This window comes from Arctopsyche grandis, chromosome 4 (assembly GCF_051622035.1).
Source record: "Arctopsyche grandis isolate Sample6627 chromosome 4, ASM5162203v2, whole genome shotgun sequence".
NCBI classification, from domain to species: Eukaryota; Metazoa; Arthropoda; class Insecta; order Trichoptera; family Hydropsychidae; genus Arctopsyche; species Arctopsyche grandis.
In genome coordinates this window covers 3,248,419-3,792,500 of record NC_135358.1, presented here as the reverse complement: position 1 = coordinate 3,792,500, position 544,082 = coordinate 3,248,419, and the positions used below count along the sequence as shown (strand labels likewise).

Genomic DNA, 544,082 nt, shown 5'->3' with positions numbered 1-544,082 from the left:
TTTAAAATGCATTATTACTATCACAAAAATCTTGCATTCAAAGAACACGCCGATGATAACACGATTATACCGTTCGCTTCGAATACGCGTGTTCTCATACTAATTTTCCACTCGATTTATAAAGGTGAATTTCCCCAGCAACCTTAGACCTAAAAACCTTCATTCCGTCGTTAATTTCAAATTTTCTTTTAATTTATAGTCTCCCAAGTCTACCAAGTAAACCTTCGAAAAGTCTCACAGAGGTCAAACAATCATTTCTACAACAGTAAATCACATTTAAACAGCAACCGGGTTCATCCACAACACGTTCTAGCGCATTTTCGATATAAATCCATACATCACGAATGCAACTGATTAAAAATACCTGTCGATTTTCGCATTTGAACTTCAGCGCGTGACTGATGCATAACATTAATTTAGGAAGTCATTGGCGATTTTTTTACCTCTAATTAACCGACGCTTTTCGATCATCAATCACACAATAGAGTGATTCGCGAAATACCGTTAAACTGAACGTCCGTGAACTATGGTCAGATCTGACGTGGACGCGCAAACAAAGTGTCAAATTTGGCACAATATGTTGTTCTCTATGATGTTTGCAATAACTGTTATCATCTACTTACATACGTGTCCATACTGGTGTGCTGTTGAAGAAGACGATCGACCTTTTGCTCGGCTCCGTTATAAAATCGATTCATATTTATGTGTGTGTGACGTACAGAGTATTTATCGCAAAATGGATTGTGCAAATATTAAATAAGTGTGTCCAAACGGTTATTAATTCAATATGACACAGATTGTTCGATATTGTGGTTTAATTCGAAATCTGGTAAATATTTTGTAGATATGTACATATGTACCTACTCTGTTAATCAAATATAATACTTATGTGACAGTTGATATGATGAATTTTGACTTTGATCATTCCTTGTCGATGTTTACTGCGAGTGTTCCAAATTATTAAATTCCACGGCATTTTTAACCTTTTAAGAATACCGCTCGGTAAATTCTAATATTACATATATTTGAATTCATGCTGCTTAAATTACACTTAACCCAAATTATATCTAGTTAATTTATATTGATTTAAAGCAATTTAGAGAAGATTAAGTCGGGTTACTTTCACAATATTGATGAGCTGGTTTAATTCGATTAATTAATACAAGAATTATAAATAAACCATTTTCAATTACAAGGTTTCACTTCGTCAGTCTGACAAATTTTCTACACTCTTCCGATCGCTTTGAAACTTTGGCATTTTGTACACAGATCAAACAGTGATAGTTTTATATTTAGTTATCAGCAGATTTTTTTACACTATATCTTATAAAATTTGCATTATAGGCTCTCATTATCTCTCATATATATTTATACTTCACCAATTTATTATATAATGAATGAAAAAATGTTTATATTATAATGATAATGCGAGCACGTTAGATTTTGACAGACAATATAGGCTCTCATTATATATATATATATATATATATATATATATATATATATATATATATATATATATATATATATATATATATATATATATATATATATATATATATTTACTTCGCTAATAGATTTGTTTAATAAACAGACATCTTCGTATAAAAGGTCAACATTTCAAAAAGTATTAAATAATTTTATAAATTCTTCAATTGAAGAAAATTCAATTTTCATGTTTGGTTTATGGACAAGACTTGAATGAATTGAAATTTGTTCCTTTTGAAGTTAAACCATTTCTATTTACGAACATTTTTGTACATACATATATATGTACAAATTTTGTGAAGTCAGGATTTTTAGAGACAATGTGGGACTTGGGATTTGTTTGTTGAACTCGGGACAGTCTAACTCAAATAGGGACGTCTGGCAACCCTGTCTGTGAAAGACAGTGCATATAAGTTTAGTATATATGTCCATATATTTTATTTTAGAGTTGAGTAATTAAGTATATATTTGATTAAAAATAGAAGTTGTATTAAATTTTCATCCCACATTCGAAGGTCATTGATAATATTTATAATTCCTTTCAATATTTTTTATGCAAGTGAACTTTTAATGTACATTTATTTCCCATTCATGCATTTTATTTGATTTTTAAATGCTTTTTATTATTACGAAATTATGTTCACAATACATCTTATATCTATTTTAATAGCTTCTGATCTACTGATCATTTTCTATTTTACAATTTAATTTAATTTGGTTAGTAATCATAGTATTATATTATTCTAATGTTAATCTACAGCATAATAGGAAAAAGAGCTCAAAAACCTATTTACAACCCTTATAAATGTTCATAATACATCTAATACATAATATTAATTAAAGACTCTCTAAAGTCGATGACTTAAAGCAGATTGTGTTTAGGTAATCTGTGTTTATACCTGAAGGGTATAGACATTTAGTTGTAATCACCGAGACTCTTCACAAGTGTGTTAGTATGGTTATTAGTGATTCTGTCATAGAATCTACTGGTTAGTTTGTTAGTAATCTCTGTAACAAACGGAATATTATATATGGCATGCAGTTTTTTCAAGTTAGTATATATGGGTGTATTTTATGCATTTTATGAAATTTAAGTATAGCTCGTTAAGTATAGACTTTCTTTCTGATATTTGTATACGTAATACATATGCTAATTCTTTGAGTGCTTTTAAATAATTATTTTTATTTTAGTTTACACATGCGAAGAAAACAATAAGATCAATAAAAATTTCAATTGAATTCAGACTGATATAAATATTTCATCTCTATGCAAGTTCGTCTATATAAGCGTTATGTTTTGGTTTGATAGTTTCATTTAGTAACTAAATAATTTTAAATTACATCGTGAAAAATGCTTTTAAGTGTATGTATTAAAGAAAATAAAATTGCATATTATCCCAAATCGTTTTGATTTGTTATTAAACGCAAATTCAAAGTTTTCATTGTTTCGTGTTTATGTTCAACCATCTTATCGCTTTTGTGTGCATTTGTTACGGAACATGTTATTTAACTTCTTTAATTATTATAGATTTTTACTATACATTTTATACAAAATATTAAAAAAATAACCATCGAAGCTACTTTTGTTTCTTGTCGGAGAAAGACACACTCAAATCGATCACTAAGGAATTACGATTCGAAATAAAGCCATAAATTTCCACCGTAAACCCCCACAGTCTACGATTTAAAATGCATCGAATGTTAGGTCACTGCTTCGCATTGTCAGATAAAAGCTCGCATTTCTAATTCGACACATTTTCAATATTTTCCTTTGATCGTGGACCCATTTGACGCGCACACCAATCGAATCGGATATTATATTCGCGACTTACGACCGGTGAAAATCGCCAATGCGGTAAAACTTGTCATCAATTATTATAATATAACATCATAATACATATTATTATAAAAGTTTACTTCCTAATAAAGAACTGCATCTATTCGTGTTGACACATAATAATGGTTAAAGCGCGAGCGTCACAGGTATCCCCCTTTAAAGTTGCTTGACAGTTCTGAGATTATCTCTTATATAACAATAATATTTTTATCATTTTATTATGCAGGATTTATTCATAAGGTCTATAGTGGCCAAATTACTTACACTTGTTCCACAGTGTTTTAAAGTTGTGTGGAAAATGTTCCGAAAATTAACGTCACAAGCAGATGTCCATACAAAACAATGTTAGAATTAATGAATCTGTATGTATGTAGATCTTAAAATGTTTAGTTCAACGTTCAGTCTTTGTGATATTTATTTATTTTATCGTAAATTGATGGGGCAATAACTGCATTTATTATTTCATACACAACAATACATGTATAATAATAAAATTTGACCCCAACACATTTCGTATGGATTGAATCAGTCAGGCTAAGAGTGTGTGTATGTAAGTCTTATAGAATTCCAATCGTAATGATAAAGACATTCAGGTGCTTTTCATTGCCTAATGCAGGTAACTAAGTCATTTTAATCTTAATGGATAAGTACCCATTATAATAAAAGTGTACTCATGGCAATCATAAAGATTTCATACATACCTACATATATTTAAATAAAGAGTCAACATTTGACATTTACATTTCAATACAGGTTACTTCTTATATTTATCAAAGGCATAGACAAAATCGAGGGTTAGTAACATCCGAATTTTTTACTTTTGTTCATTTTTAAATATATTTATAAACAATTATATAAATAATAGATATTATCATCACGGAAAAAACCTCAAAAAAATTCATTTATGTTTACTACAGTAAATAAAAAAATTCGGGTGTGACCAACCCATGACTTTATCTATGTATTTGATGAATATAAGAAGGTTACAAAACAAAATTCGATATTGAACTAATGACTATGATAGCGATACAAATTGAGCGCAAATGTATGGAAACTTGCACAAAACAAAAGATCTACTTCCGGTTATCAGATTTTGTTCAAATTTTTTTTATTACTAAAAATCACTATCAATATTATACTCATTAAATATCAAGAAAATAAAAATAATTTTAAAGGTCAAAATAAAATAATGAAATATTGTTTTAAAAAAAAATACTACTTCCGGCTTACGAATTCTGACCAAAACCCTACCAGCTCTAAGTTAGTACACAAAGGATAGAAATATAAATTTTCAGCTTAATACGTTCAGGGGTGCGGACAGAGTAGTGGGCACAACATTTTTGACTTTTCTACGAGGAAAAAAATCCCACTTCCGGTTCATTAAATTAAGTAATTTTTTTTTTATTTTTACTTAAAATCACTATTTTTATTATACACATTAAATATCAAGAAGCTTAAAACAATTTAAAAGGTCAAAATAAAATAATGAAAAAATAATGAAATATTGTTTTTAAAAAAAATACTACTTCCGGTTTACGAATTCTGACCAAAACCCTACCAGCTTTAAGTTAGTACACAAAGAATAGAAATATAAATTTTCAGCTTAATATGTTCAGGGGTGCGGACAGAGTAGTGGGCACAACATTTTTGACCTTTCCACGAGGAAAAAAATCCCACTTCCGGTTCATTAAATTAAGTAATTTTTTTTTTTATTTTTACTTAAAATCACTATTTTTATTATACACATTAAATATCAAGAAGCTTAAAACAATTTAAAAGGTCAAAATAAAATAATGAAAAAATAATGAAATATTGTTTTTTAAAAAAAATACTACTTCCGGTTTACGAATTCTGACCAAAACCCTACCAGATCTAAGTCATAAAGGATAGAAATATAAATTTTCAGCTTAATACGTTCAGGGGTGTGGACAGAGTAGTGGGCACAACATTTCCAACCTTTCTAAGTGAAAAAAATCCCACTTCCGGTTTATAAAATTTAATAATTTTTTTTCAGTTTCATCAAATTGCAACAAAAATTATACTTGAATTTTTTTGTGACGAACACACATGTTTAAGGGGTCGAAAAAAATAGTGGAAGAAAAATCGAACAAGAGTAAACTGCTACTTCCGGTTGACGGATGCTAACTAAATTTTATAATTAACTTGGTATTAAACTTAAACTTCTAGATATGAAATTTCAGTTCAATAAACCAAAAGGTTTCTGAAAAAAACATAAAAAACTTCGATTCTTTAGAGTAAAAGTACTGCTTCCGGTTCAGATAGAAATATTTAAAAAATATGAGGTTATAAAAATTATTATTTGTATTATATTTAAAAAAAATTCAGTCCGATTCAATTAGTGGTTTGGGAGATAATTGAATTCAAAAACTTAAAAAAAGAGGACACCTATAAGGCGAGGTACCATTTCCGGTCAACTTAAAAATTTGAAAAAAATTTACGTCGTGTCGATAAGAATTTCAGTTACCGATACTAAGTTTCAGTTCGATAGGACTAACGGTGTTAAAAATATCCCCAAAATACACACCCACACAGACACACACACAGACACACACACACACACACATTTTTTCTAGATCATGAAAACGTGATCAGTGATCGATTCTGAGTTCGAATCATTCAAAATCTCGAGTTCGAATTTTTGCATGATCACAAAACTTCATCTATTGTTACTACGTACATAGATAAAGTAATAAACAAATAGAAGATTCACTTTGATGATTTCAACTTTAAGATTTAAACTACGAGGAGGAATCATATCCGACCTTGGCGGTACAGAAACCTTCACCTGGAATTATTTGCGGCCGCTCCTGATGGAAAGGCCGACTTCTAAACGCACGTAGCGGGTTCTTGGTTCCAGCAGGTAGGTATAGGTATTCTCCAGTGGGTTCTGGGTAGTACATATAGTAGTTGTGCAGTGCCGCCCCTTGTAAACATGTCTGTGGTAGCTGTCGCGTGGGCGGCGTGGCCACTCGCCACTTGTTTATTGCTGACGGTAGCTGACAACCGGCGATTGTGTGCTTATTGGTTGCCACAGCTGCCCTATTGATTATACGCCTCATTCGAGACCGATATGAGGAGCTCCTAGCATTCTTCTCTGGGAGGATGAAAATCCTCCGAGCACCCTTGAAAGCTCGCTCTCGACGGCCGGATGTGTACATCATACTCGAGTCCTTGGAATATGGTTACCGTAGATCAAGAAGGTTGCTATTAGCATCTGAATTTCAAATTAGAACGCCAAGGATGCAGGACAATGATGAGCCTTTGCGACAGCTGTTTCAGTTGACCCATATCATATAAGGGTTGTCAGGCGTCCCGATTAATCGGGATTGTCACCAGTTTTAAGCCTCGTGTCTCGGTGTCCCGAACGAACCTCTCGGGACGCTCAAATGTCTCGGTTTACTACGGAAGTTTTTAACTCAGAATTTAAAAAAATATGTAACAAAAAGTCGATGTCAGGACCAGACAGTCTGGTACACACTGCAGCAATATTCAACAATGAACTATTTGTCTCCGTCTTATACTTTCTGGAGAACTATGTGTAGAAGGGAGACAAAAACTGTGTATCAGACATCAATCAATTTATCTTGAATCGATAATTTTCACACTATCAGAATGATTCATCAGTGATGAATCATTTATGTTTATGTGTATATTATTTGTATTTTTTTTAATTTATACGTTTATGGTTGCTTTTGTTCCTATTCATTGGTTTATATTATATTGTCAGTTGTTTTTAAATTAAAATTTTTATGACTGTATTTGTTCATATTAATAAAATAGCTGAATATAGATTTTATTCCTATTAATGTTTTTATGACTGATTTTGTTATTATTTAAGTAATTAATATAATTTAATTGTTTAATATAAATTTAAAATGATTTGATCCGATTTTTGGGAAGGGGGTGTCCCGGTTTGACTTGCATGAAATCTGACAACCCTACCCATATCCAATATGCTTAAATGTGATTTTGAGGCATTTGTACCATCGTTTCGTATGATAAGAAGAATATTTCAATACTTTTCCCAATTTTTGATTTTTAAATTCTTTTAATTATTCATTTATAGTTTTGGAACATTGTGGCATTACAGGAAGAACCTAATTAATGCGCCATAATGGCCTACATTTGAAAAAGAGAAGAACACAAAAATAAAATACAATAACATGCATAAAATAAAAAGAAAAAAGCAAAAGCAGAAAAACATGATAAAAAAATAGAAAATAATTCATAAAAATGAAGATAAGGAAAAATCAAATAAAAGAATAAATAAAATCTTTAGATCCTATTAATTCTAAGTTTAATATTGAATATAAAGTGAGTATAATATTTATTTAAACATTAGTTTGGACCATTGTGGCATTTCAGGAAGAACCAAATGCGCCACAATGGCCTCCATAAGAAAATAAAAGAGAAAAATAAAAATCATATTAATAATAGTGATAATTCATAGATTAAAAGGAAATAAAAGGTAAAAGCAGAAAAATACTATAAAACAAAAGAAAAATAGTACATAAAAATGTACATAAGGAAAAAAATCACAGCGAGGCCCAAATGGAAGAGAATAGATTAAGATTCCACTCATACATCACATTCATTATTACTAAATTACGATAAAAATACATCATATATCTACTTATTTAAACAAAATATTTTCGTATATGTGTTTTACATATGTGTACATACATACAGGGATACATACGTGAGACCATTTAATTAGCCTTGGGGAGTCGATCTTAAGTTTTTAAAGCTTTATTTACATCGGAAAACTGGTATATTTCACAATTTTTGTTAAGTAAATTATCAATTAGATGGATGATAAATAGGAATAATTTAATTACAGGTAGAGTTAAGAAGGCAAAAACTGCAGGAGGTGTTTTCCACAGAGGTGTTCAAATTTATAATGCCTTCCTGAGGGTTAATAACATCAGCAATTTGCTACTAAATAAATAACTAAATAAATCAATTAAGAAATTAATATATTTCACGCAAAACAATAACAGCTTACGTTATCATCTTATTCTATATACATATTTGTAGATACATGTTGCTAATTAGTCGGCAGGAATTTATCAATGTCATTCGAAAATTTATTATTATTATGTAAATAGAAAAGTTTTAGTCTAACGCCTTTCTAAATAGGATCCAATGGTTTTTAATTAAGTCGTTTAAACTTTTTCCGGAATATACATAAACATATAATACCTCCCTATAATCAATATAATGAGTCGTTAGCCAATCTGCATAAACTTAAATTTTATTTCGTTTTTACTTTTAATGACCGTTCATAAAATGCTTTTATTGTGAAAAATTTAAATGAAAATCCGAAGCTCGCTTGTTAACCTCAAGCAGAAAAAATATTTTGCATTACCATCGTAACTTAAGGACGCATAATTGAAAATCCAATATTCATTATAAGCCTCTTAATCTTACAAGCATCTTACGCGTCGTCGAATAACTCTTCGTACCTTTAATACACGAGAAGAGTTCAATGCACGTTTTCCCACTTTACTAAAATTATAGAAGACGTCGTCAGTTTAACCCTTTGTCCCCCCAGCTAATAGCACCTGATTTATTCGATAATTTATAATCAATAAGGCTATGCAGTGTCTCGCCAGTGTGGTTTTTAATCGATAATAGACTTGACAATATACATATATAAATACAAAACATCTAATTAAAATTTAAATCGACTTCTGCGGTTTTATTCGAAACCGTGGAATACCCTCATTACTTAACTCGTTAAATAATACGCAAAGCATCGTAATCATCATTATTATTTACCATCAACCATCAATCGTTGGATAATAAATCCTTGCTTCCTACGCACCAGCCTTTCCCGGGGAGTTGATCTATTATCTGGTGTGTATTTATATGCATTTACCGTCGCAAAAAATGTTAAAATGTTAAATATATGATACATGTACACATATATCTATAAAATATCGCAAATTCTATCTATTGGGGGAATTGACCGTTATTTGCACTGTGTGCCATTGGTCACGCCAAACCGAACCAGTGTTCGTGTTCGAGTTTGAGCTTTCATCAGTTCAAATCACCTTCTTGAATAATGTATTGGAAATTTTATAGTTAAATTCTATTGAAGGTTCGGTGCCTTTATTTTGCGTGTCATTTTATAATATTAGCAAATTCGAGATGCTCGATCTCGAATTTGAATTTGAAACTCGAATCCGTTAGAGATAAATACGTCACATCTACATATATACATATTTAGAATACTGGCAGGAATAGATCGGAAGATATTTTTCCCAAGACACTTCACAATCCCATGTTAAAGCAACGAGCACATATTTAAATATGTAAGTGCCTACGTGGACATATTTTTCTACATGTCTGTTGTTTTTTTAATTTCAATTTCATCAGGAAAAATAACAAAACGATAGAATCGAAGGTTGATGGTAGATCAAAAGTGCTTGATCATAAAATTAGAAAATTATAATGAATGTACATTAGCTCTAGTATTTAAATCAGAAGAGTTTTATTGCGTACTGGCTGTAATAGGTTTTGCAATGAAAGATTAAAAGGAAATGTGAACTGGTAGAAAAATAGCTTGAAGAGCTATAATTATTTTGAATAAAAATACCAATAATTTTATTTTACTACCGCCATCTATGTTTTTTTACTACCGCCATCTATGTATAAAACTAAAGGCTACATAGACGTCACCCAGATTTCAAATTTGCAAACTTCAAACACGTCTTAAACTATATTCTAATGGCGTAATGGCAGAGGATCCATTTTGCTGTTGACACACATACACGGGCTTGCAAAATGAAAGATGTTGAAGGGGATGCACTATGGAAGTTCTTATCTATATATATTTTATTTTATTTATTTATATACATATTTTCACATACATATGTATATACAAATATACCAAGAAGGCTTAACAGGTAAACCCCAATTGCGCCTTCCCGGTCCACATTATTATTACATAGATACATGTAAATCTAAATATCTGACATCTTTGGTCAGTATACATATATTACAAACATCGTATTAATACGATAAATAACGATGAATAACATTCATGTAACAATACGAATTTTATATTCGATAAACAACCACAGAGACATCTATGGTGAGCAATATGGCGAAACCTAAGATATAACAATAACTAAAGGTTCGCAACAGAAAATTGGGAAGGAAACGCCAATTTTACAGGAATCGTTTCAATGAAAATCAGAAAAATTGGCAAATTCTGATAAGAAACGATCGACCTAGACAAATCAAGGTCTGGCCAACAGCGAGACTTAGCGGTGATTCGAACTCGTAACATCAAGTACGAAATAATTCAACATTCACCACTAGACCACGCTGCTGGTTAATATACATAATAACAAAAAAAACGTATTTTAAAAACATACCTCTTCTATAATTTGTATATAAAATTATTATTTTGAATAAAAATACCAATAATTTTATTTTACTACCACCATCTATGTTTAAAACTAAAGACTGGATAAACGTCAGGCACTTTTCAGAAATTCAAATTTCAAACGCGTTTAAAACGATATTTTTTCTCCATCGTAATAGCGGAGGATACATTTACTTACATGTATTGATGACAAAAATGAGCAATATGGCAAAGTATGAAAACGATCGGATAAGAAGCAATTTTTTTCCTGAATTGTAATCGTAAGTGAAACGAAAAGGAGGTTTGTAATAAAAAGAAATTGATCAAGGATTTTCAAATAGTTATGTTGCAAATTTACATTAGAAGTAGTTTGATCATAGAAGCTTGTTGAAGAGAACAGTACTATTTCTACACATTTTGTATATATGTATGTGATCTAAGAGCTTTGCTGTATTGTTTAATAAATTGTTATAATTTCACTGCCAGGTATTTTATATTATATTGTCCATTAAACTTTGATAGACCGACGGGTGCGAGTTAAATTTTACACCAAGACATTTCATTCATCTGTTACAGTTAATAATTATTCGATTCAATACCGAACGCACATTTTAATAGTGGCAATTTAGCAGAACGGTACCGGCAATCTTGACGCACTTCCGTAAATATTTACGCGAGTTTTCATTCGCTCATTCAATCGGAAAAATTACGGTCAATGCGAAAGTGGTCGGGTGTGAAAATTAATGGATACCGATCCGCGCATAACTCACAACACTAACTGTACACGTTATGTTTGCATTCGATTCACGTCAATTTCCCCACTAAAAATAACCGCGGCAAAAAAACCACAATCATTACAAAAATTGACGAGTCAATTCGGAGAGGTGTAACGAATTTTTTTCCATACTAGAATTACACATACATACACTACCAGTCGCGTGTCCGTATCGTTCGTTAAAAAATCATCGGCCACATTTAATGTAAAACCGCGAATGCTCCTATGAGCGGACAACGGTAAGGAATTCCTCTGACCCTCTGCAGACCCTGGGGTCACAATCTGGTATATAATGAACGGAACTGTCGTTACTCATCTCGTGTATATGCAGGTACATATATACCAGGTACAAACAGACTCACACACCCACGTGTTGCTTGCGAACAACGCCTATAATTGGCCCCCTGGAATTTCCCTCTTAAATATATCAAAAAGGTTGCGTCCCACCCTGTAAAACACACCTCATAGATGCAAACTTTCAAATTTAGAATTTTTACATATGTACCTTCTTTTAGCTTCACTTACGATTACAATTCAGGAAAAAATTTGCCTCTTATCCGATAGTTTTCATACTTTGCCATATTGTTCATTTTGGTCATCAATATAAGTAAATGTATCCTCCGCCATTACGATGGAGAAAACATATCGTTTTAGACGCGTTTGAAATTTGAATTTCTGAAAAGTGCCTGACGTTTATCCAGTGTTTAGTTTTAAACATAGATGGTGGTAGTTAAATAAAATTATTGGTATTTTTATTCAAAATAATAATTTTATATACAAATTATAGAAGAGGTATGTTTTTAAAATACTTTTTTTTGTAATTATTTATATACATATATAGATAATAGCTTCCATAATGCATCCTCTTCAACATCTTTCATTTTGCAAACCCGTGTATGTGTGTCAACAGCAAAATTTGCTTTTAACAGTGTTAATATACCTATATGTCAAAAAACTATCAATTTTTAACATCTGAATTTAGAAATGACTATTTATTTTAGCTGAGTTCCCTTATTTTATGTATTCTCATGTGCAAAGAATGTTTTATTTCGAAATTTTGAGTGGATTTTGATAAAAAAAATGTCCATAAATTTCATCAAAACGTCTTTTAAGTTTTGAATATGCTCAGATTACTATTTGAAGAATCTGTTCACAAAATTTTCTATACAAAATTTTATTTGAAATTTTAGCAAAAATATTGTTACTTTATTTTACTTCGTTTTAGACGCGTTTGAAATTTGAATTTCTGAAAAGTGCCTGACATTTATCCAGTTTTTAGTTTTAAACATATATGGCGGTAGCATAATAAAATTATTGGTATTTTTATTCAAAATAATAATTTTATATACAAATTATAGAAGAGGTAAGTTTTTAAAAAACTTTTTTTTTATGTATGTATATATTTATTGCCTATATATACAATGCTGATAAAATCGAGATGATGAAATCACTTGCTCATTTTCATAGATATATTTTTTATTTTTAAATCTTAAAAATATATTCACAATATATATATGTACATCTAGAGTTGACAATCTAAAAGCAAATATTTTGATTTCCTAGTCAACATGTACAAGAGGAGGGGGAGGGGGAGTCGGGGTAAAGTTCCAGGGCCCGGACTACTCGAGGGGGGCCTGCTTAGGAAATCATACCTATTATGGAGGTTTTTCATTCCAAATTGCCCCTTTTTATTATTACTAACTTCTTCTTAGTTCAGAAGCGATTTTGTCGTCTGACGAAGTTTGTTTAAACAATGAAAATCTGACATAGCTCTAGTGGTGGTGAAAAAGGAAAAAAAACGATCAGAACAGTGTGGACACATGCACCAATGTAGACGTCACCGAGAAAGATGATGGAGTATTTTCAAACATGTCTATTACGATTATTTTTAACAATCGTCATGGCAGACTTCATTTCCACATATATTGATGACCAAGCCAAAGTTTGAAAACGATCGGAAAAGAACCCAAAATTTCGTCAGACGAAAAATCGAAAGTGAAGTAAGAAGAGGCTAGTAAAAAGGTCAATTTGAAATAAAAAAAGGGTCGATTTGGAATGAAAAACCTGTATCATACCTTCTTATTTAATTATTTAAAAAAATATTATAACAATATTTTTCTAATAGTTCTGATAGATTTTTAGAATATTAAAAAAAAAATATATATATATGTATATATATATATATATATATATATATATATATATATATATATATATATATATATATATATATATATATATATATATATATATATATATGTATATATATGTATAAGATATTTTTTAGTTTGTCATAGGGTCCCGCTCCCCCCGCCCCAGGGCCCGAGATTCCTTTTGGTAGCCCTGAGTCTACATACATATATATGTACATCTAAAAATAGCATTAAATTTTTGTACTACAAATCATTTTATATTTTATTACAATTTTTGATTTTATTTAACACGAATACAAAGCTTGTTTTTAAATGAATTTTTTTGCGATCATTATTTAATTTAATGCTTTTCACAGTTCCAGAATGTTGTGTATTGTCACTGAATTAGAGCAGTCTAATTCTTTAATGTGCATTACATTTAGTAATTTCATTCGGCTGTAACCGTTTGCCCGGCAGCAAAGAGTCTTGACCCTAAATATATTTTTGTCGATACTCTCATTCCTGAGGATCGTGATCTCCATTGGTCTTCCAATGAGGAGTGTGGACGTTCCAGAAAATCTCTCTCCTACACCTCTTCGCCAAGTGACAGCTACATACGTAGAGATTATGGCTTGGCCACTTACATTTCAATAGTTGGTCCACGAATTTCACCAATATATTACTTTATTTAATCTATTAGGGAAAGTTTATATGAAATGAGAGTAAATTAGAGTGAAGAAAATAGCTGTTTTAACTGTTAAACTCTTTAGCCTGTGAGTTGTGAGTGGGTGATAGAACGACGTATTTGGATAGCTAGCTGTCATCGCTTCAATCTGACATAAGATTCCAATGTAATTTTTAATGATTTCGTTGATGATTAAACTCCTCTAGCTTCGGGTCCAAGACATTAACTTACATATGTACTTGAATGTTAGCTAGCATCCGTATGTCTGTAAGATATCAAAGCGACTTGAAGAGTGTAAGTGGTTCAAAATCAGATCACAATTTTTGACGTATAGGAATATCATAGAACTATTGACTATACGCACTTGAGGATAGATAAAATGAGGGGACTCAGCTTAAATGAATAGTCATCTCTAAATTCACATGTTAAAATTTGATAGTTTTTTCACATACGTACATATGAATACAGTTTGGCTTAATGGTAGCGTATGTATTTAGCACCACTGAGGTCGAAGGTTCGAGTCCTCGTCAAACTGCTGGTTAGGTTTGGGGGTTTTGTGACTCCAAATCGATCGTTTCTCTATCAGAGTTTGCCAATTTTATCTGATCATTGTTGAAACGGTTCCTGAAAATTGGTATTAGTTCATTTCCTGTTGTCACAAAATCTGTGTGTATAATTTGTAAAAGTTATGCACAGTAATCTGAAATCTATAGACATCTCTATAATTTCGTGTTTATTATATGTATAAAAATTGTAATAAAAATTGTAGACAAAAATATAAAAATAAATAATCCATAGATGTATCTATGATTATTATTTCTGTACTGATTAATTGTTATATGCTATGTATTCTGATTGTAAATGTATTATTGTATTTCTGACCGTTATCGTACACTCGTCGCATTGGAGCGATCTGTAATGACGAGTGTATATTGATTGTAACAATAAAATAAAAATATGTAAATGGTTTCAATTGTTGCTGTTGACACACAAACACGGGTTTTGCAAAATCAAAGATGTTGAAGAGGATGCATTATGGAAGTTTTTATGAAATATAAAAAATAGATCATAATTTCAACAAGTAAGAATAGTTGTTAATTATTATTTGATTTTTTTTATAAATATTTGGACTACCAATATTAGGATACAACTTTTTTTTTAGTCAGGAAAAAAGAGGGGGGGGGGTCGTAAAAATGAAACACCAACCTGGTTCTTTTTTATTTAGCACTACACCACTGTAGTTCAAATGAGTTCACATGGATGTGAACTCATTTGAATAACTTCAAATAATGATCTTATACCAGCTCTATATTAGGTGTGTATTAAATCTTTTCAATTCCTAATACAGTACACTATCCAAATAATTCCAGTTATAGAACTGTAACTAATAAGAAATTAATCTGCAAGCTTGATTAATTATTTATTGATTATTGGAAACTGATGATTTTATTTCGTTTTGGTTAATTTTATTACAATCGATAGTTGTTATACCTATATATTGCAAAACATTTATGATAAGATTAATATAACTAGGATATTTTAATACAGATTAATTGCTATATTGTTTATTAGTTTCATTTATGTAATCCTTATCACGACTGGCTTGTACATTTGCTTTGTGGACGTCATTGAAATTAACAAGTTATATTTGGTAAGGACTTTTTTCTATAACTATTCATTATATAATATAGGCAGTATTATAGAATGACTCCAGAATCACTTATCATTATTGGTTAAAACTTAAATTAAGCTCAATAGAGTTGAATACAACGATATAAGTATTATTGCAATGCAAGAGATATTCTTGGATTTATAGTTATTTTCTAGGGGATTGTTATCTTAATATGTATTTCACGATAAAACATTGGCAATTTGATTTCTTATATTTGATTTCTTTTGTCAACGTTTAAATATAACATTTACTTAATACTACCTATCGATGTTTCAAATTCTCGTTTCTCTTAAGTGCTGTCACATTCCAAGGGTCGTTTATCTTTTTAAAAAGTTCATTTGAATGTTGTCATCATTCAATCATCATCCCAATCAATATTCTTCTATTTCATTTAATTTATAATTTTAAAGTTCTGTCTCAAGTTTTAATTAAAGTAATTATTTTAACACTGAAGGTACCATTTTTACTATATCTATTATATGTATTTGAACGGCACTTTTGAACTGATTTTGAAAGTTGAACCTAATATTGAAACGATGAACTCGAGATACGCGTAGAACCGTTTATTTAGAGCTATCGCCGTGTACTGACTATTAAGAGTTTATGCTTATACTGGTTGAATTGACTTGTTGAATTGGATTGTATGAGTGTTATGACCAGAGATCGGCGGAAAAGTTTATTTTGCCCACAACAAAATGGTTCACAATTATCAATTACTATTGTTAACCATTTTTTTGTTCTCTTGCTTTGTAGGACAATATTAATTAACAATACTGAAATTTTTTGTGAGTCTGGTGTTCTGACTTGACTAAATTCTTATAAAAAAATGACTCTCGTACTTCGAGTACGGTTTACATGTATTTCATGTATGTATTCAAATTAGATCAAGACGCGCTATAGCGGCACGGGGTATGCAACAGTGCACACGTGTGCATATATACATTTATTTTTTTTTATTTTTCAATTAATCATGCAAATTCGCCTAACAGATTGCTCCAAAGCGGCGAGTGTGCTAAACAGATTAAGACTCATATATTATATGTATATACATATATTTAAATACATAATAATTACATACATACACATGTAAATCGAAACAATACCTGACATGTATGGTCAGATATTACAAACATCGTATACAATACGATCAATAACACTATTCATGTAACAATACGAATTTTTACATTCAATAAACAACCACAATATTTGATTTTTATTTTGAAATGCTTTTTATTATTACTAAATTATGTTCACAATACATCTTATACATATCTATTTTAATAGCTTTTAAAGTTTTAATTTAATTTTGTTAGTAATCATAGTATTATATTATTCTAATGTTAATATACAGCATAATAGGAAAAATAGCTCAAAAACCTATTTACGATTCTTATAAATGCTCATAATACATCTAATACATAATATTAATTAAAGACTCTCTAAAGTCGATGACCTAAAGCAGATTGTGTTTAGATAATCTGTGTTTATACCTGAAGGGTATAGACATTTTGTTGTAATCACCCAGACTCTTCACAGGTGTATTAGTATGGTTATTAGTGATTCTGTCATAGAATCTACTGGTTAATTTGTTAGTAATGTATGTAACAAACAAAATATTATTTATGCCATGCGTTTTTTCAAGTTAGTATATATGGGTGTATTATAAATTATTTTTAGGGATTTATTTTGTATTATTTGGAGTTTGGAAAGTTTAGTATTCCAGGCGTTATTCCATACAGGTTAAGCATAGGTTAATAATGGTAATATGAGCACACGATATAACTTTATTTTATTTTGAGGATAAACCCCGCATCGCCTTGATACATCATATGCATGAATGTCATGTATGCACTGAAAATGATACAACATTATCCATTATACTTATACTTTGGTATGTATGTACATAGAGGTATGAATCAATCCACAATGTTAACATTACACGCCCGTCAAGTTATTATTCACGTGCGTGAAATTGTCCATTTAGTAAGACGTTTATTCGTGTTTGAAGCGATGACGGATTCGTTATTTAGCACTCGTACTTAAGTCTAGTCAGATTCATTGCGTATATCGAAATGAAATATGTTCTTATATGGAGGAATCTCCTTTCTTGTTTCTAATTTTCATGGCAAAGGACCGTTCATAATGGTCCATTATGAGCATATGAAGCAGGCATTAAGGTCAGTTGCACCATTAGCCCGGTGTGGCGAGGTACAGGGTGGTCCGCAGTTCAGGTCGTGGGTCAACCGACACCGTAACCACGTTCCTCGCCACAACTCGATTCATCCCAACTGCATTAAACATGCATAATGACCGCATTTATTGAATGCGAATTTTCCCAAAACTACGTACATATTATTACACACATTTTTCATATTTACACTACGTGATGGATCCCGTCTTGAATCACCCATGAGTGGCTGTCAATTTTATGGAGAATTTATTTGAATGTTTCAGTACTGATTTGCGGTATCCGGACATGTACTCCCTGGACGGTTCCCGGAAAGATGCACTAAATTGCACTGAATAGTAGCGCAGTTTCCAAAAGTCATCATTTTCAAAAATAACTTTAGAAAGAAGGTTTTTGATTTTGATTTTTAAATGCTTTTTATTATTACGAAATTATGTTCACAATACATCTTATATCTATTTTAATAGCTACTGATCTACTGATCATTTTCTATTATACAATTTTATTTTATTTGGTTAGTAATCATAGTATTATATTATTCTAATGTTAATGTACAGCATAATAGGAAAAAGAGCTCAAAAACCTATTTACAATTCTTATAAATGCTCATAATACATCGAATACATAATATTAATTAAAGACTCTCTAAATTCGATGACCTAAAGCAGATTGTATTTAGGTAATCTGTGTTTATACCTGAAGGGTATAGACATTTTGTTGTAATCACCGAGACTCTTCACAAGTGTGTTAGTATGGTTATTACTGATTCTGAATCTACTGGTTAGTTTGTTAGTAATGTCTGTAACAAACGGAATATTACATATGGCATGCAGTTTTTTCAAGTTAGTATATATGGGTGTATTATAAATTATTTTTAGGGATTTATTTTGTATTACTTGGAGCTTGGAAAGGTTAGTATTCGAGGCGTTATTCCATACAGGTGAAGCATAGGTTAATATTGGTAATATGAGCGCGCGATATTATTTTATTTTATTTAGCGTTGATAAAGAACTATGGCGATTAAATATTGGATATATTGAGGATATACCCCGCATCGCCTTGCATTTCGCTGCCTCAATGTGAGGTGCCCATCTCATTCTTTTATCAAACGTTACTCCTAAATATTTTATTACTGACCAGGTTAGCACCCTCGGATAACATACAAATACCCCTCGACGCTTTTTCGTAGAATTCTATTGCGTTAGTTCTCCTTGAGCATCTTGGAAAGATGCTATCCCGAGTGCAGTTTTCCGGTCACCCCCCTGGACATGTACCCCCCGGACACATACCCCCGGCCAAAAATCCCCTTGACTTTAACCTCCTGTGCAAAACCATGCCCCCACCATGTATATAAATTGTTTAAAAATAGTAATAAATATATAATAGTCTAATATATAATTTCGAAAGAGACTTTGTATGTAAGTTAATATTGTTGGTTGGAAAATGTTTGGGAACTTTGAAAACAAATCAAAATTTCCATGGGGATGCCGGGGGCGCCAGGGGAGCCACCGGATTCTGGTATAATATATAATACATCTAATATATAATTTCGAAAGAGACTTTGTAAGTTTGTAACTATAGTTGGTTGGAAGTCGAAAACAAGTCATTTTCTATGAAGATTCGATTCGATTCGTTTCTATGACACCCAATTGTATTCACAATATATCTTAAGCATATTCCGGTAAAGAATCTCAAATATAATCCATTAAAATATTAGCTGCATTACATTCCATAATACCAGATGTAAGCTAAAATGCGATTTATCCAAATATTTTTTTAACATGTTGTAGTTTCTTTTATTTTGTCTTTATTTATATTTTTCTAAATTTTTATCACTAACTTTACTTGTATTGTATTGTATTTTTTATTTTCTTTGTGTAAAATGGTCAATTATTTTTGACCATATATGTAAATACATAAATAAACTACAAAAATATATTTATAATTCTTAGCATCGAAGGCACACCTATTAGTTATTTAAAAAAAAGTCAAAATCTATGCACATATGAAGTATGTACATAGGTATTAGTCTGTGTCAACATGTGAATGTCCCTAAAGGGAATATATTTATCGTAAAAACATCGAAATAGAGAACGATTGGATCGTTTGCCGAGTTTACGATCGATCCTCCGGTTATTTATTTGTAGGTACCAAAACCTTTGCGCTTTCGAAAATTTACGATTTTCCATTCTATGTATGTATCTGTAAGCATTTTACCGTTCGTCTGTAATTAACCTGTTCGTTTCATTGATATTTCACCATTGAACTTTCTCAGAGAGTTATTCCGTTGTTGAGTTTTTAAAGACCCAATCGATTCCGTAAGCTGCACGTTTATTCGGAACTTTAATAGACTCTCTCCGGGTCACTGAGACGTCTCATTAAACATGATTAGATCTTCAAAGCCACGTATATTGTGCCTTTTATAAGTCAGTTATATGCTAGTACATATATCACTGTCAAGTTTATTGTGCCAATTTTTTACCGCATCCAATATTTTTGTGTTCATTTAAAATGCAATTATATTTAACGTTATGTGAGTGTTTACTTCGGAAACCACTTCATTTAATACTATTCACATCCTGCCATTTTAACGGTTACTCTCGCTCTCAATCGATCCAATCAACACATCGTATTTATCCACTTTTTGTATCTGGTTAGTAAATCGTTTTATAATTCCTTATGAATTATTTATACTGATGAACAATTGCATATATAAAAAAAACTCTTTGGTTTGGTTTTAATTTTTTTTAAACTTCCGAATTATAAAAATTGATTGTCTTTTTTTATATAAATGATTTAATTGCAACTTTTTCAGAATTTCAGTAATAAGAATCCGCTTTAAAGAAATAGTAATGAACGGTCAGTAGATTGCATTTTGTTCTGACAAATATTTAACCAATAAATCAAGCAGTTACTGGCCAGAGCAAGCTGTAACTGGCCAAATAAATACAGATAATATCTCATACGATGACAAAATTTCGTACTTGACCATTCAAATTTTAGAAAATTATACTTTTATTAATAGAAAGTAAATCAACTGTTGACATGTCTCAAAATTCAAATTTAATAGGATACATATTAATCCTCCCTCACCGAAGTGGGGTATGCAAGTGCCCCAATTTTTACGTTTTTCGTAATAACTAAAGCCCGGATCCAGAAGGTGCCGCGTATTGTTCAAATGTTGTAAATGCATTGTTAAAGGTTTGCCGAACCTTTTTTACAAAGGATTTACAACAATGGAACAATGAGCGGCACCTTGGCTATCCTACCTCTAGTAATAACTACATATGTATGTGGTTTTCAAAGCTATACACCTATGTATATTTCTTGTATTCCTAGAATGAACTACAAGAAATTTATTTTAATAGATTTTGTATGATTTAGAAAAGGGGTACATCGTAAAATAATAAATTTATACATTTCTACGTTCGAAAGTATGATTTAAAGGCGGTAGCGATGTCATGTTTTTGACTATTTGCTTGCATATTCTTGTTGATCGATGAATCAATGCGTGAGAAAGAGACAGCTATATTTTCGTAAGCTATTATTTTCTTCGCTTTTGGCGCGTGGCTATTGAGTCATGCAGTCGCCTGTTGGCCTGACCTATGTGCGTTTACATGTCGATGCTTGTCGTTATTTTTTAATACAAAAATAGTTAAAAACATGCTATAGGACTAAAACTTTTTTATGTTGATGTATAAAATGATTAATAAGATATATGTATATTGAACCCATTTGTATTGAGAAAAGCTGTATTTTGATTAGAAAATACTGGAGTTTTACTCGACCCCGGTTCGGGACACTCGTTCGATCTCGACGCTCCGTCCTTCAAAGGTTAAAAAATAAAAATAATAAGTATAAATTTTTAAACTTCAACAGGGATATATGTATGTATGTATAGTATTTTACTTGATGCTTTTTATATAAAAATGGAATTGTAATAAATTATCGTTGAATGGACTCTCAGACAAATATAATATGTTAAAGTGTTCAAATTTCGATTGTGTATCGTACGGGATGGATATTTTAAAGAATTTTGTAAATTTGGCGCTCTTTAAATACAATAGTCAACGGGAATGTTCATAATCATGACAGGTGTTTCCTCGTTGAAACGAACACACAAATGAAATTTTTCGTCTCATTAAATACCTCACCAAGTTGAGCACTGTTAAAAGAGCAGATCGTCAACCTTTATCCTGCATCATAATTCGGACGTTCACCTGCAATTTAAACCCGCAAGTGCGTCGACAAATTTCATCGCATCAATTTGGAAAGGGTCCACAGCAATGCTGACAGTTTTCTTACGCGGCAAAAATCATTATTGGGTTTTTATTATATAAAATGTTCAGCACCTGTCACATTACAGGTGAAACAAAGGGGTCATTTTCGCGTTTTGGCGTCGCGCACTCTTCCCACAGTCGCATTTCGGGGATCCCATGAATAATTAATTGCCGCGGAAACAATGGACGAGAAAAACAAGGAAAAAAGAGAGATACAGCATCAGACGATTACCGCTGCTTACCTACAAATCCGACTGCCCCTAGCCGGAGATCAGGCAGGGTCACGATAAAAACTGGAGCAGATCGCGAATCATGAATGCCTAATTTATGCGGTGCATACGAATTGTTTTGACGATTGCGCAACCAGACAATGGGGTAATAATGCGATACATACTCTCAAATAACGGCTATTCTATTTAAATTATCACTGATGTACAACAAGTGGTCCCTCCGTGCTAATGTGCTCACTTTCTGGTTGGTTTCGTTTCTTGGACTTGCTTGATACTACCATTCAATCTCAATAGCATATTCTATTTATAAAACACTAACTGAATTGCCTGAGCGTTTTCGTATGGGAGAACAAGCCCTTCGAAAACCCGTCTACAATATAATTCTGAATACCATAAGATTGTATTATAAAAACATACATACATATATGAAATGTCTCCCTAAAAATAATTTATAATACACCCATATATACTAACTTGAAAAAACTGCATGCCATATATAATATTCCGTTTGTTACAGACATTACTAACAAACTAACCAGTAGATTCTATGACAGAATCACTAATAACCATACTAACACACTTGTCAAGAGTCTCGGTGATTACAACAAAATGTCTATACCCTTCAGGTATAAACACAGATTACCTAAACACAATCTGCTTTAGGTCATCGACTTTAGACAGTCTATAATTAATATTATGTATTAGATGTATTATGAACATTTATAAGGATTGTAAATAGGTTTCTGAGCTCTTTTTCCTATTATGCTGTAGATCAACATTAGAATAATATAATACTATGATTACTGACCAAATTAAATTAAATTTTAAAATAGAAAATGATCAGTAGATCAGTAGCTATTAAAATAAATATAAGATGTATTGTGAACATAACTTCGTAATAATAAAAAGCATTTAAAAACCAAAAAAAAAATGAAATGTGGTGGTCCTAAGTTTAAATTTGTAGATTTGTACAAACATTCATTTTTATTTTATCTTTTTTTATTAAGATACATAAAATATTATACATATGAATATTCTTTTATAAAAAATATTGTTATACCTATATAGTTTAGGTAATCTGTGTTTATACCTTCAGGTATAAACACAGATTACCTAAACACAAGATTTAGAGAGTCTTTAGTTAATATTATGGATAAAATGTATTATGAGCATTCATAAGATTTGTATTATACATAGGTTTTTGAGCTATTTTTTGTTGTACATTAACATTAAATTAATATAATGTAATACTATAATTACTAACGAAAAAATTGGAAAAGAGAAAATAATCAGTAGATCTGGGCTATTAAAATACATATGTATAATATGTGATGTGAAAATAATTTACTAATAATAAAAAGCTTTTAAAAATCAAAAAATATTAATATCGGATAGTAATAAAATGAAACAATAAACGTATACTTAAAAATATTGGAACATGTATGTACATAACTAGACAAATAGTGCATACATAGAAAAATAAGTATTGAGAATGAACCGTCTTCCGATTAATCCAGACAAGAATACTTTGGTCCAATTAAATATATATCTATAAAATAAATCGCAATGGAAGAAGATCAATGAGGATTTGGTACAGTAGTTTTAGGTATAAATTGTTTATAATATTAATAATATAAGGGATTATTTTTGATTATAAAGAAATTATATAAATTAAAATGATGAATTTATGTAATTATTCATATTAAAAATTATCAGAAAGCGTTGATCATTTGGTTTCGGTCATTTTAGCAAAAGTATTTAGAACATTTCTTAAAGAAAAATTATAAATAACTAAAAAATAAGTTTTCATATTGGATCAAATATCCTGTTAAACAGAATTTTAATATTCAACAGTAAATTTAGAAACTTCTGGAAGCATTACATTAAATTGTTCGAAATTACTAAGCGAAAAGTAAAAATAAATTTGATATAATATTTATCTATATTTATCAGGGCTGTGGAGTCGGAGCATTTCAAGCGGAGTCGGAGTCGTAAAAAACAAACGACTCCGACTCCTTTTTATAATTTTTTTTTTATTCAAAGTATTACGTTATGTATCAACTGAAGTTTCCAATTTTATTGAAATAAATCCATTAATAAATTGAAATTGAATAATTTCTATATAAAAATCATGAATTTAAATAAATAAAATCGTTGAATTCCACGTATTTTGATGTGTTGTGGCCAAACCAATCGTTTCCTCCGTCTCAAACTTTTTTTTATTAAATTGATTTGTTTGTGTAAAAAATTCATACACATACATTGTGAATATATTTACTTTTTATTTATACCTATTTCATTACCAATAATTCAATAAATTGGGTCACATACCAATTTTTAGTGATTTTTTTCATTCTTTAATTTTTTTTTAATTCTTTCTACCAACAATTTTAAACTTTGACAAGAAAAGTATATCTTACAAATATTTCAAGTTGGAGTCAGTAAATTTTAAACCGACTCCACAGCCCTGTGAAGTTGGTTTATTATAAAATTGTAATTATTTATTAAAATAATTACTATTTTATATTTTATAGATACATATGCATCTTTACATTATAATTATGTTTGATTTTTTGTTTTGCTTCACATATACATATATATATAAAGCTCGTTACTATACACTTTCCACGAAAATAAATGTCATATTATTTTTAACGGTAGTTATGAACATACATATATACTTAGTTACGGCTATTTAATTCGATTATTTCTATGGCTTTGGGTTTTTTATTACTACTCAACAACAATTCCTCTTATAATTATATAAAAATACACGTTTTTTCGAATTCACTTCGCTTTTCAACTCAATCCAAACATCATCGGATCACACACGTCGCATAACTGTTTCCAAATACAAACACACACACACACACACACACACACACGTATTCAATACCTTCGATACTAGTTATTATTTTTTTACTCATTAGCAATTTATTACCATTACAATTAAGTAGAATAATAGACAGTCATTTACTCAATAACAGCAGCGCCAAATGATGTGTAAAGCATCACTACAATGTATCGTAAATTCAATCGATTTCGCACACTCTTATTTAGTTAATTTACCATATATTAATACATTCCAGCAAATACATGATACTTTCAAAATTAATTTCAGTGAAATTTTTCTTTGGAAAATATCACAATTCAACATACAATACCCACACGGTTTCGGGTACAATTTGAGCGATAACATCTCTCTGTGAAATGTGTCTCATGTAATGGGGGAGTTGATCCCGCTTTGCAGACACTTAACCGTTGTTTTACCAAATTGGCCATCGAGTAACCGCTTTTGTCTTCTTTTTGCTGTCTTGATAGTCGTCACAATCGCACCGAGATCGCCAATTCATTCCGTGTAGATTTCTTATCGACTTTGTTAATTTTGGACTCTGCATCATATCCAGTCTTACTTTGTGGGTCAGAAGAGCATCTGAACAGTTCACGTTGACCTATAGAGTTTCGCATATTTTCCAGAACAATCTATGAATAATATTACGATGTAAGTACCAAGAAACATTTCATTTGTTTATAACGAAGAACTGAATCACGTAGAAACATCAAAAAGTACTATGTAGGTCCAAACCATAGGATCAATGGAAGTGTTAAAAATTGGCATTGATATTTCAAGCCTACATATATATTTATAACATTCATATCATATTCTTCAAGTTAAGCAAACATAGGTACATATCAATGAACATTCTTTTTTAAATTTACTTCTTCAATACATCAACTGATTCATTAATATTTGAAATATAAAATACACAGACATACCTTTTTGAGATAAAATAATGCGTACGTAAATATTTATTTTTACTAAATATTGTAATAAAATTATAAAATATTTATATAAAAAAACAATTGAAATATTTAAATTAACAACATTTCTTTATAATATAATAATTAATCAATATCAAAAAGTCAGTGTGGTTTTAGTTCTATAATATTATATTTTTCATTATTATATTTATCCTAGGTATCAATGAATTCAAAATGACCAAGCGCATACATATGTACATACATGTGTACATATACATATGCTTCGAAAACATTCTGAAGTTAATTTATTTTATTTGTTTTGATTATTGCCATTACAGAAAAACCAGTTCCGCCTTAATACGTTGACGAGAACTAAATTAAAGTCGTGAGTTTTTTTAATCTAAATGTGTTTTTATTAATTATTCTGTCTTCATTTTACCAAAAATAAAATTTTTATCATTTCTTTTTATCCATTTATCCCAAATATTTCGTAAATGCCGTTATTAATCCTTTCAGACCAAATCATTTTTTTATTCTTAAAAGCAGTAATTTTATCATTCATTAAAAATACGTAACTTCGTAAACGCTGTAGAGAAAGATTGAGATGATTCAAAAAGGAATATACTTATACATATATCACCGAGATTTGCTAACCAATCAACATTCTCAAAAAGTTGATTTCTTGTCTCTTAAAAAAATCTTCTTTCATCTCTGTTTGTATATTTTAATTAGACGTGGCAACTCGCGGACCCCCAAGCCAAAACCTACGTACCCCAAGGTATCTACGAACCACCGATTGCGGAACACTGCTCTAACAGACCGTAGATTGCTTTTGGAAAACGGCTTGCGTTTCAGTGTTGTTCAAGGAAATGTAGAAAATTTTTTGAAAGCTCTATATTTTAGTATTTTACCGGCATTATAAACAGAAAAAGATATAATCAAACAAAATAACCTATTCTAAGGTTGTTCATTTTATTAATTTACTAAGAAACATTTCTTTGAAAATGCATTAATTATGTTTTTTCGACTTGAAATACAAATACATATGTACGCACATACATGCATATGTACATACATAAGCTTCCTATACTTCACCTGTATGAAATAACGCCTCGAATACTAACCTTTCCAAGCTCCAAATAATACAAAATAAATCTCTAAAAATAATTTATAATACACCCATATATAGTTACTTGAAAAAACTGCATGCCATAAATAATATTCCGTTTGTTACAGACATTACTAACAAACTAACCAGTAGATTCTATGACAAAATCACTAATAACCATACTAACACACTTGTGAAGATTCTCGGTGATTACAACAAAATGTCTATACCCTTCAGGTATAAACACAGATTACCTAAACACAATCTGCTTTAGATCGTCAACTTTAGAGAGTCTTTAATTAATATTATGTATTTGATGTATTATGAGCATTTAAAAGAATTGTAAATAGGTTTTTGAGCTCTTTTTCCTATTAAGTTGTACATTAACATTAGAAAAATATAATACTATGATAACTAACAAAATTAAAATAAAATTGTAAAATAGAAAATAATCAGTAGATCAGTAGCTATTAAAATAGATGTATTGTGAATTTAGTAATAACAAAAAGCATTTAAAAATCAAATCAAAAAACATAAGCTTCCTAACTAACTGCTTGGAAAATGTTGACACCGTATGTATGATGATAGATCTTAAATCAAGAATACATATAACATTAGATACATACTCTTATATGTATGTATGTACATATGTGCACAAATAAACATTTTACAGATATTATAATAAACAAAGTTATACCTCTATATATTTCAGATCATGGCTCTTCTAATCATCGTCGGGCCATTTATAAGGCTCGATGACGGAAGTGCTAGCTGCATTGTGTGCACTTTCGGTGGGAAAGCGAATATGCAAAACCCCGTAGGGTTTAGAGGGCAATACAGTATGGCACAGAGACAACGACACAGCACCTCTCTACCTCATAAGAGTCCAGTGACAACTCAATAACATCAACCATTTATCTACGCCCACGCATCGCCACTCTCTTGAATTCAATCCCTTTGAAACACGCGACTCTACAAGAATAAGCCGGCCCGAGAGCTCGCTGTCCGCCATTGGTGTCAATTGTTACCATTATTCATATTAATTATCCTTTGAACGATGATATCATTCTGTTTTAACATCAGATATCAAGGCAACACATCTGTCAGAATACTCGTTATTAATTTCAAAGACCAATAACTTAGATGCGAGTATCTTAAAGCGAAATTGTGTTGATTTCACAAGCGCAAATGAATCAATACAAACTTCCAAGACATAATTTTATTTTATTTTTACATACATATATACCTAGGAAGGCTTGACAGAAAGACCTCAATACGCCTTCCTGGACATTTCATTACAAACAATGCAGCATTTTATTATTGCATAAATCGCTGTATTTCCAGAAGCTGATGAACACGAAATAACAATTAATTAATGAAATAATTACAGAATTAATCCATAGAGACAAATGTGGATTTTAAATTTGTACGTAATTTTACCGATTTAAAATTCAGCACACTTCCAATTAACCCTTTTTAAACGAAAACAAAAAATAATGTAGCCAGAACAATATCTCAATAAACATGTTTCAATAGATAAAACTCAATATAAAATAGTATTAACAGTGGGAAAAAATCCCAAGTGAAAATACGTACTTTTGACTTTTGATTTGAACTGGACGATTACTTAAAGATAATTTAAAGCTAAAAAGTACTACAAATGAAAGATAAAATACCCGACTATAGATTTCAATATTCATTTTGAACAGGAAATTGATAGATTTTGAGACATCGGCCGAACAATACCAATATATATGTAGAAAAATCGTGCAATTTAAAAAACACATATATCTCCGAATCTCGAGCCAATCAACATCTTTTATTACCAGATTCGTGTTGACTGGGCATAGATCTATAAGAAACGTCATATCTCGTCTCTGAACCAAAAAAAAAGTCGTCATTTGTCGAACAGTGCAATTACTTGAGTACATGCTGCTTTGCCAGAATATTAAAATAGCAGCAAAAAAGCTTTTTGAAATCAATTTTGAGCAAATCTTGGACTTGACACAGGAAAGCGATAGATAGATGGAAGAAATGTGTTTATTTTGTGAATCAAGTTTCGATTAAAATCAATGTTTCGAAACCTGCTATGATCGGTTCCATATTCATATTGAAATTAAATGCTAATGAGCTTTCGGATTCCACCTAGTTTGCGTATACACCTGTACAAGCGCTATCGGACGTATCTGAGCAGATAAGAGCTCTAAAATTGCAAGAATGCAGAGTTTCCACGAGAAGTTGTCTGGCCGCAATGTCTATTTTCAGGGTTTTTCAAACTTGTTGCACAGTTACGAACATTCACAAACAATTCACAGATACGAGAACAGACCAGACCACCAGGAAGCTAGAAATGTTCTCGTGGGTCGTCAACAAAGTACATACATCACAATTCAAATCATCAAATTTCAATTTTCACTGCGTATTTTAAATCATTCCATTAAAAAAAATGCGAATTTTTACCAACCCACGACTTTATCTATGTATTTGAGGAATGTAAGTAGTATATAAAATAAAATTCGATAGTGAAACATATGTACATACCGGTGATAAGAGCATTTTCGATACAAATTGAATGATTTGCGTATCGAAACTAGGGAAACTTACACAAGACAAAAGTTCTACTTCCTGTTGTCAGATTTTGTTCAAAAATTTTAAACTATTTAAAATTACTATAAATATTATAAACATAAAATATCAAGAGAATAGAAATAATTTAAAAGGTCAGAATACAAATTGCCGTTACCGTTTCGTTTCCGTTCCCGTTCCCGTTCTCGTTCTCGTTCCCGTTCCCATTTGTTGGAAAAATGCAGGCAGCGAACACATTTGAAAATATTCAATTGTATTTATTTTACCCTAACAACGCAGGTCTCTAATTTGAAATTATTGCGTTGCAATTCCATTCATTTCCGTTTTTCCCGTTTCCGTTCCCATATTAGGGCGATATTTTTTACAGTAAGCTTCCCGGACATGCATACAACAAATCCTGAAAGTTTCATCGTAATCGGTTTAGTGGTTTAGGAGCCTATACGAGACAGACAGACAAACAGACATTCGTTTTTAAATATAGATTGCCTATTAGTCATCATTTCATTCAACTTGTAGACAAACGCCATTTCTCTATTAATTAATAGGAAACAACAAACCCATTTAAAGGAAACCGATTACTGACTAAGAAGCTAGGAATTTCCCGATGAATCAACATTTACATAATAAAATAAATTGCCTGTATATTTCTTCATATTTTCCTCTATAAAATATTCAATAAAAGTGAGTTGCCTTTTATGTAATATATGTATGCATATGTACAGACGATGTCAGAGAGTTTTACACTCTCAAATCCAATACACCTTTGATTTTTAGCAATAATTCCAATGTACATATTTCAGTGTTCCACTTGTACAATTTTTTTTTTGAATAGCTCACATGTTTTGAATCTTATTTACATTCACTCAACTATTGACGACGCATACTCAACAACTAACGGTCCACACTTTACACGGGCGAATCCTCGCACCTACGCTTGATTTTGAGCAGGATCATTTAAAAAAAACCGACCGTTACCCTGGCTCAGCAATAATAATAGCAATAGTAAATACTAGGATGTACATAGTGCGACCATATCGACCTCGCCGCTCTCCTCTGGAATATGCGAATATCGTGGCGGCAGCTTTGCCTATTGTGTGGCAAAGCGTTTGTTCCCTTATTTTTCTAGGTCTGAAACCGCATTGGCGCCCATACCCAACATCTTCGTAGCCAATAAATTTAACACCGGCTTTGTACTGTAACGGAAACGTCCGCACTTATGATTTCTTGCGCCTCGTTCCCATTCATACATCCAGAGAGACATCGGCCGACTTCGTGTCCACGTGTGTCGCATTATTCGACCGTAATTGTCCTCGGGACACTGTTAATTTCAAACCCATGCCTGTCTATAAACGGAGACAGGAAGAGGAAAGGTCAATGATATGAATCGCTTTGGGAAGTAGGCTTGGTTTTCAAATTCACACATACATACATACATATACCGCACGTTCGGCAAAGAAAACTTTTGATTTAAATACCTTATTAGGCGATGCGGGGTATATCCTCAATATATCCAATATCTAATCGCCATAGTTCTTTATCAACTTAAAATAAAATAAAATTACATCGCGCGCTCATATTACCATTACTAAGCCTATGCTTCACCTGTATGGAATAACGCCTCGAATACTAACCATTCCAAGCTCCAAGTAATACAAAATAAATCCCTAAAAATAATTTATAATACACCCATATATACTAACTTGAAAAAACTGCATGCCATATGTAATATTCCGTTTGTTACAGACATTACTAACAAACTAACCAGTAGATTCTATGACAGAATCACTAATAACCATACTAACACACTTGTGAAGAGTCTCGGTGATTACAACAAAATGTCTATACCCTTCAGGTATAAACACAGATTAACTAAACACAATCTGCTTTAGGTCATCGAATTTAGAGAGTCTTTAATTAATATTATGTATTAGATGTACTATGAGCATTTATAAGGATTGTAAATAGGTTTTTGCGCTCTTTTTCCTATTATGCTGTAGATTAACATTAGAATAATATAATACTATGATTACTAACCAAATTGAATTAAATTGTAAAATAGAAAATGATCAGTAGATCAGTAGCTATTAAAATATATATAATTTATGCCCACATGTGTACCATGAAATAAAACTAAACAATATTTACTGCTGGCTAAACGATGCTTCTGTTGGTATTCAATTTACACACATTTGTTTCCAATACGTATACAAGCTTTTAATTGATACGACTTCGTGAATTAAAAGATCTGTACTCGAGTAGATATGGAAGAATATAAAAATATTCACACATTTGGCAAACGAATCTAATGACGTGACTAATGAAATAAATTACACTTGTATATGTATGTATGTAGATGCACTAGCATAGATTGGCAGCTGTGGAACGCGATGAAATAAGCTTTTAGCTTAAAACTTGTGATGATAGTAGGCCTATGACGATGCTAACCTATTTACATATATATTATAAATTATGGACAGATTCATAAACGATCCAAAGTGTGTCGTCTGGTGCAAATCTGCAATGTATACATAGCAGTAAAATATGAAACTGGTCGGTCTAGTACATACAATAACGCATATTATAACACTTTCTCAGATCTCGGGTATGCTTTGTCTTATCGTTTGAACAAGATCTCCACTGTGTCAACTGCCGAATAATATTATGCATATTTATTCTCCACTGGATAACCGTTCGTTTCGCTCGATTCGTTTTCAGAATGCACGTTTCAAGTAACTGTAAATATCCCCAAAAGATCAATCGAGAAATTAACTTTTACATATTACATACACAAATACATTTGTGACACATGAACTACTTTTTTATTCCGCTTTATATAGCTGTCAATTTAAGTATCGTATCGATTGCATGTTAATGTGACACTTTTATTGGACGCTTTTGCATACGATTTTTATACGAAATTAATACGTAAACGTAAATTAATTAATGTTACAAACTGGAACAAAAGAAAACAGGAAATTCCTCCACATACATATTATTATCTCATTTTTTCTTTCATACGTTTCCAATTTGATTTTGTAATAAAATGATTTATTTAATGAAACTCGTACCTGCTTATTAACAAAACCATTACAATTGTCATATCAATGTTTAAATAATAGGTTAGTTTCGCCGGTGTTATTATATCTTGTGTTTGAATAGCCTAGAAGATTATTGTTTTATAATAATTGGTTTTCAGATGTTTTGGAATAGATGGAATGCCATAACGGCAATGGGTATTAATTGATCATTTCAAATCCAATATTCAGAATTTCATTAATATTTTATTGCCAATAAAATCTTAATGAAATTCTACCGGTATATAATAAGTTAAATAAATTTAATATAAATACATACAGTACATTTAGAACACACCCCGCACTTAAAGCTCAAAGATAAAATTTAAATACACATGCTCCACTAGATATGTAAGTTTTAAATTTAATTGACATATCAATTCCTTTCTAAAGATACCCATTGAAATGTCAACAGGCATAATGTTAATAGAAAATATAATAAAACGGAACTTACATATACATAATTGACATTTGTTGCAATTTTTAAACATTGTTCTGAACAATTAAGTTGTATACAGTTATTGCCAGAGATCGGCTGACAAGAGTTTCTTTTGCCCACAAAAATGGTTCACTTTTCACAATTACTTTTGTCATACAAAGCAAGAGAGCAAACAAAAAAGTTGACGATAGTGAACCATTTTTTGTGAGCAAAAACAACTTGTCTGACGATCTCTGGTTACCACCTTTGCTTTCTGAGGATTGTATACCGGTATACCGGTTTACCGGTAAATCGACAATTTCACCATCGGTAAATACCGGTAAATTAAAAAAATTACCAATGAGTACCAGAAATTGTTTTATCGCGAATAAACTGCATAAACAGGCAAAAAATTACATCATATTACATTAGAACCAGCAGAATAGACTAGGGTTAGCATATAATGCTTTGGTCACGGGTTCAAATCCCACTGGTTTCTGCTGGCCAGACCTTGGATTTGTGACTCCAGGTCGGTCGTTCCTAATTTGTTTGCCAATTTATCTGATTTTCATTGAAAATATTCAACACATTGACAAGTTTTCAGCAATCTCAAATTTCGCTGAATTGAATAAAATGCTGCAAAATTAAAAATTTGCCAATAAATGTCTCTGTGGATGTTAATTAATATGTATTTACTGAATTGTTTAAAATGCTGCAAATTTGACCATATATGTATGTCTCTGTGGATATTAATTGATTTGTATTTATGTACTTTGTATAATATTAATAATATTTGTATCAAATGTACAATGTTTCTGGCCAGGAAGGCGCATTGGGGTTACCTGTTAGGTTTTCTTAGTATAAATTTAAGATAAAAATAAAAATAAAAATCGATGCAAAGGGCATTGTCGGTTACGTTGCCTGGAATTTATTTATTTTCAGTATTAAATATGACAATTTCAAATTGATAAAGTCACTGGCAACATCGTCAACCAAATCGTAATAAATGTGTTGTTTCAATTATGATTGAAATTTCCAAATGGTCCGAGCTTTAAATGAATAAATTTGATTGTTTAAACATAAAATTTATTATCACGAATTTACTTTAATATGACATTATTCAATTTTTACAAGGCTCTTATTAGTTTCGCAAAAGATTGAACTAAAATTCCTAATCTTCAAATCGTTTTGAAACTTTGGCATTTTTAATTATTTACAATTCAATCTAGGCTAACGTTTTAAAGGGATAGTATCGACATATAGTTTTAGTCCACGAAAAATACTTTTTTATTTACCGGTAAACACCGGTATACCGGTAGCAGGAAAAGTCATTTACCATTTACCGGTTTATGCAATATTATAATTCAACTGTGAATCACTTTTTTATGTTTTATAACATAAAAGCTTTTCATTCTTTATGTCCGTTTATAAATAAAGATATTTTAATGTGGCAGTTATGTTTAAAATTACAATGAAAATTTAGCTGAGAATACGATTTAAAAAGACATTAAAAACGACACATTCTTTCGATGCATTCGTACGAATTTTCCACGTCGAATTGCAAGGAGTCTAAAAAAATATCTGACTTTTTTCCCTACGCGCGAAGATAGCAGACGACAAGAAAAAATAAATAAGCGAGTACCGTTAGCGCAGATTTATCTTTGGCTAATTACGAAAATTGCCCGAATGTTTAATTAAATAAGCGCACGGTCCAAATTGAATTTTTATTTCAGCACTTTGTGATTGTTCACAGTCGCGGTCATTACGAATTTGGCGGTCAACGAACATTTGTTACTCTTTTTTCAAATTAATCCTGTCGCATTGTTTGGTGCCGTTCTTCTTTATCAAGATTTTTCACAGCGCAATATTCGTAATGACTGCTCTCTCTCTCTCTCTCTTTCGAGCCATTTTAGATGGATTGATGAAAATGCATACAGTCGGTTTCACAGCACGCACTCACGGAACCCGGCAAACTCGAAAATCGCCACGAATCAAATTTAATCGTCTTATCGCATTCCTCTTTTGTAATATTACGTCGCTTCCGGTTGTTTCATCTCAATGTGTTACATAATGCAAGTGCTAACCTGTCGCCGAGTGGTTCGGAATCAAAGTCAGCCTCGTTTTGAAATTTTTTACGATTATTAATATTAATATCCAGCAGCATAGCTCGGTCGTTAAGAGGGCTGGACACCAGCGCCTTGTCCATACAAACGTATTAGACTTCTCCCTTCCAGAATTATGACACTAGAGAAATTATTTTTTAATATGCTATGGATACCCACTATTGGGATGCATGTATCGTTTTATTTTTTTGATTAGTTATTTTTTATAGGAGCTAGGAGCCGCCAAACATCTATAAAATCGCCTCTTTTTTACACCCACGAAAAGAGCCTAGCGTGCTTATTTAACGGTCGATTTAAAAAAAAATACGCCGATAGATGAATTTTTATACCGATGATGAATTTCTCATACCGATGATGAATTTTTTTTTAAAATTGGTCCAGTTTTGGAGGATAAAATGGTAGAATACGAAACCTCGATTTTGTCAATTTAAAACACGTTTTATCTGGTCGAAGTGCAACTGTCGCATTCACTCAATATATATATTGATATATATTGTCGCATTCACTCAATATATACATACACACAAAATTAAGGTTTCGGATGTACAGCCCTCTTAAAAGGGCTGTATACCCGAAACCTTAATTTTGTAGCCGTTCTTTTCTTCGATATATATATTGAGTGACTGTGACAATATATATCAATATATATATATATATATATATATATATATATATATATATATATATATATATAAATATATATATATATATATATATATATATATATATATATATATATATATATATATATATATATATATATATATATATATATATAAATCGACAAAATCGAGGTTTCGTATTCTCCAGTTTTCTCCTCTGAAACTGGACCAATTTAAAAAAAAGTTCATCCTCGGTATGAGAAAGATATTTTCTATGTTTGTGTGCTCGTGTTTTTTTAAAAATCAACCGTTAAATAAGCACACTGGACTCTTTTCGTGGGTGTAAAAAAGAGGCGATTTTATAGATGTTTGGCGGCTCCTAGCTCCTATAAAAAAATAACTAATCAAAGAAATAAAACCACAGAAACATGCCTATGGTGGATATCCATAGCATATTAAAAAATAATTTCTCCAGTGCCATAATTGAGGAAGGGAGAAGTGTAATACGTTTGTATGGACAAGGCGCTTAAGCTTCTGCTTAGCGTCTAGAGGCGCCGGGTTCGATCCCATCAGCTGACCTCGATTAAAAAGTATTTTTCTAAGTACATCTGTTTTGCTGCTGGTCAGACTTGGATATTTGTGACTCCAGGTCGATCGTTTCCTATCAGAGTTTGCCAATTTTCTCTGATTTCATTGTTGAAACGGTTCCCGTTTAAAAATTGGCTAAAAATCCTTCCTACCTACTATGTCACCACTACTTGAGTATGATTAATGTACAGTAAAATGTATGTACAATTCATATGTAGATGTCTCGTTAATTTGCGAGTTTTTCAGTGTCTCGTAATTCAACGACTTGTTATAAAAATACTGCATTGTAATTGTAATTTGAAATTGGCCAGGAAGGCGCATTGGGTTTTACCTCTAAGGCCTTCCTGGTATATATGTAAGAAATAAATAAATAAATAAAAATATGCATATCAGCATATGTATATATTTATTTTATTTATGATTGCGAATAAAGGGTCTCCTTTGGCGAGTGCCGCTTTGAAGCTTCGGTTAGATTAACATCCTCATTACTTTGATATTATAAGACGTATTGATGACCGGTTGAAGTGAACCGATCCGGACATTCGTATACTACATACATATATACATACATATCTACTTACGTACTGAACAGCACGCGTACGTGCATTTCATATTTATTCTTGATCATTTTATATAATTTGTTTCAATTTAAAGACGCTTATCATATATATTTTCAATAAAACAACATTTAACTGGCAAAAAAATTCTTTCAATGCAAATCAACCAATCAACTCAATTAAAAAAATTTCAACGATATATGTATAAGCCGTAATATTTTAAAGTGGCAGATGTCCAATCTTTAGTTCCAAAAACACTATTTCAGTTTGATTTAATTTACAAATTGTTATAACTTCATTGATTCGATATGTCCAGAATCTCGGAAAAGCTGAATAAACGTATTACAGGCCAACAGTATCTCACAATATTATTAAACGCAAAACATTATATTTAATGTTTTGTGAGATATTTCTTGAAATGTAGAAACGTGGACTTCTGCCATTTTCAATTATATGTATGTACCCACTTTTAATCCTAAAAAATATATATTCAGTAAATTCAAAAAAATATATTATGAGTTAATTAAAAGTTTACAGTCCTGTTATATTTTTTGTTTGAAGATACATATTTAAATATGTATATAATTTTTGAAATGATTATTACAATAAACTTTGTTATTAATGATGTATGTAAATGTCTTTTATAAAGTTTATTGTTCTTTTTTTTTCATTAAAAAGAAAAATAAAGTTTACTATACTCGGAACCGTGCGAAGACAATATTGCTTCCAGAGCAAAAGATTAAATTGCCCCCCCCCCCTCCCCCCATCAAAACATTTCGAAAGACGCATATATGCGTCCTCCGATTCCTACGCAAAATAAAAAAAACGCGCCCGCAACGTTCCCCGACTCGAACGTGTTAAATAAATTTTGACTAATTATATTATTAGCTTTTAAACTATTATACTTTGATCTAATGCGGCGGTTATTGGAATAATCGAGAACATTCTAGATCTTCATATTCTTTTAATAGTTTTCTATCCAAATTAAATCTTTCTTTTGAACAGTCCATTCTTTTTTACTCGAGTTATTTCACTAAAAAATTCTTGAACTTGTTGCATTCATTTAAAAATTTGTGCGCCGCGCCCACTATTTTTAGCACAGCCTCCCCCCGCCCCCTCCTGTAAATATTTATCTGGTCATATAATATTTTAATTTTAGTATTATTTATTTATTTCATATTATTTATTTATTTATTTATTTATTTATTTATTTATTTATTTATTTATTTATTTATTTATTTATTTATTTATTTATTTATTTATTTATTTATTTATTTATTTATTTATTTATTTATTTATTTATTTATTTATTTATTTATTTATTTATTTATTTATTTATTTATTTATTTATTTATTTATTTATTTATTTATTTATTTATTTATTTATAGTTTTGGACCATTGTGGCATTACAGAAAGAAACTAATGCACCACAATGGCCTACATTTAACAAAGATAATACATGTAAAAAAAAACAGAAAAATTAGAAAGCAGAATAAAAAAAATAATAAAAAGTAACAAAAGGAAAATAATAATACAAATAAAATAGTACATAAAATGTACAAAGGAGAAAGAAAAAGTAAAATAATCAACAAAATATGAATAAAAAATAAAATCACAGCGAGGCCCAAATGGAAGAGAGTAGATTAAGATTCCACTCATTCATCACATTCAAATTAAGAAAGTAATGATGAGCGCAGGTTACCAGATAAATATGTTAAAATAACATCCGATAATCTACGCTCCCCAAGGTGGAAAATATCACATTCAGGGACGGCAGCAACGATTAAACTATATTAAAACTATATTATATTAAACTGTATAATACCGGACTGTATACCGGTATTATACAGTCCGGATTCATTATGTATGTTTTAAAATTAAGCTTATACATTGCCATTGTTCATATTACATTTTCGTATAAGATCAATCATTTAATAAATAGCACTACGTACCTATGTAAATATATTATATCCTTTTCAGAGGCGAAAAGCATATCTTCCCCCATGCAATATACAAGTTTTTGCATTACGCATTGACTGAAAACAATTTCAGTTCATTTTATCACATCATTACGCGCGCAATATCGAACGAAAGTTTATAGACATACACTATTTATATGGATCATTATTATATGAAGTTGTTTTCAGGCTAGAATAAATATTATCGATATAGCCATTAAAGCCTGAGTATATTGTAATATAAGTTGTCTCCTGTGGTCGATCGTAAATTTTATATTTATGCATCGCATACAAGTCCCTCCGACTTGGAGGGTTTAATCCTTTGATTTTACCCGTGTTAATTATAATCCTACAATTCCAGAGAGTGTTACGTGACGGAGAGCTTTCAATCAACCGTATGCGGAGTGATCTACGATTATTTCTCAAGCTCACATAAAATACGATGATAGGCTGCTAGAATATATGTATGTATACTATACATGGGGATACTCTCATTCCTACCGGTATTCAAATTACTTTTGTATAATAAAAATATAATGAAACTCGAATTGTTTCCGAAGCCATTATTTAATACGTCGTTGTCAGCTTTTTCATTGTAAGTGGCCGACCACACATAAATCTCCGATCGCCAAACTAACTGGACTGCCAATCTTGATATATCTTCATCTCGAAAGAGGGCTTGACTTTTGACCCCGACTCTTGCGAAGTCCAAATAGCTTTTCCGTGATCCCCCCCTCCAACATTATTCACATCTAAGTGTAAATGAGCAATATGTTAGCGTCACATACATACATAGGCGTTCTCAAGTTCATTTTGGAAATGATTTCGTCGACAATAGATAGATAGATGCTTTCGAACGAAGAATGTGTCTTTATACGAGGAAGTGATCGCTGGATAAATTATGCAAGAAAACTTTATGTGCATGTCGAATCTTTGGCGTAATAAAATAGAGGGAATACAGCAATGAAGTTGTCAAGTGGCAGCTCTTCAAACGGATCTTCATAAATTCTTCAGGGTGTCTTGCAAATATATATTACATACATATATCGTAAGCTTCTCTTAAGCTTACATACATATGTATAATGAAAATATTGTATTCAATTACAGCAGATCGTATGTATACATAATACTGAATTATTGATTGAGAATTTCACTTGATTGCTTATTACAGATTATCAGGATTTTTCCATTTTGTATTACATTCTTAGGACACAAAAATTTCAAATCTCCAATTATTTATCCCTTGAAAAAAAACACTAGAGAGAAACCTTTCATTTTTACAAACCTCCTTTACGTTTCACTTACGATTACAATTCAGGAAAAAAGTTTGCCTCTTATCCGATCGTTTTCATACTTTGACATATTGCTCATTTTGGTCATCAATATAAGTAAATGGATCCTCCGCCATTACGATAGAGATAAGATATCGTTTAAGACGCGTTTTAATTACATATGTACATATGTATATGATCAAAATGATCGACACGAATAAAATATTTGAAGCAGCTAAATCTAAATCTAATTTAACCAACCATATGTCATTGAAATCTTTCCAACTTCTAATTTGAACTATTCCTATTCATTAAATATTAATTTTTCACAAGTTCTATTAAAAACAATCCCACTCAAGAACATATTATTCAAACATATTATTTTATAATACTAACATCCTATTTTTCTTCATTTAAATCAGATTTTTCTTTGATCTTCATCTAATACCAAATTGTGCACTCACATTGTTATTTTTAATGTAATCGTTTTATTAAATTTAAAATTTTCATTTTATTTGCATGTTTATGTATTTTTTAATTTACGTGTGAGTATTTCATTTAACTATGAAATTTTAAATGATAATATAAGTTCATGCCCGTTTTCCATTAAATACCGTGTGAAAATTGAGCACGAACTTATGCAATCCAAAATGAATAGATGAATCCATATACATATGTATGTATGTATCAAATATAATATTAATAGATTCAAATATAAATATTGTATATATATATCATCATCATCTGCATTTTTGATTTAAATACCGCATTCATTCGTCCAAATGCACTCCAACCTAATTTCATACGTCTCTTTATTTTTTTTTTCATTACTACCGGATATATGTATGTACATATGTACATCTAATATATAATTTGGAAAGAGACTTTGCATATATGTATGTATGTATATATGTATGTACATATGTATGTATGCATATATGTATGTATGTAACCCTCGTTCGTAGACGACAAAATTCTATTTTTTTTTTTATTCATAGGCGTCGATTTGACTTTTTTCGATTCAAAAGATTCGAAGCCCTAGGGGGCGAAGACTCTGGGGGCGAAGGCTCCGGGGGCGCAGGCGCCGGATTCTGGTATACATATAATTTCGAAAGAGACAGTATACATATATGTTTATTTGTTCACGACAGTCAATTTAATAAAAAAAAAAAAAAATGAGTATTCAAATCAATTTATATAAAATAAAACTATTCAAATAAATTTGATAAAATGTTTACTATTAGATTAGTCATTTTTAAGCGGTTTATATTACAAATACCGAGCGAAGCCAGGTAAAACCAATAGTATATATATATATACATGTACATATATATGCTTACAAACATACACACTTTACATCAATTTTCTACAATGTTACTAAATATATGTATATACACACATATTTAAATACGTATGTCATTTAATATTTTGATTTAAATACATTGGTATCTAAATCTCCAATAATGTACAACGACATACATACATATGTATTATAAATATGTATACTTATAAGCTCCGAATTTCAATTATTGAAACAATTCTACCCTAAATTCAACGTCTACTAATCCAAAGCAGCTCATCCTAATGTATCGAAAAAAAAAACATTACCTTCATAAAAACATACATAGTATGCCACTTAAGATTTTAGATCCTGATTCTGTCACACGTGAGCTGAAATCAAATCAAAGTAATGTTTTATTTTATTCTATACCTACATATACATTATGCTTGTAACAATTTCACAGAATCGACCGGAGGGGTCCGTCTTCTGGAAACGGTCGGAGCAACGAATCGGTAAGAAACGCTCAAAATAGAACAATGGAGACTGAATCTGTCATCGCTCTATTAGGAAATTGTCGGAAAACTTTTTGAGCTTTCCCGCATATTTTTAAATGGACACGCGCGGCATTGTTTCTTCCCTAAAGCGAATAAATTGCTCCGAGTCGATCGTAAGTACCACAGTCCGAGTTGCGTAATTTTATTGCGCAATCTTTCCGCTTCCTGCAAAGGACTACAATTCAACTCTGGTCCTTTTCGAGAGAGCGAGCACGCGCTCCAGTGTTCGCCCAGGGCGGCAAAAGCTTTCAGACCAGTTTCATATTAATAATTCTCATTGTGTCGAAGGCCCCCCTGATAAAACGATTTGAATAAAATACATAAGTTCCCTCCTGGGAGACGCTAAACATATCACATGGGCGGCCATCTAAGGCGGTCATCTAAGACAGTGCTCCTCAACCTGGAGCCTTATGGCCTCAACTTTGCATCCTTGTGAGACACGGCGAGTTGCTTAGAAGCCAAATGTAGAAAACTTGATTTAATAAATTTCCAATTCAAAGTTTACAGCCCTGTCAAAATAACACACGATGGAGTAGTTTTATTTAAAAAAAATATATATAAAAAAATACCATTTCTTATATCGTCACTTTTTTATACTAACATAAACCAAACAAGAGTTGCGAGTGCAAATAAAATAAAGTTTTTTAAAAACATACCTCTTCTATAATTTGTATATAAAATTATTATTTTGAATAAAACATACCAATAATTTTATTTTACTACCGCCATATATGTATGTTTAAAACTAAAAAACTGGATAAACGTCGGTCGCTTTTCATAAATTCAAATTTCAAACGCGTCTTACACGATATTTTTGCACCATCGTAATGGCGGAGGATCCATTTACTTGGCAAAGTGGCAAAGTTTGAAAACGATCGGATAAGAACCCAAACTTCGTCAGACGACAAAATTGATTCTGAACTAAGAAGAGGTTTGTAATAATAATAAAAAGGGGAAATTTGGAATGAAGAACCTCTACAATAGGTATGATTTTCTAAACAGGGTCCCCTCGAGTAGTCAGGGCCCTGCAACTTTACCCCGATTCCCCCCCATCTCGTATATGTAGACTAGGAATTCACAATACATGCAACTTATTGCATTTTTTGTGATAAAATCGATTTAATATCATATCCAAATCAAAAACATATGTATAAAAAAATTAAAAGCAAATTATTATATTGCATTGATTTTGATAGATTTTTTGATTACATTACAGCATCGTTCATTTTTTATATTTTCTTGAATTCAAGTTATGAACGATCAAGCGATTCATATTAGAAAAAAAAAATATATATATATATAATAATAAAAATATAAAATATATTATATTACATTACTGTTTTTTTGTTTGTTTTTTTTTGCTCTCTTATTTTTATTTTAATATTGTTTTTTTAATGTATTTTAATGTTTCTAATTTAAATTGCATATATGTATAATTTGTTTAAATATATTTGATCAAACCCTTTGGGTCTATCGGCTATGCCGCCTCCCCCAAGTATATTAAATAAATAAATGTTATTTTTTCAAGGTTTTTATTAATTTCACTCTATAAACTAATTGAAATTCCTGCCCTTAAAAAATTGTGATTTGAATGAACCACTTCCATTATTCATCTACATATGTATATCTATATACATATATATAAAATTGAATGTCTGTCTGTGTGTATCGTATTGGCTCTTAAACCATTGAACCGATTACGATGGAACTTTCAGGATTTGTTGTATGCATGTCCGGAAATATTACTATGAAAAAAAATCACCCAAAAACGGGAACGGAAATGGGAAAAACGGGAATGAGTGTCATTGCAACGCAATAATTTCAAATGTATTCGCTGCCTGCGTTTTTCCGACAAATGGGAACGAGAACGGGAATTGCATGCGTTATTGTGGCATTGAAACGTATGCTGGGTTAAGCTTGTATATTTATATTTTAAACCACTTCCATATATACATATATAAAGCACACAACACATAGCCGAAACTGAGAAACAGGAAAAACTGCGATACACAGATCGAAGACCCCCGTTCGGAGTTTGGGTGTGGAAGTTCGGAAGGAGGGAAAGGCCGCGGCATTTGCAGCAGCCACACTATACTACACAGGCATCTTCTGAAAAGTCGCCGACGTCATAAAAAGATAACAAATTCCATGTGCGGCCTCGTGTTCCTTGTTATTGTGCGGCCGCATAAGGACAATACCACTTTTATCGTCCGGTGCGGATCGTGTGCCCGAGAGACTCACAGCCTCTATCCTCACCAAACGAGTCCGCTGAAAAAAAGCTCGAAAGCTGGCTACTGCCGTGTGGTACGCCATCCGACCGTTTCCTGATGCTGAAGCCTTGTCACACGAATCTTGGGTGTGTCTTGTTATCGTCTTACAGGCTTCGTGACCATTGAACGATCCCCCATATCATATTCAATACATGACTGATTTCGGCGGCTCACGATATCGTTACGCGCCGGAGGTATTCAGCGCAAAGTACGACTTTAACTAGATGTATCTCTGACAGACGTGAAAGGTGGGCTGCTGAAACAGATGTATCTACATACATATATATATTATGGTTAACTGGAATGCTCGTTCTGTCTTTCTGCTTGCGGGTGGGTAGACTTGTGGAGCTGTCGATGTTCCTGGTTGGAGACTCGAGGAATTTTCAGAATTTCAGTCTATGTAGTTATAGTTTCATTTTGGCATGTTGTTATTTCTACAAACGTTCAACTTTTCCTCTTGTCGAACTTGCATGTATACAATTCATGAAATTATACCACAATGTTGTTGGATAATAGTACAATGATTTAGTATTACTAATTATATTGAAAGTAACCTGATTAGGATCTGTGAACACGCGCAGATATAAAATACTGATATAAACGTCATTCGACTTTTGGACCGAAACACCACGCTATTTAACATTAATTGTAACAATCATTATATAACTTACGAGTGAAGTAAAAATATACATAAGAGAGATAAAGAGAGCCTATAATGCAAGTTTTATAAAATATAAAGTGAAAAAAGAAAAAGTTATAGGCGTTTAATCAATTAAAATCTGACATAGCGTGAAAATGGATATAAAATAAGAAGAGGCTAAAACGAACAAACTATGAACGATCAATTCGGCCGATAGACGTCAGGAAGAAATACGAGGGAGTATTTTCAAACGTGGCGAATGATACTTACATTTATATTTATGACGAAACCGAACAAAATGGCAAAGTATGAAAACGCATCGCATAAAAGCCCAATTTTTTTTTTTTTGACTAGTGATTGTAAGTGAAATTAAGAAGAGGTTAGTAATAAAAACGATCGGAAAAGTGTGGATAAATATGGAAACTTACTAATAGACGTCACCGAGAACGATAATGGAGTATTTTCAAACGTGTCTATTACGATTATTTTTCACCATCGTAATGGCGGATTTCATTTCCACATATATTGGATGACCAAACCGAGCAAAATGGCAAAATTTGAAAACGATTGGAAGAGTGTGGATAAGAACGCAAATTTCGTCAGACGAAAAAATCTAAAGCGAGCTAAGAAGACGCTAGTAATAAAAATGTATCTGTTAAATAGAATTACGGTACCAAATACAAAAGCTTGGCGAATTGAAAACGTATATGAGAATATATAAAATCTTATAATATTAAGTTTATATGAGATGAGAGTAAATGAGAGTGAAAAAGTAACTGTTATTACTGTTTAGCCTGTGAATTGTGAAGGGGTGGTAGACAGTCGTGTTTGGATAGCTAACTGTCATCGCTGCGTATCTGAGAAATATTCCGATGTAATTTTTAATGAATTGGTTAACGACTTAACTCCTTGAGCTTCATGTCGGAGATATTAACTTACTTCAATGTTAGTTAACCCCCCCCCCCCCCCCGTAAGTTGTTAAAATATCAAAAATACAGATTACCTATGTAAATACAATTTATGTGGGTCTACGTGACGAGCCAGAATGTTAAATTACAGAAAACACAAATATCGGAAGGCAAAGATCGAAAATCGAAAGATCTTAAGTTGAAAGATCAAAAAAAAGGGTGCATGGTAAACGGTACATACTCACTTAATTTGCGCGAGCAGGGTACAACAGGAACAAGAGGAACAGGCTTTTCCTCCCGTATTCTGCGCGCGCACATTAATATCTTTCGATTTTCGATCTTTGCCTTCCGATATTTGCGTTTTCTGTAATTTAACATTCTGGCTCGTCACGGAGACCGCATTTATGTATACTAAACTATATTTTTTATTGACATCGCATTATTTAACTCTTCCTCTTCTAATAGCTTAATGCTACATACCACATTTGAATTTAAATCCGGTTGAAAAGGGTTAGAACTTGCCTATACGGGAAAAGTACCTGTTTCCACTTCTTATCTTCCGATGTCCAATTACGTATCTTTGATATTGGATTTATCACAATAAAAGCTGTCTCTTGTGACTACATTTCAAACAAAAATTATCTTTATACCTTGACGTAGTATTAACACATATTTGGATCAATCAAGATATGCCCATTCCACCACCATAAAATATAATATTTCATTTATATCGAGTCCAAACTGAACACGATACACTTAAACGCTTTTAAATATACACTTATTAAAACTCACTCGGCAACAAACTTGCTTTGTACAGCTGAAGCTTAAAAACCCGCACCCAGAAGTTACACTCCGATCAAATTATAATAGACGGTATAATAAGAAACTTAACTACCGGTTCCTGGGGTCCATACACGTACTATTTATCCGGAATGAGACTCGTGTGTGCAGTCATCAATCACTTGCCAGCCGGCATCGAGTGATTTATTCAGGCGGATACTTTGATCGATCATTGACGGAAATGGATCGAAAATACGAAACGGTCGCTTTAAAACAGTTTCGTATTTCCCTTTTTTAATATATAGCATCCTAAAAATAAATGTATATAAAAAACTAAACTCAAGTAAAATAAATGTATATAAACAAATAATGTACTAAAATATAATAAATATATAATAAATTAAATAAAATTAATTTATTAAAATAAAAAGACAATTTAAACAATATTTCAACAACAAATTAAAATTTCAATCAAAATGATTTCAATGATTGGGGTTTCAATCAAAAAGATTTAAATGATTGGGGATTCAATCAAAATTATGATACCGGCTTAAACTAAGGTAATTAAATATATTACTAAGAGGTATGGGCCGCCTTGGTATGTATATGATGATCTAAATTCTAGTCCTATGGTACCTAATTATGTATGTAAGACTTGAGACATGATTTGAAAAGGTTTGTACTCCGGGATTGAAGGGTTCCCATAAAAAAAATGTGTGCAGTCTTATAAAGCTGTCATGCATATGTTTAAATTCAATCGTTCATATCAAAAACACATTTCAAGTGGGGAATCTGCTATATAAGATCTTGCAAAGGGCTTTGCTGCATTTTTGCTTGTGGGAATTTTTCTCGATACGCATGCACAACTTTTCAATATGCCGAAAAACAATGAAGGTGTGAGCCATATCGAAACAGCTAATCGTCACGAAGGTACACTGTGGCCGGTAATTATGTACAGTTTTCTTAATCTGTCTTGTATGTAATAGCGTAAGTAGCGGCTCTACAATGCTACGTGTGAACGTCTTCCATCTTCGTCCATCGGTGACTTTTTAAAGTCGTCTTTGGAGACACACGCGATCACATACTTTACGAAAATGTTATTTCAACTAAATGAAATTTTCATTTTGATCGACTTAATTTGAGTTCCACGATTTGTCGCTGTTTCTTTCCCATGATTTGAATGTTCTGTTGCCGCATGGGAGGGAGGGGGTCTAGAGTTCATATCTCGACGGGAGTCCGAACTTCTTATCCACTTGAAAAATGTATAAAACTGTGTGAATTTCAATGGAAAATCAAATCAAAATTTAGATTAACTAAGAGAGCAATTGTATATGAGGTAATTGTATAGCGTTTTCACCTCATGGACATGTATGTATTTCAGAAACTAATACCTGCATTGGAATTGTAATTATGGCTAATATTTGTAAATACATATGTATCTTATATGGGTTCACTGTAAATAGGTTTTTGAGCTCTTTTTCCTATTATGCTTTAGATTAACATTAAAATAATATAATACTGTGATTACTAACCAAATTAAATTAAATTGTAAAATAGAAAATGATCAGTAGATCAGTAGATATTAAAATATATATAAGAACATAATTTCGTAATAATAAAAAGCATTTAAAAATCAAAAAATCAAAATATGGGTTCATTAATAAAATGTACATGTACAGGTACATATGTATGTATGTGCATTCATATTTGTATAATTGTTTTGTAATATTGCTTTATTTTTTTTATATATTATTGTATTATTTTTCTTGTTTGTATGATTTTATTCATTTATTACTAATTTTTTGATATTTTTAATGAATCTTGATTATTTGATGACTTTAATGGTTTTTATATGTTTTAATATTGTTTACTTTACATATTCCACCTGTCAAGTCACTATTGTCTAAATTTAATTTAAAATAAATAAATATTAATTTTAAAAGATAATATTTTTTTATTACACTTCAATGTTTGTATTGATTTATTATTATTTACATGAAGATTTCATAATATATTATTATTCTTAATTGTATTATTAAGTCTTTCTTTTGGTTGCTATTCTAAAATAAAACATTATTAAAAATGTTTTATATTAAGACGGCTGTACACCTGAAAACTTAATTTTGTTGCTGTTCCTTTCTTCGATATATGTATATATATTGAGTGAATGTATATGTGTATTGAGTGAATGCGACAATATATATCAATATATACATATATTGAGTGAATGCGACAGTATCGCTTCGACCAGATAATACGTATTTTAAATCGACAAAATCGAGGTTTCGTATTCTCCTATTTTCTCCTCCAAAACTAGACCAATTTAAAAAAAAAAATAATCATCGGTATGAGAAAGATATTTTCTATGTTTATGTGCTCGTATTTTTTAAAAAATCAACCGTTAAATAAGCACGCTGGACTCTTTTCGTGGGTGTAAAAAAGAGGCGATTTTATAGATGTTTGGCGGCTCCTAGCTCCTATAAAAAATAACTAATCAAAAAAATAAAACCACAGAAACATGCCTATGGTGGATATCCATAGCATATTAAAAAATAATTTCTCTAGTGCCATAATTGAGGAAGGGAGAAGTGTAATACGCTTGTATGGACAAGGCGCTGGTTTCCCGCCCTCTTAACAAAAAAAAAAAACAAAAAAAAGTTAATTTAATTAATTACTAATAACGGTGTTCTCTTGACCATTTCTAGATATATACATAATTAGTATTTATGTAGTAAATATATCAATCTATATATATATAAAATTGAATGTCTCACTGTGTGTCTCGTATAGGCGCCTAAACCACTGAACCAGTTACGATGGAAATTTCAGGATTTTTTGTATGCATGTCCGGGAAGATTACTGTGAAAAAAAAATCTCCCAAAATCGGGAACGGGAACGGAAACGGGAAAAACGGGAATGAGTGTAATTGCAACGCAATAATTTCAAATGTATTCGCCGCCTGTGTTTTTCCGACAAATGGGAACGGGAACGAGTGTCATTGCAACGCAATAATTTCAAATATATTCGCCGCCTGTGTTTTTTCGACAAATGGGAACGGGAACGGGAACGGGAACGAGAATGGGAACGAGAACGGGAACTTGAACGGGAACTTGAACGGGAACGAGAACGGGAACGGGAATTGCATGCGTTATTGTGGCATTGCAACGCATGCCGGGTTCAGCTAGTACTAATAAAATTTTCAATGCGATAAATATTACAATTATTCAGTTTTAAGTCTCAGATATCAAGTCTGAGACTTAAAACTGTGAAAATGAAAAGCACTTTCAAGCATACATATGTATGTATGTAGATAGTCGCCTTTAAAAATAGCCTACGCGTATTTATTAGATGATTATCGATATTTTTCCAATACTACAATAATAACCGATGTTATATTTCGTATATCCAACAGAAAAATTGAAATCGCTCCGTTTGAAATAATACTCTTTTGAGAGTTTTTCCCATTAGAACGCATTACGAGAACTGTTATGATAATACGGCGATGAACGATAAGTTTATTTAGACGTTGTACCCATATTAAAATCCACTTATACAACAATTTCATTGAAAATTAAACCTCAACAACGCACACATACTTCAACCGTATACTTAACCGTTGCATAATTTAAGGGAAATGACAATAAACCATTATAATATAAGGCATTCCCGGGGCGTGTACGTACAAACACACACAGTATGCGACCATTTAGAGAAAACTGGAATGGTAACTATTCAATATTATAAGGAGCTGGATTTTATTCAGCGGCGTATGTACACTTTTAAATATTTCCTCGGGCTTGATATATTTATTTCGACACATAATAGCTAAGCGAATTTATTGCATTGTTGACGATGCACTTAACCGTGGTAATGCTATCGTTGAACTACGCCATCAATTATCTTCGTCGCTTTTTTTTTTTTTGTTCAATCGGACATTTCGAGCGACACTATCTGTAACATAATTGCAGTTTGTGGGAAATCGTGTGCCTTCAGATAATCGAAGGTAACTAAGACCATTTAAGGACATGTTAAATAAATGCGGAATAAATAAACAAGGCTGTATTCGCCAGGTATAATGCGGCGACACCTTAGGCACGAACTAACATAAATACAAGCCAAGTATTACACAATCAGAACCCTTGTATATTTGCATCGTCTCGTGTATTCATCTGAGTTTATTATAATATACGGATATAATATATAATATACCTAGGGTTTCCAATTAGTCTGAAAATAACGTTCATTAGTTTATCTGTTAGTTTCTTATCAAGTATCTGGCTAACCGATTAACCGAAATTTGAGGACATAATAAATTTAAAAATAATAATAATATCAGAACCTCCGAATATATTTATGATATTTGATAATTGCTAGATAGTAATACAGGGCCGTCGTTTGGGGGTTGGTCTAGTATTTTAAATTAAAATACTAGACCAACAAATTAAAATATTGAAATTCTTAAGAACAGTGTCAGGTATAAAGACGTCGATTTTTCCCAGAAAAAACATTGTTAACTCCCAAATATATTTTATTTTGTTGTTTGTCTTGCTTTGAAAGATTTTCAGGAGATTATTTTCTACTGTATATATTTATACTCATTTTTTAATATTAAACCCCCCTAGAAAGTCATTGCTTACTGGTCAAAAATCTTGCCCTATCCCTCTGGGAAAAGTTGAATTGACACCCCTGGAGTAATAAGAAGGTTTTTAAATTGAATACAAATACACATACATATACATATTTTAAACTGCATTATCCTCTTATATCGATATTTGTATCTTGTATCATTTGTCACACTTTTTAGAACTTATTGTCTTTTCGATAATAATAGTCAAGTCGTTGAAAATGCACTTCCGAAATTCCATTTTTAGATATGTAAGGTATATCTAAATAAATAAACATGTACGTATTCGAATCCTATGAAAGGTCAGCTATAAATAAATCGGTATATACATACATACGTGTGTATGTTCTGAGTGGCAAAGCCAAATTTTACATTTTGTATATTATTTACAATTGATTTGGTATTAATTAGTTAGCGGAATCAATCTTTTTACGGCGACAAAATAAGTTTTAGATTTTTTCTGTGTTGGATACCCTATTAGTAACCGATCGATGTGTATTGAATGTTTATTTATTTATTTTAATATACTTGGGGGAGGCGGCAAAGCCGATAGGCCCAAAGATGGTATATAGAAAGTTTATCGCACCATTTTATAATGACATATGTATATATTTTCAATTTATCACCATCGTTAGCATTATCGTAATTTCATACTAATTCATAATAATTGTGCTACGAAATTCTCATTCCCACGTGCATAACAATAATCTCACTCGGCGTATTACCGTATCGAATCTATTCTATTTAGAAACAAAAACTTCACACGTTATAAACTATTACCGAAGCAAACAAAAAGCCTTTACACTTTATCATTATTACGTGCATAATTCTTAATTTTTGCATTCCGTTGAAAAATTTACGTGAACTGAGCTTTAGAGTATAATTCTTCCGCTGTCGAGTCATAAATTACAATCGGAACATTAGTGCCATTAAAGGTCCGAGTCCAATTATACTGTCTATCAAATTGACATTTTCCGTTACGTTTAGTTAAATTGTATCTAAATTTATATTCTCACCAATTTCTAGGCTTAAAACTGAACTAAATCCATAATTTTTCGATATATTATTAGAATGATCCAAAATTCTTGCACTCGTATGCATACTTATTTCCACATTTTTTTACAACCATTCAAAATAAAAAACCATATATTTTTTTCATTTCGAATTACAGATGATACATTTTTTTATCATAATAATATTTTGTTATTGCAAAAAAATGTACATTATAATAATTAATTCGAGAATGCTACTGCTTTTGCGCATTTCGCGCATTCTTGCCACCGAAGATTTTTATTTGCCGTTAATGTGTGACTTTTGTGCAAAAATTTCACAAGCAGTAAAGCTCAAACATACATAGTAAACTTGGAGAACCTTAAGCATAGCCAAGTAGCAGTTTGTATAAATCAAAAGCAAATACAAGTGCACCGGTGTGGCAAGTATGATCCCACGCGCTCTATTGAACATCGAGAGCAAGGCGTTTTAGCGACTCCTTTGCAAAAACCCACCCGAAAGAAAGGTGTTGGAATTTCTCAACTTCATAACGTAGTTTCCATGCAAAATTCAAAACAAACCCAATTATTATATAATTCCAATGCAAATTTCAACAATTTGTAACTACTTATAAAACCCATAGCTAGTATATTATATTAGACCAATCACCAGTCATCAACGTCTTTGACATTGAAAAATACGATTCGTTTTCACATAAAACATTTAAAACTCCCTTCATTTATGATTATTTGCTCCAGCTAAAATAATGCCTTCACCCCCCACCATTAAATTTGCACCACATTATTACCATCCGCCTTGGGATTAAATATTATTGAATGCGATAGTTTATTGATAGCACCATATATTTAATGGTTGAAAAAGTACATAGAAGTAAAATTCGTGTTTTGTAGGAATCAGACCCACCACAGGATTCAACTCTCAGACCGCAAGGATTACTCTTGATTACAACTTCCAATCCAATTTATGCGCATTGGAAATTTAATAAACAATTTTTGCGTGCCATCGCCGTGGAAATGTGTACGTATACATTATGTATGTGTAATATATACAGAGCAGTTGACCACAGCTTAACGAATACTCTAAGAACCACCATAAACCTTCGACAGTGCCTTAGAGACAATAATAATCGGGATGGACTCGATATACGAGTGGTGCAATTACCACGGGGTTGAAGACCGGTAGCCAATTGCTAGGGTAAAAATATGGTCTAGAATGGTCATAGGTTTTCAAGCCATGTGATTTTACTTATTTAAAATTTGTGAAAGCTTATATATAAAACCGAAACAGCCTGTAATTCGTTTCTGATTGGCTGGATTGGTCAAAGATGTTTGTGATTAGTCGGTCGTTAATTAATATTATTTTTTTTCGATTCAAATAAATTTATTTTAATGATTCAACGGTATTCTCGATACTAAACTGCATTTCCATTTATCGAGCGAAGCCGGGTTGCACCACTACATAATAGTATATCATCATCATCATCATCTACAACCACTCACTGTCCACTGCTGGATGAAGGCCTCTCTAACATGCTTCCACTCGTCTCTATTTTACGCAACTCTCGTCCTTTTTCCCTTTTACATTCTCTCGGTTACCATTCTAGCACTTATTTTTCCCACCTTTCATCTACATATTCTTCTAGCTATATGACCCACCCATTGCCATTTCAATTTCTTTACTCTATCCACTATGGTGCTTCCAATCCCGGAAGGTTACTTCAGCACCGGAATTGCGGTGCTGGAAATTTCTGATCTCAGGATCCCGGTATTAGCACCGGTAAATCAAATGTATAAGAAAAAAAAGTTCAATTGCACGTTTTCATGTTTCAAAAACGTTCAATTGCATTTTGCAAACTCTCCAGATGTTTCACGCAAAAAATACTCCCATATTGGCGTACTATGTAATTTTGAGAGTTTGACTACATTCTTTAAATTTTCGGTTCGCATCCTTAAATTTCTAAGATTAAATAAAACACATCCGAAAATGTAATTAAATAAAGTAAAAAGCATCGCTTTGATTCATTGATTCGTTTTTTACAAATAATTTGTACCGTCTAGTAATTATTCATCGAAACAATCCACCTAATATAAAAAAAAACTTCAATTACATTTACTTTATGTAAAAAATTCGGATGTGACCAACCTACGACTTTATCTATGTATTTGAGGAATATAAGAAGGTTAAAAAACAAAATTCGATAATCGAACATATGTATGTATGTACATACACGTTCATACATACCGGCTATGAGCATTTTCAATACAAATTGAACACAAATGTAGGAAAACTTACACAAGACAAAAGTTCTACTTCCGGCTTACGAATTCCGAACAAAACCTCATCAACTCTATGTTAATACAAAAAGAATGCAAATACAAATTTTCAGCTAAATATGTTCAGGGCGTGGAAAGAATCGTTGTCACAACATTTTTGACTTTTTTAAGAGGAAAAAATTCCGCTTCTGGTTTATTATATTTAGTGATTTTTGATTGATACAACAATTATACTTGAATTTTTATATGAAGAGCACACATGTTTAGTGGACGAAAAAATTGAACAAGAGTAAACTGCCACTTCCGGTTGACGGATGCTTACCAACTTTTATACATAACTTGGTATTAAACTTAAAACTCTAGTTATAAAATTTCAATAAATTTAAGGATTTCTTAGAAAAACATAAGAAAAACCTTGATTCTCTAAATTAAAAGTATGTACTACTTTCAGTTTAGGCAAAAATATTTGAAAATATTGGGGTATTATATTTATAATTTCTATTACAAGTCCGATTTGCTTAGTGGTTTGGAAAATAATTTAATTCAAAAACTTAAAAAGAAATAGGACACTTATAAACAGTGGTGTAGTGCTGAATAAAAAAGAAACCAGGTCGGTGTTAAATTTTTACGATCCCCCCCCCCCCCCCGCTTTATTCCTTATTAAAAAAAAAGTTGTATCCTAATATTGGTAGTTCAAAAACGTGTATTAATAAATTATTAAACGTATGTTTCAAATTAATTATTCAATTACACTGTTCGACAAATGACGACTTTTTTTTGGTTCAGAGACGAGATATGACTTTTCTTCTAGATCTATGCCCAGTGAACACGAATCTCGTAATAAAAAATGTTGATTGGCTCGAGATTCGGAGATATGTATATGTGTTTTTTAAATCGAAATCGAAAAAAGCGGGGTGAGGGGGGGGGGTCATAAAAATTAAACACCGACTTGGTTCTTTTTTATTTAGCACTACACCACTGGTTAGGACCACTATAGCGTGTGCTGTACCCCGCCACAACCGAGTTTTATTACTTTGCATGAAATTACAAGCAGCAGCCCCTCTATCATTGTTTATCTGAGTCGGTTGTTTAGTGTTATGAGGAGAGGAGACGCCGCTCGTTATTAGAGGGGATTCTCTGTTAACGAATGCCTTTTAGACCGAAAGTTATCGGCTCGAACGGTGCACCACAGTAACAAACGCACCGGTCGCATGCAATCAAATGCGCTCTTTTGTTGCCACGCTCCGCTCCTGTCCTACTCAATTTACACACCATTGTTTCTTATATCGGCAGACGATATCCATCTGACGAGTTCCCTCTGTGCTCTGTGCTCTGTGCGATATACTATACCTGTATAATATGTATGTACAAGTGCGTTTGTATGCGGAGCTTACCGGATTTTACGGGCGGATAAGCCCCTGGATAGAATAAGAATCGGTTAATTTATGTATTGTGAATATATCGTTGGGTTTAATGAGGTTTTATGTGTTTCTATTTGAAGAAGAGTCGTTTCCTTTAATTATATTTTAAATAATATCGTATTTTATGATTTAACGTATGTAATTTTGAACCTAATGCACCACAATGGCCCAGATAATAAAGAGAGGGAGAAAAACAAAAAATAAATAGATAGAACAAAAAGTAAAAGCAAAGGAATAGAGATTTGCATAATTATAAAACTAGAAATAGGAATAAATTAATTATAGGAAAATTTAAGAAAGCAAGAATTGCAGGAGGTGTTTTCCTCAGAGGTGTTCAAATATACAATGCACTTCCTGAGAGCATTAGGGGTGCTTGTAACATTGGTGCTTTCTTGAAGGGTGTTGTTCCGACTTTTGTAATGACGTGTGGCAAACAGTCTTATTAACTGATTGTCGATTGGCATTATTGACGAGTTGGCATTAGTGTCGGCCCAAGCGGAAATACGCGACGGTCGACAGAGTCAACGAGCAGACGGCGTACGGACAGCTTGTGTTCCGTACGCTCCGCTGGCCCACCACGTGCAAATTTTACATTTCAATAAACTACATCAAACCATTATCGAAGTCTTTTCCATGATGGTCACTTCGAACCGGACACCAGTAACCTAGGCCACAACACCAAACGGACAAACCAATAGGAAAAAACGTGGTCGAGAAAAAATGGATGTCAATTAAGAAATCGGTATCGTTCCTTTGTTACTATCCATACCTTTCCAATACTAATAACATGTTTGCTTCTATTTCAGCAATATATTGATTGATGTACAGAGGTACATGACCGCGTGATTGACGCAGAAAATATATAAATAAAAACATAACCTACAAAGACGCATGGGACACAGAGGTAATCCAAAATTATCGGAACGATCACATAAACATCGTAAAGGATATTCAAGTAAGTGAATGTATTCAATCTCAGGCAATCTGTTCAAAAGGCAATCATGTGGGTAGGTCAGTTTTTAAAATATGTTTTAAAGTATAACAATTAATTAACGCGATTGTATAAAATAATATCGCGCTACGAAGGAATGTTTCATCGGTCGCATCGAATTTCGTATTAAAAGTGTAAAATCAGATGTAGTGTAAAATTAGCAAAGCACGTGGGGAATTATACTTGTAGCCCCAAAGTGGCTTAAACCAAGTACATACCGGTATATTAATATACCGGCAGATCTCTTTGTTTCTTAATGTGTGTAGAAACTTTCTCCCCCCTCCCCCCTCCACAATAAATGTGGAATTTTACTTGTAGCCCCAAAGTGGCTTAAACCAAGTACATACCGGTATATTCATATCGGTAGATCTTTGTTTCTTAATGTGTGTAGAAACACCCTCCTCCCCCCCCCCCCCTTCCACGATAAATGTGGAATTATACTTGTAGCCCCAAAGTGGCTTAAACCAAGTACATACCGGTATATGCATATCGGTAGATCTTTGTTTCTTAATGTGTGTAGAAACACCCTCCCCCCCCCCCCCTTCCACGATAAATGTGGAATTACACTTGTAGCCCCAAAGTGGATTAAATCAAGTACATACCGGCATATACATACATCGGTAGATCTCTTTGTTTCATAATGTGTGATGAAACAGTGGTGATTTAAAATAAATCACAAGACTTGTAGCCCCAAAGTGGTTTAAATCAAGCACCCACCAATTTAGGGTTGTTATTTCTTCCAAAATATGTTGGATAGATTCTGGTGATAATAGTTAAAGTAGAATATTAAGATTCACGGTTAATCATTGAATATTATTACCTTATCTCTACGAATAGTTCAATTGACAGCTATAGTAGAGAATAACTGTATTTATGAGACGAAATAGTGCAACTTTCTGAAACAAATGTCAAGTGCTGAAAACGAGGAAATAGAAGCTTCGACTTCCCAGTCGCATAAAGGTCGAAATCCAACTAGGGACGTAGAACCTATTAGAGACAGGTCAAGCTCTAGAATACATCAGACTCGAAGTCAGACTCAATCGATAAAAACATTAGCGAAAGAAAATAAAGTAGAAGTTACAATGACGTCAATAGAATTAAGGTATTCGGGCGCGTTTAAAAGACTACAGGAGAAAATAGACAGAATCTCCGAAATAAATGAAGGACAGTATCAATTTATTGAAAAAGCATACGACTATCTCCAAAAACTCCATTATGAGTATTTAGACAACATCACAGATATAGAGCAGGCGGATCAAATAGACGAAGAGTTCTACATAATCACAATGACAATTCAAAATCTTAAAGCAGCATTAGAGAGACAATCCATTCAAGATTGTAAACTGAAGGTAGAGCAAGCAACAATTAAATTTGCTAGAGATAAGTTACCGACGTTAACCATTCCCACATTTCAGGGAGATCCATCTGAATGGCAATCGTTTCAACAAGCTTTTAAGAATATAATAGGAAACAAAACGGAATATTCGAATGTCACGAAATTGCAATATTTGCATCAATCCTTAATCGGTCCCGCTTTGGCAGCTGTATCAGGTTTAGATATTAGCTCAGACAATTACGAAATAGCTTGGAGTATTTTAGACAAGCAATATAATTTACCAAGACTTAATCTCAAAACTAGGATTAATTCACTTTGTGACTTAAAATTAATCACAAGAGAATCACATATCGAATTGAGAAATCTATTGAATCAGGTAACAGTGTGTATTAAAAACATTGAATCGTTGGGTTACGCGAGAGAAATTTTAGATCCATGGGTAACATGTTTAGTTATAAGGAAATTACCTTTTAATATAGTAAGAGACTGGGAAATATCGCTGGTTAGCAGAGAAATGCCACCATATGAAAGTTTAGAGACATTCTTGCAGAATAGATGTAATGTATTACAATCTACTGCATCTGTAACTACGGTGAAGGAATTCCCTCATAGTCGTCAAAGAATCATGAGAACTCATGTCGCGAACAAAAACCCATCAAGTAAGGTAAACGCATGCGCATTCTGTCGAAATAATCATTTCATAGGCAAATGTGATAAATTCAAAGCAAAATCCAGTATGGAAAGAAATGAATTCGTTAAATCTAATAACATGTGTTTTAAATGTTTAAATTCATCGCATAAGATAACAAATTGCAAGTCTAACTATAATTGCTTAAGGTGCAAACAAAACCATCATACTTTGTTGCATCAGGACGATACATTTAGTTCCAATAATACGGGAAGGAAGTCAATTAATGCTCATTCTACTCATTTCTCTCAAAGGGAGATAATTTTACCGACGGTACAAGTAGACATTATAACGTCCAATGGAACGGTCGTTAAGGGTCGCACATTATTAGATTCCGGCTCACAAGTCAACTATGTTACCACATCTTTCGCTAAGAAGAATAACTTCAAATTAGAGAAAATCTCTCAAAAAATTGTAGGTATCGCTAATCAAGAAAGTAGCATTCGTCACATCACCAAGGTGACCATAAGGTCTTCAACCACTAATTACTCAACCAAAGTGTTGTGTTTGGTATTACCAGAAATTACTGGCGAAATTCCAACTGTGAAACTGGATCAACAGTTAATTTCAATACCAGCGGGAATCAAGTTATCAGATCCCCTTTGGAATAAACCGACGCCAATCGATTTATTGCTCGGCGCCGAGATTTGCGTTCATGCTATGAAAGCAGGAACCATCCAGTTAGGAAAAGGTATGCCTATCTTAAAGGATACCGAATTCGGATGGACAATAGTTGGTCCATATCCCGAAGTAAATAATGCTCCAGGGAAGAGCCACATAGGCTTAAGTCAATTAGACAGTCACATTCAAAACTTTTGGATGATCGACCAGGTTCCTATGGTAAAACATCAATCTCTTGAGGAGAAAAGATGTGAGGAACATTTCCAAGCACACACATCACGAGATAAAAACGGTAGATTTTGTGTAGCTTTACCATATAAAAATTCCCCGGTAGTATTAGGAAGTTCATTACACATTGCGGAGAAAAGACACAAAACTTTGGAAAGACGTTTTTTAGCCAATAATAATTTAAAAATGGAATACAATAAAGTTTTAGAAGAGTACATAAATTTAGGACATATGTCAGAGTGTGAACCTCCGGAGGCACATGAGGTTCATTGTTATTTACCTCATCACGTCGTGGTTAAGGAGTCTAGCCTTACCACTAAATATCGTGTAGTTTTTGATGCGTCCGCAAAGACAACGTCTAATATCTCACTAAATAATATTTTGATGGTGGGACCTAGTGTCCAATCAGATTTGTTAAGTTTACTACTCAACTTTCGACTCCATAAATACGTGATTACTGCGGATATTAAGCAGATGTACCGACAGATTCAAATAGCAGAGAAAAATAAAAATGTACAACGAATCATTTGGCGAACAGATCCCCAGAGTAAATTCAAGCATTACAAGCTTAATACAGTAACATTCGGAACTGCTTCAGCCCCATTTTTAGCTACTAGATGTCTAAATCAGTTAGCAGAGGAGAATAGAAACAAATATCCCATCGCTAGTAAAGTGATCGAACGTGATTTTTATGTTGATGATTTGCTCACGGGAACTAATACTATTGAAGCTGGTAAATTATTAAAGGTTCAACTGGAAACCATATTATTATCAGCCGGTATGCCCTTAAGCAAATGGACATCGAACAACTCCGATATAATCACGGATGTTAAAGCTGACGATTGTTCAGATTTTAACTTCTCTAACGAATCACACAAAACTTTAGGTTTATTTTGGAAACCGCGGGAAGACGTTTTTGTATTTAAGGTTCAAACCGAAGTCGAGACTGAAAATATAACAAAAAGAAACTTTTTATCAGTAATTAGTCAGATCTTCGACCCATTAGGACTATTATCTCCATTGTTAATTAATTATAAGATATTAATGCAATCTGTCTGGCAACAAACCATTGGTTGGGATGAATTCATTCCTCAGACAATCTTCAAAAAATGGAAAGATTGTCAATTATCCAACACAGTCATGAAACTTTATAAAATTCCTAGATTGATAATACTAAATAATGTCATTAATATACAGGCACACGGATTTTGTGACGCATCCGAGAAAGCTTATGGTGCTTGTATTTATGTAAAATGTACTGATCAATTTGGAAATTCCAAATGTCATCTTGTGTGTTCTCGTTCGAGAGTCGCTCCGCTCAGTTTTGTAACTATTCCGCGTTTAGAGCTGTGCTCCGCTATGTTATTATCAAAGTTAATGAAGTCAACAATAGACCAATTAACAATTCATATTAATGAAAAATATTATTGGACGGATTCAACCGTCGCATTGCATTGGATTAGAGGAGAGTCATGTAAATGGACCACCTTCGTTGCCAATCGAGTGGCCGAAATCCAATCAATATCTCAACCCATTGAGTGGTACCATGTCTCCTCTACAGACAATCCAGCAGATTTAATTTCTCGAGGGACTCAACCATCAGAATTAAATCATAATTCGTTATGGTGGGACGGCCCTAGTTGGTTGAAATTAGACGAATCACGATGGCCTCGAAGACCTCCTGAGATCACAATAGATCTTCCAGAGAGAAGGGTAGTCACTAACGCTACCCTTGTGAGGGAAAATAATTGGGTAGATAAACATTCTCATCTTCCAAGACTCCTTCGAGTTTTATCATATGTTCGTCGGCCACTAAGGAATAAACAATTAAACGTTAAAGAAAATAACGAACCGTCCGCTTTAGAATTAAAAGATGCTTTAAATAATTTGATAAGGTTATCGCAAATGGAATCATTTCCATTGGAATATCGTTTGCTGAGCAAGGGACATCCAATTCCCAGTAGCAGTAAATTAGCTAAATTGTCCCCTCTATTCCATGAGAATTTAATTTGTGTTGGAAGTAGACTTCCTCTGGGAACAACTCTATCAACGTCACCCATTATCTTGTCAAATAAGCATAAACTTACACACATGATTGTCCGAGATGCGCACTTGAAATATATTCACTTGGGTACTCAAGCCTTACTGTCGTTATTGCGGCAGACCTATTGGCCATTGGCCGGACATAATACTGTCAAAGGAGTGGTGCGTTCATGTGTCATTTGTTTCAGAAATAAACCACTGTCACACAATAGATTAATGGGATTGCTCCCGCTTGAACGTACCACTGCGAATTTTCCTTTCAGTCATGTGGGGATAGATTTCGCAGGACCTTTTCCTGTGAAGAGTGGTTGCAATAAGAATTCTAAGATAATTAAGGGTTACGTTTGTGTCTTTGTGTGTTTTTCCAGTAAGGCAGTTCACTTGGAACTTGTCGGAGACTTAACGAGTTCAAATTTCTTAAATTGTTTAAGAAGATTCGTAGCCAGACGTGGCAGGCCCAATACGATATATTCCGACAATGCTACTAATTTTGTCGGTGCAAGTCGTGAACTCGTTAATTTAGTAAAATTAATTTACGAACGTCCTCATGAGGAGAAGCTACTACGGTATGTAGCCTCCGAAGGGATTCGTTGGAAGTTTAACCCGCCAAGGGCGCCTCACATGGGAGGGCTGTGGGAAGCAGCGGTTAAATCCATGAAGATTCATTTAAACAAGGTGTTAAAGGCCACCACCTTAAATTTCGAATCATTTTGTACGGTATTGACTCAAATAGAAGCTTGCATGAATTCCCGTCCTCTTAGTCCCTTGTCTTCGGATCCACTAGACCTTTTACCCCTCACACCTGGACATTTCTTAATTGGCAGATCCTTACTCGCTCTTCCAATGGAGGTTAAATATAACACTAATGTCCATGCCAATCTGCTTCAGATACAATTGACCACAGCAGCATTTTGGAAACGTTGGTCGGCGGAATATTTACATTCTTTGCAGTTACGACACAAATGGAAGAAGGACTCGAGCAACAATCTGAGTGTGGGTCAAATGGTCCTGTTAAAGGAGGAACACATGCTGCCAACCCGATGGGTCTTGGGTCGAGTCACTAAATTGTATCCCGGACCAGATGGCAGAGTTCGAGTCGTCGACGTCTTTACTGCCAGCGGAGAGTTTCGTCGGTCCAGTCATCTAGTGGCGCCATTGCCGATTCTACCACAAAGACCACTTGACAGGAAGGAAGATCAGCAAGAGGGAGGAGAAACAGCAGCTTCAATTCCGTCAACTTCGGTAGCTTAGTTTAACCCGAAGACACTACCCCCAACTCATATTACTTATTAGATGTAATCATGAGTTTAAATCATTCAATGTTAATAGTAGTACTCCGTAATTCACTTTAATTGTGTTGTGTGTATAATTTAAGCTATTTTCATTTTAACATTCGGCAGTATATATCTCCGAATTTAATCTAATCATTTTGTCTTTATAATATAAGACTTGTCTCATGTCATCACTCGGAAGGATTATATCCGAGTTTAAAATAAACTGTTCAAATTTGACAGTTAAAATTAGATTCATGATTTGTTAATGTTAGTCTCCAAGCCACACTTAATGGAGCATCTTAAATTATTTCATGTCTACTTAATTATAACCTGCCGGGAGTCATCCGCAGGTCTTATGTTTCTTGTTATGAAAACATAAGTTAACTCTTACTGTTTATAGTATTTATGTGAATCATAGAATAAGTAAATATTATAATACTGAACATTTCGATGTTTAACGTAGAGACATCTATAATCATAGTTCGCCTTCATTTCCTGCTTGTAGGAATGAATGAATGACTTTCCAATTTACTTTTAATTTAGCAATGTTTGTGCTACTTGTTGATGAAATCAAGTTAACTTAGGAGCATTACACTCACTAATCAAGTTTAGTTGATCGGTAATAGCTGATCTGTCTTGACAACTGTAACAGTGTCAACATTGTATTGTCTAAGTTAACATCAAGATGAGGAATGCTTAAGTTTTAAACCATATACAGTCCACTCTCTCTTCTTTAAAGTAAACTTATCTTGTAATGCTTATTCACAGCTTCAAAGGAGATTTCAAAAATTTTAATGTAAATAGAAACAACATTCACCAGAGGTATACCTATAAGTTGAAATATTACTGAACCAATAAATTGATTTTATCCTCACACTGGATGAGGCAAAGGTTTCATTATTCACCCTCTATTTAATTATTTTAAGAGCTATGATTTATTGTAAACGACTCGTCAGTAATGCTGTAACTCTGTAGAATAACTGTATTGTTCAACAGTTTTCCTATGTGGGACTATGTTCCGACTTTTGTAATGACGTGTGGCAAACAGTCTTATTAACTGATTGTCGATTGGCATTATTGACGAGTTGGCATTAGTGTCGGCCCAAGCGGAAATACGCGACGGTCGACAGAGTTCGAGCAGACGGCGTACGGACAACTTGTGTTCCGTACGCTCCGCTGATCCACCACGTGCAAATTTTACATTTCAATAAACTACATCAAACCATTATCGAAGTCTTTTCCAGGTGTTAATGCATACCTCTGTGGAAGATGACGTAATTATACATATGTAAGTTTGATAAAATGCTATGTTGAATTGTATTATATTATTGTTACGTACGCCGTGGATTGAGCGAATTGTACTTAGACCAACGGATATCTGTTATCGGTTAACTAAATGCATGCACTTACTTCCAAAGATTATATCTGGACTCTAAGTGCATTTAGGCTAAACAATGACCATTATTAGTTAGTTCTCAGAATCGGTACGGGAAGACCCAATGTCTTGGAAATACATATCCGAATACGTGACTATACAACAGGTAAACAGATTAGGCGTCCTGAGAGATCTACCCTTTATAAGGCGGTACGTAGGCGATATAATTCATTCTGGACTTAGCTGTGACACTGCGTGTATCTCCTTAATCATCAATAAATGCTGTGAAACGACTGTTGGCCTTTTACTTGGATCCTCCACCCACCCCTACGCAACATTATTTTAGATTTACTAATTATAGTTTTGTTAATTTTGTTAAGTATGTTAGAGTATAGTTGTTAGTTTAAGTTTGCAATTGTTAATTGTAAAATTGTGAAATAATTCATGAGCAATTTGCTATTTAATAATAAATAAATTAAAATAAGATAAAAAAAACAACATTTAAACACAATCATAAAAAAAACAGTAAAGTAATAAAATAGCGGATGAATGAAAATTGAATTGCCCTAGGGCTTCGCCCTCGGCGCCTACGCCCCCGGGAACTTCGAATCCTTTGAATCGGAAAAAACCGAATTATTTTTTTGATGACGTCAGAACAATAGACTGTTGACGAAAAATACGTAGTAAAAATACAAACTTTAGTGTTTTATATGTAAGATTGGCGTTTTTAATGGTTACCTGACAACTCGTTCACAGATTTTCCGTAAACCGAGGACACGCTCCAGGTATTACGTATACGGCCATCTCTTTCTCAGCCCGTCTGTTCACCAAGATCTCGTTTACTGACGCGACGCTCTAGCCATTACGTATGCAGAGATTACGTATGTTATCGGTGAACAGACGGTATGTGAAAGAGATGGCCGCATACGTAATGGCTAGAGCGTCGCGTCAGTAAACGAGATCTTGGTGAACAGACGGGCTGAAAAAGAGATAGCCGTATACGTAATGCCTGGAGTGTGTCCTCGGTTTACGGAAAATCTGTGAACGAGTTGTCGTGTCACCGTTTTCAATACGTTTGTTATTTAAGATGATACCGTCATATGGCCTGTTCAAATTAAAGTACTTTTTTTCGTATTGCATCTCTCTCATGACCCATGTATGTAAGTTACAATATTCATTGCGCGCTTTTGTCGCAATTCCTTTGCGCTGTTTTGACGCTGCTCTCTGTCTACGCAGTTTTGTACCGCGTGATTTTGATTTTGATTTACATATATATCCAAAAACATTATACAGTGTAGGTATACAGATTGGATCAATCTTGTTAGATATGTATATTATATTTTGAAATAAATTCCATCTAAAGTATCTTGATTGTTATGTAATAGATAGGCCACGTCAATTTAAAATTTATTATAATTGAAATTAAAAACGCAAAACCGCAGAAAAGTCGTAAAATTAAGTAGACTGACCGCACAGCATCTAATCTTCGACACGTTGAACCTCGAGCTCGAAATCGACAAAATCGTTTTATACACTGGCACCCGAAATTATCATCGAAAAGTATGGCGATTTCGAATGCACGTACGAACGCCATAAATCGTAAATTCGATTTCGTAACTTCGTTGCACAATGGCCGACGTTATTTATTGTTTTTGACGCGTATCTCAGAGCAATCTTCTCCTTTTTATAATACAACGTATCAATTTCCGCTACCCGGGCTTCAAACGGCCATCTCCGTTAATATGGCGCACGTCCACATTATCTCCGTTCTCGGTCGTAATCATGCATCATTTTCATTTTAGATTCGTAAACATTACAGGGGCGGTCGCCCTCAGATGTATACACTGTACCGGAAGTCGTAAATCTGTCGATGTTTTAAAAAAATTATAGCGATTCGTTTAATTCAATCCTTTCAAAGCCGTGTAAAAAATTTATCGATGTTCGGATTTTTTTCGTCGGTCCTTAAGTGGACTTAAGATGCGGATTAAAGCTCATTTGCTAACGTTATCATTACTACTAACCAATAATGTTTATTGGTTTTTTTTATTATTCTATTATTTTTTTATCAAATGTAGTAATATTATACAATGAGCTTTGATATATCATTTCCTAGTAAAAAATTGAATATTTTATTTCAATTGTCTTGTTAGTTGTTTTTTTCAAATTATAATTAAGTGTGTTAAAAAAATTAATGCAATTGTTTCTCATGTTCAAAATTAAGCAAAAAAAAATACTCAAAATCCAACTCGAATATATGAAATCGCTTTTCATGGTATATGAACGTAAGCTTTTCCAATATCAGTGGCGTCGCTAGGGGTGGTGTCACCTGGTGCGGTAAAACAATTGAGTCTCCCAAACTTTATAAAACACCCCCGAAAATCTTTAAGTATGTATGTATGTATGTTTAGGTAAAATATACTTTAAGTATGTTAGTATGTTTTATATGTAATTGGTAGAATAAAAATGACACGTTCTAATAAATAAACAGTTTAAATATCTACGATCTTTATATTAAATATATTTTTAATTCACTAGAGGTGACTTTCCAATTGTAAAAGCTCATTCTATGTATATATGTATAAGTTATTAAAACCTACTGAAACTGGGCGATTAAAAAGTCGAAATGACTTTTTTTGAGTGATATGTTATTATATCTAATATTTTATTTATTTATTTTATTCTAAACAGACCATTGTGGCATAACAGGAATTCCTAAAGCGCCACAATGGTCAAAAAATATTACACAAAAAAACAAAATAACAATTAACATAAATTAATACATAACGAAAATAATATACTCATCAATTATACATAGAAAAAATACATTTGAACATAAACATAAATACATCCATACATAAACATAAAAAATAGCATTTAATAATAACAGATAAAGTAAAAATATCAAATAAAAAATATAGCATAAGGAATGCCTTGCACCTACAGCCAGTTCCAATAAATATGTAAGAAACAACTACAAATACAAAACATCCCTGTAAGGCCCTATAAGGAAGAGAGTTAATCAAAATTTCACTCATAAATCACAATCAATCATGAAAACAATGATGGGCGCAGACTACCAGATAAATGGGTTAGAGTAATTTCCGACAATTTACGCTCACTAAGGTGGAAAATATCACATTCATTCAGATTTCATTAAGAAGTCGAATAGCTCTTGGAATAGGAGCCATTCGAAAAAGAACTGTGCGGGCAGGAGGTACAGCCAGCAAATGATGATGTCTACCACGCACATAGTGATTAGGGACATAAAGTCCCAACTGCTCCCGCAACAACGGGCATGACGTATTACCACGTAAGAGCAGGAGAACGAAACGAATTATAATTTCGAAAGAGACTTTGTAAGTATGTAAGTACGTAAGTACATACATAAGTATGTAATGTTGGTTGGCAACATCGAAAACAAATAAAAGTATCTATGACGACGATTCGATATTTTATTTTATTTTTTATTTTATTTTAAAAAATCAATACCACAGAGACTTGACAGGTTGCCCCAAAGCGTCAATGTGATTTTAATACAAATAATAAAAATCATAAAAATTACAAAAAAAACATCATAAAAAAAATAATAAAAATCATAAATAAAAAAAAACATAAGAAAATAATAAAAATCATAAATAAAAAAAAAAAACATCATAAAAAAATAATAAAAATCAAGTAAAAAATATGTACACAAAATAAAAACAAAGAAATAAGATTGAAAAATTTATATCGTGCTATTTAGGATGTGTTCCACCAACTCAACATAACTGGCATCGAATAGGTCCAAGTAATGTGCCAGTAAGTTAAGGAGTCGAACAGCTCTCGAGAGGGGGGAGTTCATGAGCACGTTTGATTTAGCCCTAATTGGTAAAAATATATCATGTTTTCTTAAAACTCTACGATTTTCCGGGGCCCAGAATTTTAGTTTCTCCAGGATAGTGGGATTGTGAATCTCTCCTCTAAGTAATTTTACGACATGTTTCCCAAGAAATAAATCTCTTCTCTTTGCCAGGGAGTTGAAACCCAAAGATCCCAAGACAAAGGCACTAGGGAACAGATATGGATAAAATCCAAATGTCTTCAGATATAAAAATCTAAGGAATTTCCTTTGGACTCGTTCCAACATTAGAGAGTAACGAAGTTGATAGGGAGACCATATAATGGAGCCAAACTCGAGCACACTGCGAACTAATGTACAATATAAGAGACGAATGGCAGTGAGCCCTAGTTCGGACGAATTATGGATTACGAATCCAAGGATTTTTGTTGCCCTATCACAGATATTCTCAATGTGAATGTTGAAACTCCAACTATTTTCGAAGACTATTCCCAGATCAGATATAAATAATTCTCTCTGAAGAAGAGAATCATGAAATTTATACGGATATTTAATAGGAGAACGAGAACGAGAGTAAGAAATGACCCGACACTTTAGGATATTGAAGGGAAGTTTATTAACATTAGCCCATTCATAAATAGAATTCAAATCCTCTTGCAAATAAAGAGCTTTAAAGCAAATAAAGATAAAGATATTTTTAATATAAAGCAAATAAAGATATTTTTTTCGATTCAAATAAATATAATAACAAAACAAATAAATATTTACTATTAGATTCGCCATGTTTACGCTTATTACATTACAAATACTGAGCAAAGCCGGGTAAAACAACTAGTATTATATAAATCGGAATGTGATGATCTTCGTCAGATAGTCACAAGTCGATAATCATGCGATAAAAAAGGATCTGTGAATTTTTCGCACGTTTGTATTTTATACTAGTGGTTTTACCCGGTTTCTCTCGGTATTTGTAATATAAACCGCTTATACATGACTAATCTTATATATGTAGTAAAAATTTATTTGAATATTCATTTGTTTATTTTATTAAATTGACTGTCACGAACAAACAAACATATATACTAAGTCTATTTCGAAATTGGATGCGGTGCTTCCGCTCTAAAATCGCCAGACAAATTGAACAAAAGATTAACGGACGGCTGCTTTAAATGCAATTCTCATCTTCTCGAATGATAGATTGCACATCAGATGACGGGTAACCTTTCGATGTGCACAGATGCAATTATTAAAATGATAATTATTAAAATTGAGTTGGATCTTTCAGGCAAGATTCGATAAGTTTCGAATCTTGCCTTATTAAACTCCCCAGAAAGATCCAACTCAATTTTAATAATTGCATCTGTGCACATCGAAAGGTTACTCGTCATCTGATGTGCAATCTATCATTCGAGAAAACGAGAATTACGTTTAAAGCTGCCGTTCTGTTAATCTGGCGATTTTAGAGCGGATGCACCAAACCCTTCGAAATTATATGTATACCAGAATCTGGCGCCTGCGCCCCCAGAGCCCCCCGGGGCCGGAGGTGAATTTATTTGTCGTCATTTAAATGTTGACTTGTTTTCGTTTCCCACCCAACTATAGTTACAAAATCGCTTTCGAAATTATATATTAGATTACAATGCGTACATTTAATAGGGGTGTATGACGTATTTGCTTTATTTTATTATACAAACCTCTTCTTACTTCAGAATCGATTTTTCATTAATATTTTTGCAAGTATTAGTATGTAAATAATGCAGAACACTTACATGTTTCTTAATAGAATTTTTTATATAGATACGTCTTCTCAAAGTGAAAATTTATTATACATCGTGCAACTTGCTACATCATGCACTTATAAGTGGCAAGTTTGAAGCGTGTCACATCCACGGCGTTAACCTGGTCATATAAAATTAGCAACATAAAGAGACCACCGAACACGGTCGACCGCGCAGCACGTCGGTTTACACGTCCAATTATTTTCATATAAATCTAATTGAACTTTCGGCAACGGAATCGCAGTATAAATAGACGCGTAATGACTTGTAATTTGGTTCTGCAGGCCCCCGAAGCCCCAACGCTGGCGCAACAGCACCCAACAACAACAACAACAACCGCACAATGTCCCATTGCGCAAGACATACCATGAAAAAGGGACCGACAGACAGACAGACGTTTTCTTGGACCCATTCTCCAAAGCCCAATCACCGCTACCAATAATGAGACGATGATTTGTTAGCCGTCACATCGGCTGATTGCATACTATATGCAAGCGCATTCGGTTCAATCATCTTCGGTCGAACGAGAAGAAAAAAATCGTAATAATAAAAACTCGAACACCTTCCTAGTGTTATATAATATACATAGGTTTGGATTGGTGTTATCCGTAACGGATACTTACGAGGCTGTATTATTTGGTAGTTTGGGTTTAACGCGTCCGATGTGCTATTACCTCACCTGTTTGGACGTGTAAATACGTGTGTTTAAGTCTCTTGAGAATGCTCGAAAGTCGTGTGTGTTTGTACAAATTCGAATCCCTTCGAGCATGTGATAATCACATGTGTGCTTTCTCGTATTCGGGCTGGATATTTTGATATGAAAATCGAGTGTGTTTAGTTGGAAATTAGTGGTGATTTTCCCACTGCATATGTAATTCTGTGTTGTGAAATTTCGTTTCGATCGAGCAAATATGCCTACACTTTTTAATTATAATTATTCGTGTGCGCTGAAATATTCATTGATTATTTCTTTATTTTGAAATCTGTTAATTATATATAATATATTGTGAAACAATCATTTCTCTGAAAAGCAATACTGAAACATCCAAAATTCTTACCGTTATCTAATATATTATTTCGAAATAGACTTTGTATATTGTATTAGAAATACATTACTAACAAGCATAGCTGGATCTCTCTACCTATGTATCTATACCAAAAAAGCTTAAAATCAGGGCCTCCAAGCAAGATCATTTTATATTAAGTAAATAAATACTCAAAGAAAAATAAATTTTGAACCCTGGATCTCCAGAAGTATAAATAAATCGCATATTCTTCAATTATCGTTAAATAATATTGAATATTTATAATTTTTTATCAACTTTTTAGAAACTTTAATTTAATATTCCTATACATATGTATGTATGTTCATTAAAAATAACAATTTGGGCAATCATTATTATAGTATTGGAACACTCCAAATTCAACATTTTACAAATCAAATTTAACACATGAAAGTTTTCGATGATTCAAAATATTATACATATGTCTATTTCTTAATATTTACTTATCACGAAAAAAAGTTTTATCATTATCAAAATAAAAAATGCAGCATTACTTATCCCTTTAAAAAAAAAGGAGATATGTGTGAACCAATTTTAATTTGGTTCTAAATGACATGTCTTGTTTTGAGTTTGGTACATGTAAAATAGGGCTTAGGGCCTCACTACATCTAAATCTGACCCTACTAAAAAGACAATATGTCAACCATCCAAAATATATGTAAAATGAGTAACTGTTCATATTTCAATTTCAGGTTGTGATTCTTCTGGAATATGATCGATATATTTCCATTGACATTGTAAATATTCTAAAATAAATCAATTTCGATTAAATTAAGATGTACATATATTGATTTTCCAATAAGTACAAACTTCTTGACGAAATTAAAGAATCTATTTTTCCTTTATGCGTTATATTAGGAATAAACGCTTTAAATTTATTTAAAATATTTCAACCTAAAATTAATGGTTATTTATTTTCTTCAAAAAATACAAAAAAAAATCAACAAAAAGTACAAACATTGTTGAGAAATGATATCCTTAAAATAAGACAATTTTTGTATAAGACCATGATTAAGATAATTGTTTAACCATCTTTTTAATAATAAAAACCTTATTGTCCATCAGTGATTGAAATACATTTTTGTAGTTATATATGTATGTATGTACGTCTTTAGTATTGATCCTCTCAATAGTTATACGTATGTAAAGCTTACTGATATTCTTCATCCAAACTTCCTCGAAGGGTTCAAGTTCAATATCCTTTATATACGAAATTTCAATCTGATGCACTCGTTTAAATGAGGGTTGCAATAACAGGAAAATCTGTTGAAAAAATTCCCAGAACGCATTCCCGAATAATGAGCGTATCTTACGCATGAAATCGAATGTGTGTGTGGCACCATATTACACAAAAATTCTCGTTATTTAAATCATCGCCCTGTAATATCGTAAACGAGACCATTGCACAATGTTTTCAAAGTGAAAAATTGCATATGATAATATCCTGACCAAATTGTCAATCCAAAAACATCATAACACAGTGTGAAATAGTCCAATTCTACATAGAGCTTCTCAACGTTTCGTGGTGTAGAAATTCATTTGTCGCAACAATTTTTTTGTTGCTCACCTTTTGTACAACTTATCTATTTGAGATGACAAACAGAATTTATGTCGATAAATCAATTACAGAGTCAATTGTAATGTCCGTAGCTTTCTAGGACAAATTTCGTAACAAGCAACTTATTGCTTCGTAAATGGCCAGCTTTAAAGATCTCGGGTGCGACTTCCGTGTACACGGCTAAAGATCGTAAACCCTTTCGACCTTTTCTGTTTATTATCTGAGAGAAAAACAATAAAAGTCACCTGTTTCGTGTTTCGCTATTTTATTGTTCAAGAGTCGGCTGTCGCAGTGCAAAAATTACTGCGCGACGTTAATGTGTTAACACTTCCACTGAACATTGTGTGTTCAGGCTTGCCTCTGTGAACTTTTCATTTGTGAATTATCTTACTTTTGTCATTTGTAAAGGTGTGCATTCACAGGAGAGCTTTGTCGGCAGATATGTACATACATAAGTCTTTGATTAATTATGAAATTTGTAGTAACTAGAGACGCTACGATAGACGTGTTTCTATTCTGAGAAACAAAATTGCCAGACATTTTTTTATACTTTGTCTTGTTCGTTGATTGTTTATTAAGATTTCACACTTTATACTCGAATTCCAAATTGTGGGTGAATATGTTAACACTTTGAGAGTCGCTGAATGAGTTCCACATGGATGGCAGTTAGTCTGCGAGATGAAATAATCGAAATTATGGCGATTGATTCTGTACAGGGGAACAAATGGCGTCAGCGAGAGATACAGAAAGGGAGACGCGGTCGAGTTGATGCGATCGCATTCTAATGCATAATCTTATGCAACTTTTAATGCCCTATTAAGTATTACAACAACGAAAAAACACTCATTTGAACCGCTGGACCGTGAGGTGAAGAGCGAACATGCTAATGGCAAACCGAATAACTCAACCAAAACAGAAATAATGAATTGCACTTATACAATAGTATTGTTTTAACCTCGCATAAGAAACGTAACCGTGGCTATCATCCGTACTATTATTGCAAGTTCGAATACTTCATTTATTGGAAATGCATTTGTAGATTTGTTCTTTTGTAAAGTTTTTTTGTATAATGGTGTATTTCAATTTTTAAAATATAATCTTATTATATTTGATATATCTTACATATATCAGTTCCAATTAAAGCCCCCTATCAACTTGGACCTTGCGCCTGTTGTATCTACATACTTGCCTAGTTACATATATGTATGTATATAGCAGTGATTCAATATATTCATATATCATACATGAAGTATGGAACGCTGAATGCTCAACATAACGAGGAAAGACAGGAATCAGAATATTTTATTTTATTTTATTTTATTTAAATTGGCACATATACAGAATAATATACAAACAAGAAAGCAGTATAATGAGACAAAAAATAATAATAAATACAAATAAAAATATAATATTCCATGTACAGTGAGCACCACATGGTAAATATGTGGGTAAGAAGTATGACAAGAGTAGTGGACATGGTGGATAGAGTAAAGAGATTGAAATGGCATTTGAAATGACGAAAGGTGGACAAAATCAGTGCTAGAATGGTACCCGATGGAATGCAAATGGTAAAAGGAAACCCGCAGGGAAGATAGGTAGCCGAAATTAGGAAAATGTGTGGAGTGAGATGAATGAGAGTTGCGCAAAACGTTGCGTTTCCAGAGACGAGTGGAAGTGTGCTGGAGAGGTCAGCAGTGGGTGTCGATTGGCTATAGATGATTTATTTATAGTTTTGGACCATTATGGCATTACGAGAAGAATCTAATTCGTAAAAATGGCCTACAAAAAAATACACAAGAATTAAAAATAAAAAAGCAAAAGCAGAAAAATATGACAAAAAACAAAAGAAAAAATATAAAATAAACAGAAAACGTAGTTAGGAATGTCTTGAATATATAACCAGCACAATATACAATATATCTACATATGTATAGGTATAGCCAGCAGCATAGCTCGGACGTTAAGCTTCTGCTTACCGTCAAGAAGGTGCCGGGTTCTATCCCTGAATGAAAATGAATTCTTCAGAGTATGCTGTTGGTCAGACCTGGATTTGTGACTCCAGGTTGATCGTTTCCTATCAGAGTTTGCCAATTTTCTCTGATTTCATTGTTGAAACGGTTCCCGGAAAAAAAAAATTGGCTAAAAATCCTTCCTACCTACTATGTCACCACTATTTGAAATTTGATGGATGTACAATAAGAATTTATTTACAATTCATAGATGTCTCGTTAATTTGCGAGTTTTTTCAGTGTCTCGCAATTCAACGAATTATAATAAAAAATGCTGCATTTGTATTTGTAATTGGCCAGGAAGGCGCATTGGGATTTTCCTGTAAGGCCTTCCTGGTATATATGTAAAATAAAAATAAATAAATATAAGAACTAGCCGTAAATACAAAACATCCCCTGAGGCCCGGATGGAAGACAGAATATCAAAATTTCACTCATTGTATGTCACATCCAATTATGAAAATAATAATGAGCGCAGACTACCATAAAAATAGGTTAAAATAATCTTTAGTAAACAACGCTTATTGAGGCGGAAAATATCACATTCACATATAATCAGTGGTGTCACCCTTATGGTTTTCATGGGTTTCCGGAAACCCGTTGTTAAAAATCAAAACTTTAAAGAAAACCGGTATTTAATCTAAAAATTCAAATAATTTTTGTCAAAATTTTTACAAATATTGAAAATTTAAAATTTATACTTTCATGTAATAACCTTGGACGAAAAAAAAAATATACACATATATATTTTCAAAATAATTTTGTTTAAAAAAAAATTGGAAACCGGTTGTTCCAAAATTGGGGTGACACCACTGCATATAATCATGAGGAGACAAAAGGGGGGTCAAAAGGAGGGGGAGCTACTCAAAAAAGGGCACGTGAAGAGTGGAAGTGAAATAATTCGAGTATGATAAATGTACGCGTTGAGAAACAAATATTTTTTTTATTTTACAACATACGAATAAAGTTTTACCATTAAATATATGTATTATAATAAATAAAAACGCAAAATTTGAATTACTTTCTGTCGTCTTAATTACCGACAGATTTACATTTTTTTTAAAAACAGTTAACTGGCTTTCATTTGGATATTTGAAGAGATTTAAATGGTCATAGTCAAGTCACATGGCTATAAGAATAGATTAAAGGTAGATAAGACAAGTGATGCAATGGTACCCAAGATAATGTAAGAGGGTAGATGACATTAGAAAAATGTATGCGGTGAGATATATATATATGAGAGTTGTGCAAAACAGAGACGAATGGAAACTGGAAAGACCTTCATCCCGCAGTGGATGGTGAATGGCTGAAAAATATGATAATAGTTATAATAGAAAATCTAATATTATTTTCAAATACGACACTTCTTCCATTTGGTCTTGCTCTGCATATGATCTAATTAGAATTCACCTTACATATGTTAACCTAAAAAAAAATAATAAATTTTCTTATGATCACAGAACATCTATTGATACTTCGTATTTATAACGTAAAAATCTTCAGAAAGTTCGTTTAATAGATGTACATACAATAAGCAATACTTTGTAAGCATGTTATATTTCATTCACCAATGTGTCACTTTATATTGTAACATTCATGTTATGTTTCCAATTAGTAACGGCCTCAGCTTACATTAATAAATTCAGAGACACAAAAGAACTTTGTATCGTTTCAAATTTAAACTTGCGGTCGGGGAATCTAGTTATTATAATCATGAATATAATCAATGGCATATCCAGGCAAGGTCATATTTACACCAGGGCAATAGCACAGCGCCCAAAATTGACTTTAATTGGAACTGACAAAAAATATTTTCACTTAAATATTTAATATAACACAATTAACAAAACTATAATTAATAGCCACAACATAATATTATATAATTCCAAATATTGCATTGATTAAAATTATACAATTACATCATCTTCCACAGAGGTATCCATTAACACCCTTCAAGAAAGCACCAATATTATTAGCACCTCTAATGCTCTCAGGAAGGGCATTATAAATTTAAACACCTCCTGGAGATTTTGCTTTCTTAATTCTACCTATAATTAAATTATTCCTATTTCAAGTTTTATGATTATGCATATCTCTATTCCTAATTATGTAATTATTAAAATATTTAGGTAATAGAACTTTATCTAACTTAAACAAAAATTTTAAATTTGATTATTCTCGCATAACCAATCACTTACATACTGTAATTCTTTCATTAAATATCATTCACGACTTGCACATCATCACCTACAAAATAAACTAACGTATCATCCGCAAACATATGAACTTTACATACATCAAGTACTGTCACTAAATCATTAATATATAAAATAAACAACAGAGGTCCTAATTTAGAACCCTGTGGTACTCCATATGGAATAATCAAACTTTTAGAAACTCTTTCATTGGTTTTTAAATTATGGCTTCTATTATCCAATTCAAACCAACTTAATACTTTCCCACCCAATCCTAACTTGCTTAATTTCTCTATCAATCTTCTCCTATCTATGGTTTCAAACGCTTTTTTGAAATCCAAGATTACAGTTGCAACCACCTTATTAGAATCATCTATCGCTCCGATCCAACTAGAAATGACCAATTGAATGGCCGCTTCAGTTGAATGTAGCTCCAGTGAATTTAAGAAATGGAGGCCTCGAGGAATGAGAGAACTAAAATATGTCATAGTTCCTTGCCAGAGAAATTAGTGAAGTAGTAAACTCTTATTAAATAAAAAACAAAATGGCCAACATTTTTCATTGACAACCAATAAATGAAGTGCTTCCTTGATAAAAATTTGAAAAAATCATCAGATACGGTAGCCCTAGACCTGGTGGATCTCTTGACCCGATTTGCAGTATGATGACATGACGAGAAAACAAGACGCCAGAGCCTACCTCTAGGTAGTCCTAGTGGTTATTCAGGTCGTGTCACTTTCATGACACATGAGGAGTGGTGAACCCCGGGTCGGATGTGAGGGTATTCAGCATAGCTCGGACGTGCCGAGCATGTCGAAGTCGAGGACGATGATGATGATGGCGTCGGCCTTGAGTGGCCTTGATCTTCCAGTTGTGGTAGCTGGTTGCGGCTGCTGTGTGTTGCACAACTCGCGTCAAATCCTCTCCAGCCCATCTCCCATATGTCGACACTGCGTCATGTCGGCCGGCCAACGAACTCCACCCCCTCCAAAAATGTTGCCATAATAATATTGTAATTGAACGCTCGTTTGTCCGTCTGCACGCTCGGACAAATGTCTCGATGTTGCCACATCTCGGACGAATTTTTCCGACGAAAATTGATTTGTGGCGTCCGATCGCATTGTTTCGAGCTTTCGAGGTCAGGGTGGTTGTGGTGTCGAAATGTTTCGATCGAAATTCTCGTGATTTTGAGTTATGGGAAAGTAAAAGTTACGTCTGGCGCTCGCTATGAGCTATCATTAGGGTTTCTAAGCGTGTACTTTAGTGTTTTCTCCTTTGGTGTAATTTGGTTTTGGCTCCTACTGTTCGAATGCTTGAAAGTTTTGATTGGAATCTGTTATATCATCAGCAAAATTGTCTTATATAAAAATTAATCTAAGCCCTATACCTTCGAGGCGTTAACTTTATTAAATACAAAACGATTTAAACTACCTGTATTTACAATTTTTACTTTATCTATGTAAGTAGTAACAATAGATGAAGTTTTGTGATCATGCGAAAATTCGAACTCGAGATTTTGACTGATTCGAACTCAGAATCGATTACTAATCACGTTTTCATGATCTAGAAAAAAATTGTGTGTATGTCTGTGTATTTTGGGAATTTTTTAAACACCTGTAGTCCTATCGAACTGAAATTTAGTATCGGTTACTCAAATTCTTATCGACACGACGTAAATTTTTTCCAAATTTTTAAGTTGACCGGAAATGGTACCTCCCCTTATAGGTGTTCTCTTTTTTAAGTTTTTGAATTCAATTATCTCCCAAGCCGCTAACTAAATCGGACAGAAATTTTTTTACATGTAATAAAAATCTTTATTTTATTTAAATTGGCACACATACAGAATATAATACAAAAGAAAGCAGTACAGTGAGACAAAAACGATACAAATATAAATGAAAATATTATATTCTAAGTACAGTGAGCACCACAAGGTGCTCAATGTACTTGGAAAAGAAAACAAAAAAGAAAAATATATTAAAAATAATAAATAATGAATGACAATGAAGGTGAAGAAGCAAATCAACCGAATTTATTTATTTAATTTTAAGTTTGGACCAATATAGCATTACAGGAGTCCCTATTGCGTCACAATGGCCGAAAAATACAGAGAGATGAGAAAAATAAAAATATATACATATATACACAGACAAAAAATACATTTATAAATAATCATAAAAAGCATTAACATTATAATAATAGCAGATAAAGTAAAAATATAAAATAATAAAATACAAAGTAGGGAATGGCATGCACCTATAGACAGCACCAAAATATAATATGTATAAGAACCAGCCGCAAATACAAAACATAAATATAATACTACTAAAAATAATAGCAGTTAAGTTCAAAAACGTCTAAACATACGGGCTAAAATAGTTAGAACTTTCATTTATAGTTAGAACCGATTTTATACTTCCAAACTTCAGATTGTAAAGAGAAGGTAGCTAAATTTCGTTGACTTCTTAGCACTATCAATCCGAACAAACTCAAAAGTATGCTTAAATGTATTCATTTTATATCAAATCTAGCCAAGTGAATGTAATAACTATTCTAATTTTAAAATATCCTTACTATATACATAGCCAGCAGTATGGCTTAACGGTAGTATATTGTATGTAGCATATATATAGCTTCAGAGTAATTTGAACTCTTTATGGAGCTGGGCGACTTATAATAATCATTTACCTTTTAGTGTTAGTAAATACCATATTATGTCTTTTTCTCGTTCTTCTAACCCCACCTTATATCAGTATGATCTTGGTGTAACTCCACTGTGTAGAACATTATCCAAAAGGACCTTGCATTACATTTTTGAGAGCAGATGGAAGTTTGGTATCCATATTTCCAATATGTGCAATAAAGCTTCAAAGATGCTGGGTTTCGTTTTGCGCAATGCTCACAATTTCAATAATTTAAGAGTTTTGCGTCTTCTTCGTAACACATTGGTCCGAAGCATCTTGGAATCTAGTGCCATTATATGGAGTCCCAGTGAATTAACTCACTCTCTAAAAATTGAAAGAGTTCAAAGGAAGTTCCTCCGCTCTCTATATACAGGGATCTGTTGGCTATTGTTCCCTATCTCATCGGAGGGATATGCTTCTTGTGTGTCATTTCTTCAAATTATTAGAAGAAATGAAATTTCGGGTTCCATCTTGCCTCATTGATTATCGATTGCGTCCATTGTTCCAAACAATTAAAGCAAGAACTAATGTTCTTGCTTTTTCACCAATTGCTCGAGTCTTGTGTTTATATCTTTTATGTATTGTCTGGCCACAATGTCATATTGGGGTGACCTGTAAATGACTGACACTGTGGTATACTTTAAAAATAAATAAATACTATTAAAAATAAATAAATGTTTAGAACCAAGTGATCAGTGGGTTCGATCCGCTATACTGCTGGCTAGATTTGGGGGTTTTTTGATTCCAAATCGATCGTTTTTTATCAGAGTTTGCCCATTTTATCTGATCGTTGTTGAAACGGTTCCTTAAAATTGACAAAAAATCATCTTTCCTGTTTTTACAAATCTTCTATATTAATTGTGTGTATAATTTGTAAAAATTATGTACAAAATCTAAATCCATAGATGTCTCAATGGATTAATTATGTTAATTAATTAGTTAATTAATTGTTATTTCGTGTTCTTCAGCTTCTGGAAATACAGTGATTTATATAATAATAAAATGCTGCATTATTTGTAATTAATTGTCCAGGAAGGCGCATTGGGGTCTTCCTGTCAAGCCTTCCTGGTATATATCTATGTAAAAATAAAATAAAAATACATACAAACTTAACTGAGAATCAGATTCATCATTTGATTTAATCGATCTTTTTCTTTTTCACCTCCAAAATTAATAGTAAATTTCAAAATGCTTTTTCTCACGGTTTGCTTGTTTGACAACACTTTTTTTACTGCACCTTTTTATTTACATATATCTAACAATATTTTCAATTTTTTCTGAGGATTTCACCGGAAAAGGATTAAATCCACTAACAAATTATATTCAGAACGTTGACGTCCATTTCGGACGACACAATAGATGTGACACATCTCCGACATTAATTTAATTTATTCATGAATCCCACTTGTATTGCGAACGAAATACTTTACACGTGAAACATTGTATGATGCAATTTATTTATAGTTTTAAATTACACCTACGATAATAATATTACCACCATGATGTGTATAATTTGGACTTTTAATCGAACACAACGCTGCTATTTCAAAAACCAGTATGATCATAACAATTACGTGAGTTCATACCTGCACGTGTGTATTATTACATTTAAATGATGGACTTTAATATTGATATGTTAATAAAAAAAATCATCGCAATGATTAAACAGCGCAATGAAGATTTTGACAGCGGCTAATTTTTATCAAAGTTTTTCGTCTTACTTTCGATTTTTTTTTGCTTTTTTTACCGACCAAATCGAAATTTGCTCCCTCAAAAACATCAAGATAAAGCTTGATTTATGAACGTAGAAATAACCCCTCGTGAAAAGTGAGTTTATAAATTTCACGGATTTATACCGGTTTTTATGCGCCTTTATCATGAGCGCGTGCGCGTACATGCAGTGCATGAAAAAAAATGATAAAAATTCAACCGATCATTATAATAGCATCGTGAACCAGTTCAGGCCTGGAAAAATAAAATCAAAATGTCCAAACACATTGTAATGACCCATATACAGTGCTTTAGGGCACGAATTTTGTTTTATTACAAAAGAAATGCTTTCAAAAATGAGGTAAATTCCGCTAATAAAAAATTTCAACTTGATTTAGTTATATTTAAATTCGGCCCGTTATAAGCCATATTTGTATGATGATTCAATAAAAAAGTGGCATAAATCATTTCATCCACGTAACGAAACTAATTTTAATCAAATTAAAACGTCTCAATCTATCAGCCACTTGAAAGAATGCGGTGTTGAGTGTTAGTTATCCTAAACTAGTTTATCGAGTTTAATTAATTTATAACTACAATAATATTTGTTTGTCAAACTATATGCTATTATATCTATAATAAGTTTTCAGCAATAATTTATTTATAGAATATTATTATTGGTGAAATTTAAATTGAAATACCGGTCGATCCGGTAGCACCTCTTTTCCTTTATATTTACATACACATATATTGGTGTAATATATCAGTGCATATTTCATTCTATTCGAAGATCAAATGAATATTGATGTCTATCATCTTCTTATTGAAAATTATAAATACATACAATGAACTTCAAAGGCACACCACCGAAACTTCTTATTTGCATTTAAATTCCGACATATGTTTGTTTTCATGAATTTCTACGTGATGATTTTAGTTTTTAATTGGATAAATACACAATTATGTGTATATCCATCATTATTTCTAATGTAATGTAAATTTATTCAGCTAAATTCATCCACTATTTGTTTAATCCTGATGTATTTGTAGTCTTGTAAAAAATATATTACATGTGCTTGCGTATGAAAAGCGCAAATGCGTTTCGATCAGCTTCCCGTTTTTTCGATGCGAAATCGAGACCATTTGTATTTATGGCGTTATAAAATGCTAATCATCGTCTTCCATCCATCAATTCGTCATGTCTGGTCTCAAGAATGAATTTCATAAACGTCGGGTGCGATGGCGCCCTGCGGCGCCAAACAGGGACATTTTCGCATTATCATAATTGCGAGAGGAAATTCCCGAGTGAGACGTGCTTTTTTCATTTATAATTAATCTCCTAAAATGCACAAATGCAACTAGCCATATACGGTGAACTAGAAATAAGTGCAAAACCTGAAAAATTATTATAAAAAACACATTACTGATACAATGTTGTACATAGAACCCGCTGGCAAGATTGATATGAAAGATGACTCGGTTAATTTTAATGATATGTATTTTCACAATAGTCTCATACAGTTTTAGCCTATGTATATTTCTGATAGTTTCTTGAGTTAGACTCTTTTTTTAAGAACGAATTTCATATGTAAATATCTATGTAATTAATTTTATAATATAGGTAACTTTATTGACAGTCTTGAGCCCAATAATGCAAGCAGGGCCGCGCCTACCATATGTACAAATGTGCGCAATGCACACAGGCCGAAAGAAATAAGAGTCGAAAAAATTATATTCCTTAAAAAATACAAAACAAGATATCGTACTTTTTAACATGCATTTTGGTTGTCTTGTTGTATACTTGCTTGTCTTTGGTTGTCTTGATGTATTGCTGTTGCAAGTTACAACTTGTAACAAACCCAAACTTGCGTAGGGGTGGATGGAGGATCCAAGTGAAAGGCCAAAGTCGTTTCACAGCATTTATTGGTAATTAAGGAGATACACGCACTGGCAGTGCTCCGTCCAGAATGTATTGATATGGTCTAAGTACCTCCATATAAAGGACATGTCGCTCAGGGCATCTTCGACGTCCGGTTACTTCCCTATTGTTTAGGTATGTACCCGGATATGTATTCCCACGACTCTCAGTCCCCCGCTATCGCTGTCACTTCTGAGAAGGGACCGGGTGCCGTTACTACGTCAATTCCGTGGCCATTGTTTAGCCTACTTGCACTTTGTCTGGAGATAATCCTTGAAATCAATTATAACGGTCACACAATCTCTGAGATGCTACTCGGCCTAATCCGATCGCACTTACTCGGCATGTACGTAACACTATTATAATTCTGGGAAATAACAGGATTGCAGGTATAGCTTCGGTCCGCATAGAGCTAGGTCTTTTATGTTCTATTATCTTTGCTACTGCCACATGTATTTCTTCAAGGATGTTGAGTATTGGTTGGTCATCGAAAGACCAATATCCTATATGTGGGATTTGGTAGTAAAAACACTATATTTTCATGAATGAACTTGAAAACGTTCAGTATCTCTTGTCATCTGCTTCTGTTCAGAGCTAAATGTTTTGGTTTTCTGTCTGTTTTTCTGGTTAATTTTTATTGTGATTAAGATTTTCAACACTATATTTATCACAAGGTAAGATTTTTGCACTACTAGCATGCACTTAATTTTTTATTAATGTGATTTATACAAATGCGGATAAAATTAAAGAGTTAAATAGATTTAGATTTAAATTTGCACAGAGGCGGCCGAACTCCTAGGCGCGGCCCTGAATGAAGGAATTACTACTCGCAACGTTTTGTATTAAATTGGCGTAAAATATATTACTCTAAATTTAAAATCGGTTATTTCAAAAATTCAATTTGATATATTTAAGCCTTTCTTTCAAACTTATCCAGTGTTGCATACAGTCTTCTCGCACCTTCTTTTTATGTTTAGATCTTGATCTAATACTCGTTTCGTCCAACTCTCAAATTTTCAATCTTATAATATAATATTTTGCCAGGACACTTATTTCAGTCTGTGAAGTAGAAACTAGTCTAGGGAAAACCACCGTGAGAAACAACTGGTGAAAACGACATCATGAGCTACGAGAGTCTTACATATATATGTACATATAGTTAGAATACATAATCTAACATAATACATATGGTATAATGTAAGATTATGTATGTCTCGAATTGTCGTTTTTTTTTAATATCAAGTGTCGTGTTTTTATTTAGTTAATTTTTTTACATTTCTCAAATTAATTGTAATAACGTTAATCTTTTAAAACCAATCTGTAATCAATAATATAAATAAATCAATTATTTTCCTTACTTTGATTTAGAGCGTAAAGATCGAATGATTCAATACATTAGATATCTTTATACTCAGATACAGGTCATAATTATAAGTGACATCTGTATGGTTAATATCAAACTAATATAATATTTATTTAAAAAAAAACTTTAATTATATAAATAATAAAAAAATATCCAAATTTAACGACAATACACGCAAACACAAAAAATGTTTCGAGCATAACAAAAGGATCGAAGGCTATCACGATCAAACGACATAAAAGAAAATGTGCAACACTATCGGTACATGATCTTTTTGCATGATTCGATCTGCGAATTTACTAAAACGACATTCAACACGTTGACCCGCCGAGATGACCCTTCGATTAAATTTAATACTCGACAATAATAATCGACCGCTAAACAAAGAGATCGACTTCGTGTGCGAACCAAAAATTCGCGAAGATCCAAAATCGCACCGATCTTCCGACCGGAGGGCATGCACGCAAAATGCAATTAAAAAATTCCCCAATCATCGACTTTTATTTACTTTTACGGGAAAAACGCTTCGGAAATTGCGCCATTTACTACACGCACACGCATGACACCGAATGATTTGGGACCACTCGTAATCATTTCCGAATTTCGTCGACCCATTGTAATTTTGGGTTGTAAAAATGCCCTAAAGATTTATTCACCGTTAGTTTGTCTTTTAATTCCTTCCTCTCGAAGGTTACGAAACGTCGATCATGCATTTCAATTTATCGTACGTTTCAAAGTAATACATGTATTTACATATGTACATGCATACTTTGAAAAACAATTCCTCTAATTAAAATGTGCTCTTAGCGCATTAGCGCATGCTGAATCACACTTATTGTCGACGAGCCGTGTGAATGGTTCAAAAAAAGATATTTTTCCATGTGAAAAAGGGCCGGTTTAGAATTATCGCTATTTAAAACTACAATCGAGCTAAAGAAGTGATGATTTAAAAGATTTATTTAACATATAAACGCTTAATGCTCGTAAACTATTACGTATGTACGTATGTATTTTGTACAGGAATTTCATTGTTCAACTTTCGTATATATTTATCTGAATTCCAGTATTCATTTGTGAAAATATGTGATATAAATAGTACGATTTTAATAGAGCGTGTCAGATAATATTTTTTATGGACTTATACCATATTTTAGTAGGTACAGTAAATACAAAATATTTACATACATATGTATGTTCAAAAAAAATCGCAGTTTAAATTTTCGTTTAAGAAACGAAAATAAACATCCAATAAATAAACCATAAGTATAAACTACATATGTATGTATATAATAAACTACACTTTAACCAAAATAGATAAAACTTTGTAAAGCAGTGTTAGGAAACGTAACTGTGGCTATCATCAGTACTATTATTGCGAGTTCGAATACTTCATTTATTGGAAATGCAATTGTTATTTTGCAAAGGTTTTCGCCTAGTTATATAAAATATATAGGCTATAAAATAGACAATATAGTTTATGACCTTCAACATATATCCACAAGGCTCATAATAGAAATTTTCACTAATTGGAGCGCTTGACAATTTTCAAAATAGTATGCTGTTGATTTTTTATTACATTATATACCAATCAATGCCGGGACTACACAGACATTCTGTGTGTGTTTTTTTTATTATTTCCAATATGCATTTTTAAGCAAAAATAAGCTATTACAAATATAATACTTAATTTACTTTAAAACAGTATATATAATATCATAAGTAAAATATTATTCGTATTCAATATGTCCACTTAAAAATAACCATTACATTAACAGTATTACTTTACTTGTAATTATGTTAACCCATTTGAACCCAGAGCTCGCGTGAAAACACATGTCCCATGTGCCCAGGACTATTTTTTCGTTTATTTTCCAAAATCTTTGAGTTATTTCATGGGAAATATTTTTTATAGGATAGGGATGGATAATTAATTGATTTTTCAACATTTTTAATTTTTTTCAAGGTGGTGTCGTGAACGACCTTTGAGGATAATGAAACATGTTTTTTTAAAATAATACAAAAATCACAATGGAGTCACATAATCAGTTATAATACTTTCTCACTGGTTATTTGTAATTTTATTGTTAAGAAATTTATAAAATTAATTTTAAAAATAACAAACACGCATCTCTTCGATAAAATGATATTTTCAAATCGCATAACATAACACACGTAGGTACATATGTTGTGACATATACACATCGTCAACAAAAAAAAGGGTGCACCCTTTTAAAAGAAGAAATGTCATAAACGAGATTTTGGGTTCAAAAGTCGTAAAAACAAAATACACGAAGACAAAATAATTAATTATTATGATACGGTACAAAACATTTGTCATGCAATGGAATTTCACAGTTACCACAAGCGGAAAACGTTTTATTTTTACAGTGTCCACAATTTCTCCTTTTCTGTTTGACCAATATCAAATGTCTTCCAACTTCCTTTTGATTTTGATTAACTTTGCCGGGTCTGAATGGGACCAATTGTTTTCGTTTTTGACCACAACACTTGCACAACGTCTCTGTTACCTGTCTGATAAATCCTAATTTATCAAATTTACAACCAAAACTTTTGCTTAGAATCCAAGCGTTATTCACAGCTACGTCGATGTTCCAAAACAGAATAGGCATGTACCATTTTTTCCCTCTAATACTTATATTATAGTTAGAAAATGGTTATCCATTTGATCAACCCCACCCATATATTTATTATACATATTTATACTAAATGGTTGATTGATTTCCACCCTACTTTTTTCTTTAACCGAATATCAGTTTCCAGGGGTGGTAATATGTATGTATGTGGAATCCGGAAGTTGAGACTCGTCCCAATTATCAATTTCTTCCCGTATCTCTGCAGTAGTAAAATTGCATTCTCTGGAAAAAAATATGTGTCATTATCCCAAGGAGTCATATACGACTCCGTCGACTTTTGATTTTTTTTTCAGGAATATGAGATATATAAACGCAATTTCTCTTATGCATATTATACAATAAGTCCTACTGTATTAGAAACATAAAGATAAATAAAAAATATGTAAAAATAAAAAACTTACGTATGTTTTCTCTTCGACATATCTGCAAGTCGAAAAGCGCTAGATGTTATTCCCTCAAAACTCCAAAAGGAACTGATTTAATTTCGTGTGACTTTCTTAAAATTCATCACCAACATCTAACCAAGCGTAACGAAAGGTTTTACGGCCGGCCTGAGTGATCCTTTTATTTTACGACGCAAAATTGTAAAATGCCGTGAATGACCGCGCTGGCATACATAGTGTAAGTTCATAATTGACCGCGTGGGTTCAAATGGGTTAAAGGTGAACATCATGTATTCAAAAACAAATAACACATTCTTTCAAAAATTTCAAATCGCAATTGGTAAATTTTTAAAATATAATGGAATAAAATTTACTTAAACCATATCAAATGTTATGTCTATCAAACAAGACTACATTGAAAAATACTGTTTGGACAGAATAAATGTGATTATTGATTAATAAAACAATTATTGAATTTAATTTTTTTTTAATATTCACGAAAGGGTACGGAAATTTCGGATTTTTCACGAGAAGGAGCGCTACGGTTTTGGATTTCACGAAACGGAGCGCCGCTCCGTACATTTCGAGCCCCGTAAATCCATTTTTTTACTTATTTATAATTTTGGACCATTGTGGAAGAGCGTCATCCGCCACATTTAAAAAGCAAAGGCAAAATAATATGATAATAAAACAAAATTAAAAAAATTAAATAAAATACACGATAAAAAAAACACTTACAATCAGCACCGATGTATAAAAAGCAGCCGTAAATGGAAAACATAAAACAAAAGACAAAATATAAAATAAACAGAAAACGTAGTAAGGAATGTCTTGCATACATAACCAGCATAATATACCTACACATGTATAAGAACTAGCCGTAAATAAAAAAAGGTCCCTGTGAGGCCCAAATGGAAGAGAGAAGATCAAAATTCCACTCATACATCGCATAAAATTTAAAAAAAAAAGGATGAGTGCAGGCTACCAGAGAGATAAAATAATCTCCGATAACCTACGCTCACTGAAATGGAAAATATAGCAGCAACGATTTCATTGAGAAGTCGATAGCTCTTGGAATAGGAGGCATTCGATAATGAACTGTTCGAGCAGGAGGTAGAGCCATCAAATGATGATGTCTACCACGCACATAATTACTAGGGACATAAAGGCCCAACTGTTCCAGCAACGACGGGCATAACATTACCACGTAGAAACTGGAGAACAAAACGAATTAATGAGAAGTTTCTCCGAAGTTCAAGGGAATTATACCCGAGCATGCCCAAAAGGAGAGGAGTAGGGTAAATATATGGGTAATACCCATACTATTTCCTATAAAGGAAACGAATAAATGTTTTTCGCACTTTTTCTATCATCAGAAAGTAATTTGCTTCATGCGGATTCCACACAATCGCATTATACTCTAGCTTACTTCCTACAAGCGAGTTGAAAAGCAAGCGAGACGAGAAAGGGTTGGAGATTAACCTAGCATATCTCAAGACAAATCCAAGTCGATGAGAGGAAACGTCAGCGACTGTCTTGATGTGGTCATGAAAGGTGATTTGAGGATCTAAAGTGATACCCAAATCGACCATAGATTACACACGCTCAACAAGACGGATCCAATGGAATATCCGTGACAATAGAGCAAATGCGCACATCCATAACTCATAATGGCACATTTATAGTAGTATAGGTGACATAGTAGGTAGGAAGGATTTTAACAAAGTTTAATCGGGAACCGTTTCACCAATGAAATCAGAAAAATTGGCAAAATCTGATAGGAAGTCACAAATATCCAAGACTAACCAGCAGCACTACAGATATACTCGGAAAATTTTTTTCAATGGAGGACAGCTCATGGGATCGAACCCGGTGCCTCTCGGTGCTAGGCAGAAGCTTAACGACCGAGCTATGCTGCTGGCTAAATATAAACGTACATACATCAATTCATGTACATACATCAATTCATATCGTATGTTTAACGGAGAGCTGAATGAGGTTGATCTATTTGGTATTTCCCTACATCAATTCAGGTCTAACATCAAGAGAATCTTGACCGATTGATTCATTTCTTCTCCTATTCTATTTTTCCAATATTTCCAATATTTTTATACTTTAGTTTAGTTATGTAATGTGCTATTTAATTCATATTATAGCATTCATTCTTTTCCTTGTCATTTGTTTATTTTGTATTTACCTTTTTCATTTGTTTTATATTTGTAAATTTCAATTTCTTCTTATATTCTATTTTATAACCTTTTCCAAATATTTTAATACTATAGTTTAATTATGCAATGTTCTACATATTTTGTCATGCCTTTATTCTTTACTTTTTAATTTGTTTTCCTTATATTTATCTTTTTCATTTTTGTAAAAATCTATTATTGGACTCGGATGTTACATATATTATTTATTTACTATTTGTTTTTTTATACATATCTATGTACATCCTGTCTGTTGATTTTTCAATTAATAAAATAAATACATATATGTACGTTTTTCCACTATGCTAATTTACAATTTTCAATTTAGGACCATCAAATTTGAATATATGTATGCACATACATATACGGTACCCTAATTTAGACCGTGGACGGGTTTCTGAATTGGTCGGATCCCTTTAAAGGTTTCATATTGAATGCTTACACAATTAACACAATGCACTTATCAAATTCAAATCTGTCTAAGAACTCGTCAGTGAATTTCCTTAAATATACATATCTAAGTAGATGGATAGTGGCTTTCGAAAATCTCGCAGACATAATATATTATGCGAGGATTTTGAAAAGGCAGGCGCTACTATGTAACACGACTATAATTCGTTTCATCACGATCGAACGAACCACCGGGAATCGAACCGTAAACCTCTCGACCGCCGCTCGACTGCTTCACATCTCGAGCTCACCTCCACGTGAGATAACATCGGCGTGTTTATTGCCGGTAGATTGGTGCGATAGCTCCGCCATTGAGACGTTAAAGTGCGTATTGTCACTAGTGGTTTCGTTATCTGTCATTTGTCACGAAACGGCCACGCTCATCCGACTGCTCGGGCCGTCCTTCAAAACGGATTATCTTCCGCTGCTATAATTGGTTTTATTGTGCCAATTAAAGTAAAAATATCGGATGTACATAAATAGTCCTCGGATTGAGGACCTCAGCCCCGGCCCGTTGGAGTTTAATCAGATCGCCGGTAGCCTCATTAAAGCCCTTAACTTTACCTGTGCCGACTTCACGACCAGATTGATCTGTGATAGCTCCTCGTATAATTGGAAATAATGGATCTTTGTATGGGTCGATTGTGAAGGATTGATTGGCGATTTTGCAAAGATTGCCGATCGGTTTTATTTTTGACAAAATTTTGAATTATCAAATCTATATGTTTTTTTTTTCCTCTATTCAGCATGATGCATAGAAAAGACATTCTGGACGATTTTAAAAATAAATAAGGAATGGAAAATATAAATGTATTATTGTTGTTGCCATTTTATATTTATTAAGCTTCTGCTTAGCGTCAAGAGGCGCCGGGTTCGATCCCATGAGCTGACCTCGATTGAAAAGTATTTTTTACAAACCTCCTATACGTTTGACTTACGATTACAATTCAGGAAAAGATTTGCCTCTTATCCGATCGTTTTCATACTTTGACATAATGCTCATTTTGGTCATCAATATAAGTAAATGGATTTTCCGCCATTACGATAGAGATAAAATATCGTTTAAGACGCGTTTGAAGTTTGCAAATTTTAAATATAGGTGACGTCTATTTTATTTTTATTTTATTTTATTTTATTTTATTAATTGAAAAATCAACAGACAGGATGTACATAGATATGTATAAAAAAACAAATAGTAAATAAATAATATATGTAACATCCGAGTCCAATAATAGATTTTTACAAAAATGAAAAAGATAAATATAAGGAAAACAAATTAAAAAGTAAATAATAAAGGCATGACAAAATATGTAGAACATTGCATAATTAAACTATAGTATTAAAATATTTGGAAAAGGTTATAAAATAGAATATAAGAAGAAATTGAAATTTACAAATATAAAACAAATGAAAAAGGTAAATACAAAATAAACAAATGGAAAGGAAAAGAATGAAAGCTATAATATGATATGTACATAGTTTCTATGTAGTTTGATACGGTTCCACGACATAAGGTCCAATGATATAAGATCCAACGATAAAGGCACCATGAAATAAGATATTTTATAGTTTTATACATAGATGGCGGTAGTAAAATAAAATTATTGGTATTTTTATTCAAAATAATAATTTATTCTGAGTACATTTGTAGTACTACTGGTCAGACTTGGATATTTGTGACTTCAGGTCGATCGTTTCCTATCAGAGTTTTCCAATTTTCTCTGATTTCATTGTTGAAACGGTTCCCGGTAAAATTGGCTAAATATCCTTCCTACCTACTGTGTCACCACTATTTGAGATTGATTAATGTACGATAAAAATTTATGTACAGTTCATAGATGTCTCGTTAATTTGCGAGTTTTTCAGTGTCTCGTAATTCAGCGACTTGTATAATAAAATAAAAAATGCTGCAATGTTTGTAATTGCCCAGGAAGGCGCATTGGGTTTACCTGGTATATATGTAAAAAATAAATAAATAAATAAATTTATTTATTTTCGATCTATATCTTACCGGCATAGATTCAATGTGTCTTCCTGGCCAACAACATTGTACATTTGATAGTATTATACAAAGTAAATACATATCAATTAACACCCACATAGACATCTATTTTTTAGATTTGTAAATTTGCAGCATTTCTAAACAATTCAGTAAATATGTACATATCAATTAACATTCACAGATACATTAATGGTCAGATTTGTAAATTTGCAGTATGTTTTATACAATTAAGCGAAATTCTAGATTGCTGGAAACCCTAGATTTTTGATAAAATGGGTAAGGTTGCCGATTTGTTGGAACCGTTTCAATGTAAATTAGATAAATTGGTAAACTCTGATAGGAAAAGATCGACCTGGAGTCACAAATCCAAGGTCTGGGCAGCAGAAACTAGTGGGATTTGAATCCGTGACTACTCTATTCAAAGCATTGTATACTAACCACTAGTCTACTCTGCTGGTATATTGCAAACTTCCTGCCTATCAACCGTCTAATAAAATCGATAAATCTGAATTTTATTGACATTACGTTCAACATCCTTCAACTTAATTGGAATTTCAATTACACCTCATATTTCCATGTCTGAAGCTCTATTTTGGATGTTGCTAATAAATCATTTAAATAATTTAGATCAATGCTATCTACAAATATCCTATATATAATTTAAATAGATTCATCTTAAAAAGATATCTTCATCCTAGAAACACTAATGGTAATGATAAATGATATTCTTCATGTTTTAAATATCGTTTAAAAATTACACAGTTAATATTTGTGCTATATTTTTACTATACAAATTTTCATCCTCCAAATAAGCACCACCAAATTTTAATTACTACATCATTATAATCTAACTTAGATGGGTTTTTGAAAGTAGTCGGAGCCCTGGATCGAAGGGCTCCCATACGTCAGTTCAGTGCCAAGCAAACATATTTGTACGCATTGAAATTCCATATTCCAGAGTTTTCAATAAAAATCGCCAAATTTGGTAGACTATGTCACGGTACCTTAAATTATATGGGTTATTGAAGACTTGGAGCGCTGAAAACGCCTGGGCAAAGCCGAGCAAGTATGTGTATCCGCTATGCAATTCCACATTCCACAATTTGGTATACTATTTCCCGATACTCAGATGGGCTTTGGAAGGCTTGGACACTTGAATCTCCCACACAAAAACGCCTAGGCAACGCCGAGCAATTATATTTGTCTGATTTGCACATTCACATTCCACAGTTTTCAATATGGAATCGTCAAATTTAGTATACTATCTCACGATACTTAAATGGGTTTTTGGAAAAACAACTTGGCAACGCCAGGCAAAAATGTTTCTCCCTTATACTTATTTATTTGTAAGCCCCAATGCACCCTCCTGCATTTTTTTTAATTAATCGTCAAATTTCAAAATGCTAAAGAAATCTAAATTCGCAAGATATTAATGTACAAATTTGCAGCATTTTATACGAATTAACGAAATTCGAGATGCTTAAAACTTGAAAATTGCAAGAAATGGGTAAAAGGCTGCAATTTTTTTAGAACCATTTCAATGAAAATCAGATAAATTGGCAGACTCTGATAGGAAAAGATTGACCTAACCAACGTCTGGCCAGCAGCAACAAGTGGGACTAGAACCCGTGACCACTATGTTCGAAAACATATATGCTTACCATTAGTCCACGCTACTGGATACAATTCTATTAGTCCACGCTGCTGGATACAATTCTACAATACCATTAGTATTACCATTGCTATTACATTACCATTACTATTACCATTAGTCCACGCTGCTGGATACAAGTCGACAATGCTAGATACAATTCCACATTTGACAGATTACATGGAACCACCAAATTTGCTGTATCCTAACTTATACCGTAGACGTATTTTGAACCATTTTCCTCCCAAATAATATCGGCTAGTTGATTCATTAAAATTGTTCTTTATTCAATTTGTTATTAAGAACATTTAATAGAAAAATAAAAGGTCGACAGCTCTGCTTTGAAAATATAAATGCATGATTAAAACACAACCGATTGAGAAGCATTAACTGAATTTTTGGACCATTGTCCATACACACGTACCCAATTATGATTTTCATATTTTTTTCCACTTCGATAATCATAATCAAAACCAGTTACATTGACAAAAACTTTATCATTAATCGCAGTTCCAATACACACCGATACATAGCTGTGCACATCACACATACTGATTGTTCGTCGTTGATTATAAATGTTAATTAATTCTATTCACACTTAACGTGTGCGTACACTAACAAGAAAGCTCGAGTTCAAATTCTTAACCCGAGCTTTCGTTGAACCACCACGGGTTAACGACCATTCGTGTACCTTCTCTTGCAAAAAAAAATATAACTCCAACCCTTTTTTCCCATACTCAAATACGGAAAGACCATTATATCGGTTCATCCTCATCTCAACCTCTGTGCATACATACACCTGTTGGACCACTCTCGACTGAACACATTTTTTCAACCTCAATTTTATTTCGCCATTATGGTAGGAAGACTGACGGGTGACCATTCGAAGCTTCGTACGTGACTCGACATTATATGTACGAAATATAATTTTGTACACATTTTGCATAATGAGCCGTGAATGATTAGGGAGGAAGACCATCATTTAATCGCTTCCAATTAGCCGAACCACCCAAAAAGCCATCAATTTAAGACCATCGTTCGAGGCGTCTCACATTACGTCTGAGAAAAATGTATATTTTCAATCAATTAAAATGACGATATTACATTCGGACAATGCAAATATTACTGAATTACATATTTATTCATAAATAATTAACCAATTTAAATTATAAACATTAAATAACGGTACCAGACTAAATTTACCATTTGATTTTGATTTTTAAATGCTTTTTATTATTACTAAATTATGTTCACAATACATCTTATATATATTTTAATAGCTACTGATCTACTGATAATTTTCTATTTTACAATTTTAATTTAATTTTGTTAGTAATCATAGTATTATATTATTCTAATGTTAATGTACAAGTAATAAGCAAAAGAGCTCAAAAACCTATTTACAATTCTGATAAATGCTCATAATACATCTAATCCATAATATTAATTAAATACTCTCTAAAGTCGATGATCTAAAGCAGATTATGTTTAGGTAATATGTGTTTATATCTCAAGGGTATAGACATTTTATTGTAATCACCAAGACTCTTCACAAGTGTGCTAGTATGGTTATTATTGATTCTATCATAGAATCTACTGGTTAGTTTGTTAGTAATGTCTGTAACTAACGGAATATTTTTATGGCATGCAGTTTTTTCAAGTTAGTATACGAGTATATGGGTGTATTATAAATTATTTTTAGGGATTAAATTTACCATAAATATGTATTTAGATACGTATAAAGGTGGTTTTCAATTGAGAAACACAAAACAAAAAATATACATACGTATACATATTATCTCAAGATAGTCAACTGAAAGCCTTCACCTGGGCAATTCATTTAGTATGTACTAAATATACAGTTTTCAATATAAAATAACCAGCAGTGTAGACTAGTGATTAACATATTATGCTTTCGAGCAGAGTGGTCACAGTTCGATTTCGGGCTTGGTGCAAACGATCGACAAGCGCCAGACAGACTGAACCACAGATTAACTGGATGGCTGCTTTAAACGCAATTTTCGACTTCACGAATGATAGAGTGCACATCAGATGACGAGTAACCTTTCGATGTGCACAGATTATTAAAATGGTAATTATTACAATTGAGTTGGATCTTTCTGGCGAGTTTAATAATGCAAAATTCGGAACTAAAGTATCAGAAGCACAGAACGTATACAGGGTAGGTATGTCGGGACTTCGGGTAGATATCACTTAGTGTAAGTGCGAGCAGTGCGCACGCATAAGGTACACGTGTCGTTAATCTGTGGTTCAGTCTGTCTTGCACTTGTCGATCGTTCGATTTCCACTAGTAGCTGCTGTCCAGACTTTGGTTTGTGACTCCGGGTCAATCGTTTCCTATCAAAGTTTGCCAATTTTTCTGGTTTTTATTGAAACAGTTCATGTAAATTGGCATCTCCTTTCCAATCTTGCATATCTCAAGTTATTCAGCGTCTTGAGGTTTGCCAATTTGTCACTGTGGATAATATTGTGGTGATGTTGTGGATGATGAATTCGCATTGTCTAAATGCTCGCATTGATTGTATTGGTCGCACTGTATCTGTATTAGGACACTTGTCGCTTTGTTATGGTAATTTGTAAAGGCGAGTGTACATTATCGATTGAAATAAAATAAAACCACCAAATAATTATTTATTTATTTATTAAATATGTTATACAGCATAGTACATTATGGGTCTCAAACAAAAAACGGACGATTTTTTTTTCAATATTCATCTGCCTGAGTGACGCCAGGCTATTAAATAATAAAACAAATATACTAAAATTACAATTATAAAAGTTTACGGATATTTCAATGTCGAGATGAAAATGTTGGTACTTGGGTAAATACATACAGGTACAATTGAGCGTATAGACTGTTTTTATTGCACGTCGATTTATTGCGAGAGCTATTCGCATTTATAGCACCTTTAGAATTTTAATTTTTGTAAATTTTCTCATGACGAAAGTCGTGAAGTTCATATCCGGTATGTTGTAACAATCCACCATATAATATATGACGCAAATAAAATTAACAACTTTGTATACATACCCACAGTATTTATGTCAATAAATGGAACCTACTAATTTTCATAGTAATTCAAATAAAATCGTGTGATATTTTATCGTTAAGTGTGAATTTCAATACAATTCAAACATAAAAAAACACCGTTTCATAATAAATATCAATCAACATTATATTTTGAAGCGTTTTCGTTATTGTTTTACGAGTAAACGTTTTCTTTATATTACTTACAAATCTCGCATTCCCATTAGCATGCAATAAAATTGAATAACAAAATATTTATAATTTTTTCTCACAATTGTAAATGTAAAATTAAATTTAAAACCGGCTCAACAAACAATCGCTATCATTATCGCTACTGTCGCGATAGTCTTGTTCGTTATATCGGCGATCGCTCACATTTATAACGAGCTCGAGTCACTGTCAAAACGGACAGTTTCCTCGCTACACAATATGCACAATGCGAGTAACAAGTCTATGGCGGTATATTCATTTTCTACACAATTAATTAATACGAGCTCTCCGTGTCTGGAAGCTGAAAAAGGAAATCAATACGGCAACCACTCTCCTTCGTGCATCTCATGATAATTACACATGTTCATGGCTTCGTTTAGTGTGCGAAAATTTCGCACGTGAGTGCGAGAAATAACTTAATTTCTGCAAAGGTCTCTTTTGCATGATGATTATGATTTGATGTCCTAGACATTAACGCTATCCTGTTCTTGCGAATTCTGTAATTATAAACGAATTAGAGGTGAGCTTGCAGGTAATCGCTAAATTACGCGGTGTGCTATAATTCATTGCAAAAATGAGCTCGCATTTGTAAAGGATGCTTCGGCTCATATGTGCAATTGTGAATATAATATCTTTATGCAGTTTTAAGTACATGTGTCTGTTGATAATTGTGAGGAATTAGTTTTATCTTCAGTAAGGAACATCATCATTAGATATTCACGTGTGTTTATTACGAAGTCATTGTATCTTATCGGTAACTTTCACATTTTCAACAATTTATAATTATATTTTACATAATATAACAGGATACATTGATTGCATTAAATAATGGGAACAATTTAAACGTCCATTTTATTAAATAAATGTGCTTTTAAAAAAGAAATTAAAAAAAATTCCATACGTTACAAAAATTTGTGTGTTTCTAAATGATACAGATTGCATTAGAAACTTTGCTATGATCATTAAAAAAAAATTTGCTACTTAAAAAGCGGATGAAATGTATATTAAATTGACAGATGAACTGTATCGGCAACGTCGCGAATAACAAAATACTAACCGACAACGACCAACGCTTCTCTCTACTGGATTCCTTTTTTTTACTCTTCGGCTTGCGACCTTCGACACCCATGACCTTGGCTTCGACTCTACAACCTGTCATCAGCATTCATATTCATACGCAATACGTCAACACAACTTTCACAAAAAAAAAGTCAACACTTTTGACAGTTGACAGTTATCAATAGCGGAAGACCGTGACGTTGCAACTTTTTGTATCTATTCTAATGCTAAAATATATTTTTTCGAATGATCGCTTCATATTTTTTAATGTTCACTTTATAATGCCAAAATATTTTATTCGATGCACAATTCGAGATTGTTTAATGCACCGAAAATAATGCAAATTTTTAATGCACAAACATTTTAAGATACAAAGTATTTCTCTCAATGTACAGTTAAATTTACGCACCCTTAAACCAGAGTACAATAGTTATAGATTTATATAAACTTGTAACGATTGATATTCTACATAGATTTTTGGAAATTATAAGCCATGCAAAATTGTTATGCTTGAGGCTAATTATATACGTATGTAGATTTTCAACAATGAAAATTGATGTAGTGATGTTATCCAAAGATAGACCAAATGAAGCAGTTACTAATTATGGTTTCCATTCTTGATTGATACTATTCCAATATTTACTACTCTGTTTATGATCCAATCGTGGATCCTAAAGTTGCAACAATCCTTCAAATGTATGCATATATACAAAGCATGCCTGAATGCCCTGAACTTTATTCCCAGTTCTACTATTACGACTGAGAAGAATATGTCGGTACTCACTTTTACAATCGGTTGCGAGTTACAACATTCTTGGAAGCGGTCACGGTACTTTTACAACAACTCTTCATCCTTTTTCTATTTATCCTGTGCAATATTTCCGCAACGTCACTCCGCTCGTATTGGTTCATAAACGCCTCTAGATTTCATCCCATCTAATTGGATGTATCCACGTACCCCCATTATGCAAAATGGCACAAAGGCTCCGGAGCACAAAACACCGTCTCGCAGGACTCGAGAAATCCCACACCGACAGGGGCTTAGCGGCTTTGCACAATACGCGTGGCGAGATAGACCGACACACAAAACGTCATATATTAATTATTTGCATACACTGCTCTCAACAACGTATTAATTTGACGCAGAAATGGTCCACGGCCACAAAAGCCTTCGCGCCGCAAGACGCCAGGACGTAATGAAGGTATCTCGCTGACAGCCTCCTGCGGCGGTCATGATTGATACATCCATCAATCGAGTCACTCGGACAATAAATAAATTTCGTACAAATACGACACTTGATGTTTCGACGTTTGCCGACCGATGGGAAAAGGGCGAGCTTATGCTATTTTTCCTCGAAGCCGTTAACCGTTAACCGGCCGGCAAACAAATGGCCGCGATGCTGCGATTATTAATCAGGGTGAATTGCCTCAGGAATGGGCAAGGACTGGATTTCATATCCTCAAACATCTGTCTTAATTCCTAGTAAATAATCAGACACTGCTTTTTATTAATTTATTAGTTTATTGCATACATTTCTATCATGGATGGTGCTATGAAAAAAATTACCCCAAATTGACAACTACAATCATATTATTTGTATATACATAAGTACTTAATTTCAAATATTACAGTACAATTTTATTTTATTTCATAGAACATTTATTTATTTTTATTTTATTTTACAAATATACCAGAAAGGCTTAACAGGTAAACCCCAAATGCGCCTTCCTGGTCCACATAATTATTACATAGATACATGTAAATCTAAACAATATCTGACATCTATCGTCAGATATTACAAATATCGTATTAATACGATAAATAACGATGAATAACTTTCATGTAACAATACGAATTTTATATTCGATAAACAACCACAGAGACATCTATGGTGAGCAATATGGCGAAACCTAAGATATAACAATAACTAAAGGTTCGCCACAGAAAATTGGGAAGGAAACGCCAATTTTACAGGAATCGTTTCAATGAAAATCAGAAAAATTGGCAAATTCTGATAAGAAACGATCGACCTAGACAAATCAAAGTCTGTCCAACAGCGAGACTTAGCGGGGAATCGAACTCGTAACATCAAGTACGAAATAATTCAACATTCACCACTAGACCACGCTGCTGGTTAACATAAACATAACATAAACACTCGCCTTTACAAATCGCTCCAAATCACATTTATTCCTTATATTGATTATGTCACTAAAAGTTCTTCAAAAATCCTAGGCTTTGTTATAAGAAATTCAATTCATTTTAACAATATTAACACAATTAAATTATTATTTTTCTCATTGGTAAAGGAACCGACTTGAATACAATTCGCCAATATGGTCCCTTAATTTACAGGTAAATAGTAACTCCATTGAGAGGATTCAGAATAGATTTATTAGATTCATTGATAATTTTTTTACAAAACTTGACCTGTCACCAACAAGTATATTAAATTGAATATGATCAAACGATGTGACAGGAGAATAATCAATGATTTATTATGTCTGTTTGGTGTACTCAGCGGAGTTATGGACTGTAGTGAATTAGTGGACCTCATAAATTTTCATACACCGGGGAGATTTATCAGATGCAACTATTTATTCCACATCAAAAATTATGCCTCTAGTTATAGCAAAAATTCAACGTTACCCCGACTTCATAAACTGGGAAACGAATTTAGCCAATTTGATTTTTTAATATTAGTAAACATAGTTTAAAAAAATTGTTGCATCATCATTTTTCTGATTTATACAAATGCATTCATTTATTTATTCAATTACTTTTAAAACTCATATTTTTTCTTTTCTTTTCTTATATTAATATTGTGTTTTTTGTTTGTTTTATTATTCTATTTATAATATTATTGTTCAATGGTCCTTGCGGCCGTATATGCAAAGTAAATAAATAAATGCGAATTCATACAAACATGCACAGTGACATCTAAGGAGAAATTTTTGTAGCATTTTATAATCAAATTGGCGAAACTCAAGACGTTGAATAATTTGAAATTACCAAGGGAGAAAGGAAAGGAGATTCCAAATTTACCAATTTAAAATTTGCCAATTGTGATAAGAAACTATCGACCTTGCCAAACCAAGGTCTGGCCAATAACTAGACTCTAGTGAAAATCGAGCCCGTCACACCTTGCACGAAAGAATACAACCACTCACCATTAGACCACGCTGCTGGTTAAATGTGATGTTAAATATGACGATGTAATAAAAATAAAATAATAGAGTAAAAGAAACATGTAAAGCTCTAATTTATCACAACCGCCCATAAAATGAACTGTTCCTAATAAATAATCACATGTCCATTCGTGTGCAGAATTTACATGAATGTGCGCTTACCATTGCCCTGTGCACGGAACTTCCTATGATTACTGTTAATGCACGCATAATTCACCGGTACACTCTCATTTATATCATCAGCCACATGTTGACCATTTAAACAGTTAACAATAGTCCGGCACATGGGGTCGAAATATTAACGGGACGGGCTCAACACCGCTCGCATTGTACAATCATCGATAAATCATCACGCCGTCGGTCGATTCGAAATCTAAGAACCGTGTTTATTGTCACCGATGCACCGCACATTACATATTATGTACATATGTATGTATGCACAATCTCTTAAAATGCAACTCGCATCGACCACACTCGTTGATTAATGAAAGCCGCCGGGTGTTGGCTTCTCTGCCGGGAATTTGCAGATAGATCATCCGAATGCAACCTCCCGGGGGCATCTCGAATGGCTGTCCTCCTCCTCCTCCTCTTGTTCGTCCTCCTCTTTCCTTCTTCCTCCTCCTTTGAAGTATGACACTCGACAATTGCATAATGCAGCGTGAAATTTGCACTTTTTCAATCGGCGTCAGAGTTAGTTACGGTTCCTGTAATCTGCGGATATTATAATCTTCTTGGGTAATATTTTCTGGAATTCGCAATTCAATGTGATTTTATCATTCTTAAGTATATTATAATTTTTATTTTAAATGGAAAATGGAACGGTCAGTAGATTGCATTTTGTTCTTAGTAAGTTCTGACAAATATGTAAGCAATAAATCAAGCAGTTACTGGCCAAAGCAAGCTGTAACTAACCAAATATGGAAATATAGGCAATATCTCATACGAAGACAAAATTTCGTACTTGACCATTCAAATTTTAGAAATTTATACTTTTATTAATAGAAAATAAATCAACTGTTGACATGTCTCAAAATTCAAATTTAATAGGATATTAAATTAAAACTCACCAAAGTGGGGTATGCAAGTGCCCCAATTTTTACGTTTTTCGTAATAACTATGTGATTTTCAAAGCTATACACCCTATATTTCTTGTATTCCTAGAATGAACTACAAGACATTTATTTTAATAGATTTTGTATGATTTAGAAAAGGGGTACATCGTAAAATAATACATTTATACATTTCTACGTTCCAAAGTATGATTTAAAGGCGGTAGCGATAAGTCATGTTTTTTACTGTTCGCTTGCATATTCTTGTTGATCGATGAATCAATGCGAGAGAAAGACTCAGCTATTTTTTCGTAAGCTTTTGTTTTCGTCGCTTTTGGCGCGTGGCTATTGAGTCATGCAGTCACCTGTTGGCCTTACCTGTGTGCGTTTGCATGTCGATGGTTGTCGTTATTTTTGTAATACAAAAATAGTCAAAAACATGCTATAGGACTAAAACTTTTTTTATGTTGATGTATAAAATGATTAATAAGATATATTATACTACATACATTGAACCAATTTGTATTGAGAAAATCTGTATTTTGATTAAAAAATACTGGGGTCTTACTCGACCGCGGTTCGGGACACTCGTTCGATCTCGACGCTCCGTCCTTTAAAGGTTAACCAATACATAATAAATGTGGTAAAAATTTAGTGTTAAAATCCCATTTCAGGTTTATTAAATTCAGTGATTTTTTTTTATTTTTATCACATTGATACAGGGACTAAACATGAATTTTATTTGAATTTTATCTGATACTTATGTATGTATACTTGAAGAGCACACATGTTTAAGGGTCGAAAAAAATAGTGGAAGAAAAATCAGAAAAGAATATATAAACATAATGAAAAATGAGAATAATAAATAAAATAGTCAATTAAATGAAAAAATAACAAAAATATATTAACATGTATGATTGTAGAATCATTATGAAGTCTTAATTAAAAATTATGAAGTAATTGAAAGACTTTACAATTATTATTTATATAGGCAATGAAATCTATGATTGATTTTTTTGTATCTTATAGATAATTAGTATAGTTTTAATTAAAAATTATTTTTTTTAAATATTCTACTCGCATTCAGACATAATGAATTTGGATGTATGAAATACTCAAAGCTTCAACCACACATACATATGTATGTATGTACATAGCATTGGATTTAAAAGCATCAGATTTGTTCGATAAAAAAGTATTGACTGATTTTCGAAGAGAACTCGTTCACGGCAGCTTTTCACTGATTCGAGATCGCTTTGCTCGAACAGAATTGTTGGTTCCATCGTTGTTTTTTTTTCCCTTCCTCTATCCATTTTTTTCTTTCATCGACACACACGTTTTCATCGCTAAATGACACCACTTACAACAATGTGTACCGTTACGAACCATTGGCAAAAACGATTGTCCACCGTTCGTGCGAATTGAATCATCGTGATAAAAGTTCTTTATACGAAACGGGATCGAAAACCTTTTCCGATTCGTGCACCGATCCCCATTCTCGGTTTTGAGAGACCTCGGTTTTTAATTCGACATCCAAAATCGGCACTGTAAAGCCTTTTTTTCGCCGCAGTCAATTATCGGGACCAAAGTGCCATCGCACGAATTATATATATATATATATAATTATTTCCAACACGCTGAAAAGTCGGCAAAAATTCAAAACCAACCTCGAATTCTACCATACACGCCACTTCTGTACAATATCGACTACCACACATAGAAAGTAAATCTGCCGAGACATAATTGGAAACGTTTAAAGTGGCTGCATATATACCAAAACGTATTGCAGAGCGAAAAGCGCTGGCCATAAAGTTCATTGATTGTTTTTCCCTCTAGTGTTGTGTAGGGCCGTTTAATGGTACTTTCGCTCGAATTCACTTTTGAACTGCACTATCTATATCTCACATGCGTTCATTAACGACTTCCATTTATTTTAAGTTAATTAGTAGACTTCTCAGTGTGCGCTTTACATTAACAAATCGCCTAATTGCCCTCTCGCGCGGTTTGAACTTGTGCGGCCAAACTAAATTAGTAATTAAAATTCTACAGTACACTTTTTTTCGATTACCTATTACACATTTTGAATTATTGACCGTCGTTCACACGGAACTAGTGTTGAACATGTGAAAATTGTTTTGCTAAATGAAAAATCAACTAAATTCTAGCGTTTTTTACGCACGAATAGTTGGTAGTTAAAGCACTTTTTGTGAGACACAAAATGGTGCAGCAAAAATTCGGGCAAAACTTTCCATAGCTCGTCATCGGTTACATTATCTAATTGAAAATCAAACTTTCGTAAGAAAATGTGTAAAACATTTAAAAACAAAGTGTATTTTAAAAATGACAAATTTAACAATATATAACAATTATCTTAATGAAATACCAAAATCAAATTTTTATAATTGAAGATTATAATCAACTAGTGAATAGCCCGATGAAACATCATCGCATGGGTATAAAATTATTATATACTCGTATAAACCTAAAAAAAAAATCCGGAACCGGAACCGTTATTTTCGTAGACTCTCATAGATAGTTTTCAATTCTTTATTTGTAATAATTTTCAATTCTTAAAGCTAACGTTAGCAAAATGTTAATTAAAGTTAACAAAATGTAAAATGTTCCGATTATACACAAACGGTCATTGACCTCGTAACGTTGAATATTATTATTACACATAATACACATGTGTATTTACAACACATTTCCTGGGCGTGGATATGGCGTGTGGCGCGGGCCCGTGAGCACATCGCGTTTGGAATCAGAACTTTAAATTGGACAAAATTGGAGAATTTCAAATTGGACCGTGGCGTAATTGTTTAGCTCACGACTTGAATACACCTATAAGAGGGTATCTGAGTTTGAAGGGTGATCGGTTCGAGTCGCGACAAAGTCGTCTCGTCGAAAAATGAATTTATCGATTTTTATCGATTCATTCATTATGTTCGGCGAGCGTTAAGACACACACACACATACACACACACACACACCCACACACACACAGATTACCGTCTTTATATATATGATTAGAATATATTATCATGATCATTTTCAATATTAAACTCAGTAAACTAATAATATATAATGCATGTACATATATTCATTAATAAACCTTAAAATTTCAAAGAGATCTTGGTTGTTTTTTAACGACACATCGACTGTCTCCTGCTTGAAATTTCCAATTTATTTACATAGCTTAATTGCAACTTTACGGATCCAATAAATCGGATCCAATTTCGGTATCCTAACCCCCCCCCCCCCTCCTCTTCCTCAGTTTCTCGTTAATTTCTTGATTCTTATAAATATGCTATCTACATGCATACCCTGTAAAAATGTATTTATCGCAAATTGTCTTTATATCAAAGCTTGTCCATAGATGTCTCTGGTTCCCGGAAAGATGCACCATATTGCTCAGAATAGTAACGCAGTTTTGAGAAGTCCTAATTTTCAAAGGCGCTCAAAAAGAACTTACGCAATAGAATTACTCGGATAACATATGTACATACAACTGCCCCTTGACGCTTTCTGTGGAATTCTACTGCGTTAGTTCTCCTTCAGCATATTTGAAAGTTTGGATGTCTCTAGACATCCAAGATAGTTGATAGTCTCTAGACATCTATAGAGTGCAACTATCTCGAGTGCATTATCCCGGTCACCGAAGTCTCTATTGTATTTTATATATAATTGTACTGTAATTTTTGAAATTGTTAGTACTTGTGTACAAAAAATAATCTAACTATATGTGTCTCCTTGGGGTTATTCTTGCCATGCCGTCTATGATAGAAATAACTATCCTGAGTGAAATTTGAGAGGCACTGATGCGGAAGATCAGCACATTAGAATGAAATACATAATTCACATACGTCAAAAGAACACCTATTCCAATATCCAAACTAGTTTCAATTACAGTACATACGAAGGGTATGTCGAAGGTTCCTTATCGTCACACGTACACACTTCAACGCAAACTAGAAGTTCATCGCAACAAGTGAAGCGTGCTGAAAGATCTACCATGCAAATGTGAGCCCTAATTAATCTACACAGGAACATAGGAACAGCAAGATAAGCAAACTCACCGACCATACCGATGCACAGTGGTTACATTTATAGAAACCGTCTCATAAAACTACCAATAATATACATACATATGTACCTACATATATCTGTCCAAATTTACCATACGTAGTAAGCATACCAGTCAGTATTATTCGCACTTGAATTAAAACCCATAATCAATTAAAAAAAAACGATATACAGCCATTTTTGCGAGAAAAACATACATTTTTAAAGAGTATGGAAGTGGGTAGCATATTTATAATAAACAACAAATTCGCGATGATAGAAACTCGAATTTGCGAAAAACGAGGATAGGCTGCCAATTTGGTGGAACCGTTTTAACAATGAAACTAAATAAATTGGCAAACTCTGATAAAAGTCACAAATATCCAAGGTCTAGCCAGCAGCACTGGACCAAGGATTGAACCCATGCCCCCTCAGTTGAAAGCAGTACACGTTAACTACTGATTTATCTTCTGGTTATTCATTAATTTATTCATTTATAGTTTTGGACCATTGTGGTATTACAGGAAGAACCTAATGCACCACAATCTACATTTGAAAAAGAAAAGAAAAACAAAAAATAAAATAAAGTAAAATACATGAAATAAAAAGCAAAAAAAAAAATAATACATAAAAAATTAACACAGGTGAAAAAATCAATTAAAAGAATAAATAAAATCGTTAAATCCCATTCATAGTTTCACATTGAACAAAAGAAAAATAGTATATAAAATGTACATACATAAGAAAAAAAAAGCAATAAAATTAGATAAAAAATAAATCACAGCGAGGCCCAAATGGAAGAGGGTAGATTAAGATTCCACTCATACATCACATTAAAATTAAGAAAATAGTGATGAGCGCAGCTTACCATATAAATATGTTAAAATAATATCCAATAATCTACGCTCACCAAGGTGGAAAATATCGCATTCAGGCACAGCAGCAACGATTTCATTGAGAAGTCGAATAGCTCTTGGAATAGGACCCATTTGAAAAAGAACTGTGCGAGCAGGAGGTACAGCCATCAAATGATGATGTCTATCACGCACATAGTTATGAGGGACATAAAGTCCTAACTGTTCCAGCAACAACGGGCATGACGTATTACCACGTAGTAGCTGGAGAACGAAACGAATTAATGAGAAGTTTCTCTAAAGTTCAAGGGAATTATACCCAAGCATGCGCAAAAGCCTTATAACTCCTTTCCTTTTGGCAAAAGGAAAGGAGTTATAAGAAGATATGTCAATTTTGGCAATAGATGTTGACCACAGTGCATTGCCAACACGCGGAAACGTTTCACACCAGCAAGGGGTCAGGTGTTGCCAAAGCGAGGCCCTAGAACCGATCTTTAAAGTCGAGAGCTCCCCTCTGGATTATCTCAGATAGCACGGTCGAGATTCCTTTTACGCGTTTCGGTCGGTCGCACGCGCCGCATATTAATTTGCGTGCAATGAGCAACCAGCACTAATGAATAGTAGTGCCCGGATAATCAGATGCCCAGCTCGACTTCCTGCATTCGGCTTCCTACGAGTACGTGCCTGGTCCAGGTATTGCCAACTTTGGCCAAAAGTGCATCGGGTCTCATGCACCTATATGGATGCATTGCCGCCCCCGCATTATGGGTTTCGCTCTCGTAAATTCACTACGCAAAGTCGCCACTTTGGCAAAAATAAACTCGCCTTTATGCATTGTGTCATGGTGTTTGTTTAATGTTATGGCTTGAGCGAGACGATTATGAAACTACTTACATGTATACGATATGCTTAAATTTCAATAAAGCCACCGAATAAGTATGAAAAATGCACTTTTGCTTTTTAATGATAATATTGAGATAAATATTTTTTTTATTTTTACATAGATATGTATATACCAGGAAGGGCTGACAGGTAGACACCAATGCACCTTCCTAGACAATTAATTACAAACATTGCAGCATTTCATCAATTGATCATTTTCATTAATTGACCATCCAGCATTTCATCAATACGACCTAGATATCCATCACCACTGGCGACCTAAAATGGTCCTCTCATATTAACCATATCGTGAACAAATTTAACACAATTTTGTATGTAATAAAACGTATATTCAATTTTCTGAACTTAACTATATTATCAAAAATATACAAAACTTTTATCAGACCTAAACTAGAATACGCTTTTAGCATATGGAATCCTCATTTTAAAAAATATATTACACGTATCGAAAGGGTTCAAAGGAGAATTACAAAGATTATTACCGAACTTGACTCACTTTCTTATAAAGAAAGATTGAAAAAAAATAATCTCACTACACTGGAGACGAGAAGGATAAGAGGCGACTTAATCGAAGTCTTTAAAATACTAAATAATCATTATAAATGTCAAATGTCCAATCTTATTACATTCAACGAAAACACTCACCTCAGAGGTCACTCGCTTAGACTCCAAAAAGAAAAATCTGATAAAATTATGAGATTCCTTCTTTTCTAACAGTGGTTTCAGCTTGGAATAGTCTTTCCAATAATATTGTAATTTCCGATAACCTTTAATATATTCAAGAATAAGCTTGATGTATTTCTTAAACTAAAAGGATTTCTGTAATTCTTCTTTCCCAATATCTTATTTCTGTTTCTTGTTGACTTTTTTTTTTATCTTAATCTTATTTTTCCAATTCATCTTAAATCAGATAAATTGGCAAACTCTGATAAGATACAATCGACTCGGAGTCACAAATATCCAAGTCTAACCAGCAGTATTAAAGATTAGCACGGGATCGAACCCAGTAATCTCTTGGTGATAAACATAGACGTAACCACCGAGCCAAACTGCTGGCTAGCACGTTTAATAGTACTCGCCCTTAGATTGATGAAAAAGTATCTGTTTTTAGGTTAGTCACCCCCTATTTCCATATTATATGTTATCACTGAAGTACCAATGAGTGATCAATTGCATAATGCAATATTTTGAATCAACCACTCACAGTTACAACAAGAGCATACACACAAAGTCCACCTCCTGCAGTGCTAGACCAGAAATGCACATTTGTAATATACATACATAATAATACACACTTTTGTTGAAAGTTTGACGCCTTTCATCAATTCCATTTCATGTGTTACAGAGCATCGTATCAAATTGATGCACTGTGAATTGTAATAACAAACACAAAAACTTTGGTCAGCGTCGATTTATGTCACAGAAATACATAGTCATCAATTGAACCCAACACGGAGATGACAAGAATTAGCGGAATTTCTTGTGTGGGCAACACGCCGTATGTTTCAAATATGACACTGGCACATTTTTGTATCGTAACATAATTTTGTACATCGTAAATACAACATTTGTGTTCATTTTTCACGACATCGTATCGCCCTCGCAAATACATACACACCGTTTTATCATCCTGAATAGCATTCCGTTAGTTGTAAATATGTCACTGACAAATTAACCAAGAGATTCTCTGACAGAATCACCAATAGCCATACTAACAAATTGGTGAAAGTTTTCAGTGATTCATATAAGATATCCCTTCTTTTCAGGTGTAAACACAGATTACCAAAGCACAATTTGATGTATGTAGATCACTAACTCTAGCGTTTAACACCGGTAATACCGGAAAATACTGGCAAACTATTTTATCGCGAAATAAGTACATATATACAGGCATATTATTGCATAATATTACATTAAAGATCGATGCAAATGCCGCATTGTGAATTAGGTTGTCTGGAATTTGATTATTTTCGGTATTAAATGTATAAATTTCAAATTCACAGGCAACACAGACCGACCATATTGTAGTAAATGCATTCAGACGGTTGTTTCAATTATGATCGAAACTTTCATATGGTACAAACTTTAAAGAAATAAACATGATTGGTTGAAATTTAAAAAATAAAATGCATTTATTATTACGAATTTACTTTAATGACATTATTCACCTGAGATTTATTTTTAATTATTTACGATTCCATCTAAGCTAACATTTTTAGGAAAAGTAATTACCTACAGTTACCTTAATCCACTATATTTTTCATTTACAATTTACAATAAACGGTAAATTGAAACTCCTTGATACAACTACATACATATGAGGCTCAGCCAGAAATACTAACGTGGAAACTATCCAGTCATTTTGGATGTGTGTGGTCCATCCTAATTCCCAAATCACTGGAACTCTGGGATACTGACGGTCATCGAGGAAGTGAGAGCATCTCTACATAAATATGGAAACAGAAAATAAGAAACAGATTGGAGAATCATCCCAAAAAGCCAATGAGTTGCTAACCAGTAAAGAAGCCAAAGAGAAGGAACCTCCTAGATTTGGACCTCTAATTACACTGAGCAACAAAAAAAAATACCAGAGCGGAGACTAACTAATCTTTACTAAACTTGACCCACTGAATTCGAATGTGATAATGATTTTTGTTGGTGTGTGATCGTTTACGAGATATGAGCGTTTAAAAAAATGCGCGATTTTTACAGTTTTTTGGCTTTTGCGGTCTTTAACTCAAAATCTAGCATTGCTGTGCTCAAAGTGAGTATTGGAATCAATAGTCAGATGTTTTTTCTATTGATTGTGATATTTCATTGATTTAAAATACTTATTATATTTTTTTATCTAAACGTACTAACTCAAGCGGTAATTGCGATAGAAATGCTTTCATTCTTTTGCGCGCATTACACACTCACAGATCCAACCCGTTCACCCGTTCGGGTAAACGGGTGAATGGATGGATGATGAATGGATGTGTGTGTGCCTTGGTGTGTTTATGTATGCATTCATTATGATCGTCGTCATAGAGACTTTGACTTCTTTTCGATTCCCAACCAAATATACGTATATACATACATACATATGTACATATATACAAAATCTCTTTCGAAATTGTATATCAGAAGATAAAAATAATTAATTTTATAGACTATAATAATAATTAATTTTATAGACAATAAGAATAATATTAATTTTAATTAATTAATTATTATTTTTATATATTTAATGAACAGCATAAACCTTTTAGAGATCAAATTTATTCCGTATCACCACCTCAGTTCCCGTTACAATCCTCGGATCGGATGGCGTCACCTTTTCGCCGATTTGTCTTCCCCGACTTCCAGCTTGTATGCAAATCTGCGAGTTCCCGTGTAAACGGTAAATCACGACTTTGTATTCGCGACATGTTATCTCGAAGAAGGGAGACGCTCCTCCTGACGAGATTAGAGGGCCCACTGCTGCTGCACCGAAACGACTCAGATCGATGATGATGACCGAGGCCGATGTTGTTGATGATGATGATGATGATGACGAGTGCAAAGGGCTCCTCTGACTCTCGTTACCGAAATCGCGGTTACCAAATCCTCGAAACGAGATGATGAGTTTTGGGAATTCGGCGATTTCACTTTCTCATCTCGCGCTTTGAAACTACGTGTTGCGACGATGATGAGGTGAATTCTTGAAAAATTTGCTTCCAACTCGAATTGGATACCGATCGAATGCAATCATTACACATAACTAGTGCAGTTGAAGTCGTATTCACGGATACCAGTTGTGTAATTTTTATTTAAAAATCTCAAGAATGAGATGTCAATATTTTATTTGTACAGGTAAAAACCCATTTAAGTAAATCACATAATTTATTTATTTATTTTATTCTAAATATAATATAAATCTTCTATATATGTATATATAAAAATGAATGTCTGTGTGTATGTGTGTGTGTGTGTGTCTCGAATAGGCTGCTAAACCACTAAACCGATTACGATGAAACTTTCAGAATTTGTTGTGTGCATATCCGGGAAGATTACTGTGAAAAAAAAAACGGGAAAAAACGGGAACGGAAACGGGAAAAACGGGAATGAGTGTCATTGCAACGCAATAATTTCAAATGTGTTCGCAACCTGCGTTTTTCCGACAAATGGGAACGGGAATGAGAACGGTAACGGGAACGGGAACGGGAATTGCATGCGTTATTATGGCATTGCAACGCATGCCGGGGTTCAGCTAGTCTTATAATAAATTAACATTAAAAGAAAACAATATCAATAGAAAAAGTAGTGAAAATCTACTTATATGACAAAAAAACCTAAAACATATACATGAAAAGTAAAGATAGTAAAATAATAATATTATGGAAAAACAATGTTTGAATGGATTTTATAAACCGACCAAAATTCATACTAAATATGGTCGATGGGTCTACGTGACTAGCCAGAATGTTAAATTACAGAAAACACAAATATCGGAAGGCAAAGATCGAAAATCGAAAGATCTTAAGTCAAAAGATCAAAAAAAAAATGGTGCATGGTAAGTCATCTTAATTGTAATAGTAAGTGAAACGTAAAGGAGGTTTGTAAAAAATGGTCAGTTTATTCGTTCTAGTACCAAATATGTCCTAGTGTTAAATTACGCATTTTTCACTATTATATATATGATTAAATAGCTTTACTAATTGATGTAATACAATTGTATATCTAGTGCGCTAAAAATGTTAATAGATATTGAGGAGCGATTATATTAACTGTCTATACAGTTAATATTTGATTTGATACTATTATCAAATTAACTTATCCACTACTGTATAGCTAAATTTAATGTTTTTGCAAATAGTAATGTCAAGATCGTAAACGACAAACAGACTTTGAAATATAGCCTTATTTTACTCAAACTACATACATGGAACTACAAAGGAACATGAACAAGTCACATCAAAAACACATAACTAAAACTGTACGGTGATAATTCGTAGTGTAAAATAGTTAACTGCAAATTACTTTAAAATCATTTCAACTTTTAAGTGTTGATTGGATTATATTTCAATCCATTGTATGTATATTAATTCAATTTCCTCTAAAACAATAAACATAAACTCTCCGTTTACTGCCACGTTATATCCACTGGTCGAGATTTACAAGCGTTGTGCGTTAACATGTGTATATATGTATGTATATATGTAGGTACATAGCTTAAATCGGAATTATTAGTAGTTTCAATCATCAATTATTGCCCTACATGGTTATCGCAATTACATTTCACATCTACAATTCTAAAATCATTAATTAAACCTTATTTTCCTCCTCCTCCTCCTCCAACTACACCATATTGGTCATATAACCCAGAAAAGTTCAACCATTTTTCAACACCCAATACTTCTTATCAATTCCAGAATTTTCAAGTACATTATAAACGCATTACATACGCTTATACTGACAGATGACTTTTATTTTCAAAGCGTAGTGTTGTGAAATGTGAAGTGTTATGAGTTTGTGACCTACGCTCGCAGATAATAGTGAACAAGTTTATTACAATCTTTGCTTCTGGAATTGTAAATTGTAAGTTGACTTTAGTCGTATCCAATGGGTATACTTGGCTATTAAAATCCAGCATAAATACAAGAACACGACGTACGTGTTCATTAATTTTCCACTTTGAAACAAAAGGTAAAGATCTCCAACTGAACTTGCTCTAAACGTTGTATTTTAAACTGTAGACGAACTTGAAGCTAATAGTTTTTTAAAATATATATTTTGTTGTTTATTGGTTCGTTATCTCTAGCAAGTCAAGTACTACGTATTGCGAACTGTGCGACCTACCGGTCGTAGTATGTAATTTTATGGTGTTCCGAGATGGTTGCTCGTGGCTAGACGTGTCATAGTAGCCCACACATGGTCATGGAACAACAATAATGTCGACTGCAGTCGATAATAAATGCAATTCAATATACTCGACTCTGTTGTAATGTTTGAATGTGCATTTCACGCCAAAGCTCGACTCCAAAATAGATCAAACCTAACGATTGGATAGATTTATCGAAACAAACTTCCAGAACTTCACTCACCTTAGACAATAGTGCGGTCTTTAACTAAAAGCCATAACATTCGAGTGCAATCAGTTTGAATGTGCACTTTGGATCAATCGGTTCAATCGGTTAAATCGATCAATCGGTTGATTCGCCATATTATTGATTCACATTCAAACTCATTTGATGTAAAATTTTAATACACATAATAAAATGAAACAATACAGCTATCAATGTCAAGATTTGCCCGTATACATTCATACCTGAGTAATAATCACTTTGCATATTTATACTCTTATAAATTTCAGAAAATAAGTGGAATTTTGTTGCATCAAGCATTGTTTAATGAGATCATGTGTTAGACAATCAGTTCAATACTTGAGTTATATTTTTCATAGATTCTATAAATAGGTTTTTGAGCTCTTTTTACTATATTATGCTGTACATTTAGATTAAAATTTAGAATAATATAATACATATACTATGATTACTAACAAAATTAAATTAAAATTTTATAATAGAAAATGATCAGTAGATCAGTAGCTATTAAAATGGATATAAGATATATTGTGAACATAATTTCGTATTAATAAAAAGCATTTAAAAAAATCAAAATCAAGCATGTCGGTATTCTGCAGAATCTCTTCTATTGCGTCTGCATTTATTAATACCCCTGCTTTTTTAACACATTTCGCACATAATATTTATTTTATTTGATCCAAATACATTTTTAATTCCATTGGAAGCATCAAAAATTAAATATTGTGGATTAATCTCTAAAATACTTACCAGTAAAATACAAGCTATAGTAAACGGTGCAACATTGCACATCAGTCAAATCTTGTTTGGCGCCCTAAACGAGGGTTAGTTCGTCAAAATGTCATTCGACGAGGAAAAGCTAATTTCAGTTATATATCAATATCTCGAGTTATATGATCTCCAAAATGCAATGTAATGTAAACAAATAAATAAAGATAAAGATATAATTATATATATAAATATGTACATAATAAAATATATTAATATATTTTGATTTTTAAATGCTTTTTATTATTACTAATTTATATTCACAATACATCTTATATCTATTTTAATAGCTACTGATCTAATGATCATTTTCTATTTTACAGTTTTAATTTAATTTTGTTGGTAATCATAGTATTATATTATTCTAATGTTAATGTATAGTATAATAGGATATAGTATAATAGGTTAATGTATAGTATAATAGCTCAAAAACCTATTTACAATTCTCATAACATATCTAAAACATAATATTAATTAAAGACTCTCTAAGGTCGACGACCTAAAGCAGAGTTTAATATACGTATGAGTTTTTCATTTACTATGCATTTTAATATTTATTAAAAATTCAGCATTTATCCATACATTGAAATGCGCTCCAATCAAAGCGTCAGTCTTCGATTAAAATATCTTGACAATTTAAATACAAAATAAAACATTTAATAAAAAATGGAAATAAATTGAAATACGAGGATATGAGCGATCAATTCATTTCATTGAATTTAGCTCGCTAATATATTTAATCGTCAAAAAAGAGCACAAATCGAACGTGTTACATTCATCGCGATTGGTCTCGCTGCATCCACCGCTAATTTCCTACCATTGAACAAGTGCGAAACGCGTTCCAGAAATAAAACCCCGAGACTCCGGATGACCAATTTATATTCGATCCATTGATGTAGTAATATGCCTGCAAAGCTAGACTATGCATCCGGCAATTCACAAACCCGCCGCTTTGATGGAAATCGTCGATGCACAAAAACAATTTCCTACCGAAACGAAGCGTCCGGTCGATCCATCCAATTGTCGAGTATTCGCCGCGAATCTGTTTACCTGTTATTTAATATATATACGTCGGATGTTGGATGGGTATTTTCCAATCTTGTTTGATAATTTAAATGCATTCTTCAAGAGGATTACCGAGACGGAGAGCGACAAATGCTCGTGTAAGCTCCCACAGTTGCACGAAGTGCATCCAACTCGATTAATTTTCCGCAGTGATTTTTCCACACAATGGCCAATGCATGGAGCATTCGCGGTAAAGGTGCATTTTCGCTGTTAAAATGATATACGAAGTAGATTATTGTTGGCGAGAAGTGTCGGGTACACGACGGGAGGCAAACTGCCCATTGTAGGCAAACGTGTGGGATTTTCTTGTACAAACCAATTGAGCTGTTCAGAAAATATATTAAATTTTCCATTTGCCATTTGGTTATTTATCGGAAGTTCTTGCTTAGTTTATTTGGTTTGAATTTAAAAAAAAGTACAACACATTGAATCCATAGAGCACAATGGCGAAAAGTTTTCAAAGGTCAAGGCAGCGTTTAAAAATTACTACATACAAACCAAAAGACTGGATATTAAAATGACAGTTTTCAAAATCGCTACTCCAACACAGGTTATATAACCTAATTGAAAAAAAGAAATCAAAGAACATTTCAATTGAAAACTTTGTATGAAGTATGAAATTATTACTATACAACCGGATACCAGCGTGAAAACATTCCAGTCATTTGTATTTGAATATAATACTTTAATTGGTGGTGTAAAAAGCATCTCAGGCATATTTTACATAATAACCTGCCCTATAAAACATGAATGTTGATACTAATTTGAATAAATTGAATTTCTTAACTTATCTCTAATTTTTCAGTAAGTGTATGTATGAATGTTCATTTAATTGAAGCAAGCAAAGTATAATTTGCATGCATTGAATTATTTCAATCATGTTTAATATTAGTATACTCACAACCTCTTCTTTCTTCTATTGAAATATTCGATTCAGAATTACAAGTTTTTTTTCCTTTTATGCTGTACATATGTATAACACTAACGATAAAATAAGATAAAGTATACATAAATATTAATAAGAAAAATAATATGTAAAATGGATAATGGTCACTGGATCAATTATATGTATTGTTAACACAGTTTATAAATAATAAAAAGGATTAAAAAAATTGCAAAGGAAACAATATAGGATCATCAAAATTTTCTCAACTTTAGAAAGTACTGCTATAATTACTTTTCAGGGGGTTGTTTGCACGGTGGGTTAATATCCCGGGGGTATTTAAATGTGTTTGTTATGTGTCCAGGGGTACGTGTCCTAGAACCTCGATTTCTATTGACCTGAATGAAGTTTTGATAAAAATTACTATCCACAATATTAACATTTTTATTTATTTATTTAAAGTTTGAACCATTATAGTATTACAGGAATTTCTATCGAAATCACAGTGGTCGAAAACATAACGAAGAAAATATGTTGATACAGAAAAAAATACATATTTATACATAATACATAAAAAAAAATATCAGAAAAAGTTCAAACAATAATAGAAATAGTCATAAAACATATAATAATCATTATAAGATAAGGAAAGAATCTCTCAACAGTCAGCACCAATATATGTACATATGTACATATTATATAAGAACCAGCTGTGAAGACAAAACATCCCTGCGAAGCTCAAATAGAAGAGAGAAGATCAAAATGCCCTCATTCATCACATTCAATTATGAAAATATTAATGAGCGCAGGCTACCAGACAAATAATTTAAAATAATATCCGATAACTTACGCTCACTGAGGTGAAAATATCCCATTCAGGCACAGCAGCAACGATTTCATTGAGAAGTCGCATAGCTCTTGGAATGAGATCCATCCGATAAAGAACTGTGCGGGCAGGAGGTACAACCATCAAATGATGATGTCTACCACGCACGTAATTATTAGGAACATAAAGTCCCAACTGCTCCAGCAACGACCGACATGACGTATTACCATGTAGAAGCTGAGGAACAAAACGAATTAATGAGAAGTTTCTCCGAAGTTCATGGTAATTATATCCAAGCATGGTCAAAAGGAAGGAAATAGAGTAGATATGTATATAGGAATGATTTTTAAACGAGCCGTATGTGTGGTTGGCCAAACTGCTAGGGATAAAGTGTGGGTGGTATGCATGGGAGAGACCGGATGCGTGTTGCTATGGTCACTTGTTGGAGAACAAGCCGGACGACATGGTTATAATAAATAGATCTGACTGAATCTGCGCTTTTCACTTGGAATCCTTCACATCCGGATCCTATATGTATATGGGTAATACCCAAACTTTTTCTATATAGGAAACGAAAAAATGCTATCTGGAATTACCAAAAGATATTGGAATTAAAATCGTATTTAATATTTAACCGCGGCAACATCGTGTGATAGTTAATTAATTATAATAGGAAAAAATCGTCACAGAACATTTCCTTCACTGTTTATCAATTTTGAAACTGTTCACATTTGAACTTGTGCGGCTATAAACGTTGATACTGTAACGTACGCCGCGGATTAAGCGAATAGAATCCCAGAGACTGTGACCGTTCAAAGATTATCTGTAACGGATATCTGTTAACGGATTAACTAAATGCATACCGTGCGACTGGTATAAGTGGGTTTTAAGGATTAGCGACAAGCTAAGTGCATGAAACAATGATTGCACTTCTCATACCGTGGGAATACATATCCGAATACGTGACTATACAGTAGGTAAACAGATTAGACGTCCTGAGAGACCGTGAGACCGGTGTAAGTGGTTTTAGGGATTAGCGACAAGCTAAGTGCATGAAAGCTAAACAATGATTGCACTTCTCATACCGTGGGAATACATATCCGAATACGTGACTATACAGTAGGTAAACAGATTAGACGTCCTGAGAGATCTACCCCTTATAAGGCGGTACGTAGGCGATATCATGTCATTCTGGACTTAGCAGTGACACTGCGTGTATCTCCTGAATCATCAATAAATGCTGTGAAACGACTGTTGGCCTTTTTACTTGGATCCTCCACCCACCCCTACGCAACAATACCTTTGATTAGCACATTCAACAAAATAATAATATACATAAAAACGGACGCGATGTATGTTTGTGGGTATGTATGTGGCGGATGCGTCAACTAGTATGGAGTTTTCAGAAAAACAAATTTTAAAACATTGTGTATAGGGATGTGGCGTGACTACCGATCGTGTCGAAGAGACGACAATGTCAGAATCTCATTTCAGTGGGGCTTCTGACATGTGCTTGAACGGCGCATTAATACGCGCGCGCGCCCATAAATCACCTTACACTATATTTTCAGCCTGATGAAACATCTCAACTTCGCTGTTTCACCAGCACGGACCCTAATTTCGTTCAATATTAATAAACAAGGCAAAACGATGAAATAACAAATAGGAAAAACGCCACTACCACTTTATTTACCCGGCGATATCGTATAATGAGACACTGTGCATGAAAGACCAGCCATTGTACATTTTGTTAATTCTTTATGAGCACTTTCGCAATTTTATGCAAATTTAATTAAACTACAGTATAAATCAACTATATAAAATCAATAAAATCAAAAGAAGATTTATTTTTATATAACAAAACATAAATTCTTAACGAGATACACATACATATGTACATGTGTATCTCGTTAAGAATGGTTAAGTTTACGGCTGCTTTGCTTTCAGACTAGCATGATTTCTACCTCTTCCTTTTTGCTTTAAAATTTTGCTTGATTTTATGTCTTTCTATACTTTTTTTATACATTCTATTTATATAAATATAGGGGATTTCCAGGCAACCCCCCCTCCCCCACATATCTTGAAACACTAAAGAAGAACTAGGAATTCACTAATAGTTTTTTCCAAAAAAGCACGACTGAAGTTTTTCAAATGCACTGTAATAAGAAGTGAAAGCTAGATATTATTATTTAAATCAATTTAGTTGAATATCTAAACATATTTTTTATGAGTTTAATTAATCAAACGAATATTGTATAAACTTACTCTGATTTGTATATAAAATTTTTCAGTAGTTCATTTATGACACGAAAATCAGCAAACAATATAATATATAAACGTACATATATATACACGTAAATATTAAGAAGAAGAATTTAAAATATAAAAATTATGTTTTTGACAGTTTTATGAAAATCCAGTTGTTTAAATATGTACTTACAAATACTATCGTTGTCTGATCAAAGTTTTAATTTTAAATTGGAACTCTAAGGAGTATTTAAAATTCCAATATTGTAAATAGGTTTTTGAGCTCTTTTTCCTATTATGCTGTATATTAACATTAGAATAATATAATACAATGATTACTAACCAAATTAAATTAAATTTTAAAATAGAAAATGATCAGTAGATCAGTAGCTATTAAAATAGATATAAGATGTATTGTGAACATAGTTTCGTAATAATAAAAATCATTTAAAAATCAAAAAATTACAATTAACATACTATAGTAGAGAACCATTCCAAAAATAATTTAAAAACTTCAGCTAACTAAATAACAATTAATATTTGAATTAATGATTTATGTTTAAAAATATCGTATTAACTTATGTACAATTTTTTTTCTTTAATTTTTAAAAACATAAAAACAACTTTTTGTAACTGGAATTAGTCCATAATGATCTTATAGCACTACAAATTGAAATAAAAACATTTTCTATATTGAAAAATAAATCAAATTTAATTTAGATTTAAAAACAAATTCTCTTCAAAAACTCATATGTACAATGATACTATTGCCATCTATGCATTTTCTTATAAACAATTTTCACACTATTATAATTATGTAATTAGCACAACAAATACATTTGTTCATATGTATGTATGTACATACATATATACAATTATTGTTTACAAACTGAAAAATAATTTTTAAATGTAAAAAAAACCAGTACATAATGATAAAATCAATGCATGATAAATACATACAAATATTTCACATAAAAATTAAATAAGAAACCACTTCATCATTCCAATCGAAACAAATACACAACATAACTTACAAATATTAGCAATCAGCTCTACAGATCCCGCTTTGCATAACCTCGAGCATAATAAAAAGAGAGCAAAAAACAAAATCCTTATCAACAAATTAAACCTGCAAGAAAAAGAAACCGCCGAGCAAATCATTAAATCATCACACTGCAATCATTTAATTCCACATTGAATTTGAACAGACATTTATTTATTTACTTAACATATACGGCCGCAAGAACCATTGAGCAATAATATTATAAATAGAACAATAAAACAAAAAACAAAAAACACAATATTAATATATGAAAATAATAGAAAAAATATGAGTTTTAAAACTAATTGAATAAATAAATGAATTAATTACAACAATAAAATAAAATGCATTTAGCATTTGTATAAATCAGAAAAATGATGATGTAACAATTTTTTTAAACTACATTTGTTTACTAAAATTAAAAAAATCAAATTGGCTAAATTTATGAAGTCGGGGTAAGGTTGTAACTAGTGGCATAATTTTTGATGTGGAATAAATAGTTGCATCTGGTAACTCTACCCGGTGTATGAAAATTTATGAGGTCCACTAATTCACTACAGTCCATAACTCCGCTGAGTACACCAAACAGACATAATAAATAATTGATTATTCTCCTGTCACAAAGTTTGATCATATTCAATTTAATATACTTGTTGGTGACAGGGTCAGATTTTGTAAAAAAAAATATAATTTATATTTGTACATCAACATACACAATTGCAAATAGACACACACGTTAATAGAGTGACAATTGTGTCCAACGATAATAAGGACACCCGGTCACAGTGAGCTTTCTTTATGTTACAATATCGCCCACGATCTTCTTACTTGTATTACACGACGAGGGGAGCTTTTATGCAAAAGCCCTCTAAAGCCGTCCTCAGTCGCAATATCGTAACTCTGCAACACCAAAGGAAGGTCTCTGGTTAAACGACAATGCGACAACACAACTCTTCTTAGCATTCAGAGTGAGATCTCAAAACGCACGCGAACGCATACTAACTGCATCTCGTGACCCCCCTGTCAAATAACCAGAAACGGCTGTCGAGATACGAGAAATGTATGCAACTGGGATCTAATCAGATGTTGTATTTATGGGAAAAGGCAGTTCGTGTGATCGGAAACGATGCTGAAAGTTCAAACGCGGCGTCGGGTATTTTTATTGCAGGTACAAGGTTTCCATATTATACGACAGTAGGTATGTATTTTAAAATTTAATTTCTTTGAAATGAAACTAGGTATACGTAATTTGTGATCATTTATGTTGGTCGTATACTTTATTTTAAATTACAGTCAATTTAAATAAATTGACTGTAATTTGCCACATTATTTCGAAAACTTTTTCACTTGATGTAACAAATAAGACTATGTTCGTTTGAAAATTAAAATATCTACATACATGTACATTAAGGCCGGAGCGTGAATTTTGAATTTTCATCGATGGAACTAGTAGAAAACTATCATCGTATCAAGGGAACTTTAAATAATAAAAAATCATCGATTTTAATCATCAATGTCCTGTGTCTCCTCCAACCAATCGATTTATCTCGATGAAAATTTTGAAAAAGTGTTTTTTCATATATGTATGTATGTATGTACTCTTTTTCTAGAATAGTCAAGTATTTAAAAAAGTAAACTGTCAACAGTCATCTTTTTCAGTTTAAATGATTTTTAGTTAATTAACGAGAATTTTAATCCCCATACAAAGGGCGCCCTTTGTATGGGAATTAAAATTCTCGCACTCGCAGTGATTTTTTTTCAGAAAATCGTCATTTTTTATGTTCCTGCGACTATTTTGAAAAAAGTCATTAAAAGATTCCTCGAGTATATGTCTTTAATTTGAACACAAAAAAATTGAAACAATTAAGAAATTTATGAAATGTAAGGCAGCTTAAATGAATTTGCGTCAAAATAAGTCATTTTAACCTCCTTATATTTTATAAGTTCGTAAACTTTTTGGATACTTTTGTGTTCAAATTAAAGGTTCAATGAAGCTCTCAGCGACTTTTATTTTCAAAATAATCATGAAAAAAGCACCCATTGCGAACCATTCTCGTCATCAGCGAAAACTAATCATAAATGATTCAACAACAAAAATAAACTATTCTAGAAAAACAGATGTATGAAAAAAAATACTTATTTCGATATTTTCGTTGAGATAAATCCCTTGGAGGCATAGAACAGTTTTTAAAATCGATGATTTTTTTTATTTAACCTTCCTTTGAAACCAACGAAGGGCACCACAGGCCAACTTTTTGAAACCAGTAGCGTACAAAAATCGAAATAAAAATTAAATTTAAATTAAATATGAAAATTAAAAATATTATTACTATATTAAAATTAAATTCAAATATCAAAATAAAATTATAATTATTATATTAAAATTCAAATTAAATATTGAAAGTTTAATTTACACAATTTAAATAAATTTTCGAGATTGAGCTAAAATTAGATCATCAACAATCATATACAGGTAGTCCTCGACTTTGACTTTGAAGATACGCACTGCGATCGAAAAAAAATCAAAGAATAATTTTTTTAACTGTTCGCATATGACAGTGTATCATGTAATAGTATGCGTATTCGTTCGTTCTTCATATAATCCGCCATCTCGTCGATATCAAAGGGTTTTTTTGTTCTTTACTTGTTTCTCTCGTCGAAATTACTATATTTTATCGGAATTATCGGAAGGATGGATAACAAAGGTCAAGATTAGTTTCGAGCGAGCGAGTGTTCAATTTAGACGTGGTCGCTATCTGTCGTATATACTTTACTGGGTAATTGGATTATTAGTCACATTGCGATCGCCCAAAAGACAATTTTGCCATGAAAATCGCGAATACGGAATATTTGGCACTCGAGTTCTCGTTAGTATGACAGTTCTCGTTAGTAGGATGGACTTTTCAGCTGCCAGATGTTCCTTTATAGAGATTTTAGTGACTTTTGGGCGAGCGATTTATGACTAGTCACCGGACCCAGAAGGTGCCACGTATTGTTCAAATGTTGTAAATGCATCGTTAAAGGTTTGCCGAACCTTTTTTACAAAGGATTTACAACAATGGAACAATGGATAGCACTGTATATCCATTGTTGATATAGTATTTATGACCAATAATCACCGAACCACTTTACTGTGGTGCGCAATAAATGAAGACTGGAGTTATGATATGGAGTTTCTTGCTTTCAATTTCAATTGAATTGCTTTCAATGCTTCTTGAGCCGGAACGGACTACTACAATAATAATGACGTGTATGTATACATTTACATATATACACAACTTTTTAAGAAAAAGCAAACTCTCAAAACGAATTTATGCGAACAGAGGAACTTTTGATTGCGATGAAAATGAACTTGTCAAATTGGGCACTTGGCACAGAGAAAATGAACGAGATCCTTGAGAACGACTTCTATACTTCCATTACCAAATATACCACGAAGAGCTGCTTGTAGCAATGAGCAAATACGCAATGAATTTGCGGAATATTTTTCTTGTTGATGAACTGAAAATTTGAAAAATGATTACCGATTTATTTATATTTTATTTTATTTAATTTATACCAGGAAGGCCTAACAGGTAAACCCAATGTGCCTTCCTGGCCAAAGACAATTACATAAACATATACACTATCCATATGTTCACAAATACTTACACGCATACACAAATACACATACATACATACGTATATACACACATACACATATACATATATGTGTATACACATATATATACATATACATATACATACATACATGTACATATACATATACATACATACATACACATACAAAATACATACATCCATATATGTACATACACACATTATAAATGCATATACACATGAACACATAAATAAAGACAAACTATCCATATATACATATATAAAAATAAAAAATATCATACATATATAAATAAAGATAAAACCAACATACATACATAGACATTATGCTAAATAATAATATTAAAAAATGAAAACAACATGTGTAAATATGTTACTAGAAGTCATTTAAAATATGCTGCTTGACAGAACTGTATGATGCAGTAAAAACATCAAGGCTCCCTGAAAGCTGGTTAAGTAATCGAATGGCTCTTGAAAGGGGTGAGTCATCAAGCACATTAGTTCTGGCCCGAATTGGCAGAAAAAGAGTTCTTGAGCGAGATTCTATCAGTTTCCCAAGTACCCAAAGGTTACACAGAACTTCAGGAAGATGACATTCACCCCTTAGAACTTTCAGAAAAAGCTTACCAAGTTGATTGTTTCTACATGAAGCTAAGGAGTCAAAGCCCAAGGAGCCCATGACAAACTTACTGGGAAATAAGTAGGGATAGCGCCCAAACTCTCTCATATAGAGATATGTAATTCACGACCAATCTTCTGAAGATCTTCAAGCCGTACACCAGAAATAAATAGACAGGTGACCCACTTACCACAACCCCCCTACCAATATCGTGATTAAAGTTCACTGAAGCTTTTTAACCGAACGTACGATGACGAGTATAAAAAACAGTCAGATAGTGATTGCAGCATAGTCGTGCACCATCTGACCGTTAACCCTGCGCCCCGTTTTACCCGTTGCCGCAACTCCACGGTTTCGGCGATGCACTTTCGCACAATGCACCGGCTATGTGCAAAGCCATACCTGTACACGTGTATATGTATGTGTGTATAAATAAATAATTACAGAGTTGTCCCCATGCACCGCAGGTCGGTCACGACAGCCACTATCCCATGGCGCGCGTCCGTTTTTTGCCCTGAATTTGTCCCACTTCCTCGCTGCTTATCTGCGATTCATCATAGGGAAGTTGGTCCTGACCGCAGGTGAGGTCAACCTGTCAAACCGCAAAGTCGAAAACCTCATCGCAATAATTAAATATTCAGACGGACACTATAAAATGCTAGATTCCCCGACCGCAAGTTTAAATTTGAAACGATACAAAGTTCTTTTGTGGCTCTGAATTTGTTGATGTAAGATGAGGCCGTTGCTGATTGGAAACATTGTACATAAAGTGACTGTTAAAAAACAAGCGTGAATGTTACAATGTAAAGTGACACTTTGGCGAATGAAATACAACATGCTTACAAAGTATTGCTGATTGTACCTCTATTCAATGAACTCTCTGAAGATTTTTACATATGTTTGTACATACATATATGCGAAGTATCAATAGATGTTTTGTGTTCATAAGACGAATTGTTTTCCTACAAAACATCAATTAGACCTATGTAGGTATCATCACCACTTGTGACCTAAAATGGTCCTCTCATATTAACCATAGTGTGAACAAATATTACTCATTATTTTTGTATGTAATAAAACGATTATTCAATTTTCTGAACTTAACTATATTATCAAAAATACATAAAGCTTTTATCAGACCTAAACTAGAATACGCTTTAAGCATATGGAATCCTCATTAAAAAAAATAGATTGCACGTATCGAAAGGGTTCAAAGGAGAATTACAAAGATTCTTTCCGAACTCAATTCACTTTCTTATAAAGTAAAAGAAAGATTTTGATTTTTTAAATGCTTTTTATTATTACGAAATTATGTTCACAATACATCTTATATCTATTTTAATAGCTACTGATCTACTGATCATTTTCTATTTTACAATTTAATTTAATTTGGTTATTAATCACAGTATTATATTATTCTAATGTTAATCTAAAGCATAATAGGAAAAAGAGCTCAAAAACCTATTTACAATCCTTATAAATGTTCATAATACATCTAATACATAATATTAATTAAAGACTCTCTATAGTCGATGACCTAAAGCAGATTGTGTTTAGGTAATCTGTGTTTATACCTGAAGGGTATAGATATTTTGTTGTAATCACCGAGACTCTTCACAAGTGTGTTAGTATGGTTATTAGTGATTCTGTCATAGAATCTACTGGTTAGTTTGTTAGTAATGTCTGTAACAAACGGAATATTATATATGGCATGCAGTTTTTTCAGGTTAGTATATATGAAAGAAAGATTGAAAAGAATGAATCTCACTAAACTGGAGATGAGAAGTGCAAAAGGCGACTTAATCGAAATCTTTAAAATACTAAATAGTCATTATAAATATCAAATGTCCAATCTTATCAAATTTAACGAAAACACTCACCTCAGAGGTCACTCGCTTAGATGGCAACCCTAGTCTAACGACACAATATCCACGACAAAATGATTACGCGACATAATGCTCACGGATAAAACGCTAAAGTAAGCATGTTGATCGTTATAATTATTTTTTACAGTGTCAATTGTAAATGATTTGTACTTTTGTAAATGAGTGCAATGTGGTATTGTTCGAAAAATAGTACATTGAAAAGTGTTGGATATCTTATTTGGATGTATGTATGTATGTGAACGTACATTAAACATTATGTAGTTTATTTATGTACAATTGACACTGTAAAAATAATTATAACGACCAACATTTTTAATTTAGTGTACCTTCTCAAAAGAAGAAAAAATCATTTTGTCCGTGGCCAGTTGTGCCGTTGAACGTTTCGTCGTGATACCCTTTAATATTCTCTCGAGTACCATTCAAGTGCCTCTTTCTTCCATTCATCGTCCATTCTTTTAGCTGCATGACCCACCCGTTGCTATTTCAATCTTTTCTCTCTTTCCACTATGTCATCTTTCCATGTCATTCTCACCTCCCCGTTATTCCGAGCATACAGCGTTTCATACCTCTTTGTACTGGGCATAGTTTGAATCACATAAAATATAATATAAAGTGATACAGTAGATGATTTACAAATATTTCATAGTAGAATTGATTACAATAGTAGAATTGATGATGTACATACGTTAAAATATATGCAAAAGATTAAGTTTCAGTTTGTCTAATTTCAAATTGCGATTTTATTCTAAATGTGATGTCATCAAATATTACTATCAAAACGTTAATTAATTTGCTACCAAAATGATAACAGTTAAAGCTTTGAAGCCTCTGAAGAAATACCCTTTGATATTTGCGCGAGGGAGAAGGTCAAGTTATTGGAACATCACCGATCACTATCTATGCGGATATCTTCGCAAAGGCATCGTACAATGTTAAAGATCGATATACATATAATAATGCTTATAATATGTACCATTGTGTACGCTGACAGTTTGAGAAACACCGCGGGATGTTGGCGAAATATGCGAGAACAACAACTAACAACAAACGCATAAAAAAACATCGATTGCAATCCAATGCGGTACTCGTTTCTGACACTGACAAAACAACACTATTGTTGCTCAGTAATTGTTCGAATGGAGCTGGCGGTCTCCGTTCAACTTTCACCGACTGCTATTAGATGAGTAATAAAGTACGTGAGCTTTTTCTAGAAACGTTCCTCTTCCTCGTCGATCAACGCAAATTTTAAACACATCAAAATGATAGAAAGTATGCCAGAGAGATACATACATGTGTACTCTACAAAGCCATTAAGAAGAAAATAATCTACTTGATACATATGTATATCCAATTGGATCGAACACATTCAATTTTAGAAGGATGTTTCTTGATTTTTTCATAATTAAATAATAGTTATACTGCAAAATATAATATGTAGTCTTAAATTTATATACCGAAAGAATTCAAACTTCTGAAACTGCTTTTAAGAAGTGTTCACTTTCTATTATACATATGTACCTATGCTACATAAATGGTAATAGATTTCACACTAAGCAACTTCATCGTGAGAAATTTGTATACTAGTGTGTGACCTCTTGGAAAGGGACTCGCTTACCTACTTTTCCAACAGATCCGTACAAAATTATTCTGTGAGTATGAAGTATTTTTTCACAATCAAAGTCAAACAAATTTTAATATAAAACAACTACCAGAATTTGAAATCTGACTATTTTTTTTATTTTGTTTTTAAACAGAGGCGTCATTTGATGGCTTAGGGGGAATGTTCCCATCCTAGATTGAACTGGGAACGCCTTTCCTTGGCTAAAACTCACGAGGACTAAAAAAAACACGTACCACGTGCCTCTCAGTGTGTTTTCGCCCTTAAAGTCGGCGATATTTGATTTTTTATTTCATAGAGCATGAACACTCGCCTTTAAAGATCGCTCCAAAGCGACAAGTGCACTTATACAGATACAATACAATCAATCAATATAAGGTACATAAGCATTTTATACAATGCGAATTCATACAAACATCCACAGTGACATTTATAGAGAATTTTTCGCAGCATTTTATAATCAAATTGGCGAACCTCAAGACCCTGAAAAACTTGAGATTAGCAAGAGAGGGAAGGAGACGCTAATTTTACAAGAACCTTTTCAATGGAAAACATAAAAATTGGAATATTCTAATAAGAAACGTCACAAACCAAGATCTAGCCAGTAGTGGGACTCTGGTGGGACTCGAACCTGTGACCACTCTGCTCGAAAGTATAATATGCTAACAACTAGTCCACTGGTTAAACAGAAGCAATACAAATAAGTCATAATAATGATAATCCCCATTTGTAACCGAGGGGAAGATACATTGTAACATTGTAGTTTAACGGTTGTAATCGCCAAGACAATTCATTGGTAATTCTGTCGAGACATCGGTCATTGTTGCTTCTGTCTATTTCATATTTATTTATTTGTTTATTATTTAACAGGCGGCAAACCCGATAGACCCAGGGGGTTTAATTTATACATTCATATATGTAAATTAAATGAGAAAAAAGTAAAATACATTCAAAATGACAATATTAAAATAAAAATAATAGAGAAAAAAGTAAACAAGAAACATAAATAAGATATTGGGAAAGAAGAAATACAGAAATCCTTTAAGTTTAAGATATACATCAAGCTAATTCTTAAACTATATTTATCGGAAATTACAATATTATTGGGAAGACTATACCAAACTGAAACCACTCTGTTAGAAGAGAAGGAATCTCTGATCAATTTATTAGATTTTTCTTTTTGGAGTCTAAGCGAATGACCTCTGAGGTGAGTGTTTTCGTTGAATGTAATAAGATTGGACATTTGACATTTATAATGATTATTTAGTATAATAAAGACTTCGATTAAGTCGCCTCTTATTCTTCTCGTCTCCAGTGTAGTGAGATTCATTCTTTTCAATCTTTCATTATAAGAAAGTGAATTATGTAGGTTCAGAAGGAATCTTTGTAATTCTCCTATGAACTCTTTCGATACATGTAACATATATTTTAAAATGAGGATTCCATATGCTAAAGAGTATACTAGTTTAGTTCTGATAAAAGTTTTGTATATTTTTGATAATATAGTTATGTAAGTTCAGAAAATTTAATACACGTTTTATTACCATTTTAGAGGACCATTTTAGGTTGCAAGTGGTGATGATATCTACATACATATGTAGGTCTAATTGATGTTGGACGCAATTGATGAAATGGTTGTTTATTTTGTAGGAAAACAATTTGTCTTGTGATCACAAAACATCTATTGATACTTCGCATATATGTACGTATGTACATATTTAATAAGATTGGACATATGACATTTATAATGATTATTTAGTATTTTAAAGACTTCGATTACTATTTTAATGTATACAATGTACATATAGCCAGCAGTTTGGCTTAGTGATAGCGTATATATTTAGCATCACTGAGGTCATAGGTTCGTGTCCTCGCCACTGCTGGTTAGATTTGGGGGTTTTGTGACTCCAAATCGATCGTTTCTCTATCAGAGTTTGCCAATTTTATCTGATCATTGCTGAAACGGTTCCTGAAAATTGGTATTAAAAAATCTAATCCTGTTGTCACAAAAGTAGTAATCTGAAATCCATAGATGTCACTATGATTATTATTTCTGATTAATTGTTATATTCTATATATTCTGATTGTATATGTATGTATTACTGTATTTCTGATTTCTGATTGTTTATGTATTTCATTAACGTACACCCGTCGCATTGGAGCAAATCTGTAATGGCGAGTGTGTATTGATTTGTGACAATAAAATAAAATAAAATATGTATATACCCAGTACATATGTACATTTTATAAAGATGCGTTGATAGAGGTTAAGGTCATCCCTTTTATGGAGTCGGCAGTCATCAACGGGCCGACAAAGACCATGTGTCTGATCTCACGTGTGACTCTTCCGTCATCATCAAATACGCCGGGAATCATCAGGGAGAGCTTTCGATGGACTGTGGCGATAAACCTCCAGGCTAATCTGCATGGAGCGAGAAGGAGCAAGGAGAACCATGAGCTCGTAAACTGCTCGCGAGTCCATATCTCCTTTTTGGTACGGCGAAATGGTACTTTCGTGTTACACAGCACCGCTATTCGTGCCGGCTTATCGGATAGTCTCATTTACAACAGAAGGCAAAACTTATCTCGTAACCGAAGAATGCAATTTCTAACGTTGCACGCTGTATGTATGCATCTAATGCGGCTCGGCTCATACGACCCCACCGTGGTGAATAACAATAAGACCGCGTATGAAGTTCGTTACGCGGCGGGACATTTCAATGAGAAATTATCTACCACGTGCTATACACATAGCTGATATTATACACATGGGGTATGCTCCCATGGTGGATTATTATCACTTATCGGCGAACGCTTGCCAAGAGTCGCGGATGCTGCGAAATCGTCTGAAAGAGCTCGCCTTTATTTTTTTATTTTATTTAATATACTTGGGGGAGGCGGCAAAGCCGATAGGCCCAAGGGGTTTGAATAAACATATTTTACAAATTATACATATATGCAATAAAAAAATGAGAAAAATTAAAATACATTAAAAAAAAACAATATTAAAATAAAATAAAATAAGAGAAGAAAAAAAATATAAAATATATAAACAAAAAAGATAAAAATACAGAAATATGATTAAGGGAAAGAAGAATCACAAAAATCCTTTGGTTTTAAAAAAAGTATCAAGTTTATTCTTAAAAATATTAATATTAATAGAGGTTACTAAATCGTTGGCAAGACTATTCCAAACTGAAACCACTCTGTTAGAAAAGAATGTATCTCTGATCAATTTATTAGATTTATCTTTTTGGAGTCTAAGCGAGTGACCTCTGAGGTGAGTGTTTATGTTGAATGAAATAACATTAGACATATGACAATTATAGTGATTATTAAGAATTTTATAGACTTCGATTAAGTCACCTCTAGTTCTTCTCGTCTCCAATGTAGTGAGATTCATTATTTTCAATCTTTCAATATAAGAAAGTGATTTGAGTTCAGAAGGAATCTTTGAAATTCTCCTTTGAACCCTTTCAATACATGTAATATCCTTTTTAAAATGAGGATTCCATATGCAAAAAGCGTATTCAAGTCTAGGTCTGATGAAAGTTTTATATATTTTTGTTAAAATGCCTTTGAATTTGATTCTTGGGTGCGTACTAGGGTTTCTGTATTCCCGGACTTTTTCAATTCCCGAGACACGGGCCGGAGCCCGATATCGTTTCCGGGATTCCCAGGATCCCGGGACACATGTCAAAAAACATATTTTTTTCAATTTAATATACTTTTTATATAGAATTCATCGTTAAACACAATTGTTTCCATTGTGGAATCGTCAATACAAGAAGGATATGTATATGTACTCGCTTCATAATAGTTTCACCGTATGTTGGGTATAAAATTAAAATTATTAAAAATGTGTGCTAAAAAATCAGTTTTAGGCTTCTTCTTTCTTCGATTTTAATTTTCAATTCTCAGAATATTCATCGGTAAGGTCAAGTCCTTCAGTATTGAGATTTTCCAAAAATATAATCACAAGAAACGATTTTGGCCAAACGCACAGAACCATTATGCTCATAAAATTTCCACTTCGAGGAATGTGCTATACTTACTATTTATTATTTCCCTTTGTGCAGTCGTGAAAATGTTGTATATTTTTTAATCCAATTCCCGGGATTCGAGATAAGAATTCCCGGGACACGGGACAACAAAATTTTCGTAAATTCCCGGGAATGTCTGTCCCGGGTTGAAACCCTAGTGCGTACAGTGGCGGATTAAACGTTTCGGAGGCTTTACAGCATCTTTTAGCCCTTTGAATGCTGACCAACGCCGATCACTGAATAACATGTCCCTGAAATACGCCGATACGACGATCCGGATAATCTAAAAATCACAATTGATAGGGAAAGACAGGTACATTCAGTATGAATAGTTTTTATTTGTCTACATTTACATATAAAATAAAATGAAGATCAATATTAAATTATTCTTTATTTACCCTTTGAATGCTAACCAACGCCGATCGGCGTTTTGCCAACAAGTCCATGGACCTGAATAACGCCGATAGGCGTTGTATTTTGAGCATGTACAAAATAAACAAGAATACTACCCGATCGGCGTTTTGCCAAGTGTATGAGCCTGAAAAACGCCGATAGGCAATTTATCTTATGATAGTTTTATATTAGCAGTCAAAGATTTGAGCTTCGCCTCTTGGTCGTCACACTCTGAAAATTGAGACATTGGGTGATTTTGTCCAATGATTGTTAACCTTTTGAATGTTAACCAACGCCAATCGGCGTTTTTCCAACAACTCCATGAGCCTGAAATATGCCGATAGGCGTTGTATTTTGAGCATGCACAAAATAAACAAGAACATTACACGCTAAGCCTTTCCAGGTAGCATTGAAAAAAATATGCATTGAGCATGGGTAGTGTAAACCGTTTCCATGTTTATAAACACTGGTTTACACCGGAATTTCTGAATTTATAACCATAGAAGAATTTCTCGATGGAAATCCCTAGCTGCTGAGTATTTTAGATTTTGGCTTGGCATTTAGATTGTAAGCATTACATTTTAACAACAATGAAGACGATTGAACTAGTTTTGGAAAAATATATACATTAATAGACTTCTTTTTGTTTATTTTATATTGTTGCAAGATATATTAGAGAGTCCAAACACACCTTTACAAAACTCGAAATCCTCGGCGGTAGTTATCTAGGGTTTGTTTGGATTAGCTGCAATTTTTATACCTGCTTTCTATTGGATTTCTAAATAATTCTAGCTGGAAATGTTGGCGAAATTTTCAGCGTGGTGGGCATTCAATAGAAAATACGTCAGCACTCAAAGGGTTAAGAGGAATGCATCGCTTCATTTGTAAAAAATAGCAACCGAAGGTCAATTGGAAAACAAGTCACTTAGCTGAAATACTGCTAATCCAACTGTTGCATAAACTGGATAGAGAAAGTGGGTTTGTAGGAATATGTTGAAAATTCAGAGCAGTGGACTGAATGAATGAATTTATACCAAAGTATGTAGTCAAGAACAGAGTAATGTTCCATCTCCTATACAATCGTTCGAATGTGAGATTTCTAACCAGAAAAAAGCATAGCATTCACCGGTGAAAAGGATTCCATCTGAGATGAAGACGTTATCAATAGTTGTAGGCCATTCAAAGGCATAAACTCATAAGGCACGAAATCAAAAGAAAAGATAAACCATAAAGTAGTAAACCATAAACCTATCCACGATACGATACCATCTATAAACCTGGAAAGAAATGCCACATTCTTGGTTTATGTACATATGTATGTAATAGACTACCCAAACGAAGGATATTTTGTATATGACTTAATCTGCTATTTTGTATTTTTGTATTTTTGTAAGGCTATTCTATGTTTCACTTAACTAATCGTTCAGGGCCTGAATGAAGGGCTATTCTATATATCACGCTCATCGTTCAGGGCCTGAACTTCAGGCAATATTCTAACATTATTCCAATCAGTTTGAAACTTTGCCATTTTGCGCGGTTTGGTCACCGGTAGAAATTTAAATCACTTCCGTTAATTCTATGGTGAAAAATAATCGTAATAAAAACGTTTAAGAATGCAAAATATTTGGAGACGTTGACATTTCGTAGCCAGTAGCCTTATTTGTTTGACTCTCCGCGCCCCATTCGTTTTGTGAGATTTTAATCGTTTAAACGCTTATAACTTTATCTTTTTCATACTATATCTTATAAAATTTACTTTATAAGCTCTCATTATCTCTAATATATTTTTATTTCACCAATAGGTTATATAATGAATGTTAAAATATGTTATGTTATTAAAATTATGAATAAATGTATTTTCGTCTGTTTAAATATGTATATATTTTTATTTCTCTCATTTATGTGTATTTTTTCGACCATTGCGGTGCAATAGAGACTCCTGTAATGCCACAGTGTTCCATAAAATTAATAAATTAATTAATTTAAATATCTGTTATGGTGCTCTTTATATTATACTGATTAATGACTAATCGTATAAGAGAACTGAATAGTGCCCTCATTAGATCGAAACTGCTCATTTTATCGTTCATATTATTAGGAATGTGTATATGAAAATACTTTTTTCTCTATAATGACGTGCAGCAACTTAAATTGTGTGTAATAACGAGAAGGATTCAAAAGAAGAATTAATCGAATGATACTCAAAAGAATGTTAAAAAAAGCTAGGAAGTCAAATATGAGAGTGTCTTTTGTATATTATGTTGGAGATACATATGTACATACATGAGATACTTCTGTACATGAGATACTACGTACATATGGATGTGGCTGATGAGGATAATAGGATTGTGTGTTGGCTTTTCGATTTCAGCAAATTATTCACCGGTCGTTGTTTGTTCAATGGATAAATTAGCACTAATGTGCGGTTCGTCGTGATTTCAGAGGTCAACGACAAACTGCATGTCCAATGTAAACAACAAAGTCGTGTGTAAGCGATTTGTAATGGCGCTTACTTTAATTGTAAATGTGTAGTAAATTCAGTTGTTTGTTTTGTCTAATCGACATCTCTCATTCCGAACTGAATCCCTTCAAAATACATATACAATAGGAGACGTACTCTTCCCTATATGTACGTATGTACTTAGGTAAGTGATGAAAAAAACAAAATGATTACCCTTTGTAGGTCAGCAGATGAACAATGGCTCAATATATTCATTCGGGAGAGCTTTCGTACGTATAGTATGAAATTTGTTTGTATTTTTTTTATATTGAATGAGCAATGTGGAAAACTTTTATTATAAGTGCATTTAAAACTTTAAATCAATTATAGCAATTGAAGTTATATTTACTTTTATTATAAAAATAAATAATATATTTCACTAGCCAATTGTTTACGGGCTTTATCCAACGTTTAAGATGCTTTTTTGGTTTTCTTTATTTTTTTATGTATATTGTTTTTATTTTATTGTTACAATCAATATACACTCGTACGAGTGTACGATAACGGTCAGAAATACATAGCATATAACAATTAATCAGTACAGAAATAATAATCATAGAGACATATATGGATTATTTTTAGATTTTTGTGTACAATTATTATTACAATTTTTATACAAATAATAAACATGAAATTATAGAGATATCTATAGATTTCAGATTATTGTGCATAATTTTTACAAATTATACACACAGATTTTGTGACGACAGGAAATGATCTAATACCAATTTTCAGGATCCATTTCAACAATGATCTGATAAAAATGGCAAACTCTGATAGAGAAACGATCGATTTGGAGTCACAAAACCCCCAAACATAACCAGCAGTTTGACGAGGACTCGAACCTTCGACCTCAGTGGTGCTAAATATATACGCTACCGTTAAGCCAAACTGCTGGCTATATTATATTGTGTACTTCATCATTGACACAGGTGACTAATAAATATACATATTTATTTATTTAATTTATTATTTTATAATTATAATAACAATAAAATGACCAGTGTGACCTGACAGATTGCCCCAAAGCATCACACCAGTCTTACAAAAAAAGAAAGAAAATAACAAAATAAAAACAAAAAAATTCCAATCTTTCATCTCATTCAAATAGCCTCGTGTTGAATCTCAAAAAATTACCTGCTCGTCAACATGACAATTGAACAGGTCAAAATGCTCATCAATCACATTAAGGAACCGGATAGCCTTTACAAGAGACGAGTTATTGAAAGCAGACGTTTTCGCAATAATAGGTTGGAAAAGTAAATGATGACGCAAAGTTCTACCACATTCAGGCGCCGAAAATTTAAATTCCAATAAAATCAAAGGGTTGTCAATTCTTCCGTTTAATACTTCAAAGAAATATTTGGAAATGGCAATAATTCTTCTCAAAGATAGTGAGTCAAAGCCTAGCATATGTACCTTGTAAAAAGGCAGTAGGAAATAAATAGGGGTAATATTTATATTTCTATTTTATACATATGTACATATGTTTGACCTATCTTAAGCCTAGTCGCTACAGGAAAATTTTAAATTAAAATAGTGATCAAAAAACTAAAATTTACATTGATTTTGATTTTTGAATTCTTTTTATTATTACTTAAGTATGTTCACAATACATCTTATATTTATTTTAATAGCCACTGATCTACTGACCATTTTCTATTTTACAATTTTAATTTAATTTCGTTAGTAATCATAGTGTTACGTACACGCGGATTAAGCGAATAGAATCCCAGAGACTGTGTGACCGTTCAAGGATTATCTGTTAACGGATTAACTAAGTGCATACCGTGCGACCGGTATACGTGGTTTCAAGGATTAGCGACAGGCTAAGTGCAAGTAAGCTAAACAATGATTGCACTTCTCAGAACGACTGACCCATACCGTAGGAATACATATCCGAATACGTGACTATACAGTAGGTAAACAGATTAGACGTCCTGAGAGATCTACCCCTTATAAGGCGGTACGTAGGCGATGTCATGTCATTCTGGACTGAGCACTGCCAGTGCGTGTATCTCCTTAATCATCAATAAATGCTGTGAAACGACTAAGGCCTTTTACTTGGATCCTCCACCCACCCCTACGCAACAATAGTATTATCATATATATAAAGACGGTAATATGTGTGTGTGTGGGTGTGTGTGTGTGTGTGTCCTAACTCTCGCCGAACATAATGAACGAATCGATAAAAATCGATTAATTAATTTTTCGACGAGACGACTTTGTCGCGACTCGAACCGATCACCCCAAATAGCCTGAATATGGGTCTAAATTGAGCTAATGGTCTCGGACATCACGCCAAATCCAATTTTTCATTTCGCCTTTTTTTTTTAAACATTAATTGAAATATACCTTCTCGCCATATAAAAATACGTAATAATACGTAATTTTAATCATTTCATTTAGCGAGGTTTTGAACCATTTTTTATGTATTTATTTTCAATTAAATTATAATTATAATTTAATTTAAATTATTTATATTTTGACGATATTCGAGAAAAAAATTGATTTCATTCACCGCGGGCGCCGGGAATCGAACCTCGGACCCTCCGATCCAAACGCAATGGCCCTCACGAGCTCGCGTTGCATGCCATATCCTCGCCCAGAATACGTGTTGTAAATACACATCATATGTATATGCACGTAATTTGTTATGTGTAGTAATAATATTCAACGTTACGAGGTCAATGACCGTTTGTGTATAATCGGAAAATATTACATTTTGTTAACGTTAACTTTAAGAATTGAAAATTATTACAAATAAAGAATTGAAAACTATCTATGAGAGTCTACGAAAATAACGGTTCCGGTTCCGGATTTTTTTTTTAGTTTTATACGGGTATATAATAATTTTATTCCCATGCGATGATATTTCATCGGGCTATTCACTAGTTTTATTATAACGGGCTGTTCACATTCACTAGTTTTATTATAATGTTAATATGTACAGCGTAATAGGAAAAAGAGCTCAAAAACCTATTTACAATTCTTATAAATGCTCATAATATTATGCATATAATACATAATATTAATTAAAGACTCTTTAAAGTTGATGACCTAAAGCAGATTGTGTTTAGGTAATCTGTGTAAGATCTACATAAGTACATGGTATATGTAATTGACTAAAATCATTCGCACTGGTTAGATTTAATATATTTATCTCACTTGATTGAAATCGTTACAAATTCAAAGACCATCTCCATGCATGCCATATTTATATTAATTTTAAACATTTTCTTAAAGATTTATGCGGCATCGGAGAGCCTTAGGCGACAGTCCACTTTTGCTAAAAAAAAACAGTCCCTAAAAACGGTCCAATCTTTTGCACTTTTTCTAACCGATAAATAACAATTCGGAGAACGGCGTTCATTAACGACCGAAATAATTTATGTCAGTCTGTGGAATTCGTAAGCTACGGTCTAAATATAGCAATCCTTTTTTCGGATACTTTCAAGCCCAAAACTGAAAAACTTTCGATCGGTTTTCACGGTGGAAAATTCGGTATGCGGAAACGTGTCCCGAAAGTCGACACACCCGAGCACGTTGACAAAGTGAGGAAGATGTTATCCCTTATATGTCCGATAGGGGTCATTTATTCGTCGTTTTCCTTTATTTCTCGACTTGGTATCGTCGATTTATAGGGAAATTCGTTTTAATGGCCGCATCACGAGTTTGGCGGATTCGACCGAGGCTTTGCTCGCGCATAACGGTACACATTATTCTGATTTCCAGCACTTTGGTAAAGGAATGAGTAGGTGATATTTTACGTGATCTATTCAAAGTGCTGTGAAAACGAAATTCTTCGGGAGAGCGAAAAATTCCGACGCATCCAGTTCTCGTTAATCGACACACTTCCAATTTAACCAAATGATAAATAGCCTACTTACTAATGCCGAAAACCCGTCCTTTTTCAGGTAGCTGCGATATTGCATCGCTTTAGTTTATTGCAAAAATTTAACACCAAACCCTTTAATTGTACGTGATAAATCTATGCCCGTCCTTATACTTGTTTACTCGCCTGTTTGTCGATGCATTTCTTATAAGTACTTTCCTGTAACCATGCTTTTAACTTTGAAGCTGCTTCACTATTATAACAAAATAAATTAAATCAGCTGATAACTAAAAATAATTGTATTGTAAAAAACTAAATGTACGTAAGCTTATTGTAAATCATATTAACAATTAGATACAACATAACTTCTTATTGAATACTTATCTCACAGATAAAACCGACTGAGGAGATATACAGTGAAATGTCAGATTTGACATATTTGGCCAAAAATCAATATATATCATGTATTACATTACATGAAGCTGGACGCCAAATTTGAATTTTATATATACATATGAGAGTTAAAACTATAAATATTTAAATATTAGAGATAACGAGAACCTATAGAGCAAATTTTATAAAATATAGAGTGAATTATAGGCGTTTAAACAATTAAAATCTGAAATAGCATATCAAGGCGAAAAGGTTGAAGATAGATTATGGTAGCCTTACGTACCGTCATAAACGTCACCGTATCCGAGATTCTGGATATTTGTTACGCATTGTATACGATATTTTATCTCCAACGTAATGGCAGACGATACATTTACGTATATTGATGACCAAAATGAGCAATATGGCAAAGTATGAAAACGATCGGATAAGAGATAAAAATGACCACTGACACGAAAGCCATGTGAAACGTAAAGGAGGTATGTAATAATAATAATAAAAATGCAATCTAGTAAACTAGAAGACTGTACTGTACATATTTAACAGTAATAACGCTGATTAACCCCTTGAATGCTGACGTCTTTTCTGTTGAAAGCCTGCCACGCTGAAAATGTATTGCAATTATTGCACATACATATGTAGTTTCCTTCGATTCGGTAGTCTATTACATTATCTATTACAAGAACGTAGCATTTTTTCCAGGTCGTGGATAGTTTAATGGTTGACGCCTTTATTTTCTTTTGATTTCGTCTTATATGAGTATATACCTTTTAATGGCCTACAACTATTGATAACGTCTTCATCTAAGATGGAATCCTTTTCACCGGTTAATGTCATGCTCTTTCTGGTTAGAAATCTCACATTTGAACGATTACATAAAAGATGGAACATTCCTTTAATGGGTTGATCTGAAAGCCTACCATTCTGTCTACTCTGTTCTTGACTACATACTTTAGTATAGATTCATTCATTCAGTCCACTGCTCTGAATTTTCAACGTATTCCTACAAACCCACTTTCTCTATCCAGTTTATGCAACAGTTGGATTAGCAGTATTTCAGCTAAGTGACGTGTTTTCCAATTGAGCTTCGGTTGCTATTTTTTACAAATGAAGCGATGCATTCCTCTTAACCCTTTGAGTGCTGACGTCTTTTCTGTTGAATGCCCGCCACGCTGAAAATTTCGCCAACATTTCCAGCTAGAATTATTTAGAAATCCAATAGAAAGCAGGTATAAAAATTGTAACTAATACAAACAAACCCTAGATCGCTACCAACGAGGATTTCGAGTTTTGTAAAGGTGTGTTTAGACTCTCTAATACATATATCTTGCAACAGTATAAAATAAACAAAACAAGTCTGTTAATTAATGTATTTATCCAAAACCAGTTCCATCGTCTTCATTGTTTTTAAAATGTAATGCTCACAATCTAAATGCCAAGCCACAATCTAAAATACCCAGCAGTTCGGGATTTCCATCAGGTAATTCTGCTGTAAACCAGTCTTTATAAACATAAACGGGGTTAACGAAATCTACTTAAAATGTGTCTAATTTATGTTTATTTTTTATTTATTTAATTTGATTTATTATTATTTAAATATATTTAACCCTCTTTGATTTTTTTAAATTCACATTTACAATTTAAACAAATAATAGTTTAGAAAAAAAAAAAAACTATAATTACGTGCTCACTGACGCGACGCGACACGAAAAAATAATTAAGTATATATTTATTTATTTTTACATAGATATATACCAGGAAGGCTTGACAGGAAGACCCCAATGCGCCTCCCTGGACAATTAATTACAAACAATGCAGAATTTTTCATTATTTCATAAATCACTGTATTTGTAGAAGTTGAAGAACACGAAATAACAATTAATCAATTAATTAATTACAGAATTAATCGATTGAGACTTCTATGGATTTAGATTTTGTTCATAATTTTTACAAATTATACCCACAATAAATACAGAAGATTTATGACAACAGGAAATATGACTTTTTTCCAATTTTGAGGAACCGTTTCAACAATGATCAGATAAAATAGGCAAACTCTGATAAGAAACGATCGATTTAGAGTCACAAATACCCCCAAATCTAACCAGCAGTATGGCGGATCGAACCCACTGATCACTTGGTGCTAAGCATACACGCTACCATTAAGACATACTGCTGGCTAAGTTATATAATATAAAAATATATACCTACATACATATATGTATATGTAAACATATGTATGTATATATTTTTATTTTTCTTATCTATCTGTAAATGTATTTTCGACCATTGTGGAGTATTAGGGACTCCTGTAATGCCACAATGATCCAAACTTAAACTTTTTAACGTGTTATATGAGTGTGTATCTATGTATGTACATATATAAACAGTGTTTATTATTTTATTATTTTACCGAGTATTATTGAATAATACTCGGTAAAAAATTGAATATTCTTTTAAGAGAATCCTCGCCAAGTTTAATAAAACGAATTCCTTAAAAAAGAAGTAGTGGTGAACGCCAATCTTATCGTCGAATGGAATCATCTAACGGGCAACATCCTTTACGACAGGGTTATTTTTAAAGCCTTCATAAATTGCCAAACTTAATAACTACTCGGAGCCCCTCGGATTTTGATCAATGTTTTCCAAAGCGCCAAACCCCACTGCCGGATAATCGAACGTTAATTAAAAAGTCGAAAGTGGCTAAGAAAATATGCTATTTTGCATTTTTATGTATTCGAAAGGGTTAAGTACAGCTTGGTTTGCATAATACGTGTAACGTGAAATTGTGTTAATTGTATATAAATACGTTTTCACACAAGCGCGTGATGAGTCAATGTCGAATATAAATAAAATCTACAAATGTTTTCGTTGTTGCGTAAATTTTCGCCACCGAAATAACTAAGTGTTCTGTCAACTGATGCCAAATTTTTAGCCGGCTGTCGAATCTTAAGGTCGAAAAAATCTTAACTTGAAATCGGTGTTTTATACCGAATCAAAATAAATCAATTCGGTTCTTTAGTTCAATTGTAAATTAACTTTAAATATACATACACAGTTATTTAAAATAATATGACAATTATTTTAAAAACAAGTATCAATAAAATATAGGTAACTAGTGGTTTTTACCCGGCTTCGCTCAGTGTTTGTAATATAATAAACCGCTTAAACAAATGGCTAATCTAATAGTAAAAATTCCTTTGGTTTTTCTATTTGAATCGAAAAAAAATAACATTCAACGATATCAATATCGTCGGCATAGAAACTTTGATTTGCTTGATGACGTCACGGATTCTACGACCCAAAAATTACGGTCTCTTTCGAAAATATGTATAGTTTATAATTAGTTTTGGAGCATTGTGGCATTACAGGAAGAACCTAATGCGCCACAATGGCCAACATTTGATAAAGAAAACAAAAAATAAAATACATAAAATAAAATGCAAAAATGCAAAGGCAGAAAAACATGATAAATGAAAAATAAAAATAAAAAAGATAGTACCTAAAATAGTAAATAGCACTATAGTTATTTCCGATTGCATTAAATTATTAAAGGATTTACATCGCCGCCCTGAACGTTGCCGTTTGATAATTTTTTTCATTGTACTTTGATTTTATTATATTTTGATCTATATAAGATAATGTTGCGTAGGGGTGGGTGGAGGATCCAAGTAAAAGGCCAACAGTCGTTTCACAGCATTTATTGATGATTAAAGAGATACACGCACTGTCAGTGCTCAGTCCAGAATGACATGATATCGCCTACGTACCGCCTTATAAAGGGTAGATCTCTCAGGACGCCTAATCTGTTTACCTATTGTATAGTCACGTATTCGGATATGTATTTCCACGACATTGGGTCTCCCCGTACCGATTCTGAGAAATAACTAATAACGGTCATTGTTAGAGTCCAGATATTTATTTATTTATTTATTTATTTTAAACAGACCATTGTGGCATAACAGGAATTCCTAAAGCGCCACAATGGTCAAAAAATATAACACAAAAAAGAAAAAAAACAAAATAACAATTAAACATAAACATAAACATAGATATAATCCAGTCACTTAGAGTCCAGATATAATCCTTGGAAGTAAGTGCATGCACTTAGTTAATCCGATAACAGATATCCGTTGGTCTAAGTGCAATTCGCTCAATCCGCGGCGTACGTAACAATAACATAAATAAAAATAACAAAAGACATTAAAGTAAGTAAAATAATTAAATTATTTATTATCACTCTGAGAGATATTAAAATACAAATCCGCAATAATCATTTAACTGAATTTGCCCTCACATTAAAATTTTTCCGAATTAATCATTTTTAAATTAGCCAGAAGATAAATATGTATGTGAAAAACTAGAATTTTTACAAGTAATCGGGGAAAGATTTCGTATACTTAAATTCTACTGTCAGTATTTTCAACCTTTAAAAAGTGATAAATAACTGATAAAATGACCTATCATGTGTTGCTTTAATAAGAACCCTTTTTATTATTATTTTTTAATAACTTACAGGGGGGCCTTGAAACTATTTTAATATTCTTCCCTTTTTGCTTCATGAACAGTTTTTATCCCTCCTAATAGTTTAATCGGAAAATAGCTGTGCATGATAAATAATAATTGAAATAATATCTTTTATTATTTTTCATATTTTTCAGTTTTTTCTTTTTCAGTTTTTTTCATATTTTTAATTTTTTAATTTTTTTTCATTTTCCGGGGCTGGGGGCGAAGGCCCCGAGGTATCGGAGGCGCTGGAGGCGCCAGAGGCGTCGGGAGTGCTGAGGGCGAAGGCCCCGGGGTGTCGGAGTTGTCGGGGGTGCCGGAGGCATCAGGGACGCTGGGGGCGCCGGTGGCAATGGCGGCGCTGAGGGCGAAGGCCCCGGGGCGTCGGAGGCGTCGGGGGCGAAGGCTCCGGGGTGCTGGAGGCATCAGGGGCGCTGGGGGCGCCGGAGACGTCGGCGGCGCAGGGGGCGAAGGTCCCGGAGCGTCGGATGCGCAGGGGGCGCCGGGGGCAAAGGCCCCGGGGCGTCGAAGGCGCCGGGGCTGAAGGCCCGGGGTGCCGGAGTCATCGGTGGCAAAGGCGTCGGCGCGTCGGCGATGCACAAACATGTACACGTGCACACATGAACACGTGCACACACGTACACGTGCACACGTGACGAGTAACCTTTGGATGTCCAAAGATTATTAAAATGGTAATTATTAAAATTGAGTTGGATCTTTCTGGCGAGTTTAATAAGACAAAATTTGGAACTAAAGTTTTAGAAGCACCGAACGTATACAGGGTAAGTATGTCGGGACTTCGGGTAGATTTCGCTTAGTGTAAGTGCGAGCAGTGCGCACGCATAAGGTACACGTGTCGTTAATCTGTGGTTCAGTCTGTCTGGCGCTTGTCGATCGTTTGCACCGCATCGACTGAAAGGAGCCGCCGTTTTAATTGGTGTTCGAGGATTATCTCCAGGCTTAAGTGGAGACCCCCGAATTGACTTAGTGGTCGGTAACGGCATTCGGTCACTTCCCACTAGTGTTCTCAGAACTGACAGCGTGAAAGTGTGGGACTGCATGCCTAGACCGTGGGACTGCGTATCTGGTACGTGAATATAACAATAGGTAAACAAACGCGTCGAGGAAAATGCAGTGAGCGACTTGCTATATTTATAAGCAAGTACTTATGAAAGCATTCTGCCAGCAGTATAGCTCGCTCGTTAAGCTTCTGCTTAGCGTCGTGAGGTGCCGGGTTCGATCCCACAGTCGGGCCTCGAGTGAAAATGAATTTTTCAGAGTATGCTGTTGGTCAGACCTGGATTTGTGACTCCAGGTTGATCGTTTCCTATCAGAGTTTGCCAATTTTCTCTGATTTCATTGTTGAAATTGGCTAAAATCCTTCCTATATACAATTTGTGATAATTTGTGATTGATTAATGTACAATAAATAAGTTTGTGTACTATTTGATAGATGTCTCATTGATTTGCTAGTTTTTCAGTGTCTCGTAATTCAGTGACTTATATAATGAATAATAAATGCTGCAATATTTGTAATTGGCCAGGAAGGCACATTGGCTACTTCCACAATACCGATATCTACACCCGATACACCCGATATTTAGGAATTTTTCCATATCCTGTTCCCATATTGCAACCTGTGGTTGCTATTTAGGAACTGGTTATGGAAAAATTCCTAAATATCGGGTGTATCGGGTGTAGATATCGATAGTGTGGACGTAGCCATTGGGGTTGCCTGTAATGCTTTCCTGGTATGTAATTAATAAAATAAATTCTGGACGGAGTACTGGCGGTGTGTGTATCTCCTTAATCACCCAATAAATGCTGTGAAGCGACTTTGGTTTTTTATTTGGATCCTCCACCCACCCCTACACAACAATACATTCAGTAATGCCCATAGATGTATAATACATAGATCCGCCCTCACGCCCTATACACTTTTTTGAAAAGAAAAAAACCTTTTTTTCCCAACTTCCCCGCTAGTAAAACCCCCCGCACCCCTCAGTTAGTGACGAAAATATCTCCGACCAAAATCACGCGTCAGGGCCATTGATGTATAATACACTAGATCCGCCCTCACGTCTTATACTGGTCTCCCTTTTGGCGCATGCAAAATACATGGCGCATGCACAGTTTCTCTTAGTAGGTAGGTAGGTACCGCTGCGTCGTAGGGGAAAAAAACATTTTTTCCCAACTTCCCCGCTAGTTAAACCCCCCGCACCCCTCAGTTAGTGAAGACAAGATTTCCGACTAAAATCACACGTCAGGGCCCATCTATGTATGTGTACTATACATCAATGGTCAGGGCCCATCTATGTATATTATATGGGTCTACGTGATGAGCCAGAATGTTAAATTACATAAAACACAAATATCGGAAGGCAAAGATCGAAAATCGAAAGATCAAAAAAAAAATGGTGCATGGTAAACGGTACATACTCACTTAATTTGCGCGAGCAGGATACAACAGGAACAAGAGGACAACAGGATTTTCCTCCCGTATTCTGCGCGCGCACATTAATACGGGAGGAAAAGCCTGTTCCTCTTGTTCCTGTTGTATCCTGCTCGCGCAAATTAAGTGAGTATGTACCGTTTACCATGCACCATTTTTTTTTTTGATCTTTCGATTTTCGATCTTTGCCTTCCGATATTTGCGTTTTCTGTAATTTAACATTCTGGCTCGTCACGGAGACCGGTATTATATATCTATGGTAATGCCACATTTATTAACGACCTTGTCGTTTTCCATAGCTGTAAACATAACTTGGGCGGCGAGACGATCACCAATATAAGATATGCTGATGACACGGCACTAGTCGTTGAAAATTTAGCAGACCTGCAAAGATCTCTAGACCGTGTACATCAAGAAAGCAATCGAAGAGGTCTGCGCATAAATCTAAAGAAGACAAAATTTATGATAGTAGATAGAATGCAAACAGACACCGGGAATCGAACCTTGGATGGAGAGGTGATAGAAAGAGTAAAAAGATTCAAATACCTGGGTACCTGGCTGAATGAAAAGATGATCTAAGAATCCGCATCGAGATGGCTAGAACAGCATTTATAAAAATGAAGGCGGCGCTTACAAGCAAGCATCTCAATCTTCATACGCGGTTGAGATTCGCGAAGAGCTACGTCTGGACAGTATTACTACACGGATGTGAGACGTGGACTCGTGGACCAAAAAGATATCAAACGAAGCTGTCCTCGGCATGATGGGGAGAGGCAGGGAACTTGTTTCTGTCATCAAGCGGAGAAAGATGGAGTACCTCGGACACATGCTACGGGGTCCAAAATACGAATTTCTCCGTTTGATAACCATGGGGAAAATAGAAGGAAAAAATGGATTGGTAGGAAAAAGTTATCTTGGTTTCGAAACATGCGCATGTGGACCGATATGAGCGCCGAAGAGCTGTTCCGAGCCGCTGAAGACCGATGCGGATATATTCAAATAATCGACGAGGTGGTCGCCAACGTCCGGATGCGGACAAGGCATTAACAAGAAGAAGAAGAAACATAACTTGATCAAGCGTCTGAAATTAGTGAGGCGTAGCATAAACGAGGCGGTTGATTATTTTCGACCTATCTCGATTTATCTCCATTTAAAGTGTGCGTGTGAGCGCGTTTCGTGTGGTCGGCGATGGACGTGCGCCGAGAGGTTACGACCATATTGCAGTGTCGAAGTGACGTGCGAGGCGATCGTGTGCAGGCTGCAGGCATCAGCTGGTCGCCCGGCCCTCCATCTGTCGGGCAATCGCGCGTCTTCCCGTCTGCCTGTCAGCCTGTCAGCCTGTCCACTTGTCGGCGGCTTCCGGCCCCCGAAGACATGGCGGAGCCCCTGCACGCCGTCAAACACTACCAGAGAGTGCTGGAGCGCAGTCAGCACGACCACAAGAGGGTATGCGACTGTCTTCCTCACTCCTCGCACTCCTCTCGCACCTCTCGCTCGCACCCCCACCCCCGCCTATCGCCGTCTCTTTCCCGCGCCGCATAACCTCAAACACCCGTTCCCATGTCCGTTTTCTCTTTTCAGCACTATGCGAGCCTCACCACGTCGACTATGCCTCGTTCATGTCCCACCTTTCGACACTGGTGTTATTATATATTCAGATCAAATTCACCAGTCTACTTTTGAAACATGCAAAAGTGACTAATTGATGAAAAAATTTTGTCCCAATCAGGAGGATTTACATATACATATGTTCAAGTTGAGTCAATACATGGCTAAATTGCTCAAATGGTAGTTTCCAAATCGTCAAGCTTGGTTTTAAATGTGCATCAATTCCTCACTCGAGCTTAAGAGAGTGTGTCAATTGGGTTTTAAATGCTTTTATTGCTTGTATATATACACAGTAGAACCTCGATTATCCAACCGAATTGGGGATGAAGGTAGTCCGGATAATTGATGAAAAAAATTTGTCCGAGGGGATTTACTTATTTGGTCAAGTTGGAAAGATGACAATACAAGGCTAAATTGCTCAAATGGTAGTTTCCAAATCGTCAAGCTTGGTTTTAAGTATGCATCAATTCCTCACTCGAACTAAAGAGAGTGTGCCATATAAATTTTCAATTATATTGTAGACCTGAAATTTGCATTGTCTTAATTAGAAGAAAGTTTTATATTTAAATGCTTTTATTGCTTGTATATATACACAGTAGAATCTCGATTATCCAGCCGAATAAAGGTAGTACGGATAATTGATAAAAATAATTTGTCCGATTAAGAGGATTTACAGATAAGATTACAAGCTTGGTTTTAAATGTGCATCAATTCCTCACTCGAGCTAAAGAGAGTGTGCCATATAAATTTTCAATTATATTGTAGACCTGAAACTTGCATTGTCTTAATTAGAAGAAAGTTTTATATTTAAATGCTTTTATTGCTCATATGTAAATACAGTAGAACCTCGATTATCCAGCCGAATTGGGGATGAAGGTAGTCGGAATAATTGATGAAAAAAATTTGTCCGATTAAGAGGATTTACATATAAGATTACAAGCTTGGTTTTAAATGTGCATCAATTCCTCACTCAAGCTTAATAAAATGTGTAAATCTAAATTTTCAATTATATTGTAGACCTGAAACTTTCATTTTCTTAATTAGAAGGCAATAATAGAGACGGCTTCCTTTTTATTCCTCGTATATACATACATATATACAGTAGAACCTCGATTATCCAGCCGAATTGGGGATGAAGGTAGTCGGAATAATTGATGAAAAAAATTTGTCCGATTAAGAGGATTTACATATAAGATTACAAGCTTATTTTTAAATGTGCATCAATTCCTCTCTCGAGCTAAAGAAAGTGTGCCATATAAATTTTCAATTATATTGTAGACCTGAAACTTGCATTGTCTTAATTAGAAGAAAGTTTTATATTTAAATGCTTTTATTGCTCGTATGTATATACAGTAGAACCTCGATTATCCAGCCTTATTGGGGATAAAGGTAATCCGAATAATTGATGAAAAAAATTGTCCAATCAAGAGGATTTACATATAAGATTCCAAGCCTGGTTTTAAATGTGCATCAATTCCTCACTCAAGCTTAATAAAACGTGTAAATCTAAATTTTCAATTATATTGTAGACCTGAAACTTTCATCTTCTTAATTAGAAGGAAATAATAGAGACAGCTTCCTTTTTATTGCTCGTATATACATATATACGGTAGAACCTCGATTATCCAGCCGAATTGGGGATAATTGATGAAAAAATTTTATCCGATCAAGAGGATTTACATATAAGATTACAAGCTTGGTTTTAAATGTGCATCAATTCCTCACTCGAGCTTAAGAGAGTGTGCAATCTAAATTTTCAATTATATTGTAGATCTGAAACTTGCATTGGTTTAATTAGAAGAAAATAATAGAGACGGCTTCCTTCTTTTTATTTTTAGATGCTTTTTATTGCTCGTATATATATACACAGTAGAACCTCAATTATCCGGACTAATTGAGGATGAAAGTAGTCCGGATGAAAAATCCCGATAATCTACAAAATCACAATTGACAGGGAAAGACAAGTACATTCAGTATGAATAATTTTTATTTTTCTACGTTTACATATAAAATAATATAAAGATCAACATTAAATTATTCTTTATAAACCCTTTGAATGCTGACCAACGCCGATCTGGCCTGAAAATCGCCGATAGGCAATTTATCTTTTGATAGTTTTATATTATCAGTCTTAAAGATTTGAGCTTCGCCTCTTGCTCGTCACAGCATCTCTGAAAATTGAGACATTTAGTGATTTTGCCCAATGATTGTTAACCTTTTGAATGTTAATCAACGCCAATCGACGTTTTTCCAACAAGTCCATGATTCTGAATTATGCTGATAGGAGTTGTATTCTGAGCATGTACAAAATAAACAAGAATACTACCCGCTAAGCCTTTCCAGGTAGCATTGAAAAAACATGCATTGAACATGGGTCGTGTAATCCATGTCAATGTTTATAAAGACTGATTTACACTGGAATTTCTGAATTTATAACCATAGCAGAATTACCTGATGGAAATCCCGAACTGCTGGGTATTTTAGATTGTGGCTTGGCATTTAGATTGTGAGCATTACATTTTAAAAACAATGAAGACGATGGAACTGGTTTTGGATAAATACATTAATTAACAGACTTGTTTTGTTTATTTTACACTGTTGCAAGATATATGTATTAGAGAGTCTAAACACACCTTTACAAAACTTGAAATCCTCGGCGGTAGTTATCTAGGGTTTGTTTGGATTAGCTACAATTTTTATACCTGCTTTCTATTGGAATTCTAAATAATTATAGTGAAATTTTCAGTGTGGCAGACTTTCAACAGAAAAGATGTCAGCACTCAAACGGTTAAGAGAGTGTGCAATCTAAATTTTCAATTATATTGTAGACCTGAAACTTGCTTAGATTTACCTTCATATTTTTATTGTTAAATGATTTTCCGTACATATACAGTAGAACCTCGATTATCCAGACTAATTGGAGATGAAGGTAGTCGAATACTTTCAAGACATATGTAAGTTGTCTCGAGTTATATTCTTCTTAGCTCTTAAACCACTTCATGGCAACATCTAAGCACTGCAAAGCTTCAAAATATGTAGGACCTATCTCCCTGGAAATTTTCCTCATTGTTTTTTAAATTTCTGCCATGTAACACCTTTTAGCACCTTCAACACCTTATACACCGTTAATCTTTCTACTGCCATGTAACAATCTTTTAAATTTATTTTCTCGTATTGTGTTTGTTTTTAACAATCCGGATAATTGTGGTTCTACTGTACTACATATGTATGTTCGCAATACATTTCAGATCTATTCGATCTAAAGCAAATTATGTTTTGTAATCAATGCTTCCTTTAGTTGTTGATACAAATTCATCATATTTGAAAGCATTCTTCAAAATGGTTTTAAATTTGTTTCAAATATATGCACAGTAATATTTAAATCTCTTCTTTAATCGTGTTCCAGTTTGCTACTTTTATACTAAAAAAACTTCATATTTTGAGGTCAACCCGCGTTAAATAAATATGCACTGTGATTTATATCGGTGTAATGTTTACACTGTTCAAAATTCATTCCGAGATAAGAAATCAAATTGTATTTATGTGTATTTTTCGTTTTGCAGATGCTTCGTTGCATTGAAAAGTTATACCATCTTCCCGTAACTGTGCAATTGCTCCAAGACACCGGCGTCGGTAGAACTGTGAATGCTCTCCGTAAAGGAGAAGGTGAAGTGGCTACGGCCGCTCGAACTGTGATCGCCAAATGGAAGCAGATGGTCGCAGACGAAGAAGAGGAAATAGAAAATCAACAAGCCGGTTATTATCAATTTTTATACTATCTATTATGTGTGTACTAGATTGTAATTTATACGTGTGATTATTTCAGAGTATAATGAGAATCATCAGAATTCACCACCGCCTTCCACCGACAATGATAGGGTGTCTGAAAAGTCATATAGGAGCTCTTCATCCAGACATGAGAGAGATGATGATTATAAAAAATCCACGTCGCATCGAGAAGAAGAAGAGAACGATCTCAGGCAAAGAGAAAAGAAACGGGAAAAACAAAGAATTGAGGATAAATCAGATAAAAAACCTAATTATAGTAGAGAGGTACTTGAATATGTATTTATATTTTAAGTGCTTATAATTTTTATATGATTTGAATTTAACTTAAATTGAAATAATTCTTGAAAAGTTGCATTTAGTTAGTCGTGTTCAATTAATTTTGTAAAATCAGTTGTAACTAAATTTATCTGCAAGGATTTTCTTCTCCTGTTACTTCAGGCTTGGGTGATGTTTTTCTTTTTAGAAAGAATATGAGCGTTCTCATTCTCCAAAAGTCGAATCACCCAATGCAAGCGACGATAACAACGATAGTGAGGAAGAAGAACATGAACTGAAAGCGAACGATAATGATCGTGTAGAAACCGCTTCGGGAAATGAAGATTATCACGATTACGGCAGTGACCGTGAGGAGCGCGGTAATCAAAAGAGTTTATCTGACGATGAATCGGAACCCGAATCACCTCCAGCGAAAAAGTCATCACACAAATCTTCGAAAGATTCTAACTCTCACAGTTCCTCTAGCAGTAAAAATAAGCACTCGCACCACAGAGAAAAATCTGAAAAGCACAAGTCCAAACATAAGTCAAGCAGTAATGATTCTAGCTCTAGTAAAAGTTCATCGAGAGACCGCAGTGAAAAAACAAAGTCCAACGACGATTCTAGAAAAGCTAGTGATTCTCACGATAAACACTCTCGAGGAAGTTCGTCCCAAATAGTCGATTTACATCGGAAGTATGAAAAGCTCGATGAAAAAGAAAGACTGTTGGAGAAAGAGAGAAAATCCGACAGTAAAGAGAAACGCTCGAAAGAATCGGACAAAGCTGACAAAGATCAAAGTGGATCCAGCAGCAGAAGCAAGCATTCTAGTAGCAAAGACGGTCATTCACATCACAGCGAAAGAAGCAAGCATCACAAAGACAAGCATTCAGACAAAGACAGGCACAGTTCTGATAAAAATAAAAAATCTTCCGATAAACACAAAAGTCACAATGAAAAAAGTACATCTTCAGACCATGATACGGTCGTTAAAAAGGATTCTAGGGACTCTTCTGAATCTAGGAAGAAAGAATCTAGAGATGAGACCAAACGCGAGAGATCTAAGCATAGCTTACCGAAAGACAACAACTCAAAGTCAGATTTGAAACAAAAGCATCGGGATTCACCTGAATGTGCACCCGAGAGCAAAAAAAGAAAAATGATCAATCAAACTGGCGACGGAATTGATGGAGGCTCAGGTAATTACTTTAATAATGAAACCTATTCTTTTATTCGCATTTAGAACGATTTGCATTGTTCAATTCTTTTTTTTAAGGAGCCAGCTTTGCCGAAGCACTCGGAATGATCTCACCATCTAAGTCGAGTATTTCGTCGAAAAAGAAATCTGCAAGTGGTTCTAAATTGATGTCAGAATCTTCAGAATCTCCCAACGATACGTCTTATAAGCAAAATTCTAAAGAAGATGTAACTAACAATCTTTACCGATAACTCAAACAGAACATTTGTAATGTTTAAAACTGATTTTTCAATTATTTTTATATCAGGCTACTCCTTCACTTCTTCAAACATCGTCAAAACTTGCACCTCTGGCTCCGTTGACAGTATCCATCTCGGCACTACCTGACATATCTCCGAATTATGTTCCACGACCTCCACCTAAGCTAATAGATAATCCTTTTCCGTCAATATCCGAAGAGGAAGCCCTCAACGTTGTCATGAATACAAAAAATCAACGGTAAATAGCATATTTTATTTATTAATACATCAAAATTTTGCTCTGGACTAAACAAAATCTTTCACTTTGACAGAACCAAAGTGTTTTCTGGAAACAAAACAGTACACGGATGCATGCCATCGCTGTACGAACTCTGTGTCACCGTCTTGCAAGAAAACATCAGCGGTAAGTTTTAACCCTTTGCCCGCGGCAATAAATATAGCGAACAAGCCCTATACGCGGCGGCACCTTTTTCGCGAATTTGGCAATCGAGTTTTCGCCCTTAAATACAGATTTTAATATTTACTCAAGTAACCAGATATGTTAATTAACACATTAAGTATTATTTTAAACAATAAAATACATAATATATCTCGTAGTTTTGGCTTAATTGTCAAATAATCATTCTTCATACAATTGAGACGTATCGTATAGCCATTGTTCAACAGACGTGACGTCACATAAACTAATTTTGACTGGTATATATTCATTTTAAGCAAATTGAATAGATGGCATTCAACTGTCAGTAATATATTCAACCAATTTTGAACCTTAAAACAGTTGAAATAGGCGCATATAAGGCTCAAAATCCCGTGCAAAGTTCAGAAATTCTATGGAAGACAGCCGCGCTACAGACTTGTCGCGCAAAGCTTCCATAGAAGACTAATACTATTTCAATATTGATAAATAATAACACAATATCGTATTTATTTACAGCTTTGGAATATACCGGGGGAGTTCCGTATGAAATAATAAAACCCGTCGTCGATAAAGCCACTCCTGATCAACTATTCACGTTGGAACACTTCAATCCGTATTTGATCGAAGACACGGATCCTCTATGGCAAAGCCATTGCAGCAAAAGATTCAGAAATAAGCAAAGGCAAGAAATGGAATCGTGGAGGGAAATGTATATGGTAATGATTGAACATTCACACGTATATTTGATTTAATAATCATTGGGTAAAATCACTCATTGTCTCAATTTTCAGAGATGCTGTGACGAGCAAGAGGCGAAGCTCAAATCTTTGACTGCTAATATAAAACTATCGCAAGATAAATCGCTACCGGTCCGACAAACCAAGATGGCTTACGTGGATAGCATAGTCAAACCTCCGAGGAATATAGCTCGGAAGCAGGTCGATACATTTCCATGTCTGATTTAAATATATGTATATAGTATTGTGAGTAATGATTGTGTGGTTTTCAGGCTATACACGGTACAGCTAGGAAGGCTGTGGCCAGTCCGGCAGCTCGAGTAGCGGCTCTAGCGAATAGTACTGTTTTCAATGCAGCATCAGCTGTCGGCGTCGGATCTTCGTCGTCCACCCAACCAGTCAGAACTAGCACTTTTATCAAACCAAAGAAAGCGCCGCTCATGCAAAAGGCATTACAACTTATCAAAGGACGATACAAAAGATAATTATCACTGTTTCCTCGGTGTCTTGTCAAATTTTTAGGTTTAATTAAAAAAAATCTTCACTATTGTTTCGAATCATCATGACAAATAAATATTGCATTTTAGAAGGATTGGATTACACAGGCTTTATACTTTAACTTACCGTTTATTTATTAAAAAGAATGAAAAATATTTTACCTATATACATATGTATGTATGTATATGCAATACGATATGCTTTGGAAGGGTTCATTATTTTAATTATTTTTATTGTGATTTTATCATCAGTCCCTTTCGATGAAGTTTTTTGTGGTTGTTTTAAGAAATATTGAATGGATAATTTTAAGGTTTCGAGTTATTTTATTCGCAAAACAATATATGAATAGAGTTTTTAGTCATTTTAAAGATGTACAAAAAGTTTGATTTTTGTACGCGCCGTTACTCTTGTGTTTCATCTATGTATATATGTATGTATTTGAATATATGTATATGTGTGTTGAAACATTATTGTAAATTGTATTTAAATATTGTTCAGACTATTTTTATATAAGAAATATATTTTAATATTGAAGCGTTCATCATATTCCTTTTTTTTCATTGTCATTTTTCCCTTCATTTATTATATTTAATTTAAATTTATTGTTTTCGTGCATCATTTTTGTTGAATTTTTATTTATGATTTTTCTTTTTGTTTTTGTCTTTCGATTTTAAATACAAAAAAAAAAATATTTATTTTTAATTCTGACTTTAGCCAAACAACATATTTGTGATTTGCATATTATAATCATACTTATTTAATAAACAAATATAGTTTTGTTGATGAAAATGTTGAATATAAAAGTTTTGTCCTTATTGTGTTAAAAAAAAAAATTGTTTGTTAATAAAATTATGTAACAATTTTCCAAATCTTTTAATTCGAAGCGGGTACAATTAAACTTGGAAGTAAAACACTCTTTTAACTTTCAATCAAATTTAATATGATACGATTCAATAATCTTAAATTAACATTGAATAAGTCTTCTAGACTATTTATTATATAAATATTATAAAAAATAAACTAAATTTCATCCACCTTCGTAAAATATCATCACTGATGGAAATAGCTCGTTCAAGTTCAACTCGTTCGTGGATAATTCCGGACATCTGTACAATCCGATGAACTGCAGTTTTGTGCACCGTACTGACAACAGCTTGAGCGTCTCTTTGGTTACATGACGTATCTTAGACAGGCTCAAATATTCCAAATCAGACCACTTTTCGTTTGAAAAAACACCGTACAAAGACTTGTCTGTGAAATTATTATTATTCCACAGCTCTAATTTGACCGGATTAATCTTATTCAAGTGCACGAGACTTTTATCTGTTAAATTATCACACCTCAATATCGATAAACTCTTCAATTTACTGCACTCGGATATATATTCCATTAACAGATCATTGTAAGACTCCCCTCCATACAAACCTAAGGCTTTCAATCTGGTCTTACTTTGAGCGAGTATTTTTCTTATATTGTCTTGAGATACATTCTTAATTTTTCTAATATCTAAGTATACTATTTTATCGCACAAAAGCAGACCGTCGAAATTACGGTCGCTCAGCCCAAAATCTGACAGCAACAAGTTTTTGAGATTGGTCAACGCGCTAAAGTCGATGTCCCAGTCTTGATTCCCTTCGAGTTTTTTTAGTACATAACAATTCTTAATCCACAAAACAGTGAGATTCTTCAAATTTCTTACATTATGTATAGTCGATTCATTGAATCTACACATAATCATGTGCATCTTATTCAATTCGGTACAATTTTGCATGAGTGAATTGATGCTGCCTTCCGATTTCATTCCTCGTATTGTTATATTCTTAATAAGATCGGCATAGTCGCAGATCTTCGTAATCAGATCTAAATAGTTTGCCTTGTCGGAATCACACGTGACATTAATATTGTGCCATATCGTCGAGTTCAAAAAAATATGATTCCAACGATGGGAAACATTTTGAGCAATGATGATGTCTTCGAAAGATAAATGGGAAAATATTTCCGACAGTATTTCTGGAGGTAAGTCATCAATGTTCATAATTCGACGGGCTCCTGAAAAACAATCGGGATTATATAAATGCATACTAATTAAAACATTACACAAGCGTTAAAATCCGCATACAATAGAATAATATTATTTATAATTGGGTTGTTGACAGTGCAATGCAACGGATTAATGTCACTATATTTGCATTGTAGGTACTCTCTCTAAATGCAAATCGAATGTATCAAAACAAATATTTGTGTATAGCAAACAAACAAGTGTATAGGGAAACGTCAGTTTGACAGTTATTAATAAATAATATTGCCAGCTGCAAAAAATATAACAATAATTATTATGTAACGTGTAATTGCTGAAAACAAAATTTATATAAAGACTAAATTCATATTATTCAACGACCGACCAATCACAATCGTCTTTGACCAATCCAGCCAATCAGAAACGAATTACAAACGCCGTTGTATAAGAAGAAGATTGGCTTTCATGTACATATGGTCGATCTTTCAGCTTCCGATTTGTTCTCGTGACGATATCTGAAAGAACAATTTAAAGAAAACATTTGTACAGAAATTGAAACGCTTGGGCAGTAAATATGATGTAACATTACAATAAAAGCTTTCAAAACTAATAAGATGGCTACAGTCTGTAAACGGTTAGGTGATTACTAGTCAAATGTGAAACGGTCACAGGACAACCGGTCGCTCTAGATCAGTCACACGCAGTGGCGGACTGGCCATACAAGCGAACATGCATGGGGGCCCCACTATCTTTTAGAAAATATGGGCCCTCAGTAAAATTAAATAACTTTTTAACTACTTCACGTGTGTAAAAATTTATAGGATATTGCACTTTGGGACCTAAAGTTTGGGTATTTCAACAAAACAAATTTCTTACGACATACACAAACAACTAATACCTGCTTTAACAGTGCAAGGATCGGTTAACTTTTTTTATTAGGCTCGAAATGTAAGTTTCAACATTTACGTGGGCCCTTTTGCCGGGCCCATTTCCAACCTCAAGATTATGTATATACCAATATCTATGTAACGACTACCTACTGAAATAAAAATGGGAATAAACGAATTTCTGTGAATAATATAAACTGAATTGCTTAAAACAATTTTGATAGGACAATTCATTATCAACCAGCGATTTAAATTTACTTCATACTTTCAAAATAACATTTGATTATACATACTTCGACGATATAGTAAGATTTAAATACACAATTTTAAATAGTGGAAGAAAAATCCGGTAAACTGCCAACAGGAGTAAACTGTCACTTTCGGTCAACGGGTGTTCACGAAATTTTATATATCAAGCATTAGGTTTATAATTATAGATATGAAATGTCAGTTCAATACGTCGAAAAGTTTCCGAGAAAAAAATAAAAATACCTCGATCTTATAGGGTAAAAGTACTACTTCCGGTTGAGATAAAAATAATTTTATACATACGAATACATATATAAAATAATAAAAAGACACAGAAACACACACTCAGACACACAGAGCCGCACACATTTTTCTATATTATGTAAACGTGATCAGTAGATGTAGGATAGTCACAGTGCTATCCATTGTTCCATTGTTATAAATCCTTTGTAAAAAAGGTTCGGCAAACCTTTAACAAAGCATTTACAACCTTTGAACAATACGCGGCACCTTCTGGGTCCGGTGACTAGTGATCAGTGATCGATTCTGAGTTCGAATTTTCGCTTGTTGTAATTACGTACATATGTACATAGATAAAGTGAAAAGACAATCAGTAGAAATTAAGTTAATTGATAGTTTTTTAGTGACTCAGTTTGATGGTCTCTTTATTTTGTTGACCATGTGAAGATTTTTGGAAAAAAAATTTTGCCTGCGGCGCTTTTAACGTAATATTATTTTATAATGATTTTTTCAAAAATGAGTTATAAAATATGAAAAAAATAAAGTTGTTTTAGAAAAAATATTATGTAAAAAGCTAAAATTTTCATATTTTATAACTCAATAAGGTGTATGCAAAGAATATTTTCCATTTTTATTCCGATATAAAAAAGATTTTTTAAAAAAATATTCAATTTTGCATTCTTACCTAGGACAAGGGTTAAAACTAAATATACAATGTAATTTATGGATCTATTTTGCTTTTGCCATTTTTCTTGTACCTAAATTTGTTTATTCCATTTTTTTAAATTCCATTTATTTTTTACCCTTGATTTTTAGCGTGATGGAAAGAAGAAAATTTTGTTACATGGGGGGGGGGGGGGACAAATTTTTGTAACCCCGGGGGCCCCCTTTGACTCCTGGCATGCACTGATTTCAGTCCCAGTCCGCCACTGGTCACACGTGATCACCCGTCACACTAAAACTGGTCACACCCTAAAACTGGTCACGAGAAAACTGATCACACCCGAAAATTAGTCACGAGAAAACTGGTCACACCCAAAAATTAAAAATTAGTCCATCATACTAACGATAACTATCATGGTAAACGGACTACTAGTCAAATGTGAACCTGTCACAGGACAACTGGTCGCTCTAGATCGGTCACTCGTGATAATCCGTCACGCTAAAACTGGTCACGAGAAAACTAGTCACACGCTAAAACTGGTCACGAGAAAATTGGTCACACGCTAAAACTGGTCACGAGAAAACTGGTCACACCCAAAAATTTTAAATTGGTCACACAAACAAAAATATTCTCAAATACTTCTTATTTACGAAATTTTTATTATTATCGACTAGACATATGTTCGAGCCAAAGACCCTCGTGGCCGTGGCCGTGGCCGTTGTTTGTGGTCTTCGCGAAGAGTTCGCGGGCATCTGTCAGCTCATCTGACGCTCTCTAGCCACGCCGAGAAGGTTGGCAATCACTTTTTTTGCGATCAGTTGTCCTGTGACAGGTTCACATTTGACTAGTAATCACCGAACCAACTACCATACTAACGAGAACTCGAGTTCTAAATATTCCGTATTCGCGATTTTCATGGCAAAAAATGTCTTTTGGGCGATTTCAATGTGCGTAACAATCCAATTACCATTGGAAACAACAACAATATTGGTCTCTGAAATAACGCCAACATCACTGTAGTGCGTACTGGTAATAGGGAGGAGATTGCTTATTATTTAAACCACGCCACGTTTAAAAATATTTCGGATATACGGCCGTATTATCATAGTATTGCGAAGGCTTACCGATAGTGGAGTTTAATGCGCATGAAACTGTTAGTAACATTGACTGTGTATCATGCCCTATTCAGGAGCATATGTTGCTGGTTAATTTAACTGGTTATGGGAGTTAAATTAAAATAAAATTTAAGAAAAATTAAGATTGATTTAAAAGTGGCAGGGTTGTAGCCCCGCAGCCATATTTTATTTTATTTTATTTTACATAGATATATACCAGGAAGGCCTAACAGGTAAACCCCAATGCGCCTTCCTATACAATTAATTACAAACATTGCAGCAGTTTTTATTACATAAATCGCTGTATTTCGAGAGGCTGAAGAACTCGAAACTAAATTAATTAATTAATCCATAGAGACATCTATATATTTAGACTTGTACATAATTTTTTACACATTGTACATAAATCGAATTCAGATGTTTGTGACATAGCGAGTAGGATGGTTTTTGCCAATTTGATGGAGGAACCGTTTCAACAATGAAATCAGATAAATTGGCCAACTCTGATAGAAAACGATCAACTTGGAGTCACAAATATCCATGTATGACCAGCAGCATTATAGTAACCTCTCGGTGCTAAACATTAACGCAACCACCGAGCCATACTGCTGGCTGCATATGGACTGTATGTACATATTATTTATTATTTTTATTTTTATATAGATATATACCAAGAAGGCTTGACAGGGAGACCCTACTGCGCCTTCCTGGACAATTAATTACAAACAATGCAGCATTTTATTATTACATAAATCACTGTATTTCCAGAAGCCGAAGAACACGAAATAACAATTAATTAATTAATTAATTACAGAATTAATCCATAGAGACATCTATGGATTTTAGATTTGTACGTAATTTCTACAAACTGTACATACAATAAATATAGAAGATTTGTGACAACAGGAAAGATGATTTTTTGCCAAGTTTTGAGGAACCGTTTCAACAATGATCAGATAAAATTGGCAAACTCTGATAAGAAACGATCGATTTAGAGTCACAAATACCCCCAAATCTAACCAGCAGTATAGGGGATCGATCCCACTGATCACTTGGTGCTAAACATACACGCTACCATTAAAGGTCTGTTCATACTAAACAGCACTGCACGGCTTCAGCACTGCACGACTCCATTTCAAATATGTCATTTTATTACATTTCTGTTCATATCTAGCTACACGTCGTGGTCACGTCAAGCTTACGGCACTTTGGCCGAGTGCAAGGCAAAATCGGCTTACTTATACATTGCAGGCCATGACGATACGGCGCAATATTGCTTACGTCGTATTGTCGAGTACTTACAATATGAATGCATACACGTGCATTCGTAGCTACGCGTCAGAATACAAGTCAGCAGAAATTTTTTGGCGTTTATCGATCGAAAAATAATGTATAATCGCGTTTTTGTTGGAAGAAGAAGCTCAAGAAGGCAATAAAAAAGCACAGAGGCGTTTTGATGTGCATCCCATGTTAAAAAATAGAAAAACCGAAGGAGAGTTTTGGACACTGTATAAGGAGCTTGTGGATGATGGACAAATTTTTTTTAAATATTTCCGTATGAACCGATACCAATTTGAAACAATACTGGATAAAATAAAAACAAAATCACAAAAAAATCTACAAAATTTAAAGAAGCATTGTCAAAAAGTCATTGTCAGCGCCAAAACCATGCCAAAAGATTGAACAGCTGTCAACTGTCACTATCGATAATTGGTCCAAAACAGCAAAGCGGCTTACTCATATCACGTAATTCGCGTATATATTTCCACGATGGCCAAAAAAACGGATACGATACGTTGACGGATGTTGCTGTAAGGTATGAACAGGAAATGTCGGGTACTGCTGTAAGCCTGCCGTGGCGTAAACGTGACGGTTGGTATGAATATACCCATACAAAATGTACCAAAGAATACTTTTCGTACGACCGGATACCTGCTGAAGTCGGTACGTGCTGACTAGGTATGAACAGACCTTAACCCATTTGAACCCAGAGCTCGCGTGAAAACACATGTCCCATGTGCCCAGGACTATTTTTTCGTTTATTTTTAGTGTCCACAATTTCTCCTTTTCTGTTTGACCAATATCAAATGTCTTCCAACTTCCTTTTGATTTTGATTAACTTTGCCGGATCTGAATGGGACCAATTGTTTTCGTTTTTGACCTTGCACAACGCACAAGACTTGCACAACGTCTCTGTTACCTGTCTGATAAATCCTAATTTATCAAGTTTACAACCAAAACTTTTGCTAAGAATCCAAGCGTTATTCACAGCTACATCGATGTTCCAAAACAGAATAGGCATGTACCATTTTTTCCCTCTAATACTTATGTTATAGTTAGAAATATGGTTATCCATTTGATCAACCCCACCCATATATTTATTATACATATTTATACTAAATGGTTGATTGATTTCCACCCTACTTTTTTCTTTAACCGAATATCAGTTTCCAGGGGTGGTAATATATATGTATATGGAATCCGGAAGTTGAGACTCGTCCCAATTATCAATTTCTTCCCGTATCTCTACAGTAGTAAAATTGCATTCTCTGGAAAAAAATATGTGTCACTATCCCAAGGAGTCATATACGACTCCGTCGACTTTGATTTTTTTTTTCAGGAATATGAGATATGTAAACGCAATTTCTCTTATGCATATTATACAATAAGTCCTACTGTATTAGAAATATAAAGATAAATAAAAAATATGTAAAAATAAAAAACTTCCGTATGTTTTATCTTCGACATATCTGCAAGTCAAAAAGCGCTCGATGTTATTCCCTCAAAACTACAAAAGGAACTGATTTAATTTCGTGTGACTTTCTTAAAATTCATCACCAACATCTAACCAAGCGTAACGAAAGGTTTTACGGCCGTCCTGAGTGATCCCTTTATTTTACGACGCAAAATTGTAAAATGCCGTGAACGACCGCGTTGGCATACATCGTGTAAGTTCATAACTGACCGTGTGGGTTCAAATGGGTTAAACCGCACTGCTGGCTATGTAATTAGATTTTTGGTTGGAGCAGAGGAGATGGCCGTATCGAGGCAGTGTTACGTCACAGAGGGGTGCAAAATGACGGGCGCGCATCAGTTAGCGCGCAGCGGCCGTTCCGATCGGTCGCGAGTTCAGCAGCTCACGGGTCGTCGCGTGCAAGATGTGGCTATCGGGAAGACTGACGAGAGCGGCGCTTCAGCCGTTGGCGAGGTCGCCTGAAACGGCTCTAGCGTCCGTTTCAGCTTCGGTTTCAGGCTCAGGCTCAGGCTCGAGCCAGCCCAGCCGCGGCTATGCCGACCACGTGATCCCCGACAGGCTGGCCGACGTGCCCACGAGCGCCAACCCCAAGTTCTTCGACATGGTGGAGTACTTCTTCCACAGGGCGTGCCAGGTGGTGGAGGAGCAGCTGGTGCAGGACATGAAGGGCCGCATGAGCGTCGAGGACAAGAAGAAGAAGGTGAAGGGCATCCTCATGCTGATGCAGCCGTGCGACCACATCATCGAGATCCAGTTCCCGCTGAGGCGCGACTCCGGAGACTACGAGATGATCCAGGGCTACCGCGCCCAGCACTCCAGCCATCGCACGCCCACCAAAGGAGGTTCAAATCACAATTCTCACTCTTCATCGATCTCTCTTCCCTTTCTCACTTATGTTCGATTCGATTCATACTTAGATTTCGTGCTCTTTTTGCCAAATTCGCCGACGCTTACGTCATCGCCCGCCAACTGTCAAATGGCGCTCTTTCCAAAAAAAGTCGAATTAAATACTCGTCAACTTATTTCGCGCTCATATTATCCTTTCCGGTGCTCATACAATTCGCGGCGTATCGTTTTGTTAAATTGCGCAAACTTTTTTTACAGCCGATGTTTGCATTTTTTACATTGCTCGTTTTATGAATAAAAAAATAAAAGTATTGAATAATCATATTTGCCATTGAAATGTCCGTATTCATAATGACTTTTAAAGATTTCCCGCCCACATTATAGTGTGATTCTCGTTTTGCTGAAACGAGTCGATTATTTTGATATTCCGGTATGTATGTACGTACATATGGACAAATTGCATACTATAATTTAAGCTACCTTTTAAATCAAAGATTGAGTATAATATAAGGATGCAATTCTATATGATACTAGTGGTGCTACCCGGCTTCGCTCGGTTCCACTTTTGACGATTTCTCCCGTTTTAGTACGGATAAAGTAACTCGAAATGGAAATGCAGTCTAGTAGTGAGAATATCATCGAATCATGAAAAAAAATCTTCATTTGTTTTTTTTTTTTTTTATTAAATTTATTTAAGTCGAAAAAAAATCATATTTTTTAAAGACCGACCAATCATAAACGTCTTAACTAATCCAGCCAATCAGAAACGGCTTTGACAACAGCCAATTAGAATCGAATTACAGTCGCCGTTTCGGCTTAAGACATGTTTTTTTTTATATTTATTTAAAAGAAAAAAAATCCAGATGTGACCAACACATGACTTTATCTATGTATTTGAAGAATATAAAAAGGATAAAAAATAAAATTCGAAATTTAAACATACATATGTTACATACACGTTCACACATGCCGGTTATGAGAGCATTTTCGATACAAATTGAAGGCAAATGTAAGGAATCTTACACAAGACAAAATTTCTACTTCCGGTTGTCGGATTTTTTATTGCTTAAAATCACTATAAGATGAAAATAATTTAGAATGTCAAAATAAAATAATGAAATATTGTTTTAAAAAAATTACTACTTCCGGTTTACGAATTCTGACCCAAACCTTATCAACTCTAATTTATTACATAAAGAATGCAAATATAATTTTTCACCTTGATACGTTCAGGGGTGTGGAAAAAATTTTGAAGTCACAATATTTTTGACTTCTCTAAGAAAAAATCCCACTTCCGGTTTATTATTATATTTAATGATTATTTTTATATTTTTATCACATTGATACAAAAATTATTCTTGAATTTTCTCGTGAAGTGCACACATGTTTAAGCGGTCGAAAGAAATAGTGGAATAAAAATCTAAAAATCTATTGCGACCTCAATATTTCTGAGAATACCGAATCGTACGGCACGCCACGCCTAGATAGACTATCCAGCTGTGATAGGCGTGTCCTCATATCGATTTTACTATATCTACAAGTTTCTCGTACATTTCTTCAAATATGGAAATCATACAAGCATAAAATATCACTGAAAACACTCCAGGGGGTGACTTTTGTCATGGTTGGCCATGTTTTTATTTAAAGGCTTTTTATGAATGAAACATAGATTTCTTTCACAGCAAAAAGATCTTAAAGTCAAATCTTAGATTAGATCTACTCTTGGTTAGTTCTATTCATTATATAACCACATACATACAATGCATTTTGCAATATGTTCAGTAATTTTTATTAAAATGTACCATCTCCAGTTTTACTACACAGTTTTGCCTAATCAACTCAACTTGATGATACTTTTTGAATTATATAATGCTCAAATTGTATAATTTTAACAAAAATGTTGTTCAACGCTTACATACATAGGCTACATGTAAGGTGACACTAATGTATAATAAAAAAGAAAACGCATTTCACTCTTGGTTTTCAACCTATTGCTATCTGGTGTTTGCGTTAATTTATGCGATAAGTTTTCTTATCAGCTTCTTATAAGAATTCTACTAGAAATTGTTTGCCGAAAATGCATAAAATCTAGCTCGATATAAAACATAATGACTTTTTTTGTATTAGATAAACGATTACATTCAAATCTGAACTGAAAATATACAGGACTTAATTAAATGTACATTCGTATATCAGAAACCAAATAAATCACTATCTTATCCTTAATTATTGCAAAAAAGAAAACACGTGTTGCAAAAACCTCAATATCTTGGATCAAAGTTCAACAAGACCAATTACTGAATTTTTATCATTTTATTAAGCCTTGTTAAAAAAAATTTGCATCGTTTTGTCAGACCATAATTACCGATTATATTTTATCAATTATTCCACGACATTTCCACGAAGCGTTGCTAACGTGTTAATAGTAAATGCAAATCTAAGTTTGTTTGAAATTTTATTATCATATTAGCTAAACTTATACCGTTTATTTATCCAGTGTTATGCTATTGGATTATGTGTTAGTATGTAGCTGCATGATAGTTGCACTTCTGCATTCCGAATGCATTGCCGTGATGCTGTTTGTTTATTAATAAACGTCTTGCGACGTGCAAGTGAATTGATACATCCTCCTATTTTCATTGTTGAGGCCTTGTTTTCTCGATTTTCCACAGCAACTAACTAGGAGTGTGAAAACTCGGCGAGCAAATATTAGATGTCTCGCTTAGTGCAAATTTCGAAGTCGCGTCTTGGGTAAACATTTCGATGTAAATTGATAAAAATCGACTTCAATTTGTTCAGTCAATAACACTGGCAATGTCAAGATGGCGTATGGATTCGTATCTTGTTCTTCATTTGGGGGCTTCGACTAAATTTATTTTAGTATCAAAGACTACTTATTTCTAATTCCTTGGAATAACCTTTATAATGCTGCGTAGGGAGGGGTTAAGGAACCAAATGAAAGGTCAGAGTCGCTTCACAGCATTATTCAACGATTCGAGACGACACGGAACCACCGCTCCCTTCAGAATAATCTGAGATACTGTGTGCATCTCCTTGTAAAGGACAAGTTGCACATCATAGCTTCCCCGATCCATCAATGCGTCTATTGTCTAGGCACTCAAACGTCTACCCTGGCAACTCTATTGTTTATGCACCCCCTCGCCCAGGCACATACTGAGTCCCGTTAGCCTAATCCGGGGTCCCTATTGTTCACCTACGAAGGCATTTAGACGGTGGATACTCGCTATCATGTCCCCACGTTACAATATAATCAATGGAGCCTTAGTACATATTTCAGGTTTCTTTGCGGGGAGCTGGGGAGAGCGATTTGATGAAATACACTATGAATCTTTATCAAAAGTTTAGACCAGCAGACAAGTTAAAACATTTCGATTAGAAGCTTCTTCAAAAAAAAAAGTTTTATATTAAAAAAAAACCCAGATTGGCCAAATTTTGCCCCTCCTGGAAAAAGCTGAAATGTCGTCCCCGTTTCTTAAAAGTTTCTTTTTTACATTATCTTGGGTAGCGTTTATATTTATTCGGTAGTAGAGGAAATCCTTTATGATCAAAACCTGATCCTATTCAATCCTATAAGGGAAAATTGAATACAATGGAGCAGATGCTTGTCGGTGAAGAAATTACATATTTTTTCAAGCTTTATGTCAGCTTCAGTCTGTTAGTTCCATACCCGTCAAAAATTTGTGATCTGATTTTGAATCACTTCCACTCTTTAGATCGTTTTGATATTTACCGACATATGTACTGGGGCTAGCTAACATGAAGTAGGCTAATTTTTCCGACATGAAGCTAGAGGAGTTTATCATTAACGAACACATTAAAAATTGAATCGGAATCTTGTGCCGGATCGAAGCGGTGACAGCTGGCTATCTAAACGCGGCTTTCTACCGCCCCTTTGGAACTTAAAGGTTAAAAACTTGATCATTTGTATAAGCTACTTTTTCATTAACATGTTTTTGTTCATAATGTATTAATATTTTTGAAAAAATTGCAAAAACTTCCAGAAAAACATACATTTGGATTAGTTTCAGCGTTTTTATGAAGTAAGACTTCTTAACGAACGGTATAGTGAATTGCTTTCATATTACATCACGCTTCATAAAAATTCGCAACTCTGAAACATTGCACAAAGCTAATATAGGAAGGCTCCCCCCCCCCTTTGAGAACTACCTCACAAACTTAACCTTTTTACAAGGTTTTTATTAGTTTCACCTCGCCAATTGGTCTGACAAACTTCCTACATTCTTCCTATCGCTTTGAAACTTTGCCATTTTGCGAGGTTTGGCCGCCGATAGCGATTTCAATCGAGTCGATGGTGAAATATAATTATTGCCTTGATTTATTTCCTTTTAGAAGTTTTATTTATGTAGCGCAAAACAATTTCACGGGTACACGTCCGAGCTACTCAGTCTAGGTTACTCGTATCGTGTCAACCCGGTACTAAGCACATAAAAGGTCTGACCGCGCTATGCGACAACCGAACGATCCGACACTTCAAAATAGTACGCGACCAAATATTGTTTGTATGAAATTGTATGAGACATAACGCACTGCACGACAGTCGCATGACGTAGAACGACACCGTGCGTCAAAGTTGACTATTCGACCAACTTTGACCCAAGGTGTCGTTGAGTGGGGGTTGCCTTGCGATAATTATTCTCCTTCTTCATATCGTGACTTTGAAATAGCATATAGCATAATCTTTTGGTTTTTCTCGACTGTTCTTCTTCCTCGCATATCAGAGATACTAAATACCGCCCGTTTCGTCCATCTTGCTCCGAGGTACCGAACGAATGATTGACATTATCTACTGTAGTGTCGCATCGCTCTCGTTCAAGTGCGGTTTACCTAATATTGTCGCACACTGTTGTGAAGTGTCGGGTCGTTCGTTCGACGCATAGTGCGGTCAGACCTTAAAGGACATCAAGCGTCGCCCAGGCAAAAATTATCAGTCGAAAAATGTTTTGGCCTTAGAAACGTGTTGAAAACACTCAGATTGAACGATTGCAATCGACGATTTGTATTTGTTTTTTTTTTATTACAGATAAAGTAAATCGAATCATTTTTTTTTTATTGAAAATCTTAACACTATCGCAAAATCCAATTGGCGGATTATCGTCGCCCGGAAACAAACATCGACTTAACGTTCAATCACAATCGATTATCATCTTCGACTGATATCATATCAATCAAGACAGTTCGATCGCCATCAAAAGCAAATTACACGAAGAGATAACGAAAAAACATGGCTCGATTGTGTGAGCAATGTCGAATTTGGTAGATTTTTCGTCAGATATTCTATTATATGTAGAGCGGCTCATAAGGTCACGGTGTCAAGGCTTTGTGACCTTTACTTTTATTTCGTAATGAAATATTCATCAATGATATAACAAAATGTACACATACGCACGCTCATTAGGCACGTTTCCGTAAACTGAACAATATGAAGAGCTCGAGTGAGAAGTTTATGCATTCAACGTCTGGGAATGACATTTACAACCAGTTGGAGATCCAATTATAATTAGTTTTCTATGAATATGACTACAGACTAGGAGTCTGGTCGTCCCGAGTATTTTTACCTCGCTTTAGAATAATGATTGTCATGTAAAATGTTCGTATAGAAGTACATATCTATAGCTTGGTGCACAGATATTGTATGTCCATTTTTTTTACTGAATTTTAAGTTTGTATAATAAATCAGAAATAAATCAGGTTTTTCCTCTCGTGGTAATTTGGCCAGCAGTATGGGTCGGTGGTTGCGTCTATGTTTGACACCGAGAGGTTACTGGTTTCGATCCCGTGCTAATATTTAATACTGCTGGTCAGACTTGGATATTTGTGACTCCAAGTCGATCGTTTCTTATCGGAGTTTGCCATTTCATCTGATTTAATTGTTGAAACGGTTCCTCCATCAAATTGGCAAATATCATCCTACCCGTTATGTCACAAATATCTAAATTTGATTTATGTACAATGTGTACGAGTCTAAATCCATAGATGTATCTATGGATTAATTAATTAATTGTTAATTTCGTGTTCGCCCGCCTCTCGAAATATATCGATTTATGTAATAAAAATGCTGCAATGTTTGTAATTAATTGTCTAGGATGACGCATTGGGGTTTACCTGTTAGGCCTTCCTGGTATATATCTATGTAAAATAAAAATAAAACGTATACCATAGTTTATCTTGAATGGAAAAACCTCAATTATTCCAGCATCTACTAACTAAAAATTCGATACAAATTGAAAAATGGACATACAATATCTGTACACCAAGCCATCGATATGTATAGTCAAATCCTACTCTTAGACTTTCACAATATTGCTTTAGAATGCGTTTCGCGACTATTTTTTCATTAGAGTTCGCCTTATATTTAGGGATTGCAATACCGGTTTACCGGTAAATCGCCGAAATGGCGCCATCGGTAAATTAAAAAATTACCGGTATTTACCGATATTCTATCGCGGATTAAGTACAAACGCAGGCATATTATTGCATAACATTACATTAAAAATCGATGCAAATGGCGTATTGTGGATTAGGTTGTCTGGAATTTGTTTATATTCAGTATTAAATGTCTAAATTGATAAATTCACCGGCAAAACAGACCAACCAAATCGTAATAAATGCGATCAGACGGTTGTTTCAATTATGATCGAAACTTTCATATGGTCCAAACTTTAAATAAATAAACATGATTGGTTAAAAATAAAATTTATTGATTATTACGAATTTACTTTAATGTATTTATATGACACTTTTCATCTGAGATTTATTTTTAATTATTTACGATTCAATCTAGGTTAATGTTTTTAGGAAAAGTTAACCATATAAAGTTATCCCGATTTTTTTTTTCGTTTACCGGTAAATACCGGTATACCGTTAGTAGGAAAAATAATTTACCGTTTACCGGAGTGTGAAATTCGGAGGATAAATTGCAGTCTCTATTTACAAACATATGTATATTCCATTTTTTTAGCATCACGCGCCATTGATAGTCAATAATAAGCCCATTCGAGTGTTTTGTTCGTCTAAAATAGTATTTATCGTATTTTATGACGCGTTTTACAGTGTTTTCGTAACATGTTTACCGAATTATATAGGCCCGTTAATTTCGGCGACCTTGGATGTGTGATAACTTGAGGCCATAACGAGGTGGATAAATTTTCTGGAACGTGTGTGAATTCGAAGCCTTTCATTTGCGGTTTTGTTAATTTGTTGTTTGGCTGGATGTGACATTCATTAAGTTTTACCCTGTCATTATGTAGTCGAATGTGTGTATCCATTTTTGTGCATTAAACTTTTTTTTAGTCGAGTTGCTTTTGGACAAGTTGTTTTTGCCCACAAAATATGGTTCAACTGATGAACCTTGTAGATACGCGATTCCTATTGGTATATAATCAGTGGCAGCTGGTGAACAATCACATTAGGAGTTCACTAGGTTCAAAAATTAAGACGAACAAAAAAAAACGATTATTAAAGGCAATAACTAACTATCCAAGGAACGAGGGATTGAGGGTTCGGTGACCTTCGGAACCGATCGTAAAAACTCGCGACTTTGTAGCACTGATTCATATCAGGGCGAAAACGCACCGAGTGGTATGGGACGTCATGTGTCCTTGGCTTCCCGCTGTGACCGTAGACAGTGGGTGTTCCCCAAACTGAATTGCACGTGCAGACTGCATATGTTTGGGAGATCGCACGTGTATGCATATCCATATGCAATCAAGCAAGGATGTATAAAATATCACCGAAAACACTCAGGGTGGTGATTTTTACGGGTGGTGGTATCATGTATATGGACCAGGGGTGCTGCGTTTTTTCTCATGTATCTAAAAAAACAAGGCAATAACTAACTATCTGAAGAACGAGGAATTGGGGGCTCGGAGCCGAACGTAAAAACTCGGGACTTAAGAGGGCTGGAACCCAGCGCCTTGTCCATACAAACGTATTAGACTTCTTCCTCAATTATGGCACTAGAGCAATTCTTTTTTAATATGCTATGGAAATCCACCATAGGCATGTTTATATTTTTTATATTTTTGATCAATCGATTTTTTGATTTATTTGATTTTTGTATGGACAAGGCGCTGGGGTCCAGTCCTCTTTTTTTGTATGAAAATACATGTTTCACGTGTCGAAAATACGTTCTCTTTCTCTTTCATTGGTTTTTATATGACATTTTGTATGGAGAACTTTTCAATAGGAGCGCCACTACATAGATGAAATCGTTGACGCACAAGGCTCGGCGCGTACAATTTTATGTCCACGTGTTTCATCGGTGTAGACCAGTGGTTCTTTACCTTGATGGAAGTACCCGAACCCTTCTTAGGGTGCGTACGCACCAAGCCAACGAACGGCCCACAGGCCAACTTTAAAAACCAGTAGCGTACAAAATATCGAAATAAAAACTAAATTTAAAAATTGAAATTAAATATCAAAATTAAAACTATTATTATTATATTAAAATTAAATTCAAGTATCAAAATAAAATTATAATCATTATATTAAAATTAAAATTAAATATTGAAAGTTAAAACAGAACATGCACAATTTAAATAAATTTTCGAGATTGACCTAAAATTAGATCATCAACAATCACATACAGGTAATCCTCGACTTTTGTTTGTCGAAGATGTTTTGACTTACGAAGATACGCACTAAGATCGAAAAAAAATCAAAGAATTATTATTTTTACTTCCCCGTAATGCGCAGTTACTGAGAATATGTCATGTGTTAGTATGGGTGATCCAACGATTTTTGCTAACCCGGGGTGTTGTCGGTCACATCAAACGGATTTTTTTATTCTTCAATTGTTTCTCTCGTCGAAATAAATCAAGTAATTAAATCATTTCAGAGGTAAAATTTATCGGATAATGTGTGATTATTAATTTTATTTCGACGAAAGAAAAAAAACCCTTTGACAAATCACCGACATCCGACACCGCGTTTTTTTATGAATTGTTTTTTTTTATCGATCATCCACGTGGAAATACAGTAACATCTCGTGACGATTTTAACAATTTTTTTTTCGCTCGTACGCAGAGAAGTTATAATATTTCTCTGGTTTTACATGCGGTATCGTCGTAATTCAAAACATCAACGATGATCTAATTTTAGCTCAATCTCGCTCTTTAGCTTGATTTTGATATTTAATTTAAATTTTAAAATTTAATTTTTATTTCGATATTTTGTACGCTACTGCTGGTTAAAAAGTTGGCCCAAAATCGTCGTTGGTTTAGTCCGTAAGCACCATTAATTGGCACCCGAATCATATGAGTCGGGTGTGTGTCTTGACTTCCGCCGAACTCCTGGGGTTCGATCGAATCCAGGTTAAGAACCACTGGTGTAGACTATAGAGTACGCACAATTTCTTGAAAATACCCACTATTTTCTTCGTGATTTTCGTTTATTGCTAGTATATTGATATTGATATAAATTTGTTAATTTCGACCAGTATCAGCGCTCTTTAGGACGAGTCACCCCCTGGTCATAATAACATCGTATGACCAATAAAAATCGCATTTCCTTGAAATGAAACATTAGTTATTGATACAGCCTTTATGATTATTACCACACTATTGGATATTTTGCACAATTCATTTGTGGGGGCGAAAAATATGATTTCATATAAGCAGCTCACATACTTGTGTTTATACGCGTACGCAGCCTACAATCGTTCAACACAAGTTTGTTCACCTGTAACATATATGAAGAGCAATTCGACACTACACAAAACACTCGACATTCATCAAGGCAGGTGTCACTTATAGGGTTAATCTTGCCAAATCAGCGTCACGTGGCTGCGGAGGTGTGGCTCCCACGTCACCTAGACCATTACGCAACATGTGACGATAGACAAAAATAAAATTAAAAAATAAGAAAAATTCAACAACTTGACCACTTGAAATTTCAACCGGTCTTATCACAGCCGCGTTGTTATCAGCGAATGTGTGATTTTTTTCGGCGAACAACTGTGCTTAGCAACTGGTCCCACATGCCTGTTTCGTAATGGTTCTATTTTCGCCTGCTGCCCGGACAGAGGTGAAGGGGCTCGTCTCGGTTTTCCGACTTTTCCTCCGCGTTTTGAATTATTCATGAAATTTTCCGGTCGGGAGAATTCACCGCCAGGGTTTTTACAGCCGATCTCAAATACGCACCTCAATCGCCGTGTTGATTTTCTACTTATTGTTTTTGCATCAATTTTTCAACGGGAATTTTTCTCGTCCGTCGTCTGTTTTGCCACTTTGGCTCAATTTGAGAATGTCGTCGACTAAAATACTCTCTCAGTTTTGTTCGTCTGAAACTCGTGTGTCTTCCGTGATATAACAAGCTTACGTCCTTGGCAGTGTCTACTTTTTCTCTAAAATGTTTTTTCTTCTGTTATGACACGATATTTGTTCGTTTGCGAGCTGTTGATGACTTTTTGCTGCACATTATGTGGCAGGAAGTAATTCAGACATTTGGTTTTAAATTGTTCTTTGTGTCTTGTATTGCGTGCTAATGCTATGATGATTGTATTTTTGTTTAATGTGTTTAGAAAGTTGTCGTAGATAGCTTTCTATTGTTAGCATTGGTGGCAGATCATATTCGAAAGAGTCGCAGAGATAGGAATGGGAGTTGGTTTATATTATAATTCCTAATTGGTTGTTCGAAATAAGACGAGCCCACTCTTAGGGCGAAAACACACTGAATCGAATCTCCTACACTTCTTCAAATATGGGAATCACCGTTATCGAACACTGCCAATACAAGGATTTAAGCCTGGGTGCCATAATAGAGATTATGCGTGCTAGCGTTTTTTTTTATTTTTCACACACGCATACATATACCATAAAGACCTGACAGGTAAATCCAATGCACCTTCTTGTCCAGAAACATTATACATTTGTTGTATTGTTGCGTAGGGGTGGGTGGAGGATCCAAATGAAAGGCCAAAGTCGCTTCACAGCATTTATTGAATTATTCAGGAGGTCCACGCGCAGTCAGCGCTCGTTCCAGAATAATCGCCCCCTTTTAAACGGCAAGTTGCCCACCACAGCTTCCCCGGTCCATTTATTTATCCAGTGCTTGGGCACGTACAGTTATACAGTCTCACGCTCTCGCCCGGTTTGAGACTGTATGTTCTGTTCTGAGAATTCTACCAGCCACTTATTGCGTCCCGTTAGGCCAATTCGGGGGGTCTCCATTGTAAACCCCCCGAATGCACTTAGACAGGGGATAATCCCCACAATGTTCCCACGTTACAGTATTATACAAAGTAATTACATATCAATTAACATCCACATAGACATTTACAATTCAGCGAAATTCAAAATCGCTGAAAACTTTGAAGCTTTGCGAGATAATGGGTAAAGTTGCCAATTTTTTGGAACCGTTCCAATGAAAATCAGATAAATTAGCAAACTCTGATAGGAAATGATCGACCTGGGAGTCACAAATCTAAGGTATGGCCAGCAGAAACCAGTGGGATTTGAACCCGTGACCACTTTGTTCAAAGCATTATATGTCTATTCTGCTAGTTTTACATGTGCAAAACTCTAAAAAATAAATCGATGTCCAGACTCTGTGTCTATGCCCTTAAGGTATGCAAACAAAGTGTGTACATGTAAAAACCCTAGCACGCCTAATCTGCACTGTAGCGATCCAGGTTAAAACTCACCCCTTGGAGTGTTTTCAGTGATATTTTACCCTTATGTATGTTTGACAGTGATCGATAACGGTGGTTCCCGTATTTGAAATAATAAGATCGTTAATCGGAAATAAGATTAACAATGACATGAAGATACGCCCATGACAGCCGTACAATTCTGTGTGTTCTTAGTTGCCAGTTTAGAAAATATGTGGAAGGTTGGACTTATGCCCACAGCTGGTTTATATGGAAAGTGATGTAAATTGGCTACAATGCCACTGCAGCTACATGATAAACCGGTCACCGAAAAAATTAAAATGTTTGTAATAAAAAAACAAGTATATGGAAGGGCACGCACGATAGAAGTGTCAATTTAGAAAAGCTTCCTTAATACATTTATCACTTTGGGCGAATACTGAATGCGCACCGAAACATCAGAGGCCGAGCGGAATTTGTCGAACTTTCCAAATCAACCGATAGGCGTCGCTTTTATGACTCAAGTAAGCTACGACGTTTCGTTTCACATCCGTTCTAGACTTACTCCCCTCGCTATAAAAGTTAAAACTTAAAGTCAATGACAGATTTTGGAACGTATCTGAACTAAATGGTCCTATGTTGAAACGTCATTTACATATTTTTTAATCATTTATCATTGTGAGCAATCTGCTATTTCATGATAACATTTTTTTTAGTCAGAAACTAAGGTATTTTCACTCGTAGATCAGCTGTAGATTTCAATCCGATTTATCGACTGTATTTAGGTCAAGATTACAACGATGGTTAAAAAGTTTTGTTTTTTTTACCCCTTTTTTGTATATAAGAATAGACACTTCGGTTCTTTCTTTCAGAACGCCTGTAAATTGTTTTTATTATATTATGCATATTGATCTGAATTTCACAATTTATTATTTTTTGTTACAGGTATTCGTTTCTCCTTGGACGTGTGTCGAGATGAAGTGAAAGCTCTGTCCGCTCTTATGACGTTCAAATGCGCCTGCGTTGATGTACCATTCGGCGGAGCCAAAGCTGGAATCAGAATCAACCCCAAAGTGTACTCCGAGCACGAATTGGAGAAAATCACACGTCGTTTCACACTCGAGCTGGCGAAGAAGGGTTTCATCGGTAACAAATCAATACAAACCACATAGAATATTTAGTATAATTGTATATTAATTTATCTGCATCCAAACGATTTCAGGACCCGGAATTGACGTACCAGCTCCCGATATGGGCACAGGCGAGAGGGAAATGTCCTGGATCGCTGACACATACGCCAAAACTGTCGGATACAACGATATCAACGCTCACGCTTGCGTCACCGGAAAGCCCATCAACCAGGTGCAATATTCGTCATATTTCATATCTTATTTCATTTCACAACTTCTCGAAAATTATTTTGAAAATCGGAGGCAATTTGTCTATTATCACCCCCCAATTCCTCAAGAGAATTAATTTCGCATTCTGGGGTACCTCAGGGGTCCAATCTGGGGACATTGTTCTTTTTAATTTAAAACAATGACATTTCCAAAGTAATAAAGTTTTCAGATTATCTTTTATTCGCTGATAAAGTTAAGTCTCATAGTGACGCAGCCCTTCTCCAGTTGGACTTACATATATGCGCTGTTAAGTTGGTCTGTCGAAAATAAATTAACTTTTAGCATTCAAAAATGCTGTGTACTCAATGTGACAAGATCTTCAAATCGCTTGATTAATTCCTATCGCTTCAAGTGGTGTTGAATTAAAGTTTGTGGATGAATTTTGCGATTTGGGGGTTATGTACTCAAATAAATTTTATTTTAAACGGGGCACATAGACAATATTTGTTTGCGGGCCACAAAAATGCTACTATACTACGAGTTAGTAAACCTTTCCAGAGTGCTTTGGTGCTTAAAATTCTTTATGAATCTCTAGTATGTAGCATTTATTTCTTCCATTATATGGAATCCCCTACCCATGTGACTCATTCATTGAAGATTGAGAGAATCCAAAAACGGTTTCTCAGATATCTTATATGAAATTGTATTGTTATTATCCTTGGCTATATTCTAGTGCATTCCTATTAGGGGTGTTAGGCTTCAACTCATTGGAGTCTCATTGTGTTATGCTTCTGGGAAAGCAATTTTTTAAACTATTAAATCGGATAGGACCTGAGGAATCGTGATTTGTTTTCTCCTCCTGTGGCTCGCACAAATATGTTGCCAACGTCTCCAATATCTAGAGCTACATATATCCCTTGATCTCTTCAATATAAACTGCCAAACTGGTTTGGTGGTTGATTTTATCAATTATAAATGTCAATAATTTCTCCATCAAGATATAACGGGTTGTTATTATTATGATTAAGGTTATTATTATTATGATGTTATGATTGTATGACTGGCCACAGTGACGCGTTAGACCTCTGTACATAATGTCACTGTGGCTAATATGTTAAAAAAATATCTATGTAAATATTTTTAACATATTTTTTGCACTTTGAATAGGGCGGTATTCACGGTCGTGTCTCGGCCACCGGACGTGGAGTATTCCACGGTCTCGAGAACTTCATCAACGAAGCCAATTACATGAGCATGATCGGTAACCCTTCTATATAACAACACAACGTACTTGTCATTGCATCGGTACTAATTCTTCAATCATCGTAGGAACTACTCCCGGATGGGGCGGCAAGACCTTCATCGTCCAAGGTTTCGGTAACGTCGGTCTTCACACCTGCCGCTACTTGCACAGGGCTGGAGCCACCTGCATTGGCATCATTGAACACGACGGGTCCATCATGAACCCCGACGGTATCGACCCTAAAGTAAGATACAGCATTTATATAATAATAAATAAATTATTATATTTAACAATTTGCATTATTATAGTCGTTGTTCTTTTAGGCTTTGGAAGATTACCGTAACGAGCACCAAACCATCGTCGGTTTCCCCGGAGCCAAACCGTACGAAGGTGAGAACCTCATGTATGAAAAGTGTGATATCTTCATTCCAGCCGCCATCGAACAAGTCATCCACAAGGAGAACGCCCATAAAATCCAAGCTAAAGTATATTGTATATATATTAGAAATTGTTATTATATAAATTTAAATGTGTTTATTTATATGAAATTATTTATCAGATCATCGCTGAAGCTGCCAATGGGCCGACCACACCCGCCGCAGACTCGATCCTCATCGAACGCAACATCCTCGTCATTCCCGATCTGTACATCAACGCCGGTGGTGTGACCGTGTCCTTCTTCGAGTGGCTCAAGAACTTGAACCACGTCTCGTACGGTCGTCTGACCTTCAAATATGAAAGAGAATCCAACTACCACTTGTTGGGTGAGCTCCTCGTCCAATTTGAACAGACGCAATGAAGCTGTGTGTGCTTATTAAAAAAATGTATTTAATTTTAGAATCGGTACAAGAGTCGTTGGAACGGCGCTTCGGACGCGTCGGTGGACGCATTCCCGTGACACCGTCTGAAAGTTTCCAGAAGAGGATATCTGGTGCTTCTGAAAAAGACATTGTACACTCTGGCCTCGACTACACAATGGAACGCTCAGCTAGAGTTAGTATTTATAATTGTTCGGTTTAAATGTACACGTTTGTGCGGTTGTAATATTCTTGAATCTTCTTTCAGGCTATCATGAAGACCGCCATCAAGTTCAATCTCGGTTTGGATTTGAGAACTGCCGCGTACGTCAATTCCATCGAGAAGATATTCACCACTTACTCGGAGGCCGGTCTCGCCTTCTAAGCATCGTACATTTTAAAATCATCACGCATTTTACCACAATAAGAAAAAAAAAGAATACCATGTGAATTTCGTCGTACGTACATCAACGACGATTCTCAAGTCGTGACGTTACTACGTTTTCCGTTTTTTTGTTGTTTATTAATTTTATTTACTTAACCGTGCGAATTTTGATGTGCGGCCGTAATATATTATGATACTTAGCGAAATACTCAATTGCTGTTTATATATTATATATAATATATATGTATGTTGACGCACCAAAATCGTTATATAATAAACGTATAAAAAATCTACACACACACCACTATTGCACCTAAGTAGCTTTACGAGTCTGTCGTCGGTAAAAAAAAATTGTATGCTGTCGTCATTACGAACGCGCTGAATTTTTTCTAGCTTATGTAGAAGTGATTTCTTGAAGATATTAAAAAGTGAAGAAAAAAAAATGGTGCATAAACCATCATTTATTACATATATACATATATATATATTGTTGATGTATACATTTTTGAGCAATTTTATTTCTTTTAACGTATACATATGTACATTGATTATATGTATTTTAAATATATATACATGCATATATAAGTCTGTTGATTTTATCTTTACATCTATATTAAAAAATGAGAAATATGATTTGCTCTATTTTATTGTTTAATTTCTTTCGAACTTCCACACATATATATATATATACTAGGATCCTTTTTTTCATTTTATTAACCCTTTGACTGCTGACGTCTTTTCTGTTGAAGGCCTGCCACGTTGAAAATTTCCATCTGGAATTATTTAGAAATCTAATAGAAAGCAGGTATAAAAATTGTAGCTAATCCAAACAAACCCTAGATAACTACCGCTGAGGATTTCGAGCGTTGTAAAGGTGTGTTTATACTCTCTAATATATCTTGCAACAATATAAAATAAACAAAAGAAGTCTATTAATGAATGTATTTTTCTAAAACTAGTTCCATCTTCTTCATATTTGTTAAAATATAATGATCACAATCTAAATTCTAAGCCACAATCTAAAATACTCAGCATTTCGGGATTTCTATTGGGAAATTCTGCTATGGTTATAAATTCAGAAATTCCGGTGTAAACGAGTCTTTATAAATGATTATAGACAAATGAAATGACACGGATTACACGAACCATGTTCAATGCATTTTTTTTTTCAATGTTACCTTTAAGGCTGGTAATATTCTCGTTTAATTTATATGCCCAATATGTGACGCCTATCGGCGTTTTGCAGGCATGGACTTGTTAAGAAACGCCGATGGGCGTTGGTCAGCATCAAAGGGTTAAATAGGATGGTAGTCTTTGTGTTAAAAGAAACATTCTATATTACGTAATTCGAAAAGATCAATAAATTAAATCATATATATAATTTCGAAAGACACTTTGAATGTAACTATTGTTGGTTCGTATAAAAACAAATAAATATTGAAATAAAATAAAACTATTCAAATAAATTTAATAAAATGTTTACTATTAAATTTATTATGTTTAAGCGGTTTATATTAAAAATACCGAGCGAAGCCGGGTAAAAACACTAGTAATAAATAAATTGTTATAGGATACTTGAAAACAATACACTTGTATGATTAAAGAATACATTTCAAATTTAGTATTGCCTGCCATCTATAGAAAATGTTAAAAATGTTTTACTATGAAAAAACAAAAGCAAATATTCTATTTTCGGAAAATTTTTAAAAAAAATTTAGAAAAATTTCCTTCGCACACAACATTGTTTATGCACGAAAATAATCCATACGTTATATAATAAACAAAAACGCAATATACGTCACGGCCAAATTTATAGGTTATGTTTAGAGTAGGATTATAAATAGGAAGCGGAATGTTATACGTATGAAAGAAAACAAAACGGATGAATTAAATAATCTATTTGCATCAAATATGAAGACCTGCTCTACAGAATGTGGAATAAAAATATACATGTGTATATATACATACATACGTATATAGCACACGTAAACGACTGTGTAGTATATAACTATATAAATAGCCGAACGCGAAGAGTACTTCAGATAAATACGATGCACATCTGCGGGAGCTCGGCGCACAGGTCTACAAATTGACATATACACATACATATTTGGCTAAGTAAACCGAACACGATATAAATATGCAATATTTACTCTGGACACGTGTTCACATATATCTTATTCTGATTAACAATTGAAAAATAAATATAATTAAAAATAACAAGTCGGTTATGGTAAATTCATATTCTTCACAATATATATATAATATGCGCAACACATCGAAAAGTTTTAGTTGGTTTTTTTTTTTAATTATTTATTATTCAATAAAATTTTACTAATATTCAATTTATTATTCATACAATTTAAGAGATCGAATCTTGACCACTGAAAATAATTTAGGTTTTTTTGATAATTTTATGCAATATATAAGTTTATGTACATCGATGGTTCAACAGCAATATGTACAAACACACACTCTCATCAAACATACTATCAAAAAATAGTAATGTTGAATATATATATCGACACTCGTAACTTAGCCTAAGTGGTGCAGTGAATACAAAAATATCGATGAAATCAATATATATATCCTTCAGAGTGAAGATTGAGAAGGACACAAAATGTGAAAAATATTCATTATGTATACTATATAGTTTATTTTTCTATCACCATTCTCAAGTCATCGTTAATTACAATCAAACGGACATACCTTCAACTTTGACAATGCTGCAAGCATGTTTTATTCATCTTAGAAATTGTATAAGCAAATTTAAGAAGGTAGTCTTGGCTGCATCTTTTCAAATAAGCAAAAAAAAAAAAATTGTATCAAGAAATAAAAATACATGTTTCAGTCAAAACAAATATATATATATATATATATATATATATATGTAATACATATGAAGATTACTTTGAGAATGACTAAATTACACACTGACGAAAAGCAGTCTCACAAAATGATAAGAAACATAGATGAAAAACCAAAAAAAAATCTATCAAATTTGAAATTGTATAGTATTTCATCACATTACAATGAAATTTGAGCTATTGTGGATTATTCATAATTTATTTATACTACATAGACCATTTTTGGAATGATATTTTTTTTGTTAATATGAGTGTATGAATTGCATTAAAATAAGCATATGAAACATCGTCAATTAGTTTTGCATGTGATTTCTAATTTGCATAATGATTTAATATTCAAAATACATATTCAGTTAAGCTAAAAAAAGTAAATAAAATCATACAAGCACAAAAATAAATGATTGATTAATTTTATTCATCAATGCAGAATTGATCACATTACAGTTTTGAAAATAAACGATGAGACAAAGTTTAGAAACCACAAATAAAATAAAGAAGAATTTGCTTGGTATTTTTTTTTTATACAACATTTCTGTCCAAAGTGAATTTTTGTTCATAGAATTATCTTTCCACAATTCCACACAAAATAAATACACGAATAAATTAAAAAATAAACCTTAAAAAGAAACACTAAATTTAATATCGTCCGATAACACAGGAAACAAGAAAAAAAAAAACACCTATCTCCTTTTACAGTTTCCAAAATATAATGACGAGAATTGAACTCCGCAAAAGAGCAAACGTCTCGCTATGAACGTGCGTGAGTAATATTTCAAAATTAGAACATAAGATGGGTCCTCTCAATAGAAATATAATGAAAAAAATGAAAACAACGTTGTTCAATGTACATATAAGAGAGAGAGAGAGAGAGAGAGTCAAGAATGGTAATAGAGAGGTGCATTGTACAAAGGTGGTGACGGTTGCAACGGAGGCGGCGGCGCATACGAAGCTGATGACGGTTGCGAATGAAACCACCGATGTCCCCTTCCATATCTTGCACCCCTTGAGTTACCTCATCTCGATAAACTGTGAGATCGTTCGTGACCTTTTTCACTCACGTCGCTACCTGGACAATAAAACAATTTTTAACTCTGGAAATGTAGGCGCGTCATTCGTCGAACACGTATTGAGTGAATATGTCAGCGCAATTACCCAGTCTCTGGTGTGGTGGAATGCGTTGAAAAAATGGATGGCGTAAAGCGTCGCGCAATGTGATCCTTTCCGACGGCCGATATTCTAACATTCGCCCTACTAATTCCAATAATTGCCTATGCTCCTCATCATCACTTTCTAAATATCTCTGCAACATTCACATTAACACATATTAAAATTCAATTCATTAAACACTTTTTCAATTACATGGCAATATAAAGCTTCACTTGTGATTCCTCTATTATCGGAAAAATACGACATTTTATAATACAACTGATCACTGAACAGAGTGGTATTTGAAGTTGAATCAAAAATTTAAACTTTAACATATTGAGTTTATGTTGGGGTTCCAAAGCAGGCAGATAAATATGACGTTACACTGTGGAGTTAACCCTTTGAATGCTGATCCACACCGATTGGCGTTTTGCCAACAAATGAGCCTGAAAAACGCCGATAGGCGTTGTATTTTGAGTATGTAAAAAATAAACAAGAATACTACCCGCTAAGCCTTCAACACAATGGTGGCCGCTGACTCATGTTTGTATCATGCTGGGTGCACAACGCTTAGTGTCCGCTGGTACATATATGATTTACGACTGCGCGAACTGTTTCAGTCCGCTGATATATATTTTGTATCACGTTTGCGTCAATCGTTTGTGGCCGATGATACAATTATGTATATATCAGCGGACTGAAAAATATATTCGCGCAGTCGTGAATCATATATGTATCAGCGGTCAGTAATCGTTGTGCAATCCAACATGATACAAATATGAGTCAGCGGCCGCCAGTGTAAAAGGTAGCATTGAACATGGGTCGTGTAATCCGTGTCAATGTTTATAAAGACTGGTTTTCACCGGAATTACTGAAAAAAAATTTGGCCAGGTTTTCAGACCAAATACCACTCTTGTGCATTGATTAATTGATTTGGTAACCAAATAAACATATACCATTTATCCAACATAAAGAAAAACACTCGCTGATGATTCAAAGACTTTCCTCGAGATCAATTCAAATTTTGATACAACATTATATCATCGAATGTGTACAAAACTTCAAAGAAATCAACTCAATGGAAGTGGATCTTTTTATCTTTCATACGAACGAAAATTTCAAGCTAAATAAAACCACGTAATACATATGTAAATGCATGACAAAGACTTACAAGTAAAGGTTTACAATTTTCTCGAACGTATCTACCAGCCGAACTCTTCTCCTCCCAATCTAATTTTCCGTGGTAAAAATACCTCGTCCTAGTTTTACGAGCCATTCTAAAATAAAAAAGCAAATAAAATTAAGACACAAGCAATGATGCACACACATTGAAATTGAATACGAAATGCATCAATTTTACCTATACGGTATAGCGCCTAATATTCTTTCCATCATAGCTAAATGTTCACGGTTATCGTGCGTTTGAAATAGTGTAGTGCCGTGGTACAATTCAAACATAATGCATCCAATAGACCAAACATCGCAAGGCTGTGCCCAACCTAATTCTGAACAAAGAAATAAATAAGAAATATTAGAATCACTTCAGATTGGTTGAAAATTGCATAAAAAAATTCAACTAAATTAATAAATACCGAGAATAACTTCAGGTGCTCGATAATGTCTGGTTGAAACAATTGTACTATGATGCTCCGTATCAAAGGTAGCACTACCGAAATCAATTAGTCTTACATCACTGCGTTTTGCCCTTTTGAAGTCTCTTTTCTATATAAAAAAAATGATTATTAAAACATAATACCACTATATATTATAAATAATAACGATAACGACAAATACCTTTTCAGGAAGGAATATCATATCATAATCAGAATCGACAAATAGGATATTTTCCGGTTTGAGGTCAGTGTGCGTTAATTGGTTTTCGTGGAGGAACAAAACTGCATAGATAAGTTGATAGGAAATGTGACGAACGTGCTCGATTGGATAACCTTGATAGTCATTATCTTTCTGCAAATATCAAATAAAATGGTATTATATAAATGGATAAAAGGTAAATAAATCGCAAGACACGGTGCACGAGCACGGATTGCATACCAAGAAATCGAAAACACTGCGTCCCAACATTTCAAATGCGATGCACATGTGACCGTGGTATTCAAACCAATCTAGCATCTTCACACAAAGGCTGCAAAAGACAAAAACATTATAAGACAACAAAAGTAACAGGTATATTTACATACATATATTGGATTACTGCCAGAAGTCAATAAGTAGGTCTACCATCTCAGATAAATTGTGACAGATTCGGAATCTTAGAATATTTGAGTATCATGCATATTTTATATATTTCATTGCGGCCATGTAAAGCAATTACTTTTATAAACGACTGAAATATTTGGCAGTAATTCTAATACGATACGTACTTTTTACAATCGGGATCCAAATCTGCTAGTTTTTCCAGTACTATGATTTCCAGTTTAGCTGCATCATAATATTTCTCCACATTCTTAATAATTTTCAGTGCCATATTATGATCCCTGAATAGAAAAATTAAATTAAATTAAAAAAAAATGCATTTCAAAAAATATAATAAATACATATATCGCAACATTTATAAATTTCATGTACATACATATATAAAATGGTTACCTTATCTAAATATTATTAATTAATGCTAAATTATTTTTTTTTAGAATAAGAAACAATAATTCCACACACTTACGTTTCTAAATCTTTTACTTCAACTACTTTCCCGAAAGTGCCTTCACCGAGCGTAGTCAAGATTTCATCTGAAAAAGAACAACCAAATAAATTATTAAACTGGTAAAAACAATGCATCACAATGACTCTAATTGAACTTGCTATTTCGATAAGAATAAAAAATGTAATTCAATATCAAACATCAAACTTATTTATATATATTATATATATATAATAAACAGAAAAATTATTTATAATAAACTATATTTAAATATTTTAAACATAACATAATCTGCAACTATAAATTCTAATGGAAAATTTTATATCACCAAAATTTGAATCAAAAAATAAATAAAAATACATAGAAAAGTCAAAATAATAGTATCATTTGAAAAAGATTTAGACTAAACAAATTTTAGTGTTCAATCCTGTAAAATAATTAACATTAAAACCAACAAAAAAAAAAGATAACTAGCCGCATAGTAGTATTTTAAACGAACACACACGCTTACGCCGCATATTTATAAAGTAACGTTTATCGATAGACTTTTAGAATAACAAAATATTATAACAATAAAAGAAAAATAGTAATATAGCAGGATTGTACACGGTCGGCGGATATCAACGAATCAATGAGAAAAAAAAAGATTTTTTGCTTAATATGAAGAGCGAAAACTGTTCACTTCGAATTAGTTAGTAATCAAATGAAATATATATATTTAAAAATCGGTCTAGGTGCAGAGTGAGAGCGAACAACATTTTGTTATGTTCTTATTTATTATTTGTATATAATATTTATCTCAATGTGTTGAAGTCACGAACATCTGTCTCCCATAACATATCCAGGCCAGTAGACTAGATGTCCGTCGGCATCATCCATGACCACACGCGCCCGTGAGCTCTGTTGCAGCACCACGCAGTCCACAGGCGCAGCAGGCGGGAGTCACACCGGGATCACCATCAGGACGCGGCCACGGACACGGGATGAACACCACGGTAGCAGCAGGTAGAGGTCGGGATCAGCGGGCAGGGCGCGTGCGAGTGGTCATCGAGTCACCATCACGTCACATAACGAGGTCGAGCGAGAGTACCCAACAATCAGACAAGGGAACATATGCCCGTCAGACATGGCTACACATATTTGTTTTGTAATCTTTTTGGTGAAGAGTGTGACATGGTGTGTGAGAGTCAATTATATATTCGGTACAAACAACAGTGACGGCGATGGACGAGCACATCTTTCAGTCCAGGTGTTATCGGAGCTATTTGCCCGTCTTTGCGTGCAATTTGTGCACGAAAGACGGGCAAATAAAGCAGTCAGTGCTAGTACCATCATTTGTTTTCACATAACTTGTGTATTGTATCTCCAATATTTGTACCGACAATTATACACTACGCATAATAAAAACAATAATTAAAATTTTCGTACGATTGAATCAAACGACTGTTGTTTGAAGCTCAAATATTAATCTTGTAACAAAGATATTCAAATGAGTGTAGTGAAAACTATTTTAAAAGTTTCACTTTTGTGCAATTGCTTTCATATTTAAATCAAAAATGAATAAATAAACTGAAATTGTACACCGTTGTTACAAAACTATAATAATGAAAAATATCATATGTAAATTTAGAAAAAATATGTACTTAATAAAATATAAAATAATATTCATAATTCAGAAACCAAACGAAAATAATATGAAACTTAAAACAGCTAAATTTTTATATCACATATATCAAAACAAAAAACGATTTGGACTAAATTTTGCAAAAAGGATAAAATCACATTAGACAAACATTGATTCAAATTATTGCTCATGTGAGTCGGTTCTTTTATGCAGAATAACATCCAGTTGTCGCTTTTTGTTTCGGTAAAGCATGCACAAGTGAACACAGTTAAATGGTTTTAAATTGATCTTAGCATTTGATTACCGGAAGATAACTACATAATTGATGACTCTTGAGCACATGATAGATAGCCGAAATCAATCATTTTAAATGTATGCAAAGCATGTGCAACTTTCCCCATTTACGGTAAAAACGTAATATAAATTCAATTATTCAAACAAAATACGTATCAGGCGAATTACTATATACAATTAATACTGACTGTTGCCGGAAATTAAATCGATTCTAAAAGCTCTCATCAAAGACGCATCTGTTCATAACATTTAATACAGAGATATATATATATATATATATATATATATATATATATATATATATATATATATATATATATATATATATATATATATATATATATATATATATATATATATATATATATATATATATATATATATATATATATATATATATATATATATATATATATGTAGTGTCAAGTACCATAAGAGACAAATCCACTTTGCATACTTGTTTGAAAAACAGCATTTTAGCTTAGATCATTCAGTATATGCTTATATAGATCCAAAGATAATATTGACAAATGTTAATTCAATTGTCGATAACTCTTATATATACCTGCCCACAGTATTCATCACCATATCATTTAACATTTTTTTCGGTCTCCTACGTAAAACCTTACAGGGTTGATTTAAAAATGTCGTGATAATACTGTACGATAAAAACTCATTCATAGCTACATTATTTTATACAGCATTGAAAAAAAAATTTTTTTTTCGAACAATTTGTATGCAATATAGACCCTTCGCATAACATCCCCACAAATCACATAAAAAACGGATATCCTCAAAATGTTACGAAATAATGCAAGTCTAATTACCTAAGAGGCATCCATCCATACGAGGAAAGCAGAAATGCGGAAAAGCTAACTTTCCACGTCAAGAACAATATGCTTTATCAGTTCGACGGTGTTATAATACATCCAAACAAACAATTAGTGGAAACTCTCAAACCTACAATTTTCATACGCATATTATTACATCTGCGGCCGATGTTATTCACAAATAAACACGCGCACACACACACACACACATTCAGTGTGCGAGTGAACTTGACGGGATGGGAAACTCGGTCACCATTCTTACAGTATCTCCGTCGGTCGTTAGTAGGTTTATTCCAAGAGCATTGGCGCTGACGCAAACAAACATTGGGTCTGAAAATACAGGCGGGAGTCGAGCGCGGGCGGGTGCGGTTAGCAAGCGGTGGCGACGGCGGGGGGCCCGGGGGCGGAGGCGCCTCGTGGGGGCCGCGGGCTCAAACCGCTCACTTACGGGCGGCGTCGCCGCGTTAACGTGCTTGGGGCGGATTCGCGGTCGCCCCCCCGAAGAGTTGTTCAGCTGTTGGTGCTTCGGAACGGGAGGGGCCATTGTAGGAGGGGCTGCAGTTTTAGCAGCGCTGCGAGCTCCAGAACCTGCGTCTCCTTTACCGTATATCTCGTCCAAAGCGGAGTACTTCATGATCAAGCTTTGAATCTCCTTGCGGCGCGTTTCGCGCTCCAGCACTGCTGGATCAGCAATTGGAGTGGTATCGTCGTCGTCTTCGTGATAGGCTCTCTGTTGTTGGAAGTTCAATCGCGATGATCCGACTAGGGCGCATGAGGAGCTCGTAGTCAAAGGTGGAGCTCGTCTACCGTTGTGATCGTCGTCTATATTGACAGGGCATAGTCTCATGTGAGCCAAGCGTTCGCTCGTTTCGCTCATTCCAGTTCTGGAAATTCTTCTGGAGTCCATGTTGGATTTTGCTTTCATTCTGTAAGCGCTATCTCTGTCCTTGCCGTGAGTTCGATCCCACAATATGCTGTTGTTTCTGACGTCTTCGGCGTAAGTTCGATGAATGGACGATTTCTTATCAGCATGATGCTTGAAAGGGGTTTTATCTCTGGTTTTTTCGCGCGGAGCTGCCGGACTGACGTACGGATGTTGCTTCTCGCCGAAAACTGCATTGGTGATGCTTTGTACGATGCTCTTGGAAATTGAAGGTTCGATAGTTCGATCGCGGTCCTCTCTAATTTTATCCAACTCTTTCTTCCTGTTGGCGACTTTATCCAAGACGGCGGAGTACTTGTCTTCCAGCCGACTTCTGGTCGTGCCTAGGATCGTAGAAGCGGCTGTATTTCGATTCAAATCAGCTTCACGGAGGGGTTGTCTGGGCGGGGAGGTTTCGTCGATAGCCTTTTGAGACCTGTGATTGGCGAAAGTGCTCAATAAAGGACGATGCTCTTCGGTTCTAGTTTTAGTGTTGGCAAAAGTCCTAATCGGGGTGATGTCCCGTCGACTTCTAGACCCACTTCCGTATGAAAGCACCGGGGTATTGTCATCGGTGCTACGATGTTTACTTCCGCCGTAGGAGAGAACGTCAGACTTCTGATCGTACTTCCTATTGTCCTCGTAGCGTCTGACACTACTGAGGACGGAATCCTTCTTGGTGTCGAACAGTTTGAAGTCGTCATAGCGAGGTTTGACAGAGTTGGATTGGAAGCTAGTTAGATTGGGCTTTTCGGAAGGGCCTCGTCTCGTCAGCCGGTTCAACAGGCTGGAACAGCTGTCGGACAACAGCTGTGTGACGCTGGTGGTGGAAGCTCGAGCGTAACGATGTCGACGGGGTGCAGCAGCATCGCCGACACTCCTGTTGGACGTGGACGTGCGAGACGTCATATCGTATCACAATCACAAATTCAGATCACAACAGCACTCTCGCATCGCAAGTCACTCTCCCTCTACCCGAACGACGGACGTCCACCGGCACGGCACGGTCGACGCATAAAAAACTGCTCCAAGAAGTGCGTGTGCGCGATACACTTCGCGAATGTGACGGCGCCGCGGAGACAGGGATGAAACTAAAGATACACCAGTTCCTCGGGTACACCTAGGTAAAAAGTTATCTCGCGGGAGAGAGTCGGTTGCTAGCAATGTCTGATGCTGGGCTCCGGTGCCAAATATTGCCGCACTAAAAATATCACCAAGCCAGGAGCGGGCTCACTCGCAGAATACTGATGATCGTATTGACCGCCTGCTGGCTCTGGCTGTCATCTTTCACATTACAACAACCACTTCGGAATTGAGTTTCTCGAATTTAAAACAACATCAACAACATTAACTACGCAATGATTTTAAACGTCCCCACTAATGAAGCGCCGTATATGGTAACTAACAAGTATTCCAATCGACGTCTAATATATAATATAATATAAGTATGCCGAAAGGATGAGAGCGATCAGGTAGATGAAATGTAACAAAAATATATGCTTTGATAAAAAATAAGCATATAAATAAAGTTTAAAAATTGGCGTAAAAAATAAGACACCTACGCAAATAGAGGATGACATTGGCTAAGAGGGGAAACAGAACGTACGAATTATGAGAACTGCTGTGTTTATTTCTAGAAAACACATCTCCCAGAACAGATTAGAGGTCTTTGACAACAAACTTTTGAAATTACGTACGTGCCAATTTCTCATTAAAAATAATAAAAAGAACATCAAAGTTCAAAATGGAAAACAAAAACAATTCTGTTTTGTATACAACATCGCATGTACCTGCCGCTTGTTTCTTTCCCTACTTTCATCGACGGGACAGAGAATTTCGGCGATCCTATTGAGCAGTTTCACAACGTCGCTCCATTGACACGCGTACAGCAGTTTCCACAGCTCGTGCAAGCGCGGCAAAGTGATCTTCAAATACACAGACCAACGAACGGAAGAATTCGTAAACACATCGTCCAGAAAGGGCAAAAGTTTTAACCACGCGTATATCACACTGAACATGATGGAAGAGTCCAAGAGCGAGCACTTGTCGAAACGCACACAACAGTACTAAAGGTTGACCACTGAGCGTGATAGCACATAATGAGATGAAAAAAACGACGGCGGCGGTGGTGGAAGTTGATCTCGCGTTATCTTCCGTTAAGGTTGTCGACAACGCATTCGAATATTTCGCCTGTTTATACGTCTGGTGTTGTTGATAACGAGGAAATGAAACGAGGAGTTTCCGAGGCCGTAGACGCACGCGCGTTCAGTGCAGCCGATGCACTTCGAGTCGCATTCGCATTTGCGCAAGTAAACCCAACGAATGCACCGAAATAAACACACAAAGGAGGGTATTATTAAAATTCAGGACGCATGTGGAAGACAAGCAGAAGAAATACTCAAGTTTTCCTGGGTCATCTGTAGTAATTTTGATGTCATCAATGCGGAGAGGTTATCTTTCGAGTGCTTCTCTAACGCGACATGCGATGACCTACGTTCAGCAGTTTAAAAATAATAAAGCACATCTCGGAACATGTCCGATTCAAATACTCCATTCAATGAAATGATCCAAATTTATTTAAAAAATGTCAATAATTTAATTTATACATCCGAATTCAATGCTTGAAAGTCCACTAACCAAAGAGTCATCGGTGATGACGTAGATAAGCAATTCGCGCAACGATTATTGATTCATTTCGTTTCATTTTGCCAAACGTTCCATGCGACGGTTCCCTATATACATATCTATTCGTTTATGTCCAATATAATATTAATTACAAAAAAAAAAGATTGGAAAAACATGAATTAAGTATCATATTATCTGAATAATTATTTAAAATGCAAATTAATATCATTTTTGGCAAACCATTGCCCGTATGAATATATGATATCTATATATAACGATTTTTTTTCTTTATTTGCGGTTTGGTGAATGTTACTAATTTACAAAAATTGGGAGCAGATTTGTGTATTAAATATAAACAGCAAAGATTTCAACTCGTATGATATTCATTCGAAAAGTTAGAGGGGGTGGCTATTAAATTACAAAAAAAAAAAAACTCTTATATGAATGGTACAATTTTTAAAAATGAGCGTACGCGAGTTAAAAAAGCTTGGGAGTCACTGACGTGGGTAATGATAATAAGTAAAGGGCATTGTTCATTTCCAAGATTAAAACTAACAATACATTTTGATTCAAAATATTTAATTCTGGTTTATATAAAATTCAATATATTTGCTAAATTATATGAATGAGCGATAACTGAAAGTTTTAAATATATATTTTATAAATTTAAAAAATAAATCGAAACTTATCAATTTGGCTCTGTTGAGTAGCTGAACTGTCATGCGTATAAACAGTGTTGAATAATAAAAAAAAGTATTATAAAAACGGTTGAAAGATTACATGGAAGTGGTTTATGTATCTAGATAGCGATTTCAAATTTCAAAGCGAATTTTTCGATCCGGTATGTTTGTAAATAGATATTATTAGAAATAAACAATACATATGAATAGAAAAAAAATATTTACACAAATCTCGGCGGCGAGAGGTGGCCGAGAATTAAATAATCAATGAAAGCAACGAACAATCCGTTGACTAATTCAGCGAGCGTTGTGCCAAATCATATACGATTCAATCCGCTAAAATTGGAATGACTAAAATACTTACTTTTACGAATGATTCAAAAAATTTAACAAAAAAAAAAAATGTACGTATCAGTACTATGAATAATCCAAAATTTTCCCCGCAAATCAAAACAACTCGCACGGTGATGCCCCGAGGAAAAATAAATTTGAAAATTATTTAATAAAAATTTGATCCAATTATACACGTGAAAAAATCGATCGGAAATTATTATAAACAAATTCGATAAATAATAATAATAGAAAAAACCGCAGCATCCGAGCCATCTGTTAGTGAAATTGCGCATTAAAACGCGGTTGTCAGCTGACCGACAAAGTAGAATGTAAAATTAGCGCCAGGAACGTAGTCAACACTTTCCATCAAAACGATAATCATTAATTAATTAATTAGAATTAAAATGAATGATAAATAATTAAACGCATACAAATATTTTTTTTAATAAATATGTATGTAGAAATTATTCAATGTTGCATACAATTATGGATTTGTATCGGAGCTTGCAAAGCGCGCGCACGTTGCGGAAATTCAATCGAAATGCTAATCATAATTAATTAAACGATTTAAAAAATTCCAATTAAAAATTTATCACGTTTGTGGAGATATATCGGAATTGAATGCCCACCGCGAGGACTGAAATAGCACAACCAAGTTATAAGGTCGCCAAGACCAAGTCTCGGAAAATTCACCACAGGAATTTAGCATTGAACCACATGCTTGCAAAACACATACAAAATTTCATACATTGACAGTTAGTAAAAGAATAATAATAATAAAAAAAAATGAATCAAACCAATGATACAAGAACAATAAAACTTTATAAGTTTGCTTTCATTTTGTACAACAAAAACAACTCGTATGAGTTATAATCTTTTTGCAAAACTGCATTCAAATAAGACTTAACCGTTCATTTTCAGCCCTGAATGTATACTAAAAAAACTTCACACAAAGATAGATCGTCATTGAAAATTGGACGTAAACTTATGAACGATTGATGACGTAGTATCACATCACACTTTTAGAACGTGTGCCAATGACTTTCAAAATATATCGTAAAAAACATCAGTTTACTCTCCAAGCTGCCAATAAAACATTTAAAGCGACAACACTCAAACGTAGCGTCGATTTGGTTTCTGAATCGAAATTTACTTCTCGACAATACAAAATTGCTATAAACCGATTCAAACCTCTTCTTGAGACGAAGTAGACGTTGAGCGAGTGGCCGATGACTCTGGCGCACACTCCTCGATCCCCACGGTGTTTCCCTCAGGATCTAAAACCCTGATCTGATGAGAATGTTCCGAGCCCTGACCGTTGTTACTACAAGGGAGCCATCCCCAAGTTTTATCGCCGATCGGCGCTGAATCTGCGTCCGAATCCAGCGTGATGATTTTGCTGGAGTCATCGTCGGTCTGCTCGGTGGAAAAGTTTTCCAAAGACTTGGTAGGATCGAACGAGTCGTAAGTAGAATCCTGATTAGTGCCGTGCGCAGTAATCGAACTTTGATCGCAATCGTTCGAAAAACTAGAAGGGACATCTACACTCAAAATGGGACGCAGTGGAGATGCTTCACAACTGCCTTCCCTGCTAGTGTTGTTCTTTGTAAAATCGATCAGATCTTCCAATTCTTTAGTCGGAGAAGCTGTGCTAGATACGTCGTAAGACTCTCTAGGAGTGTTGTAGCTGAGTTCCGGTAGAAATGGAGATGCTTGAGATTTATCTTCTAAATAAGGCGACAGACTTCCCGAATACGCATCACCGACAGCGTCATAAAAGTCTGCCATATAAGGCGAAGTGACAGGTGCATAAGGAGTGTCGTCAACATCGACGGGATAGTCAGTATACGAAGGCTCAATGTTTTTGAGAGGCACATAAGGAACACATTGAGAATTGTCTATGAACGCATTAGGATATTGTTCAGGACATGGAGCATTTTCTAGAGAGTTGACGTACGGCTGCATGGTAGCATTCCAAGTGTCAATTTCAGGAAAGGCAGTATTGCCGTAGAAGTAATCGAACGGCACACTATTTTCAGGCATGTTCATTTGCAAGTCGTACGGAGGAACACACGCATCCTCCACTGACAAGTAATTATCGGGGAAAACCACTTGAGACATCGGCTCTCCATTGCCGTTGTAAGCCAGGGAGTAGTCGTAGAAGGGATTGTTCAGAATCAAAGGAGGCGAAGGCCAAACTATAGACTTGTCATCACATTTCTGATCAAAATACACATCACTGACAGGAGCATTGTTATATTCGACACTTTGGAGCGGCTCAACGGGAGTTTGATAGTAGTGAGGCAGCGGATTGTTTATGAACTGCTCTGGACCGGAATCACAATAAGACACGTTTTCGGAATTGTAGTAATTCTGCTCGTTGGGATTTAGATCTGGCGAAATTGGATTGAAAGGATCCGCATCGTGCCGTAGCGAAGCACTATTTGCGCCGATGATGCTGCACTGAGTTGGATCGATCGGATCGCTTACTTCAGTCAAATTCTCACTGTTATTATTCGCATCGTGAGGTATCGTCTTGGAAGGAGATTGAGACGGTGTTGTGTTTAGAGACAGTGCCTGCAAGTGCGGTAAGAGCACGTGGTCGAATATCTGAGGTGGAGGTTGACATCTGAACAGGACATTGTTAGGAGGATCCCTTCTTGAGAAGATGCAATTCTCATCAGAATTTTCGGTCAATTGGATATTCTCGGCCGCCATGTCAATACACAAATTATATAATTTGGGAAGTCAAATGACAGCAAAACATAACCTCATTGAAGACTGTTGCCGAATAGAACGATGGACGGTTTTTTTATTAAACAGCACTTTGCCTGTTAATTAATTAATTAATGAACGGTGTAATTGAGATGAAATATCATTTTTAACAGGCACACTCGCGAAACTTTGCACAGTTTGAAGCTTCTGGGTTGACAAGTACGCGAATCATGGCGACACTCGCGCGTCAGACGGAGTACACGAGTGGTACTTTTTTAAGAAAATTTGAAAATTCCCGAGACAATTCCCTTCCTCGCAGCTGGTGAAGCTGGCACGGGCGAGGAGACGCTCGTGCCCGACGGTGGCGGTTGCGTACTGATCAAAATAGTTCACCGACCAAAATAGAAGCTGAACTCGATGCAAAAAGTTTCTTTTCACGTGTTTTCAGCACTCGCACACTCAAACTTTCGATACGGTTTAATTCAAAAAAGGACCTGACATTTCAACTAGCGCACCTCGCGCCAACTAACCACAAGACAATAGAGACCAAACTAGTTTTAACGTGATACACAACAAACTGCAGCATACAATATTGGAGACACAACTTCATACATGCTCTGGTTGTGTGGGTGTGTAGAATCGTATCATGTGGATGTGTGTGTACATGTGTTTGTGTGGTGTAAAAAAACGAAGGGCGGAAGGGTGAAATGTGATGGGTACTGACCGTGTTGGAGTTCTGCTGGTGGTCCTCCTGATGACGATGCTGCCTGGACGTAGATCGCTCATCCCGATGACGATGACGACGCCTCCTGTTCGACGTCGGCGACCTCCTGTGCGATCTCTTGGACCTCTCATGGCGCCTTCGCCACCCTTGGTCAGAGCTGTGCACAACACACACCATTCTATAATACCATCTTACCTACACGACACAACACCAGTGCGATAAACTGACCATTACAGAACTAATGACCTTTACCTCTATCATACAAATTTGGCTTCGAGCGCGTATACAAAACACATAGCGGTACAAAACGGCGACCTTGACTAAATTCGCTATCAAAACGTTGCAAGTACAAACAGAGACACGTGCTCGTAACGAGTATTCCCACCTACTCGCGCCAACCAAAATTGTCACACATTTGAATTACCAAAAAAAAAAAAAGAAATAAGACGGCGATCTTACCGCTGATGAGATGTTTGGTAATCTTCGTTGATTTCATTATCGAAGTGGCCTATTGCGGCGAGCACGCAAGCCTTTTCGCTGGGGTTGGGAAGGGCACCGCTATAGAACAGATCAAGCAGTCTTCTGAGAAAGCCCTTGGTGCGCTTCTGACCTTTGGGTTTATCTAGGTTGTGGCTGGTCTTGCTAGATAGGACGTTCCAAGGCGGTATGGACGTCAGCTGTTTGGTCAGAATGTGCATGTTCGGGAAGAGACAGACGAGGCCTAGGCAGAAGACGAACTTGGCGCAGCAGGAGTTTTGACGAATGTCAAACGGCACAATGAGACCGAAACGCAGCACAAAGAGTAGTATGACGTTTGCGAACGAGCACATAAGTGGTCTATATGATAATTTAATTTGCGAGCTTCAACTGACGAGGAACGCGAGCGGACGCCACTGGCGGCGTCGAGCCACTGCCGATGTTGACGTTGCCACCCTCGCCACTGGTCGCCAACTACACATTTAACACACCCAAAACAATCAATTCCACCAATTTGCTTCAAACCATTATGAAACCGAACAATGACCATTAGAAAAAAAATCACAACTTTAATATATGCACATATAAAAAAAATTCCAACTCGTTCGACGTGTGGAAAACTGTTCGTTTGATAATAGATAGAATTGCTCCCAACTGACCTCAATAAAGAATCTCGCTCGCAAAGTGTCCAAAGTTAAATATTTAAATAATAAAAACAGTTCGCCATGTATAATGTATGAACGATCGATACAAAGCTTTCAAATGACAATCACAACGTGTCTTTATTCCCACGACGCGATTTTAAAGCAAACGTTTTACAAAGGATGTCATGTGTATTTGATGACAGGGCCGTCTTAACTTTAGGTAAAAATGTCGCATGAGACAAAAATGTATCCGCAGACAGAATAGAGTACATATTGAATTACTGGAAAAGTTAATCTTTAGTTAAGTTTAGCAAGCACCTAAAAAAGTTATACGAATTTTAAGCGTTTTTATTCAAACAAAAGACAAGATATAATAATTATTCATTTCATCAAATTCTCATTCTGCGAGAGTTTGAATTTTTTATTAATCAATGAACATCCGCAATTTAAATTAATTTGAAATTGTGCTTTCGCACAAATACGCACTATCTAAAATTGAGTTCAATGTTCCTCAATTGGTAGTAATTTATAAAAACTATCATCCATTTTCAATTCCGTAAGCATAAAAAGGATATATAAAGCGCATGTACGTACTACAGCGGCAACACTAATAAAATACACCGAATAAAAAATTAAGATATCAATGATATGATGACAATATGTAATACGTATTCGATTTGAATAATTATTTTATTTTTTCGCGCGCGAAAATCACAACCCTTAAGTGGAAGATTTTAGAAAACCGGGTTGCGGCCACATGCGGCCCGCGGACCTCGGTTTGGAAAGTTCTATTCTATACGACGGAAAAGTGCTTATTTGTGCATCGTTGGATACTCTGAAGTACGTCACATCGTTATGGCTCATTTGCTATTGCGCCATGCCCATCGCGCAGTCTTATTTGGCGTATTTGGAAACGGTTACCGGTAATTATTTACGACAACTGAAGTACCAACACAAGCGAAGAACTCGTATATGAAGCTGCACGTGTACAATTGAAACTATTCTAAATCTTATTACTGCTACGGTTAGTGGTGGTACAGTAATACTGCGATTTATGGCGTTCCGCTAATACAGCAGTTTCCAATTATGTACATATATTTTTTTTTTACATTTACAATTACAACCAATGAGGCTCTATAGGTTTCTCCAATATGAATTTTATATCGTAACGAATTGTTATCGAGTTAAGTTACGTGTGAAGCGACATAAAAAGTCATCGATAACTCGACAAAAATTCGTAGTTGTGGTATGTCGGACTCAAAACACCAGGTGACTCGATCAAACTTGATTTGTGACCGCAAAACCTATGCCGATTATTGGTTGTGTTAACCATTTGAATGCTAAGCCGATCGGCGTTTTGTCAACAAGTCCATGGGCCTGAAAAACGCCGATAGGCGTTGTATTTTGAGCATATACAAAATAAACAAGAATACTACCCGCTAAGTCTTTCCGGGTAGCATTGAAAATGGGTCATTTATTTGTCAACGTTTATTAAGTGTCGTTTACAACCGGAATGTCTGAATTTATAACCATAGCAGAATTACCCGATGGAAATCCCTAACTGCGAGTATTTTACATTGTGGCTCGGAATTTAGATTGTGAGCATTAACAAATATGAAGAAAATGGAACTAGTTTTGGAAAAATACATTCATTAATAATAGACTTCTTTTGTTTATTTTATAATGTTGCAAGATATATTACTGAGTCTAAGCACACCTTTACAAAACTCGAAATCCTCGGCAATAGTTATCTAGGGGTTGTTTGGATTAGCTACAATTTTTATAGCTGCCTTCTATTAGATTTCTAAATAATTCTAGTTGGAAATGTTGGCGAAATTTTGAGCGTGGCAGGCTTTCAACAGAAAAGACGTCAGCGCTCAAAGGGTTAAACATACACAATTGAGTTCGGTCTAGGATTGAGATGAATCAATTTCACTACCCATTTTGTTTTGATTCGGAACGTAGACTGCGTGTATTCAAACTCAGAATGCGTGCACCGAATCAATCACTTCCGGTATCAACAGTGGTGCCACAATAGACAAAACGCACCGAGTGTAAACTCGAGGGAATGCATTCTAAATTCAACGCGACGATAAAAGTCCTAATGAAAGTGACATTCTTGTCGATGCATTAGCTTACGTCACGCTGATAAGTTGTACGTACGATATGCTGGATTCGTGGTCCCTGAGTCTGTTCCGGAACACGGTTGACTTCGGCTTCCAAGAGGCCATGGTGAGGTACATGGCAGGAAGGGCAGCACAACGAGCTCGTCCTTCCGGAGGGCTGTCACCTAAAGCAACCCCACTGTCAGGGCTGGGACATCCGTTCTCAGTTCCAGCATCGCTCCTCATATCGCTCAGCGAGCAACTGCCGCTCATAGCCAAGCCCCTATCCTGCAGAACCTTCTTGAGAGTCTTCCTACTGGCTACGGGATCCATCCTGATATCGATCATCGATTCTGACCCTCCGTTCGTATTGAAATTAACTCTAGGCATTTTCTTCAAGTCGGAAAATCCATCGACTCGAACATCGGTCAAACTTTCAGTAGCGTGCACTTTCTGTTTGGAGTACTTCTTCAGACTTTTTTCAATGTCGGATTTCAAATCGGCTATTTTGCTTTTGATTTCGTTGGTTTTGTTGCTGTATTTTGCACTTTCGACTTCGTTGCAAAATTCGATCCTATCCTTGTTCTCTTTGCGCACATCTCTTATCTCGTTTCTGATTTGGATCTTGGCGAATATTCTAGAGTCATGCACACCAGAACAAGCCGTTTTATCGTATTTCGACGAGAACATTCTGGCATCCTCCTTACCATTGTCTAGTTTTGGGTCGTTTTTCTTGTGTGCGTTTTTGGAATGGTCTGAATTTTTTTCGAACGCAGCCTTGAGAGCCGCTCTTCTCTCTTCGAGAGTATCACAGCGGGCTATTACGGCTCTCCCGTCGGAAGAAGCCCAGGAACTGGAAACGTGACGAGATTTTTCAGGGGCAGCCGCTCTGTCGAAGGCCGCCCTCAAGGCAGCACGACGTTCTTCGAGGCTGATCCTGGAGAACTCGTGAACAGGAACTATGTGCGAAGATGCAGCCACTTGCTGTATTCGTGACACGCGGAAGCTGCGAAATTCACGATTGAACTCACTGTTCAGCGTGTACGTCGGAATCCGTGACGTCACCATTTTCAATTATTGAATTTAATGCACTAATATTATTACTATCCACACTGTATTTGACAATCCACAATAAAGTACGGTCACAATGCCAAGATAAAAATTGACATGAAAAGAAAATCAATACACTCGATAAGAATACTTTGCACGGCAAAAATAACTCCGCGTTACAAAGTAATCCTTTTAATTCTAAAAAAACTTAGAAGTGCTCTTTTTATGCGTACAAACTGATAAATGCTATACTAAAATTAAATGATATGTATACAATTTTAGAGTTGGGTGCTTATAAATCAATTAAGCACTAATAGTAGTGACCGCAAGTTACGAGGGGGTTTAGAACATTGTCGGCCTACTTAAATTCTCACACCATTCAACCAACAAACAAGCATACATAATATTCAAACATTTTACCATCAATTAGCATTATGATTTCCAATTCGAATATTCACCATTTTGATAACGATTCATTATTCGAATAATTGACAAATATGAAATACAGTGGCAACAACCAAAACACGCCTAAAGCAGTTATAAAAAATAATAAATTAATTAAAGGATGACAAATCGATGCGCAAACTTTCTGATCAAATTTTCAAAAATTGGAATTCTGATTTTACTAAAGCCGATCTTAAGCCATTTCAATATATTCAGAATGCAGTTGAGACAGTATTGAATAATTGAAAAAGATAACGAATGTACAAAGAGACAAGATAAAGGACCTGTATTTAATTATACGATAGCTTTAAATGCTTTTAGTAAGTACATCAGTACTTTTTAAATGGAACAATCAGTAGACAAACTGTCAGCGATTATAATAAATGGTTGGTTATACATGTTTATATTCGATTGGTCAAAATTGTAATTAAATGAGCAGTTTATTTTGACAACTGGTTCGTAATTTGATATATTGTACTATTACGTATACTGAAATAATTTTTCGAAGCCACAAACACGCGAGTAATTTTTTTATGTTATAGAATGGACATTTGATGAATCCAATAAAAGCATTCCAAACATTTAGCTGCCGAAAAAAATATGGAGTATATTTCGAATCATATGTAGAACGTTTACATAGAATTGCTCTAATCCGGACATAAGCCCACTACATGTAAAGCGGAATATAGTCTACACAATTATGCCGACTCGTTTATATTCCAATAAGTATGTAAAATTATACAATATAGTACTTAAATGCCAATAAACTCTTCACAGAGAGAGAAAAATTGAACCACAAAGAAAATGCGCATGATGCACGTGCACACGATAATTTAAATCCACGCACTTCCTTATACGGTGAGGAGGAAAGGACGAGAAGATGGAAAACGCTAACTTTCGTGTTACATCCTGCGTGGGTTACCGAGAAGGTAAAACAGACGCGGACAATTTTCGCAAGAATATCAACCGTGAGCAATATCAATTTAAAGACTCCGAAGAAAGAACGATGCCATTGACGAATTATAAATATGCACATTAAAAAGGTTAAGTTTTTCGGCAGGCGAAAGAGCGTGGGCCATGGTTGTTTTAATTGAAAAATTAAAGACAAGGTTCGATAGAAGAAGACACGCACACACACACAACGACATATCAAAACGGTTCAAGATCACGATTACTACATACATACTACAGCTTCTGAAACTGTAATGAAATAAAAATCGACAGGAGGCGAATTATGCTCCTAAAAAGGCAAGATTCCGAGTGTAAGCATGTGTGTGAGTGTGAAAAACGACAACAACCATATGGTTCAAAACCTCTCAAACCATCGCGCCATACAATTAAATGATAATGTACATCGAAGGTTGTACAACCTTAAACGTGACACTTTTTAATAAAAAGACAAAAAAAATAGTGAGACGAGTAAACGGTGAAGATCTCGACTTACTTACACATAACTACGTTGAGTGACATTGAGAGATTGAGATAGCAAGACAAATATTTAAACACGTACCAGATAACAACAATAAATTTTAGATTATTACAATATCTATTCCAGAGAAGACTATAAAAGTACAAAGACTGTTTTATAAAACCTTCACACGGAAAGGTTTACAAAAGTGGACGAATATATTTAGTCAGGAAGCATCTTGAAAATGATGCTGAAGGAACTGCAACTTTAGCTAGAAATTTCGTACATTGAAAGTTTCAAGTATTTAGAGAAGTGGAATTTTCCTCTAATGGAAGACAGTATAACCATCTGAGGAGAAGAATGAAAGCAACAAGCAAGAATGTTGAAATACCTACACAGCTCTATTTTCATTTGTGACTGGACATACCGGTACTGACCTAGTAATACTGAATAATTTTGAATCCTACAGTGTCAAATCCAATATAATAAGATAGCACAGGAAAAGAAAGCTCAAAAGTATAAGGGCGAAAACACACAGCGACGAACGTGGTTTTTTTAGATACTTTAAAAAATGCGAAAAAAATCGGCCGTGCCTTGCACATATTCATGGAGCGCCCAGCACGCACTGTCCGAAAATGACCCCCTGGAGTGTTTTCGGTAAAATTGTATCCTTGCTTGACAGTGATCGATAACGATGTATCCCATATTTGAAGAAGTGTAGGAGAACATGTCGACGATCCACGCACCACTTTCCGTGCAGTGGGTTTTCGCCCTAAAGAAGAGCGATGACAATTTAACTAGCTAGGACAAGCTAATAGGATTTTATACGAAGAATAAAAATATTGAGGAGCAATCTCGTGGGCAAGTTGATCTCAATTTGTAAACTAAACATAAGACGTTGACCCTAAATTCAGATAAGAAAATGCCACAAAAAAAGAGAAGAGAATCACAAATCAAGTTTGACTTATAACAAATCAAGAGTAGTGGTCGAGCGATACATTAAATCCACAGTGGACAACTTTCTTTCGGCCGCCACTTTCATCCGAAGAGCGGATAGATACCGCGTCAATTGACGGTTATCATCTCGAGTTTCATACTACACACATTCATACAAAAGTTGATTGCACAATTATAACGAGTTTCTAATAATAACAACGAAATCCTTTCGAACACACAAATAAACCTAAAATACTCATCCACTCCTCGAGATACCGCCGGAAACCATTAAAATATCAGTGGCATGGTGGCTAATGGTACAGAGATAAATACAGAACACAACACGTGACGGACAGTGCAACGCGATATTTGACGAAGATAAGACAAAACGAAAACGACATTCGAAAATGTTATAAATTTATGTATGTATGTGCAAACGTTACCGTTTGATGTGAAATAATAAATAAACTTTCCATGACCTGACTTATATATTATACATGTGTATTGATGCAGTTTGGTTTGACGACGGTTGCCATATGGTAACTGTCAACTCAACTGGCATGCCGTTTTCGTCTCTGGTGTTTAATTGATTGTGAGCCGATTGAATACAAATTAAAACCCGACAAATTCTTTGAGCGTACTCGAACATTTCGGTAAATGTGTGCAACGACGGTTACGGAGGAATTTCGCCAAACGATGTTAAAATTATGAAATTGCAAACGGCGAAATGAGTAATAAACGAGCGAATAATTAGCGCCGATGAGCAAGGACATTAAATTAAATTTAAAAATCCGGTAATACAGGCTCACAGGAAAAACCTATCAGAGTTTATCTAATAATAAAACGCATGCTGACTGACCGTTTCTGAAAATGCGGTGAATGTTTTAAATAAAATAGCATATTTCATACGATAGCGGATTTTTTAAAATGCACATTTACATCCGTTATTGTTCGACTCTGCTTTTTTAGGGTTTTTATATTAAAAAAAATGCATTACCATAATCAAGTCCTAAAATAATCGAAATGGCGTTATATTATTTGGTCAAAATTAATAAGCTATATTTGAGTCAAAAATATTTAACAATATTAATCATTCAACACAAAATTTAAGATTAAATAAAAATTAATTGATATTTCCCGAACCTAATTTCGACACATATTATTCTGACCATATTTTACTTCATTTTAATTACTAGTTCTTAATAATATTGAGCAAATAAAAAAAAAAAAAACCAAAAAAATTCATTTCCAACGTATCCTTTCATCCTAGTATATCATTTTAATAAAAATGATTCTAAAACCTTCCGCCAAAGCTACAAAAAGCTAAATCTTTACCAATTTACATTTGTCATACCTAAACTTATTCTGAATAGAATTCAAATTACGATTCAAAGACATAATTTATTCAATTATTTTTAATAATGAAGAAGACTCCCAATTACACACCGGAATTATTAGCATTTTCTTTTCAATTTTAGCACTTTGTACCGAATAGAATGTTCAGTTTTATAGCATACATTTCTTTTGGACATAATTTTCAAAATTTCGTAACACAATTAAAAGCCAACACAGCAAATAGAAAAAAAAACAGTATTGAATAACAATCAATAGGAAACAGTAATATGAGAAAATACACGAATAAATTCGCACAGATTAGCAAATATCGTGATTTTTTGTATCCATTAAAAAATGCCAAAATATATACCCACTAATAGTCCTTTTTATTGAAACCGAAGAAAAATTTCAACTCCAATTCATCGAGTCTGTGACTACCAACACACAGATTAAAAAATAGAAACCCACCCCTGAGACATACACACACGCACACACACAACTCTAAAACTCAACATCCAGCACAGAAAGAGAGCACTTCTTCGACGGAGAACTTTGTAACACAAAGTCATTTACACACCGACAAGAGCAGGTGTTCACGCGAAAAATCACTCGACAAACACAAACGAACGTAGGACACAACACCTTCGACGATAATCAGCAATTAGCAATTAGTACGAAAGTAAGGAGACGAGCTCGCACCACCGACAGAAGGCACGCACGCACAAAGAGACACCCGACGATGACGATGGAGATGCAGCGGCTGCACATGCAAGTGCATTGCCCTCTGTGCAACGAGAGGGGAAGGATCGCGAGAATGTCAGTGGCGGCTCAGCTCGGTGGCAGCCGCCGCTGGACTGCACGTCGAACAAAACACGACAAACGCCTCCAACGAAAAACCCCACCTCCCACCCACCGAATTGCCCGCCCACCCGTCGCCACCCCCCGCGCCTTCACACTTTCACCGCGAGACACCCTCGAACAGCAATCGGATCGACTCGCGGATATCGCATCGACTGATGATGATCATGATCATGATGAAGTGTGTTAAACGCCCCACTATCAATTGCCCGAATTGATAATCTCTGCTCGGTACGCGATTGTTGAAGTATTAGCCGAAATTCGACGCCCCCGTTTCAGAAGCATTGTGAATGTACAAAGTCCTTCGTGAAGATTAAGTTTAAAGTTTTCATGCGAAAAATGATAACGAGTAAATGTGGGCCGTTATGTTGTACACAATACGCTCTTTTCGTTGAGTTTTCCATTATATTTTTTAATGTCTCATGTGATATTCGAAGTCTTCCTGTAGGGTTCTTATCGCCAAATTTCCAAACTGGGTGCATACGTTTTTGATACTGATGGGGTAGTTTTATTGCCATAAAATCTCCTAGATCCCCCCCCCCCCCCCATATCATTGACGATGAACAATTTATTTTACAGAAATAAGAATATGTATTGGGTGCTTTCTGTGTGGTTAAATGTGTAGATTAACAATTGAATAAAAATAATAATATACATTTTGAAAATAGTTCTAAGGGGAAATCATACACAGGGAAGAACGGCACGTCGTGCGCTTGACTCCGCGCTGTCTCCTACATTTCTTCAAATATGGGATACACTGTTATCGATCACTGTCAAGCAAGGATAAATACAAGGATACAATTTCACCGAAAACACTCCAGGGGTGAATTTGGGACGGTGCGTGCTGGGCGTGCCATGATTCTGTGCAAGGAACACATTTTTTTCACATGTTTAAAACTATCTAAAAAAAACCATGTACCACGTTCATCGCTGTGTGTTTTCGCCCTAAAACTTTTGCCATTTTTTACGTAAAATGTACATGGTATCTCATTCACCACTCAAACCGTGATGGCCAATTTCAATTCGTTTTAGTTTCGCATTCCATTCTGTCCAAGTAATACAAAATTGGTCGTGCGTATAGCGGTAGGTAGAATTTGAATTTTATTTTTTGTTAGTTTTGAGTTCGTATTTCGTATTTTGAAATATTAATATTAATAAAATTTTAATATAAAAAAGTAAGTTGTTGATATTATTAATTTAATATGGAATACGTATATATTTTATATTAATGGAGATTTATGTTTTTAGACGATAAAAGTAATTTATTGTCAACGTCATGTTATGGACAGCAAAACGTACAGTTATATTATTAACGACCTTGCATTGAATTATATTGTAATAATATTATATATTTAAATAAGAAATAAATAAAGAAATTATTTTAAGTCCTTTAATGTTAGAACACATTGCACGACTCTGACAGCATCCTTGGTTCTCGTAAGTCTCAGATCACATCAGACCAACTATGTATAAGAAGACAAGGGATGCGTATTCAATTGTTTTGGAAAGGATGCATGATTTGAGACTTAAGTTAAAACTTTTATAAATTGTATTTCGAAAAAAGTGATATTATTTTGAAAAGTTGTCAAATGTGCATGAAAACACGACAAAAAGTCAATTTAGCCGAATCTTAAGCTTGGTCACTGTGCTCGAATCACTCGTGAGCTCTGTGTATAATCACTATCCAGCAAAGTTGTCCTTATCTTGCGGTCAGAATCCACCATTGTAATTGTGTGTGTGTGTTTGTTGGTGTTCCGAGGAGTTCAGGAAGTATGCCATGTTTACAAAACGTATGTTAAGTCGTTGTCGATGATAATTCCGAAAGGTCAAAATCGTTAATAAAATGTGCAACAATTCCTCACTCAAAGTACATACAGTGTTTTCTGTCCGTTTATCATACACGTGTCAGTGAAAGCCGCGCGCCAGCTTTCTTAAAAAAATAAATCAGTTGCCTGAATGTGGGGTGGCAAAAATAACCAGCTCTGTTTGGGATCAAATTTGTATATTGAAAAGTCATAACATAAATTGGAATTTTAAAGAAAGTTAAATTTTATATTCTCAAATTTTCTTTGTTGCTAATATGACATTCTGAAATGTATTGAGGATGTGTAGGAAAAACTTTGAGAAAATTCATTGAATGGGTTTTTTTTGCATATGAAAAAAAAATCTTGTATAAAGTTAGATAATGTTCAAAATATATGTACATGTGTAGAAACAAATCAAAAGGGTTGAAAACCGAAATTAGATAGTAAATATAACACAAAGCAACCTAAATACACAATATGCCTTAGCAAATTTTAACGAAAAATGTGTACATTTACATATACAGTGTGAACATATCCCATTGTACAAATATATGACACTGCAAAATATGGATTCTCGCACATAAATTTAGGGTTGCCAACAGGCCTTTTTTTAAGAGAACGTGTTCTCTTTTTTAACACAATTCTTTTGTTCTCTATATTTTTATATTACACCCACAATGTCCGCTTCAATTTGACAATAATTTCACGCAGTCTGGTATTATATTTTCTCTAACAAAATATGACGTGAGTGGAGTGGCGAGACAACCTGGCAGCACTGAGTGTATACTCGTATTTACTTTTATTAGAATATTTTCCATAATCAGTGGACTAAAGAAATAAATGAGTTAAAAATTTACACTGTCCGGGGTATTTTAAAGCACAGTATATAATTACAAAAATATTTCATGTTTAGAATTTTTTAAAGAAATAAAAGAAAATAAGAGACTTTTGCACTAAATTAGCAGTGTAGATATATATATATATGGCAACAGAGATGATGAAATTGAGAGTGAAAATGAAGATGATTCAATTCAACAATTCATTTTTAAGCGCAATTTTCATGTTCCTAACTACATATGTATGTTCCGGTTATTAAGAAAGTGGAATAAGTCATATAATATTTCGTCTGAGATAATTGGACTTTTGCGTAAATTTGTTTAAAAAATTATTTTTATACTACATAAAAATATATGCATACATTATGATTCTTAGCCTTATAGTTATATAATCTTTCCTGTACTGGTGGAATTTTACGACTAACCTTGTAAAATAATGGTATTTTTGGTACCTTAAATGACTTATTTCACTTAATATCCGGCACGACTATTAAGAAAATTGTAAAAAATAAACACTTTTTTGTTAAATGTTCTCTTTTCTTGTCCATGACACATGGCAACCCTACATAAATTCCCAAAGCAGACTCTCATTACGATCCTTCGATTACATACAGAAAATGTCACCGCTGAAAATTGCGCAATTACGTCGGATTTTTATCCTGTCGAGATTATGTCACACCAGGATTTCGACCCTTCAAGCTTACGACCCAAACCTGTCAGTAACAGTTTTATACACGGGACAAGCAAACAATCAGCATAAGCTGAAATCCCGATAAACGATTCCTCTTAATTTACAAACCATACAAATTCTCCAACTTGCAATTATATAAAATTGCGGTATTTAATCAAAATTTTAATCAAAAACGACGTACAGCGAGGCCGTCGCAATATCTTACGTCTAAAACTATAAATCGGTCATTCGACTGTAAATAAATAAGCAACAATCCGACAATATGTTCGTATAACGTTTTAGAATCGCAATCATTCCGGAAGTTTAAGAACATCTCGTTCTCTTCTCATTTTTTTTTCATCTTGACGCAATACATAAACGGCCCTTTCCCTCTCTTCCCTAGCAGGTTACGCGTCGATACCGGTTTTAAAGATTGCACCGATAAAACGCGTTTGAAGAATGTTAGAATCACAATAAACTACACAAAGGATATTTTATTTATATCAAGTCGAATTGCGGTTTCACTATTGTAGTACGCAAATTTTATCATATGCATTTATGTATGTACATAAAATGGAACAAGTGCGTGAGTAATCTGATACTTGCGAGCACATTGACATGCAATTACGAACCAAATGAAAACTCATTAAAACCACTATCACAAATCAAAGTCCACAACTGAAGGAGAATAAGTTTAGAGATAACTTCGAATAGCCCAATAAATACAATCGTCAAACTCCACACAATTTATATCTTGTAAATATTATTAACTAGTATTGTGCCCGATGAAATATCATCGCATGGGTCATGGAATAAGTTATTAAATAAAAAAAATTAAATGAAATATGTCGATTCTGTGTTCGATCCGCATCGCGGTCGTATTTTTTTCAAATACCTTTAAAATATAATTAATTGTTTAATATGAAAAAAAAAGTTCAAAACAGCGCTGTAGACTTTGTAACTATGTAAGGTTTGTTGGTAACATCGAAAACAAATGAAAGTTTCTGTGATGACGATTCGAAATGGTTTCGATTCGACATATATTTTTTCGATTCAAATAAATTTAATAAAAAAACAAATGAATATTCACTGATTCGCCATGTTTAAGCTGTTTATATTACAAATACTGAGCGAAGCCGGGTAAAACAACTAGTATATAATAATAAAAATAATTTTTATTTTTATTTTTTTAAGTCGGAGTCGGATTGTGGGAAAACGTTGGAATCGGAATTATGATTTTTTAAATGTTTTGTGGAGCCCTGCAATAAATCGATATAAAGCGGCAGAATTGTAAATAGGTTTCTGAGCTATTTTTCCTATTATGCTGTACATTAACATTAGAATAATATGATACTATGATTACTAACAAAATTAAATTAAAAATGTGAAATAGAAAATGATCAGTAGACCAGTACATAGCTACAGTAGTAAAACAGATAGATGTATGTATTGTGAACATAATTTAGTAATAATAAAGAGCATTTAAATATCAAAAAAATCAATATAAAGCAGCAAATATGACAATTCTATGTACAATCAGGTCGACTTGATCAACTTTCATCGCGATGGATTCATATAAGCAAATTCCCCTCTGGAGAAAGTCTGAAATGGCAGTCAGTAATAAAATATTTAGGAGTAACGTTTGATAAAAGAATGAGATGGGCACCTCACATTGAGGCAGCGAAATGCAAGGCGATGCGGGGTATATCCTCAATATATCCAATATTTAATCGCCATAATTCTTTATCAACGCCAAATAAAATAAAATTATATCGCGCGCTCATATTACCATTATTAACCTATGCTTCACCTGTATGGAATAACGCCTCGAATACTAACCTTTCCAAGCTCTAAGTAATACAAAATAAATCCCTAAAAATAATTTATAATACACCCATATATACTAACCTGAAAAAACTGCATGCCATATATAATATTCCGTTTGTTACAGACATTACTAACAAACTAACCGGTAGATTCTATGACAGAATCACTAATAACCATACTAACACACTTGTGAAGAGTCTCGGTGATTACAACAAAATGTCTATACCCTTCAGGTATAAACACAGATTACCTAAACACAATTTGCTTTAGGTCATCGACTTTAGAGAGTCTTTAATTAATATTATGTATTATATGTATTATGAACATTTATAAGGATTGTAAATAGGTTTTTGAGCTCTTTTTCCTATTATGCTTTAGATTAACATTAGAATAATATAATACTGTGATTAATAACCAAATTAAATTAAATTGTAAAATAGCAAATGATCAGTAGATCAGTAGCTATTAAAATTGATATAAGATGTATTGTGAACATAATTTCGTAATAATAAAAAGCATTTAAAAATCAAAAATATAAGCTAATATTATAATAATTTGAAACCGAAAAAGAATTTTAAAGGTAAGCATTTTTTAATCAAGCCATTTATTGCTCTTCCAAGCCTAGGAATTTCAATACGCAACAGTTGCATTCTGTGACCATTTCTACACCTCCCATCAGATGAGATCCAGCGAACTGTGCATGCATATGTTTGCTGGTGGATTCTTTCTCAATCATGTCTGAAATTGAGAGAATGTTTATAGGACTGGAATGGTCGGCTGCAGGCTGACTCACACACACACGCTTATCTCATAATAATAAAAGGACAAGCTCGAGTCTCTCCCCCGCACGAGATCAATGCGATTGCGAGGTTACGGAATAGAATCGTAGGCCTCGAAGACCCACCTCAACAAGAAACCCAGTCGCCAATAAAGGCATCCGAAGCATTGTTGCATTAACTGCAGTAATCTCAAGTACAAAACGTAACGCCTCGCAACGGACCCGTAATATATGGATGCTATCGCATAAGACAATGCACACGCCAAAATGCAGTTATTACACACATATGTATGTACATATATATTTGAATACTTGGAATACGAATCCGTTCGAAACGTGGTGGGAGATGAACATAAAGTGAAATGCAATAAAAATGTCGATAAATCATCGGCAACGGATCGAAATTGTGAAAATTTCACAGTTGAAATTAATACAACTCTCGATATGACTGGCATGTGCGAGATTACTTAATGAGAAATTTCTAAAGAAATAAAACCATTGTATAGAACGAAAATTCGACGCGCAGAGATATTCAACCGAAACTAAAGTTCTCAATTCTAATCGGAAATCCTTATATACTATACTAGACGATAAGCCCAACCAGCCGTGTTTTGTGCAAAAAAAAAACTAGCATCCCTACTTTTCCTTAAAAATTATGGAACGCATCCCTACATTGTCTACGCAAGCCAAGTATAATGCAGCATCCCGTGGAACATATCAATCGCATAAAAAGAGACGTATACATACATTGCGTCATCCGAACTGAATAAAATAATAATCTTGTTTAAAAACGTCGCTAAAGATAACGATACCCATATAAGCGCCAAAACGTCGCGGAATAGTAACATAAATCTTTTAGTATTTTTTTATACTACGATAACTTTTTCCTTAAATAAATTCCAAGTCGATACGCCAAACTTGTGCCTATATACGTAATAATCAAACAACGGTGACTAATAGGTTAGTTTGAGCCAATTTCTAAGGGACCGTTTCGATAGTTAAATTAATCAATTAATCAAAATCTGATCGACTTTTATGCCAGAATTATCCGAATCTAATCAGCAGCATCACATAAATCATACAATTTATGAGTATTTCAATCGAGATGTAACCATGGACCTCTCAGTACACTAACCACCGCAAGCTATACTACTTTTATTCGATCTGTCAAAAAAAAACTACATGCCAGTCGTAGTATAAGTATTTGTGGAATGTGAATTAAACATGCGAAAAAACGCAGCACCCCTAGCCCATATAGATGGTACACAGTCCGAAAAATCACCCCTGGAGTATTTTCGGTGATATATGTTATCCTTGCTTGACAGTGGTCGATAACGGAGAATCTCATATATTTGAAAAGGTATAGGGGAAACTTGCATATCGGTTGCATATGGATATGCATACACGTGCGACCTCCCAAAAATGATTTGGTGATTATTGGTCACAAAGTCACTAAAATATCTATAGCAAAACATCTGGCAGCCGAAAAGTCTATCATACTAACGAGAACTCGAGTGCCAAATATTCCGTATTCGCGATTTTTCGCGCAAAAATTGTCTTTTGGGCGATCGCAATGTGACTAATAATCCAATTACCCCCAAAAACATACATTCTGCACGTGCAACTACACCCGAATTCGGTTTGGAGAACACCCACTGTTTACAAGCCAGGGATGTAACGTCCATACCACTCAGTGCGTTTTCGCTCTTATGGTCTCGAAGCCCGACTTTGCGGTTTGATGCGAATGTATTAATTGTTTAATGTAACCGGAAGTGCATTTATATTGCAAAATTTCCAACCAGACTTTTATCTGAACCCTAAGCGGGTATGTGCGACTACGTACATCCGATCTTAAGACGGCATTCGTGTGAATCGACCCATACATCCGCCAGTTAGAAACACGCAAATACGCCTCACGTGCGACCCAAACAAACCATCCTTCAAACACCTCGCCGTTTACAATTACCAATTAGCACGATACAAATGGATCTGTTTGCACCGAGTTTAGAGATATCCCATAACATTTACATAATTCGGGTACAAAATGGGGGACAATCATAAACTTTCGAGCGAATGCTGTCCGCCGGCGAGACGCACCTTCTCACCTGGATCAATTAATTGAATTGAAATGCATAGAGCGTAACTTCCGGAGAATGAAGTGCCAGGTACGCGTTACCAAACACGTGAGGCAAAAATCATTCAATGCCGCACGTATCATTATTATCAAATAATACATTCTTTATTTTTTCACAAGGCGACCCAAATTGAAATGCCAATTTAACTTTGTTTTACATAAATACGACTGCACAATCGAAAACGAGAAAAATAAACATTACGACACGAGGATGAATCATATATAAGGAGAACGCAGCTAAAACCACACATCCGAGAAAAAAAATGAATGCGATTGATTTATCAATTTGGGCCGAATTGAATGATCGATAATTATCTTTGACAACAATAATAAAAAAATATAATGATTTCAAAAGAATAACATGACATGTAATGATTATTCCATAAAATTTATCTACACAGATATATGGAAAATGTTTTCGACCAACTTTTCTTAAATTCGTATGCAAACTGACACAGTCGCAGTCGTACAAAATGTCCCACCCCACGTCGTCAAAATTTCCATACAATTTTAGACCGGATATGGTTTTAAAATTGTGACCGTTACTGCACATATCCCAAATCCGTTGATATATGTACATATTTCACGATGGAACAAAATAGATCCGCACAATGGGGGCGGAACGATAATTTCGCATAAGTAATATTCGAAAAAAATTAAAATTTGTTCATCACATTCGACTTCCGTTCACTTTTCCGTAGCGTAAATAACATTAAAACCAAAACGGTCAGTAAAATCATACACAATATATAACACACCGTTGTATGTAGAAAGCGCTTCGCTCCACATAATAAGAAGTACGTAATTGCAGATACAGTATTAATTATTTTGTGATTAATGCGAAAACAATAACTTGGCCCATTGAAAATTCGATTTTTCAGAATCCAGCACACGTCATACAATACATACCATGCAAATTGGAAACACTGACAAAATCCACACTCACCATTTGTATACGGAATGCAAACCTTGATAAAATTCCAAATAATATGCAATCGTAAATAAATTATAAAAAAAATGAAAAACGTACATTTATTAAACGAAATCTATTCATTTATTAAATAAAATAAAAAAGCGCAATATCACCTTGTACACACTGCAAGTGTAAGAAGAATGGCGTTTGACACGATTGCGTATCAGAGCGAATACGTTGAATATATCTGACGGTTCGATGTTATTGTCGATGCTAATAATAAATTCTACAAATTATTATTATACAAATATTTATTTGACGGTCGATGGATCGAAAGATGACGAGATTTTACAAACGAGAAAATAATCGTGTATACAAATTCGAGACAGCGCAGAGAACAATAAAACCATATGCGTTTTAATTTATGACAACGTTCGAGATTAAAAAAGCCTCAACGTGCGATACCCATACAGAAAGCAATTTAATATATATTAAATGAGTGCTAAACTTGCGAATATTACATATATTAAAAAAAAAGAAATCAATTATCATAAAATAAATAGGCTATGAGTGAATTCAGCACGCGTCTATTTTTCTCGAGATCACTCTACTGGAAATTTCAGCTGTGAACTACTTACGACCGACAAAAAGGAAAATAGGTATGATATATTACGACAGCTCAACAAATTACTGTTTAAATAAAAGTGCATATGATAATGATAAAATACACGCATACAAAGTATGATAAAAACTAGTGTTGGATAGTGCAACGTCCAGTTAAGAATACTATTGAAACAAAGCAAACAACTGATGGTGCCAGGTTTTTGAGCTCCTTTATTTCTTATTATGCTGTAGGTACATTAATATTAAAATAATATATATTTATTTAAATACATGGGGAAGGGGGCAAAGCTGATAGACCAACAAGGCTTGACTTGTATAGGTTTTTCATTCCAATATAATACTATAATTACTAGTCACCGGAGCCTGAGGGGGCCATGTATTGTTCAAAGGTTGTAAATGCATTGTTAAAGGTTTGCCGAACCTTTTTTACAAAGGATTTACAACAATGGAACAATGGATAGCACTGTGACTATCCTACCTCTAATAATTACACAAGAAAATGTTTAGTAGACCATTGGCTATTAACCTTTTGCACTCGAAGATTTTTTAGATATTAATACCGTAAACTCGAAATGTTTTTCAACATTTTTTTTTAATAAAATAGAATAGTCATAAAAATAAGTTTTAATTTTCTTTTTAAATAATTAATCAATGTAGAAAATATTTAAAAACAGCACCCATAATTTGAAAAGTTGTGTTTGCTTAAAATAATGACAATTCCTTGCCAGTTAGAAACACAGAACAAATATTCTAATAAATGTAACACTATGTATTGATGGCGAGTGTCATGGACTCAAATTTTATTACCCGTAAAATGTTGCAACATTGCAATTGAGTGACGACGCGTTTTAGGGCGAAATCACACAGCGGTGAATGTGGGACGTGGGTTTTTTTTAGATAGTTTTAAACATAGAAAAATGTCGCGGTCATGGGATATGTACAAGGTATAGTCCTTTCAAAACGTCCAAAAAAAAGACCCCCTGGGTGTGTTCGGTAAAATTGTATCCTTGTATTTATCCTTGTTTGACAGTGATCGATAACGATTTTAATAAATGAATGAGAACTTGTCGACGTTCCACATACCACATTCCGCGCTGTGTGATTTCGCCCTTACACTTGTACAAATTATTAACTTATTGTTATGCATTCATGCTAATTTTATCTTTGTTATCAATATATTATACTGGGAATTCAAAGATTTAGAGTAAATAATAAAAGTATAAAAAACACTAACCTGATATGCTCGAATGCCGCCACAGTAGCGGCATTCGAGTAATACGGCAAACCTCAATGCCGCCGCTGTGGCGGCATTTGAGTGCAAAGAGTTAAAATATATATATAAGATATATTGTGAACATAATTTAGTAACAATAAAAAGCATTTAAAAATCAAATCAAACAACTGATGAGGACGTTAATATATGCTTTATATTCCTGTCGAATTTTGACATGTGTCTACGTGAAAGTTTATTACGGTTGATCATAGCTCACGTCCTGTCGACTTCTATCTATAGATTGACCCTTGTCTAATTTGCATCAAAGTACCGTTCGTCCGAACGTCCCGCATATTAAATCCAGACCTAAGAAAATGTTGCATAGCTCAAAAGATTAGCTCAAATTTAAATGCATAGCTCAAATTTAAATAGATCTAAATCTATTATACACAAAGACCGAGTTGTCCTCGACTTGATCGATTCGGTTGAAAAATAAAATAGAAAATAAAAACAAAATGCACCCACCATTTTCATTCCGATTCGACAATTCGAACCATACCTAAAATTAAAAGAGACAGACAAACAAACTTATTTTAAGCCAATTCCGGACACGCAAAAAAAGCTATGCAATGACTAAGCAGCTTCCGAGAGGAAGGACCGATGAAATAAGTAGTACGTGACTAGCCAAAGGTACGAATCTAAACATGACTAACTCAAAACCATACTTTTTTATTCACCATACCCAAAACGGCATGGTACAAGCACATTCATCAGAGAGAAGAACCTCCACAGAACGTAAGCGCAATTTTATTCCGTAAAGGTGTATTTTGGATAGTACGATAAGATAAGAGTGTAATAAATCAGCCTCAACACTTATCATGCCAAATCCCTGTTAAAATTTATTGATTATCATGAATATTGATCATATTGCGGCGTTCGCCGAACCATTCAAAACGTAATGTAAGTAAAAGCTCGCGCAAAATAACTTCCGGAAACCATATAATAATAATGAAAACGGCAACTAACGGAAAAAAATCATATCATAAGTGAATTTCATCATCTTATATGGAACAATAACTGCTACAAGGTCATTGCGGGGGGATGATTAACCACCCACTTGATATTTTTTATTATTTATGGATGTACGCATTTATGTAGGTCTATTCATAATATCCAGCACTTCAAGGCAACAGCCCGGCACAACAGTGCACGGAAAAGATTACTTCAATTCATACTACACAGCAGCGCACGTTCAGGCAAGTTTTGGCGAGTGCAAGGCAAAATCAGTGACAACGATTTTTTTTTTGCCATCGAGCATCTTGTCCGCCGGTCCTTAATTATAAGGCCTCTTTTTAATTTGACCTAAACGTGAGAAAAGAGAAAGATAGACACGCATTTGTATGTAAATCTGCGTACATTGAGTGTTTTTTTTTTTTAATTTTTAATGAATACCATGTAACAGGTAACCCCGATGCACCTTCCTGACCAGAAACATTATACATTTGATACAAATATTATTAGTATTCTACAAAGTACATAAATACATATCAATTAATATCGACAGAGACATTTATGGTCAAATTTGTAAACTTGCAGCATTTTATACAATTAAACGAAATTCGAGATTGGTGAACACTCGAGATTTTGCGAGAAAATGGGTAAGGTTGCCAATTTGTTGGAACCGTTTCAATGAAAATCAGATAAATTGGCAAACGATCGACTTGGAGTCACAAATCCAAGGTCTGGCCAGCAGAAACCAGCGGGATTTGAACCCGTGACCACCCCGTTCAAAGCATTATACGCTGACCACTGGTCTATTCTGCTTGTATGTTGAATCACTCCTAGTTAGTAATTTAATATTCAACATTATGAAGTCGGCGTCGCTCGATTTTCAACGACTCCCATTCAGAACTTAAATAACGAGAGACAAAGAGATTTCATCGAATGTGTAGCAATTATTAGGTACCGGTTCGGAGCGGTCGTTATGTAGCCAAGTGTCAGCGGTCCAAATTTGAGAAAATCGAAACAGAATGCAATGTATAAAATGTCGGTGGGCGATCGACGAGATTCCGCATAAAGACCACTCACTCGAAACTCGAGATCCATTAAGAGATAAATCCTTTAAATAATTTACAGAGGGAGAGATATTATTTTACACATTGACAGAAACGAAGGTGGTGGCCGCGCGGCGAACGACCTCACCGAATCATTTCACTTGTCCGTCCGTCTGTCTGTATGTATGTCTGCCTACTCGTCGAGAAATGGAAACTGAAGGAAACCACCGAACATGGAGAGAAGTCGGCGCCGCTCTCGGAACGGTGTCAATGTCAATTTTTTTTGTTTTCTAAACTAACAATGACCTCGTGTAGATTTCCTTCATGTGTGTATGGATGCATGTACGAGACCGAAAATGTTCGCGGTTATCGTATCGAAAAATGATTAGCTTTATCTATTGTACACTTGAGCGTTTTCATTATATTAGGCGAGATAAAGAGGGACATCGATGAACAAAGCAAACATTACTAATTAAAACGTTTTATCATAAACATAATAGAGTTACTATACATAATAAAAATAAATTGAACATCTTCCGCGTCTAAAAAGAACCAGATCGGTGTTAAATTTTTACGACCCCCCCCCCCCGCTTTTTGCCTTACTAAAAAACAAGTTGTATCCTAATATTGGTAGTGCACATATTTATTAAAAAAATCAAATATTCTTACTTGTTGAAATTATGATGTATTTTTTTATATTTCATAAAAACTTCATATAATGCATCCTCTTTAACATCTTTGATTTTGCAAAACCCGTGTTTGTGTGTCAACAGCAACATTTGCTTTTTGCAATGCAAACCATATATGTCAAAAAACTATCAAATTTTAAAATGTGAGTAGAGATGACTTCATTTAAGATGAGTTCCCTCATTTTATCTATTCTCAAGTGCGTGTGGTCAATAGTTCAAATAAAGTTTTGGGTGGTTATAGACAAAAAAAGCCAATACATTTCATTAAACGTCCTTTAAGTTTTGAATGTGCTCAGATTACTATTCGATTGTGGTCGTCGAGTGTTAGAACGAGAGTCTGCTCACAATATTTGGAATACAAAATTGTATGTGAAATTTTGGTCAAAATATTTTTTAAGTGTACTCGACAAACAATGTTTATATCAATCAAAGTGCCAGGGCGGCGACCTGGCCCGACTACACCACCGCATATAACATTATACATATTTTGTTAGCATTGAAATGAAGAGTGATTCCATTAGAAGCGAACACGAAGTGAATAAAACTGGGTCGTCACTTTGATGTAGTTTTTTTTGACTTTGATCGTTGATCTGTTTTTGTTTTTAGCCTAGAAAAAAAGCTTGAGTGGAAAAATGTGACGATACTTCGAGTTCTTCGAGGCTCTAAAATTTACAAGTGGCTCTAAAATAGAATCTTTTTTAAACTGAAATTGTTTTATGTAATCGATTTTTATAAACGTGTACAAATTAGCGTAATTAACTTTTGACACAGCGTGTAATATGCTAGATTACCCTGAGAGACATTATACCTTATATCGAGGACATTTCTTCGTTTGCAATTATTCGAATCAAATTTGTACATATGTATGTACAATGAAACAATTGACTTTTTGTTTCAAAAAGTGAGAATTACTAATCATTATAAATTAACACGATATTATCATTACCATAAAAGTAAGGAGACGTGAAAAAATAACGCAAAAATACACATTAGAAAAAATTACATAAATATATTTACATATCTAGAGATGACCAAATTGATCATAAACCTAAAGAGTACGAACCAAAATCTTCTAATGACAATCTTAGACTATACTTCATTTCGCTTCATAGTTTTGCGGCAAGCAAACTATGGATCTCGATTCCTATTGGTAAGAACATCTTAACTGACCGATAGGGATAATTTTCTACATTTGCCAATCAAATTAATCAACTTCTGAACTCTTCCCCAAAATTTTTTTAATTGCTAAATTACAGCTGTTAAAAATATACATACACTACTAAACGACCCAAAAGATGACTAACCAATTAAGAGGTCCCTGCTCCACAGACAGACATCTATGCTAATTCACTACTACAAGAAACTCAACCAATTGCCGACTTTCAACAGCAACAAAAAACAATCTTTTCTTTTCAACAATCGCATCTTTTTTTACAAGGCTTTTTTAATAAAAAAAAATATATTTACCGTGGTTTTGATACAAATTTACAACAGTATTGTTAAAAATTTGAAATTATATTCAAATAATGGTGAAAAATGAGGATAGGTTGCCAAATTATTTGGAACCGTTTCAACAATTGATAAACTCTGATAGGAAACGATAGGTCTGGCCAGCAGCACCGGTTCAGGAATTGAACCCATGAACCCTCAGTTATATGATAGCATTATAAGCTGACCACTGAGCTACGTCGCTTACATCTCTATATTTCATTTCAGCAGCCTTTGCAAACTCTAAATCTCGACTCTTATTGGACGAAAAGCTTTAAGCTATAAAAAACGTCTCAGGGCGAAAACAGTAACATTAATTCAGACAGTAATTAAGTCGTCGAATTGACTGCAGAGCTTTAAAATTGGCAATATTAAATTCGGTAAAGTCTAGAATTAAATCATCGATTGACATCACGGTAAACGCAATACATATATTCAATTTCAATAGTATTTGCAACATTAGGCAAGCTTTAAACTTCAATTCTCATTGGTCGAGAGAGGCTTCCTTGCTGACCAATAGGAATCCTCTCCATTGCAAACATCCACGAAACGAAATATACAAACACATAGTATATTCAACCCTAAAACAGCAACCATTGTTACATACCAACCGAAGCAACTCCTACCGGCTACCTTCCGAGAACAATCGAGTAGAGCCGATCGAGCAGAACACGATTGAAAAGAAACAAAGAGACTAAAAAAAAAAAATCATCAAAAATTAAATCATCGAGCGAAAGTGCCGGAATGCGTAAATATGTATGTACATCATCGACGTACTCGTCTCCACAGTCCGATCAAACACAGATGCGTAAACAAAGGTGTGCGTGTGCGAGTGTGCAGTGCGGTGCAGTGTCGCAAGGCCGCTGCCCGGCCTCGTGCGGGGGCGGCACACTGCACCAGCGCTCTCGGTGAACGGCCTACAGACATCCTCAAACCACACCAGAAAGCATTCGATTCAATGCAATTCGCGACGCGATTTTGCACGCAGTGATAAATGACGCGGAGAATTCGCCGCAACGAGTCGTCCTTCGCAGCCTACTAATATTTGTATTATAATATACACACTCACACATACATACATATATGAACATACACCGAGAGTTCAATTCTCCAAATACATAAATAATTACTTCCTTGCTAAGGCAAGTATTGTTCCGGATGTTTTAACACGCGTATAAAATTGTACTGTTTGTTTGTTCGTTTCAACGGTTAAACCGAACAAAACCACAAGTATTCTCAAAATTCTCATTTATATTTATATATGTAAGATTGAATAATGAGAAACTATAAAGCAAATTTGATAAAATATAGAGTGAAAAAAGAAAGAGTTATAGGCGTTTAAACAATTAAAATTTGACATAGCGAGATGGCAGCGAAAAGGGATATAAAGTAAGTTTTTTTTCACACAATACAATAGACATCTATGAACGATCGACAAAATTTTTGATACACGCCAAATTTGTGAGAAATACATTATGTAGGTAGCATTTTATAAGATTCAACTAATTCGAGATGAATTTGCGAGAAACTGAGAAGACCGATTTACTGGATCTGTCGATTAAGCTTGAAAAATCAAAAATTTCTAGCAGAAGACGCTCAATCTAATTTTTACAATTTATTTATTTGCATATTAGCAACAGTGACATTACAGAATACTCTAACGCGTCACCGTGACCAGACATATAAGCATAATACAAATACTAGATATAAGAAAATTAGCGAGACATCATATTCTGTTACAGACATTACTAACAAACTAACCAGTAGATTCTAGGACAGAATCACTAATAACCATACTAACACACGTGTGAAGAGTTTCGGTGATTACAACAAAATGTCTATACCCTTCAGGTATAAACACAGATTACCTAAATACAATCTGCTTTAGGTCATCGACTTTAGAGAGTCTTTAATTAATATTATGTATTATGAGCATTTATAAGAATTGTAAATAGATTTTTGAGCTCTTTTTCCTATTATGCTGTACATTAACATTAGAATAATATGATACTATGATTACTAACCAAATTAAATTAAATTGTAAAATAGAAAATGATCAGTAGATTAGTAGCTATTAAAATAGATATAAGATGTATTGTGAACATAATTTCGTAATAATAAAAAGCATTTAAAAATAATAATAAAAAAAATCATATTCAAATAGTGGTGACAGTGGGTAGAATGATTTTTGACAATGGAGGAACCGCTTCAACAATAAAATCAGACAAATTGGCAAACTCTGATAGGAAACGATCGACTTGGGAGTCACAAATGTCTGACCAGCAGCACTAACGATTATACTCGGTGCTTAATATCAACCCAACAATGCTGCTGGCTAATGACCACAAGATCTCGCCAGCAGCGTATTTGGCGGGGACTTGAACCCAAGACCACTCTACTGGTATGCAATAGCTATACCAGTGCACTACGATGTGGCTTTGTAAGTTGTTCAAGAAAAATTTCCAGTGGAAGTATGTACATATAAATATGCATTTTTCAACATACTCTGCTACTTTTTAATCACCAATCTAAATTTGGTGCAAAATTATAATTTTTTTCGAATTAATATTTGAATCAAATAAAAAACAATAATAATACCAGTAATAATCAACTTCAAATCTTCAAAGATATTTGAAATTTTCTATTCATTTTTCATTCAACAAAGGGTGAGAGATTTAAACGAATCGAAATCATTGATTCAATGGAAAAATATCCAAGAAGATTCATGGGGTGCGTCATTAAATAATGACTCATACGATTGGATAATTTGAAAGGTTGAAACATACAAACTTGGTGTGTATTCTAGCAGTTTCCAGTCAAGGCTTTTGATAACGTTGAGATCATACCAAGTAGTTGCAAAAAAAGGTAAATTTAAACCAATTATAAATACGTATTCAAGTATGATCTCTGAGAAAAACGAAATACCGCAAAACACAGAGAAACTCCACCTGAAGAAATGCATAATAGAAAATGACAAAAGAAATAACTGAAGCTGCTAAATCGCATAAAACGAAACACACACACACACACGGCGTAGAAATCAACGCTTGAAATATATGCAAGGAATGCACCGAGAATCAACCGCGAAACCATCGAAAATTTCCTATAATCATCAAGTTAAGTCACAATTTTTACTTTTATAAACGTATCGTTTACCGTGAAAAGGCAAAAAAAAGTGTGAAATCGCTAACTGTATAAGTTAATTTAGAAAAAAGCGAACAGCATCTGTTATGGAGCGATACGACAGACGAAAGGCTAGAATTTTGATTGGCTAATTATATGTATATTTACATACAAACATATGTGCATCTTTTAAATACAATTCAATCTAATATTTGGAACGAAATTTGAATTCACTCATACATACATAAAAATTCATCGTGTTAAGAAAACACATTAGCGTGCATAAACACAGTTTTAGCCAATATAAAATATATAAATCATACACGTCACACGCAAAAAAGTAGATCGAGATTTCCGAATTTAAGCCCGTGTCTAAAAGTGGATAGTTCACATTTTTTTTTCATTTCCCACCACCAAAGTCCTCGGCGAGCGAAAAAGGCAACCAGTAAATCGATTCGAGTTAAATCACCTTCCAACATACGAAACCCCTGCAACATTTTATAACGCCAAAATCCAATAAAGGACTTAAGGTAAAAAAAAAATAATACAAATCAATCAACACGGTCGACGAAAATGGCAATACAACGTGGACGGACAAAAATCTAACGTTGTAAATAGAGCAAGATTTGCGCCAACACAATTCTGCTGATCTGAATTTATAGCCTGCTCACAGACAAGTATAAATATTAAACGTCCCACAACCGAGGAAATATACTGAATATAATGTTTCACCGCCTGAAGTGAATTTATTGTTTATAGACATACATACACTGCAAGGCTGGAAATTAATATATAAAGACGGATTATTTATATTCATATTAACCAGCGATATGAACTAGTGGTTAGCATATTATACTTTCGAGCAGAGTTATCACATGTTCGATTCCCACTAGAGTCCTGTTGCTGGCCAGACTTTGGTTTGTGACTCCAGGTCGATCGTTTCTTATCAGACTTTGCCAATTTTTCTGATTTTCATTGAAAGGGTTGCTGTCAAATTAGCATCAAATTTGCGACAATATAAAATAAACAATAGAAGTCCAATAGAAGTACAACGCCTATCGGCGTTTATCAGGCCCATGGACTTATTGACAAAACGCGAATCAGCGTTGGTCAGCATTCAAAGGGTTAATAATATAATAAAGACACACAAACAAATTTGCAATACAAATAAAACATGGCTCAATTAGCAAAAATTAAATCATATGCAACATGTATGTATGTATGAATATCTTAACCAAGAGATCTGCAATTGTTTAATCTAATGGAACAATTAAATAGTGGGCGAAAATATATGTAGCAAAAAACTGCTACTGACATTTATAACAACCCACCGACATCGCTCTATAAATATACACAAAATCTGAATTCATTATAATCAGTTATGTAACAAGATTCAAAATGAATAATCTCGGAATTCAAAAAAGGTGTCTTTTCCATATATACAAAGCCGAAATAAATCAACAGAAAGTGAAACTAAAAGGCTATTGTACAACACAATAAAAAAAAAATGAGGCCATCTCCAGCCTAGACCTTGAAAATTGTGAGCGTTAAATCAAAACAAATGGACACGTTAACAGCCGAATTATTTCATTTTATTGAAATATATATGTGATAAAAAGAAAAGCCAACATATTCCAGGAGAATGATTCAATGTCGATAATAGCACAACAAACGACCTGGGTGTCTATTTATGGTTAATGGTCTCAAACGGGTTATAACACCCACCGTAAATGAGATTCATGATCTGCAAGGTCAAAGAAAGATATGTACAATGTGTTTTGTATGAATATAATTAAAATCTTAATCATATTCACGAACGCTATTCAAACAATTTTTTATTAAATTCGACTAAACGATTGCTTCCAATGATGAAACACACAAGGAGAACAATTTAAACATCTATTTTATGAAATAAATGTGCATTTAAAAAATGTTTGTATCAAACATTAAAAAACTGACGGATACAGATTGCATTAGAAAGTTTGCTTTGATCATTGAAAAAAATATTTGCTACTTAAAAAGTGGATGAAATGTGCATTAAATGACAGAAGAACTGTATTAGCAACGTCGCGAATACCAAAATACGAACCAACGTTTGGTTAGGTTTTATTTATTTATTTAGTTTGATTAGGTTAGGTTAAGTTAGGGTTGGTTTTATTTATTTAAGATCACATTAGCCAGCAGTATGGCTCGGTGGTTGGACTTTTGCTTAGCGTCGAGAGGACGCCGGGTTTGATCCGGATCGATCTCGATTGAAAAGAATTTATTCCGAGTATTATCTGTAATGCTGCTGGTCACACTTGGATATTTGTGACTCCAGGTCGATCTTTTCCTATCAGAGTTTGCCAATTTATCTGATTTCATTGTTGAAACGGCTCCTGATTAAATTGGCTAAAAACCTTCCTACCTACTATCGCCACCACTATATGATTATATAAACTATGATTAGAGACCCGTGAGAAACAAAAGCAAACACTTCTGACAGTTGACAAAAGCGGAAGACCGCAACGTTGCCACTTTTTTTGTATCTATTCTAATGCTAAAATCTATTTTTTCGAAAGATCGTTCCATATTTTTTAATGGTCACTCTATAATGCGCAAAATATTTTATTCGATGCACAATACGAGATTGTTTAATGCACAAACATTTTTTTCAGATACAAAGTATTTTTCTCAATGTACAGTTAAACCGCACCCATTGATTTTCCATACATAATAAAAATAGACTCCAGAAGATCATTATTATTACGACTACAAGTACACATCGAAGAGATGTGTAAAAACTTCATTATTAATTAGACTATGAACATTCTGACAACCAAAAAATAACTTTACAAGGCAAATTTAAACAGTGTGCTTTCAAAAAATATACAATTTATCATAAAATGTTATAAAAATATATCAGTATATATAAATATTCTTTCACAAAATACATTAAGATCTAAAAATCCGAATCAACGATGATTGTACTAGTGCCAAATTAAGACGCATTGTATTCCGACGAACGTTCAAAGAGTATAGATCTTCATACCGGAGACAATAAAATAAAACATCTTACAATAAATAGTAAAGGTCAAAAGTTTCTGCATAATCCAAGTGAATTTTTTCATAAATTCATAGTCGTCGTCATTATCGGGTCAGTTTATCATACTGTAATAATGTAATACTATTAAAACTGTAGCCGAATAGTTACCTATGAGAACGGGATCGTTTGCGGAACACCATCTCCTCGGTGGGCTCTTCACGTCGCCTCTTCATCGAATGCGAGCGAGATCGGGAACGAGTACGAGAAGAAGAATGATGTCTCCTGCGTGTACGTGGCATCTGCAAATTGATCGAACACAAACAAATATTAGCAACGATTTAAGAAATACTAAAATTCATCTTCGCAATAATACGAGGTGGAACACCAAAAATATCTAGCATAGTGAGGAGTGTATTAATTTTATACCCACCTACCTATAATAGATCCAAAATATTGTAATTAATATATTAATATATGCCTATTGTTCCAACAATTGAAATTGATTCTATCATAATAATAGAGTTCAATTTTGGGTAGTAAATTACGTTAAATTTTGATTAATGAAAAGTCAACAAATGAATGTTTGAATTATATTCAAAAAAAAAAAAGTAAACATATTACATACATAAATAAAAGAAAAAGTCTCTAATAATGGACGTATAAAATAATTTACATCAAATAATAGTAATGTACGATGATGAAGAATCATAATACGCCCTTGACATTTAAACGGCACGTTCTTTATATATAAATCTTTGATACATTTTGGCAAGTGGTGGCCGTCTTTATTGATACATTGCGCGAAACATAATTCAAGTATTTATTAATAATAAAACAAAAAACAAATTTTTACTATAAATAATAAATCCTAGAATATATTCAAAAAATTAATTCCACTCGTTCGTAAAATAAAGTCAAATTCGAACAATAGATGGCGTTATATTTGTTTTGAAAATGGTTGTCGGATTGAATATATTATATATGTATTATAATTTTCGCTATCGAAATTTATGTGTTAAAAATTAAAATAATATGATAAGATACGTTTTAATATCTTTTCAATGTGTATATTAAAAATTTAAGTTATATTTCAATATGACGTTCATATTAGTCATGATTGAAATTGACAGCATTTATATTTCGGTCTACGGAAGATATTCTTTTCTGAAATTTAAATTTTATATTATGCAGAAGGGCTTTCTCAATTTTCGTCTTCAATAACTTAAATAAACTATAATGATTTAAATAGATAAATATACTGTGCTTATTGACATATTGTATTGCCCGTCATTTTTCATCTACCTCGATCATGCTACTTTTCCATAAAACCTTTAATGTTGTTTCTACTTATATGTATCATCATCTAGTCACTCAACATCTGCTGCTGGATGAAGGCTTCTCCAACACGCTTTCACATTTTCATAATTTTGTCTACCCATCTTCTCTGCATTCTTCCTTTTACCCTTCTGCATTCTCTCAGATACCATTCTAGCACTTCTCTGGTCTATTCTTCTATTGCCATTAAAATCTCTTTACTCTATCAAATATGTCCACTACCCTTGTCATACTTCTCACTCACGTATTCCGCTTCCTGTCTTTCCTCGTCATGCCGAACAGACAGCGTTCCATACTTCTTTGAGTGCATTGGACTTTGCGTAGCATCTTGGCGTTCAACGTTCAAGTTACATTGTATAAATGCATATACAAATAATTGAAAAATTAAAAAAAAAAACTGTGTATCCGATTATTTTAATTAAAAATCATTCTAGGTCGATACTAACGTACGTACATATGTTGGTTGTATTACAAAAAATCAAAAGTTTAATTACAAAATCTTCAAAAGTAGTAGTAGCCGTATTTGTAAAAGCTTTAAAATATAATTTAAAGTTGTAGTTGAAAATTTTATTAATGCACTCCGAGTTGCTCAGAAGATGTTTCAGAAATTTTTGCAGTCGACTTTCAACCAAATAAATACTACCAAATTGTATGTATATATATATATATATGTTAAATTTGGTGGTTCTAAATTTAAAACTAAATATTTGCATTGTCATGCCGAGCACACAGCGTTCCATACTTCTTTGACTGCATTCTACTTTAGGTAAGGTGACCATTTTTTCCAAATTCAAAACCAGGACATTTTTTCCAATAACATAGTTCTAAATACTTAAGACGATATAAATACATAAAACGAAAATTAAAGAAACATTGATGCAAATGAAAAAAAAAATGAATTCATCTTCTTGAATGCTCTTATTATATAATTCTACACAAGGCTGGTTAAAATTATACTAAGTGAGTAGCAAACATTTTTAAGTTGTAACATTTGACTAATTTGTCAATTTTGCCGGTATTCTACTACATAAAAAAGTGTATTGATTTTATCTCACAACAACAACCAGGACAGATACCCAAAAAAAACCAGTAGTACAAATGTAAAATCTTAACTTTGTGTAGCATCTTGGCGTTCAATATCCCAAGTTCCACATACATACATCATCACTGGCAAAAGGCATTGAACGAAGATCTTTTTGTTCAGGCAGAGTGGCATTTTTGATTTGAAAACAACATTCATTCGTCCAAATGCACTCCACCAAAATTTCATACGTCTCCTTATTTCTTCTTCTTTACCACCAGACATGTCTATTATTTGACCCAAATGTAAATAATTATTTACCACTTCTACTATTTTAGACCTGGGCCGCAACGAGCAACTTTATCAAGCGATTTGTCGCGCCGGAAAAAGTGTATGGAAATGTGAGCGACCCCATCTAACTGCATACATCGGTCTGGTCGTCTTCGACCAAGTTGCTCGGTATGGCCCTGGTCTTATCATCTAATGAAATGCCATCATGCATGCTATAATACATATGCACTAGTGTTGTGTCCGATGAAATATCATCGCATGGGTTATGGCATATCAAGTTATTGAATTAAAAAAAATTAAAAGAAATGTGTCGGTCCTGTGTTCGATCCGCATGCGGTCGTATTTTTTTCAAATACCTTTTAAATATATTGAATTTAATATTCATATTTAATTGTTTAATATGAAAAAAAAAATGGTAAAAACTACATACCTACAAATAAACAATATAAATATGTACCAATGGAAAAATTAATTAAATAAATTTTCAATGGATGGCGCTAAATGCTCAGAGACTATTAGCGCCATCTATTAGCCTAGAGGAAACATTGGTAGCAAGCAGTATATATAGAAGTTGTTCTTTTGTTATTATATTCGTACGTTTTGTTGGCAGTGTTTCAGCTGTGACGTACATTTGTATGTCGAATCGAAACGACTATTATAGTACGGTGAGCGTTATCTCAGATACATAGACAGACACACAGAACAGCGATAATATATATATATATATATATATATATATATATATATATGATTACGCCATCGCAGATACATACACTATACTGTGTATCTGTGTGTGTGTATCTGAGATAACGCTCGCAATACTATAATAGTCGATTCGATTCGTTATACATATGTATGTCACAGCCAAAACACTGCCAACAAAATGTACGAATTTAATAATAAAAGAAAAAGCTTCTATATATATAAATATATACTGTTTACCACCAATGCTTACTCTAGGCAAATCAGTCTGAGTATTTAGCGCCATCTATTGAAAATTTATTTAATTAATTTTTCTATTGGTGTTTTATATTGTTTATTTGTAGGTAGGTAGGTATGTAGTTTTTTTTACCATTTCTTTTTCATACTAAACAATTAAATGTAAATATTGTAACGTAGAGATTGGGTGAGTGGCGCTCGTGGACCGATGGTTTACTAGCGCAGATCACCTGATCTCTCGTTCCTGCCAAAATGGCCTCTACAAATGAATGAGCCGTATGCAACGGCCAATGGGATCGTTCGACTCATTGACCAATAGTTGTTGAGTTCAAACATGAATAAATATGGGGCGCTCTCGAATTGGAAACCTTTCAGACCTCGAGCACCGATGAGAGCAGACGAATAAAAGACTTCTACAACCTGCGTCTTTCTCTCCGATCCTGGAAGCCCCCTCTTCACGTCCACGCAACAATATTAAATCTAATATATAATTTTATATGTATGTATGTATCTTTGGTTGGGAACTGTTGGGAAAGTTTCTATGATGACGATTCGATTTTTTTTCTTCGATTCAAATAAATTAAAAAAAAAAAACAAATGAATATTTACTAATAGATTCGCCAGGTTCAAGCTGTTTATATTAAAAATACTGAGCGAAGCCGGGTGAAACAACCAGTTAAACATATTTAAAAGGTATTTGAAAAAAAAAATACGACCGCATGCAGATCGAACACAGAATCGATGGATTTAATTTTTTTTTTAGATTTAATTAATAGCTTAATATGCCATAACCCATACGATGATATTCCATCGGGCACAACACTAGTTATTTTACAACATTTAATAATCGAACGAAAATCAATATAAAATTTGATCACATGTATAATGTAATTATAATTGACCAGACATTGGGCATTGGGTTTACCTGTGATGTATGAATAAAATAAAAAAATATATACAGTCTAAATACAAGCATTCAGAAATGAGGAAAGCGACATTGTAATACGAATAAATTACATGCATAATTAAAATGAGCAAAAAAATGCGGTCGCATTGTCATGGACGCTCACGGAACTCTCCTCGTTTCTGAAAACAACAATTAAATAATGAATAAATTTTTTGAATGAATTAAAAATTGAAATCAATAACGAGATTCTTTTGTTTTCGTTTAGCTGGCTGTCATGTTTCATAAGCAATCAGATGGGGGTTAGAGGCGCGTGCGTGACGACCTGGAGCGGCCGTTGGGAAATGACAGTTGGGAAGTTCGTTAGATGCGTACATATACATACATGCGATGCGGACGAGGATGAGGATGAGGACGATGTTGTGGTGTGGTGTGGTGTGGCGAGGAGATGAGAGACGAGGGGCGGGGTGCGAGGTGCGAGGGGCGAGTGCGCAGGCGCGAGCGCGGCCATGTTGGGGCTCACCTGGGTGCGCAGAGGCGAGGGCGAGGGCGAGGGCGAGGGGGGTGTGGCGGTGGCGGTGGCCGTGACACGTCGGGCGCTGCGGCCGAGAGCGAGCCACGCCAGCGGCTGCCAGGAGGCGACTGCGAGAGGGGCGGCGGGGGCCGGTGCGGGGGCGGGGGCGAGGGGACGCGAGGCAGGGAGTCTGCGCCACCAGCCGCCGAGCATCGATCGCCGCACGCTCGCCAACACAACGTCTGCCCGACGCGAATGCGATTGCCAGTAAGATCAGGTCCAAGCACCACAGCGCAAGGCCAAAGCCCGACCGAACGCCACATGTCAAATTAACAACAACACATTAGATAAAAGTCGCTCGTTATATTTTATATACACGCGCGTCCAAATTCAACTCGATCGTCTTATGTTTTCAACAATTTTTACACATTTCAATCCAACAATTGATTTGTGTTTATCGTACTTTCGAAATATTCCGTCAATTTATAAAAAACGTTACAATCGTCAAACACTCAAATTAAAATAGGGCGTTGACGTCAAATTAATATGGGTTTAAAAATTGTAAATATAAACAATCGAGGATATTACATATACTATGTGGAAAATATTATAAAGTGGTAATGCATTTTTAACGGTTCGGTGATTATTGTCCACAAAACGCTCGCCCAAAAGTCACTAAAATCTCTATAACGAAATATCTGGCAACCGAAAAGTCCGTCATACTAACGAAAACTCAAGTGCCAAATATTCCGAATTCGCGATTTTCATGGCGAAAATTCTCTTTTGGGTGATCGCAATGTGCAGAGTAATCCAATTATCATTTTTAACCGATCGAAGATTCGCCGTTCCCCTTTCAATTTTAAATATAGCGTGTGACGACCGATCGACATTTTCTCATTAGCGTGAACATTTTTACACTGACAAATTACCCATCGAAACTAACTATTAAGAGGAACTTTAATATGTCTCTTTCAGTTGATATACATATAATTTCTCAACTCAATTTGAAGAATGGGTGACAATGTTCTTTGAATCGACAAATTACCCAATTACTTTAAAAAAATCACCTATCGACAAATTTAATTTTTCTTGCAACGTTTTCGCACAAAATTTTAGGTAAACGGATTATTCCACAAAAATCGATCTCGCGCATGTCTTTCGCACATTGATGAAGTTTTTAAATGCCAGATGTTCCGTAAAGGAGATTTTAGTGACTTGCGCGAGATCGCTTTTTGAGAAATAATCACCGAACCAATTTTTTTAATACCGAAATGGTTACAATTTGTAAAAAAAATATTACTGTTTTATCTATTGAAGCGTTAGTCGCTTTTTTGAATATAAAAAAAAACTTTTCAAACAATATAAACATACAACTAAATTTGAAATACACTATACAATATTTAGTAAAAAAAAAATATATTTGCAATCCGAAATACTTTATTTATTTGAGAAATTTATTATTTTTATTTATTTATAACATAAGATATAATTAAAACTAATAAAAAATAAACTTACCAAAAAATAACATACTCAATATATTTTTCGTAATTCCTTAAAGTAAATATGTGTGTCACTAAAACTGACCAAACTCCAAACTTTTTAAATTCACACTGAATGCGTTATTCGCAACGAACGAAAAGAAAAATTTATTTATTATGCTAAATCCATTGGTGTAGATGTGTATTATAAAAAATAATACATATTATTTTATATAAATATAAAATATTTTTTTTGTAATTCTTTTATTTATATTTAATAGATATATAATAACTAATTTGAATACATTAAAATGAAAAAATATTTTTCAAATTGGTTTTAATATTATATTGCATTTAATTAAGTTAAAAATTCATTAATTATTGTATTTTAATACTTATTCTGAACACAACTATAAACAATAAAGTGAAAACATTTTGATGGTATTAATAATGTCTTTTTATTTGTATTTTTAAACGCATCTTTTTTAATATATTTTATAAAAATCAAATATTTCAAATGAAAAAATAATCAATATTTACACTGATGTATATAAATCTAAATAAAAAAATGACAAATTTTTTAAATATGTATATACGTTAGGTACACCACTGATTCCGAATATGTAAACAACAATTGCCAAATTTGAAACCCTATAAAGCTGTACAAACAATAGTGGCACACTTTTGCGAGAAAATACGTGTAGGTCTTTGAACCTCAAACATTAATGCATGTCAAAAAAAATTAGTTTCAATATAAACGACCCGTTTTTTAACAATTTTTTGTGTACACCGATCAATAATACATAGAAAACACACTTGCAGCCTCAATATACATACCTACTATTTTTACAAAGCCTCTTCTTATTTAATTATTTATTGTAATCATTTTCAGTTTTTCATCCCGAGACGCAAACCTTTCGTGTATATTTTTTTATTACGTATATAATAAATTACACGACACGTTTTATAAACGGCTGCGCATAGTACTTCTGACATGATGAATTATTGTTTAGTTTGCATATCTGCGGATTTTTGCGTCGTCTAGTTGACGCCGCGTGCCGGCAGATGGCAGCAGCATCGATGGCGCTATTTGGCGGGAAAGTGACGATAGAGATGGCGGACGAGTTTTCTTCTGAAAATCAATATCCGTTGTCTTGGCAACTCCGCGGTACTCCTCTCCGTACAGCATTCAACCCCTGCGAGGGACGCTCGATGAATGGAACTCGCCAATTGTATGCAAGAAGTTATTTTATCCGCAGGCGTCAATTTTTCCCCGGTAAAGTATCATCACGCCATTATTTACTACGTCCTCAGTGTATCTTACTCATCTCCCAAATACGGGCCACTTCGCAGATTATTTCAAATTATTTTATCCAAGATGTTGAATCTTATTGTGGCAAGGTCAGGGCCGCGCCTGTGTCAGCATTTAATAATAATAACTTTTTTATTCCAGACGATAGGGAGATTAGTTCAATCCCCACCGTCCATAAAAATAATATATCTAATATATAATTTCGAAAGAGACTTTGTAAGTTTGTATCTTTGGTTAGGAACTTCGTAAACAAAACAAAGTTTCTATGACGACAATTCACTTGGTTGAATATTGTATTTTTTTCGATCCAAATAAATTTAATATAAAAACAAATTAATATTTACTATTAGATTCGCAATGCCTACGCTGTTTATATTACAAATACTGAGCGAAGCCGGGTAAAACAACTAGTAGATAATAAATACAATATGGTATAATAAAAATAAAGTTAAAAAAACATATATATATTCATAGATAATAATAATAATAATAAATAATAATATTAATAATAATAAATAATAATAATAATAATAAATAATAATAAATAATAATAAATAAACAAGTCAAAATTTCCATGACGACATGGGGACGGGGGTGAAGGCCCGGGGGGCGCAGGGGGTGAAGGCCCGGGGGTGCCGGGGACGATGGCCCAGATGGGGCACCGGGGGCATTCGCCGGAAGGGAGCTTCGTTAACAAAAAAGTTTCTATGACGATTCGATATATTTTTTTTCGATTCAAATATATTTAATAAAAAACAAATGAATATTTACTATTAGATTCACCATGTTTAAGCTGTTTATGTTAAAAATACTGAAAGCGAAGCCGGGTAAAACAACTAGTAAATAATAATAATAATAATAGGAAGGATAATTAATTAGTTAATTAATTTAATGTCTATTTAAGGCGGTCGATCGAGACGTAGAGAGGCCGCTCTCATCCTGAGAATGGCATCAAAGTGAGGCACGTGCCCCTTCAGGAACATTTGCGACGCGCTGCAACCACTTGATAGACTGAAGAGAGCACGGTATCAGTTGTTATACTGAACCTTTTCTTTCTCATCGTATCCCGCTTGTATCTGGTCCATAGTTCTTCAGTATAGATAATACAAAAGGACATAAATAATTGTATCTTAACCTCTACACTGTAAAACCGTCTTTCTAGTATATTTGCCCTGAAACAAATAGCTCTGCTTTGCCTTTCGATGTCACGGTTAACAGAGAGATCCTCCGCCAGTAAGTGTCCTAGGTACTTGACTTTCATCACGGTTTCAAGATTACGTCCATCCAAAATTATGTTGGTAAAAACTTCTTTTGAAACCTTAAATTGACTGTTTTTTTTAGTCTATCATTCCGTCGTCATCGGCCCCCCAAATTCCACATCTAAAACATTGTTCTTTCGATAACCAACCAATACTCAACATCCTTGGAGAAATACATTTGGCAATTGCAAAGATAAAATAATAAAGAACTAGCTCTATGCGAACCGAAGCTATACCTGCTATCCCGTTATTTCCCCGAATTATAGTTCGGTAGTGTAACAAGTTGTAACGTCTTGCAACAGCAATCCAAAAGTATACAACAAGACAACCTGAATGCATTTTAAAAAGTACGATGTCTTGGGCACGGATAGCGAGAGTCACCGAAATTGTAACGCTATACGTCACGCGCTTGTATGCACCGAATTTCTAAATTAAATTAAAATTAAAAATCATTTACCAGATCATGTTTATACTTATTATAAAAGATTCGCATACAATGTTTGGTTTTGCAATTCGATTAGTTTTACTTTTATCTTTCGTGTTGGTTGTATAAATTCTACTATTAAATTGTTATGATGTTCTAGAATTGTTATACATTTGTATATATTTAAATCTAAATTGTAATACTATTATATAATCGAAATTGTAATAATATATATTTATGTATATACATAATAAATAGTTATAATGAAAACACGTTGTTATCAGTGGCGTCGCACGACGCTAGACAAATAGAGCACTGCCTAAGGGAAAATTGCAAATAATAAACAGTAATATAATTTGGGAATTTCGTAATTGAATTTAGTAAATTGCAAATTTTTTTTATAATTTATATGAAAAATGTTGTTTGTGGAACATTATTTATTCAAAAATATTCCACCGACATCTATTAAATATTTAAATAAATAATGCTTAGTAGTTACCCTTCATCCATAGATCTATCATTATATTATATGTATATTATATAATGTATATAATAAGTTATGAGTTAAAAAAATGCCAACTTCAATCTGGATATTTGCATGTAGATGACGCTAGGCAAAACTAGCACAAGCAGTTCTCAAGATTAAAAGACATTTTGATATTTTTATTAACAGTTAAGATTTTAAAATTCAATTCAGACACGGATTTTGAATAGTTATAAACAGGATTGACACAATAAGTTCTTTATGGAGGCAGCAAAATTTTCGGTCAGTAACGTTAAAATTAAACGATCAGAAACTATACACAAATTCGGTCAGTTAATTTATCAGTTTGGTCAACAAATACTTTTATTAGATTCGCCAGAATGTCCATTATATAAAATTTAACGAGTTTTAAACTAAAAAAAATCATTTCAGCATGCCTAAAAGCGCAAAAGAATAAAAGAATAAAATATAATATGTAATAAACAAAGGAATAAAAAATACACAAATACCAAATTATCTATGAATGTACATAAAAATATTAACCTAACCTAATCAATCAATATGTACATATATAAGTATGTAATGACCGTTTATTTTATTTACTGACCATTTCTAATAGTTATTCACCGTTTATTATAATAACTGGAAAATATTTAAACTTACTAATCATATTTAATTTTTATACATAATATTATAATATTAATATTATTTATAATATTATCTTTATTTTAATATTTAAGTTTTAAAACCAATTTACAATTCTACTAATAATATACATGTTTTTGAATAATTTATGTAGGATTAGAATTCAAGGGGTTCCAAATGATACACGAGGATTAGATCAGTTAGTGTCAGGCCAATTAAAAGGACACGTGTCTCATATATGTACATAAATGGTCACAAGAAATGTAGTACACAAAAACTTCACCCATACACTCATACCACACGCTCCGTACTATGCACCCTGCACATTCAAAACTAAATCCTACAAACATGTATTATGTACGTTTTATTTTTATGTTTACATACATATTATTTATTTATTATTTATTTATTAATAGTTTTGGACCATTGTGGCATTACAGGAAGAACCTTATGCGCCACAATGGCGCATTAGGTTAAGTAAAAAAAAAAACAGAAAAATTAGAAAGCAGAATAAAAAAATAATAAAAAGTAACAAAAGGAAAATAATAATACAAATAAAATAGTACATAAAATGTACAAAGGAGAAAGAAAAAGTAAAATAAATCAACAAAATATGAATAAAAAATAAAATCATAGCGAGGCCCAAATGGAAGAGAGTAGATTAAGATTCCACTCATTCATCACATTCAAATTAAGAAAGTAATGATGAGCGCAGGTTACCAGATAAATATGTTAAAATAACATCCGATAATCTACGCTCCCCAAGGTGGAAAATATCACATTCAGGGACGGCAGCAACGATTTCATTGAGAAGTCGAATAGCTCTTGAAATAGGAGCCATTCGAAAAAGAACTGTGCGAGCAGCAGGTACAACCATCAAATGATGATGTCTACCACGGACATAATTATTAGGGACATAAAGTCCCAACTGTTCCAGCAACAACGGGCATGACGTATTACCACGCAATAGCTGGAGAACGAAACGAATTAACGAGAAGTTTTTCCGAAGTTCAAGGGAATTATACCCAAGCATGCCCAAAAGGAAAGGAGTAGGATAGAGATATGGGTAGTACCCAAACTCTTTCTTATAAAGAAAACGAATAAATGCATTTTGCACTTTTTCGATAATAAGAGAGTAGTTTGCTTCATGCGGATTCCACACAATCGCATTATACTCTAGCTTACTTCTAACAAGCGAGTTGAAGAGCAAGCGAGAACACAAGGGGTTATAGAATAATCTAGCATATCTCAAGACAAATCCAAGTCGACGAAAGGAAACGTCAGCGACTGTCTTGATGTGGTTGTGAAAGGTGAATTGAGGATCAAAAGTGATACCCAAGTCGACCATTGATTCCACATGCTTCAACAATACGGATCCAATGGAATATCCGTGACAATAAAGCGAATTCGCACATCCATAACTCATAATGGCACATTTACTAGTATTCAGTTCAAGCCCTAAACTGGAACTGAACTCTAAAACAGCGTTAATATCAGCTTGAAGGAGAGAGGCTTGCCTCTCATCCTTAACAGCAAAGAATAGTTTAACATATATATCAGGAGGGCCCAACAGGTAAACCACAATGCACCTTCCTAGGCAATTAATTAATAGCATTGATGAATTTTTTATTATATACATCGCTGTATTTAGAGAGGCTGGAGAACCCGAAATTAACAATGAATGAATTAATCCATAGATACATCTTTAGTTATATACTTGGACATACATTTTTACATATTGTACATAAATCAAATTCAGATATTTGTGACATGGCGGGTAGGATGGTTTTTGCCAATTTGACGGAGGAACCGTTTCAACAATGAAATCAGATAAATTCTGAAAGGAAACGATCGACTTGGAGTCACAAATATCCAAGTCTGACCAGCAGCATTAAAGATCAGCACCGGTAACCTCTCGGTGCCAAACATAAACGCAGCCACCGTGCCATACTGCTGGCTAATATGATTCTGAAATACAGTGACATTATTTATTCAAAGAAAAAGTGCCACAAATGATATTTTTTCCAAATATATTATAGCATATGCTAAAAGGAGCGGCCGTTATAATTAATTTTCGTGGATTATCTCCAGGCTTAAGTGCTGTCGGCTAACAATGGAGACCCCAGAATGGACTTGGTGGCCGGTAACGGCATTCGGTCGCTTCCCGCTAGAGTTCTCAGAACTGACAGCGTAAGACCGTGCGACTGCATATCTGGTACGTGACTATAACATAAGGTAAACAAACGCGTCGAGGAAGATGCAGTGAGCGACCTGCTATTTATAAGCAGGTATTTAGGCCATATGAAGGCATTCTGGACGGAGCACTGGCACTGCGTGGATCTCCTTAATCACCCAATAAATGCTGTGAAGCGACTTTGGCCTTTTCTTTGGATCCTCCACCCACCCCTACGCAACAATATTATGTAAATAAATGGAAAATCGTTGATTAAATTAAAAAGGGGGCACATGTATGTATGTAGGCCCTCCTAAAATAGCACACGGCCGCTATGCTTTTAGTTTATTTTCTTAAATTCAAATTTATAATTAGTATTTTTTTAAATTAAAATATGTTTATAGTCTACACAAATAGAACACAATAGAAGCGACACAGTCGACATTTTGAAAAAATATAATACCGGATGCTATTGAGCACATATGAATATAATTTTTATTGGCAACTATAATAGAAGCAAGCACCCTACGAGTGAACCATCAAATACGCTTACGATAGTTGGCAATCAGTACCTCAACAATGAAACTGTGTCAAATATCAGTAGGTACATATGTACCTACATATACCCAGACATTCGCAAGGAGTATCCGCGAAGTCACCGCTCAAACTGGTTTCGAGGAGCAGCATCAGGTAGACTGCGATTTACATTCCGATGGAAAAAAAAGTTGATTTAGGTACTTTTACTTTTCATTTGCCAGTCTGGTTCAGCTGACAATAATTTCAAATCAAACTCCAGTACCGATGCAGTGGCGTGCAAAGTGAACGTGGTCGGTAGACATTCAACCTTTAGAAGCAGTTTTAACCTGACCGACATTTGCTAACAGCGTTGGAAATTGGGCCAGGTTAGTTCTTTTTTTAGAGGACAAAACGAAGAGTAAGCATTGTATGATATAATAGCAACCGTTAAATACATATATAGCACCCCGTAGTTGTGTGCACAACTCGTATTTTAGAAGTCTTACAACAACGCCTCGTCACTTTGCGATATTGAATTACTGACAGCGGCGCGTCGCTAAATTTACTTCGCGTCAATAACATCATTTTTTTTCATCATCGATTGTGTAAATTCTGAATTTTCGAAATGACGTATACAAGTAGACAGTTTGCGGATGATTTTGCATATTTTTTAAATTTAAATTTGCACACAAAAGCGCATTTTAATAGCCAATCCGATGCAGACATTAAAATTGTGTCAACGTATCGACGACTGCATTCCAAATGTTTTGCTCGTTAAACCGGTTTCAATATTATGTGAATTTATTCCGATATATATTTTAATATCGGCAGATATATCATATAGACATATTGTGTATTATTATATTATGTCAAAAATTGAGTATTATATAAAAATAATATTTTTACATAGATTGGGTATATTATTTATTATTATATTATTCTAGTAAATGATGCCTAGTATTTTATTTTGTATATGAATATAAGTTGCAAAAATTTCCTAGAATCATGACGAACCATTGATATGCAGTTAAACTCCAGCAGTTTTATTATAATTTATTTTTAATTTAATAAATTAATTTTAATAAATCTGTAATACATAGTTCGTTATAGTGATATTTCCCTGAATAATATTTTAGGCCGAAATCAAGGTATAATCAGTGAAATTTGTTTTCAGAAACCTTTGTGTAAAATTTAAAATTTCTAAAACCCTGTTGTTATTTGTTGAAATATATAAAAATAATCATTTTTATTCCAGACGATAGGGAGGATAGTGCAACCCTATCGTCCATATAAACAATTTATAGATAACACAAACGATAAAATAAATATTATAATAATGCTGATAATAATAATATAAATAAAAATTAACTCTATAATTTAGATAATTAACTTATGGTGGTCGGTGTAGCAGTTCCATCCATTGAATATACATACATATGTATGTACAGTGATGAATGGAAATGATTAGTCGCGGCAGCAAAGAATATTCATATGTAATTTGACGATACAGAGACACGACAACGTAGAGAGGCCCCTGTCATCCTAAAAATGACCTCAAAGTGAAGTACGTGCCCTTCTACAAACATCTTCGACGCTCTGTAATCCCTTGGTAGTTCACAGAGAGCACGGTAGCAATTCTTGTATTGTACTTTTATCCTCTTCATATCAGGTCTGTTACTGAGAGTTGGCGCGTTCTCATACTCACGCACACGCGCTCGAAAGAGACACAGCGTCTTTTTATTATTAAATGCAGTGTGACAGCATGTTATACGTGCCAATTCAACTCTAACTCTAAAGGTTTAAACGCACTAGGTGACTAATCGCTGCAGCGACGCAGCACAGCACATCAAAGTTGGTACAAAAGGCAACTTTGACGTCCAGTGTCGCGCCACTTGTAGTGCGTTCTATCTCATAGAATTAAAAAAAAAAAACGATATTTGGCCGCGCTGCGTCGCTGCAGTGAAGTGCCGCCTAGTGCGGTCTAAGCTTAATATATACACATCTTACACATATACATATACACATCTTCAGCAATTTTTCGTTAGGTTTTAGTGTTTTAGTATTTATTTACATAACTTTACATAATTCTGCTTTTGCTTTTTTCTTTTATTTTATATTTTACTTGTTTTATCTTTGTATTTTGTTTTATCTTTATCAAATGGAGGCCATTGTTTATTTATTTTATTTTATTTAAATAGGCACACATACAGAATAAAATATAAAAAAAAAGTTGTATAATGAGACAAAAAATAATAATAAACATAAATAAAAATATAATATTCCATTTACAGTGAGCACCACATGGTTATATAAAAAAGTAAAATTACAAAAACATCAAGATTTAAAAAAAAAGAAAAGAAACAGATAAAGAAAAAGATACAGATAAAGTAAAAAAGAAAAAGAAAGACTATAAGGGTGAAGAAGCAAATCAACCACATATTATTTTCTTCACCTTTGTCCTAAAAATACTAAAAGAGTCTCTAAAGAGACAATCTCAGAGTCTCAGGACAATCATCTAAGCTATCGTAAATACGGCATATACGAACGATTGCACTATTGAAAGAGGTGTTGCTTTGACAAATAGGTGGATAAAAAAGATTTGTGCATCTGGTGAATCGGGCATTAACGTTAAAATTAATCTCGCTTAAAACAGACGTGTCAAGAATACCATTAGCAATCTTATATAAAATTAACAAATCAGAAACCCTTCTACGCTGAGACAAACTTGCAATATGGAAAAAAGAAAGTCTGTCATTATAAGATGGTAACAGTTTTTTAAGACCAGTCTTATAGGATAAATGGCGCAAAAAACGCTTCTGGATTGTTTCTAAGTGCTCAATGTGAGTTTGGTAATAGGGAGACCATATGATTGAGGCATACTCCATATTACTACGAACTAAACTGTAATAGAGTAGAATCAGAGTATGGGGATTCTTAAAGGGCTTCGCAACTCGGCAAATAAATCCCAATAGTTTATAAGATTTAGTAACAATATGATTAATATGTTCATTAAATGATAGTTTGGAATCTATAAGTATACCTAAGTCTCTGGCACAATTTTTTGCTGTAAGATCTACGTTATTAATATTGTAAGTAAAGTCAATTAGGTTACGATTTCTGGAAAGTGTCATTGAGAAGCATTTAGAAATATTGAGATGCATAAGGTTTACATTACACCATTCAGATATTATATCAATGCCGGATTGTAATTTTAAGCAATCCGACTCACTATTGATAGGATGGAAAACCTTAAGATCATCGGCATAAAGTAAGCATTGACACTTCAGTAGGGGGATTAGGTCATTAATAAAAATAATAAACAGAAGTGGTCCAAGGTGAGAACCTTGAGGAACTCCTGAAAGGATTATTTTAGGGGCAGATGAGAAACCCTTAATTGTAACCAATTGACTTCTCAAATTGGCGCATTAGGTTCTTCGTGTAATGCCAAATGGTCCAAAACTATGAAATAAATAAATAATTGTATAAGAATATAAAAAAGCTCAAATGTACATGCACTGATACACACAGATATTAAAAACAAAATACATATGCGGCGCATGCTTTTCTTTTGCTGTTGTTCAATCTTTCCATAATTTCAATTGAATATTATTATTAAAGATATATTAATTAGTATTGTGCCCCTTGATATTTTAATGGGTGGTTTTGTAAAGATATTGTATAAAGAAGTACATAAACCACACCCGAAGCTATTTAGTCGTATATGTTAACATTTTTAACATACACGGTTCGGTGATAATTTCGGACACGGCAATCTCGCATAATCTCGAAAATCTCAAACATGGCATATCTGGCACTCGAAAGTTCCACCCACTGATAGTTACACACGCGTACTATCATACTAATAATTATTCGAGTGCCAAATATTCCGTATTCGTATGTGTATTCTTGTCAGAGGTCACGGTACGATCATATGCATTCTTAAGTAAGTAAATAAATTAAAATGGCAATGGGCGGTTCACGTAGCTAGAAAAACGGACGATAGATGGACGAAAAAAGTGCTCGAAATGGTACCCGAGAGAATGTAAACGGGTACAATGAAGGCTACAGGGGAGATGGGTCCATAAAATCAGAAAAATGATTGGGATGTGATGAAAGTTGCTCAAAACAGAGACGAATGAATGGAAGCCTTCATCCAGCAGTGATGGCGTATGGCTGTGAATGATGAAGATTTATTGTATTATTTTTCAAAAAAAAAAAGCCGAAAACCCGTTGTTTTGGAATTTGGATGACACCGCTTGGCATAACATGATAGAATTTAATCTCAACAAAGTTTTAATATTATATACTAGTAATAACAATTACATATATTTATCTCCAACGTTATCCAGCTGATGATGTTGACGTGTAAAATTTAATCTGTTACAGCGTGCTCGTTCGCTATACCGGAAGCGTGTTTAGATTAATTGATCACACCCTCGTTTTATGCAGTGCTAGGTCTGGACGCGTCGATCTACATATTAATTGCAATAATACAACAATGCACCGAAATAGCACACGCTCAAATGGCAATTACGAAAATGGTAAATTCAAAGTGTGAACTTTGTACGATGGTATTTATACATGTCCAGGGTTGGGCCGTGTCAAGGTTGAGTTTGAACGCGCGACATTTAAACTCTGCTCTGTTATTGGTCAATGGCTGAGCTGTGAAATTTTACGACCAATCAGACGATAGTGTTTCAGTTTTAAATTAAATTTTATGCCAGCATTGTTGTCTTTATCGACTTCAACGATTTAAGCTCCGGGGTATATATATGTACATAGGTATATTCCATTTTTATTTTTATTCCATTTCGAGAGAGATATTGCATTTCATGAATTCTGAAATACGTCATAAATCATACGATACGTATATAAAATCTATAACCCACACGCTCAGCCTACGCTTTCCTTATTTTAACCCTACCCAATATATGAGTATGACACAATACTTGGTTGAAATTATTAGCCTTTCACTGCTCGTTGCTGAATGCAGACCTCTCAAATTGTCCAGCACTCCAGGAGGTGATTTTTGGGACTGTGTACCATGTATATGGGCTAGGGGTGCTGCGTTTTTTCGCATGTTTAAAAGTATCTAAAAAAACACGTACCACTCAGTGTGTTTTTGCCCTTAGTCTTTTCTAACAGTAGTTTTATATTATACTAGCTGAACTCGGCATGCGTTGCAATGCCACAATAACGCATGCAATTCCCGTTCCCGTTTCCATTTCTCGATGCGTTTCGATAAGTGAATGTTTCAGTTTCAAATGAATACTAAATAATCAAATTAAATTATTATAAAGTATAGAAACGCATACGCGACAGAGAGACAAACATTAATTTATATATATATATATATATATATATATATATATATATATATATATATATATATACATATTTTTTATTTTATTTTATTTTATTAATTGAAAAATCAACAGACAGGATGTACATAGATATGTATAAAAAACAAATAGTAAATAAATAATATATGTAACATCCGAGTCCAATAATAGATTTTTACAAAAATGAAAAAGATAAATATAAGGAAAACAAATTAAAAAGTAAATAATAAAGGCATGACAAAATATGTAGAACATTGCATAATTAAACTATAGTATTAAAATATTTGGAAAAGGTTATAAAATAGAATATAAGAAGAAATTGAAATTTACAAATATAAAACAAATGAAAAAGGTAAATACAAAATAAACAAATGAAAAGGAAAATAATGAAAGCTATAATATTATTAAATAGCACATTACATATGTAGGATTGTTATGAGTGGTACGTAATGTTAGGTTGGTATGAGTGGTACGAAATGTATTTGTACATTGGCAATGCGTGCGCGCAATTTGGTTACCGACGCAAACATTTCCTCAACTACACAATGGCGCTTCATACTTTCGCGTCGATAAAATCGTAATTACGAATATTATTATTAAGAGGTTTTTTCCCTTTTTTTTCATAGTAATCTTTCCGGACATGCCTACAACAAATCCTGAAAGTTCCATCGTAATCGGTTCTTTGATTTAGGAGCTTATTCCAAACAGACAGACAAACATTGATTTTTATATATGTATGTATATACATAGATATATGTATGTACATATGTAGGTACATAATTTTGGGTAAAAGTATATACGAAAGTTTAAAACTGACGCGAAAGTTTGAAGCGCTATCATGTAGTCAAGGAAATGTGTTCGTTGGTAACCACGTTACCAGTTGGTTTATGACGATATGGTGTTGAAGAGACGTTAGTTCACTTGTACGATCACTTGAAACGGGAATGGGAATGGAAACGGGAACGCAATGGGAACGGGAACGGGAATAGCATGCCTTATTCTGGCATTGCAAAGCTTGCCGGGTTCAGCTAGTATAAAATAAAAAAAAGAAAAGTGATTAATAGTATGACCCTTCATAGTTAAATATTGAATACCGCTGATTGTACTTATTACGTACCCATGTGTATATTGTGAACAGAAAGAGGTTAACAATATATGCGTTGTTACACATAAGCATTACAATTCAAACTTTTATATGTAATTTATGAGACTTTTCTATTGTATTCATTCTGTATACTGTTGCATTTATGCAATGATTTTGCAAGCGGAAGCCATTATTGCGACAAGAGCGCATCCATTATCTCGGAAAAACACAGTTTTCCAACATTATCACAATCATTTCTGCGGCCGCGGAGCGAAATTCAACTTATATACTGGCAATTGTGCAATTTCGTCAAATTCCACGTCGAATATCGGTGCAAAATTGCACTCATTGTTGAAAAGTTGAATCGATTCGATCGTGACGTCACCGATGAATGCGGTTGATATGCGTGCGTTGCATCCTACAAGATTGGGGGTTGTAAAAATAATTAAATCAATATTGTGGAAACCTGACCCTCCCTTCGTTTCCATCCGCGTGTTTACCCTTATGTAAGCCAATATAGGGGAGTGCTAAGCGAGGTAATGCTACCCATTCGTGACTTCATTTTAATGTGTTTTCACTTCTTCAACGTGCCTCGGTAAGCACTTTGCTGTCAAATCTGTGTTGTTTCTGTGTGCTCTATTCATATTTTTTGTTTGCTTGCTCGAATTGTTATCTTTTTGAGTTATATTTCCGTCGTGAGCAGACTTTTTGAATGGTTGCATTAAACAGAAGCAGATTAAAAACACACGTACATTTTTGAGATAAATTTGATGTTGTGTTAAAGTATTGTCTATAGATTCCTCTTATTACCAGTGGCGTAGCTACCGCAACCGCAGACCCCGCAATGCGGGGGGCGCCACGAAGCGCGCCTTTTTCACTGATTTTTTAATTTGTTCCGTAATTTTTTTGAAATAACTTTTTTAAAAACTTCTCTTATTTTTCAAACCTATTTGTACTATATGTGTATGTACATACTTTATTATACATATTTATAATTCATCCTCATTGTGTAATTGATCTATGCCTATAGGGCTAGAAGACTGCCGTTTTTTTCCATCTTTTGAACGTCAGTGTCACTTTCCCACCTACATATTTGCTGAGAATTCTCTCTTATATATTATTATATCTTATTATATCTCTTGTATATATTTTTTTGTAAACAATAAAACAAAATTAATTTGTAAACAATAAAACAAAATTTTTAATTTGTAAACAATAAAACAAAATTACATATATGATTAAAACCAACAAAATTTATAAATTTATAAATTTTTCGCTGTGCCATTAACAGGTTGTGAATATATTGTGCACTACTTGTTGGTCGTCAAGATTAAACTATTAATGCTCTTCGATATATAGGCACATATACCGATACGCAAGAAAAGTATAAATTATTAATTTGGAAAGCTATTTTGCTCTTAGTAAATAATATAAATATATGGGGGGGGGACGCTTTAAAATATTTTGCGGGTGACACCAGGAATTCACGCTACGCCACTGCTTATTACCCACTACTTCATTGATTATAGTGTAATATGGACTTGTAGAGAGGTTTCCGATGTGAAAGACGCAGCACTAGTGTTAGACGTAATTTATTATTATTGAGGGCACAGAGAGATCATTGGTCAATATGTCGCGATACCTTATTGGCTGTATTCGTTGGGGAGGGGGGGGGGGGGTGTTGGCCTCATGTTGAGGGCTTTAAGGGTCAAATTTATTGAACTTTAAAGCGGGATTTACACCTTATTGGCTGTTGTATAGAGCTTGTTCATACGTTGAGGAGTTTTATCAGCGCTAGTAAACCAGTGGTTGACGAGTACCAATCATCTGATGCATGTATACGTTACAATAGTTTATAAATGAAAGCCATTAGTTGAAATACATAATTTGTGATAAATACATAATTTATTGGCATTTCAGTGAAAAACTACCAAGAATTAGGCCATGGCAATGAATTATATCGTTAGAGCGTTATAGCACGGTATTTTTTTACATTACACACGTTTAATGCATTTTTTACATTACACTAAGCAGAGTCTTTGTATTTTGTTTTGAAATTTTTAATGGTTTGTTTTCAACAGAATGTTTCCACAATCTTCGTGTTTCGTTTTATGTTGTCTGGCCTCTAAGCTCGCCTGATTTATTGGCATGCGATTCTTCCTGTAGAACTATGTATGTATTTGAAGGAGAAAGTGTATGTATGTTAAACTATTCAGGATGTCAAACTATTCGGGAGTTAAGGGTTAATATTTGAACGATAATTCAATGAATAATGACAGAGATTATGCTAAGATTGGACAATATTTGACAACACGATAAGCTCATTTCAATGACAACTTTCTAGTACATATAACGTCGTTGTCAAACCAATATCTGCTATGTGCACTTTTTGGAGCGATATCTCCAACATTTCGGACATTTTGACCATTATGACTAATTTACTATTAAAATTTTCGTATAAAAAGACTTCTATGTAACTCTAAGCATTATACGGTGAACTGTGGTCGCTAAAAAAATATGCTATATGCATCAGCATGGACAGAAGAACGTTTTACTTTTTGCACATTATTAGTTATATAGATATTGGTTTGACAACGATGATATGATATACTATCATCATCATTTACAACCATTCACCATCCACTGCTGGATGAAGGCCTCTCCAACACGCTTCCACTCATCTCTGTTTTGCGCAACTCCCATCCATCTCACTCTATACATTTTCCTAATTTCGTCTACCAATCTTCCCTGCGGCCTTCCTTTTAACCTTTTGCATTCTCTCGGGTACCTTTCTAGCATTTCTTTTGTCCACCTTTCGTCAATTCTTCATTGCCACATCAATCTCTTCACTCTATCCACTATATCTACAACCCTTGTCATACTTCTCACCTACATATTCCATTTCCTGTTTTTCCTTGTTATACCAAACATATAGCCAGCAGCATAGCTCGGACGTTAAGCTTCTGCTTACTGTCAAGAAGGTGCCGGGTTCAATCCCTGAATGAAAATGAATTTTTCAGAGTATGCTGTTGGTCAGACCTGGATTTGTGACTCCAGGTTGATCGTTTCCTATCAGAGTTTGCCAATTTTCTCTGATTTCATTGTTGAAACGGTTCCCGGAAAAAAAAATTGGCTAAAAATCCTTCCTACCTACTATGTCACCACTATTTGAAAAATTTGATTGATGTATAATAAAAATTTATGTACAATTCATAGATGTCTCGTTAATTTGCGAGTTTTTTCAGTGTCTCGCAATTCAACGACTTATAATAAAAATGCTGTATTTGTAATTGTAATTGGCCAGGAAGGCGCATTGGGATTTACCTGTAAGGCCTTCCTGGTATATATGTAAAAATAAAAAAAAAAATAAAATATATATATATATATATAATGTTCCATACATCTTTGAGTACATTGGACTTTGTATAGCAACTTGGCGTTGAATGTCCAAGTTTCACATTCATACTGGCAAAACACAATGATCGAAGAACTTTTTCTCCAGACAGAGTGGCATTTTTTATTTAAAAACCACATTAATTCGTCGAAATGCACTCCATCCTAATTTAATACGTCTCTCTATTTCTTCTTCTTTAATACCGGAAATGTCAATTATTTGACCTAAATATAAATAATTATTTACTATTCTATATTATATATAGAAGTATATGTAGTAAATAATTTAGATTATTATTTATTACTTCTATATTATATAAGAAGTAGTAAATAATTTAGATTATTATTTATTACTTCTATATTATATAAGAAGTAGTAAATAATCTATATTTTATATACTATACTATATATGCAAATACATATGTATATACTTTGGTTTTATTTAGCTATTGAATAAGCTTTAAATTGAAAGGGTTCATTTTCAAGATACGACTCGTATAATTGTTTCCACACCACCTTGTGTGAAGTTCATTTGTATCTAACAACATGTAAATTCACTGAATGGACTACCAGTCTGTTTTCAAAATTTGAACAGCCAACCCAATTTAAACTAATCCTGTCTCCTGCTGAACTTCTTTAAGCAGGTTTTGATCTGAAGTGGCCTTTCGTAAATAGAAACCCGTTTATTCAATTTCAACAGAGTGCAACACTTTCAATTGCAATTTGTGAAAAATAAACGCAGCCAGCAAATCCAAAGCTTAAATGTATCTTATTTTTCGCACAGACACTATTCAAATAATGGAGTTTCATATTAATAGAGGTAATATGAAATTCGCCAAATTGTACAATTGATAAACGTGACTGACTTCAATTGAATGAAGCTAATATACATCCACAGTGACGCCATAGATCCCACGTGATGCGATATTCGACATCGATTATATATGTATGTAGAATAATTTAATTGGAGTATACCCTTGCCATGTCAGAGCGCACGTGGTCTAAAGGTACGTTTACACCGAGCGAACGAGAGCGGCTTTTTGGTCGATTTTATGACAATACGTAATAAACGAATAAGAAACGAAAGTATGTAAGTCGTTCATCATTCGTTTCAGAGGTCAACATAAATCTAAAGAATGGATTTGACCGGAACAAGTACCAAAATATGTCGACTTTTGTTAATGGATTTATACAAGAGAAAAACGGGCCTTATTATAAAACGGTCGATTATAGTCTTTCCATTCATAACTTGAGATTTACGATACAAAGAAGTCATCCTCAATGGCGGTCAGCGTCAGCCTTTAACCTGTAGCGGTCTTGACATATAATATAATAATACTCATGTCGACTGTTATGAGACTACATATATCGCCACATGAGACAGTTATGGTATATTTACACATATGTACACATGTGAATTCAAGTGGAATGCAAGAATACGTATATACATATGTATATTTAAAAAAGGTTCGCATATTGATTTTTTTTTTTACAAAAGGTGAGCATTACTAATTCCAAGAAAAAACCAATCCCAACGCAAAAGTCATCATTGAACTTAGATGCGGACCTTATGCGGAGTTTATTGAAAAAATATTTTACCTGTAAAGGTTAGCCAATGCTAAGATTGCACAACCTTGAAAGATTTTCAACTCAAATCAAATAACAATTTCTATAAATTTAATATATACAAACATATTAATAATTATTTATATAAGTCGTGTGAAATTAGGATGAAGTACATTTGAACGAATAACTGCCGTTTTTAAATCAACAATTCCACTTTGATCAATGTGTTTTGCCAGTGATGAGGTATGGATGTAAAACTTGAATATTGGACGCCAAGACGCTGCACAAAGTCCAATGCACTCAAAGAAGTGTGGAACGCTGTATTCTTGGCATAATGAAGGAAAAAAGGAAGCGGAATACTTGGGTGAGAAGTATAGAAGACATAGTGGATAGAGTGAAGAGATTGAAATGGGAATGGTGGGCCACGTGGTTAGAAGAATGGACAAAAGAAGTGCTAAAATGGTACCCAAGAGAATTCAAAAAGGTAAAAGGAAGATCGCACGGAAGATGGGCAGACAAAATTATGAAAAGGTGTAGGGTGAGATGAAGTGTGGACAAAAGAAATGCTAGAATGGTACCTGAGAGAGTGCAGAAGATTAAAAGGAAGACCGCAGGGTAAATGGCTAGACGAAATTAGGAAAATGTGTGGAGTGAGATGGATGAGAGTTGCGCAAAACAGAGACGAGTGGAAGCGTGTTAGAGAGGCCTTCATCCAGCAGTGGATGGTAAATAGCTATAAATAATGATGATAGTATAGCATATATGTACTACAAAGCCATTTTTTTTTAGGGTGATATAAAGTGGATAGAGGTATAGTAGTGGATATAGAGGACATAGTGAAGAGTACCAACTACCGTTCTATTTATTTGAAGTGTATTGTTAGTTGTAATATACATATTTGTCTATTTTTGGAATACATTCCGTCTAGCCCAGTTAAGTTGATTCATATGGCGAATCACATTCCAAATTGTATTACAACTGAAATTACAATTCAACTATAAGTTGGTAGCAAGGTTAGTTGTAGAGTAAATTTTTTTAGCTCTGTATTTGATCAGAGATCACCATCCCTTGATGCTAATTTGGCTTCCCAAATTGGTACTGAAGGTGTTGTTATAGACATTCCGCGGGTCTCGCTTGGAGATGTTAGGATAGCAATTTTGAAGCTGAAAGGGTCTGTTGGGCCTGACGGTGTGCCCCCTGACGTATTAAAGGCATGCTTTAATTCGCTCTTAGAGCCTCTTCAGTTTATTTTTAACCTTATTCTGGGTTCTGGTAATTATCCTGAAAAATGGAAATTATCTAGAGTCATTCCCATTCATAAAAGTGGCTCTAAAAATGAGGTTGAAAATTACAGACCTATTGCTATCATCTCAGCTATTCCCAAAATTTTTGATAATATCCTTCACCGTTTGATTCTTTTGCAGTTCAAAAGATTGTTGTGTGATGAGCAGCATGGTTTTTCACCATGTCGTTCCACTACCACTAATCTTGCCTGCTTTTCATATTATACCATGTCTAAAGTTGACCGTGTACAACAAGTTGATGTAGCCTACTTTGACTTTCGAAAAGCATTTGATCTTGTCAACAATGACGCTCTTATGATCAGATTAGCTGAAGTGGGCTTTTCTCCACGTCTTCTTAAACTCTTTGCTTCTTATCTTAGTGATAGGAAGCAATTTGTTAGATATGGTATTTATGAATCTCCTTCATTTTTTACACGATCTGGTGTAACTCAGGGGTCCACCTTAGGCCCTTTACTATTTACAATAGTCATTAATAACCTCCCAAAAGTACTACGCAATGCTTCATGTCTCTTGTTTGCTGACGACGTTAAACTATTCTTTGCTGTTAAGGATGAGAGGCAAGCCTCTCTCCTTCAAGCTGATATTAACGCTGTTTTAGAGTTCAGTTCCAGTTTAGGGCTTGAACTGAATACTAGTAAATGTGCTATTATGAGTTATGGACGTGCGAATTCGCTCTATTGTCACGGATATTCCATTGGATCCGTATTGTTGAAGCGCGTGGAATCAATGGTCGACTTGGGTATCACTTTTGATCCTCAATTCACCTTTCACAACCACATCAAGACAATCGCTGACGTTTCCTTTCGTCGACTTGGATTTGTCTTGAGATATGCTAGATTATTCTCCAACCCCTTGTCTTCTCGCTTGCTTTTCAACTCGCTTGTTAGAAGTAAGCTAGAGTATAATGCAATTATGTGGAATCCGCATGAAGCAAACTACTCTCTTATTATAGAAAAAGTGCAAAAAGCATTTCTTCGTTTTCTTTATAAGAAAGAGTATGGGTACTACCCATATCTCTATCCTACTCCTTTCCTTTTGGGCATGCTTGGGTATAATTCCCTTGAACTTCGGAGAAACTTCTCGTTAATTCGTTTCGTTCTCCAGCTATTGCGTGGTAATACGTCATGCCCGTTGTTGCTGGAACAGTTGGGACTTTATGTCCCTAATAATTATGTGCGTGGTAGACATCATCATTTAATGGTTGTACCTGCTGCTCGCACAGTTCTTTTTCGAATGGCTCCTATTCCAAGAGCTATTCGACTTCTCAATGAAATCGTTGCTGCTGTCCCTGAATGTGATATTTTCCACCTTGGGGAGCGTAGATTGTCGGATATTATCTTAACATATTTATCTGGTAACCTGCGCTCATCATTACTTTCTTAATTTGAATGTGATGAATGAGTGGTATCTTAATCTACTCTCTTCCATTTGGACCTCGCTGTGATTTTATTTTTTATTCATATTTTGTTTTATTTTATTTTATTTTTTCTTTCTCTTTTGTACATTTTTATATACTATTTTAATTTTGCTCAGTGTAAACAAAGAATGGGATTTATGGATTTTATTTTTAATTTTTACACTTTTGTTATTTTTTTTTTCTCTCTGAATGAGGTATTATTTTCCTTTTGTTACTTTTTTTTATTATTTTATTTTACCATGTTTTCTGCTTTTGCTTTTTTCCTTTATTTACAGTATACTTGTTTTTATATCATGTTTTTATATCTTTTTCAAATGTAGGCCATTGTGGCGCATTAGGTTCTTCCTGTAATGCCACAATGGTCCAAAACTATTAAATAAATAATATCCGCTGCGCGAATCATATGAAGCCATCCTCAGCTATATATAATAAAATAAATAAAATATCGAACAAGAATAAACTGTCACTTCCAGTTGAATGATGCTCACCTAATTTTATTTATAACGTGATAATAAACTTAAAATTCTAGATATAAAGTTTTAGTTCAATATATTTAAGGGTGTTTGAGAACACCATAAAAAACCATGATCAATCATCTAGAGTACAAATACTATATATGTACTTCCAGCTAAGGTGAAAAATACAAAAAAAAAAACAACATTTATAAAAATGACACCAAAAAAGTTTCTAAAGATTAATATCGACAATGAAAATGAAGAACACACACGTTTAAGGGGTCGAAAAAAATAGTAGAAGAAAAATCGAACGAGAGTAAATTGCCACTTCCGTTTGAGGGACGCTTATAAAATTTTATACATACATAACTTAGTATTAAGCTTAAACTTCTAGATATGAAATTACAGTTTACATAAAACAAAAGGTTTTTGAGATAAACATAAAAAAACTCGATTTTCTGCAGTAAAAGTACTACTTCCGGTTCAGGTAAAAATATTTTTAAAATATAACTATAACATTTATAATTTCTAGTACATGTAAAAAGTCTAGTCCATTGAGCGGCTTGGAAGATAATTGAATCCAAAAACTTATATAATTGATAATTGAAAATAAACGACACCTATAAGGGAAGACACTATTTCCGGTCAACTTAAAAATTTAAAAAAGTTACATCGTATCTATCCCCAAAATACACAGACACGCACATTTTTTCTAGATCATGAAAAAGTGATCAGTAATCGATTCTGAGTTCGAATCAGTCAAAATTTCGAGTTCGAATTTTCGCATGATCACAAAACTTCATCTATTGTTACTACGTACATATGTACATACATACATAGATAAAGTAAAAATTTGGATGTGACCAACCCACGACTTTACCCATGTATTTGAGGAATATAAGACGGTCACAAAACAAAATTCGATAATTAAACATATACATATACACGTTCACACATGCCGGTTATTAAAGCATTTTCGATACAAATTGGGCACAAATGTGGGGAAACTTATACAAGAAAAAAGTTCCACTTCCAGTTGTCGGATTTTGTTCAATTTTTTTTAATACACAGAGAGACAGACACACACACAAACGATTTTTTTCTAGATCATGAAAACCTGATCAGCAATCGAATCTTAGTTAGAATTTTCGCACGATCACAAATCTACATCTATTGTTACTACGTACATAGATATAATAAAAAATTGGCTATTTTAAGAGCATTGAGATATTTTTCCATTAAAAATTAATAATTCCATTTAAAATAAAAACATGAAGCAGGAATTCTATATTTAATACAAGGACGCGCATAACATCCGCTGCGCGAATCGTATGAAGTCATCCTCACGCTGAATATAATCTATATATGTATGTACATATATAATATAAAATGAATATCTGTTTGTCTGTCTCGTATAGGCTCCTAAACGACTCAACCGATTACGATGGAACTTTCAGGATTTGTTGTTTATATTGTTGTAAAAAAAATCGCCTAAAAACGGGAACCGAAACGGGAGAAACGGGAATGAATGGCATTGAAAAGACGTTAGTTGAGCTCCAACCACCACTTGAAACGGGAACGGGAATTGCATGCCATAGGGCGCGAAAACACAGCGCGTGATTTGGAATGTGGTATGTGGGACGTTTTTTTTAGATAGCTTTAAACATATAGAAAAAACATGTTATCGGCGGTCATATACGCGAAGAATCGTTTTGGTATATATCACCGTCAAGCAAGGATAAATAATACTATAGAATTTCAACGAGACCGCTCCAATGAATAGACGGTCCCATGTATATACCACACGTTACCGCGTATATGACCGCCTTCTTACATGTTTTTTTCTGTATGTTTAAAGCTATCTAAAAAAAAATTACGTAGTGTCGATAAGAATTTTAGTAACCGATACTAAGTTTCGGTTTGATAGGACTAACGGTGTTGAAAAAATCCCCAAAATACACAGACACACACACACATATTTTTTCTAGATCATAAAAACGTGATCAGTAATCGATTCCGAGTTCGAATCAGTCAAAATCTCGAGTTCGAATTTTCGCATGATCACAAAACTTCATCTATTGTTACTACGTACATAGATAAAGTAAAAACGTCCCACATACCACATCCCGCATCCCGCGCTGTGTGTTCGGGCCCTAAGGCATGCAATTCCCATTCCCGTTTCAAGTGATGGTTGGAACTCAGCTAACGTCTTTTCAATGCCATTCGTTCCCGTTTTTCCCGTTTCCGTTCCCGTTTTTAAGCGATTTTTTTACAACAATATATGCATACATCAAATCCTGAAAGTTCCATCGTAATCGGTTGAGTGGCTTAGGAGCCTATACGAGACAGACAGAAAACAGACATTAATTTTTACATACCTCCTTTACGTTTCACTTACGATTACAATTCAGGAAAAAGTTTGCCTCTTATCCGATCGTTTTCATACTTTGCCATATTGCTCATTTTAGTCATCAATACAAGTAAATGGATCCTCCGCCATTACGATAGAGATAAAATATCGTTTAAGAAGCGAAACAAGTCCGAAAATTTTTAATCTCGGTGACGTCTGGTAGTCATTAATTTTATACCTATGTATATGGCGGTAGTAAAATAAAATTTTTGGCATTTTTATTCAAAATAATTATATACCTACTAGCTGAACCTGGAATGCGTTGCAATCCCACAACAACGCATGCAATTCCCGTTCCCGTTCCCGTTTCAAGTGATGGTTGGAGCTCAACTAGCGTCTCTTCAAAGCCGTGTCGTCAAAAACCAACTGATAACGTTTGGATGTTTTTTCTGTATGCTTAAAACTATCTAAAAAATATATCCCACGTACAACATCCCGCATCCCGCGCTGTGTGTTCGGGCCCTAAGGCATGCAATTCCCGTTCCCGTTTCAAGTGATGGTTGGAACTCAACTAACGTCTTTTTATTGCCATTCATTCCCGTTTATAGGCGATTTTTTTACAACAATATATACAACAAATCCTGAAAGTTCCATCGTAATCGGTTGAGTGGTTTAGGAACCTATACGAGACAGACAGAAAACAGACATTGATTTTTATATACCTACTAGCTGAACCTGTGATGGTTGGAGCTCAACTAGCGTCTCTTCGAAGCCGTGTCGTCATAAACCAACTAATAACGTTTGGATGTTTTTTCTGTATGTTTAAAACTATCTAAAAAAAATATCCCACGTACAACATCCCGCATCCCAAGCTGTGTGTTCGGGCCCTAAGGGCCGGGCCGCACCGTGCGATTTGGTTGAGGGCGACCAGACCAATGCATGCAGGTAGATGGGACATCTACACCCGTCAACTTGTTTGTCGCACACATTTTCATACATTGTTTCGTGTCGCGCAACAAGTCGGCCGACAAAGTTGCACGGTGCGGCCCGGCCCCAGGGCATGCAATTCCCGTTCCCGTTTCAAGTGATGGTTGGAACTCAACTAAAGTCTTTTCATTGCCATTCGTTCCCGTTTTTAGGCGATTTTTTTACAACAATATATACATCAAATCCTGAAAGTTCCATCGTAATCGATTGAGTGGTTTCCCAACACCCAAAACAGGTATAACAGAAGAGCACTCCTACGAGATCGAGATCCAGACCCCTCCAACATCCACGTGCGACCGCGGGGCTGTTAAAAACCCCGACACACACAAACACACGGACCACCACCCACCACCACCCACAAGCAGGCAGAGGGAGGGGGGTGGTGTAGGAGATGCGCAACATAGTGGCGCCAGCGTCGAGCACACGCAGACACGCTCGCATACTCGCATAGTCGCTCACTCGCTCGGTGGCTCGCAGGCTCGGTGGCGGTCGCTCACTTCGGCAGCGGCGGTCGCGGGGACGCCGCAGCCCCCCCTCACCACCCACCTCACCCCTCTGCGCCCCCCGGAGCCTCCGCCCCCCGTCCATTCATAAACTGCGGGACTCGCGAGCAAGTCGTCGCGCCGAAATGAGGTTATTTTCGCAAAGAGCGTGTCTCATTTTTGGCACGTTCTCTTTCATATGTGTGTGTGTGTGAGAGAGCTTTGCCGCATTCATTTCGTAACACCTTGGCGTCGGACGTGGATTTAACACGTTGCTGCAGCATCGCGGATCTGATAACGTTGCTTATTTTTTTTTATTCGATCGATTGTTGTGATGAATTTTTTCAGACAATTTTCTTTTCGGGCGGTAGTAGCTTTTCCACTGTTGTATATATATTTCGTGTATAATCATTTTGTGTCATGTATGATTTCATTATTGATAGTTAAATTTTATTGCTTCATTATAATTATAAATAGTATATATAAATTTTCATTGAAAAGTTTTGTGCTCGTAAATGTATATACACTACATTTACATTAAAATGTATACTTTGTTTTGTTGATATTTAAATTTAATAATAAATTGAGTGGATTTCTTTTCGGGCTGTAATAGGTTTTCCAGTGTTGTATATATATATTTTTTCAATAGTTTTCAACTCATTTTGTGTAATGTATGATTTCATTATTGATAGTTGAATTTGAATTTTTCTTTGCAATTAGAAATAGTACGCATACATTTTCATTGAAGAGTTTTGTGCTCGTAAATGTTTACGTATTATATGTATGTATATTCAGTGACAAAATTTCTCACTACGTTTTCATTAAAATGTATACTTTATTGTGTTGATATTTAAATTTAATAATAAATTGAGAGGCTTTCTTTTCGGGCTGTACTAGGTTTTCCAGTCTTGTATATATATTTTTTTTCAATAATTTTCAACTCATTTGTGTCATGTATGATTTAATTATTGATAGCTGAATTTGATTTGTTCATTTCAATTATAAATTGTATGTATATATTTTCAATGATAAGTTTTGTACTCGTAAATGTTTACGTATTATATATTCATTGACAGAATTTCTCGCTAAATTTTTATTAAAATGTATACTTTATTTTTGTTGTATTTTTTTATGTTATTATTTTCAACTCATGTTGTGACATGTATGATTTCATTATTGATAGTTTAATTTGATTTATTCATTACGGATATTCATAGTGTGTATAAATTTTCAATGATAAGTTTTGTACTCGTAAATGTTTACGTATTATATATTCAGTGACAGAATTTTTCACTACATTTTCATTCAAATGTGTATTTTATTTTGTTGATATTTAAATTTAATAATAAATCTCGTATTTTATTACAAGCGCTAGAATGTTAAATTTTAATTTATATAACTATTGAATCTGCTACTTTCTTTTGAAATAGTTAAATTCGTCTTGTTTTAGATACTATATTATTTATACTTTTCAATGCCGATTATTATACTTTTGGTGGAAAACGGGGCTATTTTTTTTTAACTATTTTACAGTATTTGAAAGAATTTATCTTATATTATACTACATATTTTAAGGACTTGTTTCAATTATAATAATATTTAATATGAAATTGTTCTTAAAAACCGATACCTTTCTTCAATAACAGAAAACACGTGTTTTTCTCCAACGTGTTTTATCTGCTTGAATAATTATGTGATGGTGCATCATATTAAAATAATATAGCTAATCATTTAATGGCTATTAAAATAGCATTGTTAATTCTATATATATAATTAATAAGCTCCTGAATTTCGTTTTCATCGCAATAGAAGAACGTAGTTCAACTTTGAACTTTTTAATTAATTTAAAGAAGTACTCGTATTGCTAATATTCAAGAGTAAATTAATATAATATGATTCATATAATATTTTGAAAGTACACACAAACATACATATTTAAAATATCTTATATTTTAAATAATATAATAATGTTAAATTCAGTTATCGGTGTTTTTCACACTTCATGATTCATAAAAAGTTTTTACATATAAAGTATGTATATGTATTCACATATATACAAACATGTATATAATCTATTATATAATATACTTTTTATATTTTGGTGTATATAAAAAAGTTTCCTTATCAATTTTTTTTGGTATCAACTTTATTCACATGCTTTGTATTTGTTAATTTAAATATTCGTGAGATTTTTTTTATAGTTCTATTTACATTATGTGACGTATTTACTTCGACTCACACTTTAATATTCTCGTGAAGTTTTAACCATGGAACCGGAACTCGCCCTCACGCACAAGTTGACGAAAAGGGGAAATTTAATTCACTAAAGACTTTCCATACAGAAAAAAAGGTTCTTTAGAATTTTCCCCTCCATTGTATTGAGCATACGCCCCAAGAATAGGGTGGAATCAACCCTAATAATATCCGATTATGTTTTTACAAATTTGTTTGAAAAATATGTACACACATACCTAGTTTTATGGTCCATCAACGCAACGGTCCAATTAAGCCAAACTGCAATCGATTCGTCTCGATTCAATTAATTCGCCAATTTCCGAACGAAAACAATTCCAAGTAAAAACAATCATTATTTTTATTTCTCGTTTCGATCTAGAGTTTACTTCGATTTCGATAACTTTAGCAGCTTTTCATTGATTTTTAGTGGGAAAAACCCGCATAAACTTTTAAGCGACCGATCGTATCGTTTTAATTGCATGCACTCTATTTCGCTCGAGTAATATTTAAATATACCCGAGCCTACATTTCCCTCTACTTTTCCGACAAAAGCCCCTGTACATTGAATATCATTTTTTACGTTATAATATAATACGATAATGCCATGGATTTTCCCGAATAAAGAAATTTGCGACAAAACATTTGCTCATTTAAATAATTCTATTTATTATGAAAGATGCTCGACGTAAAAGGGGCCACGTGAAACGTGATGTTTTTCGCATGAAACAATTTTTCCACAAAAACCCCGGTAAATCCCCGAAATGGGAAACGCGTTTCAATTTTCCGTGCGAAATTTTAATAATGCCCTATAAATACACAATGAAAATATTCAATTTATTCAAACATACATACATACATACATAATTTCGGCAAGACAATGCACGGCTTGACCTTAAATTACGAATTAAATATTCAAAATTAATCATAATTCTATGTAATACAATATATTCCGCATAATACGAATAAGTACTATCGTTCACTACACGAACAAAGAGCCTTTAGAATATTTTGATTTATACGTCAAGATACCATTTTCCCGATATATTCATAGTGTCCAGCTTATGGAAGTTTGCCCTTTTGTTACAAATTTACGATAACATTCCATGTTAAAACCTTTATCCGAATACAATGATAAATTACACATAACTAAACTAAATTTCGTATCAATTTAAACACAATGTTTTCCCTTATTTCATACAATCATTAGTAAATTAGTTCCATCAAAAGAAAAAAATATATTTTTCAAAATATTAGGTTGAAGTACATATGTATGTATGTAGATGACAAGTGTAGTTGACATTGTGGAGAGATTGAAGAAATTGAAATGGCAATATGTGGGTCTCGCAGCTAGAAAAATTGACAAAAGTGGTAGAATTTAAATGAGTGCAAGGAAATTAGAAAAATGTGTTGCGGAGATAAATGAGATTTGCGCGAAACAGAGACGAATAGAAGCGTGTATAAAACAGAGACGAATATAAAGCCTTCATCCAGTAGTGGTTGGTGAATAGCTGTAAATAATGATTATGACATACACACATGCATATACATATACTAATTCGTTATAATTATACTTCAATTTCTGTAAAGTTCATATTTAATGGGTCAGTAACTTGCCTTTAGTCGAAGGTCAACAAGCATCCAGCTAAAAATGGTTGTTTTAAATTAAAATAATGCAAATTCTGCAAGGTTAATTATTGTAATTACATATAAAAATCTTTTGATCGTGTATTAAACGTCGAATAATGTAAAATAAGTGAAAAAAAAACGAATAAAATAACTGCTGAAACAAAGCCGTCATTACAAAGCGCATATCATTCACGTGTACAGGTGGCTTCCCGTGAAAGTAGTTATTTTTGTTGATATTGATCAATGTTTTTATTTTGTAATGACATATTTCGAATCATAGAGGTTTTGATGAGGAATACATAAATTGTGAAGACCCTGCATTCAGTGTATTTGGAGAAATAAAATAAAATATATGTACTGGTCACTCGCTATCCATCACATTGCGGCAAGTGCTAAATAAGTGTTCAGTACAAACAGATCCTATTATTCCTAGAGCTAAAATTAAGTTTCAAAATTCACCGTTTCGTAGTCTCATCTGACATCAACTATCAAAAATAATTTGAAGTGATTTGAATATTTATAAAATATTTTTAAAAGCTAGTATTTTCAAAAATGCTATAAAGATATTCTACGTATGTAAAATTTTCTCGGTGAATGTTTTTAACTCGCATCACTACAATGTAGAGATTGGGTGATTGGCGATCGTCAAACATTGGCTTACTAACGCTAATAACTTGATTTCGCGTTCGCGCCAAAAATGCCTCGACCTATGACCAAGCTGTATACAACAGCCAATAAGATCTCGCGACTCATCGACCAATAAGTACCCGGTTTTGGTCCGTGCTTCATTGGGAACTGACAGGTCGATGGATCAAGAATAATAAACTACCTCTACTCAGCAGTAGCTGCGTCTTTCACTCTAATCTCGGAAACCCCCCCTACACGTCCACACTACAGTATCAATAAGGAGACAAATTCAGTCATTTTTTTGTCATAATGTGGTACATATGCGTTTTGCCTGTGATGACGTATGTATGTGAAACTTGGACACTGAGCGCCAAGATGCTAAACAAAGTCCAATTCACTCAAAGAAGTATGGAACACTGTATGATTGCCATAGCGAGAAAAGACAGGAAACGGAATACGTGTGTGAAAAGTATGATAAGAGTAGTGGATATAGTGGATAGAGTGAAGAGATTGAACTGGCAATGACGAAAGAACGAAAGGTGGACAAAATAAATGCTAGAATGGTACTCGAGAAAATGCAAAAGATTAAAAGGAAGACCGCAGGGAAGATTTGTGGACGAAATTAGGTAAATGTATGGAGTGAGATGGATGAGAGTTGCGCAAAACAGAGACGAGTGGAAGCATGTTGGAGAGGCATTCATCCAGCTGTAGATGATGATGATGATGTACATATGTATATTCATTTAATAAATAGAAAAACTTTATACTATTATACTCTGTCCAAATATGAACACCATTTTAAAATAAATAAATACATCTATACTTACGATGTAAAAATTGAACCAAACATCAAAAGGCAAGAACTGTAGCAATAATATACCGTTTATTCTAATATAATATATAGAATATGTAGATAAATAGTAATGAAATTTCAAATATATAAATTTTGATTTATTACACACTAAAACAAAGTAGTTCAACAGTTTATTCACCGCTGACAGTACCCGAATTGCCAATAAATTAAACCCCCTCAGCCTTGAGCGTAATAAGATTCTGTACGTTATATAACAATAATGAATAGGCGCTATAAAATTAAGATAAATATTGCAATTATCAACACTATTTGCATTCGCCGAGTGACTACAAACATATATTTAAAATATTTGATATTTTAATATATATATATAACATATGATTGTTATCGGTCAGATGCGACTTTTTGCAGGCACACTCGATATATGTCGGACATAACGTTAAAAAAATAACACGCGTTGATCTGGCGTTCGGTCTCGCTCAATTTTGCAAATCATATTTGCATACACACGCATTATAGTGACACTTGGCCGAAAGTTTTCATTTGCATCTAGTTTTTCGGTCGATTAGGCCAACAATGAGCGTGGAAAATCTTCGGACGCTGAAGCCGATTCTTTCATCACTTTTCAGACGGAGTGAAAAGTAATATATGATATATATATAATACATGCCGTTTTTGTCCTCGTATACATTTCAACTTTACGTCTATTCCGAACCGCGGTCGTTTATTTATAGCCGTATGAAAAAATAGACTCGTTCGTGTAACTCTGTGTAACTAACTATCTTATCTAAATAAAAATGCGGAACAGTTTAGTCGTGCGTGGAGAGCGCGCGTCAACGTGTCTCGCGTTGTGTTTCGCAATTGTCACCACTAATGCCCTTGTGTCTTTTCGTTTTTAGATAATCATCTCATGGGGAAGGGCAGTCGTCGGAGGACATTCTGTAGAACAATTTTCGACAATCGTTTTACGTAATGCATAGCAAATGTACGGCGAGTAGAGGCCTTCGAGGATGCTGCAATACCACATATCGCGTTCAGCAGACAGCCACCGCTGACCCTTAAATGTGCTGTGATAATAAAATTCAGTATTCGGTGAAACAAATAGTAAATAAATAGTATTTAAACGAAATAAATAATTAAAACATGGAGATGATGGCTCACTCGGGCCAAGAGACGAACGGGACGCTGCTGAGGCAGCGGATCGGCAAAGAAAAAGAGGAGTCTTTGGAGATAGTTCAGAAGGAAGTGGCAAAGCCCGTCGAAGCCGCTGAAGATTCCCAATCAGTCGAAGGCTCCAATTGTGATCGGAACGGCAAGGAGAATGGAAACAATCAAAACGACAAGGAGTACAACGAGGAGATCCAACTGTTAGAGTGGGAGGACATGCCGAGGCATTTGCAGTTCAATCCTTATGTCAAAACTGGCTACAGACCACTCCTCAGCGCCTGGGGATGCATCCACAGCCTCTTCTATCTCCACAATGAAACTGTCAACATCTTGACCCACGGTGAGTACCACTATTATATTACATAATCGTTACGTGATCCAACTCCTCGCCACTTAGTTGCAATACGCGAACCGATGACGTCTCGACAGTCATGCCCTTGGACATTGGAGTTCAATCGAATCTGTCAAACCTTGAACAAGGCCTTTTTTTTTAACGTATGCTTTGATCGGTTCTTCGTATAATTAGTGAGTAATCTTTGCATATTTAAAAAATCGTTGAAATTTTAATCGTTCTAATGTACGAAGCGAGTCTTGTTTACAAATTAAATATTCTAAAAGAAATCGTTTAAAAATAAAACAGTTTCCATTTGACGGAAACATCAAGCAAATCGTTTCTAGTTAATATAAATATACATAAATAAAACGTATGAATCTATATGCATTCGTTTGTGTATAATATATGTATGTACATATGTTTATGTTACAGAAAGAGCGTAGAGCTCGCTTATGTATACATTGTCTAGTACGTGTATGCATCGTCAAAATCATCTAGTAACGGTTTACGTAGGAGACATATCCTTTAACTACATAACTTTAACCTAACCTAAAATCGTAGGTAATATGAATGTGGTTGTAAAACTTATACAGTAGATTGAATCTTGTTAATTATTGTCTATTTCATATCAATACAACAATAAATTGGTTATTTGAATGCAATCGGTTCTATTTTTGAGCATAAAATGTATTGAAAGAGTAACGCTGAAACCAGCTTATCTGTCAAACTTTGATCAGCTGTCTTTGACCGAAAAATTTACTAGTGCACAAATTCATTCATTAGTGCTAAGTGAATGAATTTGCTAGACAGTGTTTAGTAAGTCTAGTAAGAGTATTTTATTTTATTTTATTTAAGGAAAACCAACAGTCTTAATTTCAAAACAGAACAAGTAATAAAATACATAACATAAAAGACCAATTATAGGTTTCCGCTGGTAGTAGTAAACTAAAACATACACTTAATCATACATAAAATTTCAAATAAACATAAGAAAAAACAGAGAAATTAAATTAAAAGATTATTCAAAAAATGACTTAACTATTGCTCGCCTTGCTTGCTCATGCGCATTATCAAAAATATCAAGGTTATGATCTCTTGATAATCGAATAAAGGTTTAAAGGTATCTGTGAACCTTGTCTAGTTAGAGTATCTGTGAAATCTAGTGGTGTAAGCTTTAGCTTAAAATCAAAGCTGATGAATACACTTACGAGACGCTTTACTGTAAGATATATAACTTAGTAGCGGAATTACCCAGAGCTGTTCGGGCGGATGATCAAGAGAAAAAGGTGAAACTTTTTCAAGACATTTTATAGCCTACTGTCTAACTTAGAGTACCATGAGATAATTTAATAATGATAATTTAATACTATGATCATAATAATTTGATACTATGATAATAATATTTTAATAATTTAATACCACGAACAAATTTGGTGGCCTTGAATTTATTTTTTTTATTATTTAAATAGCGTAAAATTTATATTTCACTCATTTAGCATAGTTTTTTAGTAATATTCTTCAATATTCCAGCTCAAAATGGAAATAATTCCGATTTATATAAATTTTATACGATATATAAAAATATTTCAATGTATATTTATGTATGATAAAGCCAGAATTACAAGAAATATATAAATTTGAATCTATTAACTGCCATTTAAATAACTATTTTTTCAATGTCATAAAATTTAATGAAACGTAAAGGAGGTATGTAAAAATATTCCGACTACATTTAAAACATATTCATATTAAAATATTCCTCAGAACACTTTTTACTTTATCTACATACATACATCCATATGTACGTACATAGTAACAATAGATGAAGTTTTGTGATCATGCGAAAATTCGAACTCGAGATTTTGACTGATTCGAACTCAGAATCGATCACTGATCACGTTTTCATGATCTAGAAAAAATGCATGTGTGTGTTTAAGAAGTTTATGTTTATTATCAAGTTATATATAAAATTTAGTGAGCATCCATCAACTGGAAGTAGCAGTTTACTCTTGTTCGATTTTTCTTCCACCATTTATTTCGACCGCTTAAACATGTATGCTCTTCACGAGAAAATTAAATTATAATTCTTGTATCAATGAGATGGAAATGAAAAAAAAATCACCAAATTTAATAAGCCGGAAGTGGGATATTTTCATCTTAGAAATGGCAAAAATGTTGTGACCACGATCCTTTCCACACCCCCGAACGTAACAAGCTGAATATTTATATTTGTATTATTTATGTGCTAACTCAAGAGTTGATAAGGTTTTGATCAGTAATAATTAAGAACCGGAAGTAGAACTTTTGTCTTGTGTAAATTTCCTTGTATTTGCGCTCTGCGTATGTGTGAACGTATGAATGTTTAATTATCGAATTTTGTTATTGTCCTTCTTATATTCCTCAAATACATAAATAAAGTAATACTCAAATACTCAAATAGATAAAGTCGTGGCTTGGTCACATCCGAATTTTTTATTCGATCTACATACATACATACAATGTATGTATGTAGATCGAATTGCATGTATAATACATACAATGATATATACATGCAATTGGTTGCTCAATAAAACGTTAATACTTCTGAAAAGGCATTTAAAATTAGATACAACATTACTTCTTATTGAATACTTATCTCGCAGATAACGCTCAGTGAAGAGATGTAGTTCTAGCTGTGAAATGTCAGATCTGACACATTTGGCCGTAAATCGATATAAAGACGCTATATGCCATTACACGAAGCTTTACACCAAATTTGAAATTTATAAATACATATGAGATTTAAAAATATAAATATTTATATATTAGAGATAATGAGAAGCTATAAAGCAAATTTTATAAAATATAGAGTGAAAAAAGAAAAAGTTATAGGCGTTTAAACAATTGAAATCTGACATGGCGAAAAGTGAGAATAGTCTAAACAAACGCTGGATAAACGTCAAGCACTTTTTCGTGGGAGCGTTTTCAAACGCGTCTCACACGATATTTTTGCACCATCGGAATGGCGGAAGATCCATTTACTTATATTGATGACCAAAATGAGCAATATGGCAAAGTATGAAAACGATCGGATTTTTTTCCTGAATTGTAATCGTAAGTGAAACGTAAAGGAGGTTTGTAATAATAATTAACAATAAGCTTCATCACTAAAATAAAAGAATATGTACCTATATTAGTCTCGAAAAACTCCTAAAATAATGTAAGCATTGAAGCTATATGAATATATGAACATATTTTTTGTATTAAGTTTCTTTTATATACACATGTTTTTTATATAAAGACGTCAGATAAACAAGAAGAATAATAAATTATCGGAGACCGGATTCTACGATCGCACAATGCGACTGAACTTTAGCATTGCATACCGATATGCAAAAAATAAATCATACATATTACAATTCGACCGAGTGGTAACTATATTTAGAATATAATGTAATTACGTATTACGTTATCTGAAATGTACATATTATATTAAATGTAAATTATACAACGAAGTTAGTGAATTCGAGACAGAAACTGACATGTTGAACTCTAAAGATATCAATAGAATGTTATAAAATTTTATACAATACAACGCTTATAATCGTACAAGTGGGTACTTATGGATTTTTTTTATGAAATCAAACATATAGTTACACATTAAATATAAATTATCATATTGTAAACATCGATTACACTATCTTTATATGTACATATACATACACAGAGATGGGTATTATAATATCTTCCGTGGTTTACCTTGACATTATGGGAAGTTATAATTTTTCTCAATATACGTTGTTTCACATGAATTTTACGGGTGAATTAATTCCGCATATTTAATTTATCAATTAATATACAATGTGAACGATACTGTAACTGCGTCATAAAAAATCTACGTCTAATCTTTCAATTTAAAAGATTTCCCATCGTGGAGACTTGGCAACGTTTCGCCATTGCGACAGCTTTTTTTTATACAAATCGGAAAGTTTTTCCATTTTCCGACTTGGTGAAATGTTAACAATCTCGACACAGAGCAAACGCAAAGAGTTTTCCTTTGTTTAATCCTTAAAAATTCAACTCATTAAGAGGAGGAATCGGAGAGTTCGCAAAACCCTTTATTTAAATTTGATTCTACGAATACAGAACTTAAATAAAACTCTACCTAGTGCGAATACGTAATTAAAAAGCTCTGTATTTATTAGTGCATTGACTTCATGTGATTTGATCAAATATATACATATATTATCAATCAGTGACTGATTGACTATTGCCCATTATTTGGCAGAAGTCCAATTTTCAGTACCAAAACACTATTATTTGTTTGACTTAATTCACAAATTATCATTTCTTTTAATTCGATATGTTCAAAATCTCGGAAAAGCAGAATAAACGTATTACAGGCCACCAGTATTTTTAAATATTGTTAAACGCAATACATTTTATTTAATATTTTGCGAAATAATTCTCGAAATGAAGAAAAATGGACTTATGCCTCTTTCAAATATAACGGCTCATATACTAAATATACTAAAACAATTCTTTATATATGTATGTACAATATAATCCATTAGTGAATTAAAAATGTATATGAGAAAGTGTGAAAGCTTGTGATATAATGTTTATTAGATATTGTGGGGAAAATGTTCAATTATGCAACCTAAAGGGGGGCGAGCAGGCGTTTTTGATATCCAGCTGTCATCGCGTCGATCTGACAGTCGATTCTGATGATTTCCGTAACGATTAAATTTCTCGAGCTTCATTTCGGATACATTTTCTTACTTTAATTCGAGCTATCTAAATATCAAAGCGATCGGAATAGCGGAAGTGGTTCAAAATCAGCTCACAAATTACACGCAGTCATTGAAACTAGCAAAAAGCTTGTAAAAAATTGATTCGCTTCTTCATTGTAATTTACTACTAAATAATTCAAGGTAATTACTAAATTACTATTTAATATACTGACCATCATTTGTATAAACTGATCATTTACTGCTCAGTTTTTATAAAAAGTCCATATTTATTTGGTCAGTATTGTATTATTTACATATTCAACATTTATGATAAATGGTTAGTATTCATATTGAATGGTCAGTTTTATTTTAACAAACTTATGATAACAAGCCAATCTTCGAATGATAACAAGCCAACATTTTGCTTTGCTGATATTTATTCCAACCAAAATTGATATAAATAGTGATCATTTCATATTTATCCTAAGCATTTCACTGAAATAATACGGGATAGTATTTTTGGCGCTGCTGTAAAATAAATTACACGACAAATGTCAAAACGACATTTAATGTAAAATTAAAATCTCTAAAATATCACGACAGAATTGGCGTTCGCCCGGAAAATCAAACGTCTAACGGGTTGCCAGTAACAAAAATAAAAGTTGACGTTTCAATGAAATCATAACCAGTTACATTTTCACTGGGTAATCGTAATATCTTACCAGACAGCACTTATTTATCTAAGGGTTAGGTTAAGTTAGGTTAAGTTAGGTCGATATTTATTTTTGTCAAATTTTATTTTTGTTACTAGCAACCCATTTCACGTTTGATTTGCCGGTGAAACCCGAATCTGTCGTGCGAGCTATTTTAGAAAGTGACCCTATTTTTTTCTTTTTATTTGCCGGGCTGATAAATGGTACCCAAATAATACTGACCATTTTATAAATAACTAGCTGAACCCGGCATGCGTTGCAATGACACAATAACGCATGAAATTCCCGTTCCCGTTCCCATTTGTCGGAAAAATGCAGCCAGCGAACACATTTGAAATTATTCAATTGTTTGTTTATTTTACCCTAACAACGCAGCTCGCGACGCGAAAACATTTGAAATTATTGCGTTGCAATGCCACTCATTCTCGTTTTTCCCCGTTTCCGTTCCCGTTTTTAGGCGATTTTTTTTACAACAATATATACAACAAATCTTGAAAGTTTCATCGTAATCGGTTTAATGGTTTAATAGCCTATACGAAACAGAGAAACAAACAGACAAATACACATTCATTTTTACATACCTCCTTTACGTTTCACTTACGATAACAAATCAGGAAAAAGTTTGCCTCTTATCCGATCGTTTTCATACTTTGCCACATTGTTCATTTTGGCCATCGATATAAGTAAATGGATCCTCCGCCATTACGATGATGCAAAAATATCGTGTAAGACGCGTTTGATATCTGCCCGGCGAGATAGTCAGTGACGTTTATCCATCGTTTGTTTATTAGTTTTAAACATAGATGGCGATAGTAAAATAAAATTATTGTTTTTATTTAAAATAATAATTTTATATGTTTTTAAAAAACTTTTTTTTATGTACATATATATTTTAAAATCTTGATGTTTTTGTAATTTTACTTTTTTATATTACCATGTGGTGCTCACTGTAAATGGAATATTATATTTTTATTTGTACATACATATATAGACGGCAAAATTATCCAAAATTTTCTCAAATTAGTAAATAAATAAAATACTGACTAATATGTAATAATTAGGTTACTCATCGCCTTTGATGAAAATTTAATGACTAAATTCTTCACGTTTCTTTTGAAGAAAACATCGATTGATTTTTTTTTTGAAATTTTTAATGCGGAATTTTGTTCTTTTCATCATCGAAAAAATTCCATTAAGCCGGAAACTTCGTCTTCGGTGTCGAAGGTTTCGCTTTCCTTTGTCGCCAAATCATAAATATCACGTTCGGCAAAAAAAAAATCGTTTTCCATTTTCAGAGGTCGAATTTCGCAAACAATTTTCCGTTAGGGTTGGCTTTGACATCTGACCTTAAATTTGAACGATTTCGCGAAGGGGCTCAGCCCCCAAAGGTCTAGGGGAAGTCTAGAAAGAGGTCCGCGGCCGACCACATGCGCCCCATAAATCATTCCGCCGATCATTAATCACGTTCACGTTAACGTTACCCCCATGGGCCGCATCGTAACGGGAAAAAACGTAACGATTGTTGCGTAATTCTCCGCTGAGGGTTTAACGCCAAGCAACCGCACAATTGTAGAAATGCGTGTAACGACGCAAATTGTTAAGCTTTTAATCCTCTAGAAAGTAAATATGTTCCCATATCCGGCACGTGACTATTGACCGGTTCGGAATCGTAATATTTATATTGCCGAACTTGAATATGTATATTTCCGATATTGAATAATCAAACGGGGCCAGTTGCGAATACCCTTTCTGTTGGGGTATTCGAGTTTGAGCTTAACTCTCTTATCGGTAACGAAATCCGTTTGGAGTTTGTAAAGATATGTACATATATCAAAATATCACCTTCGAACATGTACACATTTATGAAATATATATATGTAGGTACAGTGGCGGACTGTCTGTTAGAAAATATGGGCCCTCAGTAAAATTAAATAACTTTTTAACTATTTCACGTGTGTAAAAATTTATAGGATATTGCACTTTGGGACCTAAAGTTTGGCTATTTCAACAAAACAATTTCTTACGATATACACAAACAACTAATACCTGCTTTAACAGCCCAAGGATCGGTTAACTTTTTTTATTTGGCTCGAAATGTAAGTTTCAACATTTGTTTCAACATTTCTAACATTTCTAACCTCAATATTATGTATATACCAATACCTATGTAACAACTACCTACTGAAATAAAAATGGGAATAAACAAATTTCCGTGAATAATATAAACTGAATTGCTTAAAACAATTTTGATAGGACGATTCATCATCAACCAGCGATTTAAATTTACTTCATACTTTCAAAATAACATTTGATTATACTTTGACGATATAGTAAGATTTAAATACACAATTTTAAACAGTTTCCGAATATAAAATCTATTCGTAATCTAGACACATCCATGTATATAGAAATATAGGATAGGGGCCCCCTTCCCAAAATCCCGATTTTCGCATGATCACAAAACTTTATCTATTGTTATTACGTACATATGTATGGATGTATGTACATAGATAAAGTGAAAAGACAGTCGGTAGAAATTAAGTTAATTGATAGTTTTTTAGTGACTCAGTTTGATGGTCGATTTTTGTTGACCATGTGAAGATTTGTGGAAAAAAATTTTTAATCACATTAATACAAGGATTATACTTGCATTTTCTCGGGAAGATCACAGATATTTAAAATATGTGTGCATATTTAAACATTTTTAAACGTTCTAAAAAAATAGTGGAAGAAAAATCGAATCGAAGAGTAAACTGCCACTTCCGGTTGACAGATGTTCACCATAGTTTATATATAACTTGGTATTAAGCTTAAACTTCAAGATATGAAATTTCAGTTCAATACACTAAAATGCTTCTGAGATAAACATAAAAAAAACCACAATTTTCTAGAGTAAATATACTACATCCGGTTGAGGTAACAATGTTTTTAAAATATTAGTGTATACAATTTATCATTTTTGTCTGATCTATTAGACGGTTTGGGAAATAATTGAATCAAAAACTTAAAAAAAGAGGACACCTATAAGGGGAGGTACCATTTCCAGTCAACTTAATTTTTTTTTTAAATCGTATCGATTAACCTTTCAGAAACTGATTCTAGTTTCAGTTCGATAGAACTAACGGTGTTCAAAAAATCCTCAAAACACACACACTCATTTATTCTAGATAATGAAAACCTGATCAGTGATCGATTCTAAGTTCGAATCAGTCAAAATCTCGAGTTCGAATTTTCGTACGATCACAAAACTTCATCTATTGTTACTACGTACATATTCTCTTGTTCATTACAAATCGATGGCAGTATTTTACTCATAGCATTGTCATCAACATATTTCAAATACAAAAGATAACATTGAATATTTAATTAATTTGCCTTTTATGATTCATAATTTCGGCATTGAATTCCGGAAACAAATTTCCACGGAAATTTCCAGCTCGAAAAGCAATATCATAATTCACGTATTTATTTCTACAAAAGCTACAATTGCGTATAATGCAGTCGATTTGATTTGATCACATCGACCACTTCACAAAAGCGCACAATAATAAAACCATCTGATGAAAAATTCATATTGAACAAACATATGCAATTGCAAACACACACGTCTATCCATTTGAAATGCAGGTCAACTATGTATGTTCATACATATATAATATAATGACATGCAATCACTCGCTTACGATACGATAATAATACCTACATCAAATAATCATGCATAGGCTAAAGTTTAAACAACACTAGGACGAGATCGTGTAATTGCGAGATTAATTTGAAATCACATTGTGGTTAACAATGACGTAATTTTAACCCCTTGTCTGTGCGAAATTTACATAACGTTGACGCCTTCTACAATTCGCTATTAAGTTCCGTAAGCTACTTAATCTTCATGACCTGACTGTACGTCCTGGCACAAACAATGGCACACACTCTGACATAGATGTTGCCTATTTAGATTATTAAGATTCAGCCTCGTATTTCATATCAAACGAAGCATATTCCATATGCAACCAAGCGTAAGCGATTTACACACGCAAGTGAACTATTGATCAGTAAATGTTCAATAGGAACGAATGGTTTTAAATTGTAGCATGCCTTTCAATGTTTACCCTCGATTTATATATACGTAGGTAGGTACGGCTTCTATGTCGCAATGAAGCTATAGAAAAAAGTTCCTGAATAATTTCTTAGAGTACTGTTGTAGCTTGCAATAAAAACCAACGTGTTATTACGATCCGGTTAATCGATTGTATAATAGTAGTGAGAATGTCGAAGAAAATTTTCTTCTAAGGAAAATCAAAAGGGTGATTTATTAGCGAAAGCCTTGACATGTTCGAAATCAAATATTTGAAATTTCTGACCCTTAATCTAAATAAAATTGCCGGGTCTTATCGTTTCGTTGTTGGAAAGAGCACTTTGCGAGTTTGGCGAAGATCGTTTGCCAACGATAAGATTTCGCATTACGGATCACTTAAGTGGGATTAAACTGCGACGAACGGCTCTTGTCGTTTTATTTTTGCTCGACTTTTGTAGGTCGGAATCGAAATGATGCAAAATGGATCGAAATCATGATTTCGAATGGCGGCTTTTGGGTACCTTTAATTTATTAACGAATGAAAGAGAATTGTTTTTTTTCCTGTAGTTAATTTCATCGGAGAATCGCGTGCCTGCCAGTCGGAAAATTCCAAATGGAAATTTGATATTCAAAATGTTCTGCCAGTTATATTTACACCGGAGATCAAATCGATGATTTCCAGAGACAACGTCATATTTGAAATATAATAGAAGCGTCAGAAAAACGCCATTGTAGGTGACTTGCAAATAAGTATATAATATATATACATACATATATTATCGTATAGATAAAATTGGCTAGTAACATTGCGAAAGTTTTTCAGCTACATTCATGCTTTGTATATCTGTTAGAAAGTTGTTTCATTCCTTTCAATGAAATATTAAATTAGCTAATCTTAAGCAATTTGAGATATCAAAATAAAAAAATATGGTTCGCAAAACGGCTTTGTTCATTCGTTTTACATTTTTGCTATATTGAAGGTTATAAATCGAATTGCTCGACATTGCCTGGGTGAGTGAAAATAAATTGAAAGTGATACTTTTTTATCAAATATGCAAAACGTCGATCCAATGTAGTTTGAGACTTATGAGAACCAAATATGCAGTCGCATTCGTGCAATGTGCTTTAAAATTGCAAAAACGTCAAATAATTATTTAAATATATAATTTAATTACAGTACAATTCAATGCAAGGTCTTTAATAATATTAGTGTAAGTTTTGCTGTCCATAACATGACGTTGACAATTACTTTTACCGTCTGAAAAATATAAACTTCCATCATATAAAATACTAGTGTTGTGCCTGTTGATATCAACGGGTGGTTTGGGAAAGGAATTGATACCCAAATTAAAATAAAGTTATGTGTTATATTATAAATATAATGTAAGGTAATTTATAGGCGCACGTATTAATCGTAAAAAGTTGAGTGCGCGCATTACAAGCTCACCGATCCAACCCATTTAGTCGTTCGAAATGATGAATGAATGTGTGTGTGCCTTCGTAGATGTGTGTATGTGTGTACGCTCCCGTCGCTCGGCCTGACGTCGCACATGTCAGACGCTCAATACCCCCTTCCCCACTACCCCGCTTCCCCACGTCTCCTCGACTACTTGACCACTTGACTCTGATTGGCTGTGCACCTCTGTGATTCTGATTGGCTGTGTCACCACGCGTCCGCCACATTCCATAAATAAATTAATAATATCAACAACTTACTAATTTTATATTAAAATTTTATTAATGTAAATATTTCAAAACACGAAACGCGAACTCAAAACTTAAAAAAATAATAGTTAAATTCTACCGACCGCTATACGTATGAAGAACGTTTTATTTCTTGTCCAAAATGCAATGCGAAACTGAAACGAATTGTGATTGGCCATCACAGGTCGAATGGGGGATAGAATGTGTAGTGCTAGATCAGTTCAACTATAGTATAACAAATTTGTTGATTTATAAACTGTATACATATTTACAAGGCGTACAAATAAACAATGGGTACGTCACACGTCAAATGGGTTGCCAGGAATAAAAATAAATACCGACCCTAACAACCTAATCTTAAATTAATAGGACCAACCATAACTTAACCTAACCTAACATAACCCTTAAATAAATATTGGCTGCGATATTAAGATATTACGATTACCCAGTGAAAATGTAACTAGTTATTTTATTTATTGAAAAATCAACAGACAACAGGATGTAGATATGTATAAAAAACAAATAGTAAATATATAATATATGTAACATCCGAGTCCAATAACAAATTTTTACAAAGATTATAAAAAAATGAAAAAGATAAATATAAGGAAAACAAATATATAGTATTAAAATATTGGAAAAAGGTTATAAAATAGAATATAAGAAGAAATTGAAATTTACAAATATAAAATATATAATTATGATTTCACTGAAACGTAATTTTTTTTTGTTACTAGCAACCCGTTTCACGTTTGATTTGCTGGACGAACGCCGATTCTGTCGTGCGAGTGTATTTTAGAGATGTTAATTATTTCATATTAAATGTCGTTTTAACATTTCTTACGTAATTTATTTTACAGCCGTGCCAAAAATATTATCCCATAAACGATTATATTTACGGATTCGATAGCCAAATTGCCTGGCGTTGATAGGGTGAATAGCTGTACAAAAATTACGAAACTTTTGTAACCAAGTTAAAGTAATACGAAATAATATTATAAAATTTGTGGTATATTTTTTTCAGTATAGCCTGTCGTGTCGGTCTTCTTAATAAATACCAATTTAACAACGCCTCCTCCGGCATTTCGACTTAAGTCCACTTCGATCCCCCACGAGAGAAGTGCGTCAAGATAAAAATGGCTTTGAGGTGTGAGAGGCTACTCCTTTTGTTTCTTTCCGTTAAAAATACATTTTCACACTTTGGAAAACCCCAAAGGGAAACTCTTCACCGATGCTACGACTACACTCGGTATAAAAATGAAAACTCGACTAATGCGTCAGATCGCCCGAGGGACCATAAAGCTTTTAACGTCTAAGGAATGCCTTAAATAGAGAGGCCAGTGGCGTAAAGGCACCGCGTCCTCTTGAAGTCCCATAAAATAGACCTACATATACAGTATGTAGGTATATTCGATAGTTTTCAAGTCGATTTTCCACGAGGAAACTCTTGCCGCTATTGACTGAAAAGTTTCATATTACGGCGGGCCCGACAACTTTGCGTATCGCTTGCAAATATCTAAGAGTCTTTTTGCAACAGAATTTTGCGACCGAACTTCCATCGGAGGAAAACAATGGACCTTTGTCGAACGTTTCACACGCCCTTTGATGAAATACGTGCAAATAATACCCGATACGCGCGTATGGAGAAAAAGAGACGATTCTGCCGTGCAAAGTTTGCGCAAGGTGCCCTCGAAACTTTCGGGACAATGTTAATTGCGAAGACTCGTGACCGAAGGTTTAGTTCGTGATAAATTTCAGGGTAAATATTTGTATTGAAGGGTATAAGCACAGGGTGTCTTAAAAATCAAATTTAAATCAACGACATTTTATTTATTTTTAAGTCAATACCTCAATACTGTAGGCCATTGTGGCGCATTAGGTTCTTCCTGTAATGCCACAATGGTCCAAAACTATTTAATAAATAAATAAATAAATACTTTTTTCTTCAGAATGGACATAAGTATGATTGAGAAATTATTCACAAAAAAATCCACAAATCAACTCAAAATGCCAGCAGCGTGGCTCGGTCGTTAAGCTTCTGCTTAACGACCGAGCCGCCGAGTTCGATCCCTTGAGCTGACCTCGATTGAAAAGAATTTTTCTGAGTATATCTGTAATGCTGCTGGTCAGACCAGGATTTGTGACTCCTGGTTGATCGTTTCCTATCAGAGTTTGCCAATTTTCTCTGATTTCATTGTTGAAACGATTCCCGATTAAAAATTGGCTAAAAATCCTTCCTACCCACTATGTCACCACTATTTGAGTATGATTAATGTAAATATTACAATAAAAATGTATGTACAATTCATAGATGTCTCGTTAATTGTCGAGTTTAAGTCAGTGTCTCGTAATTTAGCGACTTATATAATAAAAAAATGCTGTATTGTTTGTAATTTGGCCAGGAAGGCGCATTGGGGCTTACCTGTAATGCCTTCCTGGTATGAAATAAAATAAAAATAAATAAAATATGTATATTGAAAAAAAAAAAAAAATCTTATTTGAAATATAACTTGATATTTCAAATAAAGCTTTGACCATTTGACGATGTCGAAGTTATATCGTACTTGCATCGCTTACTAAGAGCTGATTTTCATCTAAACTACATATAAAAGTCTATTCATACTATCCAGCACTGCAAGCAGTGTTCGGAAAAGACTACAAATATTCATATTATACAGCACCGCACGTTCAGACAAGTTTTGGCCGAGTGCAAGGCAAAAACGGATTGCAAAAATACCGAAATTTCTGAAAGAACGTTACCGATATTACCAGTACTTTTTATTATTATTATTTATTTATTATTATTATTTACTTATTATTTATATATTATTTTAATTAATTAATTTTAAGTAAAAAAACAGTGCTCCCGATATCTCGAGCACCGCTTTCATGTTTCAACGTGTTTATTGAAAATACGCCAAACGCAAACATTAAAATGCAGTATATTCGGGTACAAAACTGTGAAGTAGGTACGTCCCAGGTATGAAAGATTATAATGTTTCGTAGAAATTAGTGTTTTTTTTTCTTTTTTGCAATTCTGGCTTACATAAGTTTATCAGATATCCAAACATCGCTCACTGCAGATGCAAGAGTTAACCATCAGCTGGTGAATGGGGAATAAATTATGAAAAGACAATATGGGCTATATTTCAAAATTGCCAGTTAAAGTATCTCTGTTTTAATTTATAAAACGTAATTTTGACAAATCTGCAAGTAGCAGATTTTACACTTGTTATTGCCATATTATTTTCGACAAATAAAATGTACGAATTTGAAAAAAAACGATTCTATCGTTTTTTTTTAATACCGATAGTACTAAAGGCTTATTTTCGGTCACATACTGGTACTATCGGTATTATCAGTATTGAAATTCTTAATTACAGAGTGCGACCATACGACGCAATAATGCTTGCGTCGTATAATCGAGTCAATATTATCACAATATGACGTTTCCGAAAATATTATTGGCACTTTGGTTAGTACGCGTGCACTCGCTACTATGACGTCGCGTCATGCTTGAATATTTATACAGTGGCCAAAGAAAGCCGGTTTTGCTTGATACTTTACGGTTACATGTACTACTGTAAACTATGAATAGATTGTGACGGCTACTGCTGCTACGTCTACGCCACGTACCCATAACGGATCATATGGATGTGTCCATATACGAGTAAAATATGCTGTGCTGTGCCAGTATGAATAGACCTTGAAGAGTGCAATTGTTAAAGTTTATAAAGCAAATTTACTTTTGACCACTAAATAATTTAACGAAATTCCCCATTTTCCTAAATTCCTGTAATTTCCTTTGGTATTTTCAAAGAAATGTGAATACATAAACATACAAATTAGCAACTCGATGATAAAATCTCGACGCAAATGAAGAGTTTGAACATTCATTACGTATTAAAATATTTTATTGTTTATGTTTTATTTCATAGAACATATACATATGTACACTCGCCTTTACAGATCACTCCAAAGCGACGAGTGTACTTATTTATTTTATTTATTTTTTGTTTAATTTACACCAAGAAGGCCTAACAGGTAAACCCAATGCACCTTCCTGGCCAAAGACAATTATATAAACATATATGTACACCATCCATATATATACAAATACTTACACGTATACACAAATACACATACATACATACATAAATATAAAAATACACATATATACATATACATACATACACACCTACACATATATATATATATATATATATATATATATATATATATATATATATATATATATATATATATATATATATATATATATATATATATATATATATATATATATTCACATATACATACATACACATATACATATACATATACACATACACGTACATTACATACATCCATAAACATACAAACATTATACATGCATATACACATAAACACATAAATAAAGATAAATTACTCATATATATATGTATATATAAATAAAAAATAGCATACATATATAAATAAAGATAAAACCAACATACATACACATTATGCTAAATAATAAAATTACAAAATGAAAACAACATGTGTAAATATGTATGTAGCTAGAAGTCATTTAAAATATGCTGCCTGACAGAACTGTATGATGAAGTAAAAACATCAAGGCTCCCAGAAAGCAGGTTAAATAGTCGAATGGCTCTTGAAAGGGGTGAGTCATCAAGCACATTAGTTCTGGCCCGAATAGGCATGAATAGAGTTCTGGAGCGAGATTCTCTCAGTTTCTCAGGTACAGATACAATACAATCTATGTACATACATAAGCATTTTATACAATTCGAATTCATACAAACAGTGACATCTATGGAGAAATTTTTCCAGCATTTTATAATCAAATTGGCGCACCTCAAGACGCTGAATAACTTGAGATTGGCAAGAGAGATAGGAAAGGAGATGCCAATTTTACAGAAACCGTTTCAATGAAAATCAGAAAAATTGGCAAACTCTGATAAGAAACGATCGACCTGGAGTCACAAACCAAGACCCAGCCAGCAGCGGGACTCTAGTGGGATTCGAACCCGTGATCACTATGCTAACCACTAGTCCACGCCACTTTCTAAAGTTTTTTGAGTTTCTATGTGACTTTTAGGACAACCTGTATAAACCACCCTTACACAAAGGGTAGATAGATTCAGCATTTGGACTATTTCGTTACTTCCGTTCGTGTGCTTTATCGCCAAAAGCTCATACATTTTCACGGCGTTATATTAATATATCATACATATAGACTTTTTCACTCACCAAAAACATTCCTAATCCGTTTATTTCTTTCTGTGATGCTGTCTGTGCTGGAAAGGGTTGGCGATTTCTCGAACGGAGAAATTCCGAACGGAGAAATTACTTTTTCCGACGGCGCAAATTAGCGCAATCTATTTCTGGAAAATTCCTGTCGTCGAATCTCCAAAGGAGAACCTTTTTCCCGGGTTTGAATTTTCCAAGCTTCATTTATATACTTACATATGCATATGCGGGGTTTGTATATAAATTTCGTCAATTTATTTGCAACGCGTACCTACATATGTATGTATATATATACATATGTATGTACTTGTGATACGATCTTTCCTAGCGTAATAAATCAAATTATTACGACGCGCCTTCGCTTAATTTTGCTTATTTCAGAACGTGTATGTATATATACTTATTAATTATAATGTAACATATTCGGTTTCGTACCATGGAAAATTTTGTATTATAATTAATATGAAGAAACTGTATATCTGGCATACCTCCTAATTTAGATTTTTGCAAGCAGTCAAATTTCTACGAATCATGATTGGAATTTCCAACAGCCTTACAACTTTCAGTCCCAAAAAATAAATTAATTGAAAAAAATTTCCCATAATCAAATGAAGCTAAACAAAATCTCACTTCCGGTATATAATGCTAATTATAAATACATACATACATATGTTCGTATCAACATATACCGTATCAAGTTCATTTATTATAATATTTTATGTGCTGGAAAAATACATTTGCATTAAAAATGTACAGTTGTGTCGGGTTTTCGGCTTATCGAGAGTGTATGTACATACATACATATTATAGGTAAAGTTGTAGCCTAGATAATGTCGAAATTGTGGCTTTTTAGGATTATGACCCAGACTCGTCGTTGTTAATGTGAATTTACAGCTAGAACGATTTGAAAATCACTACTATTTTACATATGTTTTATATGCATAACGTATAAATAAATCACTCGGATTTGCTCGGGGGTGTGAAAATTGAAAAAAATAAATAAAAATTGAAGTAAAGTAACCAACGGTCTAAGATAGTATACCATGATTATATCATATTCAGTGGTTCTTTTTTGTTGTTTAATTTTTACCATAGTACTACATTTAATTTAAATCTTATATATAAAACCGAAACGGCACCTGTAATTCGTTTCTGATTGGCTGTCGTCAAAGTCGATTCTGATTGGCCGTCGTCAAAGTCGTTTCTGATTGGCTGGATTGGTCGAAGACGTTTGTGATTGGTAGATCGTTTAATATTTATTTTTTTTTTGATTCAAATAAATTAAATAAAACAAAATGAAGATTTTGTTCATGGTTTTCATTTCATTTCCATTTACCGAGTGAAGCCGAGTAGCTCTACTAGTATAATTATAAATCATGACATAAAATGGGAAAAATTATGGATATATACAATAGATATGAACCATTATCAGAGGAACCATTTCGACAGTCAATCCAGATAAATTGGCAAACTTTGATAGAAAACGATCGACTTGGATGTCACGATTATCGAAATCCGACATCAACTATTAAAATTCTACATTTTTCCAAATGAAAAGTGTAAATTTGCAATAACGAACTATATACATATGTAGCTTTCAAACATTTATCTATTAATATAGATAAATGTTGTATATATAAGTTGTTGTATAAAAAATATGTATAATTACATATATACAAATACAGCTGCGGACAAATGTATTAGTCCACTTGCAAAAAATGCTTTTGACCGAAAATACCGGTATTTGAAAAAGCCTTTACCCGTATCCCATCTTATTAGAAATCCCTCTATTGTTAAATCCTACTTCCTCTTCGTTGGGTTGCTTATTATTTCAAAAAAATACGAAACTGTTCATTTTGTGCAAATCATTGATTCGAGAGAATTGGTTTCATCGTGTTGTTTTTATCGTTTCTGTTTTTTTTTTTTGTTTTGTTTTGTTCAAACGACATCAAAGAGATACAGGGAGATTGTTTCTATAGGTATTAAAAATCGATCAAAAACGGGAATAATGATGAAGAAATCACTGCATCAGTATCTCGTTTTCAAAATCGCAAAAACGGACCTTCTGAAATAGCTGGAAGTGAATGAAATTTAAAATTTTCTTCACAAACTGTAAGAAGACGTCTAATGGAAGCTGTATTTTAGGTTTCAGGATCATAACCAGTAGCGTGGTCTAGTGGTGAATGTTGAATTATCTCGTACTTGATGTTACGAGTTCGATTCCCGCTAAGTCTCGCTATTGGCCAGACCTTGGTTTGTCAAGGTCGATTCGTCAATTTTTCTGATTTTCATTGAAACGATTCCTGTAAAATTGGCGTTTCCTTCCCAATTTTCTGTTGCGAACCTTTATTTATTGTTATATCTTAGGTTTCGCCATATTGCTCACCATAGATGTCTCTGTGGTTGTTTATCGAATATAAAATTCGTATTGTTACATGAAAGTTATTCATCGTTATTTATCGTATTAATACGATATTTGTAACATCTGACGATAGATGTCAGGTATTGTTTAGATTTACATGTATCTATGTAATAATTATGTGGACCAGGAAGGCGCATTTGGGGTTTACCTGTTAAGCCTTCCTGGTATATTTGTATATATGTATGTATGTACATATGTATAAACTACTTTCTGAAGAGAAAATATGATTAAAATTTAAACATGTGACTTTTTAAATACCCGAGTAATTTCGGTCAAAAACATTTTTTACCAAGTGGCCTAGTACTTTTGTTCACCACTGTATATATGTATGTCTATTTATATACGTATACATATAATATAAAATTGAATGTCTGTTTGTCTGTCTCGTATACGATCCTAAACCACTCCACTGATTACGATGGAACTTTCAGGATTTGTTGTATGCATGTCCGGGAAGATTAGTGTGAAAAAAAAACGGGAAAAAACCTCTTAATAATAATATTCGTGATTGCGATTTTACCGACGCGAAAGTATGAAGCGTCATTGTGTAGTCAAGGAAATGTGTTTGTTGTTAACCACGATACCAGTCGGTTTGAAGAGAATTTCGGCTTTGAAGAGACGTTAGTAGAGCTCCGACTATCACTTGAAACGGAAACGGGAACGGGAATTGCATGCCTTATTCTGGCATTGCAACGCATGCCTGGTTCAGCTAGTATTAAATAAAATCTATTGAAACTTTTGATACAATAGTACAAATATTTTTTAGAATTATTCCAAACATCTTACTCAAACTTTTTGGTTGTTTTAATTTTTTGTACCGTATTATATTTAATTTTAATTGAATTACGTTAGTTTATAGGCGTTCCAAAGTTCCAGATTCAATATTAAAATATTTCCTAAAGCTTTATTAATATTTAGACAAGAACTTCGAACCATTTCACTATTTAAGCAAACGGACTGTAGTTAAAATATCCTCGAGGCATATTGATTTAATTCATCAGAACTCGACAACGACGAAAACGAGACCAGTCTGTTGAAATTATCGAATTTGCCTCGTTACTCCACGGCATGGGATTAAATCCAATGATTAGAACTTGATTGAGCGCGAGGCATTTCTCTGGATTAAAGCCGCCATGTTGCCTGTTCACTGGGGTGCACAATTTATCGAACGGCCCATACAAATTAATGGTTCCATAGCAGTCAACAGTGCCGAACGATTAAGGTTAAACATATTGGAGAATTCCACGAGGAAAATTGCACCCACATAAACTACACACTGTAAATTGTACTCGAGCATACATACATTTGTACCTACATACATACATATATGTATGTGTTTTATTACTTTTTCTTCGGCGATGTTTCGCAATATGAAAGTATAATTCGCGTGGGCCCTTTTCATTTGCAGAAACGTCAGAGTAATAAGAAATTTTCTCGTCTAGGGACCTCCAAAAAAAGGTATGGAAAAAATTTACATAATCCATGAATAATTTTCAAACATTTCATAAACATCATGAATGTTTTATAATATTATACATAATAATATACGGATGAAAAGTGATATTTATACAATGGTACGAGTACATATATATGTATTTATTTCATACTGTAGATGAGAAGAATAAGAGGCGACTTAATCGAATTCTTTAAAATACAAAATAATCATTAAAATTGTCATATATCCAATCTTTTTACATTCAACGAAATTACACTCACTTCAGAGGTCACTCACTTAGACTCCAAAAGGAAAAAATCGAATAAATTGATCAGAGATCCCTTCTTATAATAGCTAATAGCTACTGATCGACTGATCATTTTCTATTTTACAATTTTAATTTAATTTTGTTAGTAATCATAGTATTATATTATTCTAATGTTAATGTACAGCATAATAAGAAAAAGAGCTCAAAAACCTATTTACAATTCTTATAAATGCTCATAATACATCTAATACATAATTTTAATTAAAGAATCTCTAAAGTTGATGACCTAAAGCAGATTGTGTTTATGTAATCTGTGTTTATACCTGAAGGTTATAGACATTTTGTTGTAATCACCGAGACCTTCACAAGTGTGTTAGTATGGTTATTAGTGATTCTGTCATAGAATCTACTGGTTAGTTTTTTAGTAATATTTGTAACAAACGGAATATTATATATGGCATGCAGTTTTTTCTAGTAAGTATATATGAGTGTATTATAAATTATTTTTAGGGATTTATTTTGTATTACTTAGAGCTTGGAAAGGTTAGTATTCGAGGCGTTATTCCATACAGGTGAAGCATAGGTTAATAATGGTAATATGAGCGTGCGGTATAAAATAAATACTAGGTACTTATTCTATAATATACTAAAGTACTTAAATTGATTCTTTAACCACTAGAATAATCACACATAAAGTTTTGTATGAGGCCGTTCAACCCTTAACTCCGACCCCTTTCAAAACTCATCTACCTTTTTAGAAGTCAATCGCATAGTGGACAAACACTCAGCTTAGCTCGGTTGCTTTTGTATGAGAACCCTTCGATCCAGAGCTCCCCGTCATTCTAAAAACCATCTAGGGTCTAAGCTACACATGTATGTATAGTCGATCCAATGTAGCTGAAACTTATCGAGCTAATCGAGCCTGGATAATCGACCGTTTATTCTATTTATATTATCTAAATCAATTTATATACATATACTAGCTGAACCCTGCATGCGCTGCAACGCCACAATAACGCATGCAATTCCCGTTCCCGTTCTTGTTCCCGTTCCCGTTCCCAATCTCGTTCTCATTCTCGTTCCCGTTCCCATTTGTCGGAAAAACGCAAGCAGCGAACACATTTGAAATGATTCAATTGTTTATTTATTTTACCTAACAACGCAGGTGTTGCAATGTTTACCCTAACAACGGAACAATGCGTTCAATGACACTCATTCCCGTTTTTGTTCCCGTTTTTGGGCGATTTCTTTTCACAGTAAGCTTCCCGAACATGCATACAACAAATCCTGAAAGTTCCATCGTAATCGGTTGAGTGGTTTAGGATCCTATTCGAGGCAGAGAGACAGACAAACATTGATTTTTATATATATGTATATAGATCTGTAGTCTTACAAGAACTAAGCATGCTGTCGCATTCGTGCTGTAACATTGTTGTGTGTCACATGTGTTGTAACATTGTAAGGACGTAAAATAATTTCATTATTTTTTTTAATTATTTCTTATGTAACTATATAATATTATTACAATATAATTCAATGCAAGGTCTTTAATAATATAACTAAGTTTTGCTGTCCATAACAAGACGTTGACAATTACTTTTATCGTCTAAAAAACATAAATCTCCATTAATATAAAAATATATACGTATTCCATAAGTAGATTAATAATATCAACAACTTACTTTTTTATATTAAAATTTTATTAATGTAAATATTTCAAAATACGAAACACGAACACAAAATTAACAAAAAATAAAAGTCAAATCCTACCGCTATACGCACGTGCAATGCTGTATTTCTTGACCAAAATGCAATTCAAAACTGAAACGAAATGTAATTGGCCATTGCGGGTCGAGTGGGGGGTGAATATGATTAAATTTTAAGTCTCGTGCTAGATCGGTTCAAGTACATACATACATATATATCATTTGATAATATACCAAATTTATTGACAAAAGGACAAATACACTTGCCAGGCGTTATCCGGGCGTTTTTGTATAGGACTCCTTTGATCCAGATATTTAAGCTCTTCCAAAATCCATCTAGGATCTGAGTTTGAGTAAATATGAATGTACGTATGTATACATAACGTAGACTATATATATACAAACTTTAGATTTGCATAGCGCATACACAAGCATTAATTTTATGTACATATTTAGAATATGAAATGTACATAAGAAGATGAAAAGTGATATATTATATTTACATGCTTATTGTGATTAAATAAAGCTAGCGTAGGTTTTTCCGACAACACCAAATTGGCGATTTTAAAAGCAAATACTTCAAATATTGAATTTAGCATAATAAATAGAAAACTTTAAGTGTACTTAGCTTTGATTATGGTTTCCATAGTGAAAGTTACATGAAAATTTTAATCTTTTTGAATAAATATGAATACTTCCATAAAAAGTTGAATGAAAACTCAACGAAAACGCTAATCATTTAAATTCACAATTTCGTTTCAGATAAGTTTAGTAAAATCTTCCTTTTCGATGGAATCGGAATATTTCCCTCACCTTGAAGTTGTTTTGAAACATTTAAACCCCTTTCCATATATAATACTTGAATGCGCAATTCGAACACTGTTACTCAACCTATTACATTCAAAAGCAGTAATGCAATTCATAGCCACTTTAGAAAATGGGCTGTTTTTTGCTCGAAGTAACCTTTCATCGTGAACCATTTTTACGACTTACATTGTGCCAAAAAATTCCACTCACGACGACATACTTGAGCTTTTTTCACCATTCATACTCCGTACATCCAATGCAGCTGCAACCCAATTACGAGGCAGTGTCTGAGACAGTGCCCAGTGTAATTTATACTGCTCGAATGCAATGTTTCCAGTCGCTTGCACGCCGTTAAACCGGATGATATACGGTCCAGCCGTGACCTACATCCGGTCTCAACCGCACCGGAAAACTCGTGAAAAGCCTCTGCAACAACTCGAGCAACGGAAGTTAACCGAACAAAGAAAAAACCAAATCAATTAACCTTTTAGTTGACGAGGCACTTCGATACAAATACAGAATTAAATTCGTTGTAGTACTATTTTTTTTTTAATCTTCCCATTACGCTCTTTCACTCTTAGAAGATATTACGGGTGGGTGGAGGATTCAAATAAAAGGCCAAAGTCGCTTCACAGCATTTATTGGGTGATTAAAGAGATCCACGCACCGCCAGTACTCCGTCCAGAATGCCTTGGTATGGCCTAAGTACCTGCTTATAAAGGGCAGGTCGCTCAGTGCATCTTTCTCGTGGTGTTTGTTTACCTATTGTTATATTCACGTACTAGATATGCAGGTCCACGGTCTCGGCCCACAGTCCCACGCTTTCGCGCTGTCAGTTTTGAGAACTCTAGCCGGAAGTGGCTGGGTGCCGTTACCGACCACTAAGTCCATTCGGGGGGTCTCCATTGTTAGCCGACAGCACTTAAGCCTAGAGATAACCCTCGCAAACCAATTATAACGGCGGCTCCTTTTAGCATGTGCTACAATATGTACATAGGCGAACAAAGAAAACCTATTACGGGCATTGCATTTTTAGTATACGTATGTAAATATACGAACGAAGACACACCACAATTTAATGCTCTAAAAAAAATTGGAAAAGTCATAAGGCGCACACAGACAGACATGGCGTGCATGGAGACACAAACGTTTCATCATGGGACACTGAGACATAACCAAATAATGAAAAAAATAACTATATAACTTTGGAAGTTTGGCTTAATGGTGGCGAGAAGGCGCTTCTAAATAACTAGTTGCCAGCACATCGATTTGACAGACGATGTTAATGTTATTTTTCTAAATTCGGAAAAAATGGCAAAATCTGATAAAAACGGTTGACCTGGAGTCTCAAACCAAGGTCTGGCCAGCAGCAAGACTCTAGTGTGATTCAAACCCGTGACTACTCTGCTCGAAACCGAAATATGCTATCCTACGCCGCTGGTTAAACATTTACTTATTTATTTATAGTAGTTTTGGACCATTGTGGCTTTACAGGAAGAACCTAATGCGCCACAATGGCCTACAAATTAATGCTTTATAATTCTAGTAAGTAATAAGTCTATATGTGGCTAGATTTTTATGATTCTTTACAGGCTTCGAAATGACATTCGATATTTTCTAGTATTCTGGAAAACAGCCAGCAACATTTGGCTTATTACTATTAGATGTCATATAAATAAATAAACATATAAACTGGACATTATATTTCCAAATAAAAAACAAAATAAATTATACCCCTCTAAACTGACGACTTCTACCCAATGATTTAAAGCCCACTTTAAAGGTCAAGGAATTTGACCATTAGAACCCTCAACATGAGGTCACCACCCCCCCCCCCCCCTTCAACGAATACAATCTAATGGTGCGTACGCACCAAGCCAACGAACGGCCCACAGGCCAACTTTAAAAACCAGTAGCGTACAAAATATCTAAATAAAAATTAAATTTAAAAATTGAAATTAAATATCAAAATTAAAACTATTATTATTATATTAAAATTAAATTCAAGTATCAAAATAAAATTATAATCATTATATTAAAATTAAAATTAAATATTGAAAGTTAAAACAGAACATGCACAATTTAAATAAATTTTCGAGATTGACCTAAAATTAGATCATCAACATTCACATATAGGTAGTTCTCGACTTAAGATGTTTTGACTTACGAAGATACGCACTAAGATCGAAAAAAATCAAAGAATTATTATTTTTACTTCCCCGTAATGCGCAGTTACTGAGAATATATCATGTATTAGTATGGGTGATCCAACGATTTTTGCTAACCCGGGGTGTTGCCGGTCACATCAAACGGATTTTTTTATTCTTCAATTGTTTCTCTCGTCGAAATAAATCAAGTAATTAAATCATTTCAGAGGTAAAATTTATCGGATAATGTGTGATTATTAATTTTATTTCGACGAAAGAAAAAAAACCCTTTGACAAATCACCGACATCCGACACCGCGTTTTTTTATGAATTGTTTTTTTTTTATCGATCATCCAAGTGGAAATACAGTAACATCTCGTGACGACTTTAACAATATTTTTTTTCGCTCGTACGCAGAGAAATTATAATATTTCTCTGGTTTTAAATGCGGTATCGTCGTAATTCAAAATATTGTTGTAATTCAAAACATCAACGATGATCTAATTTTAGCTCAATCTCGCTCTTTAGCTTGATTTTGATATTTAATTTCAATTTTAAAATTTAATTTTTATTTCGATATTTTGTACGCTACTGCTGGTTAAAAAGTTGGCCCAAAATCGTCGTTGGTTTAGTCCGTAAGCACCATAAGAGATCCTTTCGTCGGAGAACGAGACGGTTGTTAATGAATATCGCACAATAACAACCGCACATCACTGCTCTAATAAAAAAGCCAAGTACAAAATAAACAACAACGCATGAACACATAAAGCGCGCATGCGTTAGGAAAAACCCAACGATTAGAAAAGCTATCATTCATTTCGTACTAGTGACGTCATCAATGACGCGTTCGTACATACACAAAAACGATATATCGCGTTTTGGCAGCCAAAGGGTTACGATCGAAAAAAATTAAATTTTCCCGTCACGACCGATATAGATCTTGACGAGCTTTCGGAAGCCTGTCCGAAACAATTGTGCGGTTCGAATAAACGTTTTCATAATACCAACAGGCTTTTCCGAGAGAGAGCGTGATTTATACGACGTATAAATGTTAAACGACGCCCATATGGTGCTCATGCCATCCGGTTGAATTTATCGACACATTTATAATATGAATGGTAATGCGAAGGGTCGGTGTTGTCGTTCGAGTACCATTTCACCGGAAAATTTATTATTAAAAAGTTGGAATTTTCCCTACATCCTTCGCAATGCTCGCGACGCCCATCCCAGGTTCCGATTCCGACGTCTTCAATTTTGAATCCAACGACCCGATAGTGTATCGCATATTGACCCAATTCTGCAAAAGGTTGCAGACTGCTGCCGTATCGAAGTATGGAAGCAGTCGAACGTAATGGTACCTTATTATGTACATATGTATGTATGTATAATAGTATACACTTTGGCATTCCAATTTGGTACATTCAATTTAAGAGCTAGCATTCAATATCGAACTCACACGGAGAATTTGTTGGTGGTAAATTTATACATATTATATCCGTATGATGTTTCATTGATTTCTTTATCTAAGAAACCTGTAATGGCGAAGTTTAATACAATGGTTACTTATCGTGTTATGTCTACCATAGGTTATGTGTATTTAATAATACCGCTATTCTGTGTGTATTTTATTTTTTTATTTTATTGTTACAAATCAATATACACTCGCCATTACAGATTTGCTCCAATGCGACGGGTGTACGTTAACGAAATACAGAATACATAAACAATCAGAATTCAGAAATACAGTAATACATACATATACAATCAGAATATATAGCATATAACAATTAATCAGAAATAATAATTATAGAGACATCTATGGATTATTTTTAGATTTTTTTTTTGTATACAATTTTTTTACATATAATAAATAAGAAATTATAGAGATGTCTATAGAGATATCTATAGATTTCAGATTACTGTGTATAATTATTACAAATTATACACAGGCAGATTTTGGTGACAACAGGATTAGATACCAATACCAATTTTCAGGAACCGTTTCAGCAATGATCAGATAAAATTGGCAAACTCTGATAGAGAAACGATCGATTTGGAGTCACAAAACCCCCAAATCTAACCAACAGTGGCGAGGACACGAACCTTTGACCTCAGTGGTGCTAAATATATACGCTACCACTAAGCCAAACTGCTGGCTAAATGTATGTATGTTTGTGTGAGATAACGCTCGCCGTTGTACGTACGTCACAGCTAAAACACTGCCAACAAAACGTACGAATATAATAACAAAAGAAAAAACGTCTATATATCTTGTTTGCTATCAATGTTTCCTCTAGGCTTTTTTCTAGACACAGCGATGAGTCTCTGAGCATTTAGCGATATTTTTATTTTATTTTATTTATTGAAAAATCAACAGACTACAAGATGTAGAAATGCATAAAAATAAAGAGAAAATATATAATATTTATAACATCCGAGTCCAATTACAAATTTTAAAAAAGATAAACAAATGAAAAAGATAAATACAAGATAAAAAAATGAAAAGGAAAATAATAAAAACTATAACATGACTAAATAGCACTAAATTAATCTATTGAAAATTTATTTAATTAATTAATTTTTCTATTGGTGTTTTATATTGTTTACATGTAGGTAGGTAGGTAGTTTTTACCATTTTTTTTTCATATTAAAAAATTAAATATGAATATTAAATTAAATATATGTACTTAAAAGGTAATTGAAAAAAAATATTTTAATTTTTTATTTAATATATTAATATGCGTACACCTATGCGATGATATTTCATCGGGTACAACACTAGTAATATATATATAAAAACGGACGCGATGTATGTATGTTAGTGGATATGTGGCGGACGCGTCGACCAGTCGTGTTGAGGAGACGCGGGGAAGTAGGGTAGCGGAGAAATGGGGAAAGGTGTGGAGCGTCTGACGTGTGCTCCTGATATTGAGCGCCAAGCGATGGGTGATGTCAGAGTCAGATGCGCTGTGCGGGAGCGTACACACATACACACATCCACGAAGACAAACACACACGTCCAGTCGTCATTTCGAACGGGTGAACAGTATGGATCGGTGCGCGTGTAATGCGCGCACTCAACTTGTTCTATTAATACGTGAGCGTGCGCCTATAAATTACCTTAAATTATATTTATATATACAATAACATATAACTTTATTTTAATTCGTGTATCAATTCATTTCCGACACAACCCACTGAAATCAACGGGAACAACGCTAGTTTGGTATAATAATCATTTGGATTCATGAAAAAAGGTCGTAGGTATTATTAGCCTTATCGTACGTGATTACAAAAGTGCTTACATAAATAATATATGATTACCTGTAATTCCAATACACATCTGCCGCAAATATATATGTGTAGGTATTTGCATAAAAAACATATCAATATGATAATTCAACGTACATATATGTGTATATAACGACCGGAAAATCATGAAAAATTATTAAGTTCATGAATAATTCATTCGTTATCATGTCAACAAGATTGATTCGTATCATTCGTACGGAAACCAAGGCCGACAAAAATTTGTAAATGAAACTATACAGATGTAATGGTAGATTGAATTTTAATGTAGCGTAGCATTTATTGTTTTCTAGAAAAGACAGATAGAAGCAATTATGGTCTTTGAACACTAAAACTATGAAAATGGCTTGGGAAACTCGTCCTTTAAAGGGACAGTAAAGGAGACAACGGAGACCTTTGTTCTATACACCATTTTACGTATCTTTTAAGCATGCCATTTAACTGGAAAATCCTTTTTCTCGTTCGAGTCTTATTTGAGAATTAAAGTAAAAATTCAATGAAAACTATTTTAGAATAAACTTAAAACTAATATGTATTTACATATGTATATTTACAGTTTGATGAGTATTACGATTTATCCCAATATTTACCTTGCTATAATAAATATCCTGTTATTCTAAAACCATCATTAGGATGTATTAAAAGAAAACAATTCATCAATTAACCTAGATAAAATCATCAAAGTCTAATACGAGACCGAAATCGACGAGGAAATTCGAATCGAAAACTGTATTTAATGGTATCCCGACTTTGCGCGACAGTCAAAAGTGCCCCGACATAACCAACCCGACATTACCGCGCGGTGACAAAACCACGAGAGACATAACCGCGCGGTGACAAAACCGAGCCAGAATATATGAAAAAATTAAAATATCAATTTCGACTAAATCCTGTAATATAAATAATTCTAGACATTTTAATTTAGAATTCGCACGGGTCTGTCGCCTACGTCCAAATACGGATTCGACATTAGAAGATGTAGCCATTTTAAAATGTATAATACTTAAATATTTATATTTATTGAGATCACAGTTTTAATTTGACATATATATGTATTACACATTTTAATCAATGTACATATGTATTACACATTTTAAAATGTATAGGATCATTCATATTAAAGGTTGAAGTCGAAATTGATATTTTAATTTTTTAATATATTCTGGCGCACATTTGTCACCGCGCGGTTATGTCTCTCGTGGTTTTGTTGCCGCGCGGTAATGTCGGGGTACTTTTGACTGTCGCGCAAAGTCGGGTACCATTAAATACGGTTTTAAATTCCAATTTCTCTTTGATTTCAGTCTCGTATTAGACTTTGATGATTTTATCTAAGTTAATCGATGAGATGGTTTCTTTTAATACATCCTAATAATCACAGTTTTAATTTGACGAAAAAAAAAATCAAGTAATATTTGTGGAATCAATGTACAAATGTATTACACATTTTAAAATGTATAGGATTATTCATATGAAGTCGAAATTGATATTTAAATTTTTTCATATATTCTGGCGCAGTTATGTCCCCTATGGCTTTTTTTTTGGGGCGGTTTTGTCGCCGCGCGGTAATTTCGGGGCGCTTATTTACCGAGCGAATTTGACTGGGCACCTAATTTAACCTTAATACCTGAAATATTGCATAATATTATATATGTACCAATAAATTCGTCACAATGAACCTTACATAAATATACGCCATACAAAATTCATTGTTTATGAATGAAAATAATTGAATTGTTTGTTAAATGCATATTATTTGAGTTGAGTAACGCCGGGCATATCCGCAAGTATATCGGAAATATCAGCCAAATCGACAAGCATTATTCTGATAGTTCCCAAGTGGCCATCTATCGCCAAGGATATTAAAAAGGAACGCCGATCGTGAAAAATGCCATCCTTAAATCAAAGCCTTCGATAAGGTCCTCTCAGCGGGCTTTCCGTTACATTTTCCTCTGACGCAATACGAAAATTTTCCATTCCTTCATCCGCTCTTTTATATTACACGGTCGTGAATTTGAAATAAACCCCCCGCCGAATTCAAACAACGACCTCATTCTCCGAGATCATCCCGAAGACCGAATGACCTACATTAAACTCTCGCTTATCCGGGTGCGGATTATTCGGTTTGCTAATCTGGTTAACCGGTAATATTATTTGATCAATGATACGTTGCAGTATTAGTCTTCTCGGAAAAACACTTGCGACAGAAAATGTCGATAAAAAATCATAAAAGTGTTGATAAAGAAATTAAACACCAACTTTCATATTTGTACGAATTATATAATACTATTTCATAGTATAATACATACGGAGAAATGTTATTGTTACATTTCTCTGGTATAATATGTAATATGTAATACTCTTCTGAAAAAGATTATTTTTTTACTTATTTTTTCAACATACATATGTACATATGTAGATACCTACATATGTACATATACTTATGTATACATATATATACAACATGCGTATAAATATTTGTTTATTTGTACGAAAAACTTTGTTCTATCAAACTTAAAGTTTTTGTAAGAAATCAAAGAATCAATATATTATACATATTATACTTTATTCTATGAAAAAAATTTGAAAAAGAGCTTGCATTAAAAAATAGTTCTTATAAATTAAAACGAAAAATTATTATAAATTACGGTTGAAGATAAACGTTCAGATTTCCCCCGCTTTTCCCACTTCTTAAATAGCCTGGATAATCTAATGTTTATTCTATGTATGTACATAAGTTGTTTCCTGAATTAAGTTGTTCAAGTAAATTTATATTTATCTGTAGTTATGTTTTAGTTGATCCGATGTAGCGTGAGACTTACGAGAACCGAACATGCTGTCGCATTTTTTAATTATTTCTTATTTAACTATTTGATTAATAGTATTACAATATAATTCTTCCTACATGTTGTCGCAAATGTTCTGTATTGTGTATGTAAAAAAATATGTACAAGTCTAAAATCCATAGATGTCTCAATGGATTAATTATTTAATTAATTGTTATTTCGTGTTCTTCAGCTTCTCAAAATATGTACAGTGATTCATGTAATAAAAATGCCACATTGTTTGTAATTAATTGTCGAGGAAGGCGCATTGGGGTCTTCCTGTCAAGCCTTCCTGGTATATTTTATTTTATTTTATTACATTTTATACCAGAAAGGCCTTACGGGTAAACCACAATGCGTCTTCTGGCCAATTACAAACAAAACAGCATTTTTATTATACAAGTCGCTGAATTACGAGACACTGAAAACTCGCAAATTAACGAGACATCCATTAATTGTATGTGTACATAAATTTTATTGTACATTAATCATACTCAAATAGTGGTGACTAGTAGGTAGGAAGGATTTTACCAAATTTTTAATCGGGAACCGTTTAATGAAATCAAAGAAAATTGGCAAACTCTGATAGGAAACGATCGACCAGGAGCATAAATATCCAGGTCTGACCATCAGCACTACAGAAAAATGATTTTCAATCGAGGTCAGCTCATGGGATCAAACCCGGCGCCTCCCGGTGTTAGGCAGAAGCTTAATGATCGAGCTATGCTGCTGGCTATCTATATGTACATACATATGTATATCTACATATGTAAAATAAAATAAAATAAAATAAATTCAAATGTACAAAAAGAGCATACATTATTAAATTAAAGTCGAATATTAAATCTGTGATAAACTCAATACTAACGCGTTCTAGGTATCAGTAGGAGGCTCAATTTGTAATCGGGAACCGTTTCAACAATGAAATCAGAGAAAATTGGCAAACTCTAAATAGGAAACGATCGACCAGGAGTCATAAATATCCAGGTCTGACCATCAGCACTACAGAAAAATGATTTTCAATCGAGGTCAGCTCATGGGATCGAACCCGGCGCCTCTCGGTGTTATACAAGAAGCTTAACGACCAAGCTATGCTGCTGGCTATCTATATGTATATCTAAGTAAAATAAAATAAATTCAAATGTTCAAAATATATTATCAAATTAAAGCCGAATATTAAATCTGTGATAAACTCAATACTAACGCGTTCTAGGTATCAGTAGGAGGCTCAATTTGTAATCGGGAACCGTTTCAACAATGAAATCAGAGAAAATTGGCAAACTCTAAATAGGAAACGATCGACCAGGAGTCATTAATATCCAGGTCTGACCATCAGCACTACAGAAAAATTATTTTCAATCGAGGTCAGCTCATGGGATCAAACCCTGCGCCTCTCGGTGTTAGGCAGAAGCTTAACGACCGAGCAATCTTTATGTATATCTACATACATATGTAAAATAAAATAAAATAAAATAAATTCAAATGTAAAAAAAGCATACATTATTAAATTAAAGCCGAATATTAAATCTGTAATAAACTCAATACTAATTCGTTCGAGTTATCAGTAAGGGGCTCACGAGTTCGAGACCCACCCAGGACGATTTTTTTTATTATTTAATACAATACATAAAATAAGATAATATTAAATGTACGTATGTTTTTAATATTTCAGGCCTGCCCATAATATACATAGTGGTGGTTTTGCCACGATTGCTGCCATGGGACGCTCCAGGGGTGCGGTTCCTGGCCTGGTGCCACCTGGCCGGGGCATTGTCGCCCTGGTGCGGCAGCTTCCTGTACCATCTGTTCATGAATACGAGCCGAGGGGCGGCAGCCTACCATCGTCTGCTCCAGCTCGATATGCTGGGCATCTGGGTCAGCCAGAGTTTCGGTGAGTGTCGTAACGTGCCGCAGCGGTAACAAACCCACCCACCCACCTACCCTTAAGTAACGTTTTGTTCTAAATAATACAATGAAGTCGTGACTTACTGCCTGCCCTAGAATGCTACAGTTTGCGCTTTATTTATTTAGCACACACCGCGTATTGATACTGTCGATATTGTCCGCCTACTGTTTGCGTCTCGTGCAGCCGTTGCCTTTATTTACCTGCGGTGCTGTCTTTAATTACATCAAGGGTTGTATCAACTAATGGTATTTTTGTTAGCTTGAAGCGTTGGCTTTTTTATTATACAGGACTTTATACGGATTTTATCTTTGATGTGTATGTTTAAGTTAAAGTTGATGAATCATTAAGACTGGCTAATTTTATAGACTGAAAGCTCTAACTCCACTTTATCTAGGTAGATTATGTAGTACATACAGACTGTACCTTTATCTATTAATATATATATATATATATATGTATATATATATATATATATATATATATATATATATATATATATATATATATATATATATATATATATATATAAATATATATATATATAAATATATATATATATATATATATATATATATATCATCATCATCACCATCATTTACAGCCATTCGCCATCCACTGCTGGATGAAGGCCTCTCCAACACGCTTCCACTCATCTCTGTTTTGCGCAACACTCATCCATCTCATTCCGCACATTTTCCTAATTTCGTTCACCCATCTTCCTTGCGGTCTTCCTTTTACTCTTTTGCCTTCTCTCGGGTACCATTCAAGCACTTCTTTTGTCCACCTTTCGTCCATCCTCCTAGCTACGTGACCCGCCCATTGCCATTTCAATCTCTTCACTCTATCCACTATGTCCACTACCCTTGTCATATTTCTCACCCACGTGTTCCGCTTTCTGTCTTTCCTCGTTATGCCAAGCATACAGCGTTCCATACTTCTTTGAGTGCATTGGATTTTATTTAGCATCTTGGCGTTCAGTGTCCAAGTTTCACATCCATACGTCATCACTGGCAAAACGCATATATATATATATATATATATATATATATATATATATATATATATATATATATATATATATATATATATATATATATATATATATATATATATATATATATATATATATATATTAATTGAATGTCTGTTTGTCTCGTATAGGGCCCTAAACCACTCAACCGATTACGATCGAACTTTCAGGATTTATTGTATGCATGTCCGGGAAGCTTACTGTGAAAAAAAACGGGAAAAAAAAATATTCGTAATAACGATTTTACCTACGCGAAAGTCTGAAGCGTTCTCAGTTGGTTTATGACGACACGGCTTTGAAGAGACGTTAATTGAGCTCCAACCATCACTTGAAATGGGAACGGGAACGGAAATTGCATGAATTATTGTGACATTGCAACGCATGTCGGGTTCAGCTAGTAGTTACATATATAAAAATGAATTTATGTTTGTATGCATGATGAAAAAAATTACGATGAAACTTTCGGGATTTATTGTATGCATGTCCGGGAAGCTTACTGTAAAAGAATCGCCTAAAAACGGGAACGGAAACGGGATAAACGGGAATGAGTGGCATTGCAACGCAATAATTTCAAATGTTTTCGCGTCGCGACCTGCGTTGTTAGGGTAAAATAAACAAACAATTGAATAATTTCAAATGTATTCGCTGCCTGCATTTTTCTGACAAATGGAAACAGGAACGAGAACAAGAACGGGAACGGGAACGGGAACGCAACGAGAACTGGAATAGCAACGGGGATTGCATGCGTTATTGTGGCATTGTAAAGCATGCCTGTTCAGCTGGTATCATATATAAAATTAATATTTATAACCAGCAGAAACGACTACAGGTTAGCATATAATGCTTTGAACACAGTGGTCACGGGTTTCTATTCACTTGGTACATCTAAAAAAATACAAACACGGTTAAAAAAATAAAGATAAATATAATATAACATTATTTTTGTTATAAATAAAATAAAAGCCAGCCAGCAGCATAGCTCGGACGTTAAGCTTCTGCTTACCGTCAAGAAGGTGCCGGGTTCTATTCCTGAATGAAAATTAATTTTTCAGAGTATGCTGTTGGTCAGACCTGGATTTGTGACTCCAGGTTGATCGTTTCCTATCAGAGTTTGCCAATTTTCTCTGATTTCATTGTTGAAACGGTTCCCGGAAAAAAAAATTGGCTAAAAATCCTTCCTACCTACTATGTCACCACTATTTGAAAAATTTGATTGATGTACAATAAAAATTTATGTACAATTCATAGATGTCTCGTTAATTTGCGAGTTTTTTCAGTGTCTCGCAATTCAACGACTTATAATAAAAATGCTGTATTTGTATTTGTAATTGGCCAGGAAGGCGCATTGGGATTTACCTGTAAGGCCTTCCTGGTATATATGTAAAATAAAAAAAAAATAAAAAAAAAAGGAACCACGGTATAAATAGACACCACAAAAAAAATGTAGAAAATAAACAAACGTGTTTAAAAAACAATACTGACGACTTTGTGTGATTTAGGGATTTTAAAGTGGTAATAAATTAATTCCAGTGATAATAATTTTTTATCATGTGCAATATACGGGTTTGGTGCAAACGATCGAAAAGCGCCAGACGGATTGAATCACAGATTAACTGGATGGCTGCTTTAGACGCAATTATCGACTTCACGAATGAAAAATTGCCCATCAGATGACGAGTAACAGTACGATGTACACAGATGCAATTATTAAAATGGTAATTATTAAAATTGAGTTGGATCTTTCTGGCGAGATTTTAATAATTTAATTAGGAAAAATTCGGAACTAAAGTATCAGAAGCACAGAACGTATACAGGGTAGGTATGTCGGGACTTCGGGTAGATTTCGCTTCGTGTAAGTGCGAGCAGTGCGCACGCATAAGGTACATACACGTGTCGTTAATCTGTGGTTCAGTCTGTCTGGCGCTTTTCGATCATTTGCACCGCATCGGCAATATACATATGTATGTATGTATCTTTTTTTCGAATATTGGAATAATTTATTAAATGTCGGAAAATATTTCATACTTATTTTTCGTGTGATATCTTTATCGTGAGTTTCAAATTTAAGTTCAATTAATTAACGCCCATTTTATAATAGTGCAGCTTTTTTCTAAATTCTGTTGAGACTACATTTTTGAAAATAAATAAAAAGTATAATAAAAACCCTACACTTGCGTAAATACATACATACTACACGTCAATGAGTTACGCTACGTTTATTGATTTTTTTTTACATTTTTCTTTAGACTTTTTAACGACTAAAATTACATATACTCGGCATGACGCATAGTTTATATACCTATATATGTACATATGTATAAATAAGTCTACTACAAGATTTTCCCATAAAAATTCTACTCTCTCAGTTGAGTGAACGTCTTATAATGTACATAATATATTAAAAGCTCTGTAAATTTTTATTCCAACGCAAATTTCCTTCAACTAGAGAGAGTTTCTTCACCGACTCTTTCGCTCGTTTTAATATTAGAACTCTTAAAATAGTATAAAAAAATAAACGTATATAATATCAATAGTACACTTGAACTTGATATTACATTCGAACAAAACAAGCATTCAAAATCAATTCATTTTTGAACAAAGCCATCAGTCAATATACAATTCTGGATTGAAAACAAACACAGCGAATCCATGCGTGGCTTTATCCGGAAAACATGTTAATTCCCTCGGCAAAATATTCATTTATACACCGATATTTATGCAAAATGGACTATTTCAGTAACCTTAATTCATTTTCCACGAAATGAAAAGCATAAACGCACACATTGCGATAATATTTTACGTAGTGCGTACCCTTGAAACGAAACGATCGAATTTGGCATTAGACTTTGTAGCAAAGTTCACACACACACACACACTTTTCGCGTTATGTCAGGTCAGGTCGATTATAGGACGGGTCAAGGTTTGTGTAAAAGTTCAACGTTGAATTTAGGCAAATTTCCATTTGTAGTTTCGGCTAAACGACGTGTCGTCGAAAGGGTTGAAGCTCGTCGCAACGGATGAGCTTTTCCGAGCCGGAGAGGAAACGCTCAGAGGAATCATCGCGGTTGGATTTTATTTTTCCCGAGGAAAATTTCACCCTAAGCCGTCACGTTTCCAGTGATTAATTATCGTTACACGATACTTGGTGAGATTTGAAAGTTTTTCGACATCCCTTTCGCCTACGCTTCCGAAGAGTTCTAGAAAACTAAGTATACGATATTATGAACGCTTTTTTCCTTACATGATTAATGTGCGTATAATTCAAATTTTACGGTACGATTATTATTTTAACGCGAGCTTAAACGTCTTACGGAATAATTAGATTCGTTGAAATGAGCTTAAATAATATATTTATAATATATAACGAAAATATGTTTTCGTAGGAAGTTAAGTTCCGTCTTGAAGAAGGTGTTGTAAATAAAAAAATATTTTTCTAATTTCCCTTCTAGAACATCTTCGTAATTAATGGTTCATCGAACTTAAGTTATATTAATACACCTCGCTCCGTTATAATAAACGCTATTCCTTTTGTTGGAAATTTAATTAAAATGTTCGGATGAATGGGCTCGAATATAATTGGAAAATGGAACGACGAAATGGAATTTTGCGCTAAAAAAATAAAAAAAGCACTATTATTGTGTAATATGGTCGTTGAAATATTATTTTGAATTAGTAAAAAAAAGAACGATTCATATAAGACTAATGATAATTTCAAATGCATCCATTTAAAATTGTAAATAGGTTTTTGAGCTCTTTTTCTTATTATGCTGTACATTAACATTAGAATAATATAATACTATGATTACTAACAAAATTAAATTAAAATTGTAAAATACAAAATGATCAGTAGATAGATCAGTAGCTATAAAAATAGATATAATATGTATTGTGAAGATAATTTAGTAATAATAAAAAGCATTTAAAAATCAAAATCAAATGCATCCATTTGAACTACATATGACATATCGTAAATATAGCCATGGTTTATTTTATTAATCGTCGCGCTATTTAGCTGTAAAGGGTTAGTGTCAAAAGAGAAAATTACGCTTGCAAACTTATTAATAATGCTAAATTGAGTTAACACTTGACGGAATTAGGCTCACTTATTATAATCACCTTTTTCAAGGGGAACTTTAATCAATCTTCGAAGGCTTATCCTCGTTTTTGGAGTCGTCCAGTGATGAAATATCGATGAGAAAATCGTGTGACATAAAAACACCATCCTAGAGACAAGTGCGTGTTAATATAGATATAATTTATACATAAATTACATACGATCTAGATTATATCCAATCTATACATATGTATATAATACTACCTATCGTGGGAAAGCTTCATATATTTGTTATGATTATTATATCAACATAAGTTGAAGATGACAAATAATATTATAATTTGGATGAACAAGAAAATTCATTAATGAACTGAATTGATAGTTCTAAATCTATTATTTTTTTTTGGCGCACATACCCTTTTAAGAACCAGGAAAAAGGCACAAATCTTGTGCTGATATTGTTTGTTGGAAAATTCCTTCCCTAACATTAACATCACTAAACATATTGTTTTGGAAATATAACTTTAAGAACAAACCAAAATTAAAGTAATTGAAAATATTATATGAATATATCTGGTTATTTTTCACTGGTTCACGGATTTTCTGAAATATGTTTTAGGTACAGTGGTGGTTCGTGGAAAATATTTTATTTATTTAAAGTTTGGACCATTGTAGCATTACAGGAATTCCTAGCGCCACAAGGGTCAAAAATATAACAGAAAAGAAATGAGTCTTTTATACAAGAACTTTTAAGACTTTAAGACAATAATTTTAATAGGCACTACCTGCAGCCGTCTATAGTTTTATTCATACAAAACCACTTATCCATTTTTAATGCGTCTTGAAGCGCATGTGCTTGTCGCACGCAACGCATGTGCAAATGCATGCGCTTAGAAGACTATCGAAATCTTCCCTTACAATAGGACTGCAAGTATAAAATAAAAACTACATATAATCAAAATAAACGATGCTTTAAAAGTTTGGACAACAAAATATAATATGATCCAGAAGAAGTGAAGAAAAAACTTCGTCTTCGGTCATATGTATTATTGTAAAAAGAAACAAACACAGTAAACATCAAAAGAGTGGCACTGGAAAATTTTCAGTCAGCGGTATTGAACAAGTGTAGACGGTTCATGTTGAATGTTGAAATGAAAATTGAAAGTGAACGTTGAAGACGAAAACGACTAGGTGGAGACGGCGCCGTCACAAAACCGCACGAGACAAAATTGCTTGGATGAAACCGCGCAACGACAAAATCGCGCAAACCAAAATAGCGTGGCGACAAAATCGCGCAACGGATATATATAAAATAAATATAAAAACAACTAGTATAACTATTAAAAACAGATCTAATGTATGTATGTACATATGAGAAAAATCCGATAGAACACAGTAATGATAAAATAAGAACCGCTTATTAATTTTGAAAGTACTTTTGAATTTATTCACACTTTATTGAAACTTGAATAACAAGAATAGACATATTATACATATATAGGTGAATGTCCTAAATTGAAAATAATATCGAAGGATCAGCACAAATTCAAAAGTACACTTCCATAATAAATAAACGATTCTTATTTTATCATTACTGTGTTCTCTCGGATTTTTTTTATACATTAAACCTGTTTTTAATAGTTAAATTACTTGTTTTTGTATTTATTTTCTTGCTTATATTGGTTTATACATGTGTATATGCGTTGCGCGATTTTGTCGCTGCTCGGTTTTATAACGGCGCCGTCAGCACTTAGTCGTTTTCGTCTTCAACGTTCGCTTTCATTTTCATTTCAACATTCAACATGAACTGTCTACACCTGTTCAATACCGTCAATTTAAAATGTTCCAGTGCCTCTATTTTGATTTTAACTGGCTTTGTTTTCTTTTACAATAATACAAATGACCCAAGACACTTAAGCACTTCTGGATCACATTATATTTCGCTCCCCAAACTTTTAAAGCATCGTTTATTTACGTAATTTTTATACTTGCAGTCCAATAGTAGGGGGAAATTTCGATAGTCTTCTAAGCGCATGCATTCGCACATGCGTGCGTGCAACAAGCGCATGCGCTTCAAGGCGAATGAAAAATGGACAAGGGGTTGTGTATGAAGAAACCTATACACAGTTATAGGTAGTCCTATAGTATAAAATTTGTATCTTCTATAAAATTTGTCGGGACACCAGTGGTTGACATTTATTTAAAAATACTTGGAAAAGGTGGCATGGCCAATGAACCCAATGAAGAATAAAATAACAAGAATTAAAATAAACCAAAAAACTAGATGAAGTAAATGTATAAAAAAATACAATTTGAATAAATCGAGAAAGAAAAACTACAAAAGCCCACTAATTTTTAAGGAAATGATCGAGTTTATTTTTAAAAACAGCTTACCTCACCAGAAGCTACCAATTAATTTAGTAACTCGAAGTTGGGGTACTGCGGTACCTCATTCCATATGCACGATCCACGCCACATACATAGGTATAAACATATACAAAACATGGTTTGTAGGTAAATCTTTCATACACATATTAATATTCATACTAAAAGCATAATTGATAAGAATTGAAATCCGACAAAGCCCAAAAACCTATTATACCATAATTAACTATTACACCATAATTTATCAAGCCTACTTTCGAAGCTCATAAAGCAGATTTGCGGCCGACAAAACACAACTTAATAATATCCTACATATGTATGTGCATATTCGAGCCCTTTGTTACGCGAAGTTAATTCGCGTCTGGCGTAACTTACGCCGAATGTGTTTTCTCGCGTCGATTTCCCCGTCTTCTATTAAATTACCACAGCAACAAACTCGCAACATCATCAACATCCAACATTGTTCTTGCGCACCACACTTTGCGAACCGCTGCGCCAGAACGGTACCCGTTAAACGCTTCCGAACGTAAAAAAGGGGGTGAATATCACCTCATTTTGATATTAAGTTCACTGTGTGAAAATAACGTAAGCGCACGCGAACCCTCACCATTACGCAACGAAATTTAACGACTCTAAAAATTTTAATTACACTTTTTATTAGGCTGATTTCTCTTGGGGATTGGGCTTGCGAACTTTCGTTTGAATCGTGCTAAATTTATGCGAAAGCTTTGTTCGGATATTTACGTCATTTTTTCCCTCCCTTTTATTGCACGTTCGATGCCGAAAAGCGTTATTCGTTTAAAAAATTTCTTCGAATTAATGGAATTCCACTAATTGTACCAAAAAATAAAGAATAATACCATCTAAGAGAATGTTCGATAATGTCATTTATATTCGTAGCTATTTCTAAGATTCGATTTATAATTGAAAAATCAACTTGGTTCGGATTTGAGGCGGGAAACTTCTCAACGAAGCACACTGGTTGAAATTGATAATATATGTGTGCAAAAGTCCAAAACGAAGTAGATGTGTAAATCCCAATAATTATTATATTTCTCAGTATATAATAAACAAGTGGTTCCTGAGAAAACATAATTGTTCAATAAATAAAATACAAATCGTTCACAAAAAAAAGTTTTTGCGACGGCAATATTTGTCACCTGAATTAGTCTCGTTTTAAACGTTTAAGTGAACGTACTGCTTTCAAAGTCCTGAAGTGAATTTTTTGTTTTAAAACTATACAGTTTTCATCTATAGGTTTGTACTATTTTTTTTCATAACTTAAGTTTAATATTAATAACTATTTAGTAGTAGTATTTTTAATACAAAGTTAGAGAGTCATTTTTGTCAATAATTTAGATATTTTGTATTGTATTGGGCCAAAACTTTTTATATACGCATATATATGGACTGGCATATTTTTTATATATTAATTATACATTAAAATATACAATCCATACACAATTATTTTAAAACAATCGCAACTTATTGAATTTACTAAGCTGCTTTATCTCAGAATGAGCTGTTTAATACTTGGCGTAAAGAAAAGACAACAAGTGCGAAAAACTCAGCCGTATTTTCGTATGTTCGTGATAGATTGGGGCTTGATAAGAAAATTGAGGTAAGGACATTAATTTTAAGCGGCAAATTAATAGTCTCAATAGCAAAGTTGCCCAAAAATGTACAAAATCTCATCGATTAAACTTGTCCAAGACACAGCACCTGAAATAATTCAATATTTTACAAATAATTTTATATGGACTGTATACTTTAATATGTAATTAATATATAAAAAATATGCCAGCCCATAAATATGCGTATATAAAAAGTTTTGGCCCAATACAATACAAAATATCTAAATTATTGATAAAAATGACTCTCAAACTTTGTATTAAAAATACTACTACTAAATAGTTATTAATATTAAACTAAAGTTATGCAAAAAAATAATACAATGCTATAGATGAAAACTGTATAGTTTTAAAACAAAAAAACACTTCAGGACTTTGAAAGCAGTACGTTCACTTTAACGTTTAAAACGAGACTAATTCAGGTGACAAATATTGCCGTCGCAAAAACTTTTTTTTGTGAACGATATGTATTTTATTTATTGAACAATTATGTTTTCTCAGGAACCACTTGTTTATTCTATACTGAGAAATGCAACAAATATGCATTGGGATTGACATCTATGTACTTCGTTTTGGACTTTTGCACACATAGATTATCAATTTCAACCATTGTGCGACGCGTATATAATGGGGGAAACTTTGAAAATGGAGATCGATGAGTTACGCCTGGAGTAATGTTACGCCGAAACTGCGTAAAGAATCGCAATAATAGTCATAATAAAAACAATATTTTCCGATTTATGTACGTATTATGTCTTCGAAGACAAAGGGAAGTTCGAAATTTGTATCACATAATGTGCGAGTCGTAATTTCCAAAGGTCACGGTTTGGCGGGTCGATTTTCCAGCGTTCGTTCTGTTGTGAATCCGACTGTAATTAACCGGAGATGGAGATGAAGATGACGAGTCATCGGTGGATGTTTCACCCATGACTTAATTTCATTTGAAAGTTTGATGGCTTTATATATAATACATAGGTATACATATGTACGTATGTTCATAATTCAAAGATTAAGTGGTAGTTAAGCCATAGTTTGCAAGCTCAATATCTACATACATACAATTAGAACATTGCAATGAGCCATTATACATATTTGAAACAGGCAAAAGTCCACAAAACATTAAATATAATTCTTTACGTTTAACAATATTGAAGAAAAACGGTGGCCTGTAATACGTTTATTCTGCTTTTCCGAGATTCTGGACATATCAAATTAAAATGAGTGATAACAATTTGTGAATGAAGTCAAACAGAAATAGTTTATTTTAAACTGAAAATTGGACTTTTGCCATTTTCAAATATAAAGGCTCATATATGAAATGAATGTTTATCTTTCGACTTTCAATATTTTCATTTCATTTGAATTGAAAAGATTTTGATGTAATATACAAATCAGTACCAATTATATATGCCCAAAACTTCATTGATCTGTTTTTTTACTTATTTTTGTTGCATCCAGAAAAATATCACACGACTTCTTCGTATGTTAAATGATAAATTTTATGTCAAATTGACAAACATGATTTCGCAAATTATGTACGATAAGAAAAAACGTATTTAATATTCTCTCTGATCTGTCCTTTTCCCTTTCTGCCCGAGAACAACATCACTAGAGAATCTTTCAGTAGATGCCTCCATGATGAATAATAAAATTTCAGTCAAAATTTACTTTGAAAGTAATAAAATTGTACTAATTTTGTATTCGTTCGTAATTGACTACTTTTTTTGTAATTTCCGCTTCCTCCAAAATAATATCATCACAGTAAATATATATATTTCAGCAAACAATAATTAAATGTTTGTCATAACGATATAAATTGTAAAAGTACAAAATTTGTTCATTCAACACGTAATATTTTAATCAAATTACATACATATGTATGTATACATACATTAGAAAAATGAGATAGGCTATCTTAATGACAACTTTTTAGATCTTAGAACTATGGAGATTGATATACGTAGATCGAATCCATTGCGCAATTCCCAACAGGGATTTCGACTCTTTTGCCAAACGTTGCATGCAATAGTTTATTATATCTAAATGCTAAATGCAAGAAAAAAGAGTTAAACCAAAAATAGAACGCAATGAAAAAATAGATGAACAAAGTACCAAGTTCTCTGAAGAACTATTTAAAATGAATATTAATTACATTTTGACTTAAGTAGATTGGTAGCACGTATGAATATGTGAACAACTTTTCCTTTATTTACGAATCGACGAGTGTTTTCAATTTATACATATCAGATGGAGATTTTTCTATTAACTAATCATGTACGAGCTCTTCAAGCTCAGTTATTAAATGACAAAAAAATCTTATGTGAGTACTATACGTTTTAGAAATAGCCAGACAGTGGTTTTTGCGAGTCAAAAAACGTCAAGAGCCACTACACTGGACGAAAAATCCTTTCCTTTGGATAAATTGACTTAATTTACCATTTATATGATCTACAACAGCTTCCATGTATGTATGTATATACAACCAGAAACATAGATAAGTAGTTAGCTTATGATGCTATCAACTGAGGGTTCAATCCCTGTATGTAACTCCAGATCGATCTTTTGGCAACCAATCCCATTTTGAAATTAATAAATAACATTACAAATTTCAATCAAGTACATACATACGTAAATTTAACCATGGGTGTCGCCATGGGACAAAGTTCATAATGGCACCATGGTAAATTTCATTAAATTAATATTATATTCTTCATTGAAATCGTTTTGAAGTATCATATAAGAGCTGTGTACCATCTGTTGTTGTAAAAAAAGAACACTGAAAAAGCTATAATTAACAACCGTCATGATGAAACGCGTCACAGAAGTACTGAATTAACCTTTTGATACGTTTCTTGATTATATCGATCAATGCAAGCACGCTATTATAGCATTAGAAGAGTGTCTATATGTATATTTCACGGCAGTGAATTTCCACGGTCTATGGCCGCAGACAAAAAGGCCACGGGACGTCAAAGGTGACTTTTCCCATTTGAGAGATTAAGAGCGAGGAGTTGTGGTGATACATATTACGTAATATATATAATGAGGGGTTGTGTGTGAGACACTGCAAGAAACGGATCTAACGGTACTTGGATAAAAAGGATACGTAGATATGTATGTAGATATCATATGTGCAAGAAGGGGACACTTTAACCGCACGAGACTTTGTCGTTGGCCTAATTAGGATAATAGTCCCAGAAAGCTTCCTTGTGTGTATCCGCATGCAACTGTGAATTAACCCACATTTCCCCAACGAGGCAGAGAAACGGGCCATTTATAAAGGTCAAGTCGTTCGACTTTTGGATAATGTAACTGAAATTGTTATATAGCAAGTGCTATACCGTTTCATATTCGATTAAACTCGTAACGGGGATGTATCGTCTGGCGTAATCTAAATGTGACGGATACTATGCGATAGCTACATATATAAATATGTATGTATGTTTGTATGTATGTACATATAAACATAGAGAGCGAAAAGGTGATAACTCCACAAAGTCGTTCAGAGCCGAGTTTGAACGTGTACAGATTGCAGTTAATTATCAATTACTTGTATTGTGCCCGTTGATTTCAATGGGTGACTTCGGAAAGGAATTGAAACACGAATTAAAATAAATTTATATATTATGTATAAATGTAAGGTAATTTATAGGCGTGTGCACGTATTAATAGGCCGTTCACCCATTTGAAATGATGAATGAATCATTTCACCCATCGCTCGGCCTGACGTCACATGACGCTCCGCCCCTCCCCCCATTTCTCCGCTACTTTGCTTCCCCACGTCTCCTCGATCACTTGACTCTGATTGGCTGTGTGTCCACGGTCTGCCACATACACAAATCGTGTTCGTTTTTATATATGGTATGGTATTAGCCAGCAGTATGGCTCAATGGTAGCGTATATGTTCAGCACCAAGTGATCAGTGGGTTCGATTCGCTATACTGCTGGTTGGATTTGGGGCTATTTTTGACTCCAAATCGATTGTTTCTTATCAAAGTTTTCCAATTTTGTCTGATTATTGTTGAAACGGTTCCTCAAAATTGGCAAAAATCATCTTTTCTGTTGTCACAATTCTTCTGTATTTATTGTATGTACAATTTGTAAAAAATATGTACAAATCTAAATCCATAGATGTCTCAATGGATAAATTCTTTAATTAATTAATTCATTCATTGTTATTTCGTGTTCTTCAGCTTCTCGAAATACAGTGACTTATATAATAATAAAATGCTGCATTGTTTGTTATTAATTGTCGAGGAATGTGCATTGGGGTCTTCCTGTCAAGCCTTCCTGGTATATATCTATGCAAAATAAAATAATATAAAAAATATAATATATTAAAAGTTCATATTGACTAGATTACTAACGTTTTACTCGTTGACATTTCAATGAGTGCTTTTTGATAGGAATTGTACATACACAGGTAGTGTACATTACGATTGCGAAGACAATTGTTGTTGTTAGTTATTATTATTATACAGATAGCTTTATTTTCTTTAATTTTCCGAAACCATCCGTTGAAATTTCAACAGGCACAACACTAGTATTTATATGTATATTGAATATATTTATTGACTGAAAAATAAAGTTAAAGCAAAAGTAAATTTATTTGAAATATACTCCCCAATACTAAAATATATTTGAAATATATAGCCTCAATACTAAAATATTTAAATGAGAAAGCGAAAGCCCATTTCTTGATTTGGCACAAATATTTTTAGTAATGGAAAAAAAGTCTTTCAATTTCGGTCGAAGTTAGTTTTAAAGTTAAAAAGGACGAAAACATGTTTTTAAGTCGCTGTTTTTTCTCCTGCAAAAATGTATGTATATACATACATACATATATTTCAATTTATTTTTTTAAGTCGAGGCTATTTTTATTTACGCTATTTTGTAGATTTTTCTCTATTGGATTTGTTAGCGTTTAATGATACTGCTTCAGCAGCTTTTACGCATGCCGGCCAATTATGTATATTTTTTTTATTTATTTATACCAGGAAGGCCTAACAGCGCCTACTTGCCAGAAAAATTGTATATTTGATACCAGTACTATTAGTATTACACAAAGTAAATACATATTATTAATTAATATCTTCAGAGACATCCATGGTAAATTTGCAGCATTTTTAAACAATTCAGTAAATACATACACAATTAACATCCACAGAGACATTTTTATGGTCAAATTTGTAAATTTGCAGCATTTTATACAATTCAGCGAAAATTTAGATTGCTGAAAACTCGAGATTTGTAAGAAAATGGGTAAGGTTGCCAATTTTTTGGAACCGTTTAAATAAAAACCAGATAAATTTGCAAACTCTCATAGGAAACGATCGACCTGGAGTCACAAATTCAAGGTCTGGCCAGCAGAAATCAGTGGGATTTGAACCCGTGACCACTCTCGTGACATGATTTATGCTTTCTAATTCTATATGTCGCTAGGATTTTATGATTCTTGTCAGGCTTCGAAATGACATTCGATATTTTCTAGTATTCTGGAAAACAGCCAGCAACATTTGGTTTATTACTATTAGATGTCATATAAATAAAGAAATATAAAAACTGAAAAATATCCACGAAAAAAATTTTTTTCATTTACCAAATGCCGGTTGTAGGACAAATCATTTACCGGTTAATGGAATTTTACGGTAAATTGAAATCCATAATCATCACCTTTGTGCTCTAAGGACGCAAAATTATTTACATCCATCGTCATTTCAATGCCGAACGAAATAATCTTTTTATATTCGGTTGTGCGGTTTAAATGTGTGTCAGAAGAACAAAACAAAAAAAAAGATTTTTTTCCACAATGAAAGTCGTAATATGCCTATTAATAAGCAGAGTTGAGCGCATCGTTGCGTGTTTTGTATCGAAAGTATGTTTTGGCAAGGATTGCGAGTACTTTTTACGACGTTTTTTCAAAACATGAATTTCGCATGCTCTGCTCTTTACTAAGCTTCGTTTGTTTCAAATGCAAAAAGTCATATAAAGCAACAAACTTATTCTGTATTTCATAGTGGCTCGTTTCAATGCCGCATTATTAGTCACCGGAAAATATTCCAGACGAATGGTCGGTCGGGGCAAATTCGACCGAGTGTAAACATTGCGTGGATCAAACGATGTGTAAATATTACATTATCATTTTTTATATGTATATAAATATATATATACACGTCTAAAATTGGCCTAGAACAAAAATAACCGACCACTGAATATGTGGGACGAACGAGCGATACGAAATGCGAGTGCTAGAAATTAGCTTTATATGTAATAAACTAGCGTTGTGCCCGTTGATTTCAACGGATGGCTTCGGAAAGTAATTGATACACAAATTAAAATAAAGTTATATGTTATATTGTAAAGCCCGCTTTAAAGCTCAAAGATTTTTACCCTTAAAGCCCTCAACATGAGGCCAACACCCCCCCCCCCCTCCCTCTCCATCGAATACAGTCATTTACTTGAGAGACACTTTCATCGGAGTACGAGACGATTTTTCAGCAATATTGCACAAGAACAACCGCAATACACTATATTTATATATGTTACTAGTTGTTTTACCCGGCTTCGCTCAGTATTTGTAATATAAAAAGAGTAAGCATGGCGAATCTAATAGTAAATATTCATTTGTTTTTTATTAAATTTATTTGAATCGAAAAAAAATTTGACTCGTCGTTTAATTTAATATTTATATTTAATTGTTTAATATGAAAAAAAAGGTAAAAAAACATCCACCTACATGTAAAAAATATAAAACAACAACATTGTAACGGTAAATTCTTTGCCAAGCGGAAACATTAGTAGCGACCAGTATATATAGAAGTTTTTTTTTATTATTTTGTTATTGTATTCGTATACGCTTTGGCAGTGATTTAGCTGTGACGTACGGTTCGGTGATTATATTGGTCACAAAGCCCAAAAGTCACTAAAATCTCTATAACGCAACATCTAGCAGCCGAAAAGTCCATCATACCAACGTTAACTATCATACTAACGAGAACTCGAGTGCCAAATATTCCGTATTCGCAATTTTCATGGCAAAAATTGTCTTTTGGGCGACCGCAATGTGACTAATAATCCAATTACCGTGACATACATATGTATATATATATATATATATATATATATATATATATATATATATATATATATATATATATACATATGTATGTATATACATATATATGATTATAGAAAGTAAAATTTTCTATTTGATATATTATAATATTTCTTTTCGGCTTTGAACTCTGAACTTTATGAGACGACACCTAAATTGGTTCACAGAACTGGCATTTGTTTGAGAGCGTCTAAGCAAGGCTACTTTTCTTCTCACACTTTTCCTTATACCTACATACATATAGGTACATATATAATAGTACGTTCGTACGTTTATTATACGTCGGGTAACAGGTTTTTTTCGATTTACTCTGTGACGTTTTAGCTTTTCCGAGTTCGGAGAATATTTATGGAAGAAAGTGCGATCGTGTTGACGGTTTTACTGAAGGAGAAAAAGAGTGTGTATATACACATATATATTTCAGTACATGTGGTGTTATTTTAGGACGTCCAATATGTTTTATGGTAGATTCGCAGACGCACGCCTTGGATTTTTCTCACGATGTTTATTCTATCGGAAATTTGATTTTTGATCTTCTAATCCGGTCTTTTTCCGGAAGGCGAACGAGAGAATTGTATGCGGGATTAATTGGGCGAGAAAATTCCAGAAAAGCACAAAGAAAATTCGATATATTTTCGTATGTGCTGTATCATTGTAACTTTGTTGTGAAAGTAATGTCTACACGTTCAATCAATTGGGAAGGATTCACTTCTCTAATGGATGCTTCCGTTAAAGAAAGGATAATGTTGCGATTCGATAGACAGGTGCATATTTAGCAGTGCCAAACTTCTTATGAAACTGTCTCAACAATTGTCGGATAAAGTCGGCGAATTCTGACAGGAGATGGTCCATCTGGATTTGATTTTATCGTCCAAATTGTGCCAAAATTTGTATAAATAGAAATATTCGAAAACTATTACTGACAAGATGTGAGCTATTGTTTTGAATTTCACTTTATGTACCTATACCTAATTTACATATGTAATTTTGATAGGCCTTAAAAATAAAACTCACATAAATTGTAAGTTTTTCTGTTGTTCAGTATTTAGTAAATTTTTACTGTGACGCAAATCAATATTTTGGAATTACATTTCGACATTATCGTTTCAATACATCAAAGTACATATTATTTGGCATATAAATCAATTCGACCCTGTCCCTTTTCAATTTGAAATCTCCTAAACATTATACATATATCGACTAACTATTATATACCCACCTCATGACATCTGAATGCACTATATACATATTTACTGCTTAGTACATCATTTGTGACTTTATATCGTACGCAAAATAGCTTATATACATATATAAACCTAGTAGTTTTACCCGGCTTCGCTCGGTATTAATAATATAAACCGATTAAACATGGCTAATCTAATAGTAAAAGAAATATTAAATTTATTTGAATGGTTTTATTTTATTTAAATTTATTGGAATATTCAATTGTTTTTTTATTAAATTTAACGTCACGGATTCTACGAACCAAAACTTATATACATACATACAAATAAAGTCTTTTTCAATATTATATACATATTAGATAATATAAAGTAAAAATGAGAGATAAAACTACTATATAAATATAAACATTTGTTTGTAGACAATGCAAATATTTAGTTTTCAATTTAGAACCACCAAATTTAACAAATTGTACATACAATTTGGTAGTATTTACTCGGTAGAAAGTAGACAGCAAAAATTTCTGAAACATCTTCTGAGCAACGCCAAGTGCATTAAAAATTTTCAACTGTAACTTATTTTTAAAGCTTTTACAAATACGGCTAATACTACTTTTGAAGATTAAGTAATTAAACTTTTGATTTTTTATAATACAACCAACATAATACATATGTACTTGAATATTGACCTAGAATGATTTTTAATTAAAATAACACTGTTCGACATATGACGACTTTTTTTTGGTTCAGAGACGAGATATGACTTTTCTTATAAATATATGCCTAGTGAACACGAATCTGGTAATAAAAAAATGTTGATTGGCTCGAGATTTGGAGATATATGTGTTTTTTAAATCGCGCGATTTTTCTATATCTTGGTGTTGTTACGTCGATGTCTCTAAATATGTCAATTTCCTGTTCAAAATGAATATTGGAATCTATAGTCGGGTATTTTATCTTTCATTTGTAGTAATTTTCAGCTTTCAAATCTCTCTAAGTAGTCGTTCAGTTCAAATCAAAAGTCAAAAATACGTATTTTCACTTGGGATTTTTTCTAAGAGTTGCGCCGAACATTTTTCTTAGAGAGGCCTTCATCCAGCAGTGGATGGTGACGGTAGATGATGATATACAATATATGTTTTCTCGTATATATTGTATATTTTTTAATTAATTAAAAATAACGAATTAACTCGTTAAGTTGAAATTAGATTTTTATTGTCTCCAACTTTGCTATAAACCCAAATCTACCCACCAGAATTTATATAAAAACAACCTTCAAATATGAATGTGAGGCGAAAAAACTTATCATTATACTAAATTATATTATAAAAAAAATACATTTTTTTTATTAGACATTTGTGTACAAAATCTGTAACCCAGTCTACGAAAAAAATAAATAAAAATTAGTCCTTGAAACGCAACTCGACCCATTCCGTGCCGTTTACGATAAGCTTGCAATACTTTTATCGGAATGTGTAAATAATTTACACGTTTTTATACATTATATATACATATTATTCATACATTCGTCAAAAAAAAAAAATCAAGGCCGGTCAAACGGAAGTCAATAAAAATATTCCGACAGTCTATGTACTCCCGTATCAACGCGATTCCATCTGCCCTTTTTTTCCCTTTTTATTTGCACGCGCTGTTTACACTGTATTCCAATACTAAACAAATTTTAACCATATTTCATACGAAACCAAACAGGCACTTGATAGATTTACTACCCATCCGAAACATTCACTGATCCCATAAAACACTAATCACTCGATCACATACATATAATATGTACACACAAACAAACACTCGTAAATTTCCTTAACGAAAATGAATTTTTCAGAGTATGCTGTTGGTTAGAACTGGATTTCATTCGTTGGTTAGACCTGGATCAGAGTTTGCCGATTTTCTCTGATTTCATTTTTGAAACGGTTCCCGGAAAAAAATGGCTAAAATCCCTCCTATACAATATGTCACCTATAATTTGTGATTAATTAATGTCCAATAAATAAGTTTGTATACAAATTGATAGATGTCTCATTGATTTTCGAGTTTTTCAGTGTCTCGTAATTCAGTGACTTATATAAAAATGCTGCATTGTAATTGGAATTTGTAATTGGCCAGGAAGGCGCATTGGGGTTTACCTGTAAGGCCTTCCTGGTATATATATAAATAAATATGTATAATGGATCAGCGTAAAACCCACCCACTTTTCAGAAACATTAGTGCGAACTTCCATTTCACGTTTGTTTGAAAGCTCGCTTTTTCTATTTTTCGCCTTGAGCGTAACCTATCAAACGTTAAACGGTTTGATTGATACCCATTTCCTCGACATAAACGATTACAGTTCAAAACTGCCAAGAGTGGGAGGTGGGTGGGAGGGGTTGGACCATCAATCATACGTCTGAAAATAAAAATCCATATAAACTGAGGCATTTTATTTTTTATTATTAGAGATCTGTCCACGAGTATTCAACCAAACGCTTCCATAATGTAAATATGCACATACATATGATCCAAATCGGACACATGCTAGAGGCGACAAAACTAGATGAAAAAATCACCTATCATTATTTCAACTAACTTCTGATTAAAATTTAGATTATGTAGCCAGCAGCATGAATCAGTGGTTGCGTTGATACTTAGCAACGAGAGGTCGCAGGGTTCGATCCCGTGAGCTGACCGCGGTTGAAAAGAATTTATTCCGAGTATAATCGTTAACGCTGCTGGTCAGACTTGGATATTTGTGACTCCAAGTCGATCGTTTCATATCAGAGCTTACCAATTTATCTCATTTCATTGTTGAAGCAGTTCCTCCATCAAATTGGCATAAACCATCTTACCCACTATGTCATCACTAGTCTTCGGCGGTAGAGAATACTTTTTCCCGGAAAGAGGGCGCTTTGGGGCTATTCTCCAGAAAACAGGGCAAACTAAAAAGCTAGAGAGCAAAAAAAAGGCTCACCATAAAAATGGACAATGCTGCGCAGGGTCGCGCCGGCCTATGGTCATCACTAGTCACCGGAGCCTGAGGGGGCCGTGTATTGTTCAAAGGTTGTAAATGCATTGTTAAAGGTTTGCCGAACAATGAATAACACTGTGACTATCCTACCTCTAGTCATCACTAGAGGTCGGAATCTGAAGGGGCCGGAATCGCGCCGCCTATTGTTCCATTGTTGTAAATCCTTTGTAAAAAAGGTTCGGCAAACCTTTAAAAATGCATTTACAATCTTTGAACAATAAACAGCCCCTTCAGATTCCGGTCTCTAGTCATCACTAGAGTACGGACCCAAAACGCGCTGCTCATTGTTCAATTGTTGTAAATGCTTTGTAAAAAAGGTTCGGCAAACCATTAACAATGCATTTACAACATTTGAACAATGAACGGCACCCTAGTTATCCGGGCTTTAGTCATCACTATTAGTGGCGTTGCAAGAGGTGGTGTCACCTAAGAAATATTTCTTATTAATTATTAATATTTGTTAATTGTTGTGACTTACGACAGTTAAGCGGCAAAAGTTAACCTTAGGCAATCAATTAACGTTCTCACCTTTAAGTACATACACTGATTTCTCAGGAATTCGAACAAAAGCCAAATATGGCTCATATTTGATGCTTTATACGTATATGTATGTAGCTACACCAGATGGATTTCGCGGTAGCTGTATAAATACAGAAAGCTGTATATATACAGAAATTCCAATGAGACGTGTAACCTCTGGAGGACATACACCAAATATGTAAAATTAGCGTTTTTCAATTTGAAAGTGGTGTCACCTGATGCAGACCTCACTCCCCGCATGGGCCTAGTGACGCTACTTATCACTATTTGAATTTGATTTAAAAAATATATATTATCGATAACATACATGTCTCGCTAATTTTCTTATATATAGTACATATTTATGTATATTATGCTTATATTTCTAATCACAGTGACGCGTTAGAGTATTCTGTAATGTCACTGTGGCTAGTAAGCAATTAAATAAATAAATTATGATTAGGACAGAAAATCAGATCACTACTATTGAAGTTTACCTCAAAAATTCTAGTGTTCTCCGAGGGAAACTATACTTGTTAAATGAGCTATAGAACATATCGAAAAAAAAAAAATTTAATATGACATGTGTTTTGTCTTGTCAAATACCACACTATTCTTATCCAAGATAAATAATAAGAATTTTCACAAAGATCTTAATTAGTAATGAAATATATTATTTTATAATACTGTAGCGTGGACGTGTATAAGGGTTTCCGAGATCGGAGTGAATGACGCAGGCAGTTGTGGTAGAGGTAGTTTATTATTCTTGATCTGTCGGCCTGCCAGCTCCAAATGAAGTACGGACCAAATCCGCCTAGTAATTATACCCATTGGGTACTTTTCGCACAGATATGTCGTTGGTCGATGGGTCGCTGGACCTTATTGGCTGTTGCATATAGCTTGTTCATAGTTCAAGGCCTTTTTGGCGCGAACGCGAGATCGGGTGATCAGCGCTAGTAAGCCAATGGTCGATGAGCACCAATCACCTAATCTCTACGTTACTGGTATTTTTATGCCTTTAAAACTTTATTTTGAATAACACTTACTATGATTTGATTTAAATTACTCTTTATTGACAGAAACACATACCGATACGTACTCTACATAATGAGCTATGTACGTCAGGTGCGTGTGAAGGGGCGTGATGATACATTTGTTAAACATTGGGTTTTGAGGGGCGGTGAGCTTCGCCAGGTTGAAAGCTCTCTTGTCTTGTGAATTATTGAGTATAATGAGTATAGCCAGTCGAGTTTGTTGTGTGTTGTCTGCACCACCCCCCTCGTCCCACCCCATAAATGGATAATGAGCCCGCCATCATTGACAGAGTTAACTTTACACGCCTACCCTGTCATTCGACGAGCGTGATTGCTTTAAATTTACAATCGTTCATTCATAATGTATTCGGTTGATTATTTGTCCTGTCGAAATTATTTGCCTAATTAGAGACGATTTTCGTTTACTTCTACATAGTACTAATTGGTGGGGAGTTGACTGACGCCTTTGTGAACGTCCCTTAAAGTGATGGATTTGACAACAGATGAAACGTTTGTAGCACCACTGACTACGACATTTTTCATAGCTAGCGACACTACTACAAAAGATAAGTTAGTTACTGTAAAACAGCTACGCATTGCTAGAAACATTTCAGTCTACAAATTTCTACGAGGTGTGAACAATTGCGGAATGCATTTCTTCGTTTCCTATATAGGAAAGAGTTTGGGTATTACCCATACTCTACCCTACTCTTTTCTTTTTGGACATGCTTCGGTATAGTTCCCTTGATCTTCGGAGAAACTTCTCATTCTCCAGCTTCTACCTAAAAGTACGTCATACCAGTCGTTTCTGGAACATTTGGCACTTTATGTCCCTAATAATATTATGTGCGTCGTATACATCATCATTTGATGGTTGTATCTCCTGCTCGTACAGCTCTTTATCGAATCTTGTCTCCTATTCCAAGAGCTATCCAACTTCTCAATGAAATCGTTGCTGCTGAGCCTGAATGTGATATTTTCTATATCAGTGAGCTTAGAACATCAGAGATTATTTTAACCTATCTCTCTGGTAGCTTGCGCTCATCGTTATTTTTATAATTGTATGAGTGGAATTTTAATCTTATTTTTCCATCTGGGCCTCGCAGAGATGTTTTGTATTTACAGCTGGTTCTTATATGTATATATTGGTGCTGGCTGTAAATGCAAGACATTCCATACTTTGTATTATGTTCATTGATATTTTTATTGCATCTACTATTATTAATGCTATTGTTTTTAATTATTATGTAATTTTGTCGGTTTAATGTTTTTTCTCTTCTCTTTAATATTTTCAACCATTGTGGCCATTGAAGTATAATGTATAGAATAGTCATTCCTAACAAAAGTATAGCTTAAAAGCGAGCCATCGAAGAGAGAGACGGAAAGTCAGAAGAGAGACAAAAGAGTGAGGAAAAAAAAATCGTGGAAGTGATCGTCCCTTATCGTCCCTTGACGTTCAGGGACGCACGGGCACATACAGATGTTCGGACTTTGTCGAACTAATACTACCACACAATTTCACTAGTAGAGCCTATTTCAAATAGATCCTACTGCTACAGAGATTAACAATCAACTGAGCAAAACAGCCGAAATCTCCGTTTGAACGGAGTTTTTGTAGCAACATTTTTGTAAGCTAAGAGCGCTTCTACCCATTCTACTTCAATGATTGTGGCGCATTAGGGATTCCTGCAATGCCACAACGGTCCAAACTTAATTAGATAAATTACAAACCCCTATCAAAACCGGATGGAAATACTGGTAATTTATAAATTTATATACAACACCAAAACTTAAATTTTAATACATCTTCTTAATCTGACTATTTCATCATAAATTTTCAATCCAAACCCGTTGATTCTAGGTAAAAGCTTTTAGGTTCTGTTTTATCATGCAACATGTGGTCCAAACTTTTCCTCCGCACGTTTATTCAGGATAGGTTTCAAGTTTAGACTTCCGGTATATACATCACAAATTTTGTAATCGTCTCCATCAAATACGCTATAGAGATCGAATCGATTTAATTAATAAATTAATAGTCACGTGGGCAATCCAAATTAAGTAAAAAGTAAATCCAAATTAAGTAAAAAGTAAATCCAAAACAACGCAATGGTAGAAGTTTATAAAAATTGTAAATAGTTGTGCAGACATCTTTGTCGGAACCAAAAAACTTGAATTGGAATTGAAAATGTAACTCGTAAAAAAATAATCACGTACTTATAAACTCTTCTACATTGAATAAGTGGCCCGATTCGGCCACTTATCCAATAGCAATAGGGATAATATATGTAACAATAATTCATCTAGGGGGACTTTGTGTAATCACCCAAGCGAATTTTAAGCCTGTATGATTTTATATACATACATTCATACATAATAAAAAACATTTTCAGTCATATTTTAATAGTATACTAAGTGGCATGTGTACACTATGTGTACAACTAAGTGGCCTGTGTGCACATACTTGTGCACTCAGTAAAATATCGCAATTCGGATCAACGGAAGCCGCCATAATGATCGGCCGACATAAGCAAAAGAATAGATATATTTAGAATACAAAATATGAATATTATAAATGTGAATGAAGTGACATGCAAAAAGCCCACACTATGCCGCGTCTCTTTTCACGATATACGATTCCGAGGGGAGAAAGAGAGACAGAACATGTTAACGGACAGAACTTCTTACACACGCACGTGCTTTCGCACGCATTAGACGATTATTATAATGTGCGATTTAACTGTACATTGAGAAAAATACTTTTAAATGTATTTAAAAAAAAATATTTGTGCATTAAAATTTTGCATTTTTTTCGGTGCATTAAACAATCTCGTATTTTGCATCGAATAAAATGTTTTGGCATTATAAAGTGACCATTAAATTAAACGATCATTCAAAAAAGTAGATTTTATCATTAGTATAGATACAAAAAAGTGGCAACGTTGTAGTCTTCCGCTATTGACAACTTTCAACTGTCAAAAGTGTTTACTTTTGTTTACGTATTTCGTATGAATATGAATGATGATGTCAGGTCGTAGAGTCGAAGCCAAGGTCGTAGCTGTCGAAGGTCGCAAGGCAAAGAGTAAAAAAGAAGGAATCCAGTAGAGAGAAGCGTTGGTCGTTGTCGGTTCGTATTTCGGTATTCGCGACGTTGCTGATACAGTTAATGTCATTTTAAAACGCTTTTTTAAGTAGCAAATATTTTTTTCAATGATCAAAGCAAAGTTTCTAATGCAATCTGTATACATCATTAAGAAAAATGCACACAATTTTTTTGCAATGTACAGAAAATGTACAAATTTTTTTTTAAATGCACATTGATTTTATAAAATGGATATTTAAATTGTACCCATTATTATGTACGTACAATAAGTAGAAATCCCAATAAAAAAAAATTAAATAGTTAATATTATAATATAATACTAAAATTTGTATAATACTATCACATCTCCGTTAAATTTTCTTCAAGGACGAAACTTCAAACCCTAGTTAAATTCCATAGCTTAGTTTCAAAAAGGTCACACTGAAATTGTCTATTTTACAATTCTGAGGAATTAGAGTTAAGAAATTAATTATTATGTAATATGTTCCTCAAACGTACGACAATTTAACCATTTATATATTTCATTCATATACATATCTTACTTATATAATTAAATTATATATATATACATGTATGTATGTATATATTTAATAATTCAGACTGCATAATAAGCTATATGTACATACATACATACATATGTACATACATACATATATTTTATCAGCAACCTAGCTTAGTGGTTAGCGTATAATTATTTTGATATTAGGGTTCAATCCCTGGCCCAGTGTCGCTGCCCAGACCTTAGACATATGTGACTCCAAGTGAATCGTTTTTTATCAGAGTTTGCCAATTTATCTGATTTCATTGTTGAAATTCAATGAAATGTCCCACTAGAGGCCCGCTGGCAGCGGGCCTCTAGTGGAACTCGAACCCGTGAACACTCTGCTCGAAACATAATATGTTAACCACTAGTCCACGCTGCTGGATATGTATTCTATAATATACATATGTACGTGCAACTGTAATCCAGGGAGGATTCCAAACTTGCTAATACATTTGTACTTTACGTGATGACTTGAGCTCCCGAGGTAATATAATGCGCCGAAGGTTTAAAAATTTTAAATTGACCAATAAATCCCTGCGTCCGACGCCGGCGAAATTGAATGTTTTCAATTTAATCCCGGCACGAATTTAAAACAAAAAATAAAGGCCGAAGCACATACGTACCAACGCGCATTTATAATATACATACATACATATAATATACATATTGTATATAAAGCGCGTGTATAAAGTGCTTATAAAGCGAGACACGCACGAGTTGGGGGGTATAGTAGCCGTGGGTTTTCAAACTGTGTTCCGCGAAACCCTGGAATCCAAGTCATCCGAGGGCTTTCACTATAAAAGCATACATTATATAAGTCTGCTCGTGTATTAAAGTACATACCCAATTGGGTATTTCGTTTTTATTATTACATAGCGAAGATATCCAGCTTGGCTTTGGATAAAGTTAAATCCAAAAGCAATCATATGTATCCAAACATTCTTACAAACATGCATCGCTACTTTAAACTGTATATATATATGTATATATATATATATATATATATATATATATATATATATATATATATATATATATATATATATATATATATATATATATATTGAAATTTCAATGAGCGGTTTCGGAAAGGAATTGTTAGAACAGCACGCATGACTCCAACTTGTATTAATGTAGTATTATTTATTTATTTTATTCTAAACAGACCATTGTGGCATAACAGGAATTCCTAAAGCGCCACAATGGTCAAAAGCATAACACAAAAAAAAACAAAATAACAATTAAACACAAATCAATACACAACGAAAATAATACACCCATCAATTATACATAAAAAAAATACATTTGAACATAAACATAAATACATCCATACATAAACATAAAAAAACAGCATTTAATAATAACAGATAAAGTAAAAATATCAAATAAAAAAATTTATAGCATAAGGAATGCCTTGCACCTACAGGCAGTTTCAATAAATATGTAAGAAACAACTACAAATACAAAACATCCCTGTAAGGTCCAAATGGAAGAGAGTTAATCAAAATTTCACTCATAAATCACTACCAGATAAATGGGTTAGAGTAATTTCCGACAATTTGCGCTCACTAATGTGGAAAATATCACATTCAGTCTCGGCAGCAACGATTTCATTAAGAAGTCGAATAGCTCTTGGAATAGGAGCCATTCGAAAAAGGACTGTGCGGGCAGGAGGTACAGCCAGCAAATGATGATGTCTACCACGCACATAGTGATTATTATGACCAAACCATGTTATGTATATGTTTGTACCACTGACTCTGTGTCAGACTGTGTTAGAGACAGCTTGTAAATATACATACACCTGTCAAACATACCTCGTCTTTCACTCTTCGATATCTGAACCATCCCGCACACATCTCAACAGGAATTGATACACGGATTAAAATAATGTTATATGTTATATATAAATATAATGTAAGGTAATTTATTGGCGCGCGCGCGTAAGTATAAATAGAAAAAGTTGAATGCGCGCATTACACACTCGTCGATCCAACCCGTTCACGCGTTCGAAATGATGAATGAACGTGTGTCTTCGTGGGTGTGTGATGTGTGTACACTTCCGCGCAGCGCATTTTAAATACCCATACTTGTCCACGCGTCCGGCACATACTATATATGTATGTACATACCCAGATACACACATCACGTCCGTTTTTATATGTAAGGTAATGTATAGGCACGCGCGCAAGTAATATTAATCATAATAAAAAGTGCGCGCGTTACACGCTCACCAATCCAACCCGTTCGAAATGATGAATGAATGTGTGTGTGTGTGTGTGTATCACCCGTCGCTCGGCCTGACGTCACATGGCGTTCCACCCCCCCCCCCCCCTCCCCACTTCCCCGCGTCTTCTCGACCACTTGACTCTGATTGGCTGCGTGTCACAGTCTGGCACATACCCCCATACCCACATCGCATCCCTTTTTATATGATTACTAGTACTCTGCCCGTTGATTTCAACGGGTGGTTTCGGAAAGGAATTGATACACGAATTAAAATAAAGTTATATATAAATATTTAGTATGGTTATTTATAGGTGAACGCGGGCGCACGTAATATTAATCGTAATAAAAATTGCGCACATTATTGGTAATTGGATTATTCGTCACATTGCGGTGGTCACAAAGACAATTTTTACCATGAAAATCGCGAATACACAATATTTGGCACTCGAGTTCTCGTTAGTATGATGGACTTTTCGGCTGCCAGATATTCCGTTATAGAGATTTTAGTGACTTCATGACGAGCGCTTTGTGACCAGTAATCACCGAACCCACATTGTAGAAGCGTGTGTGTGTGTGTCATCCGTGACTCGGCCCAACGTCGCACATGCCTGTCGTCAAATGACGCTCCACACCCCTCCTCCCCCACTTCCCCGCATCTCGAATACTTTGCTCTGATTGGGTGTGTGTCCACGCGTCTGCCACATACTCACACACGTCACGTCATTTTTTTATTATTCCTATACTTGGACCTGTTAGTAGTCGATTTATTTGAATGCTTATCGGCAGCGTTCTGCGGTTGAAAAAGTTTGAAAGCCTCCAATGTTTAGGGTGGCTTATGACGCATATTGCCACCTGCGAATTTCTCCGCACGCTCACCACCACCACACCCCACCCTTAATGGTTACGGCTTAACTAAAATCTGGACCAGGGGTGGCCAACCGCCAGGCTGTCGACCCGGCCTATCCCATTAAAATCGCGCTGAAAAGTCAGCGTTACATAAGATATGCGCGTTCGTGTTGCAAAATATGCAAATTTTAAAAGATACAACAACTAGGGCGTAACTGCGTAACATTTGTTTAACGCCCCTGGTGCGAGTTCGCATGTACAGATAGATAAATGTGGCAATTGTAAACGTGCGGATTTATCCTGCTTAAATTGCGACGGCTGATGGACACGTGTGTAAAATTGTAGTACATTTTACTTGACAGAGTACTCGGCGCTATCTAGTCACATTGTATCTACATACATATATGAATGTTCATTAGTATGATATGGAAATACATATAATTTTCAATTTAAAACTACCAAATTTAATATACTATATTGTTTTTACTTTATCTATGTACGTAGTAACAATAGATGAAGTTTTGTGATCATGCGAAAATTCGAACTCGAGATTTTGACTGATTCGAACTCAGAATCGATCACTGATCACGTTTTCATGATCTAGAAAAAATGTGTGTGTGTGTGTGTGTGTGTCTGTGTGGGTGTGTATTTTGGGGATATTTTTAACACCGTTAGTCCTATCGAACTGAAAATTAGTATCGGTTACTGAAATTCTTATCGACACGACGTAAATTTTTTTCAAATTTTTAAGTTGACCGGAAATGGTACCTCGCCTTATAGGTGTCCTCTTTTTTTAAGTTTTTGAATTCAATTATCTCCCAAACCACTAATTGAATCGGACTGAATTTTTTTTAAATATAATACAAATAATAATTTTTATAACCTCATATTTTTTAAATATTTCTATCTGAACCGGAAGCAGTACTTTTACTCTAGAGAATCGAAATAAAATTTAGTTAGCATCCGTCAACCGGAAGTAGCAGTTTACTCTTGTTCGATTTTTCTTCCACTATTTTTTTCGACCCCTTAAACATGTGTGTTCGTCACAAAAAAATTCAAGTATAATTCTTGTAGCAATTTGATGAAAATGAAAAAAAATTATTAAATTTTATAAACCGGAAGTGGGATTTTTTTCACTTAGAAAGGTTGAAAATGTTGTGCCCACTACTCTGTCCACACCCCTGAACGTATTAAGCTGAAAATTTATATTTCTATCCTTTATGTACTAATTTAGAGCTGGTAGGGTTTTGGTCAGAATTCGTAAACCGGAAGTAGTATTTTTTTTAAAAACAATATTTCATTATTTTATTTTGACCTTTTAAATTGTTTTAAGCTTCTTGATATTTAATGTGTATAATAAAAATAGTGATTTTAAGTAAAAATAAAAAAAAATTACTTAATTTAATGAACCGGAAGTGGAATTTTTTCCTCGTAGAAAGGTCAAAAATGTTGTGCCCACTACTCTGTCCGCACCCCTGAACGTATTAAGCTGAAAATTTATATTTCTATCCTTTATGTACTAACTTAGAGCTGGTAGGGTTTTGGTCAGAATTTGTAAACCGGAAGTAGTATTTTTTTTTTAAAACAATATTTCATTATTTTATTTTGACCTTTAAAATTATTTTTATTTTCTTGATATTTAATGAGTATAATACTGAACATACTGAAAAAATTTGAACAAAATCTGACAACCGGAAGTAGATCTTTTGTTTTGTGCAAGTTTCCATACATTTGCGCTCAATTTGTATCGCTATCATAGTCATCAGTTCAATATCGAATTTTGTTTTGTAACCTTCTTATATTCATCAAATACATAGATAAAGTCATGGGTTGGTCACACCCGAATTTTTTTGTAAGTGTATCTTCCAGTTGTAATATTTTTTGACTGGTTGGAATATAGCCAGCAGCATAGCTCGGTTGTTAAGCTTCTGCTTAGCGTCGAGAGGCACCGGGTTCGATCCCATAAGCTGACATCGATCGGAAAATAATTTTTCTAGTAGATCTGTAGTGCTGCTGGTCAGACTTGGATATTTGTGACTCCAGGTCGATCGTTTCCTATCAGAGTTTGCCAATTTTCTCTGATTTCATTGTTGAAACGGTTCCCGGTAAAATTGGCTAAATATCCTTCCCACCTACTATGTCACTACTATTTGAAATTAATTAATGCACAATAAAATTTATGTACAATTCATAGATGTCTCGTTAATTTGCGAGTTTTTCAGTGTCTCATAATTCAGCGACTTGTATAATTAAAAAAAATGCTGCAATGTTTGTAATTGGCCAGGAAGGCGCATTGGGGTTACCTGTAAGGCCTTCCTGGTATATATGTAAAAAATAAATAAAATATTCCATTTAAGCTGGTACCAACTATCGTTATAGTTGAAGTGTATTTTCAATTTTGACTAGTTTGAATATATTCCGTCTAACCCACGTAAGTTCATTAATATGGCGTATTAAATTCCAACTGGTCAAAATATCAGTTGGTTCAACTATAAGTTAGTACCAGATTAGATGGAGAGGTTAGGTTTTCGCGAAAACGTCACTCGACTAGTAAATTGAGTTGGAAAGTCACATTTTAGTTTTGAACACATTCTTAGAGCTATCGTAATACGGTACTCGTTGCCTTTATTCGTAATACCTAGCAAATATTAACGCTTCTTTGGATTCTAAAGCATTCGTAAAAACATCAGAGCTGTCAAATTTCAACTGTTATATTACAACTGGCGCACATTGTTGAAAATGTATTTGCGCTTGTAGAGCTATAATTTACTAGTTTAATTGTATTCCAATATGAATGACTTAAAACACCAGTTGGAATATATGTATAATATTGTTACGTACGCCGCGGATTAAGCGAATAGAATCCCAGAGACTGTGTGACCGCTCAAGAATTATGTGACTGTTAACGGATTAACTAAGTGCATACCGTGCGATCGGATTAGGCCGGGTAGCGTCCTGAGAGACCGTGTGACCGGTGTAAGTGGTTTTAAGGATTAAGTGCAAGTAAGCTAAACAATGATTGCACTTCCCAGAATTGACCTGTTCCGCGGGAGCGAATATCGTGGGAAGACATATCCGTACGTGACCATAACAATAGGTAAACAAATTAGACGTCGAAGTTGTCCTGAGAGATCTATCCCTTATAAGGCGATACTTAGGCGATATCATGTCATTCCTGGACTGAGCATTGTCAGTGCGTGTATCTCCTTAATCATCAATAAATGCTGTGATACGACTGTTGGCCTATTACTTGGATCCTCCACCCACCCCGACGCAACAATATTACATATATATCGTGGACCAGAGAAATGTAATATTAATAGAAGTGGCTTTAGGTGTTATATTGTTGTCAAGTGACAGTTGTCCACAGACAATCCAAAATATTTTTAGTATCAGTCGTATTTGACGCTTGGTGCTCAACGTATGCCCGATAAAAACTTTATATTACTCGCAAGATGAGCAAGTGCATCGTTAAAAATTGCACGATGCATTCAAAAACACACAATAAACAACATGGGATACATTTTTATAAGTAAATTGATCATTTAAGCAACATATTATACAATTAACATCGTAGTTTGACAGTTCTTAAAAGTGTCATGGCGGTCGGCCGCCTTCGACTTTGTTTTCAGGGGTGGCACCAGAATACTGTAAAAATAATTTTTAAATGAATGTAAAAACATTTTTCTTGGTGGCGCCAAATAATCAATTATATTAATAACCAATTATTCAAGTTTAATTAATATAAACGTCGTTAATTTTATATTATATATATTTTTGTCGAAACTAAACATTACACGTTAATTTAAGAGTTCCCAAGGACAGACAAATACATATCCCTATCTTAATAATAAATCTATATATATACAAAAATGAATGTCTGTGTGTGTGTCTCGAATAGGCTTCTAAGCCACTGAACCGATTACGATGGAACTTTTAGGATTTGTTGTATGCATGTCCGGGAAGATTACTGTGAAAAAAAATCGCCCAAAAACGGGAACGGGAATGAGTCTCATTGCAACGCTATAATTTCAAATGTTTTCGCAGCGCGACCAACGTGTTCGCTGCCTGCGTTTTACCGACAAATGGGAACGGGAACGAGAACGGGAACGGGTATTGCATGCGTTATTGTAGCATTGCAATGCATGCCGGGTTCAGCTAGTAAATAAATCTAATCAAAATAAAACACGTATATTTAATTAGCCAAAATGACTTTATTTCTGTAGTAATATGTGATGACGCTGATTCTATATTGCGTAGTTATGGAAACGGACGCTTATTATTGAAACAAAAAACGTGTTCGAAAGGGCGATTCTATTATTATAACATTTCCTGGAAGGGCTAAAAGCTCTTATTTGAAAATTTCAGCTGCCATTTTCGGCTAGTCAATTATAAAATTACGTCAAGTGATATTTAAAGATTTGTATCTTGATGACTTTAATAGGCAATATTTACATGCTTGAGAAGGCTTTTAATTAATGGGTATTAACTTAATGTATGTAATTAATTTTACTTACAAAATAAATTATGTCAGTTTTGCGACTAAGAAATTACGACTCTTTTGTTTTGTTTTATTTTAATAAATAATTTGAATTGTATTTATATGACTTACAATTCAAATACGAAAATTCGTCACACCTGATATACGATCTGTCTTTTAATGGGAAAATTTCACCCCTCGTTTTTTTTAAGTTTTAAATTTTTTCTGCATAATCTATTTCGAGCATGGCTGCTTCATCGTTTCAACCAATATTTGTAGTCTGGTGTGAAGTGGAGTGTCCTTGGGAAAAGTCTTTTTCCAGTGTTTCCCTCTCGTCTTCTGAAGATGGAATGGAAAATGGTGTAAGATAATAATATTGATGGCTCCGTTTTTTTTTACTTGAACTCTTTCAATAAGGTTATTTAAATTTTAAAGAACGTTGGATATTAACGTCGAATATTTTATAAAGTTTCGAATTATACATAATAATTTAAAAATAAACACAAGTCATATAAAATCGACAGTTTCAACTATTTGGATTTAGCATACATATACAGTAGAACCTCAATTATCCGGATTGTTAAAAACAAACAAATTTTTTTCGATTTTGCTGCTTTGAAATGCATAACATAAAAATTCTAAAATAAGAAGGAGAAACGACTCGGTTGTCTTCAAAATTCAATACTCAAAGAACGTTTGTTTCTTGAAAACTTGATCGTGATTCAAATATTTATTTTCAATATTACCAATATTGAAAAGAAAACGTGTAATATTATTATTAAAAGACAAAACCAGCAGAATAGACTACTGGTTAGTATATAATGCTTTGAACAGAGTGGTGACGGGCTAAAATCCCACTGGTTTCTGCTGGCCAGATCTTGGATTTGTGACTCCAGGTCGATCGTTTCCTTTTAGAGTTTGCCAATTTATCTGATTTTAATTGAAACGGTTCCAACAAATTGGCAACCTTACCCATTTTCTCTCAAAATCTCGAGTTTTCAGCAATCTCGAATTTCGCTGAATTGTATAAAATGCTGCAAATTTACAAATTTGACCATAGATGTCTCTGCGGATATTAATTGATATGTGTTAATGTACTTTGTATAATATTAATAATATTTGTATTGTTGCGTAGGGGTGGGTGGAGGATCCAAGTAAAAGTCGTTTTACAGCATTTATTGATGATTAAGGAGATACGCACTGGCAGTGCTCAGTCCAGAATGACATGATATCGCCTACGTACCGCCTTATAAAGGGTAGATCTCTCAGGACGTCCAATCTGTTTACCTGTTGTATAGTCACGTATTTGGATATGTATTTCTACAACATTGGGTCTCCCCGTACCGATTCTGAGAAAGGCCTAATAACGGTCATTGTTTAGCCTAAATGCAATTAGAGTCCAGATATAATCCTGGAAGTAAGTGCAAGCACTTAGTTAATCCGTTAACAGACATCCGTTGGTCCTAAGTGCAAGCACTTAGTTAATCCGTTAACAGATAACCCTTGAACGGTCACATAGTCTCTGGGATTATATTCGCTTAATCCGCGGCGTACGTAACAGTATCAAATGTACAAAACTTAACTGGTTAGCTGAGGTTAACTGTTAGGCCTTCCTGGTATGAAATATTAAAATAAATTAGATAAAATCAATGCTTCAAAAAGCGGTGTCTTAGGACGTTTTTTTTTTTGTCAAATAATTGTGTTGGAACGTCAACGATTTCGTATATTAAAAAAACAAAGTGAGAAAATTATGAAGCTTACTGATTCTTTAATGTCAGAAGATGGAAGCTCAGAGTGAAAATTTATGAAAAAATCAGGAAATGAAGAAGGCGAAGAGTATATTTTTGTGTGGTTCATTCAAAGACGATCGTCTGAACAACCAATATCTGGTCCATTATTGTATGAAAAGTATTCGCCATTTGGCAGCTTAAAAAAGAACAGCTAACTTTAAGTAAAAGTCCATAATTGAATTTCTTAATATAGAATAATTTAATATTGACATTCATGTTATTATATATGTAAATGTAGACAAATAAAAATTATTCATACTGAATTTACACGTCTTTCCCAGTCAATTGTAATTTTTTCAATTATCCGGATTATCTTCAACCTCAACTAGTCCGGATAATCGAGGTTTACTGTACTAACATTATATTATATGATCTAATTGGATTGGATGGTGACAAAAAAAAACTCGCATCGATGCTTTTAATGACTTCAACTTATAACGATGAAGCGTGTTCTTAACTAAAATGCAACCGAATACGAATCAATGCAGTATATGTAGTTTTATTGAAGATCTAAAAATTAGACCTACTGAATATAACATATTTAAAATTTTGCATTTTATAAAAAGAATAAAAATATTCATATTGAGTAGCGCTGACTTTCAACTCGGAAAAATATTGAGATTTCGAAACCGCAAACATCAAATTTAATTGTGTGGACTTAAGCTTTCCAGACAGCCCAGCAGACAAAGTTACTTTGACTTTTACATGTTGGTCAAATATATTATACGTAAATAACAAATAGCGATTGAATAGGCAAAAAATATCTATTTAGCACATATACATAGTATATTATATCCTTACCTATCATCGTATATACATATGTATGTAAAAGTGCCACTCTTGTAAGTGATGTGCATACATATGTGTAAGCAAATTGTCGACACTAAATTGTGAACACTATTTCCCCAGTTGATATCAGCTTATTGCGATCTCCAAGGGTAACTCAATACGTCTCCATCGCTTTCGAGATAAAATGCACGGAAAAGGTTTTCCGCGTGGTCGGGAAATTCGAGCGGTTTTTCCGCGGGACAATGTTCTTGTTTTTCCTCTTTTTTTTCTACGGTTAAGTGTGTCGGTGTGAGATCCGGGCCAACAAAGGTTTGCTCGGTGGCAAAAAAAAGTTGGTCGCTCAATAAAATCGTATTTTCACACCGCTTTTCCATTTTCATATAACATGGAAAAGGCTTTAGATATTTAAAAAAAAAACAAAACAAACAAAACACTTCCACTACGAAATCCCTGCCAAATATTCGAACCTTACATTATCGTCACTTCTATTAATAAAATTTCACATATAAAATATATATATGTATGTATATAATATATGTAAATATCATATATAATATCGCTATTCCGTCAGTGTGTCTGTCTGTCTGTCTAAGATAACGCTCGCCGTACTATAATAGTCGTTTCGATTTGACATACATATGTACATATGTACGTCACAGCTAAACCACTGCCAAAACGTATATACGACTACAATAACAAAAGAAAAAAACTTCTATATATACTGATCGCTACTAATGTTCCCGCTTGGCAGATGATTTACCGCCATCTATTGAAAATTTATTTAATTAATTTTTCTATTGGTGTTTTATATTATTTACATGTAGGTAGATATATAGTTTTTGCTATTTATGTATTTTCATATTAAACAATTAAATACAAATATTAAATTAAATATATTTAAAAGGTATTTGGAAAAAATTCGACCGCATGGGGATCGAACACATGACCGACGATACATTACTTTTAATTTTTCATTATTTAATAACTTAAGAGGGCTGGACAGCAGCGCCTTGTTCATACAAACGTACTATACTTCTCCCTTCCTCAATTATGGCACTAGAGAAATTATTTTTTAATATGCTATGGATATCCACCATTGGGGTGCATCTATCGTTTTTTTTTTTTTGATTAATTATTTTTTATATGAGCTAGGAGCCGCCAAACATCTATAAAATCGCCTCTTTTTTACACCCACGAAACGAGTCCAGCGTGCTTATTTAACGGTCGATTTTAAAAAAAATACGCCGATAGATGCACAGAAAGTATCTTTCTCATACCGATGATGATTTTTTTTTAAAAATTGGTCCAGTTTTGGAGGAGAAAATAGGAGAATACGAAACCTCGATTTTGTCAATTTAAAATACGTTTTATCTGGTCGAAGCGCAACTGTCGCATTCACTCAATATATATATATATTGATATATATTGTCGCATTCACTCAATATATACATACACTCAATATATACATATATCGAAGAAAGGAACGGTAACAAAATTAAGGTTTCGGGTGTACAGCCCTCTTAATATGCCAACACCCATGCGATGTTATGTCATCGGGTACAACACTAGTAATATATAATATCGTTATTCTGTATGTGTGTGTATCTGCGATAACGCTCGCCGTACTATAATAGTCGTTTCGAATCGACATACATATGTACGTCACAGCTAAAACACTGCCAACAAAATGTACGAATAAAATAACGAAAGAAAAAAGCTTCTATATATACTGTTTGCTACTTCCTCTAGGCAAGTCTGAGCATTTAGCGCGTTCGGATCAAACACAGGACCGACACATTTCTTTTAATTTTTTTTTTATTTATTAACTTAATATTCCAAAACCCATGTTACAACCCAGGAACATTTTCCCCACTATATATTAATTTTATTGAACATACCAAATCTCAATTAATATTATAAATTATTCATTCTTTTCAGGTGCTCTACCTATGGTTACTGCAACTGTATTTTGCCTGTCATGGTTTCCTCGTTGGACTATCATCGGATCATACTGTTTACTCAGTATATGGGGTCTCTATAAGGTAAAAACGTCATTACCATCTCAATAATACAGTCATATCTTAAGCACCAATTAAAATGATTTGAACATTATAGGCCATGACAGCTTGGTCTCCTTGGGAGAGACGACTATGCTTTCTATTACCATTCACCATGAGAGCCTTACTGACAGCATTGAGAGCTCTAAGCATCGGAGGGGGCGATCCAGCTTCCATCACACACGTAGTATTACAGGTCAGCGTCAAAAATGTCATTCAAAATTAATAATCTAATTCAGTGGCGGCTCGTTTTTAAGGACAACCAGGGCACTGCCCCAAACACATCTCTCCTAACCAAAAAAAAAAGAGGGAATTGTTAATTTCTCGTCAAGAAACACAAATTGTTTATTTATCCCGTTCACCACACTGTAAGCAAAACCGGTTCGTAATTCAGTTCCGGGCAGTCGCTTATCTGCCATGGTCCCGTGGTCGCCGGCTTCAGTTTATAGTTAGCTTCAGGCACTGTGTAGAGTGTAGACAGTTAGTCGAAGCAGAGAAAAAAAATCCGTATTACCGTATACAGAAGGTCGCTTTTAGTTGGTTATCCACTATATATTATCGCTTTGGAGCAGGGGCGTCATTTCAGCTTTTCCCAGGGGGGGAGCAAAAATTTTGACCAGTAAGGAATGACTTTCTAGGAGGGGGGTGTATTATATTAAAAAATGAGTGTATATGAATTTTAACTATTTCTTTTAATCATTTGTTTATATATTTTTATCTGTTTAAAAAATCTATTAAGAGATTTGATTTGTTGGTTTGGTATTTTAGTATTTTAATTCATAATAATACATTAAACAATGAGGATAGTTCCGTTCAAATCTAGAGGGGGCAACTGCTTTGGAGCAGAATACGTCAGCCGCAATCGTCTATATTCTCTATACCAGAGCATCGCAATCTCTGGATATTCGCAGCACACATTGTTTACGACTCGTAGAGTTTGTCAGCTACATACATACATACATATGTACTTCATCGGCTTTCGCTAGTTATTCCGTATATGCATAGGGACAAAATTGGTTTTCTCCCTCACACGCGATCTCACTCGCACGCATTAGGCCGAAATGCCGTTCGGAGAACACATATTAACGCGGTTCACAGGTTACGATACTCTGCTCTATACGATTCGAAAAATACACAACACCGTCAACATTTTTCGTGATTTCGACTATATTTTAGAATGTATGCTAAAATCGTCAATCACAATATGACAATTTTATCATTAAATATTTTTTATTAATTACATTTTTGCTTTTTCAAAGCACATAATAGACGAAATCGTTAATCTATATATAATATGTATATAAAATTTAATGTCTGTTTGTTCGTCTGTCTGTCTCGTATAGGCTCCTAAACCACTCAACCGATTACGATGGAACTTAAAAGATTTGTTGTATGCATGTCCGGGAAGCTTACTATTAAATAAAAACGGGAAAAAACCTCTTAATAATAATATTCGTAATTACGATTTTACTTACGCGAAAGTCTAAAGCGCCATTGTGTATTTAAGGAAATGTGTTCGTTGGTAACCACGTCACCAGTTGGCTTATGACGACACGTTAGTTGAGCTCCAACTATCACTTGAAACGGGAACAGAAACGCAACGGGAACGGGAATTGCATGCCGTATTAGTCTAGCATTGCCGGGTTCAGCTAGTTTGTTAATAAAAGTCATTTTCCTTGCCTAAAATGTCACTAAAAATATATAAATGTGGTAGATATTCCTGACAGATGACGCTGTTCAGGACCACGGTTGGGATGTGTCGGTTTAGGTGAAGATCAAACACGTGCGTTTTCAGTCATGTTGTTTATTAACCGAATGAACGCCCAAAGCGCCTTAAGGCGCAAACAGCCGTATCTATCGTACGCCCAGCGCGTCGGCTGGGCGGCTAAGCGGTCAAGACGATACGTGCGGAGGTTTAGCGACCAACCGCACGGAGCACAGGTCCAACTGCTACTAACCGTTATATCACATGAAGCAAACTACTCTCTTATTATCGAAAAAGTGCAAAAAGCATTTCTTCGTTTTCTATATAAGAAAGAGTATGGGTACTACCCATATCTCTATCCTACTCCTTTCCTATTGGGCATGCTTGGGTATAATTCCCTTGAACTTCGTAGAAACTTCTCGTTAATTCGTTTTGTTCTCCAGCTACTGCGTGGTAATACGTCATGCCCGTTGTTGCTGGAACAGTTGGGACTTAATGTACCTAATAATTATATGCGCGGTAGACATCATTTGATGGCTGTACCTCATGCTCGCACAGTCCTTTTTCGAATGGCTCCTATTCCAAGAGCTATTCGACTTCTCAATGAAATCGTTGCTGCCGAGACTGAATGTGATATTTTCCACCTTAGTGAGCGTAAATTGTCGGAAATTACTCTAACCCATTTATCTGGTAGTCTGCACTCATCATTGTTTTCATGATTGATTGTGATTTATGAGTGAAATTTTGATTAACTCTCTTCCATTCATATTTATGATATATTTTGATTAACTCTCTTCCACCAAGAGCTATTCGACTTCTCAATGAAATCGTTGCTGCCGTCCCTGAATGCGATATTTTCCACGGTTCGGTGATTACTGGTCACAAATTACTCGTCACAAAGTCACTAAAATCTCTATAACGGAACATCTGGCAGCCGAAAAGTCCATCATACTAACGATAACTATCATAGTAACGAGAACTTGAGTGCCAAATATTGTGTATTCGCGATTTTCATGGCAAAAATTGTCTTTGTGACCACCCCAATGTGACGAATAGTCCAATTACCATTTTCCACCTTGGTGAGCGTAGATTATCGGATATTATTTTAACATATTTATCTGGTAACCTGCGCTCATCATTACTTTCTTAATTTGAATGTGATGTGTGAGTGGTATCTTAATCTACTCCCTTCCATTTGGGCCTCGCAGGGATGTTTTATATCTGTAGCTTGTTCTTAACAGACTGCAGGAGCATGACATTCCTGTATTTGTATTTTTTATTATTTTAATTTTAATTACTATAAATATTTTAATTTTAATTACTATCATTACTATAATTGCTATTGTTTTTTTTATGATTACGTATACATGTATTATTGTCTATGTATAAACATCTCTCTTTTCTTTTATAATACATTCCCTTCTTTGTTGTTTTTTTTTTTTTATAATTTGTAATTATTATTATTATTATTATTAGTTTTGTTTTTGTTATGTCTATGGGGGATGAACGAATGAGACGACTGGCATGTTGAATGCACGTGTTTTATTTATGACAGCTGAAGGCAGAGTGAGTAGCCGCTCTCCGAACCCAACCGAGTTGGTCCCCACTTGCAGGAAGGTAACCAAACTCGACCATGTCGTATAGCGATCCGCCACATGTCCAATTTCTTTACTTATTATTTTGTTTATTTTCTTTTCTGTTATATTTTTACCATTGTGGCGCATTAGGAATTAAACCTGTAATGCTACAATGGTCCAAACTTTAAATAAATAAATAAATCTCTGCCCCTTCTCACAATCAGTCGTAACATACTCATTCTCAGCCATAGCCCATACATCAGCCTTTCGTTCAATTCCTACCCTACATAAATTTAATTTTTTTGGAAAAAAAATAAATATGTAGAGAGGGGTTAGCCTTTTCGTGCCCCACCTGTTTTTAAAGTCAAGAGCCGCCCCTGATCTAATTGAACAAAGTGTGTAAGCCGTGGCTATGGACATTTTTTAAATGATTCTAATGGTAAAAAATAAATTTTAGGATGCAGTCTCAGCTATTGGAGGTGTTATTGGGGCGATGAATATACCTGAACGTTGGTTCCCAGGAGCCGTAGATCTCTATCTGAATTCTCACAATATAATGCACGTACTGGTGGTCTCGGCTGTGTACTCGATGCATCAGGTAAAGTATTTATCAATATATGTATATTATGTAGTACTCATAAGAGAATCTTTTTATATCTTGTTGAATCATTTGTAATGTGAATTCTTCACAACAGGCAACTATACGTGACATCAGCTGGATGGCTCGAGTGCAGTGTAGAGACGACAGTGATCCGCAGTCTTTAGCCTCGAACATTGTTCCTGAAACGTTGCAACACCTCTGACACCTGTTCACAGTGTGACCTATTATTTCCACCGATTACCTGTAATTAAATTATAATAATACTCTTTTCGTTTCCATTGTGATGAAGGATATACATACAGTAGCTTCGTTAGTAGTCCCGAGTAAACTCTTAAAAAAAAAAAAATAACACATCACCACCTCCTACGTTGACAATGTGATATTGAATTTACAGCAATTAATTAAAATAAAAAGAAAAAAAATAAAAATCTTATTAAAAATACAAAATATTTGCTCTATTAGTGCCATATATAGTTAGCTTTATTGAATAAATTTAGGTATTGAAAAAATTTAATACTTAAAACATTAAAGCAATATAAAAAGTATGGAATAAAAAAATGGCACCGAATTTGTTCAGTGCCATTTTTAATTTATTAATATAGAAAGTAATGTTTTTTCGATAAACATTTAACAAGTTTTCCAAATAAAAACAAAAAAAAGAATTCATATCCAAATTTATATTTGACGATACGTTTGAATGCAATCGTATGATTTTTATATTGAAAAAAATCATCAATCCGGTATAGATCCATACTGAAATAATTCTTAATAGTATTACACAAGCAATAAATAGCGTTTGATAGTATTCAGAAAAATATTGACAATTATTGTATTTTAAATAAGATAGTGCGAATATACATTTTCAAGTTTGTAACGTTTTTGAACCACAAAAACACTTTTTTGCTTTTCTGTAAATTAACTCCAAATTTTTATCTTACTTATGCGTATGTATTTAAAATTTGAAATAAGAATCTCTATTGTATTGGAAATAGATTTTAAATAGATTCTAATGATTTTAGCAATAATTGCAGTGAATACATTTAGTGTATTATTTTTAAAATAATATAGCACACGAAATATTTTGATTTAAATAAAGGTTGTGGCTATTTGCAGGTACTATATCTGCAAATTATTGGCTATTTGCAGGTACTATATCTGTGCATTATTGGCTATTTGCAGGTACTATATCTGTGCATTATTGGCTATTTGCAGGTACTATATCTGTGACAGGCGCAAAGCCTTCTGCGCATGCGCTTGAACTGTCACTGTCAGCGTGTTTACTGTTAAGATTTTGTGTTAAACCTCTTAAAATTTAGTTCAAACTCGTAAAGTGACGTTGAGTAAAAAATATAATCCAAATTAGTTAATATTATTAATTGTTAGAAAATTATTATCATATACAACGTATAATTCCTACATACAAGTAAAAGCTGCGAAATAGCTAAATGATATAAATCTATTATAACAACGTGCGAAATTTATTTGCGTCATGTATAATGAACGATTGATTAAACAAGTCTAGCATACATTAAATGTAATAAGTTCACGCGCATGCGCAGCAGGCTTTGCGCCTGTCGCAGTTATAGTACCTGCAAATAGCCACAACCTTAAATAAATATAGTTATTGTATGATTTTCAAATAAGTTACCGACAATTTTGTAGTGAAATTATATTATCTAAGAGGCATGTAGACAAAATGACAAAACCTAACATGTAGACAAAATGAATTTGAAGCAAGTGTTTGTGTGAATACATAAAACATTTACACGGTAGTGTCATTTGATATATGTATGTACATATTTCAATTGATATATACTCGGTAGATCAAAAGCAAAATGTTTGACGCACTTGTGCATACGGAAAAGCTTTGAAAAACTATAGATAAGTGTAAGACTTTTATTTCTATGAGTTCCTTTTCTTGTTAGAAAAATTTATTTTTAAATACTAAAAACATTCTTTGTTGCGACAAAAAGTTATCACTTAAAAAGTACAAATCTTTGAAACTGTTCGTTTACCATTAAAACCGATAGGTTGAGAAAAAGTGTTAAGTGTTATCGTTTATCGACAAATGTGCAAACGGTTTGTATGTAAAATATTATTATTTCGAACGTAATTTTAAAACCCAACATTCCTAACGAAAGAAAATGTTTAGGTTTTAATTTTAGATAAACCAAAAAAAAAATTAATAAAAACATATAGACAATCCCGTACTCGCAAACGAAAAAATTGTACGGTCGATTTGATTTCTGTATACGTTGTGAAACTTGTAAATTTTTACTTATATTGTATTATATTACCTTATATATATATATATATATATATATATATATATATATATATATATATATATATATATATATATATATATATATATATATATATATATATATATATATATATATATATATATATATATATATATATATATATAGATATATATATATATATATATACTCGTTCACGTATATATTGTACATTCAAATAATCATTTTTATTTATTGAAAATTGCGAAACTGTGTTGTGTACAATGTTTAACAATTAATATAATATGCTAAATTATTAACTTAAACGTTCGTACGTTCCAAAGACAAACAAAAATTATGAATATATATTAAGATTTTCGTTTGTATTTGAATATGTATTTCAAAAGAAAATATATTGAATTCGAGGACATGCTTTAACCCGTCTCATGGGACAAACTACTATATTTTTTAGTGTTTAATTTACCGTAAACTATTGGCGAGTGTGAAATGGTTAGGCTTCCTAAGACTCGTATACACCAAGCCACCTATTATATCTAAATAAATCAATTAAATTATGTACTCGACAGCTTCCGTTGAAGTTTTGGATGACATTGTGTGTATACGAGTTGTAACAAACGGTGAGTGTGAACAGATATGGCTTCCTGAAGGCAGTGCCGGTTTGAGGGGGGGGGCTAGGTCAGGCGGCGCCCGAGGGCGCCAAAGTTAGGGCGCCGAACGATGCGCCAAATGCGCTTTAAATTTTAAAATTAGAGCGCTAAAAGCGAAAGTTCTTTCTAAGGGTGTTTAGAAAAAATTGCCCGAGGGCGCCATCGGGTGTAAGGCCGGCACCGCCTGAAGGTCCGCATACACTCTATTAATCGGCGCTATATCATTTATGCCGATTTGTATGAGACTTAAATTCGCACCGAAGCGGTGTATGCGAACCTTCGACGTGTAAAAATCGACGTAATTTTATTTTTTTAAATGAAAAAATAAATCAAATTTATAAATTCAAAAATTCACAATGTGTTTAAAAGTATCAAAGAAAGCTTAAAAAAATAGATTCCATCCATTGGGCAGTCAGAATGCGTGAAATTAACGCAAAATATATTGCAATTTACACGCGCAAGCGTGTGTATGTAATATCTCAAACCAATATATTTATTTTCATTAAAAAAATAAATAAATAAATATGATATATTTTTTTTCAGAGCTATCTTGTGATAATAATTATATAATATAGATAACGTGCAAAATATATATGTATATATATATATATATATATATATATATATATATATATATATATATATATATATATATATATATATATATATATATATGAAATATATATATATATATATATATATATATATATATATATATATGAAATATATATATATATATGAAATATATATATATATATATATATATATATATATATATGAACATATTTTATCTAGTCATAGCGATTAAAATGAAATTATTAAAAAAAAAAAATAGACGCGTCCTTCGATTACGTTGAACCAAATCACACTAAAACTTCGTACACGTGTTTAGAAAAACGCCGAGACTGCTGTTGCGAATGTTTCCCGGCGAAATTACACCGTGTACATATTTAGCTTAAGAGTTTTAGAATTGCTGCCGAAACTGTGATTAATATTGCAAGCGAATAAAACCTAATATAATGTTAATAGTAGAGTCAATTGCTACGATATATACAGTGCCGGTTTTAGGGAGGGGCTGGGGCGCCGAACGATGCGCCAAAGACGCTTTAAAATTTAAAATTAGAGCGCCAAAAGTGATTCAAAATTTTAAATTAGAGCGCCAAAGGCGATTGTTCTTTCTAATGGTGTTTAGAAAAAATTTCCCGAGGGCGCCATCGGGTGTAAGGCCGGCACTGGATATATATCCGGCTCGGAAACCGACCATCGTTTTCTAAAACTGTACAACAAACATATTATAAGCAATGAAATAGTCGATCATTCAAAAGACAAACAAAAAAGAAGCTCCGTACACATTTTGAAAGATGCACTCTAGAATAAAAATTTATATTCTTCAAATTAGGTAAAAAAAAAACAAGTTATATAGCACTTCTAGAAAAAATCTTTCCTTTTACAAATATATTTAAATATATAATAGTCGATACGAATGAAAGTATTCAACTTCGAATTACGACACAGTTACAAACTAAGGAAAAAAGTTTAAATGTTTTTTTACATGCCAGAAGTTAGATCTGCATTATTACTTTTTTTATATCATATTGTTCCACATGAAATTTCAATTATTGAATAAAAATAATAATTTTCTAAGTCAAACTTGTGTGTGTGTGTGTGTTTTTTATTATCACTTCCTCGACTTTGCAGGGACGGCGAAAAAACCAACTGAATATGAAATTACACTTTTATTTTTAAAATTTACACCATTTTACAATGTCAGTAACATTAGGTAACAATTAATATTCTCTTAGCATTTAACAATACATACAATATAATGTAGTCGATAAAAAGATAGATATTTTGTGCGATGTCAATTTAAAACAACAAACATTTCAAGTTTACAGACAAAAAGCGACTACTTTTTTTTTTGTTTGAAAATACAAATATTCTATACAAAAAATAAATTACTGTAATTTGGTCTAACGATAAGTTCCTAGTGATCTCGGAACTTGAGACTTTTTTTTTTGACACTTACCTACAAGCAGAAGAAAAAGAGGATCGTAGATTGTAGATCGTAATTTCCACTAACATTTGATTAACTAAAAGTTTTCGCACATAAAAAGTCACAAGCATTATAATAAGACAAAAGTCTTAGTATAATGTAATAAATACTAAGACACGTCAAAGCGGAGTTTACATACATATATACATATATCTTTTGACAAAAATAGTAATTTGAATGCCGGCCAATGCCGATCAGCGTTTTGCCAACAAATCCATATACAAAGTAAACAAGAATATTACCCGCTAAGCCTTTCAAGATAGCATTGAAAAAAACGCATTGAACATAAGTCGTATAATCCGTGTCAATGTTTATAAAGACTGGTTTACACCGGCATTTCTGAATTTCTAACCATAGCAGAATTTCTCGATGAAAATCCCGAACTGCTGAGTATTTTAGATTGTGGCTTGGCATTTAGATTGTAAGCATTACATTTTAACAACAATGAAGAAGATAGAACTAGTTTTCGAAAAATACATTCATTAATAGACTTCTTTTATTTATTTTATACTGTTGCAAGATATATTAGAGAGTCTAAACACACCTTTACAAAACTCGAAATCCTCGGCGGTAGTTATCTAGGGTTTGTTTGGATCAGCTACAATTTTTATACCTGCTTTCTATTGGATTTCTAAATAATTCTAATTGGAAATGTTGGCGAAATTTTCAGCATGGCGGTCTTTCAACAGAAAAGACGTCAGCACTCAAAGTGTTAAGGGCAACAGGGGCAGTGCCTCATACATATAATCAAAAAAAAAGTATACTCTCGGTGATTGAATTCAATTGACTGACTGATAGTCAAGATTCAAGAAATGTTTTATTTATACACGAACAATATGGAGTGAACAGAACCGGTTTGTAATGAAGCTTGGTGCAGTCGCCTACCTGCCAAGGTCCCGTGGTCGCCAGCGTCAGTTTACCTGCTACTCTCATACTAACAAGTGGTCTATTTCAGAGCATCGTAACCTGTGCACCGCGGTAATATGTGTTATCCGAACAGCACTTCGGCCTAATGCGTGCGAGTGAGATCGCGTGTGAGGCAGAAAACCGATGTTAGTTAATGTTTTGTCCGTATGCATATACGGAATAACTAGCGACTGCCGATGAAATACATAAGTATGTACGTAGCTGACAAACTCTACGAGTCGTAAACAATGTGTGCCGCGAATATCCAAAGGTTACGATGCTCTGGTCTATTTGGTCAGTCAGTAGAGGTAAAGAGAAAAGAGCCGTATTGCCGTATTCACAAGGTCGCCTTTAGTTCGCTGTGTAAAGCTCTCTTTGGGGCAGAATACGTGCCCCGGTCGTTTATATTCTCAAAAATAAACGACACCAGTGGCGGCTCGTGAGAATTCAAAGAGGGGGCTGCAACGATTAATCGGGCTGTAGTACTGGTGAACAAATGCAGACAAAAATAGCATGCATATGTACTATACTGGGAGGGCTGCAGCCCTGCAGCTTATATGGACAGCAAAAATAGCATGCATTTGTATGTACTATACTGGGAGGGCTGTAGCCCCGCAGCCTATATAGACGAGCCGCCACTGCACGATACCGTTAACTTTTTTCGACATTTCAAACATATTTTGCAAGGTTTGTTTAATATCCAATCATAATCAAGTCTTTATTTTTATCAATAAATATTTTTATTAATCATATTTTTGCTTTTTTAGAACACACTGATAGATTGTTAAAAAAAAAAGTCATCTTCCTTGCATAAAATGTTACTAAAAATATATTAAGTTCATTTTTTTGGAAAAAAATAAATATATATGGGGGGTAAATATATATATTTAACCTCCTAGTGCCCCACCTGTTTTTAAAATCACGAGCCGCTCCTGGTGTTTTTAATCATTTTAAATTCGACTATTAGTGGTGCGATTGCATAAAGATAATTCAAAAGCCTACAGAAATCCTTAGAAAATTGTGGACGAACAGGTAATTGAATATTGTACATTAAAAAGGTACAGAATCTAATATTTTCGGATTGAAATAAAACGTTAGCCTTGTTGCAAGGGTCCGTCTGATTTGGCATGGAATTTATCCACCTTGCGAAATTTAAACGAAGGAAATTTATTTTTAACAATTTCGAAATTTGTAAGCGTAATAGCCGAAGTAATATTATTTTTCGTAAAAACGGTATAATTTCGCCAAACGAGTGAACAGACCGCTTGCGGATTGTGAGATTTCAATTGCAACTCCTGAAATTTAAAATTAAAACTGCATTAAAAAATAACAATAATATGCGTTTGAGAAATATATATACATATATATTATAACATGTACCAAATGAAACGTGTTTTCAGCAGGTTCCTGGGAATTGTCTTTCTTGCGTGATCTGAATCTGGTATTTGGGGGTGGCGTTTGCTTATTTTGACCGTTGGCCGACTTTCCCACTACAATAACAACCTGAAATTTTAAGTTGGTTTATTCCTACAAGAAGTCATACAATGAGACATAAGAAATTGAAGCAATTCAAACCTTATCTCCATTTAATCTATAATGTCCTGATAGGACTCCCTGAGTAAGACTGTACCGTTGTATCAAACGGTCTAGGCACATAATCGGTTCATCGGGCGTTGTCATCATCAATACAATACCATCTGGAAAGAATCTTAAAACACAAAAAGAAACTATCAATCGATCAAACCATAGTAAAAAAAATCCGATGTGACCAACCCACGACACATACCGGTTACACTGTTCAACACAAAAAATGGTTCAGAGACGAGATATGACTTTTCTTATAGATCTATGCCCAGTAAACACGAATCTGGTAAACACGTCTAGAGCATGGTGAGTCAGCATGCGTACAGTGCACAGAACACAAAATCGTGCTCCACTAGAAGGAGTTTTTAGCTCGCAATTTTACCGATTTAAAATTCAGCACACTTCCAATTAATCCTTTTAAACGAAAACAAAAAATAGTGTGGCCAGAACACTATCCCAATAAACATGTTTCAATAAAAAATACTCAATATAAAATAGTATTAACGGTGGGAAAAAATCCCAAGTGAAAATACGTACTTTTGACTTTTGATTTGAACTGGACGACTACTTAGAGAGATTTGAAAGCTGAAAAGTACTACAAAAGATAAAATACCCGACTATAGATTCCAATATTTATTTTGAACAGAAAATTGACGGATTTTGAGACATCGGCCGAACAACACCAAGGTATAGACAAATCGCGCGATTTAAAAAACCAATATATCTCCGAATCTCGAGCCAATCAACATTTTTTATTACCAGATTCGTGTTCACTGGGCAAAGATCTATAAGAAAAGTCATATCTCGTCTCTGAACCAAAAAAAAAGTCGTCATTTGTCGAACAGTGTTATTAAAGCATTTTCGATACAAATTGGGCGCAAATGTAGAGAAACTTACACAAGACAAAAGTTCTACTTCCGGTTATCGGATTTTGTTCAAATTTTTTTTCATTACTTAAAATTACTATAAATATTATACACATTAAATATCAAGAAAATAAAAATAATCTAAAAGGTCAAAATAAAATAAAGAAATATTGTTTAAAAAAAAAGATACTACTTCCGGTTTACGAATTCTGACCAAAACCTTATATATAATATATTACATTAGTACAATAAAAATTTTCAGCTTGATACGTTCAGGGGTGTGAAAAGAATCGTGGTCACAACATTCTTGACTTTTCTAAGAGGAAAAAATCCCACTTCCGGTTTATTAAATTTAGTGATTTTTTTTTTATCACATTGATACAAGAATTATACTTGAATTTTTTCGTGAAGAGCACACATGTTTAAAGGGGCGAAAAAAATAGTGGAAGAAAAAGCGAACAAGAGCAAACTGCCACTTCCGATTGACAGATGCTTACCAAAATTTATACCTAACTTGGTATTAAGCTTAAACTTCTAGATATGAAATTTCAGTTCAATAAACCAAAAGTTTTCTGAGAAAAACATAAAAAACCTCGATTCTCTAGATTAAAAGTACCACTTCCGGTTGAAGTAAAAATATTAGGGTATAAAATTTATAGTTTCTAATACATCTAAAAAACATTCAGCCGGATTCGGTTAACGGTTTGGTAAATAATTGAATTCAAAAACTTAAAAAAAAAGAGGACACCTATAAGGGGAGGTACCATTTCCGGTCAACTTAAAAATTTGAAAAAAATTAACATCGTATCGATAAGAATTTCAATAACCGATACAAAGTTTCAGTTCGATAGGATTAACGGTGTTCAAAAAATCCCCAAAATACACTAACACACACACATTTTTTCTAGATCACGAAAACGTGACCAGTGATCGATTCCGAGTTCGAATCAGTCAAAATTTCGAGTTCGAATTTTCACATGATCACAAAACTTCATCTATTATAACTACGTACATAGATAACGTAAAACACAAAACGAAACCTTACCTCAAATATCTGAAGTACTTAATGAAATGCCACGGTCGGTAGAATTGGTCTTGAAAACTATTCTCCCCGGGACGCATGTACGTAGTTACACTAATATAGCAACCGTTGATCCTTAATCTAGGTCTTTCTACGTACATCTGACGCCACGTTTTGCATTTGTTGGATTCGAGGGTGCCGCAGTTGATCCCCCACGTCCTAAAACGAATCACGAATCATTACCACAGTTCGAACAAACCTTAGAATACAAAATCGACGACACGTACTTAACGCAAGCGAGCCTCCAAATCTCCGAATCCCGAGCGAGAACGTAAAAGCCTCGGCACACTGATGCAAATCTCTCCAGAGATACCATATCTAACTCGCCAGACACGACCCATCGAAGTATATACATAACTAATTCCTTAGGCAATTCGGATATATGAGTGCTCTAAAATAGAAGAAAAAATGCAATCAATCATTCGTTTCACTTATTTGTCATTTATTATGTATATATATTGATGATGCGTATACTTTTTGATCAAACGCTGGAACACACATGTAACCGTTCTTCAGTACGATCTTTCCGATGTTCGCTAAAACATCTCCCGCTTCGACTTCCTTAGGAGCCTCGACGTCTTTCTTTTTCGTCACATTTGAAGATTCTATTATAAATTAAAGAAAATTTATTACTCTTACAATGAAATTATATGTTATTAATATACAGAATACACATGTCGGTTCAATTTAAAACCAGCCAGTTTGGAATACTATATCCCATGATATTCTAACTTACACACTTGGATGGTAATATCCAGAATTCAAATGCTTTATTTCATTTTATTTTATTTCAATCGAGCATGTACACTTGCCTTTACAGATCACTCCAAAGCAACGAGTGTACTAATACAGATACAATACAATAATACAAGCACTTTTATGCACTGCAAATTCAAACAAACGTCATCCACAGTGACATCTATGGAGAAAATTTTGCAGCATTTTATTATAGAAATTGGCGAGCTTCAAGACGCTGAATAATTTTAGATTGAAAAGGAGATGCCAATTTACAGGAACCGTTTCAATGAAAATCAGAAAAATTGGCAAACTCTGAAAGGAAACGAGTCACAAGGTCTGGCCAACAGCTACTGGTGGGAATCGAACCGTGACCACTCCACTCGAAAGCATAATACGTTAACCACTAGTCCACGCTGGTGGTTACGTATTATTTATTTATTTATTTTATTCTAAACAGACCATTGTGGCATAACAGGAATTCCTAAAGCGCCACAATGGTCAAAAAATATAACACAAAAAAAAACAAAATAACAATTAAACATAAATTAATACATAACGAAAATAATATACTCATCAATTATACATAAAAAAATACATTTGAACATAAACATAAATACATCCATACATAAACATAAAAAATAGCATTTAATAATAACAGATGAAGTAAAAATATCAAATAAAAAATATAGCATAAGGAATGCGTTGCACCTACAGCCAGTTTCAATAAATATGTAAGAAACAACTACAAATACAAAACATCCCTGTAAGGCCCAAATGGAAGAGAGCTAATCAAAATTTCACTCATAAATCACAATCAATCATGAAAACAATGATGAGTGCAGACTACCAGATAAATGGGTTAGAGTAATTTCCGACAATTTACGCTCACTAAGGTGGAAAATATCACATTCAGTTCCGGCAGCAACGATTTCATTAAGAAGTCGAATAGCTCTTGGAATAGGAGCCATTCGAAAAAGAACTTTGCGGGCAGGAGGTACAGCCAGCAAATGATGATGTCTACCACGCACATAGTGATTAGGGACATAAAGTCCCAACTGCTCCAGCAACAACGGGCATGACGTATTACCACTTAAGAGCAGGAGAACGAAACGAATTAATGAGAAGTTTCTCCGAAGTTCAAGGGAATTATACCCAAGCATGCCCAAAAGGAAAGGAGTGGGGTAGAGATATGGGTAATACCCATATTCTTTCCTATATAGGAAACGAAGAAATGCTTTTTGCACTTTCTCAATCATCAGAGAGTAATTTGCTTCATGCGGATTCCACACAATCGCATTATACTCTAGCTTACTTCTCACAAGCGAATTGAAAAGCAAGCGAGAAGACAAAGGATTGGAGAATAATCTTGCATATCTCAAAACAAATCCAAGTCGACGAAATGAAACGTCAGCGACTTTCTTGATATGGTTGTGAAAGGTGAGTTGAGGATCAAAAGTGATACCCAAATCGACCATATATTCCACACGCTTCAACAAGACGGATCTAATGGAATATCCGTGACAATAGAGCGAATGTGCACGTCCATAGCTCATAATTGCACATTTATTTAAATTAAGTTCAAGGCCTAAACTAGAACTGAACTCCAAGACAGCGTTAATATCAGCTTGTAGGAGAGAGGCTTGCCTCTCATCCTTGACAGCAAAAAATAATTTAACGTCGTCAGCAAACAAGAGACACGATGCATTACATAAAACTCTAGGGAGGTTATTAATAAGAATTGTAAATATTATACATGTAGGGATGGAATTTAATGAAATGCTGATGTATGGGCTATGGCTGAGAAAGGGTATGTTACGACTGATTGTGAGAAGGGGATGAAAACGGGTAGAGATGTAACGGTTAGTCACAGTTGGACCTGTGCTCCGCGCGGTTGGTCGCTGAGCCTCCCCACGTATCATCTTAATAACCAACACGACTAAAAACGCACGTGTTTGGTCTTCACCTCAACCGCCACATCCTAACCGTGGTCGTGAACAGCGTCATCTACATATGTATAATATACGTGTAACTGTAATCCAAGGAGGAATCCAAACTTGCTTGTTTGTGCCTCCAGGTCGATCGTTTGACCTGGAGTCACAAACAGTGGTCTAGTCAGCAGCTACTAGTGGGAATCGAACCGTGACCAATCCACTCGAAAGCATAATATCCTAACCACTAACTGGTTTGCTAGTTTTATAATGCTTTATGATGGGAAAAAGCCGAAAGATACATATTATATTATTCATAGATAGGTACGGAATAAGGACCTGGTGTTTTACGTGCCGTGTCGTTCTTGATCATTGTTTTCATTTTAGTATTTTCATATATCCTCAATTCTATATCAGGTACAAGCTGCACAGCTCTCTTATAAAACTTAATCGCTTCATATAATTCACCATTGCGTTCATAATCAGCACCTTTGAGGAATAGAGTCTTCGCCTAAACGAAAATACCGAATAAGAAAACAAAATAAAAATGCAGAAAAAAATATATACATATGTAAATATCTACTTTTTCCTCGTCCGTTTCTATTATCTTAGCTTTTGGATCAGCAGAATCGGCTTTATTGGAAGCATTCGTTTGCTTCACAGTTTTAACGGGAGATTCCAACTCCTTTTGCCACTGTTGACGAAAATTCGACAGAGCTGCCTCGACCGAAGTTTTAACTTGATCCTAAAAACGATTACAAAATGAGCATAATTTGATAACATATACAAATAGTTCAAGACAACCTGTGAATATTTAAACAGAATCAAGCGTCAAAACGGTGAATTTATAACCAATATCAGTTAAAAGATGAAATTTGAAATGCCAGCGGAGCTAAGAAACACTCAGATGGTTCATTAAAGCACCACTAGTTATGTATGAAGTGGCTAATTACTTGAATAGAATGCCAAATATCAGTTATTAATCATAAGTTCATATGTTGTTTTTATTTACGTTTTGTGTATTTTCGCCGAGTGAAACGCTGGCCATCTGCTGTTCGAGGAAATGAGACGACGACGGTTCTTCATCTTCCCCCTCGCTTTCTTCGGATGAGACTCCACCGCGACCTGATCCTGAACGTCCGCTTACTTCACCGGACTAAAAAAAACATCAACATTAAACTGCACACTGTCTATTGATTTGTACAGTCGTTGGTCGGTGAATTGGGGACAAGCGGTTTGCATCTTTTGCTCGCAATACGAACCGTCATAAATAGCTCACTGCATCCCCTTTCGGTTTCATTTTTTTGTATACTCCATCCTATGATCTACTCTATACATGCATATTGATTTGTGCAACAGCAATCATTGAAAGAAAGAAATAAAAAATGTTGAAATGTAAGAGGACAGTTTGCTCTGGAATTTCGACTAGTGAAGACGTGCGTTTTTTTGGAAATTTTCAGTTATTTCTTTAACATCGCGATTATTTTTTTGCTGCAATCATACTGTATTTTCAAGTAAGTTGAACTTTTATTACTTAAAAAAATACTTATTTTACTTATTTAAATAGCCTCCCAAACATTTTGTTTCTTTTATTTTAGATGGGTGGAAAAAAAGATCTACCTAGCGAAAAAAAAGCTGCTATTGTTGCATTATTAAAAGCCCAGAAGCACACCATCCGCGAAATCGCAACAATGGAGGGGGTGGGGAAAACTTCTGTGGGGAGAATAAATCTCCGAATTCAAAGTGGCGTCGATCCGATGACTGATATGCGCGGTCATTGTGGCAGCAGACGAAAATTTGGCTCACGTGTGGATCGAAAGATCGTCATACTGGTAACCAGGGATCGCTTTGCCACAAATAAAATGATTCGAGACAAATTAAAAGGCGATCAAATTGATATATCGGCCAGAACAATTCGACGACGCCTCAACGAAGTCGGGCTTAGCGCAAGGCGACCGGCGAAAAAGCCAATGTTGACCAAACAAATGATAAAATCACGTCTTAAGTGGGCTAAACAACATCGGCACTTTACTTTGGAAGAATGGAAAACGCTAATTTAATTATAAATAAGATTATTGTGAAATTATTGTATATTAGAAAAATAGTTAATATGTATGCAAATTTCAAGGTACACTTTTCGGATGAATCTTCTATTCGTATGACAAAGAAAGACCGTCAATACATTCGAAAAAGGGTCGGAGAGAGGTATAAAGAAGGATGCACTATAAAAACTACGAAACAACCCCCATCAATCATGGTGTGGGCTTCAATTAGCGTCGAAGGTCTGGGTCCCCTCTATTGTGTGAACGGTTCCATGAACAAAGAGCAGTACCTAAAGGTCTTAAAAGATACTTATTTACCCTCAATTCAAACTAAAATAAATAATGGCGATAGTTGGCACTTCATGCAAAATAATACTCCTTGCCACACAGCTAAATTAATTAAAAAAATTATGTCCGATCACCAAATTCCACTTTTTCCCTGGCCTGGTAATTCTCCCGACTTAAATCCAATAGAAAACGTTCGACAAATTCTAAAATCTAAATTAAATAAACTTCCATGTTCTAATTTAACCACCCTAAAAGAAAATATCCTGTCAGTGTGGCTGGGAGACTCTGATATTAAAAATACCATCACAGCTTGCATTGAGAGCATGCCTCAAAGAGTATCTCTTTGCCTTAAAAATGACGGTGGCATCACTAAATATTAATTTATGTATTATTTTTTTGTATATTTATATTTTCAATAAACTATGTAACAACAAAAATACCTATTTGTTTTAAATTCGTTACCGTACTTCTGATAATACACCATTAAATATAGAATACGTGAAATTTGCGCGTTGTCCCCAATTCACTGACCAGGGACTGTAAATGCAATTCTACGATCGATAAATCAACGAAATAATTCACGTATTAATTTTTGATGTCAATAATTCATGAACTTTTCGAGTCAGCCTTTTTAAAATCGAATTTTCAAAAGTTAACATTCAAATATAGGCAGAAATATCACATCTGATCGCTTTTAAATTATGCAGAGATACAATCAAAAGCGTAATTATGTAACCGATGCAACGATAAAATTTAACGAATACAATCACAATTACGATACACACGACTACAAGTCGATTGTGCAATATTTCAAGGTCGTATCAAAATGTTTCTAATTATAACTGACGTTTGAACGAATTTGGCATTTCGCATGTTTTCACACAGCTAAACTAAGTTTTTCGTGAAAACAGACAGTGGCAATTAATATTTGTATACACATGTTTAAATAGAATTTGTCCAACACATGCATTCGTTTCAATAACAGGTGTCAATATGGTGATTTTGATATTTTGAAAGGAGTGTAATACAAAATTGAGAAATCGTACAGATTTAAGTTTTCTAGGCTCTGTAGATAGTATTGAAATAATATGTCTTCGTGTATCGAAGAGTAAATCATACTTACGTTGCTCATGACAGCTGAAGAACATACCGCGCGCTGCGATGACACTCCATCGACTGACACTCACTACTGCCAACTCACACCTCACGGCACACTCACATTGTTGCCAGTCTGAAGAATTGGATAAATATAATGATTTAATAAAGCCATTCGTATTAAAACAATGGAAAGTAGCAAACAGGAACACCATCAAGGACATAAAAAGTGTTCAGTAATGTCCCTGGATTATTTTTTAAATTAAAATCTATGTGGCTTATTATTATGCTTCGGCGCAACTATGCGCACCATTGGGTAATTGGACTATTCGTCACATTGGGGTGGTCACAACGACAATTTTTGTCATGAAAATCGCGAATACACAATATTTGGCACTCAAGTTCTCGTTACTATGATAGTTATCGTTAGTATGATGGACTTTTCGGCTGCCAGATGTTCCGTTATAGAGATTTTAGTGACTTTGTGACGAGTAATTTGTAACCAGTAATCACCGAACCGCACCATTGTTCATTTTTATTATATACCTCCTTTTAGCTTCATTTACGATTACGATTCAGTAAAAAATTTGCCTCTTATCCGATCGTTTTCATACTTTGCCATATTGCTCATTTTGGTCATCAATATAAGTAAATGTATTCTCCGCCATTACGATGGAGAAAAAATAGCGTTTTAGACGCGTTTGAAATTTGAATTTCTGAAAAGTGCCTGACGTTTATCCAGTTTTTAGTTTTAAAGGTAGATGGCGGTAGTAAAATAAAATTATTATGGTATTATCCTGATTTCGGGAGCTCAAGGTTATCATTTGACTCTGGGTGACAAGATCATACTTCTGGAAGTTCTCACGGACATGGAGGTCAAGTCAATGTGCAGCTGTGCTTCAAGGTTGCTCGGTGTAAGATCGAGCGATGAAATCATCCTTCTGGAAGCTCCTACGGGCTCGCAATGGTAATTACAAAGTGAGTCGAATCGGGTCGTTGCCTTTGAGTAGCGAAGGTAATTCTAAGCGAGGCTAGCTCTCCTTGTTAGTACAGGAGCGCGATGATGATGCACGACTTGTGTATTATTTTGATTTGATTTTGATTAGGGATAGCACAAGTGCTATATTCCTACAAAAGTTTGTGACAAGAGTGATTCGCCAACTCTCAATGTACATCGAGTACTCGAGTTTGGGTCGCCATCCTGCGAGTTTCAACCATGTTGGTGGCTACACTTTACTTGTTTCCCGACCGTCATTAGCAAGACTGGAGTTGGGAAGGTGTTTTTGGCATAAAAAATGGTTTACTATTGCCAACCAATCCTTTTTGCTCTCTTGCTTTGTACAGTAATGATATTTTAAGAGCACCAAGCCAACGCCCCAGTCTATTCATTAGTCACAAAACAGCGTGCATTAAACCAGTCACTTAATTTCTTCCCTCTCCATACGTGATGTATTGAATGAACCAGAAAAGCTGAAGTTGAAAATGGAGGAAATTTAAGGTGATGATTTACATAATTTCACAATAAATGCGTCCATCTGTGACGTATGTACGTAATTAAAAATTAGTTTAATCGCCGAATTGATTGATGAAATTACGACTTACAGGAAAAAATCCAATTTAAATTTAACAGGAAAGTTGGGTTTCTTCGGTTTGAAAGAACTTCCTCGAACCAGTCTAATGCCAAAATTGAGGGCAACGCACATAAATACAAGATTTCAATGTTGTAACATTTATTTATATGTATTTACAATCACAAAACTTGGACAGAGTAAGAGACCAGTCTAGGTCACAATATAAAGCAGCAATGAATAGTCTAATAAACTGTATTAACTATGCATTCATCTTGTAAATTCTAACTACATTTGTATAGAAACTGTAATACTAATGATTCTTGGTCATTAATTTTAAAATGCGCTATGAACCTACAGATTACTATCAAATAGAATTCAATGCAGTCTCCGTAGTAATATCAAAAAATGAGGTATCAATATGCATCCCATGTATGGATGTATACGCCAAGTATTATTTCACCTGTAAAATCGAAATTTTCGTTTTCTTTATAAAAATATGCATTTTCTTAAAAAATTTTCATATTGCTAACTGTTATTGAAACTATTATCTTAAATGTGCTACTTAAAATGAACACTTACATGGCTATAGTAATTCAGTAATAATTTATTATATTTGGCAGCATATTTTCCAAGTGGTTCGACTCGTGAACTATATTATTTAATTTGACTTGTTTATAAAATTTGTAAGATAAGCCTAGAAGTTTCCATGTATGTATTTTCATATTTAATTATTATATTATGTACATTCATATTAAGTTAAATATTTCAAAATGTCCAGAATTTCTTGAAAATTAATGTTAAAAGTAAGAAACGGAATATTGGGATTAAAAATAGGACCAAAGGAGTATAAAACTAATGAGGATCGTAAAAAATAAAAAAAAATACTTGATGGTAATTTTGAGTTTATTGAATAACGGTCATTTTTGAAAAACTTCGTTAAGGACTAAACATTATTGCAATAAAAATAAAATGGAATTAATCATGAAACAAATAATAATAATTTTGGTACTGAAAAGTCAAGGAAAATTTAAACTTGCCGAAACTATTACAAAACCAAAAAACGGAGTTCACAAAAAAAAAAAAAAAACAATGAATTTGTTTAAATAAATAAATCTCATTACCCATTTTCATTTTTCAGTTTTTTTATCCCAGGTATAAAAAATAATTTATTTAGTCTTCTGATTATCAAAAGGGGATGAATTATATTATAAAATGGAAATGTCATGACTAAAATAAGTGATATAAATTCAAGCAAATTATACTCTTGGACGTATATTTGTCATATGAGAATTGATCATATCGATATACACATAAAAACGAAATTAATACTGTGTTTTATCAAATATAAAACTTCAACCAAGTTCTTCCTAAAATTCCCCAAATCACAGTACTCCCCCTTTTCGATTCGAGCTATTGAAAATTACCATTGATTCGCACAATGCACATTTTCAAAATATAAAAACGACCAAGTATTAAGTTACTAATATCAATATTGCTATATTCCAATATATTGCATTTATTTAATTTTATATTGGTTAATAAAAAAAATTGTAACAGGAAAAATCGAAATGTAGTATAAAAATATTAATGATAAACATGTATATAAATAAAAATAATATTTAAAATAAATTTAAGGAAAATATTAATGAGAAACTAGTAGTTAAGTATTTAAAACGTGATGATGAGTTTATGTTTTTATTAATCTTCATCCTCTCCACTCTCAGATTCTGTAAATAAATAGGCGAAATTGTTAATAATCGTTATTACAATGGAAAAATTTATATTCATCATCATATATTCATTACCTTCTTCAGCACTTTGAAGCCACTCGACGAATTTTTTCATTTGCTCAACGAACATCATCTTTCCTTTAGCAGAGTGTGCTTCATTATACCATTTGAGAATGACCTCTTCGGAAATCACATCAGCTAAAGGTTAAAAAAAAATTGATCATTATATAAACAAAATAAAAAAACATTACCAAACGACAAAAATAAGAATTATTGACTCACTCTTGTATAGCAGTAAGACTATTTTTTGAAAAGCCTTCATGAAATTCATATTTTCATAACAGAATTCTTGAACTTTGAGAAGCAATTGCAACTCCGCACGGGGAGTACTAGTAAACGCAGCAAGCAGCGGAGTGACAGCTTTTAAATATTTAACGGCTTGTTCGGCCACAAGTTCTTCCTTCTTATTCCACTCTGTGCGAGACATCACCGTCGTCCATATCTTCATTCATGTAACAAACAAAACAACACAATTGAGAATTTAATAAATAAATAAAAACAAACTACTCATTAAATACAGTTTATACAATCAGACTGCCATTTCATCTTAGAATATACACCAAAATTGTGATGATGTCTATTGAACCATAAAAAACTTACGGTAAAATAAACGCAACACATTAATGTACACCTCAGTCTCGTCATCTGGTTTCATCATGAAAATTAGTAATAAAAAAGAACATCTAAATAAATATTAAAAAAAAGTTAACTTACAACAGCAACAACTTCATGTTCCGGAACGTTTGTTCTTTTAGCCAAATCTCGAAGATCACTAATAGTTTCTTTGTGTGGTTTATTGTCAGCTAAATTATCTACTAATGCCTGAAATCAAAACGAATATTGAAATTCACGTAAATATTCATACATATTTTATGAAAGCTAAAAATATAGTGTGCAAAACTTTAGGAACCGTATAGTTATCAACAACAACTGCTACAGTAGGATTATTTCGCCATTTACTATTGCACATTCCAACACTGAAGTAACAACCAATGTATTACGCCAGCTCTAATGTAGTGCACATGATATATACGAATAATTAAATATACGCCTGTAAATATAATACCTGTGTGAGATCTCTACGAGCCTCCTGACTAGCCTGTGCCTTGTGTAGCTTCACTACTTCAGCCAATTCTTTTTCAGAGAAAAAATTTGTGAAATACTCATCAGTGCGTTTATTACTCGGGAAGAATTCCATCAACCTTGAAAAGAGAAGGGCTAATGAAAAAAAATATTATGTCTCAGGAAACAATATTGTAGCGTTCCATGATGTCATTTATTTCACTTATTATATAAATGCCAGTAAAGGAAGCCGAATTTATTTTACCCTCGAAAATGAATCATCAGATTACGAAATCCAATCACAAATATATTTTCAAGGGATCCGAAATAATACACTGTGGATAAATCAAAACGATAAAATTTCAACGCGGACTATTCATCTAAATAAAAAATAAAAATAGCGTAACAAATACCAACCTTCCTTCAATTTGTCCTTTTTTAAGAGCCGTCATTAAACTTGGCATTCCTTTCTCTTGCTTGTAAGTGATAAATACTTCAATAAGGAAATCCAATGCCATGTTGTCTTTGATGAGATGGTCGTTTATCAGAACCAACAAAACAGAGGGTGGTACTGAGCCATTACCTGCGCGACGAAAATACGATTAGCCGGACTAGATCAGATTAAACATGTCGTAAAAACAACAAATAACTAACCGATCCAGAGAGCAGTCATTCGAGCCAATTTGATCCTCTGTTGGGTGTCGAACCCTTTGAGAAAAACCAGAACTTTTTTCATCTCATCTTCAAACATTTTCTCTAAATACTTGTAACGTCTCATCATTTTGACAAAGACCTACAAAATAAAAGACCACTATAATTCTCGAAAAATTCAACACAAATTATATACATATATGCAAATATTTGATAACAAAGCATGTCTGGAACAATAGGAGTTGCATTTTCTATCAAAAAAAATCAACAGGATTTGTTTCACGAATTATCTAGCACTTTTCGACGCTGATTTCACTATTAAAACAATAAAACCAGTTCTAATTAAGCGCAAATTATATAAATAACGATCCAAACAAGGCATACCTGTTCAAAATTGTGCATTGCCTCCATATCTGCTGTAGAGCAGAATATGCAGGTATCTGTATGTGGTTTTTCTCCATCTTGAGCTATAGATCCACCCGGAACTATACAAAAAAAAAATGTAATTAGAAACAAAATAAAAGCAACGAAAAACATAAAACGACTAACAAAAAATTCAGAGTAAATAAACGAGTTTGTCAGCAAAGAGATCAGAACTCTAGCCAAGTTTTCATCATTATAAAAAAAACCCAGCGATTCACAACAATAAAGAGTTGAACGTACCCAAGATTCCTCCAGCTATGAGAATGTCAAAAAGTGCTTCCCCATATCGCCGGTAATCCTGCTTGGATCCGAACGCGTCTAGAAACTTGAAGATAGCCTCCGGATCGTGCCCCGCCTTATCAAGTCCAGCGATAACCAAGTCGCGGAATCCAGTTGGATCGTATTTCTCCTTTTCATCTATACACAAAATAATCATTACACATGTGTGCATACATATATAACTATTACACTATTTCTTCTTCAATAAATACCTTACCTCTTTTTCTGGTCTTGATGCGTTGACCTTGTAGTATTGGTTTTTCTGTTTTCTGACTCATACAATATATCACTGCAATGATAAAAGACGGTTTTGTTAACTTCTATGAAATAATAAGATATTGCCACTCATATGAAGTCATATTACGACTGAGAAATCCAAATTTTTTTTGAACGGTGCAATCTAATTATTTTTTTTTATATATATATTAATTATAAATGTGATCGCTTCACATTGTTTGAAACAGATAGCACGGTTCTGAATAGGCTGATTGACGGAGTTAATGCGAACCACACTCATACATGTGTACATACGATGAATCATTAGTTTCCACTTAAAATCAACAGGCCATTGTGCTTTGAAAACAAAGACACTTTTTTTACACACATGGCATTTTTATATTAATTTTAGTGAGCAATATCATTTTTTTATTTATTTTATATAATAAAACACAGGCCTTCAAATTTTGTACACCACTTATTATAGTAGCCTATCAATGCATTTTTCTATATAAAAATTTAAAAAATAAACTATATAAAAAAAAATTTATGCAAAAAGGATATAATTCACAAAAGTAATATTTTGTGACTTTTATCCACATATATATCATCACCATCCACTGTTCGATGAAAGGCTCTCCAGAACTCGTTTCATTCATCTCAGCCCACACATTTTCCTAATTTCGTCTACCCATTTTCTCTGCAGTCTTCCTTTTACCATTTTGCATTCTCTCTGGTACTATTCTAGTACTTTCACACATTTTATCCATTATTCTAACCACGTGGCCTACCCATTGCCATTTCAATCTTTTCACTCTATCCTCTACCATTGTCATACTTCTCACCCACATATTCCGTTTCCTTTATTTCCTCGTTATCTACATATATATACAATCGAAAATGTCTAACAGTATCATTGTCGCTCATCACTATTTTCATAATTGGATGTTGATGTATGAGGGAATTTTAATAGCAGTCAGGGTTAAATATTAAAATAATAATTAGTTAATTAAATTACTGCACGGGCCATTTCCTGGTTGTGTAATTTCCCGTTTTGGTGATCAGAATCGGCCGCCCAGATTAACCGATTAAACGCTGTGGACTTTTTCTTTGAAGTTTTTTGAGGTCTTAGGTTTATTGCCAACAAGCCCACGTCCACCGACGCCTTGAGCGCCGTATCAACGAAATTCAGCCACATTTATGTACAACGGCCATGAAAAAATTTCAAATAAAAGAGTGCATATGAGCCAGCAATGCTGTGATGCTATTTACCTGATATGCTATCCCATACATAACCCTATACTGTATACTTTATAAATCAATAACAAAAAAAGCACGTGTTTTTCATTATAAACACGTGTTTTCTATCAAAGTTACTTCTTGCGTGAATTTTGAGACAACTATAAATATTAGTGCCGACTGTTGATGTAAGACAATCCCAACTATTATTATCACATATTTTGTGACTACTTCTAATCAGGCCCACCGAGAGGAATTTCAAATATTTTAGATATACATATTTAAATATGCATGTTTGTTATTATTTTTTTGAATAATTAAATAAGGGAATGATTTTATGGGTACGATTTCTGACATGGGGCCCCTCGATATGTCCGGCCCCTGGAACTTTACCTCCCCCTCTCATCAGTCTCATGTTTCTAATCTTGTATAAATCCAATTGATGGTATGTGGGGGCGTAAGGGAATGTTGTATATGACCATGTTGAATAGGACGGTTGGGAAGGAAGTAAAGCAGCGGCAAACCAACATGGCCGATTTGTTCCCAGCCCATAGGATGGTGATAATTTTGTAGGGCCGCTACATTAGCAGTGAGCGGGGGGGGGGGGGGGGGCAGCACCGTTGAGGGCACCAAAGGCACCCCGTTATTCTTTAACCTTAAAATCCGAATGGGCAATGACCTCAGCATGGTCAACGACTGGGTAATAGTCGGGGGCGTGTAACAGTTGGCAGGCGTGTCGCAACTTGGGATCGGCGCGAGTTGGCAACACTGCAGGCCTGCAGACGACAGGAACCACGTGGGGTGGTGGACGTCGTTGGAGCAGTCGCTGTTTGAGCGCGAGTTTCCAAATTTTAAAATGAAAATCAGCGACGCAATTGATGTATTCTGCAAGCGATGACGCGTGTGGGGGTGGGAAGGGGGGGGGCGTTTATCTATCGAGCGTGTGCCGGCCACGTGACTAACGTCTTTCCGGACGCACGTGTTCCGAGGCACGTAGTTACGTAAACCGGAACGCGACGTCATTCAAACGCTTCTGAGCTGAACGCAATGTGGGGGGTGGGGTTGGGTGGCTCTAAGGGGGAAGCCGATGCTTCGAGCTAGGGCAAGGGGGGGCGGGGCGAAGTGGGTCAACGGCAGGTCGCGACCGCTGGGCAGAAGACGCGGCGGGAGATCGCGAGTGGAGTGGAGGCGGAAGTGCGGGGTGGAGTGGGGTGGGGCGGGGTGGGGCGTCGCCATGCGGCCGACTTGGGGACGCTCGATGCCGCGTGGCCGTGAGAGTGCGAGTGCAAGAGCGAGAGCGCGACGAGTGTGGCAGCGAAGGCGAAAGAGACATACAAATGGGTGGTTGAGTGGTGGGTAGATAGACATAGAAAGGTAGACTGACCGAATCGACTGGGCGTCGAGCGGCTGAGACGGCTGGCGGCTGTCGAATGCGCGATGGACGTCCGACGCTCCCGAAACTGCGGTGGCGACTGCGGTGCGGCTGCGGCTCCGAACCAACCCACTTCCGCCACTTTAGCCAACCTTCGCACTCTCAGCGGTGCCAGCCTAGCGTTCGCGTCTCAATTTATTTTCGCGTTCGGTTCGATTCACATTTGATGAAAATACGTTGCAATTGTCGAATGTGGGTAGATTTTCGAAAGTATTACAAGTATGTAAGATGAATTGGAATGGACGAGTATTAGAATTATTTTAAATCTTTGTCTTTTGTTTATAAGTTAGATCATAAGCATAGAAGTAGAATGCATAGAATGGTCATTGTTAACAAAAGTATCGTCTAATGGTGCTTACGGACTAAACCAACGACGATTTTGGGCCAACTTTTTAACCAGCAGTAGCGTACAAAATATCGAAATAAAAATTAAATTTAAAAATTGAAATTAAATATCAAAATCAAACTAAAGAGCGAGATTGAGCTAAAATTAGAACATCGTTGATGTTTTGAATTACAACAATGTTTTGAATTACGACGATACCGCATTTAAAACCAGAGAAATATTATAATTTCTCTGCATACGAGCGAAAAAAAATATTGTTAAAGTCGTCACGAGATGTTACTGTATTTCCACGTGGACGATCGATAAAAAAAAAACAATTCATAAAAAAACGCGGTGTCGGATGTCGGTGATTTGTCAAAGGGTTTTTTTTCTTTCGTCGAAATAAAATTAATAATCACACATTATCCGATAAATTTTACCTCTGAAATGATTTAATTACTTGATTTATTTCGACGAGAGAAACAATTGAAGAATAAAAAAATCCGTTTGATGTGACCGACAACACCCCGGGTTAGCAAAAATCGTTGGATCACCCATACTAAAACATAATATATTCTCAGTAACTGCGCATTACGGGGAAGTAAAAATAATAATTCTTTGATTTTTTTTCGATCTTAGTGCGTATCTTCGTAAGTCAAAACATCTTCGACAAACAAAAGTCGAGGATTACCTGTATGTGATTGTTGATGATCTAATTTTAGGTCAATCTCGAAAATTTATTTAAATTGTGCATGTTCTGTTTTAACTTTCAATATTTAATTTTAATTTTAATATAATGATTATAATTTTATTTTGATACTTGAATTTAATTTTAATATAATAATAATAATTTTAATTTTGATATTTAATTTCAATTTTTAAATTTAATTTTTATTTCGATATTTTGTACGCTAATGGTTTTTAAAGTTGGCCTGTGGGCCGTTCGTTGGCTTGGTGCGTACGCACCATAAAAGCGAGCCATCGAAGAGAGAGTCGAAGTTTAACAAACAATGAACAAACTCTGCCGCGCAGAATTTTTGTAGCAACATTTTTGGAGGCTGAGAGCGATTTTATGCATTCTACTTCTATGATCAAAAGTTATTACTAGAGTTAGGATAGCCAAGGGGCCGCTCATTGTTCCATTGTTGTAAATCCTTTGTAAAAAAGGTTCGGCAAACCTTTAACAATGCATTTACAACATTTGAACAATACGCGGCACCTTCTGGGTCCGGGCTTTAGTTATTACCATTGATGTATAATACACTAGATCCGCCCTCACGCTTTATACTGGTCTCCCTTTTGGCGCATGCACAGCAGGTATGTAGGTAGGTACCGCTGCGTCGTAGGGAAAAAAAAACATTTTTTTCCCAACTTCCCCGCTAGTTAAACCCCCCGCACCCCTCAGTTAGTGAAGACAAGATCTCCGACCAAAATCACACGTCAGGACCCATCTATGTGTATTATACATCAATGGTTATTACCTAAGCATTTTAAGGATTATACAATAAGAAATAGAGATATCCATAGATATTATACTATAAATAATAATAATTTAGTTGTAAGCAGTGGTGTCACCCCAATTTTGGAACAACGGGTTTCCAATTTTTTTCAATGAAATTATTTTGAAAATATATATGCATATACATTTTTTTCCATCCAAGGCACTTATTCATGAACAACCGTCTCGTTCTCCGACGAAAGGGTCTCTTAGACGGTATTCGTTGGGGGGGGTGGTGGCCTCATGTTGAGGGCTTTAAGGGTCAAATTCCTTGAACTTTAAAGCGGGCTTAGAATCCAAGGCACTATTACATGAGAGTTCATTAAATTTTCAATATTTGAATAATTTTTGACAAGAATTATATGAATTTTTAGATTAAATAACAGGTTTCTGGAAACTTTTGATTTTTAACAACGGGTTTCCGGAAATCCATGGAAACCATTAAGGTGACGCCACTGGTTGTAGGTAGAGTAAGGAAAAATAAGACAGCTGGTGGTATTTTTCACGGGGTGTGCTCATGTACGATGCCCTCCCTGAGTGCGTCAGGTCTTCTAAGACCGTGGATACATTATTACGAGGTCCGAGGAGACACCTTCGTAATTATATACGTAAATAAATAAATTTGTGAATATTTTTCAAATTCTCAGTATCCCCACTCGCCTATCTTCCGACTCCGGCTTTATTGTATGGTTCAACTCCGACTCTGACTCCAACTTGAACAATTTTAATGAGATGAACTTTTCTTGTCAACGTATAAAATTATTACTAATAAAAATAATAGAGATTTTCAAAATATAAAAAATTAAAGGGATCAAAAATATCACATAAAATTGACATGTAACCCAATTTATTGAATTATTGGTATAAATAAAAAGTCGGTACATTCGAAATATATGTGTATGAATTTCATGCACAAACAAGTCAATTTAATAATAAATAAAAAAATGTGAATAAAAAATTATAAGACGAAGGAAACATTGATTTTGGCCAGAACACATCAAAATATGTGCAATAAAAGGATTTAATTTATAATGTAATTTATTGAACCTGGCATACGTTGCAATGCTACAATTACGCATGCAATTCCCGTTTCCGTTCTCATTCCCGTTCCCATTTTTCGAAAAACGTAGGCGGCTAACACATTTGAAATTATTCAACTATTTATTTATTTTACCCCAACAACGTAGGCAGCGACGCGAAAACATTTAAAATTATTGCGCTGCAATGCCACTCATTCCCGTTTCCGTTCCCGTTTTTGGGAGATTTTTTTTACAGAATGTGAACCGGACTTACTAGTCAAATGTAAACCGGTCACAGGACAACTGGTCGCTCTAGATCGGCCACACTTGATCACCCGTCACACTAAAACTGGTCACGAGAAAACTAGTCACACCCGAAAATTGGTCACGAAAAAACTGGCCCCACCCAAAAATTAAAAATTGGTCGAATTATGACTACTAGTCATATGAAACATATGACTAGTAGTCCGTTTACCCTTTCATTGATACACTGGCAACACTGTCAGGACTTGACAGCCATGGCGGTGGCGAGGTTAATTGGCGAGGTACGAATCATTTTTACATTTTTTCATAGTTAATTTCACTTTTATTTGATTAAAAAATCATCTCAATTTGACACCTAATTTATTTTTAACAAAACGTGAAAGAAAATTTCGCAGAAAAGCCTAGTTAACGTTCGAAAGCTTTTTTTATATTTTCATAATCACATTCAAATATTTCTTAGCCAGCTAACTTTATGCCTCAAATATTATAATTACGCTAAGTAGATTATTTTATTTTAGATACCACAATGGATACTCTCAACGCCGACTGTCCAACCATTGACAAATTTAATATTGGTCAGATATCGACGAGCTAAACATTGGAATCCTAAATGGAAGGAGTTACGTAAAGCCAAAGTCTTGAAAGTTAATTTGCCTAACTTTCATGAAAAGAAGGAAGATGTATCACCTTACAAAATGCGTCAAAAAATGATGGAAAATGGCCTGAAGCCAACTAGACATTGGGCGGAGAGACAGATGCATATATCATGCACCGGAACCATCATCGAGCCTTACGTTCCACCTGAAGGTGACGGCAAACTATCTGTAGTTACCTCGGCAGGGGCCATGCAAAAAATCGAATATATCGGCAAAAAGTCGAAGAGTATGATGTCCGTGCGTAAGATACGCTCGTTCGACGAAGACTTCAAAACGTCCGAGTTTGGCGATGTCGCCCAAGATATCTACACCAAAGCCCACCACTACCTCGCAGAGAGGAATATGGAAAAGTTGAGGGAATACGTCACAGAGCGGTGCTTTCCTGAGATGAGGAATAATATACTGGGCAAGACGGTGAATTGGAAGTTTTTGAATTCGCTCGAACCACCCAGGGTGGTCTACGCCAGGTGTTGTGAAGTGTTCACCAAGGAAAATGTCTTCGCACAGGTGACGGTGAGGTTCCATACTCAGCAGCAGCTCGCCATCTATGACAGATTCGGCAGACTGATGCACGGAAGCGAGATCTTGGCCAAGGATGTGCTGGAATATGTGGTGTTCGAGAAGCATCTATCAAATGTTTACGGAATTTGGAGGTTGCATGATAAACTCATTCCGGACTGGATGCCGGCAAAGGAACCTACCGCTAAGACGTTCGTTAAAGTTGAAGAGCAGTCGGCAGATGCTGCTGAAGGTGATACAGATCTTGTATCCGTACAAAAATCGAGACAGCCTCTCAAAGAAAGCGATCAACCGAAAGAAACCGCTTGAATTTAGTTTAATGTTTATTTAGTAGTTTTATGTTTAAGTTTGTAATTTTTGTTTTGTAATACATAAAAATCAAAATTTATTTTTTCTTTTATTTATTTCTCACAACGAAAACAAACTAATGAAAATAAAATATTTATTAAATAATATATCGATTATAAATATTTACTATATATTCTTAGCATATAAATAAAGAGTAAAATACATCTACAAGTATGTATGTATAGTTTCTTTTTAAGAATCGTACATTCAAATATTTATTATGTGTCAGTCCTTTTAGAAATATTAAAATAAATATATAAATATCACAATAATTAATTTTATAATGGACAAATTTAAATTAAATTATTACATATGTATAATATAACTCTTTTTTACAATACACATTATCAAAATGTATTGTGCCTTTCGTCTTCCCTTTTCACAACGCTATTATTATTGCAAAATCAATAAAATCATTCTCACGCAATCAACATAAATCATGGATACAATGCGATTACAATTATTGCTATTTGAAACCTTAAAAATGAAAGTACCGTATGCACAATCGCAAGTCCACATACAAATCAAAGAAAACCAAAACACCATTTACGTTCGACATCAATTCAAAACACGGAATACTTTTTGAAAATTACGAATATCTTAATACTGCTAACATTTAATAATAAGTTTATAATATATTCAACGTATTTAATTGAAGACGTGTTATTCCATAGATTAAACGAAGAATCAATGACTAGTAAGTACTACATATGATAAGGCATTGGAGGAAATGTAATCGTGAATTACAGATTATTACACGAAACTACTACTAGGCTGGTCGAGATAGGCGGTCCGTCTACTCCTGTCGGTTAAATCTTGCTTTGCGTTGATGTCTGGAAGGCTCACTTCTTGCATCCTCATTTCGACCAGGCTCTCGCCGGCCGTTTGTAGATTGTGGCCCCAATTCGAAGGCTTGATGGGTAAGACTTTCGGCTTGGGCGGCAGAGGCGGAGGGTCGTTGATGCGCTGCCGGAACGGTTCGTTGTCGCAAGAGCTGCTGGAGCTGTGGAAGCTGGAGTTGAGCATGTCGCACGCTCGCATGAAATGATCGCTCCCGCTAGTCGTAGAGCTATTCAGATAGTCTTGCGCCAAGTTTCCGTGGTACTTTTGCGCCTCCGGACTCGGCGTGCTCTTGTCTTTCGGGTTGATTTTATCTGGTGCGCTGTGATTTTCGATCACGGTATTGTCTAAACTGTTGAAGGCGCTTTTTTGCGGCGAGAATTCCGTCAATTTTTTATCGTTGTCGTTCTCGGAAGATTCGACCACCTTCTCTGGGGCATTTTCGACTTTTGGCTTTTCGACGTTGCCTTGACCGAGCGATAATCTCGGAGCTGGACACGGTTTGGTTATGTGATTGTTGGACGCAGTCGGTATTATTCGAGTGGCAGCAACGGGTAGCACACTCGGAACGTACGTCTGTACATTGCATGGAGTTGGTTTCTTGTCATAAAACTGAGATTGACCATTGTCCAATTTACAATTGACGCTATTTTCTTTTCCTTTTTGAAAATCAAGCCCTCCGTTGATGTTCGGTGTCACGTTATTATTTGAAATGTTGTCTTTTAAGCGTACTCTTTGTATTTGTTTGAGATTCTCTGCAAATTGAACGTAAACTTAGTACAAATTCCATTCAAAATATGTCGTGTTTAATATATGGAGTGTTGAAATTTACCCAAAGTTTCTTGCATGTTACTGCCACCGAGCGTGTTGACTTTCACGCCGGCTCTAAGTTTCGCTATCAATGGCTTGCGAGGTCCATTGCAATTAGTATCATCCATGCAGCAGCTAGAACCACCTTCACTCGATGCCGACTGGGCTACTGATCTGATGATAGCCTGATTGGCGAGAGAATTCGCTACTTGTTTTTTTATTTTTAATCCTTTGGAACGGTGATCGTCTCGACGGAGAAACCTGCCAAATATTCCCGAAGAGTGTTCAGAGCTACAGTTGTCAGACTAAAAATAAAAACATAAAAAGTTTTAAAACGCTCACATGATAATATTCAAATATATAAAAGACATTCATTCGTCCAAATGCACTCAATCAATGCGTTTTGCCAGTGATGATGTATGGATGTGAAACTTGGACATTGAACGCCAAGATGCTACACAGAGTCCAATGCACTCAAAGAAGTATGGACTGCTATAACGAGGAAAGACAGGAAGCGGAACACGTGGGTGAAAAGTATGACAAGGGTAGTAGACATAGTGGATAGAGTAAAAAGATTGAAATGGCAATGTGGCTAGAAGAATGGACGAAAGGTGGACAAAAGCAGTGCTTGAATGGTACCCGAGAGAATGTAAAAGGGTAAAAGGAAGACTGCAAGGAAGATGGGTAGACGAAATTAGGAAAATTTGTGGGGTGAGATGGATGAGAGTTGCGCAAAACAGAGACGACTGGAAGCGTATTGGAGAGGCCTTGGTGAATGTAGATGATGATATAAAAGACATTCAAACTACCTTAATGGATTCTTCTTCTATATTTCCCGAGTGTCGGTCAGCCTTTCCTTGCAACAACTCTTCGAACACTCTATTGGTAATTTCGTCTAAAGATGGTACTATCGCAACAGAACCATTAGTCATTTGTCCATTTTCAGTAGAATGTGTCATCGAATGGTTGTTTCCATTCTGTTGAATACTTTCAGCGATTTGACTGGATGAAAGCAAAGTAACTTGCAAACGTTGACCGTCGGCAACCTGAAGATACATATAAAAATAGTATTAAAAGGTGCATTAAATAAACATACAACAGTTACGTACAATAAATATTAAAATAATTCACCTGAACTGGCTTCGTCAACTCGAGTATATTGTTACCGAGAGTAACACAAATGCCGCCAGAATTACCAACGCCGTACTTGTGAAGTATAGGCTTGAGAACGTCACCTAAGGCTTTGTTCGGTTTTGATTTGACCGATATCACTTTACGATTCGGAAGATCCAATTTAAAAATTACACGCTGCTCGACAGTCACCTCTTTTCCAACCAGTACAGAAGAACTCAAATTGATATCGATCGGCTGTAAAATGAAAATTGAACGTAAAGACACCGTGCTATGTAAATGTCTAAATCAAATCAATGCAAAGAAACATACTTTGTTATTATCTTGAAGATATACTTCATATGCTAGGAACCGAACAGCACGTTTATCCAATAATCGGTCTAGAAGTTGACGTACTGTTTCCGAACCTCCGGCAGCGACTACGACAGAAGTCGCTGACAAGCCTGGGACTAATACCCTGCACAGACTTGCCAGTGCTCCACCGCATCCACAAGTTGATCCGCTACAACTGCTCGAAGAGCCACACTGAAAGATCGAACATTGTTAAAACACACCACTCAGGAACAAGTAAATAGATCGGTTCAGATAGTAACAAAAGCCTACTTGTTTCGAATTGAGACCTCGCGTGACGTCCCAACTGGTGAGTAACGATGAATTAGATCCTTTCACATCGTGCTCTCCCTCTTGAGTTTGTCCGTTTTTAATGTGTTCGTCTTCGTCGTCTTCAAAGCACCGGTCTCTTGATTTGCTCCTTAATTTTCTATGCCAAGGCAAAAGTGATTTGCGCCGACGGTCTTCGGCATTACTCAGAGACTTTTTTAACTGAAAATAATGAACTGTTTAATTTTATGTGAAACAACATAATTGTAAAAATCTAAACTATTGAGGGAAATATATTCAGTTTCAACCATAAGTTTGATTATATTTAAAAAACCTAACTAAAAGGTTATACTTCAACATCAAATTCAAATTAATTCTTAGGTAGATTTGTTGCATTCTAGCAAAAATTTAACCAATATTTGAATTTCATCAACCCTTTGAATGCTGAACAACGACGATCGGCGTTCTGCCAACAAGTACATGAGTTTGAAATACGCCGATAGGAGTTGTTTTTTCAGTATTTTATTTTATTTTATTTTATTGTTACAAATCAATACACACTCGCCATTACAGATTTGCTCCAATGCGACGGGTGTACGTTAATGAAATACATAAACAATCAGAAATCAGAAATACAGTAATACATACATATACAATCAGAATATATAGAATATAACAATTAATCAGAAATAATAATCATAGTGACATCTATGGATTTCAGATTACTGTGTATAATTAATACAAATTATACACAGGCAGATTTTTGTGACAACAGGATTAGATTTTTTAATACCAATTTTCAGGAACCGTTTCAGCAATGATCAGATAAAATTGGCAAACTCTGATAGAGAAACGATCGATTTGGAGTCACAAAACCCCCAAATCTAACCAGCAGTGGCGAGGACACGAACCTATGACCTCAGTGATGCTAAATATATACGCTATCACTAAGCCAAACTGCAAAAAATAAACAATAATACTACCCGCTAAGTCTTTCCAGGTAGCAATGAAAAAACAAAAATCATTGAACATGGGTCGTGTAATCCATGTCAATGTTTATAAAGACTTATTGACACCTGAATTTCTGAATTTATAACCATGGCAGAATTCCTCGATGGAAATCTCTAACTGCTGAGTATTTTAGATTGTGGCTTGGTATTTAGATTGTGAGCATTACATTTTAACAACAATGAAGAAGATGGAACTAGTTTTGTAAAAATACATTCATTAATAGACTTATTTTGTTTATTTTATATTGTTGCAAGATATATTAGAGAGTTTAAACACACCTTTACAAAACTCGAAATCCTCGGCGGTAGTTATCTAGGGTTTGTTTGGATTAGCTACAATTTTTGTACCTGCTTTCTATTGGATTTCTAAATAATTCTAAATGGATATGTTGGCGAAATTTAAAGCGTGGCAGACTTTCAACAGAAAAGACGTCAGCACTCAAAGGGTCAAGTATGCTAAAAATGTCGTCTAATTATGCCAACTCTGTTATCTAAATGTCATGGAATTTTTTTGCCTAATTAGAATGCTTTTCAACTAATTACATTTGAATCTCATTCTGACTATTTTCCCACACGTTTAATAATGAATTTCAGCACAACACATTCACGGACTTAATGGAATTCGACAAACTAAATTAATTAATAAGCAATGTACCTTATTTGGACTTGGAGACGGACTAACATCGCATGGACGTATGGCTAGAGAAGGATCACCAGGATACGGTGGTGGTTTGCCTTGTAGTTCAGCGTACAGGCACTCTTTATAAATATCCGACTTGATGAAGCGTGGATAACTATCGAATTTCATCAAATTGAATATCTGCTTTTGGGCCTGTAATGAATATTTATTACAAATTAGTAAATGTACAATGAATTTTTCGTTGATTTGAATTGGTTTGAGATGCATACCTGAAGGAATAGATCAGGTGGAGCTTGAGCTAATCTTTCAGCGGCTAACTGCCTCGCCGAGGCGTCTACGTTGACGGGGTCCGAGGCTCCGTCGGCGAGATGTCTCGCGTGGACAGCGGAGGCTGCCGAGGCATCGGGGGCGCGCGCCCACCTCTCACAGGCAGTCCAAAAGCGAATATTTTCAGCGGAGAACTCACGTTCTAGGAAAGCCGCCAATGCGTGAACTCCGGCAGCCTCCGACAGGAGCCTCTCCAGGGATATCGCCCAGGATGATGCACCGCCTTGCTGCTGCTGCTTCTCGCCTCCATTGCTCTTGTCGTCCGCTTCGCACTGCACAAAACACACATTCGTAAGCAACGGAAACATCGGCTCGAATGTCACTTCAATATAAGTGTGAGCTCACACTGAGAGACATTCATTGTATGGTTAGAGGAGGAAACCGCGATAGAGTTGTAAATTTACCCTCGGGTTTGCCCCAGCAAATGTACACAAAATTTTTCTATTTTTAAACATTGAGGTGTTTGAATACCTTGGTGTACATGTCATGTTCGGAAGAGACTAGACTTCCAGGTCGGCGATAGGAACGATGCGACAATATTCTACCGGAACCACTGCCAGCCCAACGGCCGAAAGGAGAACCACCATCACTCTGTAAATCAAAAACGAAATTTTATTAATAACAAATTTAATACAACGAAGCCTTACATATATTTTTTGTATAGGTAGATCGGACCAATACATAATCACTTGCATATCATTTTAATCGTGCAATTTAAAGTCTATTTATACTGTAAGGGCTCTACGACATGGTCGAGTTTGGGTCACCATCCTGTGAGTTGGGACCGATTTAACCATGTTGGTTTGCTTCCCGCTCGTCACGTTTTTAACATTGTAATTTTTCATTTTTCTTAGTATCGTTATCACTAAGGGGGGAGTACTGTAGGGGCCCTACGACATGATCGAATTTGGGTCACCATCCTGTGAGTTGGGACCGATTCGGCCATGTTGGTGGAGCTACTTTACTTTCTTCCTGCCTGTCATATAAAATATTTACGTCTACAACAATTCCGTCGTTTCATTCCAACCGTCTCCCATAATACTATCCAGCAGTTTACGGCTACAGTACACAGGTAAACGATAATTTCTACTCATACTATACAGCAACACACGTTTCAGTACGTTCAGACAAAATTTGTACGTTCAGAAAAACATATACATTACAAAGCGCAACGATGAGGCGTAATATTGCTTGCGTCGTATCGACAAGTCAATGTTGTCACACTATGATGACATTTCTGAAAATTTCACCTTCGATAGTACGCGTGCACTTGCTACTATGACGTCACGTCGTGCGTGAATATTTCCAGTGGCCAAAGAAAAACGGTTTTGCTTGATACGTTACGATGATATGTTCTGCTGTATAGTATGAATATATTTTGTCGGCTACTGCTGTTACGTCTACGCCACGTTAGACACGAATGTCCATATAAAATGTACCAAAGAATACTTTTCGTATTTCTGGTTACGTGCAGTTGCCGATGCACGCTGTGCTAGTATGAATAGTGTCAGTGCCATAGTTACGTAGGTAAAAAAGATCCACTCTTAATCTTAGTATTAATCGGATCAATCTCCCCTCAAACCAAAAACTACATATAAAAACTGATTTTCATATCTGTTAGAGTGCTAAACAATTTAAGTATAAGAGCAGACCTTTTTTTCTATTGAACTAACCGACAAAATACGCAATTAAGATGTTCGTCTTGTTTGTCTAGTCTGGATAAGCTATAAACCATAAAATGTCAACTCATGTACCAGTGTGTTATAAACAGCATCATAAATGAATCTATTGTACGCAACATTACTGGCACATGAATGCTATAATAGCATATAAATGATTCAAAATGCAGACTTGTTCAGAATTCTAATTGATATCCAGATGGTAATGTGTAGTCATAGTTCACATATCAATATAACAGACAGACAATGATAGAATATGATACACATGAAAAAAATTAAATGTCGTCAGAGCGACAGTGACGAGAGAAAGGTACGGCAATGTCAATGATGATAGTGTTTATTAAAAAAAAAACTTTCACCGTGAAATTGTTTCTCATAAATTAATTACATATACCTATTGAAAGCGAATTACGATTGTCATTGCAAACTAACTGGTACGAGCACGCATGATATGATATGATAAGATCAATCAACTTTCGTAATGCAAGTTGTATTTTACATTCAAAGAAGCTTACGCGACAAATAAGATGACTTTTTTCAAATTGAAGCCTTGAAATGCGCATCTATCTACAAGGAGACAAATTAAATGAAAGATGCGCAGACCAAAACATAGTCCGTGCTCGTAATGAGGATGTGATGGTCAGGACAAACGATGTGGGAACGAACGCACAGCAATGCAGAGTGTCCAATTTATTTAATAAAGTACTAGTTAATCAACAACGAAAATATAAATACTAAGCTCCAACTAAATGGTGTAACGATTTAAGAATTTGATTGATGATAATCGGCGACGTGAACATGGGTTCGTTGAACTCGAACTCATAATCGAATTTCGCATATAAATTTATTTGCACTTGAGTATCATCTACCTTGGGTTCAACGTTTTGATTTGTCAGTACATATGTACGTTGCATCAAAACCCAAACGCAGCTGAGCGCATTCGCTAGTAGAAACCTTTTGATTATTTACTACAATATCATAAATGAAATGAATACAATGCAAAGTTTTACCTTGCTTTTGTCACTCAAGTACCCAAGTACTCAAGTACCCAAGTACTCAAGTACCCAAGTACTCAAGTACCCAAGTACTCAAGTACCCACATGGATTCAGAGTTCATGTGGTTTTAACTAGCGGAATAAATCAGTGGTTAGCATATAATGCTTTGAACAAGGTGGTCACGGGTTCAAATCCCACTGGTTTCTGGTGGCCAGACCATGGATTTGTGACTCCAGGACGATCGTTTCCGATCATAGTTTGCTAATTTATCTGATTTTAATTTGAAGCAGTTCTAACAAATTGACAACCTTACCTATTTTCTCGCAAAACATCGAGTTTTAAGCAATCTTGAATTTCTCTGAATTGAATAAAAAATTTACAAATTTGACTATAAATGTCTCTGTGGATGTCAATTGATATATTTACTGAATTTCGCTGAATTGTTTAAAAATGCTGCAAATTTACAAAAAAAAAAAAAATGACCACAGTGACCATGTCTCTGTGGATGTTATTTTTTTTTTAATTTTATTTTCACACGAACACTAGCCTTTATAGATCGCTCCAAAGCCGCGATTTTACTTAAACACATACAATACAATGCAATCAATATACATATGTAAGCATTTTATACAATGCGAATTCATATAAACATACACGCTGACATCTATGGAGAAATTTTTGCAGCATTTTTATAATCAAATTAGCGAACCTCAAGACGCTGAAGATTTTGAGATTAGCAAGAGAGATAGGAAGGAGATGCTAATTTTTACAGGAACCATTTCAATTAAAATCAGAAAAATTGGCAAACTCTGATAAGAAACCAATGCCTGGTCAGCGGGGGGACTCTAGTGGGACTCGAACCCGTGACCACTCTGCTCGAAAGCATACTATGCTAACCACTAACTAATCCACGCCGCTGGTTATGTATAATATGTACAATGTTTCTGCCCAGGAACCAGTTAGGGCATTGGGGTTACCAGTTAGGCCTTCCCGGTATAAATATAAATAAATAAATTACGAAAATCTGCAATTCAAAACTGTACCATACCTCGATCCCAGTATACGTCAAGATGTATGACTTAATCAAAAGGGATATTTGTATTCATGTCCGAGAAAGCAATTGCAGATTATGCCCAGTCTTAACTACCTGGTAGTTGCATTTCAGTGAGAAAACGGTGAACTTAATCGGTTACACATTCATTATACGCATCACGTTTCCATGTAAGGACTTTCCTCGTACATACATACATATAATACAATACGTACACTTCGTCTTAGGCTCTTTACCCACGCAGTTTGCTTTTCAGAACACGTTCTGTGGAAGACTAAGCTCTCCCGAGAACATCGCCAGCTCCTAGACCGAAATGGCGAATGCTAAAGAGAGCTCGTTCACGTGCTTGAAAATTGACGTGACATGCGCGAAAAATCACCAATATATGGAAAAATTTCAATGACAAAAACTAGACGTGAAATCGCAATGCTTCACGACTACCGAGCCTAACTTGTGGAAATTAGGAACGCATTTGTACCGGAGCGAGTATCGGACTTTCAGATCTTTTGTACGCGCACACTGGCTGAATCTAAATATTTTCTAGAAAGAAACGCCTTATGAATTATTGAATATGACAAAAACAAAAACAAAACCGAGTTGAAAAAAAAATATGAGATAATTAGCAGATGTGCCAGTTTGGTCTTTTCACACACACGCAGTCACACTTCCTAGAAAAGATACTCGAGTTGCTAGATCATTGTTCGAATGTGGAACGCATCTTATTGAGACATTGATAGTCGCTATTTGAGAAGAAGATTTTGTCAAAGGGAGAAAGCGGAATAATTAGATGCGGGCAAAGTATAAATGCAAATCGTAACTATTGTGGTAGAAAATGCGTGAGAAAATTTGTACACTTATGTAGGCACGTTGTAAGGAAACTCGCTATAGTGTAGATTAAATATACCGATAAGATTTCAACAGTCTTATCGAACACGACTTTGATAAACGTGTCGAAATTTGCTCAAAGATAAGATCAAGTAAGCGAAATGCTTTTAAAATGTAGTGCATTCCAGTAGAAAAATAAATTTCCAAGTACATACATAGATGTTCATACCGAGAACAAGTTCTTCGGTATGGACTATTAAAGTTGCTCTCAGAAAGTACAATACCACTCGGATTTATAGATAAAAAATGTCTTGATTGATTGAATCTTAAAATTTTAAAGTAAAAACTGCTTTAAGGACGGTATTGAATTCGCTTTGATAGTGACGTCATCATTATGAAGCGTTACAATGCTGAAACATTGCATGTAATTATTATGGGACGATGGGGAAGGCGCCTTAGGGCGAAATCACACGGGGAAGATCGGCAAGTCGTGTGCTTGGATACCCGCTGTGGGGGGTCACCCACATTTCTTTAAATATGGGATACACCGCTATCGATCACTGGATAAAATTTTACCTAAAACATTCCAGGGGGTGATTTTGGGACGATGTGTGCTGGGCGTGCCACATTTTTTGCGCATGTTTGAAAGTATATAAAAAAAAAAACCGAGTGTGTGTTTTCGCCCTTAGACAGAGAGGCATGCGACATGTTTTTTTTAATAGTTTTGTACATGTAAAAAAAACTCTGGCACGCATAATCTATCCTATGGCAGCCAGGCCTAAAGTCCTTGTATTGACAGTGATCTACAACGGTGATGCCCATATTTGAAAAAATGTAGGAGAAACTTGTCGAAAAAAGGTGTGAGATGCTTTTTCATCACAGCAGGCCAAGAACGCGCCCGTGGCGTTCGATTCAGTATGTTTGCGCCTTAATGGTACGAATACACTGAATCGTATCGTAGACTTGATCGTTTCGCTGAATAACTTGAAATTAGCAAGAAAGATAGGAAAGGTAATGAAATTCCAATTTTACACGAACCATTTCAATGAAAAATTGGCAAACTCTGATAAGAAACGATCGACTTAAAGTCACAAGCCAAGGTCTGGCCAGCAGCGGGACTACAGCTGGACTCGAGCCCGTAACCACTCTGCTCGAAAGCATAATATGCTAACCACTAGTTATGAATGAGATAGGGTTTAAAAAAAATTCTATTATAGTTCTGTCCAAAAATATTGTTCTGTCCATTTCCAGTTTCCAACGATTGGTCATCGCACCCGTACAGGAAGTACAAGTTTAGAAATCCATTCAAAGTGCAGACTTTATGACAGCCATAATTATATTACATTACAGATGGAATTGCAGAGAAAGCTAGCCAGTGTTTGCTATTTGATATTGCAGTAGCGAATATCAAATAATTGTTTAATTAAATCGAGGTTAAATTATTATGTGCGGATTTGCTGTTCCGACATGCTTTGTAACTGAATATTATCGGTCAGGCAAAACCGCATAAAATATCGGTAGGAACTGCGGTTTTCTATGTAAGCTCGTAGTTTTTATGCTATACAATATTATAGAAATAAAAAATAACGAGAAGTACAACATAAAAGGAAAACTTAAAAACGTTGTACATATGTACGTGCAATATGTATGTGACAAGTTCTAAATAAGAACCAAAAACAAATAAAAACTATCCAGAGAGGAAATCCCACCAGCAGTTATTAGTAAGTAGCAAGTGCTTACGTGCTTGAACTTATCTCCAACCATTGATACACATCAGCCAGCAGCATAGCTCGGACGTTAAGCTTCTGCTTACCGTCAAGAAGGTGCCGGGTTCAATCCCTGAATGAAAATGAATTTTTCAGAGTATGCTGTTGGTCAGACCTGGACTTGTGACTCCAGGTTGATCGTTTCCTATCAGAGTTTGCCAATTTTCTCTGATTTCATTGTTGAAACGGTTCCCGGAAAAAAAAATTGGCTAAAAATCCTTCCTACCTACTATGTCACCATTATTTGAAATTTGATTGATGTACAATAAAAATTATGTACAATTCATAGATGTCTCGTTAATTTGCGAGTTTTTTCAGTGTCTCGCAATTCAACGACTTATAATAAAAATGCTGCATTTGTATTTGTAATTGGCCAGGAAGGCGCATTGGGATTTACCTGTAAGGCCTTCCTGGTATATATGTAAAATAAAAATAATAAAAAAATAATCTCCAATTGCGCAAAATACATTATCTATTACAACATGTGTACACTTAGCTGTTGTACTATTGCACCATTGCAAATTATTCAAAAAATATTCAGAAACCTTGCTCCATATTCAGAACCACATATTATACACAAGCAACATTTTGCAGTTAACCGGAAGTTTGCACTCGCCGTGTTTGCTCACATTTTTCCGGATGCATGGCTATGTATATTGCTCACGTGAGAGTTACAAATAAATGCAATATTATTATTGCATGTCTAACACAGGGCGAGGTCAACGTGATGATAAACTGAGACCTTGGACTATTGGGATTGCTAAAAAATTTCTACAATGTGGAAAAATCTTTTTTCTTCAATTAAGAATTGGGACAGTGGTTCTTAGACAGAGTACTGAACTAGCTTCCAAATGGTTCTAAAAACTTTTGGATTAATCTCATTAGATATTTGGGGGAAATTTGATAGATTGGGAGAATTATCTCAAGATCAATAAAAGGGATCATAGTCCAAAGCATAGAAAAAAAACTCGTATCTTAATCGAAATTGTATCAATAAATTTCTGCATATATTTATAACACCAGACACAATTATCTGCATATATTTATGTTTAATTAAATATCTCACTAACCTTTAATTTAGACTGCAGACGGGTTTTGGAAGGGACCTTATCTATGATGGTTCCCGGAAAGATGCACTAAATTGCACTGAATAGCAGCACAGTTTCGAGAAGTCATAATTTCCAAAGGCACTCAAAAAGAACTTACGCAATAGAATTCCACAAAAAAAGGTTAGCATCCTCGGTTAACATCCAAATACCGCTTGTCGCTTTTTTATGGAATTCTATTGCGTTAGTTCTCCTTAAACATATTTGAAAGTTTGGATGTATCGAGAGTGCAACTATCTCGAGTGCATTTTTCCGGTCACCATCTATGATATAATAAATGAGAGTAAAACAATCTACTTTTACCACTTTTAATTGAATTTTGAAAGGGCGGTAGGAAGCCGCGTTTGAATTGCTAGCTGTCATCGCTTTGACCCGACACAAAATTCCGATGTATTTTTTAATGCGCTCATTAACTATTAAATTCCTTTAGCTTCATGTCGGAGACATAAGTTTACTTAAATGACACCCGTTTTGATGATGTCATAGATTGGGAGAATTATCTCACGATTTATGAATTAATCAATAAAAGGAATCATAGTCCAAATTAATGAATGAAATGAATTGATCAATAAAAGGGATCATAGTCCAAAGCATAGAAAAAATATTCGTATCTTAATCGAAATTGTATCAATTCCACCAGACATAATTATCTGCATATATTTTTTTTAGTTAAATATCTCAATGACCTTTAATTTAGACCGCAGCCGGATTTTGGAAGGGATCTTATCTATAATATAATAAATAAGAGTGATAAAAGTAACTTTATAAATAAATAAATAAATATATATATATATATATATATATATATATATATATATATATATATATATATATATAATTTAAATAAATGAGTTGAAGGGGCTGTAGGAAACCACGTTTGGATTGCTAGCTGTCATCGGTTCGATCTGACACCAGATTCCGATTTAGTTTTTAATGAGCTCGTTAATTATTAAGCTCCTCATGTAGGAGACATTAGCTTACTTCAATGCTAGCTAACTCCCGTATGTCGATAAAATATCAAACCGATCTAAAGAGTGGAAGTGGTTCAAAATAAGATCGAAAACTTTTAACGGCAGAAATGTCACTGAACTACCAAAGTGAAACTAATAAAAAATATATATTTGTATATTTTTTCGCCATGCATGTCCACAGATTTTAACTTGGGACTACCAAATACGTTATACCATATAATGGTCTAAATTTAATTTGAAGATCTTATATATAAAACCGAAACGGCGTCTGTAATTCGTTTCTAATTGGCTGACGTCAAAGTCGTTTCTGATTGGCTGGAATGGTCAAAGACGCTTGTGATTGATCGGTCGTTAAATATATATTTTTTTTCGATTCAAATAAATTTAATAAAAAAACAAACGAAGATTTCTTTCATGGTTTTCATTTCATTTCCATTTACCGAGCGAAGCCGGGTAGCACTGCTAGTAAATAAATAAACAAATCTCACGGTACTCTACTTAGACCTTAGCCGCATTTTGGAAAGCACTTCAAAGGGTTTTCATCCACCTGAGCAACGCCAGCTAGCAATAAATCAAATTATAAAGGCGATAAATCACATTTTTCACACAAATTTCCATTTTTATTTTAAACGCAATCTGTGTGAAAGAAAAAAAAATGAATTTGCTCCCAATAATAATTTGATGTTTAATATAAATAACACTATTGAAGGTCATCTAATAAAAATTAATTTTAATATATGCAGCACATGCCTGCTCACCCACCTACAACATTTACATCCTCAAATGAACTACATACATACAACACGTCATTCATATAATAGAAAGCTCAAAACATCTATACCATTTGAAATACATAAAAAACGACCGATTAAATAAAGTAAAAATAAACCGACACAACCAAATTTAAACAATTATCAAACCAACCTATGTATAGATTCGATTAAGCATTAACGTACGTCAACAACTTCCAAAACCGTCATCATTTTCCCTATTTTTTCCCCTACATATATATTAATTACATAAACTCAAAACGAGTAGATATCACACGATTTGACGCATTTACATTGTAAATTATGCACGATGGGCCACCTATTATCATACACGGTGATTCACACAAAACGATTCCGTCAATGACACTACGTATGTATTTGCATTAATGTAATACAGTTTCCCAGTAAAACGATAACACTTTTACGCACTGATATCACAATATCAAAGACCCGATACACAAAAACGTGGACCAAGCGGGAGAGCACCGCAGACGATGAGCACGACACGTGTTAAAACCATTAATTATATCAAAACAGCACACACATGGGGTATTCCCGTACGTACACATCGAAGAAGTGGACAGCTCGCTGGAGTGTTGGCTTGTTAACCGACGAGCAGTCCGTACTGCACTGATTGAATTACAACTTTTCCGTTTTTGACGGTTGGAAGTCGTTTGGTTTGGCTCTATTCGAATTTGACGGGCACAAAACCAGTCGGCTTCGTCGATTGGACGCGAATAAAATGGAAAGTGTTCCTCGTGCTGATTTCACCGGCGGCTATGCTACAACGACTGTTGGTTGGTCGTTGGGTTTGGTTTGGTTACCCACACCCGTTCGATTCGTCGGCAGATAATAAAACTTGTGTCGTATGGCTGGCTCATATATGGCAACGTGTGCACGTCTAGAGTGGTCGTTTGTTCGTTTGCTCTGTATCTATCCGCTGCTGTATAAGTCGATGGCCAAATGTGATGGCTATGGTGTGTGTGAGTGGTTGAGAGTTGGGTATGGTGGACGCACGTCAATGGTGTAGGATTTGGTCCGACCCGTATCGCCTTAATTTCGGCTCATTGTTTTCGTTCTGAGAAAGCTTCGGCGATTGGGTTTGATGGCTCAATTCAGTGGCCTGTATTGATGTGGGTCTGTATGGGAAGTCTAATTGGTTGGATTTGAGTAAAAGTGTCCAAGAATGGATAGTGGTTGTGAGTTTATGGCCAGCAGTATGGCTCGGTGTTTGCGTTTATGTTTAGCACCGAGAGATTACTGGGTTAAAAGGTAGTAGTACTAGGCACAGTGCCGGCCTTACACCCGATAGTGTAAGAACACCCTTAGAAAGAACTTTCGCTTTTGGCGCCCTAATCTAAAATTTTGATTAGAATTTTAAATTTTAAAGCGCCTTTGGCGCATCGTTCGGCGCCCTAACTTATTTGGCGCCCTCGGGCGCCGCCCGACCCAGCCCCCCTCTGAAACCGGCACTGACTAGGCATATTAGGTATCAGTGAGAAAATGAGTAGAAACGGTGCATACTGGGATGATACATCGAATGTATGAGAAACGCTGTAATTAAAAATATAGTTTATGAGGCGTTTGCAGAAGGGCGAAAAATACCCAATGTCTATTGGTTAGCTGATGCGTTTCGACCAATGGGAGTCGTTCTTAACAAACTTTTCGACCAATTGGAATTGAGATTAAGTTAGCCTTTTGCAAAGACTACTGAAATGAAATATAGTAGGTTCATTTTTTATATGTGCGCTTTTGTTATTTTTAAGATATGGTGAACATCCCACTGCTACTTGTTCAATTTAACCATATAATTTTAGCATATGTTTATTTTTTTGAAAATAAAGATGAATTTTGTAACACAATTAATTAATGAAATACATACAATTTAAAGTTAACATACAAAATAAAAATGATAATACATAATTATAAAAAAAAATAGTAGCGTTGTGCCCGTTGATATTCCAACAGGTGGTTTTGGAAAGGAGTTGATACACAACCCAAATCTGAGGCTGTTGTCGCTAGCAGTTTCAGTATGCACATCCTTTACGGTCAATTCGCATCGTCCCCCCCCCCCCCCCCCCATCTCCATAATTATCCATGCAAAAAAGCATACTTCCGTTTTTATACAAATGGTTTATTTTTATTTTTTTACTAGTGCACTTATACAAATACAATATAATCAATCAATACAGTCAATATACATAAGCGTTTTATACAATGCGAATTCATACAAACATCCAGTGATAATCAAATTGGCGAACCTCAAGACGCTGAATAACTTGAAATTAGCAAGAGATATAGGAAATGAGGAACCTTTTCAATTAAAATGGTAAGAAACGATCGACCTGGAGTCACAAACCAAGGTCTGGCCAGCAGCGGGACTCCAATCAGACTGGAACCCGTGACCACTCTGCTCAAAAGCATAATATGCTAACCACTAGTCCACGCTGCTGGTTATTATACATACATATATAATAATATGAGAAAGTATATACGAAAAATCGCACGAATTAGCATTTATTATGATTTTTTTTGCATCTATCGTAAAATGTATGTACATAGGTATGTATGTAATCCATAAAAGGTTTGCTAAATGTTATATGCATTTTGTAAGGTGATATGATGATATTATAGTAACATTCTGAATCAATAGCTTGAAAAATGGTGTTCATTTCAAACCCAACGCTTCAATTATGGTTGATAAACATCCATATCAAGGTTATACGGTATTACAGTACAGGGTAACATAGAAGTAAGCATCCGTAAGTAAACATTATTTTACAATATGCGTATTTGTTTCATTGAAATTCTTACACGGGATCAATTAAGCGGTTACTGGTATTGACATATCGATTCAAGGCCAATTCAATACCGTCAAAGATGCTGTAGAAAAATATGACTTTTGAGAAACTTTACACATGAAGAGGACCTTCAATTAGAAGAACATCTGACAGACCGACTAAACATTTCATCAAAAGGAGATCTTTCAACGGCCAGAAGTCTCGACCCAAAAGTTCAATGAAATTTCAATTTCAAAACACATATTGAAAATATATAGTGTAAGGTCATTCTCAAATGGGCACTAAGGCAGGAGCGGATGGATGCCTATATGTGATGCTTGCATATCGATCCAAATTTTGTAAACATCCGCCCTCAAGTCGGCGTTCGTGTGAAAATTAAATTTAATATATGCAAATTACTCGTTATCTTTCACGTACTATGTAAATGAGTCAGTTATAATTAAGTCAAAATGTCACTGAATTAGTCAGTACGCATCGATATATATATGTACGTACGGACACGTCAAATTTTAGCATTACTTTGATAGCACACTATACATATTTGTATATAAAAACGGACGCGATGTATATTTGTGGGTATGTATGTATAGGTATGTGGGGGATGCGTCGACAAGTATGGAGATTTCAAAAAAAAAAAAAAAAATAGAATATCAGGAGTATACGTTATGCATAGGGATGTGGCATGACGAGCGATCGTGTCGAGGAGACGCTGGGTAGCCGGTTAAGTGGGGGGAGGGGGGTTGAAGCGTCTGACATGTGCTCCTGATATTGAATATCTGATTTGGAACGGGTGACGTCAGGGTGTCACGAATACACACACACACACACACACACACACACACACACACACACACACACACACACACACATTCATTCATAATTTCGATCGGGTAAACAATCGGGTTGGATCGACGAGCGTGTAATGCGCGCACTCAACTTTTTACTATTAATACGTGCGCGCGCCTATAAATTACTTTACATATTATGTTTATATCATAATTTTATTTTATTTCGTGTATCAATCCTTTCCGAATCCACCCGTTGAAATCAACGGGCACAACACTAGTTTATAATAAAAATCGAACGCATTCGACAAAGCAACGAAAGTGAGACGACTTTTTGTTCCTATGTATGTATATCAAAGTCGCACGCATCACGTACTATAAAAAAGCACCGTGTGAAAATTGCACAAAAGGTAAACACAATAAATCAATAAACACAATTGAAAATGAGCACGTTCAAGGTACACTTCTTTCCCTTTCTTTCACACATTTAAAACTAATTGCCGCGACAGCAAAAACACAAAATTGACAGCGAAATTTTCAAACGACCCGTTCATTGTGTCGAACGGTAGTTTTTCCGAGAACGAAAGAAAAACTGAAAATCGAATCGAGGACAAAATCGACGCAAAAGTAAACTCCTGGTTCCGTTCGAATCGATGTTGCGGTCACAATGACGATTCTTAGAAATATTTTCGTAGAGACCTTGGCACGTAACATTGATCCTCACATTTAGGTTGATCTGGTTGATCATTATAAACGAGAGTTTTCACCAACTTGTGAGTAATTGTGATCGTATCGCATTCGATCAGAAGTACTGAACCCACTGTCCATGGATCCCTCGAGAATCAGTGATAAAAGATAAGGTAACCAGCAGCGTGGACTAGTGGTTAACATACTATGCTTTCGAGTAGAGTGGTCACCAGTAACTGTTGGCTAAACTTTGGTTTGTTACAGGTCGATCGTTTCCTTTCAGAGTTTGCCAATTTTTCTGATTTTCATTGAAACGGTTCCTGTAAATTGGCATCTTCTTTCTAATCTATCTTGCAAATCTCAGGTTATTCAGCGACTTGAGGTTCGCAAATTTCTACAATAAAATGCTGCAAAACTGTCTCCATAGATATCACTGTGGATGATGTTTGTATGAATTGGCATTGTATAAAAATGCTTGTATTAATTGTATTATTGTATTGTATCTGTATTAGGGGTTTGGTGCATCCGCTCTAAAATCGCCAGATTAACAGAACGGCAGCTTTAAACGTAATTCTCGTTTTCTCGAATGATAGATTGCACATCAGATGACGACTAACCTTTCGATGTGCACAGATGCAATTATTAAAATTGAGTTGGATCTTTCTGGCGAGTTTAATAAGGCAAGATTCGGAATTTATCGAATCTTGCCTTATTAAACTCGCCTGAAAGATCCAACTCAATTTTAATAATTGCATCTGTGCACATCGAAAGGTTAACCGTCATCTGATGTGCAATCTATCATTCGAGAAGATGAGAATTGCATTTAAAGCAGCCGTCCACTAATCTGTCGTTCAATTTGTCTGGCGATTTTAGAGCGGATGAACCGCATCCCTGTATTAGTACACTCGTCGCTTTGGAGCGATCTGTAAACGCGAGTATACACGTTCGATTGAAATAAAAGTGATATCCAGCAATATAACTCGATGTTTGTGTTAATGCTTATCAACGAGAGGTTCCCGGGTTCAAGGCGCGTGTTGACCTCGATTGAAAATTTACCGGTATTAACGCAAATTATTTTATCTCAAATTACGTGTATATACAGACACATTATTGCATTAAAAATGGCGTATTGTGGATAAGGTAGTATGGAATTTGTTTATTTTCAGTATTAAATGGCCAAAAGCATGTATTAATAAGAGTGGCTACGCTGATGCTAGCTTAACCACTTAATCGCTACGCGTTTGTAGAAACCGATTAGATTATTTTATTGTGTTTAGTGTCAACCCTTGACATTACCTCTTGAATATATCACAAACTAACAAAAAATATTGACTTTTTCAATTTCATTAGTATAACAGAATATTTTAAAAGGTCACTGTGAAGGAACCAACATTAATGTCGAGTCATAACCTTAAATACGAAGAAGCGCGCACCGGTATGCTTATGGCGATGAAGTGGTTAAGGGTAGCAATACAGACCAACCAAATCGTAATTAATAGAGCCCGGAATCTGAAGGGGCTGTTTATTGTTCAAAGATTGTAAATGCATTGTTAAAGGTTTGCCGAACCTTTTTTACAAAGGATTTATAACAATGGAACAATAGGCGGCACGTTTCCGGCCCCTTCAGATTCCGACCTCTAGTAATTAATATGATAAGACGGTTGTTTCAATTATGATCCAAACTTAAAATAAATAAATATGATTGGTTAAAACATCGATTAATTTATTAATTACCTTCCTATTATTATTACTACTACTATTTATTATTATATATATAAATATTTTTTATTATTATTATTATTCTATACTATTGTATTTATTATCTATATATTATTTATATGGATGATGGGGATTGCACTATACACCATTCGTCTAGAATAAAAAAGTTATTATTATAAAAAAATAAAAATCATTAATTATTACGAATGGACTATACTTATATAATACTATTCACCTGAAATTTATTTTTAATTATTTATGATTTAATTTAAATAAGGTTTTTAGCAAAATTAACCACATACTTATGTATCTATCCATGAATCGGGTTTTTAATGTACACATTTACCGGTAAATACCGGTATGGGAAAAATTGTTTACCGTTTACCGGTAAATGAAATTTGACGGTAAATTGCAATGTGCGGAGTAGTCGTAAGTTTATCATTTTTCGGATGAAAAAAGTCTTTTTAAAGAGTTTTTTAGCAGTGTTTGCAATGTATCGAATATAAAGTTCTTTAAACGAAATTAAGGCATTATCAAATTTCACACTAAAGTTACATGTGCGGTCTGTTTAGCATCAGAAACACACTACATAGATAATTCCCGGTTGAAGAAAAAAAACATAATGGCGACCAGTTTGCGGCATTTTCGAGAAAACATTTTGTTTATTTGCGAAGAGGAAACAGCACGGAAATCAGACAAAACAATGCCACTTCTATTATTTTGAAGAAAAACCGCAAAACTTTCAAGCGACATTGTTCAGAGAACTGATATTACGTGATAAGAGAGGCGCCAATGCGATAGATGTTCGATTAATTGGAACTTGTGATTATGGGATCTGGTACTTGAATGCTTAGATTAAGCATTCAATAAATTTAATGCTTTAAAATTTGGTATATGAATGTACCATAAAAATGGACTCGTTCAAGTGCACTTTGTATTCAAACATGGCCGAGCAATGTCAACATCGACAAATTGACTATTAGAGGTTGTCCAATTAACTTAATTGCATAATATCTCTACGAGTTCGGGACGCTTCTATATATGTACGTAATGATTTTTCGCAATTGCGATTCAAATAGATAAATCGAAATATGGACTTTTAGTAACCTCGCCTGTTCACATCTGGAATAATTATTCATTGACGCTCAAACAGTAGTTCAAGTTGAAAATTATCACTCGAATAACTCGAGTTCATAGTCCATTTGCGCAATGATCCTAAATACACATGTTCTACATAAGAAATTCCGAATGTTTTTCGAGCTAAGAGCAAAATCAAGGAAAAATTTACTAAAAAAAGAAAATTTGAAGAAAAAAAAATACGATACACTTTGTCAAAGTTTCGTGACAGCAGTTTTAAAAGTGTAAATTTATTTGTATTCGCTTTAGCTGAAACGTAAAGCTGTCCTTGAGACATTCGTATCGAGTAAATAGCACAAATTTTGACACCATTCAGGGTTAGTTGAAGTAATTTAAATAAGCGTCAAAGAAATAATGACAATATCAAGATGCATTTACAATTCAAATATACATATAACTAACTTTATTTAAGTCAATTTTATATTACATAGTAAGACAAACAGATTTTCCCGGTGTCGTTCGAGCGATTTGTACGGGAGTTCTTCGATCCAGGGCTCGGAGCGCTTCCGAAACCCGCCAAGATTCTAAAACAGCATACCTTAAAATGATATACCAAATTTGCATACACCAATAATTGAATCGCGAACATGCATATGTATTTCAAATGCAAAAAAAATGTATACATACATATGTACATATATTATTCGGCAACGTCACAAAACCGCGAAGGACAAAATCGCGCAAACCAAAATAGTGTGGCGACAAAATGGCGCAACGCACAAATAAACAAGAAAATTAATATAAAAACAAGTAATATAATTTATTAAAAACAGGTTTAATATATAAGAAAAATCCGATAGAACACAGTAATATTAAATTAAGAATCGTTTATTAATTTTTGATGAGTACTTTTAACGGTAAATACAATTTGACGGTAAATTATGATGTGCGAAATAGTAGGTTTATCATTTTTAGGATTAAAAAGTATTTTTAATGAAATATTTTTAGCAGTGGTTTCGAAAATTTCGAATCTAAAAAGGTTCTTTAAACGAAATTAAGGCATTATTAAATTTCACAATAAAGTTACATGTGCGGTCTATTTAGCATCAGAAACACGCTACATAGATAATTTCCGGTTCAAGAAAAAAAGTGTACTTTTGAATTTATTCACACTTCATTGAAACTTGAATAACACGAATCATATTAAATATAATTAAATGTCCTAAATTTAAAACAATATCGAAGGATTAGCACACATTCAAAGGGAGACTTTCAAAACAAATAAACGATTTTTAGTGTATCATTACTGTGTTCTATCGGATTTTTCTCATACATTAGACCTGTTTATTTTCTTGTTTATATATGCGTTGCGCGATTTTGTCGCCGCGCTATTTTGGTTTGCGCGTTTCGTCCAGGTGATTTTGCCCCGCGCGGTTTTGTCGGGACAACAGACTATTCATTATTCAGTACTTTATTATCCATTCGAAGAATATTCGTCAAGTTAGATGAGTAATTTATCACATGCATTTGAAAATGAGAAATGTTTCAATCATAGTTAGAAACCTTGTTACATATTAAACTTCTGTAAATGTACATTAAGAAAATAAATAAAACTGTACCTTAAAAAACGATTCGATTCTATCGCCGTAATTCTCGTATATGATACCCAAGAATTTATGTTTGTACATTATATATGTCATTGGTCCATATTTTGCACTGCGAAGTTTTGATAACGCACTATGTATGTATGAATGTTTACACACAACACTTCAAAACTTCAATCAACTATCAAAGTAGAAAACGAATCAAGACTCTAAGCCGATTCTAATTTAAAACTATCACAAATTCTACGGAAGGTTCAACACCCACGGAGAGACTACAGCTGACTGGACAGAAACGAGTGTGTCAAAATCAGTAACGAGCGTTATCACTGATAACACTGCTCAATCACCAAAAGTTTCAACAAAACACTGTTGTATGATGGTTTTCATCCTTAAAAATACACATGTACGATGCCAGTGGCTCGAGATTCTAATTTAGTTCAGTTCTAATTAACTCGCACGTCCTTTTAATTGAAACGAATATGCGGTTCACACACGCAATGTATACAACAAGTTGACAAAAGTTTAAATCAATTGACACACGAGGTTAAATACCTAAAGCTGTGTTTTCCGACGATGAAAGAAAAGCGTTCATTGAACGAAAACTATCTACATATCTAGTGGTGATAGACCAAGAAAAGAAAAGAAAAAAAAAACGAGGAACTGAACTGAACTAAATGTGTATTTGCTTAAGGAACTTTGTTGTGCTAACGGCAGATGGTTTTAAAACAGATGCCAACGAGCTAATATTTAGTCAGAGCATACAATTTCAGGCAATAAGTTCGAACGTTGGGGGTATTTCTTGTTTAATTTTGAAATTGTTCTCAAATCATGATTGAGCGATGTCCATCATATCATTGTTTTTAAGATCGGTATCAATATTTACCGTCGATTGTCGCAGATATTGACTTCAATGAATGACGTGGGAACTCCGATGCATTGTCTTAGCGGTAATTTACAGCTGTCTCAGTTCAGATGCAAAACCAGTCAGGAAAAACCTTTGTAATTGACATGGATGCTGCAGAACGAAGATTAATCTACACCGGTGGTTATTCAAAAACAAAACTTTCCTCTTATTCGATATTTTATTTTACATAGTTATATACCAGGAAGGCCCAACAGGTAGACCCAATGCGCCTTCCTTGACAATTAATTACAAACATTGCTGCATTTTTATTACACTTAATCGCCATAAGCGCACCGGTGCGCGCTCTTTCGTGTTTAAGACTACGTTTCGAAATGAATTTTGGTTACTTCACAGTGACATCTAAAAATATCCTGTGATACTAATGAATTTTAAAAAAGTCTATATTATTCCTTAGTTTGTTATATATTCAAGAGGAATATATTCAAAAAACAAAAAAAAAGTGATTAAGTGGTTAAGTGGTTAATTAATCCATAGATCTATGGATCTATAGGTTTAGACAAATATAAATTTTTACATATTGTACATAAATCAAATTCAGATATTTGTGACATAGCGGGTAGGATGATTTTTGCCAATTTGGTGGAGGAACGTATTTCAACAATTAAATCAGATAAATTGGCAAACTTTTATAAGAAAAGATGGACTTGGAGTCACAAATATCCAAGTCTGACCAGCAGTATTAATGATTAGCACGGGATCGAACCCGGTAGCCTCTCGGTGCTAAACATAAACGCAATCACCGAGCCATACGGCTGGCTAATATATGAATGTATAACTACGAAAAAAACATGCGCCGCTGACAAAAAAATTTGAACACCCTTAATTAACATTTAAATTGTACTTAATGTACATTTTAAATTGCACCACAAACATTTTTATTTAAAAAGAAGTATTTTTTATATAGTCTTGTTTGTTTTCTCCAAAATTTGTCCCCCCCTCCCCATTTCGTCAGCTCTGTTTGTAGTACGAATTTTTCAATGACATTCAATTCAAAATCACAAATATATCTAAAAGAGATGATTCAATTGAGTTTAAATACTACAACATCAAACTACGACTCAACCCAGCTGTGAAAGCGGTTTAGGGTCAAGTTGTGGGAACGTTGATTCACGCGTCCGTTTTATTGAGAAGCGCTGGTGAGCAATTACCTGGAATTGTTTCGCGAGAGAATTGAATGTAATAATAGTAACAACTATTAAAACGTTTATTTTTAAAAATTTCAGTACAATCGTGTGTCATTACGTATTTGTCAGATTAGTCAACAGCGGGTGCTAATGACTAAAAAATAATAGCCATAATGCTAAAACACGCAGTTTATGATATAATATGCCGACCGTGAGTGTGTTATCAGAGATGGAACTATGTACATATGTATAGCATTTATAATATTACATTTTAAAACTATATATTCATTACTTTCAACTATTCGGGATTGAAAGGCCTAATCGTAAACGTACATAAATTCGTCAAATTCATCAGAATTAAATTATATCACATGATTGCAATCCATGATCGAACTGAATCAGAAAAGATAAGGTAGAAAAATAAGATATAGCAGAAGAACTAATGCATGATCAGAATAGAAAAAAGTGGTCATATTTTTAATGTTATATCTGGGTATGATCTAATCGGTAACGCCTAGTAAAGTGTGGATTATGATGAAAAACATTTTTTTTCGATATCAAACAATCTAATTCAGTTTGGAATGGAAGATGACTATTTTCTGTTGATTTAAATTTTTTTTAGTGAACATTTTATCTGGTTTTTCGTCCAAACTTGACATGAATCATATACAAAAATTGTTACAAAACTAATTTATTTATATAATAAATAAATATATAATATTTACATCGTAGACGTCTACAGTACAGTTTTTTTTAAATAACATTAACATAATAAATATATAACGTATGCAGAAATAATCATTTATAAGGAAAATATAGTGCTTAAGAATCATTTCGATTTTTATAAATTGAGTTATTACTAAAAACTTATTAGTGTATAAGCTTGTGTAAGTATAATATAAGCTTGATGGTTGCGTTAATGCTAACCACCGAGAGGTTGCCGGGTTCGATCCCGTGAGTTGACCTCGATTGAAAAGAATTTAATTTGAGTATTTCCATTGCTGGTCAACCTTGGATATATGTGACTCCAATTCGATTGTTTCCTATCAGAGTGTGCCATTTTATCTAATTTCATCGTTGAAACGGCTCCTCATAAAATCGACAAAAACCTTCCTACCCACTTTGTCACTGCTATTTGAAAACGATTTCAAAATTTATATAAATATGTATAACTTTAATCGGTGCGCTCCGTTCTACCAACTTGCAATATCTTGAGACTCGTTTTCTCAATTATAATGGTAATTTTTCCCTCTAATTTCAAGTCAAGTATCAATTCTTTCCAAAACGATCTATTGAAATGTCAATGGGCTTACGATTGAAAGACAGTCAAATGGAGTATGATTATGAAGAATTATTTTTTTTATATTCAGCCCCACTGATTAATTGCAATATTTAAAATGATTAATTAGATATTTTAATGACATTTTTTAAATAAGCTGTATATTAAAAAAAACCCCAACCAATTGACCTATCAACCGATCACAACAATGTAGCAACAACTTAAATTTCAAAACAATGAGAGGTAAACGAAACAGTTGTCATTATTCCAAATTGATTGACACACAATGAAGCAACTGCATTAACAATCAAATCGAATTGCGAAAATTTGCCAAATACACAAAAAAAAGTACAACGCAACCTTTACGAAATTTGATCATGATAGGATTAATGCGAAAACACACAGCGATAAACGGCACATCTTGTGCATGGCTCCCCGCTGTGGGTGGTCTCCTACATTTCTTCAAATATGGGATAAGCAAATCAAGCAAGAATAAATACAAGGATACAATTTTACCGAAAACACTCCAGGGGGTGATTTTGGGGCGGGGCGTTCGACATGTGTTTTTTTTATTTGGATAGTTTTGTACATAAAAATACATCTATCTTATGGCACCCAGGCCTAAAATCCTTGTACTGATATAGGTTTGACGGTGTTGCCCATATTTGAAGAAATGTAGGAGAAACTTATCGAATAAACTCCCCTGCGATGTGAGATGATTTTTCACCATAGGAGGCCAAGAACGCACCGTGCCGATCAATTCAGTAAAAATATCTAAATGTTTATATTATCTAAACGTTTAAAAGTATCTTAAGTATCTAGTTAAATCTATATACGTATATAAAAATTAATGTCTGCCTGTGTGTCTCGAATAGGCTCCTAAACCACTGAATTGATTACGATGGAACTTTCAGGATTTGTTGTATGCATGTCCGGGAAGATTACTATGAAAAAAAAACACGGAAAACAACGGGCACTGAAACGGGAAAAACGGTAATGAATGTCATTGCAACGCTATAATTTCAAATGTTTTCGCGTCGCGACCAACCTGTTCGCTGCCTGCGTTTTTCCGACAAATGGGAACGGGAATTGCATGCGTTATTATGGCATTGCAACGCATGCCGGGTTCAGCTAGTATCTAAATAATAAATATCTAGATATTTATAAAAGTATCTATTTAAATATCTATGTTTAAAAGTATCTAAAAAAACCCACGTGCCTCGTGCACCGCTGTGTTTTCGCCCCTAACGACGTTTGAAATATCTCTAAAATCACAGACAGACAAACATAAAAAGTGATCGATACCGAGTACAAATCTTCGTACATATTTATTTATTTATTTAACATATTAGCCACAGTGACATTACAGAGATCTCCAACGCGTCGCTGTGGCCGGTCATTCGGTAATAATAACATGATAACAGTAATAATAACTTATAATAATAACAATATTAACACAACATCATTAAAATCATAAAATCATAAAAAAAAGAAAAAAAATAGATAAAGTAATAACAATCATTAATATTTATAATAGGCAAAATCAACCACTGGCATTCCTCAACAACCACTCAACCAGATTAGTATATTTTATATTGAAGAGGTCAATTTCACCAGAAATCCTGTTAAGCAGATATATCGCTCTAGATATAGGAGCCGTTGACAACATATTTGTGCGAGCCACAGGAGGAACAAACAAATCACGATTTCTCAAGTCCCTGAATTTACAAGGTGCATTAAACCTAAATTCCTTTAGAACCTGAGGATTGTGTATTATCCCATTCAACAGCTTAAAAAAGTGTCTTCCCAGTAACATATTCCGACGAGACTCCAATGAGTTGAAACCTAACGCCCCTAATATGTACTATATGAAGTGAAAACAAACCGTCAAGATGATCTTCGGCGGTTTTCTCGCCCTTAAGGACATATAGGCCCGATCCATGCCGAAAGCAGACCCACTGTCACACCGGAGCATATTGCAATCAAACAAACACCAAATGCACAATCATAATTGAACACTCCACAGTCAGTCAGCTGGATTCGACCTCGGGATGAGCAGACCCAACCTTGGGCTCAGCCTCACACCAACTAACAACACACACACACACACACACGGGAACAATCCAATCTCGGACGATCCGAGACGATTCGTCATCCAAGAACCGAAGCAAAGTTCAAACGAGGACGTGGGTATAGAACGACCCTCCTCAGACAGAGCTCGGACCAAACTGACACCGCGAACCGACCAACCGTACGTAGTACGACTGTTGGCCAATATATGCATGTATTCCATACAACCTGTCGCAAAGGTTGCCTGTCGACATGTGTATCTACAACATATTCCCTAGGTCAGTACTTCTCAAACGGTGCTTTGTTTGATGCCGTTTTATTCTTTATTATTAAATGCAACTTTTCTAATTCGGTGCGTGTTGAATCAACGATGTGATATTTCAGCTCGACGGAAACGGCTGTTTTGCTCTGATCTTATTCGCAAGCACAGCATTCTTGTTCTGGTTCGAATCGAATCCAAGTATCGAATTACGTGTGATTTGAATATGCATATGTTTGTGATGCAGACAAAGCGTGACTAATTGTCGAGGAAGAGGTGAGTGTTGCGTTTATTGTTAGTGCGCGAGTATGAACGTTGGAATTTTTCAATTGTTCAATTCTGGATTCGATTGTTAAACTTTTTCCAGAATAGAAGTGTGAAAATAGCATGTTGTTACTTATAGCTCGAATATTTCTGAGCAAATTGTCAAGGTCCTTTGATATATATTTTGAAGCAAAACTTCTTCACGGACGGTAAAAATTAAAGTGTGACGATGGAGAAGGCTGATTCTCACCTAGTGCGTATGCAGTAAGAAAGTTTCACTTCTAGAGTGTAATGTAAAGCACACGATCATTTTTACTTTATCCAAGTATGTAGTAACAATAGATGAAGTTTTGCGATCATGCGAAAATTCGAACTCGAGATTTTGACTGATTCGAACTCGGAATCGATCACTGATCACGTTTTCATGATCTAGAAAAAATGTGTGTGTCTGAGTGTGCGTATATTTTGGGGATTTTTTGAACACCGTTAGTTCTATTGAACTGAAACTTACTATCGGTTACTGAATTTTTTATCGATACAAAGTAATTTTTATCAAAATTTTAAGTTGACCGGAAATGGTACCTCCCCTTATATGTAGGTGTCCTCTTTTTTTAAAGTTTTGAAATTAAATTATCCCCCAAACCGCTAACCGAATCAGATTGAATTGTTTTTAAATGTAATAGAAATTACAAATTTTATACCAAAATATTTTTACCTGAACCGGAAGTAGTACTTTTACTCTAAAGAATCGAAGTTTTTTATGATTTTCTTAGAAACCTTTTGGTTTATTGAACTGAAATTTCATATCTAGGAGTTTAAGCTTAATACCAAGTGATGTATAAAGGTTTTGGTCATAATTCGTAAACCAGAAGTAGTATTTTTTTTTTTTACCTTTTAAATTATTTTTATTTTCTTGATATTTAATGTGTATAATAATTATAGTGATTTTAAGGAATAAAAAAAAGTCGAGCAAAATCCGACAACCGGAAGAACTTTTGTCCTGTGTAAGTTTCCCTACGTATCGAAAATGCTCTCATGACCTTCTTATATTCCTCTGATACATAGATAAAGTTATGGGTTGGTCACATCAGAATTTGTTTTCATATGTACTGCTGTTTTTGAAGAAGAGAATATGAATTAAATAACGTGACACGCAATTAATTCAAAAAATTGACTGGAAGCGAAATTCTTACAAGCATCGTCATCGAAAATGTATTCTATTTTATTAAAAAAATTGGATGCAGATTTAAGATACAGCACAAAGTAGATCAAGCAGTTTATCAATTAAGAAGGTCGTATATTTTTAAACAACAATTAATGGATTAAGATATGTGTTGCGTCAATGATCTATATGTCAGATTAATAAACTTAAATGAATTTTCAAATTTACATATAGGCATTTAAATAAGGACATTTAAATTTTAAACTTATTTACATAAGGACATTTAAAATTTGTAAGTTTATTTATTTCATTAAAAAAATGGGGGTGCCCTTTAGTAAATTTTGCACGTAGGAAATTTTTTTAGTCACGCCACTGGATCACCCAATCTGCATACATAAATATACTTTTAATCAAACCTTGAAAATATAATATTTTAATTCCGATGGAAATACCCACAAAACGAGGAGACAGTCGATTGATTTTAATTGACGAATAACATCATCACCACAGTGGAAGCAGCCGACCATAACAAATCTACAAAAAGTCATCTCAATTTGGATCACTTCGCATAAGCGATTTCACACCCATCCCATGACGTAATCCGAGCTGATTAATTAGTCAAATTTTAAATGTCCACACGAAAAGTCATCATACCCACATATTGAAGGGATATATGTACATATACCGAAAAGTACCCAACGAATACCAAGCAATGGTGGAGGGGGAGCGAATCCGTCAATTGGAAACTTACTCTTCTGCATTTTTATATATCACCGAGCGTTATTCATGTTTTTAGAAAGAATAAAAAAGCGGTTATAGAACGGAACGGAAGTCACGCTCTGTCGCTGATGTCCCGCGAACAAAGAGGGGCTGGGGCACTGACGCAAAAGCACGCTCCTTCAATGGAATCGTCAACGGCCACAATGGAATATTAAGGACGTTCGAGGATACATACATGGAGAGATTGACGACGTCTCCGAGACATCAAATCGAATCATTCATCCATATCGACATAGCACAGCAGATCATTATGCTCAAACGTGCACTATTCACTTCTAGAATCCTCTTCAACTTCTTCAACGCCACTTTCTTTCATCTAGCAGACATTCTCTTTGGTACTATTCAAACATACCACTCATCCACCATTGATCCATGATCAGCACATTGAAATTTTAAAGGGACAAGCACACTAGGATCAACGCGTGAAGGAATTGCGCTTTGAAGAGCCGTAGGGAGTCGACCGGGTGTGATCGCAATCACGAATTGGTCAGGGCATGCAAATATGGCAATAATATGTCACCGATATCTATCATTTGTTTTGTGAATCTTTCATAAAAAAAAAAACTCTTATTCGTTCAGTCGATTTCAGTCCTTTCGGTCGTTCTGCTTCTCACCCAAGCATAAGACACTCCATACTTTTATGAGTTCATTGAATTTGTTAAAGCATTCTTTTAAGTACAACACGGCATAACATATGAATTTATTTTTCGGGCACACTTAAATACAGAATTCATCAGTTTTCATTCATGCCCATCGTTGCTGTAACAGTTGATAATTATATCCCTAGTAATTGTGACTAATTGTAATTGCAGTTGTGACCTCCTGCCCGCACAGTTCTTTATACTAATAAGATTATGGCTACTATTCTAAAAGCTATTCGACATCTCAATGAAATCATTGCTGCTGTGCCTCAATATGATATTTTCCATCTTAGTGAGCGTAGGTTATCGGAGATTATTTTAACCCAACTTTCTGGTAGCCACCGCTCATCATTATTTTTATAATTGTATGTATAAGTGGAATTTTTATCTTCTCTCTTCCATTTGGGGCTCACAGGGATGTTTTAAATTTATGGCTGGTTCTTATATGTATATTGGTGCTGATTGTAGTTGCATTCCATACTACGTATTGTTTATTTGATATTTTTACTTTATCTATGTACTACTAGTTGTTTTACCCGGCTACGCTCAGTATTTGTAATATAAACAGCTTAAACATGGCGAATCTAATAGTAAATATTCATTTGTTTTTTTATTAGATTTATTTGAATCGAAGAAAAATAATATTCAACCAATCGAATCGTCGTCATAAAAACTGATTTGTTTTCAATTCCCAACCAAAAATACAAAGTCTTTTTCGAAATTATGTATTAGATTATTTTAATGCTGTTGTTTTGTATGATTTATTTATAAATGTATTTTTATCTGTATGAATATATATTTTTCTCTTCTCTGTTATATTTTCGACCATTAGGGATTCCTGTAATGCCACAATGGTCTAACTTCAATAATCTTTTGTATTCCTCTTTGGTTTGTGGTAGATATTCAAATATAAAACTGCGGGAAACGAGTCGTCAAAAAAGATACAAACGAAGACATTCTTAGTATTTGAAATGTACTGAGAAGTTGTAATTGTCGATTTTCAGGCGAACAGCTTCTTCAGCAAAGGTCAAATTTTCATAACAGTGACAAGACGAGACGCAGCTTTAAAAATGGCACACAAATCGCTTCCGTTCTGAAAATCGGATAGCGTAAACCGTCTTCCACCGAAAGTGTATCAAAAATAGAAAGCAACAGGGCGTATCCGAGAATCGGTTGAATGAAATCCTTCGTTTCCTGCACAACGTACGATTATTACAAGCATAAAAGAACTGAACGTACATACAATGGCGTGGAAATGAAAGGAGATCCTCCCGACAAGAGTTGTCTAACGAGCGTACCTACTAAACTCATCGGACCAGTTTTTTTTTTAATATTTAGCGTTAACACAAAACAGTTAACGCTAAAAACGGTAACCGTTACTGCGAATCAAAGGCTTTTTAAAATGCATCGCAGTAATCGGACACTGCGTTGCATCAATTGCACGATGAATGAACCATAAAGAACCCGACAAAATCTCCCAACGATGACAGTTTAACCGAAAAATATATCAATTATCTTTTTTTATATTTATATTTTAACATGGTGTCACATTGCAGGTTGCCCCAAAGTGACACCTATTGTATTAAACTTGTATATATATATATATATATATATATATATATATATAAATAAATTAATCTAATATATAATTTTGAAAGAGACTTTGTGAGTTTTAATGTATGTATGTAAGGTTTGGGTGGTAGAATTAAGAAAAAACCTGTATATATATTGTTTGCTATCAATATTTCCTCTTGGAAAATAGTGCCACGAGCATTTAGCGCCATCTACTGAAAATTAATTTAGTTAATAAATTAATTTTTCTATTGTTGTTTTTACTTATAATACATCCGATGCAATTTTCATCGGGTCTATCACTATCACTAGTGGATTATAAATTTGAAATTATATTCAAATAGTAGGTAGGATGGTTTTGCCAATTTGGTAAGGAGCCGTCACAACAATGAAACCAGATAAATTGGCAAACTCTAATAGGACGCGGTTGACTTGGGAGTTACAAATATCTAAGTCTAACCAGCAGCCCTGTAGAAATACTCGGAATAAACAACTTTCAATCGATGTTAACCCATGACAGGTGATAGCATTAACGCAACCACTTTGGGTACTTTGGGTACCATTTGGGCCTACTCCATGCCCTTCCACACTCCATACTTCATCGCGATTAGCAGTTTTATACGCTAAGCTCGAATAACTAGATAAATCGACCAGCATAGCTCGGAAGAATAAATGTTCAAGAAAACGGAACTACTCCAGAAAATTTTGTATTAGGGCACCTCGATCCCTTCCAATAACCGTCTTAAGTACTATAGCAGATCGTATGTATTATATATCAAATTAAAAAACATCGTTATTTTATTGTATTCAACAATTTTCATAAAGCTTTCTTCTATAAACATACCAGAATATAAAATTAGAAATACGAAAATGATACGAAAGTTGATCGTCAACAGGCACTAGTATTGTAATTTAATATATAATTTCGAATGAAACTTTTTTGTATTTGTTTGTTTGGGTCGTAGATTCTGTGACGTTCAATTTAATAAAAAAAAACAAATGAATATTCAAATAGAATAAAACTATTCAAATAAATGTAATCAAATGTTTACTAGATTAGCCTTGTTTAAGCGGTTTAAATTACAAATACCGAGCGAAGCCGGGTAAAAACACTAGTACTTATGTATTATTATAACAAGCAACGACAAATGTATGTAGAGCGTTGGTTATATAATTTTTAAGTTCACCCATGAGTGCAGGTGGAAGTTTGGGCGAAAATGTTAGGGTCAATGGAGTATCCATGCTTGGGGGAGAGTTTGGCCTTTCGTTAAAATGTCAGGTGTTTGGAACACCTGCTTTCGTTTCGAGAACGAAAATAAAACCGTACTACGGCACAATTTTAAAAAGTTCCATAGTAGTTCGTTTCACACTAGGAAGCTAGACTCCTCAAGTTCAAACGTGAAAAGTTTTGGGTATGATTTGCACACTTTAAAACGAGCACAGAAACATCGCCGATCGAGCATTTGTATAACAATAATTATTACATTCAAGCAGGTATCCGTTGCTTGACAATCGGAAAACTTTTAACGACCATAAGCAATGAAAAAAAAAATAAGCATATGAAAGTTGTCGACATAATGCACACACGTACGTATCCGGGATTGGGTCACACGAGCATCCGAGCGTATTTAGTACAGTATTAGCAAAAATAACAGCAAAACAGCAGATAGTCGTTATTGCGTGGGTGGTGGGTGCAGTGTAGCAAGTGATGTGACTTGCAGACGTCACAGACCACACAAAATTAGCGGGACGGATTATCACCTTAAGCAGGTGGTGTTTGGTTGATACCAAATGCAAAATTAGATGGGTCAGATTATCTGGGAGCAGGTTATCTGCTTGCATGGCGAATACATTGATGATAAAATCGAATCAGCACGTAGGTACACATGTTTACATGTAAACAGTAAGTGATTGGCAATTGGAAATGAATGGGAATATGGGTCGATATATTTGGTAACTCAAAAGCAGTTGTCCAAATATTGACGATCGCATCCTTTCAGCTCAGTCTCGTTCCCACACAAGAACAATCAATTTGGTCACTCCTTCAATTGAAGCAGTATATGTAGCTTCTTCCCACCTCTTTTAAGTATGATGTATTTATAACTCACAAACGGCAAATCTCTTAAATACTTTTTAACTGATTGACTTATTGAAACATATCTTGGCAGAGTTACAGAGAGATCTGATAATTTTAGCAAAATTCTTACTTCTTCTGAGAGGTCATTAATTTCCATTCATGAATTTCCAAGGACGTAAAAATCGCATTTCTTGAAAATCGAAATTGATCACGAACGTATGGCGTGTAAATGACTGATAAAGTGTCAGTGTATTTTAAGATTATACGAATCTGTAACTAGACAATAAAATGATAAAACGAAAAAGGACTTTCTAAATACATAAGAGCGATACCCATATTAATTATTAAGGCGCAGAAACACATAATTGTACGGCACGGTATGCTAAGGTGGACTCCAGCTGTAAATGGGCGTGTCTTATGACTAGTGGCCGGATCCACAGCGCGCCGTTTATTGTTCAATTTTTGTAAATGCTATTGTTCAATTGTTGTAAAAGGTTCGCCCAACCTTTATTTTTGTACTGTAGCTTTGTAAATAGAGCCAAACCTCCCCGATTCCTGGAAAAAGCACGGTCTCTATCCGCAGTCTACTTATGACTAGAGGTAGGATAGTCACAGTGCTATCCATTGTTCGGCAAACCTTTAACAATGCATTTACAACCTTTGAACAATACACGGCCCCTTCAGGCTCCGGTGACTACTTATGACATTGTTAATTCGTAACAACTAGGGATTGCAATTTACCGTTGAATTTCATAAACCGGTAAACGGTAAATTATCTTTGCTCCTACCGGTATACCGGTAAATGAAAAATTGTGTTTGGTTACTTTTCCTAAAAACTTTAATCTAGATTGAATCGTAAATAGTTCAAAATAAATCTCAGGTGAATAATTTCATATAACGCATTAAAGTGAATTCGTAATAATAAATAAATTTTATTTTAACAAATCATATTTATTTATTTAAAGTTTGGACCATTTGAAAGTTTCGATCATAATCGAAAAAACCGTCTGATCGCATTTATTACGATGTGGTTGGTCTGTGTTGCCAGTAAATTTATCAATTTGAAATCGCCACATTTAATACTGAAAATAAAAAATAATCCTAGACAACCCATTCGACAATACGACATTTACATTGATTTTTAACGTAATATTATGCAATAATATGCCTGTATATGCACTTAATTAGCGATAAAATAGTTAATAGCGAAATTAGGCCGATTTACCGGTAAATCAATATACCGGCATTGCAATCCCTAGTATAATCTTATTATTTCGATAAAAAATCACGGTCAAATTTATGTCAATACAAGGCAAATATATAACCAAAAACACTCCAAGGGGTGAGTTTTGATCTGGCATAGATCAGGCGTGCTAGCGTTTTTACATGTGGAAAAAAAAACGTGCTGCGTACCACTGTGTCTGCGCCCTTATCTAATATATAATTTCGTTTTGTTTGTTTGTTTGGGTCGTAGATTCCGTGACGTTCAATGAATATTCAAATAAATTTAAATAAAATAAAACTATTCAAATAAATGTAATAAAATGTTTACTTATTGATTGGCCATGTTTAAGCGGTTTATATTACAAATACCGAGCGAAGCCGGGTAAAAACACTAGTGCTATGATAAGCTAAAAATGTTGTTCCAATTGTAATTAAGTGTCCCAAGAATTCTCGCCATTCATTCTTGAGAACAATGACAGGATGCATTAGGATGCTATCACTCACATCGCATCCATAACTGCATATATGTACATATGTATGTATAACAAATTTATTTATGTATTATTTTTTATGTACAACGGGACTATTTTTGAAATACCGATAAAATGACACACATATGGAACGATAGTCTTCCAAATGTTATCGATCGTAGAAATGGATGACAACTTCAATGATAAATCCGATTAATTTCAAATCCGAGAATCATTTGTCTAACAAAAAGATCTGTGGTCGAATGAAAGTGATGACCTTCTGAGTATTTGAAATACTTGCAAATTTAGGTACTACCTACTACTTAATCATTACGAGCGACATAACTTCGCGTTAAATTGTCCAACTAATTGGGAAGACTGTTATTTATTTAATACTTGGGAAATGTGGCACAACCAATTGAAACTAATTTTATATTTTCCCTTGAGAAAATATAAAAGAAGCCGTTATCGGGTTGCCCCTGAGCGACATCTATGGTATTGTAACGTCGGGACATTGTGGGGATTAGCCACCGCCTAAAGTGCATTCGGGGGCTAACAATGGAAACCCCCGAATTGGCCTAGCGGGCCTCTTAAGTGGTTGGTAGAATTCCTAGAACAAACGGATCGGGGAAGCTGTAGTGAGCGATCTTCCTTTTTTAATGAGGTACTTAGGCCATATCAGGTCAGTCTGGAACGAGCGCTGGCTGCGCGCGGACCACCTGGATCAGTCAATAAATGCTGTGAAGCGACTTTGGCCTTTCATTTGGATCCTCCACCCACCCCTACGCAACAGTATTAAACTCGTACATATATTTTATTTCAATTAATCATCCACACTCGCCGAACAGATTGCTCCAACGCGGCGAGTGTGCTAAACAAATTAAGACTCGAGAAATTATATATTAAATATATAATTATTACATACATATAACACGTGTAAATCGAAACAACATCTGACATCTATGGTCAGACATTACAAACATCGTAAACAATACGATCAATAACATTTTTCATGTAACAATATGAATTTTAACATTCAATAATCATCCACAGAGACATCTATGGAGAGAAATCTGGCGAAACCTGAGATATAACAATAATTCAAGGTTTGCAATGGAAAATTGGATAGGAAAAGCAGAAAAATTGGCAAATTTTGATAAGAAACGATCGACTCGACAAACCAACAAGTCTGGCCAACAACGAGACTCTAGTGGGAATCGAACCCGTGACACCTTGCACGAAATAATACAACACTCACCACTAGACCACGCTGCTGGTTTCATAAATTTTGAAATCATATTCAAATAGTGATGACATAATGGGTAGGATGGTTTTTGCCAATTCGATGAGGAATCATTTCCACAATGAAATCGGATAAATTAGCAAACTTTGATAGGAAACGATCGACTTTTGAGTCACAAATATCCAAGTCTGACCAGCAGCACTACAGATAATACTCGGAATAAATTCTTTTCAATCGAAGTCAACTCACGGGAATGAACCGGGTAACTTCTCGCTGGTTAGCATTAACTCAACCACCAAGCTACGCTGCTGGCTAATTAAAGGTGGTTAGTTAAAATTCCAAAAATACACTTATAAACAGTTTCCTGGACGGAACCGGGCGCTTTGGGTTAATAAATTACAAAAATTGAAAATAATAGCGTTCCATTACACCGATGATGGTACGTCTCGCACCAATTTACCGTAGAATGCCTGAATCACCCATTGGAAACAATTGCCTCAATGACAGTAAACATAAAATGTTGCGTGTGATGTGTTACCATATATACTAAAAGAAAATACTACAACCGTCGCTCGCCTAATAGAAAAACTTCCAAATCGATCTGAATACAAAACCATTTTTATTATAGTTCCAAGACCACCTATGTACATTACTTACGTAAGTTTAAAATAACACCCAACTTAATTGATAGATTAGATTAGATTGAATTAGAAACAGAACACAGATTAGATTGAAACAGTCGAGACCATCGACAGAGTAATAAATAAAAAGGTACATACCAACAGGTTATCCATGGAGTGAAATCCACACATGACGTATCCCAACATTCCCGACATCTTATACAGTCAATGGTTACAACAACAACGACGAAAAAAAATCACTTCATTTAAGTTCAAACGGCATATGTTTCAACGCATATCAATTGCATATGTTTACTCGTGCTAATTGAGACGGTTTGTCCGTGACAGTTCACGGCTTATCCCGCCGCCGGAGATGCTCATAGGCAAGGAGACATCCGACGTCTGCAAGCCGGTCGGCCTCCGGACATCGGGTCGAATTATTGCTTTATTAGAGTTAATTGGATATAACAACCGAATCGACGGTGACATTCGACAATTGCCCAGAGCACAGAACCTGAATACAAATGGGACCCAATCAAGACGAACAATCACAAATTAAGCCGCGCACATATAAAGTCTTCAGGTATGTATCGAGAACGGGTTCTATTTTAGTGCAACTTTTCACTGCAGATGCAATGCACACGGTTTAGACGAATACAATGCATCCTTCTCGGCTATCTACTCGACACTGTGGTCTGTTTTAATAGACAGTGTAATAATCAACGCCGAAGCGTATCACAATTTGATTAACATGCAATGTTATTATTGTGTGGTGTAGAGGAAAAAACCAATTTCACTTTCGAGTACCGTCGGCGCAACTGTGGGTGAATGTTGGCCGGTTAGTTACATGTGTGTCGATTTGATATATTATATATGAAATGATTGGTGATGTTGCAAAAATAAAAATTCGATAAGATAAATAATAATTGATCTGTTTTGGAACATTTATTCGATAAGATGGTAAATTTCGAAGAAATTTTCGATTGCGTTATTGACGAATGTTTGATAATATTTTCAAGTGCTTTTTTTTCGTTATAGGTATTTTATTATATACGAGTATTTTTACCTGGCTGCGCTCGGTATTTGTAATATAAACCACTTAAACATGGCCAATCTAATAGAAAACATGTTATTAAATTTATTTGACTAGTTTTATTTATTTGAATATTCATTTTTTTTTGATTAAATTGAACGTCACGGATTTTACGAACCAAACAAACATACATACATACAAAGTCTCTTTCGAAATTACATATATATTAGATAAATAATTTTACTTAATTTCTTTGAAATATAATATATAATATATGATAGTCGATAAATATTAAGTGGTTCTCAAGTGTGGCCACTAGACCATTTTGCTGTGGCCACCAACCCATGAAAAGAATAAGAGTGGGAATTGCCTATATGTACTTTTGAATGAAATCTTAAAGGAAGCGGAATAAAATTCGGATGTAACCATCCCATGACTTAATCTATGTATGTATTTGAGGAATATAAGTAGAGTAAAAGTACTATTTCCGGTTGAGGTAAGGATATTTAAAAAATATTAGGGTACAAAATTTATAGTTACTATTACATACAAAAGTCTGTCCATGTAACCTTCACAATGAGGAGGGAGACTTGTCCTCCAATAAAGCTGAACAATGCAGTGATCCCGCACGCAGGCAGAGAAGGCAAGATACCTGGACCGCAGGTTGACCTGGAGGAAGCACATCTGGACAAAAAGGAAGCAGCTAAACTCCGGCAACACTACTGGCTAATTGGAAGGAGTTCAAAACTGACCATGGAGAACGAACTTTTGGTTTATAAGGCCATCCTCAAACCAATATGGATGTACGGCATACAGCTATGGGGGTCAGCGAATAAAACGAACGTCGAAATAATCCAAAGGTTCCAGAACAAAATCTTGAGAATTACACTGGACGCCTCCTGGTTTGTCCCGAACGACATAATCCACTCAGATACGAGGACGGCAACGGTCATCGAAGAGTCAAGCTCTGCGGTCTCAAAATATAAAGAAAGGCTTAGGAACCACCCCAACAGTCTGGCCAGGGAGTTATTAGATAACAAGCCAATAAAAAGACTCAAGAGAGGTGATCCCTTGGACCAGTAACAGAGAGTGAATTGCCAATGGGCATTTCACCCACAAGCTAGGGGATAAGAAAGGGAAGAAGAAATGCGCCGAATGTCCCGAGGAGGAAAGATAGCTGCATGTACATAAATTGGAAAAAAAAAACTATTACATGTAAAAGTACATAAATAATGTAAAAATTTCAGTCTGATTTCTTTAGCAGTTTGGGAGATAATTGAGTTCAAAAACTTAAAAAATAGGAGAGGTACCATTTCCGTACCATTACCAAAAAAAAACACCTATAAGGAGAGGTACCATTTCCGGCCAATTTAAAAATTTGAAAAAAATTTACGTCGTATCAATAACAATTTCAGTAACTGACACTAAGTTTCAGTCCGATGGGACTAACGGTGTTCAAAACATCCCCAATATACACAGACACAAACACATTTTTTGTAGATCACGTGAAAACGTGATCAGTGACTGATCAGTTCGAATCAGTCAAAATCTCGAGTTCGAATTTTCGCATGATCACAAAACCTCATCTACATATTCTAAATAGTATAAAATAAAATTATGTGCAGCGCATGCTTTTTCTTTCATAACACTGAGCAACAAAAAAATAACGTTTTTTACTTACTGGAGCGGAGACTAATCAACTTTAACTAAGTTTGACCCACTGAATTCGAATATGACAATGATTTTCATTGGTTATTTTTCGTATATGGAGATGTGAGCGTTAAAAAAAATGCGCAGTCTTTACAGATTTTTGGCTTTTATAGTCCTTAGCTCAAAATCTATTATCGCTGTGACATATTGGAATCAACAGTCGGATGTTTTTCTGTTGATTTTGATTTTTTATTGTGAAAAATACAAACCAAACCATTTAAAATACTTAATAATTAATTATCTAAATATCAATATAATATATTAAAAGTATATTTGATAAATTTAGATTTTTGAAATGTGCATGAAGTTAAAAAAAAAAATGTTATATTGAATTGGCTGTATAATTTTATATTTAACCGACTCTGATAAAATTTTTTGGGTTCGATTGACCATATATCATTTTAAGCAAACATACTTGAAACTGTGGCTTAACCATTCAGATAACAATTTTATTTTTGATCTTCCAATGTCGCCGATAACGTCCTTGATAATCTATGAATTACCTTGAGTGGCATCTCAAGTGTTAAGATAAGTCTTTTTTTGATTAGTTTGTATTTTTCACATTTATGGATTTGCGAGAATATCTGAATTTCTTAAAAATTCAATATTCCTCACAATAATATAGCATGAAAAATTCAAATAACACCTTTAGTACTACATATGTAGATGCAAATTCTTTCACCAATCATCCATGAGATACATATAACATGAGAACAATAAATTCCCTCCAATACGTACATATGTTTAACCCTTTGCCTGCGGCAATAAATATAGCGAACAAGCCCTGTACGCGCCGCGACACCTTTTTCGCGAATTTGGCAATCGAGTTTTCGACCTTAAATACAGATTTTAATATTTACTCAAGTAACCAGATATGTTAATTAACACATAAAGTATTATTTTAAACAATAAAATACATAATACATCTCGTAGTTTTGGCTTAATTGTCAAATAATCATTCTTCATACAATTGAGACGTATCGTATAGCCATTGTTCAACAGACGTGACGTCAAATAAACGAGGTTTCAGTATGATTGCACAAAAAACTAATTTTGACTGGTATATATTCATTTTAAGCAAATTGAATAGATGGCATTCAACTCTCAGTAATATATTCAACCAATTTTGAACCTTAAAACAGTTGAAATAGGCGCACATAAGGTTCGTGCAAATCCCGTGCAAAGTTCAGAAATTCTATGGAAGACAGCCGTGCTACAGACTTGTCGCCCAAAGCTTCCATAGAAGACGGCCGCGGGCAAACGGTTAAAATGATATTTGAATTGCCAATAAACTACTCGAAAGCTCAGATTGTGTCTGGAGAAAAAAATGTTATCGAGGAAAGACAAGATCAGTTGTATCAAAACTTAACACACATCTATATAAATGGCAGCATTAAGTAAAATATATTACTCACCATGAAATAGTCTTTAGTATGGCACTCTCGCAGATCAGGTTCGCTGGCGGTCCCTTCGAGGTGTCCCCAAGATCCCTTGGAACGATCATACCTCGACTTGCAGATATCTTCTACGCTGGCACTGGGACGCGGGGCATCGAACACCTTCGGGCTAAGTTTGCGATCGAGGAAAGCCTCTTTGGAGCACGTTTTCGACGACGCCTTCTGCGACAAATGTTTCGACTCGTCACCGTCTAAAGTCTTATGCTTGTTGGCGAACATAGACGGCCTCTTCGCCTTTTTGCTCTTCATTTTGACGATACTAGCCGGATGCACGAACAAGTGACTGTCTCCGTCGGTGCACTTCGCTTGAACGTGCGACGTATCTTTGATTTTGGACTTCTTCAAGCCGAAGATGAGTATATCGTCGACGGACGTTTGCAACTTGCGAGATTTCGTTTTTAATTTTGAAGAATTCGTAATTATTTCGTCGTGGCTCTTAGAGCTGTACATTGATATGTTGTCGATAGACATATTTTTGCTCTTCTTCTCGTTCATTTCGTGACTCTTCGATGACGTGACGCTCATGTTATCGTACGAACAACTGGGATACGATAACTTTTTCGTCGCCGAATTATCTAAATAATCCGATTTCCCTCGAGGCACATCTACAGCTCTTTCGGAATAATAAGCTATGTGATTTCCGTTCATTTGAGAGTTTTCAATCCAATTGTACTTATCTTTCTTTTTATTATAGCATCTCTTAGCATTGGATATGTTCTCGTTGAGCATATTGTTCTCATCCGGGTAGATGATTTCATAATGATGCTCTTCGAAGCAGGTCGGCCCGTCTGAATACACCGGATCGTAATGTGGAGATTCTTCGACACATTCATTATTGTTCCGTAGAAACTCTTGACCTTTTACAGTCAGTTTACAAACGTCCGACTTGTTCACTTGATTTTGTTTGTAAATATCAGGCATCGCTCTCACAGTTAGTTTATTCTTCGGATGCTTTTCATCACCGGTTACCGAGTATGAATAAGATATTGAATTTTTCATTGAAGCACTGTCTGATTTGTGCATTTCCGAAGACTCACCGACTGAGCTTTTGGCCAGGTATATGTTCGGAGTCGTCATCTGACTGGGAATGTTACCCAATAGAATTGGATCCATGTGATTGAGGGGTCTACCCTGTCCGCCGAAGCCTTCTACGACGGGTGTCGTGTTGGATAGAAATTGCCTGTCCATATCGACATCTAATCCGACGACTCCTGCAGGTCGACTACCTTCACGCAACGGTAATATTTTGCCTTCCCTCGCGTTGAAAACCGAACCTGCATACGGTGCGTTTATGTTGAAATTATTCTGTACAGGATTTGGAAAGTCGACGACTAAAATTCTATCGGAAATGTTTTGGCAATCGTTGTGGAATCCGATTCCAGAATCGCTATTACTTGAAGTTGTTGTGATTTCGCTGTGGTTACTCGGCTGTGGGGAGTTGGCCACTACTCCGTTGACCACCGGTTGTCCTGCGTCAGATTCCTGTCTGTTTAATACTTCCGCTGGAATTGGAGGATTTTGATATTCGTTACATTCGTTGTGAATGTTCAGATTTGCGTTATTGATTCTGTTGGTCATTTTAAAATCGTGAAACAATTTCGGCCGGTTGATTTTCCTCACAAAGTTGGAATTCCTCGGACTTCTCGAATGCCGATCTAAATTCGAAAGCCTAGAAATATTTTCAATGTTACATTTTCCGGAAAAACCGTTGGGCGGTTTCAACGAGTACATGATTCTAATGATATTTACAATGTACTCGGAATTGTTGGGAAACTCTAAGCACACGCCGGTGACGGGATCTACGGTGCAGTTGATTTTGAATGTCTCCGCTTTCTTCGCATGCATTTGATGCTCCACTATTTGCGTGTCGATCATGAACACGTGACAGCTGTTCGAAATGGCTATATCGCAATCGTTCTGAGAGTTACCCTGGAAGCCGTCGTTTTGTTTTCTAGATCCGTCGTATTCGCCGAATTCGATCGGGTAACTCGCACTGGTGACCAGCCCGAAGAATCTATAATCGCTTTCGGAACTGCAACTGACATAGTTGATTCTTTTAGCGGGATACTCGGCTAATAGTTCTCCGGAACCGTTCCGAAGCGTCATGCGCGACGGTAAAATTGTCATCAAAACAGTGATGGGATTTCTTTTTTCTTGTCTCATTTTTCGGATGCAACTACGAACGGTTTGTAATTTTGAACTCGTAGCTATCTGTTTTGGCATTTCAATGGTACCGAGATATCCGACAATTGCACGGCATTCTAAAGGAGACTGCTTTTCCATAATTTTAGACAACGGTTCTAATTTACTTTCAGTAACATTTGTCGGTCTATGAATGTCTTCTTTGTTGTTAATATCGCTTGGTATTTTAGTCGAGCTTTGAATGGGTATTTTAATATCTGAAAAACAAAAATAAAATCAAATTGCCTTCATATACTTAAGTATGTAACAAAATATATTTTAAAATATATACTGTACCTAAATCTACTTGATTTCCGCTAGGTTCTTCGAACATGGCACCAGTTTTTAAATCTCTAATGACTTTAATGGCCCGAACTTGTTCGATGCCCGGATTCACCATGGCACTTACATTATTAATATCATTAGTGTTGCTAATGCTAGTATTTAAAATTACGCAATGAGACGACGACGGTAGATTCGATTTTGCAGACATTTCGTCCTTTGACGTATTTCCATTCATGGTCGATTTAAACTCCCTGTTCATGTTTTCATGATCGATTATGATATTGTTGGCCGTTTTAATCGCATTTTGAGTATAATTCGAGATTCGTCCCATTCGATGCATTCGAGATTTGTTTCCGTGGGTATATTTGGGTCTCCGGTTGCCGTAAGCCGATCTGTTGTTGATAATGTCGTCGTCGGAGCTGTCTGAAAAATAGTTCTCGGCTATGGCCATTTTTATAATTCCAACGGAGTTTCCAATCAGTTGTACTACAGCATCGTGCGGAAGCTTGGAGACGTTGAGGCCGTTGACCGATATCAGAAAATCACCAGCTCGTAATCCAGCAGCGTCGGCAGGTGAATCGGCCACAATGCAGGATAGTATGCAAGGTTGCTGCCCTGATATTGTGAAGCCGAAGCCGTTTTGACCTCTGCTGATTTCGACTGTTCTGACTCCATAGTTGGGTCTTTTTTTCCGTCTTCTGTGCGGATGCATTTTGAATTATCTGAAATTTGAAATGTAAAACATGTTAATGTTAATAGCTGATCAGATGGACATCAACATATTTAGTATAACCTTTAGTCAGTTTATAAGATTCATTAAAAATATTGTTTTTTCATAATATTGTTGCGTAGCGGTGGGTGGAGGATCCAAGTAAAAGGCCAAAGGGTACTTCCCTATTCTTTAGGCATGTACCCGGATATGTATTCCCACGACACTCAGTCCCACGGTATCGGTCACTTCTGAGCCAATTCGGTGGCCATTGTTTAGCCTACTTGCACTTAGTCTAGAGATAATCCTTGAAACCAATTATAACGGTCACACAGTCTCTGGGATACTACTTGGCCTAATCCGATTGCACTTACTCGGCGGTGTACGTAACAGTATTATGATTTTACTGTGTATTTTTTTTCATTTATATGATCTATGTTTTTTGTCATATAAGTATGTCATATAATGAAACCGCATATTATTATTTTTCACTACTTTTTCTATTGATATTGTTTTCTTTTATTGTTAATTTTTATATTATACGATTTATATTATATGATTTACTTAAATGGGTTTTTGTTAATGTTAATAGCTGATCAGACAGACATCGACATATTTAGTATAACTTTTAGTCGGTTTACAAGATCCATTAAAAATATTGTTTTTCCATTAAAATTATGATTATACTATCTTTTTTTTCATTTATATGTTCTACATTTTTTGTCATATAAGTATGTCATATGATGAAACCGTATATTATTATTTTTCACTACTTTTTCTACTGATATTGTTTTCTTTTATTGTTAATTTTTATATTATATGTTTACTTAAATGGATTTTTGTTAATGTTAATAGCTGATCAGACAGACATCGACATATTTAGTATAACTTTTAGTCGGTTTATAAGATCCATTAAAAATATTGTTTTTCCATAATATTATGATTTCACTATGTATTTTATTTCATTTGTATGTTCTACATTTTTTGTCATATATGTAAGTATGTCGTATGATGAAACCGCATATTATTATTTTTCACTACTTTTTCTATTGATATTGTTTTCTTTTATTGTTAATTTTTATATTATATGTTTACTTAAATGGGTTTTGTACAAATAAATAATATACAAATTTCTTTACTTTATTCAAAACACAAAAAAAAAAACAAGCATTAAAAAGTTTTATATATTGATAAATATGTAATTGTAATTAAATTTAGAATATGAGTACATAAAACATTTTCGGAAAAACAACTGGTCAAAACGTCTAAGAAATTCGACTTGTTTGTAAACATAATGATATCGATAATAAAATATTTACAGAGAAATTATTATCTACAATCAATTTTCAATAAATCTTATCTAGTATTACCCAGAATTATCATTAAGTGTTTTGCATAGAAATTATACACATACTACTTGGAAATGATCAAAAAATACGTTTCGTAAACAGTTGACAGTACGTACATATTTACCAGAATTGTTGACAAGTACTTCAGTGAATTCGTTGTTTTATTTTTAGACTATGTGTTAATAAACTAAGGCAATAAGTGCGTTTAAATAAATCATCAGTGTCGCAAGTACACAAGCAAACGATATTTCTACACGAATGCACAAATTATAATAGAAACATTCCGAGACAAAGTTTCGCTCGAGATCGATGTGGCGAAAGTTTACGAGTCAAATTGACAGTGTAGTTTGTTTGAAAGGTGAGAGAATTCCTCTGTGATGATTCGGTGGAATGGAATGGAATGGAATGAAAGAGGTGAATAGCGACGAACCTAAGGAATGGTGTATGCGGGTGTTGTCGTTGTCGTTGTCGTTGTCGCAAAACAAGTTTTAGAAAGTTGGAGAGCGGCCGCCGCGGGCCAGCGGCAGGAATGCGACAGGGACGGGGGCGCCGCTGCAGCATCGGGGGCGCAGCCCTGTCTCGAGAGTGTCGGAGAGGCGAACACGCCAACTACGCCCCAACGGCCGTGGCCACAAGGGTCAGACTCGCCCACCCACAGCTGCTCTCGCTCTCTCGTCCTTCACTAGCTCTGCTCTCGTCCCCCTCACCCTTTCCCCCGCGGACAGCCACACAAACTTTTGCTGCTCTTCTTCTTCTTCGCTCCATTTGCACCCAAGTTCGCCTACTACGACCTATGTCTAGCATACTCGACTTTACGAAAAGCGGTTGTATGATTATTCCGCAAAAAGCGATCTCGCGCACGACAATAAAATCTCGATCACGGAATATCTGGAACCCGAATACTCCATTGAAATATTGTGCTAACGAGAACTCGAGTGCCCTATTCGTGATTTTTTGGAAACGATTATCGTGCGCGAGATCGCTTTTTGCGGAATAATCCATTTACCAGGAAAAGTACCAATTGTTTTGGAAATTACGACACTTATTTGGATTGTCCATAGAGCTCGGAAGTCGTTAAAAAAGTGATTCAGATTCCAATATGAAAATATCTAATTGAATTTTTTCCCAATTTTCATTTTCAAATATACAAAACAATTTCCAAGTTTGTATTTGAATAGGTTTTTGAGCTCTTTTTCCTATTATGCTGTACATTAACATTAGAATAATATAATAATGTTTATTTTGTATTTACCTTTTTCATTTGTTTTTTATATTTGTAAATTTCAATTTCTTCTTATATTCTATCTTATAACCTTTTCCAAATATTTTAATACTATAGTTTAATTATGCAATGTACTACATATTTTGTCATGCCTTTATTCTTTACTTTTTAATTTGTTTTCCTTATATTTATCTTTTTCATTTTTGTAAAAATCTATTATTGGACTCGGATGTTACATATATTATTTATTTACTTTTTGTTTTTTTTATACCTATCTCTGTACATCCTGTCTGTTGATTTTTCAATTTATAAAAATAAAATGTGGCGGCTCGCTTATACGACATGGTCGAGTTTGGTTGCCTTCCTGCGAGTGGGGACCAACCCGGCTGGGTTCGGACAGCTGCTACCCACTCCGTCTTCAGCTGTCATATAATAAACACGTGCATTAACATGCCAGTCGTCTCATTCGTTCATCCCCTATAAAAAAAATAAAAATAAAATAAAATAATAATATGATTACTAACAAAAATAAATTAAAATTATAAAATAGAAAATGATCCGTAGATCAGTAGCTATTAAAATAGATATAAGATGTACTGTGAATATAATTTAGTAATAATAAAAAGCATTTAAAAATCAAAATCAAATTTTATATTTTGAATTCCAACGAATGCGAGTAATGGTTTTTCGAATAAATCTGGCGTTCTAATACAAATAGTTTATATTTAAATCTCAAATCCTAAACTTTAAAATATTTATTTTTCTTTTATTATTTTATATTTTATAAATATTGTGAAGGAATTGCGACATGTGTCGACCTAGATTGTCATTCTGTGTGTTGGTATACGTTCAAACATGTTAGTAAGTTCCATTTTAATTCTTTCTCGCTTGTAGTAATCGATTATTAAATCAACCCATCGTTTTAATTCATTGCTCCCCAAAATATATATGTACATGAAATTAGTAAAAAAATTTACGCATTTGACATGATGGATTTGTTTCAACTCATTTTATGAATTGCGCTTCAACTCAATTTGATCTAAACACGAAAAAAGAAAAAGAAATTGTGTCTTAAATCTGTAAACATAAGCCCTACACTTTCGTTAGTAATTTAATATTCATGTAAAAAGATATAAACAAATTCAATTAATTAACATGCGAAATTAGAGTCAGATTCGAATTTCAATAAATCTAACTTAAGGGGACAATTTTTTCCTAGTTCAAAACCAGGACATTTTTTCAAATACTTCGCACATTTATAAAAAAATGAATTCATTTTCTTAAATGCTCTTATAAAATTCTATACAAGACTGGTTTAAATTATAATGGTTTAAGTGATTACCAATCACTTTAAGGTTTCAAAACTTAATTTCGTTGTATCAATGGACTATACATATATCAAAGTAAAAAATTTGTCGGCTGGTGCATTTGTTCCTGATAAACGGAAACAAAATTTGACTAATTTGCCAATAGTTTTGTAGGAGACATCATTTTCGCCGAAGAATTTGTATATTTATTCATCTATTAGATAAAAAAATCTACTACATAAAAAGTGCACTGGTTTTATTTTTTTTACGACTTACCTAGCCAGATACCCGAAAAACCAGTACTGTGGAAAAATCAATATGAATGGTCACTTTAATCTAGCTCCACAGCTCAAAGTATCCAATAATTGCATTAAAAATATTAGCAATACGTATTTTTTATTGGCTTTTTATTTCACTTGAAATGATTTATTTCCATTGTTTATTGAGTATCTCTTTGTTTTCTCAATAGTGTTCCCAATAGTGATTTATAAATTAATCGTCAATTGTCGATAATGCATTATTGAAATCCAAACGAAATTTATTTGTTATTTTGATAAAATTTTTGTTGTGCTGTCAGCTACCACATCTGATTTAGTGCCGCCATGTTGAATGCACTGTGTGACGCTCCGCGAGCCGCGATGGTCGCCGCTGTCTCTGTCTCTGACCGGTAAGCTTTCTTTCATCACAAATTAAATGCTCGAGGGTTGGTCGTTGGATCGCGAGGAGCGCGCAAACGAGAGCCAAGTATATGAAGCGCTCGTCGAATCCAGGCTTTCTTGAATGTCGCTTTATTCTCCATTTGGCGTCAAGCTGGGAAGTAGCGTCCCCGATCGTTGACAGTTGGAAGCAATCTCGCGACACGCGATTCTATGCCTTATTCCCACCCGCATAAAGATTGTTTTTGCGTGCGGTTATTTATAAGCTGGCTTATTTTCGTACACAAATCGATAAATATCAGTTGAAACATGACCTGTAAATTGAATTTCAGATTGTGAAATTGAGTCGTACTTTCTATAATGGAGCAACACTTTTCCCTGTCGTGGAGGGAATTCCAAGGGAATCTGTCTTTGGGATGCGCCCGTCTACTCGGAAGCGGAGAATTTGCAGACGTGACTCTAGCTGTTGAAGGGGAGCTCCTGCAAGCGCACCGACTAGTGCTCTCAATATGCTCGCCGTACTTTCAAAGAATGTTCCATGCAAATCCATGCCAACATCCCATAGGTACCTACTTATCCCAATACACTTTACCATATTCTGTTAGCCCATATCTAACTCTGTAACTTTTTTCAGTTGTATTAAAAGACATATCATATCGTGCCATGAAAAGTCTATTGCAATTCATGTACAATGGCGAAGTCAGTGTCAGACAAGAGGATCTCACTAGTTTTATCAGCACTGCTGAAACGCTCGAAATTAAAGGCCTCACCAATAAACTTGTAAGAATTCCATTTAAATACTGTTTAGTACATGTGATAAAGAACACTATTTTATTGTTATTTTTTTTAAAATTATTTTTAGAGCAATCAAACTGACTCGGATAGATCGAAAGAAATAGTAACGACAAAAGCTGCAAAAAGTAACAATACAACTGAAAATATAATCGATAGCGATATATTGAGCAACGATTCTGACAATTTAAACGTAACTGCCAATCAACAGATCAGTATGATCCATCAACTGAACAAATTGACGTCATTGAAAAGAAAATGTGACAATTTTTTACAGAGCAATTGCAATGTCGACCCGATCAACAAAGACCAAACAGTACAATTAGAAAAGCGGACAAAATTGAGAGAGAAACAAATACTAAACAGGCATAAGATAACGAATTCGTACCAAAAAAAAATTTCCATCGAGAAACAAAGTAAAAACGATGTTCCGTATTCGCCCGTAGACTTGAACAAGGAAGCGTTGGTCGATTCGAAGGAGAATTCCAACGATCCTAAGTTTTATAACGACGAGCGTAATATTAGGGACAGCGTCAACTCTCAAGGGTCTACTTATACGCTCGATGACGATAAAACTGTCGATTCGGAGTTTGTCATGGTTAAAAAAGAGAACGGAGACGAGGAGAGCGATTGCACCATCGAAGAGTTTCCCGTGAGAAATGAGGTCATATCGGTTAGGAATGATTTAACTTCAGAAAGTCAAGGAATACTGTCGTCTCCTTCTAGAAATGATCAACAAGGTTGGTAAATTTGATATAATTTGATTGCGAATTTTTGTTGTTTTCTTCGGAACAAATGTGCATGCATATTTTTGAGCTTTGATTTTATTTATTTTCTTAATTTTTCTATCTTGTAATATATGCCTTGCTTTTTTTGTTGTTTTTTTTTTTCGATATGATTTTGGCCTATATTGTAAGACTACAAGATCATTCCTTTTAGATACAAGTAACATTGGACGAATTTTTTGCTTAGTAATATGAAATGAAGCTTTACTTTTAACATACCTCCTTTTTTATTTTATTTGATATATTTATTTTTTTATACAAATTTAACGTCTTAACCTTATGGCGGCCGCTGACTCATATTTGTATCATGTTGGGTGCACAACGCTTACTGGCCGCTGATGCATATATGATTCACGACTGCGGGAATATATATTTTTCGTGCAGAATATATTTTTCAGTCTGCTGATATATATTTGTATCACGTTTTCGTCATAAATGAAAACGCGATGCATAATTGTATCATCGGCCACAAACGATTGACGCAAACGTGATACAAAAATATATCAGCGGACTGAAACAGCGGCCACTATGCGTTGTGCACCCAACATGATACAAATATGAGTCAGCGGCCACCATTGTGTTAATAGCATTTGGATCGAATTGGAATTTGATATTGATTTATTTTTCTATTCTAGTATATTCAAAACTATTCACAGGAATGATCTTATTGGATGGTTACAATACAACTTTGTTATTTTTAGACGAAGAGTTTGGCAATATTTAGTGACTTCAATTCAATTGAGGCTGTCGCAGTGACAGCTTAAAACGGGCCCAATGCTTCAACTTTCAATTTAGAAAATGTACTATAGACCTGATTCAAATCTCGAGCTATATAATTACCGTCATGATAGTTGGAGTCTGATTTATCATACGTTTTCGTCTAGAATTGGGCCCGTTATTGGATATGAACTGTCATCATCGCGATGGCCTCGATTTAACATGTGACCATTGTTTTTATTTTATATAATCATGATGTATGGTGCGTTTCAAAAACGCTCAAAAACGTTTTACTTTCTTCGTATTAACATTATTTGCGTTATCGTTGTCGAGTTTAATCACGTCTTCGTATCCTTGTGCTATATTTTTTTCACCTGACGAAACATGTAAAGGCATTTTCAATAGTCAAACAAATTAATTATTAAATACAAAAAAACAACTACTAATACATATTCCATAACAAGCAATTGAATTATTCGAATCTCGGAAACTTTGGTAGCGTAAATAGTTTTGAACAGTATTTTAGACTTGAAAGTGCAAAAAGGCGTAACGTTAAGGCCATATCTGAGGAGTGACAGTTTATATCTGAATTCTAGGCCTCGTTCTAAATGACAATATATGGTAAGTTGGACTCAAACTGCTAGTTGATTGATATAGTGGTTCGGTGATTACTAGTCAAATGTGAACCCGTCGCTCTAGATCGGTCACACGTGATCACCCTTCACACTAAAACTGGTCACACCCTAAAATTCGTCACGAAAAAACTGGTCACACCCAAAAATTAAAAATTGGTCGAATTTTTGGTTAAAGCCTTTGCTATAAATATTGATAGTTTAAAATGTGACGGATAGATATTTCGACTAATCTTTTGAACTTTTTTTGAATTACACTGGCGGTCACATAAATTGCATCACGAGTTTTTTTCGTATTGTAGGCTCCTTTCGTTTATAATCCCTACTCAAATCGATTTAGAAGGCGGATCCTATCCTTGTGAAACCCTACTGTAACAGTTGGACAAAAAAGGGATGTCGTACAAATTTTAGGGACCCAATTTTAAGATGAGTGATTTTGTGAGGGCTTTGTTCTCCGAAGTTGTTTGATGGTGTTTTGGCATTACTATTTGTAGATTAAGAATAACGCTGCTTCCACTTCGGAATTACACTTGAAAATATCGAAGAGGGTCTATTTAAGGGCGAAATCACACAGCGTGGGATGTAGGACGTGGTTTTTTTTAGATAGTTTTAAACAAGGAAATGTGATATTAATAGAAGCGCCCTTTTGAATACATTTCTTGTTTCGATAACATAGCGTACTATATTGCTTGTATTGTACACGTATCGCCAAATGTCGACGCTTTCATGAAAACTTTCATATACGATGTTAATTGAATAATATGTTACTTAAATGATCAATTTACTTATAAAAATGTATCCCATGTTGTTTATTGTGTGTTTTTGAATGCATCGTGCAATTTTTAACGATGCACTTGCCCAGATAAGTTTTTATTGGACATACGTCGACCACCGAGCATCAAATTTGCCTGATGCTAAAATTATTTAGGATTGTCTGTGGACAATCGTCACTTGACAACAAAATAACGCCTAAAGCCACTTATATTATTATAACATTTCTCTGGTTTTAAACATAGAAAAAATGTGGTGTACATGGTACCATACCTGGTACCGTCTTGCTAAAACGAAACATTTGAGCTGTTTCGTTGAAATTCTATAGTAGTGTTAATCCTTGCTTGGCAGTGATCGATAACGGTGTATTCCATATTTGAAGAACTACACCGTTATCGATCACTGTCATGCTAGAATAAAATTTTACCGAAAATGGTCCAAAGCCAGCTCAAGATCACTGTCAAGCAAGGATAAACACTACTATAGAGTTCCAACGCAACAGTTTAAATGTTTCGTTTTGAAAAGACGGTACCAGGTATGGTACCATGAATGCCAAATTTTTTCTATATGTTTAAAACTATCTAAAAAAAAACCCCACGTCCCACATCCCACGCTGTGTGATTTCGCCCTAAACAAAACCCTTTTAACTTTTCCACCGCGTACGACTACTATACATGTCCTAGCGAACATGCCCTCAGCGCGCGAGACACGCATAGATGTCTTGGAAGTTCCAACCTGTATAAGAGCCGTCTATTGTGTTAAAATTTTATAACTTGGTTGAAAATATTACTACATGTATACTTTACCAAATTCAATTGATGGCAGTAGTCAAAAAAAAAAAATATAGGTTGTAAAATTCAAAAAAATATTACAACCTATATTTATAGTCGAAAACGCGATAAAAAAATCTGCAAAAAAGCAGCCGCGTACAGGGCATGTTCGCTAAATTTGGTGACGCGGGCAAAGGGTTAATAGTTAGGGTAGGGCTTTTACGACTCGAAAATCGTAAAATTCAAAGTGATGCAATTTATGTGACCGCCAGTGTACAAACAACTTGAATTTTCCGTAGGAATAAAATGTAGTCACTTGTCTAGTTGAAATAAATTATAGACTTTAGCCGCTTTTGTATGAATTATAATATTTTAACAATATATTAACAGTACAAATTTTCCAGTTTAACAAATGTTAATATTGATTTGATTTTATATGTATGGTTACGGATTCTATTTATATATATGTATATATACATATATACGTATATGGGTCGTAAAGTTTGAGATGCATGCGTTTGTATTGTAACCGAGAGTAATCGAACTACACATTGTACTAGTCTTTTAATCAGCATGCAGAGTTGTACATTTGAAAGTCGGTCATGGCTTTGAAGTGGCCCGACGTTGCGATTTTGTGAGTCCACAGTGTTGAAAATGCCTACCGTAGTTTCAGATGGTGTCTTAGTTGCGAAACCGGAACGATCGTCTGCCCGCCTGGCCCCGTGGCCGATTTCGCCACCGAGCACGAAAAGTTACCTCCCCTATTCCGAACACAAGATCGTAACGATACCGCAGAAAGAAGACGGCAAGAAAAAGTATCCGCAAAAGTCGTGTAGGTATTGTTGGCGTGCGGGACGAAGACGCGACACCAGATTCATGTGCGAACAGTGCTGCGTGCCGCTCTGCAAATTCATCTGCTTCGAGCAGCATCAGCTGACGTCGGACCTCGACGGCAGCATCAACAATTGATTTCATATATGCTTTCTTCATCGTTCCCTGTATGAAATGAAGTTTTTTTTGTACTGTAGGGTTACCATGTCCTGCTCGTTGGGAGATTACTCAATACGGACACTCGAAAAGACTTTTTTACTAACACTTTGCAAGCGGGTAAGCCGCGCGGCCGTCTATGGGCGAAAAGACACAGTGATGAGCGTGGCACATGGTATTTTTTAGATTGTTTTAAACGTGCGAAAAAAATGGGACAGATTCATGGCACGCCCAGCACGGACCATCCCAAAATCACCCCCTGGGGTGTTTTCGGTAAAATTGTATCCTATTTGACCACCCACAGCGGGGAGCCAAGCACACGACGTGCCGTTCTTCCCTGTGTGATTTCGTCCTAATAGGCGAATGGGGATTACTATTAACCTTTCCACCGCGTACGACTACTATACATGTCCTAGCGAACATGCCCTCAGCGCGTGAGACACGCATAGATGTCTTGGAAGTTCCAACCTGTATAAGAGCCGTGTATTGTGTTAAAATTTTATAACTTGGTTGAAAATATTACTAAATGTATACTTTACCAAATTCAATAGATGGCAGTAGTCAAAAAAAATTCAATATAGGCTAAAATAATTTATAAAATATTACAACCTATATTTACAGTCGAAAACGCAAAAAAGCAGCCGCGTACAGGGCATGTTCGCTAAATTTGGTGACGCGGGCAAAGGGTTAACACACCTTAAGCGGGCGAATTTTTTTTACCGCGACTAGCGGTAGCGGGCAAAATCACAAGGCTGCGCGAATAAATACAATATATTATAAAAATCGTTCAACATTCAAACTCATATAACAAAAATTCCATATACTATTAGAATAAACGTAGTAATATGTATCCCGCCTTCCGCGATGAACCAGTATCAAACATAATACTACGTATCCCGCATTTCTCGTCAAGCTCATATGAAACGTAGTACTACCCGCTTAAGGTGTGTTAATACCAGAGAAATGTTACAATAATAGAAGTGCATTTACGAATAAATAAATTGTGTCGATAATACGTGGTACGTCTCCACGGAATATAATCAGGGTCATCACATATTCACTATAGAAATTGAAGTTTTATTTTGATATAGATTTATTTACAATTCCAGTATATGGTGGTGTTAGGCGTTATCTGTTTCTTTTCTCAATTGGTGGATTATTTTTATTCTATTTTTTTTTTGTATTTTTCTGTCCTTGGGAACTCTTGAATTAACGTGTAATGTATAGTTTCAACAAAAATATGTATAATATAAAATGAACGATGTTTATATTAATTAAACTCAAATAATTGGTTATTAATATAATTGAGTATTCGGTGCCACCAAGAGAAATGTTTTTACACTTATTTAAAAATAATTTTTACATTTCTCTGTTGCCACCCCTGAAATTTTATGTAGAATGCGGGCGATCGCCATGACACTTTTAAAAACTGTCAAACTACAATGTTAATTGAATAATATATTACTTAAATGATCAATTTACTTATAAAAATGTATCCCATGTTGTTTATTGTGTGTTTTTTAATGTATTGTGCACTTTTTAACGATGCACTTGCCCATCTTGCGAGTAATATAAACAAACAGAGAAGTTTTTATCGGACATACGTCGAGCACCAAGCATCAGACACGACTGTCGCCGTAATTATTTGAATAGGTGAATGTGGAGATTCCTCACTTGACAACAATATGACGCCTAAAACCACTTCTATTATTATAACATTTCTCTGATTGTAAAAAACACGAGTTTTCTGGGGATCCGAAGTCCAAGCGCAGACTACGTAAACACCAGAATTCTCGTGACCCGCTTGCAAAGTATTAAGCAATGTGTCCAATCACCGACATCGGCTACTTATTAATTTTGCACCAACAGCTATTTTTGTATTTTCTAGAAAAGTTTCAATGAGGGATTTAAATCGAACCCATTCCCATTTGGATGATTAGTCAGAATCATTTTTTGTCCCTATAAATTGTTTACAATGGTAAATAACACGAAAAAAGTCACCCAAATCTCAAATTTGTGACTCTTAACAAATGTGGCCAACTGGTCAAAAAAGTTTTTTTAAATCTTATATATAATATATTATTTTTTTTTACACAAAGTTATCAATAAAACCCACTAAATAAGTATGACTATATGTAGTTATCCATCTAGTTGAGTTTCCAAAACTAACATTTAAATGGAAAAAAAGGACACGTGTGGTAACCCTATGTAATATGAAATTGAATGTAAGCTCAAACAAACAATACTTGCTCATAAATTTTAGTATACATATATTTGACAATTTTGTCTACGATTAAGTGAACGATGTGATACTTTTATACTCTTTATACGTTTGTCGGAATACAATGCGTCTAAATTTGGCACTTGTACAATCATCGTTGATTCGGATTATTATATCTTAATGTATTTTGTGAAAGAATATTTATATATATATATATATTGATATATTTTTATAACATTGTATGATAAATTGCATATTTTTGAAAGCACACTATTTAAATTTGCCTTGTAAAGTTATTGTATCGTTGTCAGAATGTTCAGAGTTTAATTAATAATGAAGTTTTTACGCATCTCTTCGATGTGTTGTTCTTGTAGTCGTAATAATAATGATCTTCTGGAGTCTATTTTTATGTATGGAAAATCAATGGGTGCGATTTAACTATACATTGAGAAAAATACTTTGTATCTTAAAAAAAATGTTTGTGCATTAAAAATTTGCATTATTTTCGGTGCATTAAAAAATCTCGTATTGTGCATCGAATGAAATATTTTGGCCTTAAAGTGACCATTAAAAAAAATATGAAACGATCATTCGAAAAAATAGATTTTTACATTAGAATGGATACAAATGTTGCAGTCTTTCGCTATTGACAACTGTCAACTGTCAAAAGTGTTAACTTTTGTTTCTCACTAGTGAAATGTAATCGTAAATAAATAAAACCAACCGTAACTTAACCTAACCGAACCAAACCATAAATAAATAAAATCTTACCAAACGTTTGTTCGTATTTTGGTATTCGCGACATCGCAGATACAGTTCATCTGTCATTTGAATGCACATTTCATCCATTTTTAGGTAGCAAATATTTTTTTCAATGATCAAAGCAAACTTTTTAATGCAATAGTTTAGAAATAAATGCACACAATTTTTTTGTAATGTACAAACATTCTTTTAAATGCACATTTATTTTATATAATGGACGTTTAAATTGTTCCCAAAATCAATCAATGTCACAATGGAAGAGTTTTCAATGCGCACAAAAATGTGAATCAATTTTGTGTTGAAATTTAGTCAGTGTATGACTGAATCAACGAGCTAATGATATATTTATAAATAATACGCGCATTTGTATTATTCTGTATTTTTTGTTTAGTGTCGGTGATTTTCAAAGAGATTTTGTTATATTTTATCAGAAATTTAATATTAAAATTAAATTCAAACCTGTGGAAATTTACAATTTATTTATGATTTATGATATATTTTTTCATATTTGATTTCTAAATCATTTATATTATACATATGTTTATGTATATTGTGAAACTTTTTGTTTTTTTTCTTTCTCATATTTATTATCGTAGTCATTTTGTGTGTTTTAATTAAAATTTAATATTAATTAGTGATTTAAGTCTGCGTGATTTTGATTTTACCGTCAAGCAGCGATGCAAAAGCGCAAACGTTTAGTCTTTCTGGTTATAACTGGATAATATATATATGTACGAACTTTAAAATGCTAGTCATTCATATACATAAAAAAAAAATCTAAAACGTTTTTTAATACACTTGGTGTCGACTATCGAAATATTGAAATTTACGTTTCAACGTGCCAAAAATTTTTTCAGTTGACGCATTATAAATGCGGAACTTATTTATTATTATTTTTTTACTGATTTGATCTCAGCGTGTGTGTCGGTTTTTCGAAACGTTATTCTAAAAATTTAAATCGGCTGTCGTAAACAACGGCAATCTAAACGTCAAGCAATGAATGCTCAATTTGAAATTACCGTTGTTTGTAAGAGGAGCACTTTTGTATTTATTACAATGTTAACAATGGCCATATAAAGATATTAATTTAAGTTTTTTTAAGTCGGTTGTAATTTGCTTTCGAGTCATTTTCTACTAGTTAGTTAGTTGTGTGTTGTGTTGCATTTTTTTTCTTATTTATATGATATCTATGATTACACCGAGCAACAAAAAAAAAAAAATCACGTTTTTTTACTTACCGGAGCTAAGACTAATCAATCTTTACTAAGTTCGACCCACTGAATTCGAATATGACAAATATTTTTGCTATTTTCTCTCGTTTATGAGAAGTGAGCGTTTAAAAAGATGCAGTTTTTATAGATTTTTGGCTTTTGCAGTCTTTAACTAAAAATCTCGTATTGCTGTGCCAAAAGTGAGTGTTGGAATCAATTGTCAGATGTTTTTTCTGTTAATTGTGATTTTTTATTATTGATTTAAAATACATACAATTATTTATGTAGCGAATTTTAATAGTCAAAAATATATTTAGTCCAGTTTTATATTTCAGTATGTTAACAAGGATTAGTTTTAAATTTTCAATATTTTTCTATCTGAATGTACTAATTCAAATGGTAAATGATTTTTCAAAAAAAAGTATATTTTTGACTTTTAAAATTCGTCAGATACTTAATTATAAGTATTTTAAAGCAATTAAAAGTCACAATCAATACAAAAAACATCTGACTATTGATTCCAAAACTCACTTTTGTCACGGAAATACTAGCTTTTGATTTTTTATCTAAGCATACTAATTTAAGCAGTAAATGATTTTCAAAAAAGTATATTTTTGACTTTAAAATTTGCCAGATACTTCATTATAAGTATTTTAAAACATTTAAAATCACAATCAATAGAAAAAAACATTTGACTATTGATTTCAAAACTCACTTTTGGCACAGCAATACTAGATTTTGAGTTAGTGACTTCTAAAACCAAAAATCTGTAAACATTGAGCATTTTTAAACGCTCTCGATAAGAGAGCGTTTAAAAATGAGTGGAAAATAAAAAAAATCTTTGTCATATTCGAATTTAGTGGGTCAAATTTAGTAAAAGGTTGATTTTTCCACCACTCGGGTAATTTTTTGTGGTTGCTCAGTGTTATTTGTACTTTTTACGTAGTAGAACTTTGAAATACATATGCTTTTGACGTAATATTTACTTTACATTATACAATTTTTTTATATAAAATTTATGTACTTACATATGAATTGTGTTTCATTTACGGACCCGTTTTCAAACTCTTCGTCGTATTAAGATTATTTTTTTCATGAAGTGTTACCTTTTGGCGCCAAAATTATTCGCGATTCGTATTGTTTTTTGCCTTCAACATATAATACAAATCTTTCGACTAATGAACTTTTATCTCTGTTATATGCACTTGTTGTTTGTGTTCACACTTTTACTTATGTTCTGATGCTTACAAAAATCAAAACGACACGAATTGAATGTGTTCCAGGTTCGTATTTCAATTTGTTTAGTCATAAGCACGCGCCAGTAAAAGGAAAGCGGGTGCGGTGTCGTGTATGCTCGTCGAGGGGGAAAGAATCTCGGACCACGATCAAATGTTCAGAGTGCAATTTCGGCCTGTGTGCCGTACCGTGTTTCGCCGAGTTCCACGCAAACAAAGATTTGCTAGAAAACTTGCAATAAATACAGACCGTTTTGCCGAACGTGAGTAGCAAATGTATCATTATATATTTAATTCAAATTCGATTACTTAATTAAAGTAGATTTCAGTTTCTGTATTTTGGCGCCAACGGGTCACATCCCACTTGTTTTATTGTATTTGTAAGAAATTTTTAACCCTTTCCACTCGTAATACCTCTTCACTTTACCCAACGATGCTTAACATCTTCAATATGCTTAACTATTATGATAGTTAACACTGAAGCAATTTTTCCTTTTTTCATTTTGGGATTATTATATTGAGAATATTCATAATTTACACTCATATAAAGTGAATATACCTTTATTTTTGCAATGATATGTACATAGTTAGTCAGTTCTGCAATCATGTAATAAATTGATCATTTTGAAATTGAAATTAAAAGCTTAACACTAGGCATATTTCACATAAATGTTGAATATTTTGATTTTTGATTTTTAAATGCTTTTTATTATTACTAAATTATCTATTTGGGTATGATTTAACTGTACATTGAGAAAAATACTTTGTATCCTAAAAAAATGTTTGTGCATTAAACAATCTCGTATTGTGCATCGAATGAAATATTTTGGCATTATAAAGTGACCGTTTAAAAACATGTAACGATCATTCAAAAAAATAGATTTTATCATTAGAATGGATACAAAAAGTGGCAACGTTGCAGTTTTCCGCTATTGACAACTTACAACCGTCAAAAGTGTTTACTCGTTAGTGAAATTATAATCTCACTAGTGAAATGTAATCTTAAATAAATAAAACCAACCCTAACTTAACCTAACCTAACCACACATATAAATAAATAAAAGTATTCGTGACGTTGCCAATAAATAAATTGGTATTCGTGACGTTGCCAATACAGTTCATGTGTCATTTTAATGCACATTTCATCCACTTTTTAAGTTGCAAATATTTTTTTCAATGATCAAATCAAAATTTCTAATGCAATCTGTATCCATGATTTAAAAATGCACACAAATTTTTTGTAATGTACAGAAACTTTTTTTAATGTACAAAATTTTTTTAAATGCACATTTATTTTATAAAATGGACGTTTAAATTGTTCCCTATCTATTTTAATAGCTACTGATCATTTTCTATTTTACAATTTTAATTTAATTTTGTTAGTAATCATAGTATTATATTATTCTAATGTTAACACTTTGACAGCCGCTGACTCATATTTGTATCATGTTGTTTGCACAACGCTTACTGGCATCTAATACATATACGATTCACGACTGCGAGAACTGTTTCAGTCCGTTGATATATGTTCGTTTATGTCGAAAACGTGATACAAAATTGTATCATCGGCCACAAACGATTGACGAAAACGTGATACAAAAATATATCAGCATACTGAAACAGTTCGCGCAGTCGTGAATCATATATGTGTCAGCGGCCAGTAAGCGTTGTGCATCCAACATGATGCATATATGCGTCAGCGGCCGTCGCAGTGTTAATGTACAGCATAATAGGAAAAAGAGCTCAAAAACCTATTTACAATGCTCATAACACATCTAATACATAATGAAATGTTGAATATAAACATTAGAGTGGTCTTCAATTTTAGTTTTTCTTCAGTTACGACAGCTTTAGACGGCTTTATGACTTGAAATTACTTCTAAAGAGGGAATATTCTCAATTTGTATAGCGTTTTTGTTCTGAATTTCAAAAGTTTTGTTCGGGATTGTATGATTTCAATGTATTTTCGATTGATTTCGAGTGGAGAGGGTTGAACGATGATAATATTCCAAGGCATAATCGCCCGTTGTGATCGACAGGCACGTGTCGGCCGACTTTGGATGCACAAGCTCGCCCGCCGGTGCGGTACCGTTACATCTACAGTCGCAAGGGGCACAAGCAGCTCGTGCACATGAACTTCGTGTACACGAAACACTCGACGAGCCACGGCAAGACTTCGTGGCGATGCGTACAGTATTTCTCGCTAAACCGTTGTCCGGCGACCGTCGAGACGTTCGGCTCGGCCATCTACGCCGTCAACCACCTGCACAACCACGAAGACTGTTACGAAAAGATCGTCAAAAACATTGTTTACGAAATTGAACTGTCGGAGGATTGATCTAGTGTCGACCGTACAATCATCTGCTTATTTGAACTGTGTACCGATTAGTTTTTAATTTATTTATTATTCCAAGTGCTGCTAGTCACAACACGCACACTGTCTACTTTTTGCCGTGTGCTTCATATTTATTATTACATACTGTCACCTTAACTGTTAACTGTCTTTTTAATATACATACATACATACGAGTGAGCTTGCTATTGTGTACTATTCTTAATTTTATTTTGCATGATGTAATTTTTTTTTTTTGGTAGCTTTGCTTTGTTGATTAGTGGGTCTTCTCTAATCTGTTTTGATTTATTCACTATCAAATTATATTCATTGTATTTATTTACATCAGATGCAGACTGTGTATTTGTAATGGAATCGTATTATATAAAGTGTAATTTTTTTTTTATATCGGTACAAAATGGTGTAACTGGTAATATATTTGAAATTAATTCAGATTTAAAAATTAACTCTTACCGGTTGTTTTCACTTCATTTTAAATTGTACATCGAATTAAAATTTTATGATGCATTTTGTATATAAAAAATTATTTATCATTTAATATATTTTAATTTATCATTTAACACATGGAACTGGAGACTTAAATAAATTAGCTTAGCTGAGCAACTGAGCAACAAAAAAAAACTACCTGAGCGGAGACTAATCAATCTTAATTAAGTTTGACCCACTGAATTCGAATATGACAACGATTTTTGCTATTTTCCTCTCGTTTATGATAACTGAGCGTTTACAAATGCGCAATGTTTACAGATTTTTCTGCTTTTGCAGTCTTTAAACCAAAATCTAGTATTGCTGTGCCAAAAGTGAGTTTTGAAATCAATAGTAGGATGTTTTTTCTATTGATTGTGATTTTAAATGTTTTAAAATACTTATTATCTGGCGAATTTTAAGTCAAAAATATACTTTTTTAAAAATCATTAACTGCTTAAATTAGTATGTTTGGATAAAAAATCAAAAGCTAGTAATGCTGTGCCAAAAGTGAGTTTTGGAATAAATAGTCAAATGTTTTTTCTATTGATTGTGACTTTTAATTGTTTTAAAATACTTATAATTATCTGGCGAATTTTAATAGTCAAAAATATACTTTTTTTAAAAAAATCATTTACCATTTGAATTAATACATTCAGATAAAAAAAATATTGACATTTAAAACTAATCCTTGTTAACATACTGAAATATAAAACTGGACTAAATATATTTTTGACTTTTAAAATTCGATAGATAAATAATTGTATGTATTTTAAATCAATAATAAAAAATCACAATTAACAGAAAAAACATCTGAAAATTGATTCCAACACTCACTTTTGGCACAGCAATACGAGATTTTGAGTTAAAGACTGCAAATGCCAAAAATCTATAAAAATTGCATGTTTTTAAACGCTCACTTCTCATAAACGAGAGTAATTTAAAGCAATTAAAAAACACAATCAATAGAAAAAACATCCGACTATTAATTCCAATACTTACTTTTGGCACAGCAATACTAGGTTTTGAATTAAAGACTGCAAAGCTATAAAACTGTAAAAATTGCGCATTTTTAAACGCTCATATCTCATAAACGAGAGCAAGCCAACAAAAATCATTATGCTATTTGAATTCAGTGGAACTAATCAGCGGAACTAATCAAAGTATTGATTAGTTCCACTCTGTAAAATCAAAAATGTTTTTTTTTTGTTGCTCAATGTAATTGGTATGATTTTTTATTAAAACTAAAATATTTAAAACTAAACTAAAAATTAATTGACAAATAATGTGGATTGTAAAAATATTTCCAAGTTCAACTTCAAGTCATGGGACTATCTTAAAAAAAGAATGACTGATAAGGGTTAATTCAGGTTGCATCACTTTTATATTAAAATCTAATTATCTGTATGATGTAATAGAATTTGTATCGCCGTTGAAATGTTTGGCTATTCTCAATACATACATATTTCCTATTTGGCTGTCTATGTACATGTTTTCTTTTTTTGTTAATCTCTAACGGCTGTGTGTTTTAGGAAGTCCCTGTGATGACGGCAATCCACGGTTCATTATGAGTCGCAAAGGCAACCGTCAATTGGTCCATTCGAATTACATACACACAAAGTACACAAACAACGGAAACAAAGTGTTCTGGCGATGTATCGACTATTACACGGACGCTAAATGCAAAGTCACTCTCGTGACGGTCCACGATGACATCGTCGAGGTCCGCTACAAGCATAACCATCAGTATCACACCGAGAAAATACTAAAAGCCATGTCCGAACCGTCGTTGTAATCTTCTTAAGTAATCTTCAGCAATATTGAAACCTGTGCGCATTTTCGACATGAAAAATGCGATTGTGATTTTTTCCATCGGTATTTTAATTTATGACGTTAGTTTAAGTTGTATTTATAGTATTAAGAATTTGGATATTGTTCCTTTGGATCGGTCGAGTGTTTTTTTTTTAATTTTTTAATTCATTGAAACAATCCACTTGACCGATTAATATATGATTACATATATTTTTGTATGTGTCTATTATGTTTTGGGTTTACATAGAGCAATAAATTGAAGTCGATCAAGGTCTGACCACTTAATTTACTAGGGATTGATTTACCCTTTCACTCGCAAAGCTCAACTAGTTCATCATATTATTTTTTATGGAATTCGCCTTATTATTTTGCACTGGAGTTGTTAGGTTATGTATAACAATAGACAATCTTAGAATGGATCAGAATCTACTGGATGTATCTGCTTTGACATACAAAAGAGGTGTATGATGTTGTAGCAGTCAAACGTAACTTACATACATACATACATGTAGGGTAGGAATTGAACTATGGTTGGTCGTCAAACCACTGCATCTATCATTGTTGAAAATGCACGTGTTTGGTCTTCACCTCAACCGCCACATTCCAACCGTGGTCCTGAACAGCGTCATATGTCAGGATCATTACCACACATATAGTGGGTTGGATCTTTTTTGAAGAATTAACTGTATAATCATATTAATTAATTCTGTCTTGTGGTTATTCTTTTATAAATGAACTAGTGTTGTACCCGATGAAACATCATCACATGGGTGTTGGAATATTAAGTTATTAAATAAAAAAAATTGAAAGAAATGTGTCAGTCCTGTGTTCGATCTGCAAGCAGTCGAATTTTTTATTTCAAATACCTTTGAAATCTATTTAATTGTTTAATATGAAAAAAAAATGGTAAAAACTACCTACCTACCAACATATAAACAATATAAAACACCAATAGAAAAATTACTTAAATAAATTTTCAATAGATGGCGCTGAATGCTCATACTAACTTGCCTAGAGGGAACATTGGTAACAAACAGTATATGTAGAAGTTTTTTTCTTTCGTTATTATATATGTATGTACATTTTGTTGGCAGTGTGTTAGGTGTGACGTACATATGTATGTATGTCGAATCGAAACGACTATTATAGTATGACGAGCGTTATCTCAGACAGACAGAATAGCGATATAATATATATCGCTATTCTGAAATCGAAATGAAAAGGAATACTAGTATTTATTGCATCATTTATCAATACAGATGTATATAGATGATAGTTCTTATTTAAATACGTATGTATTTAAATAAGAACTAACAACTTTTTTACTAGATTTTTTTAAAACTTCACATTTGAATTGCTAATTACATAAGATTCAAACCTTGGTAGGCTCAGTATATTATATTATGTAAAAGTGAGAATATAATTTAACTCTTCAATGTCAACAACCGATATATTATATTATATATTAATGATAAAAAAGATATAATAAAAAAGTGAGTTTTTTTTTTGTGTGTATATTTTGTATTTTGGGTTCAAATATAATTGTACATTAAAATAAAAAAATAGTATTTTCATATTTGAATAAATTATTAATTCAATGTGCGCTTTTCATTTGTTAATCCACTGATATGATAATACTTTATTGTATTAAAAAATGATCACCGTTTACTAAAATCATAGTATTATGGTTTTGAATAGTTTTGCAATTGAAAAGTAAACCTCGCCGAGATGATAAATTTGATTCGCTGTGATGACTTCGACGAGGTATACATACATATATGCAAAGCAATTCACAACCTCGCCTTTCATTTCTTCATCATGTGGTCGATCAGTCCTTTGAAAGCCTTCAAACCCTCACCGTTAGCCTCTTCGTAGCCGGGAAGCGACGATTTTGCCTTCGCCATCCATCTAAAATAGCGAAAAGGTTGATTAAACGGCTTCAATAAAAAAATTCATTCGTTACTCCATCGAGATTGATACCTGGAAATGTTAGGGAATGGGGATATGTCGAATCCTGATACTTCAATTGTGGAAACTGTTGCCACCAAATTTATATCAGCTATCGTCATATTATTGCCGGCAGCCCAAGCTTGTCCTTCCAAAAATGTGTTCAAGAATTGGAGCGCTTCTATTGCTTTGGTCTTCTTTGCTTCATCGGCTGGTGCTCCTCCGAAGAGCATCGGATACTAATATGAAACAATTGTTATAATAACACTGCAATACTACACATGTATTGTGGTTTTGAATATTTCTATATACTTATCGTTTAGTTTATTCGGTGCCACTTTAGTATGCAGTGTACCTTAGCATGCGATCTACCTTTGAATCGCAGTCGACTATTTTTTTTTATTATTAACGACCTGTTTATTATAATTTTTGTTTTTTATAGGACCAACCTTACTTAACCTAACCTAACCTAACCTGACCCTTAAATAAATAGGTGTAAATAAATAATTTTGAACCTTAAAACAGTTGAAATAGGCGCATATAAGGCTCAAAATCCCGTGCAAAGTTCAGAAATTCTATGGAAGACAGCCTCGCTACAAAGCTTCCATAGAAGACGGCCGCGGGCAAACGGTTAAGGGTCAGATTAGGTTAGGTTAAGTTAGGTTGGGCCCTATTCGCTTAAGATTAGGTTTTTAGGGTCGGTATTATTCAGTCTCACTGTCACACGCGAGAACTGAGACAGAGAGACCGCATATTAAAGTAAAAACCTGAAGGTAGACCGCATACTAAAGTGGCATCATTTTTTCTGTCTCACTAAAGTGAGTGATGTTTGTACTTACGAAGTAATCTGCGAAGCGAGCGTAGAGAGTTCCGATGTCGAAGTACATCCTTTGATCAACCATTGCTCTGGTTTTGGCATCTTTGGGATACAAAGAGTCATCTTTGCCGTATTTGGTGACTAAGTAGCTGCAGATAGCACGAGATTCCCATAGGCAGAATCCGTCATCGTTCAGGGTTGGGACGACGTGTTGAGGATTCATCTGTTGAATGATAGTTTTTATTTTTTATTATATTAAGATGCATTTTGAGAATATTGTATAAATGTAGTGTTCATTGTGTAATATTGTATCCCCTTCTGGTATGTTCCATTGATTGAAATTGCTAAATTGAGGACTTGTCCTTGACGAGTTTTTGCTAGCTTGTTATTCGCTCGGTTGACCACACGATTTTTCAACACTGCTTCTCGGTGCAGATAATGGTGTAAGCGAGAAGGTTGGACAATTATGTGCAAAAAATAATGGTTTTTATTAAAAAAAAATCCAGGTAAATTAAGAAAAGCTGTTTTTATCCAATTTTTATGGTCGGTATTGAAATCTATTTAACAGCTTTGAAAATCTTGTTCTTGACACCGTTTAAATCAGATTTTAAAATAATTGAATTTTCCGTTTTTTTTCCTCAATTTAAGTGGATAGGCAAACTACTTATGTGGTATTTACTTATGTGGTTTATTTTTACATACATATATGTATATACCAGGAAGTTCTAACAGGTAAACCTCAATGCGCCTTCCTCGCCAATTATACAAACATTGATATATAATTTTTAGAATAATTTTAACAAAGCATCATACAGACATCTATGGATATTTTTTTTTATATACATAAATCATCAAATTTCGAGATGCTGAAAACTATTGGGAAAATCATAGCAGGATTTGAATTGAATCCACTCAATTATGACCAGCAGCGTGGACTAGTGGTTAGCATACAATGCTTTGAACAAAGAGGCCACGGGTTCGACTCCCACTGGTTTCTGTTGACCAGACCTTGGATTTGTGACTCCAGGTCGATCCAGTGCCGGTCTTACACCCAATGGCGCCCTCGGGCAATTTTTTATAAACACCCTTAGAAAGAACTTTCGCTTTTGGCGCTCTAATCTAAAATTTTGAATGGATTTTGGTGATCTAATTTTCAATTTTAAAGCGCTTTTGGCGCATCGTTCGGTACCCTAACTTATTTGGCGCCCTTGGGCGCCGCCCGGTCTACCCCCCCCCCTTTAACCGGCACTGGGTTGATCGTTTCCTATCACAGTTTGCCAATTTATCTGATATACATTGAAACGGTTCCAACAAATTGGCAACCTTACCCATTTTCTCGCAAATCTCGACTTTTCAGCAATCTCAAATTTCGCTGAATTGTATAAAATGCTGAAAATTTACAAATTTGACCATAAATGTCCGTGTGAATGTTAATTGATATGTATTTACTGAATTTCGCTGAATTGTTTAAAAAAATGCTGCAAATTTACAAATTTGATATGTATTTACTCGGTCTCCGTGACGAGCCAGAATGCTAAATTATAGAAAACGCAAATATCGGAAGGCAAAGATCGAAAATCGAAAGATCTTAAGTCGAAAGATCAAAAAAAAGGGTGCATGGTAAACGGTACATACTCACTTGATTTGCGCGAGCAGGATACAACAGGAACAAGAGGAACAGGCTTTTCCTCCCGTATTAATGTACGTGCGCAGAATACGGGAAGAAAAGCCTGTTCCTCTTGTTCCTGTTGTACCCTGCGCGCGCAAATTAAGTCAGTATGTACTGTTTACCATGCACCCTTTTTTTTGATCTTTCGATTTTCGATCTTTGCCTTCCGATATTTGTGTTTTCTGTAATTTAACATTCTGGCTCGTCACGTAGACCCGTATTTACTTTGTATAATAATTACTTGTATCAAATGTACAATGTTTCTGGCCAGGAAGGCGCATTGGGGCTACATGTTAGGCCTGTCTGGTATAAATAAAAAAAAGTGTTGTTTTGGGACAACCTATCATGGCATGGCATGACATGGTAAAAATGAAAAAAAGTGTATCTGCTACGAGTATACCTAGTCATATATGTACGTATGTATTTTTTCACATAGAATGTGGCCTAATATGATTTTTTATATTACCACGACAGCCTTGGTCCAACTATACTATAATTATAATTAACCGAATTTTATTTTTCGTATTCTACATCGTACATGAATCATGTTGAACGTAATACCCACGTTTTCCGTCAGTGGAAAGTGTTCTACATTCGCCTTATTTGAATATTTGACTCGAAAGTACGTACCAAGGTCGTGCTGAACTGTTCACATATAACGGATTTTTTTTTTAATATTTAGGAATGTGGGAGTATTTAGATTCTAGAACGACTCGGAAGTTTTTCAAGTATGGTTGGACAGGTTGTTACGAAACTAGAGTGCAATGCACTATCGTAGATTGCATCGGAATGCAGCCCGATCGATTGATTAGTCACGATCTGTGAAAACCGTTGCAACTGTTTTTCATTACCTTCAAGAACTCGGGAGTGAGGTGTTCTCCTTTCATCAAATCGATCAGTTTGAAGTTCAAGTTGACTCCGAGTGCCTTTGCTGTCATCATGACGGCACGGCATGGTGAAGATCCGGGGAGGTAGTAGAAATCAATACCCATGTTTGAAGGTTTGGCTGAAATTATACAGGTTGAAATATGTACAATTGGTGTCAATGTTTCGAATTTTGACTTTCTATTGTTGTTTTTGTCAACATCTGGAGCAAGGACGGATCTACGGGGGGTGGTTTATGGGGGTAATTACCCCCCCAACCAAGTCAGGATTTCCGAATTCGCATATTTTTGAAGTTATTACTCTCCTTTGTCAAGCTCAAATACTGATTTTCATACAAAATTGTGCTTTTAATTAGAAATTCGCAAACAGAAAAAAAATTTGGCCCCTATTGATAGATTATTCGATTTCTGGGAGGCTATTCTTGATTTTAAAAATCGACAGTCAAGATTTTAGATATATTTAAAAAATAATGATATGTATTATTTATATAATCGTTTCTTGAACAAATATTTAAAAAATGAACCAAAGAAAAAAAGACAGTCGGTAGAAACTTAGTAAATTGATAGTTTTTTGGCGATAGTTTGTTTTACAAAAATATTTGGAAAAAATTTTCAAGTCAAAATATGAACTTGAATGCTAAAATTTGAAAGATTTTCTAAAATAATTCGACGTATATAATAATATTATTGTTGTTTCTTTATAACCACTCCATATTATTATCTAATATATAATTTCGAAAGAGACTTTGTATGTATGTTTGTTTGGTTCGCAGAATCTGTGATGTTCAATTTAATAAAATAACAAATAAATATTCAAATAAATTTAAATAAAATAAAACTATTCAAATAAATTTAATAAAATGTTTACTATTAGATTGGCCATGTTTAAGAGGGCTGTACACCAGCGCCTTGTCCATACAAACGTATTACACTTTCCTCTTCCTCAATAATGGCACTAGATAAATTATTTTTTAATATGCTATGGATATCCACCATTGGCATGCATCTGTGCTTTTATTTTTTTTATTAGTTATTTTTTATAGGAGCTAGAAGCCGCCAAACATCTATAAAATCGCCTCTTTTTTACACCCACGAAAAAAGTCCAGCGTGTTTATTTAACGGTTGATTAAAAAAAAAATACGACCACACAAACATAGAAAATATCTTTCTCATACCGATGATGAAATCTTTTTTAAAATTGGTCCGGTTTCGGAGGAGAAAACTGGAGAATACGAAACCTCGATTTTGTCGATTTAAAATTGACATTATCTGGTCGAGGCGTAAAGTCACATTTATTTAGAATGGAAGTAAGTTTCTTACTAAAAAAAAGTTTTTTTTCTTTGATTATCCCCCCATGAAAAAATCCTGGCTCCGTACCTGATCAGAAGTGATTGCATTGGTCTAAGATTCTAAATGCAATTGTTTTTTGGGAAAATTGAATGCACCAATGGAGGAAAGCGACTATATATATATTATATATACATATTATTATTTCCATAACCTAGACAGATTTATTCTTATGTACCTATGTATGTATATATTTGAAGTTCAAATAAGCATCGTTTCTCAACACCGATTTGCATAACAAACTAATCTTCGAAAAAGTCAGTGTATTGTGCAGTTTGCAATGCAATTTATGTGCATGGTTTTGCACAACTGGCACGGATACACACACAATCGCAATTTCCTGTAATTTTATTGTATTCGATGTGGTAATGTTTTTATAATCGCCATTGAGATGCCGATTCTAAAAAGCGAAACTTTTGACCTGATTCGCACAGTCGAACAAATGACTTGGCATTTAAATATTTTTAGACTAAAAGTTTAGTATTGTTAAATTATTCTTTTAAATTTATTATAAATGGTTTCTTATACATCGAAGGTATTTAAGTTTTTCGCGAGTGTTGGAATTTTCATTTCACAAATGAATGCATGGGTTGCTATGGGATTCGATGGCCTTGTAGTTAACCCATTAGCCCGTTTAACGTTCTAAAATCGATTATTATGACCTCTACTATAAAATTTTCCATTCAATCCTACACATATAATAAGCGTTATTTTTGCAATAAAATTAAATCCTTAATTACTCGTAATTCATCTCATAGAAAACATTTCAAAAAATCCTACAAACGTGAGAAAATTCACATGCAAATCGAATGCAAAAAATACGTGGCTGTTTTAAACCACTTTTTGTTAGTTAGTTCCATGATTATTATTAATTTGTATCATAATACAATCGTCTGTAAGTAGATATGTAAATATGTACACACTAAATATATGTAAATATATAATAAAAGCATACTGCATGTACATACAGGCAAATTATATTCATTTTTAAATAACACAAACATCTTTAATGAAGATAACAATAATGAGAGTTATTACGATAATGATATTATGTCATGTCAAATTAAACTGTTATATCGAATAAAATTTATAATTGTAATTATATGTATGTTGTGTTAAACAATCAAACATAAACCCCCCAGGTTATATTAGCTAATTAGGACACAATAATAATATAATTGTTGATTTTATGTCAATCATAATTATCAAAATTATTATCACAATTTTTATCACGATTTTTCATGTCATATCGAAATTTATTCCGAATGCACAATTTAACTTTACAATCTACATTTTAATAAAAAAATATATCATATGACTGTGAGAGATTTTTTATAACCCAGACATATGTATTTTGTAGATTTTTAACCAAAACTTATAGGAAAAAGACATTTTTCTTTAATTATGTACATATGTTTCTAACTGAATTAATAATTGGGAAATAGTGGAAAATAAATTTGATTATACATTCTAACGTTAGCTTTACTAAAAAGACGAGCCCATTCATTTTTACAAGCCTCTTCTATGTTTTCTTGTATGTTACGCTGAATTTGTGAAATTGTCAATTACTTGTAATCGGCATTAAATTGCACAATTCATGAAAAACGTAAACCCGTTGCTTAATTCATGTTGTAGGCAAATTATATGCCGAATGCGTTAATAGACTTTTTAATCTGTATTAGGAAATTTCACAAATTCGGTGCAACATACATACATATATATGTATTAATGCATAATTTCGTATGTAAAATGTATATAAAACAAATTTATCATATATCATTTTATTATATTATAGATGAGACAGCCCATTAGCGATAGCTGAATTTAAAATTGCCATAACTAATTACAGACGGCTCTGGTCAAAGTTCCAACTAACTTTAACAAGGGACGTCCCGTGGACAAGTAAGGCAGCGCCTAAGGGCGGCACATTTCGAAGAGCGGCAAACCGAAGTAGAAAAATACATAATAAAAATAGTTGAAATTATTATATTCCGTATATATTAAATTACAAATCACAAAAATGTACTACAAATTCTCAATTGATCTAAATCAGTGCATCCTAATTTTATTCATTAAAATGTGCTAGTATTATATTTTAAATACCACTCGAGTTATTACGTTTAGATAAAAAAAAAATATTGAGATAGAAAACCAATCGTTATGAACGTGGTGAAATAAAAAAACTGGCCAAATAAACGCAACATAACACGGAGAAAAAATCCGTAAAAAAATATATATTTTTGAGTTTTCAAATTCACTAGACAATTAATTATAAGTATTTTAAAACAATAAAAAATCACAATCAATAGAAAAAACATCTGACGATTGATTCCAATACTCACTTTGAGCACAACAATACTAGATTTTGAGTTAAAGACTGCAAAAGCCAAAAAACTGTAAAAATCGCGCATTTTTTTAAACGATCACTAACCAACAAAAATCATTATCATATCTGATTTCAGTGGGTCCAACTTAGTAAAGATTTTTCAAAAACAAAAACGTGTTTTTTTGTTCCTCAGTGTTATTATTAAAGCCCGGACCCAGAAGGTGCCGCGTATTGTTCAAATGTTGTAAATGCATTGTTCAAGGTTTGCCGAACCTTTTTTACAAAGGATTTACAACAATGGAACTATGAGCGGCCCCTTGGCTATCCTACCTCTAGTTATTATTAATATTGCTTGCAGTTTGCGATGTCCAATTAGTGGTGTTAATGTTTTTTAGACATTAATCTACAACACAATTTGGAAAGCCAAGGTCGAGTTAATCAAAATTCATTCAAAATGTTATTCCTAACAATTGCAATGTGTTTCTTATCATAAAAAATATAATTTTATGATTAGAAGCATTCGATGCTTCCAAAGATAACCTTGACAGAAACATTCAAAAATAGACAAAACAAACAAAACACCACATGCTCATTATTTTTTGCAAATTTTGAATACTACACAAGTTCAAATACACGTACACGTTACACAGCCCATAGTATCATGCGTAGATAACGAAATAAATGGGTAACAGCTTGTAATAAAAAGGTAAAAGTAATTAAATCGATTCAATACTGCGCGGAACGCGTTCAACTTCTGTACAAGTTCGATTTGCACAAAACTTACTCGTTCGCAACTTACGAAATTCAGATAGAAAAAAAATCGTTCGAATGCCACACGAAACTGGTTTCATTTCGAAAGTTATTTGGAGCACTGTTGGAGGGGAGAAATAGAAAAAGGGAAGGGAGAAGGGTATGAGATTGGTGTACAAAAAATTAAACCGAACAAATTATCATCATTTTTTTTTATGTAAGGATTTCATTGGTTTCTGGGCGTTTAAAGGGTTTTTAAATGATTTTGGGATATCTTACCGGTACAAAGTTATCTGTAGTACGAGCAGCGACTACGAACACTTTCGTGCAACTGAACCGGCATCTATTTTGCCGGTTACTTATATAATACATAGCTCGGTGTTGGGCGTTCGATCAACAACCCAGAAGATCGACACAATTGGTATGCGAGCCTTGTGAAAATATTTCTGGATTGATATATATTAGTGCTTCCAATCCCGGAAGATTACTTCAGCACCGGGATTGCGGTGCTAGGAATTTCCGATCCCGGAATCCCGATGCTAGCACCGGGAAATCAAATGAATGACAAAAAAAAAAGGAAAAAAATGTTCAATTGCATATTTTTATATTTCAAAACCGTTCAATTGCATTTTGCAAACTCTCCCGATGTTTCACGCAAAAAATGCTCCTCATATTGGCGTTCTTGTTTTGAGAGTTTGGCTACATTCTTTAAATTTTCGGTTCGCATCCATACATTTCTAAGATTAAATAAAAAACATCAGTAATCAAACAGTAAATCAGTAAGTAACCAGCAGCGTGGTCTAGTGGTGAATGTTGAATCATTTCGTACTTGATGTTACGAGTTCGAATCACCGCTAAGTCTTGCTGTTGGCCAGACCTTGATTTGTCTAGGTCGATCGTTTCTTATCAGAATTTGCCAATTTTTCTGATTTTCATTGAAACGATTCCTGTAAAATTGGCGTTTCCTTCCCAATTTTCTGTTGCGAACCTTTAGTTATTGTTATATCTTAGGTTTCGCCATATTGCTCACCATAGATGTCTCTGTGGTTGTTTATCGAATATAAAATTCGTATTGATACATGAAAGTTATTCATCGTTATTTATCGTATTAATACGATGTTTGTAATATATGTATACTGACCATAGATGTCAGATATTTAGATTTACATATATCTATGTAATAATTATGTGGACCAGGAAGGCGCATTTGGGGTTTACCTGTTAAGCCTTTCTGGTATATTTGTATATATGTATGTAAATAAAAATAAAATAAAATAAAAAAATAAAGTAAAAAACATCACTTTGATTCATTGATTCGTTTTTTACAAATAGTTTGTACTGTCTAGTAATTATTTATAGAACGAAACAAAAGACTATGGATAAGAACCCAAATATTGTCGGATTTGACCCTTAAATAAACAGGTGTTGGATGCTAAGATATATATTTTTTTAAATTTTTATTTTATTAATATTTTCACAAAAAAAAAAACATATCTTAGCAGCAAAGACCTATTTATTTAAGGGTCAGGATAGGTTAAGTTAAGTTAAGGTTTGCCCTATTCATTTAAGATTAGGTTGTTAGGGTCGGTATTATTCAGTCTCATTGTCACACGCGAGAACTGAGACCGCATATTAAAGTAAAAACGTGAAGGTAGATTGCATACTAAAGTAGATATGTGAAGGTAGACCGCATACTAAAGTATGCGGTCCATATTTCTTTATCCCGCTTACCACGCAGTCAACAGATCTGATTCGTAATTCAGTTTGGAGCAGTCGTTTATCTGCCGTGGTCCCGTGGTTGCCAGTTTCAGTTTGCTTGCTTCTCTGGCACTTGCGAATAGTACCGTCAGTCAAGGAAAGAAAAATATTCGTATTCGAATATTATTCGAATATTCGAATATTCCTAACCGTAGGAATCAAATCCTACAATCAATAGTTGGCTGGGAAACACATAGAATATTCTTAAATATTTTAATGCTTTAAGCCACACGCATCGCAGATGTTTGTGGAAGGGTACGTGCCTCACTTTGAGGCCATTCTTAGGATGGGAGCGGCCTCCCTACGTTATCGTGTTTCTGTATCGTCAAATTATATTCTTTTCTCATTAGCGTTCATCACTGTACATATGTACATATATTTAATGGATGGAACTGATTCACCGACCACCACAAGTTATTTGTCAATTGATACGTATACTAGTTGTTTTACCCGGCTTCACTCAGTGTTTGTAATATAAAAAGGCTTAAACATGGCGAATTTTTAATAGTAAATATTTATTTGTTTTTTTTATTAAATTTATTTGAATCGAAAAAAATATAATATTCAACCAATTGAATTGTCGTCATTGAAACTTTGTTTTGTTTTCGAAGTTCCCAACTAAAGATACAAACTTACATACAAAGTCTCTTTCGAAATTATCTATTAGATTATTAGTATATCATTTGTATTATCTATATGTAGTTTATATGGACGATAGGGATTGCACTATTCTCCATATCGTCTGAAATAAAAAATATTATTATTTATAACGAAATATAATATAAAGTTTTGAATTAAGACCATTCATTATTTTATCCGAGTCTAATTATTATCTGTTGATTTTGAAAAAGTTGAAAACAAACAGTACGTCAGTAGACGTTTATTATATTTTTATAATGATAACGCCTTTATATCAAGGATAGTATACATAGGTCGGTGATCCAAGTATGTATACGCACCTTTTCCGTGGAGTGAAGATATGGGGACAGTAAATTTATTTGTGATTAAAAGTATATATGTAAATATGTCAATGTAATTGGAGCTATCTTAGTTTATCATTTGGAGTTTTTATTATTTTTTTTGCGAAGGATAAATATTTAATTGATTTAAATATAAAATAATCAACATATTCCCAATTCGGCTCCGATATGATTTTGAATAGCTTTCATCATGATCAATAATAATACTAAAGAAAAAAGGAAGTAGTGGTAATCAACGGAGCAGCAAGAAATCAATTGCCCGAGAAATAAATTCGATGATGTAAAGACACCGATTACATTTTAAGACTTATGTTGCTTAAAAGGTTGTCGATTTGTCTTTAAAAAAAGCATTTTTGATTAGTTTCAAGTAGAAATGTGATTCATATAGTTTTTACTAACCTCTTATACGTTTCACATGGTTTTTTGGGAAAATTACCATGAATGTGAGGAAAAAAATTATAAAACAGAACTGATTTTATATATTTTACTTTGTTAAATAAAACACTATCATTTTATCGTACCGGTCTAAAGGTTTTAAATCAGATTTATTTACTTAATTTTATTTTTATACAAAAAATATTTACACATGTAAGTCTGGACGATATTTTTTGAAAATTATTTCTATTAGATAGAATGTGTTCCTTATATAATATTAGTGGTTTTACCCGGCTTCGCACGTACACATTTCGCACGATTTGGAACTGAAACAGGAATCCGGATCCGGAACTGAAAAAGCAATCCAGGTCCGGAACTGAAAAAGGAATCCGGTTCCGGAACTGAAACAGGAATCAGGATCCGGAACTGAAACATGAATCGGGATCCGAAACTGAAAAAATAATTGGAATTCGGAACTGAAAAAAGAATCCGGAATCAAAACTGAAAAAAGAATCCGGAACCGGAACTGAAATAGGAATCCGGAACCGGAATCTAAATCAAAATCGGAATCGAAAATGGCATCGAATTCGATATCGATATTGTCGTGATAGAAAATTATATTTTTTCGATAACGTCACGGATTCTACGACCCAAAACTTACAAAGTCGTTTTCGAAATTATATATTAGATATGTTTTTTATATCTGATGTCAACTCTGTCTTAGAAATTTTGTACGAAATAATATATTTGTCATATGATAAATGTTTTTGTTGAGTGCGATCTGAGCAAATTGGCAGAACGTATCCAAAATTTCATCCACAGGCGTTGGAAAAATTTAAATAACCCAACTGATTTCGATGAATTTCGTCGTTTACGCTCAATTTCAAAGGCATTAATTTTAAGTTGTCATGATTTTTTATGTTAAAAGATTTAACTAAAATATTTTGGAATTTTGTCAATCGAAAAGAATTACGCCATTGAAAATTTCATCAATGTTCAATGGTAATAAAACATTCAATGGCTATAAAGAAATCACTATGGGTTTCTTTTAATTTTGCTAACCATACTCTCTTAGCATGTCTGTTCGGATGAGTATGTCACCTGTTCTGGCGTACCTCAGGGCTCTAATCTCGGCCCTTTGCCATGGCTACTATTCAATTTTCAAGCGCATTTGTTCAGGAATCTGTGAGTTATGTATAAATTCCTATCTTCTAGTAGATATTTGCTGCTGGTATCTCACTCCTGTAAGTTGTTGATAGGTGAGATTGACAACCCTTCTGGCCCCATATATGCTTCCGCGAGTCTCGCACTCATCCTTTGATCCAGGAAACCAAAGCAAGAACCAGGATCCTGGCTGATTCACCTATTGCTCGAGCTACTCACTGCCTCAACTTGGTAGCGAATCACATCGACGTCTTTTCTACTAACCTTTTCAATTTTATTACTTATTTTAAAATTTGTTTGTTTTTGTTTTACAATTTAAAATGTTTATAATGTTCTTTCTATTTTTTATAATGTTTTTTTCTTATTTTTGTGTTTTTTTTTCGTGTATTTTTTTGTTATTTAAATATTTGGCTTAAGTGTCGTTTTGGGCAACTGTATACAGACTGTGGCAATAAATTCTTTTAAAAAATAAAATATATATCTTTAATATATGATATAATGTAAAATTTATTCATTCAAACTATTTGAGCAATAAACAACCTTGATTCACCAAATATTGATCGAGTGCTAATACATTTTGCATACAATTACCACAGTCTATGTAAGCAAGTGTAAATCCTACATACGGATATTATTCAGCAAAACAATTTATTTTTCAATTTTAATGGCACAGGCATATAAGAGAACGTAGAATAAATACAAGAGGCGTTTGGGAATAATAAATATATTTGAACACTATGAATTATAATGGGTGAGTCTCTTTGGTTTAAAGTGCAAGTCATTCTGACTAAGATATACGAGTATACTTGATATATTTTGCCAATCATCGTGTCGACGCAATTTTCCAACACTACATACATGTGTCAATACACGTGCGATTTTGCTAATGTAATATAATTTGTTCACTTCAAAATGGTCAAATCGGGGAAATAAAATTCACAAAGGGATAAGAGAAGTATAATTCATAAATTTATTTATTGTAACATCTAGTAATATTTCATTTTTATAATTGTTTGTGTGTTTAAAGCAATTTTAAGTGCTTACACGCTGTTTCACATATTTGTACGTACATATACCAGTTGCGGTGAATTGAATTGTATTGTGCTTTCAGTTGTTTGTTTTTTATCCAGTTTTGCTTTTCAGGAAGCTTCCCATCATGTTGGCTCCTGTTTGATTGATCTCTTCATATCCAAACGGTGCCAAAGCATCTTTTGTTCTCAAAAACCAAGCTTTAACATTTGGATATGGAGCCAGGTCGAATTCGAACGCCTACGGAGATATATTTAGGTTTATTTTAATAACATGTATATGGTTTGATTTATTGTTTTTTTTTAATACTAATGTATCTGTTTGATAATTACTTACTTCCAAATTGGAGACCGAAACTGCTAGAGATATATCAGCGATTGTTAAATGATCTCCTGCTGAAAATGTTCTGCCGTCTAGGATTGTGTTTAATATGCCGACAGTTTTTTCCAAAGCTTTCAGCTTTTCCGGATTAAGTGGAGTGGAGTGGAATATCATTGGAAACTGGGAATCGTGATTAAATTATTGCGAATATTATTCAATTTAAAATATTTATGTTCTAACTATTTTGTAGAATATATAATATTATATAATAAATGCAGATAGCTTTATCTAAAGAAAGAGGTTTTGTTATGATTTAATATATTATACATAAATTTACGTACATATATACATATATCTACATCTACATATGTACAATGTATGCATGTTATGTTTATTATATTTGGAAAAAATGTTTCAAATCAAATCGATAGATGTCATTTAAATTTTTTTAAACTGTATTTATTACTTTGTTTTCTGCAAATGTGATCATAGTATTTGAAATAGTTTGAGAAATCGATATTCTTTCATTATTGCTAGATAGATAAAATTTGAACACAAAATTGATTTAATAACTCAATTTAACATGAAAATTTGAAACACAAAGGACTTTATCACTTCCCATCAATTATTTAGATATTTTTATTCAAAACACTAATAAAAATCATGCTATTGTTATATATAGGTACTATAACACACAATAGCTCACATAATATTCAACGATGCCTTGATATAGAGACCCCATATCGAAATACAGCCGTTGATCGACGAGCGCTCTGTCTTTTGGATTTTTCGGATAAAGTGAATCATCCTTTCCGTATTGATTTACGAAATAAGCCATTATCGGTCGACTGAAATAGAATGAACCGACAATACAATACGCATAATTGAGTAAAAACATTTTAAGGTGAAAAATATGAACCTTTCCCATAGAATGAAACCATTGTCGTTCAATGTCGGAATGGTTCGTTGAGGATTCATCTGAAAATTCAGCCAGCAATTTTTGATTATAATTATTTTAATTGTGCAATGTTAAGTTCCAGTGCTATGTATATGTATCGGGTCTACGTGACGAGCCAGAATGTTAAATTACAGAAAACACAAATATCCGAAGGCAAAGATCGAAAATCGAAAGATCAAAAAAAAAAAAGGTGCATGGTAAACGGTACATACTCACGTACATACTCACTTAATTTGCGCGAGCAGGGTACAACAGGAACAAGAGCAACAAGCTTTTCCTCCCGTATTCTGCGCGCGCACATTCATACGGGAGGAAAAGCCTGTTCCTCTTGTTCCTGTTGTATCCTGCTAGCGCAAATTAAGTGAGTATGTACCGTTTACCATGCACTCTTTTTTTTATCTTTCGACTTAACATCTTTCGATTTTCGATCTTTGCCTTCCGATATTTGCGTTTTCTGTAATTTAACATTCCGGCTCGTCACGGAGACCGATATATATTAAGGTCTGTTCATACCTATCCAGCACGACCCGTATCCTGCAGGTGTCATGCAAGTGCGGATAGTATTCTTTGGTACATTATATGGACGTATTCATACTCCATTTGCGCATGCGCATTTACGCATTCATGCGCGTCCATATACAATGTACCAAATAATACTATCCGCACTTGCATGACACCTGCAGGATACGGGTCGTGCTGGATAGGTATGAACAGACCTTTATAGTTAGATTATTTATTTTTGTATTTCTTATACATATGTACATATATGTTTATATATGGAATTTGTATTATTGCAGTTTAAAAGGCTTAGCATTAATAGTATTTTTTATTGCCTTTCCATAATCTTCCTTCATGTGATCTCCTTCCATAATATTGCACACTTTTAAGTTTAGCTCGACGCCTACGATTCTAGCGGTCATCATCGCAGCTCGGCATGGCGCTGACGGTGTCAGATAGTAGAGATCAATTGGCATTTTGATGCCTGAAACTTTTGCTGCTGCGTGACTGTTGACAATTTTGATGCACAATCATTCATTAGTATAATATTTTGCAAAATCATAATGAATACTGCGATAATAATATGGTTTATATATAATAACACTGTTCGACAAATGACGACTTTTTTTTTTGGTTCAGAGACTAGATATGACTTTTCTGATAGATCTATGCCCAGTTAACTTGAATCTGGTAATAAAAATGTTGATTGGCTCGAGATTCGGAGATATATGTATGTGTTTTTTAAATCGCGCGATTTTTCTATATATTTTGGTGTTGTTCGGTCAATGTCTCAAAATCTGTCAATTTCCTGTTGAAAATGAATATTGAAATCTATAGTCGGGTATTTTATCTTTCATTTTTAGTACTTTTCAACTTTCAAATCTCTCTAAGTAGTCGTCCAGTTTAAATCAAAAGTCAAAAGTACGTATTTTTACATAGGATTTTTTCGCACTGTTAATACTATTTTATATTTAGTATTTTCTATTGAAACATGTTTATTGGGATAGTGTTCTGGCCACACTATGTTTTGTTTTTGTTTAAAAAGATTAATTGGAAGTGTGCTGAATTTTCAATAAAAATAAAAGTCATATCTCGTCTCTGAAGCATTTTTCGTGTCGAACAGTGTAATGTATGTTTGACTTCACTTGAAAATCAGTATTTGCTTATAAATTAAACTGACCAAGGTTAAAACAAATTACAATTGTTAATTTAGAAAGCTTAATATTGAAGAATTATTACAGTAGAACCTCGATTATCCTGATTGTTAAAAATCAACACAAATTTTACGATTAAATAAGACGGGTAAATGAGTCAGTTGTCTTCAAAATTCAATACTCAAAGGACGTTTGTTTCTTGAAAATTTGATCTCGATTTAAATACTTATTTTTAATACTACCAATATGGGAAAGAAATAAAAAAAAGTATTGTATTATCATTAAAAGGCAAATTAGATATAATCAAAGTTTTAAAAAGCGGTGTCTTAGGACGTTTTTTGTCAAATAAATATGGTGTTGGAACGTCAAAGATCTCGGATATAAAAATAAGGGGCGTCATATGGGGGGGGGGGGGGAGAGGGCTATCGCCCCCCCCCCCTAGATTTGAACTGTATTATCCACGTTGTTAAATGTATTATTATAAATAAAATGGTATTGTAAATAAAATGATATAATAATAATAACATTATATTTTTCAACATTTATTTAATGCTGATTTTATATTTTAGACTTTAAAAAAAGCGTTCAATGTATTTTCAGGAGATTATTTTGTATATTATAAATATGTAAAAATACCCAAATCTCTTAATAGATTTTTTAAAAATTATTTTACTATTAATGTTATTGATAAAAAAATATATATAAAAAAATAGTTAAAATTCATATGCACTAATTTTTTAAATATAATACACCCCCCTCGCTAGAGAGTCATTCCTTATTGGTCAAAAATTTTGCCCCCCCCCTGGGAATAATTGAAATGACGCCCCCGAAAAAAAAAGTGAAAAAAAGTTAATTAATTATTTAATGTCAGAAGATGGAAGCTCAGAGCGTAAGATTATGAAAAAATCAGGAAATTGAGAAGTCGAAGTGTATTTTTATATGGTTCATTTAAAGACGATCGTCTGGACAGCCAATATCTGGTCTATTATTGTATGAAAAGTATTCGCGATTTGGCAGCTTCGAAAAGAATAGCCAATATTAAGCGAAAATCCATAATTGAATTTCTTAATAGAGAATAATTTAATATTGATCTTCATGTTATTATATATGTAAATGTAGACAAATAAAAAGTATTCAAACTGAATGTACACGGCTTTCCCTGTCAATTGTGATTTTTTCGATTATCCGGACTACCTTCATCCCCAATTAGTCCGGACAATCGAGGTTCTACTGAATAAGCTTATTTTTAAGGTACATATTTGAAATGACATGAGTGCAATGTAAATTAAATTTTTATTAGAATTACTACACATACATATAAATATTTGCACATAAGGTTACAGTTTGTTTTAGTAATCTATGGATTAGTGTATTAAATTAGGAATAGATTAAAAAGAGTAATGTTCATTTGAAATAATCAAATTTTTGCATGAGTTAAATATAGATAATTGTTAAAAAAATGAGCTGGAACTTACTCTAAATTTGCAATATGATGTTTTGCAACAGCCACAGTATCCATACACTGCCCCAGTTTGATTGATTTGTCTGTTTACTAATGTTTTAGTTAGTGTATTTAATGAAAATTGTTATCAATGATATTATGTATATTGATTTTGAATGAGAACATGATCGCCGGACAAAGAATGACTTCGTAAATTGATTTAGCTTTGTCAAAAACTTACTTGGATAAGAAAGAAGTGGTGTCTTTGAAGACGTTTGCGGTGACACAGAAGTATGTAAATGGTATCAAATGATAGACTTTGTCCAGCGTTTAATTTAAATTGGTGTAATTTTAGAAATAGAAAGCACACATGTAATTATTCGTATCGAACGAAAACATTAATTGTACGTTAGTGACTAATATAATTGTTAGTTATGAATTTTTAATCCAATTCTGCGTACAGTTGAGTGCTATACATCCGTTTTGCTGAAAGTGTTTTCAGCGAATGACTCTCGATACAATGGCGAACCTCGCTTTCAACCAACTAATGCGAATATTTCATGTTTAGGTTCGACCAACACTAAATGTATTCATGGCTGGCCGTATATTATTATAATGTACCGACATAATCTAGGAAAGTAGATATCGATTCAAAAATTGCGGCTCGAAAAGGCCATTAAGAATTCATCACGCAATTTTAATTTTCACATGCACAGATGGCACGTGTGTTATTTAAAATTTAATATTTAACACGACATACTTACATACGTGTTGGTAAAGAGGGTCACTAGATGAGGGGTCTACGTGACGAGCCAGAATTTTTAATTACAGAAAACACAAATATCGGAAGGCAAAGATCGAAAATCGAAAGATCTTAAGTCGAAATATCAAAAAAAAGGGTGCATGGTAAACGGTACATACTCACTTAATTTGCGCGAGCAGGGTACAACAGGAACAATAGGAACAGGCTTTTCCTCCCGTATTCTGCGCGCACATTAATACGGGAGGAAAAGCCTGTTCCTCTTGTTCCTGTTGTATCCTGCTCGCGCAAATTGAGTGAGTATGTACCGTTTACCATGCACCCTTTTTTTATCTTTCGACTTAAGATACTTACATTCAGTATATATAAGACCATATATATACTGAATGTAAGTATTTCTCCAAAGTATACAATTTATTAACTTTATAGTTATGTATTATTAAAATAAAAATAAAATTGAAATTCCACCGAACTCCAGAGGACATAGTGAAAATTAGGAAAGGACAATTATTTGGTGGAAAAGTTGAACATTTAATGGCATAAATATGGTTTTATTATTTGAATCTTTCAAAGCATTCGTTTCAGTTCTCCCTATCAAACTGAAATTTAGTATCGGTTACTGAACTTCTTATCGATACGACTTTAATTTTTTTCACATTTTTAATACACAGGTGTCCTCTTTTTTTAAGTTTTTGAATTCAATTATCTCCTAAATCGCTAATCGAATCAGACTGAATTTTTTTTACATGTAATAGAAATTATAAATTTTATACGGTAATATTTTTTGAATATTTTTAACTGAACCGGAAGTAGTACTTTTACTACTACTAGTAAGAGTACTACTTCCTAGAGAATCGAGGTTTTTTTTTGTTTTTCTCAGAAACCTTTTGGTTTATTGAACTGAAATTTCATAACTAAAAGTTTAAGCTTAATACCAAGTTATGTATAAAATTTGGTAAGTATCCGTTAACCGGAAGTGGCAGTTTACTCTTGTTCGATTTTTCTTCCACTATTTTTTTCGACCCCTTTAACATGTGTGCTTGTCACAAAAAAATTCATGTATTATTCTTGTATCAATGTGATGAAAATAAAAAAAATCACTAAATTTAATAAGCCGGAAGTGGGATTTTTTCCCACAGTTTTGTGGTCACTAATTTGTGGACAGATTAGTGACCACAAAAATGTTGTGGTCACTAATCTGTCCACACCCCTGAACGTATCAAGCTCAAAATTATATTTGTATTCTTTATGTTTTAACTTAGAGCTGATAAGATTTTGGTCAGAATTCGTAAACCGGAAGTAGTATTTTTTTTTAAAACAATATTTTATTATTTTATTTTGACCTTTTAAATTATTTTTGCTTTGTTAATATTTAATGTGTATAATATTTATAGTGATTTTAAGTAATAAAATGAATTTGAAAACCGGAAGTACTTTTTTTTTGTCTTGTGTAAGTTTCCCTACAATGGCGCTCAATTTTTATCGAAAATGTTCTCACCTTTTATTCCTCAAACACATAGATAAAGTCATGGGTTGGTCACATCCGATTTTTTTTTATTTGAACTATAAATTGTGTAAAAAAATCAACCAAAATCATAATTGGAATATTTTTTAATGTATTGGTTAATTACATATGTATGTTGAATTGATAATAAATATTGTTTAAAATTATAAAAAGTTACTTTTCCATGATATTTTTTTTGATAGTTCATTTCAATTCAATTTAAATTTGATCCACAATCTTAATAACTTCTACAAGTGTTGTTCTAATCTTTTTATTGTTGTACTTATATTGAAATGACGGAAAAGATAATTATTTACCGCAGAAAACTTAGAAATTAACAATTTTTCCGGTAACAGTTAATGTCGTGTTGTATTTTCGGAAACCCGATAAGACACAGACAAAAGAAACGAAATGTTATGCAAATAGTGCATCGCTGATAACGCGTTTATTTTTGGATATAAAAAAACCAATATACATAAAATGCTAACAAGTTAAATTGTACAATATCGGATTAAAGAAGCACAATATTCATTTTTGGATGTATTGGAAAATTCACTGCAATCTAAACCTATCACAAAAGCAGTGTCCATTTGAGAGTCAATAAAGTATGATTAAAATATAGCAATTGCATTTGATTTTTCAATGTCAAACCTACATACATACATCGTGCTAGTCACAAAAGCCCATTCAACGATTATTATTAATGAGTAACGTTTCTGCGAAACAAATACATTCAAAAAGTCGGTAGATAAATAGTATTAGTTACGCTATGGTTTTATTTACAAGAGATAAGCCGTAACAAGATTAATTTTAAGTAAAATACCCATTAAAAGTAGGACTAGCATACGATTGCGATACTGCTAGTAATATTACACCGGTTATAATATAATACACCTGAAATGCGATACTAAATAAGGTCAGGTTATTATTGTGCGTGCGAAAATTAGTTCATTCATTCGACCGGAAAATCAAGAAAATTTAACAAAATAAATAAAATAAAATATAAAAATTGAAATAAAATCAAGCCCGTATAATGATCACATATTATTTTTTATTTATATATTTTTTTTGTATCATAAATTGTATTGTACATGTGAAATAATCCTATCAGATTAATTTTATCGGTATGTTAGTTATTTTATAAATATTTGCTTTGGTGCCTGTTCCAAATGTGTGTGCGAATTCAATTGGAATTGTACCTTGAATCTTCGTTCGTTTCGTTCTTATCTTCTACTTTCACTTTCGTTTCACTTATTATAGCACTTTCGTCCAACTTTGGAGTCCCTTCATCCACTTTTTTCACGTTTGGTGACTTTTCAGGCGACTCTGCCATTCTTTCGAAGGTTTTTTCGGCTTCTTCTGCTTTGTTCTCCGGCAAGGGTTGAAGAGGTGGGGGATGGTTGGCTTTTTTCTTTCTCCCATCATTGACTGGGGTGTTGGAGGTGTCCAGCTTCTTTTTAGATGAGCTTGAGATGCCCATGTTGTCTGTTTCGACAGGTGCTTTAACCAGGTGAATATGTGTTGCCTTGTCGGTCGATCGGTGTTATCTGAAGTTGGTTCTATGTATGTGCGAGATTTTACCATTCTCGATGTGGTTCTTTCATGCGAAATTAAGCCGACTACTATTATCTGATTAGATAAGTTCAAACAGGTCGTTTTATGGAAATAAAAATGCACTGAGCTGATATCGCGAACTGATCGAATCATTCGACTAATCGGTACTTCCAATAAAAATGAGGCATTTTCAAGGAAAATTTAATTAAACAGAATGCAGTATACATCATCATTAATTAGATCTAACATGGTTAAGACTTACATAATCCAATATATATGAAAACATATAAAAATAATGATAAAATATATGTAGGTATTGAAAGGTTTGATAAAAAAATATAATACCAAAGATCTATTCATGCGGACATAGACCGGAACTGCACAGCAGTACGAAAAGTTTTCATTCAATATGGAAACATTCATATTTATTTTATTTATATTTTAATTTATACCAGGAAGGCCTAAATGGTAACCCCAAAGCGCTTTCTATCCAGAAACATTGTATATTTGATACGTATTATTATACAAAGTGGTCTACCAGCAGCGTGGTCTAGTGGTGAATGTTGAATTATTTCGTACTTGATGTTACGAGTTCGATTCCCGCTAAGTGTCGCTGTCGGCCAGACCTTGATTTGTCTAGGTCGATCGTTTCTTATCAGAATTTGCCAATTTTTCTGATTTTCTGAAACGATTCCTGTAAAATTGGCGTTTCCTTCCCAATTTTCTGTTGCGAACCTTTAGTTATTGTTATATCTTAGGTTTCGCCATATTGCTCACCAAAGATGTCTCTGTGGTTGTTTATCGAATATAAAATTCGTATTGTTACATGAAAGTTATTCATCGTTATTTATCGTATTAATACGATGTTTGTAATATATGTATACTGACCATATATGTCAAATATTTAGATTTACATGTATCTATGTAATAATTATGTGGACCAGGAAGGCGCATTTGGGGTTTACCTGTTAAGCCTTCCTGGTATATTTGTAAAATAAAAATAAATAAATAAATATCAATTAACATCCACAGAGATATCTATGGTCAAATTTGTAAATTAGCAGCCTTTTTTTTAAACAATTTAGTGAAATTTAGTAAATACATATCAATTAACATCCACAGGGACATTTATGGTCACATTTGTAAATTTGCAGCTTTTTATACAATTCCAGGTTGCCGAAAACTCGAGATTTGCGAAAAAATGGGCAAGGTTGACAATTTGTTGGAACCGTTTCAATGAAATCGGATAAATTGGCAAACTCTGATAGGAAAGGATCGACCTGGAGTTACATATTTAAGGTCTGGCAAGGTGGCTCAGATGTTATTTTATTTTGTTACATTTATTCTTTATTTTTATGCATTTCTACATCTGTTGTCTGTTGATTTTTCAATAAATAAGAAATAATCAAAAAAAATATATACATATAATATTTTACGTCCTTACAGTGTAAAACATATTCATCGGATCGACTATAGTTTGTAAGCTGTCGGTTATATAGCTACTATAAATTTTCGAAAATAATAATTTGTATTAAATTAATAATAATTATTAAAGCAAGCAATTCTAATCAAAAACTGTATAAGACCAAAATTTGAAAATTCATATCCGAACGAAGAAAGCAATCGATTGTTGAAAAAATAAAATTTATTTTCATATATCGTATTATCTGAATTATTATTAACTAGTGGTTTTACCCGGCTTCGCTCGGTATTTGTAATATAAACCGCTTAAACATGACTAATCTAATACATAGTAAACATTTTATTAAATTTATTTGAATAGTTTTATTTTATATAAATTTATTTGAATTGAACGTCACGGATTCTATGAACCAAATCAACAAACATACATACATACACACAAAGTCTCTTTTGAAATTATGTATTAGATATATGTATGTATTCATATTAAATATATACCTGTTTTTTTAATTTAATTTTATCTTGTATTTTGGAAATCTCGTTTTGAGCAATTTATCTAGAACCACTCTAATAATCGCCGACTTGAAGAATACGAAGAATTTATTAATATACTAAAATTTAATAGCTGTTTTCATACTGAGAAAAATATAGAGTGAAAAAAGAAAAAGTTATAGACGTTTAAACAATTAAAATCTAAAACTATACACACCGGTAATATGAGATGTATCTGAAATAGTTTTAGTCCATTTATCAATCGGTACAGACCATACAGTAGTTATTTACAACTTGAAACTCATCCCCATTCAAAAAGACGTCAACCGCCAAATGTCAAATCTGACACAATTGGCCATAAGACAACATTTTAGACGCACTTCGCTCCACGAAGTTATATACGCCAATCATCAATAATTTGTTTTTTATAAAATTGACTCTCACGAACAAACAAACATATACATATACTAAGTCTCTTTTGAAATTATATGTATACCAGAATCCGGCACCTGCGCCTTCGTCGCCTTCGCCCCCGGGGACTTCGAATCGACGCCTATGAATCGATATATATTAGATGAGTTACACTTTTGAAACGTATTGTTTCAGCTTTTTTGCATGCTGTAACAAATTGCAGTTAATTGTACATATACTTCTAGGTATGTATTTAAGTACCAATTTAATTACGAACTTCACAACTCATTGACGATTTAACGATATTGCCCACACGATGAATCAAAGCGTAGTGATTATTTATCGGACATGAATCAGTTGTGTTCAACATCTCGCAAAGCGATAACAGCCATTTTGTTTTCATTTAACAAAATCAATCATCGAACAATCGTGGCGTTCAACATTTGCACCGTACTACGCCGGACGGTTCAGATAACGATAAGATAAACCACACAATGACATTTTCTGAACACAGTTTAGTTTCGGAAATTATGTCATAGACATTATAAAATACACTGTTGGTTTTTTTTTTGCGTCTTTAATTTTTTTTCTTTTTTTGATTTTATTCAAAAAGTATTGATACAGTTGCTGGTAAAGATATCGGTCGCGACATTCGCATATTTTATGCAATTTTAAATATGCACTGTGAATTTATGCAAATTGTTTAATATAATATTAGCACTGCATTCGTATGGTTGCATTTTTAAAAAGTAGTCCATAAGAGGCAGCAAAAATATTAATAATTCAATAACTTAGCATATGTACATACATACATAGCCCAGATCATTATGAAAGAAAATTATTTTAAAAATATATCAAGTTTGATTTTATCAATTTTCATTTTTGATATTAAATAATTAAAGTATTATCGATAATAATTATTTAATGTTTTCATTAGATTCGAATCAATAATGTTTAAATTTTTCATTGAGTTGAATATGGCTTAAAATTGAGCTACTTTTCAAGCTTTGATCATAATATAATTTTCATATGAATGCATTAATTAAATAAGCAGTTATAATTGAAGGTGGCATAAGTCTACTTTTCTTCATTTCGAGAAACATCTCGCAAAACATTAAATATAACGTTTTGCGTTTAACAATATTTAAAACAATTGGTTGTGTTGTAATATGTTTACTCTGCTTTTCCAAGATTCTGGACATATCGAATAAATATATAAGTAATAACAATTTGTGAATTAACAGAAATAGTATATTTGGAACTGAAAATTGAAACTTTCAAATATTTATAACGGCTCAAATATTAAATTTTTATATACGAAGAAATATTATAATAATATATTGCGAAATAATCAAGTCGGTTTTGGTTATAAATTTATTGTTCTATTATACATACAAGTTTTCCGTACATAATTTCAAACAATCTAGAAGTAGGAAGTAAGGGTGAAAAATGTCAATAAATAAAGAATGAAATGAACATAAATAAATATAAATTATTTTAAGCTAGTGATCTTCGACAGTTGAAGGACTGGTAACGAGACTTTCCACGACTACGTTCAACTTAGTTGACCTTTTGCATCTTTTTGTATTTGTTGACAGCTTCTCTAAAGAAGTTGACGGCTGTTGAAATATTGTCAGGGGTCATATAAGCTCGGACTTCTTCTTTGATGGTCAAAGGATTGAATCCTGCCAATTTAATGTGGCATATTGGAGTGAACGTGCAAATTCCGAAAACTAGAGCAGCACCGGCCAACAGAATTCCAGCACCACTTACAACGAAAGATATACCTCTGCCAACTGCGCTCAGAACAGTCTGTAAAACGAACATAATTAATATTTGCAATTTAAATTGAATGTTTTGAAATTTTATCTGGAGTATATACGAACCGAAGAGTGTGGCATCAAACTCCAAAGATGGCTGATAGGTCCGGATTCGACAGCTGCAATCGGAGAGTAATAGCCTGTTGGTACCAAATAGCCTTCATATCTGGAATAAAAGTGACGATTTTAGTTTGAGTGTGTTTTTTGATTTTTTTTTTAGTAATTTTGAACTTTAAATTACCCCGTTTGTACACCGTATCCGGGGTCGTATGCTGCGTAACCGTTGTAATTATCTACGTACCCTTCTGGGTTGTACAGATGAGCGTTGTTTTCCACAGATGTGGATATTCCAGAGTTTGCTGCTACTGACGTTGATGGTGGAACAGCTACTGATGTTTCCTAGAATATAATAAAAAAAAAATAGGTCAAATTTCCATTTTAATAATTCGTACGGTTCCGGTCGAACGATTTCGATAAAAAGTTTCATAATTGAAGAATTACATAGTTACTCAATCAGATATTTGAATGTAAAAGTTTTGGTTAGAAAATTATTATTGATTACGCATATTTTAGTACTATGTAAATAATCAGTCAGAATAAAATACGGAAAAAAATGATTCAATTTTAAAATTAAAAAGTTTTTTGACATTGACTGATTGAATTATGATAGATTTCTTGTTGATTTGATCTATTAATAAAACGAAACTCAATATGAAATAATACGTATCTATCGAGATTAAAATAAATCACAAAATATTCCGTTTGTTACAGACATTACTAACAAACTAACCAGTAGATTCTATGACAGAATCACTAATAACCATACTAACACACTTGTGAAGAGTCTCGGTGATTACAACAAAATGTCTATACCCTTCAGGTATAACACACAGATTACCTAAACACAATCTGCTTTAGGTCATCGATTTTAGAGAGTCTTTAATTAATATTATGTATTAGATGTATTATGAGCATTTATAAGAATTGTAAATAGGTTTTTGAGCTATATTTCCTATTATGCTGTACATTAACATTAGAATAATATAATACTATGATTACAAACCAAATTAAATTAAATTGTAAAATATAAAATGATCAGTAGATCAGTAGCTATTAGAATAGATATAAGATGTATTGTGAACATAATTTCGTTATAATAAAAAGCATTTAAAAATCAAAAGAAATCAAAATGAACATCAAATAGAAACATTCTAGAAAAAGGAATTAAAATTTTCGAAGAAGTTGAATTGATTACAGATTAAACTACATAAATAGTTAAAAATTTAACACAAATTGAGTGAAAAATTTACCGGAGAATATATGGGCTGGTCAGCGACGAATCCATTATTTTCAGCCGGTTTATAAACCGGAGCTGGTTTGTAAGTTGGACTTCCTTCCGGTGCACCGGATGTGAACCACACAAGCATCGTCAAAGTGTAAAAAACAATCTTCATTTCTGAAAACTAAGCACGAAAAAGAAAAATCGTAATGAAATTGATCTAATATCATATAAAAATATCACAGTTAAATTACAAGGATAGACTTACCATTTCGAAGGACTTTCACAGCTCAGGACACTACAGACAGAGGTGATACGAAAGTCTGACAATAAATGACCTGGACTACCCGAAAATGGGACCTTATATACCTTTGGGCTAGAAATTTTACTTAGGGCACTACCATTCATATATGTATCTATGTATTAGTACATAGTATTATACATTGAAGTAGAAAGTTCCGAAAAGTGGTCGAGTAGGTATAAAAATTTGCGAAATTTTTGAATCGCACAGTTTCGTTTAGATTTTTCGTACACATTTAAGTCTCAATGCACATTTTATTATAGCCATATGAGTAATTTACATTTTGTTGAAAGAATCACAATAAATCTTTAATCTTTATGACTTACTCTTTGACGCAATGAGCGTGGAATGTTTGGATTAGTAATAAACATAATGTGTGCATGGTGAATCTCATAGATATTTCTAGTGTATGACTTATTATTATATTAAGACGTATTACTTTTGAGTTTTTTTTAATACGTATTTTGTAACAGAACATATCGCAAAATTTAATGCACAGAGGCGTTTAAAATATATCACGTAATCAGAGGATATAAATATAAAAATGATGAAGCAAGCCAAAATGTCATTATATATGTATGTACGTCAAAAGTGGTAGTTTTGGCCTCCTTATATTTCATAAAATTCGTAAATATTTCCGGTATTTTTTGTATTCAAGTTAAAGGTATATTGCTAAGGCAGCTCTCAACAACTTATATTTTCAAAATAATGGCGGGAACATGAAAAAAGGATTTTCTGAAAAGAATGCTTCCGCCATACAAATGTGCGTTTTGAGCGTGGCTCGCTTTCTTTGGAATTTTCTTATACATAAAACGGCGATTTTGAACTCCCATTAATCTATAAAAATTTATCATAATCGATCCAATTTATGCATTTATGTTTTTTAATTGTGAAAAAATCAAAACTATTCTATAAAAGGAAGATATATGAAAAAAAGTTTACTTTATCAAAATTTTCCTACAGATTAAACGATTGGTTTTATGCATAGGACATTGCTTAAAATAGATGAAATTTTTTATTTAACGTCTCCTTGATACGACGCAATTTTTCCACTAGGTTTATCGATGTACATCCAAAATTCGTATTTTTCGCTCTGACCTACAATTGTACACCACTAATTGACTGTCTTTCTATTTTACTTACTTTGGCTTTAGTTTTTACTAGTGTTTTATATATTGAAATATCAATGGGTAGTTTCAAAAGCGAATTGATATGTGATTTGAAATAAAAATTAAAACTTATAGCTTGTATTGCCCAAATAAAAATATATAACGTAAAAAAAGTTACATACGAGTATATTATTACTTAAAACCACTATCAGTATAATACACAAAAAATATCAAGAAGATGAAAATAATTTAAAAGGTCAAAATAAAATAATGAAATATTGTTTTAAAAAAAAATACTATGTTCTTCCGGTTAACGAATTCTGACCAAAACCTTATCAGCTCTAGGTTAGTATATAAAAAATACAAATATAATGTTTCAGATTGATACGTTTAGGGGTGTGGACAGAGTAGTGGCGACAACATTTTTGACCTTTCTAAAAGGAAAAAATCCCACTTCCGGTTTATAAAATTTAATCATTTTTTTTTAATTTCATCACGTTAATACAAGAATTACACTTGATTTTTTTCGTGAAGATCACACATGTTTAAGGGGTCGAAAAAAATAGTGGAAGAAAAAGTTAGCAGTGTGATCTTATGATAACGACATAAAAATAAGAAAAAAACTGCACCAATAATTCAATTTGGCTAAATAATAGATCTTCATTGTGCTTTCATTAAGTCCAAGTTCTTATAGAACGCGATAGTGTGTTTGATATGTAGTATTATTTAATGTAAGTATGACTAATTTCATTCTTGTCTGTGAAACGCATTTTTCATAGATAAAAATAATGCACAGGAAGGGATTTGCCTCAGATAACTAATCTAGATTGTTGTCGAATATTGGCGTCAATGCTTTTAGCTATAAACGTTCTAAGAAAGTTCACTTAACTTTTCTAGTTAAACTTGATAATATTACGCCGAAGATATTCGTCTACCTGTACCGAAAAAAAAAATGTATTGTATTGAACCGAGGAATTTTTCACTTAAAATAATTTGCATAACTGTCCATAGAGTCCTTACCGATTTTTTGCAACGTTTCAATGAACATATGTACCCATTCTTTATATATATGTATGTAAGTAATTAAGAAATTCTAGGTTTCATACTGAAATCGACCATTAAAAGCGATTCATTATTTCTATATCATCAATTTAGTAAAAGCATCACGAACTTCTATTGTGTGCGAAAAATCGATATGTAATATGGTTGTAATTGCCTTTCATTTTATTTCGATCAATAGTTACGATAGGGATGATAAACTATGTATGTATAATGCGGTATTTTATAGTAATTACATATGTATGTCGTGTTTAATTAAAATATGAATACATTTGTATATCATAAGTTTGAGTATAGTGTTTGTTCTACAACATGTATGTGAATTGTCTCGTCTTTTGAAGGTTGATTAATATTAATATATTCTTGAAAATGGTTTTAAACGACTGCGCACATGTAACCTATAATACAATGACGTTGTATATCGATTGAAAATGGTTCAAAGGGAATTTTTCCATTAATTATTGACATGCGAATACAACCTGACGATCTGTACAAAATATACAGGTGAGGGAATAGGGTTGCCTCTAGTTGCCATTTTTTGATGAAGATTTTAGTTAAATTACAACATACATAGAATGAGTCAGAAGTGAAATTAATTAAGATGATTCATATAAATGAGTTGTGTGAAAGTACATACATAGTTGGTTACAAAACAATTGTGAATTTCTCACGTTTGCTTAATAATATTTAATTTTCAAATCATCCATTTCTATTTAGGCTTCCGTTCAAAGTGCATTTACAAATGTACCATATGTATTTAATTTATGATTTAAACAAATTTTTTTCAGTTATTATTTTTGCTGCTAATTATTAAGTTCCTGAATGAATGATAAAAATTCGAGATTTGAATTCACATACACATCGAAAAGATCATTTTATCTCCTACTTTGGGTTCAAATTGATTTCGCATATTTAGTATATGTCGAATGATTGAATTATTATTATTTTTTTATAAAAAGAAGATATATTATGCTGTTAGATATTATTTGAAGATATCTATAAATTAATAATCGTAAGTATTAAAAATTATAGGTCCAAAAACACAATTTCTGTTTGACTTAATTCACAAATTGTTATCACTTCTGTTAATACGATATGTCCAAAATCTCAGAATAAATGTATTACAAGCCATCAGTATTTTTAAATATTGTTAAACTCAAAATATTATATTTAATATTTTGCGAAATATTTTTCGAAATGAAGAAAATTGGACTTATGCCACTTTCAAATACATATAACAGGTCATATGTACATATGTATATATGTACATACATACGAGTAAAGAATAAAATACATGATTTGGAAATTTTTATATATGTACATATATTTATGTCGATTTTTTTTGTATCAATAGATCGTTAATTTTACGTGGCGTATTCTGCTGTGCTAGGTTTTTAAATTTATATATGTATAATATATATATTTTTAATTATTTATACTTGGGAAAATAAATATATTAGTCGATGGACCCAATTTAATATTTTCCCAAGATGCCGTTTTTGCGTTGTCCCTGGGTGACATTTTTCAAATTTTTAAATCAAATTCAAATAGTGGTGACATAGTGGGTAGGATAGATTTTGCCAATCTGATGAAGACCCGTATTTCAACAATGAAATCAGATTAATTGACAAACTCTGATAGGAAACGATCAAATTGGAGTCACAAATATTCAAGTCTGACCAGCAGCACTAGCGACAATATTTGGAATAAATTCTTTTCAATCGAGGCCTACGTGATAGACATTAATGCAACCACCGAGCTATGCTATTGGCTAAATATGTATGTATACATTTAAGTAGAGCTTTTTTTTTAAATATAATAATAAATAGTAAATTAATTTTACTATCAGCATTGCTTTATGTACGCAGAATTTTGTTCAAAAATGCATTTTTTAATAATTCAAAATCTTATTGGTCAATCATCATAATAAGGCAATGTAATATGTACTTAATATCATATAATATGTATGTATGTATATGTAGACTGATTTTGAATTACTATACGTATATAGTTATTTATACGTATAGTAATGTAAGTATTTTGTAAAGACTATAAATTTAATTTCATCCATAAAAAAAACCTTATTTGCAAATAATTCAATGTATTGTATCATACACACTGAAATAACTCATACAATTCAAATCAAATAGTCGAAGTAAGTAAGAATATATAATATTTTATTAAATTAAAATCGTCATACATCCCGATAGAATTATATGTGGTATACAGAAATTGTTCAACCCTGACTAGTTAATATTATGGGCGAAATAATTCAGTGGAAACAAATCGCCCCAATTTCAATACATTATTTTATATAACACATCCGTAGATCGACACGTTTTATTTAAGTTGCAAATTAAATTGACACATAAAATTAAACACATGAACATTAGGTTCTACAATCATTTTAAATAAACAAACGCACAAATTAAAAACTATTTCAGATATGTTTGATGAAATGTAATAAACAACTCGGGGCTTTAAAAGTACGTACTTTTTGACGAACTCCCAAAACATTCGTATGTCTTCCGTCATGTCGAGGCTGTGCGCTGAAATTTTGGCAAATTTGAGTCGAATTGGCACAGACGATGTCAACGAAACTTCGGATCACGACAAGATCATAATTTAACCATGACACATGTCACAGCTTGAACCAGTTTGCTGTGAAACCACGAGACAACTGTTTCCGATAAACGCAACGGCGCATGCTTAAACCGCTCCACTTCATTACACCCCGCGAATGGAAATTCTCGAACGTTTCATTTAATTATATTTACTCTCAAATTGAGATATTGATCACCTAAGTCCTAAGGTTTTTTACGGCTGAAAGTTTTCTATTTAACATGCTTCTGACAATTTTTTGACGTTGTTCGATATCCATTTGATGTATTGGGGTACGTCTGTGTATATGGCGTAATAGTTTGGATCGCAGGACTTCTCGTTTGCTTTTGCTATCGCTACGGATACTATGCCTCGCAAATACCAAGAAACTTTCTGATCTGATTGGGTTATTGGAATAACTAGTCCTCCGCCACTGTCGCCGTTGCAAACGTTCGTACCTGAAAACGAGATATGATAAAAATGGTGCTTTTAGTGATTGCAGGTAAAAGCGGTTATTAGTAGATGCTACATGATAAAATATACCTATGGTCGGTTTTTTACTATAAACGTATATCTATAATATTGAAACAGTGCTTCTTGTTCTATTTTGAAGGCATTACGATGAGTTTGAGACATTGTGAAAGATTTTAAATTAAAATTTATTAATATTATGTATTAGATGTATTATGAGGATAAGAATTGTAAATAGGTTTTTGAGCTCTTTTTCCTATTACGCTGTACATATTAACATTAGAATAATATAATACTATGATTACTAACAAAAATAAATTAAAATTGTAAAATAGAAAATGATCAGTAGGTCAGTAGCTATTAAAATAGATATAAGATCTATGTGAAAATAATTTAGTAATAATAAAAAGCATTTAAAAATCAAAAAAATTAAGATTAAGTAGGACAGATCTTCTATTATACCTAGAGAATTGTTGGTGCTAATCTCATCCCATATTTTTAAACAGCTTTTAGTTTTATATATTATCGATTTCTACTATGTATAGAACTGTAAAAGTTTACATCTAAAGTGACAAATAATTGCCTTATATACATATTTTTGAGACGATACTTTTATCAGAATAAAGAAAAAAAAGTAAAAATTCAAAAAATGTATTAACGTTTTGACACTTTTTCGAAGTGAGCTGTAGTTTTGGGCGATTTTCACTGTATAAAAATTGAAATTATTTAAATTTTTTAGTGTTTTTAATACTTAAAAATCCAGTTTGTAAAGTATAGTAATCAAAAATTTAAATCAATATATTGAAGTCAATTTAAATTGAAACGCAAACATGCATCGCGTGCAAGTGTAGGTTGATACAAAATCCATACACTTACAATTGAAAAAAGAACATTAATAATCCACAGATTCTAAAATTAGAGATGAAATGTCAAATGCAGCACAATATACATACATTAAATTAGTAAAATAATCTGAAATTTGGATTGTAAATCATATGAATGAATGTAATCACCATTTCCTCTCGGATATCCCGCACATATCGTCTTATTTGTCAGGTATTTGCTGTAAAATGCTTCATGACTTTGAAAACAGATCAAATCATCGACAATCGGTACTGAAGCCGCGTATAAATATTGGGAAAGTTCTTCCCTTTCATTCTTGCCCCAACCGGGTACCTGTAATTAAGCGCAAGTAATAAAAAGTGATAACATTCCAGAGATTACAGCAAAAATTTTACCTTTCCTACAACGTTGAATACGCTCTGTTTGTTAGTATTAGCTTCTTCCCACATACAAACAGGTTGAATGTATTCGTTGTAATTAACTTTCGTCTCCAAAAGCAGGAGTGCTATGTCGTTCTGGAGGGATGTATAACCGTAGTTTTCATGCACGATCACTTGGGAAACCTAATCAAATCAGTGAATGAGTATTTTGCTATATGATACCAAGTACTGCATCGTTTTTATTACTTTTATTATTATAGCTCCTGGCTCCTTGGAATATAGATCGAATTTGCCCAAAGCTATGGCAAATCTGTTGGGTGCCATTGGCGCGTTGTGAGCTGTGACACAATGGGCAGCTGAAAAATTACTTTAATGATTTCTTTACCATGATGACAGTCTCTTAAGTCTTCCTCAATACCCGCATTATATCTATGTTCATACCCACATTCATACTTCCTTTCTTTTGTATCAATTACTTGCTTTATTAAAGTGCCAATAGATGCAAAGTTTTAAGGCCAGTCTTTCGTAGGGTTTCTAGCAACGACATTACTTTGTTGTAAATAGGTTTTTGGGCTCTTTTTCCTATTATGCTGTAGATTAACATTAGAATAATATAATACTATGATTACTAACCAAATTAAATTAAATTGTAAAATAGAAAATGACCAGTAGATCAGTAGCTATTAAAATAGATATAAGATGTATTGTGAACATAATTTCGTAATAATAAAAAGCATTTAAAAATCAAAAATCAAAATTACTTCGGAGTTACATACGTACATAGATAACCTACGAGAGACAAATCTCTCGAATTTATTTATTAAATTCCTAAAGTGCAACTTAATATTTTGACATTTTTTATTTATATATTTTATTAAACACTAGCTGAACCCGGCATGCAATTAACACAATGACGCATGCAATTCCCGTTCCCGTTGCGTTCCCGTTCCCGTTATCGTTCCCGTTTCCATTTGTCGGAAAAATGCAGGCAGCGAACACATTCGAAATTATTTAATTGTTTTTTTATTTTACCCAAGAAACGCAGGTCGCGACGTGAAAACATTTGAAATTATTGCGTTGCAATGCCACTCATTCCCGTTTTTCCCGTTTTCGTTCCCGTTTTTGGGCGGTTTTTTTACAGTACGCTTCCCGGACACGCATACTACAAATCCTGAAAGTTCCATCGTAATCGTTTGAGTGGTTTAGGAGCCTAAACGAGACAGACAAACAGACATAATACCTTTTAAATATATTTAATTTAATATTCATATTTAATTATTTAATATGAAAAACACACGGTAAAAAATACCTACCTACCTACTTATAAACAATATAAAACTCAAATAGAAAAAATAATTAATTATTTAATTAATTTAATACATTGTCAATAGATGGTGCTAAATGCTCAGAGACTTATTGCCCTAGAGAAAACATTGGTAGCAAACAGTATATATCGACTTTTTTTGTTGATCTATTATTATGTTCGTATTATATTCGTGCGTTTTTTTGGCAGTGCTTTAATTGTGACGTAAATACATACATATGTCAAATCAAAATGACTATTATAGTACGGCGAGCGTTATCACACACAGACATACAGACACACGGAATAGCGTTATTATATATATGATGTATGTATTTGTAATAGACCCAAGGGGTTTGACTTATATGCATACATATATAAAATTAAATGAGAAAAAAAAACAACATAATACAATAATAAAATAAAAATAAAAATAAGAGAGGAAAAAGTGAACAAGAAAAAGAGGTAAAAAAATGATTAAAAGAAAACGAAAATATAGAAAGAAATGAAGATATAAGAAAAGAAGAAAGACAGCAAGCTTGTTTTTAAAAATAATAAGGTGTTTCGAAATCACTACATTGTTGGGAATACTATTCCAAACTTAACCGCAATACAAGACTATTCCAAATTTAAACCGTAATATAAGACTTCCAAATATACAATATAAAAAATAAAAATAAAATAATTAACCATGTTATAGCAGACATTTAATACTCGTTGGAAAAAGTCTTCCAACAAATTGCTACATGGTATCCGAGAAACTGTTATGGCAGATAAATTTGTGGACAAATCACTACGTTCTTGGACACTTTTAATTAATAGGTTGCTAAGAAACCAACCTTAGCTTGAAGCATCGCTATCATTCACATTTTTATTATACAACTGACAGGCATTCATACATTTTTTTATTGGAAAAAATTATTTTGTGTATAGTAAATGTTTTTTAAATTACCAGTGATAACTATCGAATTTGACATCAAAGTTCCGCCACAATGGTAAGATATTGACAATTTATTCATCGAATACAAATACAGTGCAATATGCCAGGGGAAGTCTCCTCGTTCGACCTGTTGACCCAAAGTCACCAACGGGGCGAAAGAAACAACCCTTCGACCACAACTGCTTTCGACCGAAGCCTGAAACATATTATATACAATATAAAGAAACAAATTGAACTGACTTAGCTAAATTCAAAATATCGATACTGAAAAATTGGGCACACTTTGAAATGTGATGAGATCCATTTATACATGCCGGCCAAATCTAGACTGGGACTATATTTTCCATTCGAACATCCCCATATCCTTTGTGATATTATCCCTCTGAGATACCACACTTGATCACCGTTGTCGGCCAACCTCGGAAACATCATCATCGAACCGATGTAGTGACAGTTTTGGGTCTCTTAAAAGGCGAATTTAATAACACAGATTCAATAAAATAATAAAACAATGCTAAAACAGATCAAAATCACCTTTGATATAAGTGAAACACATTCTATTGTCTAAAATTTCATCATAGGAAGATCTGCATTGAGTCTCTCCAATGACACGCACTGGAGATTGTAATATTCTCAAATTGTTCGTAGCACCAATATTTGTTAGGTCCGTTCCTATCATCTGAAACGCGATTGATTGTATTATTTTAATATTCAATATCGATACAAATGTGTTGGTTTATAAATTGCCAACCATTCCAATTTGCAAATCGAGTTGGGCCGTATAGTTCTGGCTTTCTTCCCAAAGACATATCGGTTGAACTGACGGGCTAATTATAACCGTTCTTTGTAACCTCAACAAGGCTATACTTGAACCGTCAGTTATTTGATTGGTAGATAAATGCATGTGAGTTACCTGAAACAGTTGATTTTCAATGATATTGAGTTTGTATTCTGTATTTTTAAGATGCGTCTTGGTTGCATCAGAGATACTTTATATCAATTTTACTTCATATTGTTGTTAGTATTTAATGATAGGTATTGAAGAAGAGATTAGTTGGCTGATAATTCACTAATAAAGTCTCTGTCTACGAAATTTGACGTTGCTGAAGCGCTACGACAAACTAAACTAAATAAATCTCTCCATCCAATACCCAAGTTTAAATTCCAACATGGTTGAATACTTACAGGTATATTTTGGTATGTCGTCAAACCGGGCAAAGAGAACGATACTGATAAGTCGTTGTTGAAGTTTGAAATGTCATTTTGGGTGCAAATAGAAGCTTAAAACAATTAGTTCAATCAGTGTAGTGATATAGTAATTAACGGCAAACCAGTCTATGTCTAATTCCTTATCGCCAAATTGATTGTTAGCAATATTTTTTAAGTTGGTATTTATTGTATGAGAACAACTTAAACGTCCATTTTATAAAATAAATTTGCATTTAAAAAAATTTTTGTACATTAAAAAAAGTTTCTGTACATGACGAAAAAATTGTTTGCATCTGACGGATACAGATTGCATTAGAAACTTTGCTTTGATCATTGAAAAAATATCTGCTACTTAAAAAGCGGATGAAATGTGTATTAAAATCACATATTCACTGTTTCGGCAACGTCACGAATACCAAAATACGAACCGACAATGACCAACGCTTCTCTCTACTGGATTCCTTCTTTTTTACATACCTCCTTTACGTTTCACTTACGATTACAATTAAGGAAAAAGTTCGCCTCTTATCCGATCGTTTTCATACTTTCCCATATTGCTCATTTTGGTCATCAATATAAGTAAATGGATCCTCCGCCATTACGATGGTGCAAAAATATCGTGTAAGACGCGTTTTAAATCTGCCCGGCGAGATAGTCGTTGACGTTTATTCACCGTTTGTTTATTAGTTTTAAACATAGATGGCGGTAGTAAAATAAAATTATTGATATTTTTATTCAAAATAATAATTTTATGTACAAATTATAGAAGAGAGAGAAGAGGATTTTTATATATAGGTGTTTTTTATTACTCTTCGGCTTGTGACCTTCGATACCCACGACCTTGGCTTCAACTCTATGACCTGACATCATCATTCATATTCATACGTAATACGTAAACAAAAGTAAACACTTTTGACAGTCGACACTTGTCAATAGCGGAAGACTGCAACGTTGCCACTTTATGTATCTATTCTAATGCTAAATCTATTTTTTCGAATGATCGTTTCATATTTTTCAATGGTCGCTTTATAATGCCAAAATATTTTATTCAATGCACAATGCGAGATTGTTTAATTCACCGAAAGTGATGCAAATTTTTAATGCGTAAACATTTTTTTAAGATACAAAGTATTTTTCGCAATGTACATTTAAATCGCACCCCTTATGTATTTACTATTTTTTTTAATTTACCTGTAAGTGCCACTTGAGGATGTATGAGGATGCAAACACAATGACTTTGTTGGGTAGTATCATAAGATAAAATACCCAACCAGGGCCAGCTACCCCACTGTACAAAATTCTGCTCTGGTACGTAATGGTTCATGTGACCGCATAGTTTTGGAAGCTGTCAGAAATATATTCAACCGTCAAATCTCCTCTGTATTGGTGTAAAATAAATTTTCCACTAACCTTTGAATTGATGTAAAAATTTGATCCCATCAATGTTGAAAAGACGCCGAATGTGCAAACGATAAAATAAACCGCTGCAAAATGACTTAAAACGCGAGTCATGTTGAAATTAAGGCATACCTATGTATGTACTTAAAAATATTTAAATATTCTAAATAGGTATAAAGTTATAGCAATGACACTTGTTCAGTCATTGCGAATGTGTTGAAGACTAATTAACAAATTATAATGTATTTATGATGGACCAGTCGAACTCAAAAACCAGTCGGTTTGTAATCGAAATCTTTTTGTTTACCTATTTTATGAAATATTACATGTAAATATATTACACAGTGGTTCAGGGTGTAATCAAATATTGGAATTTGATAAAGTAACAGTTTAGATAGTATTTATATAGGTTTTTCATTCCAAACTGACCCTTTTTAATTTCAAATTGACTTTCTTCATTCAAAATTAAGCCTTCGAAATAGGGTTGAAATTGACATCGAAAAAGGTTTAATTTGAAATGAAAAAGGGTCAATTTGAAATGAAAACGGGTCAATTTGAAATGAAAAACGATCAATTTGAAATTTAAAAGGGTAAATTTGGAATGAAAAACCTGTATAATATAATATTATAATTTGTATATTAATAAAATCGATATTTAGTTAGTTTTCACATTTGGATATATTCATATATTAATACATTTGTATATTTTACATATACTGATTTAATTATTTAAGCCACAGCGTTGCTCACTGGTAGAGCTATCGTATACTAGTAGAGTGGTCGTGGGTTCAAGTCCTGGCTAAATTAGCTGCTGGAGAGATGTGTTGGTTACACTGTTCGACACGAAAAATGATTCAGAGACGAGATATAACTTTTCTTATAGATCTATGCCCAGTAAACACGAATCTGGTAATAAAAAATGTTGATTGGCTCGAGATTCAGAGATATATGTGTTTTTTAAATCACGCGATTTTTCTATATCTTGGTGTTGTTCGGTCGATGTCTCAAAATCTGTCAATTTCCTGTTCAAAATGAATATTGGAATCTATAGTCGGGTATTTTATCTTCCATTTGTAGTACTTTTCAGCTTTCAAATCTATCTAAGTAGTCATCCAGTTCAAATCAAAAGTCAAAAGTAAGTATTTTCACTTGGGATTTTTTCCCACTGTTAATATCTTCATTTCGAAAAATATCTCGCTAAAAATTAAATATAATGTTTGCGTTCAAAAATATTTAGAAATACTGGTGGCTTGTAATACGTTTATTTTGCTTTTACAATATTCTGGATATGTCCAGTAAATAAATAAATAAAAAATATGCGAAGTAAAAAAATTAATAGCAATTTGTGAATTAAGTCAAACAGAAAAAAATGTTTTTGGTATTTAAAATTGGTCTTTTGGTATTTAAAGTGCTTGCTAAAATCTGAATAAAAATAATATGATTATTTAAATAAATTTATTTGTATCAGAATAATAAAATTTAATATCAGAAGTATTTATACTATAATTATTTAGCCTAAAAGAAATATAGTATAATATAAATTTGTATATCTATCTACTATATTAGATTCTAGTAATAATTGTAAATAGGTTTTTGAACTCTTTTTCCTATTATGCTATACATTAACATTAGAATAATATAATACTAACAAAATTAAATTAAAATTGTAAAATAGAAAATGATCAGTAGATCAGTAGCTATTAAAATAGATAAGATGTATTGTGAACATAATTTCGTAATAATAAAAAGCATTTAAAAATCAAAAAATCAAGATTCTAGTATTTACATGTATGTATGTATGTATGTAACAAATATTTTCATTACTATATCAGTCCAAGAACATCATATAACTATTATGTATTATGTATATACATATATGAAAGTTTTGAAAATATGTTTCTACATGTATACATATGAACGTACATATATATATATATATATATATATATATATATATATATATATATATATATATATATATATATATATATATATATATATATATATATATATATATATATATATATATATATATATATATATATGCATGTATAACTAGACAAATCAATTTGTTAAAATAAGCTTCGAACTGAAATTTGTCAAAGTAAAAAATTGAAAATATGCAATTATGACATGTTTTATCACAGTTTTGTCGGTTGAGGAAACATAAATTTCAATAGAGAATTCATTTAACTTCTTTTCACAAATCCAATGACATTTGGAACGTGATCCAGTCCAAATATTTGGCTACATCAGTATATATGGCATAGTAATTGGTATCGCATAAGTTTCCACCTTCTCTCCTTACTGTGACAGATACGATTCCTCTCACGTACCAAGTTACATCTTGATCATTTTGCTCAACAGGCAATATCAGTCCTCCTCCACTGTCACCGTTGCAAACAGCAGTACCTGAAAAGAAATAATAATTAACGTTAAAAAGGCTTAGTTATCTAATGATTAAATTTCATATATATATATCTACCGTTTCCTCTGGGGTTTCCTGCGCAGAAAGTAGAGTTGGTTAAGAACGAGTCGTAGAACGTTGCGTGACTTTGGTAACAATAGATATCTTCTACGATGGGTATCGCAGCTACGAATAAGGTATTTGGATATTCATTCTTTTCATTCAGACCCCAACCTGGAACCTACATATATGAAGTGAAAGTTAAAATTTTAATACTACTACCAGGAATTGCAGAATTTGCAGAGCATGGTGGGCCAAAATGAAGCATTGCATTTGAATTGACTAACATTTTTATAAAAAAAATTAAACTAAATAAAAATTGAATTGTATTTCAATTCCTTGGCTTTTAAGTTTTTGTTGTTACATTTTGACATACATACATATATTGTACAGCATTTAAAGTAAATATATGTATGTTTTATAGTAACAAATTTTAGTGCGTTCTATAATGGGCACAGTCAGTGGCATCATATATGTGCCTATACATATATACAAATATATAATATTAGATATACCTATATACATATGTATGTAAGTCACAGATAAAACAGTGCCATCAAAACGTACGAATATAAAAAAAAAGAAAATAACTTCTATATACATATACTACAATGCTACCAATGTTTCCTCTAGGTCAATAGTTTTTTTCATTTACCGCCAACTATTGAACATTTATTTAATGAATTAATTTTTCTATTGGTGTTTATATTTATTTTTTATTACATTTTATACCAGGAAGTCCTTACAGGTAATCCCCAATGCGCATTTCCGGCCAATTACAAACAATACAGCATTTTTATTACACATATACAAGTCGCTGAATTACAAGACACTGAATACTCCCAAATTAACGAGACATATATGAATTGTACATAAATGTTATTGTACATTAATCAAATAGTGGTGACATAGTAGATAGGAAGATTTTTAGCCAATTTTTAATCAGGAACCGTTTCAACAATGAGATCAGAGAAAATTGGCAATCTCTGATACGAAATGATTGACCTGGAGTCACAAATATCCAGGTCTGACAAGCAGCACTACAGATATACTCAGAAAAATTCTTTTCAATCGACGTCAGCTCATGGGCTCAATAATATACAGAAACGTATTTTTGAATATATGTATTGTAGTTCTATATCAATATTAAAACTGTAGAGATTTTCAGTAAATATTGGAAAATAGTTTGTAAATCAAAGCTTAGAATGAAGAATTATATGAAAGTGAATAAAAACAATGAAATAATTTGAGATCCTAGAAGGTATTATGTCTTGAGCTTATTAAAATGTATTAGGTTTTATACGTATATATTGTTTAAGAATTTCAGATATACAAACCCTTCCGATTTGATTGAAAATATTCTTTTTGTCGAGATTATCACTGTGCCACAAACAAACTGGTTGAATGTATTGATTGTAGGTGACATTTGACGACAGCTTTAACAGTGCAATATCGTTACGAAGTGTATCTTGATCGTAGAATTCGTGCAGAATGACTTCAGATACCTAAATTCAGTAAATAATAATAATACACATATGTATTGTATGTATAATAAGTAACGAAATAGGTGTACCCGTATGTCTAAAGAATCTGGTTCATTAGAATTCAAACTGAATTTGCCCAATTTCGCCGACAATCTTCCGTCTAGTATTTTCGAATCAAGCATGACGCAATGTCCGGCTAATAATGAAGAATTGAAATTAATTTCTATACACGTTTATACATTTTTGTTGTTTTCTTAAAAGAAAATTCACCTGTCAATACATATAACGGAGATATTAAACTTCCTCCACATCTATACGATTTGGATTTATTTGTCAAAGAATCTAAGAATAAGGCAGCATGCCATGGCCAATCTCCTCTGTGTGTTTGTTGTCCAAGTGTAACCAATGGGGTATGTGTTGCTACTTGTCGACCGCAACTCTTCTCCTTTGAAGTCTAAAATAAAATATTAATAATACAATATTTTCATTTCGATGCTTAACCCTTTGAGTGCTGACGTCTTTTCTGTTGAAAGCCAGCCACGCTGAGAATTTCGCCAAAATTTCCAACTAGAATTATTTAGAAATCCAATAGAAAGCAGGTACAAACATTGTAGCCAATCCAAACAAACCCTAGATAACTACCGTCGAGGATTTCGAGTTTTGTAAAGGTGTGTTTAGACTCTCTAATATATCTTGCAACAATATAAAATAAACAAAAAAAGTCTATTAATGAATGTATTTTTCAAAAACTAGTTCCATCTTCTACATTGTTATTAAAATGTAATGATCACAATCTAAATGCCAAGCCACAATCCAAAATACTCAGCAGCTAGGGATTTTCATCGGGAAAAGCTACTATAGTTATAAATTCAGTAATTCCGGTGTAAACCAGTTTTTATAAACGTTGACAAATGAATGACACGGATTACAAGACCTATGTTCAATGTATTTTTTTCAATGCTACCTGGAAAGGCTTAGTGGGTAATATTCTTGTTTACTTTGTACATGCTCAAAAGACAACGCCTATCGGTGTTTTTCAGGACCATGGACTTGTTGGCAAAACGCCAATCGGTGTTGGTCAGCATTGAAAAGGTTAATCAACGAAATCTCTGTAACTGGATATATGTACTTCATATATAAATGATAAAATAGGAATCTGTTCTATATATCAATTTATTCTCGTGGAACCATTTAAATTCGTAACATGGTTATACATTCAGAAATTCCGGTGTAAAACAGTCTTTATAAACGTTGAAAATGAATGACACGGATTACACGACCCATGTTCAATGTATTTTTTACTTTATTTTCAATGCTACCTACATATTTATTTTTACATATTTAAAAAACAACGCCTATCGGCGTATTTCAGGCTCATAGACTTGTTGGCAAAACGGCGATCGGCTTTGGTCTGCATTCAAAGGGTTAAGAAATATAAATAATGATCTATGAAATTATGAAACTTACCCTAAAATGTGATTCGATCCATGGTCTTCTGTCAGCGACATCGAATGAAGAAGTATAAGAATTATCATCGCAAAGCCATTTCCTCAAAGTAACGATGCTTCTCAAATACCAAACAATATCTCCAGTCTCCGATAATCTTGGAAACATCAACATCGAGCCAAATCCGTGACATGTAACAGGAACTGGAATTTTTTTCTTAAGGCTTATATTATAAATAATTTAGACATAGTAAGAGCTCTTCTATTTCAAACAAAAACTTGAAAAAACTGCATGCCATAAATAATATTCCGTTTGTTACAGATATTACTAACAAACTAACCAGTAGATTCTATGACAGAATCACTAATAACCATGCTAACACACTTGTGAAGAGTCTCGGTGATTACAACAAAATGTCTATACCCTTCAGGTATAACACACAGATTACCTAAACACAATCTGCTTTAGGTCATCGACTATAGAGAGTCTTTAATTAATATTATGTATTAGATGTATTATGAGCATTTATAAGAATTGTAAATAGGTTTTTGAGCTATATTTCCTATTATGCTGTACATTAACATTAGAATAATATAATACTATGATTACAAACCAAATTAAATTAAATTGTAAAATAGAAAATGATCAGTAGATCAGTAGCTATTAAAATAGATATAAGATGTATTGTGAACATAATTTAGTAATAATAAAAACCATTTAAAAATCAAAAAATCAAACGAGTACCTCGGTAGTAAGAATAGCACAAGGGCTTTTCATTAGGAGAGTCGAAATAATTCGGCTCTTTTTCTCTACATTTCTTTGCGTTGATCACTCGAACTGGAGCTTGATACGATCTCAGTGTGTTGAAGTTATCGTAATCGTATAAATTGTTCAGATCTGCTCCCACCATCTGAATAAAATCGACTGAATCATTTGAGACTAAAACAATCAAATGTGGTCAAAAAAATTTGATGTTACCATTCCAATATGAGATGCCAATTGAGTGCTATAGTCGTGATCTTCTTCCCACAAGCAAATTGGTTGAACTTGAGCGCTGACTACGACCGGTCTTGAAAGTCTCAAAAGTGCCAAATCGTATCCCGAATTGTACCTAGTTCCAGGGAAATCTAAATGAGTTACCTGAGGAATGTTTAAAAACAAGTTTCGAATTAATATATCGAATTCTCAGTGTTTGTTTGATTTTTTTTCATATTACTGATATGTTTTGAAACGATGGTAATCCAGGAAGAGAAAACGCTACGAAGAGATGTTCTTCTAAAATTATATCAGGTATTTTCTTGAAACAATGCAAACCTGCACAAAAATATGTATGGAAATTATTACGAATTTGAATTAATCATGTATGTATAGCATGTGTTTTGTTTGATTTATACTCGATATGACAGCCTGAGGATGTATGAGAACGGCATTGCATTTTGTTCCACGTCCGAAGCCGTCGTAAAATGCCATTCCAAGCCATGGCCAAAATCCCCAATGTTCAAAATAGTTCTCTGGAGAGAAAGATTTCGAATGTCCACACTCCTTAGAAAGCTATTGAACAGAAAAAATGTGTTTATATTCATATATTATATTTGGTTGCGTGAATTTAATGCATTGAACTTGAACGGCTGGGCATTTGTTGGCAAATAAGTCTATAGTTTACGAAATTTGTCGAAGTTAGAGAAGCTATGCTATACCCTACATATCGACAGATAAATCTCTATTTAGTCTAATATCAGTATTTATACAAATTAATATGAAATACCTTCGAGTCTATATGGAAATCGGATTTATTCCAGGCGTGATTGTATTGAAATATTGTTATCAATACAAATATACTACAAATCCAAGACATGTTTGATATTGCGAGATTTATAATATCAATATAAAAACGAGCGAACTATCTGAGGATCGTTCGTATACTGCTGGAATTATAATATAAGGAGAATATGAAATAAAAATACTGGTTTATTCTAGTATCAGTCTGATGTTCATAGAAAAGTGGACTGAATTGGGAAAATAATGTCAAAAATTAGATTAAAGTGTCATAGGTCAAAAATACATTTTTTTTATGTTGTTTCGTGTACCAATTAGATTAAAATTCAAGTTCAACATCGATGTATTTACGGAAATGAAATGAAAATTGATAATTAGAAAGATTTTTTGGCAAAATGAAATAAATATTGGCGTAGTTTCATACTGAACGTGTTGAATGCACTATACACAGTTACCAAAACTTGTTAAATAATTGAATGATCTCATAGTTATATTGGGATAATATAATACAAGGATCAACGCGAATGTGGTAGTTATATGTATATGTAAACATACATATAGGTACTTAATTTATTTTATTACAAAATAAAAATTTAGAAAGTACTCCTGAAATATTTCCAATTATTATAATGCGTACATATTACAAAAACGCGTTATTAATTATTTGAATTAAAGAGACATCTATTTTATAATATTAAAATTAATAAAAATAAACATTAGTTTACATTTCTTTCAATAGATGTCTCAGTATTAGCATTTACTTGCGGCAATTTTAAAAATTTATGATTGATATTTGTAAGCATGTCAATGTACATTGTAAATTTTATAAATACATATGTATATTATATACAAATAATTGTACAAATATAAAAATTATTGTATACAAATATACAAATCATTATATACAAATTTCAACACTTCAATGAATACATTTTACACGTTATCATTGAACGTCTATATTATTAATTTAGTAGTCGAGTTTTAGTTGCAGTCCAGTATTTTTACTTTTTACAAGGCTTTTATTCAATTATACGTTACACATTATATTTTATTTATTTTATTTTTAGCATATTAGCCACAGTTTCATTACAGAGTACTCTAACGCGTCATTGTGGCCAGTCAAATAATCATAATACAAATAAAGGTATATAAAACAACCGTGCTTGACATTTATAATTGATAAAATCAACCACGGGCGTTGCTCCACAACCACTCAACCAGTTCAGCGCAGCTTACATTAAACAGGTCAATTTTACCAGCAATATCGGTTGAGCAGATATATCCGAATATTCCTAAAGATATATAAAATATTTCTCAGGTCCTGAACTTTCTAGGTGTATAAAACTTAAATTCATTAAGAACCAGAGGATAGTGTACTAACCTATTTAATAACATAAAAAAGTGCTTTTGAAAAAACATAACGCGACAAGACTTCAATGGATTAGGAATAATAGGAATTGAGGACCTAATAGGAATGGAATAGGACAGGGTTTCCCAAACTTTTTATGCAATGGAAGACTTTACAAACCCGGAAATTTTAACGAGTCACTTAGCTTATTTTTAAAGTTGGGTAAATATAAAATAAAATATATTATTAAAACACTTATTATCTACGTATTTCCTAAATATTTTTAAATATAGTAAATAAAGCTACTAACGACTTTGATGATTTTTAGTCCTTGAATCACAAATCTTCTTGATATCAGGCACAATAAAGGTGAGTTCAATTCTTATATATGGGTAGCGTCGAGTTTGTTCCTGCACTTTGACCGTTGAAAACGGAAGTAAGACAAAAATAGCTTGTTTTGCCATATTGGGGTATTCTTCTGACAAACTCACTCAGAAATCATTTAATGGCTTTAAAATTCATCTACTTTAAAACTACTGGCTTTTCATCTATATACATATGTATGTACTTAAAAATTTAAGTCATTCATCTGAGGCAGGAAAAAAATTCAAAGTTATTAGATTCAACTGATGAAATCCAAAATTGAATTATCTCATGTATTAAAATTTGTCTTACTTTCACCTTATATTGTAATACTTTTCCCACAATATTTATTTCCGTACCCAATGTCTATTCAAACTCTTAGCCTGTATGTGCTTAGATTCTTGTCTTCATAAACATCAGTGGAGATTGACCATCACTCGCCTATCATTTTGAAGTAGAAGTTGTTTAAATGTGTTGCAGCCTATAAAACAATAGCAAAATTTACGCGAAACACCTATTCAGGTACACTAGTGTTCCGCTGAAGATAGTTTGGGAAACCATGGACTGGGATATAGCCAAGGATAATAACCTTACAATTTCATATAAAGATATCCTAGAAACCGTTTTTGAATTCTCTTAATCTCCAATGAATGAGACATATGAGTAGGACTTCATAATATAATGGAAGAAAATTCTAGAATGCTAAAATTCTATATCTATATACATATATAAAATTGAATGTCTGTGTGTGTGTCTCGTATAGGCTCCTAAACCACTGAACCGATTACGATGAAACTTTCAAGATTTGTTGTATGCATGTCCGGGAAGATTACTGTTAAAAAAATACGGGAAAAAACCTCTTAATAATAATATTCGTAATTACGATTTTAATGACACGAAAGTAAATCTATCCCGCCTTCAACGCATCACGCCGCAAGTGTGACATAAATCGCGCCACGCCTACCTCGCACACGAATGTACTGACCATTCAGGGCTGTACTACAAACACACAGCGGATGGCCCAAGTCAACAAATATATCCATACCTATATATAAAATTGAATGTCTGTGGAACGGGAACGGGAATTGAACGCGTTATTATGGAATTGCAAGGCATGCCGGGTTCAGCTAGTATGGAATAAATATAAATATAGGAAAATATTTTGTGGTTTGTGTGTGTATGTGTGTTTGTGTGTGTGTGTGCGTGCTTATGCATACATATGTACATGTATGTTTACTTGAGGTGTGCGTGCATTCGCACGGCACATTTCAGGTATTATTTCCTAACGCATGCGCGCTTTACGTGTTCATGCGTTGTTGTTTATTTTGTACTTGGTTATGTACAGTGTGGTTTTTTTTATTAGAACAGTGATGTGCGATTGTTCTTGTGCGATATTCATGAACAACCGTCTCGTTCTCCGACGAAAGGGTCTCTAAGACTGTATTCGTTGGGGGAGTGGTAGCCTCATGTTGAGAGCTTTAAGGGTCAAATTCCTTGACTTTAAAGCGGGCTTAGAAATCGGAAAATATGATACAAATTGGAACAAGCCACACTGGGGGCTTTCGAGTAAATATTTTTCTGTATTTGAATTAATGGATTAGGGCAAGTTAGACTGTCGTTTCCTCATTCGAGGGCTTACAGCCGGTGTTCTTTGGGTCAAGTTTTTAATTTTTCAAATTAACACTGAAAATTGTTTGCGGTCAGAGAGCACAGCCAGTGACTCCGACTGCCGGTACCTGGTGATTTATTAAAACCCGTTGCTCAAAACAGCCAAAAGTAATTACAAATTTTTTCCGGAACGCGGAAGGGCAGAAAGGCGGGTCGCATGCAATTATGACCGGTCATAATTCACCAGACGCAACGTATTTTCATCCCACTTTTAATCGCAAATTTTATTAAACAATTTCCGGAGATCAAAAAGTTTCCACCAACAAAAAAAAAATACGGTACTTGTACGATTTTATTTAGGTTGATACTTCGATTTGTTTGGGTCCAATACGCCTAATTCACGTTTATTAGTTCAAACATACATAGTTCAGAAGCTGAAAGGGGTTTTAATTTATTATTTACAAATGGTAGAAGTAGTCTTATATGTACATATGTAACAGACCTTACAATTTGACATTATGTTAATGTCAAATCTAATCAAACATTAAAAGCGTTAATATGTATATGTATGTATAGCCAGCAGTATGTCTTAATGGTAGCGTGTATGTTTAGCACCAAGTGATCGGTGGGTTTGATCCGCCATACTGCTGGTTAGATTTGAGGGTAATTGTGACTCCAAATCGATCGTTTCTTATCAGAGTTTGCCAATTTTATCTGATCATTGTTTAAACGGTTCCTCAAAATTGGAAAAAAAATCAGCTTTCCTGTTGTCACAAATCTTCTGTATTTATTGTGTGTATAATTTGTAAAAATTTTATACAAAATCTAAATCCATAGATGTCTCAATGGATTAATTATGTAATTAATTAATTAATTAATTGTTATTTAATGTTCTTCAACTTCTGGAAATACAGTGATTTATGTAATAATAAAATGCTGAATTATTTGTAATTAATTGTCCAGGAAGGCACATTGGGGTCTTCTTGTCAAGCCTTCCTGGTAATATATCTTGTATGTAAAATAGCATAAAATATAGTATATTCAAACGCTCATAATACTGTATGTTCATTTGAACTTAATAAATTGATTTAATTTATTTATTATCATTGCATTTCAGTCGACGAATAATGTAGTACGGAAAAATTTATCGTTTCAATTGATTATCACATATATCAATCAATATAGTGATATCGCTCGCGAATGAAGCTGAAAATTTATCGTATGTAGTTCACACTTTAGTTGAAATCAGTATTTCATACATAGCTTCCGTGTATTTGTTCAGATATAAATCATTTGAATAGGTAACTATTAGCTACGATACAAAATGATAGTATGCGATTTTCGTAATAGTTTGAATCATTTTACTCTCTTGAAACTTTCAATCGTGTGTGTGAAATTAATTGATTTGAATTGATATTTTAGTCCATCACAAGTGGTGCCTCTTATTATAGGACAGTCAATTAGTACCCATTTAATAATTCGCATAAACTTCATGGTTGAATTTCGAGTACTTTCTCAATTAAATATGAAATAAAACATAACGAGCATTGTTGAAAGTAGCCCAACAATTCACCAGTGCTTAATTTCACCGCGCTTTAATCCAAGTTGGACTTAAATTTTTCGAATTTCGTATACAACGTCACCGAGCGGGAAGGGGTGGAAAATTTTAAATAGGTTTTCTTTATATTATTATACAGTGAGAACTTGTGGGAATTTCGTGAAATGACTAATAATAATAAAGGAGCCCTAGTAATACAAAGAGGCAGATGAATGAACCGCCGGCAACGTTAAAAGGCATCCCCCTTGCGCTTCAAAGAAAATTCCGGCTTATTATGATTGTTTATTGTGATGCTAAATCCTGTGTAATTCAAGAAATTATTTCATCGCAATAGGGTTAGGTATACATATATATATACGCAATGCAATGGAGTTAAAATGAGGGAAGGGGTGGGCAAAGAATACAATAATAATAAGACAAGCGACGTATGTGCGTATTTTATGCGAGAGCCGAATGAATATATACACTTTCGAAAGAGTAACAAAGCGTAATTGAGGCGTATCTTTCAAATCCGGTTATAATTGAGGCTTACGAAAGGTATTCGAATGAAAATGATACGTGGGGCAAAGTCGGCCCAAAAGGGTGTACAGATGTATATTATGTATGTTCAATGTGTCCATATATCATATTATGTACGTTCAATGGAGATCACTGATCTCAGATCAGTTTTCAATTTCTGTGAATTCTTGAAAATTATGTCTGCCATTTCTAAGAAAATTCATTCAAAATTAGTTGCAAAAATCTTTCTGTTTCACAAAATGTTTGCAACACTCAAAAGAATTACACAAATTAAATGTCAATTGAAACAGCTTCGTTCCAGTTTGAATTTGGTCTGCAATTTTATATGCTTTTGGTCAGATATTGGTATTTTATGTGAGTTTGATATAATTTTCTAAATAATATAAATCTCGCAGGGCTGTTTCGTATTTACGACTGGTTCTTATACATATATTGGTGCTGGCTATAAATGCAAGACATTCCATACTACAGGTTTTCCACCTCAAATTCAATATTTTACGGTACGGTTTTCACTCCAGAATGATGATCGTATGACCTTGACGAATGAACCAATCTACATTTCGCATCTTATTACATGTTATGTATTTAATATGTTAATCTAACATATAATTTCGAAAGAGACTTTGTATATATTTTTATTTTTTATTTTTTATTTTTTATTGTTACAAATCAATATACACTCGCCATTACAGATTTGCTCCAATGCGACGGGTGTACGTTAACGAAATACAGAATACATAAACAATCAGAAGTCAGAAATACAGTAATACATACATATACAATCAGAATATATAGCATATAACAATTAATCAGAAATAATAATCATAGAGACATCTATGGATTATTTTTAGATTTTTTTTGTGTACAATTTTTACATATAATAAAAACGAAATTATAGAGATGTCTATAGAGATATCTATAGATTTCAGATTACTGTGTATAATTATTACAAATTATACACAGGCAGTTTTTGTGACAACAGGATTAGATCTAATACCATTTTTCAGGAACCGTTTCAGCAATGATCAGATAAAATTGGTAAACTCTGATAGAGAAACGATCGATTTGGAGTCACAAAACCCCCAAATCTAACCAGCAGATGGCGAGGACTCGAACCTTTGACCTCAGTGGTGCTAAATATATACGCTACCACTAAGCCAAACTGCTGGCTGTATGTATGTAACCTTCGTTCGTTAGTTCGTAGACGACCCATTCGATTTTTTTGAAGTCCTCGGGGGTGAAGGTGCCGGATTCTGGTATACATATAATTTAGAAAGAGACAGTATATATGTTTATTTGTTCGTGACATTTAATTTAATAAAAAAAACAAATGAGTATTGAAATAAATTTATATAAAATAAAAGTATTCAAATAAATTTAATAAAATATTTACTATTGGTTTAAGCGGTTTATATTACAAATACCGAGCGAAGCCGAGTAAAACCACTAGTGTTATATATAAAAATATTATAAATATATCGCACTTTCGTACTTTACAGTATAATTTATGTGGTGACCGGAAAAATGCACTCGAGATAGTTGCACTCTCGAGACATCCAAACTTTCAAAGATGCTCAAGCCGAACTAACGCAATAAAATTCCACAAAAAAGCGTGAAGGGGTATTTGGATGTTATCTGAGGGTGCTAACCTATTTTTTGTGGAATTCTAATGCGTAAGTTATTTTTGAGCGCCATTGAAAATGATGACTTCTTGAAACTGCGCTACTATTCAGTGCAATTTAGTGCACTTTTCCGGCAACCAACTTATGTATAGTTATATCGGTTTTTGAGTGGTGACGTTATTATATTTTAAATTTCGTACAATTGGACTGATGAATTATTGAAGGATTACGCAATATTTGTTGATACATACATACACACAGACATCAGTCACAGAATTGTATACACGTTGAAAATAAAATCACGAAAGTGTTCTTATGTGAAATTTTCCGCCGGCATTGAAAGTACCAAGACGAACTCGAGAAATAGATTAAAGTTGAACGAGAAAATTTATGTGGACGCACAAATCATTTTCTTTTTTTTCGTCCCGCGTCGAATCTGTTTGAACTTCCTTTTTTTTAATTTTATTTCCTTATTTTGAAAAGAAGAGGATGCTTAGGTAAGTAGAACGAGACGAAGAAGTAGACTTCTTTGTATAATATCTGCGGATTATCCATCTGGGTTTTTACTTTCAAAAGCGGCCATTAAGGGGTGGATACTTAAAGTTCGAACAGCACCGATATCCTCAGCGAAATCGGAATCAATCAAGCAAATTGAGAAATAAAAGAGATTTATCGAATTGAAGGATTGTCAATTTCGCCAAGAGAAAATTGCGAAAATTCCACCCACCCCCGTTCAACCCCCCCTCGCACCGACCGTCCTCCCACCCCCAATATACCGTGGATCGTGACATTTCGAATGGGAAATTAGACATTTGTTAAGGTAACGGTTACCTCTATCTCTCTCGCTTTACAGGCTATTGTTTCTATCGGGAACAAACGTAATTTTCTCTTCGTTAAATTTACCAGTCATTATACGCGAACATAGCCGATGGAACCTTCTTTATATATCAAGTATTAAATGAAATTGGGTCTTTTGCTTCAAAATTTATCACTACCGTTAGAAATAATACCGCTTTCGAATATTATACACCCAAAAATTTTCACCATACCCAAATAAAATTAGCCCCTTCAAATATTATTGGCACGGAATTTATTTTTAATGATCGACTGTACTGGGTATTTAATTTATTGATGAAAATATCGTAACTATATGTACATACATACATACAAAACATATAAAAATAAAAATATTCGTGAATTCAAAATTACATTTTTCTGTATATACATATATGTACATACATAGGTAGAAAGAAAACTGTTTTATAGATCATTATATTCTCACTTTCATTGTAGTTTTTTACTATATACATATATACATATATTAACAATTATAAGATTAAAAGTTTTACACGGGATTCTGAATAGTCATAAATATGTATACGGGAATTAAATTTTTGGTCAAATTTTAATTAAAGTTGGTTAGTAACTGTACATAAACTAATTTGCCCAGTATTTTTTTTTTATAAATCCTTTTATTGTATTCAATAAAATTTGAAAACAACTCATCTTTCTTTATTTCAACTGTTCAATTTTCAACTGTCATATATACCAATATATAGCCACAGCGCAGTGCGCTGGTAGAGCTAGTGCATACTATCAGTGAGGTCATGGGTTCAAGTTTTGGCCAAATATGCTGCTAGCGAGATATTTAAACACAGATCGACCGTCTCCTGTTATGATATTCAGATTTTTATAATTAAATTGATGTTACGGATTCAATAAATCGATATTATTCTCTCCAGTTTCTCGAAAATTCGAGTTATAAGCATCTCGAATTTGTGAAATCTTATAAAAATATGCCAACTATATAATGTGTTTCTGGCAATTTGCTGTGTATCAAAAATTTTGTTGATTGTCTATAGATGTCTTTATTGTATTGTATCAACTGTTATTTGAAAACTTGTTATTACTTATGTATAGGTATGTACAAAAAATAATCTAACCATACGTGTCACCTTGAGGTAATTTTTGTTATGGCACATATTTATGATGTATGTACATATTGATAAAAAAAAATTAAAAACATCAATTTTTATATCATATATACATATGTCTGTCGTATATGCTCCTAAACCAGTCAACCGATTACGATGGAACTTTCTGGATTTATTGTATGCATGTCCGGGAAGCTTACTGTGAAAAAACCTCATAATATTCGTAATTACGATTTTACCGACGCGAAAGCTTGAAGCACCATTGTGTAGTCAAGGAAATGTGCTCGTTGGTAACCACGTTACCAGTTGGTTTAAGACGACACGGCGTTCAAGAGACGTTAGTTGAGCTCCAATCATCACATCAATCAAACGGGAACGGAAACGAAAACGCTAACGGGAGCGGGAACGGAAACGCAACAGGAACGGGAACGGGAACGAGAATGGGAACGGGAACGGGAACGGGAACGCAACGGGAACGGGAACTGGAACGGGAGTGGGAATTGCATCCCTCATTGCAACGCATGCCGGGTTCAGCTAGTCTAATATATAATTCCGAAGAGCTACTCTGTGTATGTCATAGTTTTCAAATTAAATTTAATCATATTAAACTTCCATTTAAAAATTGAAGTTTTGTTAAAATTAAACTTGAATTCATATTACTGATTTTTAATAAATATTTATTTTTATATGATAATTGCAAAGTTCAGGGTGTAATTGTTTGAAATTGGGATACTTAAATGTCACCGTAAATGGCGAAGACCCAGCAAATTTTTCGGTACGTTTTTGGCGGCAAATACGACACAAAGCGAAACCCCCAAATTCGTCGGCTTACATATTTAATATTTTCAGGACCAAAGTTCCAGGGGGAATAGTTAATAATGCGATTAAATTAGCCGTCCGATTCCTCCTCATTCCCTCTTCTGGAGCACCGACTCCCGTTTCGTTTATACGAAATGAATAATTTCGCACAAACGATTGATAAAAGAACGAAAAGTTTACCTGTGAATAATTTCGGAGACGAATTGAAAACTTTCGATTTCGATAAAATTAATTATTGATTCAAGACGGCCGAACACAGAAACACAATTAAAGAGAAAGTAAGTTTTGAAATAATTGCACACTTGCCGAATTGTATCGAATCTATTACCAATCCTTTCTATGTAGATAGATTTTTGTGTTTGTGTGATATTACGCCGTGACACAAGATGTGCACGGAGACATAAGGTGCGCACGGAAACCTAAGGTGCGCGCGAAGAAACAAAGCCCTCACGGAGACACAAGTTTGACATAAATGTGAAAAATTGGAAACAAAAAAAATGCAAAATTGATTGTTTTAGTAACCTAATACATTATGAAGTATTATATTACATATAAGGAAGATTTAGCACCAATCTATTAAATATTATTGTATGTACATATGTAGTTTTAAAACATGGAAACCAATATTATTCGAAATCAATTATTCTAAAGCTGATGGCGGAGGGTAATATGGCTTTTTGCCGGTATGGCTATTGTTAACTTCTTAGAAAACTATTATTTTGTTGCTTTCTTTATTTCAAATAATACAATTTGTACAAAAAATAATTGCTATTTATATTACATGTATTTTTTCTTATACAAAAAATAATTAAAAAAATCAGAAAAAAAATAAACAAAACTAAAAATGAAGATAATAAGTTGGACATATGAAAATAAGCGAATGTTTTATGATAACCAGCAGAATAGACTATTGGTTAGTATATAATGTTTTGAACAGAATGGTCACGGGTTCAAATACCACTGGTTTTTGCTGGCCTGACCTTGGATCTGCGACTCTGTGATACGTACATATTTACTGAATTTCGTCAAATTGTATAAAAAAAAAGCTGTTAATTTACAAATTTGACCATAGACATCCCTGTGGATATTAATTGATATGTATTTACTTTGTATAATACTAATAATGTTTCTGGCCAGAAAGCCACATAGGGGCCACCTGTTAGGCCTTCCTGGTATAAATTAATAAATAAATAAATGCTTTGTAAAATTTATAGTATTATTAAATACATATATTTCTCATATGTAAAATTATATGAAACTAGTGGTTTTACCCGATTTCGCTCGGTATTTGCTATATAAACCACTTAAACATGGCTAATCTAATAGTAGACATTTTATTAAATTTATTTGAACAGTTTTAATTTATTTAAATTTATTTGGATATTCATTTGCTTTTTTATAAAATGTAACGTCACGCATTCTACTAGCCAAAACTTACATACATATATACAAAGTCTTTTTCGAAATTATATAGAAGACTAGAGGCTTTACCCGGCTTCGCTCGGTATTTGCTTATATAAACTGCTAAACATAGCTAATCTAATAGTAAACATTTTATTAAATTTATTTGAATTGAACTTCACGGATTCTACGAACCAAACAAACAAACATACATACATACATACAAAGTTTATTTCTAAATTATGTATTAGATATACATATGTATGTCATCATCATCATCATTTACAGCCATTCGCCATCCACTGCTGGATGAAGGCCTCTCCAACACGCTTCCACTCGTCTCTGTTTTGCGCAACACTCATCCATCTCATTCCGCACATTTTCCTAATTTCGTTCACCCATCTTCCTTGCGGTCTTCCTTTTACTCTTTTGCCTTCTCTCGGGTACCATTCAAGCACTTCTTTTGTCCACCTTTCGTCCATCCTCCTAGCTACGTGACCCGCCCATTGCCATTTCAATCTCTTCACTCTATCCACTATGTCCACTACCCTTGTCATATTTCTCACCCACGTGTTCCGCTTCCTGTCTTTCCTCGTTATGCCAAGCATACAGCGTTCCATACTTCTTTGAGTGCATTGGATTTTATTTTGCATCTTGGCGTTCAGTGTCCAAGTTTCACATCCATACGTCATCACTGGCAAAACGCATTGATCAAAGATCCTTTTCTTCAGGCAGAGTGGCATTTTTGATTTAAAAACAGCATTCATCCGTCCAAATGCACTCCACCCTAATTTCATACGTCTCTTTATCTCTTCATTTTTACTACCAGACATGTCAATTATTTGACCTAAATATAAATAATTATTTACTACTTCTACTGGTTTATCATCTAAGGGGATGCTATCAGGCATGCAATAACTATTGAACATTAGTTTAGTCTTATCTACGTTAATTTTTAATCCTACTTTTCTACTTTCCCTGTCCAGCTGTGTTAGTCTGATAAGTAGGTCAGCTGAATCACGAGCTACTAAAACTATATCGTCTGCGAACCGAAGGTGACTCAAAAAGCGACCATTGATGCTTACTCCGGCTGTATCCCAATCCAATTTCCTGAAAACTCCCTCAAGCACCGCATTGAATAACTTGGGCGAGATTGTATCTCCTTGTCTTACTCCTTTTCCTATGCTAAATCTATCTGTACCTGAAAAAATTTTAACCGAAGCTGTGGCATTCTTATATATTGCAGCTAACAGTCCCACATAGGGTTCCGGCACTCCCTGTGTTTTTAGAGCGTTAAGTACTGCATTATGACTAACTGTATCGAAGGCTTTCTCATAATCGACGAAACCTAGGCACAATGGCCGTTGATATTCGTTGGCGCGCTCGATTAGTTCGCCAACTACTTGGAGGTGGTCCATTGTGCTGAAATTTGCCCTAAACCCTGCCTGCTCTATAGGTTGGTTCTCGTCGAGGATATTCTTCAGCCTTTCTGTAATAACCTTCGTGAAGAGCTTGTAGACCGCTGAAAGTAGACTAATGGGTCGGTAGTTCTTGATATCGCTTTTGTCGCCTTTTTTGTGTATTAAAATGATAGTTGCGTTATTCCATCCTTCTGGTATAACTTGGTTCTGGATGCATTTGCTGAAAAGCCTAGCTAAGATATTAATTAGGGGGGGGCCGCCACATTTTAGTAAGTCAATGGGAATATTATCTTCCCCTGGGGTTTTACCGTTCTTTGCAGTTTTTAGCGCGGCCTCTACTTCGCTAGGCAATACTGCAGGAACCCTTTGGCCGTGTGTCGATTCCAGAGCGGGGAATTGGCCGTTGTCGTTCTCGTATAGTTTTGCATAGAACGTGTAAACTCTGTCTATGATTTCTTCTCTATTCCTAATTATTACTCCGCTCTCTGATCTGATTGCGATCATTTGGTTTTTGCCTAAGAAAAGATCCTGTTTGCACTTTTTCAGGCTACGGTTATTCTTAATGGTATTTTCTATTAGCTTGCTGTTAAAATCCCTGACATCCCTGACTATTCTCTTTTTAATTTCCTTATTTACTAGATTGTATTCTTGCTTATTATTATCCCTATCTAAATTCCTTTTATGCTTAATTAGGTTTTTTGTTTCCGCTGAAATTTTGCTTAGTTTAATCTGTTTCCTGAATCCACCTAATTTCTTACCTGTTGAGGTTAGAACCGAACTAATTACAGTGTTCAATTCCTCGATGTCTGCTTCTGGGTTTAATTTCCCGTATCGATTTCCAAGTTCGAGTTCGAATTCCTTTTTCCTAGACCTTAGTTGAGCGAAATCTGGAGAGTTACTGCATCCTTTTATCAATTTCCTACGTTCGCAATTTATATTAATGGCCATCTTGGCACGGACTAATCTGTGATCGCTACCTATATCTACTTTACTTAAAACACTAACGTCTTTAACGGAGTGCAGGGCATTTGTTAGGATGAAATCGATCTCGTTTCTGTCTCCTTTAGGACTCTCCCAAGTCCACTTATTGTTGGTGTTTTTCCTGAAAAATGAATTAGTGATAAAGAGCCTGTTGTGTTCTGCGAATTCTATGAGGCGATCGCCTCTGTCGTTTCTTTGGCCGGTACCAAAATTGCCTACTGCTCTTTCAGTATTTGCCTTTTGTCCTATTTTTGCGTTAAAGTCGCCCATGATTATTTTAAAGTGGTGACGGCTATTATCGTATGCGTCCTGTATTTTTTCGTAGAAGTCTTCTATTTCCTCGTCTGGGTGGCTAGATGTGGGGGCGTACACTTGGAAGATTTGACAAGTGTACCTGCTCGAGATTCTTAATACTATATAGCATATACGTTCCGATATGTCGCTTATTTCTATAATATTTCTTTCTATTCTCTTATTGATAAGAAACCCTACTCCTCCTATTCTACCATTTGGTAGCCCTCTCCAGTAGAGACAGTTACCACTTTTTAGGATTATTTGGTTTTGCTGTTTTCGTCTTACTTCACTAAGTCCTATTATATCCCATTTGATATTTTCTAATTCATTCTCTAATGCAAGCACACTTCCTTCACTCGATAACGTTCTTACATTGTACGTGGCTAAATACAGGTTTCTATTAGCTAAGCTATCATCCATCGTCACTCTTACCTTGTTGGAGGTTTGGATATTATTTTTCTCGCATTTATCCAAGATGTGTTGAGAAAAAGGCGGTACTTGAGAGAGATTTCCATTCAAGGAGTGAGTTCTTACCGCCATAGACTCTTCTCTGTGGTCAGCTTTGACAGATAGTCATCCTAGGTATCACTTGGATCACTTATGAGTTATTACATGCCATTTAACAGGGTTACTTTGTAAGTGAAAGTAGTTAGTTATGATAATAATAGATTAGCAATTGTTATACTACTTTTTTACAGATCTTTATCGTGAGACGCCTCTTTGGAGACAACGGATTTATATATGTGAGTGCGGTTTGCAATTTAATATTTTAATAATAAATTTAGTAAAGAATATAAAATTACACGAATTACTTTAATATAAATTAAATATGAAAAAGAACTATTAGACAGTTGGGAAACACCGTTTCTGTTTGCTATTATTCTATTAAGTAAAGTTCGTTAAAAATTTTTGTCTGAAAGCAATTATGTGGAAGATTTATTGCTTCTGTGGGACCGAATTTTGACTGGCGACCCTTATTTTTTTTTTGTATTCAGGTAGGGAGATGTATCTCGTTCGTATACGCTTTTGTAACTGACACAAAATTAACACAAAATTTTTCGCAATCACTGATATTAAAAACGCTGTTAACGGCCGATCGTCTGTTTATTTTTACACTTAAATTATACTAGGATGCAATTAGTAAAATAAGTGATTAGATGGTTAAATTTTTAGATTAAATTTCGTGCAATAGCCGGGTTTAAGCGAGTAATAGCGGGAAGAACGCAGAAGCACGTCTTCCCCGCATGACACGAAAGACCGAACTCCACATATGTATGTATTCATATTAAATATATACCTGTTTTTTTAATTTAATTTTATCTTGCATTTTGGAAATCTCGTTGTGAGCAATTTATCTAGAACCACTCTAATAATCGCCGACTTGAAGTATACGAAGAGTTTATTAATATACTAAAATTTAATAGCTGTCTTCATACTGAGAAAAATAAAAAGAGTGAAAAAAGAAAATGTTATAGACGTTTAAACAATTAAAATCTAAAACTATACACACCGGTAAGATAAGATGTATCTGAAATAGTTTTAGTCCCATTTATCGATCGGTACAGACCATACAGTAGCTATTTACAACTTGAAACTCACCCCCATTCAAAAAGACGTCAACCGCCAAATGTCAAATCTGACACAATTGGCCATAAGACAACATTTAGACGCTTTTCGCTCCACGAGATTATATACGAAAATCATCAATATATAAGAGAAAAAAAACAAAAAATATATACATATACATACATATATGAGAGATAATGAGAACTTATAAAGCAAATTTTATAAAATATAGAGTGCAAAAAGAAAAAGTTATAGGCGTTTATATAAAAAATTAAAATCTGACATAGCGAGAAGGGTAAAATGATCGGAACAGTGTTGACAAACACGGCAATGTGGACAATAGACGTTACCGAGAAAGATTATGTAGTATTTTAAATCGTCTATTACGATTAATTTTCACCCTCGGACTTGATTTCCACATACATATATTGATGACCAAACCGAGCAAAATGGCAAAGTTTGAAAACAATCTGAAGAGTGTGGAAAATAACCCAAATGTCGTCATACGACAAAATCGAAAGTGAAGTAAGAAGAGGCTAGTAAAAAACTAAACTCTTTACAGGTGTACAGGTGACTTAAGGATACATAAAAAATCGACAACATTCTATTCGGAAAATATTTTCACTTGTGTTATTTATTTATTTATTTGGAAAATTTACAGTTTATTAAGTTACATAGATTGATAGTAAAAAAAATATAATTATGTTAAGTAAACCATTAATAATTTTCACATATAGGTAAAAAAAAGAAAAGCTCAAACATTTAAAATAAGAAACAAAAATGATAATAGAGTAAGATAGTTAAAGAAAACAAAAAAAGAAAAAAAATAGAAATAACAGTATAATAAAAATATCAAAATAATAAGAATAATAATATGATAAAAATTATGAAATAATAAAAAAAATATAATATATAACAAAAAACAAAAAGACAAAATAAATACATCAAAATAAAAATTCATAATCACAATCGTAAATTTTCACTAAAATTAATCATCGAAAAACAAATTTGCAATAATTACTCTAGCTTGTATAGCATTAATATTAAATAAGTCAAACATAGAAATTGTTAAGATTAGTGAATTTAGTTTGAATTAGTGATTATGTAGAATTTTCCGGGCGGTATCGCATCTAACGGTTCGCATAAATTTCGTCGCAAATGACGAATTTTAGAATGGAGAGGGGGGGGGGGGAAAGTGGATATAGGCTTTTCTTATCGGCAGGTGTTGGGCGAGGAAAAGCCGAGGTTTTCCAAGGAAGGCGATAGTACGGTGAATGCAGGTCGTCGTCGTAACGGCGCTGGCAGATGCGTCTGAGATCCGCTATCGGCCATTTCCGCTCATAAGCCAAACGATAACGGCGTTATAACGGCCGCCGTAACGGCCGACCGCCACCGGAAACCCCGAATACATATTAGGCTTCGCTGCGAGTGCAATCGAGTATGTACATATGTATGTTTGTATACCCAAGTGCGTCCTATTAAAACTTTGCTAATTAGTATGGATGTCGCCTGGATAAATCCCGAACTGTTTACCAGCACTTTTCCTACCCCTACGTGACCACCTGGGTACTTTCATTTTGACTAACGTTCGAACGTGCAACTACGTATGTTTATTTTATTTAATTTAAATTGGCACACATGCAGAATAAAATATAATATAAAAAAGAAGCACAAGCAGTGAGACAAAAAATATAAATGAAAATATTATATTCCATGTACAGTGAGCAGGACATGGTAATATAAATCAAACAAAAAAGAAAAATTACAAAAACATTAAAATAAAGAACGATTTAACTTGTCAATGAAATCGTTGCTGCTGTGTCTGAATGCGATATTTTCCACCTTGGTGAGCGTAGATTATCGGAAATTATTTTAACATATTTATTTATTTATTTATTTACATATATACCAGGAAGACCTTACAGGTAAATCCCAATGCGCCTTCCTGACCAATTACAAATTACAATTACAAATACAAATGCAGCATTTTTATTACAAGTCGTTGAATTGCGAGATACAAAAAAACGAGACATCTATGAATTGTACATAAAATTTATTGTACATCAAACTTCAAATAGTGGTGACATAGTAGGTAGGAATGATTTTTAGCCAATTTTTTTCCGGGAACCGTTTCAACGATAAAATCAGAGAATATTGGCAAACTCTGATAGGCACAAATCCAGGTCTGACCAACAACATACTTTGAAAAATTCATTTTCATTCAGGGATTGAACCCGGCGCCTTCTTGACGCTAAGCAGAAGCTTAATGACTGGGCTATGCTGCTGGTATATGTATCTGGTAAGATGCGCTCATCATTATTTTCTTAATTTAAATGTGATATATGAGTGGAATAATCTAATCTCTTCAATTTAGGCCTCAGTGTGATTTATTTTTATTGTTTTTTTTCCTTATGTACATTTCATATATAACTAGTGTTTTGCCCGATGATTTCAACGGGTGGTTTCACAAAGGAATTAAAACATGAATAAAAATAAAGTTATATGTTATATACTCGTACGTATAAGTATAGATAATTTAAGGTAATGTATAGGCACACGCGCACGTAATATTAATCGTAATAAAAAGTGGCACATTTTACACTTAGCAATCTAACCCGTTCGAAATTATGAATGAATGTGTGTGTGTGTACACCTCTAGAATCCAGAATCGACAGCGAAACGGCTGGTTTCAGAAAGAAATTGATGCACGAATTATAAATTACGAATTACGAAGTGATAAATTTTGTGCATCACCAACGCCCTGGGGGCTTCGCCCCCCTGCGGCCCCGACGCCTCTGGCACCCTGGGGGCTTTGTCCCCAGCGCCTGCACCCCCGAAGCCCAGAGTGTCATATATTTATATACATACATATTTACCAACAGTCCGTTTTTATTATAAACGATATTTTTCTTTTGTTCAATTTGAAACCATGGGGATTTGAGGATTTTATTTGATTTTTTCACCTTTGTTTATTTTTTATGTATATGTATTATTTTTCTTTTGTTTTTTTATCATGTTTTTCTGCTTTTACTCTTTTTTCATTTTATTTTATGTATTTTACTTTATTAATATTTTTCAAATGTAGGCCATTGTGGCGCATTAGGTTCTTCCTGTAATGCCACAATGGTCCAAAGCTATAAATAAAGAGTTACATAAATAGATAAAATTAATAAAAATCAGCTGATAACTAAAAATAATTGTATGTGATGTATGTATGTAAGCTTATTGTAAAAAAACTAAATGTATGTAAGCTTATTGTAAATCATATTAACAATTAGATACAACATAACTTCTTATTGAATACTTATCTCGCAGATAAAACCGACTGAGGAGATATACAGTGAAATGTCAGGTTTGACATATTTGGCCAAAAATCAATATATATCGTGTATTACATTACATGAAGTTAGACTCCAAATTTGAAATTTATATATACATATGAGAAACTATAAATATTTAAATATTAGAGATAACGAGAACCTATAGAGCAAATTTTATAAAATAAAGAGTGAATTATAGGCGTTTAAACAATTAAAATCTGAAATAGCATATCAAGGCGAAAAGGTTGAAGATAGATTATGGTAGCCATACGTACCGTCATAAACGTCACCGTATCCGAGATTCTCGATATTTGTTACGCATTGTATACGATATTTTATCTCCAACGTAATGGCAGACGATACATTTACGTATATTGATGACCAAAATGAGCAATATGGCAAAGTATGAAAACGATCGGATAAGAGATAAAAATGACCACTGACACGAAAGCCATGTGAAACGTAAAGGAGGTATGTAAAAAATGAATGACAATGAAGGTGAAGAAGCAAATCAACCACAGATTTGTAATAGTAGTCACGGGAGCCAGCAGTATGCCGTGACTACTACATACATATATTCGAAAGCATTATATTCTAACCCCTAATCCATGCTACTGGTTATGTGAATATCAAAGTAATAACATATTTGTAACAAGTCGATAAGAATCGACTATACATATAAACCACACTTTGATGCGACAGTCAGTGACAACTAAACTCTTAATAGTCTTAGCATGCGAAGTAAGACCGTGTCAATCAGTGCAGTAAATTATAAATAGTTCTACGCATCTCTTAAGTTCATCGTTCTAATATTAAACTGCTCATCGAATTTATTAATGTAAGTAAAAGTATATTTTAAAATATAATATAAGGATTCCGCGTTAAAGTATCTCTTTTATTCAGAAATTTAAAACTTTAAATAAAAATAAATATTGATTGGGATGTTGACTGAACCATCATTACTGTCCTAATCCTTTAAAATACAAAAAACCCCTAGAAATTGACAGTATATAGATCTATGTCAACAAAATAAACCAAAGGATAGTGATGAGAATTTATCTCATCGATGTCATCAACTTGTACGTTTGATTGGTGAACATCATTGGAATTGACAATAGTTTCGTTTATTTCAGTCATTTATGTTATGTAATACAAAATTTCATATTTTTTTTTTATAATTTGATGTAATTCTGATGACTGACTGTAAGTTGTCAGCCTTCCTAATATTTTTTGTTTTAAAGTACCATTCTTTCAATATACAACAATATGAGAATTATTGTCGTGTTAGGAATAATTTCGAATTTATATTGATTTTAAAGACAACATAATATCTGTATGTATGTATGTACATATGTATATATTTTCGTATTTCGATTGCCTTCGCGAATTAATATAATTCAACGGCAAAACGATTTGTTTATTATCGAAACGTTTCAAATTCTATAAGATCAGTTTGTTTCTGAGAAAGCGCTGGTTTTAAAATGTTGTGAACAAATTGAACGGTGTAGGAATGCGCGATCGTTTAATTCGGCGATAATTTCGCGAGATTAAATTTCAGTCGGTGAAAAACGCGAATATCTCTCTCATCATCGTTTATGGAGCGGTTAACCCATTTGCTGCCGCTTTCTGGCAATAAAACACGATAAGAGTCAGAATAGTCCTGCAGTAGTCGGTGCGAGTTCAAATGGGCCATATCTTTATTGTTTACGATATGCTAGGATTTCGGTATAAATTCGAATTTGAGAAAATGAGAATAAATAAATATCATTTAAATATGAATACTGTTGCATTATAAAAGATTTAATAATGGTGCTAAACCTGAAAGTGCAGAATATTGACAGAAACAAGTTCCCTGGCCCTCCCTATCGTGCCGAGGACAGCTTCATTTTTTTTTTTTTTGATTTTTAAATGCTTTTTATTATTACGAAATTATGTTCACAATACATCTTATATCTATTTTAATAGCTACTGATCTACTGATCATTTTCTATTTTACAATTTAATTTAATTTGGTTATTAATCACAGTATTATATTATTCTAATGTTAATCTAAAGCATAATAGGAAAAAGAGCTCAAAAACCTATTTACAATCCTTATAAATGTTCATAATACATCTAATACATAATATTAATTAAAGACTCTCTAAAGTCGATGACCTAAAGCAGATTGTGTTTAGGTAATCTGTGTTTATACCTGAAGGGTATAGACATTTTGTTGTAATCACCGAGACTCTTCACAAGTGTGTTAGTATGGTTATTAGTGATTCTGTCATAGAATCTACTGGTTAGTTTGTTAGTAATGTCTGTAACAAACGGAATATTATATATGGCATGCAGTTTTTTCAGGTTAGTATATATGGGTATATTATAAATTATTTTTAGGGATTTATTTTGTATTACTTGGAGCTTGGAAAGGTTAGTATTCGAGGCGTTATTCAATACAGGTGAAGCATAGGTTAATAATGGTAATATGAGCGCGCGATATAATTTTATTTTATTTAGCGTTGATAAAGAACTATGGAGATTAAATATACAGCTTCATTTGATATTTTTTTGGTCCACGGAATTTTCAGCATACGCCTGTAGACCCACATCTCAAAAGCTTCAATGTGGATAATCATCCTGGTCTTCAGAGTCCACGTTTCACATCCATGAAGTAACACTGTCCAGACGTAGCTCTTCGCGAATCTCAAACGCGTACGAAGATTGAGATGCTTGTTTGTAAGCGCCGTCTTCATTTTGATAAATGCTGTTCTAGCCATCTCGATGCGGATTCTTAGATCTTCATCTGTGTCCATCTCTTCATTCAGCCAGGTACCCAGGTATTTAAATCTTTTCACTCTTTCTAAAACCTCTCCATCGAACGTTAGATCTCTAGGGAACGTTCATGAAGCGTTCTCCGTCTCACGAGATGCACGCGTGTGATGCAGATGAAGAGTTGCGTCCTTCAATGGGGTTGTGGTAGCTCGATCCTTACGCCGATTGCAGCATGGTCACCACGTGTTATGTGACCGCAATCCAAGTCGTGGTGATAAGGTGTCGTTTCGTGGTATAGTGTAAGTTGGTTGTGGATAGTGGTGATCTCATGGTTGGCAATGAAGAAGATCACAAGTGGTTTGAAGAAAGTTTATTGCGTATAAATATAATGTGCACGTGCGCCATTAATGGCAAGGAAAATATTCGTAACAGTCTTTTCCTGGTGCAAGCGAGACACCGACTGGTTGGTCGTTGTCGTTAAAGTACTTACTACCATTTGCCAATGTTGCTAGGCCCAAAAAAAGCTAGTAATTACAAGATAATTCGTATATGGTTTAAGAGGGCTGTACACCCGAAACCTTAATTTTGTTACCGTTCCTTTCTTCGATATATATATTGAGTGTATGTATATGTATATTGAGTGAATGCGACAAGATATATCAATATATACATATATTGAGTGAATGCGACAGTTGCACTTCGACCAGATAAAACGTATTTTAAATTGACAAAATCGAGGTTTCGTATTCTCCTATTTTCTTCTCCAAAACTGGACCAATTTTTAAAAAAAATTCATCATCGGTATGAGAAAGATACTTTCTGTGCATCTATCGGCGTATTTTTTTTAAAATCGACCGTTAAATAAGCACACTGGACTCGTTTCGTGGGTGTAAAAAAGAGACGATTTTATAGATGTTTGGCGGCTCCTAGCTCCTATAAAAAATAATTAATCAAAAAAATAAAACAATAGATGCACCCCAATGGTGGATATCCATAGCATATTAAAAAATAATTTCTCTAGTGCCATAATTGAGGAAGGGAGAAATATAGTACGTTTTGTTACGTCTACATAAGTCTTTATTTGTTTTAATTAACTTTATTGCTTTTCTGCATTATTCCCACGACCCTTTAATCAGTGTGACAAATTGTATTTGTCACAAAAAATCAATCTGCGAGACGAATTATGTTTCCCCCAAATATCAAAGCCCTTCTTAAACCTGCACAACAAATTGCGTGCATCTACTCAGCCATTTCTCGATACATTCAAGACACATATGTTAACACTAAAAATATCGTTTTTAATTAACTTTATCGCTTTTCTGCATTATTCCCACGACTCTTAATCCGCACGACGAATTGTGTGAAATCTACCCTAAAGGGATACATATGCAAACACTAAAATATTGTCTTTAATTAGTTTACCAGCATTTTTCACACGACTCGACTCGAATCGTATTCCCTCAAAAACCCTTTTAAATCTGAGTAGCTAATTGTGTAACTAATTGTGTGTAAACCATTTCTCGATACACTCAAGGGTCAAAGTATTAAATTCTTAAGATATTGTTTTAATTAACTCGAGTTCCCCTCTAAAATATTATTTTCTCACGAATTATGATTGGTTCAAATTGTTACCCCTATTGAATATATACTGATGTTAAACATATGGAAGAACACTTGCGATCAAACCGTCTGACTTGCGATCAAACACTCTAACTAGTGACTTGCGATCAAACACTCTAACTAGTGACTTGCGATCAAACACTCTAACTAGTAACTTGCGATCAAACACTCTAACTAGTAACTTGCGATCAAACACTCTTACTAATCAGTGACTTGCGATTAGACAGCCTAACTAGTAACTACTAACTAGTAACGTGTAATACAAACTTGTACATTAATCTCGTGTATACTTACTACTATTAAAGAAGATAATCATCTTATAAAATAAAGTGAGTTTTATTTACGGAGTAGCGTTCCGCAAAAACGCTTGGTGGCAGCGGAAATATTAATAACAACAAAATACACATCACCCACGAATGCAACAGTTTGTATGGACAAGGCGCTGCTGTCCAGACCTCTTAATGACTTTAATTGACGACGGGCAACGGGACGGGATGGGATTAAAGCTTAGCAAATAGTTGACTTTTGTCTCGAACAGTATGTATGCATGTATTTATGTAGGTACATGTCATAGAAACGTATTGGGGCAACTTTTTGCTGACAACTTCATCGTATCATCAATAATTTTTACTTAATTTTGCTTTTGACACGATTCTGGATGCGTTCAATCGACAAATTCGAGAAACAACACACTCGAGCTCGCCCGAAGCATGTAAGGGGGTAAATTTGACGTATCTTGATTGATTCGAGAGCGCGCTAACTGCTCTAATCAAAAAGCGCTCATGTGAAATTTTCAAACGAACTTCAGGCACCCGCCCTCTGAGCCACTTTAATTATTAATACTTAATTAGAACCGACGCCGATCGAAACGAAACTTATTATATTTAATTAATCTCGGGCGCACGCAATCCATCATTCGGTCGAAAAATCGTTCCAATATGGGCGAGAAACATCTCGCGGAGTCGGCTCGAAAACAAAGGATTAATTAATCGGAACCGAGCGAGGCTGTTGATTGAAAATGTATTCGGGCCATTGATCGACATGTGTTAAAAATTCGAAACGTGCGTACACGCGTAATGTGTGCTTGCGTCGGCCGATATATTTTATTATCGACGGCTATTATTTTGCGATACGATTTGATTAGTGGGTATTAGAAGGGTCGGAAATCTATCGCAAAGATCGAAAACTGTTATTTTCTTCCTCGACAGATTTCCCCGGAGGCTCTTACCGGAGTTTACGTTCGGAAAAGCTGTGCGTACGATAATACGCGAGCTGCCGCGTTTTATTTCTCTTTTTGTGTAACGATTTTCATTAGTTTGCGTGCTTAGGATCACTCAGTATTGTTTATGTCTTTGTGTGCTAAATATATATATACAGTCCGCTCTCGATTATCCGGGGTAATACTGGGGAAGAAGGGCACGAATAATTGAAAAACACGAATAATCCGAATCATCAAATATTGACTTGGTTTCGAATATAATATCATATTTACAACACAAATTTTTGTTTCTGAATTTTAATACTCATTATTTATTAAGAAAAACGTTCAGAGTTAAGCAGATAAGTGCCCGTTAGTAGTTAGTACTAGTGTTTTACCGTTTTATGACTTATGTAACCATTGGTATCTTCTTTACTTGTAGTCTCACTCTCATTTTCTTCCTCTTGATAAACAAAAGAAACGATATCTGCATCATCTATGCGTTTAAAACTTGGATCACTTAAATCACAATAAATCATTGAGCCACTCTTTGATGTTTTCCTTATCTACGTTTTAAAAACATTTTAAATTTTCAGAAGCTAGCGGTTTTGTCAGCAAGTACTTCCAGTACAGGTCTGTTTCATGATAGCATGTAATGCTATCGAATATAGTGGTCACGGGTTCAAGTCCCACTTGTTGCTTGCTGTTGGCCATATCTTGGTTTGGGACTCCAGGTCGATCGTTTCCTATCAGAGTTTGCCAATTTATCTGATTTTAATTGAAACAGTTCCAATAAATTGGCAACCTTTACCCATTTCTAGCAATTTTTGAGTTTTCAGCATCTCGAATTTCTCGATGATTCGTACAAATACTGAAAAATACTGAAAATTTCTCCATAAATATCATCAGTTTTTCAGCATCGTGAAATTTGACGATTTATATAAAAGAGATATGCTGAAATTTGCTATGAAACTGTAAATATACTGTGGCAAAAAAATCTTTAAATATAATATAAGGCTACAGGCTAGTGGCAAAGTGTTTGGATTCCTAAACGTGTTTATTTCGATTATACATATTTCACCATCGAACTGGCGGACACAAATTAAAATCTCTAGGTTTCATTACTACATATAATACATATGTATTTATAGTACGGGTGAATAAAATTAAACAATTGCTTTTCTATTGTAATGATTTAAATGCTGTTAGAGAACATTGAAGTAATATGAACTTTTTAATATAATTTAATTACGTAGAATACAACCATTTATTTATAATATCAACGAATCGACTGTGAGTTGCAACACGCTTTCATAGATAATTTTCTTAAACTATTTATAGGGGTGAATAGAAATCTCTCGGAGGCAACTGCTCGAGTGTTACTGTAAATTTTTAATTGCCATCTTCATACTTTATGTATAGTAAGCGCGGAATAATGTGCAGATAAATTGTACGTTTCTATGCGCAAACTCTTTACCATTGCGCCGAAACAAAAAGTCCTTAGAAGTTTCACTCGGTCGTCTCTGCAGGTTTTCCTTCTGCCAAATAGTGTTTCGAAGTCGTGAATAAGTAATAATCAGATTGCGGCTCTACCCGCGTATATTTATACACACAGTATATAGGGGAAGGGTGTGACAGGATTTACACATTTAGATTCTCCTCAACTTCTTTTTCTTTTTTGCTCCCTTTATATTCTTTTGGGGTTTTGTTGTGATGCGAAGTCGCACTTTCGTGCCGCGAATGCCAACACTCTTCGTTTACTATGCATTATAATAACAATTGAAGTGTCTAAATTCACATCGTGATTTTTCGGCAGATACATACATAGTTCTTTTATAGAGTTTCGGATTAGGATAGACTGAGAATTTTCATGGAACAAAGATTTTTCCGACAACTGCTATTTAGAATCATATTCACAAAAAATCTATGTAAAATGTTTCGTTAGATAATATTTATTTTATTTCAATCGAACTAATATTTATTTTATTGTACTAATACAGATACAATAAAATTAATACAAGCATTATATACAATGCGAATTCATACAAACATCATCCACAGTGACATCTATGGAGAAAATTTTACAGCATTTTATTATTGAAATTAGCAAACCTCAAGATGCTGACTAATTTGAGATTTACAAGAGGGATTGGAAAGGAGATGCCAATTTACAGGAACCGTTTCAATGAAAATCAGATTGGCAAACTCCGAAAGGAAACGATCGACCTGGAGTTACAAAATAAGGCCTGTCCAACAGCTACCAGTAGGAATCGAACCGTGACCACTCGAAAGCATAATATGCTAACCACTAGTACACGCTGCTCGTTAATATATTTTATTTTATTTTATAACAGATATATACCATGAAGTCTTGATAGGAAGACCCCAATGCGTCTTCCTGGTCAATTAATAACAAAAAATGCAGCATTTTATTATTACATAAATCACTTTATTTCGAGTAGCTGAAGAACACGTAATAACAATTAATTAATTACATAATTATTCCATTGAGACATCTATGGATTTAGATTTTTACATAATTTTTACAAATTTTACATACAATAAATACAAAAGATTTGTGACAGCAGGAAAGATGATTTTTTGCCAATTTTGAGGAACCTTTTCAACGATGATCAGATTAAATGGGAAAAATCTGATAAGAAACGATCGATTTGCAGTCACAAATACCCCGAAATCTAACCAGCAGTATAGCGGATCGAATCCACTGATCACTTGTTGCTATTTTATGTACATATTTTAAGTGGTAAGGGAATCAATAAGACTCGTTTCGTTCTCAAATTATGTTTACTTATTTACAAATGTCGTTGAGAAAAAATTGCGACAGAAATATTATTCTTAGAAACTTTTTTCCAATTAGTGATCACCGAAATTTTTGCTCACTTTTAATGTGCGAAATGAATCACAATTATTCATTACTGATTTCTATTAAATAATAATTAATCGATGTTGAAATAGCTCAGGATCAATTTGTAACATTCTAAAACTGTGTTTCATACGTGAGAGTGACGTTAAAAAATATTTCATAGCAGATTGGAACATTTGGCGGGAATCTGGGGAATTCGGCGTGTACAGTGGCGTACACGTACGTACGTCGTTCTCGGACAATCGCCCCAGGGAAATTCTCATTCGGATCGATGGATAACTACAGTAAAAGGGTGGGGTAGCCATCTGTCTACGAGAGGAAAAAATTACGGTAGCATAAAGTATGGTCGTTGGAAGTTATGTGTGTGTGTGTGTGTGTGTGTGTGTGTTTGGTGGCATGCGAATCCAATTTGGTCACAGTTTCGTATCATACGCCTGCGTTCTTATTTATTGCCGGCAATATAAGACAGCGTCTATGTCTCCTTCGAAGGAGGTTCATTAAGGACTCGCAATCCTGTCGCACATGAAAAACGGCCCTGCCAATTGATAATTTCGAGTTTACTGCGCCTATGTATATTGACAATCTCGCGAACGGTTAATTCCAGTTTATTCCTCATATGTACTATGTATGTAAAGTGAATATTCACTGGGGAGATGGTTTATAAATTGAAGAGTCCACGGCTCAAATTTTGCTATTTTATATATGAAATTTACATTTATAAAAGTTTGAGTTATGGAAATAATATTTCATTTACCGAACTTACATAGGATCTATTTGAATATTAAATTCATCTTTTTCGATAGATGTATCTCTACTACAATATTTTTATATGAACATACATAAAATAGCTTAGTTACTGTTCTGTTTATTTTTTTGTGGTAACGCTATTAGTTACATAATATGACATACGATATAAAAGACAAAGAAAAAATATTACGCCGTGGATGGGTATCGAACCTATGAGCCTCTTACTGATAACTCAAGTGTGTTGACGAGTTAAACTTGTCGAAGATTTGAAGTTTATTTATTTATTTTGTTAGGAAAAATTACAGTTTTATTAATTACAAAATTGATAAAAAAAATAATTATTAGAAGATAAAACATTTTAAAAATTTTCGCATATGCATAAGTAGGTAAAAGAAAAAGAAAAATTTAAACATTGAAAACAAAAAATAACAATAAAATAATACCAGTGATAGTGGTACCTAAGTTAATAATAAAAATAATAACCTAGATTATAGTTGTAACAACAATAAACTTATAATAATAAATATATTCAGATTAAACAAATAAGTAAGATAATTAGAAAAAACACAAAAATGATAAAAATAATAATATAATAAAAAGCAACAATTTATTTTTAAATTTAAAGTATCAATTTATCCCCCTTTGGAACGATTTTTTTAAAATTCATAATACTTGAGAGAGGCGGCATAGCGATGGGTCAAATTTGTATATTTGATATATTTGATATTATCGGTGAAAAATTTTTAGATTTAAATTTTAAGAAGTTATTTGTTCATATGAAAATAAATTTTAAAATTGTACTCTGATGATAATTCACCCGATGATATTTCTTCGGACCGTCACTAGTCTAATATAATATGTATTATTTATAAATATAAAATTTAGAGTTTTTTGAGATTCAATAAGCTAATACTATATTTACGGTTTATAAATGTACGTGAAAAAATGAAATAAAAATATAATTTTTTGCGGATTATTATTTTATTTATTTAGTAGGCCTTATATCCGTTAGCCAATTGTCCATTTGGCCAATAGTATATCAACCGAAATAACACATACATATGTTTGTAATATATTATAATTCTATTTTTTAATCATTATTCCATGAGGATGGCTTAGTGAAGCGTATGCTTACAAAAATGAACGTACAAAATTTCGATGTGTACTTTTTTGGTCAATACTGAGAAGGTTTTACACAATATTTGTATTATTTAATAAATCAGAATCTTTTCTGTACCATTTATCTTTAAGGTTCTGCCTAGAATGTGGTTAATATAAAATTGTTTTCCAGAATATTTATTTATTTGTAAAGTACATACATTTACAATGGGTACGAGTTTAATAAACTCATTACTATCTATGTACATGTGTATGTGTAGGTATTTACATAAGATCAATAATATTTTTTTGAATTCTTTATATTTATTATAATTACATCAAAATGATATTAAATCGAATTTTTGTCTTGTTATATGTAATATTATATTTTCAGAGACTGATTTTGGCAGCTAGTAATTTTGGCATGTTTTTTGTCAACTATCACTTTGTTCTTTAGTGTTAAACAAATGTCAATAAAAATAACCATTATGCACACAAGCCAGATACTCAATCCACGTACTTGTGATTATAATTATCAATATTTAAATTTCAAGTTGAATAAACTATGATGAATAAAAAAAACACGGGCGAAACAGGAATCTCACGCCGAGTATGCAAATGCTTACATGCAGATAAACTAACGGTCGACCATTTCAATGAACTCTAACCAGGTACTTTAACTTTAACTACTATAATACATTTTACATTAGATATAAGTAATATAGAATTGTATTTTAATTTAATTTAGATGTGTTAATTGTTTTAATAGTGGAGTGTGGTTTCTTATGCAGATTTAATCAACTAATGATATTATGAAAATTGTTTATACTGTTTTTTTTGTTCTATCAAAGTATCTGTAATATACATATGCATTATATATAATATTATAGTTACATATATAATTTTGGTCAAAAACAGGTTTAAAGATTTATTATAGATAACTGCGGCTAGCAAACCAGTTCAAGTTCGCCAGTGTTTACCTTAGAATGCTTGTTTGATACCTGTCGTTAGTCTGTTGGTAGTCTTCTTCTGGGATGAACGTATTTTAAAAGCATTATAAACATGAACGTTTCGATTGCAATATTCCAACTCCTATCCATCTTATTTGCTTCGATTTGGTAAGTTCTTTTGTCTCAAAATATTGAAGTTAAATATTTTACTAATTATCATGTTTTCATTTTAAAAATGCAGCATTTCGTCTGTGAAATGCTCAAGCGACAATATTGCCCTTAAAAAATTAAAGAATGAATTCGAAGAAGTCGTAAAGAGCAGATACTTCACATCGAAACAATCACCTTTTAGAAGTAATAGCGGTGAAGTTTTAATACTATCTGATTATTTGAAATCCAATGAGGCGGAAAAAGCCAGAGAGCTTTCTGTTGTGAACATGGAAGATTTGACAGCGAGCACTCCCAGTCATGCTGGATACATAACTGTCGATAAAGGGCACAATTCAAATCTTTGGTTTTGGTACTTTCCTGTTGAGCAGTATGATATTAAAAAAGCCCCCTTGATCATATGGCTACAGGGTGGTCCAGGAGCTTCGTCTTTGTTTGGTCTCTTTGATGAATTGGGTCCGTTCTCTGTCGACAAAGATGAAAATTTAATAGGTGATTATTATTTATTTTGAAATACAACATTTAAATTTAATTAAAATACTTAAACTTTCTTTCCTTTGATTTATAAAGAAAATCCACATTCATGGCACAAGGAAAATTCGCTGTTGTTCATTGACAATCCAGTTGGTACTGGATTTAGTTTTACAGAGAGTGACGAAGGATACGCCACAAATCAAACCATTGTATGTTATGTGTATTAATACTTATGTTAACACATTTTTTATAAATAAATATTTATAGTAAAATATGTATATACATTTTTTTTCAGATTGGAGAGCAATTGTATACATTTATTGTACAATTTTTACAAATATTCCCTGAATTGCAAGAAGTTCCTCTATACATAGCTGGTGAATCATATGCTGGAAAACATATACCATCATTTGCCTATGTGATTCATAAAAATAATCCAACAGCCGATATCAAAGTCAATCTCAAGGTAAGTTTTATATTAAGACCGCGGTAGAAATACTGAATGGATTTTATTTTGATTAATTGCATTTTGAAGGGTTTGGCCATTGGAAATGGATTCATTGATCCAGAAACGATGATGGATTACAGCTCGTACGTTTATCAATTAGGATTGGTAGATGATAATCAAGCAGCAGACATGAGATATTTCGAAAATGAAACCAGAGTAGCACTCGCAAACAAAAATTATACTGGCGCTTATGATGTACGTTTTATTCACTATGTACTATCAAAATATTTTAAAACATCGTCTTATTTTATACTGTGTTCTTTGTAGTACTTTTCAGCAACTTTGGGAACATATTTGTGGCGATCAAGAATATTCAACTTGTACAATTACGTTTACGAGAAACCGATTGATATTTCGGGTGCTTATTCTGAATTTATACAAAAACCGGAAGTCAGAAAGGCATTGCACGTAGGAAATACGGAATTTACATCAATCGGAAAAGTGTATAAAAAATTGCAATCAGATTTCATGACGAGTGGTAAAGCTTGGTTAGAAGAACTGCTCGAACACTACAAAGTAATGGTGTATAGGTGAGAGATTTGAACTGACTGATATCATACAAATATTTATGTATATATTATGTATTAAAATGTATTGATTTTGTATATTTTAGTGGACAGATGGATATAATAGTAGCGTATCCGTTATCGGTGAAGACTTATCGTAGTTTGAAATGGAGTGGTTCTGATGAATATTTGAAGGCTAGTCGCACACCCTGGTATGAGAATAATACAGTTATAGGGTATTTATTTAATTTATAATTAATTAATAAAATAATTTAAAGCTTGAATTGGATTTATTCAATGGAATATTTCATTTTAGATACACGAAAAAGGCTGGAAATTTCTTTGAAGTATTCATACGTAACGCTGGACATATGGTGCCGACAGATCAACCCAGAAGATCCAGTCTTCTCATCAATTCCTTTATAAATGATGTCGAATTCCAAAGTAAACCTTCTAAGGACTCAAAAGAAGAGTGAAATACATATGTACATATATAAGTTAATGTTAATTGATTTAAATAAATTGATTTAATTAAATATACATCCTCTTCCATTAATGATCTTAGTGTAATAACAATAAACTCGATTGCTTTGATCATATTTCCTTCATTACTAATAAAGCATATAAATCTCTTGGATTCGTACTCTGCTCAACTAAACCCTTTAATGATCCTCATGTACTTAAATTACTTTATTTTGCCCTTGTAAGGCCTCACCTTGAATTTGCCTCGATTATCTGGTCACCTTTTAATATATCCAATATTAATTGTATTGAAAAAGTCCAACTGAAATTTATCAAATCCTTACGATACCGTTTTCCTATCTACACCCATACTACTGTTTCCGCTATTTTAAAACTAATATCCTTTAACAATATTTATATCAGGCGACGACTCACTCATGCTACATTCCTTTTTAAGCTCCTAAATGGTTTCCTTGATTGTCCCGATTTCCTGAGTAAGGTTGGTTTCAGGATCCCAGTTAGGTATTCTAGACACGTTGCACTCTTTTCACTTAATCCTTTCAAAACTAATTCCCTAAAATATTCCATTCCTATCTACAGCGTGTTTATCATATGTTTAACCGGGAGCTGAATGACGTTGATCTATTTGGTATATCCTTGCATCAATTCAGGACTGCCATTAGGACAGGACAGTCTTGATTGATTGATCCATTTCTATTTCTATTCTTTTCTTTTTCATTTGTTTGTCTCTATGTACCATTTTATGCAATTTGGGCTTTATATTTATCTTTAATCGGGCTCAGATGTTATTTTATTTTGTTACATTTATTCTTTATTTTTATACATTTCTACATCTGTTTTCTACATTTTTAATAAATAAATAAATTTAAAGATTTTATTATTCGTATACATATGTGAAGCAATTTCGACTGATTGATTCCGGATTGGTTGACTTTTCAGAAAACATTATTGTACCTACATATATGTAGGGTTATCAGGTGTCCCGATTCATTGGGATTTTCACCAGTTTTAAGTCTCGTGTCCCGGTGTCCCGAGAAACCTCTCTGGACGCCCAAATGTCCCGGTTTACTACTTTTTAAATTCCTACAGAACTTTTTAACTCAGAATTAAAAAATATGTAACAAAAAAAGTCGATAACAGATGAAAGAAATAGACTTTCTGTGGATACCGTTGAAAAGTATTCTAAAATGCATTGAAAATTATGATTTAAATTGTTGCCAAATGTATGATTATATAAACTACAAATAAATTAGTCTTGCAAAAGGCAAAACCTAATGAAAATTATAAAAAAAATATAGATTTTAGAAACCTATTTATTAAAAAAATTGTATTTTTTTGTTTGTATTTTTTTAATTTTGATGTTTATGGTTGCTTTTGTTCCTATTCGTTGGTTTATATTATATTGTCAATTGTTTTTAAATTCAATTTTTTATGACTGCTTTTGTTCCTATTTAAGTATTTAATATAATTAAATTATTTAATATCAATTAAAAATTATTTGATTTGATTTTATTTTGAGGGGGGGGGGGTGTCCCGGTTTGACTTGCATGAATTCTGACAACCCTACCTACATACATATATGTCATATGTGTGTATGTATGTAAGTAGTTAGAATGAATATATATGAAATATTAAAATTTATTCAAATAAATTTCACAATGAAATGAAGCTTTGACCCATTTAACCCCGTTTAAAAAATAAAATGATCATGTCGTCATCACATCCACACCTTTCAGTACGGTCGCTGAAGGATTAAATTAGCGGTTTTTTTTTTCATTTTACGAGCCTGTCAGCCGACGCGATGTTTAATGGCGCTCAACCCCCTGCCGGCTGGCCTAATAATTTTCAGGTGTAAATGGGTTATGAAGTCTTTGTAGTCTCGTATATGTCCGTCGAGTAGGTGTTTTGCCGTTAGTCGGGTCAGCGGTTTTACTGGAACGACAACAACACTCCGATGCACACGCCTAGTTAATAAAAGCCACAATCGGCTCGCCGACCATTGGTGTAAAACCACTGCGAAATTATTATAACCATTGGTATATAAAGTAAATGTGTAATTAACTGTGAAATTGTGGAGCTGAACTCCCACTATTTTTTTTAATAATATATGGTTTGGTTAGAAAATATAAAATTTGATAACAAATTCGAGTTATTAGCATCTAGAATAAGTTGAATCTTATATAATGCTACCTACATAGTGTATTTCTCGAAATTTTTTAGTTGATTGTCCTATTGTGTTTTATGTCTTATTCCCGTTCCCGTTTCAAGTGATGGTTGGAGCTCTACTAACCTACCCTTCGCCACCCTTTCGTTATGTCAGATTTTAATTGTTTAAACGCCTATAACTTTTTCTGTTTTCACTCTATATTTTATAAAATTTGCTTTATAGGTTCTTATATATGTATATGTTACACCGAATCCATGAAATTATCTATTACAAGCATTCGGCAAGAGAATTGCCGAATGCGTGAAAAATGCAAGCACGTTGCCCAGTTCTCGGATTCCGTAAATTCTTTGCCGAATGCGTGAACTGGACAGCGTGTTATATTATAACCAAGTGTCAATGTGACAGCTGAATAAGGATGTTGAATTTAGTTTAATTTACATATTTTTATGTATAATATGACTGCATATGTACATATGTTTCACTGTTAAAATATTGATCAAAATGTATAAAAATGGCATTAATTTATGTATAAGTCATATGAGATGATCGAAACATATGTATGTAGTCATATTATACATAATAATATGTAAATTAAACATCTTCATTCAGCTGTCACTTTGACACTTGTCCACGCTGTCCAGTTCTAAAAAACAACACCGGAGCGCTGCTGTCTATTTGCCGACTCCATGCTTTGAGCAGACAAATTCTTGCCGAATACACGCATTCGCCAAAAAATTTGCCAAATCCGTGAACTGGGCAACATGCTTGCATTTTTCACGTATTCGACAATTCTCTTGCTGAATGCGTGTAATAGACAATTTCACGGATTCGGTGTAACATATATATATATATATATATATATATATATATATATATATATATATATATATATATATATATATATATATTTTACATACCTCCTTTACGTTTCACATGGCTTTCGTGTTAGTGGTCATTTTTATCTCTTATCCGATCGTTTTCATACTTTGCCATATTGCTCATTTTGGTCATCAATACACGTTAATGTATCGTCTGCCATTACGTTGGAGATAAAATATCGTATACAACGCGTTTTAAAAACGGGGAAAGTAAATCTTCCTGACGTTTAACAAGCGTTGTTTAACAAGGCGTAAACTGTTCGCCATGACACGGCCTTGTCAGATTTTAATTGTTTAAACGCCTATAATTCACTCTATATTTTATGAAATTTGCTCTATTGGTTCTCGTTATCTCTAATATTCAAATTTGGCGTGTAGCTTCTTGTAGGGTAATACACGATATATATTGATTTTTGGCCAAATATGTCAGATTTGACATTTCACGGCTAAAAGTATATCTCTTCAGTGGGGTTTATCTGCGAGATAAGTATTCAATAATAAGTTATGTTGTATCTAATTGTTAATATGATTTACAATAAGCTTACATACATTTAGTTTTTTACAATAAGCTTACATACATACATATGTATGCACATACAATTATTTTTAGTTATCAGCTGATTTATTTCTCTCATATACATATATTGATGATTGCCGTTTATAACCTCGTGGAGCAAAGTGCGTCTAAATTTTGTCTTATGGACAATTGTGTCAGATTTGAAATTTGGCGGTTGACGTCTCTTCGAATGGGGGTGAGTTTCAAGTTGTAAATAACTACTGTGTGGTCTAAATGGTGATAAATGAGACTAAAAATATTTCAGATACATCTTATCTTATCGGTGTGTATAGTTTCTTCAGAGTGAAACTGATATTTATTTATTTATTTTAAACAGACCATTGTGGCATAACAGGAATTCCTAAAGCGCCACAATGGTCAAAAAATATAACACAAAAAAGAAAAAAAACAAAATAACAATTAACATAAACATAAATACATCCATACATACATAAAAAATAGCATTTATAAAATATAGCATAAGGAATGCCTTGCACCTACAGCCAGTTTCAATAAATATGTAAGAAACAACTACAAATACAAAACATCCCTGAATATATATCTAACTGAAGTATGAAGTCTAACCTAGAAAATGTTGTGGTCATTCATAGTATTGATTAACTTTTCTAAAATTTAACCAAACTTCAAAGATTTGTTTTTAGCTTTATATTAATTATACTCTTAGTACTTTCGGAAGTACTGAAGTATTGGTAAATTTATCAGTCGAGTCAAATCAGTCTATATGTAATTTTTTATATCATTATCATTCTATTGTCAATTGATTAATAATTAAAATGGCACAATTTTCAACTACAATACACCCTCGTTGCATAGAATAACTGCACGTTCATGAAAATCTATAAACACTAAATGAAATCAACCTAGCAGAAAATTATACTTAGTACTATTATTATCTACGAGTTTCACACAATTTGCAATCTATTCAGATTGAAAATTTATAACGTTCGCCCACGTTTACCGTACAACTTATTCACTATATATATATATATATATATATATATATATATATATATATATATATATATATATATATATATATATATATATATACATATATATTTATACATATGTATGTACATATATGTTTGGCCCTTTGTCTAAAGCGCGATATGCCAGCAGTTTATCGATTTGATTTAGTATTCACGTTTTGCCACAACCTACGTCGATATTAACATTTTAGCATATGTCAGATGATGCTCCACGTGTGCTCCCCATTTTCACCTTTACGTGATATTTGAAATTTGTTTGCATCCGTGCACAATTTAATAAAAGGCCATACACGACGACATTTCAATATACAAACAAGCGAAAAAGTACGACTCCAATCCTGAAATATCGATCTTGCAGTTTTAATCTGGTTCAATTTGTCTGAAGTCTTTGAAAGACACATTTACAATATACATACACACTGCTACATACATATGTATATTCTTTCATCCTTCAATTTCGTATTATCATCGTTGTAATTATTATTTTTTAATTATAAAATTGTTACGTAATCTAAATATTTTATTTTCATATTACGATACTCACGTTACAATTGTATATATTGTACATATTTTTTTACAACAGTACTTAAACACTATGGCCATAAATATGTGTAAATTCGTCACGCGGTGTCTTTTAACCCATTTTAGGCGTTTACATGAAAAAAAATAACAATTCAATAAGATAATTCCCTCTTTTTTGTTTAAAATATATTTAAGCATATCTGTAACAAATTGAAATCCATTTTATCACATTATTAAACGCTCATAAAATTGTACGAAGCTATGAAAAATAGTTTTTAGCTTTAACCTTAAGCTTATGACCAGTAGTATACATACATATGTATGTGTTAACAAAAAATATAAAAATATATAAATATTAAATTCAAATAACAAGAAATAAAAATTGATTTTTGTATTATTTGTATTTATACATCTATTGTATATTTTTCTGTATTTTTTGGCATACAAATCCACAGTTTTGAACTTACATATATATGTAAGACCACACAATTTGATATACTATCTTATTGTATGCAAACTTAAGCCGTTGAAAGGGGTTTTAAGAGATTTGAGCCCTTTGGAGTATTTTTTTTTCAATATAAAAGGCAAAATATATATGTTTATGTACTAGGAAAATCCGATAAAACAATATGTAATCTGTGAATTAAAAATAAGTAGATTTGTTGGTAGTTTTGTGGATTTAGATAAACATTTAATTAAATCTTTTATTCGTAGATTGTAGTCTTCGCGTTAGTAAAAAGGATTACCTGGTGGCAGCGAACGTTGGGTTCAATTCGAAATCATTATACAATTTATTATATAATATACCTGTATGTACGGACATGGACTGTGATATAGAGAGACATGGTTGTAACATTACCTACAGTAAAATTAGATGCAAATCTAAGGAAAAAAAATGATAAAAGTTCATTATGATCTTTATCAAAGGCATAGCAAGGGAAGAAAGGAGCCTGAAATCGCATGCTCTCTCCCTGCCTCCTTTCCAAAATCAACGAACGACAGTAGATAGAGTGAGAGAGAAAGGGGAGGATGTTGTAAAGCGGTACGAGAAAGTTGCTTTATTATTCAAGTTAAACGGTCGGGGTATATTGAAAGGAAGAGGGCACCGTGAAAATAAACAAGGCGCGCTATAATGGGAGGGTGAGTTGGAGGGATGACGAGGAATTGAGGGGCAAGAAAACGGCACATGTCGGTCTATCTCGAGGTGGATGGGAGGGGTAAATAAAGAGGCTTAGCGGCTAAATGAGGAGGAAAAAATGGGACCAGCCTCTCCCTCCTGTTCCTCTTTCCATCAATCCCTCACTCTCGGAGCTTTATCAGAAAACGATTACGCTAAAGAGGGATTCAAGCGTTGCAAACACAAATGAATATTCCTTTGCTTGGGTAGGTACTTCTTATGATGAAACACAATTTATATTACGTTGGAGATATGCTAGTGCTGACGTGGAACTACGTATGCTCGTGAGGGTACATATTAGTGGTAACATATATGTTTATATTTGGTATAATAAAAACAAAATATATTTCAAATTAATCTGTCTCATATACGTACATAAATAGTACTTCGGTGAATAGAGCAAGAATGACGCATTGTATTGATAATACTTAGTAGTTGGTTTGTTGACTTACAGTCAGTCCGCAGTGTTGCGTTAAATTTAAGGTCTATTTTCGTAAGATTTCTTTGGACTAGTCACTGAAATTGATTAAAACTATTAATTTATATAAAAAAACTAATGGCTTGTAGCCCGCACCGATAGAAGAAAAGTAAATTCAATTATTTATTGTTAAATCTTTTTTAGGTGCTTAATAATATATGTATAAAGCCTTTGATATTTTTTTTGTAAAAAAAATGGTATAAAACTTATTGAATTTTCATCAAGTTTGTCCAATTTTAATTTATATGTAAATAAGCCCACATTTCGTAAGCTCTTTGAAACTTTTTTGAACACTCAAGGGGTCAATTGACCATTAAAAAATTTACATTCTGAAAATAAATAGTGTTCCAATTTATTAGCTTTTTAAGCAATATAAATACAAACTGTTATTTATTCATAAATTTTTGTTATTTTTATAATAATCGATTTGAATTTTTCATTGAAATGTCTATTTACACCTGTTACAATTAATATATGGGAGTAAGTATTTATAAAAGGAAGCTCAATTTGAAATTATGTAACTGAGATCACAAATTCTGGTGAACAGTGTTATTTATAGCAGTTTCATATCACGATTTTCACAAATCATGTTGTTTTTATAAAAGATTTATCTCTAGTCATAATAAAATTTCTGAGAATGTCGAGTCTTGTATTATAAATAATATAGAACAACACTCCGAAATTGCGTGGTATCTACCAAGTAGATGTATTTTTTATTCACGTCTTCGCAGTGTCTTATTTTGAATTTATTTAAATTTACAAACGAAAGAAATTAAAACGTAAGTCGGTCGACTTAAAACGCTTTCAACATTTTTCTCACGGGCATTTCCTTCTGGCGAATCTCTCGCCTTTTCTCCACCCACTCCTCCCCCACACTACAATCTTCCATCTTTTCTCTCTCCATTCTATTAATTGGTATCCACTTTATCTCTCTAGGGACTCGAATTTCCCGCGAAGGTTGTGTTTACATACAATTTTGTTACGGATCCGCAATACGAATATCACCCTTTCCCGAGCTGGGAAAGCGAAAAGAAAAATCATATTGTTATTACGGGGCATTTTTCTTCCCCCAGATAAATATTGAACCTAGGGATTTATTCGCAATCCAAATTTACACACACACACATTCATTAAATCGCAATTTCATATATGTATATACATATATCTATTGAATATTTTCGAGGATATGAAGCTCGATTTTCGTTTTGTATGTTTTGTTTAGTAGAAGTATGCTTTTGTTTAGTAGAAGTAAGTTTTGTTTGAATAATAAACTAATCGTACACATATTATCTATATGTATGTATGCACCTATGTATAAACATATGCTTATGAAGCTGTAGGGTCTAAGTGGCAACAATAACAAACTATCTGGCGAGCTATAATATAATGATAGGTAAAGCTAAAGTGATTCTTTGCGAAAAGGGATATTTCCTAACAAGGCGAAAGCTGTACAATTTGCATTTTTATTGGTTTTTGATAAGCAAACTTCAAACAAGGGCCTTTGTGAAGGACCCTAGCTCACTGCTTTTATAATATAAGCAGCACACTGCAGCACACTGTTACCCCTGCGAACTTTTTCGACTTAAGAATGTCACCAACTTCGTACAAAAGCTTACACGAAATAAAATGTAATAAAAAATAAAAATTGACATTTTATGTAAAACGTGATAGTATTATATTTCTGTTCTTAAAATATAGCCATATTAAATACTAATAAAAAGTGAACAGAGCAAAAGCGAATTTGTCAGTAATGTCACGAATAGATCTCGTATACTACGGCAAACACCGAAAGTGGTTTTATTTGTAGGATTGTAGTAATAAACGCGTGATATGAAACTTAATATATATAATACTAAATTGAGCATTGGAAATGAGTACATACTTATAGTAATGCCGATTTTTTTTTAAATACATACATATATTGAAGTATGAGATAAATGTACGTATGTACTCTGTTACATTTATATATGTTTGTATGTACATATGTATTAATAGTAGTGTCGAATCCAATAGGAGTGGCGCTGTGTTTGCAGTCTGAGGCTTTATTGAGGGCTTGAGGCTTCGTACGACTTATAAAATCCATAGATAGAGCCAATATAAAGGCGCAAAACACTTACTCGTTTATTTGAAAGTTTGTATCGCTCTTGGCGACAAATACGTTACGAGCTCACGTACCTAACATCACTACACTTTTGTCCCTCCATTGTTCCACTGTTCCAACTTGCAAAACATGCATAAAATATTGTAAAGAGATATTTTGATTTATTTTGAACAAATTTTGTATTGTAAATATGATGTATTTACCTTTTTATCTAGTTTTGGCAATAGTAAACTAGGAGCAAATGGGTAAGCGGTGTTTAATTGATGTGAGATTTAAATGAACATAAGAAAAAATTAAACAACATAATATATACATAGTAGGGAATGTCTCGGATCTACAGCCAGCACTGATATATGAGAACCAGCTGTAAATACAAAACATCCTCATGAGGTCCAAATGGAAGAGAGAATATCGAAATTTATGCGATTTTGCGTTTATTTATGCGATTTTAATGCATTTATGCGATTATTCAACCAATAGATCTCACTGCGTCGATTATAAAAGGCCGGGGAGCTTACTATGTTTGGTTATTTGAAGCTGACTGTCCAAGTTGTGAACATCAAACTGTGTCTACTACTGCTACTACATTGCTACAATCTAGAAACTTATTTTAACGTCTATGCAACAGTATTATGAGATATGTGATAGATTATATGTATGTATGTACATTTTTTATTTTATTTTATTATACATCAATTAATCAAGCACACTCGTCTAACAGATTGCTCCAAAGCGACGAGTGTACTAAAAAGATTAAGAAAGGAAAAAAGTACATGAAATACAAGTAAAAATACACAAATAGAAGAAAAGGAAAAAAATAAAAAAAAATAAACATGACATAAAAATTCTTTAAAATTCTTAACCGATCAAACTAATTCAACAGTTCTAATTGGTCACTACCGTCGTAGCCTAGGAAGTGCAGAAAATGATGAGAGATGTGATAAATGTCAATGGCACCATCCAGTGAATTTAAGAAACGGAGGCCACGAGGAATGAGAGAATTGCTATAATCCACAGTTCTAACCAGAGGAGTGTGAAAAATATTTATATATTAGAGATAACGAGAACCTATAATGCAAATTTTATAAAATATAGAGTGAAAAAAGAAAAACAGCGAGATGGCAGGGCGAAAAGTAATGAAACTACCGATGTGAATGATGAATGTGACAGATAAACGTCACCTACGTGTAATACGATGCAGTATTTTCAAACGTGTCTAATACGATATTTTTTCACCATCGTAACTGCGGATGATACCTTAACTTATATTGATGACCAAAATGAGCAATATGGCAAAGTTTGAAAACGATCGGATGAGATAAGCGATATAAAAAATGACCGCTTACACGAAAACCACGTGAAACGTATAAGAGGTTAGTAAAAAGGGGAAGATGGCGGGTCCATATTAAACTCTTCGGAGCATGAAGGTCCAACTCAGCCAGGATAGACGGACAGGATATAAAACCTCTAAATATGGAAAACAAGAACTTGATGAGGGCAACACTCCTCCTGTGTTCAAGAGAAGTGTAGCCTGCCATTCCCATGACGAATTGTGAAGGAAATAAATATGGGTAAATCCCATATTGCTCTTTATAAAGCAGCCGAAGAAAACGTCTTTGGATACGTTCAAGTTTGATGGATAGAGATTTGGTTGAAGGACTCCAGATCATAGAGGCGTATTCCAAGATTCTCCTAACTAGAGCATTGTACAGCAGCCTCAGAACAGTGGGATTATGGAAGTGTCGAGAATTACAAGAAACAAACCCAAGCATTCTTGAGGAAGAGCAACACACAGAGTCAATATGATCACAGAACTTTAGAGAAATTCAACGATTCAAATATATTTTTAAGTAAAAACAGTAAAAGGATTAGAAAAATACTATCGTCCTTGAGTGTCCGTTTTAGCGGTCAGTTTGTAGGCGCGTTCGCGTGGCGGTTCCGGTGAGTTATGTTAACCCCATCCGGTTTCCTCACCCTTAGAAACGGACCCCGGTTTGTTTTAACCCCCGTCCGTACCTTTTGTACGTAATGAGGCCACATTATGAGGAAATCTTGACCCCTCTCGCTGTGCGTCCCTCCACTTGCGGTATGCGGTCCATCTCATCGGCCAGGAGAGTACGGGGAAAATCTACTGGGTTATGAAGTAGAGTGCCTGTAACAGGCAAAAACACTTAGGACGGAATGTCCCTAATAGACGCCACATTCTCGGCTTACGGGATTTGTTTTCCTAATACCTTCGAGGGCTATCTTTTGCTCTACAGCATCAACAAACGCATCACGTCCGCGGCAGCTTTAGAAAAGTTTCAGCTAACGCGTACAGAAATGCTTCGATGAGGTGCATTTGCAGAATTTAATATAGTATTAATTCTTGTATACATTTCTAGGTTCCATAGCCGTTCTGTATTTGCACAGTAGTTAAGAAATAAGTCCAAACCGGCCACAGTGTAAATCTAGACTTGGCCCCCGAGCTATCTTCAAAAGTTCAAAGTGGCAAAGTTCAAACTGAGGTTTCAGGAATCAATAGCTGGGATGAACGGTCGGATTTTAGTTCACCGCTGCATACAAACATTTACGGCAAAGTCCGGCAAATAGAGCCAGAGTGGTGTATAATATGTCCTGTAAACATAATTCAAAGTTAGTCAGTAAATATATTTAAGCAATTAGTTCTAAAATTTGGTACTTATTTAAGTTTAAGTTTGGACCATTGTGGCATTAAAGCAGTCTCTAATGCACCATAATGGTCGAAAAAATACAGAGATGAGAAAAATGAAATAATGTAAATACATACATATGTATATATACAGACAAAAAATACAATTATACATAATCATAAAAAAAATATTATTTGTTATTGGAAGAGCCAGCTCCAATATATAAGAACCTACCGCTAAGACAAAACATCCCTGCGAGGCCCAAGTGGAAGAGAGAAGACTAAAATTCCACTCATACATCACATTCAGTCATGAAAATAATGCTGAGCGCAGACTACCGGACAAATAGATTAAAATAATCTCCAATAATCTACGGATACTGAGGTGGAAAATATCACATTTAATAATTAACGCATTTGAATTTAAAAAAAGCGTAAATTTTGTTGATTTTTTATTCGACGTCGGAAAGGTTAATCACTGATGTGTCCTCGAGCTTTTTATTGTTCGATTACGGTTTTTTTTTCATTATTTAAAATCTCACCGCGTCGAGGAAGCTCAAAAAGCTCCCCGTTCGTCGCGGCCCATTAAAAATATCGACGCTCGAACGTTTCGAGCGCGAAACTGTATAAATTTATATTCCAAAGGTGTGCTTTTGTGTAGGGGATGTGTGTATGTGTGTGTGTGTGTGCGCAAAAAGCGGGGTTTGAGAGGAAATAAAAAAATGGCGTGGAAATTTTCACACGCGGGAAATCGGCGGGGTTTTCCCGGCGCCTTTCCCCCTTTTCGGGATCGCGTAATTAACTGCCTACAGGTGTAATAATGGTATCGTAAAAAACGGAGGAAATTAATGCGTTTTGATATAATATATTATAACGCCCGGGAATAGCAGGAATAATTCATACGTATCTGCGGTCGAATCGCCGGCCATTCAGACCTGTCCGAATGCGGCCATTTTTACCGGCCCAAATTTCAAAATTGAAATTGATAGGTGCGCTAAGCGAGCAATGCTCTTAATTTATTAAGGCATTTTGTATTTTCAAATTGAATTTAATAATACGATGAACGTTCGCGTCTCGCACTGGTATGTGCTGCATGTGAAATGCACGCGGAAAAAATGGCGTGATTAAAAATGCGTTGATTTTTTTTTATCTACGCTTGTTTTTACTTTATCTACTATGTACGTAGTAACAATAGATGAAGTTTTGTGATCATGCGAAAATTCGAACTCGAGATTTTGACTGATTCGAACTCAGAATCGATCGTTTCTTTCAAAACAAAGGAACAATTTTCTTTGTTTGTACTTTAATTTAGATTTAAATGTGTATTGTAGTCAATTAGAGTTAATATATCTTGTTTTGGTGGTCCGGTAAATACAAGTACTATGATTAAAGGCACAAAGTCTAATTTTATTTGTCTACATATGTACACTCATATGTACGTAGAAGAGTAAACAGGCGTGTTATAAATTACTAGTGAATAGCCCGATGAAATATCATCGCATGGGTATAAAATTATTATATACTCGTATAAAACTAAAAAAAAATCCGGAACCGGAACCGTTATTTTCGTAGACTCTCATAGATAGTTTTCAATTCTTTATTTGTAATAATTTTCAATTCTTAAAGTTAACGTTAACAAAATGTTAATTGAAGTTAACAAAATATAATATTTTCCGATTATACACAAACGGTCATTGACCTCGTAACGTTGAATATTATTATTACACATAACAAATTACGTGCATATACATATGATGTGTATTTACAACACGTATTCTGGGCGAGGATATGGCGTGCGGCGCGGGCTCGTGAGAACATTTCTTTTGGATCGGAGGGTCCGAGGTTCGATTCCCGGCGCCCGCGGTGAATGAAATCAATTTTTTTCTCGAATATCGTCAAAATATAATTATTTAAATTTAATTAAAAATAAATATATTAAAAAATGGTTCAAAACCTCGCTAAATGAAATTATTTAAATTACGTATTTTTATATGGTGAGAAGGAATATTTCAATTAATGCTTAAAAAAAAGGCGAAATGAAGAATTGGATTTGGCGTGATGTTCGTGACCATTAGCTCTAATTTAGACCTATATTCAGGCTATTTGAGATGAGTGGTTCGAGTCGCGAAAAATTCGACTCGACGAAAAATGAATTTATCGATTCATTCATTATGTTCGGCGAGAGTTAGGACACACACACACACACACAGATTACCGTCTTTATATATATGATGATAGTGGTTTATTTTTTATATTTATGTGGGATTTAGTTTTTTACCAAAAAAAAATGCATTTATGAATGATGAGGCTGGCGTGCTCGAGTAGAATGAATGATGATGTTGGTAACATGTAATGTGATAGACAGACCGTTGTGGCACTCCGCTGAGTAAATAATGTTTTAAACAGCCCAACGAGTTTCATTTCGTTATACCTGACATATCTCCTGATAGCCATATCCTAAAGTTAAGTAGATATAATCAGCAGCATGGACTAATGGGTAGAATATAATGCTTTCGAGCAGAGTGGTCACTGATTCGAGTCCTACTGATTGCTGCTGGCCAGATCTTGATTTGTGACTCCAAGTCGATCGTTTCCTATCAGAGTTTGCCAATTTTTCTGATATTCATTAAAACGTTTCCTGCGAAACTGGAATCCCGTTTCCCAATTCTCTTGAAAATCTTGAGTCATCCAGCGTCTTGAGCTTCGTCGGTTTGTATAATAAAACCAGAGGCATCTATAAAAATTCTTAATAGATGCTTCTGTGGATGAATTTGTACGTGTAAATTCGTATTTTATAGATTCTTACAATACTATTTTGCAAATTTTGACTGTAGATGTTATGTATAATGTAAAAATATATAATAATAATTATGTATTTATTTATATTATATATGATTTAGTGTTTCTTGACCTGTATAAGTACAATCATCGCTTTGTAAGACGGGTGTCCATGATCGATTGAATAAATAAAATAAAAAAAAAACCAGGGGAATAGACTAGTGCTTAGCATATAATGCTTTGAACAAAGTGATCACGGGTTCAAATCCCACTGGTTTCTGCTGGCCAGACCTTGGATTTTTGACTCCAGGTCGATCGCTTCCTATCAGAGTTTGCCAATTTACCTGATTTTCAATCAAACGGTTCCAGCAAATTGGCAACCTTACCCATTATCTTACAAATATCGAGTTTTCAGCAATCTCGAATTTTGCTGAATTGTATAAAATGCTGCAATTTTTCAAATTTGTCTATAAATGTCTCTGTAGATCAGCGGTTTCCAAACTTTATGCTACTACGTCTCCCTAAAAAAAAATTTTTTTCCGCGCCTCCCTTTATTTTATTTTTGAATAGATATAATAATATAGACACGTTTTAAATAATAAACTTTTATTTAAAAATAATGAACACTACAATAGACAGAATAATAAAAGGTTTTGCTATAACATCAATTTATACGAACACGTATATTTATTTTTATATTAAATTACAAATTAAACTACATCTAACACATCAAAATTTAATGCGAAGGATGTTTTTGTTTATTGGCACAAAGTTTATCAAATCTTGGGGGCAATATGGAGAGTGCCACTCGTAATTCATTTTCGACTATTAACCTGGCTCGATATTTGGTTTTCATTGCAGCTAGAGCCGAAAAGCCAGTTTCGCATAAATAAGACGTTACAAACGGTACAAAGATTCATACTCTCCACTAAGATTCATCCAAAATTTAATTATGGTTTCATTTTGAAAATTTCGTTTTAGTGAGCTATCGCTTTGTCTTTTTCGATGGTTGTCTCGAATTCGTCTTTCTTCATTGTACATAGTAAAATAGAATGGAGGTCTTTGAAATAATTGGAAAAATGCAGAACTAAACCATCTAAGTGGTCAATAAAAACATTTTTACTTGCTTCAATATTGGCTGTGGCCCAGAAATCTTTGGAAAGTGAAAACATATCCAACTCATTCTTTTGTAAATTTGATTTCCATAACTTCAACTTTTTAATGAAAACTTTTACTTTGTCTTTTTGAAAAAGTGGATGTACATATTTGTGATCCCCGAATTGATTTATTTAAACCGCTCAATTTTCCAAAAATTTTAACTAAATTGGTAAATTTAACAATAAAATTATCGTTCGACCACAAATGTGCCTCTTCATGCTGGTTTTCTTCGAGAAAGGTTGCTAATTAAATGTGTATATAAAAATGAAAGAAAAATAAACATTCATGCATTGAATTTTTACTGTTAAGCTACGATATGAAGTTTTATTTATTTGTAGATATTATGGTATGAAATTATTTTTTTATTAAAAAGTTTTGGCGCCTCCCCTGGCAATAGTCCGCGCCTCCCAGTTTGGAAACCGCTGCTGTAGATGTTAATTGATATGTATTTACTGAATTTCGCTGAATCGTTCATAAATGCTGCAAATTTACAAATTCGATGATAGATGTCTCTGTGGATGTTAATTGATATATGTATATTTACTTTGTATATTTGTATCAAATGTACAATGTTTTTGGCCAGGAAAACACATTGGGGTTACCCGTTAGGTCTTCCTGGTATAAATTGTTTCAGAAATTTTATATTTTATCCCTGTCTATTTTATCATACATATTTAATTTTTATATGTATAACATTTTTTGATAAGTAGCGACCTGTTGACAGCAAGCCAAAAACATCCGAAAAGAAAATAAATATTTGACGACATTCCAAAGATAAAAAATTTATACGACATTTCCAAGAGATTTATACAATAGTCACAAAACAGTCGACACACATACAGGCATGCGCAACCTTTGATATTCGCATGCAATCGTCGAAAGCTCGCGCGCCAAACTTGCACCACCCCCTCGCCACCCACCCCATCTGTAGCGAAACAATTTACGGGAGAACGAGCGAATTCGAAATAGGAAATATTCTCACGTCTATGTGCGTCTATGTGTTTAACGAGGTGCGCTAAGGGGTTGAAGAGACATCGTCGCTGCCGGAGACAATCTGCAACTACGTTGGTTCTCCATTGTGACAGAGCTACATGTATGTATATATAATATAATACCACGTTATTTGTGGGTATTAGTCTGTTGTATGTGCGACGGGAATTTCGCCATCATGGTCTTAATCCGCCAAGCGAAATTCGACGTAGAATTTCGTCATTTCGATACGGACAGGGGTTGACGATGTGTCGCCGTAATTAATCATGGGAATTATCGAATATAATTTTGACCCAAATGGCGGTTGTCTGTGTTTTGTTGCTAATATTAATGAGAATTGCCGAAAATGGACGGGTTCGATTCGCCCATCTTGAGTTTTGGGAGCAAGCAAAGTTGTTTGGATGCTTTCGATTGATGGTGTGCGGCTCTTATTTCAAATACATTATGTAAATGATTTTATATTCAAATGAAAGATATCGCAAGTACGTTTAATGAGAACCACATTAATAGATGGCTCCAGATAAATTTTGTATATGTAGGATTATGTACAATTTAGTTAAATGAAAAATATGTACGTTCAGTTAATTCAAAATTTATTTATTTTTTACATACATATATACCAGGAAGGCTCTACAGGTAAACCCCAATGCACCTTCCTGGCCAATTACAAATTACAATTACAATGCAGCATTTTTATTACAAGCCGTTGAATTATGAGACACTGAAAAACTCGCAAATTAACGAGACATTATGAATTGTACATTAATCAAATAGTGGTGACATAGTAGATAGGAAGGATTTTTAGCCAATTTTTAAGCGGGAACCGTTTCAACAATGAAATCAGAGAAAATTGGCAAACTCTGATAGGAAGCGATCGACCTGGAGTCACAAATATCCAGGTCTGACCGGCAGCACTACAGATGTACTCAGAAAGATAAGAGATATAAAAAATGACTTCTTAAACGAAAACCATGTGAAACGTATAAGAGGTTAGTAAAAATACTTTTCAATCGAGATCAGCTCATGGGATCGAACCCGGTGCCTCTCGACGCTAAGCAGAAGCTTAACGACCGAGCTATGCTGCTGGTTAATGAAAATGAATATCTACATAGTATTTTAGCTCCATGAAATTACCTCGGGTACATTTGTATTTTGAATAAAGCAAAACTAATTGAAAATCCGTTAATAGATTCTACAAAAAGGTTTCAATATCACTTTAAATGAAAAAAAAATCGTCTGGAATTTTAAACACTACGTTTTAAACACTATTATTGTTCCATAAAGTGAAGCATCGCTTTCGAGATGAATTAGTATTCTATTACCTTTTAGACGGTAAAAATAATGGAGTGAATTGAATTTCTAATGATACGATATAATATTTCGTGTTGTGAATAAAAGGGAAAACTGATTAAACATCATCCCAAATTTAAGCACCTCTATGAATAAAAGAAACAATCGACAAAAAATCGAAAATCAATAAACTTTTTAATATATGAATATTTGAATGCTGAATGAACTTTTCAATTCACAAGCAGAAAGCTCTAAAGATACAAAAATATCGTTGGAATATTATACAATGTTTTAGTCTAGAAAGATACATTGAGGCTTACCTGTTAGGCCTTACTGGTATATGTTTATTTTTTATTCTTTTATTTTTTTTATTGTTACAAATCAATATACACTCGTCATTACAGATTTGCTCCAATGCGACGGGTGTACGTTAACGAAATACAGAATACATAAACAATCAGAAATCAGAAATACAGTAATACATATACAATCAAAATATATAGCATATAACAATTAATCAGAAATAATAATCATAGAGACATCTATGGATTAATTTTAGATTTTTTTTGTTTACAATTTTATACATATAATAAATACGAAATTATAGAGATGTCTATAGAGATATCTATAGATTTCAGATTACTGTGCATAATTATTACAAATTATACACAGGCAGATTTTGTGATAACAGGAATAGATCTAATACCAATTTTCAGGAACCGTTTCAGCAATGATCAGATTAAATTGGCAAACTCTGATCGATTTGGAGTCACAAAACCCCCAAATTTAACCAGCAGATGGCGAGGACTCAAACCTTTGACCTCAGTGGTGCTAAATATATACGCTACCACTAAGCCAAACTGCTGGCTAATAAAATAAAATATTAAATCTTTTAAATAAAATGATAAATCACATTAATTTTATTATATTATACGAGTAAAATCCAATGCACTCAAATAAGTATGGAACGCTGTATGCTTGGCATAACGAGGAAAGACAGAAAGCGGAACACGTGGGTGAGAAATATGACAAGGGTAGTGGACATAGTGGATAGAGTGAAGAGATTGAAATGGCAATGGGCGGGTCACGTAGCTAAGAGGATGGACGAAAGGTGGACAAAAGAAGTGCTTGAATGGTACCCGAGAGAAGGCAAAAGAGTAAAAGGAAGACCGCAAGGAAGATGGGTGAACGAAATTAGGAAAATGTGCGGAATGAGATGGATGAGTGTTGCGCAAAACAGAGACGAGTGGAAGCGTGTTGGAGAGGCCTTCATCCAGCAGTGGATGGCGAATGGCTGTAAATGATGATGATGATGATACGAGCATCGTGTATTTGATGAATTACATAAGACGTCGCTTAATACAACAACAATCAATCATTATACTCTTCGACTCACCGCTACCAAAATATTTATTCAAAGTTTATTTCATACATAATATTAAAACAGAGCACACTCTCAGCTGAATAAACAGCTGCATATTTTACGATTATTTTATAATTCACCAAGTAAAACGTCATAAAACATAACGACGGTGGCGTGCATTAGGTATTTTGTATAAAATGTGCGAGCTTTGGATGCAATTACGGGCCATTTGGAAAAGTTGCATGCGCTCAACGCAGCCACCCACCCACGCCCACCTCCATACCGGAAAAGTCCTAATTTAAAATAACGATCACACTTTGAAAAATGAAAAACCTCACAGTCAGCCGAGCGTACGCGGAAACTACCATCACAAACCGTATATGCACGGACATATGTATGCACATATTATGTATATGTACGTGCGGTTGCATCTTCCTAGATTGCAGATACACGTGTTGTAAATACCTACGAGACCTGCATTGCTGCATTTCTGATGTTGAATGTTGAAGAGGATCCGAGTGATATTAATGGCGCACGTCGGTCGGTCATACTGTTGGTGAAACCCGACACTTCATCGAGCGAATATATATAGTTTGTCGTATCAGCAAAACACTACAGAAACACACGTGTCACTTAACTCCGTTGAAAGCCGACGAACAAACACACGTAGATAGTCGTATCGCTATCTACATATGTATCACTTTGACACTTTCGGGGTGGAATTGACCGCAGAGGTGCTTTTCATGAAGGTGCCGAAGTGATTTTCAGTGAATTTTATGAAAATGCGTTCATTGGATGGACCATTGTGTAATGTTTCAAGATTTTGACAGTTAAAAAGTTTCTCTATGTAAATACTAAGCATATGGCCCAATGGTAGAGTGTATGTTTAGCACCAAGTGTTCAGTGGGTTCAATCCGATATACTGCTGGTTAAATTTGGCGGTATTTGTGACTACAAATCGATTGTTTTTTATCAGAGTTTGCCAATTTTATCTGATCATTGTTAAAATGGTTCCTCAAAATTGGAAAAAATCATTTCTGTATTTATTTTAAGTACAATTTGTAAAAATTATGTACAAATTTAAAATCAATACATGTCTCAATGGATTAATTAATTAATTAATTGTTATTTCGTTTTCTTCAGTTTCTGGAAATACGTCGATTTATGTAATAATAAAATGCTGCATTGTTTGTAATTAATTGTCCAGGAAGGCGCATTGGGGTCTTCTTGTCAAGCCTTCCTGGTATATATCTATGTAAAAATAAAATATTAACCTTGTTTAGATCGTTTTAAAACCGATCCTATACATTTATTTATTTATTAGAATACACGGCGAAGGCGGAAAAGCCGATAGGCCACGAAAATTGGCTTAGTATAGATAATAAGATAAAACAATAATACTCACAACATTAATAAGATCAAAGACGAAAAACATTTTAAAGGATTTGACATAAAAGAGAATATCAAAAGATAAAAAGAATAAAGATAAAAGATAAAAAATACCTGGCATTAACATTAACATATTAATTAAAAGAAAGCATAGAAAATATATTGGGAATGAAGAATTACAGAAATTCTTTAAGTTTAAGAAATACATCTAGCTTAATTTTAAAAATATTAAGGTTTTCAGAAATTACTATTATTATTGGGAAGACTATTCCGTTTGAAAATAAGGGATGTCTCATCAATTTATTCGATTTTTCTTTTTGGAGTTTAAGGGAGTGTTTTCATTGAACGTAATAAGCTGGGACATATGACAATTATAATGATTATTTAATATTTTAAAGATTAGTCACCTCTTATTCTTCTCGTCTCCAATGTAGTCGTAAATAATAATAACTAAAGATTGAAAATAGTGAGATTCATTATTATCAATCTTTAGTTATAAGAAAGTGAATTAAGTTCAGAAGGAATCTTTGTAATTCTCCTTTGTACCCTTTCGATACATATAAAATCTACATGTACATGTCTTATACAATCAATTTATTATAAATTAATTATCTGTATAAAATTGAACTTAATTGCATTCAAAACTTTCATATCGATTTTAATCAATTACTTACGGGTTGTTAGTGTGAGAAACTCTGCCGTTTTACTTGATAGTAAATTATCTTTCTGTTTTAATATTGATTTGATAATAAATCAGGTCGGAATAGGAATTTGGATCTCATTTTTAGACTGTCAAAGCCCTTTAAACCTCATAGTACCGTTGCCTTGCTTTTCAATTGATTTGTTAGAAATCATCTGTAATGTGCTAGTACTGTTTGGAATCCTTTATATATACATATATATTAACAATCTAGAATTAATAAATAAAAAACTCCGCCCCGTCTGGAATTCCAGATATCTTCACGACGATCGTTTTGTTTTATTACAATCAAGAAGGAAAAATTATCATTTATTAAGCTTTTCTATTATTCAATTGATAGTCCTTATTTATTAAGCAAGATCCTATTCCAATGATCCTTTTATTTATTCCTTTCTACCAACTATTCCTGTAATTCCTTTTTATATAGATCTTCTCTCAATAAAGTATTCTAATCTGGTTTAATATTTTAATCAAAAATTTCCTATATTATAAAATGTTTTATAACACATTTATTATCTTGTTAATCGAATGTATTTATAGTTCAACTACTTAATTGATGATTTTAATTCATATTAAAGATAGAATATATTATACAATTATGAGTGTGTATAGCCTTAGAAAAAATGTGATTTTATTTAGCAATAAAATATGAAAAAATAAATCAAGAAAGCTTTATATTTCTTGTTTCCTTTTTTCGATTCATTTCTGGCAAATTTGTAGTTTCATAGATGGCATAAGTATCTTTCTAGTACGTCGAGGGGATGAAATTTTATGGAACTGGCCACTTTGTAGGATTATAAAAGGCTATTATGTATGTAAAATTTGGTTCAGATCGCTAAAAAGCTATATAATTTTATAAGGCACAAGTAAACACACCTTTTACTTTTGAATATTACCTTCATATATGTATGTACATACATATACGTTGAAAGGTTGCTGAAAGTATTGGATAGTTAATTTCAAGAGGTAACAAAATTAATAAATAAAATGTGGATTTGATACTGAATGAAAATGATAGATAAGACCTTATTATTAATATTATTAAAGGTAAATAGGTTAAGGAAATTCAAAGAATACGAATTACGTAAGTCGGAGAGTAAAGAGAGTCAGGTTTTGTCGAATATATCATCCATGTTCACTTACTTCGGCAAGAAAACTTCAACATCCGGAAATCCCGCGTTTTTCCACACATACGTATCGAGCGTATAGTTTTTCACTTGCGTTATGTCGTATGTGCGTCCGTTGCTTTTAGCGTTGTTCTTTTTACGAAACAAAACACTCGCGAAAGTTTGTAACCGTATCCAATTGGAAAAATATTCAACTCAGGTGAAACGCATAAAAACTTGGCCCATTTCCGAATATGGACTGGCGAAATTCCTTTGAATTTTTGATTCCGCTGAAACTTTTCACTCGTGTAAGCAGCAGAATGTATGCCACACTTTCCGTGCAAAAGTTTCGTCGTAATAAAATAATTCGAATATGAAAATTCCTTTTTTCTCACTAGATCTATGTATACTTGCTTACGTAATACCATGGAACATATTATATGGGTTGAAAAAGATTGAATAATTTTTTTTTCTTTTCATATTATACTAGCTGAACCGGGCATGCGTTACAATGCCACAATAACGCGTGCAATTCCCGTTCCACAGACATTCAATTTTATATATAAATAGGTATAGATATATTTATTGATGTGGGCCATCCGCTGTGTGTTTGTAGTACAGCCCTGAATGGTCAGTACATTCGAGTGCAAGGTAGGCGTGGCGCGATTATTGTCACATTCGCGGCGTGATGCGTTGAAGACGGGATAGCTTTACTTTCGCGTCAGTAAAATCGTAATTACAAATATTATTATTAAGAGGTTTTTTCCCGTTTTTTTACAGTAATCTTCCCGGACATGCATACAACAAATCCTGAAAGTTCCATCGTAATCGGTTCAGTGGTTTAGGAGCCTATTCGTGACACCCACATGGACATTCAATAGATGTACAACGACAAAATACAAATATACAGTTTTTATTAATATGTCGACATAATTTTGTATTCAAAAATTTTTAGTACTAAAAATTGCACCATTTCCAAGACTCCTAGTATCACTTCAAGAGTATTTTTGCACCGTGCATATCTTTACATGTCATGTTTTCTTTCATATAAAATTTAAATACAGCAAGACGTTCCTTGTTGAATTGAAAATTCAGTATTGGAAAATCGTTCGAATTTCCCACTGTGCTACTTTTCCGGCTCGTAGTGGTTGTTCGATGCACCTCGAAGTACCTATGTGTAGACTTGTATAACAATGGCACGTGTTAAAGGTGGTTGGTGCATACGGGGTGTTGCTGCACCCTCCACCAGATTGTTATCCCTGGAAAAGCCGTGTGACTATACCTCAGACAAGGCTCTAGTTGCTATAAATATGCGCATGACTAATATAAGTCGACAAATGGGCTTTAAACTTTGTCCATTTATAACATGTGTTATAAGAAAAAACTGAATTTGCATCGAAAAACCCAATACAGAATGGGAAATATATAATGTATTTGTATAATGTGATTTGCCATGGACAGATGCAAAACTTGGAAATTGAAAATGTCGAAATGTTGCATAAAAATAATGCAATTAAAGAATGTGACGTACATTCATAGTGAAGCAAGTGACAATATTATAATTTGAATAATCAATGAATGAATTGGAAAAAGATTGATAGATTATGTGATGCAAGAAGATATAATAGATTAAAAAAGATGGCCGTAAGTGAGATTAATGCATTGAAGTGAGGAAAATGTATGAGAAATATTCATTGTTTGTTTATAATAGAGAACAGGGATGATGATAACGACTAAATTGTATTTCATATGTACATATGTTTGTAATAATTTAATAACAGTATTATATGTGTGATTTCGATAATTTAATAATGGAAGGAAAATAAATATACATATTTGTTTATATGTAGTCACTATGTACATACATAAATAAAGTATACGCCTTTTTCACATTTGGTGTTGAAGAAAAGCCTTCTCCTTTGAGACTTGAATTTATTTTTAAACATATGTATATGATATGCAGAGCAGATTCCTAAATGTTGAATTTTAAACAAAATTTTTCGAATATTTTATGATATGTAATTCTATTCGAAATTCAAATGGTTAAAATGACTAACAATATTTTTATGCTAACAAAATGATATGACGTGGTACTTTATATCTTCTGAAATAAAATAAATTTAATAAGACATCTGTATATTCATTCTGTGATACAATATTTTTTACAATACGTATGCCTAAATATTTTGATTTTATGTAAAGCAATGTCTTAGTATTATATGTATTTAGTTTGATGTAAATTTAATTAACTACCTTTTGAATATAGTCATAAATAATATATAATATCACAGTTGATAATTAATCATCGGTACAGAGGGGAAATATACATATATTTATATTAATTTGTAATATAGTATCATACTATGAAAACATCTTCTGAAGATTTGTTAAATTACATCAAATACTTTTAGGTGCCTAGTATTTTGCATTTTTTTGCGTATTCGAGCGCTTAAATCAATATTAATGTTTAGCTCATTTTGAAAGGCACTGTCTTCAAAAGGGTAGCCACACACCACCATCGGAGAGGGATGATTTATTTGCACAATTAAATCGACTTGAAAGTCACGCTGCGTGCAAACGAATCCGTACCATTAATCTCAATGTAAATTGAATCAAAAACGTTAAATAAGCAGCATTTATCGTGGCCCACAGCGCTCAATAGCTATTAATGGAGACCACCGCAACATAGGGCTGATAAAAATGATAAAAAACCACATTTTTATAAAATAAAATAAGTATAAATGATTTCTATGTAGGGTTTTCACATCTTGGTCAATTAAAATGAGAATAATCAATTTTCAGAAAAAAATTCAATGAATAATTAGTCAAGGCTATTTATGCATGCATATATTGTATATATGTATTTTAGCAGAATAGACAAGTGGTTAGCATATAATGCTTCAAACAAAGTGGTTACGGGTTCAAATCCCACTGGTTTTTGCGGGCCAGACCTTGGATTTGTGACTGCAGGTGCATCGTTTCCTATCAGAGTTTGCCAATTTATCTGATTTTCATTGAAACGGCTCAAAAAAAATGGAAACCTTACCCATTTCAGCAATTTCGAATTGAAAAAAATGATGCAAACTTTCAAATTTGACCACAAATGACTCTGTGGAAGTTAATTGATATGTACTTACTGAATTTCTTTGAATTGTTTTAAAATGCTGTGAATTTACAAATTTGACGATATATGTATGTCTCTGTGGATGTTAATTGATATGTATTTACTTTGTATAATACTAATAATATTTATATCAAATGTACATATAATGTTTCTGGCTAGAAAGGCGTATTGGGATTACATGTTAGTCCTTTCTGGTATAAATTAAAATATGTATCAAGATGGTCACAAGTTCAAAACAAAAGTTTTGTATTTTGGAATATTTTTCGTACGAAATTTCTCACATTAACCCATAAGGAGAATATCGTAACGACCCATATATAAAAAACCAAATATGCGCGTAGATTAAAAACCGGACATTTTCAGATACTTCAAATAATCAGCCGGATGAAAATTTAACATCTGAAAAAGAGGATGTATGAGGATTATGGTAATTTTTCAACAATGTTGCGGAAGTCGACTGTATAAAGTACATAACATTGAATTGAAAGACATCCATTTTATAACAGTGTGCCAGTTTCAGATTTGCACAAACTCTATTTTAATAATTAAAGTTGTGCTACAGAACAAGTTTCGTTTTACGCGTATTAAACGGCTGTTAATAACTTTGTGTCACAAAGTTATGTTGATTGTTTTAAAATCTTAAACGACTCATTTGAATATTCAAATTATGTACCGGAATTTGTGTGGAATAGTTTGTATGTATTAAGATGAGATCGTTTGGAAACAATTCGGCTTTTAGTTTATATAGTATAATACATACATATAAATACGTATAATCCTGGAATACATCGAGTAGTTGAACTTACTTGGGCGTATCAGCGTTCAATGGTATACTTTTCCAAGTTATGTACACGTCGTTCAAATTGAATATTAGATGAGTTATATTGTAGGCGTGTTGCAGAGGGAGGTTTTTGGATTGAAATGTCATTGAAATTGAAAAATCTGTAAGGTGTTTATTGAATAGGCGAGAGACGGTGATCCGAAAGCACGTTCAAATATTTAAAAGGAGAGATTTTCAGTCGCGCCCTGAGATTTTCAGACGGCCTAGTAATGAGAACAGATGTGGATAGACAGCTCGGCGTAATCGACCGAACTTTCTTTTTTTCTTCTTTTTTTTTTGACAGACTTTTCACGGGCCTGTTGTCATTCCTGGCTCGTTTTCAGACAAAGACGGATCGATCGAACAGACCTTAGGGCCATCGGTGAAGGCTGTTTTTCTACGAATATTACGAGAGTTGTTACACAATATTATAACATCATATACAATAATGAAAGGTACTTGAATGTATCTCCGTGCTAATTATGACTAATTGATCAATCACCTCTGAGAAAAATTCCGACTGGAATAAATTTTTCGATTCAATTATGAGTGAAAGTTTCATTCATCTAAAGCAAGAATAAATGATGTATTACTACCTTATATTTATACAAATACAGTACACTCCCGATTATCCGGGCTAATGCTGGGGAGGAAGGGCAATGATAACACTGTTCGACACGAAAAATGGTTCAGAGACGAGATTTGACTTTTCTTATATATCTATGCCCAGTGAACACGAATCTGGTAATAAAAAATGTCGATTGGCGCGAGATTCGGAGATATATGTGTTTTTTGAATCGCGCGATTTTTCTATATCTTCGTGTTGTTCGGTCGATGTCTCAAAATATGTCATTTTCCTGTTCAAAATGTATATTGAAATCTATAGTCGGGTATTTTATCTTTCATTTCTAGTACTTTTTAGCTTTCAAATTTCTCTAAGTAGTCGTCCAGTTCAAATCAAAAGTCAAAAGTACGTATTTTTACTTGGTATTTTTTCCCACTGTTAATACTATTTTATATCGAGTATTTCCTATTGAAACATGTTTATTGAGATAGTTTTCTGGCCACATTATTTTTTGTTTTCGTTTAAAAGGGTTAATTGGAAGTGTGCTGAATTTTAAATCGGTAAAATTTAGAGCTAAAATCTCGTATTAGAATTTTCTCGTATTTACACGGATCTAAATTGAATTAATAGGGATAATATATTAAATTGTGTTTATATGAGAATTAAATAAAATTCCACTA

The 544,082-nt window shown here is 33.8% G+C and overlaps 18 protein-coding genes across 32 annotated transcripts in view; 8 read left to right on the top strand and 10 right to left on the bottom strand.

Moving 5' to 3' along the window:
* The window catches only part of Atg16 (Autophagy-related 16), a 257,472-nt gene extending 218,507 nt beyond the window's left edge, over positions 1-38,965 (top strand). The window contains exon 14 of one of the 2 annotated variants that reach the window (XM_077428922.1): positions 38,891-38,965. The gene's annotated coding sequence lies outside the window, so the exon portion shown is untranslated. Of the gene's footprint in view, positions 1-6,077; positions 7,151-38,890 lie in introns of those variants that run through there. The other variant, XM_077428924.1, reaches the window with a different exon arrangement.
* An 18,017-nt stretch (positions 38,966-56,982) lies between these two features.
* Positions 56,983-394,484, top strand: LOC143910439 (uncharacterized). Of its 2 annotated transcripts, none has more exons than XM_077428916.1 (2): positions 56,983-64,919; positions 393,547-394,484. In XM_077428916.1, the coding sequence occupies exon 1, from the start codon at positions 58,391-58,393 to the stop codon at positions 63,650-63,652; it is 5,262 nt and encodes a 1,753-aa protein (XP_077285042.1). In that variant the 5' UTR covers positions 56,983-58,390; the 3' UTR covers positions 63,653-64,919; positions 393,547-394,484. The 2 variants fall into 2 exon arrangements, with proteins under 2 accessions (XP_077285042.1, XP_077285043.1); XM_077428917.1 differs by lacking the exon at positions 393,547-394,484 and adding an exon at positions 136,981-137,037.
* Positions 148,798-157,272, top strand: LOC143910440 (uncharacterized). Its single transcript, XM_077428918.1, has 10 exons — positions 148,798-149,091; positions 152,817-153,009; positions 153,080-153,306; positions 153,506-154,496; positions 154,574-154,722; positions 154,803-154,993; positions 155,067-155,158; positions 155,690-155,889; positions 155,965-156,111; positions 156,183-157,272. The coding sequence occupies exons 1-10, from the start codon at positions 148,834-148,836 to the stop codon at positions 156,393-156,395; spliced, it is 2,661 nt and encodes an 886-aa protein (XP_077285044.1). The 5' UTR covers positions 148,798-148,833; the 3' UTR covers positions 156,396-157,272.
* On the bottom strand, positions 157,329-158,721 carry LOC143910573 (F-box and leucine-rich repeat protein 13-like). The gene is made up of 2 exons (XM_077429103.1): positions 158,528-158,721; positions 157,329-158,457 (listed from the first exon to the last, which is right to left on the bottom strand). The coding sequence occupies exon 2, from the start codon at positions 158,441-158,443 to the stop codon at positions 157,436-157,438; it is 1,008 nt and encodes a 335-aa protein (XP_077285229.1). The 5' UTR covers positions 158,444-158,457; positions 158,528-158,721; the 3' UTR covers positions 157,329-157,435.
* Gdh (glutamate dehydrogenase, mitochondrial) lies at positions 164,603-181,991 on the top strand. The gene is made up of 9 exons (XM_077428929.1): positions 164,603-165,177; positions 177,756-177,956; positions 178,033-178,172; positions 179,318-179,411; positions 179,480-179,637; positions 179,717-179,878; positions 179,953-180,157; positions 180,232-180,386; positions 180,459-181,991. Exons 1-9 carry the CDS (start codon positions 164,739-164,741, stop codon positions 180,573-180,575), a joined length of 1,671 nt encoding a protein of 556 aa, XP_077285055.1. The 5' UTR covers positions 164,603-164,738; the 3' UTR covers positions 180,576-181,991.
* Doa (CDC like kinase darkener of apricot) lies at positions 182,459-207,283 on the bottom strand. Of its 8 annotated transcripts, XR_013260465.1 has the most exons (14): positions 207,036-207,256; positions 201,279-202,332; positions 197,995-198,151; positions 188,069-188,147; positions 187,269-187,335; positions 186,970-187,083; positions 186,641-186,731; positions 186,383-186,553; positions 186,181-186,310; positions 185,949-186,093; positions 185,760-185,865; positions 184,595-184,742; positions 183,486-184,508; positions 182,459-182,494 (listed from the first exon to the last, which is right to left on the bottom strand). XR_013260465.1 is itself a non-coding variant. In XM_077428521.1 (13 exons), exons 2-13 carry the CDS (start codon positions 202,286-202,288, stop codon positions 184,456-184,458), a joined length of 2,271 nt encoding a protein of 756 aa, XP_077284647.1. In that variant the 5' UTR covers positions 202,289-202,332; positions 206,971-207,270; the 3' UTR covers positions 182,459-184,455. The 8 variants fall into 8 exon arrangements, 7 of the variants coding, with proteins under 7 accessions (XP_077284647.1, XP_077284648.1, XP_077284645.1 ...); XM_077428521.1 differs by having other exon boundaries at positions 182,459-184,508; positions 206,971-207,270; XM_077428522.1 differs by having other exon boundaries at positions 182,459-184,508.
* Positions 241,987-342,516, top strand: LOC143910447 (progestin and adipoQ receptor family member 4). 2 transcript variants are annotated; one of them, XM_077428933.1, is made up of 7 exons: positions 241,987-242,111; positions 266,307-266,914; positions 299,954-300,172; positions 337,874-337,977; positions 338,051-338,188; positions 341,732-341,872; positions 341,970-342,516. In XM_077428933.1, exons 2-7 carry the CDS (start codon positions 266,551-266,553, stop codon positions 342,075-342,077), a joined length of 1,074 nt encoding a protein of 357 aa, XP_077285059.1. In that variant the 5' UTR covers positions 241,987-242,111; positions 266,307-266,550; the 3' UTR covers positions 342,078-342,516. The 2 variants fall into 2 exon arrangements, with proteins under 2 accessions (XP_077285059.1, XP_077285058.1); XM_077428932.1 differs by lacking the exon at positions 241,987-242,111 and adding an exon at positions 259,983-260,256.
* On the bottom strand, positions 346,504-357,489 carry LOC143910445 (F-box only protein 9). Its single transcript, XM_077428930.1, has 10 exons — positions 357,396-357,489; positions 354,955-355,098; positions 354,526-354,687; positions 354,282-354,453; positions 351,751-351,881; positions 351,504-351,667; positions 351,241-351,435; positions 349,321-349,453; positions 349,126-349,248; positions 346,504-349,040 (listed from the first exon to the last, which is right to left on the bottom strand). The coding sequence occupies exons 1-10, from the start codon at positions 357,402-357,404 to the stop codon at positions 348,840-348,842; spliced, it is 1,434 nt and encodes a 477-aa protein (XP_077285056.1). The 5' UTR covers positions 357,405-357,489; the 3' UTR covers positions 346,504-348,839.
* kra (basic leucine zipper and W2 domain-containing protein kra) lies at positions 359,825-366,086 on the bottom strand. Its single transcript, XM_077428931.1, has 11 exons — positions 365,983-366,086; positions 363,361-363,432; positions 363,105-363,281; positions 362,826-362,926; positions 362,445-362,583; positions 362,208-362,373; positions 361,795-361,930; positions 361,443-361,550; positions 360,951-361,170; positions 360,744-360,866; positions 359,825-360,665 (listed from the first exon to the last, which is right to left on the bottom strand). Exons 2-11 carry the CDS (start codon positions 363,419-363,421, stop codon positions 360,637-360,639), a joined length of 1,260 nt encoding a protein of 419 aa, XP_077285057.1. The 5' UTR covers positions 363,422-363,432; positions 365,983-366,086; the 3' UTR covers positions 359,825-360,636.
* Positions 369,336-370,699, top strand: mRpL45 (mitochondrial ribosomal protein L45). Its single transcript, XM_077428571.1, has 2 exons — positions 369,336-369,417; positions 369,655-370,699. Exons 1-2 carry the CDS (start codon positions 369,391-369,393, stop codon positions 370,618-370,620), a joined length of 993 nt encoding a protein of 330 aa, XP_077284697.1. The 5' UTR covers positions 369,336-369,390; the 3' UTR covers positions 370,621-370,699.
* Positions 371,040-419,073, bottom strand: loco (regulator of G protein signaling family member locomotion defects). The gene is made up of 12 exons (XM_077428915.1): positions 418,719-419,073; positions 416,243-416,952; positions 413,723-416,163; positions 376,489-376,608; positions 375,960-376,289; positions 375,706-375,882; positions 374,044-374,262; positions 373,753-373,965; positions 373,441-373,677; positions 373,119-373,355; positions 372,332-372,614; positions 371,040-372,254 (listed from the first exon to the last, which is right to left on the bottom strand). Exons 2-12 carry the CDS (start codon positions 416,940-416,942, stop codon positions 371,413-371,415), a joined length of 5,799 nt encoding a protein of 1,932 aa, XP_077285041.1. The 5' UTR covers positions 416,943-416,952; positions 418,719-419,073; the 3' UTR covers positions 371,040-371,412.
* A 2,337-nt stretch (positions 419,074-421,410) lies between these two features.
* LOC143911262 (uncharacterized) lies at positions 421,411-437,919 on the top strand. 3 transcript variants are annotated; one of them, XM_077430091.1, is made up of 6 exons: positions 421,411-421,484; positions 421,806-422,038; positions 422,108-422,253; positions 422,336-423,005; positions 432,405-432,619; positions 434,396-435,318. In XM_077430091.1, exons 2-5 carry the CDS (start codon positions 421,834-421,836, stop codon positions 432,596-432,598), a joined length of 1,215 nt encoding a protein of 404 aa, XP_077286217.1. In that variant the 5' UTR covers positions 421,411-421,484; positions 421,806-421,833; the 3' UTR covers positions 432,599-432,619; positions 434,396-435,318. The 3 variants fall into 3 exon arrangements, with proteins under 3 accessions (XP_077286217.1, XP_077286216.1, XP_077286215.1); XM_077430090.1 differs by lacking the exons at positions 432,405-432,619; positions 434,396-435,318 and adding an exon at positions 436,707-437,919; XM_077430089.1 differs by lacking the exons at positions 432,405-432,619; positions 434,396-435,318 and adding an exon at positions 426,608-427,490.
* Positions 437,920-438,469: 550 nt separating this feature from the next.
* On the bottom strand, positions 438,470-447,109 carry LOC143911264 (glutathione S-transferase 1-like). Its single transcript, XM_077430093.1, has 5 exons — positions 447,006-447,109; positions 442,271-442,425; positions 439,773-439,973; positions 438,967-439,172; positions 438,470-438,894 (listed from the first exon to the last, which is right to left on the bottom strand). The coding sequence occupies exons 2-5, from the start codon at positions 442,409-442,411 to the stop codon at positions 438,792-438,794; spliced, it is 651 nt and encodes a 216-aa protein (XP_077286219.1). The 5' UTR covers positions 442,412-442,425; positions 447,006-447,109; the 3' UTR covers positions 438,470-438,791.
* A 4,386-nt stretch (positions 447,110-451,495) lies between these two features.
* LOC143911263 (glutathione S-transferase 1-like) lies at positions 451,496-460,243 on the bottom strand. The gene is made up of 6 exons (XM_077430092.1): positions 459,868-460,243; positions 454,145-454,316; positions 453,273-453,331; positions 453,060-453,201; positions 452,369-452,533; positions 451,496-452,272 (listed from the first exon to the last, which is right to left on the bottom strand). Exons 1-6 carry the CDS (start codon positions 460,146-460,148, stop codon positions 452,126-452,128), a joined length of 966 nt encoding a protein of 321 aa, XP_077286218.1. The 5' UTR covers positions 460,149-460,243; the 3' UTR covers positions 451,496-452,125.
* A 3,668-nt stretch (positions 460,244-463,911) lies between these two features.
* On the bottom strand, positions 463,912-468,459 carry LOC143911261 (uncharacterized). The gene is made up of 5 exons (XM_077430087.1): positions 465,915-468,459; positions 465,678-465,830; positions 464,609-464,766; positions 464,434-464,533; positions 463,912-464,359 (listed from the first exon to the last, which is right to left on the bottom strand). Exons 1-5 carry the CDS (start codon positions 465,915-465,917, stop codon positions 464,108-464,110), a joined length of 666 nt encoding a protein of 221 aa, XP_077286213.1. The 5' UTR covers positions 465,918-468,459; the 3' UTR covers positions 463,912-464,107.
* Positions 468,460-470,953: 2,494 nt separating this feature from the next.
* On the bottom strand, positions 470,954-476,732 carry LOC143910369 (CLIP domain-containing serine protease B4-like). Its single transcript, XM_077428802.1, has 10 exons — positions 476,672-476,732; positions 475,839-475,933; positions 475,405-475,566; positions 475,188-475,332; positions 474,936-475,117; positions 474,666-474,849; positions 472,657-472,766; positions 472,426-472,593; positions 472,201-472,363; positions 470,954-471,174 (listed from the first exon to the last, which is right to left on the bottom strand). Exons 1-10 carry the CDS (start codon positions 476,730-476,732, stop codon positions 470,954-470,956), a joined length of 1,491 nt encoding a protein of 496 aa, XP_077284928.1.
* Positions 476,733-477,918: 1,186 nt separating this feature from the next.
* Positions 477,919-484,581, bottom strand: LOC143910443 (proclotting enzyme-like). Of its 3 annotated transcripts, XM_077428925.1 has the most exons (11): positions 484,423-484,581; positions 484,052-484,208; positions 483,874-483,971; positions 483,636-483,797; positions 483,402-483,567; positions 482,679-482,860; positions 481,482-481,665; positions 481,301-481,407; positions 481,065-481,232; positions 479,746-479,908; positions 478,708-479,672 (listed from the first exon to the last, which is right to left on the bottom strand). In XM_077428925.1, the coding sequence occupies exons 1-11, from the start codon at positions 484,510-484,512 to the stop codon at positions 479,461-479,463; spliced, it is 1,689 nt and encodes a 562-aa protein (XP_077285051.1). In that variant the 5' UTR covers positions 484,513-484,581; the 3' UTR covers positions 478,708-479,460. The 3 variants fall into 3 exon arrangements, with proteins under 3 accessions (XP_077285052.1, XP_077285053.1, XP_077285051.1); XM_077428926.1 differs by lacking the exons at positions 478,708-479,672; positions 479,746-479,908 and adding an exon at positions 477,919-478,457; XM_077428927.1 differs by lacking the exons at positions 478,708-479,672; positions 479,746-479,908 and adding an exon at positions 477,919-478,166.
* A 30,107-nt stretch (positions 484,582-514,688) lies between these two features.
* LOC143910695 (venom serine carboxypeptidase-like) lies at positions 514,689-516,728 on the top strand. The gene is made up of 7 exons (XM_077429281.1): positions 514,689-515,101; positions 515,180-515,292; positions 515,379-515,549; positions 515,619-515,786; positions 515,859-516,121; positions 516,205-516,333; positions 516,414-516,728. Exons 1-7 carry the CDS (start codon positions 514,879-514,881, stop codon positions 516,571-516,573), a joined length of 1,227 nt encoding a protein of 408 aa, XP_077285407.1. The 5' UTR covers positions 514,689-514,878; the 3' UTR covers positions 516,574-516,728.
* Positions 516,729-544,082: the final 27,354 nt, after the last annotated feature.

Excerpts from the sequence above, each read along its gene's own strand:
- Doa (XM_077428519.1), bottom strand. The coding sequence starts at position 191,826 with ATGACGTCTCGCACGTCCACGTCCAACAGGAGTGTCGGCGATGCTGCT. Across the intron at positions 188,148-190,443 it reads TTAACGCGGCGACGCCGCCC|AGCTCACGGGCGCGTGTGGT; the intron begins GTAAGTGAGCGG and ends GTGCTGCAACAG. Across the intron at positions 185,866-185,948 it reads TTAGGCGCTATACCGTATAG|AATGGCTCGTAAAACTAGGA; the intron begins GTAAAATTGATG and ends TTTTTATTTTAG.
- LOC143910695 (XM_077429281.1), top strand. The coding sequence starts at position 514,879 with ATGGAAGATTTGACAGCGAGCACTCCCAGTCATGCTGGATACATAACT. Across the intron at positions 516,122-516,204 it reads TACAAAGTAATGGTGTATAG|TGGACAGATGGATATAATAG; the intron begins GTGAGAGATTTG and ends TGTATATTTTAG. Across the intron at positions 516,334-516,413 it reads GAGAATAATACAGTTATAGG|ATACACGAAAAAGGCTGGAA; the intron begins GTATTTATTTAA and ends ATTTCATTTTAG.
- kra (XM_077428931.1), bottom strand. The coding sequence starts at position 363,421 with ATGAGTCAGAAAACAGAAAAACCAATACTACAAGGTCAACGCATCAAG. Across the intron at positions 361,931-362,207 it reads AAAGGACAAATTGAAGGAAG|GTTGATGGAATTCTTCCCGA; the intron begins GTTGGTATTTGT and ends TCTCTTTTCAAG. Across the intron at positions 361,171-361,442 it reads AACATGAAGTTGTTGCTGTT|ATATGGACGACGGTGATGTC; the intron begins GTAAGTTAACTT and ends ACATGAATGAAG.
- LOC143910443 (XM_077428925.1), bottom strand. The coding sequence starts at position 484,512 with ATGTCTTGGATTTGTAGTATATTTGTATTGATAACAATATTTCAATAC. Across the intron at positions 483,972-484,051 it reads TCCTCAGGCTGTCATATCGA|GTTTGCATTGTTTCAAGAAA; the intron begins GTATAAATCAAA and ends ATTTTTGTGCAG. Across the intron at positions 479,673-479,745 it reads AGGAAACCCCAGAGGAAACG|GTACTGCTGTTTGCAACGGT; the intron begins GTAGATATATAT and ends ATTTCTTTTCAG.
- mRpL45 (XM_077428571.1), top strand. The coding sequence starts at position 369,391 with ATGGCGGTGGCGAGGTTAATTGGCGAG. Across the intron at positions 369,418-369,654 it reads TGGCGAGGTTAATTGGCGAG|ATACCACAATGGATACTCTC; the intron begins GTACGAATCATT and ends ATTTTATTTTAG.
- LOC143910447 (XM_077428933.1), top strand. The coding sequence starts at position 266,551 with ATGGAGATGATGGCTCACTCGGGCCAAGAGACGAACGGGACGCTGCTG. Across the intron at positions 266,915-299,953 it reads TGTCAACATCTTGACCCACG|GCCTGCCCATAATATACATA; the intron begins GTGAGTACCACT and ends TTAATATTTCAG. Across the intron at positions 300,173-337,873 it reads CTGGGTCAGCCAGAGTTTCG|GTGCTCTACCTATGGTTACT; the intron begins GTGAGTGTCGTA and ends CATTCTTTTCAG.
- LOC143910369 (XM_077428802.1), bottom strand. The coding sequence starts at position 476,732 with ATGATGTCAGGTCATAGAGTTGAAGCCAAGGTCGTGGGTATCGAAGGT. Across the intron at positions 475,934-476,671 it reads CGAAGGTCACAAGCCGAAGA|CTTCTATTTGCACCCAAAAT; the intron begins GTAATAAAAAAC and ends AATTGTTTTAAG. Across the intron at positions 472,594-472,656 it reads CAGGAGCTATAATAATAAAA|GTTTCCCAAGTGATCGTGCA; the intron begins GTAATAAAAACG and ends TGATTTGATTAG.
- LOC143910445 (XM_077428930.1), bottom strand. Across the intron at positions 351,668-351,750 it reads TTCCAGCGTTTGATCAAAAA|AGCACTCATATATCCGAATT; the intron begins GTATACGCATCA and ends CTTCTATTTTAG. Across the intron at positions 349,454-351,240 it reads AAGTACTTCAGATATTTGAG|ATTCTTTCCAGATGGTATTG; the intron begins GTAAGGTTTCGT and ends TTGTGTTTTAAG.
- LOC143910440 (XM_077428918.1), top strand. The coding sequence starts at position 148,834 with ATGGACGTGCGCCGAGAGGTTACGACCATATTGCAGTGTCGAAGTGAC. Across the intron at positions 154,497-154,573 it reads CGGAATTGATGGAGGCTCAG|GAGCCAGCTTTGCCGAAGCA; the intron begins GTAATTACTTTA and ends CTTTTTTTTAAG. Across the intron at positions 155,890-155,964 it reads CGTGGAGGGAAATGTATATG|AGATGCTGTGACGAGCAAGA; the intron begins GTAATGATTGAA and ends CTCAATTTTCAG.
- LOC143910439 (XM_077428916.1), top strand. The coding sequence starts at position 58,391 with ATGTCAAGTGCTGAAAACGAGGAAATAGAAGCTTCGACTTCCCAGTCG.
- LOC143911261 (XM_077430087.1), bottom strand. Across the intron at positions 464,767-465,677 it reads ACCAGCCCATATATTCTCCG|GAAACATCAGTAGCTGTTCC; the intron begins GTAAATTTTTCA and ends ATTATATTCTAG. Across the intron at positions 464,360-464,433 it reads GTTTGATGCCACACTCTTCG|ACTGTTCTGAGCGCAGTTGG; the intron begins GTTCGTATATAC and ends TTCGTTTTACAG.
- Gdh (XM_077428929.1), top strand. The coding sequence starts at position 164,739 with ATGTGGCTATCGGGAAGACTGACGAGAGCGGCGCTTCAGCCGTTGGCG. Across the intron at positions 179,879-179,952 it reads CCCATAAAATCCAAGCTAAA|ATCATCGCTGAAGCTGCCAA; the intron begins GTATATTGTATA and ends ATTATTTATCAG. Across the intron at positions 180,158-180,231 it reads ATCCAACTACCACTTGTTGG|AATCGGTACAAGAGTCGTTG; the intron begins GTGAGCTCCTCG and ends ATTTAATTTTAG.
- loco (XM_077428915.1), bottom strand. The coding sequence starts at position 416,942 with ATGCATCCGCACAGAAGACGGAAAAAAAGACCCAACTATGGAGTCAGA. Across the intron at positions 376,290-376,488 it reads AACATGACATGTACACCAAG|TGCGAAGCGGACGACAAGAG; the intron begins GTATTCAAACAC and ends TGTTTTGTGCAG. Across the intron at positions 374,263-375,705 it reads CGTCTCCAAGTCCAAATAAG|TTAAAAAAGTCTCTGAGTAA; the intron begins GTACATTGCTTA and ends CATTATTTTCAG.
- LOC143911263 (XM_077430092.1), bottom strand. The coding sequence starts at position 460,148 with ATGGGCATCTCAAGCTCATCTAAAAAGAAGCTGGACACCTCCAACACC. Across the intron at positions 452,534-453,059 it reads AAGGCATCGTTGAATATTAT|TTTCCAATGATATTCCACTC; the intron begins GTGAGCTATTGT and ends CACGATTCCCAG. Across the intron at positions 452,273-452,368 it reads TTTCGGTCTCCAATTTGGAA|GCGTTCGAATTCGACCTGGC; the intron begins GTAAGTAATTAT and ends ATATCTCCGTAG.
- LOC143910573 (XM_077429103.1), bottom strand. The coding sequence starts at position 158,443 with ATGAACATTGATGACTTACCTCCAGAAATACTGTCGGAAATATTTTCC.
- LOC143911264 (XM_077430093.1), bottom strand. The coding sequence starts at position 442,411 with ATGGGTATTGATTTCTACTACCTCCCCGGATCTTCACCATGCCGTGCC. Across the intron at positions 439,173-439,772 it reads CTCGCTTCGCAGATTACTTC|TATCCGATGCTCTTCGGAGG; the intron begins GTAAGTACAAAC and ends GTTTCATATTAG. Across the intron at positions 438,895-438,966 it reads CCATTCCCTAACATTTCCAG|ATGGATGGCGAAGGCAAAAT; the intron begins GTATCAATCTCG and ends TCGCTATTTTAG.
- LOC143911262 (XM_077430089.1), top strand. The coding sequence starts at position 421,834 with ATGGAGCAACACTTTTCCCTGTCGTGGAGGGAATTCCAAGGGAATCTG. Across the intron at positions 422,039-422,107 it reads TCCATGCCAACATCCCATAG|TTGTATTAAAAGACATATCA; the intron begins GTACCTACTTAT and ends AACTTTTTTCAG. Across the intron at positions 422,254-422,335 it reads AAGGCCTCACCAATAAACTT|AGCAATCAAACTGACTCGGA; the intron begins GTAAGAATTCCA and ends AATTATTTTTAG.